This window comes from Notamacropus eugenii, chromosome 1 (assembly GCF_028372415.1).
Source record: "Notamacropus eugenii isolate mMacEug1 chromosome 1, mMacEug1.pri_v2, whole genome shotgun sequence".
Lineage (NCBI taxonomy): Eukaryota > Metazoa > Chordata > Mammalia > Diprotodontia > Macropodidae > Notamacropus > Notamacropus eugenii.
The window spans coordinates 738,997,192-739,467,191 of NC_092872.1; the positions used below are offsets into that span (position 1 = coordinate 738,997,192).

The 470,000-nt window shown below is 45.6% G+C and overlaps 5 protein-coding genes and 3 long non-coding RNA genes across 24 annotated transcripts in view; 6 read left to right on the forward strand and 2 right to left on the reverse strand.

Moving 5' to 3' along the window:
- Nucleotides 1–636, forward strand: part of LOC140507178 (sepiapterin reductase-like) — a 6,046-nt gene extending 5,410 nt beyond the window's left edge. The window contains exon 3 of the mRNA XM_072615515.1: nucleotides 1–636. This exon is cut by the window's left edge and continues 536 nt beyond it. The gene's annotated coding sequence lies outside the window, so the exon portion shown is untranslated.
- Nucleotides 637–15,747: 15,111 nt separating this feature from the next.
- On the forward strand, nucleotides 15,748–23,068 carry LOC140508092 (sepiapterin reductase-like). 3 transcript variants are annotated; one of them, XM_072616180.1, is made up of 3 exons: nucleotides 15,748–16,280; nucleotides 18,040–18,330; nucleotides 21,864–23,068. In XM_072616180.1, the coding sequence occupies exons 1-3, from the start codon at nucleotides 15,986–15,988 to the stop codon at nucleotides 22,052–22,054; spliced, it is 777 nt and encodes a 258-aa protein (XP_072472281.1). In that variant the 5' UTR covers nucleotides 15,748–15,985; the 3' UTR covers nucleotides 22,055–23,068. The 3 variants fall into 3 exon arrangements, with proteins under 3 accessions (XP_072472281.1, XP_072473285.1, XP_072472903.1); XM_072617184.1 differs by lacking the exon at nucleotides 21,864–23,068 and adding an exon at nucleotides 21,265–21,857; XM_072616802.1 differs by lacking the exon at nucleotides 21,864–23,068 and adding an exon at nucleotides 19,691–21,857 and having other exon boundaries at nucleotides 15,751–16,280.
- A 77,305-nt stretch (nucleotides 23,069–100,373) lies between these two features.
- Nucleotides 100,374–141,994, forward strand: EMX1 (empty spiracles homeobox 1). Its single transcript, XM_072627976.1, is given in 4 exon segments — nucleotides 100,374–100,537; nucleotides 100,540–101,038; nucleotides 114,713–114,897; nucleotides 141,235–141,994. Coding segments are annotated over 4 exon segments (921 nt in total). The 5' UTR covers nucleotides 100,374–100,468; the 3' UTR covers nucleotides 141,403–141,994.
- A 10,971-nt stretch (nucleotides 141,995–152,965) lies between these two features.
- Nucleotides 152,966–358,039, reverse strand: SFXN5 (sideroflexin 5). Its single transcript, XM_072627630.1, has 14 exons — nucleotides 357,897–358,039; nucleotides 334,219–334,287; nucleotides 306,774–306,851; nucleotides 274,607–274,633; nucleotides 273,972–274,026; nucleotides 271,636–271,661; nucleotides 259,532–259,585; nucleotides 256,951–257,007; nucleotides 255,599–255,664; nucleotides 238,912–239,002; nucleotides 221,674–221,789; nucleotides 217,660–217,745; nucleotides 204,606–204,723; nucleotides 152,966–157,179 (listed from the first exon to the last, which is right to left on the reverse strand). The coding sequence occupies exons 1-14, from the start codon at nucleotides 357,984–357,986 to the stop codon at nucleotides 157,102–157,104; spliced, it is 1,011 nt and encodes a 336-aa protein (XP_072483731.1). The 5' UTR covers nucleotides 357,987–358,039; the 3' UTR covers nucleotides 152,966–157,101.
- A 2,293-nt stretch (nucleotides 358,040–360,332) lies between these two features.
- RAB11FIP5 (RAB11 family interacting protein 5) lies at nucleotides 360,333–411,258 on the reverse strand. 13 transcript variants are annotated; one of them, XM_072619817.1, is made up of 8 exons: nucleotides 410,707–410,991; nucleotides 409,112–409,246; nucleotides 408,157–408,262; nucleotides 381,571–382,004; nucleotides 380,719–381,322; nucleotides 371,860–373,815; nucleotides 363,295–363,481; nucleotides 360,333–362,837 (listed from the first exon to the last, which is right to left on the reverse strand). In XM_072619817.1, the coding sequence occupies exons 1-8, from the start codon at nucleotides 410,864–410,866 to the stop codon at nucleotides 362,628–362,630; spliced, it is 3,792 nt and encodes a 1,263-aa protein (XP_072475918.1). In that variant the 5' UTR covers nucleotides 410,867–410,991; the 3' UTR covers nucleotides 360,333–362,627. The 13 variants fall into 13 exon arrangements, with proteins under 13 accessions (XP_072475918.1, XP_072477616.1, XP_072477156.1 ...); XM_072621515.1 differs by lacking the exons at nucleotides 408,157–408,262; nucleotides 409,112–409,246 and having other exon boundaries at nucleotides 380,719–380,926; nucleotides 381,017–381,322; nucleotides 410,707–411,258; XM_072621055.1 differs by lacking the exons at nucleotides 408,157–408,262; nucleotides 409,112–409,246 and having other exon boundaries at nucleotides 380,719–380,929; nucleotides 381,017–381,322; nucleotides 410,707–411,258.
- LOC140517125 (uncharacterized) lies at nucleotides 397,955–399,844 on the forward strand. 2 transcript variants are annotated; one of them, XR_011971496.1, is made up of 3 exons: nucleotides 397,955–398,107; nucleotides 398,514–398,666; nucleotides 399,146–399,844. It is a non-coding gene; the product is annotated as an uncharacterized lncRNA (long non-coding RNA). The 2 variants fall into 2 exon arrangements; XR_011971493.1 differs by lacking the exons at nucleotides 397,955–398,107; nucleotides 398,514–398,666 and adding an exon at nucleotides 398,703–398,911.
- A 1,146-nt stretch (nucleotides 411,259–412,404) lies between the features above and the next one.
- LOC140517171 (uncharacterized) lies at nucleotides 412,405–416,730 on the forward strand. The gene is made up of 4 exons (XR_011971507.1): nucleotides 412,405–412,685; nucleotides 415,235–415,597; nucleotides 416,102–416,206; nucleotides 416,569–416,730. It is a non-coding gene; the product is annotated as an uncharacterized lncRNA (long non-coding RNA).
- A 40,427-nt stretch (nucleotides 416,731–457,157) lies between these two features.
- Nucleotides 457,158–460,425, forward strand: LOC140517209 (uncharacterized). 2 transcript variants are annotated; one of them, XR_011971515.1, is made up of 2 exons: nucleotides 457,158–457,509; nucleotides 459,226–460,425. It is a non-coding gene; the product is annotated as an uncharacterized lncRNA (long non-coding RNA). The 2 variants fall into 2 exon arrangements; XR_011971520.1 differs by having other exon boundaries at nucleotides 457,158–457,277.
- The last annotated feature ends 9,575 nt before the right edge of the window (nucleotides 460,426–470,000 follow it).

The following is a 470,000-nucleotide window of genomic DNA, read 5'->3' on the forward strand; positions in this document are numbered from 1 at the left end:
CCCTTTCTCCCCCTTCCCAAAGGCCCCACTGGGGGCCCAGCTTATTGAGTGAGGGTTACTGAGACTGAGACTGTTAGGAATGAAGGGAATGTGTCAGTGAGTCTGGTGGGGAATTGAGGGGTAAAAAGGGAGACCATACTGGGAGGGGATTCTCTGACCCCCTCAAAGATTCAGGTAGGCACAGTGCTAGGCTTGCATTCAGTAAGCTCTGAGTTCAAATCCAGCCACTGACATTTATAGTGAGACCCTGGACAAGTCACTTCATGGCTGCACCTCAGGTAGCTCCCTAGGACTGGAATCTGAATTCCTAGACTGGTTACCATGTGCCTTGGTCACACTGGCAGTGCTCCACGTTGAAATCTCATGCCATTCCTGTATGAAAGACAGAAGGAGAGATAGAGAAAGGGGGAGAGAGAGATAGACAGAGAGAGAGAAGAGAGAATTGAATATAGATAGATATCGATATATATTAGAGAGGGAGACAGAAGGAAGGAAGAAAAAAATGCTGAATTCTCTCTTTTCTTTCTACTTCTGCCTCTTGTATAAGTTGTAAGACCTATCATGGTAGAAATGTGTTTCTCCTTTCCTTTGTGACTGCCCCCAGCCTCAGAGAATACAATAAATGCTGAGAAAGCATTCTTGTGTGTGTATGTTGCCCTCCTTCATTCATTCAGGAAGCATTTACAGAGTGCCTACACTTTGGGGGATACAAAAAAATGGAAATGGGACAATCCCTGCCCTTAAAGAGCTTATATTCTATCAGAGGAAATATACATGTTTTCAGTATGATTTTTCACTCATTTAAGGAACTCCTAGATGAGGACACTCCCTTCATCAATGTAGCTGGCAGCTCCTCTCTTACTCACAGTTTTTGAGAGTTGTCTAGAGCACTGACATCTTTGTTCTGTGTCCATGGCCCCACCGTCAGGAAGTGTCAGAGATAGCACGTGATCCCTGGTCTTCTTGGTACTCAGCCCAGTTCTCTCCATGAGGCTACAGTGTTTTTCATGAATCTGTAAGGAGATACAAAATAAATACAAGACCACTGGGGCCAAAGTTGCAGAATAGAAAATAAATCCACATATATCGTCAGCATTTCGATATATTACCAACTGTGGGCATTGAATGAACCACACTAACTCCATCTTGTGACTCAGTTCTGGAGGTAGCTCAGTTCCCTTTCTATTTAATTATGGGTCTATTCCAATTTCTGTCTTGTGAGAAAACTTTAATTATGGGAATTGTGAGAAAACGATCTATTCCATCATTTGAACCTTGCCCTGAGTGACTGTGAAGCGGGACTACCTTTACTTGTTGCTTCAAGACCCTTAACAGGACATAGGTTATGCCGACCATTCAGATCTGAAGACTGATGCAACGAGTTTTCTCCCAACTATACATCTAAAGACACCCATACATCTTATCTGAAAACTGGTCCCATACTGGACAATCCATTACTGTTTCCTTGTTCCTTTGATTGATAGTCCTTTGGGAGGAGTGAGACACCTCTTTTTCTGATTTCAGGGAATTTCATCTGTACACTCTCCCCCCTCCCAACTCAGAGAGTCACTAATTATCCTCCATTTACAAATCAGATTGCCTAGTTTTGTATCATGGTTAATTGTTTTCTTTAAGTTAATTGGCCTTATTTGATTAATTATTTTTAATGCATAAAAACGTGTTTCCTTATTTCGGGGTCCAGTGCAAGCTGAGGAGGCCTGGTTCTAAATTGTTATGCAATTGGCATGCACTGTTTAATAAATCAATATACTCAGAGTTTCTGACCCCCAGGACACAGCCTTTCAGAAAGGCTCCTCAGAGTACTCTGGCTAATCTTTCACCAAAAGACTTTTTCTGTGGAAGACTGCCCCCAGAGATTGGACTGCCCTCAATTCTTAATTCTTCCAAGCTAAGGTTAAGGCTTACACTCACACTACTGGGAAAGGTTTACCTCTACCCTGAAGGGTGGGGAAGGATTGCTTCCTTTAAGAAAAGGATGTATTGCAATGATAGCAAATTACTGAGAAATTCTCCATTGGATATAATTTCTTTTGGTGTGAATCCCGGGAAGAACATGCCATGATATTGACACCTCCTTAGGGAAATTCTTATTGGCCTGGAGCATCTCATACAAGAGTGGAGGTGGTGACTAAAAGAGCTCTTAAATTATGCTAAAATATATAAAAATTCAAATAGATCCCAAAATTGGCCTGAAGAAGGAACTTTTAATTATGGAAGAGATAAAGAGGCTAGTATGTATTTGTCTTATTTTGTCTGTGTTTTTGTTTCTTTGTAAAATGCAGAAAAAATATTTGTCTTGTGTACTATTTAGTAGGTGGCACAGTGGATAGAACACTGTCAGGAAAGCAGTCACGAAAATTCATCTTTCCAAGTTCAAATTTGGCCTCAGACATTAGCTGTGTGACCCAGGACAAGTCACTTAACCCTGTTTGCTTCAGTTTCCTTATCTGTGAGATGAACTGGAGAAGGAAATGGCAAACCACTCTAGGATCTTTGCCAAGAAAATCCCAAATAGGTCACAAAGAATTAGACATTGAAAAATGACTGAACAACAATAAAAGAGCTCAAAACTGATTTTAAAAGTCAAATAAGAGAAGTAGAGAGAAAATTGGGAAAGGAAATGAAAGTGATGCTAGAAAATCATGAACAATGAGCCAACAGCTTGGTAAAGGAGGCACCAAAAATATAGTGAAGAAAATAACACTTCTAGAAACAGAATAGGGCAAATGGAAAAAGATGTACAAAAATTCACTGAAGAGAAGTCCTTAAAATAAAAATTGAGCAAGTTGAAACTAATGACTCCATGAGACATCAAAAAACAATAAAGGAAAATTAAAAGAATGAAAAAATAGAAGATGCAAAATATTCTATTGAAAAAAAATAGCTGATCTGGAAAACAGATCCAGAGACATAATTTAAGAATTATCAGACTACCTAAAACCTATGATCAACAAAGCAGTCTTTCAACAAAGGATCTGTTTCAAGAAATTATCAAGGAAAAAGCTTCCCTGACATTCTAGAACCCAGAGGGTAAAATAGACATGGAAAGAATCCACCAATCATCCCTTGAAAGAGATTCCCCAAATGAAAACTGTCAGGAATAGTATAGCCAAATTCCAGAGCTCCCAGGTCAAGGAGAAAATATTGTAAGTAGCTGTAAGAAACAATTCAAATACTTTGTGCAAGGACTGCACAAGATTGAACAACTTCTACATTAAAGTATTGGAAGAATTGGAATCCCTTCCAGAAGACAAAGGAGTTAGGATTACAACCGACAATCACCTACCCCACAAAACTGAGTATAATTTTTAGGGGGAAAATGGACATCAATGAAGTAGAAGGCTTTGAAGCATTCCCGATCAAAGGACCAGAGCAGAATAGAGAATTTGACTTTCTAATGCAAGACTCAAGAGAAGCTTAAGGTAAAAAGCAAAGAGAAATCGTAAGGTCTTCAACAAGGTTAAATTGTTTACTTTCCTATATGAGAAGATATTTGAAACTCCTAATAACTTAATTAGGTAATTAAAAGATAGACGGCATGGATGTGAGTTGGATATGACAAGAATATTTTAAAAGAATTAAAATTAAGGGGTAAGAAAAAGGAACGCACCAGGAGATGAAATGGAGAAGTAGAACTGAGTAAATTATCTTACGTAAAAGAGGCATGAAAGAGCTTTTATAGTGGAGGGGAAGATGGGAGAGGTGAGAAGGGAACTGGTGAACCTTACTCTCATCAGAATTAACTCACAGAAGGAGAAACTTACACACTCAGTTGGCTATAGAAATCTATCTTACCCTAAAGGAAAGTAGGAGAGGAAGGAGGGATGATAAAAGGGATGATAGATTGGGGGAGGTGGTAGTCAGAAGCAAAATTTTGAGAATGGACAGGAGAAAGAGAAAGGAGAATAAATTGGGGGGGTGGGGGCGGAAATAGAGTGTAGGGAAATATACAGTAATCATTAAGTGTGAAAAAAATTTACAGCAAGTGTCCCTGATAAAAACCTTACTTCTCAAATACGTAGAGAACTGAGTCAAATTTGTAAAATTTATAAAAATAAGAATCATTTCCCAATTGATAAATGGCAAAAGGATGTGAATAGTTTTCTTATTTTCTCACAGTTTGTTTTTTAAACTTTCAGTTCCAAATTCTCTCCCAATTTTCCCTCCCCTGGCCCCTCATTGAAAAGACAAGCAATCTGATGTAGGTTATACATGTGTAGGCATGCAAAGCATATGCACAATAGTCATGTTGTGAAATAAAACATGGACAAAAAAATCAAGAAAAAGTTTTAAAAGCATATTTCAATCTGTATTTAGATACCATTAGTTCTTTCTCTGAGGATGGATAGCATTTTTCAGTCCTTCAGAGTTGTCTTGGATGACTATAATACTAAGAATAACTAAGTCATTCACAACTGATCATCTTACAATATTACTGTTACTTCGTACATGATGCATTCCACTTTTCATCAGCCCATGCAAGTCTTTTCGGATTTTTCTGAGAGCATCTGGCTCATCTTTTGTTATACTACTACATTTGTATTTTTTCTGTGTTTGTAATCTACTACAATTGTATTCCATCATAATCACATACTACAACTTGTTCAGTCATTCCCCAATTGATGGATATCCCCTCCGTTTCTAATTCTTTGTCCCCAGAAAAGGGCTGCTGTAAATATTTTTGCACATATAGGTCCTTTTCTTTTCTTTCTTGTTTTTTTTAATCTCTTTTGGGATACAGATATAGTGACACTGCTAGGTCAAAAGAGTATGCATGGTTTTATTATGTCCTTTGGGCATAGTTCCAAATTCCTCTACAGAATCAGTTCACAACTCCATTAATGCCTCATTTTCCCCACATTCCTTCCAACATTTGCCATTGACCTTTTCTGTCCTATTAGTCAATCTAATAGTTATGAGATAGTACCTCAGAATTGTTTTAATTTATGTTTCTCCAATCAATGGTGAGTCATTTTTTCTTATATTTATAGATAGCTCTGATTGCTTCATCTGAAAATTGGTCATATACCAATTGGAGAATGGTTCTTGTTTTTATAAATTTGACCCAGCTCCTCTACGTTTGAGAAATGAGGCCTTTATCAGAGAAACTTGTGTCAAAATTTTTTTCACAGTTACTATTGCTAACTATATTTCCCTCCATATTATCCACCCATTCTATTCTTTCTCTCCTTTCACCCTGTCCCTCTTCAAAATTTCTTCTGAATACCCCTCCTCCCCAAACATGCCCTCTCTTCTATCATCCTCCCTTCTCTTATCCTCTTCCCCTTCTACTTTCCTGTAGAATAAGATAGATTTCTATACCCAATTGAGTATGTATGTTATTCCCTCTTTGAGCCAATTCTGATGAGAGTAAGATTCACCAGCTCCCCTTCCCTTCCACTGTAAAAGCTTTTTCTTGCCTCTTTTATGTGAGATAATTTACTTCATTTTACCTCTCCCTTTCTCTTCCTCTCAGTAAATTCCTCTTACCCCTTATTTTTGTTTTTTAGACATCCCTTCATATTCAACGCACTCCTGTGCTCTCTGTCTATATATATATTCCTTCTAGCAACCATAATTATGAGAAAAGTTTTAGAAGCTACAAATATCATCTTCTATTGTAGAAATGTGAGCAGTTTAACTTTATTATGTCCCTTGTGATTTCCCTTTCCTGTTTACCTTTTTGTGCTTCTCTTGACTCTCATAGTTGAAAGTCAAATTTTCTATTTAGCTCTAGTCTTTTCATCAAGAATGTTTGCAAGTCCTTTATCTCACTGAATGTTCATTTTTACCCCTGCTGGATTATACTCAGTTTTTCTGGGTAGGTGATTCTTGATTGTAATCCTAGCTCCTTTGCCCACCAATATGTAATGTCATATTACAATCTCTCCAATTCTTTAATGTAGAAGCTGCTAAATCTTATGTTATCTTGACTGTGACTCCACCATCCTTGATTTATTTTTTCTGGCTGCTTGCAATATTTTCTTCTTGATCTGAGAACTCTGAAAATTGGTCATAATCTTCCTGGGACTGTTCATTTTGGGATCTCTTTCAGGAGGTGATTGGTGGATTCTTCCAAATTCTATTTTACCCTCTTGGTCTATAATATCAGGGCAGTTTTCCTTGATAATTTCTTGAAAGATGATGTCTCAGCTCTCTTTCTCTTTTTTTTTTATCATGGCTTTCAAGTAGGCCAGTAATTTTAAAATTTTGTGTCCTGGATCCATTTTCCAGGTCAGTTGTTTTTCCAATGACATATTTCACATTGTCTTCTTTTTTTTTTCATTCTTTTGGTTTTGTTTTATTGTTTCTTGATTTCTCATACGGTCATTAGCTTCTATTTGCTCATTGTAATTTTTAAGGAATTGCTTTTTTCGAATAGCTTTTGGACCTCTTTTACCATTTGATCAATTCTGTTTTTTAAGGTGTTATGTTCTTTGGTATTTTTGTTTGTTTGTTTCCCTTATCAAGCTGTCAACTCATTTTTCATGATTTTCTTGCATCGCTCTCATTTCTCTCCCCACTTTTTCCTCTACTTCTCTTACTTAATTTTCAAAATTCTTTTTAAGCTCTTCCATGGCCTGAGACCAATTCTTATTTTTCTTAGAAGCTTTGGATATAGGAGCTTTGACTGTGTTATCTTCTTCTAAGTATGTGTGTTGGTCTTCCTTGTCACCATAGTTTCCTTCAATAGAGTTTTTTTCTGTTTCTTCATTTTCCCAGTCTATTAGTTGGCTTTTAACTCTTTGTTAAAGTACTCTGCTTTCAGTTTGGAGGGCACACTGTCCCAAGATTCCAGGGCTTTGTGCAGCTATATTCAGAGATACTTCTAGGGATCTGTAAGCTTTTAGTTCTTCCAAGGTGATATGGTCTATGGAGTGGTGTGTTTACTAATCTCCTGGCCTGTGCTCTAGTCTTAAAGTGCCTACCAGCACTTGCTTGTGCTGTTGAACTGTGAGGAGGGCTTCCAGTGTGGCTGCAAGCATTGCTATGCTAAGCGCTCTTCCTCATCCCAGGACTGCCACCCGGGACTGGGACCTGGATCAAAGTAGGGGCAAAACTACAGAGGCCTGCCTCAGTGTTAGCAAAGAGACCCCTATAATCTCCTTCTGACCAATTGTTTGACTCCCTTACCATGTATGGGCTGAGAGCTCCAGGAGTAGCTGCTGCTGCTGCTATCACTACTGATTCAGTCACCCTAATGTCTGCTCCCAGTTTGCTGGGATCTGGTCTGTGGTGGCATGGACTTCTCTCTCCTCTTGGTGCAACAGACTTTTCTTGTCAACTTTCTAAGTTGCATTGAGCTAGAAATTTGATTTCCTCCATCTTTTTGTGGGTTCTGCTGCTCTACAATTTGTTTAGAGTCATTTTTAAAGGTGTTTGGGGGAGAGCTCAAGTGATTCCCTGCCTTTACTCTGCCATCTTGGTTCCATATGAACAGAAAGTTATCAAATAAAATCAAAGCTATCTATAGTCATATGAAAAAATCCTCTAAATCACTACTGAGTAGAGAAATACAAATTAAAACAACTCTGAGCTGCCACACCACACCTACCAGATGATCTTGAGGAAGCATTTGTTTGTAAGAAAAGTAGAATTCTTATACTTTGAAAATCTGAAGTGTTCACTTCTCAATGTGTGTAGATGTATCAATTAATAATATATGTTTATGTGTGTATACACACACACACACACACACACACACACACACACACACACACTGTGGTCAGCAAATTTCTGGGTTTCTGGCTTAGGACTCTTGCTAATACTGCAGAGACTATTATAGGAAAGAAACTGTGGCTCTTAGTTCTTGGTAGGATATGAGAAGAAGAGGACACTGCCTTCATCACATTAACTGCCCAGTCAAGCTTGGGACAAGAACTTCAAGGTCCAGTGTTGATCAATTAGTGCCCCAATCTCCCTGGTAGAGAATCCTCATCTTGCCCTCTTTGAGGTATGTACCCTGATCTTCCCTGCTTACTTTCTATAGAAATACATGGTGTGTATCCCACAGAATTCAGATTCCATATAAGGTTGCTGAAGCTGACTCTCTGGGCTCCAACTTCTTATGTGGATGAGTCTGCATTCTGGGCATAAATAAAATCTTCAGATAACTAGCTCTGTGTCATTGATGTGATGACTGGCAGCAGTAGCTAATCAGTGAACCTGTTAGACAATTTTTTATCACAATGGCAGATATACACATGAATAAATGTATATATATGTATGTATGTTATATGTATGTATCTGTGTGTGTGTGTGAGGCCTCATAGAGAAGGTGGTGCTCAAGTTAGATTTTTTTTTAAATTGTGTTATAAAGGATTGTTAGGAATTCAAGATACTCTCCTCGACTCACTTGTCAAGGTGGGAAGTTGGAATATTCCTTGCTTTCCCCTTGCTCCTTCCATGTTCTCCTTTCTACCTCCATTAACTCTATAACCTCTCCCCTTTTGAGGTTCATGAAGTTCACATCTGCTATCTAATCAAAGTCTTGGTAGCTGTTGTCTACAGACCTCCAGGTCACTCCTTCCTTCCTCAATGAGTCACTCCATCCTTCCTCAATGAGTTCACTGTCTGACTCACAGTCTTTCTTTCCTCCCTAAATCCTGTTCTCATATCAGGAACTTCAACATAAATATTGATACTCCCTCAAAAACCCTCATCTCTGAGTCCCATTTTCCTTCTTCCATTCCCTTGGAGATTACCTCTCATTTATACATTACATGGTTTGTTTATGAGTGTTGGCTTGTTGCCTCCCCCATTGGAATGGGAGCTCCATGAGGGCAGGGACCCTGTTTTTGCCCTTCATTCACTTCCTCACCACTTATGTCAGTGCCTGACATCTAATGCTTACTGACTAACTCCTCTGGCCAGCATTTTCTGATCCTCCTGGGCAGAAGGGATCTTGCCCTCCCTCCTAGTTCCTGGAGGCTATTGGGAAAGTTTTTCCAGAGCAATAGGCCTAGAGGTGTGTGGTCTCACTTTAAATCCAAACTCTGTTACTTGGGAGTCATGGAACCACAAGTTCAGTGTCCTCATCTGTTGGTTGGTTGTTGTCCATCAGTCTCAAAGAGGACAAAAATGACATCACTATGTTAGAGTCAAGTTACAGTGTGTCCAGCTAGGGCTGATCAGACCAATATGAGCTCAGAATGCTCTACTGTAGGTCAGGCACAAATAGTCCATGTGAACATTTGGGTTGGATTCTTTCAATTTGCACATCTCAAGGTTTTGGGGGGTTTTTTTGTTTTCTTTTTTTTTTGAGCTTTGTCAATTCTGCTTTGCTCACAGAGCACAGTATCTTCTTTGATGAGGGCATGCCATGTTGGATGGTCCTGTGCCAGTGTTTTCCCTGTCATGCAATCAATTCCAGAGTTCTTAAGAGAGACTTTGAGAGTGTCCTTGGATCGATTCTTTTGACCACCATGTGAGCACTTGCCCTGTGTGAGTTCTCCATAAAATAGTCTTTTTTTGGCAAGTGTATGTTTGGCAGATTTACACTCTGTAATAGTGTTTGAATGTTGGCAGTTGAGCTAGAGAAAGGACCTCAGTATCTGGTATCTTATCCTACCAGGTGATCCTCAGAATCTTCCTAAGACAGTTCAAATGGAAGCGATTCAGTTTCCTGGCATGGTGTTGGTAGACAGTCCATGTTTCACAGGTATATAACAATAAGGTTAGCACAGCTGCTCTGTAGACCTTCAGTTGTAGTCCGTCTAATACCTCTACTCTCCCATACTTTCCTTCAGAGCCTCCCAAACACTGAGCTAGCTCTGGCAATGCACTTATCAGCCTTATTATCAATATGTTCATCCCTGGAAAGTATACTGCCAAGGTAAGTGAACTTATCCACACCATTCAAAACTTCTCCATTTGTTATAATTGATGGTTCCACCTATGGAACAGGCAGCAGAGAATTGATCTATACTTTGTTGCATCTCAGCTTCAGAGGCTGCATTGAGTACACAATCATCTGTAAACAAAATCATGCACCAACAACTCCCTCCACTTTGGTCTTGACTTGCAGCCTTTTTCAAATTAAAGAATTGACCATCATTATGGCAGCTGACCTTGATGTCTCTCCACTCCACCTTGTAAATCTCAGCTGGAATAGAATCAGCAGTAGGTGCTTTGCCACATGAAAGGAACCTAATGGCATTCAAAGTCTCTTCTTCAGTTGGAAGTTCAGTTCAGCTAAGGAGGGCCTGACTTCAATCTGAAGTAAAGAGTCAGTGACTTCAGCATTAATTGATGATGGTCTGTTGAGAACACTATGGAAGTATTCAACCCATCTCTCCAGGATAATATACTCATCACTAACCAATCTGGCTCCATCAGCCCTGAGTAGTTGAGATGCATAATAGGTCTTTGACCAATAAATAACCTTTAGTGCATCATAAAAATGCTTTGGGATTGTTATTATTAGCATAAAACTGAATGTCATCTGCCTTCTTACTAAGCCAGGAATCCTGCATCTCACTAAGTTTTGGTTGCACTTTACTTTTGATAGGGTTAAATGCTGCCTTCTTAGAGATGAATGAACTATGCTGCTGGTAAACCATGTGTAGTTCTCGTTTTTCATTTAGCAGCTTCTGAATTTCCTCATCATTTTCATCAAACCAGTCTTGGTGTTTGTGAGTGTTCTGACCCAGATGAGCAAATGCAATGTTGTACACCAAATCTCTGAAAGCTGCCCACTCCTTTTCTGCTCCACTGTTGTCAACTATGTTTTGGCTCAACTTTCCCTTCGAGTCAGCAGCAAACTGTTCACACTCAGAGAAGAGCTCTAATTTGTTGACATTAATTCTTCTGATAATCATCATCTTGCCTTGGGATATAACTTTTGTTGAATGTGAATATTTAGCTTGGAGAGGATAAGTCTATGGTCAGTCCAGCACTCTGCACCACACATTGCCTTCATCGCACTCACATCCTGTCTCTTCTCCTTACAATCACATAGTCTTTTAAATGCCAATGTTTGTTGTGAGGGTGCATCCACATAGTTTTGTTGTGTTTAGGTGAACAGAAGACAGTGTTGGTGATGAGAAAGTCATGAGATGCACAAATCTTCAGTACTGAGTGACCATTCTTGTTGCTGTTTCCAACTCCATTCCCCACAAAGACTCCCTGCCATGTCTGGTAGTCTGGGAATTAAAGTCACCCAGAATTAGAGGCTTGTCCTCTTTTGGCACACTGACGATGAAATCTTTATAAAATTTTTCTTTGACCTCATCAGGTTGGTTATGATAGGAGCATAGGCATTGATGATGGTGGTGTGGTGTTGTCCTGCAAGTGGCAATATATTGTCATGAGCCTGTTCACTCCTTTTGGGAGGCATACAAGCTTGTTGACTAGATTCGTTTTGATTGCAAAACCTACACCAGCCCCACGGCACTCCCCTTCACTGTGGTCACTCCAGAAAAACATATCCAGCCTTGACTGCAGTAATCTGGCCTTCATTTGCTAGTCTCATTTCTCTCAGAGATGCTATTTGGATGTGATACCTACTGAGTTCTCTCACAACAAGAGCTGTTCGTCTTTTAGGTCTAATGGATTTAGAATTGTCTGTAAGTGCTCACACATTCCACGTACTGAGTGGAATCATCTTTGGAGAAGTTTTTGTACATGTTTTTGTGTTTTGACCACAGGGTGGAATCCCTGACTACTCTAGTAATCAGGCCAGGATTGGGTAAGCAGACGATTTTTAGAGAACCTTTTCTAGACCCCTTTTCACACCAGGAGGTAGGCAGTAAAATTCTTAAAAGGCTGCTCAGACAGCAAGGGAGCTGTTGAATCCCACTGCTCCTTTAATCCAGTGAGAAGAGGACCCTGTGGCCTGGACTTCTTGTGTGCAGGGTTGTGACTACAGCTCCCAGTGCATCTGCATCTGCTACTTCATCACTTGCCTATTGCCAAAGGACTTTGAAATAGGTAAAATGGTATGTGTGAAGTCTTTCGATTCATGTGTAAATTGGATTTAAATGAGGCAGAGTTGCAGAAAGTTGTCAGCCTCACTTTTCTCCAGTCATCACAGTCCAGTGGTAGGACAGAGTCAAGATGACTGATGATGGCTCAAGATGCAGTGGATGACCTTGCTTGGCATCTTCAAAGTCTGACCAAGCTCTAAGTGCTCCACATTGCCTGCTTCAGCTGTCTTCATGGTCATTGGAACCAATTATTCTCATCTCCCCATTCCACCATGGGAAGTCTTCACATGCTTGGAGTAGACATGACCCTAGTTCACCAACAGGTTGGAGACCCTTCAGTTATCCCCAGCCTAGTTTGGCCCATCTGCTGAAACAGATTGCTGAGGTTTGACTGTGGCTGCTATGCATGCCATAGCTTCTTGGAGCCACAGGTGAGAGTTAGGTGGATCGGGTGGACACTAAAGGTGGAAAGAGCCCTGAAAAGGGCTTGGCAACCATCACACTTCAGGTACCAGTCTTCCCTGAACATACCCTACACCCCCATCATCTGTAAAATGGCTATAACAAGACATCATCCATCTCACAAGATTATTGTGGAGGTACCCATAATATTCCCATTGCATTGTCTTTTCCCACTGACTCTAGAGACAAATATCAGTACTAGTTTGATGATCCTATCAAGTTACTTCTCTCTGGGCCTCAGTTTCATCATCTGGAAAATGGTTGGACTAGATGGACTCTGAAGTCCCTGTCAGCTGCAGAGTGATGAGGGTGTGCTTCTAAGTGTACCATGGTACAGACACATCAGCTGATACTAAGCCTATCTCTTTTATCTATTTGTTCATTTATTCATTTGTTTTTGTTATTTTTTGCATTTTGATTTCCCAAATTCTCTCTCTCCCTCCAGTCCCTCTACCCATTAAGAAAGCAAGCAATGACATCAGTTATACATGTGAAGTCATGAAAAATGTATTTCCATATTAGCCTTGCTGCAAAAAAAGCAAAGAAAATAAAGCACAAAAGTAAATATGCTTCAATCAGCACTCAGAGTTCATTAGTTCTCTCGGGCAGTGGATAGCAGTTTTCATCATGAGTCCTTTGGACTTGTTTTGGAACATTGTATTGATCAGAGTAGTTAAGTCATTCACAGTTAATCACCCTTACAATATTGCTGTCACTGTGCACAATGGTCTTCTGGTTCTGCTCATTTCACTTTGTATCCATTCATGTAAGTCTTTCTGACTTTTTCCAAAACCACCCACCTCATCATTTCTTTTAGCACAATAGTACTCCATTCCAATCATAGTCCACCACTTATTCATATGCCTGATTCTCATGCCCTGGGCCTAGTTTCCTTTTCCATTAAAAATATTCAAACAATTATCAAGACTGTGGGCCATCATTGATTTGGGTTTCCCTTCCAGTGGCTCAGATAATACAATTCATTCATGTGTGCTCTAAATCTGTGATTCTCTGATTTTATTTTGAGGAACATGCAGTCCCTGCTTTCAAGGAACCCCTTGTGTGATGGGAGAGATAGTCTCTTGATTTAGATAACATCAAATTTATCCGAGGGAGATAGAACTCAGGGAAACAGTGATGAGATAGACAAGGATGATAAGTAACTTCTGTCCTCTTAGTAGCCCCACATTTTGTGACTTTTGCTTCACAGGGTTCTTCCTATTTTCGAGTTAAGAATACTAGTTATGTTTGTCCTTTGTTTTTGAAGAGGACCATGACATCAAGATGATGACTTTCATTTGCGTGAATAAGAAGGATGAAGAGGTGGGGATGAAGGATAACGGGGGCCACTCTTTAAGGTTAGAGGAAGGAGGAAGGGACATCTGTTCTTTGGGTAAAAGGCAGCAGTTCAAACTTCCATAGACACTGATGGGGTGCCAAAGGACCTTCCAAGTCCTAAGGTGTCCAGAAGAGTCAAGGCAGAACTGTCTTAGGCCTCAATGCCAAGTGACTTTGGACTCCTAAATCCCACTCTCTTTCCTTTCCTCTTTTCTCTTGCTTCTATCCCTGGTTCTTCTGAGGTTCTCTGGACACATACTTGAGTCAGATTGCCAAGGCATACATAAAAGACCCTGAAATCCTTCAGATGTTACATCATCTGTCTCAGAGTGGGGGGCTGGGAGACTGCACTCTGTCTGGACAGAGACTGATGGAGCTGTTGCGATGGAACATACTTGAGTCTGGTGCTCACATTGGGTTACTCACGACTCTCAGAAAATCTCCTCTTCTGCAACTTGTGGTCAAGCAAAACAAACCCAACTATTACAGCACCAAGAAGGGATGGTAGAGACTGTCTACTGGAGTAGTTTTTCTTAGTTGGCATCACACTCAGGAAGTAGATAAAATGACCAGGCCAACTGTTCTTCATTCCCCTCCTAATCCGGATTCTGATTCTCTGGACTTCTACACTAGCTTCCTGTATAGGTACTTTCCCATTCCCCTTTTCCCCCACTTTAGTATAGCAAGTAAGTCTATAGGAGATAGTAAAACAGTAGCAGCAAGTAAGATTGCAAAGGGAAACCTAGAAGTCCCTTGCAGACTGTCTCATAGACAAAGGAAACATAGCTGTTCCTTGCAAACTGTCTCATAAATTAACTAAAAGTCACATCCTGAGACTACGTGCTCAATCAGGGAAAGCCATCCAGACCTTGCTGCAAGGAAGGGTCTTGCTAATTGCCAAAGTCTGTAAGCCTCAGAGAAGCTCTCAATATTCACATTAAGACCATCAGAACAGCAAATGTTGGTGATAACTTTAGATGATGTGCATATGCTGAATAAACCACAGATGGCACAGATAAGAATTAGTCTGTCCCCCACCAAAACTCTATAAATCCCCCAAACTCTTGCCCCTGAGCACTTTGCCATCTCTGAAGGGTCCACTCTGTTCAAGTGCCCCCAACCCCAATCCATACTTATGTGAGTGACCCTTCCCCTTCCCATTCTCTTCCCTGTGCTGCTTGACTTCCTCTCTCACCCCATTCCTGTCCCCTGGCCATGTGCCCCTGTACTCCCCACCCCTGCTGTTTATCTCTATGCTTTCCGATGTTTGCTCCTATACCGTCTGTGTCTTATTAAAACAGGATTAAAGCATTACTCCTTGATGCAATCATGATCTTTCCTGCTCTGAATCCAGAGAACTGGACATACTTGCTCTTACTTGACCCAGAAGCAACTACTTATGGTCACATTGCTTTATTCTATTAATAGTTCCATAAATTAGTTAGCAATTCAGGTGACTTCTAAGATTTAACCAGAAAAACCTTCTTAGGATGAATAAGGAGTAGTTATAACTATATTAATAAGCTCACTAGAGTTTCAGTAGCCAGGACTAAGTAGAACTGGGTGTAATTTAAACCTTAAGTACACCAGAATTGTAGAGAGATCCGCATCAGACTCACCCATCTCCACTGGGTGTAGAAAGGAAACTGTAAGCTTGCATAGGTTGCTATTTATTTTTGCTGGACCCATGATTTCTTTGATGTGGGGAATTCCAGGTTTGGAATACCACCTCTGTTATATACTATCCTAGGTCATCTTGAGCAAGTTCCTTAACTTCTCTGAATCAATTGTCAACAAGAACTACTTAAAGAACAGGAAAGCAGTCTTCCAGAAGCTAGGTGTAGACCAATATCTACATCTTATACCAAGACAATCTCCAAGAGGGGATGTTACTTAGACATAAAGGGTGACATCCTAAACAAATTAGAAGAAGGGAAGAAAGGACCTTTCTGATCTATGGGTGGGGAGGAGTGAGATCATCTACCACTCAAACTCACCACAGCTGGGGGATTGCCGGCTCTTGATCGCAGCCTAAGGGGGCGGGGCTTCCTTTGTTTCCACCAATAGAAGCCAGTGTGGGTTCCACAAACTGGCATTCCGAAGCAGGCCGCTAGGTGTGGACTACTAGCTCTGCTTGGACAAGACTACCCCAGCTCTGGTGCTCGATCCCCCAAGGTAGGCCGCGACTGCGTCCTGAAAGGGCAGAGCCCGGCCCGCGGGCGGGTTGGGAGAGCAACATGGAGGGCAGCCTGGGCCGGACCCTGGGCATCCTGACCGGGGCCTCTCGGGCCTTCAACCGCAGCCTGGCCCTGCTGCTGGCCCAGCGCTTGGCATCTGGCTCTGCGCTGGTGATAAACTCCCGCAACTATGGGACCCTGCGGACCCTTTCCAAGGAGCTGGGGAAGGTGCGGCAGGACCTGCAGGTGCTGTGTGTGTCAATCGACCTGGGCTGCGAGGCCGGGATGAAGCAACTGCTGGAAGTGATGCCCCGACCACCAGATTTGCAGCGGCTCCTGCTCATTCACGACGCTGGTAATGGCCTTCAGAATAGGGAGGTGGAGGTAGTGAGCCCGGTGGACGGGGCGGGGGCGGGGAGGGGGGGGTAAAGGAGGGGGCAGACTGGACAGACCTGCACTCGATTTGAATTGAGCTCTTCTGTTCCATAAGCATTTGTTGGGCTCCTAGAACCGAGTCGGAACCCCAGAATTCCATCTACACCATCCCCAAGCCCGTCTCTTCCATCCGCTTCTGGGGCACCCTGGCCACAACCCTGCACCTGAGAAACTCTTCCCTGACTTTGAGCCTCAGTTGGCCTCTGAGCGATTCCACCCATTGTGTTCCTTGCCCTCCCTGCAGCGGTCAAACACAACCAGTCTGATCCCTAGTCCCTGGGACATCCATCCCTTCAGAGACTTGAAAACGGTTGTCCTGTCCCCTAGGCCCCCACCCACCTCTGCAATAAATCATAATGATTTGGCCTTGTCAGCTCTGAAGAGAGACCAAAGAATCACAGAGGTTATGTAACTGCTGTTAACTCTAAAAATACCGAAGAGCTCACACAGGCTAGCACAACCACAATTAAATCTAAGAAATAAAATAAAAACCAAGAACTAACAGATAGGCAAAAAGCTTCCTTTATTGCGTTGGAGGACGGCACATTGTTGACAGACAGGCTTTAGGGATGTCAAGCCTTGATACATATAGCAGTGGCTGCACAGTGAGCTGTAGCCCTGTAACGCTGAGACAAGTTTGATTCATAGCAGAACTTCCTGACCATAACATAGTTCCTGCAGGTGCTTATCCCAGCGCAGGGACCACCCAGAGCTGGTATGCAAACAGTTCTGGGATTTTGTCGCAGCTGAGTTCATCCAGAGGGTGAGGGCAAGGGACTGTGGTTATGCCAAGCTCAGGGCAAAGCTTCTTTGCTGGGGCTTAACTCTGGAAAATAGAAAGTCTCCTAATCGTAGAAAGAGTGGAGGAAAAATAGAGGAGTGGTCTTGGCATGGGGATTCTGACAGGATGAGTATGAGATACCTAATCCACTGTTTTATTAAGTAACTAGGAACATTATATGTACAGGATTCCCTTGATTTGCTGTGCTCTATGCCCCTCACTTCTCTTTCAGGAGGTGGGCAGCATGTTAAATTGTAAGTCCTCTGGAAGGTAGGTCATTACACTGATCAGGACTCCTAAGCCTTTTAGAGATTCTGTTCTTTACCACATTATTGTCTTTGTAGAAATTGTCCTCTTCAGGCTGCATCAGTTCATACAAGTCTTCCCAGGTTTCTCTGAAGCCCTCTGTTTCATCACTCCTTGTGGCACCACAGTATTCCATCACAGTCACATACCATAACTTGTTCAGTCATTTTTTTGTCTTTCTTCACATCTCCAGCATTTGGGTCCCAGGCAGAAAGAACTCAGGTATTCCTGACTCCAAGGTTCACCCTCTAAGCTATGCACCAGGAGTTCTTAACCTTTCAATGTATCATGGACCTTGTTGGCAATCTGGGGAAGCCTCTGGACTCCTTTTCAGTATGTTTTTAAATGATTAAAATGCATATGTTAACAAAGGGAACCAATTCTATTGAAATGAAATGATTAAAAAAGAGTTCAAGGGCCCCAGATTAAAGATCAGAGATGGTCTACATCCAGCTTCCTTTCATTGAATCATCAAAGGTAGACTTCCTGCCCATTTTCAGGCTCTGGAAGCAAATCTCAAGGGCAGTGGGGAGGGGTTCCTTGCCAGGCCATATGGGATTACTGAGGGTTGGTTTGTTTGTTTTTTTTTAAGGTACCTTAGGGGATGTGTCTAAAAAAATTGTGGACTTTACTGACCCAGCAGATGTCAGTGGCTACTGGGCTCTGAATATGACCTCCCCTCTTTGCCTGACTGCAAGGATTCTTGGCGCCTTCCCCCCCAGCCCTGGCCTGAAAAGAACTGTGGTCAACATCTCCTCCCTCTGTGCTGTGAAACCCTCCAAGCTCTGGAGCCTCTACTGTACGGGCAAGGCAGCCCGAAACATGATGTTCAGGGTCTTGGCAGAGGAAGAACCCAGTGTGCGGGTGCTGAGCTATGCCCCAGGTAGGAGGGCATGTGGCCACCTCTCTGCCCCCAATCTGGCTCTCTCTGGGCCCCCAGACACCTGCTGTTCCTGCCTCCACACCCAGAGTAGAATTCCCCTGATATCCATGATTCCCTGTGGGAAAGTCCTTCTTGCAGAAAGTATTGACCAAGGGTCTTTGAAGGATATAGTTTGGGGTGGAGAGACTCATGGAAATGGTCTGGCGGATGAGGTTAGTGAGAGAGGGATCCCTAGAATGAAAACATCCCCTTGCCCACTTGCACTATCCCCTTATAGAAACAGCCTCTCCCCTTCCACCACACACTATCTAATCACCACCAGACACCTTCTCCTCCCTCTTATTATAGGACCATAGCTGGGAGGACCTCAGAGGCCTTTGAGCCCAACCTTTCTTTTTAGAAAGGAGTATACTGAGGCACAGAGTGGTTATGAGACTTGCCCAGAATCACACTTTTAGATAATTGCCTGAGGCAGGATTTGAACCTAGGTCTTCTGAACTCTAAGTCCAGTGCCCTTTCCACTAGGAAATTCTGCCTCTCCTTGGTGAGTATGGTCTTACGTCTCCATAACTGCAAGCTTGCCTGTGCACTGTGCCAAAAAGTGCCCCAAACATTTATTGAGTACCTACTGTGGGCAGGAACAATCATTAACGTGTGCCATCCCACAGGAGGTGTGCTTGGCAGTTGCTAATACCCTACTGACTAGGGGAAGAGGAAAAGACCCCCAAGAAGTGGAAAGCATAGCACATTCCTTTAGTACTCATGATGCCTAATAATTGACAGTGAGCATTTTTATAGCACTTCAAGGTTTGCAAGGTGCGCTCATCCATGTTATCTCATCTGATCATCAGGATGACTGTGGGAGGCAGAGGAAACAGGATGAGAGAGGTCTGGTTATTTGTCTAGGCCAGGGGTGGGGAAACTACAGCCTTAATATCACATGTGGCCTTTTAGGTCCTTAAATGTGGGCCTTTGGATGGACTCTAAATTTACAGAACAAATCCTTCTATTAATATATTTTTGTTGATATTTTATAGTTTCATTTTATTTTAAAAATAAATTTATTTAAGATACCAAGGAATAAGTTTCAATGAAATAATCCTCCCAGATTGACTGGTACAATTAGAACATTAGTAAGCTATAAGAGCTAAATTGATGGCTGCTATGATCATTATTTAGTTCTAACTTCCCCTGCTTGACTGGTGCCACTGCTGCATGAGGCTGATTTGTGAGAGTTTATGTGGGTTGAGTATGCCACTCTGTTACCAGCTTTTCACAACATTGCACTGTGTTTCTGTCTGAAGAGGAATTTGTGAGTTGCACAGCTCAACAGTATTTTTTAATTCTCTCTGCTTAACAGCTCAGCATATCAAAGAAGACCAAAAGAACACTGAAGGAAGAAAACAGATTTTTTAATAAGTATTGGAAATTGCAATATTATCTTGTTTCTGCTAAAGATCAGATGATTTGCCTGCTTTGTGGTACTGCAATATCAACATTAAAAGAATTGCATGCTCATCAGCATTATAACACTCATTAGAACCACAAGTATTTTAAATTAGAGGGAGAGGCACAAAAGGTTGTATTGCAGAAATTAAAAGATCAAAAGCAAAAGCAAAGACAGTTCTTTCAAGCAGCAATAAGATCTGGAAATAGCAACTTTAGAAGTATCTTATATACTTGAGGGAGAAAAGGAAGCCATTCAGTAATATATGCAATTATGAAAAAAATGCCTTGTTGAAGTTATAGGATGCTTAGACCTTGATAATATTTCTAAGTACAAAGAACTTCCTTTTTCAACCAGAACCATAACTGATCTACAGCATCAATTAGCTTTCAATTTAACAGAACAACTTCCTGCAACACTTCAGAAGGAAAATATGTATTGTTCAATTGCTTTGGATGAGTCAACTGATACTACTGACTTAATGTAGGTTTTATACTTCATTTGGGTCATAACAGAAGATTTTCTTTGCTACATAGTGTTACTCACTTTGGGCACTCTCGTGAACAAGAATGTGGGGCATAAATATCCTGACGTTGGACTGAATTTGGTAAATTTAGTGAGTGTCTGTAGAGATGGTACACCTTCCATGACAGGAAACATGAATGGCTAATTGCACAGCTAAAAAAAGTATTAAGAGATCTAGGTGCCCTCATTTCATTTCATTGTATCTTGCATCAGCAAAATCTCTGTTCTAAAGCTACTGTTTTTAGTGACACTTGGCAAAAAATTATAAGTATTATCAACTATATTCAAACGAAACATGGCATCATTAGTTTCATAACATGTTAAAGTTGAACGATGTGGTATTCATTGTGGATTTTCTGTATCATTCTAAAGGGCATTGGCTATTGCAGGGACAGGTGTTAGTGAAAATTTTATCTCTGTGAGAACAGATAAATAAATTTTATGAAGAACAGAATACTGCATTTCTGTGCAATTTCATGTCAAATCAAAACAACTTGAATATTTTTTGTAAGGAAAAACTAAGTCTATTTATGACATGTGGCAAAAAAAATCCAAAGATTTTATTAAAAAGCTATCTCTTTTTTCAAAACACTTCTTCAAAAGGAAATTTCAGGTGAACATTTTCCCCAGTTAGCAAAGGTCATTGATGAGCATGATGAAATATGTGAATCATTTGAAGAATATGCAATTGTAACAGATCTATTAATTGGAGAATACAATGAAAGGTTCACTGATTTTGAGAATCATGACATTACACTCCAATTAGCATTTCAGCCTCACCTGGTTGATGTTACCAAGTCACCTAAAGAACTACAGATGGAATTGATTGAGCTGCCAGTAGATGACATTTGAAAGTCATCGTTTCATGCTAAGAAAGATCCAATTGAAATATGGAAAAATTCATAGAATACCCATGCCTTCACCAACATGCCTGAAAAAATGCTTTCTTGCTTTTCCACCAGTTATTCCTGTGAATCTACATTCTTCTACCTAACCCAAATCAGGATGCCCTGAAGGTAAAAAAATGACTGATACCTATCTAGAGTATCAGCTGAAACTGCAGACCTCCATGCTACAACCAAATGTTCAAATGCTTCCCACCACAAAGCAGACACAACAAAGTCATCAAAAGGTTGTCTAACTTTAAAATTAATAAATAGCTTTCATTTTTTCAAGTTATTAAGTACATAGTAGTTAGGTTTTTACAAAAAAAATGTACATTTCAAAGTATATCTAATTGAAGCTTCTTGAATGTGGCCTTATTTGTTTATAGATAAGTATTAATGCATCCTTCCAACATGAAAAGTTCCCTACCCCAGGTCTAGGTTCACTCAGCCAGGTAAGTGTCTGAGGCAGTAATCGTACTCAGATTTTCCTGATCCCATGGCCACCCTCTTTGCACTGCCCCATCTTGCTATATAAAGAGAGAGGTGACCAGGGCTCACATGCTCAGTCCTATTCCAATCCTTCTTGATCATGGTCTCCTGATCCACCCCTACATAGTAATGGGTCACATCCAGAGGCCCTTGCTAGATCTTTGTTCTTTCCTCTGTATCCTCAGGACCTCTGGACATAGAAATGAATCCAGAATTAGCACAGAAAACCAAAGACTTGGAGAAGAGTCAGACTCTGAGCAAGTTGAGGACCTGCCGTTCCCAGGTGGACTGGTCTGTCTATGCCCAGAAGCTCCTGGACCTGCTGGAGGAGGATACTTTTGAATCAGGGGCCCACATTGATTTCTTTGATGAGTAGGAGTAGCTGCCCTCCACCAACTGGGGACCACCCCTCCTCCTGCCATCCTGTCTTTGCTCTTCACCAGTGCCTAGTAAAGGCTACACCTCTCAATCTATCCACCCAGACAGGAAGTGTAGGACTTAGTGGATTGGGAGGCAGAAAACCTGCCCCATGTCAGCCAGGTCATAATGGGCAGAGCTGGAATTTTATCAAGTCCTTAGATTCTCCACCCAAGGCTCTCCACTCTGCCATGATGTGCCCCCCTTCCTCCATTCCCTTTGATTTCTTACTTGGCTTCCACTGGGACTGACTCCACATGTATCATCAGCCTTTCTATATATTACCAACTGAGGGAATTGTAGGAATTGAGTGAACCACACATTCCATCTTGTGACTCAATTCTGATGCTAGCTGAGTTCCCTTTCTATTTAATTATGAGTCAATTCCAATTTCTTTCTTGTGAGAAGACTTTATTCAGTTATGGGAATTGAGAGAAAACAATTTATTACATCTTTAGAACTTTGTCCTGTGTGGCTAGGAAACTGAGCCACCTCTACTTGCCATTTTCAGACCCTTAACTCAGGATGTGGGCTATGCTGACCAGAACCCAGTCAGATCCGAAAATAGTTGCAAGGAGTTGTCTCACAATTATACATCTCAAGGCGCTCATACATCTTATCTGAAAACTGGCCCCATACTGGTCAGTCAATTACTACTTCTTTTATTGAATATAGTCATGGGCGGAGTGAGACTCCTCTTTTTCTGATTTCAGGGAATTTCATCTGTTCACTTTCCCCTCTCCCAACTCAGAAAGTCATTAATCTTTCTTCCATTTATAAATAAGATTACCTAGTTTTCTGTTCCAGTTAATTGATTTCTTTTTATTAATTGCTTTTATCTGATTAATTATTTTTGATGCATAAAAATGTTTCCCCCTGTATCAGGGTCCAGTGCAAGCTGAGGAGGCCTGGTCCCAAATTGTTATGCAATTGGCATGCACTGTTTAATAAATCAATATGCTCAGAAGCTCAACCTTGGTTTTCTCAATTATTTCATTTTTAACCTGTCAATTTTTAGCAAGCCAAGCTAGATCAAATCAGGACTCTGACCCCCAGGATCACAATCTTTTAGAAAAACTCCTCAAGAGTACTCTGGCTAATTTTTCACCAAACAACTTTTTCTGTGGAAGACTGCTCCCAGGGTTTGAATTCCCCTCAATTTTGAATTCTTCTAAGCTAAGGTAAGCTTACCCTCACACTGCTGGGGAAGGTTTACCTCTACCCTGAAGGTTGGGGAAGGATTACTCCCTTTAAGAAAAGGATGGGTTGCAATGATAGTAAAATACTGAAGGATTCTCTCTTGGATACAATTTCTTTTGGTGTGAGTTCAAGGAAGAGCATGCTATGATACTGACACCCTCTAAGGGAAATTCTTATTGACCTAGATAACTAAAAGAGCTCTAAAATTATGCTAAAATATATAAAAATCCAATGGATTCCAAAACTGGCCTCAAGAAAGGACTTTTAATTATGGAAGAGATAAGGAGCTAGTATGTGTTTCTCTGATCATTTTGTCTGTGTTTTTGCTTGTAAAATTAAGGGGAAAAAAAATCTGTCTTATGTGGTGTTTAGTTGGTGGTACAGTAGATAGAACATTGGCCCTGGAGTCAGGAAGACTCACCTTCTTAAGTTCAAATCTGGCCTCTGACACTAGCTGTGTGACCCAGAGCAAGTCACCTCACCCTGTTTGCCTCAGTTTTCTCTTCTATAAAATGAGTTGGAGAAGGAAATGGCAAACCACTCCAGTACCTTTGCCAAGAAAACCCCAAATGGGTCACAAAGAGTTAGACACAATTGAAAAATGACCAAACAAGAACAAAATGTGATAGGAGAGAAAAGGCAGGAACTTGCCTGAGCTCTCCCAAATTCCCCTCCAAATAACTTTAAATAATACCTCAAAATGAATTCTGGACCAGCAGAACCCACAAAAGGATGAAACCGTTTCCCAGCCCAAGACAACTTAGAAGGTTGGCAGGAAAGATCTGCATTACAGAAGTGAGAGTGGGAAATAGTCCAGTGCAGGCTGCACCAGCTCAGGGTATACCCCTGAAAACCAGTGGTGGGTCTTAGGAGAGCCCAAATCAGCAGCTTCCAAAGCTGTCAGCCGACAGATGGTAAGGGGATCAGATGTCTAACCAGAAGGAAAATACAGGGGTCTCTTTACTAGCACTGAGGCAGGACTCAGTTACATTGTCCATATGTAGATTCACATCACAATCCTGAGTTGCAGTCTCAGGGCAAAGAGAAGAACTAGCACATCAGAGCTTGTGTCTGCAACAGATCAGGGACTCTGGTCACAGAGGGCAGAAAAGAGTTCTTGTGTTCACTAATGGACCAGAGCCCAGGCCAGGAGAGTAGTAAACACTCTCCTCTGCAGAGCATACCACCTTGAAAGAACGGAAAACTTATAGACCCCCAGAACCAACTGTAAAAATAGGTGCACAAAAACTCTGAAAGTTGGGATAGTATCCCATCCACTCATCCACCACCTTTTAACATAAAGTTAAAAATCAAGAAAAAGTCTGGAAAAATGAGCATACAACAGAAAAAGATCCCGATCATAAAAAGTTATTATGGTAACAAGGAAGATGAAAACATAAACTCAGAAGAAAACAGTCAAAACTACTACATCCAAAGCTTCAAAGAAAAATGTGAATTGATATCAGGCCCAAAAATAATTCCTGAAAGAACTCAAAAAGGATTTTATAAATCACATAAGAGAATTAGATGAACAATTGGGGAAAGAAAGTAATGCAAGACAATCATGAACAAAGGGCCAACAGCTTGGTAAAGGAGGCACCAAAAAATACTGAAAAAAATAGCTCTTTCAAAAGCAGAATAGGAGAAATGGAGAAAAAAAGATGCAAAAAAATTCACTGAAGAGAACTCCTAAAAAAATGAAAATTGGGCTAGTGGAAGCTAACAATGCCATGAGACATCAAGAGCCAATAAAACAAAATCAAAAAAAATGAAAAACTAGAAGAAAATATGAAGTATAGCAATGAAAAACAACTGACTGTGAAAATAATTCCAGGAGACATAATTTAAAAATTATTGGACTACCTGAAAGACATGATAACAAAAGACCTAGACATCATCTTTCAAGAAATGATCAAAGAATACCATCCTGATATTCTAGAACCCAGAAGGTAAAATAGAAATGGAAAGAATCCACCAATCGTCTCTTGAAAGAGATCCCCAAAGGAAAACTCCTAGAAATGTTATAGCCAGATTCCAGAGCTCCCAGGTCAAGGAGGGTATTGAATAAAAAATAAAGGGGCAGTGGAAGCATAAGGAAAGAAGAGAAGAGAATTTTGAAAAGCCATTCATACATGTTTCATCTGTTGTGTAACAGTTAAAGTCATAGTGACTACATTATTTTCCAAATAAACACACAAAATGCAAGTTATAACCAGTCAGTGGTCAAGTCTGCCAACAGGTCTTAACAAGCAAGTGTTGGCAGGTGAGCATGTTGTACATTGTAGGGAAGTCCAGCATGTATTGGCAGTAATATGTGTGTGTAATGACTTGTTTACGATATGTTACTATATGGTTATATGACACAATATTGCATCATCAAAATTTCAGTGCATGAAAAACCCCACACATTTACCATAAATTGTTAAATTTAAGGTGCATCATTTAAGACATTTTTTTAAACGATGCAAATTTTTTAAAAAGCCCAATAACCTTTAAAGGGTTAAAGAAAGTAGATTGCCAAAGGGTCATACCCTTTTAAAAAGGGTGCTGTAGGGCAGATATGTCTGGGAACTTCTGTTTTAGTGTAATGAAGGAAGGCAGTTAGTTTGAAATTAATCAGAGTTGTGCAAATTTTTTTTTGCTAAACTGTAAAGGAGAAATTCTATGGAATAAAGATTAATTATTTGGGGTTATGATTAAGAAATACAGTATTCTACCCTTGAAAAACCATTCTGGGGAAAGACCATTGAGGGAATAGCCTTGTCATGGCATAAGGTAAAATCTTCCTGATTCAGTTTCCCCATTAGGTTATTTCTTTTCTGAACAAGAAATTTCCCCATCCTGTACCTGGTTTTTGATGCCTTGTGACTGCATGATTGGCTGTCAGATATGCCTCATGCTTTGAATCAAACAGAGCTAAGGGAATCTTTCCCCTGTTATGGTATATGTCAGATCAGTCTGTGCCCTTGAAGGGATGAATCTTGACATTATTATAACTATGTTTCTCCTTTTCCTTTTCTAGCAAATGCACACATACATATATACATGTATGTATATGCACATACATATACTCATGTGTGTATATGTGTGTTTTTGTGTGTGCATACACAATCAGGGCAGTTGAACAGTAGAAAATTTATAATTACAATGTTAAGATATTAGGAGACATCCTGTTTCCCAGAGCTAAGGCCCAGCAAGAAAACTGTGCCCTGAGCTTGGCATATCAGCAATCCTTTGCACTTATCCTCTGGATAATCTCAGCCACAGAAAAATCCCAGAATTGTTCCATATAATTACTGTATTGTTTGACCAGCACCATGTGTTCTCTGAGCTCTGACAAGTACCTGCTGTGTCCATGCTCTGGTCGTGAAGCCCTGCTATGAATCAAACTTGCTACATTGTTGCTCTTATTCATTGTCAGTCTTACAACTCACTGCATAGACACAGGTATAAGTACTGAAATTTGCCAACACTTAAGTGGGTCCCCCACTAGGAGTAGGACTCTCGCACATGTGCCTTTGCTCACAAGTCACTTTGCTTGCTTTGAAATTAAACTTCTGTTTGACCTTTGACTCTTCTGTCTCTGGCTTGCTCTCTTTGGCTCTGGCCATTCACAAGTTAGAGGCTGGTTCTAAGCAGTTGACATTAATTGGTGTCAGAAGTTGGATTGGACGTGGAACCATGTCAGAGAATGGACTTGGAGCCATCCAAGATTTCTTTCTTTTTTTTTTCTTTTTTTAAAATTTATTTAACTTTTAACATTCATTTTCACAAATTTTGGGTTCCAAATTTTCTCCCCATTTGTCCCCTCCCCCCACCCCAAAACACCAAGCATTCTAATTGCCCCTATCACCAATCTGCCCTCTCTTTTGTCATCTCTCCCTTCCCTTATTCCCCTCTTCTCTTTTGTCCTGTAGGGCCAGATAATACCCCTTTACCTGTATTTCTTATTTCCTAGTAGCAAGAACAGTACTCGACAGTTGTTCCTAATACTTTGAGTTCCAACTTCTCTTCATCCCTCCCTCCCCACCCATTCCCTTTGGAAGGCAAGTAATTCAATATAGGCCATATCTGTGTAGTTTTACAAATGACTTCCATAATAGTTGTGTTGTGTAAGATTAACTATATTTCCCTCCATCCTGTCCTGCCCCCCACATATTCTATTCTCTCTTTGGATCCTGTCCCTCCCCAAGAGTGTTGACTTCAAATTGCTCCCTCCTCCCCATGCTCTCACTTCCATCATCCCCCCACCATGCTTATCTCCTTATCCCCCACTTTCCTGTATTGTGAGATAGGTTTTCATACCAAAATGAGCGTGCATTTTATTCCTTCCTTTAGTGGAATGTGATGAGAGTAAACTTCATGTTTTTCTCTCACCTCCCCTCTTTATCCCTCCACTAAAAAGTCTTTTGCTTGCCTCTTTTATGAGAGATAATTTGCCCCATTCCAGTTCTCCCTTTCTCCTCCCAATATATTTCTCTCTCATCACTTAATTTCATTTTTTTAAGGTATCCTATTCAATTTACTCTGTGCTCTGTGTGTGTGTGTATGTGTGTGTGTGTGTAATCCCACCCACTACCCAGATACTGAAAAGTTTCAAGAGTTACAAATATTTTCTATGTAGGAATGTAAACAGTTCAACTTTAGTAAGTCCCTTATGACCTCTCTTTGCTGTTCACCTTTTCATGCTTCTCTTCATTGTTGTGTTTGAAAGTCAAATTTTGTTTTCAGCACTGGTGTTTTCATCAAGAATGCTTGAAAGTCCTCAATTTCATTGAAAGACCAGTTTTTCCCCTGAAGTATTATACTCAGTTTTGCTGGGTAGGTGATTCTTGGTTTTAGTCCTAGTTCCTTTGACTTCTGGAATATCCTATTCCACACCCTTCGATCCCTTAATGTAGAAGCTGCTAGATCTTGTGTTATCCTGATTGTACTTCCACAATACTTGAATTGTTTCTTTCTAGCTGCTTGCAATATTTTCTCCTTGACCTGGGAACTCTGAAATTTGGCCACAATGTTCCTAGGAGTTTCTCTTTTTGGATCTCTTTCAGGCAGTGTTCTGTGGATTCCTTGAATACTTATTTTGCCCTCTGGTTCTAGAATCTCAGGGCAGTTTTCCTTGATAATTTCATGAAAGATGATGTCTAGGCTCTTTTTCTCATCATGGCTTTCAGGTAGTCCCATAATTTTTAAATTGTCTCTCCTGGATCTATTTTCCAGGTCAGTTGTTTTTCCAATGAGATATTTCACATTATCTTCCATTTTGTCATTCTTTTGGTTTTGTTTTGTGATTTCTTGGTTTCTCATAAAGTCATTAGCCTCCATCTATTCCATTCTAATTTTGAAAGAACTATTTTCTTCAGTGAGCTTTTGAAGTTCCTTTTCCATTTGGCTAATTCTGCTTTTGAAAGCATTCTTCTCCTCATTGGCTCTTTGAACCTCTTTTGCCAATTGAGTTAGCCTATTTTTCAAAGTGTTATTTTCTTCAGCATTTTTTTGGGTCTCCTTTAAGAGGGTGTGGACCTGCTTTTCATGCTTTTCTTTCATCTCTCTCATTTCTCTTCCCAGTTTTTCCTCCACCTCTCTAACTTGATTTTCGAAATCCTTTTTGAGCTCTTCCATGGCCTGAGCCCATGGTATATTTATTTTGGATGTGTGGGATACAGAAGCCTTGACTTCTGTGTCTTTCCCTGATGGTAAGCATTGTTCTTCCTCATCAGAAAGGAAGGAAGGAAATATCTGTTCACCAAGAAAGTAATCTTCTATAGTCTTATTTTTTTTCCCTTTTCTGGGCATTTTCCCAGCCAGTGACTTGACTTCTGAGTTTTCTTTCCACACCCACCTTGCCTCCAGATCCTCCCAGGCAGTGCTTGGGGTCTGAGATTCAAATGCAGCTCCCCAGCCTCAGGACTTTCAGCTGGGGCAGGGCTACTATTCAGTGTGAGATTAAGTTCAGGAGCTCAGGTGGGGGCATGGCTGCCTCATGGGGCTCAGTTCCCTCAAGGGGTTTATGCGGAGACCTTCAACAATGAATCCGGGCTCCTGCCTGCTTGGGGAGCCCCTGTCTGCTGCTGCCCCTGTCTGCCTCCCTAGGGGGCCCGAGCCACGGGGACACCCCAATCCCCTGTCAGCCACCCAAAAAGACTCTCTCACCAACCCCCACCACCTGTGGGTGGAGGGACCCACCCAGCCACCAGAGATTCAGTCCCTGAAGCCCGCTCAGATCTTCTCCTCTCGGTGCTGTGCGGCCAAGGCAGGGCTGGGCTCTGCTCTGGGTCTGGTGTGCTACGGACCTTTCGTGTCAGGTTTTCAGGACTCTCTGGAACAGAAATCTCGTCCACTCCGTTGTTCTGTGGCTTCTGCTGCTCCAGAATTTGTTGGGAGTTCTTTACAGATATTTTATGGGCTGTGGGTTCGGAGCTAGCATATGTGTGTCTTTCTACTCCGCCATCTTGGCTCCTCCCCCTCCAAGATTTATTTCTTCATGGTCTGAGACCCTTCCCCTCTCCCCCTTATCTGTTGAGTTCTCAAGTTGTGCTTAGTGAAACTTTGCTATTTAAGGTAAAAATTTTGGGACTGTCATTTACTATCGTTTTGAGCTTTGATTACAAGGATAGTTGTCTGAATTGTCATGAAGCCAATGGTAGGAAATGGCATGTGATGCAGTCTGGAAACTACCAAAGGCAGATCTCTGTGTCTGGGAAAAGTTTTGGAGATAGCCATGGCATGGACTAGATAGGATCTTCCTGACTCTATTTCCCTATTGTGATTTTCCTTTCTAAAAACAAATTTCCCCACCTGGTCAGTCCTGAGCTTTCCTGTTAACATCCTGTGACTATATGATTGTCCATCAGATATAACTCATGCCTGGAATCAAACAGAGCTAAGTGAATTTTCCCCTCTGTTACATTGCTGTAACTGTCTCTCTTTTTCTTTTTATAGCAAGTTTCTATAATCAAGAACTTTTGTAAGTACAGTACTAAATCTTTTAAATAACAGACTGGAATATCTCTTAGTTACTATAATAGTATATAACTATGAGCATCTTACAATTTAAATGTGTATTTGTGGTCAAATTATAATATTTTGATGATGTCCTCCTAGAAGGGAAATGACTAGGTGAAACAAATGTAAAGTTTTCCTAAATAAATGGAATAGTAAATTTTGGGAAAACCAACAAGATTAGATTGTTTTCTTTAAGAACTATATACAGATGTATATTGGCTTCCAAAATTTATCTGTCATGGAAATTCAGGCTTTCAGTATGTTTTAGTAATAAGTTCACCAAATTAGATTGAGGATTTTAAACATAAATTGTAATGGTAAAGAAAGTGGAATTATTTTCCATTATTAAAGTATCTGTCTGATTATTTTAAAAGGCAGAAGAGCCTCTCAAAAAATTTCAAAAGATTCTTATTACAGGATTTAGGTGAGTATAGAAACAAGTGGTATATGAACTGAAATTCTCTGGTTTCAAAATTGGAGAAACAAATTTAAATATTACTAAAGTTATCTAGGAACCACTAGATTTGGAACCAGAGAAGCAGAGCCCCTTTTAGAGCCTTCCTGAGAATAAAGCCTATTGTCCAAGAAAATATATGTAGGGACCAGATGACTACATGAGACATCTGGGACTCCAAATGCACTGCTTAAATGGATATGAGGAATGGGTTACTAGAATGCACAGAGACTTGATTTTAGTTATGTTTAAGTTTTCTTGGTTACTGTGGTGACATGTAAATCTACCTTCTCAAAACTAGTCCGTTGTGAACCCTCTAAGTAGTGTGATCTGTAATGTGACATTGACCTATATCTGATTTAATGTAATTATGCAATTATGGAAGTTGTGAGAAGAACTTTATTACATTGTTTGAAACTAGCCCCGTGTGGCTAGGAAACTGGATCATCTTGTGTGGGATGGCTCAGGTCCCTACATAAATCAATTACTCAGAAGCCTCTCAAAGTGATGACAGAAAAGTGATTTATTCGATTCTCGAGAAGCAGGGCTAACCTGTAGGAGGAGGAAAGCTGAAGACAAAGAAAAGGGCAGTGATTTATATAGACCCTAATGCAAGTCCCTCCTCCCCCACTGACCATTATCCTCATTAGCTGAGAATATGATCTTACATTCTAGACATGAAATCGAACCAATCCCTTTTGAAATGAAGACATCGAGGAATTATGTAAGTTTTATCCAATCATTGAGACCCTAATACACTACACAGTTTTATATCCTTATATGGAACTATTCTATTCTAAAAATATTGTAACCTTGAGCCTCTAGGTTTTACCTCACCCCTGGGAGAAGAATTACAATCTGAGAAGTCTTCACTAAACCTATCCCACTCAATCTTAACTAAGAACCTGTGTTGTGCTCACCAGAAACTCAGATTTAGAGATTAATGCAAGGAGTTTTCTTTAAGGGTCCCTATGAGGTCCTTCTGAATGCTCATACAGCTGTCAAACTTCTGGGTGTAAACTCCTGGGTCACCTGAAGAAAGCCCCTGCTCATGAGTGGTTGGCAGAACCCTCTGGGGACGTTAAAGTTCATTTAGTACAGACCTGGAAGCAGCTCACACCCAGATGAGACAGTGTCCCCAAATTCCGGACAGGGTCTGATTGTACTGCCCTAGTTTTTTCTCCTCTTCCCTTTTGTTATGTATCCAACTGCCAAGGCCCTGATTCAAGTGTGTGTTGACATTTCTTCCCTCTACATTCTTGGCCACCCTCTCTTTTCTGCTTGCAAGTAAATAATGGTTAGCAATGATACCTGGGATATACTTCCCCAATAGATCCCCTGAAGGAATTAACCCACCCTGGGCAACATCTTGTCCTGGCCCAACTCATCTCTTGTGGCATCTTGACTTATACTTGTCTCTCCTTTATTGACCATAAGCACAGAGGTTCTTCCAGACCCCCTCTCTTTGGCCAAAAGGGGGAAATGTTAAGATATTAGGAGACATTCTGTTTTCCAGAGCTAAGGCCCAGCAAGCAAGCTGTACCCAGAGCTTGGCATAACAACAACCCTTTGTTCTCATCCTCTAAATGATCTGAGCCACAGCAAAATCCCAGAATTTGACCAGAACTAGGTGTTCTCTAAGCTTGGACAAGCACCTGCTGTGTCCATGTTCTGGTCAGGATGACCTGCTATGAATCAAACCTGTCACATTGTTGCCCTTAACCCCTCTCTGTTGGGGCTACAGCTCTCTCAGCCATAGGTATAAGTACTGAGCTCTACCTACTCTAAATCGAATCCTCCCATTAGGGGCGGGGCCCTGACACATGGGCCCTTTCCTCACTTTGAAATTGAATTTCTGTTTGATTCCTGACTGTCCTGTCCCTAGCCTGCTCTGTTTGTCTCTAGCTAGCCACAGGTTACAGGCAGGTTTCACCCAGTTGACAAATACTAAATCTATTAATTAATAGATTGATACTGGAATATTTCTGAGGTGTAATAATTGGATGCAAGTATGAAAACTCTTTAAGATTTTAATCTGGTTTTGCTCAATTCATAACGTAGTGGTGATAGATGTGAGGGATTAGGCAAAGCAGTAAGACAAAAATTTAATGTAAAAGTTTTCTAATTAAATTGAATAGTAAATTTCAAGAAAGTAACAGGATTAGACTGTTTTCTCAAGGATTCATATGTATGTATATGATTGATTTTTACCTTCTTTTGATGGGAAACTGAGGCTTTGATTATATTGGGATTTGAAGTATAAAAGTTAAAAAATAAGAAACACTAAGGCACTTAGTTATAACACACATTATTCTGAGCATAATCAATTTATTGGTAAAGGACAAATCTATCATAAATGTCAGCTTCTTCAGTAAGCTGAGACCCTGATCAGGGGAACAGTTTTATATGTTTTGGGAACTACAGAACAAAAGAAGAGCATGAGGTAGGTGATATCATGGGATTGGGGACAAGATTGGTTACATAGCTGGGATAAAGGGGACAATATAATAGGCTGGAAGTTTGGTAATGAGGTGAGGGTGAGGCTAGCAATGATCCCTTCCTTCCTTCCCTGTTACTAAGAAGTATTCATTTTTCGAATCCACCTGCAAGGTGATTGATCATGGCCCATAGCAAAGCAGACATAGTTGAAGGATGGCTTGGTGGTGTAGAGATATTAGACTTGACTTCCTTGTGTTCACATGCATGCCCCAAGGTTAGCAAAATTCCTTGAGGCAAGAATAGATCAGTGATTAGCAAGAGAACAGGATTCCTGGACTTAATCCATTACCAGTCAGTTGAAGTCTGAACTAAGACCAGAGACAGAGAACCATGACTTAAGCAGTTAGAGGACAAAATCAAGTAACTATAAAGATGACCAATAAAAAAGATACAGATTCAATCTTGATCATTTCAGAACGAAGCCAAGAGATTCAGGAGGTGGAGAGGAGGAGGGAGAGCATTCCAGGCATGGAGAGCAGCAATGAAAGCTCTATAGCAGTCAGATGGGTAATCTAAGATACAAATCTAGGAGAAAAGGAAAAGTCCTGGAAAACTAAAGAGAAGAGGTTATCAAAGAGATGAGATTTGTCAATGGTGTCAAAAGCTGCAGAGATGTCAAGAAGGATGAGGATTGAGAAAAGATCCTAAGATTCCACAATTAATAGATCATTGGCAACTCTGGAGAGAACAGTTTCTGTTGAATGTTGAGGTAGGAAGCCAGATTGTAGAATGTTCAGAAGATTGAAAGATGAGAATGTGGAGGCACTAATTGTAGATGGGCTTCTCAAGTAGCTTAGCCACAAAATGGAGGACATTGAGGGGAAGGTAGTTAGTGGGGATGAAAAGATCAAGTGGGGGGGGGGTTTGAGGATGGGAAAAAACAGGGACATATTTGTAGGTAGTAGGAAAGCCATCAGTAGAAAAGAAGAGATTGAAGGTAGGACAGGGTGGGAAATGGTGGAGATGACAGTCTGTTAGAAGAGAGGACAGAATGGGATGACTTTTTTAGGTAGAGGGGTTTGTTCTTCATGTAAGATGGAGGTGAGGGAGGAGAAAGTGAAAGAAGGTATGAGTGAGATGAGATGAAATGAGGAGATGTAGGTGAATGGCTTTTATTTTTCCCAGATTTTCAGCTAAGAAGATGGGGGTGGGGAGAACCACTGGGAATTTTAAGGAAGGATGAAAAAGTTTAGATAGTGAGTTGATTGGGGAGATTAAAAGGATTACATAGCAACTGCTATTAAGTTCATCCTTCGTTGTCAAAGAAGACCATGCCATCAGAGAAATGATGACATGACTTGCACTTGATTTGTTTTGAGTGAGGGAGGGCTGTGCAGGTCACCAGCCTCACTTCTCCTCCAGAGCCATCTAAGTCCAGTGACCAGATATTCATTAGGATGACTGGAGATGACCCAGGATGCACTGGGAGATCTTGGCCCCTTTAGGCCAAAGTCTATGCAGGTATTCACTTAGGGTGAGGTGATGGCCATTCATTGAATAGGCCTGTTTAAGAAGTAGCCAGGCCAAGAAATGAAAGACATCAGGCTGGGAGGGAAACAGCAACAGTTATTATTGATAATCACTCTGAAGCCAGGAGGGTCCAGAAGAGAGCCTTTAGGCAGGGGAGCAGGAGCTCCTTGGTGTCTGAGCTTCACAGTGAGGTAGGTTTAAGGTGAAGGGAAGGGAAGGGAAGGGAAGGGAAGGGAAGGGAAGGGAAGGGAAGGGAAGGAAGGGAAGGGAAGGAAAGGAAAAAGGAAAGGAAAGGGAAAGGGAAAGGAAGGGAAGGGAAGGAAAGGGAAGGAAAGGGAAGGGAAGGGAAGGAAAGGAAAAAGGAGGAAAGAGTAAAACCCTAGCAGTACTGAGTGCCTGGCTGAAGTTAAGTACATAAATTTATAGTATATCCAATCAGAACAGTGGCATAATTTTCTCCACCTTCATTTAGCACACATGTGTAAGAGTGAAGGCAGCAGATAATGAGAGGGATCCAGGGCACAATCAATGATATGATAAATGAGTAATGGACTCAAGAGAATGTAACATTGAGCTTGTTCAGGGGTCAAGATGGGAAAACGAAGAGAGATTGGCTAGTTCTAGGGTGATGGCCTGAGAGAAAACCGAAGGGATAAGGGATTGGATGTCATGGTATGGATGTCAAGTAGGGTTTGTAAGGCAGAGGGACTGATGGAATGCTAATAGATTGTGATCACATTAAGAAAATCCAGAGTTTATGAACGTGAAAGTGGAACATTAGTAGGTGATAGTAAGGTCACAGATATCACTATCTTTGTGGGTGGCTGAAGTGGACTAGAAAAGTAGGTACTGAGGAAGTATCACTATGTATGTTGAAGTCCCCTGATGTGAGAGCAGGATTTGAGGAGGAAAGAAAGACTGTGAAACAGATAGTAAATTCACTGAGAAAGAATGGGGAGTAACCTGGAGGTCTGTAGACAAGAGCTACCAGGATTTTTATTAGATAGTAGATGTGAACTATGTGAACCTCAAAAGGGGAGAGATTGCAGAGTTGATGGAGATAGGAGAACATGGAAGGAAGCAATGGGAAAGCAAGGAATATTCCAACATCCCACCTTGACTTGTGAGTCAAGGGAAATATCTTGAATTCCTAACTATCCTTTATAACACAATTTTTAAAAAAATACAACTTGAGTACCACCTTCTCCGAGAGGAGTTACATACATACACACACAGATACATACATATACACATATATATACACACTTATACATGTGTGTATCTACCTTTGTGATAAAAATTGTCTAATGGGTCCCTTGATTAACTACCAGTCATCACATCAATGACACAGAGCTAGTTATCAGAAGGTTTTGCTTACACTCAGAATGCAGACTCATCCATGTAAGAAGTTGGAGCCCAGAGCATCAGCTTCGGCAACCTTATACAGAATCTGAATTCGGTGGGATACACACCATGGAATTCTACAACAAGATGAGGATTCTCTCCCAGGGAGGTTGATCAACATTGGACCTTAAAGTTCATGTTTCAAGTTTGACTGGGCAGTTGATGTGATGAAGGTAGTGTCTTCTTCTCATATAGTACCAAGATCTCGGAGAAATCCAGAACTTGCTTTCCACAATGTGTGTGTGTGTCTTGGGGGGGGTGGGGGTGGTACATATACCTATACGTATATTCACTGATGCACATACACACATGGAGAAGTGTACACTTAGAGAGAAAGCTATGTCTACTCATCGTTCAAATTTTCAAAGTACAAGAATTCTACTTTTCTCATAAACAAATGACCTCCTCAAGGTAATGAAATCAAAATGCAGCATGAGGCATGCATGGCTAATAGGGCAGCTAGGTGGTATAGTAGATAGAGTGCCATTCCTGGAGTCAATGTGTGATGTATGGGTGTGCATACACATATGCATACATGCATGCATATGCATGTGTATATAGACATGTATGTGTGTACATATATGTATACAAACATTATGGAAAGAAAATTCCTAGAGTCAGGAAGACCTAATTTCAAATCTGACCTCAGATACTTCCTAGCTGTGTGACCATGGGCAAGTCATTTAACTCTGTTTATCTCAATTTCCTCACCTGCAAAATGAGCCAGAGAAAGAAACTGCCAGCCACTCCAGTATCTTTGCCAAGAAAACTTCAAATGGGGTCATGAAAAGTTGGGAATAACTGAAACTACTGAATCACAACAGCGCATGCATGTATAAATGTATTTGTATGTATATACAAATATATATGTATGTGGTACAGTATATGTATATACATATATGTTACCTTCTATTAATTTGTTCTTCTTCCTAGCCTTCACCCATTGAGCAAATTAAAAAAAATTAACAACCTCATTTACCAAAGAAAGCCCTTGAAGGACTGAATTCCACCCAGAGCCTCTCCTAGGCTTTGTCATCCATCCCAGTAGCAAAGAAGCTTTGTACAGGACTTGGGATGGCCCAGTGGGAGGCCAGTGGTATTGATCTGACCTGATGCTTTTAGTTCCTGTTGGTGAAGCTAAGAAAGGAAAACATGCCTTGACCTGACTCCACCTGGCCTAATGTACTTTCTGCTTTCATCAGTCCTTCACAGGGCTGGTCTGGGAGGGATGATTGGGCATAGCCTTGTCTTCCCATCTTTAATAGTATTTTATGGGGTGGGAATAGGACTTTGGTGCTTTGGGGCAGTTCATGTAATGGGAGCCCCAGAATCCACTGGGGTGAGACTGACTCTCTCCTCATTGATGGAGATCACCCTGCTCCTTCATCAAGGTGGAGGCTGAGGGAGTTAGCGAGAATAGGAAAGAAGAGAGATTTGGTCTCTTCGGTCCCTTTGGGCTCTTCTAGCTTTCAGCTTTGAGAGAAAGGTTTGCAATGGCACCTTCTCCTCAGGTCACATGAAGGCAGAAAGATTCTGGGAAGAAACCAACATGTCAAACTTTGATCATGTCCTCATTTCCTGCTTGTTACACAAGGGACTTTAGGAATTTCCTTTTGGGTGAAATAGGGGACTCTCTTGGTTGAGCTGAGTTACCTCACTCCCAATCAAGAATCCCTTCCATCGGTATTATCTGATATATTATACATATGTGTGAACATGTCTGTACCTCATATTCTGTTGTTATTTCATTGTTTTTCAATGGTGTCTGACTTCATGATCCCTTTTGGGGTTTTCTTGGCAAAGATACTGGAGCAGTTTGCAGTTTTCTTCTAGAGCTCATTTTACAGATGACAAAACTGAGGCAGACAGGTTTAAGTGACTTGACCAGGGTCACACAGCTAGACTGTCTGAAGCTAGGCTTAAACCCAGGAAGATGAGTCTCGTTGACTCCAGGCCTAACATTCTAATGACTGTACCACTGACATTAATTGTAAAGGGCATTAAGCTTTGGTTACAAAGTTGGGGTTATTCCTTTCCTCATTAAGAAATAGAGTTCAAGAATTTAGTTTGAGTCAAAAAATTACATGTCCTAGACTAACAATATTCAAGGGAGAATATGGATATAATTCTCTCTCAGTTTCCTGTCCCTTTGAGGACAGGGTGGCCATCTGCTGGTCTCAACCTCCTGTTTCTCCTCCTGGAAGGAATTAAAAGTCTTCCATGTGGGGAGATGCTAAAGATGTAGCAGTAAAATGCTAAAGATGTAGCTAAAGATGCCGTACAATATGTCTATGGCACATACATGACTCCCCATGATACATGTATCAAAAATGAGCACCATCTTGTCCAGAGTGAAGTGCTGAAATGGAGGTGCTCTAGACAGCATGGAGGGGACTGGTTGGAGTTTCCTCCTATAAAATACAAGTTAGTTCTGCCAGAGTGAGATTTCTAGGGCTCTGGGGTTCAAAGAGCAGGGCCCTGGACCTAATACTCCTGGTAGCCAGCCCCTATATTAGCCATAGAGGTGGGAGGTCACCATTCTATGCTCTTGTCCTGAAGGAGGAAGGCAAGCCTTCCCTTGGCTGCTAGGGAAGCCCAGATCACAGGATGAGAAAGGGATTGAATCTCACCAGGTCCCTGATTCTACATGGGACAGACTGCTCAGTAGGTCTTGCTCTCTAGTGACACCTGGTGGTTATGCACATGCAGAATATCTACAATGTGATTTTGGCAGGGAAGGCAGGTTTTGAGTACTGATCTTGGGAATGAGCAAAGGCCTCATGCAGAAGGGAGAGCTAAGTCTCTTTGTCTCTTCATCTCCTCTTCCTGCTTCTCTGGCTTCCTTCTGTCTCAAATCTGCCTCCGAAGGGAGCCTTTCCCCCATCTTCCTTCCTCGATTCCCTTGGAGATTACATCTCATTTATACATTACATGGTTTGTTTATAAGCGTTGGCTTGTTGCCTCCCCCACTGGAATGGGAGCTCCATGAGGGCAGGGACCCTATTTTTTCCTTCATTCACCTCCTCAGCACTTAGGTCAGTACCTGACACCTAATGCTTACTGACTACTCCTCTGGCAAGCCTTTCCTGATCCTCCTGGGCAGAAGGGATCTTGCCCTCCCTCCTAATTCCTGGAGGAAAGTAGAAAAGTGTTTCCACAGTAATGAACCTGGAGATGTGTGTTCTCACTTTGAGTCCCAGCTCTGTTACTTGGGAGTCATGGAACCACAAGTTCAATGTCCTCATTTGTAAATTGGCTATAATGAGACACTATCCATCTCGCAGGATTATTATGGGAGGAACCCACAGCATTCCCATTGCATTGTCTATTCCCACTGACTGGAGAGACGGAGGACCTGAGTTCAAATATCAGCTCAGTCACTTCTCTCTCAGACTCAGTTTCCTCATTGAAGCTGATGGACTAGATGAACTCTGAAGTCCCTGTCAGGGGCAGAGTGATGAGGGTGTGCTCCTCAGTGTACCATGGTACTGATGAGGTTCAGACTCTGGGAACTTCCTTGAGCTCCCCTGGAATTTCCTCACTTAACCTGGCTTTTCATACTCATATTGAGCTCTCTTTGCTTCTCCTCACAGAATCTGGCTTTTCATACTCAAATTGAGCTCTCCTTGCTTCTCCTCACAGAATCTGACTTTCCATACTCAAATTGAGCTCTCTGTTTCTCCTCACAGAATCTGACCTTTCATACTCAAATTGATCTCTTCCTGTATCTCCTCACAGAATCTGGCCTTTCATACACAGATCTGTGATCATTGTCTGTTATCCCTTGATTGCCCTACCTGCTTCCCACCCAAACCCTCCATTGTCTATCTCCTGATAACCTCCAGGTGTTTCCAGTCTTTGACCCTCCTTGGACTTCTCAAGACCCTTCCTAAACCCCTCCTCCCATCACCCTGGACTACCAGACCACCCCACCACCCCCCCAGATCCCTCCTATACTCTTTTCTGTATTTAAGTCCCACCTTGCCTCCATGAAGGTGCTCAGATCCAATCCAGCTCAGACTCTGTCTAGCTGGGATTGTGTCTGGCCCGCTTGTGAATACAAGCATTACAAAAGCTTAGGCTCCTTAAGAGGCAACCCAATTAGGCGAATCCTTAATAAACTTTGTTTTCTTTGGCTTTAAGAAGGCTTGAGTCGAATTCATTCGAGCACGACCCGGACCGTCGGTATTTTGGGGTTCCCCTCACCATTAACCTCATCAGTACAGACACATCAGCTGATGCTATGTATGTCTCTTCTATCTATTTCTTCATTCATTCATTGGTCTTGTTATTTTTTGCATTTTGATTTCCAAATTCCCTCCAGTTCCTCTACCCATTAAGAAAGCAAGCAATGATATCAGTTATACATGTGAAGTCGTGAAAAGTGTATTTCTGTATTAGCCTTGCTGCAGAAAAAGCAAGGAAAATAAAGTACAAAAGTACATATGCTTCCTCAGCACTCAGAGTTCATCAGTTCTCTCTGGCAGTGAATGGAAGTTTTCATCAAGAGTCCTTTGGATTTGTTTTGGAACATTGTATGGATCAGAGAAGTTGTCATTCACAGTTGATCTGCAGTCCCTGGTGCTCCTCAGGTCCTCTGGACACAGACCTGAATCAGACTGCCAAGATGTATACAAAGGATACTCAAACCTGCTCACCTTGATTTCTCTGATAGCTATCTTATGTCCTCTAGCATATCTCCTCTTCTGCTGTCTGGGGCCAAGTAGACCCAACACAACCATCTGAGCACCCTGGGAGGGATGGCAGAGACTCTCTGCAGTGTAGTTTTTCTTAGTTGGCATCAAATAGATAAAATGACCAGGCCAACCATTCTTCATTCCTCTCTTGGCTCCACTTCTGACTGTCTGGGCTTCCATATCAGCTTCCTGTTTAGGTACTTCCCCTGATTTTTGTCCCTTTTGTATGTTGTCCTCCCCCATTAAAATGGAAGGTCCTTGAGGGTAGGACCTGGTTTTCTCTTTGTAATTGTATTTCTCTTGTTAGCACAATGCCTGACCCATTGTAAGAGCCTAGGATGTGCCTGTTGACCAGGGGTAAAAAAAGAAACATTCTTTTCCCCAGTCCCCTGCAGATTTCAAAACCAAGAACATGGCAGTTGTAGCTAGTGTACTGCCACAAAAGGATATTGCTGTGAAGTGAATAGTGGCAGTAAATAAAAATTTTCTGTTTTCTTGGAGATGGGAAAAACTTGATTTCTATGTGGTTGCACTTTTATCCCTTTTTCACCTTGCTCAGAGAAAGATGAAAGCTCTAGTTGCCTAAGTGATAATATGGGAATATGGTGGAAGGCAGAAGGGTAGAGTGCACAGTTCCTTGGATTTTGAATTGAGAAGACTTAGATTCAAACCTACATACCATTGCTTGTACAAAAGCTGACTGAAAATTTCCAGGTTATATGACAAGTGGAGGTTATCCCCTGGGAGTTCAAGGATACCTCCATTGTCTATCTCTATAAAGGTAAAGGAAATAGATTATCCTGTGACAATCAGAGAGAGGGCCCTCTCTTAGTCATTGCTGGTGTTGTCCTGAAAACTTGTTGAAGAAAAGGCAACATGGCTAAATGCATACATTTTATGATTTAATTAATTAATCAATTCCCTATTAAAGAAAACGGTAACATAATGCATTATGGAGCCAGAAATGTTCTGGCTAGCCAGTGCAGAAATCTTCTGGCTTATATACATTTTGCCGTGAGAAAGGAACTCTCCTAATTGAGCAAATCGTAAATTCAGTAAGACAGGACAATTAACAAAGCAATGTTGGTCAGGCCTTGGGATTCCAGGCTGGATAAACATATGTCTCAGTGATAAGGAAATCCCACCACTAGTGAGTGGCAGGCTTCCTGCCCTAAACAGATAACTGACATAGGAAAGGGTAAACAAAGTTCAGTAGAAATTACGACCTAAGATGTCTATATTTTCTTTACCATTAACATGCCATAACATAGTATATGTCTACAAATATTAAGATATGGAAAATGTCCCATTATTCAAGATAGTATCTTAGGTTAAAGGTCTCCTAAGGAATGTAGAGTCAGCCTTGGCTGGCTTTGTTGACATAGGAAGAGGCACCCTCTGAGTTTGCTTCAGAGAGAACAAAGAGATTATTCTAAAATTTTATATTAAACATTATCACTGGCAAGATTTTTGCCAGAGTCCTCCTTAATAGACCCATCCTTCACCTGAGAGATGGTCATCTACCAGAGAGCCAGTGTTGCTTCAGAAAGGGCAGAGGAACTTTTGATGTGATGTTTGCTGCCTGACAACTCCAGGAGAAATGCCAGGAGCAGAACAGAGGTCTATACACAATGTTTGTAGATCTGACCAAGGCCTTTGACACTGTTATTTGTAAGGGCTTATGGAAAATTGTGTCAAAATTTGGTTGCTTGGAGAAGTTCATCAGCATTGTAAGTCAATGTCATCATAGCATGCTTTCCCAGGTTCTAGATAATGGACAGTGCTATCATGCCTTCCCAGTCACCAATGGAGTGAAACAAGGGTCTGTGCTTGCTCCCATGCTTTTCACACGATGTTTTCAGCCATGTTGTCAAATGCTTTCAAAAAAGATGAACACAGTATCAAGGTCAGCTACTGTATTGATGGTAAATTCTTCGGTTTGAAAACGCTCCAAGCCAAGACCAAAGTGCAGGGAGTGTGGGTGCATGGTTTTCTGTTTGGGATTGTGTACTCAAAGCAGCCTCTGAAACTGAGATACAACAAAGTATGGATCAATTTTCTCCTGTTTGTGCTAATTTGGGCCTAATAATTAACACCAAGAAAACCCAGGTGCTCCATCAGCCACCACCACACATTCATATGTGGAACCATCAGTTACAACAAATGGAGAAGTTTTGAATGCTGTGGATAAGTTCACTTACCTTGGCAGAATACTTTCCAGGGATGCACACATTGACAATGAGGTTGATACATGCATTGCCAGAGCTAGCTCAGTGTTTGGGAGGCTCTGAAGAAAAGTATGGGAGAGAAGAGGTATTAAACTGACTACCAAACTGAAGGTCTACAGAGCCATTGTGCTGACTTCATTGTGGTATGCCGGTGAAACCTGGACGTTGTACCAGTGCCATGCCAGGAAACTGAATCACTTCCATTTGAACTGTCTTAGGAAGATTCTGAGAATCACCTGACAGGATAAGGTACCATACACTGAGGTCCTTTCTCCAACTAAACTGCCAAGCATTCAAACTCTGCTGCAATGGGCTGGCCATGTTGTTTGAATGTAAAATGTACATTTGCCAAAAAGACTATTTTATGGAAAACTCGCACAGGGCAGGTGATCAGATGTTAGAAGAAGCCATACAAGGACATTCTCCAGGTCTCTCTCAAGAACTTTGGATTTGATTGTGCAACATGAGAGACACTGGCACAGGACCGTTGAGCATGGCATGCCCACATCAGAAAAGGTGCTGTGCTCTATGAGCAAAGCAGAATCGAAATAGCACAAAGTAAATGCAGGATGTACAGATTTAGAGTATCCACCCCAAATGTTCACACAGACTATTTGTGCCTGATCTATAATAGAGCATTCTGAGCTTTTCTGATCAACCACAGTCAGATACATTGAAACTTGACTCTAGTATAGCAGTATCATTTTGGTCCTCTTTGAGAAGGAAAGACACCAATCAAGTAGTCAGTAAAAAGTAACAATAGCAGGAAGTAAGATTGCAAAAGGGTCCTAGAAGCCCCTTATAGACTGTCTCATAGATAAAGGGAACAGAAATGGTTCCTTGCAAACTGTCTCATAAATTAACTAAAAGTCACATCCTGAGACTATGTGTTAAATCAGGGAAAGCCATCCAGACCTTGCTGCAAGGAAGCTAATTGCCAAAGTCTGTAAGCCTCAGAGAAGCTCTCAATATTCACATTAAGACCATCAGAACAGCAAATGTTGGTGATAACTTTAGATGATGCGCATATGTTGAATAAACTGAAAGTGGCACAGATAAGAGTTGGTCTATCCCGCACCAAAACTCTATAAAAATGAGGCCCCCAAACTCCTGCCCCTGAGTTCCTTTCCATCTCTGAAGGGTCCATGGTGCTCAAATGCTCTCAACTCCAGTCCATGCTTATCTTATCTTGGCACCCTCTTCCCATTCTCTTCCCCATGCAGCTTGCTTTCCTCTACTACCCCATTCTTGTCCACTGGCCATGTGTTCCCGTACCCCGCTTCTCTACTCTTTGTCTCTGCACTTTCTGCTGTTTCCCCTGTACTCTCTGAGTAAATCTACTCCTAAGAGAGTCTTCCCAGACCTAGAGGCTCAAGTGACTTCTGGGCAATTCCACCCCTTCAGTTCCCTGTCCTACCCTCAGGGTTCAAACTGAACAAGTCTGATCCCTGAGATAAACCTTCAGAGACTTGCAAACGGCCACCACCGTTTCCCCTGAGGCTTTTCTTGTCTCCCTTCCTTCAACTGTTCCTCATAGGACTTAACCTAAATGCCCTTTACCACTGCACTTAGCTTCCTCTGGAGGATTTCCAGCCTCAACTTTGAAACCCAGATCCTATATTCCAAATGAGGTTAATAATAATAATATTAATCATTATTATATGTAACAATTATTAATAATTATAGTAAAAATAATAGCATTTTCATAGCATTTTAAGGTTTGCAAAACACATTTTACTTATTGTCTCATTTTATCCTCACAACATCCCTGGGAAATAGCTGCCATTTTTGTTCTCGTTTCACAGATGAGAGGGCAGAGGTAAGTATTGATAATGTTTAATATAAAATTTTGGAATAATCTCTTTGTTCTCTCTGAAGCAAACTCAGAGGGTACCTCTTCCTATGTCAGCAAAATCTAGCCAAAGCTGACTCTGCACTCCTTAAGGAGACTTTTAACCTAAGACACTATATCTTGAATAATGAGGCTTTCCTTTGTATCTTGTTATCTATAGAAATATACTATGTTATGGCATATTAATGGTAAAGAAAACATAGACATCCTAGGTCGTAATTTCTATTGAGCTTTGTTTACCCTTTCCTATGTCAGTTATCTGTGAGTGGGATAGGTTTAGTGAAGACTTCTCAGATTGTAATTCTTCTCCCAGGGGTGAGGTAAGACTGAGAGGCTCAAGGTTACTATATTTTTAGAACAGAATAATTCCATATAAGGATATAAAACTATGTAGTACATTAGGGTCTCAATGATTGGATAAAGTTTACCTAATTCTTCAATGTCTTCATTTCAAAAGGGATTGGTTAGATTTCATGTCTAGAATGTAAGATCATATTCTCAGCTAATGAGAATAATGGTCAGTGGTGGGGGAGGGACTTGCGTTAGAGTCTATGTAAATCACTGCCTTTTCTTTGTCTTTGTCTTTCCTACTCCAGGTGAACTGCTGTAGGATTGTCCAGATTCTCGAGAATCGAATAAATCTCTTTTCTGTCATCACTTTGAGAGGCCTCTCAGTAATTGATTTATGTAGGGACCTGAGCCATCCCACACATCTGTTTAGGGCAAGAAGCCTGCCACTTACTAGTGGTGGGATTTCCTTCTTTATCACGGAGACAGCTGGAATCCCAAGGCCTGACCAACATTACTTTGTTAATTGTCCTGTCTTACTGAATTTATGATTTGCTCAATTAGGAGAGTTCCTTTCTCACGGCAAAATGTATATAAGCCAGAAGATTTCTGCACTGGGTAGCCAGAACATTTCTGGCTCCATAATGCATTATGTTACCGTTTTCTTTAATAGGGAATTGATTAATTAATTAATTAAATCATAAAATGTATGCATTTAGCCTGTTGCCTTTTCTTCTTAAGTTTTCAGGTCAACAGTATTTTGCTCAAGATCACACAGCTAGCAAGTGTCTGAGGCAGAATTTGAACTCAGGTCTTCCTAACTCCAGGTCCAGTACTCTGTCCAGTGAGCTGCCTAGCTGTACAGTTGTCACTTCTTTATATATGTAAGCAAGGTTTGCCACTGCCTGCTGTTAACCTATGAGGAGCGCCAATTGCGGTCCACTAAAATTCACAGAACTTTTTTTGGAGGATCTTCACCATCCTGTACTTGTAAAGCTGATTTTTTGAACCAAAATGTAAGACTTGACATTTATCCCTAATCTTGTGGGATTTAGCCCTATGCTCAAGCTTGTCGAGATTTTTTTTGGATCTTGACTGTCACCCAGTGTATTAACTCTCTTTCAGGTTTATGCCATCTGCAAAGTTGATGAGCATACCGTATATGATTTTACCCAAGTCACTGATTCTAAAATCAAATATCACACGGCCAAACACAGATCTCTAGAGCTGACCCCTGGTAACCATTTCCCCAGAAGATACAGAATCATGATCTTTGAGTCCACCTGTCCAATTGTCACCATCTAGTCCATTTCTCTCCATTTTCCCCACAAAATCAGTGTGAGATATTTTATCTACTGTTTTGCTAAATAACTTGGTAAATTATATGTATAAGATTCACTTGATTTACCCAAGTAAATCAAGACAAAAAAGAAAAGATAATTCAATTGGTCTAGAATGACCTTTGCTGGAGAATTTTGTTTCCCTTTCTATATGCTCACTCACCACCTCCTTGATATTATCTATCCTAGACTTTTGACTTCAGTTGAAGTCAAGTTCACTGGCTTCTCATTTGCAGAATGCAGTCTCTTCCTGTTTTTGAAAACTGGGAGGAAAAAGAAAACTGGGACATTTTCCCTTTTCTGGTCCTGCAACATCTGTCTCTCTCTCTAATCTTTCCATTAACTGTACTGATAACTCAGCAAATGCAACTCCCTTTATAATTCTACATACTTTATCTTATGCAATTAAAATACTGTTCTAAGAAAGGATCCATAGACTTCACCAGATGTAATTCTAGTGCCTTCATTCTGATGATTATTTCTAGCTTATCCTGTCTATATCTTGTTTCTACAGTTATTTACAGCAGGTAGATGATACAGAGGATAGATCACTGGTCCTGGAGTCAGGAAGATCTGAGTTCAAATCCAGCCTTAGACACTTTACGTTTGTGAGCCTGGGCAAGTCATTTAACCTTGCTTGTCTCAGTTTCCTCATCTGTACAATGAGTTGATGGAGAAAATGGCAAACTACTTCAGTATTTTTGCCAAGAAACCCCAAGTGGGTTCATGAGGAGTTGGATACGACTGAACAACAACATATTACAATAATCCTGCAGGGAAGGTACCATTATTATCTTCATTTTACAGATGAGAAAATTGAGACTGAGAGAGTTTAATGAGTTACCCACTGTGCCTGGGGTCACAAATCTTGAGACAGAATTTGAACTCAGGTCAGTCAATTAGTAAACATTTGTATGGGCCTGTGCTAAGGGCTGGTGATACAAAAAAAGGAAAAGAAAGTCCCTGTGAAGAGGTTCAGACTCTGGGAACCTCCTTGAACTCCCCTTGAATCTTCCCACTTAATCTGACCTCTCATATTCAAATCTGTTGCCCTTTGCCTAGTCTGGCCTTCCATTGTCCGTTACCTCTGGATTGCCCCACCTGCTTCCCACCCAAATCCTCCATTGTCAGATATTTCCTGGTTGCCTCCAGCTATTTCCAACCCTTGACCAGTCATGCCTCCTTGGACTACTCCTGAAGACCCCCCCTAAACCCCTCCTCCCACCAGCCTAGACTACCAGACCACCTCCAGATCCCTTCTACAGTCTTTTCTGTATTTAAGTTCCATCTTGCCTCTGTATGGGATAAAAGACTCTAACTCAAAATTTTAAATAACAGAAAATAATTTAATACAATTCTCGCGAAAAAGGGGCGTCCCTCCACCAGGACTGATGGAAGGAGGCAGTTTACAGAAATTGAAGCACAATTTTATACCCTAACACAGAGAATCCTACCTCCCCACTATCCCACCTCTCCATTGGCTGGGAGGTGGGCTTTCAATCTAAGTGCGAAAAACTAGACAAACCCTGAGAAATCTTCACCTGTCCCAACACAATTACCTCATTTAATACCTAACTTAACTGCTGATGTGGCTTTAGAAAGGAGGGGAGGGGGAGGAGGGGGAGCTGGTGGTGTTGATGTGGCAACAGTATAACAAACAAAGGTGAGATTTGAGTAACTTCCAAATTTCTGCTATAGTCCACAGCACTTTCACAAAGAAAGCTGGTAGCTGGTAAGGGGTGGGGTGGGGTGGGGTAACTGACTGTCCACAGACCCTGGATACCTGAAACTCAGGCCTTATGGAGGCCTTATGGAAAGAAATTTTATTTAGAAAATACAATATTTCCCATATTTTTATTATGAAGTCTTCACAATCTCCTCATCTCACTCACCTCTATGAAGGCACTCAGGTTTAATCGAGCACAGACTCTGTCTAGCTGAGATTCCGTCTGGCTCTCTTGTCAATACAAGCATTACAAATGCTTAGGCTCCTTAAGAGTCAACCCAGTATGGCAAAATCTTTAATAAACTTTGTTTTTCTTTGCCTTTAAGAAGGCTTGAGTTGAATTCATTTGAGCAGGACCTGGTGTGTCAGTATTTTGGGGTCCCCCAGCAGCCCTAAACCTCCCTGTGGTCTAGTGGTTAGGATTTGGTGCTCTCACTGCCTCAGCTCGGGTTCAATTCTTGGTCAGGGAATGTTGAGGTTGCTCACCAATGAGGGTTTTTGTTACCAAATATGGAACTTGAGGGAAGAATGGCAATAAGGGGTGGTGAGGGGGAAGGGTACACCAGGTCATGTGACTGGAACTTTGGAAGTTCTCCTCCATCCTGGAGCATTTTATTTGCCTAAGAGGGATACTTAGTTATTTGGGCTTTGGCAGGGAGGGTGGGGGTTTTGGGGAATTCATTCCTGAGAGGTCTTCACTTAACCTGATTTCACTCAATCCCTCCTCTTATTTTTGTCCCTCTGAAGACCCCTCACACCACTCTCAGAAGGCTGTCTCTGCTAACTCATCCTCCTTATCTTCTTCTCCGCTATCTTCTTTTGGTGTCCAGCCTTGACTCTTTTTAGGACCATGAACCTAACCAACCTTTCAGCTTTAGTTTCTGGCCTAATCATCTTTGAAAGGAAACCTCATTCTAGTTTGGTTATTAGTTGTATCATGCAAGGGAGACAAATTGGGAGGAGTATAATTCCACTGATGGTGATGAACCCAAACCATAATAGCTGTTTCCACCAGCTATCTCTGAACCAGGACCACCAAGAAGTGTTAAATGGTGATGTCCAGATCTGAACCAGAATATGAGCTTGTTTTCTAATATTCTTAGTGATTTCTTTTACTGCCTTTCCATTGTCATCTATTTTCATACAAGTAGAGAGATTTAGCTTCCTACAAACTTCTTTTTTTTCTTTATTAAAATTCCTGTTTCTACACCTAAATCCAATAAATACCTCCTCACATTCTTTCCTCTATTAATTCTTCCCTTCATCTATCTCCCCTTTATATGAATATGGGTAGGGGGCAAAGTTGACCAATGCATTGACAAATTACAAGGAAGCAGTCCCCTTGTTATAACTACAGATACAGAGATTCAAAATACAAAGGTAGATCAGTGAATTATCCATTCAGAGATTCCATCTCATACAGCAGATCTGAGGAGGAACATCATCTGATGCAGTTTTCTGGTCTGGATGCTCGTTCAAGCCATCTTCAGCACAGCATCTCTGCATCTTCTTCCCTTTATTGTCTTGTAGAAATCCAGATGTCCACACTCCTACAAAGCTGACCTTAATACCATTTTAGATGATCATTCCTAAGCTTTATACACTTATCACTCCTACAAAATCAAAATTAGAACTTTGGCCAATTGTTATGTTTAAGAAGTTCACATTAGAACCCAGTTTTTACATCTTACATTAATTCACTATTCATTTTCCCCATCAGAAGGATGAGATTTCACTAAGGGGTCAATAACAGGCTCTAGTACTTACATAAATACAATAAATAACCATTTTTAACAAAGTAAATATCACATCATAAAACAATTCCAACTTTTGGTCATGTGATGCTTCTTTTAAAGCATTTACAATATAGACCACAAGTCATTCTTCTTTTAACATTAACCAACTGAGACAAAATAATAGCTATGTATGCTAACCTCACAAGCCCTTGACCTGCTTGTCTCCACACTATTACTAAGAATTAAAGGACCTTAACATATTGTTGTTGGTCTAAAGTCCTAAGCCTAATAACTTAATTTTAGACTTAACCTCAGATGCTCCCCTACCAACAATATATTAATAGATCTGGTATTAAGCTTACAAAACTTTCGATTATAGGGAAATTTCCACTGAGTAGGGACATTTCAGGGAAACAACATCTCCCTAACTTCATGTCAATTCCAGGTAGGAACAGATTGTCAACTGGCATTCAGCCAGGTTTAAAGTCTGCCAGGTGTCAGTGGGGAAACTGAGTCAGGAGACTCCAACCTCAGCCCAGTCTGAACAACTGCTCTCCCAACCTTCCCATGAGATCACCTTTTTGCAGTTCATACTAGCCCCTCACACCAGCATCTCACAGGCTTACTGGCATCATGGATCAGTGGCTCAGACTGCCTTTCTTGCTGTCCGGACCCAGAGTTAGACTCAGAAGAACAGTCAATAGAAGTTAATAGTCCCATAAAATCTTAAAATCCAATAATCGGTTTCAGATATGACTACAATTTCACATCGGCTAAGGAACATCTTTTGAAGCAAGTCTTAAGTAGCTTGCATGCCTTTCTATACTTGTTCTAGCTCCTGATTAAATAACAATCTTAAAATCAAATTTGCCATTAATACCTTAAGTTATTGCTCTAATAGATTGACTTCTGTTTCCCCAAACTGCTCTGTCCCTTTCTAACCCTGTTACATATGTGATAAGTTAAAACGCTAACTTCAACTTATGTTCATGAAATCAATTTAAATCAAAACAGAAACATAGAACTTTTCCATCAACGTAAAACATTACCAGAGATCACCTGCCTCTGAGAAACTTAAACTGAAATTCTTTTCCCCGAACTAAAGATATCTCTGATTTAGTCTCAGTAACTTGATTCAGCCAATAGTATTTACCCAATTGGTCTTTGTCACAAGTAAAGACTTTATTCCAAGTTGAGACCTTTGTCCATTACCCCAAAGAGTTTTAGTCTCATTTGTCTAAAAGACCCTGAAAAACCTCACCTTGTGCCAAGTGAACCGGCTGTCTAGAGGCCCGTAGAGGCATATCACTATGTCCTATTAATCCAGTTCTCCAGGTTACTGGCCACTCCTATCAAGACCATGCCTGAAACCCCTAGACCACCTGAGGTCTCCCTGAACTCCTTCCTCAGTCCCTCTGTAGATAATACAATTACAGTTAACTTTAAGTCCCAATCTTGTTCTATGAACAATGATACAACATCGCATTTAGCGTTGCATAGGTTGTAAATACAATAAGATAACAGAGTTGACAAAGTTCCAATTGAAATTACAACCCAAGATATCTGTGTTTTTTTTTACCATTAACATGTCCACAAAATATTAAGATATGGAAAAAAGTCTCATTATTCAAGGTAGTGTCTAGGGTTAAGGGTCACCTAAGGAATGCTAAGTCAGCCCCATCTGGCTTTGTTGACACAGGAAGAGATATTCTCTGAGTTTACTTCAGAGAACCAAGAGACTATTAGGTCCAGGCTCTTCTTCAAGCTCTGGCCCTTATTAAAGTCCAAAATTTATACTAAATGGTTATCAGGTCTAATTAGATACCATCTCCACTTTATAGCCAGACTCAGAAAGAGTCAAGTGAGAAAACATTCCTTTTTAAAGGAACACAATGGGGAAACTGAGCCAGAGGGATTCCATCCCAGCCTGAGGACAGGATTGTCCCCTGAAGCCTGCACATTAGAGAGTAAGTTTCACTAATCAAAAATTTTACCAGGACTCACATCTTAAATTTTAAATTTGTCCTAAGAACCAATCACTAGAGATTATTTATCACCTAAACAAATTCCTAGTTTAGGAACTTCATACACAGTTCATACTTTACATAGAGATTACAACTTTAACAAAGTGAAGGGCCGCACCACTTGGGTGATCATTTTAAATTCTCCAAATCTTAGCTGTCCCTGGGGGGGGATGGGGCCACTCCTCTCCTTCGACCATTGAAAGAGTTAACTTCTCTGCTCTCAGCATCTCCAATTCCGATTAGATCTTAAGAAGTCCTTCTCTAATGACTGAACTTCAAAAGGAAAGGGGCATGGGACCAGGAGGTTTTTTTGTCTTAAAATTACCTCGGAGCTTCCCTGGGCCATAAAATTCCTGGTCTCCATTATCTTGTCCCTTATCTTCCAACCCTCTCATAAAACCTGAAGTTATTATAACAAATTAGCTTACAAACATAAGGTCTTTCAATAATCATACAAAAGATTTTACAAAACATTTCTTTATACAACAAATATTTTCCTCTTTTAAGAACAATTTACAATTTATCACAAAACCCTCATAAACCTACTTGGCAAAAATCACAAGATCTAAAACCCAAGGTCTTTCCACATTCGGCCATATGCTCCCTTTTACATACTTTTGTAAATGCTTGATTCATGGCAAAAACAATTGTAGTTAAAACTTTCTTCTTAACAGCAGAAACAAATTTTTATCATATTTAATATACCCTTAGATGAAACAGGCTTGAAAAATCACACCCATATAGGAAATGTATGTTTTTTTCCAAGGATTCTCATTTTCTCCATAGGAATTCTACAACACAGAAACTCTTACACAGAATTCATAACAGCCTTTTTTTTTTACATGATTTTTTTTTCTGTCTTCTTAAAATACTTCCTCACACCCTCACTACTTACTGAAACCATCTGAAACTGCCCCATCCAGAACTATTCAAATCTTATCTGCCTTTCATATTTGCAATCAAAACCCTTATTCATCTTTCCAACTCTCTCAGTCCCATTACTCAGATTATCCAGTTCCTCCACTTTGTAACCATAACTGTCTGCGCTGGATTCTCATTCTAGCTTAAACAAAGCAAAAGTTAACTCTACCATTACATAGCAAACATCAGCATTTTCACTGCTTATTTATAATCAAATATAAGTTTCAAATTATCAAATTTCTATCACATCCTTTTTAAAAGTCTTACCCAATGACAAGTGGATGCCCTGTGTGTAGAAGAGGTTTCATTCAGGGCTTCAGAGAGCCAAGGCTACTAGTGTTGATATGACCACAGAGCAGACAGTGACTGTTGGTAAGTCTACCATTGGAGGCTTTTCTCTGCTGCTTTCTAGGGGAAATTTCATATGTGGGTGTTGACCTGAAAACTTGTTGAAGAAAAGGCAACATGGCTAAATGCATACATTTTATGATTTAATTAATTAATTGATCAATTCCCCATAAAGAAAACAGTTACATAATGCATTATGGAGCCAGAAATGTTCTGGCTGACTTAGTACAGAAATTGACTGTCTTAAGTACATTTTGCCATGAGGAGGAAACCCTCCCAACCAAGCAAACCACAAATTCAGCAAGATAAGATAACCAACAAAGCAATGTCAATCAAACGTTGGGATTCCAAGCTGGGCAAACACATGTCTCGGTGACAAGGAAGGAAATCCCACCACTAGTGAGTGGCAGGCTTCCTGCCCTAAACAGATAACTGACACAGGAAGGGGCAAACAATGTTCAATAGAAATTATGACCCAAGATGTCTATATTCTCTTTACCACTAACATGCCACAACATAGTATGTGTCTATAGATAATAAGATACAAAGGAAAGACCCATTATTCAAGATATGTCATAGGTTAAAGGTCTCCAAGGAATGCAGAGTCAGCCTTGGTTGGCTTTTGCTGACATAGGAAGAGGCACTCTCTGAGTTTGCTTCAGAGAGAACAAAGAGATTATTCCAAAATTTTATATTGAACATTATCATGGGATACAGCAGCCCTTACTCAACTTTAACTCAGAGGCTTCTCAAGGTAGAAGGCAAAAAGGATTTTATTACAATCTCATGAGAAGGGGCACATCCCGCCTGACCATGGGTGGTGTCAGCAAGGGAGTGTACCTGAGCAGAGCAGAGTACAACTTTATACAGTACGTAACACGAAAGCCCACTAGCCTCTCTTCCCACTGGCTGGGAATCCAGGAGTACAGTCTAAGTGCGGGAATCTACCCCAGAGACAAAGAACACAAAGGACACAGAAAGGATCGTTGTTCACCAATGAGGGTTTTTTGTTACTAAATATGGAACTTAAGGGAAAAGTGCTGATGTGGCATAAGGAGGTGGTGAAGGGGAAGTGAAGGGGGGGGGGGGTACACTAGGTCATGTGCCTGGAACTTTGGTGGTTCTCCTCCATCCTGGAGCATTTTGTTTGCCTAAGGGGGATGCTTAGTTATTTGAGCTTTGGCAGAAAGGAGGGGGGGGGTTTGGGGGGAATTCATGCCTGATTTCACTCATTTCATATTCTTTCTTTCTTCCTTTTTCTTTCTTTCTTCCTTTTCCTTCCTTCCTTTCTTTCTTTCTTCCTTTTCCTTTCTTTCTTTCTTTTTCTTTCTTTCTTTCTTTCTTTCTTTCTTTCTTTCTTTCTTTCTTTCTTTCTTTCTTTCTTTCTTTCTTTCTTTCTTTCTTTCTTTCCTTCCTTCCTTCCTTCTTTCTTTCTTTCTTTCTTTCTTTCTTTCTTTCTTTCTTTCTTTCTTTCTTTCTTTCTTTCTTTCTTCCTTCCTTCCTTCCTTCCTTCCTTCCTTCCTTCCTTCCTTCCTTCCTTTCTTTTTTTTCCTTTCCCTCTGTCCACATAGGCTATCACATCCTTATCTTTGGGTGCTCTGGCCAAAGGGAATGTAAATCCCAGTTCTGTTGTTTTACTTTTTTTCTTTGTTAAAAAACATGAACCTTAACCTCAGATCACTTCTGGCTCTCGTTGATGGGCCATCCATAGGTCCCAGGCCAAGCCCTTTTTGGCCATTATTTGGGCCTTGGTTGGCTCAGAATGAATGTAAATAGCAATTGATTCTGTTTTGGCCAGAAACCCTGAGGATCTTCCCTTCCTGAATGAGTTTTTGGATGGGTAAAGGGGTCATTCTCTGCCTCATTTCTTATTAAGCCTTAATCACTGAATGGGCATTGCCTGAGTCAAACTGAATCTTATTAAAGACCTTAGCTTGAAAAGGCCAAGATCTCCCATGGCATCCTGGGCCATTTTCAGTCATCCTGATCTATATCTGACCAGATAGCTCCAGAGCAGAAAATGAGGCTGGTGACTCTGCACAGCCCTGAATTACTTAAATCCAATTCACTTGCAAGTTGTGGCATCATTTCCCTGATGTCATATCCACTCTCCTTATTTGCCTGCCAGAATCCACTGTCTCTGTTTTCTTCAGTCCTCACAGGGCTGAATTAAGAGGGATGACTAGGCAGAGACTTCTCATCTGCCTCTGCCCCCCCCCTCCCCACACCTGCCTCCTAGCATAGGCTAAAATTTAGAACTTTTACCACCTTTAACAGTGCTTTTGTGGGTGGGGGTGGGGGTGAGATAGAGTGCTGGTGATTTTGGGAACTGGGTAAAAAAAAAAAAAGATAGCCATCTTGTCCATGTCCATTATATGCACATGGGAGATTGGGTATGGAGAGAGAAATCCTGGAATGGAGGTGGTCTTAACAGCATGTAGGAGTCTAGCTGTGGTCCTAGTAATCAGCATGCCTAGTGGCCACTCAGGGTGGGAGGCCACCATTCTATCTTTTTGGCCTAAAAGGGAAGGTACAACTTAGCTTGGGTCCTGGGGAAACCCAGTCCACAAGGGAGGGAGAGTGGATGGTATGAGCATGTTCCCTAGGTTCCTGGTTTAGTGTGGGACTGACTGCTCAGGAGGTCTTACTCTCCAGAGCCACCTGGTGGTTAAAATAAATACAATGTGATTTTTGGCAGGGAAGGCAGTACTAGTAGCTTTCGGGTTTGGGAAGGGTTCATACAGAAGCTAACACTTAAACTAAGTCTTAAAGGAAATGGGGATTCTAAAAGGTCAAAGTAAAATCAAGTGCATTCCAGGCATGGGGAACAGCCTGTGCAAACAAAGGTATAGAGGTGGGATATCCTATATATGGAACAGTAGAACATCTCATTTGGATAGAATGCAGAATGCATGAGAGGAGTAACATATAATAAGGGTGGAAGAGAGTGGGTCACGAAGGACTTTAAAAGTTACACTGAGAGGCTTGTGTTTGATTTTAGGGGTATTAGAGAACCACTGGAATTAATTGAGGAAGGCAGTAACACCAGCCTATGTTTAGGAAAATTTCTTGTGAAAGGTGAATTGGAGAATGGGAGACTGGAGAAAAGGAGACTGATTGAGAGACCACTGAAATGCTTGAGAGAAGTTGGTTGGTGATTATCCTTTGTTATTGAAGAGAACCGAAATGACATCACTATGCTAGAGTCAAGTTTCAGTGTGTCTGACTGTGGCTGATCACATGAGTATGAGCTCAGAATGCTCTACCACAGATTGGGCACTATTAGTACATGTGAACATTTGGGGTGGATTCTCTAAATTTGTGCATTCTATGCTTCCTTTGAGCTGTTCCAATTCTGCTTTGCTCATAGAGCACAGCACCCTTTCTGATGTGGGCACACCATGCTGAGTAGTTCTGTCATAGTGTCTCCCATGTCACACTGTCAGTTCCAAAGTTCTTGAGAGAGACCTTGAGAGCGTCTGTGTATTGTTTATTCTGACCACAATGTGATTGCCTGCTCCATGAGAGTTCTCCATAAAAGTCATTTTGGCAAGTGCACACTTTGCATTTGAACATGGCCAGCTGCTCAAAGTTGTGCTCTCTGAAGCAGAGTTTGAATGCTTGACAGTTTAGTTCAAGAAGGACCTCAGCATCTGGTACCTTATCCTGCCAGGTGATCTTCAGAATGTTCCTAAGACAATTCAAATGAAAGTGGTTCAGTTTCCTGGCATGGCGCTGGTATACTGTCCAGATTTCACAGGCATACAACAATGAGGTCAGCGCAATGGCTCTGTAGACTTTCAGTTTGGTAGTCAGTCTAATATCTCTTCTCTCCCATACGTTCTTTCAGAACCTCCCAAACACGGAGCTAGCTCTGGCAATGTGTGCATCAACCTCACTGTCAATGTGTACATCTCTGGAATGTACACTACCAAGGTAAGTGAACTTATCCACAGCATTCAAAACTTCTCCATTTGTTGTAACCAATGATTCCACATATATGAATGTGTGGTGGTGGCTGATGGAGCATCTGTGTTTTCTTGGTGTTCATTGCAAGGCCAAAATTAGCACAAGCAGGAGAGAATCAATCCATACTGGGTTGCATCTCAGCTTCAGAGGCTTCACTGAGTGCACCATCATCTGCAAACAAAAAACATCATGCACCAACACTTCCTCCACTTTAGTTTTGGCTTTTGCCTTTTCAAGTTGAAGAATTTATCGTCAGTGTGGTGGGTGACCGTGATGCCGTGTTCATCCTTATTGAAGGCATTTGACAACATGGCTGAAAACACAAAGATAAAAAGCATGGAAGCAAGCACACAGCTTTGTTTCACTCCATTGGTAAGTGGGAGAGTGGGAGAGTATTGTCCATTATCCAGAACCTGGGCAAGTATGCTGTTGTGAGGTTGATGAACTTCTGATGAATTTCTCCAGGCAACCAAATTTTGACACAATTTTCCATAAACCCTTAAGACTAACTGTGTCAAAGACCTTGGTCAGATCTACAAACATTTTGTACAGACCTCTGTTCTGCTCCTGGCATTTCTCCTGGAGTTGTCAGGCAGCAAACACCATATCAAACTGCTCCTCCACCGTTTCTGAAGTCATACTAGGTCTCAGGTAGATGACTATCTTTCAGGTGAAGGATTGGCCTATTGAGGAGGACTCTGGCAAGAATCTTGCCCCCAAAAGGGCATTCTTGAACTGCTGGGCAATAACCTTTTCTTATCATATAACCCAGGAAATTTCAGTCAGCTTTTGTATGAGCAATGGACCCCCACACCTTGTAAATCTCAGCTGTAATAGAATCAGCAACAAATATTTTGCCACATGAAAGAAGTCTAATTCAAAACCTTTTCTTACTTCAATGTTAGGTAAACAGTCTTGAAGTTTGTGAGTTTTCTGACCCCGATGAGCAAATGCAGTGCTGTACACCAGATATCTGAAAGGTGCCCACTCCTTTTCTGCTTTATTGTTGCCAACCCTGTATTGGCTCAACTTTCCCTCCAAGTTAACAGCAAACTATTGCCCCTCAGAGAAGTGCTCTAATTAATTCTTCTGGTAGGCATTTTGCCTTGAGGTGGCTGCTTTTGTTGAATGTGAATATTTAGCTTGGAGAAGATAAGTCTGTGATCAGTCCATCACTTTGTGCCACACATTACCTTCTTCACTCTCACATCCTGTCTGTCTCTTCTCCTTACAATCCCATAGTCTATTGAATGCCAATATTGGCTGCAAGAGTGTATCCATGAAGCTTTATTGCATTTAGGTAAATGGAAGACAGTGTTGGTGACAAGATCATGAGATGCACAAGTCTTTACTACTAAGTGACCATTGCTGTTACTGTTTCCACCTCCATTCCTCCCAAGGACTCCCTGCCATATCTGGGAGTCTGAGCATTAAAGTCACCCCAAATTAGAAGCTTTTTCTCTTTTAGCACACTGATGATGAGGGTCTCCAGGTCTTCATCAAATTTCTCTTTGACTTTATCAGAGTTAATCATGGTGGGAGCATAGGCATTGATGATGGTGGCGTGACATTTTCCTGCAAGTGGCAATCATATTGTCATGAACCTGTCATCCACTCCTTTTGGCAGGCATACCAGCTTGTTTACTAGATTAGGTTTGATTGCAAAACCTATGCCAGCTTCACGGCTCTCCCCTTCACTGTAGCCACTCCAGAAAAATGTGTATCCAACTCCAACTTCAGTAAGTTGACCTTCATTTGCCAGCCTTATTTTACTCAGGGCTGCTATATGGATGTGATACCTGTTGAGTTCTCTTGGAATAAGACCCGTTTGTCTTTCAGGTCCACTGGATTTTTTATTGTCTATAAGTATGCACACGTAAGTAGAATCAACTTTGCAGAAGATATATCTGTACGTTTTTTGTATTTTGATCACAGGGTAGGATCCCCACCCACTGCAGTAAGCAGGTCAGGGTTAGGTAAGCAGACAATTTTTAGGGCATCTTTTGTAGGCCCTTTCTCACACCAGGAGGTGAGCAATGCGATCCTTAAAAGGTTGTGTAGACACCCAGGGGGCTGCTGAATCCCACTGCTGCTTCAGTGAGAAGAAGACCCTGTGGCCTGGGCTGCCTGTGAGCAGGGTTGTGACTATAGCTCCCAGTGTGTCTGTACCTGCTGCTTCATCACTAGCCTGTCATCTTTGAAATAGGTAAAAATGGCTGAATGATATGGGTGATGTCTTTTGGCATATGTATAAATTGAATTTAAGTGAGACAGAGTTGCACGAAGTCATCAGACTCACTCTCTCCTCCAGAATCATCAGAGTCCAGTGGAAGGACAGTGTCAAGATGGCTAGTGATGGTTCAGGATGCAGTGGATGACCTAGTCATCTTCAACATCCAACCAGGCTCTAAGCACTCCAGAGCACCTGTTTCAGCTGCCTTCACGGGTATTGGAACAAATTGTTCTCATCCTCCCATTCCACCAGGAGAAGTCTTCACATGCTTGGGGTAGACATGCCCCTAGCTCATCAACAGGTTGGAGATCCCTTGGTTACTCTCAAGCTGGTTAGCCCATCTGTTGAAACACTGTACTGGTATGTGAATGTGACTGCTGTGTATGCTGCAGCTTCTTCGAGCCACAGATGAGAGTTAGGTAGATCAGGTGGATACCAAAGGTGGAAAGCAGCCCTCACACCAGAGGTACTAGTATTCCCTGAATACAATGTACACCCCAAAGAGAGAAGGGCTACACAACCAGAGTAGTAGTTACGCGAGTAGAGAGGGAGAGATGGGTAACATGTGTTATGGAACACAAAGATTTGGTGAGTTCATTGAGGCAACATTGAAGCCATGAGTCTGGGTGTAGTGAAGCTGTCCCCCACATGTAGCATGAAGGTGTCACATGGCTCAAAGGAAGGTATAATGGACATCTCTAGCCTCTCCTTCCCCCTCTCCTTCTTCAAGGGAGATATTCTTCCAGGAGGGGAAGCAGGAGGTTGGGACCAGAATCTTGGCCACTCCATTCTCCTCCTCAAAGAGAGGGGGTATTAGACTAGAATTACATCGACCTACTCCCTTAAATGGTATTAGTTTAAAGGGTATGTTCTTCAAGTTCAAGTGAAACTTCTGATCACTGTTCTTTAATGTGGAAAGGAGGATGCAAGTTTTATATTCAAGACTTGTTTCCCTTTCCACTAAATGCCATTTTCACAGTGAACACACATGGCAAATAGCAAAAAGACCCAGATATCTAAGTCAAGAGTCAAATAGAAATCATAGAAGGTATGAGATGATTCTAGATGATATTGTCTAGATGATTCTAGACAATACAGAGGGAATGAACTCTCCCATTAGGAACACTCAGCTCAAACAAAAGAAAGTGACTCAAATCTCATCCAAGAGGAAATTATTTAATTCTATAGTGTTGTAACTTGGGGATAAGGAAATGATAAAAGCTGTCATTCTTCTATAGGTTGGCTTATTTCTGGGATCTCTCTCTCTTTGGGGACCTGAAGAGAGGTCAGAATTGCATTTCTTCTCTCTAGAAACTGCAAGTTAGAAAACCATGTTCTCTAGCTCTCAACAACTCCTCCCATCAGGAAGGCATGGAGCATTGAGGCAATCTCCAGCAAGGAGAATAGTCTTATTTAAATGTCCTTTGACATGAGCTACAATCTCTGCTCTCTCTGGGTAACTCTCATCAGCTCCCATGAGTTTAGCTATCATCTCTGTGCAGAGGCCTCCCAGACTTATATAGAATGTCCCAAAAGTTTTAGTGCAGATTTGAAAAATCATCTTTTGTTCTTTTTTTCTTAAGCTCATCAGATTACTCTAAGGGCAAGAAGAATTTGTAGCACAGATATGAGTAGAGAACTCATGGGAAAAATAAATTGTGATTTAGACAAGGGGCTCATTTGATTCCAGTCAACTCTGCCAATACTTGGAGGCACAACTTTACCTGCTTGGTTTATTTATAATTTGTTTTGTCTTGGGATGCTAATGATACTGAATGAGCAAAATTTTTGTGCCTCATTTCAAAACTTGTGCTGATTCATCTTATTCATCAGCAATATATGTTAAAAGGAACATTAAAAACCCGCATGCTTGTAACTGTACAGTTTTTACAAAGGTTGGGTGGGTGGGAAGGGCATCGATGAGAGCTAAATACATCTAAACACTGTATAGGTGACTGCACTACTGAAGCATTGGTAACTAAATGGATAGCTGATTTAATTAGAAACTAACAAGTAGTTAGCTAAATATTTAAAATCTAGTTTTTGTTTAGACCATCCCTTTTGGGGAAAAATAAGCCTGATGTTCACGTTGGAAATATATCTTAAGACCAAATATTCTGCTAGCTCTCCCTTTCCCTCCATGGTGTTCAGCTGTATCAAGCATCCAACTCCAAGGGGAGCCCAAGCTGGTGACCTCTTCTCATTTGCCAGGGCAGATGGTAAACTTCCCACCAGGTCTCAGGGACTGAGTAAAACCTACTCCAATTAAACAAGAATTGTTTAAGAAATAGAAACAGTGACATGCAAATAATATTCAGTTGCAAGGCTAAAACCAGTGCCATTGGAGTCTGATGCCAAGGCCAGTTTACCAAAGCATCACACATCACATGCTTTCTGAGAAACAGAACCTCCAAATTCTATTCCATAAGCAGTGGGCAGCTGGGAGTCTCCAGCCCTGCGACCCAGTGCGAAGTTATTCCTTGTCCACTTTGATTTCCCACCACCAGTTTTTTTCATCTGTAACACAAGGGCAGTAATGCCTTCTGTACCCATCTCACAGGGTAGTCGTGAGGCTTGAAGGAAACAATGCATGCAAAGCGCATTCCCAACTTCAAAGGGAGAGAGGAATGTCAGCTCTGACTTCTGTTACTGTCATGGTGATTGAAGAAGGACAGGCCATGGACCATCATGGATGACCCTCTTACGTAAGCTGCTAAAGTCTAAAAGTTCACTAAGATTTGGGGGACACCAAAAATGTAAATGTTATTGTTGTTACCCTGTATACTTGGTTGATTTCTCTACCAAAGGGACTTCCCATGGTTAGTCCACTTATTGACAGCAGAGGGCACCATGAGATCATGCAATGCCATCACTGCCCCACAATTCAGCTAAATTATAGATGGTAATTACTGGGAGGAAAAGGGGAGGGAATATGCATTTTTGTGGTGGCTACTACGCACCAGATATTATGCTAAATGCTTTCACAAATATCCCATCTGAGACTCACAACAGTCCTATGAGGTGGACGCTGTTATCATTCTCATTTTACATTTTTGGGGAAACTGAGGCACACAGGTTAAGTAAACTAGCCCAGGGTCACCCTGCTAGTGTCTAATTTCAGATTTGAACACAGGTCTTTCTGATTCTAGGCCCAGGGCTCTGGGCACTATGGCACCACCTATCCATGACCAAGTCTAAGCTAGTCCAACTAACCTGGCACTCAGTTGTCCTGAGTGTCAGAGGCAAAGAGTGATAGGGTCCCTCCAATGCCCTCCTTTTTTCCTTCTTGCTGCTCATCCAAGCTCTACTTCTCCTTTCATGGTCCAGACCAAGTTCCATCATCTCTAGGAGGTCTTCCTTGAGTGTTGCAATCTGTACCATCTATCCCTTCTGAAATGTCCTGCTGCCCTTGGGGTCTGAACCACACAACCTGGCCCTTTTTTGTTATCTAGTGGATAAGGGATGGACTTGGAATCAAAAAGAACAGTCAAAATTCTGCCTCAAATACTAACTGTGGGACCATGGGCACTCTGACTGCTCTGAGCCTTAGTTTCCCCATTTGTAAAATCAGGTAATTGCTCTCAATGGCTTTTAAAGTCCCTTCAATCTTATCATCCCTTCTTCCCCCCACATATGGTATGAACTACTTAGAGGTAGGGTCTATGTCCTATTTCTTCTTCAGTTACCACAACAGTCATAGGAATAATAGCTGACCTTCCCAGAGCCCTTTAAAGTTGGTAATGTACTTGGCACACATTATTTCCTTTAAACCGCAGGACTATCCTATGGGTGGTAGATACTAGAGTTCTTATTATTCTCATGTTACAGATGGATAAACTGAGGCTCAGAGAGATGAACTGAATTTCCCTGGTTTTCCTGGCTAAGTAAGGGTCTGGGGTGGAGTTCAAACACAGGTCTTCCTGTGTCGGCCACATTCTGTATTCTGTCCACTCTGGCATATGACCTCTTGTCCAGAGATCTTTAACTTCTTTTGTGATCTGGCTTCTGTGGGTCTTCAGACCCCTTCTCAGGAGAATGTTTTTAAATGCATAGAAAGAGACATAACAGCAAAGCTGTACCATGATCAACTGTTAATGACTTAGTTCTCAGTAATACAATGTCCCAGACAATTCCAAAGGACTCATGGTGAAAGCTCTCCACATCCAGAAAAAGAACTGATGGAGGCCAAATGCAGATGAAAGCAGACTATTTTTCACTTTGTTTTTTTGTAGTTGGTTGGGTTTTTTTTGTTCTGTGTTTTCTTTCACAACATGACTAATATGGAAATATGTTTTTCATGACTGCAAATTTGTAACATCAAATTGCTTGCCTTCTCAGGGAGGGGAGGATGGGGGGAGGGAAAGAGAATCTATCATTTAAAATTTAAAAAAAAGAATATTAAAGATTGTTTTTGCATGTTATTGGGAAACATAAAATCTATTTTTAAAAAAAGATTCCCGAGGGGGCGGAGCCAAGGTGGCGGAGTAGAAACACACAAATACGCTAGCTCTGAATCCACAGCCCATGAAATATCTGTAGTAAAGAGCCGCCAATAAATTCGGGAGCAGGAGAAGCCACATAATAGTGGAGTGGATAAGATTTCTGTTCCAGAGGGACCTGCAAACCTCTCGCAAAAGGTCCATCGCGCTGCGGACGCGAAGCCCAGCCCAGCCCTGCACTGGCCCTGCACCAAGAGGAACAGATCCAAGCGGACTTCAGGGACGGGATCTCCAGCGGCCGCGCGGGTCCCTTCACCCACAGGTGATGGGGGTCGGTGAGAAGGTCTCTTTGGTGGGTCGAGAGGGGAGTGGGGTGCCCCCATACTCAGGCCCCCTTGGGAGGCAACAGCGGAGGCGGGAGCAGACCGGGGCTCCCCAAGCAGGCAGGAGCCCAGATCCATTGTTGAAGGTCTCTGAATAAACCCCCTGAGGGAACTGAGCCCGTGAGGTGGCCCTGCCCCCACCTGAGCACCTGAACATAATCTCACACTGAATAGCAGCCCTGCCCCCGCCCAAAGCCTAGAGCCTGGGAAGCAGAATTTGATTCTCAGACCCCAAGAGCGGGCTGGGAGGATCTGGAGGCAAGGTGGGTGTGAGGAGAATATTCAGAGCTCAAGTCACTGGCTGGGAAAATGCCCAGAAAAGGGAAAAAAACCAAGACTATAGAGGGTTACTTTCTTGGTGAGCAGGTTTCTCCTCCCCTCCCTTCTGATGAGGAAGAGCGGTGCTCACCATCAGGGGAAGACACGGAAGTCAGTGCTTCTACATCCCAGCCCACTCAATGGAATCAGTTCTGGGAAAAGGTCATAAAGAGCCCAAACAATTTTCAAAATCATGTTAGAGAGGTGGAGGAAAAACTGGGAAGAGCAATAAAAGACTTGCAAGCAAAGTATGAACAACAAATCAGCACCCTGCTAAAGGAGACCCAAAAAAATGCGGAAGAAAATAACACCCTGAAAAATAGGCTAACTCAATTGGCAAAGGAGGTTCAAGAAGCCAATGAGGAGAAGAATGCTTTCAAAAGCAGAATTAGCCAAATGGAAAAGGAGATTCAAAAGCTCACTGAAGAAAATAGTTATTTCAAAATTAGAATGGAACAGATGGAGGCTAATGACTTTATGAGAAACCAAGAAATCACAAAACAAAACCAAAAGAATGACAAAATGGAAGATAATGTGAAATATCTCATTGGAAAAACAACTGACCTGGAAAATAGATCCAGGAGAGACAATTTAAAAATTATGGGACTACCTGAAAGCCATGATCAAAAGAAGAGCCTAGACATCATCTTTCATGAAATTATCAAGGAAAACTGCCCTGATATTCTAGAACCAGAAGGCAAAATAAATATTGAAAGAATCCACCGATTACCACCTGAAAAAGATCCAAAAAGAGAAACTCCTAGGAATATTGTGGCCAAATTCCAGAATTCCCAGGTCAAGGAGAAAATATTGCAAGCAGCTAGAAAGAAACAATTCAAGTACTGTGGAAATGCAATCAGGATAACACAAGATCTAGCAGCTTCTACATTAAGGGATCAAAGAGCATCGAATAGGATATTCCAGAAGTCAAAGGAATTAGGACTAAAACCAAGAATCACCTACCCAGCAAAACTGAGTATAATACTTCAGGGGAAAAACTGGTCTTTCAATGAAATAGAGGACTTTCAAGCATTCCTGATGAAAAGACCAGAGCTGAAAAGAAAATTTGACTTTCAAACACAAGAATGAAGAGAAGCATGAAAAGGTAAACAGCAAAGAGAAGTCATAAGGGACTTATAAAAGTTGAACTGTTTACATCCCTACATGGAAAGACAATATTAGTAACTCTTGAAACTATTCAGTATCTGGGTACTTGGTGGGATTACACACACACACATGCACACGCACACACTCATAGAGACAGAGTGCGCAGAGTGAATTGAATAGGATGGGATCATATCTTTAAAAAAAAAATGAAATCAAGCAGTGAGAGAGAAATATATGGGAGGAGAAAGGGAGAAATGGAATGGGGCAAATTATCTCTCACAAAAGAGGCAAGCAAAAGATTTTTTTTAGTTTGGGGAAAAAGAGGGGAGGTGAGAGAAAAACATGAAGTTTACTCTCATCACATTCCACTAAAGGAAGGAATAAAATGCACACTCATTTTGGTATGAAAACCTATCTTACAATACAGGAAGGTGGGGGACAAGGGGATAAACAGGATGGGGGGGACGATGGAAGGGAGGGCATGGGGAGGAGGGTACAATTTGAGGTCGACACTCACAGGGAGGGACAGGATCAAAAGAGAGAATAGAAGTAATTGGAAGCAGGATAGGATGGAGGGAAATATAGTTAGTCTTATATAACACGACTATTATGGAAGTCATTTGCAAAACTACACAGATTTGGCCGATATTGAATTGCTTGCCTTCCAAAGGGAGGGGGAGGGGAGGGAGGGAGGAAAAGAAGTCACAACTCAAAGTTTTAGGAATAACTGTCAAGCACTGTTCTTGCCGCTAGGAAATAAGAAATACAGGTAAAGGGGTATAGAAAGTTATTTGGCCCAACAGGACAGAGGAGAGGATGGAGACAAGGGCAGAGAGGAAAGATGGAAAAGAGCGGAGTGGTGATGGGGGCAATTAGAATGCTCGGTGTTTTGGGGTGGGGGGAGAGGACAAGGGGGGAGAAAATTTGGAGCCCAAAAATTCTGTGAAAATGAATGTTAAAAGTGAAATAAATAAAAAAAAGAGAGATGAGGTAATTAAGAAACTGGAAGAAAAAAAGATCCCATCAGCCTTAGGATTCCACCTCGTCACTACTTTCTGTCCTTCTGATTGGAGGGTGCAGTTATGAACTCAAAACCTACTTGGGGGCAGTGACCGTGGTTGTGACTTTTTTTATATCCCCAGCACTTAGGGTTTAGCCAGTGCTTGGCAGGTTGTGAGCCCTTTGTGAATGCTTTTTGCCTGCCTGCCTGGCTCTAAAGCTATGAGCCCATTGGAGAATACCAATCCAAGGACATTATAATACAGTCAATGCTGCACCTGTCTCTCCTTTCCTTGAAAACCTACTTAAAAACTTATCTTTTCCTCCAGGAAGTCTTTCCTAATGACTCCTCCTCCCCAGTCCCAGATTCCTCATTCAATGTCTCCTCCATACTGGGAACTCAACCTGTAATTTCTCTGCCTAGTGAGATTCTGCAAAATTCAGCCTGGATGCCATCTCCCAGTGTAGGCTCTTGTCACCTCCCACCTGGACAATGGAAATAGCCAGCTGATTAGACTCACTTCCTCAAGTCTCTCCCTACTTCAATCTGTCTTCCACTAAGTCACCAAAGTCATCTTCCTAAAGTACAGGGCTGACCAAGTCCCATGGAATCCCCTCCCTCTGCTCCATCCAGTGGCTGCCCATTACCCTAATGAGCAAATCTAAAATCTTCTGTGTGGCTTTTAATTTCCTTCATAACTGGTCCCCTCCTGCCTCTTCAGGCTTCTAACTCCATGGACTCTGCCATCCAAGGACACTGGCCTTCTGGCTGTCTCCACCAGATACCCCCTCTCCTATCTCTGTCTTTGCATTCACTGTCCCCTCTGCCCGGAATGCTCCTTGTCTCTTCCTCCAGGTTTCCATGACTGTTCAAGTGCTAGACCTTGAAGGAGCCTTCTTCTTGTCCCTTCCCCTGTGGTGACCCGCTATTTACAATCTGTATAGCTTGAATGTACATTAGTATTTGCTTGTTGTCTCTTCCCCACTAGAATGTAAATTCCCAAAGGCAGGAACCATGCTTTCGTCTTTGTATCCCAACACTTAGGTTTGGAGGGTTCATGGTTCACACTTACTAAACGATTATTGACTGACTCCTCTGAGAAGACTTTTCTAGTTCTAGCCAGAAGGAATCTTGCCACACCTCCCGCTGCCCCAGTCTCTCTGTCTTGTTCAAGAGCACTGTAATTGAAGGTAGAGGATCTCAATTTTGAGTTCCAACTCTGCCACTTAGGAGTCATGGGACCAAAGTGCAGTTTTCTCATCTGTAAAAAGGGTATAACAAGACATCATCCACTTCATGTGGTTCCCGAGGGAGGTACCACAGGGCAGAAGGAATAGCACTGGCTCTAGAGACATGGAACTTGAGTTCCAATACCACCTCTGATGTTCACTGACTAGGTGACTGTGGGCAAGTTGCCCAGCCCTCCCTAGTTAGCCATTTCTTCATTGTGAAATGAGTCAGTGTCCTCTGAGGTCCCTTGCAGCTCTAGGTCTGGTCCTCTGAGGTCACTTTCTCTCTCTATGGCTGTTTCCTCATCTGCAAAATGAAGGAATTGTACAAGATGACCTTTGAGAGCCATGGTTATGGGGGCAGCTCCAAAGCTGGCATTATGTATGCCTTTCTTGTCCACTTTCTTCTTCCCTTTTAAAATACTCAAAGAATCAAATGAATCTATGATGTCAGTGATCGCATTTCCCCTTCAATGGCTCAACCCATCCATGTCCGTGCATCCAAGACCTTCATTCGAATTCCATTTCTCACTGTTTCTTAACCTCTGAGCCTCAGTTTCTTCATCTGTAAGGGAACATCTACAGCACTTCTTTCTCAAGATTGTTATGAGGACCAAATGAGAGATTGTATGTAAAACACTGCCTCCTTAAAAGTGCTATAAGACTGCCAACATTTATTAAAGTGCTACATGTAAAGTCTTAAAAGTGATATGCAAATGTCAAGCACTATCGTTCTTGATCTGATCATTACTACACTGTCATATTTAGCAATAACTGAGGAGCAGCCTGGAAGTCTAGTGGGTCACTGGGCTCCCTGTTAGGGGATGCAGGTTTGCAATTGGATGGAAATCTCTTTTCCTCTCACTCTCTTGCCTTATCTGTAAAATGGGCGTAACTATGCTTCTGCTACCTAACTGGTAGAAAGCTGTTGCAGGGAAAGCATTTGCCAGTGCTAACATATTAAAGAAATGGAAGTTATTATTCTTTGGGTACATGTTTTCTACTCACTAGATTACAAATTCCTTGAAGGCAGGTACCATGTCTTATTGAACAGGTAGAGCACTTGGAGGAGATGGGTGGTGCAGAGTGCCAGACTTGGACTCAGTTCAAATCCAAGGTCAGACACTTACCAATTTTGTGACCCTGGGCAAGTCACTTAACCCTGTTTGCCTCCATTTCCTCATCTGTAAAATGAACTGGAGAAGGAAACAGCAAACTGCTCCAGTAATGTTGTCAAGAAAACCCCATATGGGGTCATGAGTTCAGACATGACTAATTGATTAAAGTACAACAGAGAGCACTTACTGAATGCCAAGTACTTGCTTTCAAGATTCTTAGATTCCAATGGGGGAAGATATAATGCCTAAGGGGGAGCTGGAAGGGAGGCAGAGGATCAACAGATGGGCATGGTGTAGAGATGGCTGGGAAGGAAAACTTGTCATAATCTGGCATCAGAGGGGCAGGATCTGAGGCTCTGCAGAGGTGAAGATGAAGATGATGGTCAGAGTACAGGCAACATCGTTGTCCCTCAGCACCTAGCCCAGAGCAGGCCCAAAGTAGGTGTCTATCAAATGCTCACTGGGGGCCATACTTACACTTTGGAGTGGAAGGGACATGAGAAAAGACACCATGGAATGGAGGGAATAGAGGTCCATAGAGGTTGTGTGACTTGCCTAAGGTCACACAGGGAGGAAGTAGCAGAGCTAGGATCAAACCTAGGTTCCCCAATTCCAATGATCTTTTTTTGTTACGCCCCACTACCTTCAGGCTTAAGTTGAACCAGTTGATGACATGACAAGGCTTGCACTTGACTTTGTTTTGAGTGAGGGAGGGCTGTGCAAGGTCACCAGCCTCACTTCTCCTGCAGAGTCAGACCAGATATTCATGAGAATGACTGGAGATGGCCCAGGACCAGTTGTATATGGAAAAATGAAATCCATATCTCCTCAACTAGACTATAATGTCTCTGAAGGCAGGAGAAGGCAGTCTTTTGCCTAGTTTATCTCCCTAGTTTCTCTTAGCACAGACTTAGACATACAGGAAGTGCTCACTAACCCTGCTTAGATCAGTGAACTCAGGATTTAGGGCTCAGGAAGATGCTCAGGCAGAGTAATGCATCATAGCACCACCAGGTGGTGACAGTCTCCTACTCTTGGGAATTCTCTTCTTGAAGAGCTGGAGGGTCAGGTTCTGAGAAACATTCTTGAGTCCACTCCACGATTCTCCCCATTGAATGTTACTAAAGGGATCTTCAAGGAACAGACATGGATTCTAAACCTCCAAACCCCTCAAGTGACTCAGTTTGCCCCAATACTTCCTGAGGGTCCCTCTTCTATGAACTCTTTTAGCAGGTGCTGTATGAATCTTGGTGGATTTGCCTGGATTCTTTCCCTCTCCTCTAAGTTTTAGCCAGAGCCGCTATTGTTCGTTCATTTCAGTCATGTTCGACTTTTTATGACCCCATTTGGGTTTTCTTGACAAAGATACTGTAGTGATTCGCCATTTCCTTCTCCAACTCATTTTACAGATGAGGAAACAAAGGCAAACTGAGTAAAGTGACTTGCTCAGGGTCACAAAGCTAGTAAGTGTCTGAGGCTGAATTTGAACTCAGGTCCTCCTGACTACAGGCCAGGCACTCTATCCACTGTGCAAACCAGCTGTTGAGGTCTCCTCTCAAGACTGGACCATCAGAATCTCTGTCATAGAAATGGAAGCTATAACAATAACAGTAACATATATAGAACAATAAAATTTATTTAACCTTTGCAAAACAATCTATATCCCTTACCTCATTTGAGTCCCCCAACAACCCTGGGAGATGGGTGTGATCGTTATCCCCAGGTGACAGATGGGAAAACTGAGGTTCAAAGAGATGACTTGCCCAGGGTCATATAGTTCACATCCAATCTCCAGAACTGGGAGGGAACAGCCCTTCTGAGTCTCCTGCCTAGGAATGCTGGCTTTGGTCATTCTCAGGCACAGTTGGAGCTAGATAGACTCTTGTGTGACACACAGTCCCACCCTATCCCACGTGTACCCATGAGCAGAAGTACACTTGCCTACACACACACACACACACACACACACACACGCCCTAATCCATCTAACCCTGCCCCATGGAGATAGCCAGAGGGTTATTGGATTGAAGAGGTGACTTTCTATTGTCAGTGGAGTAGGACCCTCTTGATTCAATACTATGGTCCCTGAATGACTATATGAATTGTGCTGAAATGCTGCCTTTAGGGTCAGAACTCCTCCCTGGCATAGTTAACCATGGCGTCATGGGTTCTTCTTTCAAGCTCACAGTATCCAAGGTCTTAGCTGCCTCTCCCCCTACCTACACAACCAAGCAGGGCTCCTCGGTTGCTGGCCACAGCTACCGTCTGGATCTCGATTTTTCAGACAAATAGGCCAGTATGTGGATCGCAGCATTGCATCTTCTGCCTCTCTCTGGGCCTTTTTCAGACGATCCCTCACAGTAGGAATGCTGGCAGTCCTTACGCCAACTGACCTTCCTTGTAGACTCAGTTCAAGTGTTCCCTTCCACCAGAGCTCTCTCCTTATCAAATAAGACAATATTGGTAAAGTGCATAGCATGTGATTGGCACAAAGGGGGTGCCCAATGAAGGCTGGCTTTCTTCATCAAGGGAATGCTTTACATTGGCTTATATTGTGTTTTTCCAATAGAAAGCCAACTTCTCAAGGCAGGGTTCATTTTTTTTTTTTGTCTCCGTCTCCAGTGTCTGACAAGATATCTTGTTCATAGTAAGGACTTAGGAAGGAAGGAAGGAGGGAAGAAGGGGAGGATGGAGGGAAGGAAGGAGAGAGGGATGGATGGAGGAATTGACCATTCTCTTTCAGAGAGGAAATCCTCTGACTTTTAAACACTGATACCTCATTGAGAGGAGCTGGACTCTGGAATTTCATCCCCCAATGTCCAACTTACAATTCACCCTGCCCACCTTTTATAATAGTACATATAAATAAATGCCAAGAGGTCATCTATAAACCTAAAAAGGTGCCTACCTTGTGCCAGCATACCTTGGTATTATCATGGTTGAAAACTGACATCCCCAAGCTGTATGAAAGAGTCTCCATTCTCCTCCCTTAATGAGCCCCAGCCAATGGAGATAGTCTTTAGATGGGTCATGCGATTGTGCGGGTAACCTTCTATTGTCAAGGGCATCGGATGAGGATTTGAGGATCAGGATCCCCTTAAATGACTCCTTCTGGGCAGAGCTTGGAAGGTTTGGTCACCTTTGGGGAGGAGCTAAGGGCTAGCCTTGGGGCCTAGCTGGACTGGAAGAATTGGTCTCTGGCTCTCTTTCCGGTGAACCGTGAGTCTGTCTTGGTCTCCTCTTCTGAGGGACAGGAACATCTGGGAGGTCCCACCTTTCCCCCCACCCAGCTTCTTGGAGGGCAGAGGTAGAAAAAAGCCTGTTTTTTTGGACAAAGTCAATCCCTTTGGAGACCTCTCTCTAGAAGGCAAAATTGTAAAAGCATCTTGTCAAACTCAGCTCTGCAGAATAGTTCTAAGCAAGGTGGAGGGGAACTTAAGGGTTCCCTGTCTTCCGACAGAAAGCTTAAGAATTCTTACAACCTAGAAAGGAGGGAGGGAGGGAGGGAGAGAGAGAAAGAGAGAGGGAGAGAGAAAGGGCCTGGAACTGAGCTCAGGGTGGCTCCAGGGGCAGAGTCCCCCTCTCCAGTGGGGAGGGAGTAGGGATAATTTGCGTCTGACTTTTTTCTTGGCATTGTTTCTGGGGTCAAAGGACCTGGGTTCAAATCCTGTCTGTCATGCTTCCCACCTATGTATCAATGGGCAGGTGACTTAATGTTCCTGGGTTTCAGTTTTCTCCTGGAGGGGGCATGGACACAATGCCCTGGAAGGGCCCTCTCAGCTTTGGGTCAGTGAAGCTATGACCCCATGACAAGTGTCCATCTTGATGACTTTGTACCACAAACCTCCCCCCATGTTGTGGTCTAGATGTGGTCCTGTCCAAGGGCAGGCCGGCAGAGGATAGCCCCTGCTAGCTCTGCAAGGAGCTTCCCAGAATCCCCAAGCCATTTTCCCTGTGCCTGCCCTTCCAAACCTGACAGGATCCCTGGGGACCTGGACAGACTCCAGGTCCAATTATCTTGTGTTCACTATCAGATCAACCCTCCCACATAGATCTGGAAGTGGTTGGTCTAACCAGGGAGGGGAGAGGGAAGACCACTAAGTCCTGGGCTCCTGGGCCAGGCTTGGCTGGCTTCAAGGCATGAACCCCCAAAGTTCCAGTGCCCAGATGACTTCATCAGGGAAAGACCCTAAGAATGAGCCTGCTCCTTGCCAAGGGTTCCCCTGCAGTCCCAGGATAGCACCATAGAACTCACCAGAAGGAGGGGCCCAAATGGGCCTGAATCGGTGGTCCCAGCAGTTCTTCCCCCCTCACGAGGGAGAAGATGTCGAAGGAGGCTCAGGACATCTGTGGGTGATGAATGCTAGATTTGTACCCATTGGTGACAGTCTGTCTATAATGACAGACTATCACCATTAGGGAGGTCTTTCAGTATCTCAGACATCTTAAACCCAATCCACCCCAAATTGAACTTGTCCTTAAAACCTTTCCCTTTTCCTAATTCCTTCTTCCTATAGAGGATGCCAACACTCTTCCAGTCATCCAGGCTCCAAATCAGGCTCCTCCTCATCTCCCCACTCTCACTCCCCAGATCCAATCTGTCCTCAGGGCCTCCTTTGTAATAATCATGGCTAAGATTTCTATAGTGATTACTATGTGCTAAGCCTTTGGTCCTCACAACAACCTGGAATGTAGGTGCTCTTATTGTCCTCATTTTACAGATGAGGAAACTGTTGCAAACAGATGACAAACAAACTTGCCCAGGGTCACACAGCTACTAAGTGTCTAAGGCTGGATTTGAATTCAGGACTTCCTGCCTCCAGACCTGATACCTACCTAGCTGCCCCATCTCTCACTACTCAACCTGGCACAGACCCCTATCACCTGGACTATTGACATAGGCTGTTGGTGGCTCTCCTTGACTCAAATGTCTCCCCACTCTAGCCCATTCTCTGCTCAGCTGCCAAAGTGACCTTCCTAGAAGGCAAGTCTGATCATGTTATCCCCTACTCAGTAAACTTCAGTGTTTCCCCATCACGTCCAGGTAATACAGTCTTCTCTTTGGCCTTCAAAACTCTTCATCCTTGGGTCCCCCAGCTTCCCAGTCTTGTACCATAACCCATGGGGTGTATGGGGTATTCAGGGAGGACTGTCTCTGGGTGAGGGCTGCCCATCCACCTTTCATATCCAGCTGTCACCCAACTCTCACCTGTGGCTCCAGGAAGCTATGGCATGAGCAGCGGTCACACCCTGGTAAAGCAGAGGGGCTAAGCCAGGTTGAGGGTAACTGACAGGTTTCAAGACATTTGGTGAGTTAGGTCTACCCAAGCATGTGAAGACCTTCCTCAGTGAAAAGGGCAGATGAGAACAATTCATTCCAACAGCCATGAAGGTAGTGGAAGCAGATGCTATGGAATGCTTAGAGCTTGGTCAGATGTCAGCTTGGTTAGACTTCAATGACTGGATGAGAGAGTGGGGCTGAAGACTTTGGGTGGCTCTGCCTCATTTAAATCCAGTTCACCCAAATGTCAAGACATCCTGGTGGTTCAAAAACGAAGTAAGCCGTTAACCCATCCATCTCCACCCATGTACTCTGCAAAGCAGTGACCCTGGTTTCTGCTGCTTCTCAAACAAGATCCTCATCTCCAGACTTCAGGCACCCTGACTGTGTCCCATCCCCAGAAAGCCCTTCCTCTTCATTTCTGTCTCCCAGATTTCCTGGCTGTCCCAGCTTAAGTGTCACCTTCTCTAGGAAGCCTTTCCCAACTCCTCTTAATTCTACCACCTTCCCTCTGCTGGTTGTCTCCTACTTATCCCATATGTAGCATGTTTGTACACAGTTGTTTGAAGTCATCTCCCCTATTCGATAGAGAGCTTCTTGAGGGCAGGGAGTATCTCCTGCCTTGCTTTGTGTCTTCCTCTTCACCACCCCCCACATCCCATCCCCTCACATACACACACCTCTCCGTTTCCTCATTCACAAAGTCAGTCATTTGGATGACTTTTCAGAGCTTGCCTCACTTAAATCCAATTCACGTACAAGTCAAGATATCACCCTCATGTCATTGGTCCTCTTGGAGAACGAAGGAAGAACATTTGGACTCAATGATATTGAAGGTCTCTTGCAGCCCATGATTTTACAGTTCTCCAGATGACTGGCAGAATGAGACATGGAGAGGAAGATACCGAGGGAGAAGAAGAGACACACAGACAGAGCCATTCCAACTTGAGAGACAGAGAGAGAGAGAGAGGGAGACAGACAGAAAGAGGAGAGGGGAGGGAGGAAGGGAGAGACAGAGAGGGAGAAAGAGAGAGGGAGAGAGAGAGAGACAAAGACACAGAAACAGACACTGAGACAGAGAAAAGAGAAGAGGAGAGGAGAAAAAAGAGAAGGGGGAGAGATATATAAACAGAGATAGAGAGACAGACAGAGACAGAAAGAGGAGAGGAGAGGAGAGGAGAAGAAAGAGAGAGAGACAGAAACACAGGCAGAGAGAGAGATGGGGAGAGAAAGGGGGGAGAGGAGACAGAGAGAGACAGACAAACACAGGGAGATGGAAACAGAGACAGACAGACAGACACAGTGAGAGAGAGACAGAGACTGAGACAGATAGACAGAGAGGAGAGGAGAAAAGAGAGAGAGGGAGAGACAGAGAAACAGAGAGAGAGACAGACAGAAAGAGAAGAAAGGAGGAGAGGGTTAGAGAGACAGAAAGAGAAGAAAGGAGGAGAGGAGAGGGAGAGACAGAGAGAGACAGAGACACACAGAGCACAGAGGAGGGAGGAAAGGAGAGACACAGAGACAGAGAGAGGGAGAAATAGAGACAGACAGAGACAGAATCTCCCCTTCCTCCCCTCCCTCCTTTTGCCCCTCCCCTCTCACACACCCTCCTGCTGAGCCTGGCTGGAAATAGTCCTTGCTTCTGTCTGGGCCCTTCAGCTGCACAGGCATCCATCGAGGAGTTGTTACTTCACACATCTGTCAGCTCTATCTGAGATCCAAATGTAGAAACTGGTGTGGAGTTGGGTGGAGGGTGTGTGTGTGTGTATGTGTGTGTGTGTATGTGTGTGTGTATGTGATTGTGTATGTGTGTGAGCATCTTGGAATGTGCATGTGTGTGTGTTCATGTGCATGTGTGTGCATGCAATAATGCCTATATGCACTCATGAGTGTGCATGTGTGAGCAAATGTGAGTGGGCAAAGGTATATTTGTGAGTTCATGTATGTGTGTACATGCAATGCCTTGTGAGTATTTGTGTATATAATGTGAATATGTCTGTGTATGTGTGAGTTTCCAGCAGTGTGTGTGTGAGGGTGCAGGTATATGTCTGTGTTTGTGCACATAGGCACCTCCTAGAGACTTCTGGGACCTGGAAAATGGGTGGAAGGGAGCTGTATGACCCACACATCCATGCCCAGGCAGGACAGCTATCCAACAGTGTGGGTATCAACACTTCTCTCTCCTAAATGTGCTGAATATCATATATCTGGGGGATTCTCAACATCAAACTCAGATCCCACTCACTCACTGCAGGCTAAGTCCTACTGCGCCATGGCTATTTCTCTTTGGACACAGAGAGTCCCAGAATTCCCTATATCCATGTTAACCTGTCAGAGATCTCATCTCCAAGAGCTATTACTCCTCCTGACCTTAGAGCTTTCATCTAGACCTGACCTTGGGCAGGGAGAGGGTTGATCGATCGATCAGTTGATCCATTGTGATCATCAAAAGTACACACATTATAGTCATAAGCTAACTAAGCTTACAGGCTCACAGGTGAGTCCTTGAGCCAGAAGAGGCTACTGACCACCCAGGGCAGGAGCTCTCCCTCTGGGCCTTCTAGAATTTGTTTTTTGTTCAATATTTTGCTAATAAATTTCATTATAATTTATGTCCTTTGTCATCCTTTGACTTTTATCTCGGGCACTTAGAAACAATCTTCTGGGAAAGGTCCATAGATTTCATCAGACTCCCAAAGGGGTCCATGATGCAAAATAAGTCAATAACCCTCAAAATGCTGCAATCCACTCATTTTACAAGCCAGAAAACTGAGGTCCAAGCAAGAAAAATACATCCAATGTAACATACATCATGAGTGTCCAAGGCTATATTTGAACCCAGGTCTTTGACTCCAAAGGCAGTTCTCTTTCTGCTGTACCAGGCTTATCCCCAAATTTTACAGATGAGGAAACTGAGGAAGGAACTTCAAAAGCCCAGCAAATCAAGCCCTTTCAAGCCCAGGTTTGTGCCCCAAAGAAAGGAATTGTCTCTTCTTATCCATTGGTGTCAGGGAAAGAATCATCCATGGTTCCTCCATCTCAAGGAGTGAGACTCCCAGAGAATCAGGAATAGCCACCACTCAATTGTTCATTGACCAGCATTTATTAAGCACCTACTAAGTACAAGGTGTTGTCCAAGGACTTTGGACTACAAAGGTAGACATGAAATAATCTGCCTTACATTTTCACCTTCCCCAAATGGAATGCCTTACTTTCTACAAGTGAAGAGCTGACATCTTTTGTATCTGGCTATAGGACCATATAGCTGAGGGACCCTTAGAGCCATCTAGTACAACCCATTCATTTTACAGGTAAGAAAACTGAGATCTAGAAAAGTCAAGTGATTTGGCCAAGGTCACACCAATAGTAGGTGTCAGAAAGAGGATTTGAGCCCAGATCTTCCTGCTTTCAAGTCCAACTCTAGTTGATGTGCTAGTCAGTCTTCTATGGGAACAGAAAGCAGTTGTTCAGGGTCCTGCTAATAGCAAACCCATCGTAGATGTAGGGTCAAGCCTTAGTTTCCCAATCTCTAGTCTAGACATGCCCCACCCCTCACTTCCTGCTTCTTGGATAATTTCTGATGAACTGCTCAGGTGAAAATGTGGGCAAAAGAAACAGGCAGGGTTGCTTCAAACACAAAGGTAGTGTCACCCTAGAATCCAGGCTCTCTGGGAGCCCATGGGCCCATTGGGAAAGAAGGTACTTAATGGTATATAAGTTTGGGTTTACTGGGGACACAGCCCTTCCCTTTAGGGGTCATCTCTCCACTCTTTCCCTTTCCAGCTTCCTGGTGGAAAAGGGGAAAGTATAGGGATGGGGGAGGGTCTTTTCCATGAGGGTAAAGAGGCTTGTAGTGGTGGTATGGGAAAGCAGGAGAGGGATTTTGTTTGGGGACCCTTCCCTTCAGCAGAGTGTGTGTTCATGAATGTGCATGTGAGCAATTGGGACCCAAGTCCCCCTGCACATTTTCGGGACACTTAGCCCAAGCACTAGGTTCCTGAGGTTAGATTTGGCTGATGCAGGCAAAAAGGTAAGAGAGAAGGGATTAGGTTGATCTGGGTCCTCTCTAAGGTCCCTTTCAGCTATAGACCTACAATTCTATGAAGATTTGGAGGGGGGCGGGGCAGGGGCTGGAATCAAGAATTTATATAGCTCTTACTGTGTGTCAGGTACTGTGCTAAGCATTTTACAAATATGATCTCATTTGTAGGTGTTATGATTATCCCCACTTTACAGATGAGAAGACTGAGACAAATGGATTAAGTGCCTTGTCCAGTCACATAGCGAGTAAATGTGTCTGAGATCAGATTGAACTCAGGTCTTTCAGACTCCAGGCTCATCATTCTCTTTGTTGACCAGGAACAGGGGGCTGGTACTATGGACTGAATCACAATATCGTACATTCTTGGATGGGTTTAGAAGCCCCATGAGCCTGTATATGATGTGTATGTAACTGTAAGCCTGTAACTTGCATGAGTGTATAACAGGGTTTTGTGCACAACCATGAATATACACATTGATGTTTGTGTTGCAGAGATAGGTGTGTGTCAAGGTGGGCTTGTGTACTTATACAACAATGTCTTAGTGTGACAGGGTATGTTTTGGTGTGCCACCATGTATGGAGTATACCTGGAGAAAAGTGAAGAGAAATGTGAATCTCCACCTGGGAGTGGGGGGGTGTGGACAGAGGGGTGTGTGTGTGTGTGTGTGTGTGTGTGTGTGTGTGTGTGTGTGTGTGTGTGTGTGTGTGTGTGTGTGTCCTGATTCTCCTACCTTAAAATGCTTTCTCCTCCTCAACAGTGCCTGCTTCTCTGGGCATGTACAAGGAAAGTCTTCAGTAGAATGGAAGCTTTTCTTTGGTAAGGACTGCCTGATCTTTGGTTTTGTATTCTAGAACTGAGCAGAGTGAATGTTTAATAAATGCTTTCCATCCACCCATCCTTCCCTCCCTCTCTCCATCCCTCCATTCCTCCTTCCCTCCATCCCTCCCTCCATCCACCGTTTCATCCATCCATCCACCCATTCATTCATTAAGTTTTTTGGTGTCTTTGTATTCCCAGCATCTAACACAGTGCCTGGCACAGTAGGTGCTTAACAAAGCACCTACTATGGGGGTAGCTAGGTGGTACAGTGCACAGAGTGCTGGGCCTAGGAGCCAGGAAGACTCATTTTCCTGAGTTCAACTCTGGCCTCAGACACTAACTAGCTGTGTGATCTTGGACAAGTCACTTCATCCTGTTTGCCCCAGTTTCCTCATCTGGAAAATGAGCTGGAGAAGAAAATGGAAAACCACTCCAGTATCTTTGCCAAGAAAAATCACAAATGGCATCATGAAGAATCAGACATAACTAAAAAATAAAGGTTTAATTGGAATGACTTTGAGGAGTAAGTCCTGAGTACACCTAAATGTTTATCTAGGGGAGGAGAAAATGAGTAGTATGTTCAAATGTGGGTGGGTGCCAGGTACGTGTCTGTAGTGTAGACATAATGTGCCTGTGTCCCCATTTGTGGGGAGAAAGTATATAGAGGGGAGGAACTATGTGATGGTGTAACACTAGCTTGCATTTTGTACAGAGGTTTACCAAGCACTTGGGGGAGGGGGGCAGCGTTTTAATAGGAAAGGGAGAGAGAGGAAGAGGGAGGGGAAGAGGAGGGGGAAGTAGAGATGAGGAGGGGAGGGAGAGGGGGAGAGAGGAGGCGAGGGGGGAGAAAAGAGGGGGAGGAGGGGGAAGTAGAGAGGAGGAGGGAGGGGAGGGAGAGAGAAAGGGGGTGGAGAAAGCCTGTGTTTTTGCAAACTCAAGCCCATTTCTTTCTGGACCATATCTGAAGAGGTCTCATGAACAGACTCCGCCCACTTCTTGGGGGTGCTGCTGGTCTCCCTGTAGTCTTTTATGTCTTCTGGTATCATGAACTTCTGTTGCAGTGCTTCAAAGTCTTGACTGTCTGTCTCCCCTCTCCCCCCTTCTACTCTCCCTCCCTCTCCTTCCCTCCTTCCTTTCTCTCCCTGCTTTCCTCTTCTCACTTCCCATCTCTCTGGCTATCTCTCCCTCCTCTCTTCCTCCTCTCCCCTCCCTGCCTCCCTCACCCCTCCCTCTTCCTGTCTTCCTTCTCCCGCTTCTCTCCCTTCTCCTCCTTCCCTCCTCCCTCACTCACACCTAGGCGGAGGGGGCTTTGCAGCCTCTCAGCTGTTACCTCCATCCCTCCGCGTCTCATTCCCAATTCACTCCGTTGCTATAGGTATGTTTGAAACCCCAGCGTGGTAGATTTTAATTAGTCTTCCTACAGATGGCCAATTAACATTCATTACTTTTGCCTTGAGCGATTAATTATGAGTTTGGATAGAAAAGGAGAGAGGAGGAGAGGAAGATGGGCAGGTGAATGAGAGACGAGTGAGAAGAATGGGCCTTGCCTGGGAGTTGGGAAGGTTTTTGCAGCCAGGGGTGGGGGGCGGGGGGGAAGGGAAAGGGGAGGAATGGGAAGAAAGCAGTTTGGGTCCCACCCACTGCCAGGCAGCCTCCCTCTCCCTGGCCAGCCTGTTCTCAGCTCCCACAGCTGCTCTGGGCCCCCAGTGGGCTGTCTCTAGCAAAGAGGAGGGAGGGGTTCGCTCCCGGCTGGCCCTCCCCCACTTCACTACAGGGAAAATAGATCTGGGAAAAGGGTCATATATTCTCAGGGTGGGGTTCGAGCATCAGAAATTCTTAATCCAACTCCCCTCATTTTACATATAAGGAAACTGAGTCCAAGAGTACTCTCTCACTAGCTAGAGCCTTAAACCTCCTCCTCCCCCCAATTGCCTTGTATTTATTTGGTATCTGGATTAGGACCGAACCTGTGATTTCACTGGAATAGAGAACTCCTAGCTAGAAAACTCCCTCTCCCAAAGTTGCACCTTCTCATCAATTTATAGTGGTAGAGAATTTAATGAGAGGCTAAGTGACTTAACCAGGGTCATATAGTAGGTATGTGTGGGAGGTGGGATTTGAACCCCAAGGTTAGTCTTCCTCTCTCTCTGTCTTCAATCTCTCTGTCTCTCAGTCTCTCTCTAATATTTGGTATCTACTTATGTAGTACCTCCCCAAAAAGATGTAGAATCTTAGAAAGAACTCGAGGCAACCTCAGAAACCATCTCATCTGACTCTTTCCATTATGAAAGAGGAAAGCTCCCAGGGAGGGAAAGTGATGGACTTTCAGTCACGTAGCTAGTATAGATTGGAGCCAAGGCTAGAAGCGAGGTCTTGGAATTCCTTTTCGATGCTCTTTGGTCTCTACTATGCTGGGAAATTCGTTAATATTAATACTAATGAATAACAATTGCTGTCATATATCAGTCAACAACCATGAGTTAGGCACTGTGCTAGGTACGGCTCTTCTTGTTCCAATTTTACAGATGAGGAAACTGAGTCTCAAAGGGGAGAAGTGACTCAGAGAGGGTAAGAGGCACAGGCGCTATTGCAGTTAAAAAGAAGGGTGAAGTGGGGTTCCCCTTCTTAAGGAAATTCTCCCTTCATCACTGTCTTCGTTTGTCTATGGTAGGTTGTCTTCCCGTTAGAAAGTAATCTCCTTGAAGACAGCCACTATTGGATTTTGCCTTTTTATTCCCAGAGCTTAGCAGAGTGCAGAGCATAGAGCAGCATCATGGGAACATAGATTTTGAGGGGAAAGGGAACTCCAATCTTCTCCTTTTCCACATGAGGAAAAGGCTGCCAACTCCAATCTTCTCCTTTTCCACATGAGGAAACTGAGTCCTATGAAGGTTGTGCTTTGTCTAAGGTCACACAGATTGTGAGCATCAGAAGAGGAATTAAACCCAGATTCTCTGACTCCAAAGTTTATACTCCTTCCATTATGCTGTGCTTAATAAATTTGTGTTGATTGATTGATTGATTAAGCAATGAATATTTATGGTGCAGTGGATAGAGCCCTGAGTCTGGAACCAGGAAGACCTGAGTTCAAATCCAGACTCCTGTGTGACTCTGGGTAAGTCACTTAACCTTGTTGCCTCAGTCTCCTCATCTGTAAAATGAGCAGAGAAGGAAATGACTGTTCCAGTATCTTTGCCAAGAAAACCCCAAATTGGAACAGGAAGAGTTAAAGATGACTGAAAGACATCTCTCTGTGCAATCCATAGCATCACGTAGGGGACTGGTTAACTTTGTAACAAATTGACCTTTCTTTTTTGGTTTTGGTGTTTTGTTTTGTTTTTTGTTACTCCTACTGAGAGGCAGTGTACTGCAATGAATAGTATTCTGGACCAGAAGGCAGGCGGAGCTGAGTTCTGATACCTGTTACCTGTGTGATCACGAGTAAATCACTTTCCCTTTCCTCAACTATAAACTATAATTTCCTCAGCTATAAAATGAAATTGGATAATGTACTCTCGTGTCTCAGGAGCAACTGAATTAGCAAAGTGAGGATAGGAATTGAGAAGAAAGACTAAAGCAATCCAGAAAATCTTGGTTGAAGAAGGCAAACTGGAGAAAGGGAATGCTCAGTAGTATGTAAGCTCCAGGAGGGGAGGAACTGGGTTTTCTTCAAGCATCCAATTAGAATTTTTGTACTCAGAGCAAGGGAGGGGCAAGGATATCAGGAGGTTTCTCGCTACTAAGGCAGAGCTGCTGTTGCTGCTGCTGGGGAGGAGAGTAGAGCCTGGGCTTGGAGGGAAGGGCAATAGCCACCAGTGGATGGGAGGAAGTTATGTCTCAAGACAGCGTTGTCAACACCCTTTCAATTTCAGTGTCCTGGAGCAAAACTCTGCTCACCTCCCTCTAGTTATGGTTCCAGTGTTAGGTACTTAATAAGTACTTGTTGACTTTAGGGAGCTCTTGGACTAATTAGTGAGACAAGACATAAAACAATTAGCAGAACAGAAGACAGTATAGATTCACTATAAATATGTGCACACATTAGTAAGTGAAGTGTTTATTTGTATTGAAAATGATGACTCATCTCAAGCAACACCTTCTGCAGAACATCCTTTCCTGGTTCCCCCAGTGCCTTCCCCCAAAAAGTTACTTTATATCTGCTTTGTGCATGTTTTCTATCTGTATCTGTGTATGCTGTGGTCCCCACTTGAACATAAGTTCTCTGAGGGTAAGGACTGTTTCACTTTGGACTTTTATGTCCTAGTGTCTAGCACGCTGACTGGTGCACAGTAGGCTTGTTAAATTGTTTTGCTTCAGAGAAGTAGAAAGAGTTGTAGAAAGATTAAGGGGGGCGGTGCAGCTAGGTGGTGAAGTGGATAGACCACTGGATGTGGAGCCAGGAGGACCTGAGTTCAAATCTAACCTTAGACACTTGACACTTATTAGTTGTGTGATTCTAGGCAAGTCACTTAACCCCTATTGCCTCAAAAAAAGACAAAAATAAGCAAACAAATTAAAAAGAAAGATCGGCAGAGGACTTGGGTACTCGTGTGGGTCTGTTGGATTTGGAACAAGTTATACTCCAATTCTGGGCCTCAAGTTGTCTCATCTGTGAAGTGAGAAAAATGGGTTTGATAATTTCTTTGGGCTTAGTCAGTTCTAATGTTTGCTGCCCCAGAGCTCAAGGCAACAAATGCCAGTCTACTTGAGCATTCACCATCAGTTTTGGGGCATGGTCAAGAGGGATGCTCTTGATGGTCATGTACAAATTTCCTCATTTTTTAACCCATGCTCCAAGTCAGCGAGTATCATCATAACCTCTTTAAACTGATGCTTGTTGAATTGAATTCCAGGAACATTTTAAAATCCACTTATGTTTTTCATGTGTGGTATGATGCCACCATTTTAAATGTCTACATTTTTACCAATATAGTGATAAGTGCATTTCTGGGAGTCTCTAGTAATGATGCCAATTAGTATTCCCATTGGTACAGAATAGATGAAAGGACTCTGCTTCTATTCGTGTTTTTAAGTATCTTATTAATATTCAAGTTATACAGAAGAATTCCACAGGAAAAAAATTGTGCATGGTTGATTAAGTGATCAAATCTCACAAGATCACAGAATCTCAGAGCTGAAGAGAATATCAGTGACCATTTGGTCAAAAATGTACTTGAAAAAAAATCCCTGATATATCAGAGCAACAAGTGGTCAGCCAACTTTTATCCGCTAACCTGGGGTGGGGTGGGGAGGGGAAAAGGATAACCCACCAAGGCAACTTGTTCCTTATTTGCACAACTCAAAGGAAGAATCAGTAAGAGCTGGTGCAGTTGGGAAAGACTTCCTGGAGGAAGTGGGACTTCCTTTAGGAATAATTAGCCCAGCTCAGGACACAAATTAGACCATGTTGACCACCTTATGTCCACATATCCAAATCTTCATTTTCTTGAAAGGTTGTAGGAGCACTATTCCAGAGGACCAACCACTTGGTGGACTCATCATGTAGAAGGAGACATAATTTTTGGTTAGAGCCAATGTAAGAATTTGTTTTGCTTGACTCCATATATTTTTACAAGGATTTTGTTTTTCTTTTCTTTATTTCCAGTGGGGGTGGGGGAATGGAAGAAAATCGATTTTCATTCACTGAAAATATAAACAAATCTACATATGTGTATATATGTATTTACATATATACAAATGCATGTTTATATACGTGTGTGTGTGCATGCACGTGTGTATGTCACTTGGAACTGGAACACAGTGAGGAATTATCCCTTTAGGCTTGCCTGCTGGAAATACTCTCTTCCACCCTCCCTAATAGGATTCATTGGAGAAACAAACAGAGGAATGCCCTCTTTCTAAATCCTTATCCTCCACCCAAACTGGAAGAGTCACTGATGGTTGAACAAAGTTCATTAGAAATTTTTTTCTTCCATTGCTCTCCCTACCATATCACCTGCTGCAACACTTCTGGCTTTTGCCCTATGACATTACCCTGTGAAGGCTGAACAGTAGAATAAATCCTACACTTCAGGTTCAAATGATAGTGTGAAGAGAGTGTATAAGAAAGCCTGTCCCTCTACATCTCTTTATATTTTCATCTGATCCAAGATTGTAGGATTTGTTCTATGGTTCAGCTTTCACAGAATGGTGTCCCAGGGCAAAAGTCAGAGGTGCTGGGGCAAGATAGGTAACGTAGCAGATTGAAGTTTGGCAGAAATTGGGTTTAAGCCAATACTTCACACCATGTACCACAATAAACTCCAAGTGGATCCAAGACTTTGATATAAAAAGTTTATGTCAAACAAACTAGAAGAGCAGTTAAAAAACACTTTCTGTGCTATGGGGGAAGAATTCTGGACCAAAAAGATAGACAGGATCATAAAAGATAAAATGGACAATTATGACTGATATAAAATTATAACACTTTTGTGCAAACAAAATCAATACAATGAGAATTAGAAGGGAAATAGTTAATTGGGGAAAATCTTTACAGCAAATTTCTCTGATATCTGAGATGTGGGGAAATGATGAAAACATGTAATGAGAAGCGTTCTAAGAGAGATAAATGGTCAAAAGATATGAACAGGCCATTTTCGAAATAAAAAACACTAGATTGACCACCATATGAAAAATGATCCAAAAAACTAAAAAAAAAGAAATGCAAATTAAAATAACTCTAAGATTCCATCTTACTAATCTGATTGGCTAAGATAGTAAAAGAATGACTGGAAAAGCTGTGGAAAGACTGTTGGTGGAACTGTGTATTGATCTAACCATTCTGGAAATTGGAATTGGAAAATAGTTTGAAACTATACTCAGTATAAAGGGTGATCGTCCAAGAAGCATAATTCTTATGAACATATGCAGAATGCTTGGCTCCCCAAGGAGACTGTATGGAACAAAGAATGGAATACTGGGTGTGGATTCAGGAAGACCTGAGTTTAAATCCAAACTTAGACACTTACTAGCTGTGTGACCCTGGCCAGTCATTTAATCTCTCTTGCCTCAGTTTCCTCAAGTCAAATGAGAATGATAGTATCTACCTCTCAAAGTTGCTGTGAGCAACAAATATTAGCAGTGTTTAGTACAGTGCCTAGCACTTAGTAGGTGCCTAATAAATGTTTGCTTCCTTCCTTCCTTTCTTCTTTCCTTCCTTCTTTCCTTCTTTCCTTCCTTCCTTCCTTCCTTCCTTCCTTCCTTCCTTCCTTCCTTCCTTCCTTCCTTCCTTCCTTCCTTCCTTCCTTGCCTTCCTTCCTTTCTTCCTTACTTTTTTCTTCCCTTTCTTGTCTGTAACTATGTGATTAAGAGAAGCCTCTGACTACCTAGCAGGTAGTTTGCTTGGTGATCTCATTAACACCCGTAGATTCAATCATTTCTTATCTGATGATTCTCACATCTAGGTATCTAATCCCAATCTCTCCTGATCTCCAGTCTCACCTTTCTATCTGCTTATATAAACTGGATGTCCTATAGACATCTTAAACTCAACTAACCCCACTGCTCTCTCCAAAGTTGTCAATGACCTCTACAAAAATGTTTTAAAATTTCAATTTATTTATTTTTAACATTCTTTTTTTAAAAAATGAGCTCCAAATTCTCTCCCTCCTCCCATCCAGTCCCTCCCCTCCACTGAGAAGATAAGCACTATATGAAGTATTCATGTGAAATCATGCATAACATTTATCCACATTAGCCAAGTCACACAAAAGGAAAAAAAATAATGAAAGTGAGAAAATTATACTTCACTTTGCACTCCATTCATCCATTCTCTCTCTGAAGGTGGATAGCTTTTTCATCATGAGTCCTTTGGAATTATCTAGAATCAATGATCTCTTTAAATTGCCAAACTGAGTGCATTTTTCCTCATTCCTCTTCCTTCTTTACTTCTCTACAATTTTTGACACTGTCAGCCACCATCATCTTATATTCGGTTAGTGGGAGGTTGTCCGATGCTCTGTCCTTGGTCCTCTTCTCTTCTCCCTCTATGACTATTTCACTTGGTAATCTCATCAGCTTCTACCGGTTCAACTGTCATCTTTATCCAGATGATTTTCATATTTATTTGTCCAGCCCTAACCTCTCTCTTGGCCGTTAGTCTCACATCTCCAGCTATCTATTGGACACCACAAATTGGATGTCTCATAGACACTTTAAGCTTAAAATATGTCTAAAACTGAACTCATTATCTTTTGCTCATAACTTTCCCCTCTTCCTAACTTCTCTATTGCTGTGGTGGGTACCACTCTTCTCCCAGTTACCAAGCCTAGCAACCTTGGTGTCATCCTAGAAGTGAAATTTCACTCTCTTCCTCTCACTCTCTCCCTATGTCCAATCAATGGCCAGTCCATGTTGTTTCTATGTTCAGAACATCTTTATAAACCTCCTTCTCTCCTCTGATATCACCACCACTCAGCTCCCAGTCATCATTCCTTCATTCCTGGACTATTGCAATATCCTTCTGCTTGGTCTCCCTGCCTCAACTCCCTCCGCACTCCGCTCCATCCTCCATTCAGGGGTCAAATTGATCTTCCTAAATCAAAATCTCGGCCATCTTCAATCAATTAGCTCCAGTGGCTCCCAATTGCCTCCAGGAGAAGATATAAAATCCTCTGTTTGGCTTATAATACCTTCTATAAACTGATGCTCTCCCACCTTGGCAGTCTTCTTACATATCACTCACCCCCATATACTCTGTAATCCAGTTTCACTGGCCTCTTTGCTGTTCCTTGCATAAGACATTCCATCTCTTGGCTCTGGGCATTTTCACTGGCTGTCCCCCAAGCCTGGAACTCTTTCCCTCCTCACCTCTCTTTTCTGGCTTCTCTGGATTCCTTCACTTCTCAGCTAAATTCCCACCTTCTGCAGGAAGACTTTCCTGATTCCTCTTATTTCTAGAGTCTTTGTCTGGTGACTATTTCCAATTTGTTGTGTCTAGAGTTTGTTTGCACATTGTCTCCCCTGTTAGATTATCATCTCCCTGAGGGCAAGGGTTGTGTACAGCCTTTCTTTGTATCTCCAGCCCTTAGCACAATGCCTCTTACACAGAAGGCATTTAATAAATACTTATTGAGTTATTGATTGATGCAGATCGAAGTGGATAGAACCCAGAGAACAATGAATAAAAAAGATTTACATCCATACTGTGAAGGATAACTCAAGGATGACTATTATCAATGGTCCGCCACTGCTCCAGAAGGCTGGATTTCTGCTCCCCGTCTCTTGGCTAAGAGATACTGAACCACTTCTTCAACCACAGACAACGGATGGATTTGCTTTAATTTACTACATTTTTTATTACGAGGGAGAGTATTTGTTTTTCTTTATTTTGGGGGGGCATTATTTGGGGAAATGAGTTAACAATAATCTTTTAAAGGAACACAGATAAATCACTTAGGAAATATGTAGAACAGAGCAGAATGGCGGCAGACAAGCAGAGCAGGGCTGGAAATATGATGTTCAATTGAATCTTAAAAGCAGTACGTGGTGGAGATTAATTGTTGCACATGATTTCTTTTTCTGCTCTTTGCATATGGAAGTTTTCCTGTTTGTCAAACTCAGAAGAAAAAAAATTTTTTTAAAGAAATTTAGAGCTGGAAGCTAGGTGGTGCAATGGATTGAACAGTTGTCCTAGAGTTTAGAAGATGAGTTCAAATCCTACATCATACACTTATTAACTGTGAGAAAGTCACTTCCCCTCCCTCAGACTCAGTTTCCTCATCTATAAAATAGAGCTACTAATAGCACCCATCTCACACAGCTGTTGCCTAGACCAAATGAGATAAGATGTGTAAAATACTTTGCTTAAACTTCAAATTGTCATATTAAAAAACAGTTAAGGAACCTCAGAAACCAGCTAGCTCAACCCCTTCATTTTACATTTGAGGGAACTGAATGACTTACCTGAGGTTATGTAGCTAGTAAGTGGCAGATCCAGAATTTGGGCTGAACAACAGGAGGTTGAGATCCTGGTCTCAAGTTGGCAGACAGAGGGCTTGAGCAGCTGGCACAGCTCCAGACTTGGTAAGGAAAAGTGCTAAACAGACTGAATAAGTTCTCAGAACAGAATTAGATGCAGGGGTGAGGGCAGCCTAGGGGCAAGATCACCAATCTGGTCAAGAAGGGGCCTGGGGATAACCCCAGGGAAGACAGCAGAGTCAGTCAAGAGCCTCCTCCTAGGTCTTGGAGACCCTCCCCCAGGAGGAGGAGTGGTCCCTTCCCAGGAAACCTGGCCTGTAGGCTGCCAGCCAGGCTTGTTAAGCTAACAAGAAACTCTCACCCCTTAATGAGAAATCATGGGTGCACCCCACCTGGGGAATAATTTACCAATTAAAGGCTGAAAAGGCTGCTTCTCTGCCTGGCTGGGGAGGTAGAGCAAGAAAGAGGAGGGCAGGGGGGAGTGACGAGGGTGGGGGAGGACATTGAGCTCAAAGGCTACAAAGAAGGGGGGACAGGAAAGGGACTGCCCAGAAAGCAGTGGTGACACGCCCCTGGTGACTTCTGTTCTGCAAGGGGGCAAGAAGCAACTTCAGCTTCCACCTCAGCATGTTCACTGGTCTGGCCTCCTGGAGAGAAGGCACTGTTGGATATAGGAAAATAGACTTAGAAGAAATAGCATGTCTGGATATTTCTTGCAGGTCTGTGCCAGCTTTCTGTTTCTGAGGAGAAGGGAAGGAGGTCTTGGGGTAGCTGATATCTAAATTAAAGCAGTGGCTCCCTCATTTTCCAATTCAGCTGTTTCTAAGGGATTTTCTTCAACTCCTTCCCAGCCTCCCATCTCCCTCCACCTCATCAGTCTTTATTTTTCAGTGTTCAAGGATTCTTGATTTGATCAGCATAGCCTGTCCTTCCACCAAGATACATCCTGAGCCCTCTATTCCACGGTCAACAGTCTTTGAGACTAGTGGTGACAGAAAAATTGTCATTGCTCAGTAACCAGCCTTTAGATGGGCACTCCAAGCATTCTAGTTTTGACCAACTGTGATTAATAATGATAATTCTTTTCTATAATGTTTTAAGGCTTGCAAAGACTTTTACTCACAACAGACCTGAGTTAGGTAGTTGTTCAGTTATATCCAACTGAATATTTGGGGTTTTCTTGGTCAAGATACTGGAGTGGTTTGCCATTTCCTTCTCCAGTTCATTTTATAAATGAGGAATCTGAGGCAAATAAGATTAAGTCACTTGTCCAAGGTCACATACCTAGTAAGTGTCTGAGGCCAGATTTGAACTCAGGAAGATGAGTTTTCCTGACTCTATGCCTGGTACTGTACCACCTACCTGCCCTGTGTTAGGTAATAGGAATGTTATTATGCCCATTTACAGATGGGGAAACTGAAGCTCTAAGACCTAAATCAACTTGCTCATGGTCATACAGCTAGAAGGTATTCAGGATAGGATATGAACCCATGTCTCCTGACTCCGAGTCCAGAATTCTTTCCATTATGCTATGTTAGTATTCTAGTATGCTTTCCCTTACATTGAGCCAAAATCTGCCTCTTTGTAATTTCTATCTATTGGCTCTAGCTCTATCCTCTGATATCAAAGAGAATAAGTCTAATTTTAAATATTTTAAGGGAATGATCATGGGAACTAGTGTGGTATGGTGGAAAGAGACTTGACTTTGAAGGCAAAGGTTGTGAGTTTGAATCCAACCCTGTGCCCTAGGGCAAGTCACTGTATTTTAAATCTCAAGATTTCTTAAAAATGAGGGGGTTGAGCTAACATCTAAGCCTTGAATCTAAGACCCCTACAGCCCATATGAATGAGATATGCACCTGCTTGTGTCCAGATCAAACTAGGAGACTGGAAAGGGAATAAAGATCCAAAATGATTGGAATTTTTAGCTCTGACTTAAGCTAAACTGAGTAAGATAATCCCTGCTCACATAAGAAGTGATTCCCATCTCTTTCTCTGTCATGTAGTCCTCAAGGCAGAATTCCCAAAGGCTGAATGTCTCCAAAATACCTTCTCCTCGGTGGATTCTTCCAGTTAACAGACTAAGGTCTCTATGCCATTTCCAATGCTATTAATTTTCTCTATAGGAACAGATACCCGGGTTGCTTTCCGATGGCTGAACCAATGGTGCCATCTTTGATGGAGGACCTGCTAGGACGTTTTCACAAGGACCTTTTTCTATTATGAACCAACCCCATATTCATAAAGGTCTGAATGGGAAGGAATAAAGACTGCCCTCTGGCTTCCCCTTCTGCTTAGGTCAGAGTAGGCCCTTGCTCCCTGGCCCCCTAGAGAAGGCTCTGCTCCAAGACATGGCAGGATATGGCCCTCAATGAGTGTGTCAGGCTTTCCTCTAGAGCAATATGGAACGGCTTAATGCAAAGCTGTTTCCAGCTAGAGTGCTTGGGCTGTTGCCATCCATATGACGGAGGGATCCTCGCTGCAGAGGGGGAGGAAGGGGGAGGCCCTCCGCCCCCCAACTCATTCCATTGCTTTCTCTCATTCCCTTTCTCTCTTCCTTTTTCCTCCTCACTCATCCCCACCCCCCAACCTTGAAAGGGGATTTAGGAAAATACAGCCCTATGTCTCAGGGAGTCTCCCTTCTGGCAGCAGAGGGGCCCTTTCCTGGGGGCTTCGCCTGCTCTCTATTCTATACATTCAGAATTATTAGTGGCAGCCTGTGTGTGTGTGTATGAGAGAGAGAGAGAGAGAGAGAGAGAGAGAGAGAGAGAGAGAGAGAGAGACATTCTGTGTTGGGAAGCTTTCTTCATTGAAGATGGTAGCAACACAGCTTTGGGGCAGTGGGGCTGAAGCTACAAGGGACTTTATTTTCCAGTATGAAATGCTTAGTGTCAAAATGGATAGAGCACTGGAGTTAGGGAGTCTTGAGTTCAAATCCTGCCTCAGACACTTAAAAGCAGTGTGACCCTGGGCAAGTCACTAAATCTTTCTCAGCCTCAGTTTCCTCATCTGTAAAATAGTGATAATAATAACAGTTACCTCTCAGGGCTGTTGTGAGGATCAGATGAGACATTTGTGAAATGCTTTACAAGTTTTAAAATACTAAACTAATGCTAGGCCTTAGTCATTTTTATTCGCTATCTCTTGTCTTTCTGCATCTTTTCAAAGGACTTCTTAGTTTCCTTTCTCTCCCTTCCTTCCTTCCTCCCTCCCTCCCTCATCATTTTCTTTCCTCCTTTCCTCCCTATCTTTCCCCCTTCCTTCTTCCTTTCTATCCTTCCTCTTTCCCTTTCTTCCTTCCTCTCTTCCTTCCTTCCTTCCATCCCTCTTCCCTACCTTTCTATCTTCCTTCCTCCTTTCCTCCCTCCTCCCTCCTTTCTTTCCTTCCTTCCCTCTCCTTTCTCCTGAATAACAAAATGAAAAGAGGGAAGATGGGCAGGAAAAGGCAGCATGCCCTGTGAAGAGGCAGTGGTGGTCTGTTCAAGGCCTCTCCCTAAATAACCTCTTCTTGTTGTTGTTGTTCAGTTGGGTCTGACTCTACATATCCCCATGGGGCCACATGGGGTGCAGGGTTTCCTTGGCAAAGATACTGGAGTAGTCTGCTATTTCCTCCTCCAGTGTGTCTCTGTTTTACAGATGAGGAACTGAGGTAAACAGAGATTAAGTGACTTGCTGAAGGTCACACAGCTAAAAAGTATCTAAAGCTAGATTTGAACTCAGATATTCCTCACTCCAGGTCTGATACTTTATCTACTGTACCTAGCTGTCCAAACAACCTGTGGCTTTTAACTCTGAGCTTCTTCAAGTGTTGTGGATAAACATGGTTAGTCCTATATTCATTTATTTTCTTCAATCTATCTCAGAACATGAGTGATGATGGTAAAGATACTAGTCTTTTTCCTTTAGAGGGCCCCTGACCTGATAGAGGGGCAGTTAGATGACCCAGTAGATTCAGCATCAGGCCTAGAGTCAGGAGGTCTTGAGTTCAAATCTGGCTTCAGACACTTATTAGCTATATAACTCTTAGTAAGTCACTTAACCTCTGTTTGTCTCAGTTTCTTCATCTATAAAATGAGCTAAAAAAGAAAATGACAAACCACTCCAGTATCTTTGCCAAGAAAACCCCAAATGGAAGAGTCAGACTCGATAACACATGGCTTCTAGCCTTGAGGGGTGTTTCCAAAATGTGTTCATAGGCTCATAAATTTAAAACTAAGAAGGACTTTAGAGGCCAGTAAATCTAACCATCTAATTTTACAGATGAGGAAACTGAGGCCCAGAGAAGTTAAATAGCTTGCTCAGGGTCACACAGCTAATAAGTATCTTAGGGAGAATTTCAATTCAGGTCTTTTTGACTTAAAGCCCAGGTTCCTATCCATATATGTGCATATTGTCTATTGGTGGGATACTGAAGCCAGGGATTCAATCCCACCCCTGGGGCAAAAAGGTATATATGTGTTGGTATGTGTGTATGAACTTCATGAGGGTACATGTGTTTCCATCTTTGGGTGCAAAAGCATGTGAACATGCCTGTATTTACATGTAGATTGTCAGAAGCACTATGGAGCCTCAGAGTTGGAAATGATCTGAGAGATACTCTAATACCACCCCCTTGTTTCACAGATGGGAGCCCTAAAAAAGTGGAAATAGAGATTAGGAGTTATCCACATGAAGCTGAGCTGGAAGCCACAGATGAGAAGGAGCTTGTCAAGGGGAGAAAAGTAGCAAAGGCAAAATCTCAGGAATCAGATCAGAAAAGGAAGGAAGGAAAAGAAAGCAAGTGAGAAGGACCTACATGAAAGAGGGGGAGAGGCCAGAGGGAAACCTGGAGAGTGCTCAGAATCATGGAAGCTAAGGGAGGAGGAGACTGCAGGAGGAGGTAGCCAGAGAGGACCAAAAAGATGAGTGAGTTATGAGCAAAAGTTGTTGAATCTGCTAGCTTCTGCAGGCCTTCATCGTCTCATGACAGTTCTATCGCAATAGTAATACTACTGCTGGATCTGTCTGCCTCCAGTTCATCTTCCTAAAGTGATTTTCCTAAAAAGCAGGTTTGATTATGCTCAATAAATGTCAGTGGCTCCCTATTACCTCCACGATCAAATACAAAATGCTCTGTTTGATATACAAAGCCCTTCCTAACCCAACTTCCTTCCACTTTTCCAGTTTCCACTTTACTCCCCAACAGGGTCTTTGATCCAGAGACACCGACTTCCTTGCTGTTCCATGAACAACTCTTGGCTCCAGGCATTAGCTCTGGATGCTTAGAATAGTATCCCTCCTCCACTCCAACTACTGACCTCCTTAGCTTCCTTTGTGTCCCAACTAAAATCCTACTTTCTACAAGAGGGAAAGGCCAGTTGCCACCAGGAGGAAATGGATGGTAGGCTTCATTGAAGTACAGTATGCAGTCTCCCAACAGTAGAACTGGAGTGCATCAGGCACCAGGGTAAAGCCTGTTAAAATGGGGATCTGATGAACTGGGCTTGGAGAGGGAGAGCTCGGAGCTAGACAGGAATGGAGTGGAAGAGGTCTAGGCAACAAAGGGATTTTGTTTAACTGAAGGATACACCCTCAATTAGCCTAAGAGATTCTTTCAGGAAAAGGAGCTTCAAATAGGACAGAGAGGGGGCCAATAACTAGAGAGAGTTAACACAGCTGGAATGCAAACACACTTTACAAAAGGAGAGCTATGGCACCTCAATGTAGAGAAGCAAATAAAGCCCAGGTCAAAATAGATGAAGTTAGGCATAGACTGGGAATACAGACTACTCCTGTGAATTCCCTGGTTACAGGAAACTCCCCTAGGAGTAGGATACTTTTTGTTTTTGTCAATTACAATCCATTGCCTAGATGAAAGATTCTCAAACTTTGGGTCTTAGGGTCCCTCTAGACTCTTAAAATTATTGCAGACCCCCCTCCCTCAAGAGCTTTTATTTATTCATTTTACTTATATCTAATGACATATACTGTATTAGAAATTTAAATCTTAGTATTATTATGAAAATAGTTTTGACCCTTGGAAACTCCCTTAAAAGGGTCTCAGGGACCTTCAGGGAACATTTTGAAAACTAGTGGCTTGGAACACTGAGAGGTTAAGGGACTTGTCCAGGGTGACGCAGACTGCGTACAGGCTGTACTCTTAGCCTTCAGGACAACTATCTATCCATAAAATCCAGGCTGTCTCTCTATGAATATGAGAGTTGAAATGATAGTAACTGACATTTAGAGAGGGTTTAAGTTTAAAGTATAGCACTTGACATGCATTAATTAGTTCATTTGATCCTTGCAGACATCCACTAAAGGTTGTATCTTTTTTATTCTTTTATTCTATACACTACAGATATTATCAAGCCCAATTTATTATTTATAGTTTAAGTGTTTTGCCTAAGAGAGTTGGTCTGGGAACGGGAAGACCCAAATTGCTGTATTGGTTCAGTCACTTATCCTAGCTGTGTGATCTTGGACAAGCTGATGAACCTCTCTGGCTGTTACTTCCTTCATCCATTAAATTGGTATAATGAATGACACAGAGTTTTGAAAACACTGGAAGTGAACTGAAAATATTTAGTCTGGTTAAAGGAAGATTGGGGTGGAGGTGAGGAAGTCAAGCACAAGAGTTATCTTCATATATTTGAAGGGCTGACACCTGGAATTCGACTTGTCTCTGACCTCAGAGGGAAGAACATGGAACAATGAATGAAAAGAAGCCTCAGTGAAAAGGAAGAATTTCCTAAGAGTTTGCACTGCCCAGCTATCCCCCTCTCCCCCACACTGAACTGGGCTGGCTCTGGAGCCAGTGACTTCTATGATCATAGGGCCAAGTCACCAATAGGTGAGAATTTATTTCAGTTTGGGGGACCAGGTGACCCGGGAGGTGCCATCCAGTTCAAAGAGTCTATGATTCTGAGAAAAAGCAATTATTCTAATGAGTAATAATAACAATTGTTTGCATTTATATAGGACATTAAGGATTACAAAGTACTTTCTTTACAACCCCTCTTTTAGGAAATAGAATAAATCGGAATACTGAGAAACAAACTACTTGACTCTGGGTTCCTTGTTTGATCCAAATTGTCTGTGTCCTGGCATAATGCTCTGCCCACACTTTATTGAATAAATGCATGATGAATGTTAGTCAGATGACTGTGTAGACCAAACGTTGTGCAATGGATAAATATAACAAGAATTCAGAAGACTCTGAGAAGACCCACGTATGTGCACCACAGAGGACACCCAGCCTTGGTGAGAGGCTCAGTCCAACTTGTGGTGGTCTGGTCCCAGGTCCCTTTGGGGGACTGTGTGTGGGTGATCTGGGTGGGGCTGAGAGGAATCCACTCCACAGCCTGGTCTGCCTTATTCAAGGCAGTGCAAGCACCATCTCTTTTGGGACCTTGTCTCTTCTCTGTCTCTGATCTGTGTGATTCTTTCTTAAGTCTGAAAAGATCCAGCTCTCTTTTGGTTCTTAAGTGTCTCTGTCCCCATCTCTGTTCTCAGAAACAAGGGGTGTGATGGCACTCATTGTTAGGGGCCAGATCATACCTTCTCATTTAGACTTCCGAAGACCCATTGGGTAGACCCAGAGACAGCCCTAGCAGAAGGCAATCCCCTGGGAAAATGAGAATGACATGACCTCACCTTCCCTTCCTAGATGGGCTGTTTTTCAAGATGTTGGTCCAACTTCCTACAAAAAGGTTGGAGTAAAGGGGTAGGGGAGTGGGAAAGTGAATGCTATTTTCTTGGAAGTGGTGAAAATTTTGTAGAGGAAAAGACTGTGCCTGGAATTGTTGGCTCAGTGATGGAGAAATCAAGAGAAAAAAAGAGAAGCAGGACAGATACAAAGAAAAGATAGAGGGAGAAAAAGGAAGAAGGAAACCATGGGAGAGGGAGAGAAAGGTGAGAGAGAGAGGGGAAGAGAAAAGGAAAAGACAGAAGAAGAAGGGAGAGGGAGAGAAGAGGAGGAGGAATATATACGTATATACATGCATATATTTATGTATATGTTATGTCAGTATACCTAGGGTAGGCTTTTTCACTTTTTTATGTGTCACGGAAACTTTGGACAGTTTGGTGAATCCTGTGGATCTCTTCTTAGAAGAAAGTTTTTAAATGCCTTAAATAAAATATATAGGACTACACGGGAAACCAATTATGTCGAAATACAATTTACTGATAGGTGTGTGTGTGAGAGAGACAGAGACAGAGAGACAGAGAGAGACACAGAGAGAGAGAGACAGAGAGAGAGACAGAGAGACAGAGACAGACAGAGACAGAGACAGAGACAGACGGAGACAGAGACAGAGACTGAGAGACAGAGAATGTTCTCAGAGCTAGGTTATCTTATCAGGTAGAGTAACTGCAGCGTGGAATTGGAATTGAAGCGCTCCGCTGGCGGGCTGGCCCGAGGCTGGAAAGCCCCTCCGTTTCCCCTGCAAGGCCCTGGCCTTTTCCTCCCTTCCCTTTCTCCCTTCCCGGCCCCTGCCCGCAGAAGGGGCTGCAGCGGAGCTGCCGTGCGGGGGCATTTCAGCGCAGTCGAGTGGAAAATAGACTTTAAACCCTCATTGTGGCTGAGCCGAGGAGACCGCCGGCTCCTGGGGGCGAACACAGATCCCTGGAGTCGGGTTGGGGACACACGCAAGAGCTGGCCTGGACTCTGGAGGGTGGCAGGAAGAAGGTCCCGGGAAAGGGTGGCGCTGCCCAGTAGAAGACAGGGGCTGGAGGCCAGGAACTGACGGGGCCCTTCTCCCGTCACGCCCTCCACTACCCTGAGCCTCCACGTCTACTCCCCAGCTTCCTACCCCTCCTCCGCCTCCTACCAGCCTTTAGTCCGGCAGGTACCTCTAGAGCCCTGAATGAGGACACTCGACGGGCTTTCCCCGTCGGCTCAGTTAAGGCTCTGGGCGAAAAGCTTCTGAAATTATCATTACTTTTATTAAGAAAAAGAAAATGAAAAAGTCAGAAACGAATCAACTGAATCGAAGGCACGAGAATGAAGCGAAAATGAGGGAGAAGCCAGGCTAGCTCCTAGCTGAGGGCAGCCTGGCCGGCTACCCCAGGACTGCACTGGGTCTGAGTGTGAGACTGTGTGTGTGACTTGAGTATGTGTGCTTGTGTATGAGGGAGTGTGTACTATGTGAGGCGTGAATGAATATGACTGTGGCTGTGAGTGATCGTTCGTATATGTTTGTGCGTGACAACGTGGGTGTATATGTGTGATTCGTGTGTGGCTCGATATGTGTGTATTTGTGTGACCATATTGTGCTTGTGTGTGAGAGCATTTGTTTTTGATTGTAGGTGTTTGCCTATGTAACCCTTGTATGTGACCATATTTGTGTGTGTTTTCGTGGTGTAAGTGGGTGGATATTCACACGCCAGGAGGGTTTTGGGGGGGGGCGGTGAGTAAGCCCTGAGACCTCGGCCAAGTACCAAAACTTTTTCTTGGCGACCTTTGTCACCTGAGCAAGTCTGGACAGTTCCTGGGAGCGGACTGGCACCTCTAAGGGACTCTTTCGTTTGGAATACCCCTGCAGTCTCCTTAAGCTCCTCAGTGCTCTCGGAAATCCTCGTCCAGGGCTTGTGAAAGCTAGCAGACTCTGCACTCGAAGTCAGAAGCTGTGTGGGGTGTGTGTGTGTGTGTGTGTGTGTGTGTGTGTGTGTGTGTGTGTGTGTGTGTGTGTGTGTGTGTGCACGCGCGCACCTGAGTGCTGAGCTAGGGAGCTGGCGGGAGAGGGAGGCTCGAAACAGTCAGCCAACCGACTCACTAGCCGTACTGTGCCCCCAACCCGAGCAAGGCTCTGTTCAAGGGGTGCGAATAATCTCGCCTGGCCCAGAGGTGAGACTGAGGCTGAGATTTTCCCTGCCTCTTCGCCTCTTCAAATCTGCCATGAATAGAAGGTCGAGTTCCCTCTTCTGGACGCACGGAACTTTCCTTCACCACTGGGGACCCCAAAGATGCGAACAAAACATTACTCGGCTTCCAGTCTTCCGAGGCCTCACTTCCCTCTAGGAGCCAGACCCCCGATCTCCCGTAGCTTTCTCACCCCAAAATCTACTCTTGGACTTGGGTCAGATCCAAATGGGGAAACCGAGGATGGAGCGGGGAGCCTAGCGCCTGCTCGAGTGTCTGAGAGATGTACCTGGAGGCTTCAGGAGGGAGTCCTCCCACTTCTCCCTCCTCCATTCACCTTCTGCGCCAATCTTTGTCGGCTTCTTCCTGAAACTCTCAATGCCACAACCCCCCTCTCTCCCTAATCTCTGCTCCCAAGAACTTCTTACAAGAATCAGCGATGGGTGCTCACCGAGAGAGGTGGAGTGGGGCGAGGGATTGGAGGAAGGGAAGATGCTGAGGTGACCTTCGCCTTGAATTGGGGAGTTTGGTTCCCTAAGGGTCCTTGGTTTAGCCAAAGTCTGAGTTGAGCAGAGTCGGAGGGGGTTGGGGAACAGGAGAAGTTCTGGGGTCTGATTTCACTTTTTGAGTCAATCCTTCCACCCGCAGCGTTGGGGTTGGCGGAGGGACAGAGAGGTGGAGGGAGGGTTGTGTGAAGAGTGGAAGGGAGACCCCTGAGAAGGTGGTAGAGGAGGAAGAGGACGACAAGGAGGTAGAAGATTAGATGTGAAAGAATAGAAGCTGAAGAAAAACTGCGTGGAAGGAATTGGGGAGGACGGGAACAGCAGAGGGGGGAACGATCCCGAATCTCCTTACAACACTCCAGTCCTCTTTTTGCCTCCGATCCCAAGTTCCCTCCCTCGCTCCCTCCCTCCCTTTCCCTAGTCCCTCCTCTCTCCTTTCCCCTCCCCTCCCCCAGCCCCTAGCCCTCCCCCCCACCTGGGGGCAGGTGAGCAGCAGCCAATCGGCTGGCCCTGTCCAGGTACCTGCTCCTTCGGTCCTCAGGCTCCCAGCACGCCGAAGCCTGGGCCCGGCCGGGGGGAGGGGGGGCGGAGGTGGAGGCGGGGGCGGGGGTTCTCCTTCCGAGCGGCCGCTGGTGGGACTCAGGGGCTTTGGAGACGGCAACGGCGGGGGAGGGGGCTCCCGGAGCATCCCTTTGGTCCCGAGGACTAGTCATACTCCAGATCCCGCCGCTCCAAGGAGGAATCCGAAGCCGTGAGCCCGAGCGCCAGCCACAGCCCGGATCTCCGGGCCGGGGGCGGCGCGGGGCTGCACTGAACCCAGGCACCAACTCCGCGCCCGCATCCCGCCGGGGCCCTTTTCTTATCGGGGAGGGGGCGGGTTTCGGGGGGGTGGGGTGGGTGGGGATGTATGTGTGAGAGAGCGAGCGAGTGTGTGAGTGAGTGAGGCAGCGTGTGAGTGTGTGCATGTGCGTGTGTGCATGTGCGTGTGTTTTCGCACACCCCGCACGGCGGCGGCGGCAGCAGGGACGCGGTCCGCTCCACCCCCCACCGAGCCAAAGAAGCCCCCTCTCTCGCTCGGTCCCCGACCATGTTCCAGCCCACAACCAAGCGCGGCTTCACCATCGAGTCCCTGGTGGCCAAAGACAGCGGCGGCCCGGGAGGCCCGGGCGGCCCCGGCCCGGGCCCGGGAGGCGGCTCCCACCACTTGGCGGCCCCCTCGGCGGCGGCGGGTGACGAGCCCCTGCGGCCCACGGCGCTCAACTACCCCACGCCAGCGGCCGCCGAGGCATTCGTGAGTGGCTTCCCGGCCGCCGCCGCCGCCGCCGCAGCCGCAGCAGCAGCCGCAGCCGGCCGCTCCCTCTACGGCGGGCCCGAGCTAGTCTTCCCCGAAGCCATGAACCACCCGTCCCTGACCGTGCACCCGGCCCCCCAGCTCGGAGCCTCCCATCTCCAGCACCCGCACTCCTTCTTCGGAGCCCAGCACCGCGACCCGCTCAACTTCTACCCCTGGGTCTTGCGCAACCGTTTCTTCGGACACCGCTTCCAGGGTGAGTCGTCTACCCCTGCCCCTGCCCCTGCCCCTGCCTTCCGCCGTGGCGGCTCGGGCCCAGCCTCGAACCCCCTTTCCCCCTGCTCCCGCCGCCGCCCGCAGCCCGGAGCCCAACTCGCCGGCGTTGAGTCAGGGAGCTGACACCTTTCCCTTTTCGGAACTCAAATGCGCTCGCCGAAGCCCCCGGGAGGTAGGGAACTGGAAGCCTGCGGAGGAGGAGGCTGGGGGGAAGGGGAGGAGGCGAGGGTGCTGGGAACCTTTTACCTCTTTGCCAGAAGTTCTGGAAGAGGGACGAAGGGGGAGGGGAAAGCCAGGCACCCAGCCCAAGAAACTAGAGGGACCCGTCGAATTAGGACCTCAGCTGGCACCCTGTCTGGGCGTTCAATCCACTAGATCTGACAGGGTCTCGCCACTCTTTTGGGAGGGGAGTGCGGTGCTCTTAGCTCCCAGATAGGGAACGGAGATTCGAGCCGAGATCCCCGGTTTTTCAGGGAACATTCTGCATCTAGTTCCCAGGAACGGTTCATTTTCGTCAGGAATGTTCCAAGCCTTGTCCTGGGAATGTTCCATTCCCATTCCTGCCCTTCACTCTGGAGGAGGATCTTTGGGATCTTCTCCGTCCACGTCTCTCCTCTCTACAGCTGGCCCCAAGGCCGGTTAGTTTTGTGGGTTTGTAAAAGACACAACAAAGCCTTTAGCAACCGAACCCGCTGGCGCTGGGGTCGGAGCCCTAGCCGAGGAAAGTCCAGCAGTTGCCAGGGCTGATTGAGCTAAGGAGGGCGGCCTCTGCGGTCCTTGGAGTGCGGATTGCGAGGTCTTAGAGGCTTGCGGGCCAGGTTCGGACTTTTCCACGTCATCGGTTAGGCGTCTGCAGGGTAGCCTGGGCAAAGTGTATGGTGCCCCATTTCCCTGACACTGCCCAATGCCCAGTAAGACCATGGCGTCTGCAGGCTTCCTGAGGATTCGACAATAGAGGGAAGGCGAATTGAGTCAATTTATCGAATGATCAATTCTCTCCCCGGACTACCAAACCTCAAACAGAGCTTTACTTCAGTTATTTGGACATCCCAAATTAAAGAAGATCGTAGGTCCATTTTGTTGTTTTTGAAGGGGGACGCTGCAGTTATCTGGGTCTTAGCAGTCTGCCTAGTTCACTTTATTAGAGTAGATCAGGTTTGCTCAGATCCCTTCCGCTGCCCTGAACCTGGGGAGAGGACTCTGCAATAATCTAGGATTGGTTTGGTAAAGAAACAAACGCCTTGAACCTGGGAAACTGGGGAGCAACATCAGGGAAAGACTATTTAACTGGGCCTGCCCTCTTGCTCAGTCCTGCGGCCAAGTCTACGCGAGCAAAGTTAAGTGGAGGACTGAGGAAACTCTCCGAATAATACAGGCAAAATAATCCATGGACGGAGAGTGTGTGTGTGTGTGTGTGTGTGTGTGTGTGTGTGTGTGTGTGTGCGTGCTCAGATTGCACAGATATTTCAGGTGAAGGTAGCTTCTCTTTTCCTCTCCTCATTTTTATTTTATTTTATTTTATTTTACTGTGCCTTGAACTGTATAGTGTTGCTTGCCTTCATTCTCCCTTCCTTGAGTACAAGCCAGGATCACAACCCAACAGCTCCTCGCCCAAGTCGAAAAGTCAGAGCAGGGAGAGGAGCAGGAGGCTCGAGCTTGTCTGATTACTCTCGTTGGTTTTTCTCCACCTGAGATGTGTACGTGTCTGAATTATTCGGATAATTGCCTCGAATCTTTGCTTCCTTGGGCAAAGGGTCATGTCAATTCCATCTGTTTCTTATCGATGAAATCGTATTTTAGCCTCATTTCACCTACTCTCTGCGTGACTTCTTTTGCCTCCCTGACGGTACTGGCCCGGGGGTGAGGAGAACCAGACAGATAGGCAGATACAGACACACTGACTACTCTGCAGGGAAGAAGGAGGCCAGTTTGTCCATTCTGTTTCTTCCTAAATCGGGCCTCCATTCGTCCATGGGAACCCAGGGGCAGGAGAGGACGTGAGGCGGAGGCAGATCGAACAGGAGAAGAGGACGAGCAGAGGGGAGGGCTAAGGAGCCCCCAGGAAGAGGCCGAAAGCCCAAACCTCTTGCTTCGGACATGGTCGCCTTGTGGAGAGAGATGGGCTGCGGAGGTCGCCTTTCCTCGGTATCAAATAGGGCTCACAACTTGGAGACAACTTTCCTTCCATGTCTGTCAGCTCTGCGTGACCAAGGCCTTAGAAACTAAAACAGCCCTTTCCCTTCTCCGACCTCAGAGGGACTCAGGTCCCTGAATCCTTCCCTCCCGAGCCTGGAGCTTCCCCGGGAATTTTCACTCTTCGTTCTATTTTCGCGCAGCCGTTCCCAGTGCTCCGACACCGCCGGGATGCAAAGGAGCTTTGCCGGGAAAACTCGAGGCTTTGGAAAGGCCCAGGACCTTCCCTCCTCCCCAGGGAAGGGTGGGCCTGAAACACCCGGGACGGAAGAAATAGATCCTCATCTAATCAAGCTCAGAAGATTTTCCTTTGCGGGACAAAATGAATCCAGACTGAGGGGACGTTTTCACAGCCAGAAATGTAGGTACGCTCCCCACCTCTGAGAAAGACCCCTCTGGATCGCGATCGTCCCTCGACCCAGAAAGGGCTACGAAAGTCGGCTACATTTTCAAACCTTGAGACATTTGAGATTGCCTGGGCGGTTCGAAACGCCGAGATGTTTCCGAACCTGGACCACGCCCGAAATTCCATCCCCCCTAATTCCGAGGAATTCCGGAAGGAAATCCGTGAGATTTCGGTCCGTGGGAGCTGCGGGCACGGATAGGGCTTCTGCCCTATCGTGAGGAAGCCTGGCCGGGTCAGTTTGCTCGAGGAAAGAGCCGCTGGGTCTCAGCTCCAGATCTGCTCCGGCATTTCGATTCAGGGGGGAAACAGACAAACGAACGAATGAACAATGTTTGTACATTTCCTGTTTATTTCTCTGTTGCAGCCGGGATCCCGGCTCTTTCCCTCAAGTCCTTTGCTCTATGGGATGGTGCTATCCAAACAAGCCGAGGGGAAAAGCCCAGAGCTCTAGGACCCTGTCCTCCCACCTTTAGACCCGGGTAATAGAGATCCAGAGTCTTCCGCATGTGCTCCCCCCCGGTTCAGGAGAGGAGTAGCAACGAATTCCAGGCAACAAAAATACTGGGAAAATGTGAGCTCTAAATTAGCAGGGTCCGCGGGCTGGAGGTGGGCTGGATCCGGGCTTTGGGTCTGGGCGCTGCCTAACTCCATGGCCTCTGGCTGACTGAGTGTGCGATCGAAAAGGGAACTGCCAAGCTGGGGAAGGGCTGGGGCTAGCAAGTTTGTGTGTGTGTGTGTGTGTGTGTGTGTGTGTGTGTGTGTGTGTGTGTGTGTGTGTGTGTGTGTGTGTGTGTGTGTGTGTGTGTGTGTGTGTTTGCCCCGGGAATGAATAATATTTCCCAAAGGAGGAGAAGCCCACGGAATGGGGCGCAGGGCATATAGAGCTCATTAACCAGCTCCCCATGCAAATCCCCTGCGGCCCTTCCCCTCCCTCCAGTCCCCCTCCCCAGCTCCGCGGCCCGCGGGAGCCAGGGGTGCATCAAAGGGCGCCTTTGTTCCGGGCAGGAGCTGAGGGATTAGGTTATCTCCGCGCTGCTGAGGCCGAAGCCAGTTCTGTGGGCTCTCTCGGGGCTTTGCGGGCCTGAGAGACCCCGAAGCCAGAGCTGCCTGGAATCCCGAGCCCCCAGTGGGGATGGAGTGGTGTGTGAGCCCGGGTAGGATGGTGGCGGGGGAACTCATTTCACCTTCTCAGGCCTACTTTCTTTCAAAGTCCTGGACTCCGCTGAAGCCCTGAGTGCGGGAAGGAGCGTGGAGCGCCCTTCCCAGGGCCTTGGGGAGGCCGGGCCTCTTTTTGCCTCTTGCTTTTGACCAGGCCCTGAGAGTGTTGGGGGATGGGGCGGGAAATGGATGAATCAGTTCCTTTTCTGTTTTCCCTTCACCCTGCACCGCAAATGGAGGAGGGGAGGCCTGGGGACCCCCCGAATTTCCATTCCATCTGACCTACCTTCCCCTTGTCTTAGTACACGCTGAGTCACTTTCCCCTAGAGTGGGCAGAGAGACGGGTCAAGCTGCAGACGCTGGACCTGCCCAAGGGTTGGGCCTCAGCCCGGACCCATTGGGTTCAGACTGCCCCTTCCTCTTCTCCCAGTTTCCCCTTTTCAATAATGTCCATAAAGTCATCTCTTGGAAACCTCAGGACACACACGGACATCTACTCAAACAATTCATCCATCAGGAAACATTTATTAAGCACCTACTGTGTGCAGGGTCCTTTGCTGTGCAGACAATTCACTCACATGTACATAGACATACACATTCACAGATTCACATACATGTACATACAAACAAATGTACTTCTCCATCTACATATACATGTACTAGCAGACACTAGTGGATATACACATTTAAAGACCCATATACATATGAATACACATAGATTTACATACTCACTAAAAATTAAACACACATTTATTCATGGAAAAACATACAAATTATCCCAGACTCACCTATGGGGTCTGCACAGACATACAAGTATACCCAGGCACCACAGGTTCCTTGGTGATAACATTCATGCTGGAAAGGGCCTCACAAGTACAGGGAAGTAGAGAGATGTTCCAATTAACTGGACTTTGAGACACAAAACCAAACCAAGCTTTCTTTTCTATGCAATGAGCAGTGTTTTAGTCTTCTCTTCCTTTAACAAAAGTGAGGAGACTTTTCAGTATACTGAACCTTTCTGCTCACAGATTCCCTAGGGTCTGTTAACAAGACCATATTCACAAGTACATACAGAGATCCACACCAGCCTGTGTGTATGCAAAAATTCATAAGATTAAGAAAAATATACACATGCTTCCTGACCGCAACCACAAGCACAAAGATTGTTCCTGCACCAGCCTTTGGAATTATGGAACTGAAACCATTGCCAGAGTCACTTAGCTACTTCATACATACACTGCTTTTGTCAGATTTGTCTAGAGCCCTGAGCAAAGGGGCACTTTGGGGGTGGGGAGGGATCATGGTTCTCCATTTTCCCGAAAGCACCTTCCTTTCCCCCATTCCCCAGAGAGGGCAGTTATAAGCCCAAGGGGACCCACAGACACATGGTTTCACATACTCAGTCATTCACTGACTCACAATTACACAATCACACAACACTAATCATGCAATCTTCCAACACACAAAATCCAACAACCGTAGTCACATACACGAGCAATAATAAATTTCATCTATATAACACTCTAAGGTTACAAGAGGCTAGCCTTACGAGAATCCTGAGGTGGGTAAGTTCCAACATCACTAGACATCTTACAAATGAAAAAACCGAGGCTCAGTTTGTGAGAAGTGTCATGACTTGTCCAGAGTCACTGAAACGCAGGCCTCCTGACACCAAGTTCAAGGATCTTCCCACAAGGTGACCCTGACTTTGTGAATCCCACATTTACACAGCTTCACCTCCCCCAGCAGCTGTGCCCCTCCCATCGTTGCTGACCACCTTCGTCCTCATCTTTTACTCTTCAACGGGTCTGAGGCCACACCAATCCACCAAGAAACCTTGATTTAGCACCTGCTCAATACTAGACATTAAAAATACACAGAAGTGGTGAAACAACAAGTTGTCACTGGGCTATCACCAAGTATCAGGGTCAGGCAGATTAGAGCTTGTCCCTTGCCCTCTCTTGTCAAGGATGGAAGCAGAGGCAGGTAGAAAGTCAGCTCAGCTGGCATCCCAGGTGATAAAGAGGGAAGAGCGGGCCTCAGGCTATCGACAAGATGAAGATTGATCTCCCAACCCTCTTCTCACTCCCCAGAAAGTTTCGATCTGTGCTGAACCAATGTCCTTAACTCTTTTCTTGGGTCTCCCTTGTGACCAATGGCATGTGGCTGGTCTTTTAGGTGTTAATCGGTGACAGAATTTGTCTCTATGGGGAGTCAAGCGAATTTTTCTGGGATCAAATGCACCACATTAGACTCATTAGCTGTATTTCTACCTACACAGTACATAAATACATTTGGCAAACACTCCTTCTCAGAGAAAGAGCTACCAACATGCACACGCGCACACATAGACGCAGACACGAACAACTCAACTTAACATGCTGCTCGTATGACTAAACCATGAAATTGGGAATATGACTCTCCATCTTTTTTCTGTTTTTCTGTGCCTCTGTCTCCCTTCACTTAGGGCTTCCCTCCGATTTCTTATCTGCAAGGAGGCTCCTATGGGCTCTGCCTATTTTACAAAGCCTTTGGAGGAGGGGGGATTCGAGGGAGGCAGGCATGGGTTGGGTTGGGACAAGGCATGGAAGAACTAGGAAGTAGTCCAAAAAAGACTCCCTGAGAAGATAGGGCTAAGGTTAAAGGGATACTTGGTTGAGGCAGGGGAGGGGCTGCCTGCCTCCTGAGGCTAAAGGAAAGGGCACCCAGTCCTTTCCTCTCTTCCCTGGCAACTCTGTGGAGAATCAGGCAGGAGGCTGAGATCACTGACTATTCCAATAAGAAGAACAAAGTCCAACTTTCACTTTTTCCACTATCTTCAAGTGCCCGGCAGTGAAGGTCAAACCCAGGTACTCAAAGCACTGTTGTTCCCCCCAAGGGCAGCCTCTGTTCTGACCTCTAGCCCCTAGACCCCCAGTGATATAAAATCCCTCTTCAGTGGCAGTATAGACATGGCTTCCAAACCTAGAGAGGAGCTGAAGGGAAATGAGAAGCTTAGCCCTAGGAGTGGAACAGACCCCCCCCCCCCCACCCCACCTCATTCCTTCTAGGGATTCTCTGTTCCCTCACCTTGGTACAGCTGGCCCCAGCATCACTAGAGTTTTGGCCCAAGACCCTTGTTTGTATGTCTCCCAAAGTTTGAGGACTTTCAATTCAGCCTGTTTTTCTGAAGGACCAAAAATTCCTATGAAATTTAATGAAGTGCTATCTTTAAGGTCAATTGTTATGCTTTGTAAAAACTCAAGGTTTTTTCCCCCGTGTGTGTGTGTGTGTGTGTGTATGTGTATTTAACTTCATTCTTACATGTCTGCTTGCATCTCTTCATTTTTATATTCCATCTCTATCATTCTTTTTCAGTGTTTGGTAACTTTTCATAATTTTCCACCTTTTGTTCTAAACCATTGATTCTTATTCGTATTTTTAAAAATTTATTTTATTTACCTTGTTAAATATTTCCCAATTACATTGAAATTATAATATTCATTTTTAAGTTATTTTGAGTTCCAAATTCTCTCCCTTCTACCTGTCTCTCCCCTACTCCTTGAGAATGCAAGCAATACGGTATTGATTACACATGTGAAGTCATGCAAAATATATTTCCACATTGGCCATCTCATTTATCTTTTAAAATTTTTAGATAAGAGTTTATATTTTGTTCTTTCGTTTCTTTTCTTTTTTTGATTAAACTTCTCAGCCACTTTGGCAGTTCTTGAAGATAATCTGCTCTCATTTCTAGGATATCTGGTTGTGGTTATGGAAATATTATTACCTTCCTTTTCCGGAAATTTATTCTTTCTTTTACCTCATAGGATAGTGTCATGTCATGAGGAACCTTTCTACATTTATTCGTTTCTACAGCATATCAAAATGGGATTTTCAGCCTCATGAGAATTGCTTTCTTTCCTTCCTTCTTTCTTTTTCTCTCTTTCTTTCATTTTTCTTTCCCCCTCTTTTCCCAATTGTTCTTTTATATTAGCACATTTCTTGATACTTTGAAATGATGGAGGAGAGCTGTGTTTAGACCGGGGAAATTCACTTAGCCATCTTGCTAGATTCTGCACCTCCCCCTCCCCCCACCAAGTCCAAGAACTTCAAAGAACCAAAGAATGGACTGAGTGATCTCTGATTTCATCAGAGTGGACAGTGTTAGAGACTCTAACCTTTAGTTCTCCATGCTTTCACTTTGATAATAATATAATTCACCTTTCTATAGTATTGGGAGGGTTACAAAGTGCCTTCCTTCAACATCTCTGATATTCAGCGAGAGGAAGTTCAGTGCCAGAGCTGGCATCCTATCTCAGTCCTTACTATCTCTAATTTAAGTGCTTTTGCCATTATAGTATACTGCTTCACTTATCTGCCTCTTCTCCTAGAAAACGTTTGTTGACTGGCAGTATTCATGTATTAGCTGAAGACCCGATGAGATCTTATTAAACACAGAGACGGACAAAGACACAGACACAGACAGACAGACACACACACACACACACACACACACACAATTGTTTTTTTTTTTTAATTCCAAATTGCCAGGTTAATTCTGTTTCATTCCACAAATAGATCCATCCACATGACTTGTTACCTGAGCTGAAACATTGGATCCAGTGCTAGTTGTATGGGGTTGAAGAATAACAACAGCAAACATTTATATAGCCCTTCAAGGCTTGCAAAGAGTTTTACATATATTATTTCATTTGTTCCCCAACAACCCTGGGAGGTAAATGCAATTATTATGCCCATTTTACAGATGAGGAAACTGAGGCAAGCAGAGTTTAAGTGACTTGCCCAGGGTCACACAGTTAGTGTCTGAGGCCGGATTCAAACTCAAATCTTTCTGACCCCAAGTCCATATCTCTATCCATTGCTGCCTCAAGTATGAGAGAGCAACTTATAAACTTTACATACTGTGCTCAGATATGTGATTCTTGTTACCACTTCACAGACCCTTCCAAAGTCTGTGTTTCTGTGTATCTAACTTGGTGCATGTTTGCAGATGATGTATTGTATGAGAGTGTGCATGAGTCTATGGACAGTATTTTGGGTCTGTATTTGTGCACACGTGGGTCAATGTGGTGAGTTGCCGGAGAGAGCAGTGGGATTGCAGGTCCCTATGTTATGTGTCTGTTGGGAGAGGTTTGTACCTACCTCTGCAGTTACTGACTCATTTCAATATATACACACCAGTCAGAGCATTTCCATTGCCCACAGAGCAGAGATAATCTAAGTGTGCATGTGTGTGCCTCTGCAGAAATGTGTATGTAATTGTGTGCACAGGCCATGCACTTAAACACACACACATACACACTGTATGTCTATATACAGTAGATTAGAGAAAAGAAGACTGAAGCCAAGCTGGGATATATATTTACATGCACACCCATGCAAAAACCAAATCTTCCCCCTTCTCTCTCTCTCATTTATTATTTTTAACTTCGTTCTCATATTTCTGGTTTCATCGTTTCATTTTTGTATACAGTCTCTGTCATTACAATTTTACAGAGAGGGAGAAAGAGGAGAGGAGAGGGGAGGAGAGGAGGGAGGGAGGGAGGGAGGGAGAGAGAGAGAGAGAGAGAGAGAGAGAGAGAGAGAGAGAGAGAGAGAGAGAGAGAGAGAGAGAGAGAGAGAGAGAACTTATCTAGATTGCCTGTATATTTACACATTAATGTTTCAACAGCATGGGCTATTTAGGGACTAGGTAGGATCCTCTGTATCTGGGTTGTGGGGCAATCCTTTCCTTATAGCTTTTGGTCTGATCTGTTGGCCAACTTGGGATGGAATGAGAGGGGGGGGATTCATATCAGCATATAGCATCGGGAATAGGCTGGAGGGAAATGGAGGACTCAGCAGATTTTGTTCAGACTCCTAGTAGCTGGTTATTCAAATAAGCAGTACAACGTAAGAGAAGAGGCTAAGGAGAAAGAGTAGGAGGAAATTAATTCTCCATGCCTAGAAGTAGGCAGGCTGTTCTGTTCAAAAAGAGGGATGATTTGGGGACCACCCTTCTAGTCACCTTTGCTACCAGCTTAGCAGGGCTTATTGGGAAGACAAGAGGAAAGGGGATGGTGGCTGTGTGGCTGCTTTGGAGTGTGTGTGTGTGTGTGTGTGTGTGTGTGTGTGTGTGTGTGTGTGTGTGAGAGAGAGAGAGAGAGAGAGAGAGAGAGAGAGAGAGAGAGAGAGAGAGAGAGAGAGAGAGAGAGAGAGAGAGAGAGAGAGTGCTTTTTATTTGTCACACTGGTTTAAGGAGGTGAAAGATACCAGTTCACCTTCTGTCCTCTGGCTGAGTGTTGGGGTAGGGGACAGCTTTTTTTTAATGTGGGATTCTCCATCTGGCAATTCCTTCCCTTCAGAGTCTGACTCTGTCCTGGAGATGAGAAGTGACCAGCTAATTCAGATTAAAATGTTTTTAGTGGTACCAGTTTGTATACTGAGACTGAGATCGCAGCATAGATTGATAGCTGAAAGGGACCCTAGAGATTGTCAGGACCACCCCTTCCTTTGGAAAATCAGAAAATGAGGACCTAGAGTGGAGAAGAAACTTTTTCAAGGTCATGAAGTTAGGAGGGAATAGGTAGGATGTGAACCCAGGTCCTATGATGCTTGGGGTCAAGTAATGAAGTGTCTGTCTGGGTGGAAGGGAATGATGACCAGACTTAATAGCAAACTCATAGAGCTGGGATCAAAGCAGGGAGTGTTGGAAATGAAAAAAAAAAACAACCCTGGGGACCAGGGACTAGGAAAGAAATGAGAATTTGGTAAAGGAAAGGGTATGGGGAGGACTTCAAAGGGAGTGGAAGGTGGATGGAGGGTAAAAAGAAAATCAATTGTAGAAGAAGTAGAGAAGGGAAGGGCAATGATTGAATAATAGGGAAAAGGATATGAGAAAAACTGGGAAGGAGGCGTGGAGGATAGAAGTAGGGGAGACAAGAAATATGGGAGGTGAGATAGAGGGAGTAGAAGGAAGTGGAGGAAAGAAATGGGAGCAGATGGGTTTGGGGAGATGAAAATTGAGTGAGAGATGGGGTTGCGGGAGTGGTGATAGGATTTAGGGGATCAGAGGCTTCACCCAACCACCTCTCTTTGATAATATAAGAAAAATCCTCTTCGGGACTCATCCTTCCCTGGGAAGTCAACAGTGGACGGATTCAGGTCCTACAAAGAAAGATATCAGGAGGGAGTGGGACCAGTATTCCCCTACAGAGAGACGTTGCTTATTCAGAGGATCTGTATGGCAAATGATGCCTTTATAATGTGGTACCTTATTAACAGTCTCGGATATACCCTGGCTCCCTCCTGTCCCTGGGAACGGAACTCCATATGGTAAGAGCCTTCTGGAGTCTAACAGAAAGACTAACACTTCTAGCCTGGAACAGGGGTTAGCCCTCTTCCCCAACAGCAGAGTGTAGAAGGGGTTCCCCTGGGCAGGATAGGAGTGGTTATGTCAACGTCGTGGAGAGGAACGAGCCTCGGCTCCAGCCCGAGACTGCCACAAATCCCGACTCTGACACTTCCTACCCTTGGGACCTTGGGCAAATCTCGCCAACTCTGTGGGTCTAGGTTTTCTCTGAAAGATGAAGGGGTCCGAAAAGATGGACACGAAATCCTCTTACAGCGTTGAATTCTTAGCCTTGCTATGTTGTACAACTCACAGAGCTCGGAGAAGAGGCACAGGACCTATGTTCGAATCCTTGCTCGGATGTTTACGACCTGGACGGCCTTGAGTAAGTCTCTCTATTTTCCTCCTCCGGAAAATAAAGGCATTGCCCAAAGAGAACAGGTAGTGGAAAGAGAGCCCCATCGGAAACAGGAAGATGGGGGCTCAAATCCTGGTATTTAATAGCTGTGGGATCCTTCAGCTGTATGCTGGCTGTAGCTAAAGCTTTTGGGGTGGGGGAGAGGGTTAGGGAAATCAATCTCCATCTTGTCGATAGCCTGAGGCCCGCCCTCCCCTCTTTATCACCTGGGATGCCAGCTGAGCTGACTTTCTACCTGCCTCTGCTTCCATCCCTGACAAGAGAGGGCAAGGGACAAGCTCTAATCTGCCTGACCCTGATACTTGGCAATAGCGCAGTGACGACTTGCTGTTTCACCTCTTCTGTGTAGCTTTAACGTCTAGCACTGAGTATAGGTGCTTAGTCAAGGTTTCTTGGTGGATTGGTGTGGCCTCAGACCCGTTGAAGAGTAAAGGATGAGGACGAAGGTGGTCAGCAACGATGGGAGGGGCACAGCTGCTGGAGGAGGTGAAGCTGTGTAAATGTGGGATTCACAAAGTCAGGGTCATCTTGTGGGAAGATCCTTGAACTTGGTGTCAGGAGGCTTGGGTTCCAGTGACTCTGGACAAGTCATGACACTTCTCACAAACTGAGCCTCAGTTTTTCTCATTTGTAAGATGTCTAGGGTGATGCTGGAACTTACCCACCTCAGGATTCTTGTGAGGTTAGCCTCTTGTAACTTCAGAGTGTTATGCAGATGAAATTTATTAGTGTTAGTGTGTACAACTGTGGTTATGGGATTTTGTATGATGGAGTGTTGGCTGCTTGGGTGTAGTGTGATTGTGTAACTGTGTGTCAGTATGTGACTGAGCATGTGTAACCATGTGTCTGTGTGTCCCCTCGGGCTTATAACTGACCTCTATGGAGCATGGGGAAAGGAAGGTGCTTTCTGGAAAATGGAGAGCTGTGATCCCTCCCCAAGCCCAGATACATGGCCCTGTTCGCAGGGTTCTAGGTAGAGCAGACGAAAGCAGTGGGTGGAGGAGATGAGCGACTCTCACAATTCCCGCCGTCGTTTGGGTCCTAAACTGGTGCCTGCTTGACCCACCGCTAGTGCCAGTTCTGAGGGGCAGCCTCAAGACTCATATGCTAGGTGCTCTCGGGATGAGATCCCCAGCAAGGCCCAGCTTTGACCCAGACCTCGGCTCAGGCGCCGGGGAGGACAACGACACGGCGGCTCCCTTGGAGGAGGAGGAAGACGGAGAGAGACAGGAAGGAGAAATGGGCTCGCGTGAGTGCAGGGTGCCCGGAGTTCTGGGCAGCCCTTGCGCCCGCATTGGTTTTGATCGCCGGGCCCTCTTAGTATAGTTAGCAGCTCCCAGCCAAGGCGTTCTCTTGGTAGCCCGAGGTTAGAGCGCAGAGAGGGCGACAGCTAAAAAGCACCAATTGTGGCAAAGAACAACAGAAGCCTTGGCGGTGGGCTCTTGGGGCCAGGGGGGAAGGGAGACAGGACAGGGTGTAGAGAGATCCAGGGGAGCAAAGTGCGCCCTGATAAGTGCCCCAAAATCTGGAGGCAATGCCCGAGGGAGGGGAGCGGAGGCCGTGGGACGGCCGGTACAGAGGGAGCAAAGGCGCTCACCCTCTCCCTCCCTCTCTCTCTCTCTCTCTTTGTCGGTCCGTGCGTCTGGCCTCTTCCCCTTGTTCAAATCCTAACCCTCCCCCAATCCCCGCGGGATTTCCCCGAATCCCCAATTCCTTTCCCGCGGGTCCTCATCGTCTCTGTCTCATGTCTATTGGGTCCTGCCCCATGTGTCCCTTGTATTTCTGTACCTCACTGTGGGCTGTGTCCATTGTGGCTTCCTTCTCTTGTCCCCCGTGTTCCGTATCCTCCTTCCCCGGGTTGTGTCCCATATTGTATCCCCGTATCTCCTGCTGCCTTACTGTCTCCTGTGTCCTGCGAATTCTGTATTTGTGTCGCCTGGCTCCCTGTTACCTCTGGGCCCCCATGTCCACGGGATTCCCACGTCCGCGTGTTGTCCCATCACCTCCCCATCCCCATTGCCGTGCTGGCGTGTTGTCTCCACTGTCGCCTCTCTTTTGGGTCCCCGGTCCCCCACTTCCCCTTGTGCCCTGTATCTGTGTTGTCCCTCCCCCTCCCCCTGTACCCGGTTCGGTGCCCTGTTGACAGGGAGCGAGGTTCCCCAGGACAGCCTGCTCCTGCACGGCCCCTTCGCCCGAAAGCCCAAGCGGATTCGCACGGCCTTCTCGCCTTCGCAGCTGCTGAGGCTGGAGCGCGCCTTCGAGAAAAACCACTACGTGGTGGGCGCTGAGCGAAAGCAGCTGGCGGGCAGCCTCAGCCTCTCCGAGACCCAGGTGAGCTACCCACTGGGGCCCCTTCCCACTCTGATCCCAGCCGGTGCAGTCTCTCCTGCCTCTCCGAAATTCTCCTGCCCTCCCTTTGAGTCAATCTGTCTGTCTCCTTAGTCTCTCAATCTCTGTATCTCTCTCCTCTCTCCCACTCTCTCTCCTATTTTCCCTCCCTCCAACTCGCTTGATCTCATCTCTCCCTCCCTCCTATTTCTCCCTCCATCTCTTTCATTTCCACCTCTCCCTCGTTCCTTTACTCGGTCTCCCTCCCTCTCCTCTCTCTTTCTCCCTTCCTTCATTATTCTTTCTCTCTCTCCCTCTCTGCGTCTCTCTGGTCTCTTCCCCTTTCGTTCTCTCTTCTGTTATTTTTCTCTTTCCACCTTTCTTAATCCCATCACTCATTCCCTTCTTCCCTCTTCCTTTTATCCCTCCCTCCTCTCTCATCTTACTGTCTTCCCTTACTCCTTCTTCTTCTGTCCCTCTGTCTTTTCCCTTTCTTCCTCTTTTCCTCTCTCTCCTCTGTCTCTCTCTCTTCCTTTCATCCTCCATCTTTCTCTCCCACCTCTCCCCCAGCTTTCTCCCTCCTCTCTCCTCTGCTGTCTCTCCTTTTCCTTCCCTCCCTCTTTTTCTTCCTTTCTCTTTCCCTCTCCTTCTCTCAATCCAGGGTGCTCCACTCTGGACTAGCTCCTGCTTGGTTCTAGCGGAGTAGACAGGGAGGTGAGGTAAGGTTGAAGAAAGGAGGAGCAGAGTCCAGGAAGTTTCTCTTGCTTGCCCTGGTTCTTCTGAGGACTTCTGAGTCTTGCATGCCAGACTCTCGGGGCTCTCTCTGAAAATGGTCTTTGTTCTAGTTGTTCAACAACTCCATCGAGGCAGAACTTCTTTCTTCAATAGCTACAAAAACGAAGCATTTTTTTTTTTGTTTGAACCTAACAGTGTAACAGACCTCTCTTAATGCAATCTTGGAAGTACAATCGCCAGAAGAAGGGAGGTGACTACCCCCCTGTCCTTTGTCCTGATCAGACCTCAGTGGGAGGATTGTGTTCAGTTCTGGGCTACGCTTGAAAAAGGGCATTGATAAACTCAAGCATGTCCAAATGGATGGTGAAGGACTTGGACTGAAGAAAGTGGATGTGTTTAGGCTGGAGAAGAGAGTGCTTGGTAGGGCTGCTGGGAGTGGGTGTGGAGGACACACACAAAAGCTATCTTCTAATATTGAAAGTGATGTCATATAGTCTTAAAATTGGCTTTGACTCTGAGTAGTAGCTCTAGAGGATATGGCCAGGATTCAAGGACTCAAGTTACTAGGGGGGAGGGGCGGTAAGGGGGGTGCTTTTGAGCTTAGTCTAAGGCATGGAACTGCCTCCCAAGGTAGTGAGCTCTCTGGTCTGGAAGTCTTAACAGGACATCTGCTATGGGGGAACTTTTCAGAAGGAGCCTGTCCCAGGCTTTCATGATTGACCAGCTGTTTGAGAATTTTACATGGGTTATTTCTAGAATTTGCTGACTTAGTTGGGGGAGGGATGGGATAATGTCAGTGCTTTTCCCACCTCCCATAGATCCTAGGATACTTGTCCTTTGGGTCCAGAGAAGGGGGAAGAAAGGAAAGGACAGAATTCCATCTCCTAGCCATCCCCCACCTTACCAATCCAGCCATCTGTTGATCATCCTTAGTCACTGCCAGAGAAATCTAGATCCTCAGGAGGGATAATACCTGGTCAGTTTAATTTTCTAGTTACCCAAAGGATAACCCCACCTACCCTCTTTGGTTTTCTCCTTGTTGCTAACAGTATCTCTATAGCATCTATGTTCCCTGTCTCCCTTCAGTGAATCCTAACTACTGAGTGGGGTGGACTTTCCCTATGGTGTAATGGAAATCAAGAGACCAGACTAACTATTTGTGTGATCTTGGGCCAACGAATTCCCTTCTCTAGGCCTCTAGGATTTTCCCTTTCATTTCCATCAACTGAATCTGTCGATGTAGTGGTTTAGATTACTTCAAGGGCACCTTCTAGCTCTGATATTCCAATTCTGAGTGAGAACATCCAGACCTGGAAATAGTGGAGAAAGAAGAAGATGATAGAAAGCAGGTCTTAAATTGGAATAAACCTAAGACAAACTCAAGACATTGCTTGTATGGCTCAACCCCTGACATGGGCTCCTTTCCTTGGCTGTTGCTTGTTTTTCTGAAAAACCAAAGGCAAAATTATTCTACTTACTTGAGAGTTCTCTCTTGGAGGGGTTCAGGTAACTGGATGCAGTGAGGGAGAGGTTCCAGAAAAAGAACTCATTTTGGAATCCTGGAATCTGACTTGGTTCAAGATCTTGGTTCCGCTAGTTTTAGCATTTGACACGCCACTTTCTGAATTTCTGTATTCTCATCCTTGAAATAAGGAAGCTGGTGTAGAGGAGTTCTAAGTGCTTTCCTAGCATTCACACTTGTGATCTTCTCTATTTCACTACCTCAATGGATGTCTAGTCCCCCTTCTATCTATCAGCCATCCATCTGTGTATCCATATGTCTGTAATCTATTTATTCCTATATCTACCTACATATCCTTTGTCTGTCTCCCGAGGGTCTATCTTTTTGACACCTGAGTCTGACACACCACATAACCATCACTATCTCTGTCCAGGAACAGATGCTAAAATTGACATTTGCGTACTGGACCTTTCTAAGGGCTAAAAAGTTGCTTTAGTGTACAAGGAAGTGCATCTTAACGCACCTTCAGTGAAAAGATCGAGCTTAAAAATGAATAAAATTGCATCACTGGGTTTTTTTTTTAAACTTAGAAGTACTTTTAAATTAATTAAAAACCTCAAATCTGTTAACTTCTGTTTGTTTTTATTAGCAACATTGTTTTTTAACTCAGTGCTTTTAAGCTCAATGAAAGTGTTCTTAATTAACTCTCCTCCCACCCCCTCCCCCTACTTAAGAAAAACCAGCTTTCCTTTTACTTGGGGAGGTCCCATATGTCAATGTGCAAATGGGCCAGTTTCTGAATCTGAGTCATAGAATTGTGGAATCAGAGACACTGATTCAGTAATAGATTATAGAATGTCAGAACTGCAAGGAACCTTAGAACAGAGAGTGTCAGAGCTGAGAAAAAAAAATCTTAGAACAGAGAATGTCAGAGCTGGAAGGGACCTTAGAACATAAGTTGTTAGAGCTGGGAGGGTTCTTTATGTCCATCAAATCCAGTAGTTAGGCAGCTAGGTGGTACAGTGGGTAGAATGCCAGGCCTGGAGTCAGGGAGCCTTCCTAAATTCATATCCAGCCACAGACACTTACTATCTGTGTGATTCTGAGCAAGTCACTTAACCCTGTTTGCCTCAGTTTCCTCATCTGTCAAATGAGTAGGAGAAAGAAATGGCAAAATACTCTAGCATCTCTGCAAATAAAACCCAAATGGGGCCATGGAGAATCAAACAGAGCTGAGCAACAGCCAAATCCTGTGATTTCCAACCTTTTCAATGTCCAATAATTCCAGAGACCATCTCTACATGAGAGATGTACTATTTGTATTCATTGATTTAGATTATACCTGATGACAAAAGCTCCTAGGATTCCATAAGGCTTTTCAAATCTATATTGTATGGTGGGCTCCACTGTATACACTGTATTGTATAGTAGGCTTCACTGTATGCACACTTGAAGAGTCATCATGCACCTCTGCATAAGACAGGCTGCTTGTTCAGTCTCCAGAGAGTGTGCTTGCTTGTTTGTCATTGTGACTAATTTTTAATGAGACAGACCCTTGGCAAGGACTCCAGGGCTCACTGGGGATCTGCAGCCCTGAGGTTGGGTACTACTACTCTAGGTCAGCTCTGTCATTAGGCAGAGAAGGAAAATGAGACCCTTGCACAAAGACACACAAGTTAGTGGAGCCCTAGAAACCAGGACTTCTCTCTCCCCCAGTCTGGACTTCTCTTCCTTACACTATATCATTTACTAAATCATCTGACATTATCAATCTATTCTTTCCTGCTAATTATTTAGGTGTGCCTTCGGTAACAGTCATTTGTCAATTTTGACACTTATTACTGAGACTGTATGAGTATTTAGGCATCAACAATCCGTATCTGTCCACCAGCTGTGCATTATGGCTTATCTGAGAGGCATCACGGCGTAGTGCATAGCAGGCCAGTTTAGGAATCAGGAAGACCTGAGTTCAACTTTCCTCAGACTCTTACTAGTTGTGTGATCCTGGGCAAGTCACTTAAAAAAAAAAAAAAAGGTTTTCTGCTTCAGTTTCCCTGTCTGTAAAATGAGGATAAAAAATAGCACCTACCTCCCAGGGTTGTTGTGAGGATCACATGAAATAATATAGGGAATACTTTGCAAAAGCACTTTATGAATAGTAATTATTATTGTTGTTGCTATCATAAGTTGAAGTCCAACAGTCCCCCCCAAAAAACTAGCAATCTAGTTTGGTGGAGGGAGTTTCCACATCAGGAGTTCCCCATAGGGCTTGGTCAATAACAATTATTTATCTATCAATTAACATTTATCAGCTTTTTTTATGATATTACTATATGAAGTCATGGGGTTTTCCAGATGGATGGGGTCTTGGATTAGATGGTCTTTTCCACTTTTCTTGACCCTGACATAGTGATATCATTTTGGTATTCTTTAAGCATGAAGGACAACAACCAACCAACCCTTTCAAAGGATGCTTGTTTTATAGATTAGAATATGGAGGATGTTTCCTTCCCCCAGGCCCAAGATGGGAAAGGATTCTTCCAAAGTCACTTAGTTAATGAGTGAAAGGGACAACATGAAAACCCAGGGATCCTATCTCCCAAATTCAGTGGTATTCCCATTATAATATGTTCTCTTCTCTGTCCCCCTATCATTCATATCGACCTGCCATCATTACTTATCTATTCCTTTATTCATATATACATATATATCTCTTTAAGTTCTATTATTAACAGCATTTTTTAAAACTCACTGCTTTTAAGCTCACTCAAAGCATTCTTAATGAATTCCCCTCCCTTCCCTTTCCCCACTTAAACCAGCTTTCTTTACACCTGTTAAGGTCCATCATTGATATTTACCTACTATCTTCACTTCTCAGTTTCTTCATTATCTGCAGTTGTCTGTCATATCTATAACTGTTAACTCATATTTGCTTATTTGTCCTGCCTAGTTTTGTAATGACTACCTATGTACAACCATAGCCATTTATCTGTCTCTCAAGTCATCTCTCTTTCTCTAGTGACCATCCATCCTCTTAATTCTCTCTTTCTGGCTCCACTTATTTAGTGAGATGGCGGTGCAGGGGTGTGGTGGTAAATGTTTAACAATTGTCTTCAGGGGTATGGTGGCAAATGTTTAACAATTGGCTCTCTGGGGGGAAAAGTATGCCCAGCATACTTTTAAATTTAATTTGTATTATTAACATCTTCTCCATCATTTTCTTTAACCTTGGTAATCATAAAAACAATAAATCAAACCCTGATTCATAGTTTGCTGATTTCTGTCATGGAAATGCTCATGCTAAAAATTTACATCTATGCCTCTATTTTTATCAGTCATTCATTTGTATCTCTCAGCTTTATCTATGTCTAGCTTGACCTATGTAATGACTCAGATTCAATCTCTCATTTAAAAGAAATTGTATTTCTGTCTCCAAGTACCTAGTAGTTATATTTAGCTATTTACCTTTCACATATGAGGAACTAAATAGACTCTTTTAATATTTTTTATCTTATTTCATTCAATTATCAAGCATTTTCTCCATTTTCCACTTCCTCCTACCCCCTGCAATGAAAAGAAAGAAAGAACATGATATGTAGAACCCCTGTATTACATAAGGACAGTCAAGTATAAAAATTCCCACATTGGGGCAAGTATAAAAATGCATCTCTGCATAGATTCTGCACAGTCATCATCTCTCTGTCATGGGGTGGGTGCTATCTTCTTTATTTATTGTCCTGCTATCATTCCTGATTCTTTTTTATCAGAGTTCTTAAACCTTACAAAATTGGTAATTTTTATGATATATGGTTGGAATATGGAGCAGTTTCCCCTACTTCATATCAATTTGGATAGACTTCTCTAAGCTTCAGTCTCCATCTACAAGAGAGTCGAATTTGACTTAATGATCTCTAAGGCTTCTTTCAGCTTCTTATCCCTTCCCGGCCATGAACTCCTGATTCATCCGTATCTACTTCTCACCTTTGGCTGTCATAGCAATTTCTATGTGTGTTTCCCTAGCTATTTTTGACATCAATATCCAATATAGTTTGTGGTTTCTAAGTGCCCATCATTTATCTTTTCAGCCACTGGTTCCATCAATCGTATCTTTCTACCTGTGGGGATTGCCTTTTGTTATTCTATGGATCCCAGCAGTTAGCACAGAGTTTGGCATATAGTAGGTGCTTAAAAATTGCTTGTTGAGTATCAATCTATAATGTGTATTATTTATAACTTAGCTATCAATTTACATTTTCATTGTGCATCTAAATAATATAGCTCAAATTAGGAAAAGGAGTGGCGATTGGACTTATGATTTCATTGGTATAAATGTATGCTCTATATTCATATACAGGTCACATGATGCACCCATCTAATTAAATATGCATATGGTGTACATACACATGAAAAAAATCACACAAACAATGTGATCCTTTTCTTCATGTGGTAGGGTGTTGGAGTGGATAGGACACTGGACCTGGCTTCAGACACCTGGATTCAGATCCTGTCTCAGATCAGCTGTGTGATCCTGGGCAAGTCACTTGATTTCCCTGAGACTCAATTTTATCATTTGTGAAATGAAAATAATAATACCAACAGCGCCTTATAACACCCTAGAAATGGGATCTATCGTTGCATATACAATGACTAAAGAATGTTTAAGTGATTTTTCAGATCTGAAATTCTTAGATTATTTAGATAATTCTCTTATCTGTTTACATGGGCATCCAACATCTCTTCATCAGTTCAGTGAAATAGAATGAAAGGTCCTTGAATGGAGGGACTGCTTCATTTTTTGCTGTTGTGTCCCCAGTATAGTGGCATGCACATCGTAATCATTTAAAAATGTTTGTTATTGCTATCCATCTAGCCATAGCGATCCATCAGTAATCTGTTATTTTATCATCAGTCTGAGTGTTCATTATCTATCTACTTCTGAAAGGAAGAAGAGTTAACATTTATATAATGCTTTGAGACTTTAAAAACACTTGATAATTTAAAGTTTTAATAGCTTAAAACTTCTCTAAAGATGTTTGTGATCCCCTGTGTGTGTCTTTTCATTCTTTACCTGTGATCTCTACCACTATCTCTCTGCTATCTACAGATATCTCTCCATCAAAGGCTCCTCACATTCAGGAGGGTCTGTATTCAAACAATATTCACTTATGTGTTCATATCTTCGGGCTTAGTAGAGTGGTACAGAGTGAGGGCTAACTAAATGCTTTTTCATCCTTCCATCCATCCATCCATCCGTCCCATCCTTCATTCAGCTAACTTTATCATATGTATGTATACACACAAATATATACATATATATATCCTGTAAGATAACCTGTAGTATAACCTGTAGTATATATACACATATATATACATATACCTACACACATATATGTATATATAAAAATAATAGCATATACTATTCTATAGTATCAGGGAAGCGAGGTGGCATGGTGGATAGAGAGCTGGACCTGGAGTCAGGAAGACTCATCTTTCTGAGTTCAGATCTGGCCTCAGATACTTACTATGTGACCCTGGGCAAATCACTTAACCCTGTTTGCCTCAGTTTCCTCATCTGTAAAATGAACTGTAGAAGAAAATGAAATACCACTCCAGAATCTTTGCCAAGGAAAACCTCCAGTGAAGTCAAGAAGAGTTGGACAGAATTGAAACAACTGAACAACAAAATCATATATACATACATACATACATATGTATGTATATGATATATAGAGATATAAATTATATCCTGATAGAATATATAAAGATATGTTCTTTTTAAATCCTATCAGACATTTACCAGCTGTATGACCCTGGGCAAGTCACTTAACTTCTGTCTGCCTCAGTTTCCTCTCTGTAAAATGGGGATAGTAATAGTGTCTACGTCTCAGGGTTCTTTCAAGAATCAAATGAGATATTGTTGATAATTTAACATGTTGGTATTTAACATGGTGCCTAGCACATAGTAGGTGCTATTATTATTATTATTACCACTACTATTATTTGGCTCAGTGGCAGTGTGAGGCAGGATGCAGGTCCAGCTGGGAAATCACTAATCATTGGTTAAAATATTGAACTGAGCTAAATAATAAGGTATCAGCCATCCTTATTTATAGCAAGTTATTGGCCATCTATCTATGTCTCTGTCTCTGCATCTTTCCTGAGTCACAGCCATTTTCATCTGTCATCTTTATCTAACATTTATCAGTCAGTTGCCTGTTCTTCTGTCTCTCCATTTATCCATAAGAATAACTCTCATTTCTTCAGGGCTTTAAGGTTGGCAAATCCATTTCCTCATAACAAGTCACTGCAGGAGATGGTGCTGTCGATGTTACAGAGGAGGATACTGAGGCGTCTTGGTCATGAGTCTCCTGGCTTAGGCAATTGTGACTGCCTGATTCCTTCTTCCCCACAGCTTCAGTCCATCCTGTTCATCTATTTTTCTCTGTCAATTGATCATCTGTATCTGTCTTCATTGTTCAGTTTTATTTTTTTTCTTTCATAATTTTACCAATGTAGGAAGTTTCCAGGGAGGAAAAGCCCTCTTCCTTCGCAGATTAGCACCTGCTTTTTTTTTTTTTAAAACAAAACATTTTTATTTTAAGTTTGAGTTCCAAATTCTATCCTTCCCCTCCTCCCCCCTCCCTTCCCTGAGATGGTAAGCAATCATATGTAGGTTATACACGTGCAATTATGTAACACATTTCCATATTAGTCATTTTGTACAAGAAGACTCAAATATAAGAAACAAAGAAAGTGAAAATAGCATGCTTGAATATGTATTCAAACAATGTCAGTTCTTTCTCTACAGGCAGATAGTTTGTTTCATCATTAGTCCTTTAAAATTGTCGTGAATCATTGTATTGCGGAAATTAACTAAGTCATTCACAGTTCTTTTATGAAACAATGTTGCTGTTACTGAGTACAATGTTCTCCTGGTTCTGTTCACTTCACTGTGCATCAGTTCATGTAAGTCTTTCCAGAGTACCTGCTTTATAACTAAGAATCTTAGCCAGTTTTTTTATTATATAATATTTATTATATATAATATATAAGCTTTTATTAAACAGACAATGTGCCAGGCACTGTGACACAAAGAGAGGCTGAAGGAACTCAAAGTATCATGAGGAGGCCACATGCAAGCACACTATGGGCAGAATAAATAAGAAATAATCTACAGAAAGGAGACCCTCGAATTAAGGGGGATCAGAAAAGGCTTCCTGTAGGTTTTAACTGGAATTTGAAAGAGACCAGGGAAGCTAGGAGATGAAGGTGGGGAAGGAGTGTCAGACATGGGACACAGTCAGGGGAAAGACACCTCATGGGAGATGGAGTGTCTGAAAGGATGATGAGTCACCCAGGGTCAACTGGTCTGTGTCAGAAGCAGGATTTTAGCTTGGGTCTCCTGACCTAGCTTACTCTCTATTTGCTATATCATGCTGCCATCATTCGGCAGCTAGGGGCACCATGGATAGCGCACCAGCTGTGGAGTCAGGAGGACCTGAGTTCAAACACACTTTCTAGCTGTGTGACTAACCGTGGACAAGTCATTTCACCCTGTTTGCCTCAGTTTCCTCATCTGTAAAATGAGCTGGAGAAGGAAATAGCAAACCGCTCTAGGATCTGCCAAGAAAACCCTAGGTGGAGTTGGAAGAGTCAGATTTGACTAATTGACAAAAGAATAACAAAGCTGACATCCCTATATTTATTGGGACTTACTTGTGTTTTCATTGGTTTTAAGGAATGACCACTGAAGACTATTACCTGGGAGCAATGAGAGGAGGTGACTTACCCAGGGTCAAACAACCAGTGTCAGTCAGAAATAGGACTTGAACCCAGGTCTTTGTGACTCAGAGATTGAATCTCTACCCACTCTGCTGTCCTGCCTCTCTCATCCATCTATAATAATCATCTATCATCTCCTTATACTATGATTTCTATCTAGATAGAAATCAATCCTATACTCTCCAGAAATAATCTACTTCTCTCTCATTTTTCTCCTGGTCAGCCAACTCCCTGTGTCTGGTATGTTTCTGACAGAGTCAGGCCAGTGTCCCAGAACCCCAGCTCACCTGCCCCTGCAATCCCTCATTTTTATAGATGAAACCAAAGTCTAGAAAAGGAAATGCTTTTCCCAAGTCACAGAGAGCCATTAAATGACAGAAGTAGGATTTGAACCCAGGTCTTCTTGGCTTCAGAGCAGAAGTCTTCTCTCTACCATATTGTCACCTTCTTTTCCTTCCTTTCATGAAAACAGCTCTGGGCTGACTTAGGAGAGCTAAGTTTGAAGCTTTGCACTGAGAGGTGCTAGCTGAAAGGTCAGAGATCACATGGTTTTTTGGAGTGTCAGTTTCCCAAACTGTAAAATGGGGATGATAATATTCACACTTCCTATACTACAGGGGCATTATGGGGAAAGCCTTTTGTAAAGGTTATAATGCTCAAGAAATGTATTACTACCATTGTGTTCAGGTCTCCTCTCACTCTTTCACATCCACATGTCCAGAGCTTGCTGGACTCCTGGAGGTCTGGAATAGGGCAGAAAGGCTGACTGTATCTACCAGAACCTTTCTTGTATCCTCTGTCTGAGGCACAATGATAATGCCATGCTAAGAACTGGGAGGTGGGGCAGTTGGATGGCACAGTGGATAGAGTGCTGTGCCTAGAGTCAGAAAGATCTGTGTTCAAATCCTGCCTCAGACACTTACTGTGTGACCTGGGCAAGTCACTTAACCTCTATTTGCCTCAGTTTTCTCATCTGCAAAATGAGCTGGAGAAGGAAATGACAGACCACTCCAGTATCTTTGCCAAGAAAATCTCAAATGAGGTCATGAAAAATGATTGAACATCATCAAGAATTGCCCACTCCTCTCTGTACTCCCTCACCATGGGTGAAACTGGAGGCCACATGGAAAGAGAGTCTCTCAGGGTTCAGAGATACCTGTCAGAATGGGACAGGGAGAGATGAGGAGAGAGTCAGGCCCTGGGATCTGGGGAGGGAGCATGCCCTGGGCCTGGACTCAGGAGGCAATTTTAAATATGTGCATGATATGTGTGGGGTAGGGTGTGGGGTGTGGAATTGGGAGCCTGGTCCTGAATGTGGGTGACAGTGCAGTGTGGTAGATAGAGAATGGGAATCCTGACTCAGTCACTTATTTTTTTATTAATTTATTTGTTTTCAGTTTTCTACAATCACTTCCATAAGTCATAGATTTTCTCCCCTTCCCTCCCTGAGACAGCATACAATCTCATATGGGTTCTACACATACATTCTTGTTAAACACATTTTCACATTAGTCATGTTGCATGGAAGAATTAAAATGAATGGAAGAAACCATGAGAAAAACCCAAACAAAACAGGACATGACGCAGGAGAAAATATTCTGCTTCATTCTGTGTTCCAATTCCATAGTTCTTTCTCTGGATGTGGAAGGCATTTTGCCTCAAGAGTCCTTTGGGAATGTTTTAGGTCCTTGCATTGCTGTGAAGGGCTGAGTCTACCAGAAAAATGCCTCACACACTGCGGTTACTGTGTGCAATGATCTCCTAGTTTTGCTCTTTTCACTCAGCATCAATTCATATAAGTTCTTCCAGGCCTCTCTGAAGTCTTCCTGTTCATCATTTCTTATAGCGCAATAGTATTCCATTACATTCATATACCACAACTTGTTCAGTCATTCCCCAATTGATGGACATCTCCTTGATTTCCAGTTCTTCACCTCCACAAAGAGAGCTGCTATAAATATTTTTGTACATGGGACCCTTTCCCATTTTTATGATTTCTTTGGGATACAGTCCTAGAAGCAATATTTCTTGGTCAAAGGGTATGCACATTTTTGTAGCCCTTCGGGCACAGTTCCAAATTGTTCTCCAGAATGGCTGGATTAGCTCACAGCTCCACCAACAATGAATTAGTGTTCTAACTCTCTCACATCTTCGCCAATATTTATCGTCTTCCTGTCTTGTCAACTCAGTCACTTATTAGCTGTGTAACCCTGGACAAGTCTCTTGTCAGCCTTAGTTTCCTCATTTATAAAGTAAGGCTAATAAACCTTGCCATATTTATTTGTTGTAAAGCTCTAGAGGAGAGAGACAGACAGACAGACAGACAGAGACAGAGAGAGAGACAGAGAGAGAGAGAGAGAGGTGGGGTAAGGGACTAGACCTATAGTAATGTTCATGTGGAGAACTCCCAGTGGAGAAAGTTCCCTCTTCTAATGTAGTTAAGTACCATTTCTGCAATTTATTATCTTAGAGAGTAGCCTAAGAGGTTAGGTGACTTGCCAAGTATGTGTCAGAAGGTACTTGAATCCCCATTAAGTAGCTAGAGAACTGGTTTTATAGCCCGGGAAGAACTGGGTTCCCATTTTGCCTGTGATACATCCTAACTGTGGGACCCTGGGCAAGTCACTTTACCCCTCAGGGCTCTAGAAAACTTGGTAATGCATATAAAGGAAGAGAGGGGGGAGAGAGAGAGAGAAAGGAAAGGGGGGAAAGAAGAGGGAAGAGGAAGAGAGAGAAGAAGAGACAAAGAAAGAAAGGAAGAGAGAAGAAAAAGGAGGAGGAGAGAGAATAGTTGGGAGCCTCTAGCCTTGTTCATCAAGACCGGTCACTCAGAATTTCCTGAGCCCCTCTGTGTGCTCAAACTTAAGGTCTATGCAGTGGGTGAAAAAGCAGAATCAGGGTGTCTGGCTACCATTCTGGGCCTCCTAACCTAGTTACATACTAGCTTTGTCCCACAAATGAGGCCAAGAGGGATTCAGGAGATCATTGAATGAATGTTGAACTGTGTAGAGAGGGGCTTCTGGAGGCCAGAGAAGGGGAAGATCAGAGAGGACTTCCTGAAGTGGCTGAGATTGAGCAGACTGAGAAGTGTTAGGCAATCATATGAGGAGAAATCTTTCCTAGCATCAGGGAAAGGTCCATGAAGGAGGCAGCATCATCAGAACTGAGCCCTGAAAGATGATTATATTAACAGGCAGAAAGGGAGATATGGCATAGGGAAGCTTGTGAACAAAAGGGCAGGGCTGGGAATTGAGGATTGAATTTGAATGGAGGCAAGGGATACAATTTGACTGGAACATAGAGCCTGGGAGGGAAAATTATGGGGAATCAGGCTGGAAAAAAAAGCCTAGGTTAGATTCTTTGGGACCTTGAAAGCCAGGAATCTTAGGGACCATCATTTCAGGCTTAGGAGCAAATGAGATAATATATGTTTAGCTCTTTCCCTGCCCCTGCTCTGCAAAGTTGGTCCAACCATTTTCCATCTCCAGATTCTTAACAACATGGGAAGAACCACTAAATGTCAAAACCAGAAGGAATCTTAGAGATCCAAGCCTGTAATTTTACAGAGGAGGAAACTGAGACTCAGAGAACATGACTTTCAGTCTATCAGACTTTCTGTAAGAACCACTGCCTTCCTTGGCTGGTCTCTCTCTCTCTCTACCTGTCACCCTCATTCTTTCTTTCTCTCCTACTCAGTCTAAACCTTTGATGGAACTGAGAGAAATTGGGGAAGTTCAGAAGTGGGGGAAGAGAGACAGTTGCATCTGTCCTTTGTTGGGTTGGGAAATTGAAGAGCAAATATTGATTGGTTCTGAAAAGGGTGAAATAAGAAGGAAGAGCCCCAAGTCCTTAGCTCTTCATCCTCCCCATAGTCCCTCTGCCTGTTTCCTCACCAGGGAAGACATCCCATGGCATCAGCTCCAAGGAGATCCCGGGAATCATGAAACAAAATCTACCTCAATGAATCCCAAGTCTTTACTGAACCCCACTGTGTGCTCAACTGTGCTGTAGGAGGGGAAGAGGAACATAATCCCTGCCCAGGGGGACCCCCACAGTCTTTTTGGAGAGTCAGAGCACCTTTAGGAAGCAAAGAGGGAGCTAGGCAAGGGAGCATGGTGGAGAACCAAGAGAAAGGAAGCAGGAGGTTGGGGACCTTCACATTCACTAGCTGTATGACCTCATGCAAAACAATTCCCCCCATGGACCTCAGCTTTCTTCTCCATAAAAAGAAGGCTTTAGATTAGGTCATCTCTAAGTTCCCTCTCTGTTCTAAGATCCCCCCAGTTTTAACAATCTAGGTTCCAAAGCTTTAGTTCCATGTTCTAAGAGTCTCCCATATGAGCTCTGATTTTTCATGTTCTAACATCCCTTAGCTCTGACATTCTGTGTTCTAAGATCCCTCCCAGCTCTGAAATTCTCTGTTCTAAAGCCCCTCTCAGTTTTGACATCTTATGTTCTAAAGCTCTTTCCAGCTTGGACATCCTAAGTTCAAAGGTCCCACCCAACTCTGACATTCCATGTTCTAAGACTCCTCTCAGCTCTGATATCCCACGTTCTAAGGTTCCACTCAGCTCTGACATTTAACAATCCGAAGATATAATCTAGAGCTGGCTTTTGTACTATAAGCCAGACAAGCTGTAAGAATTCAGAGTAGGGATTGATCAGTGTGCATGGGATAGTTGGGGATGATGAGGTTTAAGCTAGGTCTTGAAGGATAATGAAAAAGATTCACCCTGGTGGAAAAGATGGAAGAATTTGCTGAGGAGGAGTCCAGAACCCCTGTTATGTCTCAATGGTGAGAAGAGTTGCAGAATGGCATAATAGAACTCTAGGCATGAAGTCTAGAAGATCTGAGTTCAAATTATGTCTTTGACACAACACCTGAGTGACCTTGGACAAGTCTCTTAATCTCTCTGTGCCTTAGTTTCTTAACCTCTAAGGTGAAGAGGTTGGAGTAGATCATCTATAAAGTTCCTTCCAGCTTCAGAACTCTGTTCCTGTGTGCTGTTCTTCTGCTATGTCCTCAAAGGCCCAATAAATCCTGCCTGAAGTCTGGGGATGCCCAGTTGGCTGGAAGTCCTCTGGGGGCAGGGATTCTTTCATTTTTGCCTTTGCATCCCTAGCACTTAACACAATGACTCGCACACAGTAGAGTTTAATAAATGCTAGCTGATTTCGTCAATGAATGTGACTTAGAATCAGAGTTGGGGTCACTGAGCCCAGGGAGCCATCACTCTGCTCTGAAATAGTCACTGACTGAAGGACATCCTTCTTACTTTTATAGAATGACCCAAGAAGCAAACAGTACCAAATAAGTGGGTCTCCTGATTTTCCATGGGCTCTCTAGAAGGAGCGCCTCCACTCTGAGCTGGCCTCCATCCTTGTTCTGTGTGATCTGAGGCATGTCATTTACCTCTGTGTGCCTTGGTTTCCCCCATCTGTAAAATTCAGAGCTGTACCTACGTGGCCTCTGAGGTGTCTTCCAGTTCTAACTCTGTGATGCTCAGATTGCCCTCTTTGCGACTGGTCTCAGGGTGGCTCCCTCTCATGGTCCCTGCCCCTGTTGCTTCTGGGATCCCCTCCCTCCCTTGGACCTTTAGCCGGTGTGATATCAAGGAGTTTCTACTTATTGTAAAGTCAGGATAATAAAACCTCATGTTTCTTTAACACTTTAAGATTTTCAAAACTCTTTAGCAACATCTCATTTGATTGTTGGGGAATTCAGCCTGGGTTTTCCTTACTTCAAGTCTCTCTCTCAGGATAAGGGAGGTGATGCCTCTGAAAAGGAAAAAAATCCCAAACCCACAGGCTTCATTTCCAATGCAACAGAAATGTCTTGAGGGTTATCATATTGTCTAGCATTTTAGAATATACACAACTCTGTGCTGACTTTCCCCCCTTTATCCTCTCCAAAAAAAATGCCATTTGTCATATAGGGTGGCTTTGAGGAGGGGAAGGGGGAGGGATACATGGGATACAATGGCATGTAGGAAACAGAAAATAGCAATAAAAATTATTATTCGTATTTTTATAGACATATGTATGTTACTTTAATAGAAACACTTTTCCAGCAGTTACCTGACAATGCCATCTTTGATAAAACTATTCATTTCTCACTAACTGCTTTCAATACAAAAATATTTAAAAATAGTATAAGCACAATTCTGCCTTCCACCTCCAAAAGCAGAGATCATCGAGAGACAGCTCAGCACATCGAGACACCCCTAGCATGGGCTGTAGGATTGTTGATTAAAAGACGGGCAGGGTCTAAGAGGGCAGAATGTGGAACTTGGCACTGGAAAGGATAGGCTTAAGTACTGGAGCTGGAGTTTCACTGCTATAGGGATCAGGGAAACGCCCTCTACTGGTCCAGGTCTGCACCTTCTCTGCCTCAAGCAGAGGGGTTCAATGATTTGCTCAGGGTGTCAGAAGCATGACTTGAACCCAGGACTTTGGGAAGGGTTCAATCTTGACCCAGACATTTGTAAGCTATGTGAAGCTATGTGAACCCTGGATTAATTCACTTAAACTCTCCTTGGCCTCATTTTCCTCTTTGGTAAAATAGGGGAAGGTAGCTAGACTTGATGATCTCTCAGATCCTGTCCATTTCTAAATCTGTGATGTTATGATTTATCCAATCCTTTCATTTTAAAAATGAGGAAACTGAGGTCTAGTGACTTGCTCAAGATCACAAGACAGTGTCAAAACTAGGATCTGAACCCAGGTCCTTTGACTCCATATTAAGTACCTTTCCCCACTGGGGCAATTGAAAGAACCTAAACACTGAACAGCGACAGAACTGTAATGTCAGGCCAATGGCCCACAATCCTCTGTAGGATGCCAGCTTCCTTTACATTGTCTTCCAAACCAAAACTTTCCCATGTCTTTAATACCTGAGTATATAAAGACAATGCCCTGGGATGGGGGCTCTGAGCTACATCCCTAGAAGAGCAGATGGGCTGTGCTGAGGCAGCCATACTTCATCATCCAGATCCCTAATTCCCTACCCTCCTCTGATCTCCACCTGTGCCCTGTGACTAGGATCACTTGTTTGTTATATCACAGGGGGCATGATTGGGGAGCACACTGTATTCAAGGTTAGGGAATCATCCTGTTATATGGTTAGGGTCTATTCCATTATCAAGGTTGGTGTAAGTCAGTGCTCAGGATAACAGGTCAGTATCAGACTGTTAGGGGTGAACCTACAGCCAAAATTAGACAGTCATAAGTATAATTTTGTTGTATAGTAAGTAGAGAAATAACCTTGAAGCGAGAAAGACCGGATTCAGGTCCCATCTTGACATATACTGGCCATGTCACTTGGACGAATGATTTACTCTCTTAGGGAAGTAGCAGAGAAGGTGCTGATCTGCATTGGTAGAGAGAATTTCCTCACCTGAGAATTCCATTAACCTAGTGAAATCGCAAATCCAGTTTCTATCCTCTGTCTCGTAGGATTCAGAACTAGAAAGAACCTTAGAGATGGTCTAGTCCAATACTGTCATTCTCCATAGGAGGGAAACATAGGAGGTCCAGAGGGGTTCAATCACTTGTCCAAAGTTACACAGGTACTAAGTAGAGTCTGTCATTTAAACCCAGGTTTCCTTCATCCAAATCTAGCTTCCTTTTCTGCTGTATCATTAAGGGGGACACGTTATTTATTGCCAAGTCAGTGGCTGATTTTCTCAGGGTTAGGGTTGGAATGGGAGAAATGGAGTGGTGGGATGGAGGGTGCATTGTTGGGGGTGGGGGCAGGGCTAGAGAAGGGATGGCTTTTCAGATGGTCGGGGGAGTTAGTTTCGGCTTTTATCAGGGCAACGTGGAAGCAAGCCCAGAATGGGAGGTAGAAATGGAGGGCAGGAGGGGAAGGGAGCGAGATGAAAAGGGTGCCAAGGGTAAGGGTGGATATAGGGGGGAAGAACCATCTCAGGGATTTGGTGAGATGGGGGTAGAAGGAGAGATAGGAAAGATAAAGATGAAAGGAGGACTGGGGATTCCCTATCAATGTCTAAATTAACGAAAAGAGCTTGGAGACATGGGTTCCAGTTTGTGCTCTGCTCAACTGGGTGACCCCAAGGTTGCTTCCCCTCTCTGGGCTTAAAACTTCTTTTTTGAGAAATGGAGAGCAAGGTGGCCTGATAATCCCCAAGATGAGCAAGGACATCTGGTGTGTTGACAGACCCATACTTGACACCTTTCTAGGTGAACACCCATCTGAACTTGAGATCCGCTAATGAGTGTTTGAGAACCCAGAGTCACCACACCAGGATGAGATTAGGAATTGGGGTCAGTGTGAGGTAAGAGATCATGGTGGGAAAGAGCAAGAGAGTGGGGATGGTTTTGGAGTGGGAATGACTGGGAGCAGTGGGGTAGTGATGGGGTTGAGATGAAGATCAGAGTTTAAAGTGAGTTTCATTATGGGTTAAGGATATAGTTTTGAGATAGAGATGAATGAATTAAAGAAAAAGCATTTCCTAAGGACTTACTATGTGCCAGATACCATACTAAACATCTGATACATGTAGACAAGATAGCCTGCCCTCAAGAAGTTTACATTTTGATAGACAGGATATACAAGGAAGTGATGCTTAGGAAACTTTGTTTTGGACAAAGGAGTCAGAAGGAATGGGGATCAGTCACAGGACAGCTGATCGATACAGACCTTCCAAAAGTGGAAGGTGTTGAGTTGACCACTTTTCTCCTAGCTAGGGGAGGGATGGGAAGGGTTAGATACTTAAGCATTGAGGTGACTGGGAAGTAGCCTGGGGTAGGGTCTGGATCTGGGCACAATCAGAGGAAGAAGATTGACTAGTCAGATTGGGACGGTGGGTGTAGAGAGCAATGGAGTTGGAGCTGAGAATAGAGATGGGCTCTTCGTTGAGACTGAGCATAAAGTTAAGAATGAGGGTAGAGATAGGGTGAGGGTAGAGTTGGGGATGGGCAAGAGGGTTCCCATTGCAGAGAATCACCCAATTGGCAAAACAGAGAACTTGAGGAGAGTCTGAAGGAGCAGAGCAAACTGGGGGCAAAGTGGTGAAAGGTTTTGAGGATGGAGACACTGAGTAATAATTTTCCAAACACAAGGAAACAGGCTTAAATTAAAGCAGAAGGGATTGCAGTTGGACAAATGAAAACCTTGGATATTAGGACAGTCTAAACCCTGGCTTGGATTCTTCATCCTAAGAGATGTTCAAAGAGCACAAGAACTGACCTTTCATTCTGGAAGGCACTGAATTCAGTCAGTCAACAAACTTTTGTTAAGTCCTTATGCTTTAGGCACTATGCTAAGCTCTAAGGATACAAAGAAAGTCTCTGCCTTTAAGCAGTCCACATACTGATGGGAGAAAGAAATATTCATTTTCCTCTCACATATATAGATTAAAGCTCACATACATATGTATATTTTATCATATATTAATATATATTAGAGATATCTTATACATAGGTTAAAGAATTTAAGTACAAAAGGTGATTAAAACAAGAGCCCGAAGGAAGAGAAAGCAGGCACTGGATAACAGGAAAATAAATAATCCAAAAGTCATTTCTGTTCATCTCTGTAATATTTGAGTATCCTGAGCCTATAAAGGCATATATTCATTTGTCTTGTCTATGTGCTATTTGACCTTGGCAAAGTCACTTGCCTCTATATATCTGTAGAAAAAATCCTGCCTCCCTTGGATGAAGCATCCTTTGATGGCCTCCAGGCTATTTCACACTCAGATGCTCAATTGATCCTCACAATACCTTCTATCGGTTACTGCCTGTGTTAGCTTGGGCAAGTCATGGAAGCTTTCTGGACCACAGTTTCCTCCTCTGCAAAATGAGAGTGTAGGATCAGATGCCTTTATGGACTTTTTCAGCTTGACATCTGTCTGTGTTCCTGTGATAAACACCCCTGGAAGGTTTGTGAGGATTTTATCCTTGTAAGTGAGGAAACTGGGACCCAGAGAGGTGAGGTGAGTTATCTAAGGACACAGTCAATTAAGAGCAGAGATAGAGAGATAAATAGATAGATGATGGAGAGATAAACAGATAGATGAATGGATAGAAGGATAAATAGATGGTGGATATATGGATGGATAAATGGAGGGACAGAGCATAAATGGATAAAGAGGCAAACAGAGAAATAGGTAGGTGGATAGATTATAGATAGATGGATAACAGATGAATGAATTGATAGATGATAGACAGATGAAGCATTTATTATATACTTATTACATGCCAGATATTGTATTAAGACTGGAAATACTAAAATAAGAAAAAAAAAGATAGTTTCTGCTCTTAAGGACCTTACATTCTAATGAAGGAAAACTTAAAAACTGAAATGGAGTAGGTTTGAGAGGGTTCCCAGGGGGTGGGGAGGGTCTAAGGTAGCTGATATAAACTTGAATTAGTTGAGACTTCTCCAAAACTGCTGATGGTTTGGGGTGGGATGGGTAAGGGGAACTGCTCTCTGTCAGGAGGAGGGGGCAGTTACGAAGGCTTGGCTTGGAGGAGGGGTGTCTGGGCCAGCCCAGCTCTAGGAAGCTCTAGCCCTCTTCAGAATTAAGGAGCTACCAAATTCAATTTAGGGGAGGTGTCAGAGGTCATCTTGATCACTCCGTTCTCTCTGGGAAGGATGCTTGATGCACCACTCCCAATGCCAGGGTCAGGGTCAGATCTGGCTCTCTTGGAATGACATCTTGAGAACTCAGTGGGTCCCAGGGTCACAAAGCTGCTGGTCCTTCTCACTGCAGTTCCAGCCTCAATTTCCGTCTCAATCTTTTCACTGTCCTAAACTCAGCATTCAATATGAAACATCACAGATGCTGAGTAGAGGAAACTAAGGCCATGTCTCCTTTGAGGCTTATAATAATAATTTGCTAGTACTGATGTATCACTTAAGATGTGCAGAGAGCTTTACAACTATTATTTAATCCTCACAACACTGGAAGTTAGATGCTATTATCGTCTTCATTTTACAGATGGGGAAACTGAGGCAAACAGAGGTTAAGTGACTTGCCCAGGGTCATCCAGCTAGTAAGTGTCTGAGGCTGAATTTGAACTCAGGTCTTTCTGACTCCGTCTCCCTCCTTCCAAAGTGAAGACTCTGTTGCTGAGGCTTCTCTTGGGGTAAGCTTTTGGGTATAGGGTGAAGCTCCATTTCGTGTACTCAGCATTGTGGTCCCCACCTAGGGGGAGGAGCAGTTGTATCTCCTACATCCTGCACCCTAGGAGAGTCACCCAAGCTCACCCAAGAGCCTCTGCAATATCACCAGACAGGCATTTATAAGCACCTGTAGTACATCAGGTCTGATGCTGGGCTCTGGGGAGACAGAAACAAACGTGAACCTGCCCTCAGGGAACTTATATTTGTTTGAAGGAGACTTGTACAAACATTATGTAACATAAACGTAAGTAAATTTTGGGGGAACTAGCAAGAGAAGAACTTAGATTCTCCCTTCCACCAACTTGAAAATATCTCTTCCCGACTCTGCTAGACATTATGCCTGAAATTCCACCATTAATATTTCACTGGTCTGGGATCAGTATTGTTCCAGGGTGATATATTGGAAAGAGCACTATTTGGAGTCAGTTTGAGTTTAAGTATTGGCATATGAGTCAGTGGTTACTAATATTATTTTCAGTACTCTTTTAAAAAATTGTTAATGATGAAGTCAATCATTTATTTTCTAAATAATGGAGAGATCATAGATTTAGAAGTCATCTAGTCCCACCCCCTCATTTCACAGAGGAGGAAACTGAGGAAATTTCCAAGTTTGGGGAGGGGGACCTCCATGGCCTTCCTATCTTATGATTCACACCGGAGCTCCCTCCCCGAAGGAGAATGTTGTATCCCAGCCTCCCAGAGAGGGAGGTGACAGAAGGGACTGGGATAGGCTGAGAGCAGGGACTGGGAACAACTTAGGGTGCCCCCTCCCCCAACTGTGCTCCTGCTGATCCACCTCCCCCCCTGCCAGGGCTGTCAGCTCCTGAGAACCAGCAGCTTCCTCTGTGCCACATGGCCCTCCCTGGGCGGCTGCAATGGATGGCAGCAGCTCCCAGGAACTGGCACCTCCTCTCTCCCACCCCGCCCCCAATGCTGCAGTCACAGAGCCCTGACTCACCCACCTCAGTGCCCGCCGAGAAGGGTGAGATCATCCACCCACCATGCCATAACAACCAGAGCCCGAACTGGACCTGGGCAGAAGCCAAGGGCAAGGGTAGAAGCACTCCCAGGGCTAACTGGGCTACTTAGCTGAGATACTAAGCTGGAGGGAAGGGAAGGAGCTCAGGACTATGAGTGAGAGGACCTGGATTTTAATCCTGGTCTTGTCCCTTACTCCCTATATGACTTTGGAGAAGTCACATTCTCTGTGCCTTGAAAAATAGAGGTGGGAGAAGACAAAATGATCTCTAAGGTCTCTTCCAGCTTGTCTTAATTCAATTCATTTTAGCATCTCTTAGGTCACTCATTCTCTCTATTTTTCTAATTTTTAAACATTTTTATTTAAAATTTTGAGCTCCAAATTCTATCCTTCCCTCCCTTCCTCCTCCTTGAGATGGTAAGCAGTCAGATATAGGTTATACATATGTGATTATGTAAAACATTTCCATATTAGTCATTTTGTACAAGAAGACTCAAATAAAAGAAAAAAAATGAAAGGAAGAAAGTGAAAAAATAGCACACTTCAGTCTGTATTCAGTCAATATCAGTTCTTTCTCTGGAGGTGGATAGTATGGCTTCATCCATAGTCCTTTGGGATTGTCTTGAATTATAGCATTGCTGAGACTAGTTAAGTCATTCACAATTCTTCACCAAACAGTGTTGCTGTTACTGTGCAATGTTCTCCTGGTTCTGCTCACTTCACTGTGCATCAGTTCATGTAAGTCTTTCCAGGTTTTTCTGAAATCATCCTTCTTGTCACTTCTTATAGGACAACAACATTCCATTACAATCATATACCACAGCTTGTTTAGTCATGCCTCAGTTGATAGGCATCCCCTTGTAGATAAGGAAACTGAGGCAGGCACCAGTTAAGTGCCTTGCTTAGGAGCACCCAGCTAGCAAATGTCTGAAGCAGGATTCAAAGTCAGGCTCTTCCTGACTCCAAGTCCAATATCAATGAGTAAATAGAATCTGCATACAAAATAAATGCTTTGTACAGTGGGGTTTCTGACAAATTCAAGACTAGAACTGAACTCTCTTGACTCCTGGGACAGTGTTCTTTCCTGGAGACCCTACAAAAAAGTCAAGATAGGCATTATTATCCCCATTTTACAGATGAGGAGGCGAGGCAGAGCTGGAGAATTTAACAGCAGACCTGACACTAGAACTCAGCACTCATGGATATCCAACAAGGATCCCAGATCTAGAGATGGAAGGATCTTAGAGGTCATCTAGCCCAAAGCCCGTATTTTACAGTTAGAGAAACTGAGTCCCAGGAAAGGGAAGTGAATTGTTCAAAGTCACTCAGGTACTATGTAAAAGGGCAGTGTTCTTTCCACTGAACCATGCTTGAAGCCCCACACATTTGTGCTTTTCATTTTCCTGCTCCTGAGCCCAGAGCTCACCTGCTCTGGTTCTTATACAAAAAGAATTGGTCCTAGAGGCAATAGGGACACCTTGAAAATTCTTTAGTAGGGAAATGGCAAGGTTGGACTTACGCTTTAGGGAGATTATTTTGGCATTTTGAAGGTTTGATGAGAGTGATAATGGCACTAAATTCAAAGCTGGAGCGGGACTCCCCAGCAGCTACAAACCAGTTAGACTGTCCCGAGGAGACCATACCATGGGGCTAGGTTTAGCCTGAGGTCCAGGATGTCAGGATACTGGGCTGAGTATCTGGGGTTTTAGTCACTATGTCAAGGTCAAGGTCAAGGAGGTCAGGCCACTGGTCCGAGGTCCTGAGAGTTCAGAGTTTGAGGTCCCTGGGCCATAGAACCTCTCTTCCTCAGGCAGGGTGATACCCTCCTCATTCTCCTCTTCCCTTCTGGGGATTCTCCTGCTGGGCTTGGCTGGTGGTGGGGGCAGTAGTAGGGTTATCGCTCACACTGCAATGTAACATACGGACTTGTGCTGACCTCTTTCCCGTCTTGTAGTTTTATTTTTACCTCCTGGATATGCACACTGCTGTGTGGGGTAGGGATGGCAGGGGCCTGGAGATTCCCTCAATGGAAAGGCAAAAGAGGCTTTTAAGTTTGGTGTTAGTTCAAATATTCTTCCAAAGTGCCCTGCTCCCAGCTCTCCTCCTGTAAGATACCCCAGGTGCACCCCTGACCCCTTCCCCAGCTGCTGGGGCATGGAATCATTGAATGTCAGAGCTAGAAGAGGCCTTTCAGATCATTCAGTCATGGGAGGCTTTCAAGTCTGTTTTACAGAAGAGGAAACTGAGGCACAGAGAGATTAAAGGCAGTAAATGTTTGAGGCAGGATTTGAACCTTGGCTGTCTTGATTCTTCCTCCATGTGTTAATGTCACACTGTCTGTATCCTTTCGTTTTACAGATGAGGGAAGTGAGATCCAGGAAAAGGAAGGGATGTTTTTTCAAGTACACAGAGAATGCACATCAGGGTTAGGACTAGAACACAGGGTTCCTGGTTTCCATGATAGTCAGATACAAGCTGTCTATAAACATTCATTTATGTCCTGATGATGTTAATTCCACAAACATTTATTAAGCACCTACTGTGTACTGAATGATGGAAATATGAAGATGAAATACAGAGAGCCTGTCCTAGGGGAGCTTATATTCTAGGGAGAGATTGACACAAGATCATCTGAGGGGAAAGGAGAGAAAATGAAGAAGTCAGAGAATCAAGAAAGGCTTCCAATAAAAATGGAACCACTGGTACATTAGCTGAGGATCAGAGGAGGAGGTAAGCTTGCAGTGTGTTCTGGGCATGGAGATCAGCAAAGGCATGGAAACTGGAGATAGAATGAATGCCAAGTCCAAGGAATAGCGAGGAGACCAATTTGTCTGCAATGGAGCGTGAAGGCTAGAAATGTGAAATAAAGTGAGATAAGTCTGGAATGAGCAGCAGAACCCAACTGTGAAGGGTTCAGGTACCCAGCTGTGGAATTTGTATTTATCCTAACGGCCATTAAAAATTATGGGGGAGGGCAGCATGATCAGCCTTGGCAAATGGTTAGAGGATGGTTTGGAGTGGGGAGGCCAGAAGGCAAGAGTCCAGCTGGGAAGTTGTTTAAGTTGTCCTGGTGGGGAGGGTCTGAAGGGGATGGATATGAGACATACGGGGGCATTAGGATGGACAGAATGTGACCATGTATTTGATGGGGCCAGGGCAGGTGAGTGAAGGGGCTAGGACAAAGAATGATGGGAGCCTGGGTGACCAGAAGGACAGAAATGGGGAAGTCTGGAGAAGGAAGGAGAGGGGGAAAGCAACCAGACCACATTGAGATCTCTGATTTAGACATTTGAGATGCCTTCAGGGCAGCCAGTGGTGCTGTCCAGCAGAGAGTCAGGGATGTGACTCCTGCAGGAGGTGAGTTTTGAGTTGAATCCTTCAAGAATTAACCTGGCAACCTCTTTAAAAACACCCACTGTATGTCTAAGACCTTTACTTAATGCTTTGGAGGAGAGATCTGACTCCATGGAGCATCTGCCTCATCGCTCCTGGTTCTCTTATTTGAAGCCAAGCAGAAGACAGCTAACCTTTCTTCCACATGACAGCCCTTTAGAGGAGGCTCTATCCCAATGTCCTATGGGAGCTCTGTCATCTTCTTATAATATAGATCTCAGAACTGAGCTCAGTCTGCTCAGTGTGGCCTGACCAGGGCAGAGGACAGCAGGAATTCCTTCCCTCCTCACCCCCCCCCCCCACACCCTGCTTATTCTGAACAGTATGCTTTTCTTAAGATTTCATTAGCTCATTTTACTGCTTTGCTATATTTCTAGCTCATATTGAGGTTCTAGGCTAAAATGAGGATGTACATGGGGACTACACCCACCTGGTCACTGATTCCTTCTCTAGCCCAAACACTAGTGACCTCCAGGAGCTCTGATTACATTTTCTGGACAGTTCATATTCTAGGGTCTCTTCTAGCTCTGACATTCTGTGTGCTAAGGTCTCTCCTAGTTCTGAGGTTCTGTTTTAAGGCCTTCTCAAGCCTGGACAATCCTTGTTCTGTGGCCTCTCCCAGCTTTGACATATGATGATAGTAATAAAGGTAGTTATCCATGTAAGACTACAAGTCCTACGAAGGTAGCAACCTTTTCTGCATCTTTTCTGAACTTGGGATATCTTCTGATAGCAGCACAGTAAGTGCCTAAGACTTTTGGTTGTTGAATAAATGAATGGAAGGATGAGTGATGAAGGGTCCCCAGTTCATCTGACCTGTGCTTCCCTCTCCACCCTCAGGTGAAGGTGTGGTTTCAGAACCGGCGGACAAAGTACAAGCGTCAGAAGTTGGAGGAAGAGGGCCCTGAGTCAGACCAGAAAAAGAAGGGGTCCCACCATATCAACCGGTGGCGCATTGCCACCAAGCAGGCCAACGGCGAGGACATCGATGTCACATCAAATGACTAAGAGGGGGCCTGGGAAGGAGGGGCAGCTGAGAAACCAATGAAAGGAGCCAGGCGGGTGAGGGGACATCAAAAATGGACTCAAGTGAGACCCAATGGAAACCAACCGCCATACCTCCTGAGCTCCCCCACCACGCCCAGGCCCACTACTCAGCTCCCTTCATCCCTGCTGGGCTGGACAGCAGCAAGTGGGCAGCTCCTATTGGGGGACCCCCAAGGGACTCAGAGACTGGGGGCAGCTGACTGGAAGAGAAAGGCAAAGCGAGGGATGCCTTCCTCCAGGTTCTGTCTCTTCCAAACCCATCGGGCTGGGCTTGGTCAAGTGACCTGCAGCATCAACTCTGGCTCAGTGAGCCTGTCAGCCTCACCCTGGGACTCCCAAACCAGATCTCCTACCCCAAGCCTTCTCTGTTCCCTTTGCTTTTTCTGTTCTTACCTCCTTCCTTTGAACGAGTTTTTATTTTAATTTATTTCTTGTCCAAAGGCCCCTCTGATCCCCAATCCCCAGTTTCCTACAATGCCCCAACTATAGGCCTTAGTGACATCCTCTTGTGTCTCCCTTCCCTGTGGGTAATAAAACAAAACAAAACAAAAAACCTACCTTTGTCTGAGTGACCCTGAAACCTGACTCCAATCCACAATAGTGTTGACTGTATGCTCTGCAGAGTTACTAGGAGTGAGCATTCTGGGAGAGTGAATCAGGGGTGGTCATAAGTGGGGATGGGGAGGCAGGAAAGGATTTCTTTCTCTTACCAACTAGCTAGAGTCAACCATGGTAGTAAAAATGGTCTGTGTAGCATCTGGGGCCACCCTCAACTCACAGGAAGAATCCCCTAGGGATAGGGGACCCCACCCCAGGGGAACCACCCCAGGTTCAAGGTACTCTGTGTCTATGTCCATGAAAACTATAATCCATGAGCCCCCATCAAGAGATCTACCCTTAATTATCAGCCAGATGTTATTTAGTTCAAAATAAAGACATTTAGTAAAAAGTCCTGATAGAACACTTCTCCCATACACCTGAGGCATACTCACAAATACACATATCATCAGTGAGAAAAGTGGACACCTTTGTGGCCATGGTGCATGAATGAGGGGACAGGTCTAAAGGGAACACGTATAACCAGAGACAACTTCTGCCTCAGATGTTTCAGGGCTACCTAATGTCTTTTCATTATGGTATGAGAATAGTATGATTTCCCTACTGGTCTCTGCTAGGCATCTACTTTCAGTAAGATGCCACTTCCCAGGACATTACTCCATTGAACATGTAAGTCTTTGCTGGATACACTCTGGACAAATCTCCGCTAGATGTGGAGTCTCTGCTGAACATAGGTCCACCGGACATTGCTTTGCTGGATGTATGGTAATAACCTGCCAGGTAATTGCTGGGCTTGTGGCTGCAGAACTTATCTCTGCTTTCTGCTTCTGACTTTAGATGAGTGGTTAACCATGTGGCCATAGTGCTCTAGCTTCCTCATGAAGAGAACAGGCTCTGCTAGCAATTTTATTTATTTGTTTTTAGTGCACAGCTCTTTTAGTTCAAAAACCACAATTTTGTTTTAATGGTAATTTTAGGAAAGTAGCCACCCTTAGGCTAATGGGTTAGAAACAATCCTCAGAAACAAAAACTTTTTGTGCAGTCAGAAACATATAATACAAATATATATATGCATATATATGTATATATATTGTAAGTACCTGTCTTCTTCCCTTCAGAATCTTGGCTATGAGAATTCTCATTTCCAGCACGAAAATTCTAAGTCTTGGGAACAAGAGACACTCTTAGATAGTGTCCTCAGGTTCCAGTCTGTCTTTTCTTTGGACAAAATTCTTTGATTGGGGTCTCCTTTGGATTGCTATCTTGCTCTGGTTTATAGTAAACATTCTATATAACATCTGATTTTAATTTCTGAAAGATAGATTACATTTTCCATAGTCATTCAAATAAGGGCTATTTGCAAAATGTCTCTGAGGTTCAGTTTTCTGGGGTTTAATTTTTTATTTAATTCTAAGCCTCATCTATTTTCTGTGTAATTAATGTGGGTAAGGAAAAGGCATAGAGAGAAAGTTCAACCCTAAAGACAGGGTCAATGTCTTCCTGCCTGCCTAGTCAGTCTCATGACTTTTCATATGTGTGTGTGTGTGTGCTTATAGTCATACACACATATACACACACATGTAGATGTATGTGTGTATACTCACCCATATATACATACATATGTATATGTGCATGCATATACACATGTGTGTGTATGTTTATGTGTATATACTCATACACACATATATAAGTGTGTGTGTACATGTGCATATAATAAGAAAAGCCTGAAAAGGTTGTATTTGGAGTCAGACGTTCTAGGTTCAAATCCTCAGTCTGCTTAATTCCTACATGAGTGACCATTAGACAAAGTCATTTAACTTTTCTGGGTCTCATTTTCTCGTGTATAAAAAAGGAATAATAGGATTGAAGATTTAGTACTGGAAGGGACCTTAGAGGTCATCTGACTCAACTCCTTCATTTTCAAACTAGGGAAACTGAGGTCCAGTGAAATTAGCTCTGGCAGATGGCCCAGATGTTCTCTAAAATTGCCCATAACTCTAGGGCCATGACTCCAGTTGGTTTGGGCTCCTGGGGACTAGACAGAAATCCCTGAGAAGTTCTTCCTCAGGTAGGCATTCTCAGATTCCTAGAATACTAGAAGTAAAGGGGCCTTTGGGATCATCCGGTCCAATCACCTGATTTTAGAGATGAGGAAAAAGAGACTCAATTAGTCAGTGGCAGGGCTGAGATTTGAACGCAAGTCTTCTGACTCCAAGTCCAGAATTCTTTCCACCATGGCACTTTGCCTGGATGACCTCTGGGGTCCCTTTCAGCCCTGAACTTTCAAGATTTTGATTCTTCCTCATTCTCTTCCACCACTTTATGTGTGTGTATAAGGGCTAAGCTGTGGGCAGGAGATTGGAGATTTAGGCCCTGCCCTCAGAGAGTCTGCAGCCCAGCTGCGGAAATGATTCACATAGGAGAGAGAGAAAACATACAAAATATCTTAGAAATTCAGTGCTAGTCCAGTTAGCTGAGACAGTAAGGAAGTCAGAGATGACTACAGGAAAGGTGGTCCAGCAAATACAATGATGAACTTGGAACCAAGAAGACCAGAGTTTGAATCTGTCCTTAGTTACTTACCAGCTGGGCAAATTGCTTAATCTCTCTGGGCCTCAGTTTCCTCATCTGAAAATGAGGTGGGTAAAGATTGTATTTGACGAGGTTGAATGCTCTATGACCTATGACCTCTAATCTGAGGACCATAGAGGCAGGGCAGGCTTTTAAAGAAGGGGGCTTGACCTGAGCCTTGAAGGGAGGATAGGATTTGGTGAGGCAGAGAAGGTGCTGGTGGCCCACACTGAATCATCTTTCTTGAATCATCTCTTGATGATCATCCTTGAATCATCCTTCTCCATCCCCCTCCATCCCCCAAATAGCTAAAGGAATCTGTCCCATCTTGCCTCTTTCCTGATTGGTTGGAAGAAAGTGGAGGATAAACTCTCTCTCATTTTGGAGTGGATTGGGAAAAGGGATAGATGGACCACTTCCACGGGGAAATGGGTGAGGGAAACTTTGCCTTCCTTTTTACTCCATTTCTCCTTTCTTCTAGTGTTATATTTCCTGAAAATCATAGACATTCATGGGATCTAGAAACAAAGAGATCTTAGAGATCACTTTGCTTACCTCCTTTATTTCACCAAGGAGAAAACAGAGGTCCAGAGATGGGAGGGGGTACACTGGGTAGTAAGTAGTGGGGTGGATGTTTGACCCTTCAAGGGGCCCCTGGTCTGATGAGGGGAAAGACAGCCTTCACACTCATTCAGGCAGCACTGGGTCTCATGAGAGATGAGAACAGATTAGCAGGGAGAGCTTTCCAGGAGAGGAGACTCAGTTTTCCCCCTCTATAGAGAAAGGGAAACAGTCAAGGCCATTTCTCCAGATGGAAAATAAAGGATAATAGTAAGCATGGGAAGGGGCACCGAGGAGGAGATTTGAGAAAGCCTCATTACCTAACTACTGCTCCACAAAAACCTCTCATGGCTGGAGATTTCACCCCAACTGCCTTCCCAGGGGAATCCCAGTTACATCAGTATTCTTTGATTCTTCTGGGCAAAGACTCCCCTGAGGCTGGTAGACCTACTCCCAGGGAGCCAAGATAAGGGGCTAAGTTCCTGGCTACACCCTTCACCCAGGAAAGGGCCCTTCTGGCTTATAGATCCTGGGTAAGGATGGTCCTATAGATCCTGGGTAAGCCCCTCAATAGGATTTCTCCTTTCCATGTCCTGTCCGTCTCTTTCAATACTGTGGACCTGCTCCCCTGGGAAGCTCACTGAATTGAGTATGGAACATCATCTCCCTGACAGCACAGGATGGGAGATGCCCCATCAGGCATTCCCCCTCATTATCTATGAAGGGTCTCCCATCCTCACTCCCTATCCTATGCTCATATCTCTTCCTCTCAAGCCTAGAGCACTGGCTGGTGGTCCTGACAGATATAGGCTAAATTTCAAGAAGGATGTCCTTATTTATTAGGGATCACCTTGAACCATGTGACTACTTAAGGAAGGAGTGGTCTGCAGACGGGTGTATGGGATGCAGAGATGAATGGGATGGAGAAAGAGATGGATGGGATACAGATAAATGGATGGATGGGATGAAGAAAGAGGGATGAAAGGGATGCAGGCAGAGGGATGGATGGGATGCAGGCAAAGGGAAGGATGATGACTGCAGAGGGTGAATGGATGAGGCTCTCTCATTCCATTGCACCTTGAGGGTGGGGGAGATGGAAAGACAGCATCAGATATGTCAATATCTCTCATATGTTAATATCTCTCCAACCAAAGGAAAAACAGCCCCCCCAATGCAAGGCAGGAGCAGGGAGGACAGACCGAGGTCCCTCAAGCCAGCCCCGATTGGCTGAAGGGTGGGGAAGCAGGAACAGCGCCTCTGCTGGGTCCCCCTCACTGTGTTGTGCTTCTCCCCGGAGACTGTAAATATTGGTGTTGTGACTTAATTAATAAAGACTTCTGTGAGCTTGAAAAATATGTAATTAGGATGAACTATTTTCTGAGCTGCTTGCTTGCCAGGTTTTCTAATTTGGGAGTTTCTGGGTCCCATCCAGGGAATAAAGCTGAAGTCTCTCTCAAGGAGGTTGAAATGATTTAGAGAAGGGGAGAAGGAGACAGGGCTGGATGCTCCTCTTTCCCAGTCCATGGCTTGGAAGCCCTACTCTTCAGCCAGCCCCACTCAAGGAAGCTGTGTGGTGGAAGGGAGAGGAGCATTAGGACCCCACCCTGATGCTGACTTACAGTGGGGGACCTCCCTGAGCCCTAACATTGGGATGGTGACGTCTGCCTTGCCTGGAGCAGAGAAACTTAGAGCCCAAGTCTCTTTCCTTTTATGGAGGAGAAAAGTCCAAGCCAGAGTGGGAGGATTTGTCCAAGGTACCACAGCTTGCCCGTGGATGAGCTGGGACTCTAACTGCCCAGGGCTGTTGTTAGGATACAATGGACGGCATAGGTCTGCATGCTTTAAAATCCCTAATAATAGCTTGCAAACTTAAAGGTTTGCAAAACTGCTTTATGTGTTATCTCATTGGATAGAACATCCTAGGGAGGTCAGTGCTGTTAGCATCCCCATTTTGCAGATGGCAAACAGGCACAGATTAATTAATCAACCTGCCTGGGATGGGGGTGGGGGGAGTCACCCAGCCTGCAACTGAGCCAGGAGTCAAACATCCATCTACTGTCTGTAATGCTGCTTCCCTGCCAGGCTCACCCATCTAAGGGACGATTTTCCTCAAGAAGTCAAGAAGGGGATAATTGAGATGAGGGGCTCTCAGGACTGGGCCCCCTTCAGTGTTCAGACCACATCCTTTCCACCTTCAAAAGCATCCTCTCAATGCCCAAACACTCTCCCTCCCAGGGAGCTGTCCTGAGTTCATCATGCCGGGTTCTGCCAGCTTCCTCCTCCACTGCCTTGGGCATCGCTGACTTGCTTACACTGGACCCTTTTACACACTGGGATAAGAATTGTTCCTGAGTTGTAGAGACTGAGTGATCCAGGCCCTACCTTTGGGGTTTGGGGGTATCCAGGATGAGACAAAGCTCATCCATATTCAGACAGACAGGCATACACTTCTCATCCCACATGAAGACATACAGGCTCAGGTATAGACTGAGCTCCATTAGCTCACATGCACACACATGCATACACGTCCTCATCCACACTTGACCCTCTGGGCAGCTCTGTGCGATGAGGGAGCCTAGCCTGCAATGGGCTACAGCCCCAACAGCTTTCCTGTCAGACGTGTCCTTGCCAATTGGTGCCCAGACTTGGGGAACAGGTTTAACCAATTAGCTGAGTCCCCCATCTGCTGTCTAGGGTGGCCGTGTGTGTCTGTGTGTGTGTGAGCATGTCTGTGTGAGTGTGTTTGTGTGCACATGAGAGTAACTGGTGAAGTTGGGCCTGTGTGTGTGTGTGTGTGTGTGTGTGTTCATGTTCCAGTGGGACAGGGAGTGTGTGGATATGTCTGTCCGTGTGTCCTAATATGTGTGTGCTGATGTGTGCAGAACTCATAAGGTAGAAACATAGGGCTGCCGTGATCATTTCTGACTTGGACATTCTGTAACTTGGGGAGTAGATTGTGTGAGTGTGGTTGTCTAGATTTCTGTGACTTTATACGAATGTGTATGTATACATACATGTGCTCTAGGGATTAGGTTTTATCTGGGGTGAGGGCTACTCTCCCCTGCCCCAGGTGAGGGGTAGGGGGGCCGGGGGCTCGGAATCCAGACTTGACCTCTGCTGATGGCATCTCTTGATTTTTCTCCTACACACATTCTCTCTTTCCCTGATCTATTCTTCATTCTCATTCCAGTATCTGAATGGGGGCCTCTTGCTCAGGGTTCCCTGACTCCAGTCTCCCCATGCTGACTCACTCTGCAAACTGCCTTCAAATTATCCCTCCCAAGCTTCCACTGGAGCCATGATAGAAGAGGCTGCCTCCGGCTAGTGAGAGCCCCAGCCTTGGGAGTTTTCTGGCAGAAGCTACAGACCATTGTCAGGGGGTTCCTGTGGGGCAGCAGATCATAGGATTGTAGATTTAGTTCTGGAAGGGACCTTAGAGGCTATGGGTCCAAATTCCTCATTTTACAGAGAGGAAGACTGAGTCATTGACTTGTCCAAGGTCATGTAAGAAGTGGCCAAAGTGGAATTTGAACCCTGAGTCTTACTGACTAAAGTCAAGTATCCTCACCACTCTACTGACTCTAACCTAGATTGGACTAGAGCTCCATGGTCCATGAACATTTCAGAAGTCCATGAAAACCCTATTAAAACTCCTTTGCCTGGGATTCAAGGTCTTGCAAGATCTTCCTCCTGACCCCCTCGCCCCCACACACCTCTGGCCTCTCTGACCCAGATTCATTTATGGTCAGAACTATGAGAGACTTTACAACTCATCTCATCCAGCCCCCCTCCCAAGGTCACCTGGCTATTTATTGGCAAAAATGGCCCTTGAAATGAGGTCACCCACCTCCCAGTCCAGGGTCCTTTCTTAGGAAAGGATGCTTAGGAAATGCTTCACCTTGACCCTGAGTGAGTCACTTAACTCCTCAGAGATTCAGTTTCTCCATCCGTAAAGTGAGGATTATTCTATCCCAGCATTGTTGGGAAGATCTAATGAGATAATATGCTCAAAGTATATGAAAACTTCAAAGTGTCATATAAATTTAAACCATTACTATTATTATAATTCATTCAGACAACATTTGTTAAACACTTACTATGTGTTGAGGGCTATGCTAGGTACTGGAGATACAGGGGGAAAACCCTCATACTTGACTTCAAAAGGCTTACATTCTTTTGAGGGAAAAGAATAAGAAAAAATTACATATGTAATACACACAAAGTGGATGCAAAGTCATTTCTGACAGGAGGACACTAGCTGCTGGAGCACTGGAAGAATCAGCTACGCTTCCTGTAGCCCAACCTGGCATCTGTAAATTTGGTTTTTAAAAATGTTTTGATAGCTGCATTTCAACCTATCTGGTTTCCTTTCTAATCTCATGTTTTGTTTTGTGTATTTGAAAACACAGTTCCGAGAAAGCTTCACCAATCTGCCCAAGAGTCCCACACAAAGAGGTCCAGTAGTTGTGGCAGAGGAGACAGTCATTGAGCTGGACTTTGAAAGGAGGAAGGGATTCTTAGAGGCACAGATGAAGAGGCAGTGCACTCGGGGGGAGGGCACTGCCTGGGCAAAGTTGTGGAGATGGAAAAATGGGATGATGTATATGATGAACAGCCAGTTGGAATGGAAAATGAGTGACTGATAGTAAAGTGTCTGAGTGGAAAGGTAGCTGGAACCATATATATTGCAAAGGCTTTAAAAGTGGAACAGAGAGATTTTAACTTGATCTCAGAGGCAGCTAGGTAGCTCAGTGGGACAGGATGCTAGGCTTAGAGTCAGGAAGACCTGTGTTCAAATCCAGCCTCGAACATATACTAGTTGTGTGACCCTGAGCAAGTCACTTTACCTTCTTTGCCTCAGTTTACTCATCAGGAGGAGGAAATGGCAAACCATTTCAGTATCTTCCAGTATCTTTGCCAAGAAAACCCCAAATGGGGTCACAGTGAGTCTGATGGGACTAAATAGCAACTGTCAGAGATAATAGGGATGAGTCACCATAGCTTCTTGGGCAGAAGACGAGCATGTCTCATCCATCTTTGACTCCCCATAGTGCCCAGCACAGTCCTGCCCACATGGGGCTCCATAAAGCTTGGTTATTGAATTGCTTGATGGAGGAGGTGGGCTTGTCCTGAAGGACCGGACAGAGGCCACCAGTCCTGAAGGGTCAAGCTCAAGAGCAGAACTTAGCAGTGACAGCCTGAATCTGGAGAGAGTTAATGAACCCTGACCTCTCAGCCAGTGGCAGCCCCTCGATTCATCTTCTGCTTTCCAACCGAGATAATGATTATAATGTGCTTACTACAGCACCTGGAACAACCTAAGTTCTATATAATGTTTATTTTTGTTATTATTTTACCTCTTCACCCCACCGCATTTTTTAGCCACGTGGCCCTGGACAAGTCCTATCATTTCTCCAAGCCTTAGTTGCCTCATCTATAAAACGTAGATTCCCTTGCCACCTACTCTGATGTAAGGAAAATGTTTTGTAAATCACATACAGTCCCAAAGAGTAGGGAGGAAGGGAGGTTGAGGGGGGAGGCAGGCTGGGGACACGGCCAAGCTGGGTCAGAGAGGCATCGCATTCCTCGAGAGTTAATGATCTCTGGGGTGAAGAGTTCAGTGGGGCCCAGGCTGGAGGGTTTGCCTTCCTTCTCCCAACCCCGCCTCCCCCAGGAGATTTTTGCTGATCATCAGGGCAGTGAAGGGCACTTGGGCAGGTTGGGTGGTACCCAGGGGATGCCTTCACCAGGGTTAAGACCTCAAAGAAACAAGAGACTGAATGGGAAGGGACCTTAACGGTCATTTAACCGAACACCGTCTTCCCCAGTTTGTGGGCAGGGAACGGACACCCTGAAAGGAGAAGAGACTCCCTCAAGGTCACGTACATCCAGAGCCAATGGCATTGCCAGTCTCCCAGGTCCATATTTCTTCTCTTATAGAGAAGATCAAAGCATATCAATAGAAAGTTAGCTCTCTGAGGGCAGGAGCTACATTAATCTTTGCATATCCAGTGTTTGGCGCACAGTGGGTTCGTGATAAATGCATACTGATCGGCTGATTTCCCAGAGCACGCTAAAGCCAAGATATGCAGGGTCTCACAGTCAGCCTGTGGCCTTTGATCTTATTCCACAGCCTTGGGTCACTTCTGGAGCGGATAATAACAACAGATCTTTTTGCAATAATGCATTAAGGCCTTCAAAACATTTTCAAGCATTCAGTCAATCAATAGGCAGTTATTAAATTAAAATTTTTAAAAATTTAAAAAATTAAAAATTTATTAAGTGCTTCTACTGCTCTGGAAGGGATGTGGTGAGGTTATCATGCCCATTTTATAAATGATCAAATCGAATGTCAAGTGATTTGCCTGCAGGCCATGAGAGGCAGAGTCTGAATTCAAATCCACATTTTTAGACTTTGAGGGGCTTCCTCATCTATGATTCTAAAAGAGGCCAGGGAAGAGGGTACAGAAGACACATGGAACCTGGGCCTCCTGCTGGTGTTCCATGAGCCCAGGGTCTGTCCCACATCCTGCCCCTTCCTCTCTTGCCTCCACATCTCTTCTGTTGCCTTACATCTTTCAGGGGACCTTCTGGGGTGTCAGAGAAAGGAAGGACTCTTGCTTGCCTCATCTGGAATATGCTAAAATACCCTTGGAGGAACCCCTCTTCTTTTATGCCTCAGGAGCTCCAGGATGGATGAGGGTAGCTTCTAGGCTGGGACTAAATCTTTAGTAATAAATCTTGGATGTGGAATTGGGGGTGGGGAATATGTGTATATGTATGTGTGCATATGTGAAATGCTGAGTCACTCATCCCAGAGTAGACTCAGAACTATGTAGCAGGAGGGAAGATGCTCACGGGATCACAGACGAAGAGCCAGAAGTCCTCTGGTTCATTTTCCTTGTCAACAGGGAACCAAGACCCAGAAAAGTCCAATGACTCACCCACAGTCACACAGGTAGCCAAAAATAGTTGGATTGGGATTCCAACTCAGGGTCTCTGGCTCTAGAGAGAACCATGTTATTTCCCCTGCATCATGCCCCTCTTGACACTGAAATGAGGAATGATTTCAACCCAGGCCACAATGGACTTCAAGGCTGATGTGGGGTCAGGAGGGTGCTTACTATTCTAGAGGGAAGAAACCCATTGTGGAACAGCCAGGGACACATGGACTTGGTGTAGATGGAGCCCTCTTGTGCACTAGGGGAGCCCCCTGTTGAAGAGAACTTGGGGGCCCAAGGAGCTCCATGATGGAGAGGGAGGCCTGACTTTGGAGTTTGGGGATCTTGGTCCCAATCCCAGTCTGGTCACTTACTAGCTGGTGAATGACATGGTGGCCATGTCATTCAAACTCTTGAAGTCTCCATCTCAGTACTGATAAAATGAGGGAGCTGGAGAGATGGCCTCCAGGGAACACTGGCTCAGGACTCAGAGGGTGCCGACTGTGATGTGGTTTATCACTCAACTTCCCTGAGCCTCAGTTTCCTTTTCTGTAAAATAAGGAACTCTAGCTCCATGACCCTATAAATGACAAAGATTCTTTCATGTTTGGTGAAATCCTGAGAAGGGAATCATTCTCTCCATTCTTCGCTCCCTGCTCTGTCCTCCACGATTCCCCTTCTCTCCTCTGTCTGGCTGTCCCAGGAGTCCTCAGGGAGCCAGGCCTCAGGGTTGTATGACCAGGGGTTCAGGCATCTACTATTGCGACCCTGCTCCTGGAAAGGGGGCTTCCAAAGCCAGCCCCTGTGGACTGCTCCCTCCAACCACCAACCCCCACCCCAGGCTGCCCTGATGGATCCCATCCTCCCTCCCCATCCAAGAAGCCAAGTCTTAGGACTTTAAACCTTGGTGTTTATTGGTGTTAACATAAATCACAGAGAATGAGAAATTGATTCAGAACATTAAAAAGACTCTGTGCCCATGGTTGGCAAATCCCCTGGTCTGGCCAAGGTAAATAGGGAGGTACAATTATTCACATTGAGCCCTGGGCTGGGCTGGAAGACAATTGGCAATTTGGAACAGCCTCCCCCCTCCCCGCTCCCTCCGCCCCAACAGAACATGAAGGTCACACACGTCGTGTTGAGGCTGTCCAGATGAAGGATCCAGGCTGTGGCAGGGAAGGAAGATGAGGGTATGATGGGCAGACATATTGTTCCATCCTCCAGAGGGCAGATCTCTTAATATCCACTCCTTGGGAGCTGGTCCCTTTGAGAGACCCAAATGGGCCATCCTTCCAACCTGGGCAGAAGATGGGAAACTTCTACCGATGGGCTGTTGCCCAGGGTGGGCAAAACCCTGAGTTCAGTAGTAGCTGAATCTGCCTCTGCCCATCTGATCCCCAGATTTGGCACCATTCACCAGTCTGGCAGATCAACACTGAAGATGCAACAGAGCATCCTACCCTTTTCCTTGACTGCCAACATTCCTTTCTTCTTGCCTGGGTAGAAGTGGGGAAATTCTGGGCCAGTAGTTATCTGCAAGGCTGCTTCCCCAGCAAGGTTGTGGAGGGGCATGGTGGACTAGAGTGGTTGGAAGGCAGATTACTCCTCCACCCATCTTTACCTTGTGCAGAAAGGAGGTCTCCACTGCCTTCACCACCTCCCTCATCCTTCCTACCTTCTAGAAGACACCTGACTTAGTTAAGATTGCTAGAAATCAGTTGGAAGACAACGGAAAAGAGATGGCCAGAATCTGAAGACGCTGGCATGGTGGGGTTTGGTGGCTCCCTTCCCATCTCCTTGGGGGATGTCCACTAGTAGCCCAAGTTTCCTAAGGTACAGTGCACAGTTCTAGCTCAAGGGGGACAGGGTAGGACTCCAGGCGCTATGTTCAGTCTCTTGGAAGGGAAGCTGGGGGCCTCCAGTTCCCTGTGCCCACAGGTGGGCCTACATGGATGCACCCAGATGTGGTCCACCAAAACCTTGGGATTACAGGAAATTTACATTATAGTGGAATTGGCTCTTACAGGGAAGGAAACCCAGCTCTAGGCCAGCTATATTAAGCATCCCCCTACCAGGGATTGGGGTGGGGGTGGTATACCTATGGCACTAGGTCCAGCCCAACTACCGAACAGCAGGCCATGCCTCCTTCTGCCCAACACACAGACTTTGGCCTCTCTACTTGGTTCTCTGGGGTATCTCTGTCCCTGGATACATCCCAAAGGGCTCACAGCTGTGTCAAGGAGACTGGGGAGGGGGACTGGGTTGGCACGCTTGCCTCCAATAGCAAACCAAGAGAGTACCTATTGTCACAAACTGACATTTAAAAAGAGAGAAAAATCTCACACGCCATCTTGGTCCCCAAGGTATTCCCTGTATGACTTCCAGCAAGTTGCTACCCTTCTCTGGGCCTTTTTTCCTATCTCAGTCTGGTAGGAGGCTTCCTCCTTAAGAAAAGTGACCTGTCACCCCACTGCTTCCCTGGGCTGGTGGAGCTCTGGTACCCATCTTGGAGCCAAGGGGACTAGACCTGTTTTTCCTCTCCATCCCTACAGGGCACAGTTTGGCTCTTTTCCCAAGTTGGATAGAGTGACCTTGTTCTAAGCCTATCACTCTTCACAGCAGACCAGGGCATCTCCCAGGAGACCAAGCAGCAAGATAAGTGAATAAGAAATTCCAGGTGGTCACTCCAGGCCACAGTAATCTCTCCTTTTTGAGCTCTGACTACATTTAGGGAGTAGACCAAGGGCTCCAGGAATCCTGAAATCACAGTTAAAATTTGGCCTTGCCTGGGGATCACTCCCAAGAAGCTAGTATTGCTTTTGACAGCTGAGGCATCATTGTTCCCAAAATAGGGATTTTTTCTTTCAACATAATCATTGATAATAATAGTTGGTCCTTCTAAAAACAACCCTTTATGGGATCTGTCCAAACAGATGTCAGCCTATACCTTTCTGTATTCAATTTTGAACAGGAGACAAAGCATCAAAGACTCTAAGAGCTGCAAAGGACTTCTAAGATCCACTGCCCATTTTACTGATGAGGAAACTGAGGCCCAGAGAGGGGAAGTCACTTTACTAAAGTCACAAAGTAAGTTGGTGTAAAAGCTAACCTGGGGGTTTCTGTCAAAGCATCCAGAAACAGCTCTCTGTATCCCTGGGAACAAACCCACTTGGGGAGGAGAGTAAAGGAGAGGGGGAGGAGAAAAGAGGGGAGGGGAGAAGCTTTGCATGTTTTCCCAAATCCAAAGGAAGTCCGGGTCTAAGGGGGCAGGTTGTTGTTTAGGCTGAGCGATCCAGAAGGAAATAAACACCAATTAGTCCAAACATTCTGGTCAGTTGCATATCCATCTTGAGGCTGCCTTATTGGTCACACATGGTGCCTAGCTCCATTGGTCCTCCTGAACAGTGGAAGGCTCAGTTCCATCTTTCCTGGGCAGATGTGTCCCAGATGGCTTTTCCTAAATGGTCCCCATCCCAAAAGGGTTGGCATATCCTCAATTCCTAGGTCTCTCCTTCTTGGGAAGGGAGTAGAGGGGAATTCTTTCGACCCCTGGGGCTGCAATGGCTTTGGAGGCTGGAAGGAACCAATGTATGTGTCATTTTCAAGGATTTAGATGACCTTGTTTCCTTCAAGTCTTGGCTTATTCCTGGTAAGGGTAGAGTAAGGACAAGCAGAGGAAAGGGGACTTCAGAATGCACTCGTGTAGCTAGGATGGTTGGACAGGCAGGCAGGTGCCACCTGAGGTTTGGTTAGGGATGGACTTCCACAGGGGGAAGGGGTGCCAGGCTGTCCTGGAAGGATTACATGATCTGAGCCATTGGATGTCTCTGATCATGACCCTTCTGGCTAGAGTTTTGGTCTGGAGGCTAGGTCTAGTCTGTCCCAAAAGGCTCAGGGAAACACTCCAGAGCATCAATCCCAGCATGGATTGCAACCCTGGAAACTTGCTGTCATTTTTCTTCCTCCATGCCCCAGCCCCCTCCAATTTGGGCCACTTAAAATCCCTATCCCTAGACTGTATACAAAGTGCCACTGGTGTCTTCTTCCAGGGATGGTTCAGTTCTCTGTTGGAAGCACTCAGTTGTAAGGTATTTCCAATGTTATCATGTCCTCAGTAGCCTCCCTTCCCACCTCCCTTTCCCAAGTCACCAAAATGGAGGCTCCCAGTCTCCTAGAAGGTCTGGATTTTGGTTTGTTTGGTACCCCTGATCACTGACCTGTAGCTTCCCCATCTGGGGGGCTCCAGAGGCCAGAAAGCTGCTATTGAGGATAGGGACATGCTTCCCTGGTCCCATTAATGGGAAGGCCCCAGGATCTCAAGTTCCAGTCCAGTTGGATTCCAGTCTTTAAGGAAGGGAAAGGAGGGTAGGGGAAAGGACACATGTAGCATCTCCTGTTTACTAGGAACACCAGGTTAGGCAGGGCAAGATTGGGCTACAGGGCTCAAATTTTCTGCAGAGGACATGTGATATAGCACCCCCCACTTTACCAAGTTCATGTGCCCAGTTCCCATGCTCATCCACCCAGCTATGAAATGGCTTCTTTGCAGCATCAACCAGTGTTAAGACTCAATTCTGACTTTAAAAAACCCAACCAAACAAAAAGAAACAAAAAATTTAAAAATTCCAGCACCCAATTTCTCTCCCTAGAGCACTCTATAGATTTCTTCCCAGTTTCACTCATGATTATGCTGGGATGGGTTCTGTAACGTCCCCACCAGGGCCCAAAATGCACTTGATTATAATATTTCCTTTCTATAAAATCTGATTCTCCCCTGCATTAGGCTTTCCCCCCACCCCCTTCTCTCGCTATGTTAAAATCTGATTGCCTTAACCTCCCAGCCTCTTGTAAGGTGGTGGTTCTCTGAAAATGTTACTTCCTTTCCAACATTAGTGATGTGGTATTAGCTTGGAACTCCTCACTCAACTACTTGGAGTCTGGAGGGCGGGCCGACATTTCCTCTCCCCAGCCCTCACCCTATCTGGTCCTCTGGCTCAGGTGCCTCTCTGGCCAGAGGACCTGCTTCCACTCACAGGCCTTTGTTGTATACCACTGTCCTACTGGCTGTGGCCAGTGCAATCTCTGGCTCCAATTGGGATGTTTCAATCTGAAAAAAACAAAAACAAGTAAGCGGCCAGGTGAAAAATAAGCACTACAGACAGGAAGGAATTAACTAGTGATGCTTAGCACATGGGGCTAAAGACTGACAAAGGTGAAAGAACTTTAATATTTAGATCAGTTCTTCATTTAGAATGTGTTTTGGAGTGTGGTGGAAGGTGTTGCTCTAATCCTAATTTCTGCCAGACCACTTTTCCCCCAGAAGTTTGTTGTTGTTTTTTTAAAATCAAATAGGGAGTTCTTTCCTAAGTAATTTAAGTTTTCTACTGTCAAATATTGGATTATTGAGTTCCACTGTTTTTGATTCTCTCTTGTCTAGTCTGCTCTATTAATCTAACTCTCTATTTTTTAACCCATAACAGATGGTTTTGATGATTGCTGCTTTACAATATAGCCTGAGGTCTGGAGGTGCTCTTTCCCCTCCCTCTGTACCTCTTTTCATACTTCCTTTGATATTCTAGATTTTTTGTTTCTCCAGATAAACTCTGTTATTATTATCTCAAGTCCTATAAAGTATCTCTTTGGTAATACAATTTGGCATAATGCTAAAAGTGTAAGCTTGCCTGATATTATTGTCCTTTTTATTATATTGGCAGAAATGTATTAGAAGAATGAACAAAAATCTTACAGTATATGTGATACTCCACACCTGTGGATCCCCCACCTACACAAAAAAAATGGGGGAGGTGTTTCTCCTAACTCTTCTTTGGGGTCAAATTTATTCTTTGAAATTTTGCAACATTCATTTTCAATTGTGGTTTTTATTATTTTCCATTTACATGGTTGTAGTTAGTGTTTCAGGGGGTGTTAAACTCAAACAGAAACAGGGGTCACTAATACATAATTTACATGATTTAATTTTGGAATGTAATGTTATCTATATTTTATTGTACTTTTTTATTTATTTTGCTAAATATTTCCCAATTACATTTTAATCTAATTTAACACCTCTGGAATATATTATTTTCTTGTTTCTGCTTACTTCACTATGCATCAGTTCATGTAAGTCTTTTCATACTTTTCTGTACTCGTTTCTTACAGTACAGTAACATTCTACTACATCTATTTGTCACAAATTGTTTAGCCATGCTCTACGTGATGGCAAATAAAGTGATTTGTCTCCGATTCTTTGCTACCACAAAAAGTACTACTATAAATATTTGGCATATATGGAGCCTTTCTTTTTGTCAATGATCTCCTTGAGGTATTTGCCTAATAATGGCATCTCTGAGTCAAAAAGTATGAACATCTTAGCCACTTTATTTGTATAATTTCAAATTGCTTTCCAGAATGGTTACACCAATTCACAGCTTCACCAACAATGCATGAGTGTACCTGTTGTCTTCCCATAATGCCTCCAACACTGACCATTCACATCTTTTATTATCCTTGCCAATTTGCTGGGGATGAAGTGAAACCTTAGGGTTGTTTTGATTTAATATTTTCTTATTTTTAGTGATCTAGAGCATTCTTTCATGTGGTTGAGAATTGTTTTTAAGTCTTCTTATTTGTTCATATCCCTTAACTACTTATCTACTGGGGAATGACTTTTGGTCTTCTATATTTCTGTTGGCTGTTTATGTGTCTTGGACAACTATACCCTTACCTAAGGAATCTGACACAAAGATTCTTTTTTTCACAGTTGACCAACTCCCTTCTTATCTTAGATGCATTAATTTTGTTTGTGCAAAGACTTTTCAATTTTGCATCATTGAAAATGATTTATTTTCTCTTTTGTAATTGCCACATCCTTTGTTGCTTCTATAACTGGGCCTTTGGATACTCTGGGCCTTGGTCTCCAGCCTTGCAAAGACTTTAGCTGCCCATTCTGCAGACTCTAGGTCCGGACACCTGCTCATTTCTCTCTCCCAGTCTCAGTCTTCGCTTAACCAACCCTAGTCTACTCCTGACTCAACCTACTCCATTAAAATCTGGATTTCACAACAGATAAACCACAAAAAAATATTCACTTCACAGAAGGATTCCCTGCTGGGCTCCTATGTAGGACCATGCCTCCTCTTCTCTTGGTGAAAATGATGTCTGCTATTTTTACCTTATGTGTAAAATATTTTTGATATTACAAATCTGTAGTGGTGATAGAATTCTGGAAAGTCATCCCTTGGTTGGGGGAGGGCGAGTGCCCTGGAGATGAGTCATCAAGATGATGGGTAGGGTAGGAATCTGCTTACCCAACCAGGACTTATCAGTCACTTCTGATTTATATACGTTGTCTCTCTCAATGAAGTGTAAACTCCTTGAAGACAGGGACCATTTTTGCCTTTTCTTTGCATTCTCATCATTAAGTGTAATGTTTGGAACATAATAGGTACTTGACAAACGCTTATTGGTTGGATGACTGGTAAATTGAAATGAACTGAGAAAGGGAGATACTCTCCTGATAAGGGAATCAGGAATTTTAGCAGGTGGCTTAAACAGGCACCATGAAATAGGAAGAGATCTCAGGCTTAGAGATATGAAGTTGGAAGGGACACCAAAGGTCATCCAGGCTGCTCCCTCCTCATCTTACAGATAAGGACATTGAGGCCCAGAAGTCTTGTTCAAAATCACAGAAGTAGTAAAAAAAAAAGGAGCCAGGATTTGAAGCTAGGTACTTTGATGTCACATCTTGTCCTTTTGGTGCGGAATCTGCTTTCGCCTACTGACTTGGGAGGGAGCTAATTTGATAAAGTTGTGCCCAGCATGAAGTCACATAGTTACCGATGAGACTGAACCCACCAGCAGGTTAGGACAAGCTCTGGAAGAGCTGAACTTGATGGTCAGTGGAAGTACTTTTGATACTTGTCTAGAGAACTGTCCTAAGGACGGGGGAGGAGCAAGCACATTTAAAGAGAAGGCAAAATTGTAGATATTTGCAGGTGATTGGAGGCGTTACTCAGCCCTAGGGATCTTCTAAAATGAACTGGAAAGAATTAGTAACTTCAACAAAGTAGCAGTATATAAAATTAGCTCAAAAAATCATCAACCTTTCTGTATATTACTAACAAAACCTAATTAAAAGGAAAGAGAAAAATTCCACTCAAAATAACTACCGAAATGTTTGTAATATATGGGAATCAACCTACTGGGGCATACTCAGGATTTGAATGAATGTAACTACTAAGTGTTCTTTACAGAAATAAAAGAAGGAAAAAAACACAGTTAAATTAAAAAAAAATATCAAATAAAAGAAGGCACATAATTGGAAAGATTTTAATTGTCCATGGTTGGACAGTGCCAATTTAAAAAAAAAAACTGAGCATACTACCTAAAATTAATGTTCAGATTTAGTGACACACCAGTCAAATCATCAAGATATTATTTTTTAAAAACTAAACAAAATAATAAAAAAATTGACTTCAGACAAACTGAACAAGGCAAAAAGGTCAAGGAAGGGGATAGGATTTGTGGAGCTAGAGACATAAACCCCTCTGGGAACAGGGATTGTTTTTTTAAAATTTCATTCTGCCTCTGGCATTTAGCACAGTACCTGATACACAGGAAACCTTTTAAGAAATCCTTGCCGAGGCCTTCCCTGGATCTTTACTTTCTTCTCTGTGAGATGGAGATGATTTGCTCCCTGCTCATTAGGTTTCTGTGAAGACTTTGTATAAGATAAAACTTTGAAAAATATAAATCGTTAAGCAGGAAGAATGTGCCATCATCATCCTAGCTGCTATTTTAAATTTGGAGCCTAAATCAGTCTCCTATGAATTCTGTAGGATAAGCTAAATTCGATAAAAGAAGTGACTGTGTCCTCTGTGGCTTTTTTGAAGTCTCTGAGCAGTGCCTGGATTTAGGAGAGAACAGCCATGTAACCTGCTGGGTCCTGGGTGTGAGACATCTGGATAAATGGCAGTAAGGGCAGCTATTTCCTCACTGGACACTAGTTTGGGAGTCAACAGATCTGGATTCACATCCTACTCCTGATGCTTATTAGCTGTGTGCTCTGAGCTGTCACCTCACTTCTAGGTCTCAGTCTTCTCATCTGTACAATATAGGGGAGGGACTAGACTGATGACCCCTGAGGTCCCTTATGGTTACTTCATAAATGACTTGTTGAACAGAATAGATGGAATTTCTAAAGTTCCTTCCAGGTCCACAATGGCTTTCTAGATCTCTCCCCTCAGCACCACCTTAACCTCCTTCTAGTCTGGCTCCACTGCCAGAAGGGGGATGAGAGAGCTAGGCCAATCATTTCTCAGTTCCTTTCCCCTTATACCGTTTGCTTTTTATTAGGTGGCAAAATGAGTAGGGCACTCAGCCTTCAGTCAGGAAGACCAGAGTTCAAACCCAGATTCAGACACTTAGTAAGTTGTGTGGCTCTGGGCAAGTCACTTCACCCTGTTTGCCTTGGTTTGTAAAATTTGAAAATATTAATTATTTGTCTTGCTTTTCCCAACTGTAAAATTTGAAGAATAATAATTCTCCCAAGATGAAACGAGATGATATTTATAAAATACTTAGCATGGTGCCTGGCACATAGTTGGTACTTGATAAATGCTTGTTCAATCTAAGATCTCCTCCTGCTCTGGGTACTCTCCAACTTTGTCACTCGTGCTTCCTAAAATGTGGGGCCCTGACCCTGGGCTCAACAGGGCAGAGGGCAATGGGAGATAGTCAGTTCCACCTCCTGCAAGAGAGTCCAGGTGACCACTTTTCAGGGATGACGGAGAGGGATGTTTGTCCACCACCAAGGGACCTTCCAACTAAGGACATCCTACAATTTTCCCCCCAAGAATATCTAAGCCCAGACTGGGCACACAGGAGGGACTCCGTACGTGTTAGCTGTATTATATCAATCAGCCCTTCATCTCCTTCCCCAGCCTGTGCACATAAACCAACTTCATGCAGAAATTCTCACTTCTTCCACTACAAATTCTTATCTTCAAGCTTTGGCTCAGGGAGACAGTGTTGGGAGAACCTGGGATCAAATCCTGCCTCAGTTACTTACTAGTTGCATGGTGCTGGGCTACAGCTCTTTGCCTCAGTTTCCTCCTCAGCAAAACAAGGGGGCAGGATAGACTCAGGATCGTAGAGAGTTGGAAGGGAACTCAGAAGCTACTTCTGCCAAGATTACTGGCTATTACGAATGCTTCTAGCTTTAAATCTATGTTCCTGCGCCATATTCTCCAGGAAGTAGCTATGAATGTCATCTCTCTCAACTTATACTGTATTCAGGTTGTATTCCCCCAGTACCAGGTGGGCAGAAATGTCTTCCCTTTTCTACCTGGGCCCTCAACATGGAGCACCTGCCCTCTACATAGTAGATTCTTCAAAAACATTGACTGAATTAAAAGTGAAAATTTTCTGTGGCCTTTACCCTTTCTATGTGGCATGGTGGGTACCACAGAGCCAAGGTTGGCCTGGGACAGCTGGGACTGAAGATACCTACAGAGGAAACAGTTAGGAAGAAAGAAAGGTGCTGACTGGAAAAGGCTCAGAAATTCGACTTTCACTCCTTGGGGGAGAGGGGGAAGTGAGAGGTGTGACCATCATCACCATCATCTCTGTTATTATTAACAACTTATACAGTATCTAAGTTTTGTAAAATATTATAAATATGATCTAATTTTATCCTGGAGCATCTAGATAGCATAGCAGATAGAGTGCTGGGACTAAAGTCAGGAAGACTCACCTTCCTGAGTTCAAATCCAGCCTCAGATACTTACTAGCTGTGTAAGCCTGGACAAGTCACTAAACCTTATTTCCCTCAGTTTCCTCATTTGTCAAATGAGCTGGAGAAGGAAATGGCAAACTGCTCCAGTAACTCTGCCAAGTAAAGCTCAAATGGGGTCACAAAGAGTCTGAAATGACTGAATAACAACAAAATTTAACCTCACAGCAACTCTGGGAGGTAGGTGCAATTATTATTCCCATTTTACAGATGAGGAAACTGAGGCAGAGACAAGTTAAGTGACTTGCCCAGGTTCACATAGCTAACAAATGTCTTAAGTTGGATATGAATTCAGGACTTTCTGACTCCACAGCCACCATGCTTGCCCTACAAGGTCTCAATGAGCCCAAATGGGGTCTAGGAAGTGGTGAGGGATACAGACAGGGAGCTTTTTCATGTCAATTCAACTCAAATTAGTGCATTAGTAAATGCACTAAATCACTGAATCACCACAGTCTCCCAGTTGGATGCAGACTCAGATGCCATCTGGTCCAATCTGCACCTGACCAAGAATCCTCACTCTATCATCCTTAACAAGGGGACATCTGGCCTCTGCTTGATGACTGCCAGTGAGGGGTGGCCCACCACTTCTTGGGGCAGCCTATTCCACCCAGGAAGGATCTGAACTATTAGGAAGTTTCTCCAAAATTTTGCTCTCTGCAACTTCTACCCATGGTGCCTGGTTTTGCTCTTGGGGCTAAGCAGAGCAAGGCCAGAATGTTTTGTCCTTATTGAATCCATGATGGCTCCCAGTGATCGCTGTTTTCCTTTCTAGGTGCTCATGAGCCATCCCTTTAATTATTCATTTTAGAATGCTACTAGTAATCGAAGCCCAGCTCACTGACCAATAGTTTATCCTATTGTCCTCCTCCTCTTCCTTCTCCTCCACCCCTTTGGAAAAGAGAGAAAACTTTTACCTCCTTCAAATTCTGCAGTGCTTTTCCACAATTTTTTTAATGAACATTGTCAGTGATGAAGGATCATACTGGATGGCACTTAGCTGTGCTAATGTGTCCAACTGGGTGTGCTACATCTGGGCCATGGGAAGAGTCCTGGTTCTGGGGTTAGAGGACCTGGTTCAGAGGACCTGGGACTTTCTGCTTACATGACTTTCTGAAAATCTGGGTCTATTTTCCTCAGCTGTAAAATGAGGATGGGTGTGTGTGTGTGTGTGTGTGTGTGTGTGTGTACTAAATGACTTTGGAGGTCCCTGATTTCTCTCTCTCCAAGAGTCCAAGATCCTTCATCTCATTGCTCACATGAGGAAATCATAGATCTGAGGCTGAAGGGACCTCAACAGTCCCTTAGTCTCAATAGTCATATAGTCCAACCTCTTCCTTTTACAGATGAGTAACTGAGGCTCAGAGAGGTTTCCTGAAAGACACCCAGGTAGTAAGCTCCAGAGTTTGGATTGGAACTCCAAATCCAGCACCAGACAGTCCTGCACCAGGGGGTTCACAGCCTGGTTTAGGAGACAAGACTCACATGTAAGAAACAAAGAAAGATACAAGGCACTGGGGAATGGAATAGGACATGCTCCTGGAGTTCAGAAGGGAAGTCTCGTCCTAGGCTAGAGTCCCAAGTGCAGGCTTTCTAGAGGGGGGAAGGGAGCAGGACCCCTCCCTGTGAGCTCCCTGCTTCCCATGATGCTCTCCCACAGGAGAGCAGGTGGGAAAGGTCTGGCTACCTCTCCCCACCTTAGGCCACAGAGGTCTCTCCATCTCCCCACTCCCACCCCACCTCCTGATGTCCCCCACCCCCGTGGGCTCCCTTCGTCTCCACGCCCGCCAACGACACAATGCTCGGAGCCCACGCTCCAAAATCGAAATGCTTTTGAAAATGTTTAACCTAGTTAGACAAATTAGCAAAAATTTGTGCAAAACAATTTAGGTATTTAAAATATTCAATGTTTTTAAAAAACTGGAAAACTGTTCTTCGCTTTCAGCTGCAAAAACCAACAAAATATAACATCCCAGCAATCTTACCATGAGGTGTAACATAACCCTTCGGGAAAGCTGTTAAGCAGAGACTGAGGCATCCTGGGAAATAGCGCTTCATTTATTCAAATGCACATATGCCAGGCTTTTACACCATATGTCATTCCGAGCTATTTACAGTAATAATTAAATCTTAATCAACGTTTAACCTCTGTAAAATGTTTGAAGAATCCTAATCACCCTTCAGACTGCACTAATGAAGGAGAAATATATAAACATAAAAGGGAGATGATGCATAGATATCACGCTGGAAAGAACAGTAATTGCAAAATTGTATTTCTTTTAAATATAATCAGTAAATTATGCAAAGGAAGCCAAGGAGTATTTTAAGTTAAGACATCTTGGATGTCAGAGGTGTGAGCAGCTAATTTTGTTCTGCTATCCATAACAGATGTAGCATATTTTCTCTTACTGCCATTATTAGCAACTCCCCGTGAAGGCTTTCACTGAAACACCGAGGCCCACAGGATAATCGGAGGGGCTGCTCTGCCCCGGCGTGGGACCAGCTCTGTCCCATGGCCCTGTCACCTTGGCTGGCCCCAGGAGAGCTCTGGCCTGAGCTCTCATCTGGCTGTGCACCTCTACCCCTGCAACTGGGAGAGCTAACCAGATGACTGAGAGCATGCCTCCCTGGTCTTGGGAGGAGGCACTCTCTGGCATGCCCTAACTCTGCAGAGGTCTGCCCCCGGTGCACTGTGGTACCCTCCCTCCCTTCCCTCCTGATGCTGCCTGTGGGGGCTAGGCAGTGGGGGTATCCTAAGGTCCTAAAGCTAAAAGGGCCTTGGAGCATGACTAGCTCAATCCCCTCATTTGGGGGGAGGGGTAACTGAGGCCTACAGAAGTCAAGTAGTTTGCTTAAGGTCACCAGGATACTGAGGACAGTAGAGATTCCAACCTGTGTCCTCTGACTTCAGATCCCACACTTCATTACACTATGTTGGGAGCTGATCAAGCAGGGGAACTGTGGGTGTGAGGAGCTGGTGGGGGGCAGGAAATGTTTGCAGGCTGGAACCTCCATCCTAGGCTTTCTTTCTTGTTGCAAAGAGAAAGATTTGAAACTCTATCTTCCTCCCCAAAGCTCCCCACCCTGTCCCAGGATTTAGCACTAGAAGGGTCTTGGAGGTCATCTAACCCAGAGCTATCAGACCCTAATAGAAATGGATCAGTGGAGGTGGAAACTGTCAGAGTTGCAAGTCTGACACTCCTGAAAATCCAGTCCCCCTATTTTACAGAAGAGGCAACTGAGGCCCAGAAAGGGGCCACCTAGGTGGTAGATAGTAGAGGTATAAAGTGAGTCAGGGTCTCTGGTCTGAGATATGAGGCTTTTCCTGTGAATCATGTTACCCCTGTGAGCTAAGAGCCTGGATTTGAACTCAGGTCTTCAGAGTCCAAATCCATCCTTATTTCTACAGTTAAGAGATAATTAGTTGACTGTGTTTTTCTCTCCCAAGAATATGTACTCTAATACAAAACTCTGGGAGGGGCAAAAGCCTTCAAGACCCAAAGGAATGAAACTCTAATGGTAGAATGTAAAGCACCAGGGCTACCTTTTGTGCTCATTTCTTTCTCACACAACCAGCATCCTACGGGGTTCAGACCCTTATCACTTCTCTTCTGAGGTCTCCCTCCTCTCCAATAGAAAGCCCAGGTCACAGAATCAGGGGATTTCAGAGTTGGAAGGGCCCTCAAAAGCCCCGACAACTTCTATGACAAATGGTCATTCAAACTTTTTCCTAAGGATCTCTGAGAGGGGAAGCCTGCCAGCCCTTGGAACATTCCATTGTCCTCTGTTGCATCCAGCCTCAATCTTCCTTCCTCTCCAGGCCCCAATTCTAACTCTCCCAACTTCTTTTTCCACCGTGAACCAGCAACCTTCTCACCCTGGAAGATCTCCCCACCGCTAAGGTGCCTACTCCAATGGACAGTTTCTCCATATTAAGGAAGAGCCCCAGCCAGCCCTGCTCGCTCCATCATTCTTCTCAGGGCTCTTTCTGGCCCTTTTTCTGCCATGACCTTGATGGGAAAACCTTATGTGTTATCACATCCTTTCCCACTGTAATATAAGCCCCTTGGGGGATGGGACTGCCTTTTTTTTTTTTTTGCTTCTATGTTTAATCCCACTTCTTAGCACAGTGATTAGATCATGGTACATATTTACTACTTGGTGGCACAGTGGATTGAGTATCAGGCCTGATACCCGAGTTCAAATCCAGCCTCCGACACTTAGTAGCTGTAGGACTCTGGACTTAACCTCTGTCCAACTCAGTTTTCTTAGCTGTAAAATAGAGATCATAATAGCACCTTCCACTCAGGATTGCTGGATCAAGTGAGAAAATATTTGTAAAATGCACTTAGTACAGTCTCTGTCACATAGTAGGTGCTTAATAAATTCCTAGAGGCAGGTAAATGGTTCAGTGTATAGAGCATTGGGCCTGGAGTCAGGAAGATCTGAGTTCAAATCCAGCCACAGACACTTACTAGCTGAGTGGTCCTTGGCAAGTCACTTGACCTCTGCTTGCCTTAATCTAGGGGAGGTGGAAATAGCAAACTTCTCCAGTATCTTTGCCAAGAAAAACCCATATCGGGTCATGAAGAATCAGACATGACTGAACAACAACAAATTCCTGTCCCTTTAATAAATGCTTGTTGACTTTTCTAAATCTGTTTTTTAGAAATATCTTGGCACACAGTAGGTGCTAAATAAATTCCTGTCCCTTTCTCCTTAATAAATGCTTGTCAACTCTTCCAAATCTGTTTTTCAGAAAACTTTTATCCATTGCTTCTAATTTTGCCATCGCCAACCAAATAGAACCATACTAATCCTTCTTACATGACAACCTTTCAAACATTTGAAAGCAGAAATCTTGCCTCCCCTAAGAGTCTTTTCTCCAAGGCTGCCTCATTCTGGCTACTTTTCTCTGGATGCACTCCAGCTTATCCACATCCTCCAAATGAGATCTGACCAGCACAAAGTTCAGAAGGACCACTGTCTCCTTCTTCCTAGAAGCTCTGCCTTGCTTAATGCAGCCCAAAGATGACATTTGGTTGTCCCATCACACTGACTTGTGGTTCACCAAAAACTCTAGATCTTTTTCAAAGATAAGGTACTGCCTGACCACACCTTTTCCTTCTTATATTTGTGGAACAGAATCTTTGATTCCAAGTGTAAGACTTTATATTTTCTCCATTGTTGCCTTATTAGATTCAGCCCAAGTTTTTGACCTGTCAAAGTCTTTTTGGATCCTGACTGTCACTGTCCCAGATTTGCGTCATTTGAAAATCTAATAGGGCCCAATCTTTGCCTTCATCCAGGTCATCGCTAAAAATGTTAAATATTCCTAGGAATCCCACAGAAGCGTGGGATACTTCACCCACAAGAATCCTCCTTTCAAGTTGAAATTGAACCACTACTTTGATCAAGACATTCCCAGGATCAAAACAAAAAACAAAAAAACGAAAAACATTTGTTGGCTTATTTTCTGTTGGATGAAATAAAATCTTTTCAGCCGGGCAGTTAAGGCCCTCCATAATCTGGTGCCCACCTGCCTTTGTGTCTTTACTTCTTATTGCCCCATACAAACTCTTCATTACATTTAACTAATCAACAACCTAAGCACTGAGGATGCAAAGACAATAGGGAAATTCCTCTTGGAGCTTACATTCTATTGAAGGAGAGAGTATAAACAGGAAACATAAACAGGGCAGTCCTGGAGCCAGCTCTAACTACCTCCTGAACCATTCTTAAGATTTTTAGTATGAGCATTGACTTACACAGTGGAAATCAGTAAAAGCCACAAATTTGGGCTTGGTTCATTGTTTTGTTGATTGTCTAGGCTTAAGAAACTGATGGAGAAATGTTAATGGTACAGATTAAATTTAAAAGTGTGTCATTCATACGTTTTTCCCCCTAGAGAGCCAGTTGTTAAACATTTATCAGCACATTCCTGGTTATAAGTAAATATAAGACATATATAAAGCAGATATAAGATAAACTTGTATAGGATCTAGGTCCTAGCAGCTAAGGTGATGGGGAGGGGTATCAGAAACAGTTTCCCATAGTAGTTGGCATTTGAGATGAGTCTTAAAGGGAGTCAAGGGCTCCAAGATGAGAAGACAGAGCATTCTAGGTATGGAGTGATAGTCACTGGTGTAGAGATAAGACATGGAGTGTCCTGTGTGAGGAAAATCAATTGGACTGGAATGGATTGTACACTGTATGAAGGAGAGTCATATATGGGGAGACTGGAAGGGAGGAAGGGTTTTAAATGACAGAGAAAATTCTATTTGATCTTAGACATACCACTATTGAGACACTTATTAGCTTTGGGACTTTGGGCAAGTCACTTGAAAAAAAACCTCTCTGTACTCAGTTTCCTCATCTGTAAATTAAGGGGTTTCGACTGAAGCCTACCAAGGACTCTTCTAGTTCTAAATCTATTGTTGGTAACTAGATGGTCAAGTGGAGAAAACAAAGGATCTGACATCAGGAAAACCTGTGTTCAGATCCAGCTGCAATATTTCCTAGCTGTGTGACCCTAGGCAAATCATTTGACCTTTGTCTGCCTCAGTTTCCTCATATGTAAAATGGGGATAATAATGGTACCTACTTCACAGGGTTGTTGTGAGGATGAAATGATATATTTGTAAAGTTCTTTGCAAACCTTAAAATGCTATGTAAATGCAAGCTATCATTTTAAATCTTTGATCTTCTGAACCTACACCCCAAACTCAATTTCCTTGCCATCATGTATTCACATGAGCTAAATATCCCATATCTGAAGGACCCCTCCATCTTCATCTCTGTCTCTTTGAAGCCCTGTTTTCCTTCTAGGTTCAACCCAGGTGTCTCTTCCTTCATGATGCCTTCCCTGATTTCTATCTTTGAACATGTTGAATCTAATTCAATCTTAGACTATATGGTAAATAGCATAGATTCTAGGAATGAGAAGATGTCCTCTGCCCTGGTCAATCAGTCTGTAAGCATTTATTAAGTGCCTACTTTGCCTATTCTGTGCCAGGAAAAAGTCCCTATTCTGAAGGAGCTCACAGTCTAACGGGGGAGACAACATGCAAACAACTATGCACAAACAAGTTACATACAAGGTAAATAAAAAATAACAAAGGGAAGGCACTATATTTAAGAGGGGCTGAGGAAAGCTCCCTATGGGGGTTTTAGCTGAGACTTGAAGGAAGCCAGGCAGTAGGAGGTGGAGATGAGGAGGGAGAAAATTCCAGGCCTGGGGTTAGTCAGAGAAAATGCCTGGAGCTGAGAGATGGAGTATCTGGTGTGAGGAACAGCTAAGAGGTCAGTGTCAATGGACCAAAGAGAATGTACTGGGGAGTAAGGTGTCACAAGACTGAAAAGCTGGGAAGAGGCTGGGTTAGGAAAGGCCAAAGACAACATTTCGCATTTGTTCTTGGAAGCCATAGAAGTTTCCCTGGAGTTTCCTGAGGGTGCGTGTGTATGTGTGTGTGTGTGTGTGTGTGTGTGTGTGTGTGTGTGTGTGTTGGGGGGCAGGAGGGTATGTGACATGGTTGGACCTGTACTTTAGGAAGGACTCAACTTTAGTGGTTGAGTGGAGGATGGATCTGAGTGGGGAGAGACTAGAGGCAGGTAGATCTCCCAGGAGCTATTACAAAAGTCCAGGTATGAGATGATGAGGTGATCAGGGTGAGGAGGACAGAGGAGAGGGTATATGGGAGAAATGCTGCAGAAGTGATATTGACAAGAGATACTGCAGAAGTGATATTGACAAGAGATACTGCAGAGGTGAAATTGACAAGAGATGCTGCAGAGGTGAAATTGACAAGAGATGCTGCAGAGGTGAAATTGACAAGAGATGCTGCAGAGGTGAGATTCACAAGAGATATTCCAGAGTGAAATCCACAAGAGATGCCCCAGGGTGAAATAGACAGACCTTAGCAATAGCTTAGATATGGGGAATGAGAGATGTCCAGGATAACTCCTAGGTTGTGAGGCTGTAGGACTGGGAAGATGGTGGTACCCTTTACAATAATGGGGAAGTTGGAGTATTGTGCTCAGTCCTCAGTGCCATAGCTTAAGAAGGTCATTAATAAACTGGGGAGCCCCAAGGATGGGGGAATAGAAAGATAAAATGCCTTGGGTCCATGTCATATGATGACTGGTTGAAGGAAGAGGGTGGAAGGGGAAGTTGAGTCTGGAGAAGAGAGCGTTAGGGGGACATGATGGGTGTCTTCAAGTGTATGATAGGCTTGTGGAGGAGGGACAAGACTTGGTCTCTTGGGCAGAACTGGGAACAGTGAGTACAAATTGCAAAGAGGCACATTCAGCTTAATAAAAGGAAAATTTTCCTAGCTGTGACAGCTGCCCCAAATGTCAGGTTGTACCTCAATGTGGGGCTTTAAGAAAAGCTGTGTGGCATGTATTGGGTGCATAGTGGAGGCAGGGGCATTTTTCAGATGTGGGTTGGACCTCTGAGGTGTGATTGTGTGATTCTGTGAATAAAGGCTCCTCAAGGGAACAGATTATTAGATTTATCTCTCTGTATCCCCAGTGCCAGGCATTGTGTCTGACACATAGAGGCACTTAGTTAAAAAAAAGGCCAGGGCTACTTGATTCATGTTAATAGCTAGTCTGTCTGTCTCGTATCATGAGCCACTCTATTGAATATTGGGTGGTGGGGTGGGAAAGGAGATGGGAGATGAAAGAAGAAATCATATAATGGCCTTATCCTTCAAAGAGACCACTGGCCTGATGATAGATACATGATACCTATCTTCTGGGGGGCCCCTAACTCTAAGAGGATGACTTGGCCTCCACCCCTGCTGTCTTGTTTTCTTGCCATCAGGAGTCCTGGAATGCCAATGGATTGGGGGAGGGGGAAATAGGCAATTCTCTCTGTCTAGGATCCTTTGGCTCTGGCTTAAGACAGTTTGACCCTTATCCTGGGGAGGAAGGAGAAATGGCCCAATCTCCTGGACTTAGCGATCTCAGCCTGGCAGGGGGCGGAAGAAGAGCCTGGAAACTCTTGTATCTTAACCACTTTTTTGGTAGCTGCTTTTAGAGAGACCCATTCCCTAGCCTATGAGTCTTAATTTCTCCATTTATAATGTGGATGGGATCAGTTGTCCCCTCCCAACATTCTCCCTGCCAGAGCCCTTATGTCTTGAGTGGAATGGGCCTGAGATAAGGAGCCCCCTCTGAAGCCTGAGCACTGAAGCTGAGAAGTTATCCCACAAATCCCGGCCTCTGTCCATTCTTTTTCTGCTAATTGGTCTTCCCTTATCCAACCACTCAAAGGTAGGGGGACACCATATATTGACTATCTAGCCCTGGCCAACCCTGGCCAGTATAAACATATGGAGAGACAAGAGACAAGCATAGGATGGGAGAATAGAAGGGTCCTTAGCCCTCATCTAGTCCAACTCCCACCCTCCTATTTTACAGATGAGAAAACTGAGGCCTTGAATGGTGGCATCACTTCCCCAAGGTCACAAGGTGGGAAGTACCCCTCCTCCCACTATAACCCTGGTGCTTGTGTTCCCATGGCTTCTTACAGACACAAACATATGGGCAGATGAGTAAATGGATCAATTGGCCCCTGGCCTAGTTCTTTGCCTATTCCTGTTTGTTCCTGTTATTCATTAAAAATAATAACAACAACCTACCAGAATAAAAAATAGTAGATCCTCCCTCCTTGCAATGGTAAGATGAGACTGCCCTGGGATATCAGCCTCCTCATAGGCTCCTACCTGGAGGCCAACAATGTAAGCTCGCCCAACTTGTGATGGGGACATTATCTTTCTAGAGGAGATACAAAGCCATGAACCTTCTTCTCCAGGAATTTTCCATCTAGGTAGCCAGGAGGTGCAGTAGTTACACTGAGCCTACAGTTAGGAAGACCTCAATTCACTTCTAGCCAAAGACATTTACTAGTTGTAGGACCCTGGGTGAGTCACTTAACTCTGTCTCAATTTACTCAACAGTAAAGTGGAGATAATAGTAGTACGCTGCCCCCCCCCCCAGTTGTTGTGAGATAATAATTGCAAATCAATGCCTGGCACATAGTAGGTACTTAATAAATACCTGTTCTCTTCCCCTTCCCTAGTTGGGGAAGACAAAATATGTGTACATGAAAATTAACAAACGATGTGGGTAACCACCTCTGATAAGCACCCTGGGAGTAGGGGTGAGCTTTTCTTAATGGAGCTTGAGGCTCCCCCTAAGCCTCCCCTGGACACTGAGTCTGGAAGCATGGCATAAATTGTAAGGGTGAAGAAGGACCAGGGAAGCATCAGACAGTGGGAAGAGTGCTGAGATTGGAGCCTGGGTTCAAATCCCAGCATGACTTGCACTTGACTTTGTTTTGAATGAGGGAGGGCTGTGCAGGTCACCAGCCTTACTTTTCCTCCAGAGCCATCTGAATCCAGTGACCAGATATTCATTAGGATGACTGGAGATGACCCAGGATGAGGCAATTGGGATTAAGTGATTTGCCCAAGGTCACACAACTAGTGAGTGTCAAGTGTCTGAGGTAAGATTTGAACTCAGGTCCTCCTGACTCCTGCACTGGTGCTCTATCCACTACACCACCTAGCTGCCCCAGCTCTGCCACTTACTGGCTGTATGGCCTTGGGAAAATAATGGAAGCTGCTGGGCTTCAGCTTGCTTATCAGTAAATGGCTTGTAAGGTATCATCTTCAAATCTCAGTTTCCATCTGAAGGGAGTAGGCATTTCCAACTGAATGTTATGATTAGGGAAACAGCCAAAACAAAAGCACGAAAGAAGGAAAGGTAAGGTGATGTGTTTGGGAAACAGCAAATGGACCAGGTTGTCAGGAGCAGTGGCTTGGAGTTTGGTGAGAAACATGGCAACTCAACTCATATTGACAGCCTTGCTCAAAACTTTATCCAAAATTAATTTTCTTCTGATGACCTCCTTGTTGGACCATCCACTGAACTTCATCTCTGTCTTCCTGGAGATGAAACATTCACTCACTGATGAGTTGGAGACAACCCAGAGCAAGGTGACCAGAATGGTGAAGGACTTGGACATGGAGCAGATGAGGCTTAGCTGAATGGACTGGGATGCTCTGACCAGAGCAGAAAAGGCTTGAGGGCGGTCATGAATGGTCATCTTCCAGGATTGGAAAGGTGCATGACAATGTTGGGGTGGGGTAGGGCTAGATTTTCTCTGCTTGACCAGAGAGGGTAAAACCAGGAGGGAACTGATCCCCTCATATATAGAATAGAAGGAGACACAGATGGAGAGTAAGGTAGGGACCATGGTGTAGCAGGGGTGGGGAATCTGCAGCCTCGAGGTCACATGTGGCTTCCAGGATGTTGGGTGTGGCCTTCTGACTGAGTTCAAGTTTTACAGAACAAATCCTTTTATTAAGGGGATTTGTTTTTGGAAGTCCAAACTAGAAGTTCCACCAAGGGACTTCTTGTTCCCTCACCCCTCCCTCATTGTAGCAATTGGTCATCGGGGTGAAGAGCACATAATGCTGAAGAAAGGAAGAAAGTCTTAGTAAGAGTGTTAGACTGATAGGACACCTGGGTTCTCATTCCTGCTCTTCCTCTAACTGGGCTGTGTGACCTTGGGCATGTTACTTCTCTCATGGCCTAAGATTCCTCATCTTCAAGGTCCCATCCAGCTCTGACATTCTGCATTCTAAGACCCATTTCACTTTGTTCAAAAGACTTTCCTTATGCCAAGCCTGTTCTTGCCTTGTTACAAGTCCCATTCATTGCTACAGGGTCTGAACTGTGGCAGCCACCTAGAAAAATGTCTGATTCCTGTTCTAGAGAGCAGCCTGGCAAGGACTTGAGGACAGTTCTCCTCTTCTCCTGTCCCCCTCCCCATCTGAACCTTCTTTTCTCCAGGGTGAACATTCTCAGCTCCTGCAGCTAAACCTGACATGGCATGAATTCAAGGTCCTTCATCCTCTTGGACACCTACTCTGGATACTCTCTGGTTTATCCATGATGTTCCTAAAATACGTGACCCAGGATTAAACACAGAACTCTAAGTGGGCTCTGACCAAGTCACGAGGACTGTCACATCCTCCTTCCTAGAAGGTACATCTCAATGCTAAGATCTCATCAGCTTTCTTGAGTACTAGGTCTCACTGTTGACTCACATTGAGCTTACAATCCACAAATACTCTAGATTTTTTTTTTTTCAGCAGTCATGTCATGGCCCTAAGAGGCCTACCTACTCCCCTCATGACTCTAAAGGGTTCTGCTAAGGGTTAGGAAACTGGGTTTGAGTCTCGGCCCAGACACTTCCTAACTGGGTGACTCTGGACAAGTCTGAACTCTGAACTCTGGATTTTGCATCTATAAAGTGGATCCCTTGTGTGTAGAATAGCTCTCTCTATAAAAATGGGGCTAATCATACTTGTAGAACCTACTGCACAGGAGTACTGTGAAGAAAACACTTATTAAGCTTTAAAGTCATACAGAGGCAGCTAGGAGGTGGATAGAATGCTGGACCTAGAATCAGGAAGCCCTGAGTTCAAATCCCGCCTCAGACATTTACTAGCTGTCCGACTCCAAGTCACTTAACTTGTCTGCCTCAGTTTCTTCAACTGTAAAATCAATCAGTGAATATTATTAAGTACCCACTATGTGTCAAACTGTGCTAAGCACTGAGGAGAATAATGATTATAATATTACAATGCTGTAATAATGGAGATAATAATGGCACCTGTCTCCCCAGGATAGCTGTAGAAAATATTTATGATATGCTTTTCAAACCTTAAGGTTCTAGATAATGCTAGCCATTGTTATTACTGACACTGTTATATTACACATAAACCATTAGGAAGAACATAAATCTGGGCAGGATAACTAATACACTGGATGACAATCAGGATCCCAAAAGCTCTGGACAGTCTAGGAGATTGGGCCGAATCCAATGAGATAACCATTAGCAGAGATAAATGCAAAGATCTGCATTTGGGTTCAAGAAATCAGCTCTACAACTTCCCAAAATGGTAGAAGGCAGGGTTAGATGGCAGATTATCTGAAAAGGACCTGAAGGTTTACTGGACTACAGGATCACAATGAATCAACAGTGGCCCCCAAAGGCCAATGGTATCTTGGGCTGTATTGAGAGGGGAGTCTCCAGGAACAGGGAGGGGATAGTCTGCCTACCCTCAGCCCTGGTCAGACTTCACACCTGAAGTTCTGGGCACTGAACTTCTTAAGAAGGTCCTTAAGAAGGAAATAGATAAGCTGGACAGTGTCTGGAGGAGAACCAGAATGGGTTCCATGCCATATGCAGATCAATTAAAAGAACTGGGAATGTTTAGCTTGGAGACAGGAAGGCTCAGGAGGCCATGAGAGCTATTGTCAAGGCTGGGGTGAGGAAGAGGAATTAGATTTGGAGGAATGAGTGGAGAGTGCTAAAGGACAAATTTAGGCTCAATGTCAGGAAAACTTCCCAACAATTAGAATTGTCCAAATGAGAATCGCGCTGTCTATTGGAGGGGTTGAGTTTTCCCTCACTGAGGGTGGTGGAGGGAGTGTTAAGCAAAAGCTTGTTGGTTATGTTGCAGAAGGTATTTTGGTTCAGATATAGATTGGACAAGGTGGTCCCTGAGGTCCTGTCCAAGTATGAGATTTTGAGAAGCTAGCACTGCCCTTCCCCATTCATCAGGTCCTCCATGGACAGCTGCTCAGTTGTCTGTCACCAGCATTTGCCCCAAGGCCAAATAGAAACAAGGGCTCTACTGGTAAATGAACATCATGCAGGTAACAGGGGTCATGAGTGAAGGAGGCTGGCAGGGGGCTGGCCTCCCCCTCCTCAGCCTCTGACCTTGAAACTGATCCCCGGCCAGGCGTCAAGACCATAAACATGTTCTGTTCTCCCATCTCTCCCCTGTGGAGTGGTACAGCTAATTGGGGTGAGGGAGAGTTTGCTGGCTTCATGTGCTGGCGTGGGCTGGCAGAACAAATGGTGTTATGGCCACAGCTGGGACTTGGAGAAGGGAGGAAGGGAGCAGGGGAGAGAGGGGGATGGGAGTGTTGGACAGGGCTTGGCAGTTCTGGTCACGATCCTCTGGTGTGAGGAGGAGGAGAAAGAGGGGAAGCCTGGAACTGGGAGGCTGGGTGTTTGGGTGATAGCTAGGGTAGAGCCCCGCTGGTCCCTGGGGGTTAAAGAAACCCCAAACATGGGCTTGGACTTGGACTGGGAATCAGCTGCAATGGCAGCTCCCCCCCACCCCTAATGGTACAAGAACACTGTGCTCTAAGGATGGGGGGAATGGAAGGCTGATGGAAGGTGGCAGTGAGTCAAGGGCTGCTGGTGACAGCGGGGAAAGTGGGGAGGAGATGGGGAGGGGGACCAGCTGAGGCTTCAGGGGTGGAATAGGGGTGTTTAGAGGTGGAGTTTCCTCTGGGGGTCATGGAGTCCCTTTCTGGGACACTAACCATGATGCTGTCACGTTGCTATTTTGCCAGCTCCCTTTAGGTTTGGAGAGATCTCCGTCTGACCCTCATCCACAGATCTGAAACCTGAACCTAGAGGTTCAAGGTATGCTGGAGAAGCATAGCATTTGGATTTGGGATAAGCCTTTGAGACCACCTGGCCCAATTGCCTCATTTCATTCCATGTTCTGGGGTCCAGAACAGGGGACTTCCTTGGTCAGCGTCCCTTTAATTTAAGTAGCAAGGCTGGAATGAGACCCCCAGGTCCTCTGACCTTCAAATTCAGTGTTCTCCCACTGGACTACACTGATCCTAACTGTAACAGTGAAACAATAGCTATCCTATGTGTTTTATACTTTCAGCAGGAGTGATTAGTACTTGTTCTTATGGAATCCTGGACTCTTCAAAAATTTGCTAGCCCAGTCCTTTGTTTTCAGGCTTTATGTGTGTGTGTGTGTGTGTGTGTGTGTGTTCGTCCTCCGTTGCCAAAGAAGACCATGCCATCAGAGAAATGGTGAGATGACTTGCACTTGACTGTTTTGAGTGAGGGAGGGCTGTGCAGGTCACCAGCCTCACTTCTCCTCAAGAGCCATCGGAATTCAGTGACCAAATATTCATCAGGATGACTGGAGATGACCCAGGATGCCCTGGGAGACCTCGGGCCCTTTAGGCCAAGGTCTTTGTAGGCACTCACTTAGGGTAAGATAACATCCATTCATTGAATACGCCTGTTTAAGAAGTAGCCAGGGCATGGCCCCTTTAATGAGGCCAAGAAAAAGAAAGACATTAGCCTGGGAGGGAAACAGCAACAGTTTCTACCGATAATCACTGTAAAGCCAGGAGGGTCCAGAAGAGGCCTTAGGCAGGGGCCCATTGGTGTCCCAGCTTCAGGGTGAGGAGAGGAGAAGGGGGGGGAAAGGAGGGCAGGGGAGGGAGGGGAGAGGAGGGGAGAAAAGCCAAAGGGAAAGGAAACTGGCCAGTAAAACCATTGAGCATTAAGATCACCCAGGTTTATAGGTTCAGACATTCTCTTCTTGCTTTGCAGGCTACCAGGGATACAGATGTTCCAAGGTTTCCTTCGGCTGCCTCTTCCAAAGCTAGATCACCTAGTTCACCTGGACAGACTGTTTCCCTTTCAGAGGACATTTCCTGTCTCTATTCTGCCCCTGAAATTATGTCAAGGTTGCCAATTTGTGTACATACTGCTTCTTCCTAGCAGACTATAAGGTCCTTGAGGGCAGGGCTTATTTTGTTGGTTTCTGTATCACCAGCATCTCATACAGGGCCTGGTACACAGTAATGAAAGGGGGTTTATCCTTCCTAGACCTGATCGTGTGTGGTAAAGGGGCCCACCAAGTGGACATTAAATGCAAATTTAAGGCCATTCTAAGTGATCCCTTTATGAGATGAAGACAAATCCCTTGAGTGTGGAAACAACACTATAGGACAAAAGACTTGTTCAGCTAATCACGAGCGTTGGGGCTGGGCTGTTCTGGCGGTTGAATGCTTCTTCCTGACCAGTATTGCAGATCACTCCCACTCTCCCCTTACCTCACTGCCCTGGGGCCCCTGCTGTCCTGGCAGGTGACCACCTCTTCTAGACACCTCCAGCTACTATTCTTCATTCCACTCTCTCTTCTCCAACCTCCTCTGCCTAAGCCCTTTCATCCCTACCTCCATATCTGGAACCATGAATCATGATCAAATCACTTCTGTCATTGTTCCTGGACAGGTATTTTCAATCTACTCCCCTACAGCTCCATTCACCATCTTGGTAAACTTGAAGACCAAACTGCTCCTCCTTGGCTACCACTCCCTCCCTTCGAATGTAAGATGTATCCCCAGCTCTTAGCGTCATTCTTGACATATGATCAGGACTTTGTAAATGCTTCCTCATTCATTTGTTCCTACTCTGTGCCAGGTCCTACGAGACCTAAAGAGAGAAGCAATGGACCTACACCGGAGGAGTTCATAATCTAATTACAGAGACAACATGCAAATAACTATGCACTAACCGGTTACATGCAGGATAAATAGAGGGTAATTAACCGAGGGAAGGCACTAGATTTAAAAAGGGTTAGGGAAATCCTCCTGTAGAAGGAGGGATTTTAGTTTTAGTTTAGTAGTCAGAGTAACGGAGTGGGGGCAGCCAGCGAAAATGCCTGGAGCCAAGAGACGAATGTCTTGTTTGTGCGCAGTCAGGAGGCCAGTGTCACTGGATTGAAAAGAATGTGGTGAGGAGTAAGGAGTAAGAAGACTGGAAAGGTAGGAGGGGACTAGGATATGAAGGGCCTTAAATGTCAAACATAGAATTTTGTATTTGATCCTGGAAGCAATAGGGAACCACTGGAGTTTATTGTACTGGTGGGTGGATGACACTATTAGACCTGCATTTTAGGAAAATCACTTCAGTGTCTGAGTGGAGGATGGGCTGAAGTGGGGAGAGACTTGAGATAGGCTGACCACTCTACCTCCCCCCCTTCCCCAGCAGGCTCTGATAATAGCCCAGTCATGAAATGAGAAGGTTCTACACCAGAGGGGTGGTAACATCAGAGGATAGGAAGGGCATGTTCAAGAGATGCTGCAGAAGTGAAATCTATGAGAGATGATGCAGAGGCAAAATCTACAAGAGATGATGCAAAGGCAAAATCGACAGACCTCAGTACCATATTGGACATGGGAATGAGAAATAGTGAGGAGTCCAGGATGACTCCTAGGTTGGGAGTCTGAGGTACTGAGAGGAGGGTGTTTGCCTCTATAAGTCATAGAGAAGGTAGGAGAAGAGGGAGGGTTTAGGGGGAAAGTTAGTGAGTTCCATTTTGGCCATGTTGAGTTTGAGATGTCTACTGGACTTCCATTTAGAGTGAAAGGCATTTGGAGATGTGAGATTGGAAATAGAGAGGTTGGAGCAGGAAATGGAGAGATGGGAATCCTTAGTACAGAGATGATAACAGAATCCATGGGAGCAGATGAGATCTCCAAATGGCTTTCTTTTTCTGTGCCTCAGTTTCTTCCCCTTGGCATAGTGGGAAAAGCATTGACTTTGGAGTCAGAAGAACTGGTCTCTGATTCCTACTACTAGTGTGACCTTAGGTCAGTCATATAACCTTGCTGGAGCTCAGTTTCCTCTTCTGTAAAATGTTGGACTGGATGGCCTCTGTCCCTTCCAGCTGTCACTCTGATCCTGTGAGGCCCAGGAAGGGTTAACAAGGGGCTGTTTATGGATTTTAGGCCTTCCCTTTGACTTCTGGCTTGGGTTGGGGGGAGGCTGGAGTTAGGAATGTGTTAGGGCTGCCCCCTGCTCTCCCACCCCCACCCCAACACACACACCTGCATGGTCCTAGATGGATAGTTTACATTTTTGAACCTGGAGCTGATGTGTGGCGGTATAAACAGGAAACCAGATCCCCTACCACCCGAGCCCCCTTTGAGCCCCCTTCTCTCAGGCTTTTACCCACTACAAAGAGCTTCCTTCTCACCTGTCCTGGTGCTGTTCTCTCTGCTGCCTTTGTCAAAGGCTAGCGGCTGGGGTGGGGGTGGGAATGGGGGGACCAGAGATTCTGAGTAACCCTGAAACAGGGTAAAAATCTACCTCTCAGGCTCCTGCACTTCCACAGGTGAGGATGGCCCCTGGGGATGGGGGGAGCCCAAAGTCTCTCTACATGGGGGCATGCTTGGAAAGGAACTTGGAACTGGCACAGGTAGGCCCCAAGTTTTTGAGAGAGAATGTTGCTACCATGGGGATCCCATCTGGGTTCTGCTACTGCCTTCCTGCACGACCTCCCACATCTGGGCCTCTGCTTCCTCATCCATTTTACAGATTAGAAGCTTGTTTAGAGAGGGGAACATGATATGTTTATAAAGCTTTATGTAAACTGTAAGCTTGGCAAAACATTTTATAGTTTTCACATCATTGAATCTTCAGAACATCCATAATAATTAACATCAATAATTTATAATAATTAATATTAATTAATAATAACATTTATGTAGTGCTTACTATGTGCCAGGCAACTGGGCTAAATAAGCACTTTATTAAATAAAATAATAATGTGATCCACATTACAGCCCTTGCGAGGCAGGTGCTGTTATTAACAGCAGGCACTATTTTAAGGATGAGGAAAGTGAGGCAAACAGAGTTTAAGTGACTTGCCCAGAGATACACAACCAGGAAATGTCAGGAGTGGGTCCATTCTGAGGGCACCAGACCACATTGCCCCATGCCAAAGTAAACAGAACACAGAAGGATGCGTTGGAGCTCCAGCTCAGATACTTCCTGGCTGGGTCATCTTCCTGGGTAAGTCACTGCCCTTTTCTGCCCCTCAGTTTCCTCCTCTGTAGGATGGGGAGAATAATGTCTGCACTATCCACCTCACCGGGTTGTTCTGAGGAAAGTGTTCTGTGAACCACAAAGTGCTGAATACATGTGAGTTGTCATAAAGAAGGCCCTGCCCTTCATATCCCAGGAATGAAGACTGGCTGGAGCTGACTCCACAGATATCCCTCCTCTCATCCTTCCTTGCTCTTCAGGGCATACAAACACACTTACACACAAAAATGGCAGAGCCTAGTGGGGGTGGGGGAAAGAAGCAGGGCCCTGGGCTCCGAACACAAGGCCTCCTGCTCATGGGCCTCCCTGGCTCCTGTTTCACACTGGGGAGTGTGGCCAGGATAGATTCCTGAGGTTCCGCCCAAGAATTTCTCCACTGGGGGGACCAGAAGCAGGGAAGGGGGAGATGCAGCCCTGAGGCTTCCTGACAGCTGACCAGAGAACCCTTCTCCCTGGGCCCCCTGCCTCAAGTACGAGAGGAATGCGTAAGGGTCACTTGAAGAAAAACCAAACAAAATAAAACATGAGCTAAGCAAAATGGATCTAAGCTGGATGGGAAGGAAGAATTTCCCAAGGATGTTCCTGAGCCAGGTGCATGGGGGAGGGGGAGGAGGCTGCTTACTGAAGTCTGGTGGTTGTCACGCTCACAGATCAAATCTTCTCAGAGGCAAATCTTCTCAGAAGGCTGGGTGCATGTGTATCTTTGTGTGTCATTAGAGAGTGTGAGTGTGTGTGTGTGTGTGTGTGTGTGTGTCCAGGGAGAGAGGGAGAAGAGGAGAGAGAGAGAAGGAGAGAGGGAGAGAGAAGGAGAAGAAGGAGGAGGAGGAGAAGAAGAAGGAAAAGGAGAAGGGAAGAGGGAGGAGGGAAGGGAGGAGGGAAAGAAGAGGGAAGGAGGTAGAGAACATAGGAGGAGAGCCTTCACTTAGGTCATGGAATCCAAGTTTCTCAGAGCCAGAGTTGGAACTGTGAATCAAAGGTCTAGAAGAGAAAGATCCCTGTGTCTGTATAATAACTTAGAAAACCATAAAATAGCACTATCTATGTTTTATTGTATTTTCATTTATTTTCTTAAATATTTCCCAATTACATTTTAATCTAGTTTGGGGCACCCAGGTGGCCCAGGGTCTTCTACTTTGACACCTATGATATAGTCCATCCTCCTAATTTTATAGATGAGGCAACTGAGGCATAAGAAAGTAACCACACTAAGACTATGAATCTAGAACTGGGAGAGTTCCTGGGGGCATTGAGTCTGCTCTTAGCCTAGGGAAATTAAATAACTTGCATGAATTTACACATGGCAAAGAAGGGACATTGGATCATGGACCCTGATCTCTATCCACTCATTCACCCAAACCTCTTACTGCCTTTCCATTTCTTGCTCAGAGCACCGTAATCACATCAACAAAACCTTGGCTTTTGGAAGGAGAATGAGTCAACTACCCTATGGGTCAATTTATTATCCCTGCAATAACCCAGATCAAAATTCCCTCCTTGGCCATCACACTCAGGTATCTCGTCCCCCATATTAGAAGGCAAACTCCCTGAAGGCAGGCACTGTCTTTTCTATTTCTATCCTCAGTATTTACCACAGTGTCTGGCATATAGTAAGCACTTCATAAATGCTTTCCTTCCTTCCTTCATTTCTTTTCTTCCTTCCTTCTTTCCTTCCTTCTTCCTCCCTCCCTCCTTCCATTCTTTCTTCCTTCCACTCTTCCTGCCTCCCTTTTTCCCTTCTTTCTTCTTCCATCCATCCATTCCCTCACTGTTTAAAATCCCATTGGCCCAAAAACATGCTCACATTTTCCCTAAAAGTCTTCCTTTGACCCTTCCACCACCCCCTCCCATCCAACTACTATTCCACTTCTTTCCTCCCTTTCACTGCTAATAAACTTGGAAAAGCTAACTGTACCCACTACCTCCACTTCCTCACTGCCCAAAGATGGAGACTGCCAGCCACATTGAGCAGAAAGGAAAAAATTCAGCATGTGCTCTCAGTCTGGGGTTCTAGAGAGTGATGTAGTCAAAGATGGGGACTGAAGGGACCATGGGCTGGGGCATCATTCTAAGAGATGCATGGGAAGGGTCCCTCTCCTTCCTGCTCCCTGCCAGGGGTGGATTGCCAGTCCTTTGATGTTAGTCATCTAAAGAATCAAATTCAGCTAAGCTCCTTCCAGTTGGCCTTCTCTCAACACTCCTCTCTTGAAGTTATTTTCTCAGTGGCCACCAGAGTCCTCAAAGACCAAACCCAATGGTCATTTCTTCCATTCCCATCTTCCTTGACCCCTCTGCAGCTTTTAACACTGCCAATCACTTCTACATAGTGGATACACTCCTCTTCACTTCAGAGATATAAGGATACATTTGGTTCCTTTTTCTCTAACCATTCCCAGACTTCTAATTCCAGACATCTCCACCTGGATGTCCCCAAATTGTCTCCAACTCAATATGGTCAGGACCAAACTTGCTGTCTTTCCCCCTAAATGTGCTCCTTTTTCTGGCTTCCTTATCCCTTTCTGTGTCATCACCTGGCATAGTAGAAAGAATCAAAGGACCCGAGTTCAAATCTTGGAACTGTCACTTACTGCTTATGTGACCTTGGGCTTCAGTTTCTTCACCTCTAAAATGAGGGCAGTGAACTCCATGAGCTGTGAGGTAACCTTCCAACTCTAGATCTCAGATCCTATGATCTTTCCTGTTGGCCTCCATGTCTGTATCAGAAGGGCTATCTTTCCCTCTTCCCTCTCGATTCTCAATCCAATTAGTTACCAAGTGTTTGACTCTTAACTCCCCATGTCCTCTCTACTTCCTTGTCATTATGGGCTTGAACAATCCTCCTCATTTCCTGCCTCTCTTCTCTCCCCCCTCTATTTCTCATGCCACTTCCAAAACAACTTCTCTCAAGCATAGGATAGTCATTCATCTGGTCAAAAATCTTCAGTAGCTCCCTACTGCCTCTGTCTAAAGTTCAAATCCCCTTTCCTAGAATTCAGGGCTCCACATAATTGGGTGCTCCCCTATCTTTTGTGTCCCATCCACCTCCTATCACTCTTTTCCATACACTTTATGTCATAACCAAGCTGGACATGGGAGAGTTCTCTCTCCCCTCTCCTACTTTCACATCTTTTTAAAATTTTTAAAATTAATTATTTAGTTTTAGTTTACAACATTAAGCTCCACAAATTTTTGAGTGTTACATTTTCTCTCCTCCCCAAGATAGCATTCAGTTTAATACAGACTCTACATCTTCATTCAGCTTAGACATTTTCACATTAGTCATGTTGTAAAGAAGAATTTTAACCAATTTCCATTTGAAAGAAACAAAACTAAACTAAACAAAAAAGAGAAAAAGCAAATAGTCTGCGTCCATTTGCATTCAGACTCCAGAATTCTTTCTCTGGATGTGGATAGCATTTTCCATCTACTTCCATATCACTGGGTTTAAGATACTTCCTTCCCTCTCCCTCTTTGTCTATTGAATTCCCACCCATCCTTGAAAGTCCAGCTGTCACTTCCTCCTTGAAGCCCCGCCTGATAACACCCCCAGCCCCCAAGTCATTAACAATTTTCTCTCCATACCTCACACAGCTTGTTGTTTAGTTGTTTTTCAGTTGTGTCTGACTCTTCCTGACTCCATTTGGGGTTTTCTTGGCAGAGATACTGGAGCGGTTTGTCATTTCCTTCTCCAGCTCATTTGACAAATAAGGAAACTGAGGCAAATAGGTCAAGGGCTTATGCAAAGTCACACAGTTAGTAAGTCCCTGAGGCTGGATTTGAACTGAGAAGATGAGTCTTCCTGACTCCAGGCACAGCACTCCATCCATCACAGTGCTGCCTTGCTGCTCGTGTAATACTGCACTATTTACTGCTGTTTTAGTTATTTAGCTTAGTTTAGTTCTAAACAGTAATTGTTCCTCTTTTACCCAGGAACCCTGAGGGTTTTCCCCTCGCAGTTTGATTTTTTTTTTATTAAAGGGGCCATCCTTTGAGTAACTACTTAAAGAAGCCTATTCATTGAATGGGTGTATCTCATTCAAAGTGAGAATGTGATAAGACCTTAGCCTGAAGGACCAGGGTCTCACATGGCATCCTGAGTCATCTAGTCCTCCTGATGAATATCAGGCCACTGGCCCCAGATGGCTCAGGAGCAGAAAGCAAGGTTGGTGACCTTGCACAGCCTTCCCTCACGCTAATCAAAGTCAACTGCAAGTCATGTCATCATCTTGATGTCATGGTCCTCTTCAAGAACAAAGGACAAAAAGCACAAACAATTTACTGCTATACAAACTACAATAGTTTTCATGTAATGCTATATGTTTCCTTGTCCATTTCTATGCCTTCTCCTCTTACTAGACTGTAAGTTTCATGAAGGCAGGGGATTTATCCTATACAGACAATGTATCTCTCTCAGTGAAATGCACTCAGGTAAGTAGATGTCTCATACAGAAAAAGCCCAGCATGTGGACAGAATGTAAATTCTATCTCATTCTGATAGAACGTTAAGCTCCTTGAGGGCAGGGACTGCTTCACTTTTGTCTGTGTATCCTCAAACCAACTGTAGTACACCGATGTAGGAGAGGGTGCAGTATGCTTGGGAGAGAGAGCACATCCAGTTTAGCTATAAAGTAGGAACTTAGTAAATGTTTGATTGGTATGTGCTGGATAAAGTGGAGTCAGGAAAACTTCCAATCCCACCTGACACTCAATACCTCCATGATCATAGGCAAATCCCTTCATTTCTACTGGTCTCATGTTCTTCAATCACAAAATTCAGATGGCCTCTGAGGTTCCTCTCACCAGCTCTGGATCTAGGATCCTGGGATTCTTCTGGGCTTCAGTTTCCATCTTTGTAAAATGAGGACGTAAACCTAAGTATTGACTACTGAGGTCCATTCTATTTCTATGTTCAGAATTCTCCTCTGTGGATTGAGTTGAGTTTCTGCCTTTCTTTTCCAGCACCCCTTGGTATGGTGCTCTCTCAATCAATGACTGTCTCCCTCTCTGCCTCAGTTTCCCATCTGCCAAATGGACCCTAAACGCCCAACCTCTGTCTCAAAGCTAGTGTGATGCAGTAGATGGGGGAGGGCTTTGAAAATGAAGAAAACAAGGCATTACATAAAAAATGGTTTTCCTATTGTTGCTTTGGATAATAAACTAGGGATCCTGCTACTCTGGGGATCCTACTAACCTCTGGATCCATCCCCTGGATCCTCTTTGGAACTGGGGCCTTTTTCTTTTCACTCACTAGCCTATCACAAGGACCTCTCTCCTGCTGAATTCAGCTCAGGGATGCTGTGCTATCCGGGGGAAGGGATGGAAAGGGCGCAGCAGGGGCCCTGGAGAGAGGAGAAGGAATGATCTAGGGAGACTCAGAAACTAGGGCTCTAAGGAGGGAGGGCAGAAAAAGAGAGGGTTGAAGTTCTCTGAATTGGGCCCCCAGCTCCCTGGCCCAGCTCTCAGCTCTGGATGGTGCTGCCCCCCCTGAGGCTAAACTGGAGGGGTGTGTGTATGAGGTGAGGGGGAGGGACGGATTATTGCGCAGGCAATGTGACAGGTGGCGTTGGTGTTTCTGATGTCTCCACATGGGTTTGCTGTTCCAATCCGTCCCCTCCCGGGGGGTACTGTGGGCAAACTCCAAGAAAGCAGCGGGCGGGGAACACGGCAGATTTCTGATGGCAAAAATAGCCCACTTTGCAGTTCAATGGGGATTGATTAAAACAACAGAAAAGAAAGGCCCCAAACAAACATTTTCAAACAAAAGTACAGAAGATCACTTTGAGTGTTGTAGGGGAAAGGTGGTGGCCATCTCGCTCTCTAGCCCTCAGAAGGTTCTCCATGGGTGGATGGAGAAGACTATTCTAGATTCATGGAGGGATCTAATTTCCCGATCTCTCCAGTGTCTCCCACCAGAAGACATTTTTCTAGCACAATGTAAGATACTTAAATGATTGTCCCCATTTGGTGGATGAAGCCCAGTAGACTCAGGGTCACATGATCAGCCAACAACATTGAACCCAGAACAGGCATTATTCCTTGTGTTAAGTGATGGTGAGATAAAGACCTTGGAGGAGCCCAAGGTAGGATGGCAGAGATAGCACATACCCATATACACATAAAAATGCCTTAAGGATATTTGCAAAACATATTAACTGGAACTGATAAAGACCATGTAAACTGGGTCACTACTGGCTAGGAGAAGGTTCCAGTGGGTGTTGCTAACCAGGGAGAGTTGCCTGGAAGATCTTGTGTCTGGTCCTGAGCTGGACTCTAAGAACTTCCTCTGATTTGGCAGGGTTTCCAAAGCTCCCCTATAGAAAGGGAGCAAGGATGGGGGAGACATTCCCTCACCAAGTGTGTCAAGTGATCAAACTGGAGGCCCATCAAAGTTAGCCACATGGAGTCACTTTTACAGAAACAGGAGAGGGAGGGGAGCATGAAGGGACATCATTGGAGAGAGCTGCCTCCCTCCCTTGGAGAGATACCTTCACTCTACTCTGATGCCTGGTCTGGCAGGGGGGAGGGGAAGGTGAGTGGCACTGGAAAAGGTGAAGAGAATCAAGGAGACAGGTGCTTAGTTGGTACAATGGAGAGAAAAAGGGACTGATCAGGTTGAAGAACCTGGGGCCAAATCTCAGCCCTGACACTTTCTGTGTGACCCTCTCTGGGCCTCAGTTTCCTCATCTGTAAAATGACCTCTAAGACCTCTTCCAGATTTAAAACTAGGAGTTCTGTGGCCTGAGTTCAATTCCCAACCTCTGCTACTTACTGCTGGTCTTTTCAACTCTCTGGGACTCAGCTTCATCATCTGTAAAATGATTTGTTTGGGCTTGCTGATTTCAAAGGCTCCTTTTAATTCTAGATTTCTGAGGCTGTGCATTGAGCAGAGGGATAGGGCAGCTAAAGGCAGAAGACAGGTAAGAGGAGGTAAGGGGCAGAGGACAGAAGATGAAGGGGATAGGGGAGCTAGGGAGCTCTGGGAAGGGCTGACTCTATTTTCCTGGGAAACCCCAAGCTGCAGGTTGTAAGCCTGCTGCTTGCTTTTCCTTCCTCTTTGGTGCCTTTTTTTTGCAGGCAAGGTGTTCCACAGATGCCAGGGCCAGGGGCACAGGGTGGAGAAGGAGGGGGGGCAGATAAGGTGTCAAGGGAAGGGCCAAAGGGCATAAGCGGAAGAGCCCCTACTTGAGGCATGATGAACAAACAGGCTTAGCAGGAAGCAGCCTCTGCGAGCCTGTGAACCTAACTCCCCACCCTCACCCCCACCGGAGAACAGCTGGTACAGGTAGAGCTTTAGATATGCTGCACGCGAGCGCACACACACACACACACACACACACAGCAAGTCACAAACTGCTTTACATCTATAGGGTCACAAATGCACACAGATATACACAAGCCCAGTCCCTCCCCACAGGCATACATACATGTGCACATACACACACACACACACATACTTCCTCTCTTACTGTATTCCCTCCCATATGATGCTGTGTCACTGTTGGGGTTGTAGGACTACATAAATAGGGTGGAAATGTCAGTGATCCTCATTTCTCAAGCACATGCCAGGCTGGGCTTTATAGTTAGAAAGAACTTGTGCATACATCATCTCATTTAATCTTCCCAAGACATTCCAAGTCAGAAGTAAGAATGGCATTATCCCCATTAAAAAATGAGGAAATTGAGGCTCTGGGAGTATAAAACAGCTTGCCAAGATCCTATAGCTAGCAAGCTGAGCCTCCAACCCACATCTCATCTCTACTGGGCCTTCTTTTCTCTCTGGGCATCTCTACCAATATGTCTGTCCTTAATGTCTTACTGCTACCTTCTTGGCCAGATGATCACATATTTAGAGCTGGAAGAGAATGTAAAAGACCATTTTGTTCACCCCCTTATCTTACACATACAAGCCTGTCCCCTCCTGTCCCCTCTATCCCTAATGGAAGCCACATCAAGTGACAGAGTCCTGGGGTCCCTCTGCTGATTCTAACTCACCATATAATCTTGGGCAAGTCTCCAAAGAATAACTGACGTTTATATTGTACATAAAGGTTTTCCACAAAAAAAACTTTTAAGAATCTCCTGATGATTTTTTGAGGCAAGTGCTACCTGCAGTTTTACTGTCATTTAACAAATGAGGAAACTGAAGCAGGGAAAGGTTAAATCGTTTGCCCAGGGTCTGGGGTCAAGTCTGAGCCCAGGTCTTTGGACTCCAGGTCCAGCATTCTCACCACCAAACCAAACTGCCTCTCCCAGATTTTCTGGGCTCCTTTCCTCCAGCATCTAATACAGTGGAGTGAGGAGCCACTGAACGATGTCCGGCTTCCTCTCCCTGCTGCTTTGCCCTCAAACCTGAGGGGAGGCTAGAAAAAGAACTGTGGATCTCTGATCTGGACTTGTCTGTGCAGCCATAGAGTTAAGGCTAGTCATCTAGTCCAGCTCCCTCATTTTGCAGATCGGGAAACTGAGGTCAATAGACACGAAGTGAATAGGCCAAGGTCACTGGGGGGGGGGAAGGGGGCGGGGAGAATCAGGGCCGATTGAGTTGGAAATAATGCTAGTACGTGGGGGCTGCAGCCCAAGTGGGGGAAACCCCACCTCCATGGGGCTGAACCCTCTCTCCCGCCTCCTCCCCCTTCAGCCTGGGCACTGTCCCCGGACAGGGTGGCTGCCCCAGCCACACCCTCTTCTCTCTATCAAGCTCAAGTCCGGGGACAAAAGCTGCCTTTTTCACTGCGGACACATTTCAGCCTCACCAAATCAGCTAATTATTGACAGTTGGTGAAGAGGAGATTTCACTTTTTCCTCCTGTTAAACGGCGCCTAATTAGTAATTACTGGTTCCCTGTCACTGCGGCTCCTCGCTCGCCCGCCCGCCCGCCTGCCGGCCCGCCCGCTCCTCCTCGCAGTAATCCCGCTCACAGTGCCTCATTAACCTTCTGCATTTCTCCTGCAGCCTGCCAACAAGATGAAGATGAAAACAGATTGTCAAACAATGGTTCAGCCTTGTATCTGCACTCCGGGCTCGGCAGCCCCAGAGCTCCCAGGGGATTATTGGGAAAAGGGGGGAGTGGGGGAACAGAGAGCAGGGAGAGGAGAGAAAGTCAGAGGCAGACAAGAAAGAGAGATCGGGGAGAGAGAAAGGCAGCAGAGAGGTTTGGGGAGACACAGGGAACACAAACCTAGAGATGGAGAGACAGGCAAAAGAGGGGTTTAGAGGGTTCAGGAGAGAGAGAGACAGAGAGAGAAAGAGAGAGAGAGAGACAGAAAGACAGACAGAGAGAGACAGAGAGACAGACAAGAGAGGGGTGTAGGAGACACAGAAATTTGGGGGAGGAAGAGGGAGATTCAGAGAACAGAGAGATACAGAAAGAGGCAGAGACAGATAAGATAAGGTGGGAGAGAGATCACAGAGAAGGGTTTTCAGGGAGATACAAAGTATAAAGACTGAGAGATCAATAAGCCAGAGACAGAGCAAGGGAGAGAGGACAGACCAGACAGGGAAGGGAAACACAACAGAGAGGTTCTGAGTAGACGGGAAGAAAAAGGGACGAGAAGCAGAAACAGAGAACTGAGGGTTTGGGGAGACTACAGAATGGAGAAGGGAAAGATGGAGATATGGGACAGAGATAGAGAAAAGAGAATTTGGGGGAAGAGGCTGAGGATGAAGAGAACAGAGGGTTGAGGAGACAGAAGACAGAGCAATAGAGAGATAGCAAAGAAAGGATTGGGGAGAGAGAGCAGACAGGCAGAGCAGAAGTTAGAGAGAAGATGGAAGGAACAGAGAAGGAATAAAGGAAGGGAGAGCAGGGAATGGGGGTAGGGGAGAGGGAACAGGGTTTGAGGAAAGAAGCAAATGATTGGGTGAGAAGGGAGAAAAAGAGACACAGAGACAGAGAACTGAGAGGTGGAGAAAGATAGAAATAGAAACAGAGTCAGAATGGAGGGGGAGGAGAAAACAGAAAGAGGGGGAAAGAGAGACAGAGAGAGAGAGTACAGAGAAGAAAAGGAGAGATGAAAAGACAGGGGAACTGAACCTGCAGGAACAGACAAGAAGTCCTAGACAGACAGGCAGAGTCAGGCTGACCTGAGCATGCCTCTCAGTCTGGGGTTCTGTGAGGAATGTGGCCAAAGGGAGGGAGCTGGAATACAATACTGCAGCGAGAGCCCTGAGGCAGGGGCAGGGGCCAGGGATGCTGCCAAGAGACTGATGAAGGATAAGCATCTCTCTCTTTCTTGCTCCCTTGAAAAGGAGCTGGGTTTGTTGGCTTGGGGAAGGGGGCAGTAGAGTTCATTGACCTTACTCATCTAAGGACCCAATCAGCCATGGTTATTGACCTGTGCTATGACAGTCCTACACCTGGCCTTCCCAGGACAGCTCCTTCCCCACACATAGTTGGGTGAGGGGCTGGAAGAGCCTCTATGTCTGTCCAGATATTCTGTGGCCCAAAGCTTAAAGGCTCTTCTTGGGGTAGAACAAGAAATTGGAAAGAGGTATCAACTTTCTTGGAGTCTTGGTCAGGGGACAGGAAGGGTGTTTCTGGGGGTACTGGATCAACAGAGAGCCCTCCCCTGCAAGTGGGGGACCAAGTCTGTCAAGAGCCACCTCTTTATCCAAGTATCTTCCTTCCTTTGAGTGACCTCTTCTACTGCCTCATCAGTAATTTTGAGGTAATTTTATGTAAAGGAAAAATAGCTTGAGAACTCTATGTGTGTGAGCCCTCCCATGTATAGCACTGTGGGTCATGGGGTGTAAGGCCTCTGTGGGTATCATTCTGTGGATAGTTGATGTGTGAGCATCATGGTCTTCTTCCTATCTTTCCAGAAATGGAAACTCCCTGAGAGCAAGCACTGTTTCAGTCTTTGTGCTGTGCTATGACCCCACTTCTCCTACTCATGTCCTTCATTTAGGAAGTGATGAAAAAGTGGGTATTTCCATAGTCTTAAGGATATTATCTGTGTATAGGACATTGCTGGTGGGCAAATTCCCCAGTCTTCCTCTACTGAACCTTCAGAAAATTTAGCCCCTCCCATGTCTAAGGGAGGGAGAAAAGGAGGAAGAGCTATCCTTAAGCAGAATCTGACTTTTGAGGTCAGTAAATTGTGGCTGGCTTATAATGGTTATGTGACTTGCCCAGGGTTACATGGCTAGTAAGTGTCCACAGAGGGGTCTGATCCATCTTCCAGGCTCCAGGTGCAATGCTCTCTCCACCAAACCAAGCACAGGGGAGCTGTCCCATTCCTCTCTTGACTCAGTGTCCCTCCCCCTCCCCCTGCCCCCTAAGATCTAGGTGGAAACGCAGAATATAGTATCTCCAGAAGGTCTCTAGGAAAATGTACCTATGTTACATGTACTCTTGTTTCAAGTCCCCTTTAACTAAGAGAGATGAGTGTTCTCGTTAATACATTATCATGGCTGTTATTTCTAGTTTACCTCCTTTCTCAGTGAGGCTGAGGGGAGTGGGGAAAAGCATTTTCTCAGAAGAGGAAGAGGTCTGGGTCCAGTCCTAGATAGTCTCTAGGGCACTTTGAGGGAAAGCCCCCTGACCCTCCAAGCCTGCTCTCCCCTCCTCCCTGAATTGCCAGAGGACAGAGAAGCCAAGACTGGCAACATTTCATTGCCTTGGTATGAGCACATATGAGTCAGCTACCCCTCAACCAGGGGATAGGGTCTTCTGGGAAAGGTTGTATGCTTCATGTCAGCCTTTCCTGCCAGATCCTGGACCAAAGTCCTTTGTGATTCGGTTCCCATGATACATGCTGTGCCTCATCTCCTTCTCACCTTGATACAGCCCCCATCCCAGATGACTATCAGCTCCTGGAAGGCAAGGATGGTTTCATTTTTGTCCTTGCAGTCTCAACACTGCAGATATGTGGCTCTGCAGTGGACAGAGTACTAGGTCTTGTATCAGGAAGACTCATCTTCGGGAGTTCAAATAAACTAGCTGTGTGACCCGGGGCAAGTCACTTCATCTGGTTTGCCTCAGTTTCCTCATCTGTAAAATGAGCTAGAGAAGAAAATGGCAAACTACTCCAATCTTTGTCAAGAAAATTCCAAATGGGGTCACAAAGTCAGAACACCAATAGATAACCTAGTGTGTAGAAGATACGCAATAATAAAGACAACTGTGGTACAGCAAATAAGTTATCCCTGGCTCTGGAGTCAGATGATCTGGGTTGAAATTCCTCTTCTGATGTTTATACTCTGTGTGACCTTGGGCAAGTTACTTAACTTCCCTTGGCCTCAGTTTCCCCATTTGTAAAATGACCTTCTGAGGTCCCTTTCAGTTCTAGAGCTATAATGCTATGGTCCTGTGGTCCTATGTAAAGCACTCTGCAAACTGCATTCCAGACTAGGCCAGGCTCCTTTCCAACCCCTGGTCCCTTCCCATGTTCTGAAGATGTGCTCTTTGGTGAGTGCACAGGATGCTGGGATTTAATTGGAGTCAGATGAGAACTAGGCTCAAATCCTGCTTCTCAACTTTTATTAAATAATTCATTTTTATCATTTTATTAAAGATTATTATAATGCATATAGATATAGATATTTTATTAAATAATTAATAGCTGTGTAACCCTGGACAAATCACCTTTCTCTGCCTCAGTTTCCTCTCCTGAAAAGGGGGATAACAATGCCTACAGTACCTACCTCACAGAGGTGTGTATACACATATTCTGGGAGAGGCCCTAAAGTTCATTTCCGTTCAATCTCTGCTAATTTTTGAAGTGTTATATAGAAGCCAGGGGGCTTAGCATAGTGGGTAGGATGGTGGTTCTGAAGATGAGAAGACCTGAGTTTGAATCCTGCCTCAGACACTTACTAGCTGTGTGACCTTGAGCAATTTACTTAACCTGTAAGCCTCAGTTTCTTTATATCTAAAATGCATTGCAGGATCATAGATACAGAGCTGAAGGTCATTTAATGCAATCCCCTTATTTTACATATGAGGATCTGATGCATGAGAAGTTCACATCACTGTATAAATGTTGGCGCCTCTTCCCTTGCTGGATGCCCTAACCGTATTCTTGGGTCCTCCCATTCTCTCTCAGGATTCTTTCAGAATATCCCCTTCCTTCAAGGCTCAGCTGCATCACCAGGCTTCTAAGCAGTATACCACCCAGTACTCGCCCTTTTCTGGACTCAAGCTGAGCTCACAATAAGCACCACCCAGCCACAAGTCCATCTCTCATCTCCATAACTCATTTGGAAGCTCTCTTCCTAAGCTCTCCTCCTCCCTTACTCACTGTATCAGTGATTTAGAAGAAACAGAGAGTCTGGAAGCTGGGGTAGTGTCTTTTGGAAAGGGAAGGAGAGGAATTTGTCTTGTATTTCTTGAAGGTCTAGGGCAAACTGATGTACAAACCTGAGTTGAGATGGCGTGGGCGCCTAATACATGTTTGTCAGACTGAACTGAAATAAGGCAGTGAGTGAGGTGGTTTGTATGTTGTTATGGTCAGTGCAATAGGAACGTATGTCAGTGGAATCACTGGGCTATGCCATGAGAGGTGTATGTACACACAGCCTCATGGTGTAGTAGAGTAGGCCTGAAGTCAGCATTTCCCTCCAGACTCAGCTTTTGACTCCACACTTTACCACCACAACTGAGATGCTTTCTCACTCAGGAGTAGCCCTCTGCCCCAGGGCTCCCTTCTCCCATTAGTGAGTTCTTCCATGCTGGGGAACGGATCAGACCAGCCATCTTTCACTCTTCTCCCTGATCTGCTTCTGACTCCAGATTTTGACACCATGCTACCCACTCCCCACTATCTTCCCCAACTTTTCAGCTCCTTTCTGTATGTTGTTTTTCCTCATTAGAATATAAGCTCCTTGGGGGCAGGTCTCTTTCTTTTTGCTTGTACATGGATCCCAAGAGCTCAGCCCAGTTTCTGGTGCATAGTAAGTACTTTTTATACGTGCTGATTTGAAGAGATCTGAGTTAACATACTGGCACCTCTTTTAAGAGTTGTGTAACCTTGAAGAATCCTCCATGGATCTTCAAAGTCTCCTTTAGATGACAAAACGCTAATTACATCCAGTCCTAAGACACTGCAGAACCTTCTGGAAGAGATACATAATCGCCCAAAAGAGTTTGGTCTGACTATCCACACAGGAAAGGCTATATCCATGAAGAATGTCTTTTGCCCAGATTTCAACATACACTTACTTAGATGGATACCCCAAATCTTACTCAGTAAGATGTATATTTGGGCTAGACAGCACAGTTGGCCAATGAAAAGGCCTTCAGTTGAAAAGAAAAGTGGGCTGGACTATTTGGGGATATTTTTACTGACCCCAAGTCAGTGTCTCAGCTTTCTAATACTAATATTTTCTCAGTGAAGCTCCCCTGTAGCAATGCCTTGAATACCATGGCCACCGAAGCAGCAAGATGAACAGGAGAGAGGGCAATGGAGAGGCATATGGTGGGGGTCGGCAGCATGCAACCTAGAACCAAGGAACATCTCCAGAGCAGAAGAGAAGGAAAGAATGCCATCTAGGAAGGGAGTAGGAACCATTCATGCAGCAGGAGCAAGGGGGGACAGGGGAGGCAGACAGAATACTCCCTTGGTACCTCTGTCAGAGGAGACATGGCAAACTTTCAGCACATTGAGTGGACCTCCCATGATGACCATTGAGGCAATGTGGACAAAAGCTGCCCGGAATGGGCAGGAAAGTTGCGATCATCAACCCTGGAGGGAAATTCTGAATCCATGAAAGCACAGACCCATTGGGTTGTTGTGTGACCCTGAATGAAGAATGCAATGTCTCTGAGTCTTCGCTTCCTCATTGCACAATGGGGACGTTTGTACCATCTCTATTTACAGGGCTGTGATGGAAGAAAGGCTTAGAGAAAACTCAGCTTGTCTTTGTTGCTCAGTCATTTCAGTCATGCCCAACTCTTCGTGACCCCATTTGGCATTTTCTTGACGAAGATACTAGTTTGCCATTTCCTTCTCCAACTGATTTTATAAATAAAGAAACTGAGGGGGAAAGGGTTAAGTGACTTTCCCAAGGTCACACAGCTAGAAAGTGTCTGAGGCTGAAGATGAGTCTTCCTGACATCAGATTCAGCATTCTATCCACTATCCTATATTAGCAGCCCCTCAGAGATTATCTAACCCACCCTATACATAAACAAGAAACCCAAAATACAATATACCTCCCCCACCCCCACACTGGCCATTCAGCCACTAACTGACGACCTTTAGTGAGGGGGACTTTGCCCCCTCCTGGGGTGGCTGACACTGCATATTGTTACAAGAAGGGAAATAAGGCAGTGTTGTGGTGTAGATGTTATCATAATGAGAAAAGATGTAGAAACTGGAGGCAGGGTGGGGTAGGGTGGTCAGTATCATATAGAGGATAAAGACCTGGAATTAGAGTCCAAAAGACCTGTGTTCAAATCCTGCCTCAGACACTTGCTCCCTATTTCACTCCTCTGAGTCTTAGCTTCCTCATCTGTAAAGTAGTCTACAGGGCCTCTCATGGTCCTTCTTGGTCTAAATTTATGATCTGATGACAGCAACGGGTGGGGGAACGAGGGAGCAGGGGATGGATTGACTGCAGGGAATAGTCTTTTCAAGAGAGAGTAGGGCAGAGCAGTGTCAGGGCCCCTAAGGAAGTATGGGCTGCCTTGACTTCTCCGTATTAATTCCTGAGCATAGAGCAACAGAGGGAGAGAAAGGGGGGAGGAAGGAAACAAAAAAGAGGAAAGGGTAGCTTTCAAGATGGGTGAATCACTTTTAAATGTGTATCCATAAGAAGAATCCAGACAGAGGCAGATTTTATGCCAACTGATGGAAGGGACCTTTGAAGGGGTGAGAAGAGTGAGTTCCTTGGTTGTTACAGCAGCAGACTACTCTGGACACATGTAAAAAAACCCTGCTTTGGAAGATAGACTTCCCTGGATCCCTAAACCCCATGGAGGCCCTGCTGAAGCTTGTCACCAGCAAGAGGGGCCATGGTGTTGAGGGCATTCACAGTCTGGCCCCATTGACTTGATTTCCCTAGTGTGACCCCCAGCTTGAAGGTCTGCTTCCTTCCTGTGGGGCTTCCCAGACATTCATCAGGCATGATAGGTATTGATCATGAAGTCATTGCTGAGCAGCTCCTGTGTGTCCAGACCTGTGCTAGGCTACGTATTAGGCAAGAGGAGAAGGTCCAGTGGGGAGACACAATTCCCATAAGAAAAGTTAAACAACAGAAGGTGATCTAGGAAAATGGCCAACTGAGTGGTAGAGTCCTCAAGGATTCAGGAGTCTTCCCAGGAGGGAGGGATCTGGGGGAACCTGGAGGGATTCAAGGAGCACCCATGGAGAAGTTAGGACCTCAGCTGGCTCTTAAGGGTTGGACAAGGGAGAGAGAAATGGAAAAGGCAAGGAAGAGCACTCACCACCAAGTGGGGAGGAAGAGGCTGAGAACAGAGGCGGGGGGCATAAGGCAAGGAAGAAGGGAGTGAGGAATGTGGCCCAGGGGGAGGAGAGGGTGAACCTATCACATTAAACAATCAACAAGCATTTAATAAGTGCTTGCTGTATACCAGGCACAGGGCTTGGTGCTGGGGATACAAATGCAATGAATGAAATGGTCTCTGGTCAAGCTATCAGGGGAGGCAACAAGGTCAGATACAAATATATACAGTATGTAAAGAAAATAAATACAAAGTAGTTAAATACCAGGGCAGAGAGGTGGCGCAGTAGATAGAGAACCAGGCTGGGAGTCAGAAAGACCTGAATTCAAATGTGGTCCAAGATTTTTACTAGCTGTGTGACTCCGAGCAAGTCATTTAACTCTGTTTGCCTCAGTTTCCTCATCTGTAAAATGATCTGGAGAAGGACATGGCAAACCAGCCAAGAAAACTCTAAATGGCCTCATGAAAAGTCGGACATGATGGAAATGACTGAACAAGAGCTAAACACCTCAGAGTTCGATGGCGAGGGTTAGGAAAAGCTTTGTGTAGAAGGTGACACTTAGCCTGCAGAAAGAAAGAAGGGGGCGTGATAAACACCAAGAAAGATAGTATGGTTGGATTCCTGAGTGCAGGAAGGTAAGCAACGACAAAGGCCAAATAAAATAAAAGTCCCAGTCAGCTACAAAGAGAGACTGGTTATTATGGAGTCAATCTCGTTAGATACTGGTGACTGGCTTCCCAATAAAGTCTCATTAGAAACCAGTCACTAGAGACAGAAGTCATTACGAGAAAAACCTTACAGAAAAAATAAAAGACATATGGATATTATATATGTATGTATATGTACATATATACATATATGTACACACATACATATGTACACACACATATAAAAGAAATAGAACAGACAAGCAAGAAGACACATTAAAATGAAAAGATACTAGAGTAAAAGACAAATATTCAAAAGCCCCAATGAAAAGGAAAGTACTGTAACCACTCTGATGGAACTTCTAGAAATGTTCTGGAGGTGATCAGAGGACCCTCCAGAATGGTGCAGAAGAACGATTTTTTAAAAAGTTAAAAAAAATCATAATGGAAATTAAGAGAGAATTTGGAACTCTCAAATAAGAAATATTTTTTTAAAAGATGCACAGAACAAATGAATGATTTTTCACTCCAAAATAATAGATTTCCCAAAAGAGAATAAATCAGAGACTCAAAAATTTAGAGGCAGAAGAAAGACTGTCTGAACGAAAACCAATAAATTTGAAAGAACCTTGAGAAAACTACAAGACAAGGCAACTGGCACTGAAGAGGAAACATTCAAGGTAATTGGGGAATCATAGATATTCCAGGTAAACATGATGAAATAAAAAGCCTAAATGCCACATATCAGGAAATCCTACAGGAAATTTTCCAGAAATATTGGAGACGGAGGAAAGAGTACAGTTTGATAGAATCCATTAAAAACCTCACAAAGAGAAACAGCACATTTAACATATCAAGAAATGTCAAACTCAAACTAGAATTTTGACATTAAAGAACAAACATTGCAGACAACTCATATACCAAGGAGAGACAGTCTGGATCATGAAGGATTATACTTTGGTCATTAGAAGTTAAAGAAAAAAATATACAGTAGAGGTTGATATTGGGGAATAACAGGAGAGAAGATTGACAGGGTAGTGTGAGGTTGTGAATGCTAGCTGAGGAACATGAATATTTTCTTCTAGTCAGTTGGTTGACTGTAGTGCTTCATTCTCAAAGAGGACAAAAATGACATCACTGATGTCTTTTAATGCACACATAAATTGGACTTAAGTGAGGCAGAGTTGCACGAAGTTGTTGACCTCACGCTCTTCCAGAGTCATCACAGTCTAGCGGTAGAACAGAGGCAAGAGGACTGGTGATGGATCAAGGTATAGTGAATGACGGTATTTTAGGAAGATTAATTTTGTGGCATTGGGTAGGAAGAGGGAGAGACTGGAAGCTGGATAGGAAGAGCTATGGCAATAATTTAGTCTTGAATTGGGGTGGGGATGGTGGGAATCAAACTACAATCCAGGATCTGACTTGTATTAGAGCTCTCAGATGATGGAGTATAATGGGGGCTAAAATGCGAGAAGAGGTAGGTCCATGATATTGGTCTTTGACCATTTGAAGAGTCATTGCACTGAGCTCAAATGCAGCTTCATACAAGGCAAGACCAAAGAAAATAGCTGGCAACTACAACAGAAGGGATTTAGGTTAGATAGCAGCAAGGACTTCCACTTGCACAAAAGGCCTGGATGACTGAGGGTAATTATTCAGAGGAAAGTAGGATCATGCCATCACGGTTGGTATTATTATTTATGCCCTGGAGAAACATCTTGTGAAAAAGCAGGACCACAAGTACTACCAGGCAAAGGTACAAGAACCCTGCTATCCCTCTTTCCAAATGGGATGTGTATCTCTGAGGTGAGGTGTGGGACCCCCTCAGAACAATCACTTGGTGAAGACAGCAGCTCCAATGGTCGGCTTCCAATCCCTACCCCAGGGCCTGTTTAATTAACTGATTGATGTATTAATTAATTTTGTGACTTGTGTTCTCGGTGATGACCTCTGTAACTTTTGGTGAGGTTGGGTCATCCCCAGCAAGCCCAGACTCATTGTGACAAATCCCACCCACTTCTGGGACATGACACACAATCCCCACGGCTCAGCCCAGATGGCAAGGGAACCACCTTGTTAGAGAGAATTAATTAGTGTGACGAGCATGAGGGAAAAGACAGTCCCTCCAGATGACTGGCTGGTAGCTATGGTGCCATGTATTGCAGACAGTCCTAAGAACACTCCAACACTCTCAAAGCCAGGCAAGTCTGGGAACCAGCTTAACCTGGGGGTTCTCTACAAGTCACTCCCTGCTCAAGGAAGGGTAATGATCCATTGAGAGGGGGCCCCTTGCTCTCCTCTTCCATTGAAGCTGGGACAAGAGGTGAGGGCTCTGAGGAGCACAAGGAACCTCAGTTAGACTCATGGAAGAATTTCCAGACTTGGAAGGAGGGGGGCTGGCAAAGGAATGGAAGGACTGTACCACACCAACTCTTCTACTTAGGAGATGGGTTTCATTACCTTATTCTACAACAAATTGGGGAGATGGAAGAGATGACATTGGCTGGGTTTGTATTATGGTGCAGTCTTAGAGTGTATGATTTGGAGTTGGGGTTGGCCTGGCTCTGTTAGTTAGCACTTTGTGACCTTGGGCAAGTCCCTTCCCCAACTTCCTCAGCTTTAAAATCAGAGGTACCAGATTAGATGATCTCCTAGGTCCTTTTCATCTCTAAATCCCAAGTTTGAGTTTCAATTGCCTCTGAGAGATTTTTGCTCTCATGGTAGTCTAGTCTCTCTGCCTTAGACTGTGGGACTTGGCAGAAGGACGAGGGACTGTGAGGACATCCACATGATGGTTGCCTCTTCAGGTTTCTGCAATAAATGGTAAAGAAATATCCCTGCCTATCCCCTGTCTGCCTCCAGCTAACTCTTAGGTATGTCCTTTCCCAGTACTGGGAATGGAGAGTCCTTATGTAAGCCAGGGTAAAGAGAATGAGGAGGCAATGCTGAACCATCCAGATGACAAAAGGCTATAATGGGGGCTAAAAGGAGAGAAGAGACAGATCCATGACACTGGTCATCCAGCTGACACATGGATGGCAGCATCTGGAACCTCAAAAAAGGATCTTCATGGGCCAGAGCACTGAGCTCAGTCTAAAAAGGACATCCAGTAGGTATAAATGTAAAGCCTTTCATGTAGATTCTCAAAAAAAAATAAATCAACTTCACATGTACAAGATGGGGGAGGCAGGGCTAACACAGCAGTTGGTCTGAAAATGATCTGGAGGTGTTAGTGGACTGCAAGCTCAATCTAAGTCAACAACAGCCCATCAAAGGTAATGCAATATTGAACTGCAGGGACAGGAAGGTGATTGAACTGCCATTCTCTGTCCTGCTTAGACCTCTCTGGAGTACTGAGAAACGACACTGGTGAGCTGGAGACCAGAGAAGGGCTGGCAGGGTAGTGATGGGCCAAGAGTCCATGGCATATGAGGATCAGTGGAAAGAACTGGATTTGTTTAGACTGGAAAAGACTCAGGGGAGACAGGCTAGCTGTCTTCCAGGACTTGAAAGGCTGATGTGTGAAAGAGGAATCAGACTTGTTTTGTTTGGTCCCAAAGGTCATAACTAGGAGCAATGGTGATTGGGTAGATGGGGGAATTGCAAAGAAGCCAAGTTAGGCTTAATATTCAGGAAAACTTCCTAACAATTGTCGTTGTTCAGTTGCTTCAATCATGTCCACCTTTGTGACCCCATTTGGGGTTTTCTTGGCAAAGATACTGGAGTGATTTGCCATTTCCTTCTGCAGCTTATTTTACAAAAGAGGAAACTAAGGCAAACTGGGTTAAGTGACTTGCCCAGGGTCAGATAGCTGGCAAGTGTCTGAGGTCAGATTTGAACTCAGGTCATCCTGACTCCAGGCCTGGAGCTTTATTTACTAGCTACCTTTCCTAACAATGAAAGTTGTCCAAAGGTGGAACGAGCTGTTTTAGGAGTAGTGAGCTTCATGTCACTTAAGTGCATACCTTAGGCAGAGGCTGGGGATGTTAGTAGGGATTCTTTCAGCAGGGGACAGATTAGGTTGTCACTAAGGACCCTTTTTACTGAAATCCTCTGGTTCCAAACTCCAGGAAGGGAGTCAAGAGACTTGGGACCTAAATCACTTGATAGCTCCTGGCTGGTCATAGAACTTCAGACAAATTACTAGAAAATGGGGATAAAAATTTCTGTTATTCCAGCCCCTTTGGAAGAGGGAGGCTGTGGATTCTGTGAGCTAGTGGACGAAAATACTCTCTGGGCCTCTGTTTCCTGATCTGTCAAATGAGGGGATTAGATTGAATCCCTTCTATCTCATGTGTGGGGTCATGAAGAGTCAGATGCGACTGCAAAGACTGAACAACAAAGTCTCATGTGAAGCCCAAGGGCCAAATGGTGCTTCCCTAGGTCAAGGCCTTCCTGAGGTTTCCAACAAAAAAGTTTTTCCTTAATTAGCTCACAAACATACATTCCTCCATGAAAGCCTCGTGGTAGCTTAGAGATAACCCTGGGATCTCGAAATCTCTGCCAGCTGAGCATAAGCTCTGGCACTTTCTCCAGTTCTGGAAGAAGCTTCAGTATAGTCTGGTGAGAGACTTCCTTATTCAGAGATTTGGAGCTGGAAGGGACCATAGAGATCAGCATTTTGCTGAAGAGGAAACTGAGGCTCCAAAGAGGGAAAGGAACTGGCTTAGGTCCCGCAGCTCGGGAGCAGCTCCAGGCTGTCCTGCAGAGGGTCTAACTGTGCTGCCCTCTCGACCAAACCAAAGCTGACTTTCCCTGTTTGTCACCCAAGGACCAGCCTCGACAAGTTCCAAGGGGCTCCTTGGTGGGTTGGCAGCACCATGACAAATTTTCCAGCCAATTTACAAAGACCATTTACTGATGCCTTGCAAACTTCACTGGTGGAGGGAGCCCCCACCGTGAACAATCCTGGCTCTCTTGTGCTCTTGAGGTAGCCAGCATCCATGGACCAGCAGGGGTCTTGACTATAGCGGGCCTGCCTGCCCACCCCCAGCTATCCTGCTGAGCAGGCTTGAAGCAATTAGTGCTGGTAATGGGTGGTATTGGAATTAATTCTCTAATGACCTTCATGGGGCACATTCCCAGCATACTCAGAGGTCTCCCATCACGTGTGATTATTGCAATGCTTAGACTTCCCTGAATAAGACATCTTTAAGGCAACTTGCAGACCAACAACTCCATCGTTTGGGTATTTCAATCCAAGTTCATTCCACAAGCACAGATTGGGGACACAGACAAAAATGTGACTTCCTCTGCCCTCAACAAACTTACACTCTACTAGAATGGAAAGTAGTGGAATGTGATGGAGTGGAGTGGAGTGGAATGGAATGGAAAGGAGTTGAATAGACTGGAGGCTTGGAGATTCAGACCCACTTGAGAGAGGGATCAATCCTCTGCCTAAGACAGGGCTCCCGGACCTCTTGGGCAGCCTGGTGTAACTTACTGACCCCTTCTCGGAAGAACACTTTATCGATGTATAAAATAAAATGCATAAGGTTACAAAGAAAACCAATTATAGTGAAATATTGTTGTTAGACATATATATGTACATGTATACACATATATATGCATGTGTATATATGTGTATATGTGTTTGTGTGTGTATACACAAACACAAATATAATTCTCAGACCCCAAATCAAAAGCCTCATGCCAAAGAGGAGTGATCCCCAACTCCCATGTCAGTGAGCTCAAAGGAATGAGTTCCATGCCCTGACTTGGTCTAACCTAGTCTCTAGATCTTGGGACACACAAGCTGTTGTCAGCATGACATCTTTCCTAACTCATGGAAGATTCCAACCAGGCCCATGCCACATGAGCAGGAGGAGACACATGGTAACAAGCAGCTAGAGTTATAGTCAGTAAGTTGCTGTTAAAGAGGGGTGGGGGTGATCTCTGCCCCCCTTGGTGTCACTCCCTCACCCTCCCCTCCCCATTACTGACCTCTGACATCTGTGGAAAGAGACTGATGGCGAGAGGCAGGGCCAGGCCAAAGGCAGCAAGGCACACGAAGCTTTGCACGGGCAGAAGAAGCCGGGGACGAGACTGCAGGAGGAATGTCCTGGAGTGGACAAAAGGGGGGGGGCGTGTTAGACCTAGGGGTGAGGACAAACTCCTTCCCTCCTTCTCACCCACTCCAGGAGGAGTTCTAAGTCACCAACATTCAAGTGATACAAAATAAGTAAATTCTGGGCTTGATCCTCACTAGTTGTGTGACCTTGGGCAAATTCCTCCCTTTCTCTGGGTCTCATTTTCCTCATCTCTAAAATAAGGCAAGGAACTAGATGACCTCTAGGGGTCTTCCTAGCTCTAAACAATCACATAGCAGGCTCTATATGTGTGCGTACGCACATGTGCGTGCATGCATGAGTACAGATGTGTGTACCTCTGTATGTATGTGTGCACATGTGTACGTGTGTAAACAGGGCATTTCAAGAAGGAAGAAGAAGCCTGGGCAAAGGAAAAGGAATGTCATGTGTAGAAGGGCCAATGAGGTGGCATGACAGGGTTTACACAGGGGAGGAGTGAGAGCTAACCCTGCTCCCAAGCATTTTTAGGCTCTAGTCGGGAAAGGAGCCAATCTAATGGAAAAGGCTTCAGGTACAGGCAAGGCAACAACAGATGACAACCAACTGCATATCTGGCAGCCATGAGCAAGTCAACCTAATTCATTTAATCCAACCCAATAAACCTTTAATAAACCTTTACTATGTTCCAAGTGCTCTGTGAGGCTCTGGGGATAAAGACAGAGGAAAAAAGAGTCCCTGCCCTCAAGAAGCTTACAATCTACTGGGGAAACCAACACATACCCAGAAAACTAAATTGGGGAGAAGGGTAAGGGAATCCAGAAAGGCTTCTTGTGGGAGGTGGCCCTTGAATTGGGTCTTGGAGACTCGTCACCAGAGGGTTGACTGCACAGTTTTGAATTTGTGGGTTGTAATAACCCATTCAGGTCCTTTGCTAAGGTTGTCAGCAGAAGAAAACAGCCAGGGAGCGTGGGGCCCTGGAGTTCATATTGGCTACACTAGGCAACAGGAAGAGGGGAGATAGGGAGCGCCCATGGAAACTACACTTTTTGGTGATGCCTTCTTCTAGGTACCCAAACACGTCCCCCAGAGTCACCTAGGACTAAGCCTGAAAACAAGAGAGATATTGAAATGTTTAAGTCACAGGTAGCAGCGTTTGCTCCCTTACTCAAGAAGCTCTAATAGTTCCCTACTGATTAGGAGCAAATTCCTCTGTTCGGCTTTTAAAGTCCTTCACCATCCTGTACCAGTCTACCTTTCCAGGCTTCTAGGTCCCAGCCAAAGAGGGCTACTTCCTGTTCCTCACATATGACATCCCAAATCCCATCTCTGTGTATTCACACAGACTGGTCCCACACACCTAGAACATACTCCCTCCCTGGCTCTGCAGCTTAGAATCCCCAGCGTTCTTTAAGGCTTTGTTCAAGTGCAAATTCCTACATTAGGTGTACCCTAGATACCCTCTGGTGTCACCCTCTGAAGTTACTTTGTATTTAACATGGATTGACTCACATTGCTACACATGCTGGTTCCCCCAAATAGAATTCAGTTACTATTTCTTCCTTCCTTCCTCTCTCCTTCCTTTCCTTTCTCCCTTCTTTCTCTTTCTTCCTTCCTCCCTCTCTTCCTTTCTTCTTTTCTTCCTCCCTTCTTCCTCCCTTCTTTCTTCCCCTTCCTTCCTCTCTTCCTTCACTCTAGTCTTCCTCCCTTCCTTCACTCTAGTCTTCCTCCCTTCTTTCTTCCCCTTCCTTCCTCTCTTCCTTCACTCTAGTCTTCCTCCCTTCCTTCACTCTAGTCTTCTTCCCTTCCTTCACTCTAGTCTTCCTCCCATCTCCCCTTCCTTTTCTTTCTTACATTCCTTCCTTCCTTTCGTCTTTGTATCCCCAGTGCCTAGCAAGGACTTGCGTATTAGTAGATACTCGATAAGTGCTTATTAAAATTTTTCATGTCACTTAAAATTGGTTGTTGACATCTTCTGTTTCACATCATCTACACGTCCTACTGTGTCTCTTTCCCCACCCCTTCCCATCCTTTATGATAAAAAAATTTTAAATAGGAAAAGTTTAGCAAAATTAGTACATTGGAAAAGTCTGATGCTCTATTATGTTCCACACCCATGGCCTCCCACCTCTTCAGAGGTACAGAGAAGATGTCTTCAAAATGCTTGTTAGATGAACAAATGAATGACTGAAAGGGGAAAGGAAGGACAGGCCAGCCAGGGGCCTCTGGCCAGTTCTCTTACAAATGACACAAAAGAAGAGATGAACTGTCGCTGAGGTGTGTTGGCAGGAAGTCCAGGCTGCCTGGGTGCTGACCACAATGTCATTATCTGCTCTATGTCACTGGAAATAGGGCAAGGATTGCATCCTGGCACACAGTATCCGTTCCAGCCTCTTGCACCTTTGCCCCCATTTCCCACAAGATAGCCAGGAAAGATTCTCACAATCCCTTTACCAACCCACCCATTCCTCTACCCATCTATCTCCCAGGCTCCCTGAAGAAGCTCTCCTTCACCTCCTAATGCCAGCCTGGCACGACTGTCTGGATGAGACCTCCTTTGTAATTACAGCCCTGTTGGGGGCCCTACATTCACCTGGGAAGGCTCCAAGTCTACCCAAAACACTTCCCCTGTGAACTTGGAGGTGCAACTTCCAGGCCATCTTTCCAACCGGGTGGCTCCCATTACAAAGGCTAAAACATCCTCATTAGGGTGAGTTAGGAGTTGGTTGGAAAAGGATTTTAAAAAAACAACCACCCAACACCCTTGATTAACACACAAGGTGCCAGGTCTTAATTGGGCTCAGATTCTAAAAATCTGTAAAACTCAGTGCAAGTGCTTCTCTATGAAATGAGATCACTTTTTTGGGCTCAAGCTCCAGACTCTGGTAGGCTATGGATCTGCTTTCTTCCTTCTCCACATCTATCACCCCAGATCCACAGCCAATCAGTCATCACACTTGGCTCTGAGTTCTGCTGCTGGACCCCACAGCCAACTGCCTCTTGGCATCAACCACTGCTATTTGTGATTTCCTCTTCAAGACTGTGTCCTCTGCATGAAGTGCCCTCGTGACGGGAGGTGGGGACAGCCTGCTGTTGACAGTGAGACCATGAGCCACCCCAGAGAACAGAAACCATGCAGATCTAGAGTCTGCGCCAGGCACTCTCTTACCGGCCTATCTCCCAGCACCCATTTTCTCTCAGAAGTGGGCTGCTGCAAAGAGGAAGCCCCCAGCTAAACTCCATCCCAAGTCAATGGCCCCCACAGAGGCCATTAATCTTCCCCTAGTTATATATATATATATGATCTTTCCCTAGTTATAGTATATATTATAATCTTTCCCTAGATGATGTCATAGTTCCCTGCTGAAAGCTATTGAATGTCTCACTACGGGTAATGGAATGAAGTTGAGACTTCTCAATCTGGCACCCAAGACTCTTCAGAACCTCCTCCCAACCTTCTCTTGATCTTTCTTTTAATAGTTATTGACTTTTTAAAAATTGTTTAACATTCCTAAATTTCTCCCAGTTTTCTTTCATCTAAAAATATTTTATTAAAAAAGATTTAAAAAATCATCAAAACTGATGAATACATCAAAAAAATCTGCAAATACGTGCAGTGTTCCACACCCATAGGATTCCCAGCTCTGCAAAGAAGTCATGGGAGGCAGCTTCCTTTTAAGGTGCTTTTGGGGTCATGTAATTCCACAACAGTCACTTTCCTTTGATTTCTGTCCATTTTCATCGTAGTAGTTACTGTGTTGATTGGTTTCCTGGTTCTGTTGACTTTACTCTGCATCAGTTCATACAGATCTTCCACATTTCTCTACTCATCACATTCCTCATTCCTTATGGCTCAGTGGTATTCCATTATATTTATGTGCTCGAACTTGTCTAACTATTCATCAGTCTTCCTTATTTTCAGTTTGCTATAAAAAGTGTTGCTATAAAGATTTTTCTTTTATATGGGGACTGTCTTCTTATCAAAGACATCCTCAGGGTGTATGCCTTAGAGCAGAATTTCTGGGTCCAAGGATATGGACATTTTAGTTACTTTGCATAATTCCAAGTTGCTTTCCAAAATGCTTGTACCAATTCACAGCTCCACCAAAACTACATTAGTGTGCCTGCCTTTCTACACCCCTCCAACATTGACTTGAGCATAAATCAACCTCAAATACTTCCTGGGTGAGACTGGATAAGTCATTTAACCTTGCTCAGCCTCAGTTGACCTCTGCCAGTCTGGCTTCTACATGAAGTCTTCCTAAATTTCCACCTTCTTTCCTCCCCAAATACATTTCAAAAGTAAATTTTCCTTCCTTTGAATCTATCGCTTATTGTCTATAGTCTCCATCTAATTAGCCCTGCCTGCCAGGGGAAGGGACCGTTTAGTACAAAGAGCACTGGACTTGAAATCAGGAAGAATACCTGGGTTTGAGTCCTGGCTGTAACATTAACTGTGTGACCACAAGCAAGCCATCTAATTTTTCTGTTTCCTCATCTACGTGAGAATAGTTACATTCTACCACATACGTTGTCCAATAGATCAGTCAGTCAACACACATTTATTGAGTACCTACTATGGGCACAGTGCATGCAAGTCCCTATTGTGCACCTGAATGCTAAGCAATGAGGATACAAATCTAAACATCTCTCCCCTAAAGGAGCTTACATTATACCACAAATGAAAATGGTTGGTCCACCTCAAATGCACCGGAAAAAAGGAAATCATTAGTAAACATTTGACCTTCCCAGACTTTCATGAAGGTAGGAACTGCCTTAATATATATCTCTTGGTGTGTAGGGTCTAGGTCTAGAACAGGTGGCCAATAAGTGCTCATTGATGTTGAATGGATGAAAGCATCCTTGTATAGGGTGTCTCCATGCCTGGAATGCTCTCTCTCCTCAATGCTGCCTCACGGAATCCTTCTCTCAAGGTTCTACTTAATATCAGAAGCTTTTCCTGATATTTCCTCCAAGTTATTTACTTTGTATCTGTTCTGTATTTATTTAGTGATATACATGTTGTCTCTCTCCTGTCAGAATATAAACTTCTGGAGGGCAGGGAGTCTCTTTCCTATATTTGTATAACCAATGTGTTGGCATAGTGCCTGGTGCATGCATAGTAAAGGTATCAGAAGTATCTGGAGTGAATGGATAAGAGGATGGAGATGATACTCTACATTAGAGAAATGTCCATCCTCTTGCCTCACACCATCCAGAGTCTCCCTTCCCCAGCCACTGGAATAGAATGGTGCTTATATTTCTTCTTTGATGATTTCACCCTTCCTAGTTTGGTCTAGGACATGGCTGGACAATGAAATGTTAAGAGTTCAGAAGGGTGTGGCTCTGGGTCCATAGGGCATGCTACAATTGTATTATCATCCCCAAACAAGGTGCAGAAGAAGGCACAGGAGTCATCTGCTACACTGCCCCTTCTCTCTCCTTCCGTGGCCCCTCCCAGTTCTGCTCCAAATTCTTGGGCCACATCCCAGAAGTCTCCTCAAAGGACTTGGAGATAGGAAACCCCAGATCTAGCTCTGGCTTTAGCACCAATTATTGGTATGATCCTGGACAAGTCATTTTATCTCCCTTGGCCTCACTTTCTTCATCTCTAAAACTAGGAACAGGAAAACTTCCATATCCTACCTGATTACTCCAGTTGTTAATACATTCTCCTTTTGGAAATTAACTCATATATGCTTTCTATCTACTTATCCAGGGATTGCTAGGGCTAGGGGAGTGGGGGGAAGAGACAAAAGATAAGGACTGGCCTTGACTATAAAGAAGGTGTCAATCTATACTGGGAGATGGTTTCCTTATCTAGGAGTTACAGGGCCAGTCCTAATAATAATAATAACAGCTAGTATTTCTATAGCACTTTAAGGTTGGCAAAGCACTTTACATAGATAATTTCATTTGATTTTCACAAGAACTCTGTGAGGTTGGTGCTACTTTTGTCCCCATTTTTCTGATGAGAAAATTAAGATGGAAAAGGGTTAAGCGACTTACCTAGGGTCACATAGCTAGTGAGTAGCTATGGTGGGATTTGAATTCACGTTTTCCTGACTCCAAATTGGCCACCCTATCCACTATCCTACCCTGTCTTTGGTTGATTGGCTGTTATCCTTCATTCTCAAAAAAGACTGAAATGACATCACCGTGACACATTCAAGTTTCACCATATCCTACTGCAGCTGCTCAGACCAGTATGAGCTTGGAATGCTCTACCACAGATTGGGCACAGATATGTTGAATATATTGCTTGTTAGATCCAGGAGAATGTAAGATTCTTGAGGACAGGGACTATTCTTTGGTTGGCTTTGTATCTCCTACGTGTAACCCAGTGTCTGGAACATAATAGATAGCCAAGATTCTTTTGCTGAGCTGAATTGCATTGGGAGCCTGATGGTGGCTCTGGAAATGTGCGTTCTGATTGTCCCCAGGCCTCTGTTGGCCTTGTTGTTGAGATGCCCAGGGCAGGTGGAACGGCCATCGGCAGAGGGAGCAGGAGGACTGAGCTGGCCTTATAATAGCAGCGTGGGGCACTCGCCACTCGCTTGAGTGTATGCAATCTCCCCTTCATCAGGGCTCCCCAGACAGAGCCTGTGGCAGCTCACCGTAAATACACCTTGGTTCCACTGTCCTCGCTTTGCTCATTAGTGGTTTGCATGCGGTGTAATTTGGCCAGTGCCTCTCGCACTTTGCAACAGGCACCACAATTTATTCCATATGGAAGCAGCTAAGCGGATGAGTACAAGTTATCGGGATCACTGAACCGGAGCCGTGTTTGCCTAGAAGAAGGTGTTACATGCTAAACTAAACATGACAAGAGCTAACTACAATATCCCATCTGACAGATTCTGTGGGATTCTTCTCTCTTACAAAGAAATAGACGAGAAGCATCTCATTGTAGGCAGTGATTAGGTGATGATGCCAACCGTGGGCTGGTGGAGGGGAGCACTGCAGAGGATGGGTGAGGCGAGTCTCTAGAAAAGACCACACCTCCCCCCAGTCTGCCCCAGCAATGCCCTCACCACCTTCCGCTCCTGCAATTCTCCCATTGAGGCCTCTGTCTGAGGGGTGCAATATGGGTAGGGCTCTTGTGTCCAGAGGGCCTCTGTTTGAGTGCATACATGTTCCCTGGGAGGGGGAAGGGGAAGACTGTTGGCAGAGGTTGCCCTCTAACCACCTCTCATTAGTACAGATTAGATGGTGATGCAGTGCAAAGAGGGATGGATATTGCATTAGTGCGCTGGTGTTCAAAAACTGGTTCTGTGTGACTTGGGCTTGTAGGCTCAGAGATTTAGGGCTGGGGAGAACTGTATAGGACATAGAGTCCAGTGTCCTCATTTTACAGATGAGGAAACTGAAGCACATAGAGCTTATGTCACTTGCCCAGGTCACGCAGCTAGTAAGTATCTAAGAGAGGCCTTTCTGACTACTCACTAAGAAATTTGCTATCTCTAAAAATATTCAGAACTGGAAAGGACCTCAGAGACCAAGGCTAGCACCTGTATTTTAAAGATGAGGGAGCTGAGGTACGGAGGAGATTGATGACATGCTCTCTGGGCTGCAGTTTCCTCATCTGTAAAATGAGGACCTCCTCTGAATCTATACTTTCATCTGCCTATGATCAGATGAGCCAGTTACCATTTAAGAAGGCACAGAAAGTTAGGGATTTGGGGGGGAGGGGAACACAGAATGGGGAGACTTGGCTGAACTTGTTAAGACAGTGACAATCCAGGGCAACATGGAGCTGAAAAATCTAGAGGCTTACTGATAATCACTCTTCTTCTAAAAGAAAACCCAACCTTCCCTATTTTTGCCAGTCAAAAACCATTCATTAGGTGCCTACTAAATGCTAGGCACTGTCCTATGTGTCAGCAGGTACAAAAAAAAAAGTAGACACACTGAGTTTGAGGTGCCTGTGGAATATCCAGTTGGGGATGTCCAGAGGCAGTTGATGATGCAGAATCAGAGGTCAGGAAAGGACTAGGGGTAGACACACAGACTTGAGAATCATCTTCGTAGAGGTGATCATTGAACCCGTGGGAAGTGATGAGATCACCAAGTGAGTTTGAAACTAGAAGATTTGAGACAGAGCCTTAAAAGCTTCATGGAAATTTTCTGAATGAAGACCCAGCAAAGGAGACCAAGAAAGAAACCCTCAATAGGCAGAAGAGAGAATTTCATGAAACCTGGCAGGGAAAGAGTATCTTGGAGATGAAGATGTCAACTATCAAAATACTGCAGAAAGATGGGGATGAAGAGGCAGAAAAGAGCATTAGACGGGGCAGTTAAGAGGTCGCTGGTAGCTTTGGAGAGGACAGTTTTAAAGGAATGGTGAAGTTGGAAGACAGGGGACACAGGACTGAGAAGAGAGAGAGGAGAGAAAGTGGAGACACCAAATATAGGTGTTTTTTCAAGAAGATTAGATAAGAAGGGGAGAAGAGGTATAGGGTAAGAGCAGAGATGGGAGGATCTGTTGCTGTTTAGCCATTTTTTAGTCATGTCTGATTCTTCATGACCCCATTTGGGGTTTTCTTGGGAAAGTTACTGGGGTGGTTTGCCATTTCCTTCTCTAACTTATTTTACATATGAGTAAACTAAGGTAAAAAGAGTTAAATGACTTGCCCAAGGTCATACAGCTACTAAGTGTCTGAGGCTAGATTTGAACTTAGGTCTTCAGGCTTGATGTTCTATCCACTGCACCACCTAACTGCCAAGGTAGGATGTAGTGAGTGTTTAAGGATGGGGGAGTATTGGGGAGAGATTGAAAATAAGATAGACTGTAGGGATGAAAGAAAGAGTAATCCTCTGGAAAGGATAGGGGGATAGGAAGCGTTGGCCTTGGTGAGGAAAAGGGTCATTTCTTCAGAGTGAAGGAGAAAATAGTAACTAAGTAATGAGCTGAGCAGGAGAGAAGGAGAACCTCTCTGTCTCCATTTTTTTCAGTGAAATAAGAAGGAAGGGCTTCGTCTGAGAGAGGTGGGAGGGATTGTCATGGGAAACCTGAGGAGGGATGAGGATGAGCCACTGGAGACAGTCTGCTAGCTAATCCATTTGGGAGGAGTCAAAGGATTGCCCTGTGGTGGGGAGGGCCCAGTTGAGATGAGGGAACACAAATTTATGGTGGATTCAATATAATTTTACGGAGTGAAGGAGGAGGATGGTGGCAGTAATCCAGGGCTGAGGCTTGGCCAGGTGATAAAACAAGGTGATAAGACAAAGAACAGTTGAACTGGACCACCAGAGGTTTAGGGAAGAGAAGGGAAGGGAAGGGAAGGGAGAAGAGTGTAGCTTGTGCCAACTCAGGGAATAGGGCCCAGGAAAGGATTCGTGGGTGGAGGTAGTAGAGATCATGGTATGGATAACAAACAGCGATTGGGGGAGTGTAAGGGAGAGGGAAAGATGGAATCAAATAAAGAGATTTCAGAGTTCATAAACATGAAAATGGAAGAGTATAGGGTGACCAGATCAAGGGTATAACCACCTCTATAGTTATATAGCTGAAGTACAGCAGAGCCCTACTAGTAGTGAGAAATGGGTAGATTGAGGAACTGGGAAGTTAGGACATTTGAGCAACACCCATCATGTATGCTGCTGTCCCCTAGGATCAGGGCAGAAACTGGGGAAGTGACAAAGATTGGGAGTTCTGGCACTGAACTCAAGGAAAACGAGAGAATGTCTTGGTGGTTGATAAGTAACAGCCATGGGGATCTGGACTGGGTGCCAGAACCTCAGAGGAGAAGGGGCTGACCAAGCAGGGTGGGGGTAGAAGAAGTCTTTGGGGATGGCTCATTGACCTTGCCCTCTCTAGAATTGAGGGACTCTTCGCATCAGCCATCCCTAAAGCCACAGCCTTCTTCCATCTCAGAATCTCCTCTGGAGTGTCCTGAGCTGCTAGGAGTTACTAAGCAGGGGGAAGTACAAGTTGAGATGTGGGAGGGGAGAGACATGATATCACTTGCCAAGTCCTAGATACCCAGGCCTCCCTGAAAGCCAGAAGGAGGTTCCTAAAGCACAGGTCTGAACAGGTTACTCCTCTGCTCCAAAAGCTCCCATGGCTCCCTATTCCCTGCAGGGTAACAGAAAAACCCTTCCATGTGGCATGTAAAGTCCTTCACAATTTGGTTCCAAGTCCCCCTGTGGCTGAAATGCCCTCCCTCCTCATTTCTGCCTCTTGGAACTCAAGCCAATTGCCACCTCCTACAAGAAACCTTGCCTAATTCCCCATTACTTCGTATTTGATTTTAAAATTTACTTCTAAATGGACACATTGTATCCTCCCAGTAAACTCCTTGAGAGCCATGAAGAGTGCTGGATCTGGAGTCAGAAAGCTCAGATTCTAATCCTGCCTCTGATCTTATTATCTGTGTGACCTTGAGCAAGTCACTTGACTTGGGTCTTGGTTTCCTTATCTGTACAGTGATGGAGTTGGGTTAGAGGCTCCCAAGGTCCAAGTTTCATTTTTGTCTATGTGTCCTCAGCCCCCAGAACAGTGCCTTCTTTTTGAGTTGAGCTGAACTGAATTGCTGGGGACGTCCCCCCTCCTCCCTTTCCCAGTGGGGTCTAACTGAACAGATGGGGATGGGGGGTGAATCTAAATCCCGAAGGGAGCCAGTGCTGCCTACAGTCAGAAAACCCGAGTTCTGATCCCACCTGGGATGTCTATTAACTGTGTGAGTTGGACTGAATCTTCCTGGACCTTAGTTTCCCCATCTGTAAATGAGAGGTACAGACCCGATGAGATTGTATTTAGCTCTACAATGTGATCCTACGATGCTCTAAAGGACTGGTCCAATGAGCTCCAAGCCTCTCCTTCCAATATGGAGACCAGCAGTTTGTTGTGTAAAGGAGGGAACAGCACCATTGGGTGAGCTCAGAGCAGCTCTTGCCCCTCTGCTGCCACCTCAGCCAACAGGTACTGCAGCCTGGACTGCTCTTGGGAAGGGGGGAATACAGAGGCTGGAGGGGGAGAGAGATGATGGGGAGAAGCCAGTTCTCTCTGAACAGCCAAGAAGGCAGGCCCAGAGTTAAAACCCACAGCAGGAGGAGAGGAGAAATGCCAGGAAAGCCAGAAAAAAAAATGGCATGAGAGATGAGAAAGGCAGCTGGGCGAGTTAAAATATGCAGATGGAGAGATGTGAGACGTGCTGGGAGAGAAGCAAGACCCGGCTCCTGGGTCCAAGGAGCCACCTCCCAAACCTGCCTGGAGACACTTCCCCGAGTATGGGGACCTTCTGGACCCCACCCTGGCCTGCTTCTAAGCAGGAGCATGGAGGAATATATGAAGGAAGGTGAGCAGCACCTTCCTGTGTGTCTATGGTAACTCCCCAGGTTTGAGGCACCAAGGGGCTGGGACAAGTGGCCCTTTGGGGTCTGCCCATCCCTCCCTCAAAGAGGCCTCCTGGCTGGAGGCGTGAGGGTGGCCCATGCCCAGGGGCAGGGGTAGGACACTGACTTGGAGGACTGGGGACTTGGATTCCAATCTCACTCCTGCATCTTACCACCTATGTGGTTATGGACAAATCACTTTACCACTTGATCTGTGACCCCATGACCTTTTGTTCTTTCACCAGGCCCTTGACTATAACCAAGTAACTGACCTTCTGAAAGTCTAAAGGACTTGAAAGTGCCCTTTGTTTTATGGAGGAGGAAACTGAGACCCAGAGAGGAATACTTGCCCAGGATCATCTGTAGTATGGCTGGGGTTTGGATTCTGAATAGAATCTTCTTTGTATTTACTAAACTACCCAGAGGCAGCTAGCAGTCTATGTAGACTGCTAGACCTAGAGTCAGAGAGACCTGTGTTCAAATTCAGTCTTAGAGTCTTCCTAGCTGCGTGAGCCTCATTTTTCACCTGGCTCACTGCTTTGGGACTTCTCTGATTGATTTCCCATCATGCCCCCATGTCAGGTACCTCACCCTGCCTCCCGCCCACAACCACCACTTTTCAGCTTCCTTCTTCCATTTGATTGTAATCTCTCTGAGAGCAGAAACTCTCTTTCTTTTTTTATATTTGTATATTCAGTGCCTAGCTTAGTGCCTGGTATACAGTAAGAGCTTAATAGATACACTGCCACACCTTGGGGGGGGGGGGGGAGGATTCCCTTCCACACAGATCATGTCTATAGGGGCCTCTAGCCCAGGTCAGTCTCCCCAAAGTGATGCTTTCATCATGTCACCCAGAATCCCCACTCCCATCTAAGAATCTATACAAGGATTCCCTGTGGCTCATATAATTCATATAAATGATTTTTAGTCTGGCCTTCAAGGCCTCACTTTCCAATGTTATTTCCCAACACCTGCCCTCTCTCCTTCCACTGAGTTGACCTTGGTGACTTGTCTCCCAAATCCACTGAGTTCATTCCCAATTCAATACTTCCTGGAGCCCATGCTGTATCCTCACCACCCCCACCTCTCCCTCCCAGCCCTCTGCCCAAGTAGGATGTACGCTGTCAGGGCACCCGCTGGTTTTGCTCTGTCCCTAATCTCCAGTGACTAGTATTAATAAATGTGTGTTGACATGCCAGGCATGTTTTGTCAGTGCTTGTGGAATTGAAATGAATCACAGTACTCTATTTCAAACATTGATAAAGAGCTTGCTCCACGCCTGGAAGCCAAAAACAGGCTCTGCCCCCAAGGAAGGAACTCCCAGGGTCAAGTCCCTGTCTTCCCTTCCTTTCTTTTTTTCATTTTTGCCTCTGATTTCATTAGTCTATAGAATTCCCAGTAAGGAAACTTCCCTCCACTATTGTAGGCCAGCTTATTTTCTGCAATTTATAGTCTTTAATGAGTTGCCTGAGAGATCAAGAAATCGATTTGCCCACGGTCACACAGATGGTAAAAGTGGGCCTTGAAATGATTCTGAGGCCAGCTCTCTGCCCATCAGGTCACACTGCCCCTTCCATTCTTCCTGCCTTTATTCAGGGCACAGCTGCCCTGACCCTCTCACCCTCCAGACTTACTTTTCCAGCACAGACATGATGATTGGAGGTAGAACAAGGATGGGCATGGGGAGGACCACTCGAGTCAGGGCTGTCTCAATCAGTGCCTGTAGAACCAAACAAAAGGGTTAAGTAAGGTTGCCTGTCTGGGCCGGGGTCCCAGGGTAACCCTTCCACACCAAACTTCCCTTTCCTCTTCATCTCTACAAAATCATCCATCATTGCTCATTTGGATCTGTTTAGCACAGCTGGTGGTCTTAGAACAGGTTCCCCAGCTCTGTACTAGAAAATCACCATATGAACTGAACAAGTATATTCATTTCTAGGTCTCAGTTTTCTCAGCTGTAAAATGGGGATAATAACCTTTAAGTTGTTGATATCACAGGGCGTCTATGGGGAAAGCCCTTGTAAAATTTAGAGCCACTGTCATAATTAGGAATTATTGTCATAGGGGAAAATTTGTGGTAGAGGTGGGGGTTGGGGAGATCACCTGAAGTAGTTATGTAGAAGTACTTTCAATGCCCTCTAAATTTTGGTGCTCTGGAACAAAGTTTCAGTTACCTTGTCCTAGTTACGGCTATGTTTCTGATGAAGTAGAGATGGGAGTTATTGCCATTTATGTGTATGTGTATAGATCTGGCTTCAAGGCAATCCAAGTCAAGTGCCTGCTATATCCCAAGCACTGTGCTAAGGGCTGAGGTTAAAAGAAGGCCAAAAAACACCCCCCAAAGCCAACAGTTCTTGTGTTCAAGGAGCTCAGTCTAATGGGGGAGACAATCTGCAAGCAACTATGCACAAACAGAACACATACAGGATAAATTGGAGATAATCTTGGAGGGAAGGCACTCAAGGCTATGTTAACATTATGCATAGAATCCATTAGAAAGTGGTTCTTTTGGAAAAAAAAAACCCACCCCCAACACACACACACACACACACACACACACACACACACACACACTCTTACTGTACACGTTTTTTAAAGAGCAGATTCAAATCAGCTGGAACAATGCTTTGGAATGGAAATACATTAGTACCAGACACCCAAATTCCTCGACTGCAGACTCCCGCCAGGGACGTTTAGCAAGTGTGGAAGCCAGTGTAGACACCTTAATTAACCCTTCTGAGGCAGCTTTAGGAGTTTCAAGGTGTGTGTATGTGTGTGTGCATCCAGGGGGTGGGGGGGCCAGGAATGGCCCCCTGTTTCTCCCAATGACAAGCTGCCTGAGATCCAGAGAAAGAGCGAGGACAGAGACCATGGAGACAAGGACGCTGCTGTCACACCGCCAGGGGGTGGAGGGAGGGGGGAAATGAGCATATGGCAGAGTTTAGATGCAAAGAAGAAAAAAACAGAAAGAAGCAAAAAGCAGGTGTTGGAAGGAACAGGGAGAAAAAAACAGCTGGGGCTTTCTTGGCAAGGTGAGGGTGGTAGAGTGACTTGGGGAGCGGAGACAGAAACAAAGTCTCTTGCTGGCCTCCAGGGGATCTCCAGGGGTTAGGTCAAGGTCCCTTTGGAAGTGAGAGCATCTGATTTTTTAATGATGGTGCCAGGTATTTGGAACCTTAAGACAACAGAACCTCCACAATGTGGCAGTGATTTCCTGACAGAGCTTGCTTTGGAGGACCTACTGAGTTCCTTTGACCTGTCGCTCTGGGTCCTGGTTTTGGGGTGCTATATATCATTTGCATTCTTCAGCAACTTCAGCTAAACTCGTGCTCTGCACCCAAAGGTGGGCTAATTGGTTTCACCTCAGCCTGGCTTCCTTAGAAGCTCACAGGGCCCTCTTGGTGAACTCTGGGAAGAGAGACTCAGCCTGGGCCACAGAGAGTGGGCACAGAAGGACACTTGGCGTCAGATCATCTTGTTCCACATTCTAGATGCTTCTGGGGGCCATGTGTCCTTTGGGGTCACCCCTGTGCTTACTCACAAGAAAGCAACTGTTTTTGAGAATATCAGTGACCAGACCACTCAATGGAGTCAAGGGGTCTACATTCAAATCCCAACTACCCATGTGACTTTGGGCAAGTCCCTTCATTGCCCTGGGTCTCAGTTTCTTCATCTGTACAATGAGGGAATTTATAGGATCAGAGATGAGAGAGACCCTAGAAGTTACTGAGTTATTTTACAGATGAGGAAATGAAGGTACACAGGGTGAGTTGCTCAGGGTCATCCAGCTAGTAAATGTCTGAGATGGAAAAAATAAAATACTATTAAGTGGTAGAAAAAAAGAGAGTTTATAACCAAGCAACAGATAGAGTATCACAGGAAGTAAAATGGATAGTTTGGATTACATGAAATTAAAAAGCTTTCACCCAAACAAAACGAATGCAGCCAAAATTAGAAGGAAAACAGGAATCAGGTGGATAGGTGGGGGAACCTTTTACAGCAAGTTTCCTTGCTACAGGCCTCATTTCTCAAGGATCTAGGGAACTGAGCCAAATTCATAAAAATAAGAGCCATTCCCCAGTTCATAAATGGTCAAAGGATATGAACAGTTTTTAGAAGGAAAAATCAAAGCTATCAATAGTCACATGAAAAAATGCTCTAGTTTACTACCAAGTAGAGTAATGCACATTAAATCAACTCTGAGCTACCACCTTACACCTATCAGATTGGCTAACACCACAGAAAAAGAAAATGAAAAATGCTGTCATGAAATGTGGAATGAAATGAAAATGTGCGAAAGGAAAAGGAAAAATAAGGACACTAAAGCACTGTTGGTGGAGCTATGAACTGATTCAACCATTCTGGAGAGCAATTTGGAATTTTGACCAAAGGGTTATAAAACTGTGCATACTCTTTGACCCAGCAATACCACTACTAGGTCAGACATGAAAGGGATCTTTGGGGTCACTTAATTCAACGCTTTCATTTTACAGTTGAGGAAACAGAGGCCCAGAATGGCAAGGTGACTACAGTCAGGAAGTAGCAGAGCCAAGATCTGAACCCAGGGCCTTGGACTGCAGATTTCAATTTTTTTCCCCACCATACCACCTGTGTGCCAGTACATTGTGGCAGGGAGAGGGAAGTAGGCATCAGAGTAAGCAGCAGCAGAGTTGAGGCATATTGCCTTCCTCTACCTCCCAGTTTTACCAAGGGTTAGCACTAGTAGCTCTAGGTCATGGCCTGGGGTAAGCTGAAAGATCTGAAGAAAGAAGGATGAGACCATTTTAATCACTGGCAGGACTGCCATGCATGAAGAGATAGGGATAAGGCTCATTACAGCAGAAATGAAGCCCTCTGAGGGCAGGGGGTTTTTGCTTTTGTTTTTATACTTCCAGGACCAGCACATCAGATGCCTAATAACCGTTTATCTAACTGAAATAAGAATGAAAGACGTCAGTGGAAGGAGAAAGAGAAATATTTGATAACTGAAAAAAAAGGAAAGAAGCGGGGGCACAAAGCTGTTCTCCCTCACACTTGAATCCCAGGCAAGGCAAGGCAAGGGTTCTCAGCATGGACTTCAGCTCTCATTGTGACCACTTCTCCTGCCAGGTGGGCAGTCCTCTAAGTGACAAGGATCCTCCCATAATACCCTTCATTCTTTTCACAATGTCCTGTGCTCTGCCATCTCCTTTTAAAACATGCCTGTTCTCAGGAACCAGGATAAGGTCCCCACTGGAGACCTGAGAGATCATTGAATCCAGTTCTCCCATTTTATAGAGAAACCAAGGGAAGCCCAAAGATAATAAGGACCTTGCCCAAGGTCACCTGAGAAGTAAGTGGAAGAATCCAAACTCAGGCCTAGGGATCCAGTTCCAGCCCAATGCCTTCCTCCTTCCACTTTCCCCTTACCTCCCTATAATTCTGTGCATGTCTTGTATGTGCCTAAATATTCACACATTGTCTCATCCATTGCAATGTAAGCTTCTGCAGGGAAGGGACTAATCTTTGCTTTTTCAGGAGTTAGCACAGGGCCTGGCACACAGTAAGCACTTAATAAATGACTGTAGATTGTTTTTTAAAAAAGACAAAAGTGACCAGGCACTAGTTCCCTGCCCACTCCCCACCCTCAGCCCTGGATCCAGACTCACATGTCTGGCTGCAATTCTCGAGGAGCCCACGATGTTCCCATCACTGTCCAGGACATCAATCCCTTCCTCCAATTCATTGTGCCTCATCAGGACCACATTGCAAATATTGGCACTTGCTGGGTAGGAGAAAGCAGAAAAGTAGCTAGGTGAGGAGAAAGGATGAATAAAAGGGGACATGATAACTAGCAGCCAGCCCCATGACAACCCCTACCTACAATCCTCTCCAGTCCTCAAATCTCCAAGTCATAGAGGCCTTTGGGGAATTGGGGGGAGTAATTCCCCTGCTTGGCATTTAAAGCTTTTCACAAACAGGCTCTTAGCTACCTTTCCAGGCTTATCTAGTCTACATTATACCCCATCATGCACTCTGAATTTCATTCAAACCAGCCTGTTTGCTGTTCCCCAACTTGAAATGCCATTTCTTGCCTCCATGCCTTTGTCTAGGCTGTTCCCCATAACTACAATGCCCTCCCTCCTCACCTCTGCCCTTTAGAATTTCTAGCTTTCTTCAAGGCTCAACCTAGTCCCTCTCTGCCACAGGTTAATGCCCCTTCCCTCTTCAAATTATTGGAGAAGCGTCCCACCTGTCCCCCAAACTAGCTCAATGTCTGGCCTCACATGTCTGCTGATAACTCAGAATAACATCCAAGCCCAGTTTCTACTGCAGTGGTCAATGGGAAAGGTAGGTAGGTGTTCACAGTTGTTGACCTGTTGTCTACTCCATTAGACTATAAGCTCTTTTGTTTTTGCTTTTCTTTGTATCTTCAGCATTTAGCACAGGGTCTGGTGCCTAGCAGGGGCTTGAGAAATCCTGACTGTAGAGTTTTGTTCTTTGAGAGAAGGCAAGGCAAACAGACAGCAGCTACTACCAGGATCTTCCCTGGACACAGACAGAGTAGGAAGCCACCCTCCCAGTGTGAGTTCAAGAGCCTGAGAAGAAAGCCTTCCTTTATGCACTCATCACTTTAACCCCCCTCTTAGCAGCAATTCACCTGGGGTCCCACACTGTTGTTTCCAGGGGCCTCCCCATCCCTCCCACTCCCCTGCCCCCCGCCACAAAGGTACATATGCAAACCCTCAGTGTCTACAGAGTCTATAGACCACTAACATTTACAAAGTACTCTGAAATTTGCTAACATTTTGCATGCAGGCCTTCATTGGATATTTCTTAGTTATGCTATTGTTATAACAATAATAATTATTTATTAATCAAAGAATTCCACCTTAGAGTAGGTAGGGATCTTGGAGGTCATCCAGGACAAATTCCTCATTTTATAGGTAATGACTCCCTTTCCCAAGAGAGGAGAAATCACTTGCCCAGGGTCACACATGTGAAAGATCAGCAAAATTCAGGTTTGGGGCCTCCAATTCCACTCCACTTTCCACTACACATTCCTCTGTAACAGGGAAGCAGCATATGGCATGACACCCCTGGGTTCCAGGATGGGAGAAGGGCACAGAGGAAGTAAGGGTGATGCTGGGGCCAGAATTGACTGGCTCCCTAACCTTACTGCTGGCTGCTCCTGGTCTCCATAGTGGTGATCTACTGATTAACAAGCATTGATTAAATACCTACTAAGTGCCACTCTGTGCGGGATCTGCTCCCCAGTGTAGTCGCAGAGCATAGAGAGGCCTGAGCAGCTGAGGCTCATGGTGCCCAATCTCTTAATTAGATGTCTTTGCTTCTGGAAATGGGGGGTTAGGGTGTAGAAGGGAGGGGGGCTAGGAGGACTGAGAGCCTTCCTAGATTGTCAGCTGTGAAACGTCCTGAAAGGACCACCATCTGCTTCATGGGGCAACGTCTGCCCCACCTGGGCAGAGCAGGCCTCATCTGGGGAGCTACCCACACTGGCTGGGCTGCCGGGGAATAAAAATGCAGGGGAAGAGGGGGGTGCTTGAGGGGTGGCCAGCAAAAGACACTAAGTGGTCTTGCTCCTTTCCTCCCTCCCTCCAAAAAGCATGTTGCAAAGCATTTAAAGTTTTAATTTTTGCTAATTAATGTCAATTAATTTTGTATAATGAGTGTTTAATTTTGGGGAGTGTGTGAGCCCGGGAGCTAATGCAGTTCTCGACTGTGAATGCTGATTAACGTCAACACCTGCTGCTTATGCTCCCTCTGCTGGGGGGGATGAGGGTTTGGGGAGCCAGCATGAGGATGAGGATGGCAGCGTGGGGGAGGGCAGGAGGAAGGAGAATGGCGAGATACATATGCTCTAGGAGTCTGGAGTTAGTGGGGGGAAGAGAAGGGGGCTCTAGGGAGCTCACATCTGGGGGAGAAGGGGGGCCCATGAGATCAGGCTAGACCAGGTGAGCAGGGGCTGCAGTTAGGGACTCAGTGGAACAGCCAGGCTCCAGGGTGGTGCTGAGCACCTGGCAGGGGCAGCAGGCGGTTGGGGGGTAGAGATTGTAGGGAGAGAAGGGGAAGGGTACAAGCAAGAAGCTTGGATTCTACATGGGAGAAGAAAGTAAAGAGCAAAACCTCATGTAGCCCCTGACCTCCAGAAGACCCCAACCTAATGGGGAAGACTAGAAAAGATTTGTCCTTGATTCACTGTATGTCACCACATTTCTCCGGGCTTGGCTGCCTCCATGGGAAAATGGGCACAGGAATATGAGAGAGAGGATGACTGAGACAACTGGATGGTACAGTGGAAAGGGCCCTAGGTTTGATATCAGAGATCCAGAATTGGAAACTGGGCTCTGTGAGACTCTAGCACCCACAACCTTTCTGGGATTCTTAGCTGTCCGATGAGGGTGTGAGATTAGGTCATATGTAAGGTTTAAAAAGTAAATTCAACCCTTAGTATGATGGAGTAGAAACTAAGATTCAGAGAAGTGAAGGAATTTGGAGTCAGGAAGCCCTAGCATCATGGTCCATTTCTATCATCACTAGGTATGTAACCATGGCCTGCAAGCAGGGCTATGCTGGGCTGCTTCTAACAACCATGGTTTGCAAGCAGGGTGTGCTGGAGCCAGCTCAGACTGGCTCACGAGAGAGCCGCCTGTTAAATTTTCAGTGTGATCATCTACACCTCTGAAACTGGCAAGTGCTACAAATCAGGGCTTGCTTTATTGTTTTGTTGATTGTCTAGACTTAAGAAAGTGAAGGGGGAAAAAGGTTAATAATGCAGATTAAATTTTAAAGTGTATTGTGAGTGTATGTGTGGAAGAAATGAAAAGGAGGATGAGTCAGAGAGCAGCAGAGAGGCCAATAGCTTCTGTGAGCTGGCCATGAGGCATCATAAAGATTATGAAGGAGAACTCAAGTAAAGAATGCTGTCAAATAAATGGTTGAATGAAAACGATGGCCTGTTGGTTATGTGGCAAAAGTGAGAGACAACTCATGACCAGACCATGTGCTCCGCTGCCTTCTTTACCACAACAAGAGGACCAGAGGAAGGCCTCCAGCTCCTTGGATAGACCCCTAGTCCATCCTAGATGGGCTCTAGCCTGCATTGCTGAAAGGAATACCCATAGTGATGTGATCACTGATGGCATCCAAGTATCTCAGTTACCATAAGCCAATTTTGCCGTGTCGGAGGCTCAATTTCCTATTCCCTACAATAGAAATATAGTATGTGATTACATCCAGTAATGTGAGGGGAGGATTACAAACTTAGCCAGGTCTTCCTGACTCCAAGTTCTCTAGCTTCTCTGAGCCTCCATTTCCACTCCATGATGAGTGTCTGTATGTGGCTACTGTCAATTCCAATGAAGAAGGCAAGATCCCACACATAGAGTCCAGGTAGTACAATTTTCTCATTTTACACAAGAATGAAACTGAGGTCCAGGTAGAGAAGTGACTTGAGCAAGGTCACACAGCTCATAAGTGGCAGAACTAAGATCTGAATCCTGTAATTCCAAATTCAATGCCTCTTCTGCTGGGTCACACTGCTTCCTTTAGAGGACATAATGTATTTCATCTTAGTGAACTTTAGAATACTATGCAAATGTCACCTGTTATTAACTAGTCAGATGCAGCCCTTCCTCTGGATGAGCTGTCCACTGAATTCGTCCATCAATGTATCAAGGGTCTGTAATTTTGGTGTGAATTCTTTACAACACTGAGTGTATCCCTACCAATAGCATGGTCTTAACTGCCCAAGGTTCGGAGGGGTTAAGTGTTTTTCCCCTGGTCACACAGCTAGTAAGCCTCAAAAGTAAGAGTTGAACCCAGGTCTTCCTGACTCCAAATCTAGCCCTCTATTCCCTGGGCTTGCCTGTTTCCCTGAAATTTTTCCTTTTCCTCCATGATACCTGATGGAAAAATGAAGAGGGAGGAAGACAAGATCACAAATACACACATATACACACACAACACATGTGTTGCGTGTGTGTGTGTGTGTGTGTGCATCCTAGTCAGGCACTGCAGTGGATGATGGACCCAAGAAGGATCAGATGGAAGTAACTGAATCCTTCTGGGAAAACTCTACAGGGTTTTCGTAGCCGTAAGTTGTTTTTTGTTGCTAAAGCTCATCTCTTGAACACCTTTGTTCTATAGGAAGGCAGAGCTATATAATGGTTAGACAGTAAGCTTCAGCAACCTGAAGACCAGTTCAACTTCTGATAAAGTTACTTCACCTCTCAGTGCTCAAGACAATTTTATGGAGCTATCTGCTGCAGGGAAGTTGCCAGCCTGCACTGGAAGGACTTTCCTGGTACCTACGAAATCACAAATCTAGGCCATGCCCACCTTATTCTCAGCACAGGAAAAAAAAAGGCAGAGAAAGCTAAAGTGGAGTGGTCAGATCCTCAATGAACAATTCTCAGAAAGTTGTGAATGAGTCTGGCCCAGGAGGGGGCAGCGTACTTGGGCTGAAATTTACACAGGTGGAGGAAGCCAATGGGGTCACTGCTCCACCTAAGCAGCCCAAATAACTCTGGAGGTCTGTGAAGATGCACTTCCTATGTGAAGACCCACTTTGTGGATTAGCCAGGCTTACATCAAAGGCCAGTGATGGGCAGGTACACTCAGGGGAGCTTCTCCCCTTCCCCCAAAGTAGGCTCCAGGCTCGTGTTTCTTGCCCCACAAGCGGCTAGGGAGTTCAGGAGATTCAGATCTATTCTAATCCAGCCTAAACCTAATGGGATTAGGAAGGAAGACCTGCCTTTTAAAAAAAGAGAGAGAGGAAATGCCTTTCAAAGCCAGTTAGAATCTGTTTTTGCTTATCCGTTGAATCTTGGTTTGTCCACTCAATCAATTTTTAAAAGGTTTTAATATACACCTACTATGTGCCATGCATTGTGAGAAATACTGGGGATGGAAAGCAAGGCAAAAAACAGCTTCCATTTTACTTGGGAAGACAGCTTGTAAATAACAAGGTATATTCTAGAGAAATGCAGAGTAGGTAGAAGGCAATCTTGAAAGGACAGCACTAGGGAGAGAAACAACTGTGAAAAGCCTCTTGCACAAGGTGAGATTTGTATAGAGATGGGAAGAAAGTCAAGAAACGTAAGATCTCTGCCCCCACAGAGCACCTTCAGGACAGGAACAGTGGAAGGTCACCTGGTGTGGGGTGATGGGACACTGGGTTTGGAGTTAGGTCTTGGTTTGAATCCTGGTTTTGCTACATATCACCTGTGTGATCAGGTCACTTAGGTCTCAAGGTCTTCTGTAACCTCTACTCAGATGCCCCACTGACATCTCCAAGTGAATCCAAAGCCAAGCTTATGTGGTCTTTCCCTTCCAACTGGTGACTTCTTCTAACTTGTCTATTTCTGTCTGTGGCACCGCTGTTCACCCTCATGAAGGTTGGGAACGTTCAGCTGGGAGGAGAGATTATCGTGGGACACAGGATGGGCAGCTGGCCCAAAAAGGTGAGAAACAGAGTAGCTTTCTTCTGTTTGACCCCAGAGGGACCAAACCAGGAGCTGGGGGGGAGGAGCGTGAATTTGAGGAAGCAGATTCGGACTAGATGACAGGAAAACTTCCTAAAAATGAGAGATGTCCCAAAGTCGAATGGGTAACCTGGGAACATAGTTGGTTGCTTGTCACAAGGTTTGAAAGCAAAATCTGGATAATAATTGATCTCATTTATATGCTGCTTCTAAGACTGCAAAATGTTTCCCATTCCTTTACTGGTCCTCACAGCAGCCCAGTGGGGGCTGATATTACTATCCCCATTTTGTGGATGAGGAAACTGAGGCTCTGAGAGGTGTGTGAAGTGGGGAATACTCTGCTGCTGGCGGTATCCACTAAGCTCCCTTTCAGATCCATTGTAGACAGAACCTCTGTTCTGGAATGGGTGGGGCCACATGGATTCTGAGCTCCTTTCCTACGCATGATTCCAAGGTCATCAGTCCAACCTCCTGTCTCTGGATGGGCAATACAACAATCACTTCTCTAAGGCTTGGGCAGGACACAGGGGGAGGAAGCACCACTGAGGGGCTGGTGCTACAGAGAATGACTGCGGTAAAGTGCCCCAGAAGACCATGGGAGAGAGAGTCGGGAAAGGCCATCTGGAAGCCACTCCAGCACAGTTTATAGCGATGAAGACCAATGAAGACAGTTTTAAGGGGTAGAGTTGTGGCTGAAGGAGAGAAGAGGAAGAAGAGGTAGTTAAGGGTTGGACATACACAGTGGGCACTTAATAAATGCTGGTTGACCAATTTATATCTTGCAAACGTTTATGTTGTATACATGCTACTTCTTCCAACACAGAAAGCTCTCTGAAGGCAGAGACCATTTTATTTTTGTCTTAGAACTCTCAGTGCCAAACCCAGAGCCTGACATACAATAGGCACTTAATAAATACTGCTTGCCTGTGAATTGGTTGAGAGGATTCTTGTTCAAAGGCAGGTTGGCGCTGCTCTAAGGTTCAGTTAGTCCCCATTGCCCCCAACTCTCCCATCTTTGAAGAAGCCCCATTGTCCTACCCAAGAAAGAATTCTCAGGAATTGTGTAGCTCAAGTAATTTAGAGGAAGAAAGAAAAACGCGTCCCTCCCTTTCTCCTTCTCCAACACCAGCGCCTTCCATTATTGACAGTATCAGCAGGTTAATTAAGCAGTCTGTTAGTGAGGATGTTAAGAAAGCTGGCACATTTTCAACTCGGATTGACACCATTCAAAAACCAGGCATAACTGACGTTGGTGCCGAGATACTGAGAGATGTCACAGACTCGAGGAGAGGAGGGTTCGTTCCAGCACGGCAAACTCCGAGTCAAGTCCTGAGGGAAATATGTTCCCGCCTGCTGCAGATGTTCTCACATCAAATCAAAGCTCAATGAGAAAAAGCAAGCCGGATGTTCAGTGTGGGGGCTCTTCAATCTTGGCAGAGTGCTTGGGGTCCTGGGCTGGGGCTTGGGAGTCTGGAGTCTTGTCCAGGTTCTGCCACCAGCTTCCTGCATGACCTTGGCTCAGTCATTCATTCTCTGGGAGACGCAGTTTCCATATCTTGGAAATAGAGATTATCCTCGCCTTTTCTAATGATAATGTTCATAACAACAATGACTTATGTGTATAGAGAACTAAAAGGATTCAGAGGCACTTGAAATATATTAAATATATGGTAAGTAGATTAAATTAAGCTGGTGTAGAAGACCTGGGTTGAAGACCCTGGATAGATTGGGCCACCTCCTGGCAACTCTCTAAGAGAGTTAAATAGAGTGGGGGCCGACCTGCATGATCTGGGGCAGTTGTCCACTAGGAGCTCCCCATAACACAGGTATATGTGTGTGCATATACACACATACATTTTTAGCCACACATGTACATGTGATATACACATACATGTGCATACCTGCAAATATACATGTGTTGCACATATTACATATACATGAACATGTGTGCATGTAGCATGTGTGTGTATCTATATCATATGTCTATGTCTCCCCTTTAAGATGTAAGCTCTTTGAAGGTAGATTTTGTTTGCCACTCATTTTTCAGTGCCTGACACATAGAAATGTCTAGTGACAGCACAGAGAGGTCACACAGCTCATGGACACACAGCTCAACTCAAACTCTGGCCACTTCACTACCAAGTGCAATGTTCTACCCACTGAGATGCACTCCTGCTTTACTATGGTGTGTTCTGGTGTGAAAATGATGTGGAATAACAAATGTGAAAGTCTCTTGAAAAAGTCATACAAAGAATGCCCAGCCTTCGGACCTATAACCCCCTGATGTTTCTTTGATTTCACAATATGCTTTCTTCACCTAAAAATTTTGTAATCACCTTTTTATAAATTTTTGACAATTTCTAGAGTTTCATAACTAAGGCATCATAAAACCAGGTTGTGAATTTGAGACTTAAAAAATTAATCTTCAACCAGGTTTTAACATCAAGTGACTCCCAAGCTTAGGATCTTTAAACAGGCATTCCAACAAAATACTCCTGCTCAGCAACCTTCCATGGCTCCCTACTGTCTGCAGAACAAAGGCCCTATTCCTCCAGCTGGTCTTCAAGGTCTTGTGTGATCTGGTCCCACTCTACTTATCTAAATTTATGCCCCTCTACACACCCCAGTGTGGACCCTCCATTCTGGTAGCCTAGGCTAGTTCCTGATACACTCTGATAGGCACTGAAATGCAATGGGGAAATGCATGATGGGAGTCAATAGGGTGCAGTAAATCAGCATGGTGTAACAGATAAAGTGTTGGGCATGGGTCTGGGAAGGCCTAGGTCCAAATCTTGGCTCTGACTCTTATTAATTGCATGTAGGTGGGCAAGTCATCAGACCTCTGTACCTCAGTTTCCTCATCTGTAAAATGAGGTTTGGCTCAATCGCCTCTACCATCCTTTCTGCTTCTAATGCTGTGATCCTTGGATCCACCAATGAGCCATCGAGGATAGTGGCCACCCTGGCCATACTTGTTCTATGGAAAATTATATTTGTTTTACCTGTTAAGAGTACAACTTTCATAATGCAGAGGGACACAGTAGGTCTGAGGATGGCATTATGGGAGAGGAGGGAGAATACTGGTTTGGGAAACAGGAAGATCAGACATTTACCAGATGGGTGACCCTGGGCAAGTCACTGAACCCTGTTTGCCCTGTAGAATGAGCTGGAGAAGGAAAACTCCACATGGCATCATGATGAGTGGAACACAACTGGAAACAACTGAACAAGAACAAAGCTTCCTTTGCCTGAACAACGAGGCAACTCTAAAAGTCCCTAGAAGGCCCAGCCTGGCGTAAGCAGCAAACTCGGTGGGGAACAGGGAGGGGCGCCTTGAACTGGAGAGAGCTAGATGATAGTGTTCAGGGGATGCATGAACCCTAGAGCCAAGCCATGGACCTGAGCCCTGGAGCGGTCATCCGTGCTAGCCCAGCACAGAGACAGTTTACTGCCTATGGAAAGGACCCAAATTTTGGCTGCTCTGACACCCTTCCATTTTTTTTCTTTTATACTCTTTCTCTGCTTTTCTCTCCCTCTCCCTTCTCTCTTCTCCTCTCTCCAACTCTGTCTCTCTCTCCCTCCCTTTTTTCTCTCTGTCTCCTTCCCTCCCTCTCTTTCTTTCTCCCCTTTCTTTTTCCTTATTCTTTCTTTCTCCACTTTTCTCTTTAAACTTTCCCCCTTCTTTCCCTTTCCTCTTCTCTCTATCCTTTTCTTTACCTGTCTTCTTCTCTCCCTTCTCTCTCCTTTCACTCTTTCCCCTTATCTCTTTCTTGCCTTCTCTCTCCTTTTCCTTTTCCCTCCCTCCATCCCCCTCTCTTTCACATGAATGTACACAGGTTCCCTAGAAGTTGTAGTCCCTGCAGAAGTTGTAGGCTGTACCTGGAATGTGGGGGGCACCTTTGTTTACCTCTGGCTCCCACAAACCTCTCATTGCTGACCCCACAGGAGGTTTCCATTTCCCAGCTGCCCCTTCCACTGTCCTATCTTGGGGACCTGGACCTTGGGAAATCTCCTGGCATTCCCCCACCTATTGGAAGGCCAATGAAACAATTTGGAGGGCACCTGGGGAGGACATGGGGCAGGGGTGGTGTTGGTGACACGGTTGTTTCCTTCATCTATTCCTACCATGTGCTACATGGAGAGACCCTGACCTTTCATGAGCCTGTTTGCCCAGGTCACCCAACCATTCATTTACCTCTTTGTCAACAACAAGGCTCTACAGACAATTAGGCATGACAGGCCATAAATAAGAAAGAATTGGAGAATTAATTAAGGCCTAAACAAATTAATTATGGGTCCCTAATCAGTTCTGTTGCCAGCAAATTCTCTCTTTCCCTCTCTCTCTCCCTCCCTCTCTCTCCTCTCTTTCTCTCTCTCTCTCTCTCTCTCTCTCTCTCTCTCCCTCTCCCCCCCCCCACACACGCACATACACCTCCTGTAAAAATAGAAACTTCCAATAACCAAGATTTTCCACTTGCATCAGTACCCTACCAGGCTCAAAATACTGCTCAGAAGTTGTTTATTATGAGATCTTGGGGGAGGAGGAGAAAGGGAAGGGTTAGAGGTGCAGCGCTAACAGCTGATGCACAGAGAGAGCACATCAGAGCACTTGAGAAACATTCTCTCATTTGGTCTTCACAGCATCCCTGCGAGGTAGGTGCTATTATTACCTCCATTTTATGAATGAGGAAACAGAGGCAGACAGGTTAAGTCACTTGCTCAGGGTCACGAGCTAGTCAGTGTCTGAACACTGGTCTTCCTGACTCCAGGTCCAGCTCTCTGTGTCCTGCTCTGTCCTCTATACCACCTAGCTACCTATAGTATACTACCAAAGCCTCTGAAATATATATTTTTTTAGTGAAGACATTGAGAAATATGGTACATACTGGAATTCCTCCCAGTTCCTGGCTTTCTCTGTAAAACTGTGAGGGGTTATCAGATATGGTGTAAAAATCTAGGGCTAAAAATCTCTTGACAGGTTGCAATGCAGAGCTGACACTAAGGAGATGACATTTATTGGGGAGAAATGTAAAGTTCTGCAGATAGGCTCAAAAACTCAATTACCCAAAAAAACATGACAGAGTGTGTTTAGAAAGCAGACAGCACAAAAGACCTCACGTTGCAGGGGCAGGGAAGCTCCTGATGAGTCACCAGTGGCATGTAGCAGCCAAAAATCTCATTCCCATCATACGCTGAATTAACACAAGTACTGAAGCAGCTGATAGTCTTACTGTAGTCTGCTCTGATCAAACTCCATCTGGAACATGTGGCTTCCCTCAAGTCCCAGGTAAAATCCTACCTTCTCCAGGAAGCCTTCGCAATCCCCCTAATTCCAGTGGCCCCCTCTGCTGATTATCTCCAGTATACCCTGGATAAAGCTTGTTTATGTGTAGTTACCTGAAGGTTGTCTTGAGAGCAAGGACTGTTTTGCCTTTCTTTGTATCCCCAGCCCTTAACACAGTATCTGGCACATAATTATATTGATTACATCACTGGTTGAAGAACTGGAACTATTTAGTCTTGAGAAAAGATTTGGGGGTGGGGGTAAGGGGAGGGAAGACAGAGGAAACCAATGTGGTACAGTACAGAAAGTACTAGATTGTGAGTCTGAAGGCCAAGATTCATATTCCACCTCGGACACTTACTAGTTGTTTGACCAGAGGCAAGTCACTCTGAACCTCAGTTTCCTCATCTGTAAAATGGGCGTCATCATCATCATCATATAATCCATATCAATCACAGCTTGTTGTTGTAAGGATCAAAGGAACACTACATGGAAAGGGCTTTACAAACCTTGAAGAGTGATACAAATATCCTTTATTATTAATTATTATAAGAAGACTTTTCTTCTTGACCCCAAAAGGACAGAGCTAGGATCAAGGCAGAGGGGCAGGGTTGAGCTACAGAAGCAGATTTTCCACCCAACAAGAGAAAAAGTTTTCCAACCACTAGAACTGACCCTAAATGGAATGAATCAGGGCCAGGTCACCAAGAGGCTAAACAGTCACTTAGTAGGGATGTTGTAGATGGGGTTTGGGGTTTAATTCAAGTCTGGATTTGTTAACCTTGCAGGTCTTGCCCAATTGTAAGGTTCCTTAAAAGCCTCCTTAACTTCATCTAAAAAGCAAAGAGAAAACAGTATAGTGGAGTGGAAAGGGGAATGGCCCTGGATTTGAGCAGCCCTAGCTGTGCCAGTCACTAACCTTGGGAAATCCTGGAATCTCACTCTCCATAACTGAAGAACTGGGGATGATAATCCCTGGCTTGGTTTAGCTGATGGGGATGTTAGGAGGACCTAACGAAATGTGAAGAATTAGCCTTCCGAACAAGGAAAAACATCTTGTATATCAATAAATTATTAATAACATTTCCCAAAAGAGTAAATTGTTATATACATTCAAAGAGTTTCTCCTAGTATGAGTATTTTATTTGGAAGGCTGATAAGAAAATAGATGTATCATCCTTCCTCTCAAGCAGAGGTGAGGGACTACCGGTAGGAATGGGTTTTGTGAAATGGTTTTACTTGGTTTTGTTGTTTCATTTCCAGTCATGTCTGACTCTTTGTGACCCCACTTGAGGTTTTCTTGGCAGAGATTTTGAAGTGTCTTGCCATTTCCTTCTTCAACTCATTTTACAGATGGGGAAACTGAAGCAAATAGGGTTGAGTGACTTGCCTGGGGTCTTCCAGCTAGGAAGTGTTTGAGCTAGCTTTGAACTTAGGTCCTCCTAACTCCAGAGTCATTGCTCTAGCCATTGTACCACCTAGTTGTCCATGTTTAACTATCTTTAATTATTATGGGTGGGGGTGGGAAAAGATGTGCGTATCAGGAAATGAAGAATAAATCACAAAGGTATCCATAATGCTTTAAAAGGATATTCATATCTGTGAACACATACACATCAGGCTGGAAATTCCCTGAGAGACTGACCATCACATTGTGTGCGATCATGACATTGGATATTCTCTGAGACTGAGTGTCATCTCCCCCATCAAACTAGGGGAGTCCCTAAAGAGGATCCTCTCTAGTGGAGAGATACCCTACAAAACTCTGTGAAAAGAGCATCAGAGAAATCTGGAATCTGAGGACCACAGTCCAAATCTCCTTGAACGAGTCATTTTATATTCTCTAAGCCTCAGTTTCCTCTGCTGCCAAATGGAGGGTTGGACTCAGTGCCCTCAAAGATCCTCCTAGCCCTAGATCTAAAATCTCTCAAATGCTAAGGCTCCACTCCTATAGAGCCTGGGGAGTTCCAACAGTAGAGGCCAGCCAGAGCATTCAAAGAGGCCAGTGATGCAAGCAGCTTGATCTGATGCTGCCCCTTCCCCCATGTGGGCTGGGAGATGGCCTCACACCATTAACTCCCCTCAGAGGGGCTGCCTGTTCTGTGATGAGACTGCTGGGGGTGGAAGGACACACAGTACTCTGAGCAACATTAGATTCATAGAGATGGGAGAGATCAGCTGGTCCAACCCACTCACCCAGTTCACTGGATGACTGGGCAAGAAGAATAATGACAATCTGACTTCCCTGCACATACCTGGGCTCCCCTATCAGGGTAGGGGGAGGGGAGCTCCAAGGACAGGAGCTGAGTCTTCCCTCATCACACCAGGGGCTCCCTAGGGACCCCAATTAGATCAGGGGCTGTTGTGTCACCCCGAATCAGACTGAAGACTCCCCACGCAGATCCTACATCTCCTCCATCAGACCAGGGGCTCCCTGAGGAAGGGACTGCATATCCCCAATCAATGACAGAATTCTTCCAAGGGCAAAACTCCTGTATTTGTATATTTTTGCGAAGCTTTCTCACTGGATCCTCACAAAATCCCCAGAAACAGGCAAGGTGGGTATTATCACTGCCATCTGACAGGTAAAGAAACTGAGATCCAGCGACATCTGACCTCTGAGACCTTTTTTGCTGCTCCCCTCTGTGTCCTAATGAAGACTTACCAATGACAGTCTGGGCTTGGACCTAAGTTTTCCATTAAAAAATGGAATAATCTAGGTGACAGATAGTTTAAACTCAAGAAGGAGATCTGAGAACATAAGAAAAGGCAGAATTAAATCAAGGCAGAAGTGGGAGGTAGGGCCATCTAGAATTCAATAGGAAACAGAGAGAGGAGTTGGCAGTGAGAAAGCCTAGGAGAAGAAGGAGTCACTTCAGTTGTTGGGAGTATAGGCCCTGGGGGCCAGGTCTAAAGCACTGGAGGTCAATTCCCCTCATTTATGGCTGAAGGAACTGAGTGAATGCTTAGTTATCTACAGAGTTCTGCACCTGGAATCAAATTTTTCCTCAGATACGTATTAGCTGAGTTACCCTGGACAAGTCACTTCACCTCTGCCTGCCTCGGTTTCATCATCTGTAAACTGGGGAAAACAATAGCACCTACCTCCCAGGGCTGTTGTGAGGATTGATCAGTCAGCAAGAATTTGTTAAATACTTAGTATGTATAAGGCACTATGCAAAGAGCCAGGGATACAAAGAAAGGCAAAAATATGGTCCCTGCCCACATTGTAATGGAAATCACATGCAACTCACTAGGTCCATGTAACAGATACAGACAGTTACAGTATAACATATAGATAGTAACAGTGTAACACATAGTTACAGCATAACAAACATAGTTACAAGATAATACATAGAGTTAGATGGAACATATGTATCTATAGTGGGTTATAAATAGTTACAATGTAACATATATAGTTTCAATGTAACATATATACAGAGGTTGAGCCTGCATCCCAAGCCAGATTGAAGCTCTGGCTCACTGGCATGGCCACAGCCAGTACAGGTCATCTCAGAGGAAAGTCACCAGCATATGGGGGAATTGGGAAAGACTTCTTACAGAATATAGGCTTTGAACTGAATCTGGAAGTGATCTAGGTAAGCTCAGAAGGAGGAAGAGCATTGTAGGCATAGGAGACAAGGAAAAGGTATGGAAGCCAGAGATGGCAAATCATGAATGGAGGAAAGTCAATGTCCCTGGATCACAGAGTCTATGCTGGAGAGTAGGGCAAAAAAACTGGAAAACTGGGAAGGCACCAGGTTATGAACAGATTTAAAACTGCGAAGGGACCAGGTTATGAACAGAATTTCCTATTTGACCCCCGAGGTAATAGGGAATTGGTGGACTTTATTAAGTGAGAGATGACTTGGCCAGATCTATACTTCAGGGAGACCACTTTGGCTTCTAAGTAGAGGATGGATTGGGGTCAAATGAGATAATATATGCAAAGTACTTTGCAAACCCTAACGACCTGTACAAATGCAAAGCCTCTTTATTATTCTCAAGGTCACACAGGTAGTGCTAGGAAAAGCCACACGTACAGGTACACAGGCTGTCCTTGTCATCTGATTAAGGACAAAGACTGCTTTTGCCTTTCCTAGTTACCTCCAGGGCTTAGCAAGGCATATGGTACATAGGCATAGAATAGGTGCTTAATAATTACTTGTTGACTGAGTGAATGATACTATCTCCTCCTCGGTAGGTTGGATGGTGACCACAGAAGTAGTCAGCACCAAAATCCAGAAGTCTCCTATTGCAACCCATCTGGTACAGTAGATAGAACAGTGGCCCTGGAGTCCAGGAGACAGAAGTTCAAATCCAGCCTCAGACACTCCATCAGCCGGGTAAAACTAGGTAAATCACTGAACTTCTGTTTGCCTCAGATTCTTTAACTGTAAAATTGGGTTAAAAGCAGCAACTACCTTTCTGGACTGTTGTGAGGATCAAATGAGATAATACTTGTAAAGCACCCGGCATACAGCAGGCTCTACATAAATGCTGATTCTCTTCCCTTCTCCTTTTTGTGCCATTTCATGGAGGGAGCCCAGGGAATTTCTGGTCCACCAGTCATCTGGATGGCACAGGCTGGGTTAACACATCTCACTTCTCCAATTTCAAGCCTGTTTCCAGAGTCAAGATTTGATCTCTGCCTCATTGTCACGGCCACAACCAGCCCAGGGCAGTTGTGGTCTGTCCCTCTTTGTGCCCGATGTGGCCCATAAATCCAAATGACTGGGAAAGCACAGAGTTAACTCAATTAGGCCCCTTAACGAAGCCAGCCATAAAGAGTAATTCCTTTCATGGCCCACCCCCAAAATAGCAGGAGACTTCATTAAACGTGTGGCGTTGCCACAGCAATTATCTGGGTCATCTGAGGATCGACCCTTGGAGTTCATTAGCCTATTGGCGAGTAGAGGGGAACAAAGACTCAGGCATGGAATCGTAATCATCCTGGCAAACCCCCATATTTGCCAGGGGCTGCCAACTTCTTTCAATATACTTTCATGCCTTCCTCTGGCTCCTCACAACATGCCTAAGGCAGAGGAGGAGACAGAAGGATGTAGGAGAAAAAATGTTGGATCAGAGGACCTGGTTCAAGACCTGAGACTGCCACTCACCACCTGCATGACTTTGGGTAATCCACTTGGGTCTTTGGGTCTCCTTTACAAAATGAGAGGGGCTGGATTAGATGGTCTCTGAAGTCCTTTCCAGAACTAAATCTATTTAACTCATGCTCCATATTTTATAGCTAATAAGAGGCCTGAGGTGCTAAGAGATCCAGAAACAGCATCCTAAATTTTCTGCCTCCTCGGTGTTTCCCTTGAACTGAACTGCCAAGGAGGAGTCATGTGATCTCTCCAAGGCATCCAAACCTGAGACCGCTCATCTGGTTCCCTTCCTATGTAGAGACGTAGGGCACCTCAGTAGGGCACACCCAACTTTACAGTCCAGAGACGTGGGTTTGAGTCCTGGCCCTGCCACTAACTAACTAAGAGTTCTTGGACAAATGATCCGTAGGCAGAGTGACATGATGAGATGCACCCAGGTCTTAGTTATTACACAGGGAGAGCTTGGGGTCAGCAAATAAATGGTTTGTAATAGGGATGGCAGAAAGGTAAAAATAGCCCTGGGACAGCCCTCTGCTTTTGATTCCACTAAAGAAGAGAAGAAATCAAGCTGGATTGGGGGATAGGGGAGGTAGAAAAGAGTTGAGACTAAGCATTTTACAGATATTATCTCATCTGATAATGAAACAAGTCTGCAAGGTAGGCACTATTATTATCCCCATTCTACAGATAAGGAAACAGTCTCAGAGAGGTTCAGCGACCCAAGGTCACATAGCTAGGAAATGCTGGAGACAGGATTCAAACCCAGGCCTCCTTGACTAGGTCCCATACTCTAGTCACAATGTCATGCTGTTTCTTCTTGGGGATAAGAGCTCAGGTCCATTAAAGGGTAGAATAGTTGGGGACCCTTTTGAGACTGGGGGTCCCTTTGGGACCCTCCCTCTTCACCCTGTGCAGCAGATTTTCTGGTGTCTCCAGGTATACTTGTCCCCTGGAACCCCAGGTTACACACACACACACACACACACACACACACAGCTCTCTTACCTACAGCTGGGAATGGCACGAACCTCTGGATGAGAAGGCGGGTGGCTGGGGTGAACTTGTTTGCTCTTTGAACCAGAGCGTTAAGGCCCACCTTGGAAAGAGGAGAGAGTGAAATCAGAGGAGAGAGCCGCCACAGCAGGACATCATGCACCCATTAGCCACTGGAGGAGGGGAGAGGAAGGTCCTGAGCAAAGAACAACTCCATATCTCCTGCCAGATCCCAAGCCCCCATCTGTGATTCAGCGCCCCTGTTCCCAAGGGTGGCCCTGCACACCCACCCGCTCCTGCTTGATGCTCCTGCCACCAAGGAAGAATGTGCCCCCTGAGAAGAGGCTCAGGGAAGCTGGGCATTTACCCAGAAATGCTTTTAATTCCTTCCTTTCTTCCACTGCTATCTACTAACTCAATGAATGTGCCCCCTCTGGGTCAGGACTGGCGCTAGGAAGTGATTCAGGAAAGGCACAAGGCCTGCTCTCAGGCAACTCACAGGTCAGCTGGAGGGATAAGACACTCCCAGACACAGTGGGGGTGGGGGGGAGATCAAATGTTCAAACCCCACCCCCATTTCATTTATTTTGCGTGTGCTTATTTGTGGGAAGGGAATGGACATTTATCAAGCACCTACTATGTTCCAGGCATGCCTGTGCTAAATGCTTTTTATAAATATTATCTAATTTACTTGTATATTCTATATTTGATATATTTGTATATGGAATCATTTATATTTAATATAAATATTATAAATAAATAAATATACAGGTGTATATATAGCCTCTTGATTGAATGTGGACTCATTAAGGGCAGGGTCTGTTTCATTTGTTTTCCTTTGTAACACCAGGGCCTAGCACAGTACTTGGCATACATGAGGCACTTAATAAATTGATTGAATGGCTGAGTGCATAATATAGACTATAGAGGAAGTGGAACTTCAGAAAAGAGATTAAGGTGAACCAGGAAGGCTCCATGGACAAGGTGGACTTAAATTAGGTGTTGAAGGATGGATGGTGACAATAAGAATGAGTCCAACCACCTCATTTTATAAATGAAGACACTGAGACCCAGAGAGCTGAAGTAATTTCAATTTGATTCAATAAATATTTATTAATGTGCCAGGCACTGTGCTAAGTGCTAGGGATGTAAAAAGAGGCAAAACACAGTCCCTGTCCTCAAGGCGGTTATAATTAAAGGGGGGAGACAACATGCAAGTAATCTATGCAAAGTAAGCTATATACAGGAGGAATAGGAATAATAAAGAGAGGGAAGGCACCAAGGTCTTCCAGCCAGAAAATGGCAGAGTCACAGTTTGAATATGATTTGAAATGCCCCACACTCACCAATGCCCACATTCTTTAAGGTTTACAAAGTCCTTGATATTCATTACCTCCTTTGAATCTCCCAAGATCCCTGTCAGGCAGGTTCTAAGATTATCCCCATTTCTTAGATGAAACAGCTAAGGCTCAGAGGGATTAAGTGATTTGCCCACAGTCACACAATGACAGAAACAGAACCTGAAACTAAATCTCTTGGACCTCTGTATGCTATATCACGAATTCTCATGGTAGGCAGAGCATGAAGAGATAATGTTCCAGGCAGAGAGAACAAAATAAGCAAAGTTATGGAGGTGGGACTGAATGGGGAGGCAGACAGGGGACAGAGAGGAGGAGTAGCCATGGCTGCTTTCCTATAGACTTCACAACCATCAGGCTAGAACCAGCCCAGCTATGGTCAGAGACTCATCATTATCAGGTGGGTGGTGGGACGATGCATTTTTGGCCACAAAGAGGATGTAATCTGCCTTGGTGGAGGGGATGGGACTCACTGGCAAGATCACAAGTCAAAGCAGAAAAGATTCTACAGCACTTGACACACACCTCATTTGACTCTCCCAACAACTGTAGGAAATAAACAATCCAAGTATCATTGTTCCTGTTTTATACCTGAGGAAATTGAAGTTTAATAAGTTGTGGTCACTTGGCAGGGACACAATGCTTGTGAGCACAAGAGTGAGAGTAACTTCTGGCCAGGTCTCCTGACTCCAAACCCAGCCCCCTGTCTATAAGCTGATGACAGCTGCCTGAGATCAGATAGGGCCAGACTTCGGAGGACAACTACACTCTATGGCCTTGGAGTTACTCAGTCTGGTGCCTCGCTGTCCCCAACCCCAAGAGTCTTGTCTCCTCAACTAGACTATTTATACCTTCTCCTCTTTCCTCCCCACCTGGCACTGAGCAGGGGGCTGGTCCAAAGAGGGGGGGCAGTCCACTAGAAGTTTGTCAAAAGAGAAGGAGAGTTGATCCCAGAGATGTGGGTAGGCTATTAGCTATAAAAGGCCCCTGTCCTTCGTCAAGACTTTGGGGGATTCCCAAAGGTATATCCAGGGCCCGCTCTTTCTGGACTCCAGCCCATCCTCCACACAGCTGCCAATGATTGCCTTAAAGTACAGGTCTGACCGGCACTCCCTGGATCAATAAATGGCAATGGCTCCCTATTACCTCTAGGTAACACCCTCAAAGCCTTTTATAAGTTCTCCCCTTTCTACCTTGCCATCTTCTCATACTTCATCCCCTTTATCTAGGCACTGTAGATGCCTAGATAGTGAAGCAAGCCCAGACCAGGAATGCTCTCCCCGCCCTCCTTCACCTTTTAGACTCCCCAACTCCCTTCAAAGCTCAGCTCAAGGGCACCTTTCTGGACAGCACCATTATTAGAGTCTTTCCCAATTCCCATATCAATTTACATTCACTTCATTATTGTTGTTTTACTAGTTAGCTCCCCAGGCTAACCCACCAGAGTATAAACTCTTGGGCTGCAGGGACCATTTCCTTTTGGTCTTTATATTCTCTGTGCCTAGCACTGGGCTACAAACCCCTTTTTGGGGGGGGGATGTCTAGATCTGTGTCTTCCTCAATCGAAGAAAGTCTCCTTCCCTGATCAGTATGTAAAAAGCCCCTCAAACTGATGTAGGTTCAAAATGTGGATGCAACTTGTTGCCTTAGCTACCTGGGACCTGAAGAGAATAAGTCACTGACTTACATCAAAAGTTCTGGACTGAGTGAACCACAGGGGTCCTGAGTTCAGATCCTGACTCTGCCACTTACTACACACATGGATGACCTTGGTCAAGTCATCTGACCTCTAGAGTCTCTCTATAAAATGAAAGGGTTGGGCTAGATGATCCTGAGAGTCTCTTTTAGTTATAAATCTCTGATCCTCTGAATGAATCAGTGTAAGGTTGACAATACCTATGTGGTATCTCTGATCCGAATTCTATGACCTTCCAGGAAGCTTTGACTAGTCCTAGACAGCTTTTCTTCCTCTCCTGAGCCCACCCTCCTCCTCCCCAACTCTAGGCTGCCTTAGATACTCAGTTCAAATCTCACCTTCTGCAAGTCTTTCCCCTTCTCCCCCTGCCCCATTGCTAGTACCTTCCATCTGAGATTACCTCTCAGTGTATATAAACATACACATACATACAAAAATATATATACATACGTACTTGGTACAGACAGGATTTTTCTGTAGAGATGAATATCTCTTCCATGTACCTAATTAGATAGATGGATGGATGGATGGATGGATGGATGGATGGATGGATGGATAGATACATAGATAGATAGACAGATATAGATAGATAGATAGATAGATAGATAGATAGATAGATAGATAGATAGATGGTAGATTTTGTATATATGAAGTGTCCTCATGTGATTAGAATATAAATTCCTTCAAGGCAGGGACTATTTAATTTCTGTCTTTGTACGTTCAGCACTTAGCATACAGTAAGCACTTAATTAGTGCTTCCTGATTATTTCCATAACCAACCTGATCCCCACCCCCACCCATTAAGGGAGAGAGCTCACCATCCTCACTCTGTTGACAGAGAAGTAGAAAAAAGGGGACTCTCAAGGGCATCCAGAACCAGGTGTCATGCTTGACATGGGAATGAGATCCCAGCATCCTGCCCTGTCCCTCTCCTCCCCTCCCCCTTCAGATGCCAGGGCTGCTTGGATGCCCCCGGCCTCCCCGCAGAGACGGTAAGCACGCGCTGCCACAACCACTCTGCAGATCGTGGAGATATATAGATATATATGGATGTGTGTGTCTATATTTTTACTCTTTATTTTAAGCCCCGCGTCGATGCACAGATCTCAATCCCCTCCCTTCCCCACTCGCTCCGGGCCAGAGTTGGAATGCAAAGCGAAGGAGGAGCATCTCTATTAAATTGAAAAGGTTAAACGGTTTCTTCTAGGCTGTTGCTGGGAACCCGCCCGCCATCCCCGCCGCGCATCCAACGCTGGGACTGATTCGCAGCGGCCGCCGCCTCCTCCTCGCTCCTCCAGCCCGGCCCGCACCCTGCTGTGCAGATGCAATTTAGCGTTGGGCTGGATTGAAAGCCAATCTCCCATTCTCCAGCGAAGCCCCGGGATCAATCAGCTAATGACTTCCCGTTTCTTCTACTCGGAGCTGAACTGGGTTCTGAGGCCCAAAGGGGGCAGCTGAAGGTGGGGCGGTGGAGGGCAAAGGCGCAGGGTGACTTCCATCTTAGCGATGTGGAATTGAGGAGTTTTAATGGCGAGTTTTAATGGCTCAGCGACGGAGGCCGAGGGACCTCCTTGGTAGCAATCTCTTCCCTGTGGACGGCTTAAGTAAGGCCAGGGCCTGTCTGCCAGTTTCCCGCCTGGCCTAGCAGTCACTGAGGATGGCGCTGGCAGTGGAGTCACAGGCCCCGGGTTCCAATCTTCCCGTGTGACCTTCAGCAAATCATTTCCTCTTTCTGGGTGGCTGGTTCCTTATCTGTAAAATGTAGAGATTGGACTGGCTGTTTGCGGTGGTAGATCTAGGCTCTTCTGAGGGTTGCTGGGCCTGAGAAGAGGCAGCACTGCCCATCAGCACCCACCGCACCTCCTTCCGGCTGGGAGGCAGGAGGCTCAGCTTCTCTTCTTGTCCTCAACTCATATGTAAAAGTGTTGGGAAATGCTGAAAAGCAAGCGTGGGGTGCCTATTATAGAAAGCTTTCCTGTGCCGATCAGAAGGAAGGTCAGGCAACTGCAGAACTCTGGGGTGTCAAGGGAGACCTAGAACTACAGCCCAGCAAAAGGGGCTGGGGGGCCCAGAAGCAGCAGCCTGGGCAGGGACACCCAGACTCATTTCAATTCAACCAGTTTTTCTAAGCACTTACCAGACCAGCCATCCAAACCTCTCCCCCTCCATCCTTACCACAGTTATACGCCACTACACACAGGGATGGAAAGGAGAGGAGAAGGGGACTGCTCAGAAAAAGATCACCATACTCCTCCTCCTGGAGTGATAAAGGCAGAGACATGAGGAAACATCAGTAAGACTTGGTTACTAACTGGTTGTGCTGGGGGAGAAGGAAGACAGAGAAAGGGGGGGAGGAGGGAGAAGGAGAGAGAGGGGAAGAAGAATGGGGAAAGAGAAGGGAAAAAGAAGAAAATAAAAGAGAATACACAGAAAAAGAGGAGGATAGAAGCAGAGGAGGGGAGAGATAGAGACAGAGAGATGGAGAATGGGAAGGCTGGGGCAGAGAACATCTAACTTCCTTTGGAATCTTCTGTCCCCATTTCTGCCCAGTTCCTGGCTCTCAGTGACATCTCACATGTCAGTCATTCTGGAAAACCCTACTCTGAGATGCTAAGACCCAGAATAGGCCCACAGGGCAGAAGGTGTCCCATCCCCACCCCCCACCTCCACCCCATCTATGTCCTGGCTTCCTTCAAGACTCAGCTCAGACCCCACCTTCTGAAGGAGACCTTTCTCATTCCACCCTGGCCCTCACTATGTCTTCACGCTGAATCTACCTTCCATCTGTACATCTCCTGGATGTACCTTGTTGTTTTGGGGGCAGCTAGGTGGTGCAGTGGTTAGAGCATCAGTACAGGAGTTAGGAGGACCTGAGTTCAAATCTCACCTCAGACACTTGACACTCATTAGCTGTGTGACCTTGGGCAAGTCACTTAACCCCAACTGCCTCATCCTGGGTCATCTCCAGTTATCCTCATGAATATCTGGTCACTGGATTCAGATGGCTCTGGAGGAGAAGTGAGGCTGGTGACCTGCACAGCCCTTCCTCACTCAAAACAAAGTCAAGTGCAAGTCATGTCATTATTTCTCTGATGGCATGGTCTTCTTTGGTAATGAAGGACAAACACACACACACACCTTGTTATTTGCGCCTTTTATCCCCCATAATACCATGAGCTCCTTGAGAGCAGGGACTGTTTGGGCCTCTCTTTGCATCATCCCCAGTGCTCAGCACAGTACCTTGCACACAGTTAGCCCTTAATAAATGGTTGTTGACTGACTGAGGTTATATAGATAACCTCAGAGGTCCTTCCAAAGAGGAGAGTCTGCAAGTCAGTGGAATCAAAGGAGGATAAAATTTGGAGTCAGAGTTGCCTCTGGCATGCATTTATTACCTGTGTTGAGAATCTCTCCCCACCCACCCAGAGTGATATCACCACTTTCATCCATTTTACCATTCCAGGTGATAAAAATCACATTATCCTGATCAGATACCTGTGTAATAAATGAGGCAAGTTCTTCACCACTCTGAGCCTCCTCTGCCCAAGCTATACATTGAAGGCATTGTTAAGACAGCCTTCAGGGGTCCTCTTCATCTGGAATTTGTTATCTGACAACCTGCTGATCCATTCCATCTAAATCAATGCAATCCCATCATCTCTGCCTGACCTCATGGACCAAGATGGGGTGAGAAATGGGGACAAAAGTGGCCCGGAGCCTGACAAATCTTCTTGGAGAGAATTTGCTGCCAGGAGGGAGCACAAATATGGATGGACTTTGAAAGAGTTAGCACCAGGGGAAGATATGGCTGACCTGCATTCCTCACCTGGCTCATAGAGCCTTGGATAGAGCCCAAAGACCATGGCGAAGGTGAGCTTGGGCTCCCCCTGCTGGCTGCTGAAGAGTAAGGGAAGCCCTAGAGGGAGCATGTATGTGTAGGGAAGCGGGGATGGTGAAGGGTGTCCCTCCCAATTTACAGGATCATGGAAGAAACATTAGTGCCTACTGAGTCGAAAACCCTTATGTTACAAATGAGGAAACTGAGGCCCTGGGGCTTGTCCAAGGTCATTAAATGGCAGGTGAAGATCTGAACCCAGGTCCTCTGACTTTAGGATTCATTCATATCTGTGCTTCCTGGGAGGAGCTGGGAGAGTAAATACTCTCCAAGAAAACTTGCCAAGCTCCTGACCACTTTAGCCCCCATTACTCACCCCCTTGAGATCTGACTCTCTCATTTAGCCAAGGTCAGCATGCCAATGCTTTTCTGCCACACCTAGTTAATAGACAAATCATATGCATCAGGTACTGCAAACCAGAATTTACAAGGCACTTTGCTCACAATGACCCTATGAGGTAGATGGAGTCAGTATAATCCCCATTTTAGAGATGAAAAAACTGAGAGTTGGAGAGATTAGGTGCCTTGCCCTAAATCACATCATTAGAGCAGGGATTAGAATCCAGGTTTCACACTGACTGGTTCCTTGGGAGAGAGGGGGGAGGTGAGGTAGCAGATTCCCATGAAGCACCTCTGGACCTCAAGTTCCTCATTTGGAAAAAGATGGGGATGACTTCTAAGGATCCTTTTAGCTCAGAGTCCTCAGAATGAAGGTCACCAGCACCTGTCTACACACACTGGCCACTGAGCTTTCTAAATCGAGGGTCACCCCCTTTCTTACCAGCTTAGTACTCCCCAGACACAAGTTGTAGTCTGGGATTGGATGGAGTGACGGCCTAGGAACGTGACCTGTAACTGGGAGGGACTTTATAAGCCATCTGTTCTAACCTCTTCATTTTCTAGATGAGGAAAATTTGACCCAAGTAGATTAAGTGACGTGGCCTAGGTCACACAGGCAGTAAGAGACACACACTGCATTTGAGCCCAAGCTAACTCCAGTGAGAAGCAAGGTTTCCATCCAAGCACCCTGCTTTCTTCTCTTCCTTTGCTAGGTCCTCTCCCCTAAGCCATGCACTGGCTCACTTCTCATACAGGAAACCAGCCACGATTAAGGGAGAAGAGCCTAGGCAGATGAGACACTACTAGGGGATCCCTCCTGCCACCTCCAAATGGATCATAGACAAGAGCCTGCTCTCAGCCTTCCCAGGAATTTCTCCCCCAGGTCTCTGTCATCCTGAGTTCCAGCATCCCATCACATGCCCTCCTGAGTGACCTTGAACAAGTCCCTTAACTTTAGAGCCCCACTTTCTTCATCTGTAAAAGGAGGACACAGGACAAGGAGGTCTCCTCTAGCTTTATACCTCAACAAAACCTCTCCTTCTCTAGATCTTGGCTCAGCTTTTGGGGATGGGGCTTTGGGGATAACATCAGTCTTCTGGGTCAACCAAATAAGCAATTCTTCTGGCTGCTGGCGCTGCCTTCCAGACACATGCAGGTGCAAAATGCGCTCAGCCCCTTCTTACGCTGTCCCTTCTGACTGAGTGTGGCCATGGGCGGCCCCCACTCCATCTCACACCCTGATGATGGGTTCTCACACCACATTCACAGGCTGTCAGCAAAAAGGCTCTGCACCGATCACAAACAATTATCAGGGCCAGGGAGCTGGGATTAGAAAAATCCACAGGGGCACCTTCACCTAGGCAGCAAAGGAAAGGGGGTGGGAGAGGAGAAGGAGAGAAGTGAGGCAGAAAGGGCTGGCAGGGAAGGGAGAGGCCAGGCCTTGTGATCAGTTACAGTAACAGGCAGTATTTTGGTAGAAAAGTGGATTCCTAACCCTTCTCCTTCTGGTCACTCTAGAATCTGGGGGTGAGGGAGGAAGAAGGTGATTTCTGTCCCAAACAGAATCTTCATAGACTTAAAGCCCAAAGGAGTGGCCTTGGGGATCATCTAGTCCATCTCCTTATGTCTGTTTTTACAGATGAGGAAACTGAGGCCCAGATGTTGAGTTACCTTACCTGAGATCACACTGGTAACCTTCCACATTAACTGGAAAAGCTGGTATTTGAATCTGAGTCATATGACTCTAGAAATGAAGATGGGGGGAGGGGTTGTCAGTGTTTGCTTCATTCTTTAGAACGTCCAAGGGTAGGGCTAACAGGTCATGGAGGTCAGCAGCTTGGTAGGGTTTCTGTCCAAAGGCAATTAGCCAGAGTCAGTACTGATAACAATCCCCAGATTAGTCTAACAATATTTCCCTTCCTATAGGGAAATGAGGCAGGCTGGGAGCAGGGAGAGCATCTTGAAGAACCTAGAGGCAAGAGAGACCTGAACTCGGGTTCAAATCTGGCTTCTGACACTTCGCAGCTGTGTCACCTTGCCCCTCTGAGTCACAGATTATTCAAAAGGGAAGCATAATACCTGCCCCACAGATTTGTGATGATCCCATGGGTTCATGTATACAAAGCCCTTTTTAAACTTGAATGAAAATGTTGGGGAGCCTCTACTGGGCTACACCATGCCATGGCCTCCATGAAGGATCAATTGGGGGGGGAGAGGAGAGGATAAGAAGAAAAAGTCTTTCTTGCAGCAGGAGACCTGGCTTCCAGTTTTGGCTGTTACTGACTAGTAGGGTGGCCGGGAACACTCCCCTGCCTCTGTTTCCTTACTAGTAAAATCATGTTTCTCAAGGGGCCACCTGGTTTAGGTCCTCATGGAGATGACAGCAACAGCCTTGTAACTCCCTAACTCCAACCTCTCCCCCTCCTAAATCCATCCTTAACAGGGCAAATAAATTAATATTTCTAAAACACAGATCAGCCCACTCACTCAAAAATCTTCAGTGGCTCCCAATTGCCTCTAAGACAAAATACAAACCTCTCTGCTAAGAATGTAAAGGACTTGGAGTCAGGTCCAGCTGCAGACATTTACTAGCTGTGTGATCCTGGGCAAGTCACTTGGCCTCCATCTGTCTGAGGACAATAACAGTACCTACCTCCCAGAGCTATTAGGAGAATCAAATGAGATATTTGTAAAGGGTTTAATAGACGTGCTTTAGCACAATGTAAATGGCAGCTGTTACTGTGGGAGGTGAAGCCGAACAGGCCACTTAGCCCTCTCAACCCTCCCTCCTTGTGATGAGCTCGGCTCCAGCCCTCCCCTGCCTCTTCTGAAGGCTAGGTCCCTGAGGAAGGGGCTGGAGCAGGGCTGAGGCCCAGGGTCCTTTGGGTCAGGGGCTTCCCAGCATGTTAGGGCATGCACTGACCAGGAGGCAGCTCTCCCTACCCCCACCTCCCCCACCGCTGGGGATGGTTGGGGCCCTCGGGGCTACAGCATTTGGTGGAGCCCATTAAAATGAAAAAGCCGAGCTGGCTGCTTCCTCTCCTTGCCAGCTCGGCGGGCCTTGTTTAAGGAAACCAGCTGGCATACATGGCGACCGACCCATCATGAACAGAGCTAGTGATCAGAAAATCAGCCCTAATAATTGGATTCTGGAGGATTCTGAGAAAGGAACAATTACGGCCATGGGCTGCCCCAGTGGGGCGCTTTCACAGCCTCCCAAATAAACCACCAAATCAAAGTTAACTAAACATGGCTCCACTTTGGCAAGGCCCCGCCATGGAAGGAGAGGAAGGGGGGCGTAACAAACAGGCTGCCGAGTCTGCCCAGGAATTCCTGGCCTCAGAAACCCGCCCCCCCCAGCTCACTGTGCTGGCCCTCCAGGGGATATAGCCAGCCAGGTGAGTGACAGCCCAGGCCTGGAGGACACTGAGGCAGCAGGGGCACGAGGACCTCCTGTTCCCTCCAGACCTCCGAGTCTCCAGGGGGACTTGGCGTGTGCTTGCTGCAAGAGGTAGGTGGGAGGAGAGGGACCCACAAGGAGGGGGCTGGGGCTGACAGAGACACAGAGACGGAAGCAGAGACAGAGAAGTAAAGATGGAGACAGAACGAAAGACACAGAGACACAAAAACAGAGACAGAGAAAGACAGACAGACAGATATCATAGCAGCGGACAGATGGGCCATGTTCAGGAAAAGGGCGGGGAGAGTGTTGGAGAAGAAAAACTGTGGATTTCTCAGGAAGGACCTGCCTGTACTAAAATAATTTCAAGCCAGTGCCCAGAGCCAGCATGTGCCTATTAATGCTACATATAGACAATAATTTAAGCTGGATGACTATCACAAGGTAGCCTGGGCCAGATATGTCCTTAAACACCAAGGCTGATTGAGTGGTGCTTAACTGGGACAAGGGAGGTAGCTCTACCATCCCTGTCCCCCTCCCCCAATCTGGAAATGGAGGGATGAGAGCATGGCATGCCCTGTACGGCCAGCCTGTGGTTAAATGGAGAAGTCAGAGCTTATCACTGGCAGCCCACTCACTATTCTCCAGCCTCTGCTGATCTCCTGTAACAGGTACGGAAAGGTACGGGTAACAGGTACGGAAACATGTTGTATGACTGGGTGAGTCAGTCACTCACTCTGGGTCTCATCTGTAAACTGAAAAGGGGAGAACTTTGAGATACTTAAGGTCTCTGATCAATGCCATGACCAATCAGGATTCCAGAGGACAAATGTTAGTTTCATGACACAGAATAAGACATACATTTTGGGAATTTCGTTGTTGTTTTCAGTAGTGTCTGGGTTTTCTTGGCAAAGACACTGGAGTGGTTGGCCATTTCTTTCTCCAGCTCATTTTATAGATGAGGAAACTTAGGCAAACAGGATTAAGTGACTTGCCAAGGGTCACACAGCTAGTAAGTGTCTGAGGCTGGATTAGACTCATGAAGATGAGTCTTCCTGGTTCTGAGCCCAGGGCTCTATCCACTGAGCCACCTACCTGCCCCAATCATGAAAATATGGTATCTGACACAACTCCTTCCTCTTGGCACAAGGATTAGAAGCTGATTGGATTGATTCGACTGTCCCTCCTGACATTACTCAGGGGAATAAACCAAGGAATCCCTCCTCTCCCCTTTCCCAGTCTCTCTCGCTCCCCTCCTTCCCTCCAAAGGCTATTTAGCAGTCATAGCCTAAGTCAAAGTTTTAGCCCTTGGTGAAAGAAGCCATCTACTCCAATTCCCCAGAACCACACTAGAACAAGGAGAATCAAATGTCAGAAAATAAATGGGGGGCAGGAAGAAGCACCCCAACACCAGAAATGATCATCAAGTTGGGTAGTGGCAGACCAAGAGATGCAGGGAGAAAGTCAGCAAAATACACCAACTCCAGAAAGCTTTCTGTGCCAAGGGTCTGAGCCACCAACACCTTCCTTCTCCAGGCTTTGCTACTGGCCAAAGGGTCCAGTGGACCAGAAGTCTAGTGCTGCCTTGTGGGACCACAAACTGTGCTCTTATACCATTATTGAATTTTCATGCATCTACAGTTTGTCTCCTCAATAATGTCAATCAATAAATCATTTATTAAGCACCTACCATATACCAGCCATTGTGATCTATACTGGGGATTTTTTAAAAAAGCAGAAAAATATGTACATGCACACATATATGTATGTATGTATAGTTCCTACCCTCAAAGAACTTATATTCTAATGGGAAATATAAATGACAGAACAGAATAAACACAGCCACCTATGGGCACCTTTAGGCAGGAATCCACTTCTTTGGAGGGTCTGGCACCATTAATCAATGTCGTATAAAACATATAACTGATATGTTTTCTCCCCTCCCTCCCACTAGAATATAAACTCCTAGAAGACAGGGATTGCCTTGTTTGCTTATATTTGTGTCCGCAGCACTTAACAGAGAGCCTGGCACAAAGTAAGGGCTTAATAAATGTTATCTTCTAATAAATGCTTTATTTAATAAATGTTCTATCTACCTAGGTGTGATACTCTCTCAGGGCAGGCTGAGCCTCTCCCAGTTTCCCTATAGTCACCCCAAGCAAAAAGCAGTAGATACTCAAAGTATACTTGTGGAATTGAATGGTGAAGTTAGATTGAGTGAGGAAAGCTTCCTCCTAAAATACAGTAAGCTGTGGGGTTTAAGAAAATAATTTAATGACATCTCCTTCCTTTCTTCCTTCTCTCTATCCATCCATCTATCCATCTGTCCTTCCTTTCTTCCTTCTCAATAATTTATTCTTGGTAATTGCTGTTGGCTAAGAGTCTAATAACCAAACCTTAAAGCCTGGCTTTTTGGCCTGTAAATCCATTTAAGAAGCATGAATACAGGAGGGTTCTGATTCCTGGGGCAGTTGGAGTGATGGGGAAGATACACAGAGGCCAAAGGGTTGTCACTGGGAGTAGGAAAAAAGCTGAACCCTTCCCCAGGCCTTGGTGCTTCCCTCTCTCCTCTGTCTTGCTAGGTCTCTCCATCCCAGGCTTCATCTGGGAGGGGCTCCTTTTAATTAATACCAGAACTGGGCCAACCACTGGGGCCAGTGACACTTGTTTTCAGGTCATCTCCTCCTAATAGGCTCACCCTGGGAGGGGATTTACAGCTAATTGACAGCAGAGATCAGTTAATGAGGCCGACAGGCCTGGGGTGCCAGGAACAAGGAAAACTAAACTAAAATAAAACTCCTTTATCCAGTGGTTTTGTGATTTACACAAAAAGAGAAAAGCAAGCTGGAGATAATCCGTGTCAGAAACTCTGCTCCCATCTGTCAAGGCTGGACCCTCTCCTTGAGCAGGAGGAGGCAGTGAAGAAGGGTTACTCTTATCAAGTGGAGATCACAGAATCAGAGAGCCAAGGGGGCCAGCAATCAAGGGGAGGCCACCAAATGCTCCCCATGAGGTGCAGCCTTGGGTCCTGGGGTCCCTGAGGAGAAGGGGGCAGAAAGGAAGACAAAATGGGGAAGAAAATGAAGAGAAAGAGAAGGAAAAGGAAGAGAAGGAAGTAGAGGAAAAGATGAAAGAGTGGGAAGGAGGAAGAAGAGGAGAAGGGGAAAGAGGAGGTGGTAGAGGGGGAGAGATATAAGAATAGATATAGAAACCAAAGGAGGGAAGAAGAAATGAGGAGCTAGAGATGGAAGAGAAAATGTAATGGGAAAGGAAGACAAAGAAGGGAAGAAGGAGGTGTGGGAGTGAGGCATACTTTCAAGGAGATTATTATAATGTTATTTGGGACTAAGAGAAATTTTCGTGACAGCAAAGGATCAGTGATATTTGCTGCCTTCAGCACTGAGTGCCCAGTTTGGTGTGACCTATCGGCACCTCCCAGGATTTCAAGTTGGGGCAAATCCATTATCACCATTCCTGGACTCTTGGCACATTCTGTCTCTCTAAGGTACCCTGGAACTACTTGTGGACAAACCCTTTCCCCTCTTGATTCAGCTGAGACAGGATTGAGGAGAAGGAGCCCAGAACAAGTATTTGTAAAGTAGATTGGCTTGGGCAGGGACTAGTGTCCTTGGTTGTCCCTAGGAGCTTTCTGTAGCATTACAGTCTCCTCTCAGAGCAAGCCCATCTAGTCTTCTTTCATTTTACAGATGAGAGCAACTGTCATCAAAGGGGGAAGGAATCAGAAAGTGAGCAAAAGGTAATATAATATAAGGAAAAAAGACTGACGCTACCAAAGATCTCAGGAGGAAGAAAACTCAGATAAAGATGTGGAGCATAAATAGATATGCCTACAGGGAAGAACAACATTAATAACAGAAAGGAATATGGCCTCTAGATCGGGTAAATGAGTCCAGGCATCTATGACTAAAGGTAAAAGGAAAATGAAACAATAAATGATGAAGCAGCTAGGTGGCACCAAAGTGCACAGAGGGGCAGGTCTTCTGTCAGAAAGACCTGGGATCAGACGTTCAGTGAGATCCTGGGCAAGTCACTCAACCTCTGCTTACCTCAGTTCCCTCATCTGTAAAATCAGAATAATAATAGCACCTACCTCCCGGAGTTGTTGTGAAGATCAAATGAGATAATAATTGTAAAGTGCTTAGCAAAGTGCCCAGCCCATAGTAAGCATTATGTGAATGTAAGTTATCATTATCATAATGATGATGAAGCCAAGGGCCATGACAACGTGTGTGTGTGTGTGTATGTGTGTGTGTATGTGTGTGTGTATGTGTGTGTATGTATGTGTGTGTGTGTATGTGTGTGTGTGTATGTATGTGTGTGTATGTGTGTGTGTGTGTGTGTGTTCCCAAGAGAGCATGGAACCCCAGAGGATGTTCCCAAATGGTTTAAAAAGAAATAAGAATTGTGAAAGCAGAATTTACGGCCTGCATAGCAGACATAATTGGCAGAATAGAAAAATATTAATCCATTGTGGCAAGAATCACCGAATAAAAGAGAGAGAGGACAAATACTTGGAAATGTGAATACAAATGTACAAGAGTGAAGGCTAATCGAAAAGAGGAGAAGCAAAAAAGCAATAACGTTCCCAGAAAACATGATCTCCAGACAAGCAAAAACTATTGATCTTGAAAACAGAATGCAGAGACAATTTAAGAATCATAGGTCTCCCAGAAGAACTCAGAAAGCTTAAGAAAAAAATCTGATAACAATAACTGATCACCAGAAGGCAGGAAACAATATAGCTTTCTAGAATATTGGAACACATTGGTCGTGTGACTCCGAGTAAACCTGATAAGCTCTAAACCTCAGTGTTTTCAGAGCCACTGGGGAAAGGATACTGTTAGACTTTTTTGGACCCGGCCAAAATGGGAATTTGTTTTGGTTGGCTATGCAGATCGCTACGAGGATTTTTTTTTTCCAGGGGGAGGGAGGGAAAAATACCAGATCGTTGTTTTTCAAAAAGAAGGCATTGTAAGTATTTTCAAAGGGCTAGATAAATATGAGTTGCTCCTGCTGCTGTTACTAATATCCCATTCTCTTTTTTGATGGGGCTCACATAGAAATGATCCTAGGACAAGCTGCTATCCCGCTATTATTCTTTTCCAATTATATCAGTATTATTCATATTGATAAATATTATGGATAACAATTATTGGTATGACTAATAATATGAATCACATGTAATAGTCATCATTGTTACATAGAATATGGAATATCTTGATGGAGGCAAGCATCGCCTTTCTTTCGTTCAGATGAACAGAGGATGAGAACGATGTGCTCAGGAAGGCAGGACACCTGAGCTCCCCTCCTGGCTTTGCCACCCACTCTCCTGGCCAATGACCCAAACCACTGAGCTAATCATTTCCACCCCTCCAGATGGTGTCATAATCTTCCATCCCAGCTCAACACTGACTCTTAAAGAAGGAAAAAAACAGGAAAGCTGTGAGACAATGGGATTTGGGGTATGTTAACCATTCTAAGCTGGCTCCCTCTTTGCCCTGATGAGGTTGGGTCACCCTGGAGGGCAAAAACAGATCTGATTTCCTCTCAATTTTTTGCAATCGGTCCTGCCTTATTCCCTAACTTATGAGTGGAGTTTTTCATCAATAGTCAAGAAATATGTTTGAAGAATCTATTATGTGCTAGGCAATAGGAATACAAACTTCTTCATGTGAAGATGCCCTCCCCTCCCCATGGTAAAGGAGGCACCTCCTCTCCTCCCTTGAGTCAACATCCTCCATCTGGTATACCTTGTAGCGTAGTTCCCCCAAACTCAACAGTGCCTTCCTCTTTCAGGAGCTGTATCAAAGTAGGAAAATCTCTCCTGAAAGTAGGTGAAAGCCCTTCTTCCCAGTACCCCTTCAGAAATGGACCTCAGGGCATTCCCAGAGCCTTAAGGGTAGAAGACATATACGTCCAAGAAGATCAAGATTAGGGAGACAGAAAGTAATTTCTACACAACAAACACATTGTAAACAAGTGTTACCCACTGCAATTGAGACAGCGCTTATGACGGCTCCCAAGTAGCCCTGGATGAACTTGGATGCAGGCAAAGGCTGAAAAAGAGACAGAGAATTTTCAGCTTGGCACCTGGAACCCCGGAGAGCAGATATGCCACCATCATCAAACAATCATAACTTTACATTTACATTTTACACTTGTCATACGTGACCTCACGTGAGGATGACAATAACCAGGTGAGGTGGACGCCACAGAGGGATTGATATTGTCCCCGTTTCTCAGATGAGAAAATGGAGGCTCAGAGAGGGTGACTTGCCCTGGGTTACTGGGCTGGCAAATGTCAGAGGCAAGGAGGCACACGTCTGTCTTGACTCCGAGCCAAGACACAAAGTCCAGGAGAATGGGAAAAGGCCAAAAGAAACCAAAATCTAAGTTCAGGCCACTCCCAGAGATGGAACTGTGGGGGACATAAAGTTCTAATAGAGTGGAAAAATGCTAGATTTGGAGTCCAAGGTCCTGGGTTCAAACTGCCCTTCAGTGGTGCTCTATCCACTAATATCTCCTTTCTCTTGTCAGTGTGATACATAACATGAGCTGTTCATATGAATAACAATAGCTGATATTTATCATAGTGTCACAGATTTAGAATTAGAAGCAACCTCAAAGGTCAACTGGTCTAATCCCTTCCATTTACAAAAGAGGAAACTGAGGCCCAGAGATATGACTTGACCAAGGTCACACCGATAGTTAAATGGAAGAGCTATGGTTCAAATCCAGTTGCACTGAGTTCAAATCCAGTGCCTCTTCCAGAAAGTAGGTAACAGAGCCTAGATATGAACCCTGGCTGTCTGACCCCAAATCTAATGCTCACAAGTTGCACCACAGGGGCAGCTAGGTGGGGCAGTGGATAGAGCACTGACCCTCAGAGTCAGGAGTTCAAATACAGCCTCAGGCACTTGACACCAGCTGTGTGACCTTGGGCAAGTCATTTAACCTCAACTGCCTCACCCCCCCTCCAAAAAAACAAACAGAAAAATCCCCCCAAAACCAAATAGCATCAGACCTCCAAAGATTCAACACTCTTCTTCACAATAAGGAAAATTCATTCCTACTAAGGAGTTAGGGATGTTGTATGTTACCCTCTCCCAGGAAGAAGTGGGCTAAAGAGAGTAAAGTGCAATCCAAAGGGATAAATCACTAATGGTGGAATCTTAGGCATCAGTGTGCAGAAAGAGAGGGGTGACTTCCACAGCACAGTAAGAAAGAAGCAAGTATTCCTCAGCCTTCCCACCAGGCTGGTCCTGCCCAGGAGCCAAAGTTGGCCGGTTCCTGTCCCTGCCGTCCCCACAGCCATGGCAGGTATGGGGCTTAGCAAGCTCACCTTGGTCGCGTTGCGGTTTGCATAGTTGACACAGGCATTGTGACTCTGGTTCAGCCACTGCAAAGAGATGAGGGTCATCAGAGAGCATCTCTGAGAAGCCCCCCTCCCCCCATGATCATCCACATGGGCCAACAAAGCAGCACTTTTTGTGGAAATAAAGCAACCGGGGGGAAAGTGGGGGGCCCATTGACTAAGGAATGGTTAGAACATGCCCCTACACATGTAAAAGAAGCTTGTTGCACTGTAAGAAACAACCAATACAAGGAACTCCAAAAAGAATGGACAGACCAGACCTGTAGAAACTAAATGCAGAGAGAAGAAAGTAAACAAGTATTTATTATACACCTACTATGTGCCAGACACGGTGCTAAGTAAGTCCTTTACAGTTATTACCTACCTTGGAAGGCAGGTGCTATTGTCGAGTATTTACAGATGAGGAAATTGAGACAGGCAGAGGTTAAGTAATTCTTTCAAGGTCACAGAGCTAGCAAATATCTGAGGCTAGATTTGAACTCAGATCTTTCTGACTCCAGGCCCAGGGTTCTATCTAACCGCTCAGCTGAGAAAAGGTCATACAGTTACTACGTGTCTAAAGCTAGATTCGAACCCTAATCTTCCTGACTCCACAGCCACCCAACTGCAACTCTTTCTGCCAAAGCAGATCATCAGCTACTTTGCAATCTATGTTCAATTACAATGCCTGAAGGTAATGAGAGGTGAACTACCTTCCCCAAAGTTGCCCAGCAAATATTCATCAGAGGTGGGATCTGAGGCCAGGTGCCCCTGCCTCTAAGGCCAGCAGCTACTTGCTCCACTACACCTGTGAAATGACATGCCCAAAATCATACAGGTAGTAGGTGTCAGAGCCAGACTTTGAATACAGGGCCTTTGCCTCCAGAACCAAAGCTTCTGTCCTTGTTCTCCTGGTTCTGCTCTCTCTGTTCCCTCGAGTTGACGCAAGCTTTCCCACTGTGCTCAGAATCCTTTGGATTTGCTGTTTCCTACAATGCCCCAGCACTCTCACTCAGCCTGTCCCCAAGCAATGGGCTCTTGCTTTGTTTGCAGATACTTCACTGCCACAGAAAAAGTGCTGTTTTGAATATTTTGGCCTATCTGGGGCCTGGCTTGCTTTCTTGGTACACGAGTACCAAGGTGATGCTCAATAAATGTTGAAAGTGAATGCCTTTCTAGGCCAGACGACACAAAGTCACATGGGATTGGCCAGAGAACCTGAATGTCTTAAAAACAGCACAAGGGGCGGAGGGGTGGGTATTTCTAGAAGACCAACTGGAAATCCCTTAGCTCGATTTCTTTAGGGGAGTCAGACCTTGTACCTACACTACACACACACACACACACACACACACACACACACACAAACTCACACATACACATGCACACACAGATACACACAGACACACACACATACACACACACTGTTAATTCTCAATTAGCTACAAGAGAGCTAAAGCCTAAACTACCCAAAAGAAAGACTTAGAAAAAATGATTGCACCTGGTTTTGTAATGCATGTGTGATGCGACTGGCGAAGAGTGGTAGCCCAGGTGGTGCTGAGGGGGTGGGGGAGACAGCTTTACCTTCCCCATTGGTTACAGATTGGGCTGAAAGTCAAATGAGTCTGCCTTCCCTAAACCTGTACTGACTCTGAGGGTGAGGGAGAGACCCAAATGTGCATTCTAGTCTAGGGGCTAGAAAAGCCTCTGGAGGGGATTCAGTTCAAACCCCTACTTTCAAGCAGCCATGCATGGATGGGTCAGGATAACACTTACTGGAGAGGAGAGAAGGGGAGAAGGAAAGGGGAAGGGAGGAGGGAGTCTTGCAGTGAGTAGAGAGCTGGGCCTGGAGTCAAGAAGACTCATTTTCCTGGGTTCAAATCTGACTTCAGATACTTACTAGCTACGTGACCCTGGATAAGTTATTTAACCTCTGAATGCTTTAGCAAATCTTCTAAGACTCAGTTGCAGAGAAGGTGGTGACCTGCACTGGTAGATGGAGCTTCCTCCCTATACTAATGAAATTACAAGTTCAGTTACTGTCCTTTCTCTATATACAAGCTATCTCTCCCAGCAGTCAGGCAACATGAATTTATTAAGTACTTACTATATACCAGGCGCCAGGCATAAGCACAAGGAAAGGTAAGGACAGCCCCTGCCATCAGGAGTCTACATTCCAGCTAAGGACACAACTGTTTCTGTACAAGGGGACCTCACCAGAGGAAAGCAGCAGCAGAGGCTAGGGACCAGGAAAGGCCTCCTGCCTAAGGTGGGCTTGGAGGAGAGACCTAAAGGAAACCAGGAGGCAGAGGTGAGAAGGGAGAGGATTTCTGAGAGGGAGGGCAGTTGGTGCAGAGGGCAGGATGATTTCAGTCTTTGAGTCCCCAACAATGGCTGGCACAGAGCAGGTATTTAATCAAGTTTTGTTGATTGATCGACTGATTCTTCTCTTTAATGGTGCTGTCAGAGTGAGGAGAGTTTCCCAGGCAGGACATTTTTACTTAAGTATTTATTGTTGAATGTTTGGGACCCACCTCCTGAAGGCTGAGGGCTTCTGGGAGAGAGTTACCTGCCAGAAGATGGTGGAGGCCAGGGTCTGGTTGGGCAGGAGGAGACCGACAACCTGAAAGAGAGAGGAGAGAATGAAGACACTGCAGCTTCAGGTCTTTAGGGATGGGGCTCAGACTTTTAGAGAAGGGGTCAGGGAGGTCTCTTCTCTAATGCTTTCCCTTGGGGAGACCAGTCATTGAAATACAAAGGACCCTGCCCCTTTACCCTTGAAAGTGCAGGGGATAACATTCCCTCTCTCTCTGATGACTTCTTGTGAGGAGTTAGTGGGGTAAGGGATGGGAATATTAAATGTAAAAGTACGGCCCAAACGCAAAGGGGGAAAAGGGCATGACTCATCATTTAGAATAATTGATTTGTAATAATTGTTCCAAGGTTTAGCTGCTTAACCAGGATGTTGTTGATTTTGAAATGATATGATGAAAGATGTTGTGATGATACGATGAAAGTCGTTTCAGTCATGTCCGACTCCTCATGACCCCATTAGGGGTTTTCTTGGCAAAGATACTAGAGTGATTTGCCATGTCCTTCTCCAGCTCATTTTACACCTGAGGAAACTGAGGCAAACAGGGTTAGGGGACTTGCCCAGGGTCACACAGCTAGTAAGAATCAGGTCAGACTTAAACTGAGGAAGCTACAAGCCCAGAACTCTATGCACTATGGCGCCACCTACCATCCCCATGATGAAAGACTGCTAATAGATACGTGTTCCAAAGGCCAAGCACAAGCTTAATGAGCAACAGCTGGTGGTGCAGTGGATAGAGTACTGGGCCTGGAGACAGAAGACCTGAATTCAAATCCAGCCTCGTACACTCATCAGTTATACAATCCTGGACAAGCCACTTTCACTCTCTTTGTCTCAGTTTCCTCAACTGTAAAATTAGAATAATAATAGCACCCATATTAAGATCAAATGAGACAGCATTAGTTTTAAAAAAGAGTTTAGTACAGTGCCTTAGCACGTAGTAGGCATGATATAAATTCTAATTCTCTTAATGTCAAGGTTGTCCTGATAATTTTGATATCAGCCACTAGAGTCTGGCTAATGTATACTTTGATGAAAAAGAATGTAACTAATTGGTTTGTAAATTAACCTTACAGATATTTTTGAAGAACTGATAATTACCAGTCCCGAATGATGCTTCTACTGGTAACAATCCTGAAAATTTATATTTGTCCTAATGAGATAGGCCATTAATGTAGCCTTTGGCGGAGGTCGAGATTAACTGGTTGATCCTGACATCAGCCAGTGTTTGGAATTGTAACAGATGCTCCCATACATATGACAATTTCACCTTTCGTCTGTGTTTGGGTGCCATGTACCATATACAAGATACAATCGCATATGGGGAAAACTTGTACAGCCTCATCCACATATTGACTTATTTATTATTCTGATACATAAAATTGCTCTCTTGGCAAGAATTTTCCACAAGGAACAAGTGTAAACATCCAATACTGTATAGTACATCAAACCCTACACATTGTCAGCCACATTAGTAAACCATGTTTTAAACATTAAAAAAAATACTTTAAATGGCTCACACACACATGTACTTCTTGGCCCACATCAGATTAAACATTGTAAGCTTAAAGCCACTTTACAAACTATTAGAAGCTACCCTGCAATATTTAACTCCCCAACCAAAAATGAGGCTGGAAAAATGTTCTGCCTCTGAGACATTCTGTCTGGGAGACCCTGGACAAGTCTCTTAACCTCCAGGTGCCCTAAGCAACTAGCTCTTTAAAATGCTAAGTCGCAAAGGAGTTAACCTACTTTGACAGAAGGTTTTTTCTCATGGAGGAGAGCTCCCTGAGCTACTGACATCACAAGTCCAGTACTTTATCCTATCCTAGCCCTAAAATGATCAGATCCAAGACTAGTTCTGAGCTCTGGTTCTAGAACTGCCATTATACAGCTAATTTCAAGTCAGTAGGTCAGTCAACAAGCATTTATTAGAGACTTCCTACATGCCAGGCACTGGGCAAGAACACAACCTCTGGGCCCAAAGAACTTCCTTTCGAATGGAGAGACAATATGAAAATGCTTATATAAACACAAGAGCCCCCAAATGTAAATGGGATGGGAGTAAGAAAGTCAGTCTCTTAATCTCTTTGGGCTATAAAATTGTGAAGTTAAATGGAGAGATCATTAAGACCCGTTCCATGTCTTGAATTCTCCTTGAATATAATGTGACATATTTTAATAGATACATGATTAAATCTGAATTATTTGTAGCTTATTCTTTGGAAACCCAGGACCTTCTCCTTCATTATTGCCCAGGGTGAATCAAGAGGGGAAATGGAGAGGGAAGGAAAGGAGAGAGAGATACAGAGAGAAAGGAAGGAAGGAAGAAAAGAGAAAGGAAGAGAGAGAGGGAGAGAGAGGAGAAATGAGAGAGATGGAAAGGGAGAAAGAGAAAGGGAAGAAGGGAGGGAGGAGGAGAGAGAGTCTGTGCCAAAGCTAAATAAAATATAAATGCAGTTTTTGATTAACTGCTGTTAGGTATTATCTGTACTTCTGATCTCCTTCCATGGTGGGGGTGGGGAGGAGTGAGTAAGGAAAAGGAGACATGCTTACAAACACCACAAGTGAGTGCTTTCCACACACTGGTCTTATGGCTAAGCCAAGACACCTATGCCTTGGTCAGATGTTATGCTGGAAGTGCTGGTTGCTTCAGCTACCCAAAGACAAGTCCCTCACTGGGCCTTACCCTTTCAGAATCAACGACTTCCATAAAGGTGGAAAATGAAGGAGATTGGCCTAGATGACCTCTAAGGTCATTTCCTGATATTGATCTCAGATCCCATGATAGAATATGGGCCAGAGTAGTCAGAAAATACAAGGTTTAAAAGATAAGATTGGTTAAACATGAGGGAGGAAGGTTGAGGCAGGTTGAAAAGTCTGGGCACCGGACACAGCATGAGAAAAGAAAGGTATAGAGACAGGAGTAAGCACCATGTGCGTCCACACACACACACTTGGGGGTCAATGAGGAGACGGGCCTGATTAATGTATGGGTTATGTGCCAGGGAGTAACAAAAGTGATGCCCCAAAGTTTGAGGGAAGGAGTGCTGAGCCTGGAATCAGAGAATCCCACCAGTGCTACTTACTAGCCCCTCTGGGTCTCAGTTTCTTCATTTGTTAAAAAAAAAAAAAAAGTAGTTGGACTAGATGGCCCTTAATCCTAGGAGCCTATAAAGTCACCTAAGCACAGAGGGCAGGAATTCCTGAATGTTTGCTTGAATGGGTTAGATCAGGCCCAGGAAGCCACAGAAGATAGGGGGAGGAGGTTTGAGGAGTAATCAAAGATCAATGCTGAGCCCCAACAGCTCCCCACTGGAGGATGAGTGAGTCAGTCCTCTGCAATATCCTCTGTTATATCTAGGTGGCCCCAGGCTAGATCATTAAACCACCCAGGGTTTCATCCCATCCAGGCTTCCACTAGGACAGCAGGCTAGCACTATGCCATTTGTCCTGCCCTTCTTTGTGCTCGTGTGTGTGTGCGTGTGTGTGTGTGTGTGTGTGTGTGTGTGTGTGTGTGTGTGTGTGTGTGTAATCATGTCAGCTTTACCATTGCTCTGGAAAAGGCATGACAATGGAGCCCATGGCTCCACTCACAAGCTGTTACTCCAAAGCTTCCTTCCCTGCCCACCACTCTCAGATATACATCCCCACGTTCCCTCCCCCTTAGCACACCCCACCCCCCCCCCATTGAATATAAGCTCCTTGAGGGCAAGGACTGCTTCCCTCTTGCCTTTGTCTCTCTGGTGCCTAGCCCAGAACCTGACACCAAATAAATCCTTGCTGATTAACAGGGTCCCTGCCCTGGAGGAGCTCAGAGTCTAACTAGGGATAGCAAGGGCAGTCAGGCACTGGCAGTTTTATCCCCTATTAGGCAGAAACACAGAACCATCTGCACACTCAGAGAAGAAGCAAGAGGAGATATTTTATAACTTCCCTTTAAAAAGAAAAAAAAAGCCCAAATCTAAAATAAAGTGTTCCCTTCAGTTCTCAGATGTATATCTCTGGGTGCAATCCACCCACGCTCCCGCTCGCTGCCCTTTCCAGAGCATGGCGGGTGGAGAGGGGGAAGGGAAGATAGATGGGAGGGGGGCAGCTTCACTGGGACTGCAGCACAACAGGGTTGGGCTTCTCCTGCCCCTGCTCTGTGGTCCAGAAAGTCAGAAGCTAGAGTAGGGAGAGGGAGGAGATGGGGAGATGTACAACCCCTGGGCTGTAAGGGGTATTGGAAATTATACGTTAGGATAAGAAGACGAAGGATTCAGGCAGGAGACACAGCCGTTCGCCCTCTCAATTCAATTCAATACAACAAGCACATATTAAGAGTCCCCCTCAATAAAGGTTTTTAGAGGGCTAGACTGAGGGCCAGGAAGCCCTGAGTTCAAATTCTCCAGATACTTATATGAGCTGGGTGATTTAGGCAAGCTACTAAATTCTCTGTCTCAATGTCTTAATAGGTAAAATGGGGATAATAAGAGCTCCTACCTAATAAGGTCGCTTTAAAGATCACAGAGATCATATATTAAAGCTTCTCACAAACCTTAAAGTACTAGTTATTTTGTTAATAAGTAATGATAACTTGTAACCTAGGAATCATCCCAGATTCCTTACCATCTCTCTACCCCTTATATCCAATCTGTTTACAAGGTCTGTCAATTTTCCCTTTACAACCTCTCTTATAGATTTCACCTCTACAGCTTCTCTTGTAGATTTCACTTCTACAGTATCTCTCCTTGATTTCACCTTTCGTTCATCTCTCATCAATTTCATCTCTGAAACACCTCTTGTAGATTTCACCTCTGCAGCATCTCTCTATTATGCCCCGCTTTTCTCCTCTGACACTATCCTAACCCTGTTGCAGACCCTTACCGCCTCATTCTTGGATCACTGAAACAGCTACTGGTGTGGGAGTGGTCTGTCTGCCTTAAGGCTCTTTCCTCTTCTGTCCATCCTCAAACAAGACACTCTACCTACAGACTCAGGCACATTATCTGCTTGCTCCCTATGCCAGGGATGCTCCATCTCAGTGTTTCTGCTTTCTGATTTACTTCAACTCTTAACTTCTACAGGAGGAAGACTTTCTTGATCCCCTTTCATTCTATGGCCATCTTTGTGTTGGATTATTTCCTATTTATCCTGCAAATAGCTTATTTGTAAATATTGATGGCACGTTGTCTCCCCCATTAAACTGTGAGCTCCTTGAGAACAGGAACTATCTTTTTTCTTTTTTTGTATGCCTAGTGTTTAGCTCAGTACCTGGTACACAGTAGGTGCTTAACAAATGTTTTTGACTGTATACTTATTCAGCCTTTGCTTAAGTTTCCCAATCTACAAAATGGTTAAAACAAAAGCAACCAAAAAAGCCCCAAATAAATAAAGGTAATATAAAAACAGAAGATAGTAATAAAACAAAATGAATGGTCAGGATTATCTGTGTCCTTAAAATGACCCTCTGATAATCTTGCCCCCACCTAATCTATCCAACAGTTTCCTTCACAGGCCCTGCACATATCAGGTATTTCCACCTTCAAGCTTATTAGCCATCCTGCTGCTCTAAGAAGGAACTGATTACACTAACAGTTCCCACCATCACCATTTTCTTCTAGAGGCAACTATATAGCACAGTGGACAAGAAGATCTGAATTCAGCTCCAGCCTTAGACACTCACTGGCTATATGACCCTAGGCAAATCAACCCCTATCTGCCTCAGTTTGTTCACCTGTGAAATGGGGGTAATAATAGCACTGACATCCCAGGGTTGTTGTGAGTATCAAATGAGATATTTGTGAAGTGATCTGCAAACCTTTAAGCATTATATAAATATCTTTATTATTCCCAGTCTTTTATTAAAGACTCTTTTCTGTGACCAGTTCCATGGATCTGGCCATTGCCTATGGAAATGTGCCATTATATCATAATCACTCCCCCTCATCTAGCACTTTTCAGGTTACAAAATGCTTTCCTCACAGCAAGCTTGTGAGGAAATTAGCACAAGTATTACAACCCCCATTTCACTGATGAGGAAACTGAGGCTGAGAAAGATAAAGAGACTGCATCCCAAACCCAGGGCCTCTGACCCCAGATCCAATCATGTTTTGTACCCCACCCCACTATCTCCCTTAATATTTGTACAGATTATTTTTTGAACCCAAACTCAAAAGTTTACATTTATTCTTAATCAATTTCACCTCAGTGATTTCAATAAGAATAATAACTAACATATAGTGCTTGAAGGTTTGCAAATTGTTCCACATGTATCCTCTAATTTGATCTTGTGCTCTAGCCTGAAAAAGGTAGTCTGAACAGATATATTTGATAAGCATACCTCCTATGTTTTCATCCAAGAACAGGAATAAAAAAATTAGAATGTGAAAAGGCAGATTTCAGCTAATTGAACAAAACACAATTTCATTTAAATATTCAGAAAACAGAGAACCTTGTCTAAGATTCTATTAAAGTGTTACTGGGAAACTTTGACCTGGGTTTTCAACAGCAGACAATCCCAATCACAGACATGTTCTTGGCCTCAGTTTCCTCACCTGCTTGCCATACTGACCTTACAGATAGAGGAACTGGGACCTGTGGATACTGAGCTAATTGCCCAATGTCACCCAGGTAGGAAAGTGTCAGAGGTAGGTTTTAACCCAGATCCACTGATTCTTTCTACTATACCAAATACAAATCATTCTGTCTGTCCTTCAACTTGCCAAATGTCCAACCATAGGATGGGCATGTGAAAGATAGTCCAGTTTCCATTCCCAGGGCTCCTGTGTGGGCAGTTGGACACATGGCAGGTGCATATATCCCATAAGCTGAAGGCATGATGGTCTTATTTCCTTCTGGATGCCATGATATCCTCAAACTTACCCCTAAATCCAAATCCAAGAACTGAACATTTTAAACTCACAGACATGGTAGGTGTGGGCCACATCCTACAGTCACCAAGGAACCGTGGAGGAGCAGTAGGCAAGATGGGCAGGTATACATGGGTTGTGATCTGCACCACGTGAGGGACCTCTCAAAGAGATTCAATCCATCAGAGCCCAGACACTGAGCAAATTCAGAGTATAAGAAAGCCCACTTCCAGATCAGGCATGCTAATTTCAGTTTTAGGAGAACAGCAAATGAAGAGAAGTGTTGAAAATTTGAAGAAGGTATTCTCAAGACAGGAGGTGAGAAAGAAAGGGGCAATGGAGCCAGAGGCTCTAGGTTTGAATCCCTGCTCAGTCATGTAATACCTGTGTGGCTAGGACAAGTCATTGAACCTCCCCAAGTCTCAGTTTCCTCACCTGTAAAATAAAAAAGTTTAACTAGATGACTTCTGAGATCCCTTCCAACTCTCCAGATGGCCATGTGATCCTTGGGAAGGGACCTTGCATTGTCTAACCTGTAGAGTAGGATGAGAGAAGAAGATGAGGAAAGGGCAAAAGGAGAAAAGGGGAAGAAGAGATGGAAAGAGAGGGTAAGGAGGGAAAAGGAAGAGAGGGGATGAAGAGGAGAGGGAAGGAGATGGAGAAAGAGATTGTATACAAAATAAATGGCTGGGTTCCCTTTCCAATGGGGACAGGATGGGAACAACTATGATTAAGCTGAAACAGGCAGAATTTAGATCAGATACAGGGGAAGAATTCCATGAGAAGGGCTCTCAGATTCAAGAATGAGTGATCCAAGGAAAACATGGAGTCAATAGTACAATTGATAGAGGCAGTGTTGTAGCTGAAAGACTGCTACATACAGAGGGAGGATGATCTAGGTTAGGCTCTCACCTCTGACACTTACCCAGCTGTGTGACCATAGGTCAAAGTCATTTAACCATGAAAAGCCTCAGTTTTCTCATCTGTAAAATGGAGTGCCTACCTCTTAGTCTTGTGAGGGTCTCAAATGACTTCTTGCATGTAAGTCAGACTAGCTGTTACTTATCACAATCTCATTTGATTTTTACACTAACTCTACATACCACCTTTAGTGTATACATACTGTGCTCTCCATTTTACAAATGAGGAAACTGAGTCTCAGAGAACTAAACCAGGATCATGGAGCTAATAAGAGTCAGAAGTGGGGTTTGAACCTGGGTCTTCTTGACTATACCCATTATACCACAATGTGTCTTTTAGGCGGTTGGGGCAGGGAGGGGGAGGGGAAACAAGAAATATGGAGACACAAAATAAATACAATCCAAAGTCCTTGTCTCAAGGAGATATAATCCCGGTCCTCAGAAAGTCACTGTTCTGAGGGGAAAGCCCTCAGAGAGTTCTGAGTCTGACTGATGACTCATAGGATGTTTGGAAAGAGCCTAATCCAAAACAGGTGATACAGGTGAATGATCTCACCTTTGGGAGAGCTGCTACTCCCACTACTGCCCAGGAGATGGCAGCCTGGAGTAGAGAGACCATTAGATTTACTTTACCTACTATGCCTGTGTGACTTCAGGTAAGTCAACTTGCAACCTGGGCCTCAGTTTTCTCATTTGTAAAATAAAAGGACTGGACTTTAGGATCATAGGCTGCATTGAGATGTATAGTGTCCAGAAAGTAAGAAGCAACTGTGCCACTGTCCTCTACTCTGGCCAAACCCTATGTGGTCATTAGGTTCAGTTTTCAGAGTCATACTTGAAGAGGCTCATTGACAAGCTGGATAAGATTCAGAGGAGGGAAGCAAGAAAGATGAGGGGACTGTACAACCTGCCCCAGAAGGACCTGGGATGTCTGGCCTAGAGAATGGAAGGCATAGGGGCCACTCCATAATGACCTTCAAATATCTCAAGGACAGTCATATGCAGAAGGATTAGCTTTGCTCTGCTTGGCCACAAATGAAAGAATTAGGAGCAACAGGTAGACACTCAAGAGAAACAGATTTAGGCTAGAACTCCTGAAAAGCTTCCTAACAATGAGCTGAATGAAAGAGACTCCTCCCTCCCAAGAAATATTCCAGAAGAGGCCAGATAATGATTTATCAGGAATATTATAAGAGGAGATTCATGGCAAGGTATAGAACGGAGGTCCAACCCAACTGAGTCTAAATGGGCTCAAAAGTCCTTTCCAACACTACAATCCCATGAAAAGGACATCAATTCCCATACACAGTCAGCCTCAGGAAACATTCTTTATGTTTTCATCCCATCTCATCCCCCATAGCCAATCAGTTGCCAAGTCAATTCACATGACCAACCAAGATCGGGTCCTCATCACCACTCACCTTGACTACTGAAATAGCTTTCCAATTGAGTTCCCTGCCTCCGGTCTCTCCCCTCTACAATCTTGTTTGTTACATAGTGGCCAAAACAGTACTTTAAAGGACAAAATGGCCATGTCACTCCCCTGCTCAAGAAGGTCCAGTGGCTCACTATTGCCTCTTATGCTTTTTGAATCTTCACCTCCAGCTTCCAACCGGCCTGTTGAGACTTACTGAACATTCCACACACTGTGGTCTAACCAAACTGGTTAATTTGCTGTCCCTCACACCTAACATGCCTTCTCCTGTCTGCTTTTGCATAGGCTGTTCCCCAGACCTGGACTGTACTTTCTCCTCACTTCTGCCTTGGAGAATCTTTCCCTCAAGGCACTGCTCAAGCATCATCTCCTACATGAGGCCCACCCTAATCCTTCTGCCCCCCCCCCTCCCTTTACCTTATTTATTTGGTATATACTTATGTACTATAAGTGTTGTTTCCTCATAATCATGCCTTGGGGGCTGGTCCAGCTTCATTTTTGTAATTGTATTCCTAGCACTGAATAAAGTGTCTCACACATAGTGGGCACTTAATACATGCTTGACTGATTGAAGTTGGGGCAATGGAGTCATCAGAGCCAAGAAAAATTGGTCAGGGAAGATGTCCAGGAGGAGGGGACTTTTGAACCAGACCAGCCGCACAAATAAAGAATCCCCAAACCATTCAGCTTGCGGCATCGGACTAGTTGCCATGCTTATGTATAAATTGGGATCACTTCACTACACACCCAAAGGGGGAAAAAAAGTTTCCATCTTCAAATGTTAAGCTTAAAATAAGGTACTACATGGGTGCCAGCTGATCTGTGAAATCTGCTGAGTAAACTGGCAGCGTCCTCCGGAGAAAACCAGCCTGTTTCTCCCTGGCTTTCGGGAGTGAGTGTGGAAGGGGGTGGGAGGGAGACAGAGGAGAGTGACTCTGGGGCAGGGCAGTCCAATAGATGGCCCCCAGCAGGCCAAGAAGGAAGTGAAGGGTTGGATAGAGTGGAAAGCATTGCTCACCAGGACAGAAGACAGCTTCCAGAGGTATAGTTATGAAGGAGGAAGCTGCCTCTCCAGCCTCACTCATTCCCAGCCCCACAGCATCCAAGGAGAGCTAGCTTTCTGTCACATTCATCTCCATCCCCACATCTATTTCTTTGCAAGCATTTCTGGTGCCTTCTTCATGGGTAAATATATCTTTCCTCCTCCAGCAGAGCAGGGGCTCCCTGAGGACAGGAGCTGTGTCTCCTTTATAAGACCGGGGCTCCAGGAGGGGGGACTATCTCACCTCCAGCCGACTAGTGCCTCCCCCATCAACGCCAAGAGCCACAGCATCTGTGAGCACCTGTGCCTAGCATAGGGAGGTGCTCACATCTCACCTCTTTAAACTTATCTCCCCTTACCCCAAACACAGAGAGAGAGAGAGAGAGAAAGAGAAAGAAAGAAAGAGAGAGAGACTGCCTCATCCATACATATCTCCTCCCTCTCCATATATTCCATGCTAATTTCCAATTCCTCCCCTTTGCTCCAACCGTTCCTTTTACCTGGACCTATCCTTGAAGGTCTAGTTTAAGGCTCCCCTCCCCCAGGAAGTTATCACAGGCTACACTGATACTGCCTTTCTCTCAGTTACAGCTTTACTGTCTGGACCCCATAAACCACAACCAGACCCCTGATCACACAAGCCAATTTGACACATGTAATGAGCACCTGCTGTGTTCAGGACTCTGGGCCCTTCAGCTCCTTGTGGGCAGGGGGGCTAGGATTGTGTCTTTGCTTGTTATATTCCTAACAGCACATTAGGCATAGTGGGTCTTCAGTAGATCCTTGAGTATGTTTGTAGAGCCCAATTCTCAAAGCATTTAACTGCTGTGTTTCATTTAACTGCTAGGCATTGGGAAGGAGAAGACATGGGCATAAGCATTTAGTACCTACTATATGCCAGTCATTGTGCCAAGCACTTTATGGATTGTCTCATTTGATCTTCACATTTGGGGTTTTCGTGGCAAGGACACTGGACTGGTTTGCCATTTCCTTCTCCAGCTCAGTTTACAGATGAGGAAACTGAGACAAACAGGGTTAAATGATTTGCCCAGGGTCACATAGCTAGTAAGTGGCTGAGGCCAGATTTGATGGTCTGGAACTCTATACATTGCACCACCCAGCTGCCAGTGTTCCATCTGCTTCACCATGTAGCTGGGGATACAATGGCGAAAAACAAAACATTCTGTGTCTTCGAGAAGCTTACCTCCTGCAGGGGTGGGAAAAGTGTACACAATACATAAACACAAAGTTACTGGAAGAGGGAGAGAGTGTTAACCATTAGGGGACTTACTGGAAGAGGGAGTATTAACCACCAGGGGACTGGAAAGGCTTCCCAAGGGTAAGACAAACAAAAACAAGGATTCTGGGAGGTAGAGATGAGTTGGGAATGAATCACTGGCATGAGGGATGGCTATGGGTAAATGCACAGAGGTGAGGCGGAACGTTGAGTTTGGGGAACAGCTGGTAGTTCAGTTTGGCTGGAATGTAGACTATGTGAAGGGGAATCATGTGAATTAAGCCTGGAAAAGTTGGAGCCAGACTGCAGGGGACCTTAAATGCCAAGCTGAGGAATTTACATTTTTCCTCCCCTGGCAATAGGAAGTCATTAAAGGTTTTAGAGTAGGGGAATGACACAGTTCCACCATCCTGTGCTCAGTTATCTGAGGATGAGGACCATTGTCTACTCTTTTTATTTTCCCCAGGGATCTAGGAAAAACCTGCACCTACAGTACGTTCACAAAGAATGCTGGCTGAATCAATGATGGATAAGAACCTTGGGGGGTTCTTATGTAATGGTGGCTGGAAGGCAGGCTTGCTAAGATACTTACAATGGGTGTTCCAAAGGGGATGTAACCTGCAGGAGAAAGGGAGGGATAAATGAGCAAGTCAGTACCTCATGCCTAATTCCTGAGCAGTGATGACAAGCCCAAGAGCTCCTCTGACAACCAGCCTGGGTTCTCCATTCTAAATTGACCTTTTGGGGCTGACATCTAGCCTGAACAGCAACAAGAGGGGTCAGAGAACATTGGAGGCCAGGCACCAGGCAGCTCAAATATTTTTTTTCTCCCATATATTCCTTACCCCACTCTTCCATCATAGATGTAGGATATGCAGCTTTCTCCAGAGACACAGGAGGGAACAGAATACTTTCCCTAATCTAGCCTCCCTGGTCCTCCAGCCAATCTATTCCCCAGGACTCTCTGGGCCTTGGGCTCACAAAATTCCCTCAGCCTGGAATGTGCTTCCCCCTTAACCTCTCTCCCCAGGCTGCTTTCAACCAAAGTCATTATCTCATCGGAGGTTCAGAGATGGCAAGGACCTTGCAGAATATGTCATCCAAACTTTTCATTTTATAGACGGGGAAACTGAGGGCCAGAGAGAGTCAGAATTAGGGTACATCATAACTCACAGATTTAGAACTAGACCCTCAGAGTCTATGAAGACCAACCCCTTGTTTGACAGTTGAGGAAATAAAGACCCAAGAAGGGAGCTAGCCCAAGTCACTTAAGTAACTGGTCCAAAGTCACAAAAGTGTCAAATGTCAAAGTAAGGATTAGAACCCAAGTTGTCTGACTGCAGTCCTGGTACAGGATGCTGTAAGGAATAGAGCCCTGGCTAGGAGTAAGGAAGACCTAGGTTAGATACTTAAGAGCTGTGACCTTGAGTAAACAATCTAACCTCTCTGTGTCTTTGTCTCCTCCTATGTAAAATGAGGGAGGTGCACTCAGTGCCCTCAAAGGTTCCTTCTGGTGCCATAAGATCTCATGACTTGGCCAAGATGGCACAGGTGGTGACTAGCAGAGTTGACCCTCAAACCTACCTCCTCCCAGGCCAACACTTTTCCAACCAAATGATGTCCATCCTTGGCTGTTATTATGTCTCCATTCTAAGGCCCAGGTCAAGCCTGCCCCACCCTTCCAGTCCTGACTTCCCCAATAAATCCAGCACCACTGGCTTCCTCCTGTTCTGACCCTAAAACCATACAAGTTTCTAGTTATGCAAATTTAATCTTCCCACTAAACTCAGTGATCCTTGAGGGTGGAGACATCTTCTGTTGTCTTCTCCCTTCCCCTCTAACAAAATGAGTCCCTCTGCTCCATGAGACATAGGTCAAATCTTCCCTATCCCAGGAAGTCCCTGATTATCTCAACTGAACCCATGCATCATAGCAACTCTCAATTTATCTGGAAATGGGTTCTTCTAGATAAGATATATCTTAAGATAATTAAGTGCCAAGACTTTTCCATTTTAGTCAGTTTCAAAAGTAATGAATATTTGTCTTTTTGTTGTCGTTAATAATTTGTCTTCTTAAAAGAGAGTACTGTGCGTTGGTCAACTGGATTCTTTCTGGGTTGCTTTATGAAGGAACCCTCCAAGTGAGATGGTGAGTGTAAACAGCACTGACTGGGGCAGAGGACAAAAAAGGGATCACAGTTCATCTGGGTTGGTTCTTCCAGGAGGACTTCCTGGAGAAGGTATTGGACAGGTTGTAAAAAAAGGCAAACTCAAAGAAGACCGAAGAGGTGGGGGTCCACCGGTGTAGAATGCTGCACTGACATTCAACTTTTGCAGTGTGTTGATTGATTTTGCTGACCTTAAATAAAAATTTCTTTGTTAAAAGATAGGGCTCTTTGGGAGTAGGAAAAGGGAGGGGTGTGGGCAGGGGAATGTTGGTGAATGTTTAACAGCTAGCTATTATATATGCACACACTACGTAATTAACATTTTTCCTTTACTTTCTTAAGTCTAAGCAATCAGCAATAAATAAATAAATAAAGCCCTGATTTGTGGCATTTGTCAATTTCCAAGGTGTAAATGCTCACACTGAACATTTAAATGACCCTAAGGTTACGGGCAGGGGACTGTGCTTGTCCCCAGGGCACGTGGGTCTAACTCCTCCCCAGCGAGGGCCAGGATATGGATGTCATTGTGTGGGTGCCCACCGTAGGAAACCCAAAGCGGACAGAGTGGTATGTGGGAAAATATTGGCTCTGTTAGAGGATCTGGATTCAAATCCTACCTGTCACATACTAGCTATATACCTCTCAGTTTCCTCCATCTGCACATGTGGCAGTTGGACTAAAGGACCAAAAGTGATTTTTTAAGTTCTAGGACCAGAAGGCTTTGGCTTCACAGCTGGACAGATAGCTCCCTGTGGGCTTACCTGACATCCTAAAAGGCATGAAGATCTTCTCATTGGTGTCTGGGTGCAGGATGGCCTGCAAGACAGTCAGGAAACAGCACAGCATTGAGACTAGGGTAATTCAGGTAGGGCTGGGGTTAGGGATAATGAGGGGGACACCTCAGTGGAAGAAGAGGGTGGAAAAGTGATTGAATTCTCCAAAGAAAATACAAACAGTCAAGCATGGCAAAATGAGCCCTTCTATCCTGAGCTAGTTCTTGTGACAGTGAACAAATTCAGGTCACATAGAGATCACTCTATTTGAACCCTCTCACACTACCCATGCTTAGAGCCCAGCTCCCAGAGCTCCTTGGAGCACAAGACTGATTTATTGCATGGGTTGTGACCCCAGCAGAAGCCACTAGGGGCAGTATTGGGGTAATCCCAACCCTACATCCATTCACCCCTTTCCAATGGGAACAAAGAGGAGAAAGGAAGTTCACAGTAAGTCTCATGGGAGGAGAACTGAGCTTCTTCAGGAAATTCCCATTGGTCTGGAATATAATTCATGAGAATGAGGGAGGGAAAGGTTCCATGGAGCAGAGAAGAGACTGGCCAAAAGCTAGGAATGGCCTGAGAGTCTTCAGGGTGAGGGGAAAGAATTCTAATCAAGTTACCTGCTTGATTTTCTGGGCACTCCAAAGCTGAAAAAAAAAGAAGAAAAAGAAGATATTGGAGTTGAACTCAATAAGGAAGTTACAATGTATAGTAACAAGATATTGATACATTGACATACAGGCTGAAACAGAACCTAAAGCCTAAATCGTGGGTCTGAGAATGAGAAGTAGACTTAAGGCCTCCCGGTGGGACAGAATACAGCAGCTGAGCTCTCCGGCTTCCTCCAAGACCCCACTCCAATTCCACCTTCCACAAAAGGTCTTTCCTGCTCCCCCACTCCCAGCCCACTGCCTTCCCTCTGAGATGATCTCCCATTTACCCTGTATATGCACTGTATGCACATAGTTGTTTGCCTGCGGTCTCCCCCAACAGATTGTGATCATCCGAGGCCATATTTTTTCCTTTCCTTGTATCCCCAGTGCTCTGCACCCTTCCTGGCAAACAGTAAGTGCTTCATAAATGCTTGTTGACTGAAAGAAGTGGGATGACAAAAATTAGCTTTCTATGTCTTATCCAGTTGTAAGTCCTGGTCACACAAACAATACAATACTAACAGCTAGAAGGGAGCTCAGAAGCTATTTTAGTTTATACCCAAGAATGATTTCTTCATAACATGATTATCCAACCTCTACTTGAAAACCTCTAACAAGGGAGAAAACACCAGCTCCTAAGGTCATGCATTCAATTTTCAGAGAGTTCTGATTTTTCAGAAGATTTTTCTTTACATCAGACCCAACTTTGCCTCTCTAATAACTTCCAGTCCTGGACTTTCATTCAAATCCCAGCTCTCTAATTTATCACTAGTGACTTTGATCAAGTTATTTTACCTCTCTAGGCCTCAGTTTCCTCAACTGTAAAATGACAGGTTGGATCTCTCTCTCTCTCTCTCTCTCTCTCTCTCTCTCTCTCTCTCTCTCTCTCTCTCTCTCTCTCTCTCTCTGGCAATTAAACTTAAATGACCTGCTCAGGGTCACAAAGCTAGTAAGTGACTGAGGCTAAATTTGAACTCAGGTCCTCCTGACTTCAGAGCGTGTATGCTCTCCAGTATACCACCTAGTCATCCTCTAAATTCTCTTTCAGCATCACTATCAACAAAACCTAGTCCGATTAACATTTCAAGTTAAGCTATTCTTAAGGCTAAGGAAAGAGGACCCAGTCCAGGGCTTGAGTGGAGCAGGCAATGAGTCAGCCCACTAGCTAGCATTTATTAAGCACTTACAGTATGCCAGATACTATGCTAAGCACTAGGGAGACAAAGAAAAACAAAGACAGTCCTTGACCTCACAGTGCTCACAGTCCAATGGCAGATACAACATGCCAACAACTATGCCCCAACAAGCTACAGGTGGGATAAACTGGGAGGAGTCTCTGAGGCACACAATATAACACGAGGGAGCAAGACTAGTTCTTTACTGCTCCCACTGGCCTCTTACAGTGCCTGGAATTCATAGTCATAGAATGTTAGCCCTGCCAGAGAACTGGGACTACTAAGTTCAACACCCTCATTTTATAGAAGAGGAAACTGAGGCACAGAAAGGTACAAAAACTTGCTCGTGGTCACACAGCAAATCCACTGCAGAACCTGAGCTAAAATAACAGAGATATGGTTAGAAGGGGTTTCCAAAGCTATCCGTCTGGTCCAGTTCATACCTGATGCACAGACCCCCTTGAGAATACTCAAGCAAGTGATCATTTAGCCTTCAAATGAAAGCCTTCAGAGATGGGGAAACTCATGATCTCCTCTTCCAGTACCAGATACTTCTAAATGTTGGGTTTTCCTTATATTGCTCTGAAATCTGTGTCTCTGAAACTTTTACCCCCTGGCAGCTAGTTTTGTCTTCTGAGTACAAAACCCACCTTGGGCATTTCCTGATTTTGTGGTCTTGACCTGTCTGAGACAAGTAAAATAAGCCTACTCTCTCTTCTGCAAAGGTCATTCAGAGATAGGCAATTGACCTTGATGAGCTCATTAGCTAGTTGAAGGGCCATGTTTCACACACACAAACAATGAACAATCATTCTAAGACTGAAGGAGTCAGGTAGGAGATTCTGTGCATGCTCTGAAAGCTAGGGGAAGTTAAAGCAGGGAAGGAAAAGATCATGCCAAAAGCATTATCAGGGAAGGCTTCCTGGAGGAGATGGACCAGAGCTGGGCCTTGAAGGCTGTATAAAATTTGGAATGATGATGAGCAGAGGCTAGAGGATCTTCGGACTTGCAACTGGAAGTGACCTAAGAGATCATCTTGACCAGGGTTCATTTTTGGTGGCACAGACCCCTCTGGCAGTCTGGGGAAGCCAATGGACACCTACTCTGAGGAATTAAAAAAAAAAATTTCACAATTAAAGGAAAGGTTTAATTTGTTAAAAATTAGTAAAAATGATATGGTTTTTTTCTACCCAGATTTATTAATTCCTTGAAATCTCTCTATGGATCCACAATGTTAAGAAGGCCTGACCTAACCCAATCCCTCATTCAGAGAGAAAATTAAGCCATTCAAGCTGCAGGATAGACACAAGCAAAGATAATAGTTATGGAAACTGATATTAAGTAGCAATGGTGATAGCAAATCTTTACATAGATTTAGATTTGCAAAGGACTTTAAATACATTCTTACTGGAGACAAGGAAGATCTGGGTTCAGATTCTGGCTCTGATACTTCCAAGCTATGGGACCCTGAGCAAGCTGCCTGACCTCTCTGACTGGCCTAGATGACTCTTCTGGCTTTAAATCTGTGACCCTGTGAACCTTTACCATAGCGGATAGAGAGCTAGCCTTCAAGGCAAGAAAACCTGGGTACAATTTTCACCTCTGATGCATGCTGACTGCATGACCCTAGGCTAGTCACTGAGCAACTGCCCCAGCCAGCTGTCTAAGACTTTAAATTTCAGAAAAGGTGCCAACCTGTGCTTGGTGCTTCACCAAGATGAAATCACAGGTCTGGTGAAAAACACCAGAAGAACATCACCTTGTGAAGTATGTACCACAGCTAGAGGGCGCCACAGTGCAAGGAGCGACCAGCCTGAAATGTGGAAGAACTGACTCCTTATCTGGCCTCAGACACTTCCTAGCTGCATGACCGTGGGCAAGTCACTTAGCCTCTGTTTGCCTCAGTTTCCTCAACTGTAAAATAGGAATAATAACAGCACGTACCTTGAAAGGTTGTTGTGAGGATCCAATGTGACAATATTTGTAAAGCGCTTAGCATAGTGCCTAGCACGTAATAATTATATTATAATAATTATAACTAACATTCAGCAGCACTCACTATGCCGACGCTATATAAATGGTTATTCTCGTTCTCCCTTCCCATAGGCTTTGTTATCACCATTATACAGATGAAGAAATTAAGGTTTGGAGGACAGTTATGACTTGTCTATGGTTCAGTTAATAAGTGGCAGAGCAGGGATTTGGCCCTGGGTTGTTGTGGTTCCAAGTCCATTCTTCTGTCCTCTAGGGCATCCTGCAATGGGTTAGAAGGTACTAGTTCAGGCTGGTTTGGACTGGAGGAGGCAGAGAGACCAGGCACTGATTATGGAATAGGAGGGAGAAGGAAAGGTCAAGGTGTGAGCATGTAAGGATTAGCATTTTGAGAGTCATGCACATTTTCTAGATCTTTAAGGTCTGCAAAGGGTTTTCTATATATTATCTCATTTGAGCCTCATCACAACCCTGGGAGGCAGGTTCAAAGGGGTACTAATATCATCCCATTTTATAAATGAGGAAAATGACTTGCCCAGGGTCACACAGCTATAAAATATCAAAGGTAGGTCTTCTGGACTCAGCTATGTCAGGCATATCCAGAAGACATGAGTCAGTCACTGTTCCACCACTTACTAAATCTGTACATTTGATCAAGTGACTTCCCCTCTCTGCCTCAGTTCCCTCATCTGCAAAATGAAGGGGTATAAGAAGATGGTCTCTAAAGCTCCTTGTAGCTGAAACATCTGAGATCCTCTGACCTGAATGGTTTAAACCTGAGTGACAAAGAGGATGGCAGAATAGAAACAGGGATGCAGGGATGCAAACTGCTCTGAACATGCTCCATCTTGTCTGAACTTGAAAGCTAAGCAGTGTCAGGCTGACTTCATATTTGGCTAGGAGGTTCTGGGAGTACCAAGCACCACAGGAAATAGGAAGCATGTTACATTTCAGGGGGTGGGGGGCAGGTATCATATTTGGAGTTAGGAGACCCAGGTTTGAATCCTGGCTTCTCACGTATGCAACTTTGGGCCTCGGGCTCTTCATTTGTAAATTTGGGGAGATTGCACTAGCTAAATGGTCTCTGAGGTGTCTTTGACGTCAAATCCATGATCATATTGATATAGGGTATTCCAAAAGTCTTAGTGCAGCCTTAAGTTTTGTATGGGACACTTTGTACAGAACTTGAAGGTCTACAGTCTTTTCCTCATAAGAACATGCCAAGGTAGGTAGTATAGCACCATTACTCCTGTTTTACAGATAAGCAAACAGAGGTCCCTGTTGAAATAGGACCTTGAACCCAGGGTCCTCCACCCTTCTTACCCACCCACACCAGCTGCCTGTTTTTGTGTATGTGTTTGGGGAATGGGCTGGGATCTTGGTGGTGAATTTGGTTGTTACAGAGGAGGTGCAAGGAAAAGAAGATGTTCTATTGCCCTTGCCTGCATAAGTAGGCAACAGACATGTGGCAGCCCTACCCATTCCCCTAATATACCAAGTGTTAGGGTTTAGTTGAGGTGCCTACGTGTCTTTTGAAATGCCAATCCTCATTCCCACCACTGCCCCACTTATAATTAGTAGCACCAGCAGAGCCTCAGGCCTTTGGCTTCCCTATTATTATCTCTGGACCAGAGCTGCTGGGAGGAGGGAACACCTTTAGGGTCTGACTCCTCAATGAAGATGAGTTGATCATTGTCATAATTACCAGATTTTTCCTGGCAGCTCGAATCATAGGATCACAGAATGAGTGTTGAGAATGACCTCAGAGGTCATCAAGTCCAACCCCCTCTCTCAACTGTTGAAGAAACTTGAGGCCAAGAAGGTAATTTGTCCAAGGTCATACGCTAGTAAGTGACAAGGAGGACCTCTCACTCCAAACCCAACTCTCTTTCCACTGCACTACGTTAAAACAGGGGAAGTGAGACTGAAAAGAGGAAAAAAAGAGGGTAGAAAGTGGAGGCAAGAGCTCTGGAGACAAAAACGTCCTTGTGTGGTATTCCCTTAGGGGAAATCGAACCTTTATCACTTCACCCAGATGCTTTGTCATATGCAGGGCAGGTGCCAGCTGTTTGAACAACCAATCAACCAGCAGGGGGAGCCAAACAACCTCCTCATGGTCAAGTCTCTCTGCCCACTGGGTAAGACCCCACCTTTAGGATTAACAAGGTCACTTATCAAATGGGGCTACTCTTGAAGGTCTCCAGCTAAGGTGGTTCCACCTGAGAAGCTGCTGATTCTGACTAGGGGGACAAAAAACAGCCTGGTCCACACTATGGATAGGGTGCAGGGTTTGGAGTCAGGAATATCTGAGTTCAAAGATGACCATCACCAACTCTGCACTCGGGGCACCTGCCTCAAATGCTTGTTACCAGGTTCAACTGAGTTGGTATAGGTAAACATTAAACCTCTACATAACATCATCTGCTATTACAGCCGCTTAATTGGTCTCCCTCTATCCCGCCTCTCCATTTTCCTAGAATCTGGGACTCTCTCCAGAATCCTAAAGTTGTTTTGACCTCATTACTCCCTAGCTCAATAAACTCCAATACCTCCCTGTTTCCTCCAGGACTAAATATCACAGGACTGCTAAAGTGCTATTTTTAAAGCATGGATCTAACCATGTCAAACCTCACTTTTTATCCTTGTTCGTATCTCCAATGCTTTAGCACAGTGCCTGCTACGGTGCTCATAACTGCTTACTGACTTGACCTGTCACCCCCTGTTTAAGAAGATTCTGCGCCCCCCCCCCCCCCTTGCCTTTAGAATAAAATACAAAACCCTCTTTGGCATTTAAAGCCCTTCCCAATCTGGCTCCAATCTCCCTTTCCGGACTCATTTCAGGTGACTCCTCTTTACGCACTCAAATTTCCAGCCAAAATTGCCCATTGAATGTTTCCTGTTAAGGTCATTCTATCTCCTGCCTTCATGCCTTTGCCCAGCATGCCCCCATAGCTACTGTGGTCTCCCTTTTCACTGCCCCCTGTTGAAATCCCTGCCTTTCTCCAGGGCTCAGCTCACATGCTGCTACCTAAGCAAGACCATTCTAGCTTCTCTCAGCTCTTAGTGACCCCTACCAAACTACTTTGCCTTTTTTAAATAGGGTTTCAATCTGGTGTTCTGTATAGGTATACTGCCACAGAACCAGGAAGACCTGGGTTCAAATCCCACTTTTACCACACATGATGACTGCATCACCCTAGGCAGTACTCCAGGAAGGGCTGAGCAGCTGTGGGGGAAGGAGATAACCCAAATTATTGTGTATTTTCTTATCTGTGGGTATGGCGTGCCCCACCCCCCCCACCCCCGAATGGAAGCTTCTTGAAGGCAGGGATGGCTTCATTTTTGTCGTGTCTGTGTTTGTGTGTGTGTGTGGGGGGAGGACAGAGACAGAGGAGAGGAAGCTTAGCACTTCCAGCTGGCACAGCTGATGCTAAAGAAATGCTTACTGAATTGTTATTATTATCAGGTGACTCTATGCAGAGAAATTTATTAGTTGTGTTTGACTAGACCCAAGGAGGAAGTGTCTAGCTACAGCCCCCAATGAACTGATGCGATACATAGATAGACAGACAGACAGATAGATATGGTATATATATATATATATATGGAGAGAAAGAGAGGGGAAGGATGGAGGGAGGGAGGGAGGGGGAGAGGGAGAGGGAGAGGGAGAGAGAGAGAGAGAGAGAGAGAGAGAGAGAGAGAGAGAGAGAGAGAGAGAGAGAGAGAGAGAGAGAGAGAGAGAGAGAGAGAGAGAGTTTGATCTACTTCCTGGCAGGTTCTGTTTTCAAGTACTTGACACAATTAAACCAAGAAGATGATCTCTGAGGACTCATTCTCTCTCGTTTGACTCTCTCTTTCCACACAATCTGCCAGATCCCAGCAGGAGCTGGCTTCATAAACCAAGACACATAAATTACTTCCTATAATCTTAACATAATAAGGTTAGAAGGCAGTGAAGCCTGCATTCCATGGGCAATTTCTGCTCTCCTGATTCCAGGCAAGGACTGTCTAAAATCATGGAGGTATTGGAAGAAAATCCTATGCAGGAAGGAAATGCTGATCCTGGGAGAAGCTGAACTAAGTCTTGGCAGTTTGGCTCAGTGTCTCTCTCTGTCAGGAAACAGAGTGCAGTGGTTAGAGAGTTTGACTGAGAATCAGGGAAACAGGTCTGAATCCTTCCTTGGACACTTTACTGGCTGTGTGACATTGAGCAAATCACTTCATATCTCTCAGCCTCAGTTTCCTCATCTGTAAAATGGAGACAATAATAGCACATGGTTGTTGTGAGGATCAAATGAAGCAATATATTTAAAGTACTTTGCAAACTTTAAAACACCATTTAAGTACTAGCTACTATTATTCATCTAGGGAAGTCATGGGGCGCAGTGGATAGAGTGCCAGATCTGGAATCAGGAAGACATCTTCCTGAGTTCAAATCTGCTCTCAGATACTGACTAGCTTTGTGACCCTGAGCAAGTAACTAACCCTGTTTACCTCAGTTTCCTCATCTGCAAAAGTAAGCTGGAGAAGGAAATGGCAAATCACCCCAGCATCTTTGCCAAGAAAACTCCAAATAGGGTCCCGGAGTCCAACCAGAACAAAAAGACTGAACAACAATTATTCATCACTCCTGATGAGCTCACTCATCAATGTAAGATCAAGAGTACAGATAGCAACCCATCTACTCCTGGTCATCCTTTGCAACTCTTGCCCAATCCTCCCATGAATCTGGCACAGATGTGCCTACCAGATGTCCTCTGTGTGTGAATTCATTTTGCTCAACCATTTTTTTTTTTTTGTATGAAGAAAAGATCACTAATGATGGCTTGGAAGGGATGGTATATTCGGAAATAACTGCAGAATGAAAAAGGTATTAATCAAATTGTAATTTTATTTTCAAAAAGAGAACATTAGTGTTTGAGAAGAACCTTTGTTTCAAGAAGTTAGGGGGCTCATTAAAAACACAGTGCAATTTCCTAAATGCAATTCTGTCCACACTCCTTCCCTTCAATTCTGGGTTCAGTTCACTGTCCACCTACAGTGATGGTCCAACATACACACATTGAATTTACCAGCTATACCAGATATACAAACTATATCTGAATCTGGACACTAGGCATTTTTCATCCACTTTGTTTTTCTTGTGTGGATGGTTAGACCAAATGGAAAGAGCATTGGATTTGGAGTCAGAAGATGGTATGATCTTAAGTAAATCACTTAACATCTCTAATCCCCAGTTTCCTCCAAAGCAAAATGAGGGAATTTAGTCTAGATGTCAGGTTCTGTCTTCAAGTATTTGACACAATTAAACCAAGAAGATGCCCTCTGAGGACTCATTCTCTCTCATTTGACTCTCCCTTTTCACACAATCTGCCAGATCCCAGCAGGAGCTGGCCTCATAAACCAATACACATCAACTGCTTCCTATAATCTTAACATAATCTGCTAAATCTTGATTTTATGAATAATTATGGGGCTCATTTAGGAGGGACTGCAGCGTTCCAGACTTTGATGCAATTTGCACAAATGGGACCATCGGAAAATCTCAGCATCCAGAGGCGATCTGTTTTCAATTTGGATTCTTCACTGGACATTCTCCATGCAATGGCAAAGACTTTGGACATTATTATTTGGGGGAGGGGGGGATGGCTTCTGAGAATATAGGTAGTTGGTAGGGACCAACACACCATCTCTATCAGACTTTATGAGGCCTGTCTCCAAATATATTAACACTATCATCTATGAAGTGGAGGGAAGGGAGTAGGTAGGTTTCTGCAAATGATATGTGGCAACAGACCCTGGTCACACAATTGACAGAAAGGTCAAGCAAATACAAGATTCCATCCTGTTATTGCTCTAATTATTTAGCAAGCATGTTGTTTGGCAGAATAAAATACCTTTCTAAAGGCTCTTCACCAAGGACGTGTCTCCCGTACATTCCTCCAAATTGCACAAGGTGCTTTAGAAAACTCAGCCAGGTCTGAAGGGAAGGCTAAGCTCCACCTCTAGGCCTAGGGGCCTCTGACCAGATGTCTCCTCTGGGGAAAAATGGCTTTTCTTATTCTCTGGCTGAGAGTGAAATGGCCCACTGGCAATACATTGTCTCCCTCTCCTCTTCCCTTCTTTCTCCTCTCCTTTCTTCTGGTCTAGAGGTTGAAGGGTTCTTAAGCTGGAGTCCACGAACCACGAAACAAGGCAGAAAGAATAGAAAGAAAAGGAGAGAAAAGGAAGAAAAAATGAGGAAGAGAAAGGGTAGAGGGACAAGGAAGGAAATGAAAGAAGAAAGGAGAGAGGGAAGGAGGGAGGAGGAGATTTATTGCCAATGGACCATTTCACTCCAGTAACAGTGAAAGAAAAGCCATTTATCCCCAGAGGAGGCTGTCTGGTCAGGGGCCCTTTCACTGTTTTCTGCTGGGTCTCTTTGGGGGAGGAGTGAGGCAGTCCCTCCTGCTGGGCAGATGACTGGAGGAAAAGAAAGTGGCTAAAGCAGGGTCCTGATGCCAGGGAGCACAGGAAGAGGAACGTAAGCAATAGGGAAGGGTGAGGTCACCTCGGCCAGAAGGGGGAGCGGGGCAGGCATCGGTCACCTCATAAGCCCCAACCTTCTCTCTTCCCCACCCTCCCAGGCCTGTTTGAGGGAGCCACCAAACAGAGACCACCATCCCAGGCCTGGGGATGAACCCTTTGGGGTTTCACTCTCTACAGACTTGAACTCTCTCCCCAGCAGGAGATCACAGTTAGCCTAGGCAGAAACACCTTGTGAAGGTAGAACACTCTGTGTCAGGCATCCTCAGACCAGAAGCCTGCACACACCTACCTCCCCACTCTCTGAGCCCTTTCCCACAAGCCCTACTCCATGCCCTTTCCTTCTTTAAGCCTCAGGCTGCCCTGGGTTCCCCTTCTGGGGGAAAAGTGAGGAAAAACTCAAGTATTTAATAACAGTATGGTATGATGAAAGACCCTTGAAGGAATCCAGGGATCTGGGTTCAGATCTCAGCTCCAACGTGTTAGCTGTGTCACCTTGGGCAACTCACTTCACCTCAGCCTGCCTCAGTTTCCTCATTTTAAAATGGAGACAAGAAAAGCATCTATCTACTTCATAGTATTGTCGTCAGGATCAAAGATAATGTACACAATGCTTTGCAAACAATAAATGCTTTTGATTATTTTTTCCAGCTTTAAATCTTTGACCCTAGGAAGGCATCTCTACCTGTTCTACTTCTGCTTATCTAGGAAAAACCTGTGATGCATAACAGAGTCTGAAATAGGGACCAGAAGGACTCCTGGGAGCCAGCAAGTGTCCTGAGATGTAGGAAAGAGACATGATATGGGCTACCTTGTCATTTTCCAGGTTTGGGTACAGAGTCATGTAATGTTAGAACTAAAGGAGACCTTAGATAGAATTTACAGCAAGGGAATGGAAGCTCCTTGAGGACAGGGGCCACTTCCTTTTTGTCCTTGGGGAGTGACCAGAGTGGAAATTCCCTCCATAGATGCAGATCAACGAATGAGCCATCTACCTGCTCCCTCATCCTTAACTTGGGACCTTGAAGAGTTGTCTGGACAGTTTACCTATTAGATCTATGGAGAAAGGAAGAATTTGTGACTAAACAAGAGATAGAGAACACTATAAAATGCAAAATGGATGATTTTGATTACACTAAATTGGAAAGTTTTTGCACAAACAAAGCCAATGCAGACAAGATTAGAAGGGAAGCAGAAAGCTGAAAACACTTTTTACAGCCAGTGTCTCTGATAAAAGCCTCATTTCTAAAATAGAGAACTGAGTCAAAAAGAAAAAAAAAGTTGTCTGGGACACTGAGAAGTTAAGTGATTTATTTAAGGTCATATAGCCAGTGTATGTCAGAAGCAGCCTTGAGCTAGGGCAACACCTAAGGGCAGCAAGGGGGCGCCATCATGCACAAAGCACCAGGTTTATATTCAGTCAGCTTTTTGAGTTCAAATTGGCCTCAGACACTTCCTAGATGTGTAAACCTCAGTTCACCCATCTGTCAAATGTGCTAGAGAAGGAAATGACATTGCCAAGAAAACCCCAAATGGCATCATGGAGAGTCATTCACAAGCAAACAACAAAAATCCCTCAGATGTCTTCAGACACTATCTCCTCCTTCACATAATCTTATGATGAGGTGGCCTTTCTCCTTACTAAGGCTAACACTGCTTTCTCCTGGTTTTCCTCTTACCTATGTGACCCTCTTTCTCCTTCGCTGGATCTTCCTCCGTATCATGCCCTCTCACCACAGGTGTCCCTCAGGGTTCTGTCCTAGGCCCTCTTCTCTCCTCCCTCCTACATCACTTGATCTCACCTGCTCCCATGAATTTAATTACTGTGTCTATGCTGATGATTCTCAAATCTCCCTTTTCCGCCCTAACCTCGCTGCTGACCTCCAATCTCACATCTCCAAATGCCTTCCCGAGATCAGTAGACATTTTAACTCATGTCCCAAACTGAATTAACCTTTCCCCCAAACCTTCTAGAGGCTCACAACCTAGAAGTCCTCCTGGCTTTCATACTACCTCTCACCCCCATATTGCCCCTGTTGAGAAGGTCTGTTGACTTCACCCTTGCAACATCTCTCCAGTAACGGTGCCTTCTCTCCTCCAACACTGCCCTCACTCTAGTGAAGGTCCCATCACCTCATGCCTAGATTATTGCAATAGTTGCTGATGGGTCTGCAGGCCTCATCTCTAATCCATCCTCCACTCAGTCACCAAAGACTGAGATCTTCTAAAAGTGCAGCTCTTACCATGTTCCCTCCCAGTCAGTATATTACGTCCAGGATCAAACACAAGATCCTCTGCTTGGGGTCCACAGTCCTTCATAACTTGCCTCCTCCTACCTCTGCTGTCTTCTCACATCTCACTCCCTGAGACATTCTCTTCCATCCAGTGACGCTGGCTTCCTGGCTTTTCTCTGAACAAGCGCCTCCATCATCTCTCAGCTCAGGGCATTTTCTCTGGCTGCCCCCAGGTCGGGAACACTCTGCCTCCTGGCTTCTCTGGCTTCCTTTAAGTCCTGACTAAAAGCCCACCTTCTGCAGGAAGTCTTTGTCAGCTCTTCCTAACCCTAGTGCCCTCCTTATTTACTTCTTATGCAGCTCGCTGTGGTATATTTACTTGTCTGTTGTCTCCCCCACCGGAGTGTGAGCTCCTTGGGGACAGGGTTTGTCTTTTGTCTCTTTTTGTGTCCCTATCCTTAGCACAGTGCCTGGCACTTAATAAGTGTTTGTTGACTAACTGACTGAAAGGCCGATTGGGGTCAGGTTATGAAGGCCTTTAGATGCTGAACAAAGGGGTTGATATTGGAACGGAGGGGTTATTTGATTGTAGAAGTAGTAGGGAGTTACTGGAGTTTATTTAGTGGGGGAGTGACATGATTAGATGTGTACTTTAGCAAAATCACTTTGGAACCTGAGTGGATTGGGGTGGGGGAGACCCTAAGGGGGTTATTGCATAGTCTAGGTGACAGGCAATGAGGATCTAAAGTAGAAAAGTGACCATGGGAGTGGAGAGAAGGGGGAGAAAGTGAGAGGTGCTGGGAAGGGAGTCCTCCCTCGAGAGAGAAGGGGATCAGTTCTACTTTAGGCCTACCAACACAGGGAAGTAAATTCAAAAGGTGGGAGGGACCATAGTAAGAAGCAGCCTGAAATAGCTTGAGGTCCTTCTTTGGGCGATGTGACCCATAGAAGGACAGGATCCTAAGGGGCATTTTAAAGTAACTACAGGCAAGAGGAAGTTGACTTTTGGTTCAATATAAGGAATGACTACCTAAGAATTCAAACTGTCAAGAGGAAGATTAAGTAGAGAGTTTCCCATCATTGGAAGTACTCTAGCAAAGGCTGGATACCTGTCTGTCAGGAATGCTGTGGAGAGAGTTTGAAAACTACAGGGGAAGATTTAACTCTGAATTCCCTTTCAAACCTTCCAATGAGAATGAACGCTCTGGAGTCAGAAGAGCTGGGCTTAAATTCTATGACCTTGGGCAAGTCACTTGGACAAAACTTCCCTTCCCTGTGGGTTGGCCTGGATGGCCCCCAAGGAATCTTCCAACTCTAGGCCTATGCTTCTACCATCCTATGACCCCTGATCAGTCAGCCTCTGAGGATCAAATGACTTCGTGGTGAGAAAGTACACCGGAACATAGAAATCCTTGGTGTTGTGGCTTTGTCTTCCCTGTCCAAATGCCAGGGTCAGCCTAACTGGAATGCAGGCTTCTCAAGTTTGGGGACTATGTCTTTTTAAATCTAGGCTTCCTCCTCATCCAGCAAATGCCTAGTACAGGGCTGGGCATCCCAGACCCCCCACCCCCAGAACATACATCCAAGCTCCCACCTCCCTCCATCTCTCTCAGGGAGCTGGTCCCCACCCAACTCTGCCTCCCTGCACTCCTGCCTTTGCTCACTCGCCAGCATCAATCTGTCTCTCCAATCTGCCACTCCACTGGGCCCAGAGGAAGCTCCCAGAGCCCAAGGGACACAGATACAGCTTCACCAATTAGAACAGTGCACCCAGGACTAGCTCAGGAAGAGGGGCAGGTGCCATCTCGGAATGTCTCCTGCTAGGGGAGGGGCCCGATGGGGCAAGCAAGAAGGGCAACCAATCTGGGCGGGGGGAAAGGGAGTTTGGGGGTTGTTTTTTTGCTCTCCACTTCTAGTGGCATTCCAGGGCCAAGGACTGGGTCTCGGTAGATGCCAGCCCAGGAATGAGTGATGGAACCAGCCTCTTTGAGATCACAGCACAGCTGAGAGGAGATAGGAGCAGGAGGGCCTGAGGAATTGTCCCAAGTCTCTCTCAACTGGCCTGTCCACCATCCAGGACATCTGACAGCTCTTTACAATGCCAGTCAGCAGGGCCTTGAATCTATCCTACTGCCCCTGCCCCTCAATGCAAACCAAGAAACAAAACCCTCACTTGGACCAAAAGTTTCAGTCCCCTCTACGGCCAAACCTTCCCCCCAAATCCCTTGAAAATAGAGAAATATACTCTGTTCTGAGGCACTGGTAAACAGGAAAGCCCAAACAATGGCTCACATCAGCACTGCTCTTACCTTGTTCACAGGGTTTTCATCTCAGATGACCTAGTTTTAGCCTAAGGATGACTCACATAAGGTAGATGATTCTGGTGCCCTGAGCTCTATTTTAAAAGATACCAGAGCTGCCTCCACTCCAGTCACCATCCCACCCTCTCCCTCTGGAACTTGGAACTCTGCTCTGGACCACTGGGCTGGGCAAGAGGTGAGCTTTGGCCTTACTTTGCCAGGAACCAGGCCTTTACATGGCACACCAAGGCACGCCCCAGCCCCCTCCCCTTGACCCATTGTCTTCCATTAGAAGAACAGGGACTGTCTTGTTTGCCTGTATTTGTATCTCTAGTGCTTAGCACAAAGCCCAGCACATAGTAAGTACTCAATAAATGCTCTAGCTATCCACTCACCTATTAAGTGACTTGTGCAGGTCGTGACAGATTCAGATCGTGACACCACCAACTTGTCCAGCTTCTAGTCTCGGCATTTCTCCCTGAGACATGCTACCTCTATAAGACAGATGGGGGAGGTAGAGGCAGCAGCAAGAGGACTGGCCAACTCACAAAGGAGCTCATCTGCCCCTGAGTGCCAACTGCAAGAGCTCATGTTTAATGAAACCAAGAGAAGGAAGAGCAAGGAAAAAAAACTGGATTCCTATTTAACCCGTCCCTGGAGATTTTACTTTTAAATTAGAATTAGTCACAACCTGATTTCCTTTTGGGTTGTCTGACTTTTGGGGGCCTCAGACCCACATTGCTTGGAAAGCACGTGTGGTCCTCGGAGGGATGTAGGCAGGAACACAAAAGGCTTGAAAGTCTATAGCACTGAGGGGCCAAGCAGACAAAGGAGAGAACTCTGAGAATGCCAGAGATGAAGGGGCTTTCAAGGAGATTGTCTAGACCACTTCAGCCCTTTCCAAAGGCTCCCCCTGCCTCTCCCATCAGGGCTCCAGCGAGGGGAAGCCCTCCACTTCCGGGAGCAACTCGTTCTACTTGGGGAAAACTCTACTGGTAAGGAAGGTTTTCTGGCATCGACTCAAATGGTGTCTCTACCCCTTCCACCCATTTCACCACTTTCTGGGGTCAAGTAGAACAAGTCTGACCCCTATTCCATGTGACAGGCTTTCAAATACTTTAAACCAGTCATCACGTTCCTCTCCTCTTTTCTCTAGGATAAACACCCCCAGCTCATTTAATCATATATCATGATCTCAGGACCCTTCCTCACCCTCCAGATGTTCTTCATTTCATCAGTGTCTTTCCTCAACCAACCCCCAGAACTGAACACATGACTCCAGGTGTAGCCTGACCAGGGCACAGATCAGAGGAATTAGCACCTCCTTGACCAGGGGTGGGGAACCTGTGCCCTCAAGGTTGCATGGCCCTCTAGCTCCTTAAGTGAGGCTCTTTGACTGAATCCAAACTTCACAGATAATTTTTTGTTCTGTGAAGTTTGGATTCAAAGGGCTGCACTTGAGGACCTAGAGGACCACATATGGCCTTGAGGCCACAGATTTCCCACCGCTGTCCTTGACCCTGTACATCAGTGGTTCTCAGATTGCCTTGATGTCCTCAGAACTTAGCATAGTGCCTGCCTCACACATCACAGCAGGGACCTAATAAATAAATCTTTATTGACTGACAGGGGGTCCACTGATCAAAACAATTTTCATAATAATACTAAGATGTTTCAATTTCTAACACAGCAAACGTTGACCCAAACAACCCACACAAACAAAAGCTCTTTGGAGTCCTCAATAAATTTTAAGAGCTTAAAGGGTCCTACGCATATCCCAAAATGATATCCCCCTGAATGCAGCCTAAGACTGAGTGGCAATGTGGATAGACTGGTGGACTCTGAGCCAAGTTTAGCTGGCTTAGAATCTTACCTCCCACCCTTAACAGCAGTGTGGCCTTGGGCAAGTCACTTCTCAAACCTGTTTCCCCATCCACAGAACTGGGACAAGAACTGTAACTACTCCCCATATCTGTCTGGGTGGTTCCAAGAATCAAATGAGGATGCTGTAGACACCACACTTGGTAGACTTTAAAGCATTGTAGAAATGCCATCTGCTAAGTATCCCATCCCATAGTACAGTAGCTGGTACAGTTCTTGATACCTAAGGATAGGGCCTGAACCTCTTATTTCCCAGGTGAGGAAACTCTTGTCTACCAATGAAAGTTGGCACCTTGTAGAATTCAAGTCACTGGTCTAGGGTCACAGAGCCAGGACGTCCTGATTCTGGATCCAGCTCTGCCCTGACAGACAGCAAGTGCTTAATAAATGCTTGTTGAATTAAATGGCTCTGCTCAGTCCCTTGCTACCTAAAAACTTGAATCAGAGCTTATTTGAAATCCCCACAAGTGAGTGATTGAAGGGATATTGTCTTGTTTCAATTTGCATAGAAAATTCCCTTCACCACGAGGGTAACTGTCTCTGAGCTATCTGGGTCACTGACTTGCCCAAGGTCACAAATCCAGAATGTGCCAAAGGTAAGACCTGAACAAAGGTATTTCTTACTCCCACCCAACAGCCGTCTCTCCGCTATACCATGCTGCCTCTAGGAATGCTGTAAGAGATTACCAGACTCCTCTTTGTCTAAGGGTCTTCTCCCTTGAAAGAAGAGAAATGTCATTCTATTCAACACTTTTCTCCTGGCTTTGAGGTAAGGAGAGAAAATACACATTCCACCTTGCTGGGTCTCCTGACTCATTCAGAGACAGAAGAAACACCATTCCACAGAGCACTAGATGCCTCCCTTCCAGGAAATGGTAGAAAGAGCATTTTCACCAAGTCTCTAGTCTTGGGGAAAAGGGAGTAACACCATTCCTTCAGTCCCCATCATTTGTCCACCCAAACTGCCTAAGACCCTGAGATGCTTCATCCAGAGATGTCCCAATGGACAAGGAAAACCTATTGTAAGTCATTCCAAAGACACACACACTCACTCACTCACTTCCTTCATACCATCCTCATCACAGCCACTCTGAAATCTCTTCTATTATCAAACTGGGTTACCCCTTTCACTACCCACTTCCTTATTCCCAATCCTTTCAAAATACCCTCTCCTTATCTCACTCTAAGGCTATCCACCTCTTCCACCAAGCTCTCTGAGAAGTCTACTCCATAGGCAACAAACTTGTTTTCATCTTAAGTCTTTCCTTTCCTTACTCCTTCCATCTTCTGGCTCTCACTAAGACCTGGCTTCCTCAAGAAAGAGCTGCCCTGGCCTCCTCCAAAAAAGGTTGTACTTTCACTTATTCCCCTCAACTCACTGGTTAAGGTGAGGGAGCTAGAATATTCCTTGCTCTCCAATGCCATGTCCAAGTTCTCCCCTTACCTCCATCACTCAGTAACCTCTCCTCTTTTGATTTTCATGCAGTCTTTACCTACCACCCAATCCAAATCCTGGTGGCTATCATCCCCTGGGCAGGACACTTCCCTCTTTTCCTCAATGAATCCAGTGCCTGGCTCACAGTCTCTCCTCCTTAACCCTGGTCCTCATAATAGAGAACTTCAATATTAACACTCCCTCCAAATACCCTAATCTCACAATTCATCAATTTACTCATTTCATAGTCTATTCCTCTGCCCCACCTCAGACATCCAGAGATGGCCATATCCTTGACTTTGCCATCACCCACAAACGTACTACTTCCATATTCAAGAATTTCAAAATTCCTTTATTTGACCACAATTTATTGACATTTCACTTCTCCTTCTGCCTTCTAGTACCACACACATCTCTTCCTCTACACCACAACCTCCAATCTCTTGCCCACTCAATTCTCTCCCAGGCCTTCACCCCTGCAACTGCTATACTCCCCTCCTTTCCCCAAATTGATCCCTTGGTGAATCAGTTATACTCTGCACTATCCTCTTCTTTTTAGTCCCTTGACCACTTATCAAATCACTGATGTGCCCTGCCAACCCTCAGTCTTGGATTACTCCACTCTACTCCTGTGTTGCTAAACAAAAGTTGAAGAAATATCATGAAACTGCTCTGTAGATCAATTACAAATTTATGTTGCACAAACTCAACTGGGTGATCTTTTTATGCTTTCTTAATCAACTCACTATCCTGGTCACCACAGAAGTGCTTTCGAACCCTTTTATTTCTCTTCAAATTTCCCATGATTCCCCTTCCCCCAAACTCTCAGCTGATAACCTTGCCTCATGTTTTACTGAAAAAAACTTGAGGTCATCTGCCAAGAGCTTTCTCTTTTCCATTCTTCCTCATTTTACATCACTCAGATGCCTCCTGTCACTATCTTCACTTTCAACCTTGTCTTACATAATGAGCTGGTCCTTTTCCATGTCCAGGCAAACCCCTCAACATGCCCAAGTGATTCCACTCCATTCTACCTTCACTAGCAGGTGGGCCCCTCTATTATTCTCTTTTGCTTTAATGTACTCCTTCCTGATCTACTGGTTCTTTCCTTATGGTCTACAAACATGCCCAGGACTCCCTCATTCTAAAAACTCTCATCTCATCCATCTAGCCCCATTAGCTATAGTCTCTTATCTCTACCAAATTTGTGGCCAAATTCCTTGAGAAGGCCACAACAGATGCCTCCTCGTCCTTTCCTCTCACTTCTGACCTCTTTCTCATCTCTGACATCATCATTCAAATGAAACTGTTCTCTCCAAAGTTATCCATGATCTCTTAATTGTGAAACCTAATGGTCTTTTCTCAATCTTTGTCCTTCTTGACAGCTTCAAAGCATTAACACTGTTAATCACCCTCTTCTTGATTCTTTCTTCTCTCTAGTTTTTCTAGTTCAAGCTCTTGTTTTTTTATATATTAAATATACATTTATATATATTTTTCCCCCAATTACATGTAAAAACAATTTTAAAAATTTTGCTTTTTTTTTTTAAGTTTTGTATTCCAAATTCTATCCCTTCCTGAAATGGTAAGCAACCTGATATAGGTTATACATAGGTTAATCATATAAAACGTTTCCATCTTAGTCTTTTTGTGAAAGAAAGAAAAAGAGGAAGGAAGGAAGGAAGGAAGGAAGGAAGGAAGGAAGGAAGGAAGGAAGGAAGGAAGGAAGGAAGGAAAAAGTAGTATGCTTCAGTCTGTATTCTGATGCCATCAGTTTTCTTTTCCTCTGGTGGTGAACAGCATTTTTCTATCATGAGACCTTTAGGACTGATTGTCTTGGATCACTGCATTGCTGAGAATAGCCAAGTCATTCACAGTTGTTCATCATACAACGTGGCTATTACTACGTACAATGTCCTGGTTCTGCTCACTTCACTGTTTCAATTCGTGTAGGTCTTTCCAAGTTTTTCTGAAATCACCCTGCTTGTCATTTCTCATAGCACAATAATATTCCATTATAATCACATACCACAACTTGTTCAACCGTTCCCCACCTGATGGGCATCCCCATGATTTCCAATTCTTAGCCACCACAAAAAGAGCTGCTATAAAGTTTGTTCCATGAAGTTTGGAGTCAAAGGGCCAGTTGAGGACTTAGAGGGCCACATATAGTCTCGAGGCCACAGGTTCCCCGCCCCTGGTCTAGGTTTTCTTGACGCTGACTTTCTCCTGCTTCTCCTCAGTCTCTTCTGCTGGATCTTTATCCAGGTCACAAGCACTATGAGTGCCTCAGAGCTTGGGCCTGGGGACTCATCTCTTCTCTCTCTATTTTACTTGATTTCATCAGCTGCCATGGATTCATTAGCTCTACACTGATGATTCTTAAATCTACATACCTTGCCCTAACCCTCTCTGCTTACCTCCCCACTAGCATCTCCAAGTACCCATTTAGGTTGAACTTGATGGCCATAGACATCTTATTTCAACATGTCCAAAAATCAGTTCATTATCTTTCCCCCAAAACCTTCCTCCTTGTTACTCCAGCCCCCCAGGCTCACAACCTCGGTATCATCTTTAATTCATCTCTCCTTCACCACCACCCCAAATTAGGCCTGCTGCTAAGGCCTAACGATTTTACCTTTGTAATCCATCTCATCTGTACCTCCTGTCTCCTCAGACATTACTACCACTCCAGTGTAGACCTCACATCTTATGCTCCTACTGTTACAATAGCCTGCCACTCTCCCTGCTTCAAGTCCCTCCCCGCTGCAGTCCATCCTCCACTCAGGTCCCAAACTGATCTTCCTAAGACACAAATCTGACTGGGTCACCTGGCCACCAATAAATTCTAGGTGCTACTCCCATCACCTGCAGGATCAAATATAAAATTATATTAAGCATTCAAAGTTCTTCATAATCTGCCCCCACCCACACTATTCATCTTCTCACACCTTACACGCAAAGCCCAACACCCCCACCCACACATACTCTTTGATCCAGGAATAATGGCCTCTCTACTGTTCCTTGCATATGACACTCCATCTCCTAAAAGTGGGAATTTTCACATCAACCCCGTTCCCCTCTACATACACCCAGTAAATTCCAGTGATTCTCCACTATCTCCAGGATGAAATACAAAATGCTCTGTTGGGTGTTCAAGGCCTTTCATGACCTGCCTGCTACTACCTTTCCAGTCTTCTTAAACTTTACTCCCTGACATGGACTCTTTCATCCAGTGACAGTAGCCTCCTGGCTGTTCCTTGAACAAGAGTCATCTCTTAGCTCCAGGCATTTTCTTTCCCTCATTTCTGCTGCCTCGCTTTTCTGGCTTCCTTCAAGTCTCAACTGAAATCCCAACTTCTACAGGAAGCCTTTCCCAATCCCTCTAAACTCTTGTGCCTTTCCTCTCAAAATGATTTCCTCTTTATCCAGCATATAGCTTCTGTGTACGTATCTGTTCACCTGTCTTCCTCATTGGATTGTGAGAATCTTAAAGGAAAGGTACTTCTTTTTTTGCCCTCCCTCCTTTTTGGCTATCCCCAGGGTTTAGACCATTGTGTGGCACATAGCCCACATAGCAGGTGCTTGATAAAGGCTTACTGGCTGGTCCTCATACCTCATCTCCACCTACTGGCCTCGCGGGGTTCCTTCAAGGCCCCACTAAAATTCCACCTTCTACAGGAAGCTTTCCCCAACCCCTCTTAATTTCAGCGCCTTCTCTCTGTTAATCAACTTCCTATTTATCCTGTACATAGCTTAGTTGGGCAACTAAGTGGTGCAGCAGATAGACTGCCAGGCTTGGAGTCAGAAAGATTTAACCTCCTGAGTTCAAACCTGGAATCAGAGGCCTGCTAGCTGTGTGACCCAGAACAAGTCACTTAACTTTCTTTGCCTGCTTCCTCATCTGCAAAATGATCTAGAGAAGGAAATGGCAAACCACTCCTGTATCTTTGCCAAGAAAACCCCAAATGGGGTCAGGAAGATTTGGGTACTGACTGAAGCGACTGAACAAGACAGTTTGCTTGTTCGTAGTGGTTTATACATGATCTCCCCAAATAGACTGTGAGCTCCTGGAGGGTAGGGACTGCCTTGTACTTCTCTTTGTAATTGCAATGCTTAGTGCAACTCCTGGAACTCAGCAGGGGCTTTAGTTTAAGACTAACTAGTGGATAAGCCCACCCACCTCACTTGTCTCATTTCAATTTCTGATGATTCCTCAGGACCTTAAGGGGAGAAATTCAACCCCCAGAAGCACCACCCCAGACATAAGCGGATTGTGCCCTTAATCACCAGGTATCTCTTCTCTGTCCTGCAGTACAACTTCTCTGGGAACCTGGAAACCATGATCGCCATGTTCCCCTCTTACCTATTCCCTTTGTAGAACAAAATAAGGCAATGGCAAAGGCCAGCAAGGCTTACTAGAAGCAATGGCTGCCTATAAAGTATGACTTTAGAGACTCATCTGTGATAAATTTTTAAAAATACATACTTGCTTAAGTAAAAGATCAGAGGATATAGTTTCCAGAAGGACCCTCTTAAAATATGTATATGTTACCAGGCAGCCAACTGGGGGCCAGGAATCTAAACTTGTCCCATGAATACAAGAGGATCTATTTGCTTAGATCCATTTATTACATTTGTTCAGAAAGCCAAAAACAAGCCCCTGATGGAAATGAGGTGCAGGTTAGATGGAGGTTGATGGGAAATAGGGAAGGAGAGAATCCTTCCAAGTTTATGCCTCGCAGCTCTATTCAGTTTACCTTTAGAGCCTCAGATCTGGCCATTAACCAGAAATGCAGCAGCCTAGACTGCAGAGCCACCACCTTCCTTTACCACTCAAGATCTGAAGGTGATTTGCTGAATGCTATTGTAATCCGCTGCTATTTCACTATTTCCATTAGGAGCTGGTAACACATCACATCAATGTTGGCTAAGCCTGGCAAAAATAACCAATAGTGCCTGTTTCCCTTCTGATTCTCAATAGTAGCACAGCACTTGGCACATAGTAGGCATTTAACAAATGTTTATTGATCGACTACTAGTTGCTGATTTGTGCCTTCTTAATCCAATAACACACCTCCTGATGAAGATACCACTAATGACCATGTTTGGCTCAGGGTACCTTGGCCAGCACATGGATAGTGAAGGACCTCAGGCTGCTGTCACGAGATGACTGAAGGAACTGGATATGTTTAGCCTAAAGACGACTTGGGGGTCAGGGGGAGGGTGTGAGGTTGGTAACTTCACTTAAAAGACTCATTTATGAAATTGTGAAGGGGTAATGGAAAGGTGCCTGGTGAGCATGATTCTCTGTCACAGATGATAAATAGAGACAAAGTAAAGGATGGCATCAGAACAACCAATAACAAAAAATGAGAGATGACTGAGGACAGCCTGTCTTCTCTGCTGGTATCTACCCACTGGCAAAGCAATGGGACTGAGGTCGCCTGCACATCAAGCGGCAGCCCTTGGGCAAACTTGTAGAGAACCAGGCTGGGGTGTCCAGGAGGCGCCCACTTGGATGAGCGGCATCAATTGGATAGGCAGGATCATTGGCGGTAATGTCTAACAGGGTGAGGTTAAAGCAGAATACAGTTAATGGAGGGGAGGAGGGAGGAGACATTCTGTGTAGCCCCAGATGACAGGAGAAATGAGTTTAAATGCTGAGATTGACACAGGCCAAACACCAGGACAGAGTTCCTAAATGTTTGGAGTCATCCGATGCTGAAAGGGCTGGGCTGCCTCAGGAGGACAAGGCTCCCTTCACCAGAGGTCTTCAAGACAAGCCAAATAACCAATGGTCAGGAATTCCGAAGCAGAGATTCTTAGTTAGGTGTCAGTTGGCATAGAGGGCCTCTGAGGTCTCTTTCAACTATGACATTCTGGAAAGCATTAAATAAATGAGAGTGGAAGGGAGGGAAACAATATACAGCCAGACAAATCAATGTAAAATATAGCCAACTGTAACAGGAAGCAAGAAGTTCTAACAGCTGGGACTGGGGATCAGGAAAGGTTTCCCATAGGAGGGCACTCTTTAACTGCATGGTGAAGGGAAGCAGAGGTGAAGAAGAACATTCCAAGCATGAGGGATAAGCCATACAAAAGCAAGGAGGTGGGAGATTCATTCTCATAGGAGAATGGCAAGGAGACCAATCTGGCTGGGAGAATCAAAAAACCAGTGTCTCTTAAGATCATATGGGGGCATGTGATACCTTCTCTGCTTAGGAACAGGCTGGCCTCAAAAGCGAAGACCAGAGAACAGAGGCCTTAGGATGGTACATGGGGTAGGAAGGATGCACCTGCCTTGGAAAAACCTTGCAGTGCAGTGGGGATGAGTCACTCCCTCCCTGCCTGCCTCCAAGCTTCTGTCAAACCTACTGCCTACCCCAGAAGACTTTGGGTTAGACGGTATTTTTAAGGCTTCCAGTGTGGGGAGAGCTAAAACATACTGCTATTTTCATCTGGGCCCACAGGTTCCCTGCCCTCATTTCCTCCTTCCCTGGAAGAGAGGAGGGGGCCACTGCTCCTGAGTCTAGCAAGCTGAGCTCCCACCTCCCAGGCAGGACCTGAGAGAGGTCTGAGCAGGACCCTCCTCCCAGATTTGGGTCAAGGGTGGGGGGAAGAGTTGTACCAAGGAGACCCCAGCCACAAGAGGAATTCGTTGCTGTGAAGGCCACCAAAGTCTTAGATGGGTGACCTGGAACCATCCATATCTCTTCAGAGATTCTCAGCCCACCATTGCGCAGAGCCAGCCTTCTGCAGGAGGCCGACAGGCTGGGGGAAAGGGGAGTCTGAAGGCCAGATCTTGGAGGAGTCCAGAAAGTGCTGGGCCCCATTTCATTATCTGCTCCTTCCCTTCTTGTAGCTATCAAGGACCAGAAGGACAGACGATATGGCTTGGTTGGTCAGGGCCCAAAGAGGAAGGATCTGGGTATGACCGACAACAGCCGATGGAGTCCAATTAGTGCTGCTAACTGGAGCTGGGAAGGTGGGGGGGAGGAGGCTTCTGCCGGGAGGGGGTGGGGGAGGCCATCTGTTCTCTGGGCAGAGGGACCGAGCGGCCGCCTCGTGCCACACACGCCCATGTTCCCCACCAGCCACCAGATGGCCCCTCGGTCATTGCTAGCACATACCAGAATGGGGGGGGGAGGTGAATGCCACATCCTACCCCTTTTCCTGTGACCATCCTACACCCCGCTCCACCTGTGGGCACGTGTTCCTTCAAGGAAAACAATGAGACAGAAGGGTGGACATTTATGAACTGAGCAAAAGATGATAGGGGAGGAGACCTACTTTCATTCCCCAAACTCAGACATTAGGAACAGAAGCCCCTCCCCCAATTCCTCAGGGGGCTGGAAAGAGGTCCTCCTTTTCCCAGAATTGAACGACTGTGGAGGACTTGTTTCCTCCAAAGGGGTCCCCAAGCTGGGAACAAAGAGAGCCTGTGGAAGGGTTCAGAAAAATGCCTGAAGACCAGGACAAAGGAACCCTGGGTCTGGAATCAGAGGAGATCTAGGCTCCAACTTAGCTCTGTATCACCTCAGGTAAAGCTGTTCACTTTTCACCCCCTGTTTCTTTACCTGCAAAATGGGAACATTAGACCTGATAATCTGTAGGGGCCTTTGCTACTCAAAATCTGATAAACCTAGGACTCATCTCCTGCTGTAATGAGTTCCCTGTCACAGAAAGTATTTAAGTAAAGACCACATAGCCACTTGGCAGGGATGATATAGAGGGGATTCACATTGCAGGTGGAGGTTAGGGCTGATGAGCCCTGACTTACCTTTTAATTTCTGTGACCCCTTTAGTTGAGTCCTAAAGGGAGGCAAAAGTGAGGAAGGAGAGCATTCCATGTACGGGGATATCATGTGCTGATCTCTCAAAAACTGCAGGTGCTTAATAAATGTTTGTTGATTGACTGGGCTGGGATCCTGGGACTCAGACTTCCTCACTTGTAAAATGGGGGCATTGGACTACATGGCCTCAGGGGTCTCTCCCTGCTTGGATCTATGAGCCTTTGTATGCCCTTGGGCAAGTTATCTACTGCTCTGGGCCTCAGTTTCCTCATCTGTAAAATGGAAAGAGTGTGGGCTCTGAGACCCTTCCAATTCTAGATCTTCAAACCTAGGACTCCAGAGGGCACGGGCCTGTGCCAAGCTGGGATGACTGAGAGACTGAGTCTCCATGGTCTAAATGTTCCTTCATTAAGACTCATCAAGACCAATGCCATCTTCTCCGCTAATAGGTGAGTTGTCCCACTTTGAAAAGGATTCCAAACCAGCCCAAGCTACAGAGAAAGGAATATTCTGTCTACCTTGAATTACAAAGGTCTGCCCACTGCCCTTATTCTCTCTTTTAGGGAGCAATGGGGGCCCATCACTATTTTGGTCTTTACATTTTTTGCCTTGCTGGGAGGCCACACCACAAAATGGAAAGACTCAGAACCAGGAGCCAAGAGACCTGGGTTCAACCCCCACTTCAGATATTTACTTGTTGTATGACCATGGGAAAGTCATGAAACCTCCCAAAGCCTCAGTTGTGTCACCTATAAAATGGGAATTGTGATACTTACATGTCCAAGGCTACTATGAGCCAAGGGTTCTGTAGACTTTAGAGCTCTAGAAATTAGGTCACTTTTTGGGTGATCCAAATAAGTGACTGTGATGATGGGTGCTAAGCTGAATGGTTCTGGTGGCTGGGCAAGGGTAGTTTAGACTGGGAGGGAACAGATTCCAGCTAAGCAGTAGATGAAGAAGGGTAGGGGGATATGGAGGGGTGAGAACTAAAGGAAAATAATGCAATGGGTCAGTTGAGAGTTCACCAATTAGCTGAGGATAATCTGGGGAAAGTTGGGTCCAAGAAAGAGAAAGCTGGGTAAGGAAAGGGGAAAACAAGGGAGAGAGGAGGAGGTGAGTGAACACCAGAACAACCTGGGCAAGGTGGGTAGGGCTCTGACTCAGGCACGGATGTGGGGCCAAGAGATAGACTTCATTTATTTTACACCCCCCCCCCCCATTTTCTCATAAATTACCTTGTTTCTTGGATCAGGGACCATACCCTAGAAGACTTAATCTTCTCAGATCTGAAATGCCTATTCTGGGATCTCCAAGGACCTAAATGTTGCACTTTCCTCCCATTATCTTTCCCACTGCCCCTACTTTCCATTCTGGGACTATAAATAAATCAATACCACAACCAACAAGTACCATAGTCAGAAAGGATGTGCCAAGCCCTAGGCCCCACTTACCACGCCTTTAACCAAGCCACCAGTACCCTAGATGTGAGGCTTCCAACTAGGATGTTAACTCCTTAGAAAGTGGGACTCTGTCTTTTCTATATTTGTATCCTAGGGGCTTAGTACAGTACTCAGCACCTACTAAGTGCTTAACAAAGATGCTTTCATTCATTCATTCACTCCCTGTGGTGATCTAGTGACCACCACCCTTATATCTCATCATCCACTGCTGGCCCAAGCACTCACGGGGAAGGCAGGTCTAGGCTGAGGTTGAAGAAGCCAAATCAAGGGCTCATGGAGGGAAGGAGGAGGAAAGAAAGTACAGAGTGCCCACCTCTTCCTGGCCACAGCCCCATTTCCTGACTACCCTCTGGGTAATACCACTTCTCAATTATTTTTGCCCTGGGTGAAAAAATTCCAAGTTATGCCTCCAGTAACATTTTAAAAGTCTCCCATTGCCCTTGTGGGCTAGAGAACAATCCAGTTCAGTGGATTCAGAGCCCAGGGAACGATGGACCCAAAAGGCAGTCACTAAAAAGCTGATGATGTCACTCTGGAGGAAGGTCTGTGATGCAGCTCCCCAGAGATCTCGCTACTGCTCAACATCCTTATCAGTGACTTGGATGAAGGCAGACATGGCAGGCTTCTCCGATTTGCAGATGTCCCAAAGATGGGAGGGAGAGCTAACACACTGGAGACAAAGTCCGGATCCAAAAAGATCTTGGCAGTCTGGAATGATGGGCTGACTCCAAGAAGATGAAATGGAATTGGGATAAATGTCAAGGACTATACTTGGGTTCAAAAAACAAACTCCAAAAGCCAGGGTGGGGAAGGTTTGGCACCTGGAAAGGCTGTAGGGACTCAAGGGGACAACAAGTTCAATAGGAGTCATCAGTAGGGCAGGCCAGCCAAAAAATCTAATGGAATATGTGTGCTAAGTTGTCTTAAACCAGCAAGAGAGTTCCATTGCCCTCTGCCTGATAACGCCTTATGTGAAGAAGGGGAGTCCATTTCTGGGCACCCCATCCTAGAAAGGCCAATAACAAGCTAGCAAATGTCTGGAAGAAGGAAGCTGGGTCCCTAAGAGTTCCGGAGCATATGTATTGTATGCATAGTACTGGGAATGTTTGGTCTCAGGCTCAGGGGACTCATGTTAGCCACCTTGAGGGACTCAGGAGGCCATCATGTGGAAGAGGCCCAGATTTGTTGCTTGGACTCAGGGGGCAGAACTAGGAGGGTGACGCAGGGAAACAGATGAGCTGGATACGAGGAAAACTTCCTGACGATGAGAGTTGTAGGAAAGCGGACTGGGAGGCAGATGGGGATGGAAGCAGAGTCTCCTCAAGCCTACTGCTCCATCTTGTAGGGGAAAGCCACACCAACAGCCCTGAGTGAATGTTAATCTGTGCACTGGTCCCAGACTGACAAACGCTTGCTGGGGTCTGGACACAGGCAAAGGACAGTTAAAAGTTAATGTCACATGTTATGGCCATGGGTGAACTTAAGGACATTTTGGGATTAATTTTTCCATTTTTGTTGGGTTTTATTATTTATTACCCTGGCATTCCTAAACTGTGAGGCCCTGTCTCAATGTCCAAGGAGAAAGGACACTACCAGTAGTAGCCATCTGTGTGGTAAAACAGGAGAATACGTAGAGGAGGGCTATTTCACAGGCCCAGCCCAAGGCCATAATGGCAGGTCACCCTTTATATCCAGTGCATAGGCTTCAGAGGGCAAACATGATGTCTTCACTGTGCCTGACCTCTTTGACCCCTCCCACTAGAACTGCTTGGACATTGCCTTTGGGTCCCTGGGCTCTAACAGGTGAGCTTTTAATTGTCCTTGCTCAGAACCAGGCCGCCACATCGACCTCTGGTCATTGCCACCCCATGCCGCTCCCCAAGAAGCCCCTTCTCCAGCTACTCTTTATACACTGCCCCCTGCCCCACGTGAATATAGTCTTCAGTCCCCAAGGGCAGAGACTCTCTCACTTACTGGTACATGAGTCCCCAGCACTCAGCAGGGTCTGGCCTATGGAAGGTGCTGGACAACGGCTTCATCATCCATTCTTTCATGACCCATGGGGGACCCATCCCTCTGTTGCTCTTCTCCTTCCCTCCCCCATTTAATTTTGTGCTCAAAGATGCTGGAGGATGGATCTGGGGAAAAGAGACAATACCTGTCTGTCTCACCACCAGTTAAGATTCTGGGAAGTTTAAGTCCAGATGGAGAGAAGGTGAATGTTTTGGGGGAGCATCCTCATGGCCCACCTGGGCAGATGAGGTTCCCCAGGAGAATCTCTTCTGCTTTCTAAGTGGGCCGCCATGATGGTCCTCAATGACGAAGGCTGAGTTCCAGGAGTCCCAATAACAACAAAAATCACCTATCCTTGATGGGCTCCATCCGCACAGATGTACCACCATGCAGAGTGGCCACTGGGTGCTCATGGGAATGATTTCCTGAAGCTATAAAGTGAAGAAGTCTGGCAAAAAACCTGATGTGTTGGTTCTCTACCAGCACCTAGTGAGGGCACCTGGATGAGAGAGGTGAGTATGAGCCAGCCATGCCCTCTCCACCCCTCATCTCTCATCCCTAGAGAGAATCACCATAGCTCTCCTTGGATTCAGAGATCCTGTCAGATCCAAGAGACCCCAACCTTGGGCCTTCACCTGAAACCTGGCCTGCCACTTACTTAGGGGGGGTAGAGTCAGAGGGGCTTCGTACTACCTGTCAGCGGGCCAGGGTCTAGTTCACGCTCTGCACCTCCCTAGCTGTGTGAACTTGGGCAAGTGACTTTAATCATCTGGGCCTCAGTTGTTCTTATCTGTAAAATGAAGCAGTTAGCTTGGATCAGCAATTCACATTCTCTAGTCTGGAAACTGGCACAGTCTTACAGTAGGTAAAATTTTTACTCCCCAGGGGCCTCACTTCATAAAATCTAGAACAGTAATGGGTTCTTCCCCCACCAACCCTCACCTCAGGTCCCTTCTCCTTGGCTCCCCAAATCCATCCCATCAACCACCTACTGGGGAGGCAAGAAGTCCCAGATGAGAGGGACTTTCTTTTTTTTTGCAGCATGGTTTGAGAGGGGGCATTGTGGGCTAGGTGTCTGAGGGCCATCTAATGCTGATATTCCATAGTTCCAAGTTACTCATCCCTCTGTCTCCTCTACAGACAAGATGGAAAAAGTTGCCCTCCCAACCCCCAAGGGTCAAAATCATCAGTAAACAGGTTCTAGGTTTCACAGCCTGAGCTAGACAAGGCAGCACATGTCCAGGGGCAGATGGAGATCTGAAAAGCCTAAGGCATCCATCAAAATACGCACCATGCTTCTGAGGTGACTGAGAGTGGAAAAAGTAGGTCTCCTGTCTTTGTAAGAAGTGGTGGACTACAGGTGCAGAATGAGACATACTCTCTCACATATGACCAATATGCTGAGTTGTTTAAACTGAACTGCCTTGTTATAGGGGAGGGTGCTGGGGGGGAAGGGGAGCATTTGAGCTGAGCTCTGAAGGAAATCTGGTATTTCCTGAGACTAAGATGAAAACGGAGTGTATTCTAAGCAGGGCAGATAGCCAGAACAAAGGTGTAGACATACAGGGTCATGTGTTAGGAACGGCAAGTCAGCAAGTTTGGCTAAGTATGGACGTGGCGGGGGAGGGGTGTCATGTGTAAGAAGATTGGAAAACAGAGATGGCAGCCAGGAAACTGACAACAATGTTTTTTTAAGTGCCCCCCCCAAATACACACACACATGTGCATATAAATATACATATATGTATGTATGCACACATACACACATGTGTTTTACATACATGCTGATATCCACACATTTTACATACATGCTGATATCCACACATGTTACTTTTTTTTTTTCCCTTTCTAGACTCAAAGTACAGTTTTCCAAAATGCCCACCCCTCACTAACAATGAACCTACATGTTGAGCTGACCTGGGCCAAGGGTGACCTCTAGCCCAAACAGGACAATGGAAAAGGGGAGTGTTGAGGAACAAGGACTGATGAACCCACACTATCGCCATCCCCCTCCTCCTAATAACCCCCTCAGGACCTATGATAGGGGATGACCTTACAGCAAGGGCTTTTGGGATCACAGAATTTCAGAGTAGAGTTTAACCTTAGATATCATCTAGTCTCACCCCATCTATTACAAATGAGGAAACTGAGGTCTGGATGAGTTAAAAGCGACCTGCCCAAGGTCACAAAGGCAGTCACTATCATAGCTGGGGTTGCCAGCTCCTTAAGAACAAGGGATGTCTTGTGTCTTCTGGGCATCCCCAGTGTTTAGCATGGTGCCTGGCACGGTGCCTGGCACCTAATAAAATGTTTACAGGCTGACTGGTGGCTGACTCTAAATCCAGTGTCCTTGCCAGATTTGTATGTCATCTCTGACACTACTAGTTGTGTGACTTTGAGCAAGTGATTTACTGCCCCGAACCTCAGTTTCTTCACCTGTAAAATGAAAATAATGACCCATAAACTCCATTTTATAGGGTTGTGACAATGCTTGGAAGGAATACCATATACAAAGCACTTTGAACATCTGAAAGCACTGTAGAAGGGTCCATTACGGTTATTATTATACCACACAGTGCTCCCTTGCAATCCCTTTGATGGGATCCATAGCTTTATAAAGAGGTTCTCCTTTCAGGGAGGGAGAAGCACAGTATTCAAGAGAATTCATGGGTTTCAAGTACTTTGAGGAAATTATCAGTCTCTATAAGACAACTGAAAATGTCTCATTTGTTCAGGAAGAGGATGAAAGCATCCTCAGCTTGGAAACACTGTGGTTAGTTAGTACTGGTACTTAACAAGGAATAGTACCTTAAAAAAAAAAATTAAAGTCTTCTTTTCCAACTCAATCTCTCCCTTCCCTCTTTCTCTTCTCTTCATCTACATTATCCCTGAAGAACAGGTTTCTTGGGCAAAGAATTTAAGAGAAAAAAAGAAAAGGAAAGGGGTAAGGGGTTGGGCCAGGCTCTGGTGATCTGGATGAGGCCCGGGGCCTCTTTCCACATTACCCAAAGCCTCATTAACCAAACTTGTCACTTCCCTTCTTCCTTGTCTGGGACTCACTCACCTGAGATAGTTCCTCACTGGCCCACCAGCCACCTAGTGCACCACAGTATGGGGAGCAGAAGTAACAAAGGGGGATTTCCAGTGGCCTCCCAAATACTGAGGGTTCCCAGAATTAGCAGAAGCAGTTATGGGGATAAGAATGGAAAGCCTGGGGTTGAAATAAGATTTGGGGTTTGCCTTGAAGGATGCGTGCCCAGAGGTGGCTCAGCCCTGGCACCCACCACAACCTCCACCATCCCCCAGAGGGGATGCACACTTACCTGTTCATTAGTGACTCCAGGAGGCAGCGTCCCATGCTTGTAATCTTCTAAGAGCTGCACAGCTTCTTTAAGGCGACTCTAGGAGTAAAAGGGAAATACAAGGGAAATAGTTAAGAGCATGAAGTTTCCAAAGTCACACAAAAGATCACTTGACAAACACTTCTCAAGCTACTGTACTCGAAGGGTACTGAGCAGGAGCTGGAAGAGCTCGAGGACAGCCTCTGCCTCCTGAGCTTCCATTCCAGCTAATAACTCAGACAGGTCATAGCCATAAAAAAATGAAGACCAACACATGGTAGTCTTAGTAAGGGCTACAGAGTGGATGGTGGATACTTCTAGGATAATGAGGCTTATTCTTCAACACAGAGAACAAATAGTATATACTAGGTATATACAGTAAACACAGAGAGAATAAATACAAAGCAATCCATTGAGTCAGAACGAATCACATTCTCTTGGCCCTCTTTCTTAGCCAAGGTATTGGGTCTTGCAGTGATAACAATGAGAAAACAGAATTCCTGCCCTCAGAAAGGTCACAATCTAGCAGGGGAGATGGGATAGGACTCTAGACAAATCATGGAGGAAAAAAAAATTACAGAAAGGAAACAAATATTTATCAGCTGCCTGCTATGTGCCAGGCACTACGCTAAATGCTTTACATGTATGATCTCTGTTGATCCTCACAATAATCTGAGAGGTTAGGTAGTATCATAATCCCTGTTTTTAAAGCTGAGGAAACTGAGGCAGTGTATCAGTAAGCACCCCGACACACAGAGGGGCCTGCTACCACAGGTTCTTAGATCTGTATTCATGAAAGGAAAGGCAACTTTTGAAGGGTTAACTATCACTTTAACCAAGCACATGTATCATTCACCTAGTTCAGGGGAGTCAGCACCCTGAACTTCAAAGAAAATACAGAGAAATCAAAGATCAACATGCGTGTGTTTTTACATACATGCTGATATTCACACATATTACTTTTTTCCTCTGCCTAAATTCAACAGACAGGTCCAAGCGTCTGACCATAGCTACCAGAGAGGGAAGCACTGACATCTGGGTTTTCAAAGTGGCGGGGCTTCCCAGAGTTCTCGTCTGGTCAAACACTTCCAGTCACTAAGCCCCAAAGTAAAACCTCATCCTCAGAGTATTTATACTTTTTTTAGAGCCAGAGGGCATCACAACCCTTGAGAACCAGTGCCTCATTAACAAATGATATGGGCCTTCCCACAAATCCACTCCAAGGGGCCCCTGCCAAGGGCTCCTGGACCCCCCTAGCTTTAGAGTGATTATCAGTAGTAACTGTTGTTTCTCACCCAGCCTGATGTCTTTGTTTTCTAGACCTCATTACAGGGGCCACGCCCTGGCTACTTCTTAAACAGGTACTCAATGAATGGGCGTTGCCTCACCCAAAGTGAGTACCTGCAAAGACCTTGGCCTAAAGGCCCCAAGGTATCCTGGGCCATCTCCAGTCATCCTGAGGAATATCAGGTCACTGCATTGAGAGGGCTCTGGAGGAGAAGTGAGGCTGGTGGCCTGCACAGCCCTCCTTCACTCAAAATAAAGTCAAGTGCAAGTCATGTCATTATTTCTCTGATGGCATGGTCTTTCAACAGCAACAAGGACAAACACGATCCCTTACCAAACTCCCCTTAATGGGCAGGCCCATTAATGGATGGGGAAGACCTTTAATCACATTAAAATAATTAACAATACAAATACATATACTGCTTCTAGTTAAAGAAGCTCTTATAAAGGCAAGATTCAACCAGAGACACTTGATTATACTAAAACAAAAACAGCAAAAGATCCTATTTTGCTTGCCATCACAGGCAGACATACAGGATCACACAGCTAGTAATCATTTAAGGCTGGATTTGAATTCAGAGCTGCCTGACTTCAGGCCCAGGGCTCAATCCACTGGCCCACTACCAAAAGCACTGAACAAGGAATGGTTGTTTTGTTTTAAAAATTATTATAAACTTAAATAAAAAATATTTAAATACACAAAGAAGAAATATTATATATTAAATTATACATGAAAACTTCAAATAATTGCCATTGGCTTTCTAACACACATAAATACACAATCACAGGATGGGCCACAGATTCAGAGCTGAAGGGACTTTGGAGGTCATTCTTGCCTCCCCCCTCTAGAACAGAAGTCCTAAGATCTGAACAAGTGATGATGGAGGCTGAGAGAAAAGGCATTTCAGGCAGTGAGAACATCGGGGGCAGACTCATAGAATCTGAGAGTTGGGAGTGTCCTCAGTGGCCTGGTAGTTCAACTCAAACACAAAAGGAATATCCACTCTGACGCACCCAATGAGGACTCACTGGGGCTCTGCTTGGCAACCCCCAAAGAAGGGGAGCCACCACTTCCTGAAGAGGCTCCTCCACCTTTTTTCCTGATATCAGGCCCAAGGGCAACAGCCCCTGGTTCTGTCCCTGGAGCCATTCCTCCATCCAACAGCGTTTCTCATACAAGACGACAGTCATCATGGGGGACATGATGTCTTCTCTGTCTTCTCTGCTCCAGTTTCTTGGCCTGGAGTTGACCCTGCAGCATCCCAGCTGCCATTCTCTGAAAACTCTCAGCCTATGAAGGCCATTCTTCAACTGGGGCAACTGGAACTGATGATGATAGTCTAGGTGAGGTCTGATCTGACTGAGGCAGAGCCTAAGGGGCCTCTTCTTTCCTGTTCCTGGAAGCCCTAACGTGCCCAGTGGGGTGGTGGGCACCACATCTCACTGCTAACTCATACTAAGCTTGAAGCACTCCCAGGTATAGGGGCTAGAAAGTGCAGAATGTGTCTGAGGAACACAGAGTCTTAGATTTACAGCTGAAGGCAACCTTGAAAATTCCCTAGTCCCACCCTGTCCTTTCACAGAGAAGGCCACTGTGATCCATTGCCCAAAGTCACAAAAGTGACTAGTTGGGGAACTGAAGGCAGGTCCTCTGTCTTCAAATCTAGCATTCCTATTAACTAGTTGGGCTGGAGGCTTAGAAACAAATGCACAAATCCATCTAGTATCAACTCAAGGGTATAAACTCTTGGAGAAAGAACTCTTAGGAAATAATAATTGCTGGGAAAACTGGCTAAAACTGTGGTGATTAAAAACTTTAAGAGACATGATTTCTGGGCCATATAACCATTTTATTAATAATGTCAGCATTTTTTAAAAAATGATGGTCATTTGGCCGACCAAAGACGATCATAGCAGTGGGCTCACAGTTTATATATCCATTGGAAGAGGGATAGGTCCTGAAGGTGGCAATCAACTCTGATTGGTTAACAATTAATAAGAGAATGAATATTACAATGAGGGACTGAACTATTCAAATGAACCTTGACTGTGTCATTTACTTCTAAGTTACCCCAATTTATTTAAAGAATTTATCTCTACCCAAGCCTGAGAAGAACACAATGGTGTCCCCACTGTTAAGAAAGTTAGTTCAATCTCATTATCAGTAACGACCTTTAAGAGACTGACTTTTTGAAGTTAGTACTTTAGAGAAAAGGGGGCTTTAGATCTCCTCAAATCATGGTTATTAATTATCATTTCTCTCAAACCAACATTTTCTACCATATCACACACAAATTCCAAATGGATGAATGGTCAAAATATGAAAAGTCACATTTCACAACTATAGATGGTGGGTATAAGGGGTGAGACTTGTAACCTGAAACAGGATAAAAGTGATCATAAAAGATAAAAGAGGTCATCACAATTATATACGATGTAAAAGCTTTTGCCCAAATTAAGCAAACTGAGCTAAATCAGGACATGTGGTGGGGAAAATTATTTGTATTAAACATCCCTGACAAATGGTTGATATTCAACATCTTAAGGGAACTAACACAAATCTAAGAGAACTGGATCTGATGACCTTGGAGGTCCATTCCCACTCAAATTTTATTACACTAGGAATAGGAACAATTCGGAGATGACTTATATGAACTGACACAGAGTGAAGCAAGCAAAGCCAAGGAAAGGAAAGGAAACAATTTACAAAACTACAACAATGAAAGTGGAAAGAACCAAAACAGGTTCACTAAAGGCTATGGAATTATAATGTCATTTAGGGTTAGAATCAGATAGAATCAGCGCACTCTGACTCAGAGAAGAGTAGAGAAAATGTTTCTCACTCCCCTGTTTGCAAAGGTGGGGTCTATGGACATGGGATTTTTCACATATAGTTACACATGCCTGAAATATTAACAAGCTTTGTAGAAAATGCATCTTCCCCTGTTTTCTCCTCCTCCTGTTTCTTTTTTGACTTTGTAACAAGGGCTGGCTCTCTGAGGAGGGGAAGGGAAATAGAGAGAGATCTAGAAATGCAGGTGATACAGAAACAAAAGCTATCAATAAAAATGAAATTAAAAAATTACAGGATACCAGCTGTGATCGGGTGGGGTTTGAGGGAAGGAGAAAACCCTTGGCTAGGGAGAAAAGGGTAGAGAATCAAGGAAGACAGTAAGTGTCCTTAAGGATCATACCATGTTGGGGTACGTCCAAGAGACCAAACAGAAATATATCCATAGGCAAACATATCCATGGGGCCATGGCAAGTTCTCAAGTATGTCTCATATACTCACAGCTGAGCTAGGTACAAGGCTTGCCCTAGGTAAAACCATGAAGTGGACAGAACAAAACTGCCTTAGAGCATCCTCCCAGACACTCTTCCCCTGTGATGGAATTCTCCCTATCTCAAGTTTCTCCCTTCTCCAAACCATTCTTCCAGCAGCTGCCAAATGGATCTTCCTAAAGCAGAGCTCTGACCATATCACTGCCCCATGATAAATGCCAAACCTCCTGGGCCTAGTTTGATTTAAGAACCTCCACATTCAGGGTCCATCCCATCTTCACAAACCACTCACTCTGTTTTAGACAAACTGGCTGACTTTTTGTTGTGTCTGGAACATTACCTCTCCATGCCTAAAATGGACTTACTCCTCCACTGGTTTCTTACAGACTCATCTTCCTAAGTGAGGCCTCTCCAGTCCCCTTCCAGTTGTTGGAAATCTTCCCTTCACTTCCACCAGATACAATATTACTTTGTATTTACCCTGTATATATTATGCATAGACTTGTCTGTGTATATGCTGCTTTCTCTCAGTAGATTATAAGCATCCCAAGGGCAAGAATTGTTTCGATTTCTCTGTCTCCTCAATGCTTAATATAGTTCTTGGCCCATATAGACAGTCAGTAAACTTATTTAAGTACCTACTATGTGCCATACACTTGATAAACGTCTGAGAAATTGAATTCTCTTTAAGTCACTCCTTGTTTGGCAGAGGCCAGGGCTGTGGAGGTGACTCTCCCCCTCAGAAATCAGAACTTCCCGGACTTCAACAATGAGACCCTCAGCCTTCCAGCCTCTTGATACCATCCTTCCTCTCCCTGATCCCTTGCTGGGACCCAGAACCATGGGATCATAGAAAGCCGGGACAGGTTTTAGAAACTGACTAGTATAATCTCTTCATTTTAAAAGAACGCCAAAGCCCAGGCAAACCTGTAGTGCCTTCCCTGCTTTACGGATAGCCACACTATTCATTTTCATTTGGGGCAAAAAGCCTAGTCAGGAGAGACAGTGTTCCTTGGCAGACAGAGAGGCAGCCTCAGCAGACCTCAGCCACAGCCTCAGTTCCACGCTGGATGCGTGAGACCTTAGACAAGTCAATGACCTCTCAGTCAACAGAGAACACTCAAAGTTGAAGATGGGCGCCGACTGCATTGGTGGAGAATGCTTCCTTATCAAGAGTTCAGGAGTTCTCAGTGCCCTAGATCAGAGATCCCCAGAACAAAGAAACCACAACAAAATCCTGATCAGAGGGAAAAGAGTACGTACAGTATCCTCCACTCCAGAATGGCCTGAACCCCACTGCTCCCTAAAGTTCCTCTCCATCCCACCCTATCAAAATCTGACCCCCAAGATAAAAGCCAACATTAGCCCGGACTCCTAAGTATTTATTTAACTTGAATTTTAAGCCTTTTCTTTAATTAGGAAATAAGAGGCCAAGGTCATGGCTCCTGAGTAAGTGGGCTACAGCCAGTAGACAGAGGAAGGAGGAAGACCCATGGTTCTAGTTAGGATAAAGGAGCAGATACATGGGGAATCTTCCAAAAAGAGAAAGGACATTCTCTGGGAAACAGCTCCCCAGTGTCCAAACAGGGTTTGTTGATGTGCAGAGCAGGGAGCCCGACTGGCAATTAAAATTCCACCCAGCTTTACCCCATCTCCCAGCCAGTCAAGCTCCCACTCTGCTGGGTTACAAAGAGCTTGAGAAAACATCTCCCAGTTCAGAAGGCAAGGCGATGAGGAAAAAAGTTTTCTTCTATGGGATTCATTGTGGCTGCTGTCCCCCTGCCTGGAAATCCACAGACACAATTCTGGAGAATACCATTCTATAGCCAGTCACCAGAGCAACGTCTCTCCCCATCAATAAATCAATCAAAAGAGCCCTGTGCTTTTGCCCTCAAAGCCCATCTGTAGCCCCCCAGCCCTGAGACTCCAGGCTATGGAAAAGAGACTAGGATGTAAACCCCTTGAGGGCAGGGACTAAGTCATTTTGGATTTGGTAATCCCAGTGCCCAGCATGAGGCCCCCATTGGTTTGTAACAAATGCTGGCAGAATGAGTGAATGAGAATGTTTTGTTTTGTTTATTTCTCTTCCCCTATCTCCAGTGCTAGCTCTGGGATATTCTAAGGGCAGGCCCCATTGATGGCCGTCCTACAGATTATCCGCCAACTACAATCCAGCCAGATGTGGAGAGGGTATGAGATGGATGCAAGGACAAATCCCTTCACAGAGTAGTAAATATGCTGTGTGGTTACACACACACACACACACACACATACACACACACACACACATAAATACATATGTGCATTTGTGAGTGCATATATATATATATTTAAAATTTTTTTATATATCTATGCATACATATATATATGTACATATACATATATGTATGCATAGATATATAAAAAAATTTTGAAATACTCTCCCACAAAATACATGGGGATTATTGAAAGTACCAAGGTCTTTTGTTGTGGTGGTGTTTCATTCATGTCCAACTCTCCATTATTCCATCTGGGGTTTTCTTGGCAAAAATACTGATGCAGTTTGCCATTTTCTTCTCCAGCTCATTTTACAGATGAGGAACTGAGGCAAACAGATTCAGTGACTTATCCAGGGTCACACAGCTAATATGTGTCTGAGGTCAGATTTGAACTCTGGAAGATGTCTTCCTGATTCCAAGTCCAGTTCACTATCCACTGTATCACCTAGCTACCCACACCATCCATGGTCTAGACATGGTTAAGAGTAATCATCACACATGGGAGCTTTAGACATGAAAACATTTATTAACAAGCAGCCTGGAAGAAAAGCGAGAGCAGATGAACATGGCCAAGCCTTTCCTCGAGAGGAGAAAACTATCTTCCTCCTTTCTCTGCAGAGGTGGGGGACTATGGGTGTTAAATATGGCATATGCTGTAGACTAAGTTGATGTGTTGGTTAGTTATACTGAATTGCATTGCCCCCCTTTGTCTTCGATCATTTGTTACAGGAGATTACTGAAAAGGGGGTGGAGGGACACAGATGACATAAAAACAACAGATACTAGTTTTCTACAACGCAGCTTTACAAAACTCCTTGTTGTCCTTAGCATTTCTACTCAGCCATGGCTCATTGTGAGCTTTCGCGCTCCTGATATTATTCCTACAAGACCACACCATGTAACTGTAGAGATAATTTACCACTCTCCCTCTTCTCCACTGCCAGTTCTTGTCTTTAAAAAGTCTGAGTTGACCAATGAGTTCTCTACTTGTTCATATCAGCTTCTAAACAACGTCACCTCTTCTGCTTCACTAATACTATGTCCTTGGATTCACCACGTTGTTCAAACGTTCACATGGTGGTCAGAAGAAGTGTTACAAGGACACTCTCAAGGCCTCTCTTAAGAACTTTGGAATTGATTGTGTGACATGGGAGACACTGGCACAGGACTGCTGAGCATGGTGTGCCCTCATCAGAGAAGTGCTGTGCTCGATGAGCAAAGCAGAATTGAAGTAGCTCAAAAGAAACATAGGATGCGCAAATTCAGAGTCTCCACCCCAGATTTCACACGGACTATCTGTGCCCAACCTGTGGTCAAGCATTCCAAGCTTGTATTGGTCTGATCAGTCACAGCTGGACACACTGAAATTTGACTCTACCACAGTGATGTCATTTTGGTCCTCTCTGAGGATGAAGGAGAACAACCAACCAACTAGTGGGGTCAGGTTCCTGTTCTGCTGACTCACAAGCAGAGGGGCAAAGCAGGCCCAATACAAAGTATTATACAATCTGGGCAATGGGAAATTGTGAGGAGGAAAAAAATTCTTCATGAAGCCCAAGGTACATTCTTCATGAGGCCCAAGGTGGCTTCAAAGTAGGACTTTAAAAAATGGGCAGAAATTCACCAGAGGAAGACCAGGAAGGAGAGGTGTCAGGCAGAAAGACCAGCTCTCTCTAGTGCACAGCTGGGAAAGTACCTGGGAGCATGACCAGGGGTCAAAATGTGGACTTTATAGGGCAGGGTAATACAGAAGAGACCATGCTGGAAAGGGACGTTGGTGACAGACCACAAATGGAAGGTCTTCAATCCTTGGTCAGAGAAACTAAGACTTGACTTGGGAGGCACTGGGGAGCTAGCAGAGTTCTGAGCAGAGCAGTGACGGTACCAGATGTACCGAGCAAGTGAGATGGGCACAGAGAACGGAGGTAAAAGGATGTGTCCAGCAGCCCTGGATGGTCATGAAAGCCAGGCCCAGCAGGATGACCATGGGAACAATCATCACAGTCAACCAGAACATGCCTAAATCGTGCTAGAATGTTTGCATTCACTCCCACAGGAGCCTCAAGAAACCTGTGATGCTTATACGGATTCCAGATATTGTTCCTACTTTACAAGGGGGGAAACAAGCTCAGGGAAGTTAAAGGGTCTTGCCCAGGGCCACAAAGCTGTTAGGGTGAGAGTTAGGGGTGAGACTGGAAACCAGGTCTTCATGATTTCACATCCAGAATTGTATCCACCATGTCTTCCCCTTATTCAATAAACTCTCATGGCTCCCTATTACCTCCGGAATGAAATTTAAAATCTTGTTTGGCTTTTAAACTCTGCAAAACCTAGCCAGGGGTGGGGAACCTGTGGCCTTGAGGCCACATGTGGCCCTCCAGATCCTCAAGTACAGTCCTTTGAAGGAACAGGGCCATACTTGAGGACCCAGAGGGCCATCCATATATGGGTTCCCCACCCTTGACCTATGCCCTTCCCAACCTTTCCAGTCTACTTACAGCATACAACACCCACCCCTCTTCCCACAAGACACTTTTCTGACTCCAAGTTTCTTCCCTGGCTGTCTCCTATGCCTAGAACTTGCTTGCTTCCTCACTGTGCCCTCCTGTCTTTCCTGGTTAGAGTCTGCCTTCTGCAAGATGGCTTCCCAGTCCAAAATCCTAGCGCCTCCCTCTACTGACTGTCTGCAGCTTATCCTTTCTATAGCTTCCTGTACCTAATTCTTTACTTGTCATTTGTCCCAACAGATGATGAGCTCCTTGTGAGACGGGGCTGGGTTTGGGTTTGGCCTTTCTTTGCATCCCTAACTCTCAGCATGGTGCTTGGCAGGTGCCGAATAAACGCTTGCTGACTTGACCAGGCTATGCTGCCCTGCAGAGAGGAGACAGGATGGATAATAATGATTATTAGTAGATCATACATTATATTATATATAATACATGCTGCCAGATTAGATAGCAATGATTGTTAGATTGCACACTAGATATCATGGTGGTTGTCCTTTGTCTTCGAAGAGGACCAAAATGAAATGTCAGTGTGTCCAACTGTGGCTGATCAGACCAATGTGAGCTCAGAATGCTCTGCCACAGGTTGGGCACAGATATTTGGGGTGGATCTCCCAAATTTGCGCATCCTGTGTTTACTCTGTGCTGTCTCAATTCTGCTCTGCTCAAAGAGCACAGCACCTTTTCTTAAGTGGGCACACCATGCTAAGTGGTCCTGTGCCAGTGTCTCCCATGCTGCACAGTCAAATCCAAAGTTCTTGAGAGAGACCTTGAGAGTATTCTTGTATCATTTCTTCTGGCCACCATGTGATCGCCTGCCCCATGCAAGTTCTCCATAAAATAGTCTTTTTGGTTGCCCAGAGAAGTTCATAAATACTGTACATCAATTTCATGGTGGCATGTTTGCCCAGGTTCTGGATAATGGACAAAGCTCTCGTGCCTTCCCAGTCACCAATGGAATGAAATAGGGCTGTGTGCTTGCTCCCATGCTTTTTAGCATGATGTTTTCAGCCATGTTGACAAATGCTTTCAATGAAGATGAACACAGCATCAAGGTCAATTACTGTACTGATGGTAAGTTCTTCAATTTGAAAAGGCTACAAGCCAAGAACAAAGCAGAGTGAGGGTTGGTGCATGATTTTCTGTTCACAGATGGTTGTGCACTCAATGCAGCCTCTGAAGTTGAGATGCAACAAAGTGTGGATCAATTCTCTGCTGCCTGTTCTAATTTTGGCCTAATAATTAACACCAACACAGGTGCTCCATCAGCCACCACCACACCATCCATATGTGGAACCATCAGTTCCAGCAAATGGAGAAATTTTGAATGCTGTGGATAAGTTCACTTACCTTGGTAGTATACTTTCCAGGGATGTACACATTGACAATGAGGTTGATGCACGCATTGCCAGAGCTAGCTCAGTGTTTGGGAGGCTCCAAAGAAAAGTTGGGGAGAGAAGAGGTATTAGACTGACTACCAAACTGAAGGTCTATGGAGCTGTTGTGCTGACCTCATTGTTGTATGCTTGTGAAACATGAACAGTCTACCAGCGCCATGCCAGGAAACTGAACTGCTTTCATTTGAACTGTCTTAGGAAGATTCTGAGGATCACCTGGCATGATAAGGTACCAGACACGGAAGTCCTTGCTCCAGTTTAACTGCCAAGTATTCAAACTATGCTTCAGAGAGCGCAACTCCGACGGGCTGGCCATGTTGTTCGAATGCAAAATGTACGCTTGCCAAAAACACTATTTTATGGAGAACTTGTACTAGATATCACACTTAATATATTACCACATTAGGTAATTATTATCAGATTACATAGTATACATAATATGTTACTAGATTACATAAGTTATTATATATAACATATTAGATTATACGTTATATTAGATATACATAATTAGATAAGTATTATTATTAGATCATACATTATATTATATATTATATAACATGTGCTATTAGATAATAGTAATTATTGTTAGATTGTTAGAGTGATTAGGGAAGCTAGATGGTGCTATAGATAGAACACAGCCTGAAGTCAGGAAAATTCATCTTTCTGAATTCAAATCCAGCCTCAGACCCTGGGCAAGTCACTTAAATCTGCTTGCCTCAGTTTCCTTATCTGTATGAACTGAAGAAACAGCAAACCACTCCAGTATCTTTGCCATGAAAACCCCAAATGGGGTCATAGAGAGTCAGAGACAATGGAAACTGAATAACAACAGCAACAAGGATGGGGAAGTGACATGCCTAGAATCACACAATTGCGCGGTAGCTGAGGTTGGGATTGGAAAGCAGCTCTTCCTGACTCCATGCTCTGTCTACTGCACTACACTGCTACTTGCTGCCTGCTCCACTGAATGTGGGAGAATTGGCTTGTTTTGCTGGATGTGAGAAGGTTTCAAAGGAGAAGGACAGAGTGAATGGTGGTGTCACAGGAAAAAAGTCAAGCAGGCCAGGTTTCAGGGGAAAGAGGCCAACATCCATCTTGAACTGGCTGAATTTGCTATGCCAGGGAACCACTGGGTGAGGGGCATGGAAGCAGAAGAACTTAACAAAGAATCTGGGTGCCCCCAAGCTCTCCAAGGAGAGCACCATCTCACCCCACTGCTGCCTCTGCTCCAAGCCTGTTTCCTGTCACTGAGGCAGCTTCCATGGAGCTGGAGGAGAGTCTGTGAGTGATGAATAGCGGAATGAATGGGGCTGTGTTCACATTATTTCCCCCCCATTTCTCGAAAGGATTCTCCAGAGTTTCTATAACAACCCTGGACAGATTCCAGCTCATTTGGCATCATCACCAAAAGAAGCCCTCCTCCCTCCCCCACCATGGAAAAAAAAAATTCAAAAGAGCCTTGACCCTGCCTCAGTTTTACTCAGCAGAGATGTGGGGGTGGAAGAGAAGGAAACACATCACTGGAGGTCCCAGGGAGAAGTCCAGGAATCAAAGGCCCCAAACCTGCTCTGTCTCCTGTTTCTAGGGCACAAGTCTCCAGCTCTGTCTCCAACACTTCGACCATCCTCACATGCAGAGACAGAGGGCCACACTACCCAAAAATCTTCTAAAGGCCTCAGCAAAGGACAGGGAAAGTCTATGCTGGAAAGAAGATACAAGCACCCTGAGGTATTGACGATGAAGATGCTGGTCCAGTCATCCTGGACTTCAACAAGGAATTACATAAGCAAAGTGATCAAACAAAAGTGTGCCCTTTGACCCAGCACTCCCACTCAAGAGCACAATATATCCCAAGGAAGCCCAAGTCAGAAAGAGAGATTCATCAGATACCCACATCTTCAGAGCAGTGCTAGCTCAGCAAGGGCCAAGAACCACAGAGTGCCCCCCATCACCTGGGGGAAACGGGCATATGCAGGGAACAGAACATGACTGTGCAGACAGAGAGGACAAGCAGCGGCACTCAGGAAAGTGGGGAGGTTTGTCAGAAGTAGAATCAGAGGCTCCACTCTGACTACAAAAATGCAAATGAGCAAAAAGGACGATTAATTCTGCGTAAAGAAAAAACCATGAAGATTCTACAGGACTAACGAAACCCGCTTCCTCCCTCCTGGCAGAGGAGGAAGATGACAAGACACAAGGGTGACAATATTATCAGACAGGTTTTCTGGAATGGACACCAGTGCTTATTCACAATGGAGAGCTCAGTTTGGGGGTGGAGTGTCCATGTGTGCATGTCTGTGTGTGTATAGATAATAAGTTAACTTGCCGACAAAACACATCAGCACAAAACCTATATATTCTTAAAACTACCAACTCCCTAGGGGAAGTTTGTTCTAATTGAGGCAAACAGGAAACCCTCTTATAGGAGGTAACATGGCCTGAGCCTTGAAGGGAGCCTGGGCTTCCAAAAGGCAGAGAGGAGGAGGGATAGCATTTCAGGCATGAGGGACAGCCTGGGCAAGAGCACTGAGGGGGGAAAGGGGAAGTAGGCCAGTCTGGAGGGAACACAATAGATTCAATTAGCCTAAAAGATAAGTTGGAGCCATAGCCCGGAAAGGACAGTCGGGTCAAGACAGGTTGAGCTACTTTGTATCCCCCTTTTATGCTTTGTTATAAAGGCCAGCTCCCAAAGTGGGAGGGATATGAGGTCAGTGACGATGGGCATTAAATGGCAACCAAAGGAATTTGTATTTTTATCCAAGAGTGGCTGGGGAGCTAGTGAAGCTCATCTGAAAACCAAGGCTCAGGGGGCAAGACTTGCTTGAGGTCACATACACAGTGAGCTCTTTCCATGAGACCTCAACACTTACTTACACAGGTAAAATCTCCTTATTTACAACAGTAGGTAAGAGAGACAATTTTAAAATATACACACATAGTGAGCTCAAAACAACAATACTTGTGATAAATGCAAGGACACTAAATTTAAAGACTTAAAATGAAATCTGCAACAACAGAAAAACAATGGATGTGGAGGCTGCAGCAACGTAGCTCAAAGGATTGGTCCCCAGGAAACAATCGGAAACAAAGCAGCCGCCCAAGGCCAGGCCATGTGGTCCATGAACATGATGGAATTTCTCTGTTCTGTGAGAAAAGATGTGTGATGAACTCAGAGAAGCATGGGAAGGTCTACACACACTGATGCAGAGCTACACGGTGACAACCACAACGAAATGGAAAGATCCACCACATACCAAAACACGAATGAGATAAAGTTAAAAATAACAAGCATGGCTTAAAGAGATATGACAAGATGGCCCCGGCCCCACCCCCAATCCTGTGCAGAAGCAGGTAGTCCACGGGAGCAGCCGGTACACTGCACGCATTTTCAGATGTCATTTTCAGTTTTTCTGATTCTCTCTCTCTCTCTCTCAAACAGTACTTGTTATATGGGATGGAGGTCAATGTAAAAAAAACAATAGACATCAGCAAAACTTATTTTAAAAAAGAAAACAAATGCTGGGAAATGGTTGCCCTCAAAGAAGAGATGTGAAAAGCCATTTCTCTCTGTTCCTTTGTAAAGGTGGGAGACCATGGGGGCATATCATATCACATACATATACATATATATACAATATACACACATATGCATACATATATATATTTGATATGTTAGTTCTTTTTTGTCCTTTTTTTCTCTTTATTTTATTCTTTTATAAGGGATATAAAAACAAAAGATATCTATTACTTCAAAGGGAGCCTCCTAGCAGACAAGGCTCCCAAATATTCCCTGACCTCCCAGCCCTACTAAAGGCTTTGGTTCAAGTTCAAGTTTCCCTACCCCTAACCCCAGTTCTAAGCTTATGAGTAAGGGCTCCTTGTTCTTTTGTTAAGGACTAAACAAAATGATCTCCACATCCCTCCCAGCTCTGAAATCCTCCCATCCTCAGTGCCCACAGTTGGGCTGGGGGAGGGGGCGGGTTGTTAGAGAGGTGTGCTCTGCCACTTTGAGGGACCAGCAGCCCTGCTTTAATGAAGCGCTCCCCACAGAGATGCGTTCACAACCTGTCCCAGGGTTTGTCACACGGGCCAGATACGTCCTTGGCTGCAGCCCATCTCCAACCTTTCTTCCCTGGCCAGAGTGTCTTTACCCTGTAATTAAGAATCTAATTCCGATGGTCATGACCTCACACCTGTCAAGAAAGAGGCAGGCATCCCTGCACTGCCAGCCCACGCCCTATGCCATGGTGGCAGGAGCCAGGTGCCCACTCAAACAGTAGCAGGGAAGCAGAGGCAGAAGCCTGGCATGGTCAGTTAAAGAACCTGACAACCCACGTCCCACACCTACAGTACTTGCCTGTCTCTCTAGGCCTATGGAGGCTGCCTATAGCTAAGGGAGAAAAGTACAACCAGACAAATGGGAACATTTCCCAGAATCTCCAAGCTGGAAGGGACCATTTAATGGTCCAACCTCCTCATTTGGCAGCATAGATAAATGAGGTCTAGAGAGTGTAAGCAACTTACCCGTAGTCCCATGAAAGCAAGTGGCACAGCCAGGATTTGAATTCAAGATGTATCTTTTTTAAATCAATTGACAGTCATTGTCTTAACATCACCTTAATTTCTCAATATATCCCTCCCACCTTGCCAACCTGATAACCCTATAACAAGGAGCTCCACCATCACCTGCAATGGACATCATGAGCAGTGCTCCCTATTTGTGGTCTGTCATCTTGGCAAAGAAGGCAAGGCAGGCAGTGTGGGTTCCTTGTCCTTCTTTGGGGCCCAGCTGGCGAATCCAGATCTTGTGACCCCAAGATCACTTCCCAAGGCCACCCATCAAGTCAATTTTGTGGCAAGGCCTGATCTCACATTCTATCCCCAATACTAACTGCCTGGGTGACTTTGGGGAAATTCCATGCTAATCCTCCAGTGCACAAATGTTCGCTGCCTCCCCAGAATCTGCAGCAGAATGGCTAGCATGCTGTCCTTGGAGTCAAGAAGAAGACTTGGGTTCAAAGGCTGCTTTGCCACATACTAGCTGTGTGATCATGGGCCAATCACTTAACCTTTCTAGACCTGGCTTTTCTCTTGTAAGGATCCTATGAATGTAATGGAATCCTCTTCTCTTCCCAGAGTAGCCCTCACCTTCTGTCTGTCTAATGAAATCTTTCTCTGCCTTTGAGGCCCAGCTTAGGTTCCATCTTCCCGCCTCCTGGAAGCCTGCCCTGAATCTTTGGATCATCAATCAATGACAAAAACCCAGGACACAATGAGAAGATTATGAAAAAAGAGTAGTCTCTAGTGATGTTTTCAAAGGCCCCTCAAAGATGCTCACACCTCAATTCCTAAACTCTGAGACTTCAGTTAAAGGGTCAAAATATATATAATTTATTAACCATTACTGCCAAGAGGCTTACGCTCAAGAAAGGACAGAGGTATCCTGAGTATGGCCCAGATAAAGAGGAGCCAAGCACTTCAGGCATCCTTTTTGCATTGTGCCGACTGCATTGTGCCCCAAAACATTACAGGGCCTCCTCAAACAGATCCATGAGCACTCAAAAGAAAAAGGCCTAATAATCCAAGCAGGAAAGGTCAGAGATGACCAAGGCCCAGAATCTGACTAGACTGTTATAAGCCAGAATTAGACCCTAAAAAAGTGCCATGGGTTGGATCCAGAACAGAAAAGGATAAAAAGAGCTGAACTGGATTTGGGAAACTGCTTTTAACCATCCCAAAATGCTTTCTAGAGCCCCTTCAAGTTCATGTATGCACAGACATATGTAAGGACATACAAATATTCTCCCAGAAATGCTGCATGTATGCAAATACTGAAACATTGTGGTCATGAAGCAATTAGTCATAACTTGATTTGACCCAAAGGGCAATGGCTATGCACAGTGGCATATGGAATAGCATTCATAAGGGGTGTGCTGCTAAGTGTTTAACAACCAGCTCTTGGGTGGGGACACACAAATTTAATATGCATAATTAACATTTTCTCCATTGCTTTCTTAAGTTTGGATAATCAACGAAAGGATAGGTCAATTTCTAATTTTGTATTGTTTGATTTTCACAGTACAAATGGTCACACTGAAAATTTAATGATCAGCTCGGAAAACAGGCATCAACTGGCTTCATGACACCCCTCATTGGTTGCGCAGCAAGATCAAGGGATACGAGATGTGGGTAATGCAGTGGTTCCCACAGAATGTAAGGAACACATCTGACATGTTGAATGGCTCCTCCACGAAAGATTCATGGGAGAATGTGAGCAAGAATTATACAGGATGGGGAGGCATGGATGGGTTGTGATTAGCACAGAGGGAGGGAGTACCTCATCAAGGAGATCACAGAGTCATGAAGTACTTATAGAGCCACAACAGCCAGTAGGAATTTGTCAAGACTGGCCTCCAGCTACCTTCACAGGCACAGAACACCAAAGTCTATGTAATCAATACAAAACTAAACAAGATTCCCCTTTCCAACACTCCCACGGTCATTCAGTTTCCACTTGAACACTTCTAGTCATGAAGAACCCTAGTTCTTAGGAGGGAGAGCATTCCATTTTTGTATAGCTCTAATTAAACTGAACCTAAAATCTGCCTCTTTGCAACTTTTATCCACTGTTTTTCATAAAATGCCGCCCTCTGGGGCCATGTGGAATAAGTCTTCAAGATAGATGCCATGTTCTCTCCTCCCTAACCCTTCTTTTCTCCCAGGTCCTTTAAGAATCCTCATCCTACATGGGCTCCAGTCTTCTCATCATCCTGATTGCCTTCTTCTGAACACTTATCAATGTCCTTACCTAAAATATGGCAACTAGAACTGGTCCCAGGAGTCCAATGTGGTCTGAGCAAGGCAACAGATCATCACTTGCGTAGTCGTGGGCACTAGGCCTCCTCTAATGACAACCATGATTGTGTTAGCTTCTCTGGCAGTCATATTACACTACTGACTCAAAGTAAGCTTACAATTCATTAAACCCTTAGACCTTTTCCAAAGTGTCAGCTCCCCCGAACCTTTCCCATGTTGTGTTTGTGAAGAGACATCCAAGTAAAAGACTTTTTCACATTTATCTCTATTGAATTTTATCTTATGAATTCAGCCCACTGTTCTATGATGCTAAGACCTCTTTGACAACCTGACGGTCAACCATTGAGTTAGCCAGCCTGCCCAGCTTCATGTCATCTACAAATGTGACAATTAAGACATCAATACTTTCATCCAAGTCACTGATAAAAATGTTGACTAGCATGGAGCTAAGGAGAAGCCACCTTGGATGCTCTACTGGGGATCTCCCAGTAGAGCTGAAATGAAATCACTACTTTTTGAGACCAGTCATACACCCAAGTGTGCCAACATCGAGGCACACATCTCTATATCTTACACACAAGCATTACATGATAGACTACCCAGTGCTTTGCTGGAATTGATTCAAATGGTATCTACTCTTACCCTGGGATGGCTAGTTCTTGAGGAAGTCATGCAAGCATTTCCTTATCTGATCTTTTTTTTAGATTTTTAAATTTTTCCAATTACTTGTAAAAACAATTTTCTCTCTCTCTTTTCTCCTTGCTTCTTGAGAAGGCAAGCAATTTGATATAAATCATTCATGTGTAGTCATGCAAAACAAATTTCCAAATTGGGCAGGCTGCATAAGAAAATACAGACCAAGAACACCATCCAAGAAAAATAAAGAAAGTTAAAAAAAAGTATGCTTTGGTCTGTATTCAGACTCCATCAGTTCTTTCTCTGGAGGTGGATAGCATTTTTCATCATAAGTCTTTCAGAATTGTCTTGAATCATTATATTCCTGAGAATTATTAAGTCATTCACAGTTGTTCATCATACAATATTATTGTTACAATGCTGTACAATGTTCTCGTGGCTCTGCTCACTTCACTTTGCATTAATTTGTGTAAATCTTTCCAGGTTTTTCTGAAATCATTTCTTAAAGCACAATGGTATTCCATCACAATTATATATTACAACTTATTCAGTCATTCCCCATCCAATAGGCATCCCCTCGATTTTCAGTTCTTTGTCTCTACAAAAAGAGCTGCTATAAATATTTTTGTACATATAGGTCTTTTTCCTTTTATTTATTTGGGTTTTTCTTAATCTCTTTGACATACAGACCTAGTAATGGTATTGCTGGGCCAGAGGGTATGCAGTTTTTATAAATGGCCCTTGTGGCTATCTTTAATGCCAAATTGGATCAGTTTACAGCTCCACCAATGGTACATTAGTGTCCCAGTTTTTCCACATCCCTTCCCAAATTTGTCATTTTCTATCATATTAACCAATCTGATAAGTGAGAGATAGCACTTCAGAGTTGTTTTCATTTGCATTTCTCTGATCAATAATATTTTAGAGCATTTTTTCACCTGACTATAGACAGTTTTGATTTCTTCTGAAAATTGTTCATATCTTTTGACTATCAATTGAGGAATGACTCAGATTCCTACATATTTGATTCAATTCTCTCTATATTTGAGAAATAAGGCCTTTCTCAGAGAAACATATTATAAAATCCCTATTCTTCCCAGTTTTCTCCTTTTTTTTAAATCTTGGTTCCATTGGTTTTGTCTGTGCAGACCTGTTATAATTTGATATAATCATAATCATCCATTTTACTTCCCATAATGGTCTCTATTTTTTGTTTTATCTTCTAACAGGTATGACATTCCATGCTCTTCTAATTTGCTTATGATATCACCCTTTATACTTAAATCATGTAGCATTTTGCCCTTGTGGTCTACATCTAGTTTCTGCCAAACTGCTTTCCAGTTTTTCCCGCAGTTTTTGTCAGATAGTGATTTCTTGCCCCAGAATCTTGGATCTTTAGGTTTGTCGAATACTAGATTGCTATTGTCACTTACTGCTGCGTCTTGTGTACCTAATCTATGCCAGTGATCCACCACTGTACTTCTTAGTCAATGTCAGATTGTTTTGATTTTCTTTGTAATACAGTTTGAGATCTGGTACGGCTCAGTTACTTTCCTTTCATTTTTTCATTATTCCTCAATATTTCTGACCTTTTGTTCCTCCAGATAAATTTTATTTTTTCTAGCTCTATGAATGTTTGGTATTTTGACTGGTATGTCACCAAATAAGTAAATTAGTTTAGGTAGAACTGTAATTTTTATTGTATTGGTTTGGCCTATCTAGGAGCAATTAATATTTTTCCAGTTGTTTAGATCTGATTTGTTTGAAAAGTGTTTTGTAATTGTGTTCACATAGTTCCTGGGTTTGTTTTATAGGCAGAATCTCAAGTATTTTATACTGTCTACAGTTACTTTAAAATGGAATTTCTCATTCTATCTCTTCCTGCTGGACTTTGTTGATGATGTATGTGGGCTTATTTTATATCCCGCAACTTTGCTGATGTTATTATTTCAGCTAGTTTTTCAGTTGATTCTCTAGGATTCTCTAAGTATACCACCATATCATCTGCAAAAAGGGGTACTTTTGTTTCCTCATTGTCTATTCTAATTCTTTCAATTTTTTTTTTCTTTTCTCATTGCTATAGCCACCATTTCAAATGTAACATTTAATGATAGTGGTGATAATGGGCACCCTTGTTTCATCTCTGATCTTACTCAAAAGGCTTCTGGTTTATCACCATTACAGATAATGCTTGCTGATGGTTTTAGATAAATACTACTTATTTTTAGGAAAGCTCCATTTATTCTTATGCTCTCTTAATATTTTTCTTAATAGGAATGAGTGCTGTATTTTGTCAAAAGCTTTTTCTGCAGCTATTGAGATAATCATATGATTTTAGTTGGTTTTGTTATTGATATGGTCAGTTATGCTGATAGTTTTCCTAATACAGAACTAACTGCCTTCCTGGTATAAACCCCAACTGGTCATAGTATATGATCTTTGTGACATGGCTGTAATTCCTTGCTGGATTTTATTTAAAATTTTTGCAACAATATTCATTAGGGAAATCGGTGTACAATTTTCTTTCTCTGTCATATTTGTATTTGTCATAAAAGGAATTTGGCAGGACTCCTTCTTTGCCTATTTTTTCCAAATAATTTATATAGTATTGAAATTAATTGTTCTTTGAATGTTTGGTAGAATTCACTTGTGAATCCATCTGGTACTGGAGATTTTTTCTTAGGGGGCTCATCTATGGTTTGTTCAATTTCTTTTTCTAAGGTATAGTTATTTAACTCTTCTGTTAATCTTGGCAAATTTGTATTTTTGCAAGTATTCATTCATTTCACTTAGGTTGTCATATTTATTAGCATGTAATTGAGAAAAAATAGCTCCTAATAATTGTTTTGATTTCTTATTCACTGCTGGTTTATTCACCCTTTTTTCATTTTTTATACTGGTAATTTGACCTTCCTCCTTTTGTAAAATGAAATTAACCAATAGTTTATCTATTTTATTGGATCCCCCCATAAAATCGGCTCCTAGTTTTATTTATTGGTTCAATGATTTTCTTACTTTTAATTTTATTCATCTCTCCTTTGATTGTCAGGATTTCCAATTGAGAAAATTGAGGGAAATGAGGGGATTAAGATAGAAAGTGGTTAATTGTGGGAACTGAGTGAACCACATTGACTCCATCTTGTGACCCAATTCTGGAGACAGCTCAGTTCCTTTTCTATTCAATTATAGGTCTAGTCCAACTTCTATCTTGTGAGAAAATTTTATCCAATTGTGGGAATTTTGGGAGAAAAACTTATTATCTTGTTTGAAGTCAATCCTGAGTGCCTGAGAAACTAGACCACCTCTACCTGCTATTTAGACACCCTTAACTAAGAACCTCAGTTATGTTCATCAGAAACCCAGCCAGATCTAAAGACTGATGCAAGGAGTGTTCTCACAATTGTACATCTCAAGCAATCCATATGGCTTATTTGAAAACTGGACCCATACCAACCAATCATTTATTGTTTCCATGTTCCTTTGATTGTTTACAGACACTTGGGGGAAATGGGACACCTCTTTTTCTGAATTCAGGGAACTGCATCTTTTCATTCTCCCCCTCCCGATATAGAAAGCTCCTAATATCTCATCTAATTAGAAATCAGATTATCTAATGTTGTATTGTTTCCTTTTCATTAATTGGCCTTATTCCATTGTTTTTAATGTATGTCCGTCTTTCCTTGTATTCAGGGTCCAGGCCAAAGTTGAGGAGGTCTGGTACTGGTTTGTTGGGAAATTGCCACGCATTGCTTAATAAATCATTATGCTCAGATCAAACCTTTTCTCCTCAGTCATTTCATCTTTCATTCACCACACAATTTGAGGTTTCATTGGGAATTTTTAATGTGCTCTTTTTCTAGTTTTTTGTTGTTGTTGTTGCATGCCCAGTTCATTGATCTGCTCTTTCTCTGTTTCACTGATGTAATTACTTAGAGATATAAATTTTTCCCTAAATACTGTTTTGGCTGCATCACAAACATTTTGGCATATTGTCTCACTGTTGTCATTTTCTTTATGAAATTATTGATTGTTTTTATGATTTGTTCTTTGACCCACTCATTCTTTAGAATTAGATTATTTAGTTTCCAATTAATTTTTAATCTATGCTTCCACAACCCTTTATTGAATGTAATTTTTATTGTATCATCATCTGAAAAGGATGCATTTAATATTTCTGCTTTTCTGCATTTGGTTGTGAGGTTTTTATGCCCTAATACATGGTCAATTTTTGTGTTGATGCCAGGTACTACTGAGAAAAAGATATACCCCTGAATTTTTCCATTCAGTATCTAAATTTTCTCAACTTCTGTTCATTTCCTTAACTACTTTTCTGTTTATTTTTTTGGTTGGATTTATCTAGGTCTGAGAGGGAAAAGTTGAGATTCCCCAACTAGTACAATTTTACAATCTATTTCCTCCCATACCTCATTTAACTTTTCCTTTAAAAATTTAGGGACTATACCATTTGGTGCATATATCTTTAGTACTGATACTGCGTCATTGTCTATGGTTCCTTTTAGCAAAATGTAGCTTCCCTGATTGGCTCTTAATTAGGTTTCTTTTTGCTCTTCCTTTGTCTGAGATCATGATTGGTACCCCTGCTTTTTTTGTTTTTAATTCAGCTGAAGCATAATAGATTTTGCTCCAACCCCTTACCTTTATTCTGTGTGTGTCTCTCTGCTTCAAATATGCTTCTTGTAAATAACTTATTATCTGATTCTGGTTTTTAATCCACTCTGCTGTTTCTTTTTATGGGTGATTTCATGCTATTCACATTCACAGTTATGATTACTACCTGTGTATTTCCCTCCATCCTATTGCACCCCTCCCCCCTCATTTACTCTCTCTCTCTCTCTCTCTCTCTCTCCTTTTACCCTCTTCCTCCTCAAAAGTCTATTTTGCTTCTGACCACTGCCTCCCCAATCTTCTATTGCCCCCCCATCCCTATCCCCTCCTACTTCCCCGTATAGCAAGATACAGTCCTATACCCAACTCAGTCGGTAGATTGTTCCCTCTGAGTCAATTCTGATGAGAATAAGGTTCAAGCATTATTTGCCGACACCACCCCATGTTCCTTTCACACCTCTCTTATGTGAGATAATTTACCCCATTCTACCTCTCCCTTTGCCTTTCTCCTAGTGCATTCCTCTCTCACCCCTTAATTTTATTCTTTTGAAATCATTCCATCACAGTCAACTCACACCTGTGCCCACTGTCTACTCCTTCTACACTCCTATATCCTACTTATAACTGTCCTAACAATGATAAAGTTCTTAGGAATTACAAGTATCATTTTCCCATCTAGGAATGTTTTAGCTTTATTGAATTTAACCTTAATGAATCCCTTATGAGTTCTCTTCCCTGTTTTCCTTTTCATGCTTCTCTTGAATCATATATTTGAAAGTCAAATTTTCTATTCAGCTATGATCTTTCTGTGAGGAATACTTGAAGGATTATACTCAGTTTTGCTCAGTAGGTGATCTTGGTTGTAATCCTAACTCCTTTGCCCTCCAGAATATCATATTCCAAGCCTTCCAATCTTTTAATTAGAAGCTGCTAAATCTTGCATGATCCTATGACATTTAAATTGCTTCTTTCTGGCTGCTTGCAATATTTTCTCCTTGACCTATGGGCTCTGGAATATGGCTAAAATATTCCTGGCAATTTTCATTTTGGGATCTCTTTCAGGAGATGATCAGTGAATTCTTTCCATTTCTATTTTACCCTATGGTTCTAGAATATCAGGGAAGTTTTCCTTGATAATTTCTTGAAAGATGATGCCTAGGCACTTTTTTTGATCATGGCTTTCAGGAAGTACAATAATTCTTAAATTATCTCTCCTGTTTCTGTTTTTCAGGTCAGTTGTTTTTCCAATGAGATATTTCACATTTTCTTCTATTTTTTCATTCTTTTGACTTTATTGTTTCTTGAAATCTCATGGAATTATTAGCTTTCACTTGTCCACTTCTAATCTTTATGGAATTATTTTGGTCAGTGAGAAGCCAATTCTACTTTTTAATGAACTCTTTTCTTCAATGAATTTTTGTACCTCTTTTTTCCAGTTGGACAATTCTGCTTTTTAAAGAGTTCTTCTCTTCAGTGGATTTTTATACCTTTTTTTTTTAACCATTTGGCCTAGTCTGGTTTTTAAGCTTTTTCTTCTATAGTTTTTTGCACCTCTTTTACCAAGCAGTGGATCATCTTTTCATAGTTTTCTTGCATCATTCTTGTTTCTTTTCCCAATTCCCCCACACACACTTCTCTTATTTGAGTTTTACAATTCTTTTTGAGTTCTTCCAAGAATTCCTTTTGAGCCTGTGACCAATTCACTTTTTTTTGTGAAACTTTGCATGTCACTGTTTTGACTTTATTGTCTTCTTATGAGTTTGTATCTTGATCTTCCCTGTCACTATAGTAACTTTCTAAGCTCTTTTTATGTTGTTTGCTTACTTTTTTAGGTTATTTCTTGACTTAAAACTTTTTGTTAAAGTTGGCTTTGCTCCCAAGGTGGAGTGGGCACTGTCCCAAGCTCCAGACTTTTCTGGCCTCTGTTTTCAGAACTAGCTCTGGGGGGTCTATAGGTTTTTGGTTCTTCCAGGGTATGATAGAAGGAGAGGTGTGGTCACTGCTCTCCTGGCCTGTGAGCAACCACAAGCATTCTTCTCTGCCCTGGAACTGTGACCAGGCCCCCTGCACTCTTGTGGTTGCAAGTGCCAGTGAGTTAGTGCCCCTTTCAGCTCTGAGACTGTAACCCAGAGCTGCAAATGGGCAAAGAAAAAGAGCCCTGCACTCAGTGCCACCAAGGGTCCTCTGTAAACACCTTCTGACTAGTTGTCCAACTCCCTTACTGGATGTGAGCTGAGAGCTCCCTAGGCTGCTGCTGCCACTGATAAACTGCCTCTGAAATCTTCTACTCCTACCCTGACATGGTCTGCACTGCATGGTCTGTGCTGAGCTCCAGGTCCAACCACCACCCCACTGAGACAGACCCTTCTTGCCAGCTTCCTATCGTCCTAGGCTGTAAAATTGCTTCACCCCAAACTTTTGCTGGTTCCACCACTCCAGAATTCAGCTTGAGGCGCTATTTTAAAGTTGACTAGAGGGGAACTGGAGAGAGCTTGGGCGAGTCTCTCCCTTTACTCCACCATCTTGGCTCTGCCTCCTAGTATCTTTTCTAAAGGTTTGTATACCATTCCCTTAAAACTGAGCTCTAGAATATTGCAGGAATAGCTCCATAGGCTCAGAGGCTCGGAGATCCAGAGCTAGAAGAGGCCTAAGAGATCCTCTAGCCCTGCCCAGTTATTATAGATGAGAAGACTGAGGCCCAGAGAGGTCAAAGGACTTGTCCCAGATCACAGAAGGAACAGGAGCTGGGATTTAAACTCAATCCCCCTGAGAGCAAATCCTGCCCTCTGTCCACTGCACCCTACTACACGCCTGTTAGTCAAGCACAGACTGTAGTTATCAGACTCCATTCTCCTTCTCTTTTGGACAACTGGATTAATAGTGTGGGTCCTCCCTGCAGGAATGTCAACAATACTTTCATTTCTGCAATACTCCCAGTAATGTCTGGTCTCTACAATTCTTAAACCTGTAGTTTTCCTATGGGGAAAGTAAATGAACTAACTCAGTTTGCTCTATAATAGGGGAGGAGCAACTGGACCTCCACCTGCCCAGACGGCACCTTCTCTACAGCTCACAGAGCTGCCCAGAGCACATGAGGTTAAGCAACACGTCCTTGAGGATCCCATCAGGAGGAGTCACAAGCAAAATGTCACCCTGAGTCTTCCTGCCTCCAAGGCCTGTCCTCCCTCCACACTGTCTCTCTTGCTATAGAAAATCTACATGCATGTACACATTTACACACTGAACATATTGATATAATATTGGTTTTATTTACTATATAAGTAGGGCCTTTTATGTATGCGATGGTTCTTTCCCTTTCACAATGGAGTCTGAGTTAGTATTTCACACATAGATTCCCAAGGGGAAAAACCCCTAACCAGTTCAAGGAGGGCTTTGATTCATACTTGGGAGAGCAATCCATGGCCACTCCTCTAGCATTTGTCAAATGACTCACACATATTCCATAGGAATTGTTTGTCCCTTGATTTCTGCTTTCATCTCTAAATCCAGCTGAGTAGGTCTCCCCCTCTTTGCCAATACTAACTCCATAAAGTATCCATGTGACCCAAACAGCCCCATGGCATTTGGCATCATTGATGAGACCACCCCGTGTCTCTCTTGTTTACCAGCCTCCAGGAAATTCAGAAATGTTTCACTTCTATCCTCTCATCCCCAGTGACTGTACTCAAAAGTCCCAGAAGCAAAGGGCTGGAATCTGAGACAACACAGGAATGTGGAAAGAGACCCGTCTCTAATACTTCCCACTTGTGTGACTTTGGGCCACTCCAGGTCTCAGTTTCCTTATCTGTAAAATATACGAGGTGGACTAGAGAGCTGAAATTCCTTCTAACTCTAGCTCTAAGATTTTATAATCTAATTCTTATCCCAGAACCCCTATTAAGAAGGGTGTGCCCTGAGCATATGTCAGAAATGGGGCCTTTCTTAAACAAAGAGGGAAATCTGAGAAGCTGTTGTACTATCACACCAACCTGGATGAAAATTTAGGGGCCCAGTGCAGGCAGCTGCCAAGACTACGCTTTGATAAATCTCCACTGGACACAGAACCTAGAAAGGCAGCCAAACAGAGGAACTGAAATGGGCAAGAGAAATTGATCAAGTCTCTATTTCAAATTCCTCCAGAGACCCTTCATTCTAACTGCTGCCACGAATGGCCCTAATTAAGTACCTCCACTGGTACAGATAATAATATACCAGTGCTTTATAATCCTGTCTGACCTTGTCCTGGTTCTGCCATAAATTTCCCATGAAAGATTCATCCAGTGTACTGGAAGCCATCCTCTAAATCTCCACATTGAGAAAGTACACATGCAGTACTTGAGTTGTCCATCCATGGATCCCTCTCCCTGCAGCTACACAACTATCCCCCTTCCCCCAGTTGATGTTGAATGATACTACTTCTCAAACACACTGAAAAAAAAAAGGCAAAATCTTTATATCCACATTGCCTGAGCAGGAGAAAAAGCAGAAATCAAGTTGGATCATTTCTGGGGAATGAAAATGCAGGGTCCTGCCCACAGACAGAGAAATGATGCCCGCTCGTCCAGGAAGAGAAGGGGTAATTGAGGAGGAACCTCTCTGGGAAAAGAGCCAGCTACCTACCTCAGTGACAAAGAGAGTACGGGGATCAATGATGTCCAGGAAATGCCGGAACCGGCCATAGAAGGAAGTCTGCAGGAAAGGAAGGAAAAAAGGAAAGAGATTAAAATGGCTACTCCCTGGACAATTAAAAAAAATTCAACCAAAATCCCATCCACATTTAGTATCCATCAATGATCTCCAGGATATCTAAATCATCAAAACCATACCACTTACTGCAGGATGGCTCATGGAGTTTGGGTCATTCTTGTAGCCCGTGTACAAGACAATTTGTAAATAAGTGTTAACTACCTCGATTTGCTTGAGCTCCCCAAGTATCCAGATAACCTCGAAGGAGCTGTATGAGGACTAGCTGTATTAACTAAAATACAGAGTGGTTTGACACACCAACAGTCCTTTGCAGTGACCAAGAACAAACCTAGCTGGACATGCAGAAAATCAGCAATTCTGAAATCAATAAGCTCATCCCAGCTTTGAAGTAGACCCTAAGATATCTGATGGTTTATGGACACTCTGGAGGTATCCTTATCTTCAGAGATTCCCCTGAATAGGACTTTTTGGACATACCTTGTTTTATGGTTTTTGGAGGCACCCCCTTATCTTATTGTTCATGCTTAAGCCTTGGATGGTCAGATTGCTTATCGCCAAGAAGGTCTTCTGATTTGTCTATCAAAAGGCCCACAGCTCTGACATGTGGAATTCCTCACTCTCTCTGTTTCCTGGATCTCCCCCTTCCTCTGGGAATGGGGCTCCCTGCCTCATTCCTTTCTAAGACCTGCTCAATTCCTGCCTTTCTTCCTAATTCCCTGCCTTCTTTTGTTTCAAAAATGTGTGTGTGTGTATTTCCACAAATACTTTTATGTAGGTATGTATGTATGTATGTATGCTGGTCAACATTAGGCTAGCTGCTCCCTTTCCCATGTTTTACTTTCCTGTTTAATAAAAGTTTTTAATGTCACAGGCATCATCTTCCTCTGGTTTTCTTTCCTTTAGATAAAAGGGGGACTGGATCTCAAGAACTGGCCTTGGTATTCAACAGGTATCCTCCCCCTTTGGGGAAGGGGAAATCCAAATTTCCTAGAGAGAGAGAGCGCACATCTGCATTCAGTTACACCTGATGAGGCTATAAATCCATCTATGAGTCTCAGCCCCAGCCCACTCTACAGACCTGCACTGAGCTTCCGCCCATGTGGGTGGGAAGAAAGGGCAGCAGCATTCACCTCTGAGAGGACCTGCCAAAGACTCTATGTTCTCCCCTTCTTCCACTCTGAACAGTCAGAGCCCCGATCATCAGGTGTTTGATATACACTGAATTCCATTGGTACCAAATCAAGTCAACAATTAAGCCCTTCCTATGTGCCAGTTACTGTGCTAAGCCCCCAGGGATCTTTGGGTGGGTCTGTCTGTTTCTCTGTTGGTGGAGAGGGGAAAAAAGAAGGGAGGCCGGACAAAGAGGAAAGCAAAAAGGGAGAGCAGCTGCCCTTCCCCCCAACTCCTCAGCTCCAGTTTCCCATCTTTTCTTCCCCTTCCACACTAAGTCCCTGGCAACAGCCCAAGGCTCCTGGGCTCTGAAACACTGAAATTCCAAGGAGGAAAGTGAAGGGCAGCCCCATCCCTCCAAGATGCCCAGCCCCTTGCTGTCACTCCCATGCCCCTAAGCACCCAAGGATGCTGACCTCTCCAGTCTCCACTCCCAGGACCTCCCCATTCTCTCCTCCCATTACTCAGGTCAGGCTGGATTCCTCATGATGCACTCCAGAAGCACATCAGACCCACTCATTCCAAGGCACTCAGCTGCAGTGGACACTGGGGTCAAAAGAGGCTTGTGCTGGAGTGAAAAGGGGGCTAAGATCAGAATCAGCAGAGGGTGGGATGTGATGGAGCTGGGATGGGGGTCAGCAGAGGCTGAGGTGAGAGGAGACCAAGATTAGAATGAGCAGAGGCTGGGGGGAAGGAGGGGGCTGGGATCAAGATCAGCAGAGACTGGGGGTGGGGAGAGAACTGGGATCAAGGTCAGCAGAGGCTAAGATCAGGCTCAGCAGAGGCTGAGAGGGAAGGGGCTGGGATCAAGGTCAGCAGAGGCTGGGGGGGAGGGGCCTGGGATTGGAGAAAGCAGCAGTTCCAGGTTAGGAACATATGTCTTTCAGAATACAGATCTGACACTCTACCAGTTGCCTAGACCTCTTAGAGGCAGGAGCTGCTAAGTCAATTCTGTTGGATGACAATGAGGACAACCCCTCTCCCCCCCCTGCCAAACCAAGGGCTCTCTCCCTTCGCTGTGGTCCATCGGTGCTTGCTCTGTACCAGGCATTTGGCAGGCCAGTGACATGGAGACTTCTCAGAGGCAGGGGCTGCTCTGCTTTACTCTGTAAGCCCAGCTCTCCACAGTGACTGCCACAGGCACAAGGACTGGGCCTGTTTTCATGTGATAGGGAACTCCCAGAAAAGGAAACTCCCTCCGCCAATGCACGTCTGCAGCTTCTCCACAATGGATGGTCTTAGAGGTTGCCTATAGCACCCAGAGGAAGGATCACACCTGAATTCAGGTCTTCCTTGTTACACTATGCTACTCAGCCCATATTAGGTGCTAAATAAGTAGATGGATTTAGGGTTTAAGTACTGAATAACTATTTAACTCATGATAAAAAGAAGTCAAACTTCCCCCGTGCAACAAGCAAATCTCTCATGTCTCATGTAAAAAGAACCCTGACTCCAATCAAAGGGCACAGGTCAGTGCCAGGTGCTCAGCAGGCATTTAATCCAATCCCCATGGGAAACAGGAGTTTCTTCTGTTACAGACAGTCAGTCATCCTCAGCTTAAAATACCTCCTGTCACAGAGTGTTCTGGCCAAGGCTTTTATCTTTCCATTTGATCGACACTGATTGAATGCCCACTCTTTACAAGGCAAAAGCCATCACAGTGCCCAGAAAAGAGGAATGGTCTTAGAAGCAGGAAGATGAATTCAAGTTCTGACAAATATTAATTGCATGACCCTAGACAAGGTCCCAGGTAACTTTCTAAGACTAGGTATTGCAAACAATCTGCCACAGTGGATGGAGTTTCCACATTGGGGATCATTTACAGGAAAGAAATCATAGATCCAAATGCACCCCCCAAAAATTATATTTGGTATTAAAAACACAAAGAAAAAAAACTAAGCCTAAAAAAAAAGGGCACAATGTACATTTTTAAATCTCAAATCTAGGCCTTTGCCCAATCAGGAAAAATGAATTTCTGAATTGTGGAACAGAATCTGAGGCTTTCAGCAAAAGGTCAAACCAGTGACGCTGGAATTTGGGGATCAGAAAAACCTGAATTCACATTCTCTCTTAGACACTTACAACCTGTGTGACCTTGAAGTCCCTGGGCCTCAGTTTCCTCAGATGTAAAATGAGAGCTAAACTTGGCCTCTGAGGTCCCTCCCAGCTCAAAATCTAGGATCTTGTGACACAAAAGCAGGCCCCTACCATCCCCTAGATCCAATTCAGGCAAGGGACCCTGGGGAACAGAGAAGGGAGAGCACCTGCAGAGAGCAGACCCAATGGACAAAGGTATTAGAAAGACTTTTGAGTCTGTATATCCAGCCCTTATCTTTACATAGGAGCAGCTGCCACAGGATAGTCTCAAGGAAGAAAAAAAAATCAGAAGGAAGAAAGTAAATCAGATGATCAGTTAACAAGCATTTGTTAAAGGCTCCTGATAGGCCAAGCTCTGGGCTAAGGATGGGGGATAAAAGAATGGGGGGGAAGGGAGAAGGGGGAGAAGACGATGAGGCAGGGGGTTGGAAAGGGAAGAGACAAAGGAAAGAGAAACAAAGCTTCTGGACTCCTCAGGAGACCATCGAGTCCAGGGAAGGGCCTCCAGGATGGGGGGGCATCTATCTACCCAGGCTCTGCTTAGCCTCAGGGCTCTTGGGAATTCTTTTCACGCATCTAGAAACCTCCCCCCCCAAAATCCGTTTTCTTCTGCTCTCTGCAAACACCCTTGCCCCCATCCATCTCCCCTTTTCCTCTTTTCTCCCTTCTCAGCAGCAGGCTTCATTGCTCGCTGCCTTGAACACATAACCTTCCACCTGCTCACCTCTGCATAGGCTGACCCCCTTGGGCCTCTCAGAATCTCTGGCTTCCTTCAAAGCCCAACTTGTGCACCTCTCCCACAAGAGGCCTTTCTGGATCCTTCCCCAGCTGCTAACTGCCTGCCCACTGCAATTACCTTGCATGAACTTTAAATAGGTCCACATGTCTCTGTGCTGGAGGAGGAGGTGTATACACATACATACACACATACACATATGGGGGGGGTGGAGAGAGAGATTGATTTAAGGTTTGCAGAGTGCTTTCTTTGTACGTATCATCTCATTCAATCCTCATGACACAGTGAATAAAACATCAGGCCCCAGGTCAGGAAAACTTGACATTGACATCTGGCCTAAAACTTGCTAGCTGGATGATCCTGGGCAAGTCCCTTCACCTGCTTGCGTCAGTTTCCTCATCTGTAAAATGGGGATAATAATAGTACCTCACTCCCCAGGTGGTAGAAAGGATCAAATGAGATCATTAAGAACTTAGCACAGTGCCTGGCACACAGTAAACGTTATCTAAATGTTGGCTCTTACAAGGCGGATGAGCAGTGATAATCCTTTAAGATCATTTGAGCCCCAAGAAGGGCCAACGCCTGAACTAATCAAACAGACCTGCTGTCCTTTTTCCTCTGAGTGAACTCAAAATGCCCCTTCCTGTGTCAGCAACTGAAGCTGCTCAGGAGCAGGATACCTGGGACCAGACACCATCTTAAATAGTGTTACTGTTCTTATCTTGGTATCCTATGGACATATGCCATGGAAAGGGAACACAAATCTGGGATTGTCATTTCAACTGACACTTTGTCCACTCTCTTGTCTTATTGTATTTACAACCTACTCAATTAAGAAACTTAATTTCTCATGGTTAAAAACATATGGAAGCTATAATCTTTGAGTGATGCAGTCATCCTGAGAAGGAATTGTTCTAAGAATATCATAGGTCTTCCTCAGTTTGTCTGAGTCAGAATTAAAGCTCTGATTCCATGTGAGTACGTCTGCTAGCTTAAGGGAATAAACAATATGAATTTATATATTATGTCACCTAGCCTGTTTGCCTCCTTTACTTACAGGTCAACAGCAACTAGGTGGCACAGTGACAAGAGTGGCAGGCCTGGAGCCAGCAAGACAATCTTCCTGAGTTCAAATCTGGCCTAAGAAACTTCCTAGTGGTGCGACCCTGGGCAAATCACTTACCTCTGTTTGCCAGTTTCCTCATCTGTAAAACAAGCTAGAGAAGGAATGGCGAACCCTCCAGTATCTCCGCCAAGAAAACCCCACACAGAGTCACGAAGAGTCAAACAGAACTAAAAAATGACTCAACATGAGGCAGACTCTATTATTATTCCCATTTTCTAGAAGAGGAAACTGAGGCTGAGTGACGTCCCCAGTGTCTTCCTGAATCCAAGTCCAGCACTGTGCCCCTGGTTGTATGACTCAGGATAAGTCACTCAGACTTTCTCTCAATACTCTAGGCACCTCTGAAAGACTTGAAACTGCACTCGAAGGTGCCAGTCTGCATTGGCAAAGGGGGATCCTCTCTGGAACATTCTCTATGCCACGGAAAATCACCAGTCCAGTCCCTATCCCACTAACCCCATTATCCCCAGCACCTAACATGGTGTCTGGCATAGACGGTACTTCCAAATGTTGGGTTACCTCCCTCCGCAAAGAGCAGATTTTTTGACAGAAATTGTGTCTGGTCCTTCCTCTGTGTCCCCCTACAATGGCATTTAAGGGGGTCTGCCTATAGGGGTAAGGAAGTCACAGCCTATCATAGCTTCATTCTATCTCAGGGAAAGATGGGAGCATTAGCATCTCAAGGTCCTTCCTGGTCACAGGAGGTAAAGGAAATAGACTTTTAAGTTGAACTGATTTTCAAGTCCATGAACACAAACACTGAGAGAAGGGGCTTTGTGAACCTCTGTCTCGAGGTTCTTTATCTGGAGCAGGTGCAAGAGAAGGAAGCAGCAGAGATGAACAGCTGGGGCGGAGGAGCATCAGGGGAACTGTAGAGCTGAGGGCAGCAGTGATTAATGGAGGGGAAGCTATCTTGGGAACTGGCCTGGCTGGAGCTAGAAAAAGGTTTTGCACTCAGAGGAGACAGGGATGCTTAACTCACACATGTTGGCTAGGTGTAGGAGGACATTCCAGATCCAGCAATGGGAAAACATGGAGAGAGGATGGAAAGACTCAGCTAATTTGGGTCACAACCTACTAAATAATCTCTGGATGCTAGCATTCAAGCAACACCCCCTAAATCCTTCCAACCTATCGTTCCAGCCTTCTCTCATACTTTTCCTTTTCCCAGATTCTCTGGGCTCCCCTAACCCCTACTCCTACTCTTTTCCCCTTTATTTATTAGTTCAATGGTTTTCTTACTTTCAATTTTATTAATCTCTCTTTTGATTTTCAAGATTTCCAATTTGGTGTTTAACTGGAGCTTTTTAATTTGTTCTTTTTCTAGGTTTTCTAGTTTCATGCCCAATTCATTGACCTGTTCTTTCTCTGTTTTACTGACATAAGCAATTAGAGATACAAATTTTCCCCTAAGTAGCTGCATCCCATAAATGTTGGTACACTGTCTCAGTGTGCCTAGAATGGGGTCCTGCTCTCACCTGCCCTTCCTCTGAAGCCACTACTTTTGTGCAATAAATGCTTCTCGAGTATGTCTCCCCTTCCCCCTTGAAGCAAAAAATGAAGGGAATTTCAATTTCTGACAAGACCCCTCACCAATTACAAAGGAAAGGAGAGCAGTGTCCTCAACAGGACCAGGAAAATTTGGAGGAATGGTGGGCTTCTGGGGAGAGGGGAAGGTGGATTACAACTATGTTGATTTGAGAGACTCCAGATGCATATGGAAAGCAGGCAGCTTTGGAAGCAGGACCAGAACCTGGGAGGATTGGACAGACAGACTTGACAGGCACTTGCACAGAATCAATCACTGAACCCTGGAGAGTTGAGTTGATGGGATCAGTCTAGGACAGTCTTCCAAAGCAATGTTAACTACTTGAGGACAGACACAGTCATTTTTTTACTTACTCTTCCCATTTCTGGCTCATTTTTGTTTGACTTGAATTTGTAAATCTAGTAGGAGGAAATCCTGTTGTAGAGAAACCCTTCACCTGTACAGGTTGACGGCCTCCCACAGTGTCCTCTCCTTGTTGCTATTGTCCACCGTTTCTGAAGAGGACAATGATCTCACAGGGGGATGTCTTCACTTGCCTGCGAACTAGATTTAAGGGAGGCAGAATTGCCCCAAGTCATCAGACTCACTATCTTTTCCAGGTCGTTGAAGTCTAATAGCAAGGCAGAGTCAAGCCCACTGGTGATGACCTGCGATGCAGTAGATGACCCTGATCTTCTACCTCAGACCAAGCTTTCATGGCTCCTCAAGCACCAGCTTCAGGCCACTGTGAAAATAGTTCTAAGCTGAGAGGTGCCTGGGGCACTGAAAAGTTAAGTAGTCACACAATATCTGTCAGACGGAGGCCTTAAAGCCAAGGTCAGCCTATCCACTCTCTATGTCAAGCAGCCTCTAGCTTTTGATGGCAGAAGGTTCTTAAGAACTGTTGATCTGATTTAATTGAGAAGTGTTGAGATAGAAAAGAAGAGGGCTCCAGGCAAGCTCTGGGGGATGCCCTCTCTCTTGGAGCACAGGAGACAGATAAGGATTCAGTAAAGGAGCCTGAGAAAGACCAGTCAGACAGGTAAGCAGAGAACTGAGACAGCTGTGTCTCAGGAGCCAAAGGAGGAAAGAGTATCCAAGAGGAAGGGGGGAGGATCAACAGTGTGAAAATGTTGCAGAAAGATGAGAAATGCCATCAGATTTAGCAATTAGGGAAGAGTTCATGGGTAACCTTCAAGAGATCAACTTTCAGTACTATGGGGAGGTCAGACTACACAGGACCACAGACAGAAAGGAGGAGGGCCCTCAGAGACCAGCTGGTCCAATCCCCTCCTTTTACAGATGAGGAAACTAAAGTTCAGAAAGATCAAGTTATTTGTCCAAGGTGATCGGAGCATTAGTGGTTGAACAGATTGCCAGATATTGAGTGTGTGGGTGGTGAGGAAGTGGAGGCTGAGAATTTAGGTTACTCTTTATAATTGGAATGTGGAAGAGAGGAGAGAGAGAAAACAGACTAGCCCAAGAAGAGCTTCAAGGAATGGAAGTGAGGTCCAGCGAAGGTTTGTTTGGTTTGTTTTAGGTGGAAGAGCTAGGCCGCAGGGAAGGAATCAGTAGATACAGTGAGATGTAAGAGAGGGAGGTGAATTAGGAAGGCAAGGGACATAGGACTGGACAGCGAAAGTAGGCCCAGATTTTACCAGATCTCAAAGGAATGACTGAGAAATTGAGACTTGATCCACTGGCTGCCATACTTGGTAATTATCTATAAGGCTGCTTTTCCAATCCAGGGAGATTCCCCTGGGCCTAGAAAATCCAAGAATGCAACACCTCCATGCTCCCAGGGCCAGACAGACCAACCAGGAGCCCAGTTCGGAAGCTCCAGACCTCCACATGCTGCAGATAGGGATCCAGCCAGGGGCACATTTATTCATATCACAGAATGATATATTTATTGTATAACTAATCCTGGACACACAGTGTGTGTTTTAAAAGTGCTTGTTGAATGACAGTACCAAATGAACCAATCACCAAGCATTCATTTATCAAGCACCTACCGTGTTCTGTGCACTTTGCTAGGTGATGGGGATTCCGATACAGAAATGACACCATTACTACCTTCAGAAAGTTTCCACTCTTATGAGTCACATGAAAATGTACAGAGACGAGCCACTGCAAAATACAAAGCGAATCTGTGGGGGAGGAATGGCCAGGACCAGGACAGCCTCAGTGCGGGTGACCCCTGAGCTGAGACTTGGAGGAAGTTAGAGATTCTAAGAGGGAGAGAGAGAGAAGGAAAGAATGCCTTCCAGAATTCTAGACAAAAGGTAGGTGGGTCACAGCGTATGTGAGGTAAAGTCATGGGGAATGAACCTGGGAAGGGAGGCTGGAACATGATTACAAAAGCCTTCAGAATTCCAAACAGAGAGTTGATATTTGATCCTAGAGGTAAAAAGGAGCCATGGAAGATTGCTGAGCAGGGGAATGACCTCATCAGATCTGTATTTCAGAAATACTTATTAGGCAGCTGTGCAGAGGACAGATTAGCAAAGGGAGACATAGGGAGCAGGGAGAACAACCAGAAGGTTGTTTAACTGGGGTGGGAGCCAGGTGAGTGAAGAGGAGATGGACTGCACAGGTAAAATTGATTAGATGTGGAAAGTGACTGGATATAGGGGACCAGGGAGAAAATCTGGGGATGATTCCTAAGACTCCAGGCTACTGCTTCCTGTTCTTCTCCTGTGAAAGGAGGCCCTCGCAGCCTAGGAAGTCTAGGAGAAAATGAGGACATGAGGCTGCTGACTTATCACCTGCACTCCCAAAGTCAGCTCACTCTCAAAGGCTGCCTGGCTAGGCCCAAAGTACTGCTTTCACCCCTCCTGACAAAGCTGCTCACAGCTGTACATGAGCCACAGAGCACCTAAAAGGGCTTTGTGTGAGTCCTGTCAGCACGGGGACAGAGTGCTGCAGCCCCCCCCCTCCCCCCCCCACCGCATCCAATCCAGCAATGAGCCAAATCGAGGCCTGTCAGTGGCTCTGCCAGCAGCTGCAGACAATCGCCCCATGGCAGAAATGCTGGAGGAAAACACCTCTTCGTACATACATACAGGACCACTTTGATGCCCATGCAGCTGTGCATACCCACAAATACCCAAGGTGCTCACACCCAGAAACATACTTGATAGCTCCGGAATTCCCCAAATAACATGGGTTACATACACTGAACCTGGGGGAAGGTATAACCAAAGCACATTGACCAAAAGCCTCCTGGGAAGATACTCAGAAAAAGGGGATTCAAGCTGGTCCTCTGGTCTGAATCAATCACTTCTTGCCTTAGTCAATCACCTAAGTTTCCCAGACCCTTCTGGGACACAGGACACAGGAGAGACAACCTCCTTCAAATGTTATCAGTCAGTCAACAAGCATTTACCAAGTACCTTCAGGCCTTCACTCTAAGCAGAGGAAGTAGGATGGGAACTCATCCTAGGGGTCCAATAAAACCAATGATTCCATTATTGAAGGAACACTGATAACATGAGAAGACTTACATGAATTGATGCAAAGTGATATAAGCAGAACCAGAAAAGCAACACACACCCAAACTGGAGCACTGGAAATAGAACAAACCACTCAAAACCCAATGCTGTAAGGATGGGCAAAGTTTGCCCTAAAGAAGAGATGAGAAGGTGCAGCTTTTCAGAGGCAGGGGATCAGCATATGTCAGACTTTTTCAACGTGATACTCAGTTTAGCTGAACTGATTTTTTTTTTCATTTTCTGTTATAAGGGAGATACATTCATTGGGAAATGAGTTACATTGGAGATGTATCTGAGATACACTGAGACACATTGGGAGATGTATCTCATGAGCTACATCGAAGATACATTGGGAAATGAGATACACCGAGATATCTTGGGAGATGCAGTTGATATAAAACCAAAGGTTATCAATAAAAATTTATTTAAAAAAAAAAAGAACACTGAAAAACATAAGCATGCCATAAGAAAGAATGACTGTGAAGATGAGGTGAATTAAAAACTTACATGAACTGCTACATAGCAAAGTTAGCAGGGCAAGGAGAATCTTTTCCACAGTCACCAACATAATGGAAAAGAAAACAAGAGTCTTCTCCCTCCTTATCGCCTCCTCCTTTCTTGTCTTCTCTCTCAGGTAAAGAAGACTGGCCCCCTGCCAAAGGCTGGCAATGGTTGTGATGACCCAAAGAGGTGATAAACTTACTTCCTGGTCTAGTTTGAGGTAGTATCTAGGATGGCCTCAAGGATACACACTTCCAGATACAAGACTGCTAACAGCTAGCATTTATACAGCACCTCAAGGTTTGCAAAACATTTTAGGAATATTATCTCATCTGATCTTTACAACAACCCTGTGAGGAATGTACTATTATTCCAGTTGCAAATAAGGCATCTGAGGCTGAGGTTAAGAGACTTGCCCAGAGTCACACAGATAAATACTGAAGCAGAATTTGAACTCAGGTCTCTCTAACTCAAAAGCACTCGAATTACCTCTAGGTTCACAGGTTCATTAATCTCTTAATGGCAAAATCCAATGGCCTCAGTCTTCATCCTTCATGACCTCTCCCCAGCATCTATCACTATTGTCCACCCTCTCCTCCTGGACTCTCCCCTTAAGGTTCTCATGATCCTGTTCTCTCTAGATTCTCCATCTGCCTGTCTGAGCATCCCTCAGTCTCCTTTGCTAGTTCCTCCTCCATGTCACGCCCCCTCCCCATGGGCGTTCACCTGGGTGATCTCATCTGCTCTCACAGTTTCAGTGACTGACTCTCTGACTCACCCAGGCACCATAACTAAATGAGGCTCCTCACCTCTGGCTTGGACTATTGGTCTGTGGCCCACCTCCAGTCTCTTTCCACTCTAATTGATACAGCATGCTCCTTTCCAATACCCAAGTGATTTTCCTAATGTTCAGGTATGACCATGTCCCCCCCCCACAAACTCCAGTAATGCCTCATCACTTCCAGGATCAAGCACGAAGTCATCAAACCCTTCAGGACTTGTCCTCCCTTCTTAGCTGTACAACAGCCTGCTCTCATTTCCTTGAAATTGATATTCCACCCCCACAGATTTCCGTGCCTTTGTCCTTGTATCCCTCATGCCTAGAATGCTCTCCTTCCCCTCTTCTGCCTCAGTTTCCTTGGTTTCCTTCTAGCCTCACTTAAATCTCGCCTCCTTGAGCAGGCCTTTCCTGGGCCTCCCAGCTGCCATTTCCTTCCCCTCTTCTGCCTCAGTTTCCTTGGTTTTCTTCTAGCCTCACTTAGATCTCACCTCCTTGAGCAGGCCTTTCCTGGGCCTCCCAGCTGCCATTTCCTTCCCCTCTGAAAATACCTTCACAATATAACCATCTTGTTTGAATCTAATTGTTTACACGATGTCTCACCCACGAGAACGTGTGCTCCAGAGGACAGTGACTACTATTCTTGGACGCCCCAGCTCTTAGCAGAGTGCCTGGTGCATGACTCTTGTTGTTCAGTTATTTTCAACTCTTTGTGACGCTGTGAACTTCTGTCCCTGGGGTTTTCTTGGCAAAGATACTAGAGTGATTTGCCATTTCCTTCTCCAGTATCAAAGAGAGATGAAGTGACTTGCCCAAGGTCACACAGCAAGGAAGGATTTGCACTCAGATCTTCCTGACTCCAAGCCCAGCACTATATCTACTGCACTGCCTAGCTGCCTGGTACACAGGAGGTGCTTACTAAATATTTGATTGGTTGATTAAAGATGGAAGGCAGCTGTGGAACAGATGTGGGCTGGGACATCGCTGAGACACGAGTACACCTGACTTCAATCTTGAGGGCAGCAGAAGGTCCAGCATCATCACCTGAGTGTCTGTACCCTTGGCTTCCCCGGGCTATAGCCAGAGGCAGCACAGGGGAGGCTCCAGAACCGAGGCTTCCATCACAAACAGAAGAAGAACCAGCAAGCAGCAGCATCCCCCAGAGGTGAGACACCTGCTAAGGAGAAGGCCTGGCCTCCAAAATCAAAAGCACATGAAAGCAAAGCCCAAAGACACAAGAAAGAACCATGACAAGCTTTGCTCCACACAGCGTCTGCAGGGAGAATTCTGAACACTCACTCAGTAACCTTTCTCCTGTCTGCTACTTTTACTCCTATCTGTTTCCCTGTTGTGGCTGGCACCAAAACGCCCAAGGAAACCTCAAGAGGGCATGTGTTTGCTTCAAGGACAGAAGGGGAGGGGAGAAGCTGTCAGACAGCTTTCCCCTTCCTCAGAAGCCATTATAGCTTGAAAAACTGAAGGCAATTCGGCAAGAAGGCACAGAACATGGCTCTCCCTGGGGATTTTGGAGAAGGAAAAGAGTGGAGCCAGGAAACACAGGACAGATCAGTCAGTCAATAAACGTTAAGGATCTACTATGTGCCAGGCACCATGCTAACTAAGTACAAAAAGAAACAAAAGATAATCCAACCCTTCAAAGAGCTCACAATCTAAAATTACAACAAACATGACCACACTTCAGGTAGGTAAAACTGTCTGATGGCCATGCTGTGATGTGGGGTTCTGAACACAGCTTTATTCATGTAGACGTTTGATTTAATTATCAGGAAGAGCAGAGCAGTGTCATGGAGAAAAGAATGGCCTTGGAGCCAGGAAGGCCCAGGCAGGCTCAAATCCTACCTCTGACCCACACCAGTACTGATGACTAGTTAACCCATCACTGGCACTAAACCACATTCTAAGACTCTGCTTTACAGATGAGGTGCTAACCTGTATTGGTGAATGGAATTTCCATACTGGGTAGCAGATGAGGTCAGAGACGCAGAAAAACAACTATTTTTCACACCAAGAGATTCCCAAGGAGAAATCTGTGCCTCCTCTCATCAGAAAGGACCCAGGATTCTGTCCTAAATGTCCCCTAGCATCTAGTCCAGGACTATGGTCTTCAAACAGGTCACAGGATCATCGACTTAAAGCTGGGACTCAGAGGCCATTTAGGGCAACCCCCTAGTTTTATAGATGAAGAACTGAGGCCCAGAGAGCTGAGTGATTCGCACAAGGTTCCACAGATCGTAAGGAACAGAGTTGAGATTTGAATCCAGGCTACTGACCAAAACCTGAACTAAGATACTTCTACATTCCCTGCCTACATATTATGTTCCGTGTTCTTCAGAGCTGTCATGTGATCTCTAAACCATCTGCCTTCTTCCTATAAATTCAGGGATCTTAACCTTTTTTGTGTGTCCTGGACCTCTTTGGGCAGTGTCTGAGAAAGCCTATGGCCCCTTTCTCAGAATGATGTTCTTAAATAATTGAGGGAAATGCTAAATTTCTTTTAGAGGTGAGTGGAGATAAAGAGCTCCACCACAAACCCTGAAATCTAACCAGAGATCTCAGAGTGAGAAACCAGCTCTAAAATGCTGCCCAAAAGTGATCACACTTCCTGAGAAGTGACCCTTTTTCCAAGATGCCAAACTTCAGGCTGCTCCCAGTCAACAGAGACTCAAAGGGCATTGTCTGCAGGCTTGCTGGGACTATTCATTATCTCAGTTAGTGTTTTTCTGGAGGCTCTGGTGTTTTTCTAACGTGCTACCATATCATCGGCAAGCAGAGAAATGGAAACTCTTCACTGCTTACTGCCTTCATTTCTTTTACCTGAGAACTCTATGGCCTTTCTAAAATCAGGATTGAAAGAGTAAGAGTGAACAAGCCAGCTTGGCCTCCATTCTTGGTGGGAAAATTATTACTTCTCTGTTACAAATACAGATAGAACTAGATCTTGGTTTAAAAATGTTTCCTCAAGACGAAAGAAAAATTCTTCAAATCCAATGCTTTTTTTTTTTTTTACCATGAATGTTGTCATTTATGAGCCTTTTTCTGTAACTCCTGATATAGTTATGCCTTTTTATGGGTTTGGACCTTTGTTTACTGATATAATTACTATAAATTATGTCAGAATTACTGATTTGCTGCTATGAAAGGATTTCCCCAATGGGAGTTCCCTACCCAGATGAAATGACAGGTCTAGACTGGGGGGTAAAAAGGGGGTACCTAGATGGTTCAGTGGATAGAATACCTGGAGTGGAGCCAGGAAGACATCTTTCTAAGTTCAAATTCGGTCTCAGACGTTTATTAGCTGTGCGACCATGGGCAAGTCACTTAACCCCACTTGCCTCGGTTCTCTCATCTGTTTTTTTAAGGTAATTTATTTATGTTCAGTTTTCATTCACTTCCATAAGTTTTAAATTTTCTCCCCCTCCCTCTTCTCCTCCTTCCCAAGATGGCATGTATTCTGATATAGGCTCTACGTATTCAATTCTATTAAACATATTTTCACATTAATCATACTGTAAAGAAGAATTGGAATGAATGAGAGGAACCATCAGAAAGAAAAAAACAAAACAAAATAAAGAAAATAGTCTGCTTTGAGCTGCATTCAGATTTCCTAGCTCTTTTTCTGGGTGTGGATGGCATTTTCCATCATGAGTCCTTTGGAATTGTTTTAGGTCCTTGATTCTGAGAAGGGCTAAAGCTACCAAAGTCAGTTATCACACACTGTGGCTGTTACTGTGTACAAAGTTCTGATTCTGCTCCTTTCACTCAGCATCAGATCATATAAGTCCTTCCAGGCCTCTCTGAAGTCTTCCTGTTCTTCCTTCCTTATAGCACGATAGTATTCCATTACATTCATATACCACAACTTGTTCAGCCCTTCCCCAATTGATGGGTTCCCTCATGTCTTAAAGGAGCTGGAGAAGGAAATGGCAAACCACTCTAGTGTCTTTACTAAGAAAACTCCAAATGGGGACACAAAGAGTCAGGCACAAATGAAACAACTGAACAACAACAAGATTGGGGTGGGGGTAGGGAGGTAAAAAGACATTCTATGCTGAACGTTCTCTTACTGTTGAGTCATCATTGACTTCCTGGCATAAAATCCTACTTGATCATACTGAATCACACACACATATGTGTGTATAAAACTGATTGTTTTGTATAGGAAATTCATGTTTGTGTGTGTGTGTGTGTGTGTGTGTGTGTGTGTGTGTAGTTATTCTACTGGACAGTTTTTAACAGTTTATATTGATATTTATAAATTACATTGGTCTAGAAAGTCACAGGTACAAACAAAAATAATATCTATAATGATACTAATGTATATAATAAAACTATGTCATAATGTATGTCATAATACAGTAAAAATAAATATATAATAAAATAAGATATAATAAAAACATCTATGTCTAGTACAGGATCCAAATGGCCAAGGTATTCTCTATGGGTAGTGAGGACCTTTCATACTGACATCATGGAAGACCTGGCCCTGCATGGATTAGGAAGAGAACAGGCTAGACTGCTTTAGGGAAGCTGTAAAACAGTTTTCATGACTCCAAATTTCACTCTTCCCAAAACAAAGACAGCAATATCCTTTCAGTGCAACAGGCTCTGAAGAACCACAGTCTCCATCCATGCAGTGAATGACAAGAGATCTAGAGGAGGGTCCTGAGCACTCAAGGTGCGCCACCACAGAAGACTCATGGAACGCAGGACCAGTGTGTCTCACAAGAGGGAAAGGCACAAAGAAAGTGATCCACATGGATGAACTCTCAGATCAGCCCAAGGCCTGGTACAAAGCAGTTGCTTCAGTGAACAGTTCAATCAATCATAGATGGATGGATCACCTGAATGAATCACAAGTTGATTCAATTCAACAAGCATTTATTAACATCTACCGGGTAGAAAGTATCTTGCTAGGCTCTGGAAAAACAAAGACAAAAACAAAACAGTCACTTCTCTCTAAGAGCTTCATTCTACATGTATACAGTACAATAGGTACTGAGATAAGTAAAAAGAAAGACTGGCCAAAGTAAATAGAAAATAATTCCAGTGAGGAGCAACAGGGGACCAGTAATGTGGGAAATACTGATAACTGGAAGGGAACAGAGAAGGCCTCAGGTTGGAGGTGACAAGTTTTGGGGGGGTATGCGCAATAAGATACAAAAGGACTGGACTACAATTCACTTTCTCTGCCTCAACCTTATCAAATCTGAAAATCAGAACCATACTCAACTCCAGGAGAGTTAGGGAGAACACCATTTTTCTCTATTTTTGAAAACAGTTTGTATGTTATAGGGATTATTTGTCTTTAAATGTTTTGATGGTGTTCACTATTTCCAGGGTGCGTATGGTGGTTAATTTCTCTCTTGGAAATGGATTTATTGAGGCTACCTATTTCTTTTTTTGTCAATTTGGGTATTTTTAAATTCTTGAGGGCCAACAAAAGGACAGTGGGCAGTCACATAATGGATAAGAGCAGGCTGCAAACCATTACAAACCAAATCAGGAAGAAGCCACATAGAAGATGTCATCAAAGAAGCATATGAGCACAAGAGTCACACAGGTCACATGACAAGAGCAAGGAAGGCCAATGGGAATGATGACTGGACAGTTCTCTGCTTCAGGGATTTCTCCAAGATGTCAAACAACAGCAAGATCAGCTGCTACCCATTGGGTAGATTCTCTATGGAAAACTTGTGGAAAGATATATGACTAAGATCTCTCTCCTCTATTTCACCAGCTGACTCCCTGGCTTCCTTTCAACCCCTACTAAAATCCCATCTTCTAACAAGAAGTCTTCCCCAACACTTCTTAATTCCAGTGCCTTCCCTCTGTTGATTATTTCCAGTTTATTCTGATTATATCCTATTTATACATATTTGTTTGCTTGTTGCCTCCACCATTAGATTGTAAGCTTCTTGAGGACCATCTTTTGACTCTTTCTGTATCTACAACACTTAGCACAGTGCCTGACACATTTAAACAGGTACTTAATAGGTTTACTGACTGACAAGAGTCCCACGAGAGTCCATAGGCAAGGATGAGTTATGATTCACTCTTCATAGACCCAACTGAGTATATTTTTGTAACTATCCATCCACGTTCTCTTTTGTAGTCTCGGTTTTGTTACAAAAAGCTTCACATGATAGTCTCTATTATCTTTATCTCTGCTGTACTCATTGTGTTTCCCCTTTTATATTGTTGCTTTTGGTCATCTGGTTTTCCTTTCTCTTCCTTTGGATTAAATATCTCAATAGCATCAAATTTCATTAGGCTTTTTTATGTCACTTCTTTGTGCCAGCTATTGGTGTAATTTTTCTTTTATTTCAACTTAATTGATTCATTCTCTTATTTTGAAGATTTCTTGGGGTCTCTTGTATATTATTATTTTGTTCACTGTCTCATTTCTTTCACTACAAATAACTAATTAATTTCCTCTTTTGTATCAACGTAAGAATTCAGAAATACGAATTTGCCTTCACGTATTGCTTTGGCTGCAACCCATAAATTCTGATATATTGTCATCTTTAATATACTTTGTTTTTATTTCTATAATTTGCTCTTTAACCCAAGCATTATTCAGCAACTCATGTTTTAGCCTTCACAGAGGATTAAATCATCTAATTATATTTTTTCTTGTTTTCTAGGATTACATTATGATCTTTAAATACAGTTTTAAATAATTTCTACATTTCTGAACTATTTGTGATTTACTTGTGCTCTGGAATACAATTTTTGTGAATATTCTATGTATATTTGGCAGAAAAAAAGTATTTCTTGGATTTTCCCATTCAGTTCTCTCTATACAACTACTAATTTGGTTTCTTCAAAAATCTATCCAAGTCCAAAAATTTTTTTTCTTGTCTATCTTTCTGTTTTATCACAGGGGTTCACAGCCCCACCTCCATCCATTAATAGATTTCAAAAGACCTATGAACTCGGTTGCTTAGTCAGTTAAATTTATTAAACTTTAATAGCTTATTAGTTACTAGGTCATCAGGATAACAGGTGCTTAATATTGCTATTTTCTCACTGTCAGTGATACCTGTGAGTATAATGCCCCTATTTATCTCTTTCTTAAAAATCTGTACTTGTGATGTCTTCACTGCAGTTGATATGTCAGGTGAGTCAGACTTGGGGTCTACCCCATGGGTGCCCCATGAATTCTGCTGACTTGCAACCTGTACTTCCTTTTCACTATTTCTGGGAAATTTTCTTTGATGATTCCCTAAAAACCAGTATTCAGAGTCTTTTCTTCTTTACCAGTCTTTAGAAGTGTAATTATTAGACATCAGTTAAATCTAGAAAAACAGACGCAATTCTGAAGAGGCCAAGCATGATGATAAGTAAGCAAGAGGAGACCAGGCCCCATGAGGATCATTTGAATAGAGGGTGTTCATCTCAGGGAAGAGAAGACTTGGAGGAGGAAATTGATGACCTTTGTCAAGTATCTGAAGGGCCATTGCCTGAGACTAGAGGGCATAAGGAGGAGCTGTGAGTAGAAGTTACAGAGGAAAGTATGATTTGGTTTCCTGAAAATCAGTGATGCCTAAGAAAGGGATGAGCTACCTTGGGAGAAAGGGGCATCTGCCTCATTGGAGGCTTTTCAGCAGCCTATAAATCTTGACTTCTTTGCAGCACTTGACACTGTCCTCAACACTCAATAATCTCACTTCTCCAGGTGTTTCTCCTCTCCTGGTCTTCCTACTGGCAGGATTGTTCCTTTTCAGTCTCTTTTCTGGAATCATCATCCATGTCCTTCCTTCTTTGTGTAGATGTATCCCAGGATTCTATAAAATTAAAAGACTTGTTCCTTGGAAGAAAAGCTCTGGACAATCTGGACAGCACATTAAAAAGCAGAGACATAACCTTGCTGACAAAGGTCTGCAGTCAAAGCTATGGTTTTTCCAGTAGTAATGTATGGCTATGAGAGCTGGACAGCTGAACATCACAGAATTGACACTTTCAATTTGTGGTGCTGGAAAAGACTTTTCCGAGTCCCTTGGATATAGCAAGGATGTCAAATCAGTCAATATTTAAAGAAATTAATTAACTGGAAGGTCAAATACTGAAGCTGACATACTTTGAGAAGATGGGACTCACTGAAAAAGACTCATGTTAGGAAAGATGGAAGGCAAGAGGAGAAGGGGATGGCGGAGGATAAGATGGACAGATAGTGTTATAGAATTAACAAACATGAGCTTGGACAGACTTGGAGAGATAATGAGGGATAGAAGGACTTGGCATGCTGTGGTCCCTGGGATCACAAAGAGTCAGACACGACTGAAAATCAACAATTACAACTCCCCGACCCGTGCCTTGGCCTCCCCAGCCCTCTTTTTCTCTCTCTGCAACACATCAGCTCCCACGGTTTGGACTGCCATCTCTAGGCAGACAATTCCCAACTCAATGTGTCTAGCCCTTGACTCTCTTTTGAGTTCCATCTACTATCACCAGCTGCCTTCCAGATGTTGCCTCCCACGTGTCCATCCCATCAGCTTCTCAAACTCAACATGCCCGATATAGAACCCGATCTCATTCCCCATGAATCCATACAGACATGGAGGGTAAAACTCTGATGTCATTCCAAACACTTCAGTTCTCCTGAACCAGGGGCGGGAAACCAGAGGCTTCCAGACCACAGGTGACGCTCTAGGTCCTCAAGTGCGGCCCATGAATTCAGTCAAACTTTCTTCCAAAAACTAAGCCCCAAAGCAAAACCCCACGTCAGAAGTATATTTACTCTTTTCACAGCCAGACAGCATGACCCCTATGACCCTCATTAGCAATCAGCAAGAAGTGTGGGCCTTCACAGGAAACAAGCCTCCCTCAATAACCCCACTTAAATCCTATCAATGAGTAGGGAAGATTTTTAACTCGTAAACCAGAGGAGCCCCCATCAGTGTGATTCTTCCCATGACTATCAGTTGATAACAATTCTCCATACTTAGTTTTTAGAACTGGTGTTAATTAAGACAATGGTGTCAGACTCAAACAGAAACCATTAAACCATACCTAAGGATCCCTTTGAGCTGCATATTCACATAGAAAACTATTTCTTTTCTATTTATTGTTGGGGGCCTGTTTGACACCCCTGAATTAAGCCTTCGGGGCCTAGCACCTTAACACTTTAAATGAGGTTAACTGACTCAATGTCCTACGCTTTCACAGAAAAGGGGCTAACCCGGCTTTGGTAGAGGGGGTTGTTTCAAGTATGTCACAGGTCCAATCCGCATCTCCATAGTTTAGATTCATTTCTCTGTGTTCACATTGTTTTCCTCATTTAGATTATCAGCAGCTTGAAGGTACGGATTGTGTTGCTTTCTAGCTCTAGCACCTAGCAGAGTTACCTGGCCCATAGTAGGTACCTACTAGCACTGGCTGAATTGGGGTGAATGACCAGTGTTGGGAGTTCCTTGGACTCAGTCCATTTTATCTCCATGGCTTCCAAATATACCTAGTAATAATAGCTAGGATTTATACAGAATCTACTATGAGCCAGGCACTGTGCTAAGTGCCTTAAAAACATTATCTCATTTGATTCTCACAACCTTATGGTGGTAGGAGCATTTTACAGACGAGGAAACTGAGGCAAACAGGAGTTAAGTGACTGCTCAGGGTCTGATTTAAATTCAGATCTTCCTGATTCTAGGCCCAGCACTCTGCCCAGTGCTCTACCCACTGACCCATCTAGGCTTTAAATCTATGGCCTCTGACTCAGAAGAACCGGGTTCAAATATGGACTCTTCTTACTCCTAAATGTGATCCTATGACCAGTAACCAGTACCTGGGTTTTCTGGGTCTGGAGAGGAAAAAAAGCCTTTCCTGTGGAGAAGGTAGCAGCCCACAGCCAATCTTCTTAAAAGCCCAAACAAGTGAGTAAGCAGGATGCGATCAGATCAGTAACTGGTCTGATCCATAACTGCCTCCAGTCCAAGTGCCTAAGGCTTCTTTTACAAACCTCTTTATCCCTTTGCTCCAGCTCCCACAAAGGCTAGGAGATGCCCTCCAGTCCCATCTCAGCAGGTCCTGTGCAGGCCATCTTGTTTTATTTGGGGAGGAAGCCAGAAAGTTCTATTTTAAAACCCCTGAAGGAACAATGGGGGGTAGGACTGAGCTTTCCCTGAAGAATCACAAGCACACATAGCCTACTTCATTAATGAAGGTAAATTGGTTCTCTTCCTGGCCTTCCAATTCCCCTTCCAGGAACCCAGTGGGAAACAGCTCCTAGTCTCCACCTTTGAGCTCCTTTATGCATTCTCTCTACAATCTGTGTTCTCCCACTTTCTCCTCTGTCCTCATCAACCCTCAAGTTCAGCTCAGGAGAATGTTGGTGCTTAAACGATTTTTTCTTCGGGAGTCTGTTTTCTCCTTTACTCCTTGAGGGAAATCTCAGCTGCTCACCCCTCAGGGAACTGGCAAAATGCTGAAAGCTCAGGAAAGCCTGCAAATGTGCGTTTATTGATGAAGTCCCAGGGTGCAGTTCTGAAAACCTCCCTCTCTTCGGGAGGAAATCAGCACATACACACGGTCCCCAGCCTCCTCCTCCCTAGGCTGAAACAGGCAGGAGATAACCAGAACAGAGGTCAGTCTATTCCTGTTTTCAGCCCCTTGGTTAACAGCTAAAAAAGGGTTTGGTGCTCTCACACCACTGGGAAGTATCATTCTTAGGCAAAGAATTGAGGAGGGGGTACAGGGAGGACCTCCGAGAGTGGGAAGGTGCTGACTAAGGGGTTTGGGCTACCCAGCCTCAGGCAAGACTGCCGCCAGCTTCCTTCATCCACCCTCCCTGCTGTCAATGCCCTTTGTCCCCACCGCAGAGGCCACTTTTCAGATATCCCTCTAGGAAACTAGACAACTAGGCTTACAGCTGGGTGTGCTGGTTCAAGATGATGACTCAGCACTCTCCACCACCACCTCCCGCTCCCCTTTTTGGCTTCTGGCAGCAAAATCTGCCTACCCCTCAACATAGCTCCTCCTCAAGCCCACCTCTCGAGCGAAAGCGCCATCTCTCCCCCCCCCCGCTCCACTCTGGGAGCACGGCAGGGGTCCCCAGGAACTGGACTATCCAGGAAAGGGACGGGAAGGCCAGAGAGGCAGACAGTTCTCAGACCCAGAGTCACATCGTCGGGGCTGCATGGGAAATCCTGGGCTCGGCCCGGAGTCCCCGAAGGGCACTGGCCAGGGCAACACATCCCGAGGTATCAAGAGCCTTGTGCCGGTCAAGGATAGCGCTAGCGACCTAAGCCTGATGCCCCGAGAATGCGAGTCATCCAGCCCCTAACGTGCCCGTCCTGGCCCTCGCCGGGAGGGAGGGAGGGAGGGGGAGAGGGAGAGAGAGAGGGAGAGGGAGAGGGGGAGAGAGAGAGAGGGAGAGAGAGAGGGAGAGAGGGAGAGCCACACAAGGGGGGGGGGGGGGGAGAGAGAGAGAGAGAGAGAGAGAGAGAGAGAGAGAGAGAGAGAGAGAGGGAGAGGGAGAGGGAGAGGGAGAGGGAGAGGGAGAGGGAGAGGGAGAGGGAGAGGGAGAGAGAGAGGGAGAGGGAGAGAAAGGGGGAGGGGGAGGGGGAGGGGGGGGGAGAGAGGGGGGGAGAGGAAGAGAGAGGGGGGAGAGAGGGAGAGAGGGAGAGTGTGAGAGTGTGTGTGTGTGTGTGTGTGTGTGTGTGTGTGTGTGTGTGTGTGTGTGTGTGTGTGTGTGTGTTCAAAGATAGCTACATAGCAGCAAAGCATTATCCGCCTGTGGGATTTGAACTTGTCACTTTCGGATCCAGGGCACCGCAGCCTAGGGAGAACCCCTTCGGACCCACCAATCCCTTCCTCCAATCACATCCCGCCCCGGTCCTGCACCAGCCAATCACAGGGCGGCTCGGGAGTTTGGCTGTGGGCGGAGCCAGCCTCCAAAGAGCGACGGAAACAGCGACCAATGGGAAGCCAGAGTACGAACGGCCGCCCACCGTGCTGTCCAATGGCCGAGTGGCGGCGGCGGCCGCGGTCTCTGCGGCAGCAGCTGCTGGTGCCGGTGGCCGCGGGCTGCAGACCCCGGCGCTGGGGGGGCGAGGCGCGGGCTCGCCAGCGACCCCTCCCCTCCCGCCTGTCCCGTGCCACCCCCTCCCCTACTCGACAGCACGACCCGCCGTAGGCCTCACCTGCTGGAAGCGAGGCTTGCCCAGCTGGAAAGGAGGGGTCTCCGCCGAGGCGGCTTCCGCCGCTGCTGCCGCCGCCGCAGTCTCCGCCATGGCCACTGATGCCCGCAATCCCCGGCCCTTTTAAAATGTCCCTCCTCGGCCCCCGCCGCAGCTGCATCTCCCCATTGGCTGCAGTCAACCGCACCGTCAGGGCGGCGCGGGGGATTATGGGCAATGTAGTTTTTCTTCCCTGCGCCCCTTCCTGAGCTCCTGGGAAGAGATCATAGAGTGGGGAGCCAAGAGAAGCCAGAGAGTCTCCCAAAGAGCATGGGGCTGGGACTTTGCACCAGCGGCCATCTTGATATGGGTAGCCAAGTGTAGTTATCAACAACTTGGCAGACTTTGGGACAGATGGCCACACAAGCTGGATTTTATGTGTGCAAAAACAAAGACCAGCCCATCAACTCCTCTGATGCCCCCAAAATCTGGATTTTCTCTTATGACCTCCTATAAGGTCAATGCCATCTCCAGCCATTGCCACTAAGACCTCATGGGGCCAACTTCCAGGCAAGAGTGGTAAAGTGGGTGAGGAGTGTGTGAGGCCAACACTCACTTATCGAGCACTTAGGATGTGGTCAAAACCTCCTGCCCTCAAGAGATCCCATTCTAATGATGGTGCCCAAGGAACAGGCCCAGAAGCAGCTTCTCTTGAGAGAAGCTACGTTCTAGGACATAGCACTGGGGACAGCTGGTCAGCCTCTAGACCAGAGGTGGGGTCCTCTAGGTCCTCAAGTGCAGTCCTTTGACTGAATCCAAACTTTGCAGAACAAATGCCTTTCAGAATAAATGCCTTTAATAAGAGAACTTGTTCTGTAAACTTAGGCTCAGCCAAAGGGCTACACCCAGAGTCTAAACCAGTGAATGGTCAGCTGGGATCTGAGTCAAGAAGACCCCAGTTCAAATCCTGCCTCAAGTACTTCCTGTGTGACCTCACGAAGGTCAATTAAGTTTGCCTCAATTTCCTCATCTGTAAAAAGGGGGATAGCACCTACCTTCCAGAACTGTTGAGAGGATCAAGTGAGATAACATGTCCAAAGTGTCTGGTTCAGTGCCAAGTGCTAATTGCTAGCTATGATAATGATGAACTTGGAGAAATAAAAGCAACTTTATCAGCATTAACCTTTGGCTTCCTTTGTAATTCTACGCATTTTATTTTTTAAACTCAAAAAAGCATCATTTTGAGAAGGCATCCATGACAAGAAAAAAAAAGGTTAAGAACCTCTAGTCCAGACTGAATCCTGGGGCACTCCTTTGCTAATGGGGAGTTCCAGAAAATAGACTGGATCTGACTCTCCTATTCCTATAAGCCCCTTGTGCCTAGTACAGTGCCTGAGACAGCCAGTACTCAAGTTCTTACTGAATTGAGTAGTAGTAGACCTTTGAGGCAGAGGAGCAGAAGTCCAGCTGGACAGTGCTACCTACACAACATGACCATAACAACACAACCTCTCTGGGTCCATTCTTCATCTGAAACGTTAGGAAGGGGCGGCACCTCGGAATCTATATATGATTCTGCCAGCATGTGGAGAGTCTATGATGTCATGGGCTTATCAGTACACATACAGCAGAGACCATACCCTGCCTGTAACTTGGGGAATGGACTGACTGACCCTTAAAAGTTGCCTGAAGATCAGCCAGCATCAAACACAGACTTGAAGCCCAGACCTCTGACATCAATATGTCAGACTCCGCTCTACAGTCTTGGCACCATCGTGCAGAGTGCTGGGCCAGGAGTAAAACCCAAAGACAAATCCAGCCTCAGACACTTACCTAGCGAGGTTATTCTGGAAAAGTCACTTGACTTTTGTGTGGCTCAGGCTCCTCATCTGTAAAATAGGGATCATAATAGCACCTCCCTCCCAGAGTTGTTGTGAGGACCCAGTGAGGTCATTTTAAAGCACTTAGCATGGTGCCATATAAATGTTAGTTATTATTTATTACTAACTCATTGGTGAAAGCATCTATGAAATTCAAACTAAAAATTAAGACATGGATTGGTTGACAGGGGCCTCAAGTTTGCTCAAAATCAGGATCTAGGCTACGTGCTCCATACCCAGAGACAAATAACAAGAAGAATCATGTGGTGTCTGCCGATGGCAAGGCACAGGATGAAACCAACCAATGGGTGCAGTGTGGTCCAGGGGGTTTGGGACTGGGATTCCCACACTCACCTGGTGTGTGACCTAAGCAAATTTCTTCCTCTGCCAACAGCCTCCAAGTGCTTCCTGTGTAAAATGGGGCTAACCCCGTGTGTCCCTGCACCTTGCATGGGAACCTTCAAGCTTTATCCCATCCTGGGCAGCCCCCAGAGGCAACGCAGCAGGCCAATCACTTTTCTCCCCTACAGCCTGTTTGAGCCACCCCACCCTTGACCCAGTAACTGGACAGAGTCGCCCATCATAGATGAATCCAATTTTTATTCTTTGTAAAGTGCGTAAAACTCAAAGAACTAGCTCTTCAGAAACATGAACTGCAACAAGGAAGACAAAACAGTGAAGCAAAATAACGCGTCCACCCTCTTCTCTCCCTCTCCTAAGGCCTCTAACGAGGGCCAGGGCAAAAAGGCAACATAGAAAACTTGGGGTTCAATGCAAAAACTGGTGGCTCGGCTGCAGCCCAGCAAAGCTGGGGTCCTTCTCTCCTTCCGTGCCCCTGCCCTTGTGTCTGCAGGCTCTGAATGACTCAGGGCTATCAAGACAGGCCGAGGGAGGGGGAAGGGCGCTGCCTTCAATCTCCAGGGACTCATCTCTACATCAAGACAGCCCCCCAAAATCACACACACGCACACACGCACAAAGAGAGGCACACAGACACAGATGCACACAGACACACACACACACACAGACACAGACACACACACACACACACACACATTTCTCCTCTCTCCAATGACACAGCCCTCCAAAGGCAGACTCAAGACCTCCTAGAAGCAGCCTTTCCCACCCACCTAGGCCTGCCACACCACAAAGGGCCCCAGGCTCTCAGCCATCCAAGTTGCCCCAGTGCACCTGTCCAGAGGGTCAGAGGAAAGGTGGGAGGAGGGCAGATGGCTAAGGTCAGGCCCCAGGGACTGCCAGGTCAAGAGGGGCCAGATGGGGAACATGGGACACAGAACAAATGCTTCCATTTTAAAGTGCGACAAAGCCCAGTTAACTAAGGCAGCTGGGTGGGAAGGGCGAGACTAGCAGCTTGGCTGGCTGGTAAGGGGGCTGGGGCAGGGGGGAGCAGTTGAGAACTTTCTTCCCCCAAATGCAGCATCCCAGCCCAATGGGACAATTTGGCTAGGAGAGGAGGGAGGCAGGGGTAGGCCAGCAGTAACTGGGGAAGGGAGAGAAGGGGGGCACCCAGCTCAGAACGAGAATCAAGGATGCTGAGCTGCTTATTAATTCAGGGAGTGACGTGGGGAATGGGGGATGGTGTCAATCATTCCTACCCCCTGCCCCAATTCTGGATTCCTGGACCTGAGAACTCAGTCACAGAGCTGGCCAGCCCTCCAGGGGCTGCCCTACTCTGCCCCTCCCATTTTCTCACACTCAGCTCAAGTTTGGGGAGGTGAGTCAGAGGTGTCCAGAGCTATGCAGGCAGATGGCCAGGTCAGGCCTCGGGTGGCCAGGAGGCTCTACCCCTTTTTCTCTTCAGCAGGGAGGACTGGGGTGCTGGGTGGAAAAAGCCCATCATGGAAAGGGAGGCGGGGGCAGGTGGACCTCAGTCCAGACCCCTGCCTGGGCCCCTCCCCACAAGGCACATTTTACATTTTAATGATTTTTTTTCTAAGTACAAACCCCGCTGAGCTGCAGAGTTTTGGCATCTGAACGGGTAAGCAGAGAACAGAGAAGCTTTTAAACATTAAAACCCAAACAGATCCAAGTAGAACCCCAGAGACAGGAAGCTTGGGATCAGATAAAGACTTGGGGGCAGGGGAGGGACTGCTCTGTAGAAGAAACAACAGAACTCAAATCCCTTCCCTGAATAAAATAAGAGGAAAACCCCGAGCACCCCCACCATCCACAGTGCCATCTCCACCTGCCCCCAAACTGAACTGCAGGGCCTCACATTCACACACACACAGACACACACACACACAGAGGGGACAGGGACACACAGCCGCCTGCTGATGGATGAGCTGGCTGGCTGTCAGGCTCACATTTTGGCAGCTTGTTTCCCAGGAGGTAACACTGGCAGTAACATTAGGGCAGGGGAGTAGGAGAAGGGTAGCTCCAGCTGCGGGGGGTGGGTAGGAACAACTGGGTTCAGACAGGGATGGGGAGGATCACTACCTCCCAGGTAGCAACATGCCCCTTAACTGCCCCATGTTGTCCTTGGAAGACTCTACAGCACCCCCAAGCTCCAGCAGGCCTCCCCCACCCCCAAACCCATCCCAAATCGGTCCCTGGCAGCAGGGGGAGCTCTGAGGAGAGCAGAAATAGGATTCCCTTTGGGGCCCTGGCTCCTCCCCTGCTAGGAAAGGCCCAGACTCCCCTACAAGGCCCTGCAATTCCACCATGAACTCTTGGCTGGGAAGACTGCCTGCCTGTGGGGGGGTGTGTGTGTATGTGTATGTGTGCTATGTATGTGTGTGTGTGTACAAGTGTGTGTGTGTGTGTGTGTGTGTGTGTGTGTGTGTGTGTGTGTGTGTGTGTGTGTGTATGTGTGTGAGTCTGAGAGCCCTCAGGAAGGGAATGAAGGAAGGGGCTATTTGGGGGCCCGAGGCCCCGGCGGGATCTGCAGCAGCGTCGGGGATGTCTCCATGATGCGCACCAGCAGCTGGTCAATGTAACTCTCCAGCTCATGCACGTGCTCCTCACGACGGCTCAGCTCTCTCTCTCTCTGTTGGAGCAGGGCGATGAGCTCGTCATGGGTCAGGTGGTAGTACTTGGCTGACTGGTCCGGCTGTGAGGGGTCCTGGTGATGAGCAGAGCCAAGGACTAAGCAATGGCACCCAGGCCCTCCCCGGGTCTCCTCCCTACAGGTGCTGAGCAGGCAGACTGTGAACATCCTTGGCCACAGAGGGCTTCTATTCTGAGGGGACCCATCTGAGCAATGATTGAAGGAAAACAGCAGATAGCAGGGGCTGCAGCAGGGAGAGAGGGAGCTGGAGCAGGCACAAATAGGGTGGGCAGGTGCCAAACACCACAGCGGGCCAGGGTCTGCTGAAAGGTACATGGCACCAGACACCAGGGCCTGAGAATTGAGGATGGAGGGACCAAAGAAGAAGATGGCCCCAAGCTCAATGCCTGAGACAACACTACTGGCCCAAGGGCTCCCAGCCAAGATGGGGAGGTGGCCAGGCACAGTCAGGATGGAATTGGGGCCCAACCCCCTACCCCCAAGAGGTTCTCTTCCAGCCCAGCCTGCTCACCTTCAGCTTCATCTTGGACTCTGCTGTCTGGTCAGTCTGGGGGGCCACAGGCGGGATACCCCCTGAAGTGACCGTCTTGAGTTTCTCCAACCCACTGGTCAGGGCTGAGCTCAGGCTGGAGCGAGGGGGCTTCTTGTCTACAGCCCCCTCTGGGGGGGCTGAGCTGAGGGGCTTCACAGGGTGGGGGCTGGGGAGACAAGGTGAGAGTTGTCAGATGGTAGCCATGATGGGATGAATTTCAGAGGCTCTCTGATTGTCTCCTACCTGAACCAGAACCCTCATGAGAACATTCAGCATGCCCCAGACAGCCCCTTCTTCGTCACACTTAGCTTAAAGGCTGCTTCTTGGCAATGAGCACCCAGGCTCCTGATTCTGCCTTCTGGGGCCCCACACAGGCCAGGCCAGCCCATCTCCCAAGCCCTCTCTGCTCCAGACTAGACACACCCAATGCCCCCTCCCCATGGGGACCCTGCTCAGGACACTCTCCTGAACTGTCCCCTTCCTCCAATGTGGTCTGCAGGGAAATCACCACAAAAACGATGACATTATCTGTGGTGGGAGGAAGCAATCAGGCTTTAAAATTGTTCTGGGATAATGTGAATAAAACATTCTTGGGCAGGAAAAAACTCAGGACCTTTTGGAAAAACCATCACCCAATCTCCGAAGGGACCTCAGGGGCATTTAAGCATGTGTTTAAAACAAGAATTAAGCTAAATTCAACCAATATTTCCTAAGATGCTACAATTGTGTGCAGACTAAATGGAACGAGAGAGCTCTGACAGGCCCTCATTTTGTGACAGTCTCTCATGGGAGTCTGTTTCTACTGACACTAGGCACACTTAGAACTTCTGATCTTGAACACATGAAGCCAGATTGAGCTGATTCCCCCCGACCTTAAATGAGTGCTTTTGGTTTTTGTACTATGCGCTTGCTTCATTACTTCAGTTTTAATTGTGTGGTTCTTAAGAATAAATTTTACTCTAGGGCTAAATGCAAAAGCTGGCGCTTTTAAAAAGCACACTTCAGTTACTGTCAGAGATATGGCACTGGCTGTTGGTGTGGGAAAAGCAAACATTTCAAGGATCATCAAAGCCCTCAAGGAGGTAGGGTTGGGTACAGGAAGGCCCAAAGGAAAATGTGGTTCAAAATGAAAATCTACTGGTTCTGAAATGAACTAATCCTCGGGAAACAAACAAAGAGGGATCTTTCAGCTGGAAGACGTTACTAATTCTGTTAGAGTACTATGATACAGGCTTTTAAAACCAAAAGAACAGTGAGAAAACTAGTTTTAAGAACAAGTTGCTAACCATTGCTATGAAGAAAAAACACCTGACTACATAAAGACTGAAATACTAAAGACAGGAAAAAGGTAATTGTTACAGATGGGCCCCACTTGCTCATTCCAAGCTCTATACAAAATAACAGGCCAATGGAAGCCCAAGTGAGCTTCACTCTAAGACATCCACCCTACTTCTCCCAAAAAAACTGGTTTGGGGAGGTTTTGTTGTTTTTGCTTCCAGTGGGCCTTTGTGGTTTGGTGATGGAAAATTAAGAGATATAGATCAAGCTCTTGTAAACTCAATGCCAAGTCGTGGTATGTTTTTTCCAAAGTGATTATAATGTATACAAAGAGATATAATGTATAACAAAAAATTTAAAGATATAAAAAGTTGCAAGTTTTACCATTTAAGTCAATAATATTTAAATTACTTTGTAACCAGTATATTCCCCCCCCCCCCCCCCACACACACACTTTCTCTTTCCTGACTTCCTTCTCTTTCCTGCCTCACCCTGATTCACACCCTCATCACCTCACACCCAGATTATCACAACAGCACCAGGCACTGTGCCTGCCCAGGTCTCTTCCCCTCCAGCTACCAGATCCAATCAGGTGGCTCCCTGTGGCCTCCAGGAGCAAACACAAAATGCACTCAAAGGCCTTCAGAACTCTCACCTCTCTCATACATTTCTAGGATTCTTTTCCCCTAGACCAGCCCACTCCACATTTATGATCTCTGCATTCCCCTCTTCTCTTCTTCCTGGTTTCCTTCAAGTCCCTACTAAAAATGCCATGAGGAAGCCTTCCCAAGCCCTCTCAATGCTAAGGTCTTCCCTCAGTGGTTTATCCCCACCATCCTGTATATACCCTGTCTTACAAGCCTCACCCCGTCAAACTCCTTGAGGTGGGGACTTTTGCTTTCTTTGTATCCTAAGTGCTTTGCACAGTGCTGAGTGGTTTTTTTTAGCTGTGTCCTGACTCTTCCTGACCCTCATTTTGGGGTTTTCTTGGCAAAGATACAGGAGCAGTTTGCCATTTCCTTTTCCAGCTCATTTGACAGATCAGGAAACTGAGGCAAAGAGGGTGGTGACTTGCCCAGGGTCACACAGCTCGTAAGTGTCTGAGGCCAGAATAGAACTCAGGACGATAAGTCTTCCTGACTTGAAGCCAAGTGCTCCATCTATTATGCCAAAAATAGAAGGAACTTAGTAATTGCTAGTTGCCTGAGTAACAAATCTAATCCAGAGAGGCAGCCTCATGTGCGAGATAGAGAGCGAGACTTGGGCTCAAGTTCCCCATCTGACACAAACTGGCCATCTGACTCTACGCAAACCACTGAACCCTTCAATGCTATCTTGTGGGATGCAAGGGGAAATGACTATCTCTAACCAGGAAAGAGATCGATGAATTAAGTGTGCAGTTAAAGAATCTAGAAAGCCAACAAGTCAGACGGGGAGCCGAACTGCTTGTGTGCGCTATGCTGGATGCCATGGAGATGAGCAACGGAAGAAGGGGAAGAACTCCAGGAGAAGCAAAGTAAAAGCACATGCAAATCCACCACATTCAGGAATGTGCAATCAAACTCCAAGGCATCCATGAAGCTGGGTGGGATGGGAAGTGTAATGACAGGGCCCTGGGGTAGGAGGCCTATCGGACCCAAAAGCATCACCATGCTGCAAACCTAAGCCATCAGGAGGCTTCGGGGGCTGCCCAATCCAGCCCCTGATTTTACAGATGAAAAAACGAGGCCCAAAGAGGTCAGAGCATCTTAGCTCCGAGCTGGGGCCTCAACTCCCGGATTTTACAGATGGGGAAAGTGAGGGCACTGGATGGCACCTTAGTGCACAGAGTGCCAAGCCTGGAGTCAGGAAGGCTCATCTTTCTGAATTCAAATCTGGCCCTGACACTTAGGAGCTGCATGACCCTGAGCAAGTCACTTCAGTCTATTTGCCTCAGTTTCCTCATCTGTAAAATGAGCTGGAGAAGGAAATAACAAACCACTTCAGGATCTTTGCCAAGAAAATCCCAGATGGGGTCATGGAGAGTCAGACACAACTGAAATGGACAACAACTGGACTGAGGCAGAGTGTCCTCATGGATAGTGAGCTGGCCTTGGGCCCAGGAAGAGCTGAGTTCGAGCCCCATGCCGCCGCAGGAGGAAGGGAGGCGGCTCCTCGCCCAGGAGGGCCAATGAAATTGCAGCTCCTGGCCCTGTCCTTGCTAGACTGGGAGGCCATGGGAATGTCACCAATATGACCTCCCTAGATTTTAAATGGTGTAAACTCAGCTATAAAAGTTGGCTCCGGGGCTCACAAGGGAAATGTGAGTAACTCTTTAAAACTACTCGATGCTCAGCCTCTACCAAAGTCTTTTGTGCTAGGATGTGGCCAGTGAGGTGGATTTAAGACAGGCTAAATGACTGGGTCTAAGGAACCATTGATGGTCCAACAGCAGCCTGGCAGGAAATCTCCCCCAGAGCCTCCAGGGGCTCAATGCTTGGTCCTGGGCTCATGAAGATGTTTGCCACTGACATTAAAGACCTATGGATGGCAAGCTTATTTAATCTGCAAAGGACATCAAGACGACATCTGCCCTGATCCAAAAAGCTCCCCTACACAGACCACAACACTGGGCTGAATCTAACGGAGAGAAAAATGAAGTCTTACATGGGTTCAAATGACAGCAGATAGACTAAAAAAGACTAGGTTTTACAGGCTAACCCACTCGAATAGAGGCAGCACTGGGATGTGGCGGCTGAGGCAGCAGGAGGCACTTGGGCCACATTGGAGGACTTGGACCCTGTTTTAGAAGGGACACTGGCAAACTGTGGAGCATCTCGAGGGACATCAAAATGAAATCCTGTGAGGATCAGGAAAGGAACAGGTAACAAAGGCGGACGAGAAAAGACGAGGGGGTATGTGAAGAGCAACTGCTGAATTCTGATTGGCCCAAAGGCAAAGTGAGTTAGAAGCAAAGAGCACGAGATATTCAGGCTTGATGCCCATTTATGTGAGGCTTTAAGGTTTGCAAAGCGCTTTACAAACATTAGCTCCTTCGAGCCCCACACCAGCCCTGGAAAGTGGCGGCTGTTATTATCTGCATTTTACAGAGGAGGAAACTGAGACTAGGAGGCACTGATTTCTTCAGGTGTACCCAGCTAGGAAGTGTCTGAGGCTGGCCCCGGGGGCTCTGGTGAGTGACAGGCCTCCTGCCCCACTGGAGTGGGGCCAGCTAAAAACAAGCTGAGGTCCAAACGGCACAGAGGCGCCACCCAGTGGCAGTCACCTAAACCACCAGTCAAGGTTGCCAGGGAGAGGGGTTTTGTGAGAATGGAAGCCTGGGGTTCAAATACTGACTGCCACTTCCTATCTGTGTGATCCTGGACAGGTCTTTTCCCTTCTCCTGGTCTCATTTTCTTCCTCGGTGAAACGATGGCATGAGACCAAATGCTTCCTAAACCCTAGGTCTAGGACAGACCCTGTAAAAGCAAAAGGCCATCGGCTCCAGTAGGAGGAGTAGGGGTTGTTCAGGGTTTGCCTCCAAGGAGGAGTCAGTAAACTCCCCATCACCTCCAGCAGCCAGCCCCTTCCTCTTTTTCTGCCTTCTTACATCGCCCACCTCCAGGCACTCTGGCCTCCTGGCTGCTCCACAAATAAGAACCTCATCTCTACGCTGGTTCTCCTTCCCCTCTTCCCAACCCTCTTAACTGTCCTGCTCTCTGTGGGTGAGGGCCTTTCTTTGTGTCCCTAATGGACACTCAATAAAGGCTTACTGACTTACTGATTTCTATCACACTACAGCAGAAAGTGCAGCTAGGGCAGCTAGATAGCACCACAGTGCACAGAGAATCAGGACGAAGTCTGAAAGACCCCTCAAATCCTGCCTCACTTCCTAGCTGTGTGACCCTGGGCAAGTCACTTCACCCTGTTTGCCTCAGTTTCTTCATCTGCAAAATAAACTGGAGAAAGAAATGGTCAACCACTCCATTATCTCTGCCAAGAAAACACCAATGGGGTCACAGAGAGTCAGACATCACTCAAAACTGAACAACTGAACCGTGGAAGAGCGAGTCAGATTTGGAGTCCTCTGGTTTCCTCTAACTTCCCCATGGTATACTATTTGCAAACCTGGAAGTGACTGACTGAAAGATGAGAGGGATCTTAGACACTGTGTCGTTCAGCGTTTCCTTTCACAGGGCTGATGGGACTTGGCCAAGGCCCCCCCGATAATGAAAAGGAATAAAAGGCTCCTTTCAATTCCAGCTCTGCTCTCACGTCCAGGTCCCTGAAGCCTTCAAAGTGATGGGATCTGGTAGGATGGCGTCCAAGGGTCCTCCCAGCTCTACATCTAGAACCATCCCGGATACCATCATTGACTCCATTTTACAGCCAAAGAGATGAAGGCTCCAGACAATCAGATCACCTAGCTCCCAAGGACCTGAGGCAAGACTTGGCCTCAGCCACCAGGCCCAGGGATGCGGGCATTCTACGCTGCCCCTCATCTTTGCTGTGAAAGGAAGATGTCAGAATGGGGGACTTTATCTGCTCTTACATTTTCACTTCTCTGTAGTCAAGAAGGAAGATACTGTGTCTGGGGGGGAAGGGGGAGAGAGAACAGGGATCTTGGCTCTTCTGATCCGACCCTGTAGGCTTTTCCACGGGCCTTCTCAGGTGGAGATGAATCCCTCTCCTATGATTCACAAGTTCCTCTTGGAAAGGACCTGGCCAGTCACACTGACTTCTTCTATCTGGGCCCGGCTCTGACACTCCAGACTATCCCAACTCGCCTCCTCAGCCTCTAAGCCTCATTTACTGGTTTACTTTTGTGTCCTGATGTGGTTATAGTGGCCACAGCTGGTCCAGACATGGTCATCATCACAGTGCCTTCCTCCTCCCTCTGCATGTCTTCCCTCAGGAAGCCCCTCAAGGGTGTTCATTCTCCCTTTGCCAGTCGACCGACTGACCAGGCTCCGCACAATGTCTGTAACAGACAAAGGACCAGCTACTTCAATTTTTATCTAAGGAAGCCCAGTTGAAGAAGTCGGGCAGAGGGGCCTCTAACAACATCTTCTGGGCTAAGCATGGCACCAGGCTGGTTGGTCCTGGCTCTGCCTTGTATGGCCTTGATGCAGTTAAGTTACCCTGCACCAGTCTCTCATTTCGTCCACCAGAAGCCTCCAGAGACTCCCTCTGCCCTCCAGGATCAAACAGAAGCCCCAAGGTTCCCCAGCCTGGATTCCTCCCACCTTTCCAGTCTGACTTCTTACTTCATCACACACACTCCATCTGCCTCTTCAATGGCCGGTCCCCATGCCTAGAATGCCCTCACTCCTCAGCTAAGAGGTAGGAAGCCTCTCCCAGTTCTGCTAGTGCCATCCCTGAGATTTACACCATCTCTATCTTGTTTACACAAAGCTGTTTTTACATGTTGTCTCCTCACAGGACAGGGCGTGCTTTTCACTTTCCTTGCCTAACCAACACTCAGTACAGTGATTGAGACACAACAGCCGCCTGACTGACTGACTAAAATCGGGACCCTGTCTCCTCTCCCACAGGCATACGGACCATACAAAATGGGGCATGCCAACATTTCCGAAGCACCTATTCTGTGCCAGGTCCCAGGCTAAGCACTAGAGAAACAACAAAAGGAAAACAAAGTCTCTGTTCTCAAGGAGCTCATGGTCTAATGTCCATGTACAAACAAGGTGCAGACAGGATACATTAGCAGTGCTCTCAGAGGGAGGGTTCTAGGAAGAATAAACCATCAGTTTTTTTCAGTTTTGGTCTGGGTCTCTAACTTCATCAGTGTGTGGGGATGCCCACATGCACATCTCTCCCAATGCAGATTAAAACTCGCCTTGGAAGGAGAGAAGGCCTGGGGTCCTAAGAAGTGGGCTCGACCCCCAAGTCATTCGTTACATGCCCCCTGAGGCAGAACCTGAAGCCAGGCCTTCCTGACTGTAAAGCTTGCTTCCCCTCTCCCATCACATGATTCCTCTATCACGGATGTGGGATCTAATTGGACATCCAAATGAAAGGAACCCTAAAGATCAATTCAGTCAAACAGATCATATTCCCCCAGATGAAAACTAGTGTTACTAGGCAATCTTTACAGCTGGATCAGCTGGGCCCCAAAAACCCCGCCAGGGCCACAAGCATGAGGCAGGCCCTGGCAGAAGAGCAGGAAGGATGGAGAGACCTGCCCCCTCTCACCCTGATAAGTTCCACCCTCTCAGTTTCTGCATCAATAAAGTGGGTAGATGAACATCCAGCTCCTTCCCCCACGTGGGAGGGAACTATGTGCTCAGCCTCCCATTTCTGACACCTACTTGAAGGCTCTGAGAATAACCCTCTAACCTGGAAAGGGGTTTCAGAAGTCATCCCAGCCAACCCCCAGCCCCATTTCCACACCGTGCAGCCCAACTTATCCCCCCTCGCACCAGAACCCAAGCCACACCCTGGCATGCTGGCCTTCTAGAATCAGGCCCCAGCCTTCCAACCTTCCCCCCCCACCTTTCTTTCCTCAGTTGTATCTCCTGTCTTCCCCCAGAGGAATGGAAGCTCCCTGAAGGCAGAGCTATCTAGAGCTATCTACAGCGCTTGTATTTGCATGCACAGTGCCCAGAACACTGTGAGCTTAAAAATGCCTTTTCCTCCCTCCCTCTGCACAAGTGAGGAACTCAGAGCAGGAGGGAGAAAGGCACACAAGGATTCACAGGAAGACAGAGAGTCAGGTGGAACCGCAGCGCCATCTATCGGGCTACTGCGGCATTGCTCCTCAAGACTTGAAAATCATTAATTCCTGAGTTTTGGGAACCACAGGCACACTGCAGTGTCTGACCTGTGGCATCTGTCTTGTCAATCTGCTGAAGGCCACAAACTCCCCTCTCTTGCTAAGGTCTCTGGTGATTCCATATGAATGGTGCCTGGTCCCTCCCTATTAGGGGACCCCCATTTCCTCCCACCCAGGTAGCACTGCCTGGGCTGGATCAACCATATCCTTCCCTTTCCCCTTCCCGGCAGCCCAGCCTTTACTGCCTGTGATGACAGGAACCAGACTCTTCACCTGAGCTACCCTCTCTGGATTTTGGCCCCTCCCCCCTCAATCCAGTACTCTAGGTCTCTCACCTTGGACTGTCCTGCCCCCAGGGTTCCTACTCCTGACACACACAGATGACTTCTGTCTAGCCCAGTCCCCTGACTTTATATAGCCCCAGACAGTGCAGGGGACCTGCCTAGGAGGAGCCCCACATTTTGGGCAGCAGCCCCGTCCCCCCTGCCCCTCACCTGGTGCCAGGCTGGCTTGAAGGCTCCTCAGCTGGTCGTGTCTCCAGGGGCAGAAGCGCAAGCAGGGTGGAAGGGGTCTCGACACCCCACTGCGGGCTGGAGGGGCCCTCGATGGGTGAGGGGAACTCGAAGGGGCCTCGGGTTGCGGGGAAGTCCCCCAGGGCCGGGGTGGAGGAGGATAAGGGCCGGCTTCCATGCAGAGAGAGCGATTCTTGGCCAGGCTTCCTGCTCACATTAGTGGCTGGGCATGGAGAAGGGAGAGGGGGAGGGAGGGGAGGAGCAAAGGGGGGGTCCTGAGGGGCCACAAGTTCTAGGCTGGGAGATTCTGGAGAAGCTTCATCCCCGGCAGAAAACGAAGCTGGGAGCACAATAGAGGCTGGGCTCCCGGGAGGTAAGGAGGGGCTCAAGGTGCCATCGTCATCATCAGAACCCCAGAAAGGATCTTTCTCCAAACCAGCAGTCACAGGGGGACAAAGGAGCTCAGGTGTATCTTGGAGGGTCCCCGAAGTGCCAAGAAACTGAGACTCTGTTTCCTGAAGTGACCAGAAACACTGGCTCTGGCCAGCTGTGTTTTCTGATGTGAGTGTTGGGGAAGGGACCTCCAGGACAGCTGGTGGAGAGTTGGGCCCAGGGACCAGGGAAACTGAGTCCCAGCAGCTGACAGAGTCTCCTCCTGAAGCATGCTGGTCTGCACTGTCTGCAGAGGGGAGGATCCGGAGCTCTTCCAATGCATCCTCCTTCATCTTATTCTGGTGGTCAAGAGCCTCGAGGCCTGGGAAGATGTCTTCAGCACATAGTTCTGTCCCTTCTCCACTCATTTCTTTCTCTTCATTCTGGGAATTCGAGGGTGTGAAAAGGCGTGGTGGCTTGGGTGGAGGTGTCCCAGGCTCTGATGCAGGGGACTCCTCCTCTTTGGCAGGGGGTGATGAGAAGACATCTCTGCCTGCGTCTCCCAGAGGGTCTAGGCGCAGCCCTGGGGGTCCTGGCTCCTGAAGGCCGGGTGGTTCATCTAGAACCTCCCAAATGTTCTCTTCTTGCTCCCAGCTTCTCTTTGGGATGGGAGGAGGGCTCTTAGACACAGGAGGGATGCTCACCACCTCTGATGACCAGAGATCTGTAATTACATTCAACTCTTGGAAAAACTGGCTTCCCCCACCCCCACACTCTTCAGGTTCCTTGGATGCTGCGGGGCTAGGTGTCCTCTCCTGCTCACTGCTCCCTCTTCTTAGAGCACTGGAACAAGCAGCTTCAGTGGCAGCTGGGTCCTGGACTGCTTTCTGAGGCTGGGAGAGGGTCTCTCCCTCTTCTGGCTCTTGGCTCAGCAAGGGCCATTTGACTGATGAGGAGGGGCTGGGTCCTTGAAACACAGAGGATTCCCAGCCAGCAGAAGTCACATTCCAGCCGTCAAGACTCAGGGATCCAGCAACCTCGATCGTTGATGCTGAGCCTCGTCCCCCTCCCCTGGGATCTTCTCGAGACTCTGCTGTCTCCACATCCTCATCACTAGTCCAGGGTGCTCCCAAGGCCCCCATCTCTGGAGCTGGGGCTGAGAGTCCATGCCCAGCATCAGGGGGCAGCCGGCTGGCGGCAAAGGCGTTGAAGGTGTCGTCCCACTCTGGCAGGGAGGGCGCAGTGGGGGCCGCTACCAGCGAGCCACTGGGGAGAGAGCGAGCAGGTGAAGCATACTTTAACGCTTTGTCCGCCACGAGCTCCTCAAAGAAGGGGTTGCTCTGCAGGGAGGGGAGGAATGGGTTGGTAGATCCCAGACATCTGGGGGAGGGGGCAGGGAGGGAGGCAAAGGCGGTGGCAGCGGCAGCGGGTGCAAAGAGGTTAGTGCTTAACATGCAAGCAGCGGCAGCAGCGGGAACAGGAGCAGGGGGGGAGCAAGGGAGGCTGCCCGGAGGAGGCGGCACAGGCGCATCTGGGCCAGGTTCTACCTGAGGAGACACGTCCAGGCTGCGGAAGGAGACAAAACCACGGGCCTCCTGGTTAATGTCTAGTCCTGCTGCAGACCCACCCATACCAATGAATGTGCCCAAACATCTGCACATACTCACATGCACAAACACAAGCATGCATACACTTTCACACACAAATACACACATGTGCACACACACATGCACACACTCAGCATGCACACATTTTCACACACATGCACACAGCATGCATACACTTTCACACACATGCAAACACATGCACACACACACACACACACACACACACACAGGTATACTACAAGGTCAGGGCTGTAGGCAGCAAAGTACGGACCCAAACATGCCCCAAAATGCTCCAGGACCCAAGGCCCAGACAGAGAAAACAATCCGGCTCAACAGTAAAGGCAGGTCAAGCCAGGAGAGGAGCCTCATTAAGGCCAGGTCGGGTGAGATTTTGCTTAAAACCTCATTCCATGGTGAAGCAGCTGGATCTCTGATGGCCACAAATCAGTATTTATGAAGTGAGTATGAAGTACAAGGTGCTATAGCTGAGGACCTAGGGATGGCAGCAGGAAAGGGTACCCCACCCCCCCAACACTGGGTACACACACAGACCACAAACACCCACTGACTCCCTGGGAGAAGATGGAACAGCTGTGGGCCTGGTCCCCAAAGGAGTACCTCTGCCCAGGGTTGGACCAGGAGTGCATGGCTATCACAGGAGCTGGAAGAGGCTTCAGGGGTTACCCAGTACCACCCCCTTAGGCTGTGAGCTCAGGGTCTCCTGTAAGGGGCCCAGCTCTACAGAGCCAAGCTCAGACATTCCCAAAAGGCACCTGCTTTCCCACCTGGCCCTTCCACTATGGGGCAACCTCTCGTGTCTGAATCCTGGGGAAGAAAGCCCCTCTGCCCATGCAGGGCCTGCTCAGCAGCTTAGAGATCTTCTGTCAAACTGTCCAAACAGATTAAAATGACACCAGGAAACGTCTGAGCAACTAGAAACACAACACAACATGGAAATGGGAATTCGTGGCTTCCTATGTCCATGTGTGCTTCTTCCATCTGAGTCTGCCAGAGCACTGATGGGTTTAAACAGCCTTCAGTGGAGGCTAGGGTGGCTCAGGTGCAGGCCCTTCAGCACCACAGCTCAGGGAGAGCTCCCTGCCTGTCACTTTTACACAGAACACAAGTCACTGTGTGCATCATGGGAGAAGCAGCACAGATTAGGGGAGGAGGCCTGGCCTGAGACTGAGAGGTGTCTAACAACCAACGGCCATCCCACAGCCCCTTCATCTCCCAGTGCCCCAACCCCCCAAGGCCATCCCCATCTGCATGGGTAGGAGCTCCCAAGCACAGTGACATCACAGGCCCTGGCACTCTCTCATAACTTCAGACCCCACATCCAAGCCTTAAAGCACGCCACAACATGACATCCAAGCTCTTAGGGTACCTTCCATGCCCTCATGGCCCTAATTCCTACGGCTGTATTTCAATACGACTGGTTTTCTTTGTGATCCTATGCATTTAAAAAACACTGGGAGGGGGTTAGCAGGCTTCACCCCAATGTCCCTGGGTTTGGGACACAAAATGAAGACCACCTGAGTTGGAAAGGTCAGAGGTCAGAGACAAAGGAATCTAGACCTCATCTGGTTTAACCCCCTCACTTTATAGAGGAGGAAACTGAGGCCCAGTTTTACAAAGTAGTTTTCTTAGAACCGCCTCATTTTACCGATGAGAAAACTGAAGGTAAAGTGAGCTTCCCAAAGCTGGGCCAGTCAAGTCAACCCAGTAATTGCCCCAAAGTTATAGACTCTGGAGTTGTGGGCTCCAGTCTGGGCTCTGACCAGCCTGGCTGGCATGCCCTAGGCAAGCCACTGTCCTCTCTGCATCCTGCTCAGGCTCTTAACCTAGTGTCCATCAACTTGGTTTGTTATTTAAAACAATTTTGATGACTGTATTTGTTAACCCCTGGTCCTTCTATGCTTTTTAAAATGATCTTTCTGGGAAGGGTTCAGAGGCTTCCTAGCCTGCCTGAGTCCTAGCCCAGCTGGAAAAGACCTAGAGGATGTCATAACTGACACCTCCTCTCCCCACTGAAAAGATGGGAGGGCCAGCAGCAGGAAGACTTGGATCCTAACCCCACCTCTGACACTGACTAGCTATGTGTCCGGTGTGCAGAACCCTCCCCAGACCTCAGAAAGGCTGAAAACCTGGATTGGCCAACCAGGAGAGACATTTGGCCCACTCTGAGCTTAGTCTCCCACAAGGCTTTGCATGTTCTGGCATAACAGACATGCTTCACTTTGCTCTCCGAATGAAATCAAAGTGCCCCTTCCCCTATCAGCCACTACCAGATGAAGCTGACCATTTATGACCGTTAAGGACAAGATGCCCTGACCAAGATACTAACTTTTCCTATGTTATATTATGTCATGTTAATGGTAAAAGAAACATACATCCTGGATCTATAATTTCAGTTGACACCTTGACATTCTCCTATCTTATTGTATTTACAACCTATCCAACTAAGAAATTCCTCTCTCCTATCATGGTTAACCACAGGGAGACCATAATTTTGGCTTCTACGGACATCCTGAGCCAGGAAGGGAGGGCAGGGGGAGGGGGGATTGCTCTGAAGATAGGTCTCCCTGGTCCATCCATCCTTGGGTTCACTGTCTACAATGAACTCCCACACCATCTCCAGATGCATGTTCCACAAGCTTTGAGAGAAATAAGCACTCACATGCAACCTGTGCTTGTCTCTCTAAGAAGGAACTTTGCAATGGTTGACAGGCAAGTCACTGCCCCACTGGGCCTCAGTTTTCGGTGCCGTAAGATAAGTCTGTGTGGCTTCCAGCATCCTAATGGAGCCCAAGGAAGTCTAAAGGGTCAGCTGGAATAGAGTTGGACATCTAAGCGACCATTATTTTGATAGGGAAGGCTGGGAGGGAGGGACCTGGAGTCACCCTCCAGAGAGACTGGGCAAGCCCTGGCCACCCACTCCTCTGTGCTCTGGAAGCCTCCCGGTGACACCTGGATGAGCCAGATCCAAGAGTCCCAGGGGGAGGAGGGGACCAACAACCTGTGTTGGTGCTGAGGGAAGAAGTGGGTCAAGGTCAAGGATTTGGCTTCTCTACAAGACAGAAAGCTCTGGGGGGAGAGGGAGAAGGGAGGGGATCCGAATTTCCAAGGTGGGGAGATCTTAGAGGTCATTTGGCCCCACCCTGATGAAGCTGGAGCCAGCCCTGACCCCATCCCCCAAGAGCAAAGCCCTAGCCCTCAGGGCTCCCTGGGGAGGCAGACCCCCTCCCCCACACCTGGGGGCTGGGGCCACATTCTCTTCCCTGACTTGACCTCACAGCACCCCCTCCTTACCTTTGGTGAGACTCTCTCAGCCCACAAATGAGGCCCAGTTTGGGGATAGGGGTGGGGAGCAAGGGCAGGGCAGGGCAGGGCCAGGTAGCAGTGAGGAGAGAAGGAAGAAGATGAGGCACGGCATGCCCTGTCAGCACCTGCCCAGCCCAGCCCCAGGAGATGCACACAAAGCTGTTGCCATGGCATCAGGAGCTGGCACCCTGGGACGGTTCCCTCAAGGCTCCATCCTGGCCATTCCCCTGCCTCCAAGGGCAGAACCTAAGTGGGCCCAGGCTCCCCAACTGGAAACTTTCTTCTCATTAGTTTGATGCCACTCTGCCAGTGGCTCCCCAGGTGACCCCAAAGGCTGGGTTTGGGCATCACTAAGGCCTCAGACGTTTACTAGCTGTGGCACGCTCCCAGAACCTCAGTCGTAGGCTATTACCAGCTGCCACTGTCCCCCCTGGGCCCTGACCATTTTGTACCCAGAACCCCTAAACCCACCTCCAGGCCCCCATTTCCCTGGCTTACCTACAGTGTACACAGCTGCCAAAAAAATCTTCCTAAAATCTCATCAACTCCCTACACCCAGATCTTCAATAGCCCTCCATTACCCCAGTATTCCAAAGACTCCGCCCAGCCTCCAAGGCCCTCTCCAAACTCCTCTCTGGCTTCCCTCTGCCCAGCTTCCACTCAAATCCATATGCTCACTCCTACCTTCAAGTCCCTGCTCACAGCAGTCAATCTACCCTTCCTTTGGGGTCCAGTACAAGTCTAGGAGGCTATGTGGGCCCTGATCCCCCAACACATTCTCTCCCAGAGCCCAGCAGCTCTGGCTGGCTGTCAGTGCGATTGCAGGGAAAGGATGCCTGGACTTGGTGCCAACAGCTGCATGACCTTAAGCCAGAAATGAGCTTCAGTTTCCTCATCTGTAAAATGGGTATCAGAACACTTGTACAATCAGCATCATGAGCTTGTGGTGGGCAGTGGAAGGAGCAGGCGCACCTAGGGAGTCTGATCTCCTTTCAGGACATAGCCCCAGGGCCAGGGAGGGCAGAGCCCTCCAGGGGATAAGAGCCGCACTGGTCACCATGAAAATCCTTGCTACCATTTTACAATTTAAACCTTCTCTTCCCTGGGGTCAGAGAGAGAGCACAGAGGAGGCTGAGGGCTCTGAACAGCCCATCAAAAAGTCCAATGCACCATCTACCAGGCACCCCACAAGAAGATGAAGGCAGTGCCCATCTTCAAGGAGAGCCTATGGCCCAATAAGGGCAGAGAAGTTTGTACATCTTGTGGGGCTGGAGACCTTGTTCCCCACAGCAGCGGCTGGGCCAAAGCTCCAGGCAGTGGGTGGACGTTCCCAAGGTGACTATGTGGGACTCTCTCAGTACCCCCATCCCCCACCCTCCAGAGAGCCCAGGGCTGAGGAAAGGGAAAGTCACACACATTATATCAGTACAAGAAAATCCAAGGGCCCAAAAAATACCAATAATGAGGGGGAGAAGTCCGCAGCAATCTGCTGCCTCCCCAAGGGGGTTTAGGACTAAAAGGGACCTCAAGCATCATCATTTTACAGATGAGGAAAATCACCAAGAGATAGGGGCATGGGACGAATTCAAACTCACAGCCTGCCTCCTCTAGATGACTCATGGTAATTTGGCCTAGGGCACAGCTGGGCTTAACTGGGGGGTGGAAAATAAGGGAGAAGCCCACCCTCCCCTCTGCTCACATTCCACTTCCTGCTCTGGAAGCAGCTGCTCCAAGATGCAGGGGCCCCAGAGATGGGCACTCTATCTCCTTCCCTCTGCTACTGGCCCAGGCTAGCCTGTAGCAGCCTAGACCCTGCTGAAGAAGGGCATTCCACATCACGAGCACCAGGTGCTGGTCCCCATGGCTCGAGCTCACAGGTCCCATGGGCCCCCATGGTAAGATGAAGCCCACCACCCTCAGAATAAGGGGCCTTCCCTTCCACCCCTGCTACTTCTCACAGATTCACAGATTCAAAGCATAAAGGACCTTAGAGGCCACTGAGTTCCAATCCACTTCACCTTACAACAGAGCAAAACCAGTCAGTGGGGATCTAAGGCAGATTTCACACTCAGGGCTTCCTGGCTCCAGGTCTAGCTCTCCTTCCAGCAACTGACCTGGCTAAGTTTAGACAATCTCCCAGGGCCTTTTATCTCTCCTCAGCTCCTCAGGGTCAGTCCAGCAACAGAGACTAAGTTCAAGCTCCACCTCCACCCAACCTCTAGAAAAAGAGTCTCTGGTCCCAGAATACTTCTCCCCACTCTTTTCCCCCAACATGCCCTCCTGACCCTCCCCATCTCCTCACCCTCGCCTGAGCCTCCAGCCCCATTAGGTCTCCTACAGACATGGGGATCATAGCTTACACCCCCAAAGCAGTGGCAAAGATGTCAGCTTGCTGCATAGAGTTGCTGTGGAGCGGGGCACAGAGTGAGGCAGGTGGCTCATCAGCACCCGGAAGGCTTTTCATCATTGTCTCCCAACACATCCTCCCCATTCCTTCCCGAGCAAGAGGTACCTTCCTTACACCCATCTTCCCCACCACACACACGCGCACACACACACACACGCATGCACGCACACACGCACACACGCACACATGGCAGGCAGCAGTAGAGACACTGACAGCAGGGAGATAGGCCAAGCAGCCAGGGAGGAGACTTCGGGCACCCAGATTCAGGCCTGGCCCTTCCGGCAGTTAGCAAGATGGCCAAGAACCCTAACAGGGATCCGTCCTGACTGGAGTAGACATTTCCTCTGCTCCTCAAAGCAGAGACAAGGAAAATCATAGGGCTGCCTCCCAGGAGGGCCTTGGGAAAACTGGCCTGGCAGGGCAAACAATGTTATCAGCTGCTTTCTGCCCAGGGAATCCTCCCCCACAGCCCCAGCCCCACCTCTAGATCCTGGGGTGGGACTCCAGGCAGGGCTGAGTAAATGGGACCAGGCCCCTGTTCCCCTGCTTTGTGGAGTGGAAGAGGGCTTCCGGGCTCCTATTCAGCCTCTCCCCAAGGGTAAGGAGGCACAGTGGTAGACGGGGCACGCTGCCCTATATTGTCTGTATAGACTAAAGATGTCAGACTCCCAGGGAGGATGTGAGCATGGGGGCAAATCAACATCACATTCTATAGCCCTCAGAGATCAATTACTCCTATCAGTTCCTCCTTTCTCTCCCCTGGCTTCTGGGGAATGGGCTAAGGTGGGGCCTGAATCATCTGCTGAAGAGCTGGAAAGAAAGGACCTTAGAGATCTAGTCCCTGGCAATTTTACAGAGGAAAAAAATTGAGAACTCATGAGGGGGAAGGAAGTGACTGGCCCAAGGTCACTCAGGTAGTAAGCAGAAGAGTGGGGTTTAAACCCAGGGCCAGCATTCTACTAGACAACAACTCCTGCACAAGTCAGCCTGTCCAGGGAAGAGCCAGGATTTCTGGAAACAGAGATGGCCCCTGCTCACATCAGCCCAGAGTTGACCCTCAAGGGCCCCTCAGACTGCAGCCTCACTTCCTGGGCCCACTCCCCACTGCTGCCGGGACACCTGAGGTCTCACCTGGGCTTCTGGGTGTGCTCCTTCCCCTCTCGGGAACCAAACCAGCTGCTCCTGCTTTTCTCCTCCCCACTGGACGAAGGGTGGGGGGAGGCTCCTAAGGCTGTGCCCATCTTCTCCCCAAGGGAGCCCCTGCGGCCAGCTCCGTGGTGGTGATGGTGGAAAAGACCCATGCGGGGTTTGCGCTCCTCCTTCCTCAGGTCTTCTCTCTCTGCTGGTGTGGATGAGAACACTATGGGCGTGGCTACTTGGACAGGCTTCCCCTCTGCCCGCCAAGCCCCCTCCTCCTCTCGGCCCACACCTGCTGCAGCCACGGTCTCAGAGCTGCCCCAGGGGGCCGTGTCCAAGGGCCCCATGCCCTCCTCCGCCCGCCGAAGGGAGAGGGCATGGAGAGCGCTGGCTGAAGGGAAGGGGCCTGAGATGGAGGCACGGTGGGCTGGTGGGGCAGGCGGCTGTTCGTTGTAGATGTGACTCCCGTTGATGCAGAGGGAAGAGCCAGAGGTGGGGTCGTGGCCAGAGCCAGGCAGCCCAGCCTGCACCTGGCTTACTTCATCACTGTAGGCCCGCTTGTGGGTCAGCAGCTTGGGGGATGGAGCTGAGTCCCTGCCTGGAAGGGGAAGAGAGAGGCCCAGTGCTGGGAGTCAGCCAGGGAGATGACCCAAGGGCAGGATCTCTGTGTTCCATGAAACCAGAGTGAGGACGGCATGTCTCCACTCACCCCCATATCAGGCCATTGGCATCATCCTCCAAAGGCCCCGGGATGGGGCAGAGGGAGGCACCCTACACAGCTCCCCAACTCCTCCCTAAGACAAGGCTACGCCCACAACAGGCCATGCCACCCCAGGCCCCACTTACCGCCTTCGGTGGACAGCCGGCTGTGGCGGCTGGGGGAGCGGGTCAGGAACTCAGAGCCCAGCCAGGCCAGACTTCCACTGGTGGAGGAGAGAGTGCTGTCTGAGCCCAGCGAGGTGTTAGACTGTGTCAGCGAGGACTTGCGCAGCTTGTTGCGCAGGAAGAAGGTCTTGGCCTTGGCCTTCTTGCTGGAGCTGCCAAGCAGATCAGGGTCATCCATGGCGCTGCTTGGGATGATGGCCGAGGCAGACTCCAGGTCATACGTCTTCTTACCCTTCATCTTGTCTTTGATCTTGCCGAAAGGTGAGCGGGGCTTGTCCTTCACCGACAGGTCAAACATGCTGGCACTCAGGGTGTTGCGTGTGAACTGCACAGTGACCTGGATCTCGCCACGCTCTTTCTCCTTCTTACCCGCCTTGGAGTGCAGTTTGTACCACCTGCATGGGGAGGGGGGAACAGGACAGAGCACAGGTCAGGACTCCCCATCCCCAGGGGGTGCTGGACAGAGGCCAACCCAGAGTCCCCTCACAGGAAGGTGATGAACTCCAGATGACATCCAAGGAGCCCTGAGCCACCAGCAGTCTGGCATTAAGAGCTCTCTCCCTCCCTTTGACCAACGGGGTCTAGGTCCAGTGGCTTCCATTCCCCAGCCCCACACAGAGTGGGACATGAACCCCACATCCCACATCCCCCACCAGGCCAGACGTACCCACTTTTTTCCTGGTTTGACTCATCTCTGCCGAGCCCAGAACAGTTGCAGGCCTAGGCCCTCATAAGCCAGGGCAAGAACAGCTCACATGGCGGGGGGTGGGGGTGGGGGAGTAGGGTAGGGGTTGGGGAGGGGCTGAGGCCAAGACACAAGCTCCCTCCTAAGACTCACCCTCTGGCAAGACCCAGAGAGCTGTGGTCAGCAGCACCCCAAACTTCAACACAGCACCCCAAACCTCAACAGCATGGGAAAGATAGACAAGAGAAAACCACCACCAAGAAGGGGGAAGACAGCTGCTTGGGCAAAGGAGAGTGCAATGAGAGGGACACAGAGACAGAAAGACAGAAGATGGGGAGAGAGAGAAATCAGAGATGCAGAAAAAGACAGAAGGTGGGGAGAGAGAGTGTGACAAACAAAGAGACAGGGCAGAGGGAAGAAAGACAGAAAGGCAGAGACAGGAGAGAGAAATGAGAGATTGACAGAGGAGGGATGAGAAACACCGGCCTCTCCAGGCAGTGGACCTGCAGACCCCCTCCCAGTCCCTGTGGCCCAGAGCTCCCTCTTCACTCACAACAGGGTCATCTCCTCAGGGAACTATGCACTCACCTCTGAGGGCCCCCTTCATCCTATCCAAGGTTCCTTTGCAGAATAACCATGTAAGTCCATCGATAAGCATTTACTGAGGCCCTACTAGGTGCTAGACACTATGCCTGCCCTTAGGGAATTCGCTCTCTAACCTCCACAGCATGCTAACACTGGCCCCTGCGTCCAGCTTTCTATTTCCTGTTATCGCTATAGGGCACTCCAATTTGGGCATCTAGCCAAATTCCTCCTTTACCCAGCCACAGTGAGCCCTGGCCCCTGGTATGCCCCCCCCCCAAAGCCTGTGCCTTCCTCCCTTCCCCCAACCTCAGCCTGACCCAAAGGAGCTTCCCAAGAGAGGTGGTAGAACCATTGGCAGAGGGCTGGAAGGGGCCTGGGCGGTCATCAGTTCTATTACCACCTTTTATAAATACGGAAACCCAGGCACAGAAAGGTTAGGGAATGTGCCCAGGGTCACACAGGATTACAGAGTTATACCTGGAGGAGACCCTAGAAGTCAATCAAATCCAACCCCCTCATTCTCAGAGATAAGGAAACTGAGGCTCGGGGAAGGGACAGCAAAGTGGTAAGATTTGGGGCTTTTAAATTGCTAACATTAACTAGGCATCCGTGAACCCCAGATCACTGCACCAGGAACTGAAGCAAATGGGATCTGGAAAAGACCCTGTTTTTGCCCTTAGGGACCCCCTAGTGAAGATGGGTAAGTCTGAGCAGCAGACTTCCCTCTGGGGGGCAGGATAGACCATGGCTTATCATCTTTGCCCAAAGGAAGGGGAGCCAGGGGAGTCCTCCATCCAGGAACACCTGATGTACTAGCATCTCTTCATCCACAAAAAGACAATACTGGGTTCAAGGCCCACCCCTGTCGTGTAACAGCACACACCTCAGCTTCCAGCTGTGGTCACTGGCAGAGGACTTTGTCCCGGGTCCCATTACTAAGCACAGCTCACATTCCCAGAAAGTTCTAAGGGCCCAGCTTTTCGCTAGATTGGGCAAGGCAGTCAACAGCCCATCACCCAGGGACAGAAGCCTGAGGCTGTCGTGAAGGGGGAGGTGCCTGGGCATCACCAAACCATAAAAGATGGAGGCCTCTCAACCACCCCTAGGTCCTTTCAAAAGCAGGCTTCCTCCTCAGGGAAACCCAACCTCACCCCCCAACCAGCAGTCCCCCCCTACCAGGTTCTGTTCCTGGTGACCCAGGAATCAGCACCTCAGCACCTGTTTGGCTAAGAGATCAGCTAGGAAAGATGGGAAACTGAGGCCTAGAAAGGAAGTGGCCTGCACAGAAAGGAAGTGAGTGCCAAGCACTGTAGAGGTCTGGAGGAAAAAAAGCAAGAGGAGAAGGGCACGTGCCCAATGGCCTATGATCAGGAGAGAGACAAGGATAATGGAGAGTAATTCTCCAAGGGCCTTACGGTTTGGACAGCGCTCTATAGAGATCACTGAAAATAATACTGTGTATATATTATGTACATATAGCATACTATGTATGTATGAATATTGTGTACGTACACACCCACACCCACACCCCCCCCTTCTTGGCATCACAGCATATCATAGGCACCTACTGTCCCACATTTAAGGAAGGGAAAGAGGTTCCCTGAGAGCCTCGACCCCAAGCTACAAAGAGCCATGCCCCTGTGCCCTCCCACTGCTGGCCAGCTAGTGTCTCTCTCTCACCCACCTCAGATCACAACTTCCTTTGTCCATTCAGTAAATCTGAGTTCGGAGCCCTACCTACCAAGAACATTGAATGAGAAGAACCAGGTCACATCCAGCCCTGGATGGCAGTGGGACAGGGGGACCGGCGGCAGCCACACTACGTGCACTCCAGAGCACAAACTCTGGCTACAGCATCAGATGTAGACGCAGGGCCTGGACAGCCCCAGTGTTAACCTGACCTCCATCCAAAGCTGCCTTGCATGGAAGCCACTGTCTAGGGCGCCATCTTTCCTCACACCTGCCTCAACATGAGGCCTTGAAGAAGTCTCATCAGCCTCCTGACTTCACCTCAAAATCAGGAAGACTTTCCCAGAACAGAAGCAGAAGCTGGAGCCTGTTCCTACCAGACTGGGCCTAAGGGGCACTACTCTGTGCATCTGTGCCCATGCTGTGGCTCCATGGCAGTATTATAACAATAGTAGTACTGACAGCACTTAAGGTTTGCCAAGCACTTTACCAACATCCTCACAACAACCCTGGGGGCTAGAGGCTAATATTGTCATCATTCCACAGAAAAGGAAACTGAGGCAGGAGGAAGTCAGGTGACTTGTCCAGGATCACACAGTGAGAACTGCCTGAGGCCGACCCCTGCACTACCCAGCCTGCCTCTTGTTATATTTCAGTTTTTGTATTCTTTCTCCCTTATCCCATCCCTTGTCCTGCCCTCAACTAGCACAACTCTTGGCACATAGTAGGCGCTTAATAAACGGCTGCTGAAACGAACCAAGAAGGAATAGAGATGTGAAGACTTGGCCCCAGACATTAGGACACGGAGGTAGGAAGACAGTAGTTGGCCAGGGCATGGGCCTCTTGTCTTTCATCTTCCTTTCGCCATCGGAGCCCCCTGGGAGGGGGCTCAATCCAGCCATAAACACTTAGCAAGCACCTACTAGGTGCCAGGCACTGTGCTGTGTGCTGAGGGTACAAGCACAGAGAAGGTACAATCCCAGCTCCAGGAAGCTGACATTCTGTGGAGTCCACGCATGACATCCTCACCACGAGCATTTCTACAGCATTTTGGAGATGGGGTTCTGTTTATAGCTGTTATTATCCTCATTTTACAGTTCAGGAAACTGAGGCAAACAGAGGTGGGGTGATTTGCCCATGGAAACACAACTCCTTGAGTGTCCAAAGCTGCATCTGAACTCAGGACTTCTGCATGCTCTGTGCACTGTGGCGCCCCCTGGCTATATCTACCAGAGGGAGAAGACACAGACAGAGGAGCAGTTCCAAGGCATGCTGGGAGGGTAGACCAGTAAACCAGATTGGTCGTTCTTATCTCCAGCTCTTGGCAGCTCAGCATCTGGCATAAAGGAGGGACTGGGAGCCTGGGCCATAAGAACACAGAGCTGACCATGAGGTGCCACTCCCTCATTCCTTGGGGACCCAAATGCCTCCCCACTTGGTACAGTCCAAGAGGCCTGATCAGGAAGATCAGGCTGGATGGGAGGCTCAAGAGCAGCCTCTCCAACAAGGCTTAAGGAGGCTCAATTTTCTGCTTCCTCCCAGTAGAAAATCAGTGGGCAGAACAAGTGAAAAAGCAACAGCCCGTGCCCCAAGTCTGCCTCCTGTCCCGAAAAGCTCTGCCCACTAGCCCCACGCACTCATCCTGGTACAAATTTCCCCCACCCCTCCCAACCCTAGACTCAAACACCTCCCCTCCCCAAGGTGGGCTCTTTTAGAGCTGGGTCAAAGACCCCTCCCTCTTCCAGGAAGCTTTGACTATCCCTCACCATCCCCATCAATGAACATCTGACCTGTCCTCGAGTCCTATCCATTCCCACAATCACAAGGCACCTTCTTTCATACATTCAGGATCTTAAAATTCGCACCTGGCCTGAGACCTTCGAGATGAAGAAAGTGAGCCCTACAAAGATAAGGAACATCCAGAAGGCCAACACACTGAGTCAGGGCAGTCTTGTCATGGGAGGAGTCTTCAGCACATCCATCCCCTCCTAGGTCCCTGCTGGCTCTAAGTGGAGGTGACCATGACCCTTCCCAAGACCCAAGGCCTCCCATGGCACGGGGGCCCTGAGAGCAGGACCATGATGGGCACCACTGCTGGTGTTGCTCAGTCGCGTCCAACTCTCTGTGACCCTGGGACCAAAATACACCCATAATGGCCACAGAGCTTTCACGGCCAGGATACTGGAGGGGTTGCTACTTCCTTCTCCAGTGGATTATGGCAAATAGAGGTTAGATGACTCACCCAGGGTCACACAGCTAGCAAATGTCTGAGGCTGAACTGGAACTTGGGTTTTCCTGGTTCCAGGCCCAGCACTCTATCCCCTGACCCATCTGGCTGCCCTTTTCCCCCACTGTACTTCCTAACAGTTCCAAGAGAAGACTGGGTTCTCAATGTCAGTCAATCAGCAAACACTTCTCTCTCTCTCTCCTTCTCTCTCTCTCTCTCTCATGCACACACGAGCTTTTCAGGACCAGAGGCAGCACCCAGCACGTAGAAGCCACTTCATAAATGGTTACTGATTTGACTACAGGAGATACAGATAAATTCAAGAGAGTTTGGGGAAAGCAGGCAGCACCATCAGATGGGGGAAGGAAGGAGACAAAGGGGGAATCCAAAAATCCTTTCCCTGCAGGAATTAGTGCCTTAAATTAAGCTTTGAGGAAGAGGGGGAACTTGAGGAGTCAGAGGTAAAGGAATACAATCCAGACAATGGGTTTGAAAGGCAGGAGGTGGGTTGCTGGGTGGGAAGGACAGAGAGAAGACCAGTTTGGTTGGATCATGGTGTGTCCAGGATGGAAAGTAATGACCAATAAGCCTGGAATGACAAGTTGAGGCCTTAACAGACGAGTTTAAATTCAATCTGAGGACACAAAATAAACCCACATAAATCATCAGGATTTCTGCATATTACCAACAACTCCCAGCAGAGATACAAAGAGAAATTCCATTTAATATAATGACAACATATTAATCAGGAATCTATCTTACCAAGATACCCCCCAGGAACTTCACTTTGCCTAAAGACAGACCTCAGTTACTAATTACTCACGGGAAGGTGAGCCAAAAGAACAAAAATGACTATTCAGTGCCATACCAACCAAACTACCCCAGGATCGCTTTACGAAGGAAGAAAAAAATTATAAGGAAATTAGTCTGGAGGAGCAAAAAGTGAAGACTCTTCAGGGAAATAATGTACTAAATTCTAGAGATAATCGGGTGCCTCTGGGTTGATTGAGTAGAGGGGTGACATGGTCAGATCTGTGCTTAAGGAAAAACCATCTTGGCTGTGACATGCAGAATGGACAATAGGGGAAGATACCAGAGGTGGGGAGGTCAGTGAGAAAGCCGAACCCAGGAGAGGGGATGTGGGTCAGCTGTTGGTGACTGGCGCTATGAAGTGAGGTAGGCCAGGGGCCAGGTCCACCTTCCCAACTCTGCTATCACAGGGATGGCTTTGGGAGGCATGGGCTAGCTCCCAGGGCCTCTGCCTCCAGCTGGGGCCCAGGCTGGACTTGACCCTCAGGGGGTCAAGCAGAACAAGGTTAATGCCTCTGAAGACAGCCTTCCTTATCCTCTGCCCCAAACAGGGAGTCCTGGATCTTCTCTATAACCCAGAGTGGGACTTGGTGGAAAAAGGAGACCTGGCACTTAGTGTTTCCCCTCATCAGGCTACTTCCTCTGAATTTAAGCTTCTATGCACCAATTTATGCCTACACAGCCTCCACCTTAGGAATGTGAGTTCCCAGAGGACAGCAAGGCCACCCCCCAGGAGCCATCTTCAGTATCTGCCTCATCCTCCTCTGGCAAGCTTGACTTAGTAAAGTCCTGCCCAAGTCCATCAGCTGTGACTGTTGCCCTCCCCAACAACCCTCCTTGAGGCTGCCGCAGCTTTCTTAACTGCCACCATATGCTGACTCCCACCAAACACTAGGAAAATCATTTAGACTTTTCTCAGACCCGTGTTGGCACATGCCTGGCTTCTCCCCCAAGACGAAAGAGTAGCTTACTAGAAGGGGCATGACATCCATTCATTAACACTTAGTAAATGCCTACATGCCAGTCATGTGCACTGGTCAATTCTGCCCGTTGGAAGAGCATAAAGAATTCCCGGTGCGCAAACTGGCTCTGAGGGCCCAGGTTCCCCTCTGATGCTCACCCCCAGCTGACCTTAACCTGCAGGGGCCTCAGTTTCCCCATGAGTAAAATAGGGGTTTATACAATCATCAATTTGATGCTGGAAGGGGCCACACAAGCCATCAAATCCAGAGTCTTCATTTTAGGCAGATATGCTCTGGGCCTGGAGTCAGGAAGCCCCAAGTTCAAATCTCACCTCAGACATTTTCTGGTCGTGTGACCCTGGCCAAGTCACTCTGCTTGCCTCAGTTTCCTCAACTGTAAAATGGAGATAAATCAGAGTACCTATCAATTCCTAGGCTGTTGTGAGGCTCAAAAGAGACCCAGCTTAGCACAGTGCTGGGCACACAACAGATACTGTCTAAATAACAACGCTGTTAAGTATGAGACAAGATTCAAACCTAGGGTTTCCCAGCTTCATTCACAACACCCAAATGTCTCTCTTGGCAGGGTGTGGACCACTCTCTAGTTCTGGTTCTCTTCAGGGGCAGAGAGAGGTGGTCCCAAAGGCAGCACTTGAATCCAGGGCCTTTAACTTCCTGCCCTCAATAACTGAGTTTACACATATGACTGGAGAGGTGGGAGCTGGGGAGGAGAGAAGGGGAGAAGAGAACACAGATATGGATTAAGTCAATGAGAAATAACTCCCCTAAAAGCTCTGTTTGGTAGAAGCATTATCTGGGCAAAGGTGGGTCGGGGACACTGAGGCACAGACAGACCAAGTTATCACCTGCCCAAGTTCTTTGCCCAGGGACACCTTGGAGGCTCTGGACAGTTCCCAGCATACTCAGCCACAGGGAAAGGCTTGGGAGCTGCTCCACCTTCTCCCTACTCAGCAAAGGTAAACCAAAGGAATATGGAAGGACTCACATGGGCCCTGAGGGAAAGTCACCTCCTCCCCACAAAGTGGCCAGTGCCTCAGCACCCCCAACCCCAGCTCGAAGAAGATTCCAGCCAAGCCTCCACTGCCCCCCTGGAACAGCAGCCTCAGACACCCCAGGCTGATACCTTTATGTAATTAGGCAGCATGCACCTAGGGGAGGGGGCCGAAGGAGGGGAGGGATTGTGGGGGGTAAGTGTGCAAGTGTATACATCTCAATCCCCTCCCCAACTGGTTCAGACTCTGCATGCCCCCAGGAAGTGGGGGGATAGGAGGAGGGGACCAAGTCATGAGCCCTGCCCCCAGCCTCAGGCCACCCCCTACCAAGGTCCGAATGCCCCCTCTTCTCAGAGTGTGCACTCCCTGGGGGCTTTTGGGGTCTGTGGCACTCACACACAGTAAACACTGAATAGATGATTCTGGGCTGGCTGCAACACATGAAAAGAGCAATAACTCTGGAGTGAGGAGATATGATTTCAAATCCTACCTTGGCCATTCACTGTGACCCCTCCCTGGGCCTCAGTTTGTTCATCTCTAAAATGAGGGGACAAGACTCCAGGTCCATCTATTCTGCTGGAACCCATGAGCTTCCCATCCAGGGCCTGGGGCTCAAAACCCTGACCCCCAAGGTCTCTCCAGATGAACTGCTCTGCTCTCCCACGGCTATCCTCAGGGAGCTCACAGTTCAGCCCAAGAGATGGGAGGAGGGCGGGGGCACACAGGCCTAGCCTTGAGTGACAGCCTGGCGTGAGGAGGCCCACTCTTTCCTACTCAGTTGGCCAGCCTCAGCTTGGATTCCTCTGATGACAAGATACTCCCTCCTAGACAAGAGTTTAGGCCCAAGGTGCTGACCCAGAGTGGAGGAAGAGGGAGAGGCAGAACATCCCCCCCCCTCACCTCCCCACATTCCCCAAGGTCTCTCAGAACGAAGATGCCACGGTGGTGAAGATAGGACCGCTGGGGCCTGCCCCAGCCCCACCTAACTCCCCTATGGAGGTAGGCCCAGGCCATCCCTTCAGAGAACTGGCCTCTGGCCTCAGGCTTCCTCAACACTTCCCAGAGCACTGGATTTGGAGTCAGGAAGATCACAGTTCAAATCCAGCCTCAAACACTTACTAGCTGTGTGTGACTTTGGGAACTTAACATCTCAGCCTCAGTTTCCCCATCTGGAAAGCAAGGATGATAACACTAACTCACAGGGTTGCTGCCAAGATGAAATCGAACATACAAATCCATATAAAATCTTATTTGACTACTGTGCTCTCCTCAACAACAGCACTATGGCACAGTAGTGGACTTGGAAAACCTGGTTCAAATCCTGCTTCTGTGTGACCTGTCTGGGCCTCACTCTCCTGATCACAGAATAAGAGGGTTGGACCTGCAAGGGGCCTCAGACCACCCAATCTCATTTTACAGATGAGAAAACTGAGGCCCAGAAAAGGCAAAGTAAAGTTAGCTAAACTGAGCTGATTTCAGGGTCCCCTTCAGCGTGACATCTTCCCGTACCAATGGCATCATCAGCCCTTTGGGCTGCTCCAAGTCTGCTCTGGGGCCTAAGCTCAAAGAACCTCATGGTCCCAATGCTGCTGGGGAGGCTTAGGTCCTTCCTCTGTCACTACAACATCACAAAGGCCTTTCCTGCTCCCCATCCAGGCTGAAAAAAACTCTTCCCACCCAAGGAGAGCAAATGAAAAAGTTGACAATCCACTCCAGGTAAAAGTTTTCCAGAAAATGACCTGAAATCCCAGGGAGGGTCAGGGCATGACTGGCCAGGGCGCTGAGACATGGCATGTGGGCAGCAGAGCGTGGCCCCCAAATAGCTTTAACACCCCCTTCCTGCCTGGGGAGGTCTCCTCCAGACAGAAGCCTTCCCATCTACCTCAATCCTGCTCCCTGGCCTCAAGCCATCCCTCCTGACCTTCGCTGGTCCTGCCAAGGGCACCTTGGGGTCACACAGGGTCACCTCTGGCTCTTTGCTGAGGGTCACAGAGAGGGAGCTGCCTGTTTGGATCCTGGACAGGAGGAAGGAGATGCAGAAAATCTCCTTCCTCCCTCTTGCCCCCTATGGTGAATATGTAGCCCATCCACTCCCCCCAAGCACCGCTCACTCCTCACTGGTCTGTCTTCCTGTCTCCCTCCCCTCTAGAATCAAACAAACTCCCCATCTGGCATCTGGTTCCAGCTCACGTCCCCCTCCAAAGCGGTTGTGGCCCGTGCCAGGCGGGGTCCTCCCTCCAAGCACCCCTCAAAGTTCAACGGCAGTGTCTCCTGCTCCACTAAGCTTCCCCGGCTGCTGGAGGCCACTATGTGTGTTTGTGCTGTCTACACACACTCGTGGATACACATTATCCCCCCTGCAGAACAGGATCTCTGTAGCCCCCGTATACAGAAGGTGATTAATAAGTGCACGATGACCACTCTTAGAATGCTGCAGACTCCCTTTAAGGCTCAGCTCAAGTATTATTTCCTACAAAAATCCCTGACTGAACTTAAGCTAACCATGGGGGGTGGGCTCCACTCCCCACCCAAGTTATTTTCCATTTATTCTAAATACTTTTTGTATTTCCCTTACCCGAGTACATGTTGTCTCCCCTAGTGGTGCCTAGTACTGTGCCTGGCACAGACTAGGTAGTTAAAAGCCTGTTGGATAAAACTCAAAGAGGCAGCTGGGGCCGCACTGGATAAAGCACCAGGCAGGGTAACCTTGGGTAAGCCACTTAACTCTGTTTGCCTCTGTTTCCTCAAATGTAAACTGGGGATGACCAAAGCACTTGTTTCTTGGTGCTGCTGTGCAGCAGTCACTCACCATACAATCTCTGCTGTTAGTGTATGGGACTAAGGAGCAGAGCAGGCCAGGCCAGGCACATCAGCACTGAGGCAGCCCACCTGGAGGCATCTCTCTCTCTAGCTCTTCTCCTCACACTCACAGCCCCTGCATGGTCCTCTGGCCGAGCCTTGGTGCTGACCAGTGCTGACCAGGCCTTGACACTGACTGATACTGACCAGGCCTTGGTGATTACCAGACCTTGGAGCTCATCAGGCCTTGGTGCTGAACAATGAGAACCTGGGCTGGGAGAGATGGGAGTATAAGCTGGGGGAAAGTGCTGCCCAAAGACCCTCAAGAGTCCAGGGCAGCCCAGGTCACTCTCCCCTCTCGGGCCCTAGAGCCCTGGGTCCAGGTCTCCTCTAACTTCCATCTGAGGATGTGCCATCACACTCTCTTCAAACCCACCTTTCCAGCTTGGCTCACCACGGGTACCCTCTCTGTTCCTTTTTAATAATAACCAGCATCTATGTAGAGTTTTAAAATTTGCAAAGTAACTTTACAAACATTACTTCAGTTGATCACTACAACAACCTTGGGAAACAGGTGATCTATTATGCCCATTTTACAGTTGAGGAAACTGAGGCAAAGAGAGGTCAAGTAGGCCACAAAAATAGTCAACAGCCTAAGGCTGGATCTGAACTCAGGTTTCCCTGACCCAAGGTCCCTTTAATGTGTTGACCCCGCTACAGAATGTAAGCTCCAGAGGGCAGGATCTGTCTTTTTGTTGTCACAACCCGTGGTTTTCTTGGCAGAGACACTAGAGAAGTTTGCCATTTCCTTTTCCAGTGTGAACCTATTTCACAGATGAGGAACTGAGGCACACAGGGATCCAGTGACATGCCCAGGGCTGCACTTTGAGGCCTCCAGGCCTGGTGTTCTATCCCCAGAACCTCTTAGCCCCCCAAGTCTTTTTTTAGTGAAGATTGTTTCATCTCTGGGGCGCTGACTTGTGCTGAACTGACTTCTTTTTTCTCCTCTTATTTCCTGAGAAAAAAAGTGATGACTGGCTGGCCCTGGGCAGAGGGAAGGATGTGTTTGAAACAAGGACAATATAAAAATAACAGCAGCGACAGCTACCAATTCTTTGGCAAAGCCCTTTACCTGAATTATCTCCCTTGACTTCCCATGACAACCCTGGGAGCTGGGTGCTCTTATTATCCCCACTGTATATGTCAAGAAAATGAGACTTGGAGAAGTTAAGTGACTTATCCAGGACCATACAAGCTAGGGTCTGAGGAAAGATCTGAACTCGGGTCTTGCAGACCCCCAAGTCCCATCCCCAAGAGGAAAAAACCATAACTTAAACCACCAAGGAGTCTGGATCACAAATACAGGTTACTCATTATGTTCAGAAGTCAGTGGCTACATCCCCGGGCCCCACAAAGTGGGGGCTTCTGCTGCCTAAGGGTCTGTCCCTGCCTTGGGATGGATGAGTGGGCAAGAGGCCTCTCCACCTCCTGTGACAGGGTCTCCTTTGCCCAGGACCAGCCCTGGCTGACCAAATCCAAAGCAGCCACTTTGTAGGCCCAGGCTGGCTTGCAGGGGTCAGCAGGTCAGAACTGAGCCCTGGAGGACTGGAGAGATGGTGGCCTCCCTTCAGGAAATCCACATCCTCCTCCCCAAAGGTACGGTCACCCAGGAAAATGAAACCAGGGAATCAGCTCCACTGCCTCCACTGGTCACAGATGAGCCATAATCAGGGCTCTGGGAAGGCCCTCCCAGGGGCATCCTGCTCAGCACCCTCAGTTTACAGATGAGGAAACTGAGCTATGAGGGTATGAAGGTTATGCAGCTGGGAAACTGCACAGGCAGAATCTGAACCCAAGGCCTAAAGCAGAAGGCAGCAGACTGGTCCTACCCCCCTCACTAACCCCCCCCAGAGGGCAAGGGCCATTTTTGCCTCTGTTCCTATTTCCAGCACCAGAGCCCATGCCTGGCACAGAGGAGGCACTTCATGACTGCTGACTGACTTTTCAGAAATGCTTCCATATGTTGTGCTAAGAGCTGAGGGGAGGCGTCCTAACCTCCATTTTTACAAATGAGGAAACTGAGGCTCCCAAAGGTCACAGGGTAGCTCACTGGAGACCTTTGCTTTCCCCATTCCAAAACCACTTCCTATATGCACCTTGACCATCCCTATTACCGCAGGAGGCAACCCTTGAGAGGCCAAGCCAGATGTGGACAGACAGGGTGCTGGATTTCATCAGGGGACCTGAGTTCAAATCACAGCTGTGTTCCTTGCTAGCTAGAGGGGCTGTGAGCAGACAACTCTGCCTCCTGGGGCTCAGACAGTTCTGTATCAATCATTCCAGAAACCTGGGTCAGCAGATTTAAAATACTCACTCCCTAACTGATCCCTGGGTCTCAGTTTCCTCACCTATAAAATAAGGGGGTAGGACTCATGGCCTAGGAGGTCTAGACCTGGAGCTAAGACCATATTGACCCCGGCTGCTAAAACAGTTCCCTCCTCCATAACCTTGACTGACCAGATGGATGTCAGCCCTCCCCGCTCCAGTCATCCCAGGGGTGGCCAAGAAGGCCATGTCATCCCCCCACAGCGCCCCCTCTTCCACCCCTCCCCAGACACCAAGTCAAGCCTTCTTGGGGGTAGAGGGCAGTGTGGGTTCTGTCCTTGGCTCGGGCATCATAGCTTTTTGCCATCCATTATCTCATGGAACCTCACAACCACACTATGGTAAGCAAGACACCTATTATTATCCCCATTTTACAGGTAAGACAGCTGAGGCTCAGACATACCATGATTTGCCCTCAGGCATGCAGCTGAGTTGTGGGAGGAGGAAGCCACCTGATTGCCAGGTGGGCCCCAGTTACTAAGCCTGGCCAACCTCAGGGGGCCTCTAGCGCCCATCTCATCAAACCAGTTCCCCTGTCTAGAAAGGGAACGTAATTATCCCTAACAAGTCTAGCTAATTCACTGTCTGATCTGCAAACAAAGAATTTCATATAGGTCATGGATTTGGAGCAGGAAGGGAGAGCAGATGCCCCCTGGTTAGCCAGTTGGCAAACATTTATTAAGTACCTACTGTGTGCTAGGCCCTGTGCCTGGCCTCAGGGAGCTGACTGCCTAACAGGGAGACAACAAGCCAGGCATGGGATAAACAGAGATAAAACAGGGGGAAGGCCCTGAAATTTGTGGGGCTGGAGAAGGCTTCTTGGAGAAGGTGGATTTTAGTTGGGACTTCAGGGCAGCTGGGAAGCAGAAAGCATTCCAGGCTCAGGGGATGGTCAGAGAGAATGTCCAGACATGGAGGGTCTCAGTGGAACAGCTGGAGGCCTTCAATTAAATGACCATGGCTCATAGACAGAAAATCCATCTTACAGGTGAAAACACTGAGGCTGAGGATCCCAGGATCCCAGCTGCAGTCCAAGTGCTCCAGCCCCCTCTGTGTACCAGGACACCCAAGCCCAGGGAAGCGATGGAACTGGCGCCCAATCACAAGTCGATGCTTAATTTACTTCCATCCGGGGCCCTGCTCACGGCCTGCCCCAATCATTTCACTGACCTCTTATCTCCAGCGTGACTGGTCCAGGCTGGGTCAGTGCCTCCCCCAGGGCAGCACCCAAAACTCACACATTAGAAACTAGAGCGTGCATGTAATACATGTGTAGTAATGGGCACACACCGTCCATGAGTCTTTCAGCTGGTGCCCGGTGGAGGCCCAGCCCTCAATGACCAATCCCTACTTTATCGACCACAAATCTGAGAGCCCTACCCCAGGCCCCAAGTTCACAGAAGGAGGAAGGGAGGGTCAGCTCCACAACATGACAAGCTTTGGCCAGGGGAGAGCGCTGCCTCAGACACTTCATCACATCTCTCTTGGGAATCAGCTTCTTCATCTGTAAAATGGGGCTTGGCCTCCACAGCCTAAGTCTCTTCCTGCACCTCTGTTTCCCAATCAGTAAAAAAAGGGGGTTTGGTGTCAGTGGCTGTAAGGTCCATTCCAGCTCTACAGTTGAGACCTTTGGCTGGTCTGCCCAGCCCTTAACCCCATATCCTAATCAGCCTCCAGGCCCCCCAGGCCATTCTTTCCCCGGGGGATGGCTCCCCTAACCCAGGAAAAGCAATATGTTAGAGGCAGGATAGAGGGGCCTGGTCTAGATCTGAATGCAGCTTACTTGGTCCACCTCACTAGCTGTGTGACCTCAGGCAAGTCCCTGGGCCTGTTCCCTCAACTGTGAAATAGAAGCGGTGTGGTGACAACCTCTCAGGACGTTCCACCTCCAACAGTCCGGTTGGTCCTGGGCCATAAAGGGCTGAGGGGCACCCCCAGGAGGCGCCCCCAGGCAGAGGGGCCTCTATCCCACACTCCTCTGTCTCCTGGAGGTGAGACTGACCAGGGGTGGGAATAGAGTCAGTGCAGACCATACGCCAAGCGCTGTGCTAAGTAAGCACTTTTGCAAGTGGTACCTCATCTGATCCTCACAACAAGGAGACGCTGCTATTATCCTCATTTTACAGATGAGGAAATTGAGGCAAACGGGTCAAGTGACTTGCCCAGGGTCACCCAGGGCTCTATCCACTGGCCCCATGAACCCCAGTCTCTCAAGGCTAATGCTAGCCTGAATCCTTCCTGATGCCCAGAGTGGTTGCAGGATGGGTCACAGAAGGAGAGAAAAGACTTGGCAAACTTTCGGTGTTATTATTATAAGCAAGAATGAGGGGTGTGGTGGGGGAGCAGCCCAGACTCCTGAGGGCCCACTCAAGTCTGATCGACCAGTGCTGGGAACAAAGTGAGGGCTGGGGTGGGGAAGGGGGAGGTTCTGTTTTAAGAAAAACAGACCTTTAAGGCAAGGAGTCCAAGACGCAAAGTCTATATTGAAAATCTCTTCTGGGTGGAGGCCTGGAGGCCACTTAAGGAACATTATTTATCCTACTGCCTGCAGGGAAGGACAGGATAAAGTAACAACCTGACCTTTCTTGGTATAAGGAACTCCCAGGGGAGGAAGTTCCCTCTACCAATGCAGGTCACCACCTTCTTGGCACCTGAGAGCTTCCTAGAACACAAACAGTTAAGTTAGAAGACTTGGTCAGAGGGCCAGGACTCTAACCCAAGTTCCCCTGGCTAGGCTGGCCACCAAGCTAGCATACACCCTACAGGTTAGAGCAGCAGAAGTCCTACAGCCAAGGTCCTCATACCCACCAGGCTCCCTGCCCTCCCACAAGCCTCAAGGGCACTGGTCTCCTCTGATATAACACTAGGTTAACACCAGACTGGGCTGGTGTTAGGCCCTTCTCTCCATCCCAGCAGCCACATCAGACCAGGAGCTCCCAGAAAGCAGGCAGGGGTTTTATTATAGCCTTTCTTTGTGCCCTCAGCACCAAGAACAGTGCCCATCACACAGCAGGTGCTTAATAAATGCCTGTGGTGTGTCTGCCAAGCACCAAGGAGGTGCTTCATAAATGTACACTGCACCAAGGAAGCTGATGGTCTTCCATAGTACACACTATGCTTGCGGTTCCTCAGCCTTCTGCCCTGGCACAGCATTCTGATTGAGCACCACCCTGGGGGAGACCTGGGGAGAGCCACCACACACCTGGAGATCTTCAGACCAAATATGTGAAGAGAGCTGACAAGCTCCAGGAGGAAACTGAGGCTCCCTAATCAATCCATCCTCATAAGGCATGAAGGAGGCCCAGGGGCAGGACAAGAAAAGGACAAAGGACCAGCCCCTAAGGTGCAGCTTGGACCCAGAGATGAGATGAGGAAGGTAGAGGGGTGGGGGGCCACCGATGAGGAAGCTTGCATACCCTAGCAAACCTCACCACTGGGTCACTGACACTACAGGACAGCTCCTTTGGTTTGGCCAGGTTTAAGGACTTGGTGGGGGGAGAAGAGCGGGGGGGGGGGGGGGGGGGGGAGGATATCTTCTAAATAAATAAACAGGCATTATCAACAGAACTTTTTTTAAATTAAGAAAAAAAAGGAAATGAAAGTAAGGCCCCTATGGGGAGGGGAGGGAAGGTGGGGAAAGGCGCCCTGGCCTAGATCCTCCTCGGCACCATGGACTCAGTCAGTATCTCTATATAGATAGTTCTTAGATCTACATATCCAGCCCTAACCTCTCTCTCTCTGAGTTCCAGGCTCCCCTCACCAACTGCCTCTGAGACATCTCAAGCTGGATTTCTCATAGATATCTCAACACATCCAGAATCGTCGTGGCCTTCCCGACCAAACTTTCCTCTTCCCAACTGGCCCATCACCATCAGGGCACCGTTATCTGCCCAGTCACTCAGGTTCATGCTCCCTTCCTCCCCTCACTCACATCTGCTGTCCCAGCATCTCCAGTCCCCCCAGTGTCCTGCTCTGTACTCACCAGCACAGCCCAAGGCCAGGCCCTCCAGGCTCTTGTCTTGAACCTTCCAACGGTCTTCCAACTGCTCCCCTGCCCCACCCCCCACACCCCCACACCAATCCAGCCAGCTGGGCTCAGCTGCCTGAGGGTTTATTAAAGCACAGGGATGACCTCTTCAACTCCAGGGTCAGTGAACTCCAGTGGCTCCCTATTCCCCCAGAACATTTAAATCTGTCCCCCATCCCGGCCCTTCCCTACCTCCCCAGTCTTCGTACTGGCCCCTCCATGCACACCACAATCTGGCTATTCAGGGGACTACTGGCAGTTCCTCAAACATAACACTCCTTCCTCTCCATGCCTCAGTGTCCCTGAAGTGTCCTCAGGTCTAGAATTCTCTCTCTTCTTTCTCTCTGCCATCAGCTAGAGAAGTGTCCTGGGGGGAAGTGACCGGCCATGCTCACCAACTGTCAACAACTGCCGCTCAGAAGGTGGCAGGTGCCTGGTGCAGGGAGCCAGGTCACAGCAACCTCATCTCCCCTCCACCCCCAAAATAGAGCACTGCGGAGAGCAGTGCCTCCCAAACCACCAGACTCCCCAGTCACCATCCAGGGGAGAAAGCCCTCACCTCCCATATCACCACCAGCATCAACTGCTGGCCAACTATCACCAATACGCACAACAGTCCTAGGAATAGGGGTGCCCCCCCACACCCTCAGCCCGCTTCCAACTTAGCCCAGGCCCCACAGTCAACATCCAGAGAGGGGGCTCTCACCATCCCAGCTCCCCTCGGTCCCTGACAGACAGCCCAGGGCCCTGGGCATCCTTGGGGCAGCACCTTTATTTGGCCGCAGTCTGGACCGGCACCTGCAGTGGCTTCGCTCGCTGAAGACCCAGGGAAGGATGCTCCAGTCACCAAGACCTCAGCCTCTCAAAAAGAAACCAACATGATTTTATCTGTGGACACAACATCAAAGAAGAAGTCGGACGCCTGCTTTGCCGCTGCTCCCCCAGGACCAAGAGACCATTCCAGGGAACCCCTTGAAGGCAGGGCTTCCTCCTCCACTTGTATCCCCAGAGCTGGGCACACAGTTGGTACTTAATAAAGGCTTTATCCATTCATTTATCCTCTCCTTTTCCCTATCTCTTACTGCTCTGGGCACATTCAAGACTCAGCTCATCCCACCTTACGCAAGCCACCCTTCCCTCTCAGATCACCTTTCATCACTTACATGTGCCTCTCCTCTACTACAACACAAGGTCCATGCAGGCAGGGACTGGTTCTGCCTGTCTTGTATCCCCAGCACCTAATAATGAACACTAACACCAGGCCGGCATAAAGAGACAGTGTGTTTAAAGGCCCGAAAGCACTTTACAAGTAGCATCTCAGTGCATCCTCACAACCATCCCAGGGAGGCAAGTGCTCATCCCCATTTTACAAAGGAGGAAACTGAGACAGGAGAGGCTAAAATGACCTGCTCAGGCTCACATGACTAGTAAGTTCCTGAGGCAGGATTTGAACTCCCAAGTCCAGGGCTCAGGTCTCTCTCAGAGACACAAAGAGGACCACCTTTACCATATGCTAACAATTTTCTGCCTTAGATACCCCACTAGAACCACAACCCAGAACCTGGAGTCAGGCAGGACCTTAGTGAACTTTCTCATGACCTTAAATCACACCTGGCACACATAAAACACATCTATGCACATGCATGCACATACGTGCCCTGTCAGCAGGAGGTCTGGGGAAACCTGGGGACCCCTTCTCAAAAGAACATTTTTAAATGCAGAAAATAAAATACATAGATTGATGAAAACAAAGATGTATTTTTTTTCCCTCCATTCAAGCTCAGACTCCAGAAATCTATTCATGGGGGTCTGTAGAGACCAGTTTAAACATGTCTGATCTAATCTAATCCCTCACTTGACAAATCAGGACACAAGGGGTCTCAATGCTTTGGCCAGTTTTTATGGGGCAGGAGCCTTCATGGTGTAGTGTTTGTGGTCAGTCCAACCATCCTACTGGCCCATGGAATCTCAGAATACCTGGTGCCAGGTGGCTTTCCCTAGTTCGTATGATTTCTAACTAGACTGTAAGCTTCTGAGGGGAGGGGCAGATACCACTGCCTCTGTCTTGTCTCCCATGGTCCCAGAAGAGCCAGGCACAGAGCAGGCGGTCAGGAGAGGCTGCTGTGCACCAAGGCACAATCCAAAGAAGGAAGGAAGGAGTAACAAAGCAGTCTGGACACCCAGGAGGTCCGGATTCTGCTTCTGCTGATGCTGCAGAAATTTCCCCCAGCACACACCACAGCCCTGTTCCGTTGTGCAAGACAGAGGCTAACATTCTGGTCAGGGCCTCCCTCACAAGGCTGCTCTTGATGGGTGGAGCTCTCGAACCTGACACTTGGGAGACTAGACAATGAGGGGAATGTCTCCTTCAGTCACAGCAGAAGAGCTGGGGATATCAAGCCTGGGAGGCTTCCTGGAGAGGGAAGGGGCAGAGATGGGAACCTTAGTAAAGCCAACAGAGATCAGAGGCAGGAAGAACCTTACACACAATCCAGCAGAGGCAGGGTGTGGGCTCCCCAGAGCCACACACAAGGCCTGGTGACAGCCAGCATGGTCCCTGACTCCTAGGTCAGATAGGGGCCTGGGTTCAAAGCTGGGCTCTGACACTTAACTAGGCCCCATGGTTTCCCCACCTGTTAAACACAAAGACTTTGCCCACCTTGGTGTGATCATGTGAGATCATGACAAAGCTTAGAGTGCTACAGACACACCAATTAGAAGACATTACGGGTGGTGGTAAAAACCATCCATGGCAGGGAACCCATCCTTCTCCCTCTGCTGCTTGACCGCTGGCCCACAACTGCTGATCCTTCTTAGGTGAGATGACCCTCCCTTCTGCTGCCTCCCAGAATGCTCCAGACCACTGGGTCCATCAGTCCAATGCCTCCTTGAGACCAGGGGCTGTCTCCCCCAGGGCTCAGCCCAATAAAGGGCACAGAGGAAGCCTCCAATGCCTCCTCATTCCTTCACCTTAGAGATATGCCCTGACACAAAGACCTATCTTTCATACCCAGAAAGTTGCCCAGAAGGCCGCTAAAAAGTGCAAAGTAGGCATCATCAATCAGTCTGTAGCATGTGAGCCAAGATGAATGTCACTGTGTCCTGAGCCAGAGCTGGGGCTCTCAGGGGCCATTTCATCAACCCCTTCATCTTGTTCTCAATGAGGAAACTGAGGCCCCAAAGGAAAGGACTTGCCCAAGGTCACACAAAGTAGAAGAGGAAAGATTTAAACCCAGGTCCCTTTGACTCCAAAGCCAGTGCCCTTTCCGATGTGCCAGAGAATTACACTAGAGATGTAAGGTCAGAAAAAGGAACACGCTGTTCATGTGGGAAGAAACAGGCTCTGGATACAAAATGAAGTGACCTTGAGAATGAGGCTGGAATGTCAGGCACCATTAAGGGAAATAACCAGGGGAGAAGTCATGTACTGTGGTTGTCCCAAACATAAACATAAAGCCCCACAGGGCTCTCACGCTGTCCAATTTGGGGGCTGTGGGCATGGAACACTACCTATGCCATCAGGCTCAGCTAGGAGGGCAGTGGATAGAGCCCTGGTGCTGAGGCAGGAACACGAGTTCAGATCTAGCATGTGAACTAGCCAGTCACTTAACCTCCATGTGCCTTGGTTTCCTCACCTGTAAAGTGGGGATAATTAACAGCACCTACTTCCCAGGGCTGTTGTGAAGATCAAATGAGATAGTATTTGGAAAGGGATTAGCACAGTGCCTGGCACACAGTAGGTACACAATATAAGCTTATTCATTTCCCTCCTCTCCCAAAAAAAGACTACTCTCTGAGTGGGAATGAGGGGACAGGCAGACTGGGAAATGAAGGCAATGCAAAAACAAAATATGGTAATACTATTTTTAAACTGAAAGTTAAAAAAAGAGCTAAAGGAAGGCCCTTCATCACATTAGACACACACACACACACACACACACACACACCACATACCACACACACATACACGCACCACACACATACACGCACATACACACATACCACACATACACACACACCACACCACACACATACACATAGATACACACACACACCATACACATATACACCACACACATATACACCACACACATATACACATACACACACACCACACCACACACATACACATACATACACACACACATACACACAGTCGCTGGGGGGGGGGCTCAGAGGTCATGCACCATGGGATGGGGGTGGGGAGGGGCTACCTGCATGGCTAAGCTCCCAGACCAGGGTAAGGAAGGCTCACGTGAGGCCGAAGCACATGAGGGGCCCTGTCAAGAGGGTAAACTCAGGAATGGGCTCAAGGTCCAAGGACCTTTCTCCTTTACAGAAAATTCTTCTCAAGAGTCAGCAATCAGAGGATGTGGATATGAATCCTGGCTAACTCCCTGGGTGACCTTGGGCCAGTCAGTGCCCCTGTGTACCTCAGTGTCCTCCCCTGTAAAATCAGGGGCTTGGGGTCTTCTCATGCTGAGTGTGCCCAACTTCTCCTGAGGGAAGGGAGAGTTGGGAATAGCAGGTTACACCCCCAGGCTGGCACCATCTCTCCCATCTTTCCATGTGCCCCAACACAGTACAAAACAGGCCTAAGAGGACACAGAAGGAAAGCTGGAAGGGACCTTGGGGGCCTTCTGGTTCAGCTCTCCTCACTTTACAGAGGAGGAAACTGAGGCACAGAGAGGGGATCCTGGAGGCAAGCAACACAGAGTGGGGATGCCAGCTCCCCCAGCTCCAGGAAGGCTCCTTCTGGCCTGTTCCCTGCCGGCCTCTTCTCCCCTGGTTCCTCAGCAGCTATCTCATCCACCAGCCAGCAGGAAGCCTTGCACCCTTCCCCGTTCTGCCCTTTGCTCCCCCAACACGTGCTCATTCTCTCCAAGAAGGGATGGGGCCTCATTTCCAGCCCTCACATGCTCTTCAGCAGGGCCAGCTCCCCCGGCTTCGGGAGTGAGGTTGTATCACCTCCACTGACCTCTCAGGCTCCCTCAAGCCCGATCCTTCCTGCCTACTGAAGCTTAGCCCCTCAGACCCTGTCAATCAACAAACATTTACTAAGCACCTACTATGTGCCAGGCACTGGGCTGTAGCCATAGCTCATGCTCTGCTGAAAGGGGCAAGCCCCCTAACCTTCGGGGGGGTGGGGGGGGGGTCAGTACTCCTGCCTTTCCCGGCCCAGACAGGTGTTAAGGACCTCGTAAGCCCTCATGAGTTCCTGGTGCCTAGGCCCTGTTCCTTGTGATTAGGAACAGGGTTCTCCTGACTCCAAATCCCACTCCTCTCCACTACACCAGAATGGTGGTCAGGGGCTAAATGGAAGGGGGATGCCCCCACATCTGCCCCCATGACGTCCCTTCTCAAGCCCTGACCCAGGGACCCCTCTCACCTGAAGCCTCAGGAGCCTGAGGAGGCAAATATTCTTCCAAGAGTGCCAGACTGGCAGGCAGGCCTCTCCAAGCCTTAGTTTCCTCACTTGTAAAATGAGGATGGCCCGCCCAGGTCTACTCATCAAAGAAAAGAAGCTGCTCTGGAGGGACCAGATTCCTTCCAAAGCTCCAAGGAATGCTCAGCCCTTTCGAATTACTAGATGTTTCTCCACAGTCACCTGGGAGGCTTGAACACTTGGCCTTAGAAAAAAGGAGGGACCACCTGCTCAGGAAACTGCTCCTCAAGGGAGGGTGGGTTTCATTTGTTTCAGCATCCCTGGTGAATAAGTGGCAAACAGTAAGTGCTTAATAAATGCTTGGGAAATGGTCCCTACCAGCCACTTACTGTCCTAGAGCTGGAGAGTTAGAAGCGGGGACCCTGCCCCCCATGTCCCCAGGAGGCAGGGATCCAGCTCCATGACTTCACACCTCAGAGCTTCAGACAGCCTCCCACCTTGGAAAAGCCAACTCCACAAGGAAGGGAGAGCGCAGGAAGTCCCCAACACATCTCCTCATGAATTCAGAAGCTTCTTCTCTACCAGGGTGGGGGGTAGACTGAGGTACCACCAAAGCTCTACTGAGTTCACGGTTTTGCAAGAGCCAGCCTCCAAGAGAAGAGAGTGCACCTCCTCCACACACACACACACACACACACACACACACACACACACACACACACACACGCTTGTTTGTGGTTTCTATGTCTGGCCAAGGCAGGGGAAACATCTGGAGGGTGGCTGACACACAGGTCATTCAGCAGACGAAATGCTACAGCAGCAAGTATGGTAAGCACAGGCCACAGGAAAAAGGAGAACCCTGCAGGTCATGGGCCACTGAGGCATGCATACCCTGCCAACAGGATGGAGCCCCAGTGATGCAAGGGGAGCCAAGAAGAGGAAGAAGACTGGGGCCCTCCCCTCCCACCCCATCCCACGCTCGGCTCAGACATCTCCAAATTTAAAAGCATTAGTCATTATAATGACAAACCCCCCCTTTTCTGGCACCCCAGCCTTGTAGCCCATGGCCCTGCATCTGGCCAGTGGGACCTCAGGGAAGGCCATTCCTCTCTCTGAGTCACAGGGCATGGCCCCATGGGGCCCCAAAGACAGCCACATCCCTGCCCCTGGCCAAGACAACAGGCAAAAAGGTGAGAGGCTCGAGTCAATCCAGCCAAATGAAGGGATCCTGTCCTAGGTGCCCAGCCTCTCAGGGCTCCAACAGTCCTTGTACCATCCTCAAGGACAGGCCACATGCAGAAGCCAGCGGTCACAAGAAAGCTATCTCCAGTCTCTCTTGGCCTGAAGATTGAAAAAGGGGGATAAGTGAGATGACCTCAAAGCTCTGTCTAAGCCCAGAATTCTAGGCTCTCTCCTCTACCCATCCCCTGCTCCCTAGTTATCTGGAAGATCCAAACTGACCTGGAGCAGAGCTGTCCTTCATAAGAAAGATTTATAGTCATATTCTGTGTCACAGCATCCTGATGTGGTGCAAACCCCAGGCAGTGAGACCCTCCCCTCTCAAGAAGCCACCAGCCCCCTCTCCAGGAGCAGAGATAGCAGACATCTACCACTGGGCTCAGCTGAAAGCCACCACCCCCCCACACACACTTCAGAGAGCATGAAACAAAGGTTTAGGAAGTGACCTCCAGATTCTGAGTTCTTCTAGGACATCAGGAGAAGACCCAGGGTGGGGTTAGAGTTTGGAGGCAGGAATTATTCTAACCATTTCACAGATCAGAAAACTGAGGCCTACCTAAGCAAAGGGCCTTGTTTAGTGTCTGGGGCAGAAGTCGAAGGCAGGTCTTCCTGATTCCAGAACCAGCACCCTATCTCCCCTCCTCCCTTAACCACTGCCAGGTAACACAGGAGGGGATCTCAGCAAGGATCAGACCCTCCCACTTCTGCCTCCTCATCCCACTGAACAAACTAGGCCAGAGGAACTATGAGCAGAATTTGCTTCTGGGACTGGGCCGGGAATTCCCTGTCATTACAGCACAGGCTTCCCAAATAGATGGGAGACATGTCCTTGAAGGAGTTTTAGGATGTAGACACAGAAAACCTCATATATAACCCTCCAGGCCAAGTCCCTCATTTTACAAAGAGGGAAACTGAGGCTCAGGGAGGAAAAGGGTAGAAGCAGCATTTGAGCCCAGGTCCTCAGACTCCAAATCCGACCTTGTCACCTCCCCCAGGACTCTGGGGGGACCAAGAGGAAGGACAGACACAAGCTATCTTCCCCATCAGACACATGCCCACAAGTCCCCTTGACTTCCTACCTGGAAAAACCTGACTTCCTTTCTCCTCCAACGCTTCTGGCTCTGACCTCCTCCCTTCCCCCTTCTTCCAGTGCAGGAGGCCAGGAAAATTCAAGTGAGTCACTCTCCCCTTTCCTGCCCCTCTCCCCTATGACCTGGAAAGGGGGAGAAGGAAGCTGGGGGCAGACGGGGTACCCTGTGGGGTCCACATCTTTAAGAGTCTGGATGGGAGGGAACACCACTGGTGATGAGAGAGGAGGTTTTGTTTTTACTCAAAATAAGGGGTGGAACTGAAAATACTATTCTAGTGAATTTAAATCATGCTACTTTCAGAAGTCTGTGTTTTCCCTTTGGTTACGTGGTTGCCAGGCTTGCGATGCCAATCCCAATGCCCCCACTCCAACCACACCCAGGCAGGCTCCAGCCAGGGGGGGTGGGATGCCCAAATCACTGTCACCATCACCCATCACCAGCCTCCAAATAGGAAGCCAGAATGTGGCTGGGGGCCAGGTCACAGTCACAGGGAGGGAGGGGAGAGGGAAGGCTGCATTCCAGGCATGAGCCCAGCCTGGCTCAGCAAGGCAGGATCCTGGGGAGGAAAGAGGGGTACAAGACAGGAACCTAGCTCTCCTTGCCCTGGGCTTCTACCAAGGGCCCGATCTCCCCATCCCAGGGAGCTCACCCAGTCCAGAAACTCCAACTTGTAACCTCTCCCTGGGCTTGGAGCTCCTGAACACTCCTACCAACCAGCTTTGTCCCTGAGGCACTAGCTTCCCTCCAGACCTCAGTGTTAACCCTCCGTGAAATGGAGCCACGACTCCGGCCTGAAAGGTATTATCATCATTCATTATTGGAGCCGTGATCCAGGCACAGCTCTGTCCACTTTATAACAATGACAAAGTGTCACTCAGTTTTCCCGATAAGCTCGCAGGCTTCTTTGGCAGTTACTTTTAATCTTGTTTAAGTAAATATCATTTGATATAAAGAACGTCATCTGAGTTATTCAAAACTGCATGACTTGAATAAACATCAAAATCAGTTTTATTGTAGGGTTGACATTAAAAAAATGTGAATGATTGTGGGGAGGCAGAGACCGAAACCTGAGACAAAAATGAAACAGCCTTGCCTGCCTTCTGGGGCAGAAGAGTGGTACATCTTCCTCTAGCCCTTCTGGGTCTGCAAAGCTTTTTTTACACACATCAGGTCAGAGGATGCTCACCAGAACCTAATGAAGCAGGTGCTATTAATATCACTCCCATTTTGCAGGTAACAAAAGTGAGGTCCAGGGCCACACAGCTACGAAGTGTCTGGGAGGGGACTTGAAGTGAGCTCCTGGGGTGAGCAGTGGCTACAACTGTCAGGCCTGGAGTCAGGAAGTACCAAGTTCAAATCTGGCCTCTGACATGTACTAGCTGTGTGACCCTGGGCAAGTCACTTCACCCTATTTGCCTCAGTTTCCTCATCTGTCAAATAAGCTGGAGAAGGAAATACAAAACCACTCCAGAGTCTTTGCCAAGAAAACCCCAAATGGCATGAGGAAGAGTCAGACATGACAGAAAGGACTGAACAGAAGAGTAGGCAGAGGAAAGCCTCTGGGGATCCTCTGGAGAGGGGTGTCCTCCACTCAACCCCCAGCCAAGTTCCAGAAACCACAAACCTGAGGGCAGGGGCTGAGTGCGTACCAAGCCATGCGATGATCCACTTTAGAGGAGAGAAGTGGGTGTGGGGCTCCCCCTGATCTGGAGCTGGGGACGGGGTCCTGACCAGCCACTGGGAGGTCCAGGTAATCTGGGAGGGAAAAGGCAAAGGAAAGGGCAGAAGCCTCCAGCTGTGTTGGGGGCAGAGGAAGAGCCTTAAACTGTTAACTGTGGTCAATGTCTACAGGTCAAACCCATCAGCCATCCCTCTCGGGCTGGCCCAAACACAAGGTTCAGCCCAGCTCCAGGCAGCTCAGACATTAACACTTAGCTTCCAGCCTCCATCCAGCTACTAGCACTAAGTCAACAAACTCTAGAACAGACCCAGGAGCTGGGGAGAGACCAATGGCCTAGAGTTCAAATCCAGCTTGAGCTCCCTGCTAGCTGGGAGGCCCAGGTCAAATGCTATCACCCTCTGCACCTCACTTCACCCATAAGAAACGTGAAGGTTATAATAACACAGTTGTTGTGAGGAGTAAATGAGAATATGGCTAAGACGCTTTGCAAACCTTAAAATGGCAATGCTGGTTTTTATTAGCTGCTATCACACCCAAGAAATCTTTCATCATAGGGAGGTCCTGCAGCCTTCCCAAAGGGTCCCTTGCATCTCTCAGTGACTCAAAGCGGGGGCTAGGTCAGATTCTACAGGGAAACTGCCCTCCCAACCAAGTAGGACTGAGGCTCAGTCTGAAATGGGGGTGGGGAGGGAGGAGGAGTTTAAGACCCGAAGAAACCCCTGATTCCCACCCTAGCCTGCCCCACTCCCTTCACTAGAAATGGGGCACCAGGGCAGAAAGGTGGTCAGGGGTCTGGTCTGGCTAGTCCAGCAAGAGAAAGTGAGAACTGGAGGTGAGAAGGGCAATGGAGTTCTCAGAATGATGGGGGGGTAGGGAATAGTTCAGCTGCCCCCCAGCTGGGGGCCCCACCAGCCCCAGATCACCTTGGAGCTGCTCCAGAGCCAGGAAGGAAGGAAAGGAGGACTGGGGGAGGGAGAGACTAACAGATCTCTGGCCCAGACACACCGGCAGTCCAGCTGGGTGATGCAAACAGACCACATGACCCCTCATCCAGCCACCTAGCAGCAAGTCAGGAGGGAAGAGGGAGGGGAAGACCAGGTCAAGAGCCAGCCTTGCCAGGGACGGGGGAAGAGACCCCTGGTGCCCCTCTCCCTTCCACATCATGCAAACTCCTTTCATTAGACACAGGAGTTTTCCTGGGCCTTCTTCTACCTTTGTCTTTGGCTCACCCTGGACGCCCACACCAAGCCCCTGTTGCTCTCCCCAGGAAGCCCTCCCCGGAGGCTGCCTCCATTCACACCTGCAGAGAGCCTGGGCCAGGCTCAGCTGGTGGGGGTAGGGGGGACACCTCAGCACAGCAGGGTGGTTTCCTGGGAAGGCAGAGCACAGAGGACCCAAGGACCAGCTGCCCCCTAGACACATCTGCATAAAACCAGGGTTCAGAACTAAACAAACATTTTTCCCATTAACCACACACAGATGCTGGACAGCCCCCTTCCTCCCTCCTGGCCCTCCTCTCCCCTGAAGAGGAAACTGAGTCAGTGCAGTGTCAGCTAGGAGAAAAAGGAGGGCCCATCTGAACCCACCACTGCCAGCCTTCTTTCCAAGGCCAGATGAAAGAGCCCTAAGCTGACCACCAGGGGCCTCCCCCGCGACTGTCAGAACCCTTGGGGTTTACCTGGATGTCACCTGCTCTCCCCCTTCCCCATCACCCTGTTGGAGCCGTCGACCCTCCCCGGTCACTGCCCCCACCCCAGCTCTTCCCAGAGCAAAGATTACAATGAGGTCATCACTCTGGGTCACCCTTCATCCCAGCTCGGGAGTCAGAAGAGCTGGGTTCAAGTCCAGACCCTGGGCCAGACAATCCACACCAAGAAACATCTGACCCAGCGCCTCCTCGGGGCAAAGTCCCGGGCCAGGGGATGGGAATACTGGGGCACAGAGAAACGTGGCTGAGAGAGGGCAGGGAAGTCATCCATCCCCTCGGGACGGGCTTCCTGGCCGCGCCGAGCACAGGGCCGGGCCTTGGGTTCCAACCCGGCCTGGTTCTGCGCAGACAACGGAGGCGCATTTACACACCAAGTCACCGGGTCGTCCGAGGCTCCGGCGGGCGTCTGGGCCAGGACTCGGGGAAGCCTTAAAGCCCTAAGTGAACGCGAGCGAGCGGGGCGCACCCGGGTGACCGCGCACACACGGGTGACCACATGTACACAGGTGACCGCACACAGCCGGGTGATCACGCACACACACACACACGCTCCTGGGTGACCGCGCACACACGGGTGACCACACGTACACAGGTGACCGCACACACCCGGGTGACCACACACACACAGGTGACCGCACACACCCGGGTGACCACGCACACACACACACAGGTGACCGCACACACACACGCCCGGGTGACTGCACACACACGGGTGACCACGCACACACACCCGGGTGGCCGCACACACGCACAGCCCCAGCTCCGCCAGCGCAGCGTCCCCGTCCCCCGCGGCCTGGCCCGGGCACTCACTGCGTGTGCTGGGCGCGGCCCTGGCGGAAGACCTCGTCCAGGGCCACGCTGGCCCGGCCCAGAAACTTGTCGATGCCGATGAGCGAACGGTGCATGGCGGTGAGCACGAGCTCGCAGGCCGGCTCGGCCGGGCCCGGGGCCGGGGCGTCGGGGGCCGCATCCTGCGCCCGCAGCAGCCCGTCCAGCGCCCCGGGGGCCAGCTCGAAGACGCACTCCTCGCGCCACTCGGGGCACCCAGAGCTCTTCTCCACCACCGACGTGCTGTACTTCTCGCGGCCCACCTGGATCACAGTGTACGCGTCGCTCGTGCTGCTGCCCCCCGCGCCTTTGCCCCGCAGCCCGCGGGCCTGCAGCACCGTCACCTGGACGTGCGTGGGCAGCCAGCGCGCCGGCCCGCCGGGGGGTTCGGGGCTGCGCCGCAGGGCCATAGCCGCGCCCGAGGACCCGCGCCCCGCGAGCGGAGGACTGGGGCCTGAGGAGGCGCGGCCCCTGCAGCGGCGGCGGCGCCCCGGGGTCCAGACGCCCTCCGCTCTCTCCGCTCCCTTCGATCCGCTCGTGCGGGGCGCGCCGGCCGGCCGCGAGCCCGGACTGACGTCACCGCCGGACCCGCCCCCTCCAGGCCCCGCCCCGGACGTGGCCCCGCCCCCGGCCAGGCGCCCGCCTCTCGCCCGGCCGCCTCAGCGCCCAGCGGCCCGGGCGGGGGCGGGGCCGGCGGACATGGGGGCGGGGCAGGAGGTCGGGGGCGGGGCATGGGGCGGGGCCGGCGTTGCGGTGAGCTGCAGTGCAGAGCAGAGAGGGCGGGGCTAGGGAGAGCGCCTCTGTAGCATCCTGGGGGCGGGGGGAGGGGCAGTGCGGAGCCCTAGCCGAGGCTGCCCCGCCCCCCCCACCCCGCTCGGTGGCCGCGGGGGTGGGTCCCGCTCTGCGGAGAGAGGGGAGAAGGGCACAGCGCCCACACCCCACCCTGGACCCGGGCCCTGCTCCGCCCCTCCCTCTCCTCCTCCACCGTCCCCTCCTCCACTTTCCTCTCCTCCCTTGCCTCGTCTTCCCCTCCCCTCTCTTGTCCTCCGGCCTCTCTCCTCCCCTCCCCCTCCCCCCCTCTCCCCTCCCCTCCTCCTCCCCCCCTCTCCCCTCCCCTTCCCCTCCCCTTCCCTCTCTCCTTCCCTCCTCCTCCCCCCTCTCCCTTCCCTCTCCCTTCCCTCCCCCTCCCCTCCCCCTCCCCCTCCCCCTCACCTCCCCCTTGCTTCTCCCCTCCCCCTCTCCCTCCCCTCCTCCTTTCCTCTCCCCTCCCCCTCCCCTCCCCTCCCCTCCCCCTCCCCCTCACCTCCCCCTTCCTTCTCCCCTCCCCCTCTCCCTCCCCTCCCCTCCCTCTTCCCTCCCCCTCCCCCTCCCCTCCCCCTCCCTTCCCCTTCCCTCTCCCCTCCTCCTTCCCCCTCCCCTCCCCCTCTCCCCTCCCCTCCTCTCCCTCTCCCCTCCCCCTCCCCTCTCTCTCCCTCCCCCTTCCCTCTCCCCTTCCCTTTCCCTCTTCCCTCCCCCTTCCCTCTCCCCTCTCCCTTCTCCCTCCCGTCTCCCTCCTGTCCATCTCTTGCTTCTCTGCAGCCCTCCCTGCCTCCCATACCCCCATAAGGGTTGTGAAGGGGTTGGGCCCTGGGCCCCTGAACCCCGGGACACGAGGTCTGGGGGCCGCACCTCTTGGAGACTGGAGGAAAGCCCTGCAGTGAGTCCAGACCCCAAGGGGAGGGGAGGGGAGGGGTCTGGTGCCCTGGAAACAGGCTGGCTTCGCAGTCCGAAGTGCAGGGTTCAAATTCAGACAGTCCCCGGCCCCCACGTGATCTTAGGCGATCGGTCCCGCAATCCTCTACGAAGAGCCTGGGGTGGGGCTCGCCCCCCGTGGGGGTGCCTCGGGAGCCCTGCCTGTTACTCGTTCGTGGACAAGGTTCACGGACAAGTCTCACTCCTTCCTCCTCTAAGTGGCTGCTAAGGTCAGTCTACAAACCCCGATTAAGACGACAATCCCCCCACGACGTCACGGAACTCTTTGAAAACCAAGGACAAACAAAACAAAGTGACAAAGTGCCAGAAGTGGCTCCGGTGTCCTCCTCCGTCACGATTCCGAGGTCCTTGAAAGCTGTGCAGTTTTGGGGGGGCCCTACCAAAGTGGGGAAGCCGTTTGGGCTGAGGACCCGCTGATTAAGCCTGGAGAGGGTCTCCCCAGCAATCTGGGCAAAGGGTGATGAGCTTTGCAGCCACATGGACTCTGGAAAACCGGCTACTAAACCCGAGAGAGTCCAAAATGTGCCGGGCCGGAGGCTTTCTCAGGCCACCCTCTCTGTCTTTGGAATGAATACTGAAGCGGGCCAACGTGCTTTTTAGTAATGCTCTACAGGCTCTTTCCTTTGACCTCTACCATCGCCGTGCTAGGAGAATTATCCTCATTTACACGGGAAGAAACTTAGGCTGGGGAAGGTTGCATGAAGTAGGACCTCACCCTCCTAGGATCCTGGCTGCTGAGCAGCTGGGAGCCTCAGAGGACCCCCTAGTCCACCTCCAGAACCCAGGGCTCCTTCAGAGGCAGCAGGCTCCCTTGCAGACAACTCACATTTCTGTCTTACTTTTCAAAGTCACAGAAACCCTGGGACTCAGTTCTAATAGTCTTATTCCTATTTTAGAGATAAGGAAGTTGGGAATGAATGACTTGCCCAGGGTCATTCAGCTACTTGTTGGCTGATGTGAGGTCAGATCTTTCCATGACCGTACTCCATATTTGACAGTAAGCTTCCCGAGGACAGGGTTCAGGTCAGGAGAGAGTAGCCAAAAGGGGGAGGGTTTGAAACAAGTCTCTTCCCTCAGTTGTTGTGTGCTTTGGGCCTCCTCAGACTTAACCTACTTGGGCCTCAGTTTCCTCATCTGTAAAAACAGGGTCCCTTCTTATCAGTGACGCTGAGGTCCTATGATTCTCTAGTCTGTTTACCTTGATTAGCCCAGACCCACCCACCAGGATCACAAGCTCAGGACCTTCCCAGTATATGATCAGTCCTCATTATCAACCATATACAGTACTTGAAAGCACCCCCACCCCAACCATGGCCCCATTCCAGGAGCTTGGGGAGTTAATCTAGAACAGAGAATGTGTTCAGGGGCATGGGGATGGAGGGAGCAGAGCTATGCAAGCAAGGCACAGCCAGGGAGAAAGTGACGAAGCAGCCAGTTCATGAATAAATGAATAAACATTAATATTTAAATATTCTCCCTGAGCCCAAGAATTAGTGCTTGGATCCTGGAGAGAAGAGGGGGAGTTAGAGCCCCTGGCTGGCCTTGGTCGTCCCAGGAAGCCCTGGCCATAGGCAAAGATAGCACAGTGACATTCAGTGACCTCTGAGGTCTCTTACAGCTCTAAATAGAGTGCCAAATTGGTACTGCTTGATGGAACCAGGACTGCCCTCCACTGATGCAGATCATGACCCCTGTTCCTGGCTGTACAGGTGTTCCCCTGAGTTTGCCTCAGGGGATACACCCAACATACTGAGGGCCTTTCTTAATTTTCCCTGATCTTGCCTAGATGCCAATGGAGCATCCCACCTTCTTGATAGGTGACCCTCTGTTCTGCTGGCACACATTTATTTGATGACATCCTTATCGCCAACCAACCCTGCAGTGCTAGTCTTTGTTTTAAAGCATTTGCCAACAGGCTGCTCACACCCACCCTGACCCTCTCTCCACAATACCTTTGCAAGAGGCAAGGAGAAAAGTAGATCAGGAGATCGTGGAATTCATCTAGTCCAAGCCTCTCATTTTGCAGATGAAGAAACAGGTACTGAGAGCCAAGATAGAACATTCAGCTTCGAGTCAGAAAAACCTGGGTTTAGATTCTGCCTATGACAGTTACTAGCTGGGTAACCCTGAGCAAGTCACCTAAAGTCTGAGTCTCCATTTCCTCATCCTTCTCCTCTCCAAAGGAAGGTAAATTTGGATGGCCAGAGGATGCCCAGTTAACTTGGGGTTTACTGGCTAGATTTCTTCCTTGCCTTGCCTTTCCCGAAACCTTAAACCTACTGCACTCTCAAGCCCACAAATTGGACAACACTTAGGCCCCTGCCTGAGCTCCACTTAGGCTGTTTTCTGGCTTGAGTGATTATCAGTAGTAACTGTTGCTATTTCCCTCCCACCTTTTAGTTATTTTTCTTTGCCTCATTAAAGGGGCCATTCCCTGACTACTTCTTAAACACTTCTTAAACAGGCCTATTCACTGAATGGGCATTACCTCACCCTAAGTAAGTATCTGAATAGACTTTGGCCTAAAGGGACCAGGATCTCCCATTGCATCCTGGGCCATCTTCAGTCATCCTGATGAATATCTGGTCATTGGATCCAGATGGCTCAGGAGGGGAAAGTGAGACTGGTGACCTTGCACAGCCCTCCCTCAATCAAAGCAAAGTCAAGTGCAAGTCGTATCATTTCTCTGATGGCATAATCTTTTTCAACAACAAAGGACAAATACAACAACCTACCTCTGCCCCTTCCTTACACACAGGCACATACTTTCATCCTGTCCCTGATTCTGCCCAAGGGGAACAAGACTAGACCAAATGAAGACTTTCTCATTGGAGGTTATTCCCTGAAAGGGCTGAAAAGAGCTTAGGCCTGCAAGCCCCATTGGAGTCAACAGTGTGATATAGCCTTTAAGAAAACTCCTGGGATCTCCGACTACAATCAGAGAGGAGCTGTGTCCAGAACCCAAGACGACAGTCTAGCTGTCCTCTGCTCTGGTCAAGGGGCCGTGGGAGTGTGGGGGCTCCCTTCTCAGCAGTATATTTTAGGAGGACCTGGAAAGGCTGGAAAGACCAAAGGACAGCATGGCCGCCAGAATGGTGATGGACCTCAACATCCTGCTAGGGTAAGTTGCAGAGAAGCGTAGAAAAGAGAAACATTGGGGAGCACATGGTGTCTGGCTACCTATTTGAAGGGCTGCATTGGGAAAGAGAGCCTGACCTTGTTCTGATGAGCCTAAGAGGGCAGAACTGAGAACAATAGGAGGAATCTAGTTGAATGGCAAAAACTTTCCAAAAGTGGGATTGGTCGCCTTGAGGGGTGGTAGGCTCCATTCACTGGAGGTATTCAAACAAAAGGTTGTATGACTAATTAGTCATCCCTGTCCGAGATGAGGAAGATGGGATATTCTTGTTCCAATCTCAACAAGTTCATTTGTTTCTGAGACCCCTGCCACCTGGGACATTCTGTAATTCTGAAACTCAGTATAAGCTCTACCCCTAACTTGAGTACATCGCTTCCCCATTTCAGGCTCATACTCACAAAACATCTTAACACCAATTTTCTCCCTGTGATATTAAATGTTTGTACATCATGGATCACCCCAATCTATGAATAATCAAAATTTCAGGAGACCCAGAGGACATAATATGGAGTATTTGTCTGTGGTTGGATGGTCCTTTCACAGGGAGAGGCGTAAGGGCATCATCCAGGAACTGTATGATGGGAAAAGAAGGTGAGCCAGTTACATGTCAACAGCATGAGATTAAAAAACAGACAACTTGTAATTAATTAATTTTTAAACTTTTTTTTACTATTAGGAAGTTGACAAATATCCACAACCATAAACATCTCCATATACTGTTAAGAACAGAAGAAGAAAATTTCATGTGACACTGAATTTCCTGACCGTGTAGGCTGGATTGGGTTTTTCTGGCCAATTTCATATTGAAACATGGAGGTTCAACATTGCCTGGCTAGTCTGGGTCCCTTTTCAACTTTCTTTTGTTCTTTTAAATGTGTTTTTTGAACGATTCACTAATAATATTTTCTTTCTTTTCTTTTCTTTTTTTTTTGGTACCCTTGCTCAAAACAAAGTCAAGTGCAAGTCATGTCATCATTTCTCTGATGGCATGGTCTTCTTCAGCAACGAAGGATGAACACCACAATTCCTACAACTGCCCACCAACTCTCTACCCGACTACCCCCCAAAAAAAGTTTTCCTTTGTAACAAATAAATACAGTCATGAAAAACAGAAATCCAAATAATTTTTTACCAAATTTCTCTGATAAAAGCCTCATTTCCAAGATATATGAGACTGATTCAAATGCAGTAAAACAAAGAGCCATTCCCCATCAAATAAATGGTTGAAAGATATGAAAAGGGTGTTTTCAAAGAAAGAAATACAAGTTATCAACAGTCATATGAAAGAGAACTTAAAATCACTAATAATCAGAGACATGAAAAATAAACATCTCTGAGGCTCCATTCACACCCACTAAATTGGTAAAAATGACAAAATAGGAAAATAACAATTCGTTGGAAGAGCCAACACAAAACAGACCCATTAATACACTGTTGATGGAGGCATTGTTCAGCCATTCTGAAGAACAATTTGGAACGATGCCTCAAAAGTTACTAAACTGTATAGCCTCTGATCCATCAACGCTACTGCTGACCTAGATCTCAAAAAGATCACAGAAAGAACAAAAACATTTATAGCAAAGAACTAGACGCTAAGGAGGGGCCCATTAACTCTCCGTACGATGGAGAAGCAAAGCAAATTATTTTATATAGATGTAATGCAATAGCACTGCGTTATACAGAATGATGGGCAACTAGGGGGTGAAGCAGATAGAGTGGCAGGCCTGAGATCAGGAAGACCCATATTCAAATATGGCTTCAGACACTTACTTAGTAGCTGTATGACCCTGGGCAAGTCACTTAACCCTGTTTGCCTCAGTTTGCCTCATCTGTAAAATGAGGTAGGGAAGGAAGCAGCAAACCACTCCAGAATCCTTGCCAAGAACACCCCAAATGAGGTCACAAAGAATCAGACATGACTGAAACAACTGAACAATAGCAGCCAATGCACTAGTTTCAGAGAAACGTGGGGGAACCATGCAAACTGATATATATTAAAGTGCGCAGAATCAGAACAATTTATATAGGAACAACATTGTAAAAAATAATAACTTTGAAAGAGTCAAGAACCCTAATCAATAACTAACCACGACTCAAATCAATTCGGCAAATATTTATTAAATGCCTACTGCGCGCCAGACATTGTGCTAAGCATGGATGATGCATGAAAGGTGCTACCTACCGCCTCACCAAGGGGGGATAGACTCAAGACGCAGAATGATCTGCCGATTTCTGGAGGTGGAGGATGGAGGGATTTGTTTTTGCTTGGCTATGTTTATTTGATACAAGGTCTTGCTGTTGTTTTTCTCAATAGGGGGAGGGGGCATGGTGGAAAAAGGGAAGGAAGGAAAGAAAAAAAGGAGAAAAGAAAAGCATTTTAAATGCAAAAAAAAAAATGGAAGAATCACAGACAAATAGGGCAATTTTGAAAGTTATATTTTGAATTTATTGTATCTTTTAAAAGAAAAGTAAGCTTTAGATGTTCAAAGTTTTATGAACAATCCTCTTTTTCTGTCCCGTAATGTATATGGAAAATCCATTTTATTTAGTCTTTGTTAAATTCAGAATGAAAAAGGAAGAATTTAAAATAGCAACAATTCCTGTGTAATGTTAAAAGACCTAGAGGAAGGTTCACAGCACATTGTCAAGGTTCAAACGTGGGCAAGGATGGGCTGCTATGTGCACCCATGGAGCCTCACGTCGGTGAGGTCACAGATCTTTTGAGGTAGACAATGAGATATCTGAACAGACTTCTGATGGACTTTCTAGGTTTAACATCTTCTGACATCTTGAGGTCTGATGCTTCAAACTTACCTACCGGGAGCCAATGGAACCCCTGGACACTTGGCCCCAGCACTATCTCTCTGAAGGATGGCCTCTCTCATCTACTTTCCTGCAAGCCTGAGACCTAATGCTCACAATAGATGCTTTAGGTGAGTTAGGAAAGATAGGATTGTCCTCATGTTATAGAAGGGGAAACTGACACAAAAGTGAGGTTATGAATTTACAATGTAATTTGGTCTCTAGGATCACAGATCTAGATCCGGGAGGCTCTATAGAGGCCTCCTAGTCTAACCTCCACATTATTTTTTTTAATTTAAACATTTTTATTCAAAGTTTTGAGTGCCCTCTCCCTCCTTCCCTCCCCCGCCCCGAAATGGTACGCAATCAGATGTAGGTTATACTAGTGTGATCTTATAAAACATTTCCATATTAGTCATTTTGTGCAAGAAGACTCAAGAAAAAATGAAAGAAAGTGAAAAATAGAATGCTTCAGTCTATATTCAGGCAATATCAGTTCTTTCATCATTGGTCCTTCGGGATTGTCATGGATCATTATGTAGCTGAGAATAAGTCATTCACAATCCTTCATCACACAATGTTGGTGTTACTGTGTACAACGTTCTCCTGGTTCTGTTCACCTCACTCTGCCTCAGTTCATCTAAGTCTTTCCAAATTCTTACAGATAAAGAAACTGAGAGCCAGAGAAGCAGTTTGTCCAGGGTCATACAGGTAAGAGATATTTCAGTGGGAGAGCAGATGTTTTACGAACCAGATGTTAAAAATTCTTCCTGAAAAAAAGAGTTCTGATAATTTCTCTTTGTGTAGGCAACTCCCTGGGGACATTTCAAATAGGATTTGATTTACACAAAATTAATTTGCTTAAACAATTAAGAAACTCATTACCTTCTTCCCTGACTTGCTCCTGACTTGTTGCCTGTGTAATTGCCTCTACCCACCCAATCCAACCTGAAGGTCAGGTACTAGAAGGTCCCACTCCCCCCATGGGCACAATTTGACTCAACAAACTTTTATTCATCATCTATTACGTGTAAAGCACTGTTCTAAGGACCCAGAGTTGTTGGGTTGATTGGCTTTTTGGGTTTTTTTTAACATGACATGGTTATGGGATCAGATTTGCACAAATGCTCGTTATAATAACTAACATTTGTATATTTCAGATTGACAAATCACTTTCAACATGTTTGTGAGTCTGATTCTCACAACAACCCTGGGAGGTAGATGTTGTTATTATCCCCATAAGGCGCACAGAGGTTAAATGACTTGCCCATGGTCACACATCTAGAAGGTATCTGAGGCTAGATTTGAACTCAAGACTTCCTGACTCCAGTGCTTTGTGCACTGTGGCACCACCTAGTTACCTAAAAGAGAAAGATTCTGAATGGTAGCCAAAACGGCTGTTCAATTTGAATTAATGACATTGTTATGGAGCCTTCAGAGAGCCTTCACAGGCCAGAAATTGCACTTGTTTCCCTAGTCAGTCAATCCGTAAGCATTTATCAAGCTAATACTTTGTTCCTAGCATCTGCTGGAGCATGTTGGAAATTCTTGGACCTGGTATATTTATTAGAAGTTAACAAAAAGAACTGAATTGATTCATACCCAGCCCTCACAGGACCTTAAATGAAATCCATTGAATAGGATGGAATGGAATGATACATTTCAGGACACGTCTTCTCTGAACTTTAGAGTCCACATCTATGGGGACGGCAATGGAAGATTTCCACTACAATAACAATGTTTGATTTTTCTGTAGCTGCTAAGCGTTGGAAGCTGGGTCTTATCTTCCAATCAAGTGTTTCATTAAAACTACCCTTGGTTTTCTGTAATAATAACTAATATTTCCATAGCACTTTAAGGTTTGTGAAATGCTTTATGCACATGGTCTCATTTTAGCCTTACAAAGTCCTTGTGAAGCATTGTTATACCCATTTCACAGACGAGGATCCGGATCCTCAGAGAGGTTCAATGAGCCCAGGGTCACATAGCTCCAAAGTGTCAGAAGCAGGATGTGAATGAGGGTCTCCTGTCTCTACCCTTAACGTTGTATCCATCTGCCTCCCAGAGCTGTTGTGTACCCTAAGAAGATTAACGTGGGCACTGAGATGGCGAGCGGGCTTCGTTGTCACACAGAATGAGATCTGTTTGTATGGGGAGTTTGTTGGTGTTGGCTCCTTGGGTGGCCTTCAAAGTGTGTAGAAAGCATCCGGTGTGAATGTCAGCAGTCACCCAGGCAGGAAGTCCCATCCTGACCAAACCTCCTTTCCCCTTGACCCTTGGAGGTTCGATTTGGCAAGATCACATTTCCTCCCAGCTGTTGCAGAGGGACCTGTGTGGGGCCCCCTCGGGGACCCTTGATGTGCTGTGTGGGGTTCCCAGAAGGGGAGGGGAAAGAGCCTCAGGGAAACATAGACTCCTGGAGCAGGAGGGGAGGACCTGAAAAGTCTTTGGTCCAAACCCCACCCCCCCCCAATCCTGCTCCACCCAATTATTACAAAACAAAAACAAAAACCCCAAAAACCTTTAGAGCCTGAGAGACAATCTGGTACTTTAAGTGCCATAAAAACAAACAACCCCCTCCACTCACCCTCCCAGAAAAAAAAAACCTTGTTAGCTATAGTGTCAGGAGACCTAAACTTTGATCCTGGCTCCAACTACCTTAGGCAAAATGCATCACCTCCTGAGGCTTTCATTTCGTCCTCTATATAAACAAGACTGGCTTAGATGAGGGTCGTATTCCAGGGCCACTCTAGCTCTAGATCCATGACATCTGGATCCCGGGGTACAAGAAAGGCTGGCTTGGTTCTGGCTGGGGACGCGGGTGGGTATAAAGAAAGCTACTGACTAACTCGGAAGGCCTTCGCCAGATGACTTTGGACGTTTCTCTCCTAATCTTCTTGGTCACAGACAATCCGAGAGACAGAAGTCTTGACAAATTTGGAATTATAAGCACCCAGTCAGAGAAGGTTCTGAAGACTCGGCCAAGTCTCTGGGTCAGTGCTTACACCCTGCTGAGACACTGACCGCCCCACCAACTTGAAAGAAACTCTGAAAAACTGTGACTTATCAGGTAAAAGCTTCAGGCCAGCCTCTCCTAGTTGACCCAACACTTTCAGCATTCTGTGCCAGTGATCTTCCAAAGTCTTACCCCAGCCCCGCAAATGCCAATGATGTCATCAGTCAGTCACTCAATAAGCATTAATTAGGCACCTACTATGTGTCAGCTACTCTGCTAAATGCTTTGGATGCAAAGAAAGGTAAAAGACAATCCTTTCTTTCAGTCAATATGCATTTATTAAGTGCCTACTGTGTGCCTGGTACTCTGCTAAGGCCTAGGGATACAAAGAAAGGGAAAAGACACTCCTCCCACTCAAGAAGCTCACAGTCTAATGGGAGAGACAATACATAAACAGATATGTATTAACAAGACTTAGGAAAAATTGGGATTGTCTCAGAGGGAAAGCACTAACACCATGGGGAACAGAGAAGGGCCTCCTGTGGAAGGTCCGATACTTGAAGGAAGACATAGATGAGGCAGGTGAGCATTCCAACCTTGGGGACAGCCAATGCAAATGCCCAGAGTTGAGAGGTGGGGTGTCATATGTGAGAAACAGCAAGGTGACGAGTGTCACTGGATCACAGAATTAGTCTGAGACAGAGGGGGGGCTTTTTTATTTGTAAGAAGCCTAGAAAGGCAGGAAAGGACCACGTTATGATAGGTTTTCAAAGACAAATAGGATTTTATATTTGATCCTACAGTAAACGGGTAGCCACTGGAGTTTACTAGAAAAGAGAATGATATGTTCTTTAGGAAAATCACTTTGACAGCTGAATGGAGGATGGGCTAGAGAGGGGAGGGACTTGAGGCAGGTAGACCCTCCCCCTCAGCAGCAATTGTGTCAGTCCAGGTGGGAGGGAGGAGGGTCCTGCATCAAGATGGGGCAAGGTCAGAGGAGAGAAGAGGGCATAGTGGAGAGATTCTGGGAACCAACACTTCCATGCACTTCACATCTCTGACTCCTTTCTCCATCAGCTTTTGCAAAGCGATAGGTTTCCCTGAGAAAATTGTTTGAATCCAGATGAGCTTGTTCAGTCATAGGAATCAGATCATCTCCACCACATGAATCCAAGGCTGAGAACCACTCCCCGCCTGACTTTCTTGTGGAAAAAGCACTCAGGGCACTGCTATTCCCCTTCATGGCATCCCAGTCCATGGCATCTGGAACACCTGGCACCCTAATCCAGAACAGGTCCTTGGCTCAAAACCTCTCAGCCTGCACACATTCTTGACTTTCCATTCTGCTTCAGTATCATCAGTGGTCTTAGCCAAGGCAGAGCAGTGATGGACAACCACAGGAACTCTGTCAAGAAGGACCAGCCCCAACAGTCCCAGGAATACCTTCTCATTTGTGGGCCATGTGAGTAAACCAGGAAAGTCTCACTGCAGAGGCGGATTTGAAGGCAGAAGCCCAAAGAGGATGAAGAGAGAGATGGAACAGGGTAAAACGTTGGTTGTTGGGGGGAGGTCTCTTTGGGAAAGGTCTAAAGACAATAGAGGCTCAGCAGGCCTGATATAGTACTACCTCTATTAGGATGTAACCAGAGAGGGTACATTCGGCACCTACTGAGAACCTGGGATCCATGGGTCTCTCAAACTTAGAAGAGAGCCTTGAAAGTTAGAAATGTCCTTGGGAACAGTTCTCATGTTTCCAGTTTGGGGAGGGCCTATTAGACTTCCCTACCCCATAAAGGAAGTCCTAGAGTTACATGAGTAACTGGAATGTTACTTGGAGTGTTGCTGAGTCTCTTTTGTTTCATCATGTCCCACTCTTCATGACCTCATTGGGGGTTTTCTGGGCAAAGAGACTGGAGTGGGTTGCCATTTCCTTTTTCAGCTCATTTGACAAATGAGGAAACTGAGGCAAGCAGGGTGAAGTGACTTGCCCAGGGTCACACAACTAGTAAGTATCCAAGGTCAGATTTGAACTCAGGAAGGTGAACAAAAATCAGAGTTGCTCCTTGTTTAAGGCCTTAAGTGATCTTTTTAAGGCTTTATGTGGGCCACTCTTTCTGTCTTAGAGGTTAAACCTATCTCTCACTTCAGCTATCTTGGAGGAGCTTAAGGACCAGTCAAGATTTTCTGCATCATGGAAAAACAACAAGTCTTTTCAAGGTGTTTGTTTCCCTAGAAATGGTCATGTTCCATGAAATGACCCCTATGGGCCCATCTCCACAAAGATGCAGAGGGTTCAACCCCTGATACACTAATAACAAGAAATTCAAGTTAAACCATCTCTAGGGTTCTACATTAGATTGGCAAAGATGATAAACACAGAAAATGTCGATTATTAGAGGTGTAGGAAGAGAGGCAGCCTAATAAACTGTGCTGGTAGAGTCCAGCCTTTCTGGGAAACACTTTGGAACCCCACCCCCACCCCTAGTCATTCAACTTTGCTTAGCTCTTAAAATAGTCCAGGTGAATGGTAGCCTTTTTTGCATCTTCATCCTTCTTGACCTCTCTGTAGCTTTTGACAATCACCCTCTTCTCCTTCTACTGTCTTCTCTCTTGGCTTTCCCTGACTGCTCTGTCTTGGCTCTGCTTCTAGCCAGCTATCTGATCACATCTTCCCAGGCTCCTTTACTGGATCTTTATCCAGCTCATAAAGGCCAACCTAGAGGATCTCACAAGGCTCTGCCCTGTGCCCTCTTTTCTACCCCCTTCATACTACCTGACTTAGTGTTGTCATCAACTCCCATGAATTCAGTTAGCATTGAAATGGCAAACCACTCCAGTATCTTTGCCAAGGAAGCCCCAAATGGGCTCATGGAGAGTCGGACACAACTGAAAATGACTAAACAAGAAAAATGCTGACGATTCTCAAATTTATGTATGGACCCCAAACCTCTCACCCAATCTCCAGTCTCACACCTCCAACTGCCTATTGTATATCTGCAATTGGATGTTCCATAGGCTCTTTAAACTCTAAATGTGCAAAACTGAACCTTTTATGACCCCACCTCCACCCCCACAAGCCTCTTTCCTCCCTAACTTTCCTATTGGAAAAGGGTGGAAGGTACTACCATCCCCTCTCTAGTCATCTAGACCCCCAGCCTAGGTATCATCTTTGACTTCTAATTCTCTCTCACTCTACTATCTCCAATCTGTTGCTGAGTCCTGTCCATTGTGACTTCCTAGGAGCTCTTAGTTTCCCTTCTGTTCGCTGACGTTTTCATCACTGTGGAACAAATCCTCATTACCTCACACCTGGACAATTTAAATCTTTCCCCACTCCCATCCATTCTTCACTCAGGTAACAAAGTGATCTCTCCCTCTCTTTTTTCGGAAGGAGGAGGGGAGGAATTGAGATTAGGTGACTTACCCAGGGTCATACAACTAGTAAGTGTCTGAGACTGGATTTGAACTCAAGTCCTCCTAACTCCAGGGCCAGTGTGCTATCCACTGCACCACCTTCAAAAGGATCTTTCTAAAGAGTAGGTCCCACATGTCAACCCCCCTCTCTTTCAACAAAATCCAGTGGTTCCCTGTGGCCTTCAGGACCAAAGATAAAATCTTCTGTCTGGCCTCTTCTTGCCTTTGCAGTGTTCTTACCCCTTACTCCCTCCTCATCCTCTGCCATGCAGTGACTCTGGCTTCTCGCTCCTCCATATCCCTGTCTCCACATTCTCTGGCTGCCGCCACACCTGGAATTCTCCCCTCCTCATCTCCATCTCCTGGCTTCCCTGGCTCCCTTCAAGACTCAGCCTAAATCTCACTTGGTGCAGGAAATCTTTCTTGGCCGCCTTCCATCCTTTCCCTCTGTTATGTCCTACTGATCCTAATGTATTTGATTAGTCTTAGGTTATACTTAATTCTTTGCATGTTTTCTCCCCCATTAGACAGGTGAACTCTTTCAAAGGAAGGACTGGGCTATTTTTTTTCCTTGCCTTTCTTTATATTTCTGCTCTTAGCTCAGTATCAGGCACACAGTAGGTGTTTAATAAATGCTCATTGATGACAGAGATGGAAGCTCTATCTTGCTTAAGGCTTCACACCTGGGAGGATGGTGGTGCCATCAAACAGAAAAAAAAGAGAGAAACTGGGGAAAGAGTAGAGCTCCAGAGAGGCTAGAAACCTGCCCTCAGAGCCAGGAAGATGTAGGTTCATGCTTCTGACACATCCTGGCTGAGTTACCTTGGGCTCAGTGGGTAGATCATTAGTCTCGGAGTCAAATCTGGCCTTAGACCGTCACTTACCAACTGCTTCACTGTGGGCAAGTTGCTTAACCTTTCCCAGCCTCTGTTTCCTTATCTGTAAAGTGGGAATAATAATAGCACCTACCAAGGGCAGCTAGGAAGCCCAGTGGATAGAGCACCAGCCTGGGAGGATCTGAGTTCAAATCCAGCCTCAGACACTTATTATCATACAGACCCTGAGCAAGTCACTTAATCTGATTACCTTCCCTAATAATAAAACCTACCTCCCAGGGGTATTGTGAAGACCAATTGGTATAATAGGGTTTTGCAAACTCTGCCAGCGTCTGGGAGCAGGGTGTGTCAGCAGAAGGGCTCACCTAGGGTATGAAAAGACCTCATGAAAAGGAATCCAGCTCAAGAGAGAGGAGGAAACCACCTAGTATCCCCTGAGAGATTCAAATCCTCTGGCCCAAATGAAAGAAATGGGTGTGATAACTGAGCCACCATCAGTGATATTTGAAAAATCTTGAAGAACAGCAAACATTCCAAAGGACTAGAGAAGGCCAAATGTCACCTCAGTTTTCAAAAGGGTAAGAGAATGGTGTCTGTAAATAATAGGCTGGTGGGCTTGGCTCTGATCCCTGGCAAAATTCTAGAAGGAAAGATGAAAGCTATGGTTGGGGAACCTTTAGAAAGGGAAGCAGTGATTCCAAAGTGCCAGCAGGGCTTCATCAAGAACAGGGTGTGCCAAACTGACCTTATTTGCTTCTTTTTGGGCACGGTTATTTAACAGCTAGGCCTGGGAATGCTAAAGGTAAAGTTTACCTAAATTTCAACAAAACATTTGATAAAATAACTCATTATTCCTGTGGAAAAGATGAAGAGATATAAAATAGATAGAAGCAGTTATGTGGACTTGGAACTGGTTGAAAGGCTGGACTCAAAGTCCAATCCTTAATGGTCCAGTGTCAGCTTGGAAAGGGGTCTCAGGTGGTATGAGCCAGGAATTTTTGGTTGACCCTGAACTGCCTGACATTTTTATCATTGACACAGCTAGCGGTATAAATGGGTACATGAATGGAACGGAATATTACTGTGGTGAATACAATGAATTCAGCGAAACCTTAGAAGACATATGGACTGATATCAAGTGAAACGATCAGAATCAGAGGAAAGGGACAAAGTCTGAAAGACTGTGGAGGAACACCTGGGCAAATTATGTTATATGAATGTAACAGGATATTATTGTGCCCTAAGAAATAATAAAGAGAACAGGACTTAGAGACTCCTGGAAAGACTTGTGTGAACCGATGCAGAGTGGAGTGATCAGACTCAAGGGAACACATTAGACAATAATTACAAAAAACAAATTGGCAGAATTTAAGAGTATGAAATAGTACAATGAAGGATGAGAATTTCACAAGAACAATGATAAAGAGTTTCCCATTTCTTGACAGAGAGGTAGGTGCAGAATGAGATGGACATTTTCAGGCACAATCAATATTCAGACTTGGTTTACTTGTCTCTACCTGGAGTGTGCTGGAGTCCACACTAGTTCCCAGGCTCTGAAGAGTCAAATGTTCGGTGTTTTCAGGGGGAGCATTTGCACCTGAGAAATTGACAAATGCTACCAATCAGAAATTGATTTATTGTTTTGTTGATTGTCTGGACTTAAGAAAGTGATAGAGAAGATGTTTATAATTCAGGCTGAACTTCAAAGTGTATCCTGCATACATTTTTTCCCCTAGAGAGCTAGAGGGGAGAGAGGGAAAGAAAGGGAAAAAGAAGAAAGGAAAACAAAAACAGTCCCTGTTTTTAAGCACCCTATAGTCTGAGAGAGTCAACATGAAATAACTATGTACAAACCCAGTGCTTAGCGTAGTGCCTGGTACATAGTAGGTATTTAATAAATGCTTATTGGTTAATAAATTGGAGATAATTTCAGAGGCATGGCACTAAGATTAAGGAAGACAGAGAAAGATTCCTTTCAGACGGTGAAGTTTTAACTGAGGCTTGAAGGAAGCCAGGGAAGACAGAAGATGGAGATGAGGAAGTAAAGAATTCCAGGCAGAGGGGACAGCCAGTGAAAGCACTCTGGGGTTAGGAGATGGAGTGTCTTGTAAGGAGAATACTAAGAAGACCAGTGTTACTGAATCACAAAATACATGGACGAAAGTAAGATGTACTAATATTGAAAATATAACCAGATAGAAGATTTTATATTTGATCCTGAATATAATGAGCCACAGAAGTTTATTTAAAAAAGAAAAGGGCATCAGTGAAACACTAAAAATATTAACCCATACACTACATCCCCTACCTAACATAATTGACAAAGGGTCACCCAGCTTCTAATAATAATAACAGTTAGCATTCATTTAGCACCTACTGGTCTCCTACCTTGAGGACAAAATACAAGGGTCTCTGTTTGGAACTTAAAGCCCTTTACAATGCAGCTAAAGGTAACCTTTCTAGTTTTATGAAGCTATTCCTTTTCTCACTAATTATTCCAGTCAAACTGACCTTCCTATTCCTCATTTGCTTGGTTCCATCTCTCCAGCCTGGAATGCTCTCCCTCCTCATCCTTGTCTCTTAGAATATGCAACTTGCTGCTCAGTTCAATGCTACCTCTTCCCACCTCCAAATTACCTTGGATTTGCCCTTATTATTCCTTATGTATTATTTGTTATTCAGTCTTTTTTCAGTTGTGTTCAATCCCATTTGAGGTTTTCTTGGCAAAGATACTGGAATAGTTTGCCATTTCCTTCTCCAGCTCATTTTACAGATGAGGAAACTGAGGCAAAAAGGGATAAGTGACTTGGCCAGGGTCATGCATCCAGGATGTGTCTGAGACCAGACTTGAATTCAGGTCTTCTTGACTCCAGGCAGAGCACTCTAGCTGCTGGGCCGCTTAGCGGCTCATTATTTCTTTTGACTCTTAGATGTAGTCAGTATGCCTTAGCTTCTACATGTAAAAAGTGTACTCTTAGCTCTGAAAACCAGGTTTGCCACATTGCTTCCTCAAGATTCTAGTGGTATCCCCAAGAGATTTGGAGTATCTTTAATGACCACACTCTAGCCCTCACCTGCTGTATTTCCCTCCACTAGAAACCTCTAGTCACTAGTATCCCAGCTCCATTTAAGCAATTAGCTCTTACTAAGGGATATTTACTTTGAAAATATAGTAAAAAACAAAAAGCACACACATTTTCCACTACCCCTTCCCCAACACCTCTAAGTACAAACTCCCCTGAACCAGCTCTAGGTCTAGAGAGAATGAGCTCAGTTTCGCTAGAATTGTAGGATTATCCCGTGATGAAGAAGTAAGTCTTCATCTTTGTTATCTGTAGTCTGGGTCCCAAAGGTCACTCCTTGCTCCTCAGGTGCTGGGCTGGCTATAAAATCCAGCATGGCCAGATTCTCAGGGAGCTTACTGTGCTGACCTTTGAAAACTTGCAAGGCCAGAGCCTCCAGATTGATCACCTTCAGCTAGTGAAGTGCTTCAATGAATTCAGTGATAGGCAAACACCTGAGGTCACTATTCAGGGGGTTATATGTCAGGATGATGTCTTGCTGTGTGCTGTCAGCAAAGGGGGGGGGGGGGGAGGCGACAGCGGGGGGGGGGAGAGAGAGAGAGAGAGAGAGAGAGAGAGAGAGAGAGAGAGAGAGAGAGAGAGAGAGAGAGAGAGTGGCTGACTATAGAGCCAGAAGTGACCTATGGATGCAGACCTTGAATGAAGTTCCAGGTCCAGTTTCACAGCTGCATAGCTGCACTATAGCCTTAGTACAACAGATAAGTGGCTTTACAGATCTCCCCAGAGCATTCTTTATTTTTTTTCCTTGAGGCAATCAGGGTAGAGTGACTTGCCCAAGGTTGCACAGCTAGTGTCTGAGGCTACATTTGAACTCAGGTCCTCCTGACCCCAGGGCCAGTGTTCTATCCACTTTGCCACCTGGCTGCCCCTCCCCAAAACATTTCAATAACACAGGATCGTGACTCCCCCCAGGTTTTCTAGCCTTTTCAAAATGAGGAATCTTATCAGTGGCCTTTATGGCATGTGGAAGACCTTATCTACATATTATCCCCTCCCCCCCAAGAATGTAAGTTCTTTGAGGATAGGAACTATTTCATTTTTGCCTTTGGGCCCCTAGAGCGTATCATTGAGTCTGGCACACAGTAAGCACTTAATAAATGCTTGTTAATTGACTGGGGAGAGGGGACAATTGCTGGAAAACTAGTAGAGTTCCTGGTTTAAAGAGGCAGGATAATTTTAGGAAAAGATCACCAGTCTGGAATTTGGGAGACTGGGTTTTAGCCCCACCCCCTACCCTCACAACCCTACCCTAAGAAAAGTCCCTTCCCTCCCTTTCCTCTTCTCTAAAACCTCTATAGCCTCCATCTGAAAGTTTAGGTTGAAGTCATCTGTGCCAAAACCCTTTCTTTGAAAGCACCCAGCCTGTACTAGGGGATGGTGGAATTCTGTCAATTCCTGTGAAACCCAGCTCCAATGCGTCCTGGGGCAGGGTGGGGACCCTGGCATCCTGAAAGCTCTGCCAAAGGCAGACAAGCTCTGGCTGGCCCTGCCTACTCAACCACACCTCAGAGGCTCCAAGAACAGCCTGGTAATAAATGGGTCATTTGTCCTCGGAGGCTGAGCTAAGCTAAGTTCGGAGACAGTCGTCATGTCTCCACAGGGCTGGCCACAAGGGGATGGAGTGTTTTTGGCCTGGTAGCTCCTGAAGTTGTCTGCTAAGGCATGAAGGAGATGTCGTATACAGCTGTGGAAGAAATAGCAACACGGCCCCTTTGAAGAGCTATAAAAGCATTATTCTTAAAGCAGGCAACTGGCCAAAGGAAATTGGGCCCCAGAGGAGGGAGGGTGTGGAAGGCAAAAGATGGTTCCTGTACACTCTAACAGAAGTCAGGTGTCCTGGATCCCAGGAGAAGTGTGGCCTGATCCGTCCCTGGCTGCAGTGGATAAATACAAGGAGAGCTTGCCCCAGAGCCCAGTACCACCCTATGACTCAGCATCCCCACACCAGAGCCAACCATACCAGCTTGGGCCAGGGTGGCCACCTCATACTCTGCTGGCCCCAGCTCACTCTGAGCTCAATCCTAGCCCCCAGTGACCTCGTAGAAAAAACATCTCTCTCCTCTCCATGTGGCCTGACTCACCTCCCTGACCTTAGATCATGGACTCTTCTTACCTCCCTACGTCCCACTCCTCTATGGGACACTCCTTCCTTTCTCCTCTCCATGAATCCCTCCTCATGGTCTGTTTCCCAACAATCTCTTCTTCTTCTTCCAGGAAGTCTTCCTAGATTAGTCCCACCCTATATTGATTTTTTTCCCTTGTTCTAAACCTCTTCAGCATTTATTGATCCAGTATTTATGGAATCAGTTGGAAATCTATACTTTTCATACGTTGCTGTGGAAGTTTTATCAGAGCCGTCTCTGTTCCTCATTAGGCCAGGGGCTCCTGAGGACAGAACTGCCTTGTCTCTGTGTCCCTTCTTCATTGAAGGCTCTGTCCACGGTTGAGCACAAGGGACAAATCACTTTCCTAGAAGGAGAAGTTCTCTGATTGATTCGTGGCCTAAAAAAAATGTCTTAGCAGTAGAGTGGGGAGAAGGAGGCCCTGTTTGGTCCTATCTTAACTCATGACTCTAGGTTCAGATGTTGCTCTTATCAATTGGCCAGAAAGGAAGAGGCCTTGAGAACACATGCGGCCCTCTAAGTCCTCAAGGGCGGCTCTTTGACTGAATCCAAGCTTCACCAAACTCCCTTAATAAAAGGATTTGCTCAGTAATAAAAGGATTTTGTTCTGAGGGCCTCTAGGCTGCAGGTTCCCCACCCCTGTTGTATGCCATTACAGTGGGGACAGCATCTTCAGAATCCTAACTCATCAGAGCCCAGTAGCTTTGCCCAACTAGACCACAAGAAAGAAAAGGTTAAATTTGACAAGTACATCCTCCTGTCTGCTGCCCTAGACCCTGATGGCTCAAAGATAAGGGAAGAACACAGGACCCCCTCCCCACCCCAGCCCATCCCTTATACAAAACACTGCCACACTGAACATAGTCAACATGGTATAGTAAAGTCCTCACTAGATTTGGAGTTGGAATAAATGCATTTTAATCATGGCTCTGCCACCTGTGTGACCCTGGGCTAGTCACTTCCCTCTTTGGGCTTTAATTTCCTAACACATAAAATGAGAGAGTTAATTAACCTAAATGGTCTATAAAGTTCCTTCTAGTTCTAAATCCTATGAATGATGAGTGAATGAATCAATGAAAAATATTTATTTAGTGCTTAATATGTATCAAGAAAGCATAGCAGAGGATTGTGGGTCTCAAACCTTTCAAGGATGAGGGAATCAATTTCTTGAACCCCACCCCTCTCCAATGATAACAAGGATACTACTGGTATCCATTGATCAAGAAAACTCACTGACAAAAGATGACTATGAGTGTAGTAGCTCTTTTCAATGGATCTATATTATATTAACCAAAATAGGAACCACATACATTTAAGGAGTAGTCTCATACCTTTTGGTGAGACATATTGTTTATTCCACCCACAAAAGGTGTTTACTTATTTGCTAGGTGGTCCTGGATGCTAAGTCAGGTTTGGCCACTAACTGCCTTTTATGACCGGCTTCTCTGGGACTCAGTCTTCCTCACCTACAACAGGGTTGAACTCAATTATCTCTATAGCCCAACTCTAAAGGCATGATCCTCTTGTAAGAGTGGGAGGCAACTGAGTCAATCCATTAATTACCCCACTCTTACTTAACTATGAATTTATAAAAGGCATTAAACTAATGAACATCCTATCATGCCTTCAGGTCTTCTCTAAAATAACAAACTCCTGAAGGAGAATCATTTAGGGAAGGATGACAAGAGGAGGACCTTGAGAGCCTGCGTAGGTCAAAGGATTCAGGCTTCTCATTGATATCCTAACAGTGTCCCTGGGTCAGCAGAGGCTGGTGGTAGTATCTTTATTGGAAGCAAAGGACAAACTCAGCACACTGAAAAAAGGCAGCTTCTGGATTCTACAAGGAGCCCAGGGGCAGCTCCACCATGCCTATGGGGAACTTTACAAAGACTCCCAAAGGGGAGAAAAGGACTTCTTACAGAATCTGTGAATTACCCATTTTTTTGATATATGCTCTACACTTGAACCCACTTTTCCCTAGATTCTGGATGTACTTATGCTTTGTAGCATCTGGTTTCACTATTCTGATTTATTAATATAATTTTTAAAAGCCATTTGAGTCTTGTTGACTAATTGATATAAAGTGATAATCACTGGGTGGAACACACCAGTGGGGACTTAATAATAGAAAAGATTCTGAACTGGTTTTAATACTAGAAAAACCCAGAGTCCCCTACAACCCTGAAGGAAGATGTAGCTAGCCACCCTTTGGGGACCAGTCTGACAAGTTAGTTCCTCCTCTCTTTTCCGCCCTCCCCTTCCCACTCAGGGAAATATGACTGAGAGCTGGGTTCCTGGTTCTACCTCTATGAAACTATATAGCCTTGAGCAAATTATACACTCTGAGCCTCAACTTCCTTATCTAGAAGACAGAATAATAAAGTTTCTCTTCTAGACTTTTCTGCAGTAGAATGTGTAGGATAAGCATTGAATGTATTGTAGAAGCAGTTAATTCAAGCTGGAAGTAAAAGATGCTTGAGTTTAAATCAAGTTTCAGAGATTTACTAGCTGTGTGACTGTTGGCATGTTACTTAACATCTCTGTTTCCTCGCCTGTAAAATGGAGGCACCTTCTTCACAAGGATCAAAAGAGAAAGCATTTACAAAAGGTCTTGAGAATCTTAAATGCTCTATGTTTTTATGATTAGTTATCATATTATTAATTAACCTCCATACGGAAGTCTTTTTTATACTGCTTGTAATTTCACCAACGTAGGGAGTTCCTGGCAAGGGTCTGGACTAATGAAGATCAGCATCCTTCTGCAATTTATATAATATATATTTATTATATTACATATTATATTTATGCATAAATGTTATATATAATATATAATAAATGTACTATATTTATAGTCAATAATCATTGTCTGAAACACTGAGAGTTTAAAGGGCTTGCCCTGGGTCACAACAGCCAGTATCTGTCAAAAGCAGGACTTGAACTCAAGCTTTCTTAACTCCAAAACTGCCTCTATTCACTAGGCTACACTGCCTCTTAAGAGGGCAATGGAGTCATAGATTTATAGTGGGAAAGAGGCAAAGTGTCTACCTAGCCCATCATCCCCATCTTATAGATGAGAAAACTGAGACCAAAAGAATTTAAATGATTGTCCCAAGGTCAGACAGAAAGGAAGTAACAAGATTGGGAATTTCAACCCAGGAATTTGGATCTTTCGTTTGAATCCAAGGCAAACCTTTCACATCACAGTAATACAAGTCTATGCACCAACCACTGATGCTGCAGAGGCCAAAGGTGCTCAGTTATATGAAGACCCCCAACATCTTCTAGAAATAACACACACAAAAAAAGATGCCACATTCATCATAGGGGATTAGAATGCTAAAGCAGGAAATCAAAAAATAATTGGAATTATAGGCAAGCTTGGCCTTGGAGTACAAAATGAGCATGGCAGAGTCTAATAGAGTTTATTTTTTTTAACATAACTGGTCATAGAAAACACTCTTTTTTCAAAAACCTGAAAGGCGACTCTACACCTGGACATCACCAGATGATCAATATAGAAATCAGATTAACTCTATACTTTTCAGCCAAAGATGGAGAAGCTCTATATAGTCAGTTTTTAAAAAAGGCCTGGAGGTACCTGTGGATCACATCATGGGCTTCTATTGCATAAATCAGACAAAAAGAGAAGAAAGTAAGGAAAACCATCAAACTGTATGGATACGACCTGAATAATATCCATTATGAATATGAAGTAGAAGTGAAGAAAAGATTTAAAGGACTCGGTTTGCTAGATAGAGTAACTGAAGAACTATGGACAGAGGTTTACAATATTGGGCAGGAGGCAGCAACAAAAAAGAGAAAATAAAAGCGAGAAAACAAGATGGCAGTCTGATGAGGCTTTATAAACAGCTGAGGAAAGAAGGAAAGGGAAAAGGAAAAGGGAAAGGTATATCCAGTGGGATGCAGAATTCCAGAAAATAGCAGGATGACATAAGAAGGTTTTCTTAAATGACCAATGCAAAGAAATAAAAGGAAACAATAGAATGCGAAAGTCAAGAGATCTCTTCAAGAAAATTAGAGATATCAAGGGAACGTGCAAATACAGGCACAATAAAAGACAAAAATGATAGGGAAGTGGCTAGAATATACGGAAGAACTACACAAGAAAGATTTTAACATCAATAACCATGATGGTGTGCTTAATTGATCTAGAGCCAGATGTCCTGGAGGAGGAAGTCAAGTGGGACTTAAGGAAGCCTTGCTAACCATAAGGCTAATAGAGGTGACAGAATTCCAGCTGAACTATTTAAACTTTAAAATCCTAAAAGATGATGGTGTCAAAGTGCTTCACTTAATATGCCAGCATGTTTGGGAAACTCAAAAACGGCCACTGGATTGGAAAAGATCAGTTTACATCCCAATCCTAAAGAAGGGCAATGCCAAGGAATGTTCAAATTACCAAACAATTATGCTGATCTCACACACCAGCAAGATTATGTTGAAGATTCTGCAAGCTAGGCTTCAACAATATGCGAACTGAGAATTCCCAGAAGAGCAGTTTGGCTTTTGAAGAGGAAGAAGAACTAGAGACCAAATTGCCAATATCCTGTGGATTGTGTGGAAAACAAGGGTGTTCCAGAATAACATGTACTTCTGCTTCATTGACTATACTAAAGCCTTTGTGTGGATCACAACAAAATGTGACAATTCTTCAAAGAGTTGGGAGGACCAGATCATCTTACTGTCCTCCTGAGGAACCTGTATATAGGTCAAGAAGCAACAATTAGAACTAAACACCAAACAACTGATTGGTTTGAAATTGGAAAAGGAATATCATAAGGCTATTTATTGTCACCTTATTTATTTAGCTTATATGCAGAGTACATCATGAAAAATGCAAGGATGGAGGAAACAAAAGCTGGAATTAAGGCTGCTGGGAGAAATGTTAACAAATCTCAGATGTGCAGATGTTACCATTCTGATGGCAGAAAGTAAGGAAGAATTAAGAAGCCTCCTGATGAGGGTGAAAGAGGAAAGTATAAGAGCTGGCTTTAAGCTTAACATCCAAAAAACTAGATCTTGGTAACTGGTTCCCAGGTAAATAGAGGGAGAAGAAATGGAAGTAGTGTCAGACTTCATATTCTTGGGCTCAAAGATCACTGTAGATGGTCACTACAGTCATGAAATAAAAAGATGCTTGTTCTTTGGAAGGAAAGCGCTGGCAAATCTGGACACCATACTAAAAAGCAGAGACCTCACCTTGCTGACAAAAGTCCTTATAGTCAAAGCTATGGTTTTCCCAGTAGCAACATATGGCTGTGAGAGTTGGACTGTTAGGAAAGCTGAGCACCACAGAATCTAATGCTTTTTAGTTGTGGTGCTCGAAAAGATTTTTGAGAGTCCCTTAGACAGCAAGGAGGTCAAATCAATCAATACTTAAAGAAATCAATTCAGGTTATTCACTGGAAGATCAGATACTGAAGTTGAATCTTAAATATTTTGGCCACATGAGAAGACAGGACTCATTGGAAAAGACTGATGTTGGGATTGAAGGTGAAAGGCAAAGGGGCAGCAGAGGATGAGATGGATAGTGTCATGGAAATAATGAACATGAATTTGGACAGACTTCAAGAGACGTTGGAGGAAAGAAGGGCCTGACATGCTATGTATGGTCCATGGGGTCACAAAGAGTCAGATACGAGTGATCAAACAATGACAACAGCACTAGATCTTTTAACTCTAGATCCAGTGTTCTTTCTCTGCCTCTCTTTCTCTGCCTCTCTCTCTCTCTCTCTCTGTCTCTCTCTCTCTGTCTCTCTCTCTCTCTCTTTCTCTTCTCTCTCTCTCTGTCTCTCTCTGTCTCTCTGTCTCTCTCTCTCTTTCTCTTCTCTCTCTCTCTGTCTCTCTCTCTTTCTTTCTCTTTTCTCTCTGTCTCTCTCTCTTTCTCTTCTCTCTCTCTGTCTCTCTCTCTCTCTCTCTTTCTCTCTTTCTCTTCTCTCTCTCTCTCTCTCTCCCTCATTTTCTCTCCCTTTCTCTCCCTCATTCTCTCTCTCTCCCCTAGTCTTATTAATGCTCTTTTTTAACTTTAATATCATTTCCCAATCATTCCCCACTGAGAATCTCTCACCTCCCTACAAAAAGAAATATAGGTAATAAAAAACCAAATCATCCAGTCCAATCCTTTTTCCACTGTGGCACAAGGTCTCCTTGGCAGGTGAGTGTATTAGAGTTGGAGGAAGAGGTTCACCTCTACTCCAGCCCCCAATTAATCAATCTTAGAAGGCCTAAACATTTGATTCAACCAATCAATCAAAAGAAAGTGGATATGTGGATAAAATCTTGATCAATTTTAAGGATTATAAAGACTTCAGTCTGGATGAAATTTGAGTACATAAGGGACAGACCTTGTGATTGTTGAAGACAATCGCTCCTCTTGAGAGGCTGGGGATTAAATGGCCACCTAGCCCAGGAGTCAGATGATACCAGCAGCAAGCCAGGGGAGTGATTATGGAATCCAGCAGAGGACTGCCGAGGGAGAATCCCCCTGGGGGGAAGGGGAAGGCTTTCCTCTCTTTCTTTTCCCATTGACCATGTGACAACCTTGTGAACTTCCAAAGGTCAGAAGATCCTGAGTTTTCGTCAGCCATAGTAGCAGTGTCCAGCATCCATTGGAGCCAGTAGCAATGGTTATAGTGATGTCTCCATTGGGAAGGGAGAGCCACATGGAGGACAGACTAGATATACTAAGGAAAGGTAGACTTCAGGACTGGAAGCACTGTGACCCTTGGAGCCCAGCAGAGCTATCCCAAAGGGGAACTTCATGAAGACTCCATATAAAGTTAAAAAAGGGCCTCCAAAAGTCAGAACATGTGAGTTTACCCTTTAGCCACATGAGGTATGTCCCCATGGATCTTGTGCCTCTGGTTTGATGGGATGCTTCTGTAACCACTGTTTAGTAAATACTGTTTTTAAAAATTAATTAACTCTGACTGATAATCAATGGAAACAGTAACAGCAGGGACTCCTGTGTGATGGTGCTAAAAACTCCAAGCCCTCAGGGTTACTCCTAAAATGCTGAGGGAATATTAGTCAGTCTCACTCTGGGGACTCAGCCTGGGAGGGAGATTTCAGGTCTGGGGGAGTGACCCTAGAGGGAGGGTTCCATGCAGATCACCAGAAATAGGGCTACTTGCATGCTATCTTGGGAGGGGAAAAATTTAGAACTCAAAATCATATAAAAGTGAATGCTGAAAACTAAAAATAAACAAATACAGAAAAAGAAAAATTAATTAAAAATAAAATAAATAATTTTAAAAATAGGGCTACTTGCTGAATGTTCTAAGGTCATTGCTAAAGGTCAAAGGGATGATACAGATGTTAAACAGCAGCTTGGTAGAGCTGAAGATTCACAAAGCACTTTCCTCAGGCCACAAAACTAAAGATAAGGGGCTTGCTCAAAATCCCACAGAAAAATCCGAAAACTAGAATTCCAAATAGAGGTTTGGATATTGAAGTGAGCCTGATATTCTCTTACCTGGCTAGGGGTGGGGAGCTGTGTTGGAGAATGGGAGGAGGTAATATTGGAAAGGTAAGTGGGCACCACATTCTGTCTGGTGAAGAGCCCTGGATGAGCAGTCGGAAAAGACCTGAGTTCATATTCCATCTCTGATATCTACTAGTTGTGTGACCCTAGGCCAGTCATATGGGATCATAAATTTAGATTTGAAAAGAACCGGGTCCAACCCTCTCTTTCTACAGAGGGGGAAACTGAGGTCTAAAGTCCTAAGCCTCTGTTTCATCATCTGTAAAATGGGTCTGAGAATACTTGCAATACCTACCTCATAAGGTAGTCATTCAAATGAGATCATGAAGTAAGGGCTGATGTAGTTTTTGCCTTTGTATCCCAGTTCATGACCCAGTGCTTGCCTAATAACCATTTATGGATTTATTGCTGAATTGCAATACATTTGCCATGTGGCCCCCAGCCCCAGAGTTGAGAATTCCAATTCCCTCTCGATGTTCTGGCATTATCGAGGAGGTCACATCTCAATAAAGGGATGGAGGAAGAGGAAGTGAAGCAGGCCCCCATGGGGGCAGAGGTGACGGATCAGAAGCATTGACCTAGCTGCTGGCCAACCTCTGAGAGGAAGAGCAGGCTGACTTACAGTGACAGCTAACATTTGTCAGCGATATGCTGGGGGTCAAAGACCTAGAGCTCTGAGCAGTGGGCACCAAGGCCTTGCACAGGTTTAATTCACTTAGCAGCCTGCTGTGGCTGAAATCCAGCTCTCTAGAGACACTGTTGAGGTGAAAGAACACATGCATGTTCCTGCCCTCAAGGGGCTTACGGTCTCCTAAAAGAATCACATTTCTAGAGTAGCTGCTAGATGACCTCAGGTTAAATCCTACTTCCCATACTTACTACCTGGGTGACCTTGGAAAAATTGCTTAGTCTTTCCCAGACTCAATTTCCTCAGCTGCAAAGTGGAGATAATAGGACATCTCCCTCCCAGGGTTGTTGTAAGAATATAATGAAATAATATTTATATCCTTATTTACATATTTTATATATATAATATTTATAAAGCGCTTTCAGTGCTTGACACACAGCAGATACTATAAACGCTTATTCTCCCTCCCCCCTCCCCCGCCCAAAGTCTCATGAGGGTAGAGGTATAATTATCTCTCATTTTATGGAGGAGGAAGCTAAGATCTAGAGGAGCTTGAGGCTTCAGAAGCAGAGTTTGGTCCCAGGAGTGTTCCTTCGTATACTGCCTCTGAGATAGGCTAGGGAAAAGTGAAGGAAAAGAAAGAGTCCAGGAGAACCTCAAAGTTTAGAACCTGAATAATGTAGTGAATGAAATGATGAAGTGAACAGAGGAGAAAATTGAGGAGGAAAGACAATAAACTAGGTTTTGTATGTGGCAAATTTCAGATTTGTTGAAACTCCCAGGTAGGAATGTTTTGTGGACAGTGGGAGATATGAGTCTAGAGCTCAGAAAGAGAGATGGGTGGAGACAAATACCTGGGAGCCCTTGGCAGAGAAATAAGAATAAGAAGAAAGAGCTAGCATTTACGTAACTCTACTATGTGCCAGGCATTGTGCTGAGCACTTTACAATTATAACCTTATTTAATTCTCACGACAAGTTTGGGAGATAGGTGCTAGAATTAGCCCCATTTTACAGAGGAGGAAACTGAGGCAAATAGAGGTTAAGTGACTTACCTGGAGTTACACAGCTAGTAAGTATCTGAGGGACGATTTGAACTTGGGTCTTCCTGATTCTAGGTGTCTGACTCTTCATGACCCTATTTGGAGATTTCTTGGCAAAGATACTGAAGTAGTTTGCCATTTCCTTTTCCAGCTCATTTTATAGATGAGGAAACTAAGGCAATCAGGATTAAGGGACTTGCCCAGGGTCATACATCTAATAAGTTTCTAAGGCTGGATTTGTGTGACCTTCCTCTTTGGGTTGGGGGTCTTGGCCAGCAAGACCCTATGCTGTTCTCAGGATGCAATGAATGAGGCAGGAGGCAGGGTGTAAGGCAACTCCGTTTATTATCAGTAAAGCAGCATTATTTATAACATAATAGCCTCGTGAATTATGCCCTTCAGCCAATCCCTTTGAAGGTCAAATCTACTCCTCCAACCCCTGATTCGCATTCTCCTCATGTCCAGCTCGTGATTACCCACTTTCCCCCAACTCCAGGAGAAAAACAAGGGCGGCAGTCCTGCCTCAGACGCCATTAGTTCCAGGCACCTTGGGTGCGGACCTACGATGGCATCCAAGAGTTCCTAGCCCCCTTACAGATTTGAACTCAGGTCTTCCTGAGTTCAGACCTAGTACTCTGGGTATTGTGGCACCCTCTAGCTGAGCCCAACTGTGGAGCTATGGGGTTTAATAAGATTGCCAATGGAGAGCATGGAGAGAGATTAGAATTTGGGTCCTCTGGGGTTCATTCCATTCCACCAAACTGCTCACAGATGCTGTCCAGGCCCAAGGATGGAGCAGGCTTACCCACCTGATACAGGTATAAGATGCTAGAGAATTAGGCTGGTGGCTAATTAAAGGCACAGCAGAGCTGACAAGCCTGGATGACGAGGAGAAGAAAGAATGAGCTGAGGCCACTTTTTATGGCAGCAAAGTTATGGAAACAGAACAATGCCCAAGAATTGGGGTGTGGCCATGGCATATGAGTGTAATGGAATGTTATGGCTGCAAGGGTGAGCATGAGGAATTTCAAGAATCTTGAGAAGATTTGTATGAACTGATACACCATATAATAAACAAAGCCAGAATCTCAAAGCAATTCAACAAGCATGTTTGTTAAGCCCCGTTGTATGCTAGCCACTGTACTAGACACCAGAATACAAGAACAAAATGATCCTGTCCTCAAAGTTTCTCTTTTACTGGAAAGAACAACACAGCAATGATACATACAGCATATGATAATAACAAAGGAAATGGAGAAATCCATAATAGGAAACTCAGCTCTGAGGAGCTGAAAATGAACACAGGTCCTAGGGAGGAGAGCATGAAACGTAACTCCCTCTTCTTGGCATCGAATAGGGAACAAATTGTTGCATATTATTATTCTTAACCACTATATCATTTGTTTCTGTTTAATTGTTTTGTTATAAGGGGGAGTTCAATTTGAAGGGTGGGTAGGGATAGGAGGGTGTTGCTATACTCAAAAATAACTTACATGAAAACCAAATATTATAATCAAATTTATTTTAGAATTTTCAAAACAGGCTGAGGATGGGGCAGCTAAGCGGCTCAGTGGTTACAGAACCAGCCTTGGAACCAGGAGGACAAGAGTTCAGATCCACCCTCAGACACTCACTCGCTGTGTGACCTTGGGCAAGTTACTTAACCCTGATTGCCTCCAAAAAAATAGGCTGAGGGTAAGTGGATGGAGTTTTGGACTAGGAATCAGGAACCACAGAACTCAAATTCTAACTCATAAACTTAAGAGTTCTGTGGCCCTGGGCAAGTCACTTAACCTCGGTTTCCTCAACTGTAAAATGAGGGTAATAATAGCTCTTACCTCACAGGAGTGATATGATGATCAACTGAGAAAACATAGGGAAAGACCTTTGTATGTGTGAGGTATTATTAAATTGTGCCTAGAATGAACTCAAGACATTCTATAGTCTGGCTCTAACTTAACTTTTCAGCCTTACCTCCTATGATCCACTTCGTTTATGGACCATCCAGACTTGGTGGATCTCTTACCACCCTCTCCACGCATCCTATGCTTTCTGACTGCTTAGGGGCTTCATCCACTTGTTCCATAAGGCTCTGATGTTCTCCATCACCAGCTGCTAACATTCCAACCATCTTTCAAGTCTAAGCTCAAACATCATCCCCTCCATGATGCCTTGCTTCCTTGAACTTCAACAAAAAATGATTCTCCTCCCCCACTCCCTTAGTATTTTATTCACCTCTCTACTATGCAATAGTCATTTTCTCCTTTTTCATGAGTGATTTACAGAACTGACTTCTCTCCCCCTCCCCCCCCAATTATAATCCCATTGAAGAGATCATATTGTTATGTTTTTTATCTCTCAGTACTTAGGCTAGATCTTAGAAGAGACAATGTAGTGCAGGGGAGAGAGTGCAGATGTTCATATCCCCTGCTCTTACTTAGCTGTCCTAGCCTAGCCTTCCAGATGATTCCCTGGGGCCCTGGGCTTCTCATTGGTAAGACTGGACCAACTCCAGCCTGGCCTGGACCCATGCTGCGGCTGCTCCCTGGCCATCTTGCACTGTTGCCATTTTGCATTCCATGCCCCCCTTTCCCTGAAAACATCTCCCCCAATTCTACTTCTAGCTCTGGGAACGGTAAACAAATCAATACTACCTTGCCTCTGGAAAGGATGCATTAATCAGTTCAGCTTCTTTCCTGTCCCCCATCCCTGTGACTTTGAGGACCAGAGTACACCCTTTCCTGGCCACCACTCCCTAGAGGGGTTTACCGGTTAGTCATTTTTCAGTGCAGTCCAACTCTTCACAGCCCCATTTGGGGTTTTCTTGGCAAAGATACTGGAGCAGCTGAGCATTTCCTTCTCCAGCTCATTTTACAGATGAGGAAACTGAGTCAAACAGGGTTAAGTGGTTTGCCCAGGGTCACACAACTAGGAAGCATCTGAGGCTGGATTTGAACTCAGGTCCTCCTGACTCAAGGCCTAAGACTCTACCTAGTTGCTCCTTATATGTGCTATCTCCCCCTTATTAGGACTGAGTACTTGTCCTTGTACCCTCAGCATTTACCATAGTCCCTGGCACATCATGCATGCTTAACAAGTTCCTTTAATTCATTCATTTACAAATCAACACAACCTGACACAAAGATCTGTGTCACACAAAGCAGACATTGATCAACATGCTGAGGAGAGGTATAATTAAGGCGTGAGTCAGGAGCTCAGAGGATCCTTTCTGTCTGGGAGGCTCAGAGACAGCCCCTTGGAGGAGACAGCTTTGAAGCAATCTCTCTGAGCCTCAGTTTACCTCATCTGTACAACAGAGACAATAATACTTGCAGAAATTATTTCATAGGATTGTTGAGAGGGCTGAACAAGTATTTCTATGCTAAGTGCTGGAGCTACAAAGACCAAGTCTCACCTGGTTCACATCTCCTGAGAGTGCCCTGTTCATATGAACTTTGATGCATGGAATGCCTACAAGCCCAGGACACCACAATCCAAGGAAATAAAACTGAGAGTAGCCAGGAGCCAAAAGAAAAGTATGTGGTGGGGGTGGGCAGCCTGCAGAACACCACAATCTAAGAATGATGAAGAATGATGATAATGGATGTTACCACAGAAACATAGGAGAAAAAGAGAGTAGTTGGTCACGGGATCGGAGCACTCGGTCAGCCTTTTTATGGTTTTACTGTCAGGTGGGATCGAGGAAGGCCTCCAGACACTAAGGGCATTCTGTGTGGCACTGAGGGGAGGACTCCCCAGGACGGACAGGCATGGAGGGACCTTTCACATCACTGAAATCTGAGCTTCCTAGTAAACGCTGAATAAATGGGGGTTGAATCGCTTGAGGGTTTGTGCATATATATATGTTTGCTCATTTTAGATATATACACATATATGTACACATATGTACACACACACACACACACACACACACACACATATGGTTCTCAATCAATATTTGTTGATTTCAGAAGAAAGACCTGGAGGTGAGAAAATTCTGGATAGAGGCCGGGAATTTTGAAGCGGAGAGTCCCATTTTCATCCCCCTCGGGGGGTGTAAGCCTGGGGTGGGGGTGGGGAAAGAGTCAGTTGTCCTCCTAAGGCCTGGCTGAGGATTTGCCCTTGGGATCTGTCTCTCCTCTCTGTGTACAACCCTTCCTCTGTCCTAGCCTGACTAAATTCTCCAGGCTGCGCCCCTTGAGCTCCTTCTCCCACCTGTCTTAGGCTTTAGTGAATAACTCTGCCCAGAGCTGGTTGGAGGACCCCCTCTGCTGGCAATCAGGAGAACAGCATTTCTTATGAGCCTCTATGAGGTCATGTCTCCTCAGCCGATTCAGGATCCAGTCATAGATAATGGAAGCCTTTATTTAGAACAGAAAGTCATCTCAGGAACCATGGAGTGCCACTCTCCACCTCTGTATATAAGAAAGCTGAGGCCCAGAAAGGCTAATAAGAAGCAAAATTCAGATATGAACCTAGAAAGAGACAATGGAATTGAAAGATGGACTCCTTTTACAAATAAGGAAACTGAGGCCCAGGGATGGTAAGGGACTTTTCCAGGGTCATAGAGGTCTCACAGCCCAGAATCAGGGTTCAGGTACAGGTGCCCTGACTCTAAGTCCAGTAAATCTCCCATGGTCCCATGCTGCTTTCTACTCTCTCCAGTTCCCCCCTTCTCCCCTTTACACAAGACACAGCCCCCTCCCCAGGCCAGTCTCTGTCCTTCCCATCTTCATGAATTTTCTTCTCCCCCTCTCAGAGTTTCCAGTCTTGCCCAGTACTCTCTCCCTCCTTCCCTCTGCCATCCCTGTGCATCCTCCCCTTCTTTCCCATATTTTCAGTCTTGGTCACCCTGACCATCCTTATCTCTATGTCCTCAGCTTCTCCTCCCACCCTGGCCTTCTGCCCCTCACTATAATGAGCACCTTCTCCTCCTCCCTGATGGATCTTTCTCTCACACCTACAGTCCCATGGGGGTCAGAGGAGTGAGACACTGGCCACAATCAGAGTCTCTTCTCCCCAGTGTTTCTATCATCTCCCAAAGTTCTTTCCTATTGAGGCTAATCCTCTCCTTTTACACTTGAGAAAAGGAAAAGATTGGACTCAGTGGTCTTTAAAGGCCCCTTCTGACTCTAAAGCTAGGAGCCATCCCTCAAAGCCTTGCTCCAAAGCTATCTCCTCCAAGAGGCTGCCCCTGAGCCTCCCAGACAGGAAGGACCCCATGAGCTCCTACATTGTGCCTTGCTTGTACCTCTCCTAGGCATGGCGATCAACGTCCGCTTTGTGTACATATGCCACAAGCAGCCAGAAGGCCAGGCACACAGGGAGAGGTAGAAACTGCTCACATTTTCATGGGTCTTTACAGCTTGCAGATTCCTTTCCTCCTAACAGCCCTGGGAGGTAGGCAGGGGAAGTTTCACCTTCGTTTTGCCCGTGAGGAAAGGGAGGATCCCCAAGAGGAAGTGATCTGCCCAAAGTCTCAGAGATAGGAAGCAAAGCCAGAGATGATTCCAGTTCTTCTTCCAAATTAAGTCTTTCTATTTCACATACTATTTCATAAAGGTCTCTTCAGATTTCTTTAACAGTAACTGAGTGGTGTAATGGATGGAGTGCTGGACACAAATCAGGATGGCCTAAGTTCAAATCCTGCCTTAGCTGTGTGAACCTGGGCAGGGCACTTCATTTCTCTCACCCTCAGTTTCCTCATCTGCAAAATGGGGATAACAACAGCAGCTACCTCTTGGCATTGCTTTGGGGATCACATGAAATATTTATGAAGCACTTTACAAACTGAGAAGTGCTGTGTCAGTTCTAATGATCATCTACAAGGGGGTCAGATTAAATGACCTTTGAGGACCTTTCCAACTCTCCATCTGATTTCCTAGGAAGTGGCAGCATGGGAGGGGAAGAGAAATGGACCAGCTGGGTGGTTTGGATCAAGGGAAGGTTTTGGTGAGGGGAGCTGTGCATATCTAGAGGCAGAAAGGAAAGAGAGAGCCTTTCCTTGGCCCAGCCCCCAGCTGGTCCAATTCTTTTCCCTTTTCAACACCTGGAAGGACCCTCAAGGCCATCTGGCCTGCATCCCCTTATAGATGAGGGGAGGCACAGCCAACAAGGAAGTGGAGGAAGTGTTGACTTTTCTAAGGAACAAGTATGGCTCATCCTCTGAGCCAGAAGGGGGAGGAGACAGAAGCATGCAGACTTGCTACCCTTGGCCCCAAAGGGCAGAAGGAGAAGCCACAGATAGAAGAAGCTTCAAAATGTGAGATTAATACCAAGTAGAATTGTTTTTTCTTGACAATCGAGTATGCCAAAGTAGGATGGCTTGCCTCCAGAGGCAGTGAATTTTCTGTTACTTGAGGTATTCAAGGAAAGGCTGGAGGATCCCTGACTGCAGTATGGTCAAGGAGATTGTTACTCAGATACAAATTGAACTCAGTCCCAGGAGAAGCAGAGGAATTTTGAGTTGGAGAGGAGGTGAATGGAGGGAGTAAAGGCAAGATGGACTCCATCTTCTCAATAAAAGAGGAAGGCATCCAGATCATCTATGTAGAGATGGAGGGCTTAGAAGGATGGGATCAGAGAGGGGGGATGTGAAAGGGCTGCTGTGGGGAGTGGGAGAGGCAGTCAGCAGGGAGAGGTCTGGGGTAGGTGAGAAACACAGCTGACCAGGGCACAGAATGTTGATGAGAAAACAGGGGTTATTCTGACTGTCTATAAATGCACCAAAATTCTATTCTCCATATCCTGCAGATATAATGGAATCTCATGTGTTACCCACAAGGCTCAAGGCTTCCCACAGATGATCTTACCCAGGGAATACAGTTCTTTAGATTTTACCTAATACAGACGCATTCCTCCTTCAAGTTCTGGTTACTCAATGAGTGAGTGATAAAATGTTCCCAGGGTCTGATCCCACCCTAACTAGCCCCCACTCTCACCCAGGCCAAGTCTAGTCTGTACCTGGAAGAAAGAGATGGGAGAGATAAAGGGGATATGGCCATGGTGAATAGGAATGAGGAGGAAACGTGGCTTATCAGTCCTATCAGCCAGTTACCGCCTCCAGCCTACCATTTGTTCCAACCTGCTGCCCCAGCACCCAGGGGAGGACAGGCAGGGGCACCAGCGGAGAGAGAAAAGGGGTGGAAACTTGAAAGGTTGGATATATTCTCCAATTAGAGAACTGCTAAAGCACCGCCTACCCTGCAGGAAAATGTGAGAGAGCAGGCCCCCTCCAAGGTCCCAGAGAAAGATAAGCTGAGTGAAAAAATTCAGGTCTTATTAGGATCTTGAGTCCAGGGACCTCTCTAATTAAATGGGGGAATAAAGAATCATAGGCTCATAGATTCAGAACTAGAAGGGACCTCAGAGACCAATTAGGCCTTTCATCCTAGCTTACAGATGAGGCCTGGAGAGCTAACGTGGCTTAAGATCCTAGATTCTCTGATTATAGACACCATATTTATTCCATGGTATGAAAAGAAGCTTCTCTGTGGAAGTGTTCAAGTCCATGGCCCCCTTTTTTGGGTCTCCCCACCTTCTTAGTGGGAACCTGGATGAATGATTGAATGACTGAATGAATAAAAAGGCAGGTATTAAATGCTTAGGTTCAAAGGACTATGCTAAGTACTAGGGACAAAAATAGAAAAGCAAGTTACCCTTGCTCTCTAGGAGCTTAGTAGGTATCAAATTTAACATTTTTTTTCTTGATCTCTAGAGCAGGAGTGTGAGAGGTATTATGTGTAGAAGAAACTACCTCCTCCCCACCAAATAAATTCATTTCTAACTGGGGAGATCACACATATGGAAGGTTTCAGCTGCAAGTCTGATGGAAAGGTCCCATGGTCCTCAGGGAGTGGCAGTAGAGCAGCTGGTTCTGTCTCTCCTTGAAATTCGTTTTTAGTGATAAAATCCTATCCGTTTCTGATGTTAAACCACTCAGCAAGGCCTAAGAGCTTTGGTATTGAGAACTCTGTGACTGTGGCTGCGGTAGTTGCTGAGATGATGGCTTTAGGTTTCTGGCTAGAAGCAGGATGTCCTTTGGTGGGGACCCTACTGGACCTCTTTGACTCAAGGTCCTGGGTTGTATCCTTTGGTGTCTAAGGGTTAAGGTGGTCGTAGTGGCAGTTTGACTCAGTTGGTACATGCTGCTGGCTCTCTCTGTCTCTCTCTGTGTCTGTCTGTCTCTGGGTGTGTGTGCGTCTCTCTCTCCCTCTTCTCTGTCTCTGTGTCTCCCTCCCTTCTTCCCCCTCTCCCCATGGGGTAGAAGAGAGAGGAAAGGAATCTCTGTAAAGTTTCTCCCTGGAGATGTCTCTCTCTGTCTCCCTCCTCTCTCTAAATTGGGGGAAAAGACTGAGAATGTCTGCAAACCTTTCAAAGGACTAACCCAGAATGTGGGCAGCACTGCCACCTGGTGGTCACCAGCAGCTCTGCCCATCTCTTTTCCATTCCTTCTTTCCTACTAAGATTCCTCAGGGTAAAAGGGACTTGAGAGATCATGGCACTCAAGCCCATTCTCCGGCCTCATGAGGCCCTGGCACTCAGAGGAGGTCCAGGGCATATCCCACAAAGACAATGGGAAGTGGTGACTGTCTTTTGTTGTTGAGCCATTTCAGTGGTGTCAAACTCTTCATGACCCCATTTGGGGTTTTCCTGGCAGAGACAACTGAAGTGGTTTGACATTTCCTTCTCCAGTCCATTTTATAGATGAGGAAACTGAGGCAATCTGAGTTAAGTGACTTGCCCAGGGCCACACAGCTAGTAAGCGTCTGAGGCTAGAATTGAACTCCTGATTCCAGGGCTGGCACCTTATCCAGTCACCACCTTGCCGCCCAATGTCTCATAGAGCCATAGATTTAGAGCTGGAAAAGATGTTAGGCGTTATCAAACTCAATCACCTCAATTTATAGATAAGGAAACTAAGACCCAGAGAGAGGAAGTATTGGCACAGTGGAAAGAGAACTAGACTTGGATACAGGAAAACCTGAGTTCAAATCGTGCCTCAGACACTCATTAGTTTTGTGATCCTGGGCAAGTCATTTCACCCCTGTTTGCTTCAGTTTCCTCATTTGGGAAATGGGGATGATAACAGCACCTCCCTCCCAGGAATGTTGTAAGGATCAAATGAGATTATATATGTGTTGCATATTTTAAAGAGCTATATAAATGCTAGCTATTATCATTATTGCCCTAAAATCACCCAGGCAGTGAGTGGTAAAAGCAGAATTTGAACTCGGCTCCTCTCACTCCAAACCTATTGCCCTTTCCATTTCTATTTCATACCCCTACCTGTCAGGTGAGGTAACCTAAATCCATTCTTCTGCAGCTTAAATTTGTTCTCTCCTTTCAAGAAAAGGAGAGAAACTAAGCCCCCTCCTCTGGGAAATAAATCCAACAGAAGCTTGTCCCAGGAAACAGCTGCAGGTGTGGAAAAAACACTTGATTTAGAATCAGAGGACCTAGGTTTGAATCTCAGTTCTACCACTTTCTAGCTGTGTGACCCTATCCAAGTCACATAACTTGTCTGGAGCCCAGTTTCCTCATCTATAGAAGCAGAGATTCTGCCCTTGATCCTATGAGGTAAAATATCAGGAAAGACCTCAGAAACAGGAGACACGAATATCAGTTTGGGTGACCAAGGAAGGAGAACTTCCTTTCTTGAGTGGGGTGCTTGGGATCGCAGGAGTCTTGTAGCTTTGTCTCAGCATCCCCAGCATCTTTTCATGTTGCAAACCAATGTCTGTGCTCTGTGGTAGAAGGGGGTATCACAAATACCATGCAGACTCCTTAAGAGAAGGGATTGGTTTATCTTCGCCTTTATATTCTCAGTCTTTAGCACAGTGCCTGCTTAAAAAATGTATATTCAGTTGAATTGAATTGACCAGAATCAGGAAAACTCAGTTAAAGTAAACTAGCAGTGTGACTTTGGGCAAGTCATTTCCTCTGGACTTTCATTTCTAAAACAGAGACCTAGATGATCCCTGGCACCAAGTGGGCACCTAATAATGCTTGTTGATTGACTCATTGATTGATGATTTTTAAGTAACCTTCTCATTCAAACATGATTAATGGATAGATGGCCTAGAGAAAGATGAGACCCCTAGAGGAAAGAGTCCAAAACATTAGAGTCCATACCTCTTGGAGGATTTGTGAGAGGATCTGGTGCTTAGTGACAAAAGATCAGGGGGTGGAGGGGTCTATGATGACGAAGCAAAGGCACACCTGCAGAGATGAGATCGCAGATGCCTGGAAGGGGACCAAGCCAGCCACTCTTGCTCTTCTGTCTGTGTGGAAGCCCACTTGGAGTTAGGAAGACCTAAGGTCAAGTCTGCCTCTGACACTAGGTATATGATACTGGCAAGGCATTGCACTGGTCTGGGCCTCAGTTTACTCATCTGTAAAATGAAGGGGTTTCACTAGATGGTCTCTGGTGTCCCTTTAGCTCTACATCTATGAGTATATGGTTCTATGGCTTTTCAGTGTTCTCATCTGTAAAATAGGATTATTATCTTCTGTACCTACACATGTGCTTACCTAAACTTTATCTCTCCTCCAAAAGCAACCCCAGTCCTTACCCAGGCAGGTACTTACATCTGTAGGTACTTACGGCGTTATTGAATGCTGACCCCACACTCTCCCCTTTTTCTCTCCCCTCCCCCCCACACCAGCACTTTCCACCTTGGAATTCAGGCAAGGAAGGGAAAGGAGGAAGTCTTTAAGAATTCAGATTCTCAGTGAACTGGAAGGGTTGATGACTCCCATCATCTCACTTAACTTAGTGATTTTAACTTATCTCCTTAAACTTAGTGATAGGTGATTTAGAGCCAGGACCTGAGATTTTTGTGGGTACAGGGAATCCTGGAGTGGAAAATCTCTCCAGTGGTGCATATGAACAAGTGCCCTGTAACTTCTGTTCTCAGAGGGTCAAGGGACACCTCAGAGAGGTGAAGGGACATGCCCAGACTCACAGGGCTATTTAATATATGAGCCAAGATTCTCACCCCAGACAAGACTGACTCTCTCTACAGGTGCCTCTTACTGATGTGCCTAGATCCCTTTAAAGTTTGTGCAACCAACTGCAAGTCTTCCAACATCCATTTGAAGCCCATACTGCAATACTTAATGTTCCTGGTTGACAGATAAGGATATTAGGAAGTTAACTAGCAATGTGACCTTGGGTAAGTCATTTCCTTAGGACTTCAATTTCTAGAGGAGTTAAGTGACTTGTCTATGTTTCCACAGCTAGTTAATTAGAGGTAGATGGAAGGCAGAGCATGGAGTGCTGACTTGCAATGAGGAAGACCTCCATTCCAGTACCATCTTATAGGCTCACTACCTGTGTAACCCTGGGCAAATCTATCAACCTCAATTTCCTTGGTTGTAAAAATTGGGATGACAGTAGTAGCTCCAACCTCACAGAGTTATCCACAGGATAGAATGAGAGAGTACATGTAAAGTGCTTCTTGACCTTGAAAGAATTCCATGAAGGCTAGCCTTGATTTTCCATTTTCCACTAGGCTGTTGCCTCTAATCTGTCTGCTCCCCCTCCATGAGGGCTCATGGTACCCTAGATCAAGAATTGGATGGAACCTTAGAGGTCATAGAGTTCAAACCCCACCCCTCATTTTACCCAGGAGGAAACTGAGGGCAAGAGAGATGAAGTTACTTGTCCAAGATCTTTTGTTTGCTTGTTATTTGTTGAGTGGTTCTTTTAGTCATCTCCAATTCTTCATGGCCCCATTTGGAATTTTCTTGGCAAAGATACTGAAGTGGTTGGCCATTTCCTTCTCCAGCTCATTTTATAAATGAGGAAACTGAGGCAAACAGGGTGAAGTGACTTGCCCAGGGTCACACAGCTAGGAAGTATCTGAGGCTGGGTTTGAACTCGGGAAGATGGTTCTCCCTGACTCATTCCAAGGACATACAGACAATAAGTGGCAGAACTGGGAATGGAACCTGCATCTCGGGACTTTAAATCCAGCCCACTTTCCACTCTGCTATGATGCAGAATTCTTCCTGATCATTCAGTCTCAGTTCTTCACTGAACTCGACCCAACCTTGGGCATCTGTGCTTCCCCACTGCTCACCCCCTAGCAGGGGATACTCTCTCTCATCTTCTCCCCCATCCAGATCCTAGCCATGCATCCCAGGGTTGGTCAAGGCCAGGAGTTCTTAACATTGTGTGTGTGTCCTGGCCCATTTAGGCAGTCTGGTGAAGTCCATGAACCCTTCCTCAGAAGAATGATTTTAATGCATAAAATAAGATACATAGGATTTCAAAGGAAACTATATTAAAATACACAATCAAAATGTTGGAATTTTTAAAGACCAATTCCATAAGCCCCAGATTAAGAGCTCCTGAATGGTCTTTGAAGCTCCTTCCACTTCTAACTATTGTGATCCTTTCATGAAGGAGACTCAGTTCAGAGTCCAGGGAAGGATTCAGGAGGCTGTCTGTGAGGAGAGACACTGGGTCAGAAAGCCTGAGAACAGGGAGGCAAGCCAGCCAGTGCTGAGGATGCTCCTACAAATGTGCCTGTGATGATTATTTAATTGGGTAAAGCATCCATTAGAAAAGATTCGCACTTCCCAGACAGCGTGTGAGTAAACATGTCTATGAGAGTGAAAGAGCTGATACAAGGAAAGCCAGAGAGAAAGAGGGAGGGAGAGAAGGATGGAGAGAGAAGGATGAAATGAAGGGAGAGAGAGATGGAGTTTGAGGGAGGAAGAAGGGAAAAGAGGAAGATGAAATGAAGAAAAAAGTGGAGAAAGTGAAAGATGGAGAGAGAGGGAAGGAGGGAGAGAAGGAAAGAGAGATGGAGGGATAGGGAGAGGGGAATGGATAAATGGAGAGAAAATTGGAAAGAGAAGGAAGGAAAGAGGGGGAAAGAGATGGAGAGAGAAGGAAGTGAGATAAAGGGCAGTAAGAGACAGGAGAAGGAGAAAGAGAGAAATGGAGAAAGTGGAGGGAGTAGGAGAGAGGAGGGAGAGAGAAGGACAGAGTGATGGAGAGAATGTGAGGGACAAATAAATGGAAAATGGAGAAAGAAACATGGAGGGGGGAAGGAGGGAGGGGGGGAGAGAGAGAGAGAGAGAGGGAGAGAGAGAGAGAGAGAGAGAAAATAACTGCCAATCAGTCTCTGACTCTTCCTAACTCTGGGCTCCCCAAAAGGACCAAAGGACCAGAGGGCCAAGGAATACTCTTGGGAGTATTTGAATTGGTTTAAGAGAGACCTGGGTTCAGATCTTGCTTTTGGGACAAGCTATGTGGTCCTGGGCTGCTCACCCAACCTCCCTCAGCTTTAGTTTTCTCATCTATAAAGTGGGGATAATACGAACATACTTGTTAGAGTTGGTATGAAAATCAAATATTGTATTGTATGTAAAGTGCCTTGCAAACCTTAACTGGAAATGTCAGCCACTCTTACTAGTGCTATTACTGTTATTACTGGAAGCAGTGTTGGGCAGTGGGTAGAGACCTGGGTTTGAAGTTAGGAGGACCTGGGTGCAAATCCTACTTCCTACATTTACTAGCTATGTGACCCTGGGCAAGGTGATTAACCCTATGAGCCTCAGTTTCCTCATCTGAAAAATGAAGATAATAATAATTTTGAGATGTCAAGTATCTCACAAACGTTAAAGCTGTATGAAAATGATCACTCAAAAGGAGTTCTTTAAATTCCTGAAATACTCCCTTGACTCTGATCTCAACCACTCAGTGTTGCCTCGAGACCATCACAAGCCATCCGTGCCTGCCTGTCCTGCGTAACTGCTGCTCATGTGCTCCCAGAAGTTCACCCAGGGAGGGGGTGCCCACTGTGGCAGGAAGCCTTCCTCTAATATTTGTTAATTTGTTTCTTCATTTATTTATTATAAAGGCATCCTTGCACAGTAGGTAGAGCACTGGTCAAGAAGATGAGATTCCAGGCTTGCCTCTGACCTTAGCTCTGTGACCCTGGACAAGTCACTTAACCTTTATTGCTCAGGCAACCCCTAGGACTTCTCAGGTACAATGGAAAAAATGTTGGATCTGGGATCAGAGGACCTGGGTTCGAGTTCCTGGTATGATCTAGAGCTTCAATGTCTTCATCTCCAAAATGAGGGGCTGGGTCTAAGTAACATGTAAGGTTTATTCAAGCTCTAAATGTTTAAGATTATGTCCTACTATTAAATTATAGACAGGTTGTAATCTTGTTTCTAGAGGGAGTTCCCTGAGGAAATCATAGATCCTTTGTGTATTACCAAGAGCCTAGGGAAAGGGTGGTGGGCAGCTCACTGCCTTGTCAGATAGGGTACTTGACACTGCAGCCAAACTGGATTCCTCGGATCCCCTGGATATGCCTTGGCTACTCCTACTGACTGGAATCTCATCTACCCTATTGCTCCCTATTGGCATCTTCTCCATTCTCCCTTTCTTTTGGGCCCCAGGTCAAAAATGCCCTCCCTGATTTCCACCCCCCAACCTCGGGAATAGTCCTTGCCTCCTTTGGTCCCAGAGCACTGGGTTTTCCACTTATATAATCATCATATTCTAATTTGTTTCATGTTCATTCTTATATTTGTCTCATCACCTTCTTGTTGCTTAGTCCTGTCTGACTCTTGTGATCCCATTTGGAGTTTTCTTGGTAAAGATACTAGAATGGTTTGCCATTTCTTTCTCCAGATCACTTAGCAGATGAGGAAACTAAAGCAAACAGGGTGAAGTGACTTATCCAGGGCCATGCTGCTAGTAAGTGTCTGAGGCCAGATTTGAACTCATTAAGATGAGTCCCTAGACCCAGACCCAGCCCTCTATCCACTGTGCCACCTAGCTGCCGCCTCGTCACCCTCATTAGACTAGGAAAAGTGCTGGATTTTTAGGCTTAGGTTCAAATCTTAACGGGCACCCTTATAACCCATGTGACCTTGGAAAACTCATGTTCCTTCTGTGACCTTCTTATCCTTATCTCTGACCTTCTGGGTCTCTTATCTGTAAAAAGAACAAGTTAGATTTTCCTTATGATCCCTTCTAGCCTCAGAGGCAGCAGATGGTGCAGTGGTTGGAGCTCTGGGGCTCTGGGGGTTGAGATGAGTGGCTGTAGGAGTTTGAAGGGGACCCCTTGTGACTACCTGCCATGTTCACATATTCAGGGATGCAGCTCTCTCTCCAGCTTCCCCCAGCATCCCCAACTCTAGAAGGGAGAAAGAGTAGATGTTTTGGAAGAGAGAATACAGATGTGGAGACAGCTGCTCACCAGTCAAAGGAAACACACTCATCCACCCATGAGAAAGACTCTCCAGCTTTCAGGCCCAATGCCTGGCTCCAAGAAACCATTGGGGTACTAGGACTGTCTTGTCTGCTTTCCAGTCCCCTCTCCCAGAAAACCTCCTTTCCAGATGAACGGCTCGTTAACTCTCAGGTAAATCCTGCCCTTGTTCCAAGTTTCCTGAAAAGATAAAATCATTCCAGAGGAGTTCTGCCAAATGCCAGAAGGACAGATTTCTAACAAGTCATTAAAGGGAATTGGGAGCAGCCCTCTGTGCTATGACTAGGGTGGAAGGATCAGAGATCAAGCTTTGGAAGAGAACCTGGAGATATTTTACCCTGATCCCCTTTGAGGGGATCATGGATCCCTTTGGCACTCAGTCTAGTGAAGACCACAGGTCCCTTCTTAGAACCATGTCTTTAAATGCACAGGATTACAAAGGCAACCAATTCTATTGAAAATACAATTTTTGGCTTTTTTTGAAAAAGTTCACAGGCCTGCCCTGTTCCAGGACACATGAAGCTCAGAGACATTCAGGGATTTGTTCAAGGTCACACAGGCAGTGCAGGATTTGAACTTGGGAGGCCGCTTGGGAATCAGAGGATCCATGTTCAAATCCTGAAGGGACATTTGCACTACACAGCTTCTCTTTGTTTAGCAATTATGACCAAACTATTTGGAGACCTGGATGTCCCATCTCTTCTCTAGGCTGCCAAATGCTCCAGCTACTTGGAAATCTACCCCGCCCCCCCCCCCCCCCGCCCCCCAATTCTCCCACAGACCCAGAGGTCCAAGGTTACAGGGCCTGTCCTCTCAGACCAAAGTAGATGGGCCCTGAGGGGACGAGCCGTGGGTCTCCCTTAGTCTAGAGATACAGGAGGGTAAGGGGTTGTGCCCTACCCCCAAAAGACCAAGGGATCCCTGAAGACAGAAGGTGGGTCTCCTCATCAGAGTAGAGGTGGAGTGGGGGCAAAAGTGGTACCCCTCTCTCAGCAGGGGCTACCACAGGATACGACTTGTGTATCCCCCATCAGACCAGGAGCCCTGCATCGCCCCCTCTGATGGGGGGCAGGAGAGCCTGATGACCCAGCTCTCTGGCTCACCTCTCTGCAGTCACCCTTCCCTAGCCTATGGTGCACCACATGTCTCTCCTGTCCCCTTCCTCCAGGGCCCAGGGGGCAGAGTCCTAGTGGGGTGAAGGTGGCAGACCAGGGCTTGGGAGTCAGGTCCCGCAGCCCCTGCAGTGGCGGAGGAGGGAGGGCTGCGAGAGAGCGGAGAAGGGGGAGGGGAGGGAATAAGTAGAAGCAAAAACAAATAAAAGAGTTCAAAAGCGAGGCGATTAAAAAAATAAATGGAAGGCCGGCGAGATAAGGCCGCCGTCGCCGGGCCGCCTCGTTAACATTCATTGGATGGCATAATCAGGCCTCATTATCTCAAATTGGCTGCATATTTGCCCTGGGATGCTAATTTCCAGTTGGCTGCGAGCGCTCTGGGCTGCTTTGACTAAAGACGATTGCGCTTCGCCGAGCCGGCTCGTAGCTGTCGGGCATCGGGCCGGGGCTCCGAGCGGGGCAAGCGCACGCAGCCTTTTCCATCAAGCCGCGCCGGGCTGCCTGTTCATTATTGGCTCCCTGTTTTGCGTAGAAATGGCATTTCTAAGCCTCCCAGTTAAATTAGAGCCTTTATCAGCTTCTTTGGGGGGATGGACAGTTTATCATTAATCTAGGGAAAAGGAAATAGAAGAAATAATGTTTTTTTGTTTTACGGAATGGGGCCGGAGGAGGGTCGGTCTCCCTCCTCCTTTGCCCGGCTTCCTCCTCCTCCTCCTCCTCCTCCTCCTCCTCCTCCTCCTCCTCCTCCTCCTCCTCCTCCTCCTCCTCCTCCTCCTCCTCCTTCCCTCCCACTGGTCTTTTCCTCTATGACCTTTAAAGGTCTGGAACTGTCCGACCTTTTCCTCTCCCGAGTTCCCTTGCCAGTCTTGGAGTCCTGGAGCCTCTGAGGCTGCCCTGGTGCCGCTCCTTTGGATGGGGTGAGAAGCAAGGGAATATCGAATCTATGAGCCCTGAAGCTTGTGGGCTTGGGGACTGGACACATCTAGAGTCCTGACTTGGTTCTGGGATTAGGAGGGCTCTGGTTCTTTGGACCGAAGAAGCAGTGATGAGAATGGTCCGTCCTTCCCCTGAGGCTGGGCTCCAGGGAGGTCTCTTCCAGCTATGATCCCTCTAGAAACACGACATAGAGGTCCAGAGAGCTCCCTGAAGGTTGGTTCTCAAGCAGGGGGCCATTGGAAGTGAGGATGGCCAAGGTCAGTTAGTTTGGGGCCAGTCAGGGGCTAGAGCTAGGGCTCAGACTATGACTGCCCCTCTGGGATTGAGATAAGGAGTCAGTTTTGGAAGGCTTAGCGGTGAACTGGAAGTCACAAAAATCAAAGGTGATTAAATGTGTGTGTGTGTGTGTATGTATGAATATACACCCACACATGTACATTACATATGTATGTATATACACATACACATTATATATGCATGTATACACACACATAAAGATATGTGTATGTATGTATACATGCATATATACATACACACAAAGATAGATATATATGGATATTATATATATACATATATGTGTATATATGTGTATATATATATATAAAATATCTTTTTTTGGCAAACTTTAAAATGGCAGCGATTATTAAGTCAATAGGTATTTGTCATCAGCCCTTGGCAACAGTGTTGAGTGAAACTGTCCTCCAAGAAGCCTGAGCAATACCTCCCCCGACTCCCACCCTCAATGGCAGGGCCCTTTTGCTCTCCAACAGCGAGCTTGGTTATAATCGGGGAGCTGGAAAGAGGGGCCAATGATTTGTTAAGCACCTACTGTATACCAGGCACTGGACTAAGTGCTTTACAACTATTAACTCATTTGAACCTCACAACAACTCTGAGAGGTAGGTGGTATTATATATTATCCCTCCTTTAAAGGTGAGGAAACTGAGGCAGACAAGTTAAGACATTTGTCATAGATTACACAGCTAATACGTGTTTGAGGCCATATCTGAACTCAGGTCTTCCCTGACTACAGTATCAGGTATCTGGTACTACTCAGATCCTCACACTGTAAGGCCATTTCCAGCAATTTCCTAAGTTTTCCAAGGCTGTGCATTGATGAACTGTGGGGAGGAAGGGACTCTAAAATATGGATTATCTGAGTTGGAAGGGACTTTTCAAGTCATCTAGTCTAACTCCATTTTACAAATGAGGAAAATGAGGCTCAGCTGAAAGTGACTTTCCCAAGGTGTCTTTGTACATATTTATTCAATGACATGCCCTCCTGTCCTTGGCCCTTCATCCCCAGGGAATTTGGTAGTTCCTGTTCCAACCACCCATTTCAGCCTCTCCTTTCCACCTCTTTACTGCCCCGTCTCACCACCTCAAAGACCTTGCAAACCAAGGAGACATCGAACTCCCTGCCCCCTCACTTCCCTAGGTCTAGAAGATCCCCTGGGGATGGGCATAGCTGACAGATGCCCTGGTCTATCTTCTAAGCTTCCTGAGGACTGAGGACTCCCAACTGGTCCAGAAAATGGAAATGGGAAATGTAGAGGCCCTGGTTGGGAGGTAGAGGTGGGTAGGGATGGAGGAGGGGGACAAGAGAGGCCTGAAAATTTGTGAAAACTGAAATAGATGCGATACGATTTTTTTTTAGAGTCCTTTAAAGAGCTGAAGTCATTTGGTGAATTTAGGCATGTATTATGTATAGCTGAGATTGGTCATAAAATTATATTTGGTATATTTAGAGATGTGAAGCCCTGGGGGGAAAAACAGAAATTGTGGAAGGAGAGAGGAGAAGCATCTTTTCTGATTGTTTTTGGAAAAACTCAAAATGTCTTTGTGAGAAAAAAATGTTTTTTTCTTTGAAATTTTCTAGGTTACCTCCCCCAACCCACATCCCAAGTAAATGGACTTTTTTCCTTTCAGGAAGAGGAGTAGCTGGACCCAGGCAGCATTCCAAGGACTGAGGCGACAGTTCTGCTATGCCTCTGTAATCCTATGGTGCATTAGGGGGCAGAGGAGCCCCAGACCCAAGGCTGCTAGACTGGAAGGGACCTCAAGGGGCCTTCTCTGGCCCCCTCCTGAATGACAACCACAGCAATAGCTAACGTTCATAGAAGGTTTAAGATTTGCAAAGTGCTTTGCCAATATTACCTCATTTCATCCTCAAAATAGCCTCATAACGCTCACAATAGGTATGAAAACTGTCCCAAGACTCACGTGTCTCAGGAGACTAGATTTGGGGTTATTGATGGAGTTCCCTGGTGACCTAAAAACAGTCACCAGTCAATATGGCCAACACAGAAGCAAAAAAGCTACACCCAAGTGAATCAATGCTGTATCCTTACTGAACATCCTTTCCCTGCTATGACCAAGTAAACCTCCTGTTAAACTGTTACATGATCTATAAGCATCCTATTTCTTTCCAGTCCCAAATCCAATCTACCAGACTGTCCAGAATCACACCTGGACTTCTGTGACTGTCCTTTTTAAATATGGGGTCTGGGACTATGGTACCCCAGAAGAGCAGAATGGAGTACATCCTTATTATTGGACCTGAAGCCTCTCTTATTGAGTCCAAGATCACCTTAGCTTTTAAGACTGTTAGCCTCACACCTGCTGACTTATGGTGAACTTGCAGTCCACTAATGCCCTCAGATCTTTTTCAGACAAACAAACAAAACCTCTCCAATCTTATAAAGTTGATTTCTGGAACCCAGGGGTAAGGCTTTACTTTGATCCCTATCAAACTTAACCTTATTGAATTGGTACCAATCAGTTTTACACAGAGATCCCTTCAGGGTCAAATTGGCCTTGGACTTGAGTCCTCAGAGCTGGGTTTAAAGCCTGATTCTGTTATTCATCCCTTCTGTGACCTCCAGCTAATCTCTTCATCCTCTCCCCCCAGGCCTTAATATCTTCCTCAGTAAAAAGAGGAGGCTGAATTTGTCCAGGGGGTTAGTAACCTTTGTTGTACTATGTTTTCCTTAGGCCGTCTGGTGAAGATGATGGAACCCTGCCCCCCTTTTCAGAAGAATATTTTTTAATGCATAAAATACAAAAATTAAAACAGATGGTAATACAGGAAACCAATTCTATTGCAATAAAGATGTCATTTTTCTCCCATTTGAGTTCCAGAATGCCCTGAAACCTATGCATGATCTTTGGGTACCAGGTGAAGAACCCCTGAACACAGGGATCTGTTGGTAAATGTTTAACAACCACCTGTCCCTCCAAAAAATATTTGTATGACACACATTTACGTTTAATCTGCACTATTGGCATTTTCTAAACCAAGCTAGCTCCAACTGGCCCCTGGGGGTGAAGGCATATCCAGAGACAGCTACCTCACAGAAATAAAAAAAAAAAATGAAACTCAAAAATATAGAAGAGGAAAAATAAATTTTTTAATGGACTACATGGGCTCTGAGGTCCTTTCTAGCTCTCAATCTTATAAAATGACCCCGGAGATTGTGGTGAGGGCTGCACTTTGTAAATGGGCGAAGTCATGGATGGATTCCTGGTCTGGGCTTGGTCTGGGCCCTGGGCACTGACATCAGCTAGTTTAATCGCTTTTCCTGCCTGCAGGCTTCAGTTTGATTTAGCCCTTCTCGACTCTGATCTCAGCCTGCTGACTCAGGCTGCGCTCCCTCCCTTCTCCCTTCCTGTTGTTGTGGAATGCCCAGCATCAGAACAGGGGCCCTGTCTGCGGGACTGCCACTTGCCACTCTTGGGTACTTGCTGCCTTTTCGGAATCAGTTTCACAGACTTCCAGGAATGGAAGGGCTCCCGTCAGTCATCTAGCTCCTCATCCAGAAGCATAAATCCCTCCGCAGCTTCCTGACAAGGTGCTGTCCAACTTCTGACCTAAGACTGGCAATGGAGGGAAGGGAAGGGAGGTGGCCCTTTGGGGGAACTCGGAGGGTTACAAAGATTTACCGGACATGGAGTCTAGATCTGCCCCTTTGCAACTTCCTAGTTCTACCCTCTTGAGGCCAAGCAAAACAAGTTTGAGCCCTCTACAGCATAACTGCCCTAAACGTCCCACTATGGTTTCTCTTCTCCAGAGTAAATAGTCTTCCACCAAACTTCAGGTGGCATAAGGATCACCAATTAGAGTATAAACTCTTTCTAAGTAGTAGAATGTTTCTGTTTTTGTCCTTGTATCCCTGGAACCTAGCAGTGTGTTCGACACAGAGTACATACTGGATAATATTGGATGGATGGATGGATGGATGGATGGATGGATGGATGGATGGATGGATGGACAGATGAACTCAAGGTCATTCCCCATGCTAGTTACCCGCCTCTTCTCTCCCACAACAACACACTGGTGGTTGTGGTCTGACCAAAGTAGAATAAAGCAAGAATATCACCGACTTGCGATCCACTCTTAACTGGGGCTCTCAGTGGAACCTAATTAACTTTCTTGGCTCCTGTAGCATGATGATGTCATATTGAGCTTGAAGTCCACTGAAATCCCAGGATCTTTTTCTGACACACTGTTCCACAACTATGACTCTCCCATCTTATTCTCCTGAAATTAATCTTTTGAACCTGAGGAAGGTTTTACATTTACTCCTGCTACATTTCATTTTCTCATATTCTCTTATTAGGAGGCTGTAGTGTCCTAAGCTGTTTTTGGATTCAGACTATTATTCAGTGTATTAACAGCCTCTTTTCCATCTGCCCACCCCAGTTTTATGCTATCTATAAATCTTATAAACACACCATCTATTTTGTTTTTTTTTTAATCCATATAATCTATAACAACATTAAAAAGCCCAAGTCCAAGCACCAATCCCTGGGGCCCTCCACTAGTGACCTTCTTCCAGATTGAATCAGTTCAGAATCCATCATCTATCCCACATTTCTACATCTTTTCCACAAGAAAAACATGAGAGACTGTCAAAGGCTTGCTACAAATCTAGGTAAACTCTGTCTTATAGTATTTCCCTGATCTAGCAGCTAAACAGACCTATCAAAGCAGGAAATGACATTGTTATGGGGTGACTAGTTCTTGATGCAGCCAGGCTTGCTCTTTGTGGGCACTACTTCCTTTTCCAGATGTTTGCTCACCATTTCCCCCAGAGTCTTGGCAGGGTAAGAAGGCGAATTCACCAGCCATCAGTCTGCAGATAATACTCTTTTCTCATCTTCAAATATTGGGACATTTGCCCCATCTCCAGCCCTGATGGTACTTCCCCACTCTTCATGGTCTTTCAAAGATTGTGCTCAGATCTGAGAATTCTTTCTGTACGCAAGAATGTAGCTTGTTATCAAGTAAGGCTTTTGAGATGGAGCTCTTACTAGCTCCTTATTTATCTTGGCTAACGACTACCTAAAAGTTATATTTGCTCTGCCCTTTCCAGTCCGAAGGTCATTCTCCTTGGCAGCAAAAACAGAAATTGCTCTCTCTCTCTCTCTCTCTCTCTCTCTCTCTCTCTCTCTCTTTCTCTTTCCCTCTTTTTTCTCTTCTCTCATCTTTTCTCCTCCTCTCCTCCTTCCCTTTCTCTCCTTTCTTCCCTCTCTTCCCATTCCCTTCTCTCTCTTCTCTCCTTTCATCTTTTCCCCTCTCCTCCTCTTTCCTTTATCATTTCTCTTTCTCCTCTTCTCTTTTTCTCTTTCCTCTCTCTCTTCTCTCTTTTCCTTCCTCCCTTTCCCCTCTCTTTCTTTTCCTCTCTCCCCGCCTTCTCTCTCTTTGTCTTGGTCATTTCTTACTCTCATCCCAGGTACTCTGACTAGAAAGCAGCAGGCCTGTCTCATCTTTGATTCCCCAACACAGGGAAACCAATCAAACAACAGGTAACACTTATTGAGCACTTTTAAAGGTTTGGGGACAGCTAGGTGTCAAAGTGGATAGATAGAGTGCTGAACCTGAAATCAAATCCAGTCGCAGACATTTACAAGTTGTGTGACTCTGGGGAAGTCATTTAACACTGTTTACCTCAGTTTCCTCATCTGTAAAATGAGCTAGAGAAGGAAATGGCAAACTATTCCCATATCTCTGCCACAAAAACCCCAAATGTCCAGACATGACTGAACAAACCACAACAACATTTGAAGGTTTACAGATTATTTTACATATGTTATCTCATCTGATCCTCACAACCACCCTTGGAGGTAGTTGCTATTATTATGCCAGTTCTAGAGATGGGAAAACTGAGGCTCTGAGAAACTAAGTAGTCTGCTCAGGGTCACAGAGGCAATGAGTCTGAGATAGGATTTGAACTTCAAGTCCACCGCTCAATCCACTACACCAGTGGTTCTCAAATATTTCCATAGACAACTATAGATCCCCCCAATTTAAGGAAAATGCTGGCAAAACTCTAATAGTAAAATCCTATAAAATTATTTTAAATGCCTATTGACTAACAATATAAAATTAATTTTTAAAAACTTGGGATGTTTCAGGGTTTTTGCAGCACAATTTGAGAAACACTGCACTACACCAAGCATTTATTGTGCACTTACTTTGTACTTAGTGCTAAGGCTACACAGACAAAAATGAGACAGTCCCTACTCCAAAGGAGAATATGTCCTGGTAGAGGAAACAACAAACAGAATACAAAATAATTACAGGATGACTGAGAGGGAGAGAGTCTTTGTACCCTGATGCTATTTTGTAGTCCTAGTCTCTATTTTTTATCGTATAACCTGTGCTATTTCCAGCTTTGTCCTTCTGTGTATGTCTAAGTTGGTGTCTGAGTTCACTGTGCAGCCCTATGTCTGAACAACTCAACTTGTTCCTCCTCATCAAAATTTTCTGCTTGTCTTCAAAATTTCATCAATCACAAGTCACATTTCTCACTCATCTATCAGTCGTGTCCAACTCTTTGTGACCCCATTTGGGTTTTCTTGGCAAAGATACTGGAGTGGTCTGCCATTTCCTTCTCCAGCTCATTTTATAGATGAGGAAACTGAGGCAAATGGAGTGAAGTGACTTGCCCAGGGTCACACATCTAGTAAGTGTCTGAGGCTAGAGTTGAACTCAGGTCTTTGGGTGCCTAACACAAGTCTCTTGACTTATGTTACAAAGAGGCTCATAGGATTTTCAGAAAGAATCTGAGACCACCTAGTCCAACATCATTTTATTTTTACTTTACTTCCATAGAACTCTTCTTTCTTTCTGGGCTGACTTTCCTGATAGAATTTTCATCCATGAGATTCTATTTATCCTTTACTGAGACTTTTGAAATATGTTAGGACAAAATCTGGGATACGTGTCACACTATGTCTAGGTTTCTTGTCCTTAGCGATGACAAACTCTAAGGCCAGAGTTCTTAAACTGAAGTCCACATACCACTAAGGAGTCTTGAAATTAGAGAGGAAAAAAATCTTTATTTTCATTAGCTTCTAACTGAAATTCAGCATTTCCTCCAAATATTTAAAAACACTATTCCTCAAAGGGGTTCATAGGTTTTACCAGACTGTGAAATGGATCCTTGACACCCAAAAGGTTAAGAACCCCGTCCCCCTCTAAGACAATGAGAGCACAAGCCCTCAGATTAAGAGTTAGAAGAGATTGTGGAAGTCATCAATCCTATTCACGTACCTCCTGATTCCAACACACATCAGGGGGAATAGCTCCTCATTTCTACCCCAGCCATCAGTTCCAACCTATAAGTTAAAAATCTGATAATATATTATTCCTCCTTGTTTTCTCTACTTTTTGAAGAATGAGATTATCATTAAGGCAAAGTCAGAAATGACTAGTTCTTTGCTCAGCAAATTCTGAGTATTTGGAGTCCTTCATTACCACTGTGTCATGCCTTTCCTGAAACCCTCCTCTATTTCCTCTTTCTGACCAGATGGTCTGTTGTATATTCTGCTGACACTACCACTTCTATTTTTGCCTCTCATTGGTCTTCATTTCAATGGTGTCTGCCATGCTTTCTTTCTGTGGTTCTTGGATTTTCTTATCTGATATGACACCACCATCCTTTTCTTTTCTCCTTTCTTTTGAATTAGTTATACCATGTCAGGGTATACTTCAGTCATCCCACCAAATTTAGGAGTATCTAGGAAGTTACGTTTGCGTTGCTTTGTTGTTGTTCAGTCATTTTCCAGTGATTTGTGACTCTTTGCAACCCCATTTGGGGTTTTCTTGGAAGAGTAACTAGAATGGTTTACTATTTCCTTCTCTGGCTCATTTTACAAATGAGGAAACTGAGGCAAACAAGGTGAAACCACTCGCCCAGGGTCACACAGCTAGTAAGTGTCTGAAATGGATTTGAACTCATGAAGAGGAGTTTTCCCGGTTCCAAGCCCAGTCCTCTATGCACTATGGCACTACCTAGCTGCGCTCCTTGCTTTAGGACCTTTAACTCCCCTTTGCTTATTACTCATAGCCTTTGCATTTGTGTGTATAATATATATATGCACATACACATATGTATATTTATACATACATATATACACACATATATTATATATGACATACATATTACCATATATTTTATTACTCACTCCTTTACTATTTTTTCTCCTATGAATTTCTCTATATCTGCTACTAGATTTTTCTCCCTACATGTAGCTACTTTCTATGATATCTAGATTGATAGACATGTACTGGAGGTTTTCTCCCTCCCCCCTCTTTTCTCCCTTCCTAAAGCCCTTTTGCAAAATGCTAGGCAAATACATTCTTACCAGCCCCTGCTCGGTCCCCTCTGTCCTTGGCCAAGAGGCTGTCATTTTATATTTTAAGTCATGGTCTAGAAATCCAAATCACATTCTCAGACAACATCTTCTTAGCCATGTGTTTATTCACTTCCCAAATGGCTTTTCTCTTTTAAATCCTTTGCTTTTTGAAGGGTAGCTATGATGAAAATATATCCCTAAAGTATTTCTTCCCAGTACTAAGTTCCTTCTGGAAATGTCTGGAAGTGTCATGCATGTCTTTATAAGTCTCCAGAAATGAGTAGTAATATTTTGAAAAGTATCTAGAGGCTTTCTGTCATGTCTCAGATATATCTCTATTATTGTGATTAGTCAATAAATGATAACCTCAGTATGCCTTAGCAGGGAGATATCTTGAAGTCATTTTTCTCAGGGGAATGAATGAATAGGCTCAGTAGTCCATCCATTACTCTGCTTACCCATAATGAATAAGTGAAGCATTTATTACATGCTTACTGTGTGCAGTGCTCTCAGGGAGCTCCCATTCTGGTGGGAGTTGGGGAACAACATATCTGGAAGGTGGAGTCAGATGCGAAAGTCCTGTGGCCCTTAGAGTGCAACATCAAAGCAGATGGTCAGGTCTTCTTCAATGTCATTTCCACTGATAAGACCACGTCAGTTTCTGATATTGACCTTTTACCAGGCCAGGGACTTTGGCAACCAAAGCTTTTTTCCCTAAGTCTTCAGTACCTGCAGCCTCTACAGGAGGAATTGACAAGCTGATGTCTATAGAGGTCACTTCCCAGGATGATGGTTGAAGGCACTGGGCTGGGAGCATTGCAGGGTCCTGGGCTGTCTCCATCAGCACAGAAGAGAAGCTGGACAAAGTGGTGAGGATTTGACTTGCCCAGCTCCAGCTGCCCCCTCAGGGGCCTGGCTTCTCCAGCTAAACCAGCCTATCTGCCCTGCTTGTGGCAGTTGGTGGGGATGGCTGGCTCCTCTCCAAAAGTTACTTCTCCATATGATGGCTGTCAGGAGACTGGAAGCAGGATTACTGGTCTGGAAGGACTGCCACACAGAATGAATATTAGAGGAAGATGCAGACAATTATTAGAGGTTTATCTTATATCTCGTTATTTTACTAAATTCATTTATTACTTTAATTAACTTCTTGGTAGGGTTTTCTAAATCTGAATTCACATCATCCACAGATAGAGTTATTTTAGCCTCTCTGTCAAAGTGAATTTGATGGGCAGGATGTTGACAGGCAGAACGAAAGATGGGAGCATCCCAGGACACAGGAAAGTACTAGATTATTTGGGAAACAGTGCGCTGTCCAGTTTGATGGGAGCACTAAAGACAGTTGGGGTTGGGGATGGAGTAAATGAGAGATGAGATTCAGAAGGTAAATTGGAGCCAGATTTGGACACTTATTAGTCATGTGACTTTGGCCAAATCATTTATAACCTCTTGATCACAATTTCCTCATCTATAAAATGGAAATATTAATAGAACTGACCTCACAGGGTTATTATAAAGACTGGGATAATATATGTAAGCTGCTTATAAACTTCAAGTATCTATATGAATGTTAACTATTATTAAGTCTTCTATTACTACTTCTCTTACTTTTCTATTTTAACAAATGCCTTTGTTTTGAACTAATTACATTTCTTATCATCAGTATTATCATTAGTTAAAGCACACACTGGTAGGGACTCATGAGCTACAGTTTTAGTGGATGAGGATGCTGCAGAATATGATGACCCTGGGTTAGCTCATCGAATGAGACATTGTGAGTGAGGGATACCCACAGGTGCTAAATATATATCTTTTTGTTTGTTGAATGAATAAATGAGTAAATGAGTGATGCTATCCTCACAATGCCTCTCAGGCAGGCTGCAGACTCTCTTCTGTGACTCATCAGGGTTCTGTACTACGTAGAGGGTTTAGTGAAATAGTACAAAGAACGGGGATATAAAAAACCTAGCTCCTCATTCTTACCCTACTGTTAAGGAGCTGTGTGACTGTTAATGGTTCATTTCCCATCTCTGGACCTCAGTTTCTTCATCTGTCAATGAGGAGGGCCAGACTTGATGGTTTCCAAGGCCCATCTCCAGTTTTAACATTTTTCAGTCTTGTGATTGTTCCCAGTCTTTGCTGATGCCAGGTCTAACCAGAGAAGAAAGGAGAAAACTTCCCAACCATTAGACCTGTCCAAAAGTAGAAAGGGAAATTGGAGTAGGAGTTAGGTCCCCTTCACCAGAGTCTTCAAGTAGGGACAGAGCCTGTTTGATCCAGTGTGAACTCCGGGGTTCCTCCCAGCTCTGAGATCCTGTTATCTTCTAATTCGCTAATAGGGATGACGGGGATGCTGTGAAGATTATGGGGATGATGCTGAGAATTGTAGGTGACAGAGGGACACGGAGCAGAAGAGGGTGGGGAGGAGAAGGTTGGAGGGGAGGGCGTCCCAGAGCCAAGTTATCAGGCATCCCCAGTGGCTGCCAACATAATTCTATTTACATTATTAGCCTTTCTAACGAGCGGATCAATATTTGAGATGCCTATCGGGAGGGGTTCGCCCTCCAGGGGGGGAGGCCAGCCCAGCCCCAAGCTGGGGATTACGAGGCAGGAGAAGGGCAATTGGTTCCAAATCCGCCCGACGTGCCCTGCGCTTCCATGGGAGGCTTAGGCGGGCGGCGGCTTAGAGGACACAGCGAGACTGCGGTCCGGCTGGCTGGCCGGGGAGCGCAGCCAGGGGAGAACTCCGGGGACGCAGCGGCCCACTTGCAATTGTATCAGAGATTAGGCGCACCGGCCGCGGGGGGGCAGGGCTGTTGACAAACAGACCTGCCGCCCTGAAATCCCCTGGCCTCAATTCCACGCTGGCTATGTTTGGCCGTGACTGTGCCTTTGAAATTCCAGAGCCGGTGAGCGGCCACCGAGTTCAACCATCGCCTCCTCCTGCCGGGGTCAAGAACAAGACCCATCCACCTCCCTCCCAGCTGTCTCCCTTCCAGTCCAGATGTCCTTCTAAAAGCCCACCAGAGGGGATCCGGGAAGGAGAGAGAGGACATATCCAAAAGCAGTCTCAAAAGAGAGGAGAAAAGAATTGGTTTCTAAAAAATGTAAGAATGGGAATATCCAACAGCCTCTCTCCTCTCTGACCAAAGAGGGAGAAGCAGGAAATGGGGCCTGCCCACCAGGTGCGCAGTAGGAGTGAAGAAATGTGGGTCCAGGATGGAATGAGGGCAGTGCTAGAACTCAGCACTGCATGGGGACCAGCTAGGTGCTGGGAGCTCACTGGAGAAGACCTCTAGGTCAGCGTCTTCCCGGCTCTGAGCACAGCCTGTCAACGTTGGTAGTGATGTCTATGGTGGTGAGAGTGCTAACAAAAGGCAGAGTTGAGAAGACATCAGTTCAACTCCAAACTAAAACATTTACTAGCTGTGCAATCTTGGGCAATTAATTCACTTAACCTCTGGGAGCCTCAGTTTCTTCATCTGTAAACCCTCACATGATTCTAAGATCTCAGAGATGTAGGCCTTCTCTCCATTGATATGGATCCATGCCTGCACAGGCTGTAAGTTAGACAACTTGCTGGGATCCTTCCTTGGGTCTTCTTGGCATCAAAAAGACGCCAGTGAACTCAAAGGCAATAAGTAACCCATCAGTCAGTCTCAACATGTGAACAGTCTATTTTCTTTTCTGCTTACATGGTTCTCCTTTGGAATTTTCTGTTTCTAAGATGTAACTCACAACCACCATTTAACACACTGCCCTTGGAATGAGTCTCATTTTTGGTTCTTCAGAGACTGTTTCATCCATCATCCACAGTCCTAGAACATCTGTAAAATGACATGATAATAATACAAAAACAGCAGCTATCTCAGCAGGGCTAAAGTAAGGCTCAAATGAGAAAATGTCTATAACTTACTTGGCAGATCTTGAAGCTGTGACATAAGTTTCAAGTTATTATTGTTATTTAAATCACAGAATCTCAAGAGCCCATCCTGGAGATCATGTAGTTCAGAATTCCTAAGCTTTTTTTGTGTTCTAGTCACATTGGGCAGTGTCTGGTG

Bases quoted from the DNA above. Each gene is read 5' to 3' on its own strand.
- LOC140508092 (XM_072616180.1), top strand. From the start codon at position 15,986: ATGGAGGGCAGCCTGGGCCGGACCCTGGGCATCCTGACCGGGGCCTCT. The intron at 16,281-18,039 runs GTAATGGCCTTC...TTTTTTTTTAAG, and splicing joins CCTGCTCATTCACGACGCTG to GTACCTTAGGGGATGTGTCT. The intron at 18,331-21,863 runs GTAGGAGGGCAT...CTGTATCCTCAG, and splicing joins GGTGCTGAGCTATGCCCCAG to GACCTCTGGACATAGAAATG.
- SFXN5 (XM_072627630.1), bottom strand. From the start codon at position 357,986: ATGGCGGAGACTGCGGCGGCGGCAGCAGCGGCGGAAGCCGCCTCGGCG. The intron at 271,662-273,971 runs GTAAGCCCACAG...TTTCTCCTGCAG, and splicing joins CATGCCTTTTAGGATGTCAG to GTTACATCCCCTTTGGAACA. The intron at 217,746-221,673 runs GTGAGTCTGGAT...TTGGTTCTACAG, and splicing joins CGAGAATTGCAGCCAGACAT to GCACTGATTGAGACAGCCCT.
- RAB11FIP5 (XM_072619169.1), bottom strand. From the start codon at position 411,134: ATGGCCCTGCGGCGCAGCCCCGAACCCCCCGGCGGGCCGGCGCGCTGG. The intron at 381,323-381,570 runs GTAAGTGGGGCC...TTCCCCTTCCAG, and splicing joins CCGGCTGTCCACCGAAGGCG to GCAGGGACTCAGCTCCATCC. The intron at 363,482-371,859 runs GTGAGGGGCAGG...TTGTCTCCCCAG, and splicing joins TCAAGCCAGCCTGGCACCAG to CCCCCACCCTGTGAAGCCCC.